The 491,082-nt window shown below is 52.5% G+C and overlaps 14 protein-coding genes and 4 long non-coding RNA genes across 46 annotated transcripts; 7 read left to right on the top strand and 11 right to left on the bottom strand.

Moving 5' to 3' along the window:
• Positions 1-65,792: 65,792 nt before the first annotated feature.
• Positions 65,793-72,854, bottom strand: Lhx3 (LIM homeobox 3). 2 transcript variants are annotated; one of them, XM_052725971.1, is made up of 6 exons: positions 72,767-72,854; positions 68,640-68,811; positions 67,662-67,864; positions 67,041-67,192; positions 66,778-66,946; positions 65,793-66,214 (listed from the first exon to the last, which is right to left on the bottom strand). In XM_052725971.1, the coding sequence occupies exons 1-6, from the start codon at positions 72,852-72,854 to the stop codon at positions 65,793-65,795; spliced, it is 1,206 nt and encodes a 401-aa protein (XP_052581931.1). The 2 variants fall into 2 exon arrangements, with proteins under 2 accessions (XP_052581931.1, XP_052581930.1); XM_052725970.1 differs by lacking the exon at positions 72,767-72,854 and adding an exon at positions 71,000-71,093.
• Positions 72,855-74,064: 1,210 nt separating this feature from the next.
• Qsox2 (quiescin sulfhydryl oxidase 2) lies at positions 74,065-106,746 on the bottom strand. The gene is made up of 12 exons (XM_052724251.1): positions 106,407-106,746; positions 94,728-94,828; positions 92,740-92,788; positions 90,363-90,468; positions 90,064-90,154; positions 87,685-87,830; positions 86,566-86,700; positions 86,283-86,412; positions 83,860-83,982; positions 83,039-83,189; positions 78,615-78,803; positions 74,065-76,666 (listed from the first exon to the last, which is right to left on the bottom strand). The coding sequence occupies exons 1-12, from the start codon at positions 106,705-106,707 to the stop codon at positions 76,119-76,121; spliced, it is 2,070 nt and encodes a 689-aa protein (XP_052580211.1). The 5' UTR covers positions 106,708-106,746; the 3' UTR covers positions 74,065-76,118.
• A 4,369-nt stretch (positions 106,747-111,115) lies between these two features.
• Positions 111,116-150,736, bottom strand: Ccdc187 (coiled-coil domain containing 187). Of its 2 annotated transcripts, XM_052725588.1 has the most exons (21): positions 149,622-150,736; positions 149,068-149,162; positions 142,385-142,938; positions 141,912-142,095; positions 138,513-138,625; positions 133,137-133,234; positions 132,716-132,829; positions 132,135-132,259; positions 131,952-132,004; positions 127,584-127,696; positions 126,909-127,102; positions 125,974-126,061; positions 125,116-125,262; positions 124,169-124,299; positions 122,338-122,477; positions 120,791-120,879; positions 120,500-120,569; positions 118,429-118,559; positions 117,962-118,074; positions 117,475-117,551; positions 111,116-116,999 (listed from the first exon to the last, which is right to left on the bottom strand). In XM_052725588.1, exons 1-21 carry the CDS (start codon positions 150,630-150,632, stop codon positions 114,982-114,984), a joined length of 5,658 nt encoding a protein of 1,885 aa, XP_052581548.1. In that variant the 5' UTR covers positions 150,633-150,736; the 3' UTR covers positions 111,116-114,981. The 2 variants fall into 2 exon arrangements, with proteins under 2 accessions (XP_052581548.1, XP_052581549.1); XM_052725589.1 differs by lacking the exons at positions 111,116-116,999; positions 117,475-117,551; positions 117,962-118,074; positions 118,429-118,559 and having other exon boundaries at positions 119,174-120,569; positions 131,952-132,025.
• A 36,199-nt stretch (positions 150,737-186,935) lies between these two features.
• Positions 186,936-212,860, top strand: Gpsm1 (G protein signaling modulator 1). 5 transcript variants are annotated; one of them, XM_052725087.1, is made up of 14 exons: positions 186,936-187,106; positions 194,098-194,319; positions 195,364-195,499; positions 195,741-195,883; positions 196,274-196,397; positions 196,649-196,764; positions 197,285-197,440; positions 198,318-198,426; positions 199,355-199,478; positions 204,577-204,647; positions 205,335-205,514; positions 209,169-209,325; positions 209,752-209,960; positions 211,401-212,860. In XM_052725087.1, exons 1-14 carry the CDS (start codon positions 187,039-187,041, stop codon positions 211,605-211,607), a joined length of 2,022 nt encoding a protein of 673 aa, XP_052581047.1. In that variant the 5' UTR covers positions 186,936-187,038; the 3' UTR covers positions 211,608-212,860. The 5 variants fall into 5 exon arrangements, with proteins under 5 accessions (XP_052581047.1, XP_052581048.1, XP_052581051.1 ...); XM_052725088.1 differs by lacking the exon at positions 186,936-187,106 and adding an exon at positions 187,317-187,583; XM_052725091.1 differs by lacking the exons at positions 186,936-187,106; positions 194,098-194,319 and having other exon boundaries at positions 195,441-195,499; positions 195,741-195,887.
• A 1,991-nt stretch (positions 212,861-214,851) lies between these two features.
• Positions 214,852-217,572, bottom strand: Dnlz (DNL-type zinc finger). 2 transcript variants are annotated; one of them, XM_052725104.1, is made up of 3 exons: positions 217,248-217,568; positions 216,774-216,913; positions 214,852-215,113 (listed from the first exon to the last, which is right to left on the bottom strand). In XM_052725104.1, exons 1-3 carry the CDS (start codon positions 217,473-217,475, stop codon positions 214,960-214,962), a joined length of 522 nt encoding a protein of 173 aa, XP_052581064.1. In that variant the 5' UTR covers positions 217,476-217,568; the 3' UTR covers positions 214,852-214,959. The 2 variants fall into 2 exon arrangements, with proteins under 2 accessions (XP_052581064.1, XP_052581065.1); XM_052725105.1 differs by having other exon boundaries at positions 214,900-215,113; positions 216,774-216,917; positions 217,248-217,572.
• An 82-nt stretch (positions 217,573-217,654) lies between these two features.
• Card9 (caspase recruitment domain family member 9) lies at positions 217,655-229,083 on the bottom strand. 4 transcript variants are annotated; one of them, XM_052725093.1, is made up of 13 exons: positions 226,295-229,083; positions 225,827-226,088; positions 225,245-225,382; positions 224,087-224,391; positions 223,838-224,017; positions 223,583-223,726; positions 223,128-223,253; positions 221,583-221,774; positions 221,051-221,092; positions 220,383-220,671; positions 218,922-218,995; positions 217,954-218,033; positions 217,655-217,878 (listed from the first exon to the last, which is right to left on the bottom strand). In XM_052725093.1, exons 2-13 carry the CDS (start codon positions 226,008-226,010, stop codon positions 217,779-217,781), a joined length of 1,854 nt encoding a protein of 617 aa, XP_052581053.1. In that variant the 5' UTR covers positions 226,011-226,088; positions 226,295-229,083; the 3' UTR covers positions 217,655-217,778. The 4 variants fall into 4 exon arrangements, with proteins under 4 accessions (XP_052581053.1, XP_052581054.1, XP_052581057.1 ...); XM_052725094.1 differs by having other exon boundaries at positions 227,351-229,083; XM_052725097.1 differs by having other exon boundaries at positions 220,623-220,671; positions 225,827-229,083.
• A 127-nt stretch (positions 229,084-229,210) lies between these two features.
• On the bottom strand, positions 229,211-247,767 carry Snapc4 (small nuclear RNA activating complex polypeptide 4). Its single transcript, XM_052725085.1, has 23 exons — positions 247,642-247,767; positions 245,686-245,838; positions 245,204-245,250; positions 243,463-243,630; positions 243,186-243,311; positions 242,631-242,709; positions 242,373-242,454; positions 241,330-241,434; positions 241,182-241,254; positions 240,670-240,834; positions 239,696-239,843; positions 239,330-239,436; positions 239,085-239,179; positions 237,486-237,580; positions 236,357-236,436; positions 235,587-236,057; positions 234,562-234,889; positions 234,149-234,219; positions 233,796-233,903; positions 232,858-232,885; positions 231,082-232,523; positions 230,088-230,209; positions 229,211-229,466 (listed from the first exon to the last, which is right to left on the bottom strand). The coding sequence occupies exons 2-22, from the start codon at positions 245,813-245,815 to the stop codon at positions 230,096-230,098; spliced, it is 4,062 nt and encodes a 1,353-aa protein (XP_052581045.1). The 5' UTR covers positions 245,816-245,838; positions 247,642-247,767; the 3' UTR covers positions 229,211-229,466; positions 230,088-230,095.
• Positions 247,768-249,200: 1,433 nt separating this feature from the next.
• Entr1 (endosome associated trafficking regulator 1) lies at positions 249,201-256,646 on the bottom strand. Of its 4 annotated transcripts, none has more exons than XM_052725100.1 (10): positions 256,474-256,646; positions 256,236-256,385; positions 255,899-255,991; positions 254,939-255,054; positions 254,285-254,695; positions 253,429-253,502; positions 252,921-253,032; positions 252,498-252,560; positions 252,051-252,190; positions 249,201-250,190 (listed from the first exon to the last, which is right to left on the bottom strand). In XM_052725100.1, the coding sequence occupies exons 1-10, from the start codon at positions 256,541-256,543 to the stop codon at positions 250,094-250,096; spliced, it is 1,326 nt and encodes a 441-aa protein (XP_052581060.1). In that variant the 5' UTR covers positions 256,544-256,646; the 3' UTR covers positions 249,201-250,093. The 4 variants fall into 4 exon arrangements, with proteins under 4 accessions (XP_052581060.1, XP_052581061.1, XP_052581062.1 ...); XM_052725101.1 differs by lacking the exon at positions 255,899-255,991 and adding an exon at positions 255,805-255,873 and having other exon boundaries at positions 256,474-256,645; XM_052725102.1 differs by lacking the exons at positions 255,899-255,991; positions 256,236-256,385 and adding an exon at positions 255,805-255,873 and having other exon boundaries at positions 256,474-256,643.
• On the top strand, positions 256,627-264,271 carry Pmpca (peptidase, mitochondrial processing subunit alpha). Of its 2 annotated transcripts, XM_052725098.1 has the most exons (13): positions 256,627-256,757; positions 257,411-257,613; positions 258,006-258,085; positions 258,278-258,360; positions 258,755-258,849; positions 259,548-259,648; positions 259,964-260,227; positions 260,463-260,555; positions 260,633-260,751; positions 260,862-260,952; positions 261,107-261,169; positions 262,666-262,810; positions 263,953-264,271. In XM_052725098.1, the coding sequence occupies exons 1-13, from the start codon at positions 256,690-256,692 to the stop codon at positions 264,120-264,122; spliced, it is 1,575 nt and encodes a 524-aa protein (XP_052581058.1). In that variant the 5' UTR covers positions 256,627-256,689; the 3' UTR covers positions 264,123-264,271. The 2 variants fall into 2 exon arrangements, with proteins under 2 accessions (XP_052581058.1, XP_052581059.1); XM_052725099.1 differs by lacking the exons at positions 256,627-256,757; positions 257,411-257,613 and having other exon boundaries at positions 258,030-258,085; positions 258,757-258,849.
• A 1,583-nt stretch (positions 264,272-265,854) lies between these two features.
• Inpp5e (inositol polyphosphate-5-phosphatase E) lies at positions 265,855-277,957 on the bottom strand. Its single transcript, XM_052725092.1, has 10 exons — positions 276,480-277,957; positions 271,116-271,239; positions 270,574-270,671; positions 269,769-269,893; positions 269,244-269,363; positions 268,856-268,963; positions 268,254-268,415; positions 268,070-268,185; positions 267,366-267,502; positions 265,855-266,896 (listed from the first exon to the last, which is right to left on the bottom strand). Exons 1-10 carry the CDS (start codon positions 277,304-277,306, stop codon positions 266,764-266,766), a joined length of 1,950 nt encoding a protein of 649 aa, XP_052581052.1. The 5' UTR covers positions 277,307-277,957; the 3' UTR covers positions 265,855-266,763.
• Positions 271,246-272,905, top strand: LOC128101750 (uncharacterized). Its single transcript, XR_008215176.1, has 2 exons — positions 271,246-271,408; positions 271,518-272,905. It is a non-coding gene; the product is annotated as an uncharacterized LOC128101750 (long non-coding RNA).
• A 197-nt stretch (positions 277,958-278,154) lies between the features above and the next one.
• On the bottom strand, positions 278,155-315,531 carry Sec16a (SEC16 homolog A, endoplasmic reticulum export factor). 9 transcript variants are annotated; one of them, XM_052725082.1, is made up of 32 exons: positions 314,898-315,051; positions 308,891-311,451; positions 307,760-308,197; positions 305,194-305,330; positions 302,318-302,415; positions 300,799-300,922; positions 300,076-300,274; positions 299,755-299,929; positions 299,033-299,175; positions 298,552-298,613; positions 298,305-298,443; positions 297,647-297,892; positions 296,123-296,220; positions 295,753-295,834; positions 295,442-295,559; positions 295,152-295,263; positions 294,853-294,958; positions 293,990-294,130; positions 292,813-292,926; positions 292,401-292,584; positions 291,027-291,272; positions 290,394-290,476; positions 288,788-288,937; positions 285,356-285,433; positions 285,101-285,157; positions 284,846-284,957; positions 284,360-284,497; positions 284,049-284,113; positions 283,246-283,320; positions 282,518-282,577; positions 281,692-281,769; positions 278,155-279,712 (listed from the first exon to the last, which is right to left on the bottom strand). In XM_052725082.1, the coding sequence occupies exons 2-32, from the start codon at positions 311,381-311,383 to the stop codon at positions 279,644-279,646; spliced, it is 6,420 nt and encodes a 2,139-aa protein (XP_052581042.1). In that variant the 5' UTR covers positions 311,384-311,451; positions 314,898-315,051; the 3' UTR covers positions 278,155-279,643. The 9 variants fall into 9 exon arrangements, with proteins under 9 accessions (XP_052581042.1, XP_052581043.1, XP_052581044.1 ...); XM_052725083.1 differs by having other exon boundaries at positions 307,760-308,200; positions 308,921-311,451; XM_052725084.1 differs by having other exon boundaries at positions 308,921-311,451.
• Positions 315,532-315,886: 355 nt separating this feature from the next.
• Positions 315,887-320,072, top strand: LOC128101748 (uncharacterized). Its single transcript, XR_008215174.1, has 2 exons — positions 315,887-315,993; positions 319,870-320,072. It is a non-coding gene; the product is annotated as an uncharacterized LOC128101748 (long non-coding RNA).
• A 6,529-nt stretch (positions 320,073-326,601) lies between these two features.
• Positions 326,602-373,712, bottom strand: Notch1 (notch receptor 1). The gene is made up of 34 exons (XM_052725075.1): positions 373,402-373,712; positions 371,762-371,846; positions 354,730-354,992; positions 353,888-354,226; positions 351,060-351,182; positions 350,365-350,598; positions 349,587-349,742; positions 349,236-349,421; positions 348,804-348,917; positions 347,980-348,093; positions 347,445-347,678; positions 347,255-347,365; positions 346,266-346,458; positions 345,643-345,788; positions 345,333-345,446; positions 343,296-343,415; positions 342,840-342,992; positions 341,939-342,167; positions 341,197-341,398; positions 340,259-340,412; positions 339,930-340,114; positions 339,355-339,487; positions 338,887-339,144; positions 338,690-338,802; positions 337,291-337,862; positions 336,686-337,087; positions 335,434-335,582; positions 334,329-334,545; positions 334,046-334,133; positions 333,790-333,955; positions 332,336-332,631; positions 331,073-331,220; positions 330,879-330,976; positions 326,602-329,721 (listed from the first exon to the last, which is right to left on the bottom strand). The coding sequence occupies exons 1-34, from the start codon at positions 373,460-373,462 to the stop codon at positions 328,276-328,278; spliced, it is 7,602 nt and encodes a 2,533-aa protein (XP_052581035.1). The 5' UTR covers positions 373,463-373,712; the 3' UTR covers positions 326,602-328,275.
• On the top strand, positions 331,227-340,252 carry LOC128101749 (uncharacterized). The gene is made up of 3 exons (XR_008215175.1): positions 331,227-331,677; positions 335,457-335,529; positions 340,078-340,252. It is a non-coding gene; the product is annotated as an uncharacterized LOC128101749 (long non-coding RNA).
• A 12,112-nt stretch (positions 373,713-385,824) lies between the features above and the next one.
• Positions 385,825-430,835, top strand: LOC128101912 (uncharacterized). Its single transcript, XR_008215227.1, has 3 exons — positions 385,825-386,074; positions 386,672-386,721; positions 428,265-430,835. It is a non-coding gene; the product is annotated as an uncharacterized LOC128101912 (long non-coding RNA).
• A 22,626-nt stretch (positions 430,836-453,461) lies between these two features.
• On the top strand, positions 453,462-465,536 carry Egfl7 (EGF like domain multiple 7). Of its 4 annotated transcripts, none has more exons than XM_052724922.1 (10): positions 453,462-453,583; positions 458,291-458,381; positions 461,747-461,868; positions 462,085-462,201; positions 463,064-463,179; positions 463,362-463,457; positions 463,624-463,788; positions 464,445-464,509; positions 464,971-465,133; positions 465,251-465,536. In XM_052724922.1, exons 3-10 carry the CDS (start codon positions 461,789-461,791, stop codon positions 465,271-465,273), a joined length of 825 nt encoding a protein of 274 aa, XP_052580882.1. In that variant the 5' UTR covers positions 453,462-453,583; positions 458,291-458,381; positions 461,747-461,788; the 3' UTR covers positions 465,274-465,536. The 4 variants fall into 4 exon arrangements, with proteins under 4 accessions (XP_052580882.1, XP_052580881.1, XP_052580884.1 ...); XM_052724921.1 differs by lacking the exon at positions 453,462-453,583 and adding an exon at positions 456,541-456,701; XM_052724924.1 differs by lacking the exons at positions 453,462-453,583; positions 458,291-458,381 and adding an exon at positions 459,283-459,331.
• Positions 465,537-466,022: 486 nt separating this feature from the next.
• Agpat2 (1-acylglycerol-3-phosphate O-acyltransferase 2) lies at positions 466,023-481,313 on the bottom strand. 4 transcript variants are annotated; one of them, XM_052724919.1, is made up of 8 exons: positions 481,178-481,313; positions 480,466-480,984; positions 480,235-480,378; positions 469,916-470,049; positions 469,181-469,356; positions 468,972-469,067; positions 467,752-467,824; positions 466,024-466,689 (listed from the first exon to the last, which is right to left on the bottom strand). In XM_052724919.1, exons 3-8 carry the CDS (start codon positions 480,279-480,281, stop codon positions 466,514-466,516), a joined length of 702 nt encoding a protein of 233 aa, XP_052580879.1. In that variant the 5' UTR covers positions 480,282-480,378; positions 480,466-480,984; positions 481,178-481,313; the 3' UTR covers positions 466,024-466,513. The 4 variants fall into 4 exon arrangements, with proteins under 4 accessions (XP_052580878.1, XP_052580879.1, XP_052580880.1 ...); XM_052724918.1 differs by lacking the exons at positions 480,235-480,378; positions 480,466-480,984; positions 481,178-481,313 and adding an exon at positions 477,005-477,330 and having other exon boundaries at positions 466,023-466,296; positions 466,479-466,689; XM_052724920.1 differs by having other exon boundaries at positions 480,235-480,984.
• Positions 481,314-491,082: the final 9,769 nt, after the last annotated feature.

Here is a 491,082-nt window from a genome sequence, read left to right as displayed (position 1 = left end):
GCGGCTGCAAGCTGTGGCATATGGACATCCTGCCTCTACCACCCACAAATAAGTAAATAGATGTAAAAATAAGGAAATGTACCATGTGTCATGGCATGCACCTTTAATCCCAGCACTCAGGAGGCAGAGGCAGGCAGATCTCTGTAAATTCTACGTCAGCCAGGGATACATAGTGGGAACATGTCAAACAAACGTCTTGGTCCAGTGAGGTGGTGTAGCTTGAGTTTTCCCACAGTCAGGACAAATCTCTGTCACCCGCCAGTCCCACAACCGCTCAGACCCGACCAAGTAAACACAGAGACTTATATTGGTTACAAACTGTATGGCCGTGGCAGGCTTCTTGCTAACTGTTCTTACAGCTTAAATTAATCCATTTCCATTAATCTATACCTTGCCACATGGCTCATGGCTTACCGGCATCTTTACATGCTGTTTCTCATCATGGCGGCTGGCAGCGTCTCTGACTCAGCCTTCCACTTCCCAGCTCTATTCTCCTCCTTGTCCCGCCTACACTTCCTGCCTGGCCACGGGCCAATCAGTGATTTATTTATTGACCAATCAGCAACACATTTGACATACAGACCATCCCACAGCAAGGTGGCTTAGTGGGTAAAGGCACGTGCCACCAAACTGACAATCTGAATTGCATCCTTGGTACCCACATAATGAAGGAGAAGATCAATGCCTTCATGTTGTCCTCTGACTTTCACGCTTTCACCCCCCACACACATACTTTTTCTCTTCTTCTTCTTGTGTGTGTGTGTGTGTTTGTGTGTCTTTGGAGCTGGTTAGATGGCTCAGTTGAGAGCACTGGCTGCTTTTACAGAGGACCTGGCTTCGGTTCCCAGCACCCACATGGTGGCTCACATTCTGTAACCCCATTTCAAGAAATCCTGCACTCTCTTCTGGCCTCCATAGGCACCAGGCACCTGTGTGGTACACATACCTACATGCAAGCACACACACATACACATAAAACAATGTGTTTTATTTTCTTTCTTTTTTCTTTTTTTTTTTTTTGGTTTTTTGAGACAGGGTTTCTCTGTGTAGCTTTGCGCCTTTCCTGGAACTCACTTTGGAGACCAGGCTGGCCTCGAACTCACAGAGATCCGCCTGGCTCTGCCTCCCGAGTGCTGGGATTAAAGGCGTGCGCCACCACCGCCCGGCCTTATTAATTAAGTATTTTATAAAGGTTGTGTCTTGCCAGGTATGGTGGCACACGCCTTTAATCCCAGCACTAGGGAGGCAGAGACAGGAAGATCTCTGTGAGTTCAAGGCCAGCCTGGGCTACAGAGCGAGTTCTAGGACAGCCAGGACTACATAGAGAGAGGCTCTGTCTCAAAATAAAGACTGTGTCTTAAAAAAAAAAAAAAGTTGGGCGGTGGTAGTGCACGCCTTTAATCCCAGCACTCAGGAGGCAGAGGCAGGCGAATCTCTGTGAGTTCGAGGCCAGCCTGGGCTACCAAGTGAGTTCCAGGAAAGGTGCAAAACTACACAGAGAAACCCTGTCTCAAAAAAAAAAAAAAAAAAAAAAAAAAAAAAAAAAAAAAAAAAAAAGATGAGATCCACAGAGAAAGACACCCAATGTTGACCTCTGGCCTCCACACATGTGTGCAAGTGCATACACACACACACACACACACACACACACACCATTCGTGCACACACAGAAGTAATGCTTACAATACAACTTCTGTAGTGGGGTAGGGTGGTCCTCATTTGAGATTTCATTTGGAGACAGGAGGATCAGCCTCTGGTGCAGAGTGAGCTGGAACCCCTGGATTACGTGAGACTTTCTCAAAACCAAACATTCGTGTTCTGTCCTCTCCCCTGGCCTCAGTTTCTGTCACCATTGGGTGTTGATTTTCTGTTTTCCTCGTCCTCTCCACCTTAAACTGCCTCCTTGGTCCTATGACTCATTCCAGGGCAAGCCTTGTTCCTTTACTCTTTTTCTGTCGCTCTGCTCCTGTCCACGTGCTCAGTCCCTGTTCCTCCTGTAAGACCCCATGGAATGCTCTCCACCTCTGAGAAGCCACCTCTACCATCCATTCCTCACCGACTTTGAGGTTCACTCTCTCTCTGGGGTACGGCAAGTAGCCGATGCTGACTGCCCTCGGCCTCCCTCTGGCTCAGAGCCCTCTAACCTCAGGCCACTGTACACATACAGAAAGACCTCAGGAAGTCTCACTAAAGGATGCTTCCTGTTATCTCCACTCTCCTGCATTCTGTTACTTTTGGAAGTGTTGGGTGCGACCACTGAACTGATTCCAGACTTCTCAGGACCTGAGGTCTGACCACAGCAGGGTCATCCCCAAGGAGAGGACAGAGTCCCACCTGTGCTGTTTGCTGCAGGCTTGCCCTGCTGTAGAACATCTCTCTCCAGGCTCTACATCAGCTTCCACTCTGCCGGCTGCTCTGGGCTTCTCTGTGGGCAAATGCTGGACAGTGGCCTGGCGCCACCTGCTGGGACTATTAAGGCCCTAGAGAGAGTCTAAAGTTATAGTCCAAACCCAGGTATGGGACCCAAGGGACTGCGGGCAGCTCATTTTTCTCTATGGTTGCTCTGGTGCCATCACAGCAGAGCAGTCAAAGGAGGGCAGGCATGTCGGACCCGGTGGCCCTCCTGCTGCCTGCACTGTCCAAGAGTGGATGGGACCCTCACTTGAAATAAATGTTTTCCTCACTTTGAGCTTCTCTCTTCTGTAATTTGAGTGAGGAAACAGGCCACTTGAATCCTTGAAAAGCACTCCAAGGACAGCAGCTTAGCCTCCAATTTACTGACAAGGAGAGAGATTTTTGCTCAACCCAGGCTTGACTCCAAAATGCAGCGTGAACCCACTACTTGTGGATATTTGCTGTGTGGCATGTATGCCCTTCCACATCCACCACACCCCAGATGACATCATCAGTTGGTACAACATGCTGTAGTGGGCATCAGTCATCAATTCCGCACACTACAACTCAGTGTTTATTAATGGCCCAATCCTCTGGTCCTTGGTGACAGAATTTCAACCTCTTGAGATAGTAATACCTCTTGATAAAAGACCCTGGTCTCTTGCGTCCCCTCCACAATTGCTCCTTTACCCCAGGAGTCCAGGAAGGGTTCCCTTCTTCTCAGACCATAGTCATGGTAGAGATGACAGATGGTTGCCAAGTGATGGTGGCGTGCACCTTTAATCCCAGCGCTAGAGAGGCAGAGGCAGGTGGATCTCTGAGTTCGAGGCCAGCCTGGTGTGTAGAGTGAGTGCCAGGACAGCTAGGGCTACACAGAGAAAACCTGTCTTGAAAATTTAAAAAAAAAAAAAAAAAAAAAAAGGAAAGAAAAGAAGTGGACTGATGGCTGAGCAGAGGAGCTGGGAGCAGTGTTCCCGACCCAGCCTGATTCCCAACCACCACTTCTAGCCATGAGTAAAGTCTCTGCCTCTCCAGGTCTTAGTTTCCTTGTCTGTAAAGTGAGGAAGCAACACACAGGCCCTCACAGGAAGTTGTGGAACGAGGTTCACTAGTCCAGGAAAGCAGGCAGAAGATGGCCTGGCCCATGCAAGGCTCAGCTTTTGCTGCTGCTCCAGAGCCGGCCTTCAGGTAGCCCTCTATGGTCCCCTCCATGAGCCCTACTCTTCCTCACTGCCCAAAGTTGACAGGTGACATCGACAGCCAGGTCACAGAGCTCACTGTAGGACCCTTCCTGCCCTCACAGGTCTCTCCCAGGAGCTGGAGGGTGACTAAAAACTGAGAGTTGCCACCTTGAGGCAGAGCAGTCAGCCCTGGGGAGGGGCCAAGGGCCTCTGGCCAACTCCAGCTTGCTGTCTGCAGTGAGCTGACCCAGAAACACTGCCAACCTGGAAACGCTAAGTCCTTTCTCCAACAGACAGCCCAAACGGACCTTCTGCAGCTTTAAGAGAGGCTCCAGAGCAGACTTCAGCTCCACCTTGCCCCAGCTCCGGGCTTATAGAATGGGGAAGGGATAGAGTACCTCAAGAGGCTGAATTACATTCCCCAAATCTGTATGTTGAGACGCTAATTCTTACGGCCTCAGCATGTAACTATTTGGAGGCTGTGGGCCCTGAAAGAGATCTGTAATATAAAGTGGAGTCTCTGTGGTGATAGGCCCTAATCCAGGGTGACTGGAGATCATGATATGGGCACACATGCAGAGGGACACACACACAAAGGGGTGACCAGATGAAGATGGGGATAGGAGTCAGCATCCATAATCCAAGGAGAATGTTCTCAGATGAGCCAACCCTGCCATACCTCAGTCTGGGCTTCATCACCCTGGGCTGTGAGGAATAGATGATTATTCTGTAAGCTGCCTACCCTAAGCTTTTGTTACTTCAGGAGGTGTAGACTAGGTCCCTCCAATCCCCACCCCTCCCCTCCATCTGTTTTGGTGCTAAGGATTCAACCAGAGTGAAGCATACCAGGCCAGTACTCTGTCGTGTTGTATTTCAGTGAAGGCCACCACACTCTGTATAAGCCATTGGTCTGTCATTGACCTCTGGCAAGGAGCATCCTGAGCTTATAGGCCATGCAGGCCCATACACTCCAAAGGACATCCTCTTCCTAGGTAGCCCCTAGCACTGCTCTATTCTCTCAGGTCTAGGGAGGGCATATGACTCCAACACTTTCCATTCGTCCCACAGTACCCTTCCCCCTCAAGTCTCTCACCACTGGAAGCCTTCACTCAGTGTCAGAACCACTGTCTTGCACCTCAGTCACCCCGCGGTTATTCTCCCAGCTAAATTGTTTTTGTTTGCCCAGAGTCTCAAGCGAGAGGCTTGCGGGCCAAAGCTGCCTTTGCTCCCTGCTCTGCTCTGGTATGAATATGCATGGGACAAGCTCATGCCTCTCTGTGGCTGCTTTGGTGCCATGATAACAGAGCAGTCAGAGGTGAGGGACCTAGGCCCTTGCTGTCCGCACGTCTGAGAGTGGACCCGACCCTCACTTGAAATCAGTGTTTTTCTCACTTTGAGCTTCTCTCTTCTGGGATTTGAGTGAGGAAACAGGCCACAGGAATCCTTATTAACAACCTCAGGGACAACAGCTTAGCCTCCCAGGCACCATGGTTTCCTCAAGGCCAGAGGCCTTTGGCTGGTGATGAGTGTGCCCTTTGAACCTAGCCTTAAACTTCAAAGGGGTCAAAGAGGCCAAATTCAAGGCTTGTCTTCACTGGGTTCCAATTTCGCTGGAGACTCAATTGGACCACTGTTGATTGAACAGTTTCTTGTCAACGGGAGTAAAGATTTGTGACTGAGCTTATCTTTGCTCCAGAGCGTGGGTGATCTGCTTGGCTCCCAAGGAATGGCACTGGGACGTATTTTATGGCACGCAGAAGACAAACACAGGCATTTATATGTCACGTGTTGCAATATAAATACTAACTTGTACTTCTTTCAAAACTTTTAATGACTTGTATCCAGTCCAGAAGATTTATGGGGCAAAGGGGATGGCTCAAAATGTCACTTTAAACATATTTGTCACTTTGGCAACAGCACCAAAAAAAATCTGGAAGATACCGCACTCAGAAATAAATCATAAATGGATGCATCTTAAAGGAGGTTTATTTTGGTCGTTAATGGTTGATAGGCCCCCCAGTGCAGGATTTAAAGTTAAATTATGCAAAATCAAAAACAAACCTTATAATACTTAATCAAACATGCATAAAACTGTCAGGCCCAAATAAATTCTCTCAATTAACTTGCTTCAGATTGTGATTGCATTCGCTAATTTAATCAGCCCCAGAGTGATGTGGAGGCTAGGAAAAGATGAATTCCTGTGAACACACCCTAAGGGGGGCATACAGGACCCCAAACCAGGCAGTAGCCCTGTGGCCGTGGGGGCCATGGAGAACAGCGTGATATAATTATATATATATATATATATATGATGGCTTTATTCATTTATTTGCCATACTGGGGTTGGGACCCAGGACCTTGTGCGTGGCAAGCAAGCACTCCACTACCTACCTGCATCCCAGGCTTCCTTTTAACTTCCTAACTGTCCCTCCTATGAAGAAGATAGACTCTAGCCTGGAGCATGGTCCCACCTCCACTGCCCGTGATTGGGAAATTGAAGAGCGGATGTCCTCCATTTTGATAGCTGTCCTCTTAAGAGCCATGTTGCTTTGCTTGGCCCTGGGATCCTGGCTCTCTCCTGTAAAGCTCCACTGGAAGCTCCCCACACATCCCTCATATAAGGACCTTGGAAGCGTCATTGGAGAGGTTCCATTTCCTCAGTGGGGTTTGTGTCCTCTGTGGAATGGGCAGTATTAGGTACTCACTCCAGAGATGGACAATGTGCCCTGTTCCTGGGCCTGAGGTAAGAGGATTTGGCATGTACACTGTGGGAACAGAGTCAACACAAAGGTATGCCTATCTGAACCCTAACCATCTGATACTGCGGACTATGGCCATGTCCAAGGGATCTCTGAACCCGAGCAGACTGCACCTATACCCTGAGACCTGGACATTGTGTATGTCCTACAAACATGGCCGATATGCAGACATTTTGTTACTTTTTGTAAAATATAATGAACTGATTTCATCGGAAGCAAGTGTGCAGATGAGGGAAGAGACAGAAAGAAAGGAAGAGACAGAGAGAGGGAGGGGAAGAGGCTTGTTCCCACCTGCTGCCCGAGCCTAGGGGGTCCCACCATGTTCCCCCTTCAAGGCCTTTCTTGCTCCTACCCCTACATTTTGGTATGAGGTGTTTGGATCCATCAGCAGGGACCCATTGCATCTGCTTCTCCAGCCTCCCTGGGGCCCTGGAGTGGATGAAGCCTAAGCCCAGGCCTGGGTGCTGATGCTCTATTTTTTTTTTTTTTTAATTAGCAGAATAGGGAAGATGGCGAGGACCTGGGTCTGCATCCTGTTGTTTCTTGCCTGACCATATATAATGAACATTTATTGTGTCTGTGAACCCCTTTCATAAATCTGATGTTCAACAGCTACGTCATATTCAGCATGCAGCACCATCTCACTCTCCCCATCAGTCTTCTGTAGTGGGACATGTGAGCTGGTGCCAATCTTTTGTAATTATAAATAATGCTACGATGAACACCCTTGTAATAAATCTGTGGGCATTCAACCTTCCAACAAGTCCCTTGGGATGGATTGACCAACTGGCCTTAGCTAACTTTTCAAAGGTCTGGGCACGAGACAGGAAAACTCCCTGCTTCATTAGCTGCACATAAAGATCCCTGCCCACTTTTCAGCACGGGACTCCAAGCGTGGGGTCCTGCTGTGATACCCATGCTTACCCTGGGAACAGACTTCCTCTTTGACAAACCAACCAGCAGCCATCTTCCCGGCAAAGGCAAACAGTACTGTGCGAGGAGCTGGAGCTACCACCTCCTCACCAGGTGGGTGGCTCCACAGCACCCCAATGAGGCCCTCAGTGCTGGTCACCCTAGGGCCCAAGAGTCTCTGGAATGGACCCAAGCTTGCCTGGCACCTGCTGTGAGTAAATGGGGATGGGATGGAGTAGGGTATAGATGAGTGTGCATTAGGGAGTTGGGAAGATGAGAACTCTGTGGCTGGATGGCAGGGAAGGATGCCGACACTGTAAATGTACTTAAGCTAGGGGGTGCAGGAATGGGAGGTCCCAGTGAGAGCTGTTGGCTCTCCCAGGGTTCTATGGCAAATTTGTTGGAAACAAACTGGAATGAAAACCTGGCTGGAGAATAGATTTACAAGTGAGATTCCCAAGCCCTGGGGCAAGTGGAGATCCAGACGGAACCGAACATTCTGGAGATCACCCTGGTGTCGTGCTCTCTGGGTTGGAAGCTGGGAGCTCAGATCAGGCTTAGCACAAGCACCAGGTGGCGCTGCTGAGCTGGCAGGGGGAATCCAGGCTGTTCTCAGGGTTTCCAACACTGCAACACTCTTTCAGAAGTCCAGCAGATGGCTGTGCCCAGTGCCCTGGCAATCAGTCCGTGCTCCCTCCAGAGGGTTCTTGCCTGTCTACTCACACCAAGGTCAGAGACAGGACACCAGCTCCTCCTCATAATCACTCCATTCAGCCAATCTTGTTTCATTATCTTTTTTATTTTTATTCATGTGTATGTCTATGAATCTGTGTGATTGCCGGCCACGTATATGAAGGTGCCCTCCAGGGCCAAAAAGGGGTGTCAAACAGACCCCTAGAGCTGGAGTAGCAGAAAGTTGTGAGCCATCTGACGTGGGTGCTGGGAATTGAAAACTCTGGTCCCCTGTAAGAGCAGTTGTAGATATAACAGTCTTATTAAATAAGAAACACAGAGCCAAATGCAGAGTTAAAAGCCCAAGAGGTCAGAGCAGTAGCTAAGAGCTGAGACTAAAACCGCCTTTCTTACCCTTCGCTGCCACTGCAGTCCTTCCCCTGAGAAAGAGACCTACTTCCTGTGTCCTGTCTTTTTGACTTTCTGTTCTGCCTTCTCATTGGTTGTAAACCCAACCACATGACCTCCTCGTTACTGCCTGTCTATACAGACCTCCAGGGCTTCTATGGTTGGTATTGAGATTAAAGGCATGTGTCTCCATTCTGGTGGTGTCCTTGAACACACAGAGATCTGCCTGTCACGTGATCAGGATTAAGGGCCTGTGCTACCACTGCCAGACTTCTGCTATGGCTTGCTAATAGCTCTGACCCCCAGGTAACTTTATTTATTAACATACAAATAAAATCACATTTCAGCACAAATAAAATATCACCATAAGCTTATGGTCCATCACACACAGCATCAAATGCATTGTCTTGACCATTTGTAAGCACGCAGGAAGCCCATCACACACAGCATCAAATGCGTTGTCTTGACCATTTGTAAGCACGCAGGAAGCCTGTTGTTGCAGAGCATCACTGCCATCGTCGTCAAGGAGACACAAAAAAAATCCATTGCCTCTTTACAGGACTCAAAGACAAACCAAAGTCTGATTCCATGGAAGCTCAATTTGCAGAACCTCTGAGTTCTGGGTGAAGAGCTGCTTACTGGGACATGGTGACACCTAAGTAGCCACCCCACTAGAAACAATCAGCCCAACATGGACATAATGGCTCATAACTGGGTAGGTAGAATAATCCCCCCTCCCATTGACCTTCCACAATCTATGTGTCCTAGCTGCCACCACCACCACACTGCCATCACTACCACTCGGCCACAGGCAGTTAGAGCTGAATTACATACAGCTTGCTGGGAGATGCAGTAGGAAGTGAGTGAGCTACCAGGGGAAAGTCTATGACCTTCTTCATGCTCTTCTTCTATGAGAGAAGGCAGCAGTCGCCAGGCCTGATCTCAGGGATGACTTGAACATGGTCACGTCGTTATCTCAAGATGGAGAAGAAAGGAATATAGAGCAATGATTTCCTAGGTACAGAGTTTCTGTTTTGTGTGATGGAAAAGCCCCACAAATGGACAGTAGTATCAGGACATAATATCATGAATGTAATAAATCAATACAGTTAATGTAATTAATGAATATCATAAATATAGTTATTGAATGAATACTGCGAATGTAATCAATGAATACCACAAATGTAATTAATATCATGAGTATAATTAATGAATATCATGAGTATAATTAATATCTTGAATGTAATTCATACCACTGAATTGTGAACTTAAAAATGGTTACAACTGCAAATATTATGTTCATTTAAAAACTAAGGTGGAATGTAATCACTATACATTATATGTGTGTATGAAATTGAAGACAGTGATGTTCTAAAATAGAAAGTGGTGATGGTGTCATGGGCCTATGAGGAAGCTGGACTAAAGTCTATCAAATTGTGCAAACAGGCAAATTGTATATATATTTGTCAATAAAGATTTTATAAAACGTAAAAAAAAGAAAAGAAAAAGAAAATGGTCGCATAGCTGCTCTAATGAAAATGAGGTCTGTTCTGCTTAGAGGCTGGCATTCTGTAACAGCCACCACCCGCAGATTCCGCTCATCTTCCCAGCCAGACACTCTGTCCCCGTGAGCTCCAGTGCCTACCTCTCTAGGTCTTTGTCCTACAGGACCCACCTTAATGGCTGACCCATGCACGCGCCCCGGTGCCTGGATCCCAGTGCACCTTCTGCACCTGTGCGCAGACATCCTCACCAGTCTGCACAGCTCTGTGGTCTTCCCTGGGTGGGCAGGCAGGGTGGGTCTGGTGTCCCTGCTGAGGACACAGTGTCAAGTCTGGATCCCAAATTACATAGATGCCATGTGACCTGGTCCATCTGGCAAACACATGCTTGGGTTCATGGGTTCATGTGGCATTCAAGCCTGTCCAACTGTGATGTGACATGGCTCCCCTCCCATTGATTCCTGGAGGTCCTAAAGCTTTTCTTATAGGACAGTTTCTTTCTTTCTTTCTTTTTATTTCTCTCTCTCTCTCTCTCTCTCTCTCTCTCTCTCTCTCTCTCTCTCTCTCTGTGTGTGTGTGTGTGTGTGTGTGTGTGTGTGTGTGTGTGTGTGTGTGTGTGTGTGTTTCAAGACAGGGTTTCTCTGTGCAGTTTTGGTGCCTGTCCTGGATCTCGCTCTCTGTAGACCAGGCTGGCCTCGAACTCACAGAGATCCTCATGGCTCTGCCTCCCGAGTGCTGGGATTAAAGGTGTGTGCCACTGCCCGGCAGGAGGACAGTTTCTTATGGACAAATTGGACCCACAGGTGGAGCCCCAGCCCCTCCCTCCACCACAGGAGACATCCCTTGGCCTTAGAGAAGTCAAGCTACCTATGGCTACCGTTCAAACCCTGCTGTTGGGGGTCTCTAGGCCTTGCCCACCAGTTCCTCCTCCTCTGGCCACTTCCCCGACTCCCTTCCCGCTCCAAATTTCTCCTTTCTGAACCATTTGTGGTTCAGCTCAAGCCTCATCTTCTAGTATGCTGGCTAGTTTTATGTCACTTTGACACAAGCTAGGGTTATTTGAGAAGAAAGAGTTTTCATTGAGAAACTGCTTCTATAGGATTGTTCTTTAGGACATTCTCTCTCTCTCTCTCTCTCTCTCTCTCTCTCTCTCTCTCTCTCTCTCTCTCTCTTCCTCTCTCTCTCCCTCTCTCTCATTTTATTTTATTTATTTATTTGGTTTTTTGAGACAGGGTTTCTCTGTAGCTTTGGAGCCTGTCCTGGAACTCAATCTGTAGACCAGGCTGGCCTTGAACTCACAGAGACCCGTCTGCCTCTGCCTCCACTACCGCCCAGCAGAACATCTTCTTGATTGATGATTGATGTGGGAGGGCCTAGCCCATTGTGGATGGGGCCACCCATGGGCTGGTGGTCCTGGGTGGTGCATGCCTTTAATCCCAGTACTGGGAGGCAGAGGCAAGAGGAGCTCTGTGAGTTCAAGGCCAGCCTGGTCTACAGAGCGAGTTCCAGGACAGCTAGGGCTACACAGAGAAACTCTGTCTTGAAAAACCAAAAAAAAAAAAAAAAAAAAAAAAAAAAGAAGAAAAGAAAAAAAAAAGAAAGCAGGCTGAGTAAGCCATGAAAAGCAAGCCAGTAAGCGGCGCTCCTCCATGGCCTCTGCATCAGTTCTTGCCTGAAGTTCCTGCCATGACTTCCTTGGATGATGAGCTCCAAACTGTAAGATGAAATAAACACTTTCCTTCCCAAGTTGCCTTTGGTCATGGTGTTTTATCCCAGCAATAGAAACCCTAAGGAAGGCATCCAGAAAGCCCTCTTGATCCCTGGGCCAGATCCACCCAGAATTTGCAGGAGACTGTGTTATGAGACTGCACTGGGGGATCCCCGGCTGGCCAGGGTATCCCACGAGTGAGGGAAAACATGCTGGGCAGATGTAGCAGCAGGCGGGAGCACGTCATTTACAACCCAGGGGCTGCATCCGCACGGAAATGAGTTTATTATAATAGAGAGATGAAGAGCAGAATAGGGAAAGAGGGAAAGACAAAGAAGAGGGAGGAAGAGAGGGAGGGGTCGAGGGCGCACACCTCGTGGGGATGGAGAGAAAGAACTGAAGAGAGAGGAGAAGGGAGGGGTCTTTCCTTAAATCAGGCTTTTACGTCAGGACGCAGGGCAGCCCCAAGGGGCGGGTTTCCAATGGGTAGGTTAGAATCTTAACAGATTGTGTGTCTGCACCTGCTGTCTGCTTAGTTTGGGGCTCCTTTTGGGCAGTGCTGGGTCCCTGACAGGGTAACTGACACAGAGGTACTAACTAAGGGAGACTGTGTTATCACATGACACTACTCAAAACTCAACCCCCAAGGCCACATGCTCTGCAGCTGCCCTGAGGAAGTCCGGTGTCAAAGAGTCACAGTTCTCCTTAGTGGCTCATTGCCCATTTCCATTACAGAGGCTCCTAGAAGGAGCCACAGGGCAGGAGGCGGTTTCCTGAGGCAATTCTTCCAACTCATTCGTCGTGCTCATCTGCCTTGAGGTCAGGTTTTACCTGAAGAGTGTGTGTGTGTGGGGGGGGGTTACTCAGGGGACTTGCCCCAGGGTCTGGCCAGAGGTACAGACCCAGCCACCAGGGGGCGCACCTGGTCCCAGATGGCACTTGGTCTGAGCTGGAGTTAGCCCTAGGCTGCAGTCTGTCCTGGGTTAGGGCTAAGCTCTGGCCATAGCTGTCTCTGGACTGTGTTGTGAGGTCAGCTCATGTACCTCAGCCCCCTTTCATCTCACCTTGGGTCACTCTGTTCACCCCAGCATATTACCTCATGTCACCCCAGCACACGGTTCATCTCCATTTACCTCAATTCACACTAATTACAGCAGTTCACCCCGGTTCACCTCTGAATATCTCGCTCGGTTCACTCTGATCACCCAGGTCTTTGTGCTTCACTTTGCTCCCAATCTAGTAAGGTAGGCTATGGGACTTTCAGTAAGGGACAGCCATGCTGGACCCTGACTCGGGGACCTCAGCAAGATGGTGAGCTCTGGCTACAGAAGCCCAGGCTCCTTTGGAGCATGCAGGGGATGCTTTAGGGGTGATGATGAACACAAAGCCTAAAAGGGCTTACACCCCCGTCACAGGTGACTAGGGTGGAGCTGGTTGGTGGTCAGGGGTGTGGGAGTGCTGGGTGGCACCTTGCTGCCCTTAAGCTGCTGATGGTTCTCTATCTTAGGTCGCCACAACCCCAGAGTGCTCTGACCCAGTGGGCTGAATCCCCTTCTGACCTCTAGAGGGCCTGCTCGCTGGAGGGTCCTCTGTGTGTGTGGGGGGTGGGTGGGTGTCTCCCACCCGACAGACTGAGGTGGAGGAGCTTGCTACTTTGGGAGCAGCCAGTGGAGACTGGAGCAGTTTTCTGCTGATGACACTAGGGGGCAGTCTTGTGCTTTCTTTCCACTTCTCATCTTGCCTACAGAGGTGCAGTCGGAGCAATGCCGAGCAATGATGGTGAGGGCCGTCAGGGTGGTATCGACAGTGGGGGGACAGAACTCCTCTATGCAACACCCCCAGTCGTGCAGGGGAGCATCCCCCACTGCTTCATTCTGAAAGGAGGAGCTAGCCTGTGGGTGGCTACAGGTTTTCTTGAACACCTGCGAAGACCACCCCCAGGCTCCTAAGGTTCATCCTCCTGTCTCTCTGTCTCTCTCTGTCTCTGTCTCTGTCTCTGTCTCTCTCTGTCTCTGTCTGTCTCTGTCTCTGTCTCTGTCTCTCTCTCTCTCTCTCTCTCTCTCTCTCTCACACACACACACACACACACACACACACACACACACACACACCTTTCCAAGTGAGGAGATGGAGGGCATAGATGTGGAGAAGCTGGTGGCTGGGGCGCAGAGGCAAGGCTTACACCTAGACATCTGTGGTGGAAACAAGGCAGGGCCAGGTTCCTCCAGGATGCTCATGGTGCTTCTCCATCCTGATGGTGGACACAGAGGACACAAGCGTTAGACTGTCTGTGTAGTGAGGTGAGTGTGGCTCACTCACATAGGCTGCTGGGCTCAGAGGGCCAGGAGCAGCTGTTAGTGGAACTGGCAAAGCCTGTGGTTGTGATAGATAAGAGAGCTGCTACATTTTGAATGCCCCCAAGCACTTGTGCAAGATTGCCTGGTTGCTGGTCACTGTTGGTGCAATTGTCATGGGCAGGTGTGGAAAGAAATCCCACAGCTCTGTGACTAGCTCAGCTTGTTATCATCTGGAGGTGTTGGCTATGGCTTGGTGACTTCTGTCACCAGTCATGCATCTCAGCAAACATCTGTTAGACAGTGGTCTTCAGGGTAGAGAGGTCTTGGCAGGCCTCAGGTGTTCCAAGGGTTGTAGACAGTTCCTTTATGTTTGAACAATCTGAATAGCCTCTGACAAGGAGATGATGTGCCAATAGAAGAGTTGAAGCGGGGCTGAGGGTATAGCTCAATTGGTAGAGAGCTTGCTTAGCGTGCATGAAGCCACAAGTTCAGTCTCCAACACTGCATAAACTGGATGTGGTGGTGCGTGTCTATAATCCCAGCACTCCAGAGGCTGAGGCAGGAGAAGTAGAAGTTCACGGCCACCCCCAGCTTTATATTGAGTTCAAAGCAAGCCTGAGCTACAAGTGAACCTGTGTAAAAAAAGCATAATGATGAAAAACGAACTGGATCCTTAAAATACAGAGAGGGGCTTTACTTGGTAGGGCAGTTTTGGGACTGCCACCTTGTCCCTACCCAAAGTGCAGTTCCCCGAGGGCCCTCTTGATGTTGTGTAGTGTGTGGGTTTGACAGGGGTGTGTGATGTATGTCCAACATAGAGCTCCACAGGGCATGCCCAGCCTTAAGTCCCTGTGCCCACTACTCACCTCTCTTGTGGCCTTTGCTCCAGGTTTCCCTCTTTTAAGTTGCATTCTTATTTTATTTTATTTTACTTGACTTTGAGACAGGGTTTCTCTGTGCAGTCCTGGGTGACCTGGTACTAGCTCTGTAGACCTGGCGGGTCTCGAACTCAGAGAGTTGCCTGCCTCTTTAAGTTGTATTCTTTCTGGCCAGGTTGGAGAGGGTCCCACACTGTCCATACAGGGAGACACAAAACAGGAAGCAAAGGACTCACACCTGTGAGTCCAGACAAGCCAAGAGCAGACCGCCTTATGGCTCAAGCCATGTCCTGTCTGTGGCCCAATGGGAAGTTGTGTGGGGGGGGTGGGCTCAGCCAATGACTCTGGCTTCTTGGCAGAAGTGATTTTGCTCTTGCACAGTGGCGGATTCCAGAGGTCACAGGTATGGTGCAGTGTCTGGCCAGCTCTTGGTGCTTGGAGAACTGGGGACCGACTCCACGTCAAGTGGGCAAGTCCCAGGTGACCCAGTACATCTCACCATCAGCAAGTGTGACAGGGTGCCTGCTCTGCATGGAGTGGCTGCTACCTCAGGTGTCCCTCTGCAGCAGTCCTTGCTGACCCCCTACATACTTGGTGGCTGGTAGACATGAGCCAAGTCAATAAGCGGTCACCTGAGTGAATGGATGCTTTCTCGTGTGAATTGTCCCGTTTTCATGAAGGCAGGACAGGGGGCTGAGCACCTAGCTGTCTGAGCAGTTAGGCAGTAAGAAGACTAAAAAAGGGTGTCTCACTTTCGTCTGCCTATCCTCCATGGTCATTTTTCTCTAGATCTCGTCCCTACAGGGGACGGCAACTAAGCAAAATCTCCTACTAGACAGCTTCAGAGGACTCGTCCATCACATGCCAAGCTTCAATAAACCTTCATCCTGAAATGACACTTGTGGCTTGACATAAGCTGGTGACCTGTCCCCAGATGTGAGTGCACAGAGTTGGGGTGAGGGACTAGCCATGTAGCAGGGTACCTCGATTGTTGATATCAGCACTTTGGCATTATTTATGAATTCATCTATTTGCCAGGACAAGTCTCTGTGCATTCTGTTGCCATGGCAACCTTAAACCTGGTATCTTATTAATTCTACATGTTATGAAATAAATATAGATCAGACAATCGCAGTGAAGGTTCTATTTTTTTTTATTATGCATTTGGTTTCCGCGCCTGGGGTGGGATGCTCCTGGCACACGGCTTCCCTCGACAGACATCCATCAGAGTGGAGTGCTTGAACTGACTGGGAAGCTGCACCTGCTCACATGCTACAAGACTGCGGACTGAGAACTGGTGGGGGAAGGGCATAATGCAACTGCATGTCAAGGGTGAGGCTGGCAGACCCCGGGAGCACCATGGAGTCCTCACAAGGCAAGAAGCAAGCTTGTGTCCCAGGGGCTTCAGGAAGGATCACAGGGTACAGTGGACTGGAATGTGGGACCAAAAAGCCTGTGAGCCGGGAGTGTCAGGCTGGGGGCTGCTCTGCTGCCCTTGGCACTGTCTGGACCCTAGAGTTCCTCCTGGCACCCAGAGACTGCTCACTTTCCCAGGCAAAAGGTGATGTCTCATCAGAAAGGGAGCTTTGCTGACATCAGTGGCATTTCAGTCTGGTTCAGAGAGGCCAGGGCAAGAGTAGGGGTGTGGCTCAGTGGGAGAGTGCTTGCCTAGTGTGCACAAAGCCCTGGGATCCATCCGAGCACTGCATAAACTAGTCACAGGGGCACAAGCTCGAATCCCAGCACTTGGGAGATGGAGGCAGGAAGATCAGAAGTTCAAGGTCATTTTGGTCTACATAGTGAGTTCATGGCAGTGTGGGCTACAAGAGACTGAGTCTTAGAGAGGTGGGGAGCAGGGTAAGAGGGCCAGGGAATAGAGGGGGACATGATAGACTCTCTGAGTCAGCCTGGATTTGAGGGGCCACTGTGAATACCATCTGGGCAAGGCTCTGGATGGCTTTGGATCAGGGAGGGAAGGCTGTTTCTACTTCCACTCCAGACAGACTTGAAGTCCCTGAGCATAGTTTCCTGGTAACCGGGACTCCAGGCCAGTCTTGTTCACATGTGGCCTCCATGGGGGCCCTGTCCAGACTCTGAAGCAGTGGTTCTACACATGCGCCTTAGCTTTCCCCAGCCCCAGAACCTCTCAGGACATTCCCCACCTACCCACTGTAGACCAGGCAGAGGTTGCCTGTCAGGGAGCGACTCCACCTGGCCTGAGCAACAGATGCTCTGGGGTCTAGCAGGGGCTGGTACACAGTACTGAGTGATGGTCAGGAAAGCCAGCGTCCCTGGGGCTCCACTGCGCCCTCAGTCACAGCCGTGGCAAATGTGGTGGAAAAGAACTCTGACAGCTCTGACCAGCCAGGCCTTTACCTTCTCTGATCATAAATGACCTTGGGCTGAGGGAGGAGGAAGCATAAAAAGCCCAGAGGGGCAGGACAAGATGAGGGGAGGGAAGGGAAGAGTCCCAGGACCAGTGGAGTCCCGTTGCCCGCCAGGGCCCTGCTGAGAGCTGCCAGGCCCGGAGAAGCTGTAGAAACCAAGGGTTCCAAAACCAGGCCCTGGAGCCATGGCCACCTGCAGGGGCAGATGCCACAGGACCTCAGCTGCAGGGCTTCCAGCTTCCTGTGCAACCTTAATGTGTCCCCAGTGTCTGTAGACAGTCCCCTTGTGTCAGGTGGTTGGGGATCTGTAGAGTTTGTTTCTCTGTGGCCATGGGTTCTCCCAGAGTCCAGGACTTGAGGGCAGGCTGGGATCCCTGGCTGCTCATCACCCTGCCATGCTTCCTGTCATAGGGCCAGATCCTGTGAGCAAATAACCCATCGATCCTCCCGGCCAGCTGCCAGCAACCAGCATGGACCACTCAGCTGCTCCCAGCCCCCAGGGCCCGATCAGGACATCGACAGAGCTGCACGGTCGCCATTTAATTAAGCTTAGTTTAATTAAAAACCTGGAGTTCTTGATTAGACTGGGTAATTGATTTAATTTTCTGTGGGATTCAAGTGCCAAATACCTCTGTGGTGTGAACCCCTGAATCCTGGGGGATGACCGCCTGTACGGTGTGAAACCCCAAATCCTGATGATGCAGATGACGTTCCAGAAGGAGCACTGTCCCAGGTGTGTGAGATTTACTCTTGCCATTCACCCCTGCTTCTAGCTTTCTCCAGGGGGAAGGGCCTTGGCCTGAGCCCTCCTGTAAAATGGACTTCTAGACACCCTCCACATGGGTCCCCACAGGGCCCAGGTCTCAGCTTCTTCAGTGCTGAGGAGAGAGCCATTTTCCCACAGCGGTCTGAAACAGCAGTAGCCATGTCTTGACTGTGTGGCTTCTGGTGGCAGGGAAAGGAATCTGTTTGGTGAGTCATCTCAAGGTATGACCAACCAGGGTGTTCTGAGATCAGGGAAGCCGTTTGCCCGATAGCAAGGACAAGGCCCTTCAAATGTCCTCTTGCCAAGGTTTCCAGAGTACATACAGCACAGCTCACGTGGCTGCATTGGGGCCCAGTGGCTCCAGGATGCTGCAGGAACACGAAACCATCCGGTTTCGTGCTGTAGGCAGAAACAGCAACTCTGATGTGTGGGTAGGAACCCAGTTCCAGGCAACAATCAGAAAGGTCCCCACTGTCCCCTGCAAAATGGAAATGCCCAGGGCACCAGGATAGCTGTGTGGGCAGTAAGACATCATTGTTCTTATTTTTCCTTTTTTTTTTTTTTTAAATAATTTTATTTAACTTTATTTTATGAGCATTGGTGTGAAGGTGTCAGATCTGGAACTGAAATAACAGACAGTTGTGAGCTGCCATGTGGGTGCTGGGACTTGAACCCGGGTCCTCTGGAAGAGCAGCCAGTGCTCTTAACCGCTGAGCTATCCCTCCAGCCCTTGTTCTTATTTTTCTAAGATTTATTTTTAATTTGTATTTATGTGTATGTCTGTGTGTCTACGCGTATGTATGCACAGGTGAGGAGGTCAGAAGAAGGCATTTGATTCCCTGGAGCTGTAGTTACAGGCAGTGTACCGGCTGGCAACCAAACTCCAGTCCTCTGCAAGACCAATAAGCCCTGCCCACCGCCGAGCCACTCTCCAGCCACTGGGCTTTCTTTTTCCTTTTTCCTCCCCTCCTCCTCCCAAGGTAGGGTCTCACTATGTAGCTCTGACTGTTGTGGAACTCACTCTGTAGACCAGGCTGGCCTCGAACTCACAGAGATCCGCCTGCCTCTGCCTCCCGAGTGCTGGGATTGAAGGTGTGCGCTGCCAGGCTGGGGTGAAACACCACCTGTGAACTAACTTTGCGTGCTCAGGGAGGAAGATGCTGTAGAAAAGGAAATTCACTTTCTTTGATTGAGACTGGACACTTAAGTCATTTGTTTTGTGCTGCCATCTCATGTAGCCCAAGTTAGCCTCCAGCTGGTTATGTAGTTGAGGAAGACCTTCAACACTTGATCCTCCTGTCCCGGATGTGTGAGGGACATGCCAAACAAATAACTACACCTCCGAGTGCACCAGCTTGGAAGGGGCTATTTAATAGAGACTGAGCTTGGAAAACAGCCTGCTGGTCTTTCAAGCTCACTGGTCCTGTGGATGCAGACCCCACAGAAACGAAAGCTCTGAACCACAGAGAGCTTTCCAGAAAGGCTCATAACAGCATCCTCATGGTGCCCAAATGTGGAGTCAATCGGAATGTCCCCCAACTGCTAACACATCAATCATTTATCCTGGTAAGAAACATCATTTGCCATAAAAAAGGAATGAAGCTTCAGCCAGTAATGACTCAGCAAGTCAAAGCACCTTGTGCCAAGCTGGGGGTCTGAGTTTGATCCTGGGGATCCAGATCAAATCAATAGGAGAGAACCGACTGCTGAAAGTTGTCCTCTGATCTCTACACATATGCTGTGGCATGCTTTTACTCCCCCCACAATAAACAAATAAGTGTAATTTAAAATGTTTAAAGGAATGAAACAGGATTCACGCTATGTTGGATGGACTCAGGCACTATCATCAGGACAGTCCATCAGATACAGCCTGCTGTTGTATGATTCTGAGAATGTGAACTGTCCAGCCTGGGGAAACTCAGGAAGACAGGAAGCCAGCCAGGGCTTCCCCTACTCTCTTCCCCTTCCCTCCCTTTAACGTATGTAAAAACAAATCAAAGCATAAAAAAAATGATCACTTAGGGGCTGGAGATGTAGCTCAGGAAGTAGAGCGCAACGCTCGAAGCCCTGGGTCTGCTCCCCAGTGCCTCGTAATTGGGTGTGGTAAGACATACAAGTTCTCCCACACTTAGGAAGAGGAGGCAAGAGGGTTAGAAGTTCAAGGTCATCCTCTGTGGCTGTATTCCTGCTGAGCTACTCCTGGCTCCAGAGAGTAGCACCTAGCCCTAATCCATCCTTCGTTTAACCGACACCTTTTGTTTCTCTTATGGTCCTATGTGAATCTCATCTGAGAGTTTCCGAAGGATCAAAGGCCTATGCAAAACTTGGTTCAGGAAACCTGGAAAACCATGGTACCCGAGAAATCTTTTCTCGAGGAATTTGCACTTGGCATTTTATCTTTGGGAGCTCCTTTCAGGTTGCTTTGAAGATATGGAAATTAACTGGATAAACTGTAAATAGAGAGAAAACAAAAATGCACTGGGTGAAGGGAAAGGGCTTCAGTCCTTCGAGGCTGGACACCCCTGAAGCCATGAGAGGCTAGATTCATTCTTAAGATGCCTCTGAATCTTCTTTCCACGGATCCGCGTGAACCCACACAATTCTTAACAATCCTCAGCTACACATTGAATTCGATGTCAGCATGCCAGCCTGGAGTTTTTATTTGGACTCTGTCTCAAGAGTCAGAAAGAAAGAAAAAGACAAAATTATTATTCCTATCAGTCAGGTTTCTCCAGAGAAGCAGAACAATGAGATCAGAACATGAGCTCGGGGCTGGAGAGATGGCTCAGAGGTTAAGAGCACTGGCTGCTCTTCCAGAGGTCCTGAGTTCAATTCCCAGCAACCACATGGTGGCTCACAACCATCTATAATGAGACTGGTGCCCTCTTCTGGTGTGTAGGGATACATGCAGACAGAACACTACACATAAGTAAATAAATCTTAAAAAAAAAAAAAAAAAGAACATGAGCTCATAGAAGATTCTAGATCTTACACATGAAATCACAACAGGGCTGAAGAGATGCAGGGGTTCTCAACCTTCCTAATGCTGTGACCCTTTAATACAGATCCTCTTGTTGTGCTGACCCCCAACCACACTATTATTTCCATTGCTACTTCATAACTGTAATTTTGTTATTGTTATGAATCATAATGTAAATGTCTGTGTTTTCCAATGGTATTAGGTGACCCCTGTGAAAGAGTTATTGGACCCATAGGTTGAGAACCTCTAGCTTTAGTGGTTAAGAACACCTTTGGTTCTGGGGAAAGAATGGGGTTTGCTGGGTGGTAGTGGCGCATGCTTTTAATCCCAGCACTCAGGAGGCAGAGCCAGGCGGATCTCTGAGTTCGAGGCCATCCTGGTCTACAGAGGGAGATCCAGGACAAGCATCAAAACTACACAGAGAAACCCTGTCTTGAAAAAAAATACCCAGCACCCACATCAGGTAGCTCACAACCATCTGTAACTACAGTTCCATGGGATCTGACCCCTCTGGCCTCCAAGGAACCTGCATATAGGTTCTATACACAAATTCAATCAGGTAAATACATGTAGCGAGCACATACCCCAGTTACGGGGGAGGAATAATCACTCTTGATTCAGACTTGGTATAACACTCATTTATTCACACAGTAAGATTACAAGCAATATTCATCCTGTCTTCCAAATGGAAGCAGGAGTACCTCTCCGGGTATACAGGTCCGGACTCGCCACGTCTGTTCCTCTGGATCTTGGGTCAGCCTTCCTCAGGTCAGCCACGTCTGCACTGGGGACAGGATCTCACGTCTCTGGCAGAGCAGAGTCGTCTCGCGCGAGGGCCTGACGAGCTCTGTTGGTTGGGTCTGAGGCTTCATCTTTTATATTCTTTCCTGGCTAGGTTTCTAGTCTTATCCCTACTTCCACACATAGCTTATAGCTTATCACTACTCCATTTGTGGTTTACTTACATCATTCTATTGCTTATCATTCCTGACCAGGGTTGTTCACCCTAGGCCTTACATGTGTTCCTTACAATACATATTTTTTTTTTTTTTTTTGGTTTTTCGAGACAGGGTTTCTCTGTGTAGCTTTGCGCCTTTCCTGGGACTCACTTGGTAGTCCAGGCTGGCCTCGAACTCACAGAGATCCGCCTGGCTCTGCCTCCCGAGTGCTGGGATTAAAGGCGTGCGCCACCACCGCCCGGCACATATATTTTTTTTTAATCTTTAAAATCACAATAGACTTCTGAGTGTGGTGGTCCATATTTTTAATCCCAGTGCTGCAGAGGCAGAGGCATGTAGTTAGAGTTCTCCTGCCTTGCCCACAGTCAGGACAAATCTTTGTCACCCGCCAGTCCCACAGCTGCTCAGACCCAACCAAGTAAACACAGAGACTTATATTGGTTACAAACTGTATGGCCGTGGCAGGCTTCTTGCTAACTGTTCTTACAGCTTAAATTAATCCATTTCTATAAATCTATACCTTGCCACGTGGCTCGTGGCTTATGGCATCTTCACATGCGGCTTGTCATCATGGCGGCTGGCAGTGTCTCTCTGACTCAGCCTTCCACTTCCCAGCTTTATTCTCCCCCTTGTCCCGCCTACACTTCCTGCCTAGCCAATGGCCAATCAGTGTTTTATTTATTGACTAATCAGCAACACATTTGACATACAGACCATCCCACAGCAGAGGCAGGTAGATCTCTGTGAGTTCAAGGCCAGCCTGGTCTACAGAATAAATTTCAGGCCAGCCAGGAGTACATAGTGAGACTCTTCTCTCAAAAAAAAAAAAAAAAAATTTCACAATAGACCTTTGTCTACAGATGGAAAGATATTCACCACCAGAGAGTGGCTTGTGTGATTCAGGAGGCTGAAAGGCCCTCCATCATCTGTCCATCATCTGTCCATCACCTATCCATCATCTATCCATCTATTTGCAAGCTGGAGGTCCAGGGGAGCCAATAGTGTTCAGGCCATACAGAAAAGTTAAGAACCAGGAGCCTGGATGACATGAGATGTTAATTGGCTGTGAAAAAAGACAAAGCCCTGATCCCTCCTGAAACATGGGTGTACTTTGAAGCCCTCAATGATCACCGAAGTAACACAGGCACAAAATGTCGGGCACCTCAGGAAGCCATGTCCACATCAGATCCAAAGTGTGAGAGACCAGATCTCAGCTCACTCAGTGAGAGAGAGTTCAACTGAGCCAGAGAGCCCCACACTTGGAGGGCCTTTGTTTTGTTCATGGCTGTGGCTGTGCACATCCATGCAGATACTGAAAACTGAGGTACCCGTTTCCATGAATGAATGCTATGCTGTCTTTTATGATGCTGGAGAATCAAATACCCAGAGGCTTGCAAGTACCCTGTCATGAAGCTACATCCCAGCCTGTGAATTATATCCTCCTCCTCCTCCTCCTCCTCCTCCTCCTCCTCCTCCTCCTCCTCCTCCTTCTTCTTCTTCTTCTTCTTCTTTCTGTTTCTTGAGACCAGCTAGCCTGGAACTCACTCTGTAGACCAGGCTGGCCTGTCAGAGACCCTCTTACCTCTGCCTCCCAATTAATGGTGCCACCACACCTGGCTCTGTGAATTATATCTTAATCAAGCTGTTAAAACGAAACAAAACAAAACAAAAACAAAAACAAAAAAAACCCTCAAAAGTTTGGCCCAGGCCTCTTCCCATCTTCCCATTCCCCATTCCCTGTTGTCTGAGGCACACACAGGGTCATTGCCCCCCTACCTCCTGCCTGGGACAGACACTTTAGGAAACTCACAGTGCTAAGATCCAAGTCAGCTGTGTTCCTGTGCTGCCCTGGAAGAACCCTCAGCAGCCTATAGTGCCACCACTTTATGTCCACACAGGGATCTCTCACCACAGCTGGAGCTGGCCGGAGTTTTCTGGAGCAACAACCGCACTCACCAGAGGTTAGCTGGATTCCCACCTCATGCCAGCTGTGAAGTAACACGCATGACCCAGGACCCATGCTCCTGCAGAAAGAGGGATGTGTAGCGATTTCCTCCAAATAGAAATATTCTGGAGGGAAGCTCTCAAAAGTCATGAAGTAAATCAAACCCACAAGTCTCAGAAAGCTCCAGAAAGACAATGATCACCAGGCTCCTCCCAGCATTTTATAAGCAATAACAATTGCTAAGGAGAAGAAAGTTGTGGGTCAGCCCCAGTCTGGCTGTCTGCCTGTGAATGGCCTAGCTCATGTGAGTTTTCAGCCATGCTGTGAAGGGCTTACCAGTGATGCAGCTGCCTTTGAGACGTCCATGCCCCTGTACGGAACCCCAGTGAAGTCACTGGTTCTGTAAGCTAGACTTGGGTAGAACTGCTTCTTTGATCCATTGTCCGTGCTCTGTCTGAGGTGAACAGACGTTTATGACTCCAGGACAAGTCACACTGAGAGGGGCAACAGTAACACCTCTCAGGTGAGACTCTGGAGATGGCCAGGTGGGTGGTTGCCAGTGGGAGCTGGCCAGGCCTACTGTAATCAGGGCCTCCTCCCTCCCACTCCAACTCAGGACCCTCACTCTGTGAGGGGAGGCAGGCAGATGAGAGCTTACATGGTTGGCACTGACTCAGAGCTGCCCACGCTTCCTAGGGAACCCTGAGATCTCAGTGAGGTCTTCAGAGTGTAGCCAGGCCCGAGATGCTCTCTAGGCTCTGTGCACTGTGCCCAGCCCTGCCCCTGCTGCTCCCACCCCCACAGATATCCCGCAGCCATCCCAGGTACGCGTTGGCTGCCCTTCCCCCAGGGTGAACTCTCGCCCAGGACCTGCTATGTCTGTTTCACATGGTAATACAACTGGCTTTGTCTATTGATTTTGCTCTATTTTTCTGGTTTTTAACTTAATGACTAGAAACCCCAAACAAATAAAATTTCCTTTAAAAACTCAGAGAGATCAATGAGTGAGGGCCAGAATCAAAATTCTATGAGCCAGAGGGACAGTCCCCAGGGCCACCGGGTGTCATTGCTTATGGCCACATGATCCCTGGGGGCTCTGGAAAGATCTTTGGGTGGGACAGGGGCAGGCATGCCTGTGTGCTTAAACTCCGTTCACTCCCCTCATAAACTGACGCCCCTACCTCTCTGGCTGCTGAGGCCATCTAAAAGCCTGTCTCCAGGTTGTAAAACTGGAAAAATTTAAAACGTATTATTCATCTGCTTCTATGCATGCAGCATGGCCTCTGGGAATGACAGGGCTCTGAGATCAGAGATGTCAGACCTGGCTGCAGACACTTAGGAGGGGCTAATTTGCATGGTCCTTGGGCAATCATCATAGCAGGAAGAGGGAAGGCTTCCAGGCATATGCTTAAGACAAGACATGACCCGGCAGCCTCAGGCCTGTGTGGGGGTGCGTGTGCTAAGGTGTGGGATATACACAGTACTAGGATCATGGGCCATCCATGGTGTCCCCACTGTCCTCATTGACGGCCTGGGCACTGGGCTACAATCTGCAGCCCATACCTAGCTTGGAGAACGTTCTCTTGTTGCCTGGAGGCTTCCTACAGGCATAATTGCTTTTGTGAACTTTCAGTGTTTCCCAGAAGTCCTAACTAAGGTGACTGGAGCATCAATCCACTTGATGCAGGAGAAACTGAGGTAGCACCCTAAGAGGGGGATTCTGGTTTTCCTTCTTTCAACAAGAGCTGTAGACTTGTAGCTGTGAAGCCAGGGACACCTCAGACACTCAGCTTTGGTCTTCTGCCAGCCTTCAAGTCCATTTGATCACAGCTGGGCAGGAACAGAGGAGGGTCCGGGCCAGGGTAAGAACTAGATAGTCTTGCCTCCCCTCTACCTCCTAATCCTGCTCCAGGCTTGAGGGTGTGAGGCACTGGCTACACCCTCCTGCTCTAAGGTCCTTAGCAGAAGGCTGGGGCTGTAATACCCCCTTACCACTCCTTCCCAGAGGCCACTCAAGCTTCAGATCCAAGCCGTGTTAGCCCAAAGGGCTAGCAGGAGGCTCCCGTCATAGGGCTTCCTCCCACTGCTCATTTGAGTCTCCTGGGAAGGCTTTAGGAATAACTCTCACTAGACCCAGCCAGACCTCACACAGGACAACCAGAGTCTTAGCTGAGTGAGCCACCCAGAGGTGAGAGGACAACCCCTCGGGCGAAGTCCCAGTGGTGGGGGATGGGCAGCTCTGCTTCTGCCCATTCTCTGAACAAGTAAGGAGAGATGGAAGAGTAGGGATGGAGGGTGGCTGAGCTCCACCAGGAACAGGAACTGTTTTTTCTTTCTTTTTTTTCCTTCCCTCCCCCACTTTCCTTTCTGACACATCTCAAGGGTGGTCTCGAACTCACTATGTAGTGGAGGATAATCTCCACCTCCCCAATCTCCTGCCCTGACTTTCCTCCCAAGTGCTAGGATTCCAGACTGCACCACCATGTATGGGGTACTGAGGACCAAACCCAGGGCTTCACCCACACAAGGTGAGCACTTTATCAACCGAACTCCATGTCTAACCTGGCAGGGGTCACTTTTGAATGCTTTCTTCCCCAGGCCTCAGTGGAGGTCCCTGGTTCTCAGCCACTGTGACCTCTACTCCCCAGATTCCTGTCCCTTCCTGTGCTGCAGACAAGCCTCAGGTCAGCAGGAGGTTTCCCCTCTCAGAGCTTTGTTTGCCTGTTTTCAGCAGAGCCCAGAGGTGGCAGGAAGACTCGGTGAGGCGGCACCGTGTAAGCAAAGCCCCAGCTCAGGGCCCACATGCTGCTGTAAGAGGGGGTTCAGGGATGGTAGCCCACTGACAGGCGCAAGTATTGAGGCCCAAGGGGTCAGGTAGCCAAGCAAGTCAAAGAAGGGAAAGATGCCAACCCAGTCCTGAGAACTGCTTCAGAGTCTCTTCTGCTGGCCCTTGAGGGGTCATTCCTCAGCATACCTTGGCTCCCCAACTCCCAGAGTTCTGAGGAAGCTATGCTTAGGTCAAGGTCAACTAGTCTGTATATCCACCAATGGTCATCTTTGAAGTCAGGTAATAGGTGTATTTAGATGCCATAGTGGGTTACTGTATTAACCCAGGGACGGGGCAGGGATATAAAGTGACCTTTGAGAAGGTCACATTGCAAGAGGCAGGGCTAGCACCCACGCTAGTCCCAGCGACAAGGGACCACATGTGTGAGATGTTTGTTAGGGTTTGGGTCTGGGTCAGTGTATTAGTAACTTTTCACTTTTCTATTGCTGTGATAAAACACCATGACCAAAGCAATGTACAGAAGGAGGGGTTATTATGGGGCTTACAGTTCCAGAGGGATAGAAGCCCAGCATGGTGGTCAAGTGTGGCAGCAGGCACGAGCGTTATGGCAGGAACATCTGTGAACTCACATCTCAAACCACAAACAGGCAACAGAGAGCAAACTCAAAACGGTGTAAGTCTTGAAGCTTTTTTTTTTTTTTTAGATTTTATTTTTTATTATGTATACAGTCTGCCTGCAGGTCAGAAGAGTGCGCCAGATCTCATTACAGATGGTTGTGAGCCACCATGTGGTTGCTGGAAATTGAACTCAGGACCTCTGGAAGAACAACCAGTGTTCTTAACCACTGAGCCATCTCCCCAGCCCATCTTTAAGCTTTTAAAACTACTCCAATGGACATACTTTCTCCAGTAAAGCTACATCTCCCGAACCTCCCTAAACAGGGCCACCAACTAAGAACCAAGCATTCATATACCAGGAAGTACGGAGGACATTCATCACTCAACCCCCCACACGATTCCAGAGGAATGAGTCCATCATGGTGGAGGAGCAGCTGGAACGGAAGCCGAGGGCTCACATCTTAACAGCTAGCAGGAAGCAGACAGTGAACTGGGGATGGCACCAGGCTTCTGAAACCTCAAAGCCTGTCCCCAGTGACATACTTCCTCCAGCAAAGTCACATCTCCTAGACCTCTACAAACAATGCCACCAACTAGGAACCAAGTGTTCAAACGCCAGATCCTATGGTAGATGGTCTCGTTCAATCCATTGCACCGGTGGCAGACGAGGGTGCTGGAGCAGCCACACTGCCCCTTGAGCAAGTCTGAGTTCATGCCTCCCCTTGCACTACCCAGGACCCTGGGCTGGAGTGCATGCCCAACAATGCCTGTCCTCATAGCTCGGGTGCTGCCAGCTGGGGGAGGCTGCTCCCTTTTGTCCCTGGTGGCATGACTTCTAGAATTAGTCACTGAGGATTCTGGAGCCCAAATTGCTTCTCCTTAGCTCACTCAGCAGGTGATTCTGACACAAATGGGTAGTGCTGTTTTGGGGGCATGAGATATGCGGTGGGGAAGGCCCTGCACAGTCAGTTGCCAGGCTCCCTGTTACGGCCGCATGGTAGGCCATGACCTGAGGCTGCATGTGGGCAGATGAGGGTGTGTTAGGCCAGATGTGGATAGCTGAATGTGCAGAGCCAGATGTGAGAAGATGAGGGTATGCAGAGCTGGGAGTGGCAGCTGACCACTAGCCAAGGAGCAGCACTGGGCAGGTTCTTGCTTATTTGGACCTCAGTCTCCTCGGCTATAAAATGAGATAACAGTGCTATATTCTAAGGAGTGAGCGAAAGTGAGGAAGGGCTCAGCTTGGTTTGTTCCCATCAGCAGCCAGGGGTGAAGGGACTTCCTGTGTAGTCTCAGAACCCTCAAACAGGCCAGGCATTCTTGGATGAAAGGCCCCCCCAGGAGCATCTGTCAATGTCTTTCCAAGTCTCTAGGGTCTATCCACCTCCTCTGCCCTTTGCCACTATGGCCTACAGGTGTCATTCTGTGGTCCCCAGGCCCCCGGGCCAGAAAAGAGGGGCTGCTTCAACAAGTCAGTGCTGGCTCCAGGTAGGTGCTGTGTGCCCTTTTCTTTCCCACCCCCACCTCAGAGGCCAGAGTTAGATGGAACTTTCCCACTACAGCAGAGAGAGGGTCCCCAGGTCCCTGAGGCCTAGAGGACTGGGGTGCACATGTAATATGTGTGCATGTGTAGTTTATGTGTGTGTGATGTGTGCATACAGAACTATTTGCATACAGAACTATTTGCACACATTTATAATATAGCTTTCTGTGTGCAAATGTGCACACTTCTGTGTATAGTTGTGGTGTTTTTGCATCCACTGGGCAAATGTACATATGTAACGTGCATGCTTTTATGTGTATATATATATATGTATATATGTATATAGTGTGTGTGTATATATATATAGTGTGTGTGTGTGTGTTCAACTGTGTTTGTTGTATTTTAAGCACAAACAAGTGTGTACATGAGTTCATGTGCACCATTGGGGAAAACGGCTTTGAAGAGGTCCCCCTGTTGATAGGTCCCTGCTTGGGCAAGCCCCCAGAGTGTGGGTGGAGAGGTGCAACCCCACTTCCTACCCTCTGCACCCGCCCTCTGCACCCACCCTCTGCACCCACCCTTCTGCACCCACCCCTCTGCACAGTTGGCTTAATCTAAATCCTGCGGGGGTGAAAAGCTCTCCACCTGCCAGATGTTTCCCATGTCCATCAATTATTTAAGAGGAGGCATCCCTCTTTTCTGAAAAAAAAAAAAAAAAAAAAAAAAGAGCAGCAGCGGCAGCGGACAGGTGGCTGGGCGTGGCTCTGGTTACCTGCTCCAAAGGCTTCTGCAGGCACAGGCAGCTAAGAAGAGCTGGGAGGGGCCCAGCCTCAGGCCCATCCATTGTTTGAGGGTCAGTGGTCCTCCAGCAGCTGCTCAAGTCCATGGCAGGCTGGGAGGGAGGGGCAGGCAGCCTGGGAGGCTCCTGGGCTGGAGGCTCCTCTGGTACCGCTGAGGGAGGCTGTCTGCCTCCCCCACTCTTTCCCTCTACTCAAGTGGGTAGCATTGAAGTCACTTTGGGTCACTGAGGTTGGGTCCTTGCTGGGTATGGCTGGGTTTAGGACCTGTTAGAACACCAGGGTCCTTAGAGCTCAGCTTTTACCTGCTTTCTCCATGTGCAGGGGGGACATCGAGCAGAGAGGCCACTTACAGCATGCTCCCCCTGCTCCAACTTCCCGGAGGACCACACAGCCATGATGCCTACAGTTGGTGTCCTTACTAGGTCATGTACTCTATGGTGGTGTGAGCTCCAGGCATCACAGACCAAGGACTGACCCTATTTTAGTCAGATGTAAGGCTGGACCTGCCTCTTTGGTGTCCTGGAGCAGAGGGTAGAGCCAGGGCCAGAACAGGACTAAGGATCACTCCCAGATGGACTCCAGCTTGGAACTGGCCACTATGACACTGAGTCTCCAGAGGCCACTCACTGGTCAGGCCACACCAGCCCCAGGTGCTGCCCTAGGACCTTTTACAGATGAGGAAACCGAGGTCTGGGGTCTGAGGATGTAGTGAACTCATCACCATGGCCACATAACAAGTGAAAGAAGTGGGCCCGAGCCCGCCACGACCCCTCCAGCTGCTATTGATGAATGAGGTCCCCATGGTCCCCCAGTCGGTGTAAGAGACCTCCCATGTAGCTCTCCACCCAGCCTGTCACCACAGTGAAGAAGGGGCAAAAGGACACGTGTCCTGTACAGCCAGTGTCCAGTGTCGTGACATCCGATCAGGCCATTCCAGCTGTCAGTGCCTCACTGGGGCCTGTCTGAGGTATCTGAATTATGCACGAGGCCCAGCTACCCAGGCGGCAGATGGCAGAGCCCACAGTAACCAGAGCCCTGTCAGCAGGCACCTCCCCTTCTCCTGCTCCCCTCCCGGGGGGCCAAGGGTGCACACAGGGAGTCCCTCCCATCCAGGGATTCCACTGCAAGGGACAAAGAGCCCGCATAATTGGGGTCCCAGAAACGGCCCCCTGAGTTGCATGTGTCCCTCTGTGTGTCCCAGATGGCCGGGTGTCACGGTCCTCCACTCCTCCCAGTCACTAGTACTGTGCCCCGCAGAGGCAATCGCTGAGAAGACAGGAAGATGGTGGGCCAAAGGGCAGGGAGGGATCTGCCTAGAATGGGGGCGGGGGGGGGGGGGGGAGAGGGAAAGGCAAGCACTGAGCACAGGGTGGGGGGGTCATGGTTTGTAGCAGAGGGGACACAGGCCTGATGGGAGCTTCACACTGGGACAGCCCCAGGTGGCCGTGCCTGTCCCCACTGGCTGGGTCACTGGCCACACCTTTCTTTATAATACCAAGACTTGCCAATCCCTCTGCCAGTCCAAGTGGTACATGAAATCATGCCTGGAATGCTAAACTTAGGCTGTCACTGGAGATGGGTGGCCTTCACTGGACAGACCAAAATGGTAAGGGCTGAGAGAAAGAGGCAGAGTGGCCTTCAGGGACCTTGGGAGGCAGTAGTGAGTGAGCAGCCTGGGCCGGGGGATTCCAAAGCTCCCCAGAACTGACCCTCATAAGACTGCCTTCCAGGTGTCCAGTGCTCTATATACCTCCCAAACCACACGACATGGCTCAGGTGCCCACCAGCGCACAAGGCAGCCCGAGTTCCAGGCTGGGTCTTGGCTTCTTCCCTCTAGCCTAGCAGTCTGTGCTCCCTCTATTGGAGGACTGGGCAGAGGACCCATCATCCCGGCTCAGGCTGGGGATGCCAAACCCCACCCTACAGGCTTCTGGTCCTTGGGGCAGGGCAGACCTAGATGTGCATCAATCTAAACAGTGATTTATTTCATAATTAAGTGTATTACATCTAGAACTTTCCAGGGCTGTCCTGCCAACCTGTGCCGGAGATCTGGCTAATTAAATACATTATGCAGCGTAGTCTCAATTGTTGGGAATGAACCAGTTTAATTACAAGAGAATCACACATCACAATTAACATTCTCATTTTAAATCAAAGATGAGGGCAGGAGCTTCCCGTTATCCACCCTGGCACTGGAGAAACAGGACCACACAAGCAAAAAGCACCAGGTCACCTATATGACAGCAAGGGGGGGCGCTGGGACACCCAGCCTTACCAAGGGGATTTGGCATATCTCGTTCAAGTACATATGGTGCTGGAGCTAGCTGAGAGGCTGTGGAGGGTGCAAAAGATTCCCACAGGGATGTGGGACAGAATTCCCTCAGGAAGTACAAAGGCCGTTACATGGTGCTACAGTCTGCTTTAATGAAGGTTTGGCCTCCAGGTGCTTACTTTCTGGGGTAAGCCGACTGTTCTGCAGTGAAGCTGTCCCATGGAGCAGGCTGTCCCTCTGTGGAGCAGATTTCCCTCTGTGGAGCCGACTGTTCCTCTGTGGGTGATAACTTCAGTTTCCTGAGAAGATGAGCGCACACAATGGATGGAGAAACTTTGAATGTGAAGTAGCAGAGGCCACCAGGCTTGTGTTTGTCCAGTGGCCTTTGGGTAGATTCCTAAGGATCATAAAGCCTGGGAGATGAAAGTGGCGGAGTCGAGCACTGGGTGGGGGAGGTAGCAAGGGCTCGGTCTGGGCACAGGGTCCTGGACCATGGGTTTGCTAGCCATATGTCCAGCCTTCCTGCCCACTGGGGCCACAGTCTCACCTCCAGCCTCAAAAACCTATCACAGGGCAGGGCCTGTAGCCTGAAATGGGGGATGGGCAGTGCACTAATGTAGGATAGCAATAAGTTTGCTTCCTTCTTTTTTTTTTTTTTTTTTTTGGTTTTTCGAGACAGGGTTTCTCTGTGTAGCTTTGCGCCTGTCCTGGAACTCACTTGGTAGCCCAGGCTGGCCTCGAACTCACAGAGATCCGCCTGGCTCTGCCTCCCGAGTGCTGGGATTAAAGGCGTGCGCCACCACCGCCCGGCTGCTTCCTTCTTTAAAGTCCTCAGTGTCACCCTCTCTGGCCATCCTTGTCCCAGGCACATGTCAAAATTCTCACATGTCAAAATTGTAGCCAGAGAGCAGCATCCTCCAGGCTCTGCCACTGTCCTAATGCCCTTCAGGGACAGCAGGTATCTATCCCATCTCCAATGCCTGGAAGTGGGACCTGGTGAGCCTCAGGCCACAAGCTTGGCAGCCTCCCCATCTTCCCACCATCCCAGGCTACGCTCAAAGGTCATGAAGACTCCTTCCATCTTCTGCAGGCTCTTTCCCAGAAGCCCAATCTCATGACACCAGTGGTCAGGGGACCCTGGGAACCTCTGTCCTGTCTGTGTCTTTGGGAGTCAGTCAGTCAGTGCAGGGCAGGGCAGAGTCCAGAGCATTTGGGGTTTCGGGGCTTGTGTAAAAGGATGTGTGGAAGTTAGGCCCTCAGCAATGCCCTGCCTGATCTGCCTCTGCTCGGGACCCTGGGTCCAGACATCTATCACTCTACGCCAGTCTGATTTAAGGGGATCACAAGTGGCAGATCTGAGGAGCCCTGGCTCTCTCACTGAATGACAGAGGTGGAACCACACCACTCCCCAAGGCCACAAAGAATGAGCTGAGACTAGAAACAGGTGCCTCCACTTCCCATCTTCCTTCCCTCTGTCAGCAAAGGCCTCACCTGTGTCTTCCAGAAACTCTCAAGGTCAGAATGTGTCCCAGAGGGAAGGGGGTCAGGGGCCAGAGCAGCAGCTGTCCTGAGAATGCCCAAGCAGCTGAAGGGCACAGGCCCTTGGGGAGTGCTCCGGGCAGCCCAATAACCACCCAATTCCGTTTTAATTTTATTTCCTGGATGAAAACAGCAGGATCAATCCCGCTGACCGTTTAGCAAGGTGTCGCCATTTGCATACTTAAAAGACGCTGCTGCTGGGGGGATGGGAGGCTGGGCTCCGGTGATTGAAGCCAGGCTCCTTTCAGCTGAGGGAGTTTAATTTCCAGGTGCAAAGGCAGCTCAGATTGCTGTGCTGGCGTCCCCACAGCCGAGGGCGGGCGGGCAGGCGGGCGGGGGAGTCCCTGCAAAGTGTCTTGGGAGAGGCAGTGCCATTTGCTGTCACGTCCTACAGTGTCTGCCCAGCCACTGGCTTAGCTAGAGTTCTTACTGATTTTTAAACATTGGCAGTGTGCAGAAAGGGAAATTAATTCGCATGAAGGTAGGGGGTAGATCATCCCCATGTTTCTGGAATGCTCGGGATGTAAGGCTCTTTCAAACAGGTATGGAACACAAGGCACTTCTCCCTCCTTTGGGTGCTGGGAAGGGAAAATAGTAGCCACAGGTTCATCCTGGCCATGCCCTACACCCCCATCTTCCATACTATAAAGTTCTGGGTGAGGGTCTTCAGGGGGCTGTGCATAGTACCTCCCCCCACAGATGTCTCAGAATGGGGGGAATGGACACAGGAGTCTAATCATCAAGGCTCTGAGGGAAGGACTAAGAGGTACCTCACCCTGACCACCCTAGAAAACCTTGAACCTAGAGGAGATAGATACCTGTCTTCCATCAACAGCGTGAACTGGCAGCCCGCTGCTTTGGACAGAAGAAGCCTGCACAGCCCCTTCCTCCTCTAGGACCTAGGCTCCACTTAGGGATGAGTGCTGAGTTTAGGGCTCAGTGTGGTCATGAAGGGGTGGATGAGCAGAGCAGGGTGGTGGAAGGCTGGAGGGGCTGAAGAAGTTGGGAGGAAGCTCACTGAGGTGAGCTGAGGAGGAATCCCTGCCATGTGGGCGCTAGGAATCAAACCCAGCTCTTCTGCAGGAGTAGCAAGTGCTCTTAACCACTGAGCACTTCTGAGTGGCCTTTGGAACCCTCTCTGAGATGGGCCACTCAGCAGGCGACCAGTTCACTGCCCAGATATACTATTGAGAAGACCACAATGTTGTCACTTAACAGCTTCAGGACCCTGGACAGTTGGTTTCATCTTCCTGAGTCAAAGTTTGCTAATGTGTAAAGTGGGGGTGCCTGCAGCTCTCGTGGGTGTGGGATAGGGAGTGGGGTGTGGAAAGCTTAGTTCCAGGATGTCTCCACAAAACGCAAGATCCCATGAACAAGAAAGAAGTAGGTGGTCAGGTCTTCCCCCACAACCCTCTGTGTAGGACCCGGAAGACACAGGTGCCCTTTGGGCCCTGGCAGGCAACACCTTGTCTGGGGGCAGCTGGAGGTCCGGAGAGAGGATAGAGCTTCCCTGGGGCCAGAGCACTCACAGAGAGGGAGGGATGGTGAGTCTGGTCGAGTTTGGGTTGGGTGTCTGCCTGGTATTCATCATCGCTCCTTGAGCAGGGAGACGCCATGGCCAGATGGCTGGTAAGGCATGCATGGCACCTCCAGGAAGTTTTGCTCCAATGCTCTGGGCACTGGCACTGCTCTGCATGGCTCCAGGAATTCCTAGAGAGATCCTCTAGGCAGACACCAGGCCTGCCACTGCACAGAGCGGCTAATGGTGTGTGGGAGAGCTGTGAACCTGAGGCAAACTCTGCCTTGATTGTGAAGCCACAGTTAGCAAGGCCAGCTAGGGAACCGAAGCTACAGGGGAGGAGGAAGGGTGGTGGCCTGGAGCCTGGGTGGCCTCAGCCTCCGAGGCCCACGGAAGGGCAAGCTGTGTTCCTCTGTGGCTTTCTGCTCCTTAGAGGTGTGGGACAAGGACCACGGCTGACGTCACCATCAGGGAAACAGAGAAAACGGGAGAGGGGACTAACAAGCTGGCAGATGCTCAGACTGTTCTATCAGACATGGAGAACTGTGACCCAGAAGTGCTTCTGCCAGTGACCAGCCCCTGAGTCACGAGGGACAGGTCTTCCTGGAGAGGCAGACCCAGGGCCCGTGCTAGGGACTTGTTGCTGTGATGAGATCCTTGACAGAAACAAATCATAGGAGGAAGGAGGTTCTGCCCCAGCATAGTGGGTGGGAACAGGGTGGCTGCAGCAGCTGGGCCTGTGGTGGAGGCAGGACCCTGAGGAGCAGCTGGTTCACACCGTGTCTTAGACTTTCTATTGCTGTAATAAAATACTATGATCAAAACCAACTTGGGGAGGAAAGGGCTTGTTTTGTGTATACTTAAGGAAACGGCCCATCACGGAGGGAAGGCAGGGTAGGAACCTGGAGGCAGGAATTGAAGCCCCATCGGGGAACACTGCTTACTGGCCTGCTCAGCTTGCTTTCTTGTACACCCCTAAGACCACCAGCTCAGGGGTGGCACTGTCCACATGAGCTAGCACCCTCCCTACACCAAGCATCAATCAGGAAATGCCCCACAGCTTGCCTGCAAGCCGATCTGGTGGGGGCATTTTCTTAGCTGAGGTTCCCTCTTCCCAGATGACTCTATGTCAAAGTGACATGAAACTAGCCAGCACACAGGTCAGTGGCTTGGGAAACAGAGGCTGAGGTCAGAAGCTGGCTACTACAATTCTAGCCCCACAGACTTAACCCTATGCCCTGTATGTGGAGGCCCCATCCCTCAAAGGTTCTAGAATACCTCCAAACATTGCCACTGCTTGGGGACCAAGTATTAAACACAGGAGGCTATGGGGAACATCCCACATTCAAACTATAACAGGTCCCCAGCAGTATTATGTCCAATCAAAAGTTGGATAGAGCCCAGGTGCCCATTGACAGACAAATGGGTTAAGAAAGTACCATCTGGACTGGGCTTGGTGGAACATGCCTGTAACCTTAGCATTGGAAGGTGAAGCAGGAAGGTCATGAGTTCAAAGTCATTCTGTCTCAAGCAAATAGGAAAAGAAAAATGTTCCAACCACATGACACAGCTGTGAAACCATGATACACAGTGTGTCAGGGTGATCCTGGGAATATGTACAAAGAAATGAGCCGGACAAACACCAAAAGTACATAGCACATGCTTTTGTTTATATGAAAGACCCTCGGGCACAGAAATCAGATAGGCTGTGACCAAGGATGCAGACAAAGGTGAGGTGACAGCTGAGGGGCAGAGCGATGGTTTCTAAGGCAACGGAAATGTTTTATTTATTTGTCATTGGAACAGGGTTTCCCTATGTAGCCTAGGCTGGCTTGGAACCTGTGATCCTCCAGCCTCAACCTCCTTGATCCTGGGATGGAGATAAAGTTCAGGGTCTGGTCTACACCATGCCAGTGTTCTACCCCTGAGCTGCACCTCAGCCCTGACCTGTTCATTTGTACAGGTGAACACGGGAGGGGGGCGTGCTGAAGTCGGCATCTTCCTTGATCACCCTCATTTTATTTATTGAGGTGGGGTCTCTAATTGAGCCCGGACTTCACTAATTCCCACGAGTCTATGTCGGCAGTTTGCTCCACATCTCTGCCTCCCAAGTGCTGGGATTACAAGCAGCCACCATACCTTCCCATGGGGAAGGCCATGGGGATCAAACTCAGGTCCTCAGGCCTGCCCAGCAAGTGCTTTATCCACTGAGCCATCTCCCCAGCCCTCGAGCTGTTTTTAAAAAGCAACCACCCAGGCCCACAAAGGATAGGCCCCCTTTGCTCTTCTGAGAAGAGAACCCCAGGGACAGATGGTACAGCCCTCAGGATATGTCACCCATGTCCCTGTCCTTCCAAGCCCCAGGGCCCCTGGTGGGGGCGTCACCATAGCCAGTGACAGCAGAAAAGGCAGATTAAAAGCACTGAAGGGACATTGTGGATCAAGGTCAATAAATCTCAGGGTGGCCACTCTGTTCAGCAATCTGTCCGGCTGCCTCTCGCCAGCCCCACTGCTCCCCATTACCTCAGGGGGAGCCACAAATCACGCTGACAGACCAATCAACAGGCCGGGGCTTTTACACACTCGGCCTCCTGAGGGATGATCCACCCTCAGCAATGCAGCAGAATAAATCTCTTCTGGAACTTTTCCCTTCGTCCAGCATCCCAGCCCCAGGAGCAGGTGACCCAGCCCATCCTCCTCACCTTTGTCTACACTGGACACCTCCGGAGTGGGTTCCCGATGGACCCTGATTATGGCTGAGGGATGTGGGATCTCTCCTTCCTGCCCCTTGCCTGTAGTGCAGCCCTTCCCCCACCGGGCACCAGAGTCTCCCCCCCACCCCCCCACAGGCATGGCCTGATGGTGTCCGGTCCTCCTGGCTGGGCTGGATCACCTCATTTCAGCAGGAGGAAAGAAAGCTTTATAAAATAATTCATAGGAAACTTAAAACACTCAGACACCAAGAAATTGCAAATGGGGAAATATGATGGATTGTGGGTTGAAAGAAGGCGACTTCTACAGGCAAAATTGATCCCTTAGAAAATGTTTTTGTCTGCTATGAAAAATGGGTAATACCTCACTGGGGCTTCAGAGCTATAATCCCGAAAATAATTTGCTTTTGATTTCCTCTTAGCCTCAGCAGCTCTTTTCACTCCTCTCCCTCCCCATGTGAGAGCCAGGGCCCCCGCTTGGTGTGTGAAGGAGAGCGGCCCCCAGCGTGGCCCTCGCTGGGGCATCTTTGCCCACAAGCCCCTGCCCAGTGGTGAGTCTGACTCACTGCCTCCCAAGGCCCTTCCAACCTACTTCAGTATTTCCTAAGTCCCTGGGTGGTCCAGGACACCTGAATGGTCCAGGACAAAGGGGTCCGAGTAAAGTACCTTGATCCCTTCTAGAAAAGTCTTTTTATTCCTGGGTTCCACCAGATCACATGGTTCCTGATAATGACATTGATACAATGGAAACACAGGGAGTCCTGCAAAGTGGGAAAACTGAGGCCAGAGGCGAGGTTGTTCAGAAACAGACAGAAGGAAAGTGTGGATATAGCCTGGGACTTGAACCAGCAGGAACACTATGACAGACAGAGTTGTGATTCCCCTGAGGGCCCTAGCCACTCAGCTACAGGCTCCAAGTACCAGACAGGGAGCTTGGAAGAACCTAGATCTCTCTTCTCAGGTCCACTGAGGCAGGGACTTGCCTTCCAGGGGCGTATGCCATTGGTACAGTGACTTCTTTTCAACCGTCAAGCTACCTTTTCATGAAGACTGACATCCAGGTCCAGTCAAGGGCACCTCTAGTCCTGCTGTCTGCCCCTCTCTGGGCAGCTGCACTCTGAGCAAAAGCCAGGCACACTTCAATACCAGATTCTTGACCCTCCCAGATGACCCTCAGGCGATGGGGTCAGAGCCGTGAACCCAGAGCCTTGGGGCCCCTGTGGTGACTCGGGTCCCTGTGGCAAGCCTTCTGTGGGTGTGACGATGAGCCTGGCGGGCTGTAGGAGCCCAGCTGTTGGCAGGAGGAACTTGGAGGTGGTTGGACAGGTGCTCAGATCTGTGTCCCAAGAGCCACGGCCTCTGTCCACTGGCGTTGTGGTATTAAGGGGACAGATCTCTGCCCGATTTGTCATAGACAGGCTGGCTCCAAAGGATGGAAAGGCCTCCTGCTGGTTCCTGCTCTGATGGCTGCCCACAAGGCTTCCACACCCCGGTAGATGTGACATAAAAAGCCCTGCTATTGGTCAGTCCCAAGAGGAGGCTGAACCCACTGGCGAGGGTAAGCATGTGGGGAAGCAGAATCCAGTAGGGCTCAGCACATTTCCCTTTTCCCTTTTGCTATCAGGAAGCAGAGCCATATCCTGCCCTGTCTATTCTGAAGTGCCAGCAAATCTGCTTCCTTAGACTACCTCTGTGGTCATTCCTCATCAGCAGCCCTGTGTGAGCTGAATACCAAAGTATATTCTGGAAAAAAGCCCCCTGAAACAAGGTGACTGAACCTTCCAAATTTCACAGGGCACAAGTGTGTTTAGACTCAACCTCAGGCAAAGCTCAGCATGGATTGATTGGCTGACTTGAAGTTGCCTCAGATCCTTTCCCAGAACAGCCTGTTTGGAGACCTCACTCCCACCATGGACCTGGGTAGAGGATCCTGACCTTCCTCCTACTCTCTCCCAAGGGTTAATGATTTTCTGGCCTTCCACTGAAAATAACTGTGAATGGCCCAGGCTGGCTTGTCATGGTGAAATCCACCTCCTCTGGTGTCTTCATCGAGGATGTTTTCAAGCATGGGTGATGAGGATGTGGTCATCTCACTGAGATCTATTCCTCCTGCCTTCTAGATGATGAACAAGGCTGGCCCGTGGGCCTTGGTGAAGTCTGTAGCATGTGTCCATTGCACAAGCCTATTTTCCAAACAACTGATGAATTCAGTAGCCACACCAGGCTGTAGATCACCTGGCCGATGAGCTCTATGACTCTCCCCATAATGTCCTGCAGCAATATGGGGAACTAGGAGAGCACTCTGGCAAAAACTGATGCAGGGCCTTCTGGGACCATTGGCTAGAGATATTTTTTATGCAACAGAAGATGATGGAGGTGGCTGAGAAATAGGACCTGAGGAAGGGAGGGGTGTGACAGGGCTCAAATCTCCTGGGAATCTTTGAGGGACTCCTGCACTGTGAAGTCCTCTCTCTGTTCTCCAGATGTGGAAGGAAACAGCTGTCCAGGGCCATCTGCATCATTCTCTGGGAGGTGCATAAAGATCAGGACAACCTGCGGGTAGGGATACCTCAAATGTCAAATCCATTTCAAAGAGGTGGTATGTGTTTGCTCATCCCTGCTGCCCCATCCCCAGACCGAGGCCTTAACCCACTGGCTACAGGGAGGGCTTTGAGTATGGTGCTGTAGGGCTAGGCTGTCCAACCAGTTAGAACCACAAGGCATGGAGCTTGGGACAATCTGCCGACTTGATTCTACATGTTCAGGTAACAGCCTCACTCTGGAAGACCGGTTCACATAAATTACGGAAGAGTTGTGCGTGGTGGCTCCAGTCTACAATCTCATGTCTAGGGAAGCAGCGGCAGGACAATAGTGAGTTCAAGGGTTGCATGGGCTACATAATAAGTTCAAGGCTACACAGGAAGAATGAGGAGCCTGGCGCTGCATGAAGGGTGTCTGAGTCAGGAGTGGCTGATTACTTTTGGGTCCAGGGGTTGTGCTGGGCAGGGAACAGGCCAGGAAAAAGTATGTGCAGCCTGGGCAAGCGGTACTGAACAGGGAGCATTATGCAGTGTGGCACTGTGGAGACTGATCAGGAGCTGCAGGGTGAGGCTGGGGGATCAGAGCTGGCAAGAGTCATCCCGCTCCCTACCAGCTGGGCCCTGGGCCTGCGACACAGTGTTTACCTGTCTGAATCTGCCTGAAAGGGGAATGCCTGTGGACAGACAAGGAGGGGGCAGCCCTGCATGCTCAGAGGACAGCTGCCTGTGCCTCTAGTGCTGCCGAGGGAAGGGGAGGCTCAGTGTCGCTGCGAAGGCCCAGTTCTGATTGTATTAGACAGGCTGCTATTGATCTGGTTCCTGTTTATCCCCGGAGCCTCATTTCAATAAACAGCAGTTTGGAAGAATTAGCAAGGGACCCCTGCTCTCTCCCCGCCCCCTTCTTCCTCTGCCTTGGTTTTCCTTTGGAAGATTTATGAGGATTCCAGTGAGGTACTAATTTGTTCCTGGGACAGCAGGATCTGGAGCAGAGGTTTGTTTGTTCATGTGTCCTTACATGAGGGTATGGCCCTTTCCACCCACCTAGTGGCCCGGGACCCAGGGCAGGGTCTATGGTGTTCAGGAGCAGCATGGTCACTAAAGAATCTCAGTTGTGGAGGGAGCAAGCTGCCACACAGCTCTAGGGTGGGGTCAACCCCAGGAGAAGTCATCAAGAGGGAGCCTGCTGGGAAAGAAAACAGCCTATTGGTCATGAGTCAGCTCTGAGCAGATCATCATATCCCTTGTCTGCAAAGGTAGATGGAGGATGATAGGTGTGCAGGTAGGTATGTGTGTGCTGTGTGTGTGTATGTGTGGTATGCACGTGGATTATATGTATGTTCTGTGGGATGATCACACCATACCTGTGTGGAGACTATGTGTGTAATGTGGCCTTTTTGTGTGTGTGTGTGTGTGTGTGTGTGTGTGTGTGTGTGTGTGTGTGTGGTGTGTGCACATGGGTTATCTGTGTGTGTGGTGTATGCATATGGGTTATCTATGTGTGTGGTGTGTGCACATGGGTTATCTGTGTGTGTGGTGTGTGCATATGGGTTATCTATGTGTGTGGTGTGTGCACATGGGTTATCTGTGTGTGTGGTGTGTGCACGTGGGTTATCTGTGTATGTGGTATGTGCACGTGGGTTATCTGTGTGTGCTGTGAAATGGTCACACCATGCCTCATGCTTAGTTTTCTCCATTTTGAGCCCAATGCAACTGAGTTATTTCATTGTCTTTTCAGAAACGTGTTTTACATGTCTGTAATAAAAGCCCCAGTGAACAGTCCCCAGCAGGAAAAAACCAAACCAAACCGAAGGAAAAGCCCTCAGAGGATTTGCTGGGCAGCTTGTTCTTAACCGCTCCTGTGTCCTTTGGGGTCTTGGGGAAGCTGTCTCTTTACCACCCGCAGCCTGGCTGTCTTCATCTAGAACTGTGCGTTCTCCAGGATCCTGCGTCCACTCAGAGCCAGGGCTCCTCTGGAAACAGTCTTCCTCCTGTCTTCTTCCTCCCCCCACCCCTGTCCTCCTCCTTCTGTCAGTGTCCCTTGCTGTCCTCCCACAGTGGCTCCAGTAGGAGCTGGCTGAGTTTTATTGCTCAGTCTCCAGGGTCAAGGTCAGAATCAGCACAATCATCAGTGCTAGCTCTATACCTGCCTTTTTTGTTTCTCTTAGTGGTGCTAAGAGCCTTGTGCATGCTAAGTAGATGCTCTACTCTCCGCACCCCTGCCCCCAGCCAGACTTCAGGATTTAAAAAATAGATTTTGATAAGTATCGCCTTAAAAACGTCAACTCTATTTCAATTTAATTCTCATACCATACAATCCCGTTTATTCATTTACTAATATACTAAGACTTATACATAGTGTTTTTGAGAGGTGGAGCTAGTTGTGAAGGCTGATGTCAAACCCATGGTCTCAAGCTGTGCTTCTGCCTCCAGCTTCCAAGTAGTTGGGATGACCCACCACATTCTCTGCCCTGCCAAAATTCCACCATTTAAACTGTATGGCTTCATGAGTTCTGCCATATTGTTCTTTCTTTAAATTGCGATTAAAACATATATAACATAATGGGCTGGAAGGTACGGTTTGGTCGGTGTCTTAGCCAGTGTTCTATTACTGTGAAGAGACACCATGACCACAGCAACTCTTAGAAAAGAGAGCATTTAATTGGGGTTGGCCTACAGTTTCAGAGGTTCAGTCCATTATCATCATGGCGGGAAGCATGGTGGCATGCAGGCAGACATGGTGCTGGAGAAGGAGTTGAGAGTTCTACATCTGGATCTGCAGGCAGCAGGAAGAGAAGGACATGGGGCCTGGTTTGGGCTTTTGAAACCTCAAAGCCCACCTCCAGTGACACACTTCCTCCATCAAGGCCACATTTCCTAATCCCTCTCAAGTAGTGCCTCTCCCTGATGACTAAGCATTCAGATATATGAGCCTGTGGGGGCCATTCTTGTTCAGACCACCACAGACACATGGATCCCTGGGGCTCACTGGTCAGCTGTTGGTGAGCATCAGGCCAATGAGAGACCTCATCTCAAAGTGGGGTGGGGATGGCCTTCCCAAGGATGATAATGAGGTTGTCCTCTGTCCTCCACATATGTGAACACACATGCATGTCCACACACAATGCATACACCATATGTTTGCCACTTCAGTCTTTCTAAGTGTAGGGCTCAGTTTTCTTTAAAGTTTTCCCAGTGCTGTGCAGCGTGACTGGTTTCCCACAACTCACTCACCAGTCCATACTGTACGCTGTGACCTCAAACCACCAAACCAACCCTTTACAGCCTGGCTCTCATTTCATCCCAGGTCCCTCTTGTGAGTGATCGTAGGTACCCTCCTTCATGAATGACTTACGTCACAGAGCACAGCATCCTTAAGTTCCCATCCATGCTGCAGCAGTGTCCTGGTTTGCTTTCTATTGCTGTGATAAACACCATGATGAAGGTCACTTGAGGAATAGAGATTTATTTCATACCACAGGCTGCAGTCCATCATGAAAGGAAGCCAGGCCAGGAGCTCGAGGTAGGAGCCAAAGCAGAGGCCGTGGAGGAATGCTTCTAACTGGCTTGCTCTCCATAGCTTGCCCAGCTTGCTTTTTTATACAACCCAGGACCACTTGCCCAAGGGTGATACTATCCACAGTGGTATGGGCCCTACAACAATCATTAATGAAGAATATGCCCACAGACTTGCCCACAGGCAAATTTGATGGAAGTATTTTCTCAATTGAGGTTCCCTCTTCCTAGATGACTCTAACTTGTGTCAAATTGACAAAAATATAACCAGCAGAGGAGGCCTCAGAATGCTCTTGGTGCTGTGCTCTAACCGCAAACCATGGCCATGACCTTTGAACTGGATGTCCAGGCTTTACATACAATAGGGTTATCAAGACCAGGGGCATCCATTTTCTATTTCTCTCTCTGCTCTTTGCCTCTGTTCCTAGCTCCCATTTCTGGCTTTTGGAATAATCAAGTATTTTGTTGCATGTGTGCATGTTCATGGATATATGCACATATGTGTACAGGTGCACAGGAACATGTGTGATATAGCTGTAAAACCTTAGATGTTGTAGATTTCAGGAAAGCTATCTACTTCCTTTGAGACAGGGTCTCACTGAACCTGGATCTCATCAACTGCACTAGACTGGCTGACCAACAAGTCCCCAAGATCCACCTGTCTCCACCTCTCCTGGTGTCCAGCCACATCTGGCATTTTTATATGGTTGTGGGGAATTAAATTCATGCCATCATGCTTGCACAACACGCACTTTATCGACTGAACCGTGTCCTTAGCCCTAGTCAAGTACGAGTTCATTTCTCTGCTGGTTTATATGGTGACTCGGTTGTGTTTTCAATGGTTGCGTTAGGGATCAGTGCCTGAGACATAACATAGCCTACCTTAGAGTGATATAGGCTACTCTCATTCCCATTTCTATGCTTCTCCAGCCACTGTGCATTATAAACCTCCAAAAACATCATGATAATTTTTTTTTAGGATAAGGTCTTACTATACAGCCTCACTTGGCTGACCTGAAATATAGGGGTGGTTGTCTGTGCCATACCCTGAAGCACCACCCCTAGTGAGGCAGCAGGTAGCTGCTAGGTACCTGCTCCCTTGGGTGTGGCCCATATGGGGACCCTTAAGACCTGGGATGCACTGTATGTACGTATGTACATACATATGTACGTATGTGCCTTCCTCTCTCTCTTCACTACCTCGTGGTCTTGGATGCTGGTGCTGTGGATCAAGGCAGAGCTCTTCTGAGAACCTTGTTGGACTGTGTCCCACCTCTCCAGGATTCCTCAACCAACTCCTTTATTCTTGTTGTGAGTTAAACCCCGAATATATTCCTTTGACCATCAAATAGACTCCATGGAATTCTCTCATTACTGAAACTCATTGTGTAGACCAAGGTGGCCAGGAACACGTAAAGATCGACCTGCCTTGAGCCTGAGGGCTGGGATTAAAGGAGTGCACCACCACAGCCAGCTTATGACTTATTACTTTTTTTTATTTTCAAGACAGAGTTTTTCTGTATAGCTCTGATTGTCCTGGAACTCAGTCTGTAGACCAAGCTGGTCTCGAACTCACAGAGATCTGCCTGCCTCTGCCTCCCTAGTGCTGGGATTAAAGGCATGCACCACCACTGCCCATCTCCTATTACTTTTTAGCAGTCAATTATTTTTGCAGTGCAGGGGACAGAGCCAGGCCCCTGCCTGGGGACAAGCACTCACTGCTAAGCCTTCCACTGCCCTGCCTCTGAGCTGGGCCTGGCTTCTTCTCTATCCCTGGTTTTGAGGTCCTTGACTTCAATGTGATTTAGTGCTGCTTTATCTGTGTATTTTCTGCTGGAGGTTCCTGGAGACTCTTGGCCTTGGCTTAGGAATGTCATAAAACTGGATCCTCAGCTTTTGTGTTGTTTCTTTGCCTCCAGGTTCTCAAGGTGACACAGAAAAGTTCCATTTCAACAACTTACATGTTAGTTTCTTTCTTATTTCTTCTTGTCTTCAGTACATATGTATACACATACATACACATATAATAAGCATATAAATTGCACTAGGGTACTTTTTGAAGATCTATTTTATGTGTATGGGTGCTTTCCCTGCATGTAGGCATGAATATCCCGTGTGTGCCTAGTGCCTGCTGAGGCACTGGGATGTCAGATCCTCTGGGATTGGATTGACAGAGTTGGAAGCGGCCGTGTGGGTGCTGGGAACTGGTCTTGGGCCCTCTAAACTCGACCAGTGCTCTTGACTGCTGCTCTACCCTCCAGGCCCGTTGCAGGCCATTGTCAACTTTCCTGTTTCCCTGTGGACAGTCTCCCTGGGCCTCAGGTGTGGGGTGAGGAGGAGCAGCATTTTATTTCCTTTAGTGGGTAGTGGCAGCAATTCACTGGAATATGGAGGAATTATAAAAACCCAGACATTTCTGGGCCATGCAGATTTCCTAGGGTGTGTGCAGAGTCCTAGGGGAATCTTGTGGGGAGCCTTTGAGTCCTGATGAGCCTCCCCGCTCTGCTGCCCCTGCAGAAGGCCCATTGGGTGAAGAGGGGGATGTGCCTAAGGGAATGTGTCTGAGCCCAGGGCTGGAGCCAATAGTGGTGGGGAGATAGGGAGCACCCCCGGAGGTGAAGCGGAATAGGGGCCCCTGATGTCCCTCAGCTGCTTGCCTTTGCCATTCAGCCACAGCTGCAGCTATGACATCACATGGTCCCTGGTGAGGGAGACTCCAAAGTGTCCCATGCAGGTTCTAAGGCCTTGGAGAACAGGAAGGGGCCTATGGGTTTAGCATCATGGCCAGGGTATTGAGAGCCTCATGGGCCTAAGTCTGTACACTGCCCTCCCTGCTGGGAGGCCTGGATCCTGGGGCAGCACAGTAACCTCTGCAGGTGATGGATCGCAGTGTCTGCCCTGGTGCAGCAGATGTGGGGCTGCACTTGGCCTCAATCACTCCCTAGGGACCCCCCCTCCCGATCGATGGCATCCTGTGCTTAGCCCCGGCAGCCTATGATAAATGGCCTGGAATTGATTTCCACTTAATTGACAATTTTGTGAACCTGTTTGCAGAATCCCAGGTTGGGCAGGAAGGGGAATGTCCCAGTTGATATCCCTGACCAGGGTGACAGCCAGGGGGCAGCAGAGGCTGTCTAGCGATGGCAGGGAACTCCCATTGTATCACCCTTCTGGAAGCCTGGCAGTGTCACTAGCCAGACCTGGGACCCCTGGGGAAGTGGGTCCTGGATGCCGTTGCAGCCAAGAGCTGAGGTGGGCCCCCGGCTCTGTCACCAGGATACTATCTGACCCTCAGTTTCCTCCTTGGACGAGTGCCCACTGGGGCCTGTGTTCCACAGAGCAGGTCTGGTTGCAAAGGCTGCTGCCTGCCCTCTGCTCAGCTGAGGCAGCCCCTGGTGCTGACCCCGTCTGCTCTGCGGCAGGCCCTGCCACCTCTGCCACCCCACCAACGGTCCTCACACTCCCTTCTGTCCAGGGTACCTGAAGGATGTGGCCAGTCAAGCTAGGTTACCCTCTATCTAGAACCTTCATTCTCCATCCCCTCCTTTTCTCCCAGCTTCGCGGCTCTGAGTCGCCATCCATCTTTTTCCTTCCCCATCACCTCAGTTTCTTGCCAGCTTCAGGACCTGTGCTTTCTGGCTGAAATGCCCCTCCCCTGACCTGCACCAGGCTAGTCCCACTAGACCATGAACGTTTTCATTTAAATGCCCCTAAAGCCTCGCTTGGAACATGGACTCTCATTCCAGCTTCTCAGGAGGCTAAGGCAGGAGGATGCTTGAGCCCAGGCGTTTGAAGCCAGCTTGGGCAATATAGCAAATGCCTGACTCTTGGAAGAAATTAAACATGGCAGTGCACGTCTGTAATCCCAACACTTGGTGGGTAGAGGCAGGAGCATCAGGAGTTCAAGGCCAGTCTGGGCTACATGAGACCCTTTCTGAAAAGAAAGGAGAGAGGGCACGTGTGTACGTGAGCGAGAGAGAGCGAGAAGGGGGCCTTCATCATGAAGGACCACATCTGGTGTCTGTAAAGCACTTATCTGCATGTCTTGTGGTCCTTCTCTGCTGGGCTGCCAGCTTGCAGCTTAGGGACCCACCTGTGAGCTGGCACCTCCCCAGTCTCCACGCATGTAGAGAGAGTGGCACCCGGGAAGCCTCTCAGACTTGGGGGCGGGGCTCGTGGGAAAGTTCCCAGGGTTGCACCGAAAAGCCTCCTCCTTACCCTCACCACCTGTCCCTGAGCTCATTAGCAGGGCTGAGGCTCAGGAACTGTAACCAAAGCCCAGGTCATTCCTGCTAGGGGGCTTCCCAGACAAAAGCCCAGATTAAGTCAGCAGGAAGGCAGAGTGAGGCCAGTGGCTGCAGTTCACCCCCAGAGCAAACAAAGGCTCTGCCCTTCTCAGATGCTGCTCTTTCGGGTCTGGTTTCCCTGCTGTGCAACCCAATGCCATCAGAAACCCCTTGGCAGCCTCCTCTCCCATGCCAGTCCTGGATCAGCATGGCCCACTCTTCTCAGAGCCCCACCCACCACCTGCACCAGTCCTCCTCCCCCGCAAAGGGGATGGCACCAAGAGGCAAGTAGAGGAAGATCCCCTGCCTCTGCAGATGGTGCGCAGGAGCCTGTGGAATCCATTTCCTGCACCCTGGAACTTGTTTCCCCAGCCTCAGGCCTAGTGGGGTCTCTGGGGAGGTGTCAGGCCCCTGAGTCCATGGCTCCAGACTGTGTGGTTGAACTCCACTCCACTTGTGGGTCTGGGAGTTAGGGCAGGAAGGCAGACAAGTCTACGGCATTAGTGCCATGTGGCCTTGAGCGAGCTGCCTTGACTCTGAGGCTCAGTTGACTCACTGTGAGCAGGTCATGGTCCTCAGTGCACAGATGTTGGCAGGAATCTGCCAAGCTGCAGAAAGTCCCCGCTTGTGAGCAGTGGGGTCAGAGCTGTGGAGCCTCCCATGGGAGTGTAAGGTGAGGCCTCACTCCAGCACTGCTGGAGAGGGATCGTGAGGTTTTCTCTATCTTTCTTGACTGACCAGATGGTCTCTGACCTTGCATAGAGTGCAGAGTAAAGGGGAGCAGAAGTTCCTGGCGTGCAAGAGCCCTCCAGAAGCCCCTGGTGGGGCTGTGTTGGTGGCTGCTCTGGCTAGAGCAGACCTCAGTCCACATACCTGAGAAGATATAGTTATTACCTGGTACCCTACTAATGACTCCAAGAGGCAGTCAGCATACATAGCCATTCTGCAGGGCAATGGTGGCACATGCCTTAAATCCCAGCACCTGGGAAGCAGAGGCAGGTGGATCTCCATGAGTTCAAGACTAGCCTGGTCTACAGAGTGAGTTCCAGGACAGCCAAGGCTACATAGAGAAACCCTGTCTCAAAAAACAAAAAACAAACAAACAAACAAACAAACAAAAGAGTAGCCATTCCGTGATCCACCTCCACACCCCTTCTAAAACAGGGTCAGCCGGGCGGTGGTGGCGCATGCCTTTAATCCCAGCACTCGGGAGGCAGAGCCAGGCGGATCTCTGTGAGTTCGAGGCCAGCCTGGACTACCAAGTGAGTTCCAGGAAAGGCGCAAAGCTACACAGAGAAACCCTGTCTCGAAAAACCAAAAAAAAAACAAAAAAACAAAAAAAAACAAAAACAAAAACAAAAAAAAACAGGGTCTCTTGTAGTCCAGGCTGGCCTTGAACTCTACGTAGGCAAAGATGACCTTGAACTTCTAACCTTTCTGCTATCTCCTGAGTGCTGGGGTCATAGGCAGTGCCAACCACACCCAGATTGTACAGTGCTGGGGATCAGACCAAGGGCTTTCGGCTTATTAGGCACACTCTACCAGCCGAGCCACATCCCCAGCCCCGATCTGCTGATTTTTGATGCGCCAATGGCAGAGCCTGGATAAGAAAGAACACCCACTTGAAGAGGGGATCAGGGCCATCAAGGCATCTGGAGCAAGGCTCTTTGAGATCGAGACTGTTTAGCAGAGCAGACACATGCAGCTACCCACAGCCCACGGCCTCCTTGTCCTGGGCTTGCCTAGCTGTAGTGAGAAGAGCCCCAAGTTCCAAATCTTAGGCCAGAAAGTGGGCAGGGTCTCCAGATCCCTTGGGTAGGGCTTCCTGGCTGGTTCTGCAGTGCTTTGCTTTTGCTCTAAAGGAAGACAGATATGTCCATTTATGTAGACGGTGGGGTGTGCCCCAGGTCGTCCCACAGCAGAACTGAGGCTCCCCAAGCTGTGTGCTAAATTGTGCCCCAACGTATGTCCAAGTCCCACCCCAGCCCCTCTTTATAAAAGGGTCTCTGCAGATGAGATTCAGGGTCAGGATGAACTTCATCTAGTGACAGCTATCTCTGGGGCAGGCCGAGGAAGGAAGAGTTTAGAAACTTAGAAACTCACAGGGAGACTGTCATGTGATGACAGAGGTGGGGATTGGGGTGATGTGGCCACAAGCCAAGGGATAGCGGAGCCATAGGGAACTGGGAGAGGCAGAGCTTCTGAGAGAACATGGTCCCACCACACCTAGGCTTCTTCCCTTTATGGACTAATCTTTCTCTTTGTGTTGACCCACTCTGGGGGTAATTGTGGCATTAGTCTCAGGATACTTCTGTACAGACCTGGTGTGTGACCCTGGAACCCAGTGTCTGTTTCTTGATCCCCTCCCCCAGCCTGGCTCTGCCACCTCACCCATGCCAACTCCACTCTGTCCCTCACCCAGCTTTCCCGTCCTGATTTAAGAGGCCTGGGTACCACACACAGATCTGTAGCCCACTTGTGTGATTCCAGCGGAGTGAGCCACTGGGGACCCAGTAGGTATGGAGATGGGTGGCCTCAGAAAAGAGCTGAGTTGCTGGGAGGGCTTGAGCAGGAGTGCGTAAGGAAGAGAGGCTGACGCTCTGGGAGGGAGAAACGTGCAGCAGGGACATTAGGGTGTGCTGGAGACTTGCTGCCGGCTGTGACCCCGGCAGGCCTGGCCTGATTCTATCTCAGATGGGAAAGACAGCAGGCCAAACCTGTGTTCGTGGAAGCTGGGGAGAGGCCTCCCCAAGTCTCCCCTCTGTGTGTGTCCAGGTGGGCTGGCTCAGGCAGTAAGTGGGTGGGAAGTGCAACCCTGGCTCCTTGGAGTTGGAGCACAAAGCCTCCTGACCAGGCTCCTTCCTGCTTGCTCCTTCCCTGAGGTGAGCCTAGACTGAGAGACGAGGTGTCTCTGTTTTGTCCACTTGAGAATCAATGCCAATATCTTGAATGGCAATTAAGTATCCATCAGTCTCTTCCTCCTTCCTACACCCACCCTCCCCAAGGCAGGGTGACCTGGCCCAGCCCCTCACGCCTCCACCCAAAAGAGAATAAATAGTCAAGACTTCTAAGGGGGGTTGCAGGAGGGGCTGCCCAACGCAATCAGCCAAAGAGGCCCAGAGCTTTGCAAGCGATTTGATTAATCAACGTAATGGTTTTGCAACCTGAGTCCAGGAAGCTGGGGTTAAGGCTTTTGTGTCCGGTGCCAGTGCCTAAGCCCCTGCCCATCAAGAATGTGAGCTCCCAGACCCCAGTCAATCCCACCACCTGAAACTGGAGCACCAGGGCCCAGCAGTGTTGACTTTGGCTCCTGGACAGGGCCCCAGCTTCCTCAGACTCAGCAAGGTTATTCTGTATAGAGTGATTTGGGCACTTTGCTTGGGGGTCAGGTGTTACCTAGGGCCATAAATCTTTTTGTTCCAAAATGCAGACCTTTTGGTCGCTGACACCGATTTGAAGTTTAAACACAGCCGGGAGCTGTGAAATCTCTATCCCCCAGGAAAGGCAGGGGGCTCAGCTCTGACGGGTGTGGGCTTCTCTTGGTCTGAGAGGAAGCTGTTGGAGCCCTATTGCTTAGCACCAATCTGTCCTGGGCACTGACACCCACTAGTGAGCCAGAGGTGAGCTGGCAGCAAGACCCGGAGGCTGGAGTTCACGCCTTCTCTATTCCCTGCCAGCTCCATCCTCTAGGTCCTAGCCTTAGAGCATGTCCCTAAGTGATGACTGCACCTGAGGCATGGTGTCAGCTCCTGGGTGGCTACTTCTTCCTTTCACAGATGGAGAACAGAGACTGTTACAGTACCATGGGAAGCTATGGAGTGTGGAACTGCCTGAGGCAGCATCCATCTCCCCACGCCTCTGTCTGAACCGTAGGTAATTACCTTCTGTGCTGGGCAAGCTTACTTCATCTCTGGAATGGAATCTGGAATTTTTGTACCAAGCCAAAATGTCCTCTGGTAGTGAAGGTCTAAAGGGGGACCACAGACTTGCCTGGGGGTCCATTGGTGTAGAGGACGCAGCTCTGTACAGGAACTGAATAATTCTCCACCCCCCTTTCCTCAGGACCCAGAGTAAGCTATTCACTTCCAGAAGAGCACCGGCGGGGATTGACAGTGCAGACTGGGCACTGTGCCTGCTTCCCAGCCCACTGGCTTTGGACGAATACCGTGACCCGTGTTGAGCCCGGAGCTCCAACCTTTTCATCGAGAAAGATTTAATTTATTGGGAGCTCAGAGCCACAAATCACAGGCTTGGAGATTTATCGCCTCCGGGGGCAGAATGGACCACGGAGAGGAGGCAGTCTCCCCAGCTCGACCCACTCCTTTAATAAAGTTGAAAATGTAAAATATGCCTGCTCCACCCCCTGCGGTGCTGTGGGCAGTGGGCAGGGTTTATGGAAGGAAGTGCGAGACAGAGCCCCCATCTCATTACAGGACTCCGCCAGTGGCTCCCAGGCCACTGCCCAAGCACTTGTGATTAAAGTGCTACCGGCAGCTTAGAGAGCCCAGGGCTGCGTGGGGGTGGGGGCCCTGTTCCCACACCTCAGGGGCTGTGGAGCCTGGGGCTGCAGCGAAATCAGCAGCTGATCACCTTTAAACAGTTCCCAGAGGCAGGAACCTGCAGCAGGTGGCATTTGGAGGAAGAAAGATAAAAACAGCACCATGGGTTTCAATGTTGTTGGGAGGATGTGGCTTGTATTCAGAGAGCCAACCCGGTCCTGTGTGCGGCGCTCCACCCGTATTTTGTCCCCTCTAGTCCTGGGACTCAGTTGTTGTTTGGGACACTCTTCCCACACACACCCCTGTTCTGTTCCTTGCCCTGCTGTCCTGGGTGCCTGCAGGTCACATGGTGGAGCCATCCCTAATCATTGGGGCAGGCTGAGCCAATTGGTGCTGTTCTCATCAACCCAATGCGCCCCGCCACCACCACCTCCACCGCCATGGCCACCGATGAAGAAAGAGAATGCTGGGTGGTGAGGGATCCACTTCCCAAGTGTGGATGCAGACTTCCCTGCTGAGCAGTTGAAGTGGGCCTCTGAGGAAGTGGCCAGTACTTGTATGACCAGGGACAAGCTAGGCAGGCAGTGAGTGGCCTTTTCTCAAGTTGGAGCTGAGCTGAGGGTAGTTCAAGTTGAGGCTACTGTCTCCAACCCAGGCTTGAACCTCCTGGGCTGGATCTTTCATATTGTCTGTATTTTTTCTTTGAGGTCTGAGCATTTGGACGCCCCTTTTAGTGCTAAGTGTGACACTAACAGAGTGGTTTGGGGCAGAAGACAGGAGGTAAGCAGGCCTAGAAGTTTGAAATGGCTTCTGAGTGATGAAGACGGGGAGACTGGACTGTCCTGGGGTACAGGATGTGCCCCCTGGTCCAGGCCTGGAGTGTGCAGGTCGATCCGGTTGAATGGAGATGTTGATTGTGAAATGGGTGACCAGGGGCTGTGTGATGGGAAGTAGCCAGAGTGGGTCTGGATGAAGCCTAGAGATGGCTTGCAGGGCAGACAGCTACTATCCCTATCTTATACTGGGGAGTCAGAGATCAGGACCCACCTCTCGCAGTTTTCCCAAGGAGTCCTAGATCTGGAGGGGTACTTCTGGCCACTTCTACCACTGCCTGTGGATCCCCTGCCTGTGACTCCTCTAATCCTTTAGGTCCGGCCGGGTTCAGCTCTTGTCCGCTCCTTTGGAGAATCTGCTGTAGAGCTTCACACAGGCTCTCTAGCATGTGTCCTGCAGGGACTTCAAAGGAGCAGGATAGAGTCTCCCTCAGGAGATTTCAGAATCAGACACAGGGCCTGGAGTCCTAGACTCTCAGACCAACAGACACAGAAGGATAGATAGCTAACCCTCTCTAGTTATGTGTGGGAAAACAGCCTCAAAGCCACAAATAAAGCTCTGAGAAATAGGCTATTGAAGGTACAAGTGTCCTGAAGAGACCCCCTGGGACCCTGGACCGACCTCCGAGGTGCAGTTCGTCCCCACTCACCCCACTGTGGGTCCCTTCTGTGGTGTGTCAGGGCTGCTGTGGGATGATGGTCTGGTCTCCATGCTGCTGTCTTGGTAGAAGTCGGCTCCCTTCTCAGGCAGCATCCCTGACAAGGCACTCCTTCAGTGGCCTTCAGAACAGCACCTGGCTCCAGAGCCCAGGGCCCTTTCCTAAAAGTTTGTCTGAAAAAGAGCACTGAGGTATCCTTCTGACAAGGATGACATGAGGTCCCTGAGGAGCAGCAGGCGAATGGGAGCATGTGCTTGTGTGTGTGTGTATGTGTGCACGCATACACACACGAGTGCATGCATGCATAACTGAGTATATGAATGTTTTGTTGTGTGCTCCTGTGTGTGTGAGCACGTGCTTGGGGGAACACTCAGTGTGTGCACATGCCTGTGCATGTGTACATTTAGAGCATTGTGTACATGCATATATCTATATGCATGCATGCAACTGGACATTCTGTAGCTATGTGCACACACACACATGGGATGAGCAACACCACCTTGAGTGGATATGTGTGCACACTTACAAATATTTCAGCATTGTGTGTGTAAGGATCTCTGCAAGTGGGCTCACTCTCCAGGGTCTGCTGTGTCGGGCATTCTGGGGATGGAGTCTTGAGACCCTAGGAAGGAGATACCCAGGCTGCTCTACCAAATGACCTGCTGGCCCTAGCCCAGCCCAGCTCTCTGAGCCTGCAGTGACCCCATGTCTAGCTGCATAGGTCTTGTCAGAAATGGTCTCCTGGCCCCATGCCCCAGCTAGCGCTCTCTCTAATTCTGGGCCCACCCACTTGTCCAGCCCCTGCCCCCCACCCAAGCACTCTACTTAATGTCTTTCTCATCAGGAGTTTTAAATTATAAGCCTAAATGAGGTCTATAAATTTAACTTCATAAAATCCCACGCACATCATTCTCCAACAGGAACAGCTCTCTAAGAAATATTTTCCTGTGACCCCCTCCCCCTGTGCAATATAACATTTATTCTAATATTAAAATGGCAGGTGTTCTATAAATCGTGAGTCTTCAGCACTCTTCATTGATTTTTCCCGCAGCCTCCGGCCCGTGCGTAGAAGCCAAGTGTGAATATCAGTCTATTCGATTGAGATTCATACCCTATTTGGGGGTCAAAGAGCGAGACCTCGTGAGCTTGAACTTCTATCAGCCCAACGCTGATCAATATTTGGAGATATATTGGGGGCCATCCGCTCAAACAGATTAAGTGGCTATAAGTACAAGACAAGGGGCCGTTGGTGTCTCCTGAGGGGCTAGAGTCTGGGAGCCATGGGCCAAGATGCAGGATAAGGCCAACTGAGGAGCTGGGCTCAACCTGGAGTTTCTTCTTCTTCACCTTGCCCAGCTGGAAAGTGTGGGAGCCCAAAGAAATGAAAGTACCTGGGAGAGGTGAGCCAGGGGTAGACTGCCTCTAACTCCAAAGGTGGTCTGCATCTGCTGTGTGCTTCAGGACCCTTAAACCTGCCCTGCATCTTCCTGGCTGCTTCCTTCCAAGGCCTCTGAGGCCTCCTCTTGCCCCAAGGGCTCCCTGCCTCGGGTGTCTTCCCACTCTTCCTCTGATGTTCCCTGGGCAGCGGTCTCCCAGAGGCCTCTTCTGACGCCGTTTTGGATCCCACCTCCTCCTGGCTGGCTGGACCTCAGGTCCCTGGGGGCAGGCTCCAGGCTTTTCTCCTCGCTGCTCCTGGGCTGGGCCACTCATTTCATATTTTCTGAACACTTACTCTCCGTAGGCCTGGGTGGGAAGTCTGTGGACACTAACCCTCAATAGCTCCCGGCAGCCTCTGGGGAGTCCCCCAACCCCCGCACTCGACAAGGGGCTGCAGCTGCAGCCACCCACAGGAAGCTGCTATCCCTATCCTGTGCTGTGGAGTGAAGAGCTCAGGGTCCCGATTCTCCCAGCACGTGTCAGGGTTGCTGTGCCCTGGTGGTGACTTTCACCCCTGTCTCCTCACAGATCGCTGCCAGGGCTGCTTGAGGGCCCCTGACAGCTGCCGGCCTCTGACACGTAATGCATGTGTTCGGTTAAGTTATTAGGGAGATAAATAATTTGAACTCTGGCTTTTTACCTTTTCCCCCAGTGGGCGGGCCGCCCTGAAGCCCACCTCGCCTGCGGAAGGAATAATTTCATTAGGAGCATCGCGCAGCTGGCAGAGGCAACCCCATGAAGCTGCAAGTGGAAATTCTTTATGGAGATGAGAGATAGGAATATGAAAATTTAAGCCAGAGCGGATGTAATTTAACTCTGCATTATTCATCAGGGACGCAAATCCTTTGTAATATTGTCGGATTTGGGAGGCCAGAGCAGGGTCATTGGGGCCAAGGGGCTTAGATCCCACCCCGGTCAGGTTCTGAAGAGGCGATGGATGGTTGGGGGGTCTGCTGGGAATGGGGTGCAGCAACAGACCGTGCCTAGGCTCTGGAGCAGTACAACTGCAGTAGACAGGGGCAGGCACCCGGGTCTTAGGAGCAGAGGGACTTGGAGGCTTGCTCTGCGCTTGTGCTGGCTCCCTGAGAACTTGTCCTGCCATGTTCACAGTACCCAGTTGGGACCTGTGTGTCCCCCACACCACTGTCTCAGGAGCCCAGTCAGCTCCAGTAGGAAGTTGGTCTGGGTAATCCCATTATCCTGGAAATGTGAGGGCTACAGTAAGAAAGGACCACCAACTCGGCCACTTGAACAGCTCAGGTGTATTCCAGGTGTGGCAAGCCTGTTCCCTCCTTGGCTCAGAGGGAGAATCTGCCCAGATGCTGCTATACTCTGTGAAGCCCCACCTCTGCCTCCATTCCTGGTAGCTGTGCTGCCTTGAGTGATGGGGATAGCCTCAGACCATCCACTTGGGCTTGTCAACTTTTGAATTTCGCAACTATATTATATCTTTAAACAAAGAGCCCAAATGATTAAAAAGACAGCCATTTTACAAGTGGGCTTGGTGGCTCTGCTTGTAACCCTAGCACTTGGGAGGCTGAGGCATGAAGATCAGGAGTTCAAACCTGGCTCAGTCTGAGGATAGCCTGAGCTACATGAGGCCATGCCTAAAATGGGGTTGGAACATTTAATTTCAACCAACAGACATATTAAAAAGTGCTTTTCTCTCTTATATGAAAATTTCATACTTGGGTTCCTGTGACTTAGGACCCCTCCAATCTAGGGCACCAGAAATGCATGCTGGGAACTAGACTCTAGTACTCTGTAAGAGCAGCATGCACTCTTAACCATATCTCTCCAGCCCTTAGTTTAGTGTTTTCAGAACTTAGTTGAAACTGTAATAGGAAATTCAACACTTTGTATGCTAAAAAGTTAATTTAAAAATGGAAAAATATAAAAACAATAACAAGGGCTGGAGAGATGGCTCAGTGGTTAAGAGTACTGGCTGCTCTTCCGGAGAACCTGGGTTCAATTCTCAGCAGCCGTATGGCAGCTCATAACTGACTGTAACTCCAGTTTCAGAGGATTCAACACCTCACACAGGCATACAGGCACACAAAACACGAATGCACATGAAATAAAAATAAATTATATATATATTTATATCACACACAATTAAAATGTAGTAAAAATAAGTCTTAGAAAAACAAAACATGAGCTGGGTGGTGGTAGCACACACTTTTAATCCCAGCACTCGGGAGGCAGAGGCAGGTGGATCTCTGTGAGTTTGAGGCCAGCCTGGTCTACAAAGTGAGTTCCAGGACAGGTGCCAAAGCTACACAGAGAAACCCTGTCTCACAAACAAACAAACAAATAAAATGCAGATTCTTTCAACCATAAACTTATAAATATCCCTGAATGTAATTCCTAATTTTTAATTAGTATTTTTGGAGTGTAATTGTACTTAACATTTTCTTAAGGCTTTTTTTTTTTTTAATGTGTATGAGTGTTTTGCCTGCATGCATGTGTGTGTGCATGTCTACTGTTTGCGGAGGACAGAGGAGTGATTTGGGTCCCCTGGAACTAGAGCTGCAAACGGTTGTGAACTGCCCTGTGGATGCTGGGAACCAGATCTGAGTCCTCTCCAAGAACAGAAAGCACTCTCAGCTGCTGTTGCGCCGTCACTCCAACCCCAAGAGCTAAATCACGCAGCAGTGCTGTCAAAGGGCCAATACAGAGCTGTGCGGTTTCCCTAAGATACAGGAAGCAGAGCTTCTCACTGCTGACCTCCAAGGGGCGAAGTCTGCCTCTGGACTACTAGGATTAAAGGCGTGCACCACCATACCCAGCTCCGAGCAGAATGTTTGAAGTAAACCCTTCCCCAGACAGGACACACACACACACACACACACACACACACACACACACACACACACACAGAGAGAGAGAGAGAGAGAGAGAGAGAGAGAGAGAGAGAGAGAGAGAGAGAGAGAGAGGTTCTGAGCACAAGAATTAGGCATATGGGTGGAGCAAGACCTTCCATTTCCCAAATTCTCCTGAGAGAGTGCCAGCTCCAGGGGCCCACAAACACTGAGCCCCACCCCCTTCTTTCTGCCCCTGGGATTTGGAACTGTAGGGGAGGGAGCTGAATGAGAGGTCCTGAGTCCCCAGCAGGTGTGGGTGGCGAGGGTTGAACACTACCTACCCCACCCCCCTTCTAAATGCCTTGTGGAGTGTGGACTCCATGACCCTGCCAGCCATCTGGGGCAGGGGTAGAAGGTCCTAGACACCGACATCATACCACTTGACAGCCTGTCCAAGAGGTGGCCCAACTCCTTCCTGAAAGTCCTACTAATGTCCCCTGAAGGACATCAATTCTGTTCCAACCAAATCCAGAGGTGGCCAAGGCCTGGGATGGGTGAGAAAGGGGTCTGCCTGCTCATAAAGCTCCTTGCCAGTTATACATCTCAGACAAGCCTGCTGGCCTGAATTCCACCCCACCCCCACTCCCGCCATCCTCCGTTTTAACTAATGGGACACTTAGTTTAATGAGGAGAGTTTGCATAAGAGAAACCTGCTAATTAAATTTTAAACCTTGTCATTCTCAGGATTAGCTAGAGGTCTGAACAAAGCACTGAGGGGTGGGGGGGCCGTCAGGACTCCCCAGAGAAGCTAGGTGGGGGCTCACTCTGTTCCCACCAGACTCATGGGGGGAGGGCATGGATCTTGGGTACAAACTTCCTTGGAGGACTAGCTCAAACAGGAATCTTCTGGAAAGTGTAGGAGTCCCACAGCCCCAAATCCCTGAGGCAGTTTGGGACACGCCTGGCTACAGGTGTTATCCTGAGACAAGATGGTCAGAAACCCACTGAACACATCCTCAGCTCTGGGTGCCCAGGTTCAGCAACAGCAGCTGGCTCCCTTCCAAGGAGAATGGCCCCATGGCTTTCACTGCCTTCAATGAATATTCCATGGTGAGGGTCCAGGAAACACGCCCCCTTGGAGCAGGTGGCTGCCACGCCCACTCCTCCAGAGGATGGATGCTCCTTTCCTTATTGTTCCCTAAGCAGAGAGACAACAGGGAGGGAGCAGGTGAAAGGGCATGTGTCCCTGTGTCAGAACTCAACCTCTGACCTTTGAGAGATCAGACAAGGCTGGTGACCCAGGATAGGCCAGGCAGGGGATAATACCAGGGGACAGGAAAGAGCCACTTTATAAATGATCACTAGGCCCTTGGAAGTCAGTGGGTCCGTTGTCCCTCCTCACCAAGAAGGGTGCTCCAAGGTCAAAGCAAATCTGTGGGGACTCCAGTCTTCCTTGTGAGTAGAGTATAGATCCCTTATACTAACGGCTTAGAACCCAGGGCCAGGATGATGCCAAGCAGGCTGTGGGAAGGGTCCCTGAAATGGTAAGAACAAGCCTCCTGTCTGCTGCCATAGGGCCCAGGTCCACCTTCGGGAGAGGCTAAGGTGGACTCTACAGGCCACAGTCCACCCAGTTTACCCATCTGTTGGGAGCCAGGCTCCCATGGCAAGGAGAGGAGCCTTCCGTTTTAAAGGAGAGGAAAGCCACATAACAGAATTAGATGCTATAAAGTGAACGCTAAGCACCCTCCCCCACACTGGGTTCCATGAAATTCCATCACCCAGAACAGAACCCAGGTCCCATAGCCTTTTTTCCCTATCCCAAGTTCTATGACCCTGGGAGTCCTCTTTGGACATTGCGTTAGATCTTTTGGACACTTCATGCGCTCATGTGATTGGAGTCAGGTGCCTTTTCCGCATCCTAAGTGGACTCCAGGGTGAACCACTCCCTCTGTGCGGCTGAAACATCCCCTCAGTAATGAGGACCAGGGTTTGAGTCAACATTTATTGACTGATGGGGCTGCTTCTGTTTGTCCACAGTGAGCGGTGGTACTGCATCTGTGAGAGAGTATTGGCCTGGGTTCTTGTTTCAGTTCTTCCAGTGAGAACCTAAGCTGGATGAGATGAAATTTTTTTTTTTTTTTTTTTTTTTGGTTTTTCGAGACAGGGTTTCTCTGTGTAGCTTTGCGCCTTTCCTGGAACTCACTTGGTAGCCCAGGCTGGCCTCGAACTCACAGAGATCCGCCTGGCTCTGCCTCCTGAGTGCTGGAATTAAAGGCGTGCACCACCACCGCCTTGCAAAAATGACTTGTTTTTAAGGAACTTCTGCACCATTTTCCCAGTGGCAGCACCATTTTTATTTCATAGCAGTCACGCACAGGGACTCAATTTCCCCACATTTGTGATGATTTTGTTGTTTGCTTTTGCGGTGTTGGGGATTGTACCCAGGGTACTGAGTTTAGAAAGAGTGCTATGCTGGGGTAAGGTGGGGGGTTGGAGAGATGGCTCAGTGCTTAAGAGCACTAGCTGCTCTTTCAGGGGTCCTGAGTTCAATTCCCAGCAACCACATGGTGGTTCACAACCATCTGTAAGGGATCCAATGCCCTCTTCTGCGTGAAGACAGAGCACTCACGTACATAAAATACGTAAAAAAAAATAAATCTTTAGAGTGCTTTGCACTTTAGAGTGCTGCCTTACACCGCTGAGGTACAACTTCCACAGGTATGGCATCCTGGTGTGGTCTAGTTTGAATTTTCCGGATGACTGAGGCTGTATACGGGCTACCAGGCGGCCCAGACTGCTGGGTCTCACAGATGACCAAAAGTGAGCTGAGACCCAGAGTCCTCCATGAACTACTCCTTCCCCTGTTCCAGGACTTTCCACGATCACACATCTGCACCCCCTCTCCACAGGGGAAAACCTGTCCCAAGGTCACACCCTGCAGCCTTATGTCCAGCTCTACTAGGTCATCAGTAACCGACCCTTGGACATGCAGGGAACCCAGGGCAATCTACCCTGCATCCAGCACCCCACCCCCACCCTTCTTGTCCTGCTCCAAGTCTGAATTTGCCTGGCTCTTGCAGCCTTGCAGAGATGCCCTCCCCCACCCCCATGACAGTGGGGTCGGGGAGAATTTGCACTTGAGGACTCTGGCTGAGTGTCGTCTGTGGAATCCATCGGGGCAGCTACACTTCCACTGCCCTGGCGGGCTGCAGAACATGCACTTTTCTCTACCCATATGCCCAGATTACGGCAGCTGCTTCCCAGTGTCGCACCTACTTTTGAAACGCCAAGAGAGGGATCACAGGTCAGGATGGAATATTTTTATGATAAAAAATGAGCCACAGTTGCATCGGCTTCGGGAGGGTGGGAGCCATCACCTGAGGTCGCCCAGGCAGATGGATGAAAACTCTGCTTATGAAGTCACTGCTCCCCTATTAATTAGGGGGGAGGGGTCCTCTCACACTGAAGCGGACCTCACCAGTGGCCAAAAGCTTGTCAACATTTTCCACGGAGAATGAAAATGTAAATAGCTTTGAGATCATTCAATGTCACCAAGGTATGGAAGAAGGTGGCCATACTGGGTGTCATTTATCTCGCTGTGGATTTAAAGAGCTTTTTTCTATTAAATTTCCTAAAATTAATGTTTTATGTTGCTCAGAGTAATTTGAACAATTATGGGCTTAAAGAATTGATCATTACAGCCCCTGGGACTCAGCACTCCACACTGAAACCTTTGAAACCCATCTGATTTATCGCGGTGGTTACTCCACAGGGCCAGTCCCAGAGCTGGACTCTCCCTGCTACACCCCTCTTGAGCAGCGTGGGGGCTGATCCAGTGGCAGATGGTGGGGAGGGAGAATGGAGAGGAGTGTGTCCCCAGGTGCCCTAGATTGAAGGGGTCCTAAGTGGTGGAAGCCAGTATGAATTTTACAATATAAGAGAGAGAAGTATTTTTTATGTGTCTGTTGAAGTTGACTGCCCCCACCCCTTTTAGGCAGGGCTTCATGTGACTCAGGCTATCCTCAAACCGAGCTGGGTTTGAACTCCTGATCATCATGCCTCAGCCTCCCAAGGGCTAGGATTGCAAGCAGAGCCCCAAACCAGCAGGTAAAATTGCCGCTTTTTTTTTTTTTTTAAATCATTTGGGTTCTCCCATGTAAAGAGACAATATAATTACTAGATCAAAAGTTAACAAGCCCAAGTGGGTGATCTCAGGCCATCCCTCCCTGCCATTCCTTTGAGGCTCCTACTCAAAGCCCATGGGACTCCCCTGCTGGCTGATGAGCAGATGGGCACGGGGCTGACCCACGCCATCCCTGGGCAGGGGCGTCTCCGTGATCAATCAAGAGATACATTCAAAACACAGGCAGAGATGCGAGAACCCTGCACACTCCCTTCTTGGTCCCTCAGTCTAGTCTCTGACTGTAGCATTTCCTCCTGCAGGGTACTCTAAACCTCCTGAAGTCAGAGGCTCCTAGATGACAAAGCCCTGGGGAGATGAGGCGCAGGGATCCTGAATTTCAGATGGATACCGCACATACTACACTACCCACAGTAAGTCCCTGCAGATCTATGCCACCTGGAATCATGGGGCAGGGCTCCACCTCTTCCTTCCAGGGCCTGAAGACAGCTGGTAGCCCAAGTTCTGTCTCTACCTCACGTCTGGAACCTCCCTGGACACCTGTTGGACTGAGAAGGTGAGTTGGGGCTTAGTTGCGAGGTCTGAGTCCGCATTTAAATTGCTGGAGTTTGAGGAGGATGGGGTGTGGTGTGGTGGGGTGGGGGGGGGCAAGCATTTCAGATCCTGGCTGCTGTGTGCCCACTAGCTAGCTCCCAGGCCTTTGGGGGATGGGGAGGATAATTAGACAGCAGTTCCGATAGGGTTGGTCAGGTAGGGAAACTGAGGCAAACAAGGTTACGCAAATGAGCCCACTCAGGACCTGCATAGGTGGGCCGTAGCTCGGTCATTTGCCTTCAGCGCCACCCCCTTTCCTGCTCCATTGGTGCTAAAGTTATCGACAAGGCCAGCTGGAGAGAGCCCGCGGGGCTCAGCAGATGAGAGAAGAGCCCCCAAGGGGACGCTTAGCACTTCATTAACCTGTCAACGCCTAAAAGGTCCCAAGTGGCGCTGGGGGTGGGGCTGTAGGCTGGCCAGGTGGGCGGGGCTTGAAGGTCTGACTTGGGAACGGCCACATTTATCTACCCTTTCCCCAAGTCCTGATTCAGATCTGGGCTGTGACCTGCTGTCTCAGTGGCCTTCATCCTAAAAGAGAATTCAAATTCATCTCCCCCACCCACCTCACTTCTCTGCCCTTTGCACAACACCCTCCTCAGGCCAGCACCGACCGACCGCCGTGCTCTGTAGGATCCCAGGAGTGTGTCGTCCCCCCCCCCCCCCCCACACTTATAGTTCCTTAGAAGCCCTTCTTTCAAGCCTGGGGTGGTGGTACACACCCTTAATCCCATCATTAGGGAGGCAGAGGCAGGAGGATCGGAGTTTGAGACCTGCCTAATCTATAGAGAGAGTTCCAGGACAGCCAGGGATACACAGAGAACCCCTGCCTCAGGGCTGGGGCTGGGGTGTGATTGAAGCATTATTTCTTGAATGTTCTCCTGGATGGCCTGGTGACACATCCTCTCCCAAGTCCCAGGCAGTTCAGGCCGGAGTTGCAGGGCTGGGGAGTGGAGCTGGGCAGGGATCCCTTACCTTCACTAGTGCTGGTGCTCCACCCGGATAAACCCTTCCCGGAACTCTGGGCCTCAGTCTGCCCTGTGGGCCTGTGTGGATCAGTGGGAGGAGGGGTTTGGAGACAGGTTTATGGAATGAAGAGTTCAGGAACCTAGAAATGAGACTTCCCAATCCTGGCTCACTACAGTCTGTGAACTAACCGAAGGCTAGCCCTTTAAGATTTCTTTCATCCCCATTGGCCCAATTCTGTCAGTTCACTCCCTTGCTTTCCCTGGGTCTAGGCTGCCTCCTTAGTGAGAAGTGTGGCTGCTGGAGACACTCACAGGGTGCCTGAAAACACCCAGTAATGACAACTGATCCTTCAGCTGATACCCCTTCAAGAGACCCAAGGCTCCAGGAGATCAGGAGTTGGGGAGCCTAGCTAGGGAGCCCCGCAGGTCTCCAGTTTCAAGCAGCTCCCCTTGGCCACACCAACAGTTTTCTGTACCAGTGAAAGCCACTTGCTCAGCCCACCTAACAGCAGCCAACCTTGCTTCCTCCTTCTTTGAGAATCGAGGACCCTGTCTGTGCAGACTCCCATTCTACCTCGGCTGGAGCGTGTGTGTTCCCACCACTGTCCAGCCACCGGTCTCTGTGGAACGTAACCTGGCAGGCTGGCACACCTGCCTTGACCCTTGCTTGAAGTATCCCTTTAAAGAGCTCTGTCATTCCTGTTTGGGGTTCCCAGAAGTCAAGTCAAAGGCCCTATGCTACACAGCAAGTTAGCAGGGCAGTTAGGACCAGAACCCAGACTGTAGAGAACATGAGTCATTCTGGGGACTCCCCATGGCACTCTCTGCTGTGTTGGGTGGCTCCTGGGACATCCCAGCCTGGCCTGGGATGGCAGAGACCCTAGTGCCCCGCACCAATCCCACCATGAATGGACAGTCAATCCCATGCCTGTTTCCAGGGCTCAGGGGCTTGGATGAAACCCAGGGAGAAAAGAGGCCAAATTCATACCAAGGGCCGGTCTCAGTGAGTCCTGCCGCCCCTCCAGCACCACACACTTTAGCTTTCAGAGGACACCCTCTGCTGCAATACTCCAGCTGTACCCTCCAGGCTCGCGAGAAACACAGGCCTTCTAGCACGGAAACTGACAAATTTATTGAAGTCTTCGAAAGAGCGGATCACCAGAGAATAAATAAAAGTCACGGGACGTTTACAGAACCAACAGGTGGCCAAGATCCTGGTTTTCAGGAATGATTTTGACTTAACACATGGCCAAGCTTTGTGTCTGAGACAGACTCCATTCGGAGGACCCCCAGCCCAGCCTCCTCCAGTGGGAGAGACCTCCCAGTCTGGGCTGGCAGATTCATCCCCCTGCGCCCTGCACAGGATCGCAGTCTGTTTGGCAATGGTGTCTGTCCTTGGCGCACAGCTCTGCTCTGCTCCTGAGAGAGGCTGTGCCTTAGGAGAAGTGGGGAGCTGCTCTCACATTTAAAGACTACACCTTGGAGAATGGACTCCAGAAAGCTCCACTTCCTCAACACCTTCCAGAACAGACTGGAGATCTGGAGACTCCAGGGAGGGAAAACTGGCAGCAGGGAGGAGAGGTTTGCTCCCAGGTTTTGTCAGTGTCCGGGGAGGACACAAGCATGGTCCCCAACCAGGCCCCATCAGAAGCAATGAAGCAAGTTGTTACTGTTGTTTTATGCCAGGACTTGAGGGCCAGAGCCTGGGCCTCCCGCCCTGTCTGAAACAGCAGCAAGGGCTCCATTAACTGGTCGACAACAGGAAAGAAATGCTTACAAAACATGGTCAAGAGTCACTGGCCTGTGGACAGCCACCAGGCAGGCAGGTCATCCTTGTGTCCAGGGAAGGGCTAGGGAGCCCCCTCAGGCCCAGGGAGGAGCCAGGGATCCTGGCAGTGGGGCAGTCCTACTCTCCCACTTGGGAACCCTGTCCTTCCCTCAGAGGTCCTTGGAATGGACAACGTGGGGGTGGGGCTAGCTGCCCACCCAGAGGCAGCACCAAGACCCCTGAGTTAGAGCCAGGGGAAGTGGGGGCCTCGGTCAGAACTGAGCGTGGTCTACCTCATCCAGCCAGGAGGCAGGGCTAGCAGGGAAGTCGGGGTAACCGCCACTGCTCTCGGTGGACAGATCAGAGCTGGGTCCATTTCCAGCCAGCACCCTCATGGGTGGGGGCCCACCTGGGGGCCCTGAGGGGACAAGGCCCAAGTTGGAGTCTGGGTATACCAGGCTGGAGAGGAGAGGCTGGGGGCCGGGAAGGCTCTGGGGGGCTGCAGGGGATGGAGGGATGCCGTAGGGGCTTCCTGGGCGCAGCTCTCGGTACTGTTCTGGACCAGGCAAGCCTCCGTGCTCCAGTGCAAAGCTGCCGAGCCCTCCTCCAACAGGCCGGCCCAAGGCAGGGGTGGGCTCTCCGAGGCTGCTGTACAGGCCGTTGGCAGGCCCCATGTCAGTCATGGACGGCTCATCTGCAATGGAAAAGAGAGCTGGGATGAGAAGCTCATCCCTCGGTCTGAGGTTGACCCTGACTGAGTAAGGGAGACTGTCCTAAGCACAAGAACGAAGGGATCGGCAAGTCTCTCCACCCCTCTCCGAACTAAGACTGCCTTCGCCCCTCCTCCACCCCCTACCGGGGCCCATTCAGGGGCACCTTCCAAGGAAGGCTTTGATCTCAGATCAGAGGCTTGCTACCCCAGCCAGAGCCCAGGATCGGGCAACCCTGGGAAGGACTCATTTTGTAGATGAGGAAATTTAGGGCCCCAGAGGCTGTGTTAGTAACCCGAGGTCACAATACAGCCCCAAACAGAAGTGGGTATTAAGGGATGTGAAGAGTGTTCTTGGTGTAGAAAATAAGAGGTCGAGTTCCCCAGGGGAGGTTGGAGAACTTCTCGGCCTTCCAAAGTTGCAGTCGGCTGCCTCAAGAACAGCAGAGGATGGGGGCCTGAGGGCCAACTTAGATCCTCCCCAGGAAGGCAGCCGGGGGTGTGGGGTGACAGTCCCAGCCCACAGATAGTTGACACGGCAGGCTTACCAGTGAAGGAGACCTCGGCGTCGCTGTCCTGTCCCTCCTGGATGCTGTCCTTGTCGGACTTGGAGCTGCCGCGGGAGCGCTTCATATTGCGGAAATACTGTCCCCAGCGCTGCCGGCCCGCGTCTTTCTTCAGTCGCTTTTCCTTGGCTCGGCGGTTCTGGAACCACACCTGGGGGGTAGGGATGGTGAGTGGCCGCCCGGCTTCCCTCGGAGCGCGTGGCCCTTGTCGCCCGCGGGCCCGGGGGACGCGGCGGAGCGCTGACCTGCACCACGCGCATGTCCAGGCCGGTCTCGGAGGAGAGCTGCTCCCGCACGTGGCGCGCCGGCTTGGGCGAAGTGTTGTAGGCACTCTTCAGTGTCTCCAGCTGCTTGGCGGTGATGGTCGTGCGCGGTCGCTTGGCTGTGGCCTCGGCTTCTGCGCGGGACAAACGGTGAGACCGGCCAGCCCTCACTCCAAGAGCCCCGCATCGCTCTCCGGATGCCCGTGACGCCCTGGCTCCCCGGCAAAGGCTGCCGGTGGCCCCGCGCACTTCATCGAACGCGGAGCACCGGCAGATGAGTTCTGTCTTAAGAACCCGCCGTGGCGCACAACGCAGTCAGACACGGTTCTCGACCCCCTTATTCTAATAGTTTGTGTGAGTCAGATCTTCGCGGTCAAAGCTGCTAATTCTTCATGGTCAAGGCTGCTAATTCTCCCAAAGCGGGCAACCTCCTGTTCCCACCGCTGCTGACGCGACTGCTACTCAGGCTCCTCCCGGAGCAGCCTGCTGAGAGCCTGGGGCTTCAGGTCGCCCCACCTCCCAGCACCAAACCAATTCCCGTCCCCAGCCTCCAGGACTGAGCGTTTCCCCCATCGGCAGTGAGGGCCATCCCCGCCCACTGACCTCGCTGCTTGGCTGTTTCGTAGTCCGCCTTGCACACCAGCCGGCTGTCTTCCATGAGATAGAACTCGTCCCCCGTGGCCAGCTGCCGCTTGCAAACCACGCAGGCAAAGCAATGCAGGTGGTATACGAAGTCCTGGGCGCGGCGAACCACCTGCGTGGGCGGGATGCCCAGCTGGCATGCGGCGCACTTGGTCCCGAAGCGCCTGCGGGATGCACAGGGTGCGGCTCAGTAGCTCCTTCGCCCAGAGCGGGTCGCAAAGCAGTGAGCTCCCAGCGCCTGGGGCGCGGTCGGAAAGACTCAGCCCTGCTCCACAGCCTAGGCAGAGCCACAGTACCCTGGGTAGCCGAGCCTGCTCCTTGCTGCTAGGTAAGTTGGGTCTAGAGGGGCACTCACTGCCTTACCTGGGTCAGTTCCCTCGGCTCCGAGATGCCCGAGCTTCCCACACCCCAGATATTTAAGGAACAAAACCACATTTTAAGAGGGAGTAAGTCTCATACAATTCTACGATTGTATTTAGGTTAATTTTTTTTAAGCTAACAAACAACTGCTTTCATGATTTCCAAAACAAATTACCCTAAAAAGTAATGCTGGGGCTGGAGGATCGCTGGGCTGGGTGGCTAAGAGCACTGGCTGCTTTTCCAGAGGCTCTGAGTCTGGTTCCCATCACCCACATGGCAGCACCCACATCACAACCATCTGTAATTCCAGTTGCAGGGGATCCAATGCCCTCTTCAATCTTCTGAGGGCACCAGGCATGCATGTGGTGCATAATACACACATGTGGCCACTTACATATGAACATAAAATGAAAAATTTTTTTAAAAATGTCACGAGGAGCCCCATCCTGAGCTTGGCCAGACCCCAGAGTGCCTTACCTGGGCAGGGACCTAGTTATCATGAAGCTCAGCCTCGTTTCTGCCAGCCACCCCCCACTTCACTCTTTCCCATGATCCAGAGCAATTCGGCAGCCAGCTTACTTGAAGAAGTCATCTTTGCAGTAGACGCTCTCCCCGCGACTGAAGCAGCGCTCAGCCAGAGGTATGTGGCAGTCACTGCACTTGAGACACTTGCTGTGCCAATGTCGGTCCAGAGCCTTAAGGATGAAGCGGTCCAAGATATGCTGATCACAGCCGGCACACATTGGGATCTCTGTGGATACAAAAATAACCTAGGTCATGGGACCACAAAGATGGGTGATGGCCCTTTCATTGGCTGGGGCCAGCTGGCAGGCCTGCAGACCTCAGAGCTGTGCAAGGATCTGCTTCCCCGCACACCTTCCCCTGCCAGCTCTCAGGGCTGCCAGGCTCCCCAGTGAGGGCAATGGACGGATAGTGTATCCTGCAGCACCCCTCGGCCTCCTTGCAAAGGAAACTGAAATAGGCCTAGAAATGTGTCTGCAACAGGAAAGGTGACCAGGCTGTCCTCTAAAGTGGAATAATCATTCTACAAGGTGTCCCCAGTACCAGACAGGGCATGTCCATCTCAAATGAAAATCCTGCCCCTTGGGTGATCTGGAAAGCTGGGTCAAAAAATAGGACACATGTCCTTACTAGCAAGGGCAAAAGGCCACACATGGGACTTTATTGCCTTTGTGATTTTGCTCAACAAAACATCTTGGCCTCACTCTGCAGAGTCCCAGCAAGTGAGGCTGTCCAGCCCTGGCTCCTGCCTGCAGCATTTAAGGTATAAACGGATACTGGCCTCACTTTGAGTGGCTGCAGGTATTTAGGAGTGACTGGCTATGCTTTTATGAGTGTATCTGCTGCTCTCCTGCTCTGGTATGAGTTGGAGTTCACAGTAGGTGGTTTCACCCCTCTATACCATCAATTCCTCAAACACCTAAGTTCTCATCAATCAGTTCTGATCTCCCAACCCCCACCAGACCACAGGCCTCAGAAATCAGGTTGGGGAACTCCAAAGGTGCCTTTCAAGAGCCAGAGAAGCATGGAGGGGCTCTTCATGTTCATGGGATGAAGAGTCCCTGATAATTTAGGAACGGTTTCTAGAAGAAGGGACAATCATGTGCAAGACCTAAGACCCACTCATGATATCACACCACACCAGTGTCCTTACCTCTCTGGCTATAGACAGCTAGCTTCAGACTGGCCTCTAGATGGTGGGAGGAATTAGAAAATAACAAAATCTGTCCTACCACCCTCCGGCACTGGCCACAAGCCTGCGATGGATGCTGTCCCGCATTGAGCAAAACCGCATCTCCAAGTGTGGGCATGGAAATCATTTGTAGTTGTATCAGATCACGGGAGCCATCATAGGGCAGCAAGGATTCCCAGAAAAGAGTGGGGTGGCGGGACAGAGCAGACGCTGCAGATTCAGCACTCAGGCACGGACAGCGCCTTGGCCAAGAAGCCCACAGGAGGCCCGCATCCAACAAAAGCCATCGCCCACCGCCAAGCCTCCCAATGAAGCCACCCTGGACCTCCGCTTGCTTACGTTGCATGGTCACTCCAGCCTCCGCACAATTTCCAACACAGAGTTGGAGGGCCCTGTGAACCTCGGGAGCCACCAGCGCTCTAGCAAGCCTCCCGGAGCTCTGGAGCCTGGCTTACCAAGCCTTCCTCCCCTCCCCCTTTCTCATCCTCCCCTCCCACCTCTTCCTCCCAGCCCCTACGGTCAACCCCTCCCATAAACCATGGGAAAATAAATAAATAAGCAAGTAGGTCATATCCGACCCCCCAGACTGGATAGAATCCTTTTCCCGCTTGCTCCAACCTTCTGCCAGCCTGTCTCTTTCCCCATTTTGTATCCCATCAGCCTGGAAACCCAGAGAACGCTCCTATTCCCCAGAAACTGGGGGCCCAGACAAGTCCCACTTTCCCCTGAAAACGGGTCTCAGCCACCAGCCTAGTGGTAAGCTGCGGGTGCAGCCACCAAGGCCCAAATCAGGGGAGATGTGTGGTTCAGCATGACCTGGCCCTGATCCCTCTGAGAAGTGGGGAGGGACTGGGTGAAGGAAGTTCCCTAGGAGACACTCTTGCTTCCTGATTTCTGGGTCTCTTGAAACAGCTTCATATGCTCCCTCCAGCTCAAGGGCCTCAGCCAGCTCAAAGCTGCAAAGGGTTCCCTAAACCGTTTCTGAATCACCAAGGGCTCCTTAGTCCGAGGACCAAATGCCAGGACAACGCGGCACCAGGGGCCCCACACGCTTTGGAGGTTGAGGCGCCTTTGCCTAGCCGTGCCAGAGCCCCTCAGAGATACCCTTGCCCAAATACCCTGGGTTATTCCGGCCTCTGCGCACAGGCCAGAAAAAAACAAAAAAACACCAAAAAACCGAGGACATCTGAGCCTGTCCGGTGCAGCCGCTCCGTCGGGCACCCACCTCGGCGCAGGTCGGCCCTCCGAGCCAGCAACGCCAGCAGCAGGTCACCGCTCGCCGATTCCCGAGCCGGGTCCAGCTCCCCTCGAGCCTCCATGGGGCCTGTGGCCGGGTACTGCCGCCCTCCGACCCTGAACTTCTCTTGGGTCCGGTGAGGCCACCGCTGCAGAGACTCCCGAGCTGGCGTCGGAGCGACTCGTGTCGCTGCTGGGCGCTGTGCCCACGGGAGGCCTCGGGGCGCCAAGCCACGGGCCCGCGGAGGGCGGAGCGGCGGGGGGCGGGGCCGCGGGGCGGGGCTGGGCCGGGGTCTCGGAGCCGCTCCCGAGGCCACCGGCGGCTCGGGGCCCAGAAGCCGTCCAGCTTGCACTTCCCAAGGATGGAGACAGAGCTGTTACCCAGTCAAGGCTTCCCACAGATGCTTGCCCCTGCCCCGAAGCAAGTTCACTAAGGCTCTCGGAGGGCTGAGGTCCTGAGGGAAGTGTCAGGGAGGGAAACGTATTCTCCTATTGCTCATGTTTAGCCTCTGAGCCTGAGCTGGAAAGCATTGGGACCACACCTGGTCAGCAGAAGGGCAACCTGATAACCACCGAATGTGGCTGCAAAGAAGCCACAGCAGAGCTGCAAGGAGCCCGACTTGACGCCCCCTCTCCAGCTCTGACACTTCCGGACCCCACCTCTGGAACTGCGGGCTGGAGCTAGTGCAGGGAGAAGGAACGATACTTAGGACCTCAGGCCTGGTGTCCTTTGTGGGAACACAGAGCCAAGTCTCTAGGTCGGGAAAGAGCTGGTGTGGAAGCCCTGGGATCTATCCTCACTTCTTAGAGCAATCCCTGCACGTGGATTTCCACATCTGGCCCCCATCAGAACAGGTGAGTCCACCAGAACCCATCCTATCCTTGCATGTACCCTCACTGAGGGCTCACAGGACCCAGTCAGGAGACAGGCCTGTGCTGTCACCCGCAGTAAGTGGAACCCAGCAGGGTGTAGGGTCCTGACAACTGTCAGGGACACCCAGAAAGTGTTTGAGGACTCAGCAGGTTGCTGCCACCCTCCCGGTTCCTCTGCTTGCCCTGCTCTGCCTCTGTCCCTTGGACTGTGAACTCTCAGAGCCCAGGGTGGGAAGGATGAGTGAAAGAACACAGGATTTCCCACGGGCTCCCAGCAGCACACCTGCTGCCTCGGCAAGAGCCCTGTGCCTGCATTCATCCCTTCATGTTGCTCTGTACTTGTTATTCCAAGAAGGTCAGAGAACACCAGCTTGGAGTGAAATGGGTGCTGGGCGAGCTGGGATGTGAGCCATTGAGTGTCAGCTGCTACAGAGGCAGTGGGGCGGGGGCCTTGTGTGGCTAGACTAGGGAAGGGGCGGCCCCACACTGCTGGGCATCTGGCTTGCCTCCAACAATGCCTCCATTATTTTCCAACGTCCATAGCAATGAAATGGCCCTTGGGGATCAGAGTTCAGGCGGGAGACTTGGCCTGGGGACCCCTGCTGTAAGCCAGAGCCATTCTGGATGCTGAGGGACATTTGATCTCTAGGTTTCTTTATGCTCCTTACTCTGCCCCTTCTTGACACCGTCTCAGGCCAGCCTCAGATTTTCTTGGTTACTCTTGACCCTGTGGCCTCCCTGTACCCCCTGCCATCTATCACCTCATACTTTCTGGACTTTTTTTCTCTGCAGCCACTCCTATGCTACCCCTCCTAGCCACTCGGAATTCTGTCGTTCTCCTTCCTGCCTGGTGTGGAGGCCTCTGGGTTGCAACGGCTCTTACCTTGAGCCCTGCTGAAGGTACAGAGGGCAGCAGCTCCAGGGGCACCAGGCTGCTCTCGGTCGCAATCGTGTTCCGCTTCTAGCAGCATGGCAGTCACTAATCCAGTGGTTGGTGCAGGGTGTTCCCTGGAGTGCTGGATTTCTTCCAGGCCTTGGCCCACTCACTGGACCAGCGCTGTCCGCGGTGCTGAAGGAGGCACTAGCGTGCTGGGGCCCTTCTCCAGCCTGCCCCGCCCCTCCTCTGTCCCCGCCCTTGGCCCCTTCCAGGCCTGGGCAGGCGGAGTCAGGCTGGCGTCACTCCAGGGCTGGGTTTGACCAGTCTATGAAACGTGGTGAGTCCTTTTCCAGGACCTTCCTTAACCTGCCACATAGTAGCATAGCGGCTCCAATTTGCTCTGTTCTGGGCTCTGGACCTTGGCTGGAGGCATCATGTTCACAGTATGCGGGTTTGAGAGCCTCAGGGCTGTTAGCCTGGGACTCTGCTCTCCCCTGGTGGAGCAGACTCTAGGTCTAAGTCTCTGTTGTAGGCACAAGCCAGAAGCCTCCAACTGCTACTGGTGGCCTCTAGAACGCCCCATACTCAACCACCTGTATCCAGTACACTGCAGGCAGGTTTTAGACTCTCCTCTCCAATCCCCACCTCTGGAAGAGGGTCAAGTGTGCAAATCCACCTGCTACTCCAAGGCTCCTCACAGAAGCTCCCAGGTTCCTGCAAGGCGATCCTCTATACACACACTGCCTCAAGATGACAGAGCAGGGACATAGAGCAGATGGGAAACTTGGTGAGAGTCTCAGCAGCTTCTGGGCTTGTCGGTCTCCCCAGGCTCTGGCAGCCAGGAGCACCTCAGCCAGTTCAGTATTAGTGAGTGAGTGAGTGAGTGAGAGAGAGAGAGAGAGAGAGAGAGAGAGAGAGAGAGAGAGAGGTGGCTCAGTGATGTTCTGATGTTCCAGAGGACCTGGGTTCAATTCCCAGGCCTTCTAGTGTTTGATCGCGCCAAGATAAAAAACCAACAACTAAAAGGAAGAACAGAATCAGCGTGGGGTGCACTTGCTCTGCTCTCGGCACTTTGCTAACAAAGGTGCAGAGTCCTGCAACTCTCAGCCACCATCCATTTTCATTCTTCACTTTCTGCTTGACCTCTGGGCTGTCTTCCCCAAAGCCTCTAGTTTAAACAAGAAATTCTAGAACTTCAGAGTTGGGTCTGCAAACTAGAAGAGAGCAAAGGACTTAGAGCATTTCCTGAATCCAGCCTAACGTATAGCTTCTCATATTCCAAAAAACAAACAAACAAAAACTGATAACAACTTTACTAAATATCAAATTTCTTTATTCTTAAAATGTGCACAGTAGAATTTACTGACATACAAAATGTACCCTTCCTTTGCAGGTAAGAAATTTCATTGACATTTTCATGCCAACTGGCTTTTTAATCAAAATCTTTGCATTAAAAATAAATAAACACTTAAATTACTGAATTATTATATCCATTAATTGCAATACATCTCATAATACTTCAGACTTTAGAAGAACAGACCTACACTTGGCCTAAAGGTAGGTCTCAGGGCTGAGCGGGGCCCTGGAGGAAGAATGCAAGCCTTCTCACTGCAGAATGGACAGTCCAAACAGGGATGTATGTGGCAAGCTTGTCCCCCAGAAGGGATGACCTGGGACTCCACAAGAGCAGCTGAAAGTAGGCTCTGCCCTCTGTGGGCTTCTGCAGACATCAGCATGTCAGGCCTTGTGGGGGTACTGCGGCAGCCCCGGGGTCACAGTTACATAAGTCCCCTTCAGCAATGCTCCCCAGAGGCAGTTCAACTGCGGGCTCAAAGCATTTCTCTTTGGAGCTGTGCTTAAATAGGCCTCATTTTCAAGCTGACAGGCCAATGGTGTCTCAATAACCTAGACACACAGCCAGCAATAAGGACAAGCTCTTTTCTTGTTTGTTTTTAAAAAGAACAGGATTCCAGGTTTCTAAGAAGAAACCTCCTGCCACAGGCAAGTGAAGCAGGAGATTCAAGTAGCTGGGCCCAGGCTATGCCGGCCCCAGCAGGAAAGCCTGGCTCTCAGAACTGATCCTCCCATGTGATGGAAGGAGGGTTAACAACAGCCCAAGGAGACCGATGTCCATTTTTTTAAGTGGCAGCAGGAACATTGGTAATACAGGGTCTTAAATGATACTCATGTGATCAGCTGTCATTGGGAAGGACGCAAATATAAAATATAGATTATGCAAAGTGAATGTATATTTAACCAAGTCATATCCATGTGAGTACACAGAGGTACACACATTTATCACACACACACACACACACACACACACACACACACACACACACACACACACACAAACTAGCTTGCTTTATCCAAATAAAAAGAAGCTCCTGAGCCATGACAGGTCTCAGTAGGAATGTTTCCATAAATGTAGACTTAGTCCATTTTTTAAAAAAAAAGTCTTCAGGCACAAGTTTACCATTCAGTGTTTTGGGATATTACAAATAATGTATTTAAACTGTTAAATTTTTGTTTGTTTTTAAAGTCACCCCCCCCCCAAGGCCGGGAAGCCTAGTGTGCAGGGGCCATTTCATATGCTGAGCATCCTGGGCCCCCACCAGTGCCTTCTCATGATGCACATGAGACAGGACAGGGGCTCTGGAGGCTCCCCAGAGACTGCGCTCTCCCCACAGAGCAGTGCCCACCACTGTGCTGCAGGGTGGAACCCCACCACAGGGCCCAGGCTGGGCTACAGCCGGTCTTATCCACTGTCCCCACCCTTCCCCTTCCTCTTCTGAGCCACTAAGTGTCTCACCCCCACCTTGGGTTATTTCTGAAGACACAGAGAAGCTGCAAAACAACTCAGTGGCCTCTAGGCGCTGACCCCCACAAGGTGACCAGACCTCCCTGCTCAACCTCAGAGCACGAGCTCCCGTGAAAGCGCCCGAGGCTCGTGTATGAACAGCTACACAGCACACATCTGTGGCAGGGTGAGCGATGTCTGGAGAGGCCTCTGTGCTTTGGCTGCTCATCACTGGACACTGCCCCCGGGAGCAGGGGTTAGGGGTTAAAGGGAGGGCAAATGTAGATGTGAGGCCTCGTGAGGGAGCAGCAACATGGGCCTGCCTCCTTCCGGCCTACAGGGCAAATACACACAAGTCTGACATGGAGGCTGGGAAGGTGAGGACAAGGTACCAGCAATGCAAAATGTTCCAGTAAAAACGAAATAAAATAAAACAAAACATGCTCCTCCAGACACCATGCTGGGCACATTTCCAAAATCCCTGATCCCAACATTGGAGCTGCAGGTGTGCGGGTGATTTCAAAGGCTTCCTCTGTGTTGCCATGGCTGTCCGGTGCTCTACACAGCTGGGTGGTAGAGTCGGACTTTCCATCGCTTGGACCTCACTCGGAAGAAGAAGTACATGATCATCAGGAACAAGGAGGAGGCCACATAGAGCACCACGCAGAGGCTCATGTCCAGACTGGAGAAGCCAACCCCCAGGAAGGGCACAGCTGCCTTAGCCTCTTCCAGTGCCTGCTGCCCCTGGGGGCTCTGGAGTTTTAGGTCCAGTCTGTGGTGCAGGCTCTTAGAAAGGTCAGTTCTGGGGCCCAGCATGTGGGGTGGACGGAGACTCTCAGCATCCTGATGTCCCCAGGACTTCCCTGAGGGGTTAAGACCTTCACCCTCTTCCTGTTCCCTGCCCAGGGCTCCCCAGTCATCAAGACTGCCTTGGTCCACAGAGTATGTATCCACCAGGTTGTCCTTGCTGTAGTGCTGCTTCAGGAACACAAGCACCTGGTCCTCATTCCAGCTGGCCAGGCCTTTAATTTCCTCATGGCAGGCTGGGCAGAGCTCTGGAGTGGGCCATGGAACCTTTGGAAACTTGGGATCCTCGCTCAGATGGCCTAGGAGGGAGGCAAGGAGAGAACCACCGAGAGACCTTTCAGCCACAGGATGCTAGACCTCACCCCATCCACACTATCTGTACCCCTGCTTCACTCCTCACCTACTCCTGTGTACCCAGTGCATGCCCTCTCCTCTTTGGCAAGCCCCGACGTTTGCATGCAAAGGAGGGACCCTGCATTCCGGGCTCTACTTGCCACTCAAGGGACCACACTCTTGTGACCCACCTAGACCCTCCCTCTTTCATGGGTCCATGAAGTTCTCACTTCCGCATCCTCCTCCCTACCCCCTTTGTTTTTCAAGACAGGGTTCCTCTGTATAACAGCCCTGGGTGTCCTGGAGCCCAATTCCTAGGCTGGTGGTGGAACTGGGGAGAAGGTGAGGAATCTTATGAGCATCATCACACCAGGCTGCACAGCCCCTTCCCACTGTGGCCTAATGATGTGGGCACTTGTGGATGGGGACGAATGGCAGCGTCCCCTGGATGGGGCAGCCCCGCTGGTGCCTTGTTCTGGCTGCCTCAGAGCCAGGCGCCTGGGGTGTGGGGAGGTGGAGAGGCAGGAGGGAGATAGGGAGGCATTAGGGAGAAATCCCTATACAAGGGCCACTGAGCAGCGCCTTGAGACAAAGCAAATCCGCCCCACGAAAGGCACCGTCTGCTTCTGGTGCCAAGAAAAACCAATTTTCTTTAGTGCTTTAGTTGTAATATGTTTTATAATACAGCGGATTAAACAAAAACCAAGAGTTTAGCGACATTTTCCGTTCATCTCTATTAAATTCATTTCTCAGCAGAATTACTCTTAAGCCTAATTTTAATCTGCCATTGATTTTGGAATAGCAGGAATTACTTAACTCTGACAGACTACATGTGCCCTCTATTTAGTTTTCTTAAAACAAAATCACTTTGCAAGGTTTGCTTAACAATCTGAGATTTGTGTGTGTGTGTGTGTGTGTGTGTGTGTGTGTGTGTGTGTACATGCTTGTGCACATGTGTAGTGTGTACACATTCTGGTAGAGGCCAGAGGTGGACACTGAGGATCTTCCTCAATTACTTACTCTCTGAGGCTCTTATGTTCTTTTTTTTTCTTTTAAATTTTATTTTATGTGCATTGGTGTTTTGCCTGCATGGATGTCTGTGTGAGGGTGTCAGATCTTGAAGTTACAGTTATTAGCTGCCATGTGAGTGCTGGGAATTGAACCTGGGTCCTCTGAAAAAGCAGTCAGTGCTCTTAACCACTGAGCCATCTCTCCAGCCCTGAGGCTCTTATGTTCTAATACAGAGTCTTTCACTGAACCTGGAGTTTGCAGATTTGATTGGGCTAGATTGGCCAATAAGATCCAGGGATTGCCTCCACCTCCCCAGCACCAGAATTATGGGTATGTGTTGCTGCACACACAATTTTTTTTTTTTTTTTTTGAAACAGGGTTTTTCTGTGAAGTCCTGGCTGTCCTGGAACTCCCTTTGTAGACCAGGCTGGCCGCAAACTCACAGATCCTCCTGCCTCTGCCTCCCAAGTGCTGGGATTAAAGGCGTGCGCCACCACTGCCTGGCCCAGATTTTTTAAGAGACCAATTCAGATCTTCACGCTTGCATGGCAAGAATTTTACAAATTGAACTGAATCTCCAGCCCCTGTGAACAGATTTTAAAGACACTAAAAATGGTTAGCAAAATTTCTATAGTTTCTTTTTTTCCAGAGTTCAAAATTATTGGTGGTAAAGTTGGAGAGGGGTACCAGAGGGAGAAGAAAGAGCCCCATCAGTTTCTACAAGGGCCAGGAGCCCCAAGGTCAACGGGACACAGTGGCCTGAGACACCCAGAACCAACGTTCCTGTCCTAAACACCCTGACCAGGGCTCCCTGGCAGCCTTGCAGTGGGCTGAACCCTCCAAATCCAGGCCAAGTATGTGCTCGACGGTGTCAGAAGAGCAAAGAAGATGCAAACCTCTCACCTGCCAGGCGGCTGTTCACCATGTTGTGCTTCCTCCAAAGCCAGAGGACAGCTTGGTCTGGGGTTTCCACAGAATTCATGGACTCCTTAGCCATTTCCTCAAAATGCTCACCACATTCTTTGCACCCGAAGAATGTGTGAATGTATCTTCTTATGGTCTGTAACACAGCCTGCGGGTCATCTTTAAAACCTGCAGAAGGAAGAAGGCCATCAGTGCTGCAAGCCGACGGATCACCCCACTCTAGACCACGTATGGCTCCAAGTGTCCCCACAGAGAACCATGGCATGGGTTCACCAGAGACCACAGTGCAACTGGCAGTGGTGACGTCTGCTCCCCCTGCATGAGGACAGTGGTAATCACACTGGGCACACCTCATTAGTATGGGCATTCTGGAGGTTGAGTGCTAGTACCAAGAGGAACAAGACCCAATAACTCAGATGCCTCGATCCCCATAAGCCTTAAAAGGATGTCCTAACATTCCTCGACCATGCTCCTGGTTCTCTCTGTCCTTGACCGCATGACCCAAAGAACAACCTAACCCCAAGAGTGTGTTTTTCTTAGGATCATCCAGTTGTGTGCACTTTCCTGTTTTGTAACCCCTAAAAGTGTTGCTTGTGGAGATGAGGCTGTCACTCTGAGTCCAGGGCCACCCAGGTACAGATTCCACAGAACCAGGCCCAGGAGCAAATATGGCTATGTACAATCTTCCCTGAGCAGATGGGCAGCAACAGTTACCAGGTGGCCAGCTGCTGGGGCTCCCTCTGGGAGGATGGACAGAGAGGCAGGTTGGCAAAGGCTGCACTCTTTCGACAGGACTGAGCTCTCCAAATGGTGACAGTTTTATTCTTTTGTTTGTTTTGATATTTTGGAAGCGAGATCTTGCTAGGCCACCCTGGCTGGCCTAGAACTTGAAAAAGAGCTCAGGCTGGTCTTAAATTCAAGGCCATCCTCCTGCTTCAGTCTCCTGGATATTGGAATTATAGGATTATAAAACCACCACATCTAACTGGTGGATGTTTTGTTTGTTTTGTTTTGTTTTTTTTCGAGACAGGATTTCTCTAAGTAGTCCTGGCTGTCCTGGAACTTATTTTGTAGACCAGGCTGTCCTCAAACTCAGAGATCTGCCTGCGTCTCTCTCCCAAGTGCTGGGATTAAGAGGTGTGTGCCACTACCACCTGGCTGGTGGTGGTTTTAAAATACAACAGTCTAGGACCACAGTTCACAGCAAAATAGGGGCTTATAGGATAGAAGCAGCAGACATGAAGGGTACACAGCATTTCCAGAAAGCAATCCACCCCAAAAGCAGAAGCAAGCAGCCTGAGCCAAGCAACCCAAGTGCACAGGGCTGCACTCTTTCGACATCCCAGTGCAGATGAGTATGCAAGTAAGGGACCAGCACCACAGAGAGGCACAAAGTGACTGAACAGAAAATGCATTTCTCACTGGGGGTGGGGGCTGGGGGGTGGGCGGTGGTCTTTCCATCTACAGCACCCTGCGTGGATGTCTGCTTCTCAATAGGCCCTGACCCAGGTGTCTGTCAACAAGAAGCTCTTGGACACAGGGAGTTACACTAGGACCTTTATATCTGGGAGGTAGAAATCAGCATACTTCTGTTCCTGCTGGCTTTGAATATGCCCATGGGTAGCTGGGCAATGCCTGGTGTGAGATACCATTGCTGCTCTTGTGGCCAGCCTGCCTGGCTTCCTCTCCCCACCAGCTCTCCAAACATCTGCCTCACATCACAGTAATCCCTCTTCTTGCCCACCAAACCACTGCTCGCTCCAGCCCTAATCTTTAAAGTGGACAAGAACCATAAACCACTACCTGGGGGAGGGTTAGACCCTGCAGTCAGCACTTTAGTAGACGGGTTTAAATCAGCAGCGAGAAAAGAAAACCTCAAAGACTTAATCCTGCTCCTCGACTGACCCAATTCCATTGGCAGGAGACTGCTCTCCTCAGAGCTGCATCAGGCTGTGTTCATGAGGAGGAGAGTGTTGCAGCTGCCTGTCTGAATGGAGTCTGTCATGCAGACATCTCAGGACCTGCGTCTCTGGCTGTCTCAAGTGTCTTTAAGCATTGTCCCTTGAGCACACATCAGCAGTGCTCTGAGGGGTTAGCACAGCAGGAGCATGGCAGGCCAGCACTCACTTCCTTTCTCCACGTAGCCAAGAGGTCTCTGGAGTCAGCCTGTTTTAATTCAGTTACACAGTGTCATGGGCCTGACCTCAGGGTCTGGACTGTTTCTGGGGCTTCTCCCCGGTGTGCTCCTCTTCTGATTTCTATGGGAATGTGACGCTAAGACAAACCAACCCTCTCCCACCCTGGACATACCCTTTTGCAAAGTGATTTAGGTGCTTCTATGATGAGCTGGGTCCACTTCCCCAGCTCTGAGTTCAGTCTGTACAAACAGGAGATGGCTGAATGACAACCTGCTAAGGCCTTCAGGATCCTTCCTGATCTTGGCGCCACCTGGTAGGAAGCTGAGGCTGGCCTACAGGAGTGAGTTAATCCCAGCCCCCTACCCTGGATGGCCAGTTACTACCAGACACCCACACAAACAAGCCCATGCCTAGGAATAGAAGAATCATGCAGTCTAGCCAGACCCAACTGCTGACCTATCCAAACATGAGCAAGTAAAATGGTGGGTGTTTGACAACACCACATAGTTATAAGAATTTTATAGCCGGGAGGTGGTGGCCACGCCTTTAATCCCCGCACTTGGGAGGCAGAGGCAGGGGGATCTCTGTGAGTTTGAGGCCAGCCTGGTCTGCAGAGTGAGTTCTAGGAAAGGCTCCAAAAGCTACACAGAGAAACCCTGTCTTGAAAAAAGAATTTTTTTTTTTTTTTGGTTTTTCGAGACAGGGTTTCTCTGTGTAGCTTTGCGCCTTTCCTGGAACTCACTTGGTAGTCCAGGCTGGCTTCGAACTCACAGAGATCCGCCTGGCTCTGCCTCCCGAGTGCTGGGATTAAAGGCGTGCGCCACCACCGCCCGGCGAAAAAAGAATTTTATGATGCTCCTGGAAGGCATAGTGGATGGCATGGAGTCCACTAAGGCTTGGTGTCAACTTGAGTGGACATGTGCGGCCACACAGACTAAAGCACAAGAGCTGAAAGACAAACACTGTTCCACAGCTCCAGGGCCTGATGGATTGGAAGTACCACACGGCCACACGCAGAGTGGAGGAAAAATTCAACAGAGGCTAGTGCCTTGTGAAGAGAGCAGATGCACTTCTCATTTTGCGATTGTCCCTATCCTCAGGTTGCATAGTTTTCAAGTCCATGTGACAAGCAGCCTTTGGGACTGTCCCTGGTCACAGGTTCTTTTTTTTTTTTTTTTTTTTTTTTTTTTGGTTTTTCGAGACGGGGTTTCTCTGTGTAGCTTTGCGCCTTTCCTGGAACTCACTTGGTAGTCCAGGCTGGCCTCGAACTCACAGAGATCCGCCTGGCTCTGCCTCCCGAGTGCTGGGATTAAAGGCGTGCGCTACCACCGCCCGGCGGTCACAGGTTCTTGTTCCCTTGGGAGCAGGGTGGGTCAGTGAGACCAAGGTGACAGAGTGATGAGTGTTCCTCTGCTGCTGGCTCCCTTCTCCTAAGCCAGCTGCCAAGATGCCAGTGGACCTCAGAGAAATGGATGAGGAGCCTCTAGTCAGGACCCAGCAGGGACTTGAGGGCCTCAGAGGAGCAGCTAGCAGGCACTGAGAAAGCTTGGAAGCAGGTCTATCCCAAGTTGAAATGGGTCTCATTATCTTGAAGCTGAGGACCCAGGTTAAGTCACACTCAGATTCCTGACCCGCAGAAACTGTAAGACTATGAAAGTAGGATTTTGTTTGTTTGCTTTTAAGATTTATTTATTTAATGTGCACTGGTGTTTTGCCTGTATATACTCTGTGTGAGGGTGTCGAATCCCATGGAACTGGAGTTACAGATAGTTGTGAGCTGCCATGTGGGTGCTGGAAATTGAACCCAGGTCCTCTTAACCACTGAGCCATCTCTCCAGCCCGAAAGTAGAATGTTTTCAACTGCTAAACTTGAGGCTAAATTATTCTAGAACAAATGACAAATAATATACCTCACTAAACAGGGTCCACTTGCCTATTTCCCTGAGTAAACCAAGGTGAGTTTACATTACAGATCCTGGTGGGTCTGTCTTCTCTGTGGCTTCTTTTTAATAAGGTTGCTGTGGCAAAGGGTGTGAACTCTCTCCCTGCTGCCTTCCACACAGGCAGGCTGTGTTTGTGCTGTCTGCATTCTGAGACACTCATCTTCAGACTTAGCATGTCCCCTCCCCGACACCTAGAAGACTGGCAGCTCATGGACAGCAAAGCAAACTCTTGTAGGTAATTATGGTAGCACACACCACGCACTGGAACTAGACAGTGAATGCAGAAGGCCACTCACACCAGCTCGGTTAGGCAGATTGTTACCTGTGCCAACCAGTGCTTCTGGATGGGTGGAGGCCTGAACCGTCAAAGTGTGAAACAGTTTCCACAGGGAGCATGGGTAGCCCCTCAACTCCAATCGGCTTCCTTGACATCCCACCCATTTTATGTGGCTGGTAAGAAAGATTCCAGAAATCTGAGGGGAAAACATCCACAGAAAATACAAGTGTTAAATTAACACTAGCTGAAGGATGCCGTGGGCCTTGCTTGGGGAGATGATCATACAAGGGTATGTATTTATCAAAGCTTCTCACTGCATGCCTATAATCCAAGCACTTAGAAGGCTAAGACTGGAGAATCTCAAGTTTGAGGCCAGCCTGGACTACATGAGAGATATGATCTCAACAAACAAACAAAAGAATCAAACAACAATGTAAAACCCCAAAGCCCTGAGTGCTGTGCTGTTTTGCTGTTAGAGGGCAGCTCTCACAGCATGTTCTTGGCGAGCTGTCCTAGAACTGAAGTCTTCAGTGTAACCTACCAGCATGACTGAGGTAAGAAGTGGGCACACAGTCATCACAGAAATGGGAACAGCAAAAATCACGTGGCGTCTCTACCTAGGGACATGAGGCTTCTCCACACAGGGACAGGGCTTGTCTACACAGGCAGAGGGGGCTTCTGCAAGCAGAGAGACAGGGCCTGTGCTGCGGGCACCAAGTACCGACAACAAGGCCAGGGAGACACCACAGGTGAGCGGATTTACTTCCTTTCTGTGGACTCTCATCCTGGGCCAGAGCAGGAGGAGGTGTGCTAGGTGAAGGAAAGCGGCAGAATTTACACTAGACATGGCCAGGGCTAGGACTCACCCGCATTTTGTTGTTGACTAGGTCTAGGATGGCATTGTACGGAATCTTGTCCAGGGGGAGGTTGGCCAGCCACTCCTGTACTGTCTCCAAAAGCTTCTTGACTGGTGGCCGGCCGGGGAACAGCTAAGAGAGGAAGGACCCATCCTATAAGATGTTGAGGAAAAGTGCCACTACCTCCCAAGGTCTGAAAGCAGTATGGAGAGCTGTGACCTTGGCAAAGTCCACAAGGCAGGGTCAAAGTCCCACACCACACATGCCCTACCTCAGACAGACCTTTCAGGAAACAGATTCAACCTTAGGACCAGCCTAGAACTGGGGGTTCTTCAAGAACTAGGAGGGCAGCAGATGGCTATTTCACAATGTCAGACAGGGAGACAACCGGGTAGGGTATATTACTAAGTTATCAAGAGCTCGGTGGCCCTCCAGAAGGCACTGCCTGTATACTTATCCTGCCTCTCTGCAATTCTTCACTTCCAACAGCCTCTCCTACTGTCTCTAACCAATGGCCCTACAGCTGTGTGGGAACAGGGACCTTTCACAGGCAGTGATGACATGTAGCCTAGTGGCTGACCCACAATACAGGAGCCCGGAGAACCCTGGTGGTTTTGTTCTCCTTGGATAGTACACTGTTGTCTTATTACACATGCAAAAAGAAAGGCTGCTTTGGCTATATTTTTATGCATTGCTTATAAAGTACTATGATCAGTTAATCAGCATTAAATTTGTTCCTAGATGTTTAAGTAAATTTTATAATAGTAACTTTTTGTCGTGATTTAAGGAGCTGCCACCATCATAAGGCACATCCTCAAACACCAGAGCTAGCTGAAAGAGGGCAGGAGGGCAATATGCAGAGAGGCATACCCATCGAGACATGGTTAATTCCTGTGAGCCAACAACTATATGCCTGGGTGAGTCTGCTGCCTAGAGGTCATTCCAGGGAAGCAGGTCTAGTGAGACATATAGTTAGTTTAGCTGAACACTTTTTGTTTTGGAGACAGAATCTCTCTATGTAGCCCTGGCTGACCTGGAATTCAGTAAGTAGACAAGGCTGTTCTTAAACTCCCATAGATCTGCCTGCCTCTGCCAACCGAGTGCTGGGCCTGCCCTCGGCCAGCCAAGTGCTGGGACTAAAGGTGTGTGCCACCAAACCTGGCTGGACATACTTTTAAAGAACAAAGCCATCCAGTGCCATCTCAACCCTGAGTAGCACAGTGGACTAAAAACTTACCTAGCAGTATTCACTGAAATATCTGACCCATTATTCCTTGAAACATAAATCCTATTTCCTTCGTTTTTCTGGTTACACTATAAATGTAAATGTTTACAATCTAACTAGCTAGACAAAAGCAGTCCTTTTGTCAAGGGACTTTCCATTTAGTGAAAGAAGGCCTGTAAAATACCTTTCTTCATCTGTACACAGTACAAGGTAAGGTGGGTCTAACACTTCACTTGTGCCAGTAGTGGTGGTGGGGGAATCTGAAAGGCCAGAAAGCAGCAGGACCACAGCCAGACCAGACCTCCTGTTGCAACCAACAGGAGGGCTCTGGCCATTCCCAAAGGGCCGGGCAGTCCCCCTCCCTAACTCTGGGCACTGGAGAGGAATACTTGGCAGGGAACTAAGCCTGACACGTCTCCCTCTCATGCCAGCTACCACAGCGTTAGCCTGTACTACAAATCACCGAGGTGGAAGTGGTCCCAGCCCATCTAGAAGGTCCGAGAATGTCAAGCATGCTGTCCTGTCTACTGGACTTCTGCCCGTCCCTTCCCACCCTGCTCAGCATGAGTCCTGTTCTTCAGGAGCCAGCCATTTGAAGCTGCCGGCTCAGGGCCTCTCTTCTAACCCCTTGAGAGCCCTCCTACCAGGGCCAGAATGGCCACAGAGCACACATCTGCAACACCTAGAGACCTTCCTGCATTAGCTTTGTTAGATATCCCTTCATTTGCCCCTTAGTCCTGCTCAGCACCTACGCATCGAACTGATTTCCTCACGTGGCTTCTGGGAGACCATGGCAATGCTGGCTGGTCTTCTTCAACCTGACTCTGGATGGCAGGACCTGGGTTGTGTTGTGTCATGACTTTTCCTTCCCCTGGACACACAACTCTCCTAGAACCCCATTGTGAAGCTGCCCAGGAGCAGGTCCCCGCCTTTGCTGTCTATACAACCCATTCATTCCTCACGCCTCATCTACCATTCCCTCAGCCTGCTGCTGCCCCAAGTTAGTGGGAAGTCAGAGCTCAACATGCTCTGCTCCTGTTCTCAGCCTCTTCTGACCCTCCCTCACAGGCAAACACCAGTCAATACCAGCAAATACCAGTTAATACCAGGGGGTCTAGGCTAGCCAACCACCCACATCAGCAGACAGATGCCCCAAGCCCATACTAAATGGGGCCTAGTATAGCAGTCTGAGCAGAACCAGCCACACCTTGGCGATGACAGTCATGAAGTCCTTGAATGTCTTTAGCTGAGCTCCAGCCAGGGACCTGTGGGCAGCCAGCTCCACCCTCAGCAGGTAGTGAAGTCCCGACTCCAGGTCTGCGGTGTACAGCTTGGCCCTGAGAGGAACAGTGAAGAGTTAGGATGGATACTTCTGCTTCCCTGTACAAGGCCCCTCTTGTTTCCGTCACCACCCCCAGATGGGAGGCAGACAGAGGGAGCTGGCCCAGGGGGATAGCCTCTCTGCTGCCCCGAGTCCCATTCATACTTGCCTGTCAAATTCTTTCCAAACCATAACCTCTGCATTTTCCTCTTTGTTGGGCTTTTCAGGCAAGGAAAGTGACTTTTTCCTCACATCCGGCAAGGATTTTAAATAAGAGGAGAAAAACGATCGCAGAGGCTTTGCTCTGTGAAAGGAACAAGAGGGTGCTTTTATGGCTCTCCTCCAAGGCCATGCAGCCTCTCCATAGCCTGGAGGAGAGCTGTTCAACTCCCACACACTCTTCACCATGAGATGGGAAGACAGAAAGAACACCAAGTCCAGAGAACCACCGACAGCCACAGTGAGCATCACGGCTCATCTACACTTGCCGGGACTGTAAGATGCTTGTCAAGTTGTTTGAGCATCTGCCCAAACCAGTTCATCCTGGCTATGGCTCCACTGTGCCAGAGGGTCTTCACGACATGCTTGCTCTGCCAGCTGAACCGTATCTGGAGGCCAGGCCTGGGGTTGGCCACTCCCAAGCTCTCTGCCACTCAGGAGCCAGCAGTGGTGTTATTGTAAAGTATTACCAAGGCTTTGTGTTAGAGATTGCACATGTGACAGTCTTGGTGCTACGTGTACACACATCTGTCTTTAGAACTCAACTGCAGTTACTGGGGTAACTGTTAGGGCAGCCTCCCATACAACCCACCCTCTGTACATAAAGCTAAAGAATTATGAGGTGTAACTGAGACCTTGGGAAGGCTCTCCTGCAGCCGTAGAACTTTTGTTAACTTTCACATCTATTTTGCTTTCGGAAGCTTTATTCAAGGTCACTTTATTGATCTGGTACCTGGTGCCCAACCCCACCTCTCACTCTAGACAGGGCTTGCTGGCCACAACAAACACAACCAAAAGCCCAGACCTAGCACAAGAGGGACACCTGTTTCACTTGAGGTCTGTACAGAAACCCACGGAAACAACCAGAGGCAATGGCCACCCCAGATTCTGGAGCCCGGAACATGGTCACAACAGGTCGGGGAAGGTGGCCAGACATATGGCTTCCTTGCATCTTGGCCAATGAGTCTGTCACACGGACTCTGAGTCTTTACCCAGTATGCCAATGATGCACGCGTCTCCACAGACCTTACTGAATGCTCATCTACTCATTATACAAAACAGCACTTACACATTAACCAGTCCATGAGACCCATTTGGGTAAATCAAGTAACAGGAAGGAACTGAAGAAATGCCAAGTGTCCCCAGAAATGCTTTGTCCTTATCCAGTGCTCGGCTCACCACGATGTTGTCATATGGAATCAAATCTAAGATCACCTGCAGAACAAGAAATCATGTTACCTTCATGCTTTTCTAGGAAAACATCCCAGAGTGTGTAGACCCACCACTTCACAGGCCATGCTTCACCCAACAGGTGCCGAACTGTTCAGAGAATATCGCTGTCCACCCGTACGGCACATGGAAAACCTTGCTCCACTTGCCAACAGCTGGGTGGTGGGACATGCAGTGCTATAGCAATTACACAAGACCGAGGCACAGCACCATAATCAGTCTGCACCCATCCCTCTGCAATCAAAAGCAGTCTCTGCACTTTAACTGCATTTTAAGCAGCTCACCAAGTTACATGCCCACTCTCATTTAGCAACTTTCCAGAATAATCAAAAGTAACATTTGTTGTTTGTGTGTATGTGTGTGTGCACACATTCAAGTATGTGTGCTAGTGCATGTGTGTATGTAGATGCATGCAGAGGTCAGAGGACAACCTAAGGTGTCATTACTCAGGTACCATCCACTTTGTTTTTGAGACAGTCTCTCATTAGCCTGAGGCTTGCCAAGTCGGCAGGTGGGCTGGCCAGCAAACTCCAGAGATGTGTCTACTCTGGCTCCTCAACACTGGGATTACAAGTGTGCTGCTGGGGATGGAACTCAAGTCCTAAAGCTTTCAAGGTAAGCACTTTATGGGCTGAACCATAAAGTAACCCCCAAAGTAACATCTGTTACTAAATTTACCTTTCTGAACCAGTTTGTCTGCTACAAAATCTACATGAATTGAGTAATTCACCACTCATCAGCTACAGCCCTGTTTTCCCAACACACTGGCTATTGTGTGCCCACATTTCCGGGTTTTTCCAACACACTGGCTATTGTGTGCCCACATTTCCAGGTTGACCGGCAACTCAACATCACTCCAGGTCTAAGCCAGGAGGTTTGGGGCGGTTCCTGCAGGTGACTTGTACCGGTTGGGCTTGCTTAGGCTGAAGGAGCTGCAGTGGTTTTAGTGACAGAGAGACCATGGTTATGGTATCTCAGTATCTAAAAACCCCTCCTGTGCTCACCACATGGCAAGTGGAGTCTGTTGTTCTCTGCTGCTCTTAAATGTCAATAAAGCCAGTTACTTCCAGGGATGAGGAACAGATTACATGTGAGGTGGATCATGTTGTTGCTGTTGGTGGTGGTGGTCCTTTTTTGTTTGTTTGTTGTTGTTATTGTTGTTTTGAGATATTTTGTAGCCTTCACTGGCCTGGAACTCACATGTAGACCAGGCTGATCTTAAATGCACAGAGACCTGCCACTTGAGTGCTGGGATTAAAGGCATGGCACCAGACCTGGCCACAGTGGTTCTTCTTGATCCTGACTCTTAGGGCACCCTGGGTTACAGCTTCTACCCAGAAGGTCAGGCCTTACTGATCCCAAAGGTATTGATGTGCTGGTACTATGGGGACAGGGTGACTGGCAAGAAGATGGGCCTTCAGCCATCTTCTGAGGGACAAAGTCCTGTTTTTGGTTTATAAGTGTACATGTGTATATGAAGGGCACAGGGGCACTGCCTGGAAGATCTGGCATGTAGTGGCTTCCTCAGTAGGGAAAGGAACTGGGCATGAATGAGTTCTGGGCTCAGTCCTTTGGCTGAGAATCCTGCCAACAATGAAGAGAAGGATAAGGTGCATCATCAAACATGGAGGGAGAGCAGGAAGGTCCTAGAGTGCAGCCAGGCACATGTGGTTGCCACACTGTTGTCTGTAGCCTGCCTCACACCGTCCAGGGCCTACTGAGGGCAGTGCTATCTCTTCTTACCTGAGCTACCCAGATAACCTGGAGAACCGCACTCAAGTGGCATGAAGGAAGAGCCCACGGGTCAATGCTGAACTCCCATGTGGGCCAGGAGGCCTCCTTCTTGTCTTCAAAAGACCCTGGCATTAGCAACTAGGTCTCTAGTCCCTTGGTTTGATACTTGGCCAAAGCTGAAGGCTTCTGAACCACCCACATGACACTAACATCTCACAAAAGTAGCAAGGTCCTACAGACTCCCGGATGTGGTAACAGAACACAGGAGATCTACAATAGTGGCATTGATGGAAGACACAGCTATGGCTGGACTTTCAGAGGCAAGCCCCATCACTCCAGCATTTCTTGCTAGATACAGGCCGGTGACTTAGGATCTCTGTAACCAATGACAGCTCAAGGCTCACTGGTTGTTGCTGTCAATGCACTAACCACAGCCCACCCCAGCCACACTAGCTGCAGCCCCAGAGCCCATGAGACACAGTACCTCTCGTCCAATGTAAGAACCATTGCTTTCAAACATAACAGCGTGGTATTGGCCACTGTGGCTGTCCATGAGGGAAAGGATATCACTGGGCCTGTCAAGAAAAAGCAAAACCTTCAATGCTCTCCATGATAGCAAGCTGTCACAGCATGCCAGCACCCCAGTCACTTATACATACTTAAAAACCACGCCCAATCTGCACCATGCAACTTGGGGAGAAGGATGAACCAGGGCTTCCTACTTGTGGAGCTCTACTACCATGGTCCAGGCCCCACAGGCCACCTTTCAAAGGATCTACTCACTGAATAGGGTCCAGGGGCGGGCACGCAGGAGGTCGAGTGCTCTCTGTGTGGTTCTGCAGGAAGTCGATCATTGTCTGTCTGACTGTCCGCAGCTCCCTGTCAGGTCCTACAAAAGCAAATCTGGGTCATGGCGTGGCTGACCGTGTATGTACCTAAGTAGCCATTCCATGCCCAGAGCCCAAGGATAGTGAAGGCAGCAGCACCACTGACACAGCCCTAGGTGCAGAGTGGCTCACTGACAGGCTGCAGTGTGGCCAGCAGCAGATGTATACAACGGGACACCACACAGCCCAGAGCAAGTGACAGGCTGTAAGACACATGGCAAAGTGACAAATCTCACACCCATGGTGGTGAGAAGTGGCCAGGGGCACCAACCAACTCATACATACTGCTAACGTGGGCAAACTACCCCTGATGCCAGGAATAGCAGGTGCCTCCCAGGGGGATAAGCCTGTGAAGCAGTCACTTGGTCTTCACTAGGGCATTGCTCACACATAAAAAGGTACGAGCTGAGCCCTATACTTGCCATATATACAGTCCACTAGATACTTTTTCAATAAAAGAGAAGCTAGGTAACAAAGAGGACCCTAAAAGGGACACTGGGATTTCCCTGGGAAGGGGAAATAGATGGGATCTCCTGGGTAAACTGGGGACAGAGGGGATGGAAACATGAGGGCTCAAGTTGGTTGAGTTGGGGATGGCATAGAGGAGGAGAGTAATGAGAGGGAGATATCTTGATAGAGGGGACCATTTTGGGGTTAGGGAGAAACCTGGTGCCAGAAAAACTCCTAGGAATCCACAAGGACAACCCCAGCTAAGACTCCTAACAATAGTGGAGAGGGAGCCTGAACTGGCCTTCTCCTATAATCAGATTGGTGAATACCCTAGCTGTCATCAGAGAGCCTTCATCCAGTAACTGACAGAAGCAGATGCAGATGGATCCACAGCCAAGCACCGGGCAGAGCTCCTGGAGTCCAGCTGACGAAAGGGAGGAGGGGATGTACGAGCAAGGAGGGGTCAAGATCAGACAGCTGACCTGAGCTAATGGGAGCTCAAGGACTCTGGACCGACAGCTAGGGAGCCTGCAAGGGACCCACCTAGGCCCTCTGCATGTGGGTGACAGTTGAGTAGCTTGGTCTGTTTGTGGGGCCCCTAGCAGTGGGATCAGGACCTGTCCCTGGCGCTTGAGCTGGCTTTTTGGAACCTATCTCCATGCAGGGATGCCTCACCCAGGCTTGTTGCAGGGGGAGGAGCTTGGTCCTGCCTCAACGTGATATGACATGCTTTGTTGACTCTCACGGGAAGCCTGCCCCTTTCTGAAAGGAGTGTATGTGGGGGATAGGCGGGAGGTTGGGAGAGGGAACGGGAAGAGAGGAGGGAGGGGAAACTGTAGTTGGTGTGTAAAATAAATGAAAAAATAAAGTTTGCTACCGCATGAAGGTGAGAAAGGGACCTGAAGGTAATGGGGTAGGGATGGAAGGTGCAGAGTGAGAATGACCAGAATGGAGGATGGACATGTATGAAACAGCCAAAGGACAAACTTAGTAAAAATTATAATAAAAATTACTACCACATTTCCCAAGAAGGGCAAAGCACAAAATAAGAATTTTCCGTGGCTGGAGAGATGGCTCAGTGGGTAAGAGCATGCACTGCTCTTCAGGACTCAATTTAGCTCCAAAAACCTATGTCAGATGGTTCACAACCTCCTGTAACTCCAGTTCCAGGGGGTCTGACACCCCTGGCCTCCAAGGACAGACAGATGCACACACAAACACACATAATTAAAAAAAATTTTTTTTTAATCTCATTCCCACCAGGTGGTTATGGCACACGCCTTTAATCCTAGCACTCAGGAGGCAGAGCCAGGTGGATCTCTGAGTTCAAGGAGAGCCTGGTCTACAGAGCGAGATCCAAGACAGGCACCAAAACTACACAGAGAAACCCTGTCTTGAACATACACACACACACACACACACACACACACACCGCAAAAAAAAAAAAAAAAAAAAAAAAAAACAAAAAACTTATTCCCACACGAACCATTAAAGTTTGATATTTTTTCGAGACAGGTTTTCTCGAAAAAATAAAGCTTTGTTGTGTAGCTTTGTTGCCTGTCCTGGAGCTCACTCTGTAGACCAGGCTGGCTTCAAACTCACAGAGATCACCTGCCTCTGCCTCCCAAGTACTGGGATTAAAGGCGTGCACCACCACTGCCCAGCTAAAGTTTGAATTTTTAATAGAAAGTCAGGCAGAACTGGTACAAATATGCTGACTGAAGGGAGGAGGCCCATGGGCTCCATCTGCTGAGACCATATCCAGTTTACCAGGTTCAGTGAGTCAGTCTACGGGATTAGAACAGAGTGCTGCATATCCTTACCTTTAAAATTTTCTCCAGTTGTAAACTCCTTTGTAAATGCTCTAAAATACTAAAGGAAAAACACACAAAAAATAAGAAACAGCTTGGGAGAGTTGTGCCTATGTTTAATACTTGAACAAGATGACTGCTGTCTTACCCAGGAGCTCTGATCAAGTCCCTCCCAAAGTTACACTGACTGGACAAGACATGTTCCCTGCCTCCATGGACACCAGTGTTCCTGCAGCTGTGTGGACCACTGGGTTTTATTATGTCACTTCTAGTCCAACAGGATCCGAAGCAAGACAACTCACTAGGGCGGGGTCCTTACAAGGGTGGTGTCCCTTGAAGAGCAATCTGAGGGCACAGGTTCCAGGGAAGAGGGGCTATCCAGAGCCTCTGAGAAGATGAGCGCTTCTGACCAGAGTTGCCCCATCAGAAGCACATCAGTGACAGCTGAGGCTAGGCAGTGTTCCCAACAAGAGGAGACCAGTGCTGAGACACACAGAGGACTCCCTGTGACAAGGTGGGGGAAGCAGAAACAGTCAGGAGGAAAGTGGACAGACATCTAACAGTCTCACAAGAATAAAAACACAGATGTGACTGTCACCAGGAAGACGGAGCACAGGCACTTTGCACTGCACCATGGGTAGATGTATTTATTATGTTGTGGGAGGGGCTGGCCCCACTGAGTCCTCTGGCCTTCTTCCCAGACCCAGTCAGGGAAACTTGTGTGTGTGTGGTGTGTGTGTATGTGTGTGTGGTGTGTGTGTATGTGTGTGTGTGTGTGTGTGTGTGTGTGTGTGTGTGTGTGTGTGTGTGTGGTGGGGGTGCTCACAGCAGCATTGGTCCATGTAATAAAAGCTAGGAGATATCCCAACACTCAGCAGAGAGGGGCATCACATTCAATGAGACATTACTGCACAGTCAAACCAAGGAGTCACAGCAGCGCCCAGTGCAAATCTTGGCAAAGTCATATGAAGTACAAGAAGGAAGGCCCAGCACTGTTTAATAGAGGGTATGAAGTGAAAAGCCAAGTAAAACAGGGATACATGTGACATTATCAGCCCAGTGTAGAAAGCAAGAGAACAAGCAACAAGGGCCTGTAAGGTGCCATATGGAGCTTCACACTGGGAGGCCAGGTGGTCACAGGGTGGCAGAGTCCAGGCAATGACTGGGTGGGGGAACACGGGACACCACTGTGCTGGATCCTGCCTCTGACAGTGCATAGTACTAGCAGGACAGAGCTGGGGTCACAGGCTCTTCAGAAATTATCTCTGAGTTGGGCAGTGGTGGCTCACACCTTTAATCCTAGCACTTGGGAGGTAGAGGCAGGCAGGTCTCTGAGTTCAAGGCCAAGGCCAGCCTAGTCTACAAAGTGAGTTTCAGGACAGCCAGGGCTACACAGAAAAACCCTGTCTCAAAAAAAAAAAAAAAAAAAAAAAAAAAAAAAAAAAAAAAAAGAGGAGGAGGAAGAAGGAAGGAGGAGAAAGAAGAAGGAAGAGGAGGAGGAGAAGAAGGAAGAGGAGGGGGGCTCCATGGTTTTGGAGAGGCCCATGAGTGCAGGCATGTGGCCACACATTCATGCACTCACTAAGCAGTGGACCTTTGGCAGGGTCACACATCTCCGCCCTCTAGTGGAAGAAACATGTCCAAGTTTGTCGGAAGGACCAACTGCAGCCCAGGCAGCAGGGTGCTGGGGACCACTTTCATCACTGCTGGTGCCTTCTGCCAGTAACAGGAGACCAAGCAGCATGGTTCCCCACAAAGATAGGCACCCAACGGGCTTCTGTGAGCGGGGGGCTTCATACAGCAGCTGGCTCTTCATTAGAGCCTTCTGTGACTCCAGGTGAGGAACAAAGGGGCAACATGCTGGGTCTGCAAATCCCCACAGTTTTCAGACTTCAAGCCAGAAATGACAACCTAGGAGTTACCAGTACCAGAATTCTGCCTAAAATCCCCTTGTGAAAAAAGCAGGACTGGAGCAGAGGTCAAGGTTGCCGGGGGCTCACCCTGAAGGTGGGGTAGAAGTGGATGTCGTATGTGCGGCACACATCCTGGTTCTTTTCTTCTGCACAGTCCAGAGCAGCGACACGGATGGCAGCAGCCCAGTCTACAAGGCAAGAACGGGATATGGAGCAGAGTTGCCAGCGCCAAGCCATTTCATGCTAGGCAGCATCTGCATGAGCACCAGCTGCCCCAGTGAAACCACCTGTGCACTTCCCTTTATGCTGTTCATGAGCTCTGTGCTGAGCTGGGAGAGCAGAGCAACATTTCAACCAAAGCGTTAGAGATGCTTCCACCTCTGATCACTGAGGAAACAGAGTTCTGCTGAATTTTCATATCACACAGCAGCTTGCCGTGCAGCATTTCCTATTAAAGGCACCTGATGGGTAGAAGTGCAGGAACCGAAGCACTGTCTGCAGGACGGTAATGGAACACTACAAGAGATATCAAGTAGAGTACGTACAGTGACCAGGTAGACCTGGTGGGCCCAGAAACGTGCAACCATTTTTTAAGTCAGGCCAGTGGTCTGTACTGATAGTACCCGCCTCCTCACTCGACCCCTGTCACCCAGGGATGCACATGCCACTGCTGCAGAAGAGGGGCAGTTTTAGATCTCCTTTCTTAGTTTCAAGGTTTTCATTGAGAATTTTCAACAAGTGTGTGTGTGTGTGTGCACACACACGGAAGCATGCACCAGAAAAAGTATAACAACCCCCTACATGTGCCTTGTCTTGGTGTCAGTAATTACCAGTTCTTGTGAATGTTTTATTCAAAACCCTACCCAGTTCTAGAACTCAGGAAGCAACCTCAGATCCAAAACATTGGTCATAAATCTTCCTGTCTTTTTCAGTCCAACACACTGCCATGGCCACAGCCAATGAGTTATGTTCCTAATGCCATTAGGCACCTAGTTGAAACATCTCCTCCCATCCTGCCCACATATGACACTCTCCCTAGAGCTCCTGTAAAAGGGGCATAGGTAGAGATTTTTTTTTCGCCCGAGACAGGGTTTCTCTATGCAGCTTTGTGCCTTTCCTGGAACTCGCTTTGGAGACCAGGCTGGCCTTGAACTCACAAAGATCCACCTGCCTCTGCCTCCCGAGTGCTGGGATTAAAGGTGTGCGCCACCACCGCCCGGCATAGGTTTTTTTTTTTTTGTTTTTTTGTTTTTGTTTTTCAAGACAGGGTTTCTCTGTGTAGCTTTGTGTCTTTCCTGGAACTCACTTTGGAGACCAGGCTGGCCTCGAACTCACAGAGATCCGCCTGCCTCTGCCTCCCAAGTGTTGGGATTAAAGGTGTGCGCCACCACCGCCCGGCCCATTACAGCTTTTTTTTTTTTTTTTTGGTTTTTCGAGACAGGGTTTCTCTGTGTAGCTTTGTGTCTTTCCTGGAACTCACTTTGGAGACCAGGCTGGCCTCGAACTCACAGAGATCCACCTGCCTCTGCCTCCTGAGTGCTGGGATTAAAGGCATGCGCCACCACCGCCCAGCAGAGATTTTTATCAGGTTCTTTTGCTGGGATTAGTTTTAAGAAGCTAAGTGTAAGTGGGGTGTACCTTTAATCCCAGCACTCCAGAAGCAGAGACAGGCGGATCTCTGAGTTTGAGGTCAGCCTGGTCTATAGAGCAAGTTCCAGGACAGCCAGGGCTACAGAGAAACCCTGTCTCAAAAAAAAAAAAAAAAGTGAAGTGTGCTTCTGCAGGAGTATGAGGGGGAGACTCAGCACCTCCCTCATTATTCTAATAAACACACATTAGATCAGGGCTGCAGCCTCTCTTCTCACCTCTCCCCCAGGGGAAGGACACTTTGCAAGGGAAGTCGCCTCTAGTAATACAGAGATAAGCGCCTGGCTCTTCTCTGCCTTGTCTTCTGGTCACTAGCATCAGGCACACCTTAGGTAACAGCAGGGGGTCCTTCTAAGAGGGTACCCTTTCTCCAGGGTATTAAAATTACACCATTACACATAGTTCCAGGCATCTGGTCCTGCAGGGGTCCTGTCTAGGCCCAGGCCCAAGAAGTGCTGGGCTTGCCTGGTGGCCTGTGCATGATCAGCAGCACGGCACAGCTCACAGGTACACAGTGTAGGAAGGGGGAACGGGCATGAGAGACAGAAGAACCACCTGGGTGACCTTGTATATGCTCTGTCTGGAAGTCGCTTGATTTCTGGGCAGGAGTTCATACAGTGGGTCACTGGTCATCAGCATGCTCTGTATTGCTAGTGTTACTCTGTTTTCACCAGCAACCTAGCTAAAAGTCACATGAAACCATTCCCCTGAGGACAAGTAATGCTCAAAACCCTCAGAGGCTGCCTGTGGGGATCAGCATGGACTGAAGGGGCAGTGTCAGAAGACACAACACCATGTGCCAGAGTTCAGTGACTGTCTTCCTTTTGAACCACCCATGTCCTACCTACCACCCCGACTTATAATACACACTCTTTCTCTCTTTTATTAAGAGTAAGAAGCAAGAATAGGTCATTCACAGAGAGTAACCAAATACTGTTGGCTACAAAAAGCCAGCTCAGTCCCAAGGCCACTTTAAAAGCATAGGAGAAAACTCCAGTATTTCTGAATCACAGCCATAGCTTCCTGGAGTCTCAAATGGCACAGAACTGAGGAAGAACAGTTAATACTCCCATCCAATTAGGGGCAGATGGCACAGAAGGCACTCTGAGGCTCAAGGTGCTTCAAGGGCAGATTCCCGCCCTGCATCTGGCACAGCAGCTCATTCCTGCCACCCTGATTTGACTCACAGACCCAACCAATTCTCTCTGCTCACTGGGTGTTTCCACCCACACTTTTCTTCCAAATGTTCTAGAAAAGCACCTTCTGCCTGCCAAGAGTGTAACAGTGAAAATCTCCAAGAGTACAATGTAGGAACCAGTCTCCCAGCTACCTGAAATACCAAACCCACCTAGAATTGGGAATGATGCACCTAGGTTTCATGGTGGGGTCTGGTCCTGTTTTTGTTTTTCAGAATTTTCTTAAGCATGCACATCAGGAGAACTGAGTGTAGGGGCTGGTGCTCAGTGGCAGAGTACATCTCTGGGCTGATCCTGGCACCGTGGCAGCTCGCTGCTCGCTGGTACTGGGCACTAGCTTTGTGTTTCTCAGATTCTGAATTCCAGAATGCAAACCAGAAGGCCACTCTCTCCAACACAAGGCACAGGAAAGGAGGGTTCCCGGTGCTGCAGGGGGCAGTGCTCACCAAGACAAACCACAGCCAGCGCTGCAGTTTGTCTCTATTTGTTTTGTTTGTTTTTGTCTGAGATAGGCTCTGGCTAGGTAGCCCAGGCTGGTCTTGAACTTGGAATGCTCCTGCCTCAGTCTCCTGAGTGCTAAGACCATGGACTGGCTGGTTATGGCTCTTTTAATATCCCCAAATATAGCCCAGCACTAGGGACTAAACACATGAGCCCTCCTGAAATGACTTGGCATTTAGAAGACTGAAGGCACTAACAGAATGTGGTGATAGTTTGTTTGTGTTCTAACAAATAAAGCTTGCCTAAAGATCAGAGGGTAAAACCACCACTGCCAAGGCGGGAGGAGACAGGAGCTCAGTCCTTTTGGCTGAGGAGCTGGCCAGGTGAGAGGTAGCTACAGCTTGCTCCTTTGTCTCTCTGATCTTTCAGCATTTACCCCGATTTCTGACTCTGGGTTTTTATTATAAGACCAATTAGGATTTGTGCTACATCAGCCTAGGCCACTAGGAATGCAGAGCCATGCTTGCTGACAACTGCACCCTGGATCTCCATCAGAGCAAGGCCTCAACACTGATCCACAGATTTCACCGAGCCCACAGTAGGCACTGTCCCCAAATATGTGAGCAACCTCCTGGCCCTGCAATGTAATCAGCACAGAACACTGCAAAGGGTCTTTGATCCACACTGTCTCACTCCAGTGTCCTGTGAATGTCACAGCTCTTACTTTGTACATGAGGACACTGAACTCTAAGTACCCACATGATGAGGGAGGAAGAGGGAACCCCAGAACCAACTCTTCTGACAAGGATACCAGGACAGAGACAAGGAAGTAGGACATGTGGGGGAGCTGATGTTTCTGAGTGCTAATTTACCACCTGGGCTCTGGGAAGTAGCAAGGTGCAGTGAGCCACACTATCAAGATGGAAGAAAACTCTTAGCTCAGCTGCAAACCCCATGCAAACAGCAGCAGGAGCTCACAACGGGCCTCAACAGAACTCCATGACTTCAAATCACAATCTTTACAGGTCCCCACAGTCACACAGCACTCCTTCAGATCTCTTGTCTTGGGCCTGGACCCCATTTTGCTCCCTTGGCTGGGTTCTTTCCTGTCTCCTCCAGGTCCCTGAGGGGACACCACTTACGACATCCACGACACTCAGGTGCATGAAGGTAAAGGTGAGGACAGTGAGGACTCATCAGCCAGTGAGACTGCGGCTGTCCCAGGGTGACAACATGGTCAGGCCAGGGGAAGCAAGGCTGGGACCTCTCTAGGGCCACAGAGAAAGGTCTTCCTACCACGTGAGCATTTGTAGAACACTTACTAATGACATTTAAAAACATCAACAATGCCCTCTGACCTCAAGAGATTCAGAAGAGCAGGCCTCGTGAACGCAAACTGTACCAGACACTGTGCACGTGCATTACAGACAAGGGCTGGGAGCGAGTCCTCCTTTCCATGTAGGCAGGGCAACGGGACCGACTCACCACCATGTCCACTTCTGGCCTCTCTGGCCTGGCCCGCCCTGAGCGCTGTCTCTGTGGTGACTGCAGTTGGCTGTCCTAGCCTCTCTCCTGAAATGTCCTGTCTTCCCCCTCAGCTCCAAGTGTCTCATATAGGTACAATGGAGACACCACTAGTTCTCTCTCCTTCAGACTCACAACAGTCATTTCAATCATATGGGGTCAGCTGCCCTGCCCTCTGACCCCATATGGGGCAACCGTTGGCTTGAAAAGGAGAAAACCCTGGGTTGCCCACACTGTTTCTGCAGTCTGAAGCCTCAGCATGGTGGAAAGAGCCATCACTGCAGCGCTAAGAAGGAGCAGTGAACCTGAAGCTTACCTGCTTCAGATATATTCGATAACAAGGTCATTGCCAGTGATGGAAATCCTTACCACGATCCACCCTGTAGCACCAAAGCATAATTTCCAAAGAATTAAAGCAGATTCTCAAGCCAGGTGCGGAGATGCATACTTATAATCCCAGCACCTGGGAGGCAAAGGCAGGTCAATCTCCAAGTTTGAGGCCAACCTGATTTACAGAGTGAGTTCCAGAATAGCCAGGGCTAAACAGAGAAACCCTGTTGCAAAAACCAAAACAAAAAGAAAAAAAGAAAAAGCAGATTCTCACTGAGGGAACCCATGTCACCATGTTAACAATGTTCTTCAGCAGAACACTGAAGGCCCTGGGGAGGGTAGCACACAAGTGCGCCAGGGACAGTGAGGGGCCAGGACAAAGCTGTCTTAGTGCTGACCCACACCATCAGATCTTACTGACCGAGTAAGATGTGAAGTTCACATAACTGTAGCCAGGGCTAGTGAGCAATGAACAGCAGCCACCCAGACACCCCTGGATTACTAGTTCCTGTGAAATGAAGTCCTAGTATGAGATGGAAAGGACCCAAGGCCCACAGTGGCTGAGGATGAAAGCAGCCAGAAGGCAGAAGCTGGCCAGGCTGGGAACATGACCACACCCTGGGCTCAAATGCAATGGGTCATGAAGTCTCCTCCTAAGAATCACTCCTTACCCTTGCCTTAGGGTAAGCGTTGGCCCAAATCTATCTATACAGTTGGTTGGTTAAGGTGGTGCACACCACACCTGGAATCCCAGCATCAAAAAGCAAAGGCAAGAGGATTGCAGCTTTGAAGACAAGACTGGACTACATAGCAAGACCTTGACAAATCATCCCTCCCTCCCCCGCTACCAAAGGACAAGTGCCGAGGACCCTCGCGAGTATGTCTGGCCTCTGTTCTGTCCACTGGGAACCTCACAGGCCAGAAATGGACTGCAAAGCCCCTGAGCTCACCTTAGAAGGTGTGACTTTCTTTTGCTTCCTCACCACTATCAGACCCTTGGCTTTGGGGGGCGAAGACCCTACTGATCTCTATCCAGTAAGGGTAGGAAGAGTTACTTTGTCTTTCCTAGGGTCCCAGTTTTTCCTAACTTCTACCCAGACACTTCTCAGAAGTCTGCTCTGCCATGTAAAACCATGGTTTGTTTTTGGTTTCTTGTCCTCTAGGAGCAGGATGCCCACTGTCTGCCAGGTCACCACCCTTGAACTCTTTTTAACACCCTCTGGACCTGGGGTCCTGCCTGCCTGGGCTCTCTGCCTTTGCTGTGGCCAGTCACAGCAACAGCTCCTCAGAGAGCGACAGCAGGCTTCCCCACCTGCCAGCTCCTTCAGCAGGGGCAGGTCAGTCCTGCAGTTACTTTCTTTCTCACGTACTACACATCCCTCTAATGAACAAGGACCTGCCCGCTTTGCCCACTGCTCCCTTCAGCCTAGCAACGCTGACAGAAAGTCCAGCTTTAGCCTCACACAAGCACCACCTGCCCTGCTGCTACTTCAGATCCCTGTGAGCCCATAAGGCACCTGCAGAGCCACACTTAGATAAAGCGCCCCTTAACAGAGGACATCCAGGGAAAGGGGCATGTGTGCTGGCATCTCATGGGGTAAAAACCAGCTGAGCCTATGCACCCTGAGAAAGCTGCAACAGACGGCACTGACAGTTAGGAACTGGGAGGCCTGAAGCCTGAGGCTGGCAGATGGACAGCATTCACAGCAAACAAAGGTACAGCACCCACTTTACCAGAAATGGGATTAGGAACCCTGACAAGGCTGGCTCTGGGGTGTGTGCCTCATTCAGCAGTGCCGACCTTGCCTATCCAGGACACCATTCTAAAAGAAACCAAATGCAAACTGCTTGTTTGCACCAGCCAGGCTGTCCCCTCCAGCGAGGAGTAACAGGGGCCCCACTGGAGGGCAGAGGTTGCGAGAGGGGAGGGTGACTAACTACAAGTGACTTCTGGCTTGTACTCAGCTTAGCCATTTTAGTACTACAGGCTTAGAAATATCTCTAAAATAATTATGATACATAGTAGACCAAATTATTTCAAATTTATTTGTCAAGTGATTTGATTGCTGAATGAACAGATTCAACTTTTCCCATCACTTGCCATGTCTCAATGGAGAAGCAGAGGAAATCCTGATTTTGCGACCAAGCATCATTGGTTCTAGAAAATGATTACAAGTAAATTAGCCTCAGAACTGTTCTAGCTCTCTTATGGCTTCTTCACCCTCATAAAATCCTGGGCAACCATGTCTCCAAGCCCACATTCCAGACACCCAGAACCTTCTCTCTGAGTGCATTCCTTCTCTTGGCAAAGTAAAGGTCTCGGGGGGAGCTCCAACTCCAAGCTCCAAGTGCGGGACACATGGGTCTGGGTAGAAAGGAAATCCATTTTCTACAAGTGCAACCCAGCACTTGACACCCACCAGTCACCCAGGACCAGTGTGGGAACCAAGCACTCTTCCCCAGCCTCACTGAGAGTGGCTGGGGCCTCAAGGTTCTTCATTCTTAGCACTTGGTTTATTTAGTCTTGGTAAGATGAAAAACAATACGCCCCTAAGCATTCCAGGGTGTACTGGGGTGAGGTTAACAAGCCCTGTTGGTTAGACGGTAAAGCATATGCTGAAGACACAGGAAAGGAATTACTGTGATGACTGGGTCCCTTCCACTTCCTGGTACCTGGAATGCAGTGGTGACAGTCCTCTGGGTGGACGGCCAGCCTTGTTAGTTAAGTAAAACAACCCACTTGGCTATTTGAAAATACACAAGCAGCTGACGTCCCTAACATGCTAACTGCAGCTACCTTGGAGAAGCACACTCTGGCCAGTTGGCAGCTGGCGCTGGCTAATGGTAAAGTGACCAGATGGCTGTGACATACACTGAAGAGTGGTTGCCCTCTGCAGCTTCCAGGACTGTGGGCCTGCCAAACCCCTCAGCAATTACTGTCCCCAGTGTCCCCCTCTGTTTTCAGTAAATGGATAACGGGCACCCTATAAATATTAAGCCATCATCTTCAAGAGCCTGTGTCCTAAGCAAGCAGAAGACACCAGACACCGTGGGAATGAGAAGCTAGGAGGAGGCATAAAGGCTTAGCTACTGCTGGCAACAGTCACAGAGCACTCAGTCTTCCGCCTGTGGATGGTACACTCTGTACCTATCTATCTGTCCAATACCTCCTACTCTCAATTCCCAATGTCCTCTATAGGGACACAGGAAGTGTGCCAATGGGGCTCAAGAATCACCTGTGCCTGGACTTAGGCCCTGGCCTGTCACCTGGGTCCCCTCAGCTGCAATAGAGACTAACTGCCTCCTTGCCAGACAGTTCTAGACTCATTCTAGACGCTGTGGTGATGGTCTGGCAGTTCTCCTGTTCCCCTTCAAGTCCTTCACCAAAAATTTTAGGGCCAACAACAGATCTGCCCTTCTCTCCAAGGTGTACTTGAAGGGGAGAGAAGAGCCAGAGATCACAGAGAGCTCAGAGGGACACAGGCTCAGCCTTCAGGGACATTCCTGTTCTCCTAGGCCTCTAGGTGATTGCCAGTGCAATCTACTCTTCAGTGGCCAGCAAAGTAAGCACAGGTGTCAACTGCCAACCCAGACTGAGCTAAACATGACAGCTTGGGATAAACGATTTCAACAGAGCAGAACAGTAGACCTTTTTGTTTTGTTTTGTTTTTTGAGACAGAGATTTTCTGTAGCTTTGGAGCCTGTCTTGAAACTCACTCTGTAGACCAGGCTGGCCTCAAACTCAGAGATTTGCCTATCTCTGGGATTAAAGGTGTGCGCCACCACTGCCCAGCACAGTAGACCTTTTGTTAAGCCATCTCTCATAAGGAAAAACACTATTTCCCCCTAAAAGTCAGTGAAGAGTCAAAGAAACACCATTGTAAGTTTTTGAGGAAGTGAAGGCGTCCAGAACCAAAGACACAAGTGTTGTTTGAATCTCAGAGGTCTTATTTTTTTTAATAGAAAACCCAGAGTCAGATATCAGGGTGAAAGCTGAAAGATCAGAGAAGCAGAACAAGCCACAGCCAACCTCACCTCACCAACTCCTCAGTCGATCTTGTTTCCTGAACTGAAAGCCTCTGAGTCCTCACCAGAAAGGGTCTCAGCTGAACTGCTTTAGTTCCTGTTTCCTTACACCTTATATACCTGGGATTAAAGGTGTGTGTGCTTCCCAGTACTGGGATTAAAGGTGTGTGCCACCACTGCATGGCTGTGTTTCTAGTGTGGCCTTGAACTCACAGAGATCCACATGGATTTCTGCCTCCCAAGTGATAGGGTTAAGGATGTGTGCCACCACTGTCTGGCCTCTATGTCTAATCTAGTGGCTGGCTCTGTTCTCTGATCCTCAGGAAAGCTTTATTAGGGTACACAATATATCACCACATACAAGGCTGGGGGAGCCCTCCCTCTATAGACCTTCCAGTTGCTCACTCCAATCAGACAAGTTGAGGGGCAGGAAGGCAGACATGGGCCACCTTCTAGTTCCAATGCCCACCCATGGCAACAAAGCCAATCCAATCAGAGACTGGGGTGAGGTTTGGGGAAACCATTGGGTGCTATTTCAAGGGGGCAGGAAGAGACTGTTGGTAAGAACCCAATGCAAGGCCTTCATGCCCAGCTCACAGGTGACTGATTACCCCTGTGTGGCTAAGCACCCTCTCTCCTGCTGGATGACCCAGGCAGGGAGACAGCAGGGAGCACAGTCAAATGCAGGCCAGGGCAGAGGGTCTAGTGCTTCCCTTATTCTGCACAGAATTCCACAAGACAAGGCACTGAAGAGGTACTGAGCTCAATATCCCAGGGCAGAGTGAGAGCAAACCCTTCCTAAGGAAGATGGACATGGCAGACATCACAAGGGATACCATCTCTTCTTTAGGTATCTAGGAGTTAGGCGGGATCCCTTACAATAGCTGATCAGACATCTTGGGAGCTTGTGCTGACAGGATGTTGGGACCCACCCAGCAGCCTAGGCTGGACCGATAACATGGGTGTCTCCGCAATCCTCAGGTGACTTGCTTCACACTCGGACTCAGAGGGCCCTGACTCAGGCAGCCTTGTCCTCAGCATCCCTGCTCCCCTCCTCAGGTCCTCACCTGCTCCTGCCAGTCAGCTCTCTCACTGTCAACAAACCTGGAGTCAGTCTCAGGCCCATCGTCTTGGCAACCAGCCACTCTTTAGGCAACTTCATTTCATTAAGTCAACCATTGCATTAGTTGTGGATTTTTACTGTGGCACTTTCAGAATTGTCCTTCCTTTCAAGTTCCAGGGACAATTTCAGCCCTCTCTACTGTTGGTTTGGCTACAGAAGAACCCACTTGGAACATCTGATATGGTTAATGATATTTACAAGTCAGTTACTGGATCGAAAGCCAGAACCAGTTTAAACAAAGAAGCTGTCAGCAAGTCTTGCCAGGGTCACCTGCGTGTCCGCTGACAAGTATCAAGAACTGAAAAGTCCTCTCTACTACTGAGTGGCTTTAAAAAACAAACAAAAAAAAAATAAAAATAAAATAAAAACAAAACCACTATATAAACTCTGTCTTTTCAATCGCTGGTCTCAGTTTTGGCTAGAGCTTGCCAGGGACTTAAGAAAACTTGAGATGGCTCAGAGGTTAAAAGCACATACTGCTCTTGCAGGGACCGGGATTCGATTCCCAGCACCTACATCTTACAGCTCCAGTTTCAGAGGATCCAACACCTCTGGCCTCCATGGAAAACTGCACACACCTGTACATACCCATACCCACATAATTCAAAATAAAATAAATCTTAGGGAGAAAGAAAAAAGAAAACTTAAGACCCAAGAGAACAATGCCATTAGATTCTACATAAAAGCCTAGCACTCAAGAAGCAGAGGTCAGTGGATTCAAGGCCAGCCTGGGCTACTCTAATGAAGAAGAAGTTCAAAAAAAAAAAGTGTCCCAACAACGAGGAAAGAGAAGGTAAACATTTAAAAATAGTCATTTGCAATTGTGTACTTGAAAAAAGGCTTCTTTGCAAATCTGTTTAAGAAAAACACAGCAGTGTTCAACACCAGACCTAAAACCAAAGGTGCAAGAAGAAGAGTAACAATTTGTTGTTTTGCACTGTGAGATCTGTAATTAGAGGTTAGTTCAACAGGAGGAAGCTGGTGAAGCCAGGGAAAGCTACTGCACAGCCACTTAAATCCATTTACAGGAGCTGCTGGAAGAGGTCTGACGTCTGCAAAGGTAACTTAGCACTAAGAAAGCAACGATTTCTCAAAAGCTACGGTTAGTGAACGAGAAGCCCATCAAGAAGACGCTCTGTAAACTTTCTGCTTCTGCAGAACGGTCCCCAGAGGGTCTGGGTTTCTAAGTTCCTCGGCCCGAAGCCCACCATATGGACGGACGGCTACCTAGCAAACCAGGCTGGGGTTTGGCAGGAATGGGGATCTTCCAGAGTGGAGACGGTAGGCTCCGAAATGCAATTGCTGGGGATGGGGAAGGTCCAGGCTGGTCAGGGAGTGGTCAGGATAAGAGGCTGGGGACAGGATGGAGTCGGTGTTCTGAGAGCTGGCGACCTCAGCAGAGCCATCTGCCCCTGCTGTGGCTTCGACCCTCACAGCTGCTGCGCGGGAGGAACGTCGGCCGGCGCGCAGGACCCTCACCTCGCACGTCCGCCGCCAGCGCTCGCCAGGTGGGCGCATAGCCGATGCAGTGGCCGCACCACGACGAATGGAACTGCACTAGCCACGCGGCCGAGCTGTTGCCCGTGGCCGAGCGCACGCTGCCGCTGTCCAGCAGCCATACGGCGTCCTCGCCCACGCGGTACAGCCGCGCCGCGCCGCCCTCCCGGGGCCCCACCGCCGCCGCCGCCGCCAGCAGCAGGAGCAGCCGCGCGGCCCGAAGACAGGGCGGCCCCCGCGCTTCAGCTCCGGGACCGCGCGCCACAGCCCGGGCCGCCGCCATGTTGGGAGTGCCGCCGGCGCGCCGACCTTTCACCCTGGCAACCGCCGTCACGTGCTTGCGCGCGCCGGTCCCGCCCCGTGAAATTGGCCCCGCCCCCAAATTAGCTAGTCAGCTCAAGCACCACCCCTCGTTCTTCTCGCCCCGCCCCCGTGATCTGGTTCCACCCCGAGTTCTGGTCATTCCAGGTCCGACCTTGCTCGCTCTTTTTGCCCCGCCCCCGTACACTGGCCCCGCCCCAGAATGCAGGTCCCGCCTCACTCCCTAGATCTGCTCCGCCCCCTTACTCCTGGCCCCGCCCCTGCTCTGGGTCTCTGTTGGCTCTGCCCCAAGCTTAGTTTGCTCCTGACTATAGGTACTTTTTAACTGAGAAGCCTGGGCCAGATTTAGCAGGGCGAAATAGCTCATGCCAAGTTGAATGTGAAGTTGAGTTTCAGCCTGAAATGCATATTTAATTGGGCATAAATAGACTCAGACACTATTCTCTATGTACCTGAAATTCATATGTAACATGCATCCTGGATTTTACAAGCAACCTGTGATTTTATCTGTCAACATCAAATGTCCATGATGATCACCTTGACCATTTTATAACCCAGAGGATGTGGTAGAGCCACAGGGCAAAGTCAGACGACGTCCTGCTAAGATTGTAGAAGGGAGAAGTAGACCTTTTTTTTTAGATAGGGTTCTAAGGCTGGTATGGAACTCACTATATAGCTGAGTCTGATCTTGAACTCTCTGTCCTGCCTCCTTAGCTCTGGGATTACAGATGTGTACCATCATGCCTGGCTTCTCCAATCACTTAGTCTACTTTCCTATGCTAACATTCTGCTCTGCCAAACACTAGAGAGAACATACAATCCAAGTCAAGCCCTGGTGCCCAGGGTTGTGTAGATCAAGAGAGCAAGCGTTGGGGACTGTTGTGCATATAACAGCATGGAGGCATCTCTTGGAAAGTTACTAGGTTGAGGAGAGGGGCTAGAGGAACATGTACAAAGTTCCTGATGTAAAATGAAGGCTGCTGAGCCCTTGGGAGACATAGGGAGTGAGGAGCTGGTTATGGTTGGAGCAGAGCATACTAGGGCCAGAGCAGAAGTAAAGAGAAGTGCCCCCAATGACACCATGATGAGGGGTGATGGATGCCTGTGACTGTGGATTTGAGGGCATGAGGATGGGATCCCTGCATATCCCCATGAGAGATGGAGCAGGGCTTAGAACTCTGGCACCCACAGACCACAGGTTGGCTATTATCATCATCAGAGACCTAACTGTGTCATTCTGTAACCTGGAAGGACACAGCTGAGGGCAAAACCTTCATGCAGGTGAGCCATAGGGTCAGGAAAAGGCTGGTGTGTGTACATGCATACATGTGTCCGATTTTCCAAAGCCTGCAGTCTCATTTTACAGACACCATGGCTGGCTCCTAGTTGGGTTCTGGAAGCATAGAATGGAGGGCTGTGGGGATTGCTTGAGACAAAGGGAGAGAGACAGTGGTTGGGAGACAATACAGAGAATCTGTTTGGTGTTTAATGGCCCCCAAAGGGTGGGTAAGCAGGACCAGGAACCACAGAGACTGATATGGAAGCTGCCCTGGGAAGCAGGCAGGAGAGGACCGGCTGCTTGTGCCTGAGTTGGTGTGTAGGAACGATCTGGACAAGGCCTGCCTGAGGCAGGAGAGCCTGAGCTTCAGGTCCCAACTCTACCCAGAAGGCAAGAAGTTCTGAGGCAGGCAGGGTGGGATGGGGAAACCCATGGGGGTATGAGGAAGGGATTCTGGAGTCTGGCTGAAGCCTCTCTCCAGCTGACAATCAAGAATTCCAATGCAATTAACATTTGCTGACACAGACATAACATTTTTCAAATAAGGATGTTAAAGTAGCAGTAAGCCATGTTTGAGTGTTCTCAGCCTAAACCTGCAAGTTTCTAGGAATCTCACAAGGAACCCCATTTACAAGAAAAGATGTGTCTTAAACCCCTTGTGGCCCGAGGTCTTATTTTTAACAGATTGTAATCCCACCCAGAGTGCCATCAGAACCATCCTATAATCTCACTTATTGAAAGGGGGAACGAGAGAAAGGGAGAATCCCGTAGGAACCTGTTGAGCAAGAAACTCTGACAGCTTCCAAAACCCTATTACAGCTATTGCTAAACCACTTAGGTATGACTCTCCTTTGAGAAGCCAACACCCAGGCTTAGGTGTGCCCTATTCTTTCTCTGAGCATTTCTCTATTAAATCACTCCGATGAAGTTTTTATTACTTCCTAATGAACTCCACTACCATCAGGCTAATCCTGAAATTCTTATCTATGGCAAAGTCAAGAATCTGGTGTTTTCTGGATGGAAATCGTTGAAGGACAAGGAGACTCCTCGGGTTGCTGAGGACCACATGGGTTGTGTCCATTGCTGCAACTGTGTCTCACTGATGATAAGTCCACTCTACTCCCAGCCCACAGCAACTAGACCCCAGGGCTCAGTCGAGAGGCACAGTGAGAATACTCCATGATCCTGGGAGTATATGTCTCTCATCCACTTGTTTTTATAAGAGTGGCTGTCATGGTGGAGAAGGGCATGAAATCCTAGGGGCTTGGGAAAGCTGGGTGACAGTTTGGCATGTGGAAAGTTGAAAGCATGGTCTAAGGGGACTGCTTAGCAGGGCACTGACAGAGACAGATCACAGGAAAATCAAAGGTACAGGTTAACAGAGAAATAACTATTTTTTCTATGAAAAAATAATGACTTCTCTTGAGGCTCATGTCAAGATTTATTGGCCCAAGTGGTTACAAAGGATCAGAACCAGGGCGGGTACAGCCTGAGACCTTGGAGGGAGGGACCTTGGGCTGAAGCCTCACCAGGGTCAATATGTCTGAATGCCAAAGCGCTCTGCTCGCACACATGCTAGCTAGATAAAGCATGTCTAGCACTTTCTGTGGATATACTTTCTCTCCGCCCACAAGAGTAATTTCATGGCTTGGCTCCTGCAGCTACAGCAGTCTTCAGAAAGCCTGACCTGATTCTCATTAGTTTCCCATCACCAGCTTCCCTTCAAGGACACTGTGCCAAGGCTAAAGCATGCTGCACCTGCTCTGTACCCAGGGGAGGTGGCTCTGGGGAGATCCTGGCTGTATTGTGTGTATAGCCCTAATGTGCCTAGCTTTCAGCACCAACCCCCATGAAACTAAGACTGGGCAGGAGCAAGGGGCTGCTGTGGAATTTGAGGCAAATTTGCAAGGTTTTGATGGGGGAGATTTATTGCCATGCCAAACATGTGTGTGTAAAATACATAATTCCTCTCACTCAGCCTCATAAATCCAAAGAGGTTAGCAATAAATAGAAAAAAAAAAACAAGTAAAAAATTACAGAATAATTCATTCCAAAAAACCACAGGGCAGTCAATAGGAAAGCTGTAGGTCAGAAATGTGTCTTAAAATTATATACACCAAAGAGTGTATATTCCCTGACTGGACCAAGCCTCTTCTGTGCTCTGGCACCAGCTGGGAAACCTGGTGCAGGATCTTAGCTGGCAGATCCCTGGAGCCAAGTATTCGCTGGGCCTACTGCACAAAAGTTGGCTTGCTGAGAGCCCATTGGAGCTAAGAGGCTGGGATGCCCCTGAGGCCAAGTTAACTGTGAGTCTGCAAGGGGCTGTTGGGAAAGGGATTCTACTTCATAGCAGGGGCCCAAAGGAATTGTAAGTGGCCTGGAAACCATCACCAAAGCATGCAGCAGAGGCAGGACAGATCTGATGGCTTAGCAGCAAAGGGCTGTCCCATTCCACCTGCCTGTTAAATTTGGGTTCCCCAGAGGCCATAAGCTATCTCCCCAGAGGAGATAATGCCTTACAGTTGGGCGTCTGAGCATGGGTGGGAGAAGCCAAGCCCTGGATGGATCAGCCTTGGACTCACATGTCCCTAAGCCTAGCAGGATGCTCATCTATCAATAATCCGCACCCACAAGGGGCCTTCTCATTCAAGAAATAACTAGTTGCACAATTTTGTGACTGTATTAAAAGTCACTAATATGTACATTTTTAAAAGAAAACTATGATATGTGGATTATAATCAATAAAATTTGATTAGAAGCCTGTCAGTTGTGATGCATGCCTTTAATCCCAGCACTTCAAGAGCCTGATAGAAAGTGGATACTCTGACCAAGGAAATACAGACACAGCCATCCTGTAATGGACATGAGAGAATCTCACCCATGACTGTCAAACATAGGTGAACATTGGACATTTATAGGCTGAGACAAGGGCAGATCTCTGTGAGTTCAAGGCCAGCCTTGTCTATAGAATGAGTCCCAAGACAGTTAGGGTTGTTACACAGAGAAACCCTGTCTTGAGAAAAGAAAAAAAAAAAAAACACAAAGACAAAAAAATTTTTTTAAAGCCATTTAATTAGAAGAGTCTGGAGAGATGGCTCAGCAGTTAAGAGTATCTGTTGCTTTTGAAGACCAGGATTTGATTCCCAGCACCCACGTGGTGGCTCACAGCTATTTGTGACTCCAGGGATGCAAACCCTCTTCTGACCTCTGCAGGTACCAAGGCACACTCATGGTGCACAAACATTCATGTAGACAAAATAGTCACACACATAAAATAAAAATAATCCTTTGTGAAAAAAGTTTTAAAAGGAGATCAGATGGGCAGGGGTGGTGGTGGGCGGGGGACGGGACTCAAAGGAGAGCACTTCACTAGCTCTATACTAGGCCCTATATTCCATCCCCGACACTGGAAAAAAGTGTTAAAAATGTAAAATGAGCCGGGCGGTGGTGGCGCACGCCTTTAAGCCCAGCACTCAGGAGGCAGAGCCAGGCGGATCTCTGTGAGTTCGAGGCCAGCCTGGGCTACCAAGTGAGTCCCAGGAAAGGCGCAAAGCTACACAGAGAAACCCTGTCTCAAAAAAACAAAAAAAAACACACACAAAAAAAATGTAAAATGGCTGAGCACGGTAATGCAGGCCTGCACTACTCAGGAGGCTGAAAAAGGAGGATTGCAAGTTCGAGATTGCTTGGGCTAGAGTGAATTCAAGGTCAGCCTGGTAGAGGCAAGCCAGTAAGAACCTGTCCCTCCAGGTCTTGGTTTCTCTCTCCAGGTGCTGAGAAAAAGTAAGAGGGAAGTATTGGTGCTTGCTGCTAAACCTGATGACCTGAGTTTGATCCACAACCCCCACATGGTGGGAGGAGAGAACTGACTGCCAGTTCTTCTATGACCACACACAGACGCTGCGGCACCCATACACATACAAGAAAATGAATGTTAAAACAAATAAGTGAACAGGGGCTGGAGACGTAGTTCAACGTTAGCATGTTTTCCTAGTTTGTGCTAAGCCTTGGCCCAAGCCTCAACACTGGTTGGCAGGGGGATATCTTGGTATATATAGAAGTATAAAAATGAAAATAAAAAACCACTTTCTAAAGATAATCTCTTCATATTTTAGACTTTACTCAAGTATTTTTTTAATTTTTAAAAACTGATATATAAAACAAAAACACACATATTACCTAGCCACCACATGAACTGTTCAACTTCTTTTATGTGTGTAATTTCCCATGATACTGAACTAAACACCAACTCAGTGACCCAGACTCTTCGTGGAGATAAACCAATTTCATCAGCACAGATTATTCATAAGCATAGTGTTTAAGGATTAAAATAAGATGTGAGCAAGACTGAGGGAAAGAAGGGGAGTTGGAGAGGAAGGGAGAAAGGACAGGGCAGAGGATGAATACAGTCAAAGTACATGATGCACTTGGGAGACAATGTCTTTATGAGACCCAGCAAAAGAACAGTGAATATACATCAATAAACAAGAAATTAAAACAAAAGGATGGATGATAGATGATTAGATACGCACACCCATGTATATACAAACATGCACACACTGTACACATACATGTGCACACACATGCTGATTTAAGGCAAGCAACCTCTGGGGGTTCTAACCATGTATGTGAGCTCCATCCCATGAGATCCTGCCCAAGCCTGATTCAGAAAACAGATTCAAAAGCTGCTTCTTCCGAAAGACTTCTGGGTTTGTGTTAAAGCCACTTCCTTTGAGGTGTGTGGCAGCTCATGTCTATAATCCTAGTACTCCGGAGGAAGGGTGAGGCAGAGAGATTTACATGAGTTCAAAGCTAACCTGGGTTACAGAGCAAAACCCAGTCACACACAAACACATACACACAGTGCCGCTTCCCCAGGGTACTAAAGACAAGGAGACAGAAAGCTTCACAAATCAGATGCAGCATCAGGACACTCCCACCTGCATGGGCATCTAGTCAGAGGACTCTGTGGCTTCCAGCACGAGAGCCTAGAATCCCCAAAGACAGCCCATCCCCCTAATTGCTCTGGGTCCCAGAAAAGCCTTCGTGCAGCTACAAAAGCAGAGATTTCCACTGTTGTCTGAGACTGCACCAGCACCCAGAGACTACAGTTGGTTGGGATACAGTTGTGGGGTAACACCGGGCTGCCAGGAGTGAGTGGCAGGCAGCCTGTTCTCCCTCGGGAACACACCAGAGTCCCCTGAGGGAGGTGAAGGTGGCACCTGACAGAAGTCACTGCTTTAGTGGCCTGTCCTCACCCTTATACGTGCCCCCAGTTGTTCTGTTCTCCTGGGGGACTGACTATAGGAGCCCACCCCAGGGCCACTCCACTCCCTGTAGAGATCCTGTACCCTAGGCTCCTGTGAGCCCAGCCCCCAGTTGGATGAGGCCCTTGGCTCTGCAAGCTGGTCTCATTCTTATGATTAAGCCGTTGGCTTCTTTCCACGCAGCAAATCCTGTGTGGTTGGATCAACAAGTCCTTGGATGTGTGTCCTGAGGGAAGAAGGCATTCTGGGGGAGAATGGCCACTGCTTCCTTATACAAAAGCCATCTGTGTCACCTGCCCACATTTCAAGAACCACTCTGTTCATTCTGTCCTGGAAGGCCCCCAGGGAATAAAGGAGGCCGTCTAGGCCTTTGTCTAGTCAGCCAGGCCTACAAGGGACAAGATGTCTTTTTGGACCCCAGTCACTGTGTTTCTGAGAAAATTAGTGTCCCAGCAAGCCCCATGAAAGCAAAAATATCACAAGACCAGGAGAGACCCTCAACCCCTGAGGACAAGCCCTAAGCCTTGCTTGTCAAGGGTGACCAGTTACCTGCTCCCCATCTCCACAAGATGAAAAATGTCCCTCAGCCACAAGCAATCTGTTGGAAACAGGAGACATAGCAAGATCCAGATGGGACTGAAGAGATATCTCAGTTGATTAAGCATTTGCCCGGCAAGTATGAGGACCTACATTCAGTTCCCAGAACCCATGTTCAAAAACAAACAGACGAGACAGACACCTCAGCCTGTAAAAGCACTTGCCATGCAAGCCTGGCGAGCTGAGGTTGATCCCTAGAAACCACTGCAGAAGGAACCAATTCCCAAAAGTTGTCCTCTAACCTCCACACAGGGACCATGGCATGCACACAAAATACTTTTAAAGTCAAGAGCTGGAGAGGTGGCTCAGTGGTTAAGAGCATTGGCTGCTCATCCAGAGGTCCTGAGTTCAATTCCCAGCAACCACATGGTGGCTCACAACCATCTGTAATGAGATCTGGTGCCCTCTTCTGGCCTGCACACACACATGCAGGCAGAACACTGTATACATAATAAATATTTTTTAAAAAAGAGTGTTTCCTGCTCTTCCAGAGGACCTAAGTTCAGTTCCCAGCACCCATATCAGATGGCTCTCAACCACCTTAACTCCAGTTGTGACGCCCTCTTCTGGGAATCCAAGTGCACCTGTACACATGTACACACACACACACACACACACACACACACACACACACACACACACACACACACGTACACATGTACACACACACACACACCCACCCACCAAAGGTAGGTGAACATTGGGCATTTACAGGCTGAGACAAAGCCCAGGACAGATCCATCCTACGTAGCCTTTGCTGTGCATGCCTCAATCACTGAGGTTTGGACCCTTTGAGAGTCTGATAGAAGCTAGCCTACTCTGCCCAGGGAAATGCAGACAGAGCCAGCCTGTAATAGGCATGAGAGAATCTCACCCATGACTGTTGATTGTTTCAGATAACTATCCTGCCAGCCTGGTGCAGTGTGAACATTCTGTATGACAATGGGAAGACCAGGTCCCTCAAATCAGGTTCTCGTGTATACAGACAGACAGAGACAGACAGACAGACACACACACAGACAGACACACAGATACACACACACACAGTCACATGTCAGATGTCTATGCGTTCCTATCATTTCGAAGCACACCCCTAGGGGTTGTCTCCAGGGGCCAACCCTGACAGTGCAGCCAGAGAGTCACACAAGATCCTCCTGCTGAGCTGGGTGGACACCACATCCACTGGCCCAGCATCTCCTGTCCCTGGAAGATCCACACAGGTACCAGAGGCAGGGTCAAAAGCTGAGTCTCTCCTACAGAGCTCCTGTCTGTCCAACAAATCCTGGAGCTTGGGCTGGCCCTCTGTCCAGCAGCTCTGACCTTCCTTCTCCTTCTTACTAGTGTGCTTGGGGGATTCAGCCTGGCCACTGGCCACCGAGGGCCTAGGGCCCGGGGGTGGGCTTTCAGAGGGTGCAGACCAGGAGGGTGAGGATGTGGCTGCTCTTCTGTCTAAAAGACATTCTGTTCCTAGCTGGTGCTCTGCACTCTTGAAACACTGTGCTGCTTCCCAAGGTCTACCTTGACTGCCTGAGGCCTCCTCAAGGTTCTTTTGGGTCACACAAGCCACTGGGGATAGACTCAGGGGCTGAGCTGGCAGTCTTGGGGATGTCTCAGGGGCACTGACTACCCAGTTACTCAAGGGAGATGTTGAACTTGAGTCATCCAGGTTTCCATCTTGCCCAGATGCTCCTAGGCAGTGTCCTGACTTCTGGGGCCCCAGGGAAAGGGCTTCCTCCAGAGCCTCCTCAGATAAAGAGGACATGTCTTCAACAGTAATGGATGTATCCTCTCCTAGGGTGTCCAGTGAGTCACCTGGAAACATGGCCTCCTCAGGCGGGGAAGGGAAGTCTTCTGAGCTGGGGTTGGGCTCGTTGATGTCACTCTTTGCGTGAGGAGAAGGAGGTGGAAGAGGGAGGCGAGTGTCCCTGTGGATGGAGGATGGAAGGTCCCCACTGCCGTAAGATAGTTCCTCATCCACAGGAGACAGTATTTCAGTTAGGCATCCATCTACATATGACGGACTGGCTACCTCTATGACAAGGGGAGCTCTGTCCTCAGAAGGAGCCTTTAGGGTCACGGGAGCCTTAGGATCAGGCAAGGCCTGTAGGGACTTCCTCTGTATGGATGGACTAGTATCAGCATCCTGGGGTTCCCCCTGGTAGCCAGCTGAGACCTCAGTAGGCATGTTTGCTTTGCTGAGACCTGTCCTTCCAGAGGTGGAAGTGTCCAAAGGAAAGGACAGTGGCAGAGTCGAGTCACTGATAGAAGGGATCTGGGGTGGGGACACTGTGAAAGTGGCCACTGGGGACATCTGCCTGGTTTCCCCTGTATTCGATGCACCAGTCAGGCTCCTACTGGTTCTGGAAGCTTCTTGTTCTTTCCCAGGCCTGGGGGAAGGAAGGAAGGTATAGGGCCCTCCACTGCCTTCCAGGTCCAAAGAATCATTTGCAGGCAAGGAGCATCCTGAGGGTGGCTCAACACAAGGGCTGGGTTCCTCAAGGTTCTCCTCACCGTTCTCATCCCAGATTTGGCTGGAGGACTCTGACAGCTCGGACCCCAGTCTTGGGGAAGAAGCATGTGGGAACGACAATGGCCAGCCTGCCTGAGTGAAGTTGTACCCTGGCTCTGAGCTTCCTGCCACAGCTGCCTTCCCAGAGAAGCCACTCAGGAGTCTGGCCTCACTGCCTTTCAGTCTCTGCAGGGTCACTTGACCTACATCCTCAGGAAGCCCCTCCAGCTGAGGAAGTCCCTGGTGGAGGTCCCAGAATGAAGGCATGCCAGGTTTCTCCCAGGAATCATGAGCAGAAAGCTCCCTAGACCAACTGGGATCTGCAGGCAGAGTATCTTCAGCCTCCAAGTTAGACAGGGATGCAGAACTGTTAGAAAGCTGGACTAGGGTGGCTGTGGCCTTCTGAAACTCCTGGAGAGATGAACAGGAAAGGCTGCTTGCTGAGCCCGCTGAAGGGGTGAGGGATAAGGCAGGGGCTTCGGAAGACCCTGAGAAGCTACTAGAAGCAGACTCAGAACACGTGTCCAAGATGGCAGCAGGCTGGGACGGAAGGCTGTCTAGGTGCCAGGCAGGCTGGGCCTCCTCCTCACTGGCCACAGGAGCTGCTGAGATGGATTGAATTAGGGAGTGGCTCACAGTTGCCAGACCCTACATGGTAGGCTATACCAGAAGCAGTCCCAAATTGAAAAGATGTTCCAACAGAAGACACTAAAAAGGGCACTGGTACCAGTTACAACCCCTAGGTAACTGTTCCAGCCCCTTCCCTACTTGTGGGTCACACATGGCTGTCCCTGAGTGTCTGGACTCACCCTATACCACCTCAGTTGTTATTAGAGCTGGTGGTTGGCTCTGTTTGGCTTGTTTTGAAGTTTTAGACTCAGCCTGCAGCCCTGGGGGAAAGGGTCAGCAGGGTTCCCCTATCCCACGCCAGGCAGTATGGAGGACAGGGCAATATTCCTTCACAAAAGCCTCACTTTGATCTAAGAACTGGTTTTGGATAGCCTCTAAGGGAAGACTTAATGGTCTTTGAGTAGCCCTGGGGTGGCGGTAGGGGTCCTAAAGGGATGGGAGCCTCACCTAGGGAAGCAGCCTTCTGGTCAGCTTCCAGGTGGGTGGAGGGGATGTCCGGGTTCTCCTGTTGACAGGCTTCTCTCCTGCAAACACAGGGTGAACTCCTGGCTGCTGGGGAAGGAGTCTTGCTTCCAGTTGCCCTTGCCCCGGGGCTCACAGTCATTGACCCCCATGACACACTCTTATGAACAGCCCTGACAGTCACCCACCATTGGAAGCCACCATTGCCACACAGGGTTACCTGGGATGGGGGTGGGGGATGGGAGGGACATCTGACCACAAGTCACCTTGATCAGGTGGCAGGTGGGGACACTTCCAGAAACCTGTGTCCCCCCAGCTCCATCTTGGCCCTTCACTGGGCAACAGCTTTGATACCAAGAAGGAATCAGAGCCAGGGGTATGCAGCTGGGCACAGTCCAGGAGGGGTAGGGGAGGAGTCTAGGCATTGAGAGGTCCCAGATGCTAAGACTGTCTCCATGCCTCAGTGCCTTACCCTGCCCATGCTGCACACCTTTGCTGCTCTGACTGCCAATGCGCCTCTCCCTGGCGTTCGCCCTTGGGGCTTCGGGAAACGCCTAGCCCTTGATTTATTCTGTTTTCAGCCTCCTGCAGGAAACACATTGGAAAAGTAAGATATCCATTAGACCCTCTCCCACCTCCTCCACTGGGGATCAAGGGCTGTGCTTCCTGAGACTAAAGGGACCCTTGAAGAGGGCCCCAAAGATCCCAATCATCACATCTCCTTCCTCCCTGGGAAGACTTTCTTTCTGCCCAAGCGTTGAGTGTGAGGGGAGACCCATAGAACCCGCACGCTGCAGAACCGTATGAACTGCCTGGAACGCCCTCTGAGCCCTCCTCCTGTGACAGCCTCCTGTGATGTACAAGGCAGCCCCTGGAGGCCCCCCAGCAGGCCAGTGCCCCCATAGCCTGCAGACGGCACATGGCCACACCCTGACTCACTCTGGCTTCCTCAGGACAAGGACCATCTCCACTTAGGGACTGCCCACACTGTCCATGCAAGCTCCAAGCATGGCTGTCTGTGGGCTGTCTCTCCACTGCCCAGGCTGCGCTGGGCTTGGTCTGTAGGTCGCCTGTGGGACAAGCAGACTGTGAATGCTGGCATGTATAGATGCAGGGGGGCAAAGGAGTGGCTCCCAGAAAAAACATCTGAAAATTCAAAAGGGATGCGAGACTTGACTGTGGCATTTGATTAGTGTGAGCACCTAAAAGATGTGATTGTGTTCCCCAAATTATCCTGTTGGATAATTAGTGATGTGAAGTCCTGGGGGAAAAGCACATGGAAAAACCATTTTAAATTTATATCCCTATTGTCAGGTGGGTGGTACACACTTTAACACAAGCACTTGGGAGGCAAAGGCAGGCTGATCTCTAGGAGTTCCAGGCCAACCTGGTTTACAGCCTTGTCTCAGAAAACAAAAACTTATAGCCCTCATTCCCTCCTTTGGGGAACCTCCCACAAGTGGCTGGGAACCCTCGCCAGAGCTGTTCCTTTCCTTGTCTCAGCACTATGCTGAGGCCCTCTAGCACTGTGAGGGGCATGGGCACTCAGGTAAGGGTAGGCCTTGGACATGGCATGGTCTTTCATAGCAAGCTAAAAGGCCAGACAAGTGGCCCAAAGCAGGGCCCAGCAGAGCCAGATTATACCTCTATACTCCTAGATCTGAGTCCTGCCTGGACCCTGGTAGACTGTTGGGATCCTGAGGCCCAAGGCCACTGGCCTATGGGACCAGAGCTATGGTGCCTTAAGCTCTCATCCAGAGCCCAGGATGAAGGCTGAGGTGGCAGGGTCATTGCAGGAAGGACCCTGGACTTCTCTAATGGTCACGCCGGGGTGTTCCCAAGAACCTTGCAGGAGCCATCTTCTGACTAGGGAGCGGCTAGCACTGGGTCATCAGACAGATGCATCATGGACCATCACTAACAAGCTCCACCATCACAGTCTAGGTACTTCAGTTCTCAGGCCCCAGGCTCTTCACCTGCAGGGTGGGTAATGAGCATACTCACCTCAAGTGACAACAAGGTCCCTGAGTGTGGTCTAAGTACTGGCTGACTTCAGTACCCACTGAAGTACACATGTGACAGCTAGTACACTCATGGTGAGGGGCATCAGGCCTAACAAATGTCCACAGAGCCCTAACAACAGCCAAGAGAGGTGTGACTCCAGCAGATGGGAAAGCCATGGAAATGGGCTCTGCGTGCCCCCTGCTCACCATTACCTTTGGACCCCTGGGAACCCCATCTGTCCTAACTCTCCTGGATAATCTTAATGCACTGGGAAGGTCTTGCTTCTTCTTATCCTAACTGACTTGGAATTCACTCTCTTGGGCCCCTAATGAGGAAAGTGGCTTGGTTCCGCACAGTCTGACAAGATTTGGCATCCCTCTTGCTTCTGAGGGTAGATGCTGAGTAGGGGGTGGAGGGATGGAGCTTCTGAACCCAGGGCGGTGACCCAGGAGTGGGGAACTCAGAGGTGGCACCAACTCACTGTGAGCCAGCCAGGCCAGCCAGGTCAATCCCTCAATGTCAGGCCCAGGGCAACCCCCAGAGAGAGAACTGGACTCTCCTACCCCACCCCCAAGATCAGTTCTGCCCTCAGGGAGGCCTCAGGGCCAAGTGCATGGTTCAGAAAATGGAGAATTTGATTTGTGTAAATCTGTGGTGTCTGTTAATAAGGATGCTTCTGACGGTGCTGGTTTCTAAGCTCTTGGAAATGTCTAGATAAACCAAGCTACAGCTAAAACAACTAGACCAAGTATTGTCTTTAATGCCCCCAGAGGAAGCAGCCAAATTATCTCCCACATGCAACGGAGTCAGCCAGTCTTCTACCATGAAGGGTCTTTGGTCACAGCAGGGGGTCATGTGCATCCATCCTCTTCGACTTCTCCCTGGGGACCTCCCTGTCCTTGCTTGACCGCTGGATACCAGCCTTGGACAGGGTCCACTGGATGTGGGGGAAGCTCCTGGAAAGATCCAGACAGGGATGGCCCACAGACTGTTTCCAGGGCATTACCTGGAGGAGGCGGTTCTTTGGCCTCCTGTGGCTTCAGCTGAGAGGCTGGGCTGCCATCTTTCTTGATGATCTGCATCAACAAGATAGAAGGAAAGATATACCCAGAGTCTGGGAGCCACCTGGGGACAGAACTCCGAGGACTAAGATGGCCAGGAGCCACCAGTACCACGGGTGCTAGCACATGGGCACCCAGGAGTCCCAACCAAGATCAAGCTGCAGACTGGCAGAATGGTAGGGGAGGTTTTCCAAACCAGCAGGGCTGGGGAGAGGGGCTCCCTAAGGGTTGCATACATGAAAGGCTGGGTGTTTCTGATGTTCAGGGTCCAGAGAGCTCGAGTGCAGCAGACCAGGGGGAGAGACGTAAGGCTGTTTTCCAGGTCCTGAAAGACACAATTCCTGGGGTCACTCATACTGTCCAGCCTCTGTAGAACCCCAGACGTAAGACGCATCACACAGCTTGCTGCTTTGGAGGTTAGGTGAGGCATTCTACTGCTTTCCCCATCTCTAAGGACCAGAGTTCCACACAGCCTAGGGCCCCCACTGCTGCTCTAACACTCTCCCCTCCACACCTGCCTTATGTTCGGGTCATAATGCTGAATGGTACTCTGCCCCCATGCCCAAACCTCTTCAGCATCCCTGACCATAGATGCTAGTGTCCGAAGGGGGCCAGCTCCACCCTGTGTCCCCCACACTGTGTGCCTAGGTACTCTGGGGTCTAAAGACAGTGTGCTCAACGCATAACCTGCAAACCTGGGGATAAGACCATATTTGTAAGAGGGCCATTGCAGATATAGTTATGAATCTCTAGACAAGCTCATCTTAGAGTTGGGCAGGTCCTAACTCTACAAAAGATGGGAGAGGAATTGGACACAGGAGAAAAGAGACAGGCACAGAGAGGCAGAGACTAGAGACAACCTTAGATTTAGGGACATCTGGAGCCAAAAGGAGCTAGAAGAGCCTTGCCCTGGAGCCTTTGGAGAGAACATAGATTTCCCACTTCTGGTCTCCAGAATTGGGGGGGGGCATACATTTGTTTGAGCATCTACTTTGCAGAATTCTATTGTGGCGGCCTCCAGAAATGAAAATGACATTGATCTCAACATAGAGAAAGACTAAGGTCAGGGAGCGGGGAACATCCTTCCTTCAACAGGGATGGAGGCAGAATGAGGCACAGGCCGAGCAGTCACACCAGCAGCCCATGGGCTGATGGAGGCAGAGTGTGCTGGAGGCAGCACCCTCACTTTCCTGGATTCCTACTAGTGGGACAGAGAGCAAACCTGCCAGGCCTTGGTGAGATGGGGACAGCCAGGAATCATGATAGACTGCTTCTGCTAAGGTTTCTGCCTGGGGGTTCTGCCCTGAACCAGGAAAACGAACTCCTTTATGCCAGGGAAGGGCATGTTCAGTCCTGATCCTTGCCTGGCAGCAGGGGGACATGGCCAGGTCTTGCTACTTTGACAGGTTTGTGTTCTGACCTGCCTATGGACAGCCCCAGGCTTGCACTGACTGGCAGGCCACATCAGCTCTGAGCAGCTGCCCCTGCCAGGAGCCCTCTGCAGCAGGAGAGGCTGTCGGGGCAGCTCCCTGTGGCACCCCATGTTCTGTGTGTCTCCGAGTATTTCGAGGGGCAGGCCTCCTGTGGGCCAGCCCAATGGGCACTCCGCTGTAACTCAGATGTGCCCACGGAGGCCTGGGTAATCCAGGTCACACACTGGCCTGGTGGCCTGGTAGGCAGGACTGTCTCAGCCTAAGCTTAATGCTGAAACCACAGAAGGCTGGGGCCGACCGATCGAGTGATTGTCTGTTCTTGGCTGGGCACTACCACTGCCCTGAACTACCTTGGTTGTCATGTCCACTCTCCACAGGTGGGCTTCCAGTCCCAGGAGTCATATCTGCCCACTTCAGCCTCCGAGGCTGCAGGTGCTCATCTGCAACTGGAGTTGTCTGGGGAGGTTTCCCTTCCTTCTGCTCAGGGAGGCTGCAGGGCAACACACAGCAGAACAGATGTGAGTACACACCCCACTGTTCCACCCAGGGTGCCCATCCCTGACCGCAACACTCAGCAAGCCCTTGTCTCTAGAACCACCCTGAGCCACATCCAGGGGCAGCTGTGGCCAGCTGTTCACTCAGCAGCTTCCCAAGCAGGGCCTGTGCCTCCAATGGCGGAGTGGCTATGGGGCCTAGGAGCCTCTGATCCTTCACCTTGTTGCCTGGGCCCACCATGTGAACCAGCCAGCCTGCCTCTTAGTACCCTGGGGAAACTCTAGAGGTTCAAAAGGAAGGGTTCTGCCTGAGGGCAGCTTCCGAGCCGAGCCCCAGCACTTTCACCAGCATCAAGTGCTATCGACCAAGTTCATGGCCAGGAATAGGCATGCTATCCTGGCCCAGCCTGCACCCAGCTGACAGGTGCAGAGAGGAGGGCACAGAGGGACTGTTCTTGCCAAGGTTGGCGAGAGGTACCAGAGAAAGCTCTAGAAAAATCTCCCCTCTTACAAGCCAGCCTGAGGCACTTGATTCATAGAGGTGAGCTTATTCAATTCCCACCCCCATCCTCAAGGTGGAGGGGGGAAGCCCAGGAACTAATGGCTAGGGCCTGGGTGGTGATAGCCTCCCCAGGGCTGGTAGTGGGGACCTGAGGAAGAGGGGATGCCAGGATGAGAACCGCCTCCAGATCACCCTACCCCGACAGTGCTGCGGCAGGGTGGAACAGTGTTTACTTTTGTGGAATATCATTTTAACTAGGTAAGATGTGTTACATTTGTTTCTGCTGCATTTGTTTAACGATGTAAAGATGTGTTGCTCTGCCTGCCTACAGCACCTGATTGGTCTATAAAAAGCTGAACGGCCAATAGCTAGGCAGCAAAGGGATAGGCAGGGCTGGAGGGCAGAGAGAACAGAGAGGGAAGAGAATGAGAGAAAAAAAAGGGAGATTCCTGGGGCTGGCCAGTCAGCCAGGCAGCTGCCAGCCAGGCACAGAAAAAGCAGCGACATATAGAATGAAAGGTAAAAGCCCCGAGGCAAAAACGTAGATGAAGAGAAACAGGGTAAATAAAGTTCTAAGAGCCAGTGGGACAAGCATAAGATAAGGCCAAGCACTCATTAATAAGTCTCCGTGTCATGATTTGTGGGCTGGTGGTCCAAGAAAGCCTGCTACAGTTTCCAGCATGGGGAAGCCAGGAAGGTCTTAATGGGAGAAGCCCTGCTGTTCCTTCCACCAGCCTGTGGTCAAGGGACACTCTTCATGCCCCTCCGAGCACGGGCAGGGACCTTACCCCCTTTTGCTGCAAATGGCCTTGGTGGCCAGGCCTCAGAGTCCAGCTGCTGCTGGCCATAGAACCACCCCTATAGTCCTAGAGGCTGGAGTGGTCACATACACGCCTTCTGCTGCCTTAAGCTAGGCTGTTTGTGTGCTCTTACTCCACACCCCACAGAAGCTTTAGGAAGCTCCACGTGCCCATATCCCTATCAACCACAGAGCCAGTAACTGTGGCTGCTGTTTGCTCTTCCCTGGAGCTCAGGTACGTCTGGTCCTCCCATGCCCTTCTACCCTCCCATCCTCCCGGAGCAGCTGAGTGAAATGGAACCATACAGCAGAAAGCAAATACACGAAAGGCTTGTTGTGGCAAGTGCCAGGGCCAGCTCCCCTCACTCCAACCCTGACCCACTCACTTTGCAACTTCTGAGCTCTCGGAGATTTCCTGGGGGTGGTGGCTTTGGGGGCTTCCAGGTCTATGTCCCTCTGTTTTCTGACTTGTGTCGCAGACCCCTTCCCAGGTAACCTTCATGCTGGGGCTGGAACTCTAGGAGAAATATCACAGGGCAAGCCTGGTGTGACCACATTCAGCTAGTCCCTTCTTCAGAAAAGAAGCAGGAGGCGGGTGCACATGGCAGTGGCCACCGCAGGACACCCTCAGCCCTGTAGATGGCACATTCCCACAGGAGTGGACACCAGCTGGAACAAGCTGTCCTGTCCCTTATCCCTACTGACAAACTTCTGTCCGAAGTTGCCCAGAGGCATGGAGAACTCTAGAGCCAGGCAGCCCAGAATCCCCTCTCCTGAAGGTTGGCCTATGGCAGGTGCTTCAGAGAGAAGTTCACCGATCTTTGTCCCTACCCTCAAGGTGAGGCCACTGTCCTTCTGCTTACAGAGTTATGGGGAGCACAGAGTGGCTAAGGTTCCCTTGCCCTCACGCATACGCCCTCTCAGCTGTGTGGGAGGAGCAGGAGCTCAGCTCCACGGACAGCTATTAGGTGTTTTGTCTGAGTGGCTGGCCTCTCCAGTGCACCCCATGCCTGTTAGGGACACAGAGGTCCCCACTGCTACTCAACTGCTGGCCCATCTGAGTGGTACCCTGGGCCTCCTCCAGCTAGACCATTACCCTCCCTCCCTCCCTCCCTTCTGCTAGACTCCCCACCTCCCACAGGGCCTTTCTTCTACCCTTGGTCTGTAATAACTGCCATGGCTTGGAAGTCTAAGCTCCTCCCCCAGAGTGCCTCTGCAGGGGCCCCGGCAGGTCATTTTCCCCCCCAGCACAGTCACCCAGTCCCAGACCCTTTCCACCAAGAGCGACAGGTGTGACATACAGGGGCGGGATGAAGATGCTGGGCATGCCCACCTGCAGCAGCTTGGTTCGAGCCTGGAGCTCCTGCCGCAAGTGGGCCACGGACCTCTGCACATCGAGGATAGACTGTTGATGCTGCAGGAGCTGCTTCCTGCCACGGTGCAGGGACAAGCACACCTTCTTCAGGTACTGGATTTCCCTCTGACGTTCCAAAGGAGAAAATATCCGGTTAGGACACCAGAGCAGGGAGGGGACATCCAGGGGCCTCTGCCTCTCATGCTGCCTGGCCCTCCTCTCCCCTCCCTCCTCTCCCCCCCGCCACCCCACAGGCCTTTTGCCTGACCTGCCCTGCTCAGCCTCTTAGTTACTGCTCTCCTCTGAGTTTGGTCAGGAGGTACCAGCTGGAGGCAGGAGGGAAGCTGGGGTACTTAAGCACCAAATGACTTCCACATGGAGCTGGTACAGCTTGTTTTCTCTCTCTCTCTCTCTCTCTCTCTCTCTCTCTCTCTCTGTGTGTGTGTGTGTGTGTGTGTGTGTGTGTGTGTGTGTGTGTGTGTGTGTGTTGGCCACTGCCCTGCCTCTGTAACACCCCTCTATTATAAAAGCCCCCCAAGACCTAGGAAACAGACACTGCTGTTCAGCGGGGACTTGAGCTCCCAGAGGCTAAGCTACTTGTTGCAGGCCACAGTTAGCAGGAGGCTAAGCCTGGGTTAGAACCAGGGATGTAGGGCCATGTGCTGTCCTAGATTTGCAGTCCTCTGACCACGGGCTCTTCCAGGTACCACACAGTTCTGAGCATCACTGGAGGGTGGCAAGAGCTCAAGGATGTTCTGTGGCATAGGGGTATTCTGGTCCCCCCAATGGGAGGGCTGCCGGCCTGCTTCTGGGTGACCACTCCTGGCCCATGCCTACCCGCTCCTTCTCAAGCCTGCTGAGAGCTTGTTGTTGCTTTTCCCGCAGTGTGGTCTGTGATGCTTCACGTCCTACAATCCCCAGACACCTAGGAAAGGGGAAAAGCCACAGGCAGTCTTGAGAGTCTGTTCAGAGAGAGAGAGGGAGATCCACAAAGCGGGACCGGGACGGCTCCAGCAGTCAGGTACACCTAGACATCCCCTCACAGAGCAGAGTCTGGGGGTCCCAGGGGCCTCAGCTTGGGCTGTTACTCTTCTCTCCCACCATGTTTATTATTGTCTCCTGGTCTAGGGCATGAAGGCCTGAGAGGACAGAGTCTCCCACCTGCAGACCACATCCAGGCAAGGGGTTCTCCACTGACACCAAGGACTAATCCACCCTCAGCATGTCATGCCCAGGGTGGTATCGGGCTGTGACTAGAGGAACCTTTGGAGGCCAGCGGCAGCAAGGCCTAGAGTTTTCTGGATGGGTCTCACTTATATGGAAGTCCTATGTCTAAGAATTCACTCTAAGGAAACAGTTTTTCAGTGTGCGTCATGGCAAAAAGTTGGACACACATTAAAGGCCTGTAATTGGGGACAGGCCAAGAGAAGGCTGATGATCTGCACTGCCCACCTGTTGGCGGTTATGTGGCGACGTGAGGCTTCCTGGCATGCAGCAGCATGTGAAGTGTAAGCCCCCAGTTTATGGGACACACTGGAAATACTGCAGACAGCACAGAGACAGGGACAATGGCTCCTTTCCTGCTTTAGTTTTGTTTGGGACCTTGACTATCTTACCTAAATTTCTACAGACGCCCACCGCTGCCTGGATCACGGCAGCCATCTTTCTCCATCTGTGTCCAGGTGTGGTGGTGGGGGGTACACCGACCGGGGTGGAGCAGAGCCTACCACGCAACCGGGGTGGAGCAGAGCCAGCCACAAACACGAGCTCACCCTATCTGATGCTCCAGGCAGGTCAGCTCCGCACGGGCTTTCTCCTCCAGCACCAGCTCACGCAGTCGCAGCACTGCAGCCTGGTGCTGCGCACGCAGCTCTTCGTCTCTCAGACTCTGCTCCAGCATCGCAATAGTGAAGCGGTGGAAGGTCCTGGACTTTTCTGTTCCTGGCTCTGGTCTCCCTGTGCTCCACTGCAGAGAGGAAGAGCAACCTCGTCTTGTCACTACTGGATCCTCTCAGGCTGGGAGCACTCCCAGCTCTCAGGAAGATGCCACAGACTCCAAGAAGTCCTCCCTAAATGCCCACCAGTTTACCTCCCTCCTGGTGTGCCCTTCTTGGCAAAGCACCCCTTCCTGACTGTAGGCTCCCAGAGGGGAGGCAGGGTCCTCATCATCCTGGACTCACACCCACCCCAAGCTAGGCAGGACACTTGTTTATCCTCTGTAGAGTTTTAACAAGGCAGGCTGGGCTGTGCATAGCCCTGCCCAACGCACCCTGTTGTCATGCAGGCCCTCAGCTATCACCCAGTGTGGGAGGAACAGCTGGGAAGCAACCAGCTGCAAAGATGGACAATGGGATGACAGGGTGACCCTCCCAAGACCAGGGCCAGTGGGGACCCACTACCCACCACCAGTATCATGTAGCCTTAAAATTGTGCCCCACTCTTTATACCTTGTAGGTGGGTCTATCTGAAAGGAAGAACTTGGCTAGAGCCCGCTGGGAGGGAGCTGGGTCCTGCTGCATGGGCTCCAACTTCGACGGAGAAAGCAGGCCGCGGTTGAGTCCTGAGGGAACCAGTGACATGTGCTTAGGGCTTTTCCTGCAGGAGGGCCTCACAAACGAAGTATGTCTGAGGCGGGAAAGGCTCACACTTGACCTCTGACATACAGCTTCACACCAGATCTCAAGGCAATGCTGGAACTCTTGTTCCCTAAACTGGGGCTCTGAAATGGGACCCACAGTTGCACACAGAACCAGACCAAACACAAGGTACTCAGAACAACAGCCCTTGCTCTCGCAGAAGGAGACACTGAGGCCAGAGGGGGAAGGATGTCCCAAGTCTGGCACCACGCAAGGACAGGGACACTGCAGAGTCCAGACTCCCTGCTAACCCAGCTCCCTTGTTGCTGACCCCTGTCCACCACCCTGATATGGTGGGTTTCATAGAGTAGGTTTTTTCTCCCCTCAAGACAGGATTTCTCCGTATAACAGCCCTGGCTGTCCTGGAACTCGATTTGTTCAAGGTTGGCCTTGAACTCAAAAAAGATCTGCCTCCAGAGTGCTGGGATTAAAAGCATACACCACCATGTCTGGCCCCCAAAGGCTTTTTACTTAAAAATTATTAAAGGATATTTTTGATATCGTACCAAGAAAGGACAAAAGGAACTAGACTCACCATCACATCTGAAAATGCGTGTTTTATACAGACATATTTACATACATTCTCACAGATAGGAAAGGGAATTTTTAAGACACTTGATACCAACAGCCCAGCACAGTGCTCACAGACAGATACAAAGGAGGTAAGACCAACGACGACAACAACCTCCCAAGAGAGCTAGGCTCCAGCAGAGAGAACAAATTGATGTAGGCAGATCCCCAGGAGAGGAGACAGAACTGAGTCTGGGGAGACAGACAGCTAGGGTTGATGGAATGGTATATTAGAGAGGAAACCACAAAGAGAATCCCATGATTCTATGCTTCTAATACTCAGCATCTCTGATTGTCAAGTGAGAACAGACTGGATCAGTGCAAGTTAAAAAGCATCCAGAAGGAGGCTGAGGGTTATGTGCCTTGTGACCCATGGATCACTGGGCAGCACACGGACACACTGCCTGGTTTGGGAGGTTTCATCAGCCCCAGTCTTAGTAGTGATCTGGATCCAACTGGCCAGTTACAGAAACAAGACCCAAAAGGATCAGATTAAGTCCAGTAACTACATCTGAGGTCAAAGCTTAAGAATGTGTATCTAGCTGGCGGCGGCAGCGCACGCCTTGAATCCCAGCACTCAGGAGGCAGAGCCAGGCAGATCTCTGTGAGTTCAAGGCCAGCCTGGTCTACAGAGCGAGATCCAGGACAGGCACCAAAACTACACAGAGAAACCTTGTCTTGAAAAAAAAAACATTAAAAAAGAATGTGTATATAGAGACTGTAGAGTGCTTAGCTCTAAATGGAATGGCAATATCACACCCCTCCCCTCCAGACTCAGATACTGTGAAAGAGGAGCAGAGTGATTCTAAGAGCCAGGGGTAGGTCACTACAAGGGGTCAGCGTTTCCTGGATACAACAAGGCAGTTGCACAAATGAACACAGCAGTTGATACGGCATGCACAAGATCTGTGCAAGCCCAAGCCAGACAGAATTCTAGCGTGAAGGTGGGGGAGGTGGGCAAGGAATCTAATCACTGGCCAAGTTGCCATGGGCATTTGATAGCTTCTGGGAAAGGAAGAATTGGTTTTCTTTGAAAGTGTGACCATGCATGGTAGGTTCACAAACTCTAGGGAAGGCTCCACGTCCTGGAGGGCACAAATTAGACTCTGTGTGTGTGTGTGTGTGTGTGTGTGTGTGTGTGTGTGTGTGTGTGTGTGTGTTGTGGGGGGATGGAGAATGTGAGAATGTGAGAATGTGAGAGTGAGTTGAGTGGTTAGGGTGGGGGTGGAGCTCAGTGATTTAGCAGGTTTGAATATGATCAAAAATACAGTTTGAAATTTTCAAAGAATTAATAAAATACTACTTTTTAACCATCATGTGTATAGAAATAAGAGTATCTTACACCAAGGTGAAGTCCACAACAGCCAGCAGGAAGCAGAGCAGCAGGGAGTCATCAACTAAAGTCATCGAAGAAGTTACCACCCAGCCTGAGGATCTGAGTTCAATTCTCAGGACCCATGTGGTGGGAAGGGGGAGGGAAGCACTTCCTGCTGCTGTCATCTGACTCCCATAGGCCCTGTTATACAGCCCCCCATAAGTAAACACATACAAAACAATTTAAATAGAAAATTAGTTTTCATAATTGTATGCATATGTTTAAAAGGGTAAGTACTCTTTACTGGAGGGATGGCTCAGTGGTTAAGAGTACTGGCTACTCTTCTAGAAGACTTGGGTTGGATTCCCGGAATCTACATGGCAGCTCCTAACAGTCTGTAAGTCCAGTTCCAGGAGATCTGATGCCTTCTTTTGGCCTCTGTAGATACCACGTAATGTATACAAGTGGTACACAACATACATGTAGGCAAAACACCCATACACATAAAGTAACAAATAAATAAAGGAGCAAGTACAACTATGGAGGATGGAAGAAAAGATCTGAATAGAATTTTCAAAGTGAACCTTTAAAACACTAAAATGAAAAACCACATTGATTAGTGGCAGATTAGACTTTGCTGAGGAAAGAATGCACAGCATCAAGTGTCCTAACATGCAGGTAATCGAAATTCCTGCAGAAAAAGAGAGGAAGAAGAAAAGGTATTTGCAAAAATAAGACCTGAAAGTTTTCCAAATCTGAAGTGATAAACCCACAGATCACCGAATCCTAACAAAGCCCCAGCACATGAACATGAAGGGAAAGCAGAGGCTCTCATTACAAAATCGCATGAAAAACAGAAAAGCAGACAGAGCGAACACACAGAACCCACAAAGCAACGAAAGGACCTGGGGGTGGGTTCCTTGCACACGGAGCAAAGTAAGCAAGATGACACTAGGGTTGGGGCTGTGCTTCCTAAGAGTGGGGCTATAGCTCAGTGGCAGTCAAGGATGCAGGAAGCCTGGGGGTTGACCCTGGCCCTCTGCAACACACACACACACACACACACACACACACACACACACTAACCTTAAAAAAAAATCGGGTGTATACATATAACCTCGGCATCTGGGAGCCTGAATTAGAATGGCTGTTATGAGTTAGAGGTCATCTTGGGCTACATAGCTCCGGGCCAGTCTTGGTTACCAAGTGAGACCCTGTATCAACAAATCAAACCAAAATTCCAAAAGGAGACAGATAAAGTGGGAGGGAAAAGAAAATAAAAGATAGAAGGAACAAGAAAAATGAATATCCAAGTGAACAACTTAAACCTAATTCTGAGGATAATCTCACTCCCTGTAAGCATCTCAATTAGAAGGCAGAGGCTGGATTAAAAAAAGAAATTATATTGCCCAGAAGAAACATACTTCAAATACAAAGACACAAACAGAAAGTAAGAGTGTGGCGAGGGAGATGCCCTTTTTCCTAGTCACAGGAAAGCTGGTGTGGTCTACAGATGTCAGTGCATGTTTTGGAGGGCAGGAGCTGTGGTTCAGGTGGTAATGTGCGTGCCTAGTGTGAATGAAGCCACAGCATAACCAGGCATAATAATGCACATTTATAACCCCAGCACTTGGGAGGCAGAGGCAGGGAGGGTCAGAAAGTTAAGGTAGTCTTCAGCTACCGATGAGTTCCAGGCCAGCCAAGGAGACCCTAGGTGAGATGCTAGCATAGAACCCTCCCCCCAAAAAAACCCCACAAACCAAAACTTACATACAAAGTGGACTCTAGGACAAAGCACACTGCAGAAGTGCCCTGTTCATCAAGAGCTCATCAGAATCCTAAAGGTTGATTATGTGCTATAGCACTAATAGAACTGCCCAGAGAACTAGAGAAGCCCACAATCGGACTCTTAAGTAGCGTGTCACCCTACCCCACCCCAACAACAGTAGATATGAGGGAAAAGCCCACAAGCATGCATGCAGTAGATGTGAGTGATCTGTCACCAACTGCTCTAACTGGCATCGCAGGATGTTTCGCCCAACAGAACATGTGGCATATCCCAGCAAAAGCCTGAGTGTGGAGATCAACAAAAGCCTACAGAAGTACTTTGTGGCCACCAAAAATAGACAGAGGGGCCAAGCTTTCCAGGGGAGTGGCTGTGTCAGGCTGAGGGTGAAGCTGTAGGCTGGTGTGACTAGCTCCTTGAGGCTTAAATCTTCTGGGAGGTTTTGCAATGCCGTCCTTAGCACTGTTCTACCTGTTACCTGCCAGCACATGTCACACAGGACACTCACCTGCAGAAACTGCTCTTGCTTCCTCAGGATGCTTCGAGGATCCGGTGTTGTCTCTATGTGGAAAGGGTGGTGATCTGAAGGGTCACGAAATCACCAGAGGCCACTGTCATTGCCTGAAACCTGAATTTAAGCCTGCCCTCTTCTACCCTGTGAGGTGGCATCTGGTCCCAGCCTTGGCCTCACCTGGATCTGGTTGTCACTGTGTTGAGGGAGACTGTGCTTGGCTCTAGGCCACCACACATCCGCTGCTGTTCCAGCTTTGTAGCCTTTTCTGGCCCTTGCTGGGTTGAGGGTTTCTCCATCCGCTGCTGTGAGGCAAGAGTTGATGTTGCAGAGAGAGAGAGAGAGAGGAGGTTTCACAGCCAGCCAGGCCAGGCCGGGTCCCAGAATCAGGCAAGAGAAACATACTGGGGTTTGTATATCACACACACCACAGGTCATAAGCTCTGGGCTCCAACAGAGACCATACTGCTCAGTGTAACAGACTGGGGTGAGTAGAAGGAAAAGACCCCTCTCCATGACCCAGCTCTGGAACCAGCCATGGGCACCTCAGTGTGGATGTACCCAGGACATAAGTGGCCAAAGCATCCAATCTCTCTTCAAGTAAGTTCATGTGGCTCTGTGCTCCCCTCTAGACTGGTGATGCCTCTCCGTATCCATGGGACAGTGCTCACTTTAGAAGGACCTCAGGCTGGGTGGGATGGAAGGGACACTGGGCAGGGGTAGCACACCAGTTAAAGCCTCAGAAAGGGCAGCCCACTGACCTTCAGCTGGTGTTTGAAGAGAAGTTCATCCAGTGCCATCTGCGTCTCCCATACCTCCTGCTCTGCCCGCTGCCGCAGAAGGGCCAGTGCCTGGTCCTGCTTCTGCTGGTCCAGCTGTCGTGAGAAACCACATTCCAGGCGTCACCTGTGTCTTGCTAGCAACAGACTATAAAGATCGCCCTGGTAAATCCCATGCCTGGGCAGGGCCTGACCCCCTTAGCAACCAACTACTCTTTCTATCTGGGGCTTCCCTATCCAGGTTGAGGGACAGGGGTGGGGGCTGCTTCTAAACCCTCAGCTTTGTGTTTTGGAGCCTTCTACTCAGCCTTGGGGGCAGAGGCTGCTCACAGCTAACCTCCAAACAGAAGAAGCCTAAAGGGGGCACAGCTTCACTGGCCTAGTATCATGGAGCAGGACATACCTTCAGTGACTCGAGAAAGCTCAAAGATTTCAGCTGGAAATTGGTCAGGTGCCCTCCATGCAGGCCTCCAGAATGTGGCCCCTTGGGCTCCTGCTGACCTGCAGACCACGGAGGAGGGCACCTGAGTGGCAGGTATGCTCTGAGCCTCTCTCCTGGTTCAGCCTCAGCACTCACAGCTTCTTGGCCTGCAAGGAAACTGAGGCCAGAGGCCGAGAGGGAAGGCCCACTACACAAGGACCATGCTAGTGTCCAGCACTTCAAGAAGGCCCCTTCCCTGCAGCCCTTCATGAGAGCATGGCTGCCATGTGGCTGTATTCCCTCCCTCAAACTTAGTGTGCCTCCTCACTCTGGTCACCATTCATTCCAGAAGCAAGAATCGAGTTAGCATCGGTGACAGGAGCCACCAGACAGACCCAGGTTCCAGTCTCAGCTCCGTCCTGCACTTTCGAAATGATCCTGAACAAACCACTGGCCGACCAGAGCCTCTGGGGGAAACAGTTTCCCTGAGAGGCTCCCACAATAGCTTTACAGGGCCTGAAAGCTACGGTTGTTGCCAATGTTGCTGAGGTGAGGTGAGTATGTGCTACAGACAGGTGAGTCTAGGGTGTTCTTTTGAATTCTGGAGTGCTCCCCCTTAAGTTACAAAGTCTCCGAGGGTAGCAGAAGGGGCTTCTTTTCTTTCTGATGCCCCCCCCCCCAGGGCCAAGGCTTTGAACACTGTTGGCGTTTCCTGCCCTGTGGAGCTTCCTTCCACCAGGAGGAGCTCTGGGGAAGAGGTGAGTTTAGGGGCTGGCTGTGTCTCTCTCCTGACCCATCCTTTGCCTTATCATCGGCCTCATTTCTGCTAAGAGTTTGCTTTAAGGGAGGGCTCAGAGAATGGTTGGCTTGAACCCTCTGGCCTGGATGAGAGGACCTTCCTGATAGCCCTTGACAACTCTCAGTCACTGGCCGGTCATGATACGGGGAGGGCTATGGACAGAATCCCAGTCCTCTGCCCAAGGAGAACCATCTTCCCTGGCAGACTGCATGCCATCATGGGCAGAGAAGCTCAGCCTCTTGGAGCAGGAGCAGATGAAAATCTGTGAACAATAGCCGCACATTGACAGAAAAAGACCAGGGAGTAGCAGGGTGCATCCACAGGACATACGCGAGCACTTGAGTACTCTTGTGGGACCCCCATATAATTGGGCACAACTCGGGTTGACTGAGCTCCCGGTCATTTGCAGGAGAAGAGGCTCCACTACTACGTCCAGGCCCTTGAGGAGACTAAGGTGCCTGGACTCTGTCACCCTCTCGTTCATGCATCTGACGGGGAAGCTCCTGGTCTCCTCAGCCATGTCGGTACCCCAACAGGTCACAGGATACACGTCCCTGAGCACTGAACTGTGACCCGGAAAAAAACTAAGTCGGCTCCCAGCTGAGATCACCACATGCAGAGAATGACCCTGCCTTAATCCCTAACTCCCCTCAAAAGACAATTAGGAGCCCCCAGAATTCAGCACCACCTAAAGCCAGGACTGTGGGACCCAGTGAGGTTGCCTCACGAGGGCCTAGCAGCCACAGCGGTTGATGGTAGGAAGGATGATAACCACAAGAGTGCTTAGACTGTGGTTCCTCTGCCCCCAGGGGACCTGCTGAGCCTGAGAGTGGAGCTTTGCTTCCAGAAAAGCAGCAAAAGGCACAGCTGGTGTTTATCTTTGTACATTAGAGGAGAAATACCGGGACCCAAGTTTGACCTCAAAACCTTGTATTAGAAAAAGGAGAAAAAAACAAAACAAAACAACAACAACAAAAAACAACTTGGGCATGGTGGCACACTCATGTAATCCCAATGTTTCAGAGATGAAGAATAGCAAAACCTGGACTCACCAGACACCCAGTCTAGCCTGCGTGGCAAGTTCCAGCCAGTGAGAGACTGTCTCAAAAAACAAGGTGGGGATGTCTGAGGAATATTATCCGAGGTTGTCTTCTGGTTTGTTCTCTCTCTCTCTCTCTCTCTCTCTCTCTCTCTCTCTCTCTCTCTCTCTCCCCAAAAAATGTTACATCACAGTTCCAGGTCTTGACAGCCACACATGTCTGACAGCTACCACAATATCCCTCATCAGCAAACGTTCCACCAAGCAGGGGTGTCTAGGCGTTGAAGTCCAGAAAGTTCCACTGGACAGCGCTGCTTGTATATACTAATGGCTGGGATTGAGGGCCTCCCTCTTGTTGCTGTTCCTGAGACCTACCAACATTCTGCTCAGGGAATGGCAAATGAGGCTGAGGGATCAGACAGGGTACCCCCCTTGTAAGGAGAGGGCCAGACCCTTGGAGGAGATGGCCATCTTGTCGTGATCAGGAATTGCTCTCGACTCCCACACAACAGCAGACTGCCTAGTCAGTCTGGAGGAGGAGAGCATATAAACCCAGCAGAGGGTGGGCAGAGCCCAGGGCATTCTGGGAATCTCACTCACTGTCTGGAGTACACTTTCTGTGGAGAGATAGGGCTTTCCTCTGGTTAAATGCTCCTTCTCAAATTTATGTAGATATTTAGTAGCCACGGTAACAGGGTTAGGAAGGAAGGCTTCTAAAACAGTGAAGCCTTATCGCTAAAGTGGGAGAGCCTTACCACGAAAGCCAGGAATGGACTTATTATAAAGGGGAGGGCTGGTTTGTGAGTGTACTGCATTAGGTATTTGCTTTCAGTTCCATTTCCAGTACCCCATAAACAGGGTCTGGTGGTACATACCTGTAGTCCCATCTCTTGGGAAATAGAGGCAGGTGAATCAGAAGTTCAAGGTCATCCCTGGCTATGTAGTGGATTAAATAAAGGCCATCCTTGGATACATAATGGGTTAAATAAAGGCCATCCTTGGCTACATAATGGGTTAAATAAAAGCTATCCTTGGATACATAATGGGTTAAATAAAGGCTATTCTTGGCTACATAGTGGGTTAAATAAAGGTCATCCTTGGATACATAGTGGGTTAAATAAAGGCTATCCTTGGATACACAGTGGATTAAATAAAGGCTATCCTTGGATACATAGTAGGTTAAATAAAGGCTATCCTTGGCTACATAATGGGTTAAATAAAGGCTATCCTTGGATACATAGTGTGTTAAATAAAGGCTATCCTTGGATACATAGTGTGTTAAATAAAGGCTAACCTTGGCTACACAGTGTGTTAAATAAAGGTCATCCTTGGATACACAGTGTGTTAAATAAAGGCCATCCTTGGATACACAGTGGGTTAAATAAAGGCCATCCTTGGCTACATAGTGGATTAAATAAAGGCTACCCTGCTTCGAAAGAAAGAAATGATCACAAATGGGAGGGTCTCGCTCTGTGGCCTTCTGCTGTGTGGAGGGGTAGCAGGAGCCCCAGTCAGTGCTCTCAACTTCCCACCTTCTGAACTGTGAGCCCACACATCCCTGCTCATCATAAGTTCAAGCTGTTAGAGTAGCCCTCAGAAACAGGCTGGAGCCCCACATGATGTTAATATTGTCAACTTGGCAGGGACAAGCCTCTCAGCAAATCTGTGGGGTTTGTCCAGAGTAGGTTAACTGAGGTGAGAAGACCCACCTTGACTGTGAGTCATAACATCCCACGGGCTCAGGTTCTGGACCGAGCACCAGCATCCATTACTCTCTGCTAGCATCCATTATCTCTGCTTCCTGACTGAGGATGCTATGTGACCAGCTGCCTCCAGCTCCTGCCGCCTGGCTTTCCACTATGACAGTCTCTACCTTTGATAACCTTTCCTGCCTTGGGCTTAATTCTAGTCAGGGATTTTTGGCACAGCAACAAGGCAAGTAACTAAAAAAATCAACCAGGGCCTTTGTGGGCCGAGGATCTCCACAAATGTACTTCCTGCCCCTCTTGGCCCAGAATTCTCACCTGCCATCTCCTGGTGCCCCTAAAATGCAGATTTTCCTGGGATAGAGGCTTGAGCTCTGATCAGTGTCAGGTATGATGTCACACTCAGTCAGTGTGACACGAGTAGTAAGTCCATGGACCACTGAGGTTTTTGGTAGTCTGGGAGCCTAGGAGAGTTGGCAGCTCTTGACTGAAGCCCCCAGATGTCCTATTCTAGGGGAGAAAATCTCCTGGAGCCAGAGACCAGGAGCCTCCACCTGCTGGTTCTCTCATGGTGTAGAGCCGATAGTCACCCCTCAACACACACACACACACACACACACACACACACACACACACACACACACACACACACACACATAGTTCTCAGCGCTGACTCACATCTATCAGGTACGTCCATGGCTCAGAGCCCAATCTGGGACATTCCCTACCCACTCTGCTGGATCTACCCTGGAGGGAAAGCTGAACCTTTCTCAGGCCATAATGCCTATCCTGCAATCCCCTAGGGCTACTCTGTCTGGTTGAGGGATCTGGGCAGAGCTAAGGTTCACATTTACTCTTAATGTTTCTAAAAGCTGGGCATGATCATTTTTGTTGTTGCTGTTTGGTTTGGTTTCATTGTGCAGCACTGGGGATTGAACCCACGGCCTCATACATGCTAGGCAAGCACTTTATGCTTGAGCTATATCCCAAGCACTGTTTCCTCTGTGTGTGTGTGTGTGTGTGTGTGTGTGTGTGTGTGTGTGTGTGTGTGTGTGTGTGTTTATTTTTGTGTGTGCTTTGCTGTTATTTGTTTGTTAGGTCTCACTATGTATCCCAGGCTGGCCTGGAACTCTGTATTACCCAGGCTAGCCTTAAATTTGTGATCCTCTTCCCTTGGCCTCCTAAGTGCTGGGCTTACAGGGTATCTTACTACCATACTCAAAACCTATTTTCCGAGGGAAATAAGCAAATAGTAATGAAACAGTGAACAGAGTTCCAGGTTTGTTCAAACCTGGCACCCATGTCCTTGTCATGCTGGGCAGGAACGCTCCCACTGCAGCCTACAGACCACTAGCAGGATGCACCCTGAGGGCAGGTGGGTTCCCCCAGGGATTCTGTGGCTTCTGTGGTCAGCAAGAGAATGCCTCACACCCCTTCCAGGTGCCAGCTCTTCAGCCCTGAGTTTCCTTAGCTGAAACCTAGGAACAAAGACACTTAAGTACCAAAGACAATGTAGAACCTGGGCTGACAGACATAAGGAAGGAAAGAAGGGTGACACTCCTGGGCTGCAGGAGTGTGGCTATTCCAGAGACCAGCTATGGCATACATCATGACAGGCGCAACAGGAGCAGAGTAGGCGGTGGGGGCTGGAGAGCCTCGAAACACTTTAATACTGACATGTGGCTGCCATCACATAGAAAAAGGTCTCTACCCTGTAAGACCAAGCTCACGCTAGGCAGTGGAAGAGGCCCACAGGAGGCCCCCCTGGCCACCCGACCAGCCAGCCCAGGGCCTATCTGCAGGCTCGCCCTTACCGCAGCTCTGAGTGGTCCAGGGCGTTACCAAGCCTGAATTTTTGGCTTCCGGTATCTCCTCCTGCCAAAGGGAGCCACAGGCGGGGTCTGGTGCAGCTGGTAGCCCAAGTGAGCTAGAAGACAATGAGCATATGATGAGTGAAGTCGGGATCAGGGCGGAGAAAGGAGGAGTCCGAGGACCCTAACTCAGCAGGAATCTCTGCTCCTGTGGCCTCCAGCAGCCCTAAGACCCAGGCAGTGTGTCTAGAGACAGACCTGAGGGCTTAAGGTCTGACTCCATCAGTCAAGTAGGGTCACAATGTGTGTGTGCGTGCGTGTGTGTGTGTGTGTGTGTGTGTGTGTGTGTGTGTGTGTGTATGTGTATGTGTAGCAGCCTAGCCAGTGTGCAATGTTAGCTCCATCACCAGCAGCTCTGCAGGTGGGATCACAGCCCAGTGTGCTAATGTAGCTACCCTGTTCATCCCTGTTGGCCGATAAGAACACTATCCACAAGGCTATGTGGAATGAGGGGACACCTCACAATCCCACCTCATGGCTAGCCCTGTGGCTCTGCGCTATAGCTGTGCCTGTGAAGTAGAGCTGGGCCATCAGGGGAGTGGTATAGCTATGACTAAGGACTCTCTACTCCGCATGCTCTCCAGGCAGCTGCCGTCCCTCAGACGGGTAAGGCTATGGCCTTTACCCAGGTCACAGCAGCCACAGTGGGCAGCAAGCTGCCTGGCCCAGGTGGGCATGCAGCAGCTGCAGGGATTAGAAGGCTCTGAAGCACAGAGGATGAGTATGGAAATTAGCTGGTGTGGGCGGTGAACACAGCCTCCGCTCACTCTACCTTCTTCCCAAGGCACCATCTGTCCCTGGCACATAGAGACCTGGACTCCACCTGAACCACCAAATAGGTCACCCACACCTGTGTCCAGCAGCCCCCGGGGCCCACAGGTCTCTGTCTCAAGCCTCCTTCAGGTCAGGTGCTGTGCAGGGCTAGGATATGGTATGACCACACCCAACCCCTGCCTGGAGTAAAGTTCTTTCTGAACATATTTTAAGGCTGCAAGGCACTATGGGAACACAGACATAGAAAGAGTTTCCAGAAAGCAGGAGCAATGGGGTGAAGTTAACTGTGAAGATAGGTGGGACTAAGTCCCATGGACAGCTGGCTAGAACCCCTAGTGTCCTTAACTGTGAGAAGATGGTGACAGGCTGGCCACCCCATCACCAAGTGCTGTGGGGTTGAGGAGAGGGTCCTGCCCAGACTCAGCCTGAGTGCTGACTTCCACACAACAGGAGGTCAGGCCCTAGATGGTGCACCTGAGGGGAACAGAAGGAAGACCACAAGCCTGGAACAAGAAAGCTGACTTTGATCCTCAAAAGTAAAACGGCGGGGCCACCTGGCTGTGGCCTGCTACCTAGCGAGAACAGCAAGCCTCCCCCCTGCTCTCCCAGAACCCCCATCTTTCTGGGAAATAGAAGCTGAGAACGATTTCGGCCTCTTCTGGTCTTCCTGGCTATTGGGTTTGTTTGTACTGGTCCTGCAGAACTCTGTGACCCACACGGGGGTGCTCATCTGGGGCAGGAACACAGTGAGAAGACGGCTCAGGTGTGTCCAGCCTTCAGCCCACAGACGACATGAGCCCCAGGAGAGCTATGAACGCATCCAACACAAAAACAATGTATTCCAGCATTTAAAGAACTCTAATGGGGGTTCTTAGTGTGAGCTACATAGACGATAAAGTGGCCCAGAGACTAACAAGTTGGATACCCCTGGAGGGGAAGCCACAACCCCTGTAGCTTTGTGCCAGGAATGTCAGCATCAGGACTTTATGTGCCTGGGTCTGGGGCTTTGGGGGTCACCTTGCCTATAAGAGCCTGGGATACTGAAATTAAACCTCCAAAAATTCTGAAACAGTCCATGGAGTTGTCTCATTAGCTGAGGAAAATCTCAGCACAATGCTGCCCCCTACTGGCCATTATGAGCCAATGACAACACAGGCCTTATCATCCGGGAAACACCAACTCCATCAAGAGGTTCCTTAGAGGAGTGGGGGATTTCCTAGTGAGGAGTCAGGTGAGGCATCTGGAGGGAAGTGTCCCAGCTCCAGGAGGAGCAGTGGGTAGGGGTTGGGGAGATCACATGGCCTTTTGCTGTGGAGGGTGCACCTGACCACCTCTCCTGTGGAGGAGAGGAAGTATGAGCTTCAAGGTAAACAGACGGCGCTGAGATTTGTCATAAACACCCTCCCCCAGGGTTGGGCCAGAAGTGGAGAAGCATCCACACTTTGGCTTCCACGCCACCCCTATCTTTACCATGGCCTCCTTCACAGTCTGGTCCCCCTGCTCTGAGTTTGTGGCATCTGCCCTCAGCCCTGACCGTACCCAGCCTCTTCTTGTATGAGAGGGGCTATCCTCTAAGATAACTAACCAGCTGCCCAGTGGAAGACAGCTGAGGCTGTGGTTAGCAGTATAACACCGCCTCTGTGCCTGGGGACCAAGCTGAGGTCAGAGGTCATTCTGGTGAACTCTGTCAAGCACAGACTCAGGGCCAGCCGAGGCCCTGTAGCAGGGGCCTCCCAGCCTCCTCCAGAATGGGTACCCTCTTTTCTGACCAGAACTCCACAGAGAGGCTGTACAGGCTGGAGTTCCTTGCCTCGGGTGCTGCAGTGTGAGGACAGCCAGGTGAGAAGGATGTGTGTTGGTCCCTCTGGTGGGTGGCACATGGCACAGAGAAGGAGGAGGCATGGGGGTTGTTGGGGACCACAGAGCTTCTAATGCTGGAGGAGGCCTTGGATAAGGCCCAGGTGAGAGAACAGAAGGCAGGGGAGGGGAGGGGGGGCGCGTTTTGGGAGGCAGAGGAAGTTTTCAGGAGGGTTGACCAAACATACTTCCAAGTTCTGGAAAGGACAGAAACCACAGCTGCACACAGAGGAAGCCATTAGCTTTCTGGTGGGCAATTGCTGAGGGTCAGTTGCAGAGTTCCCAGGACAAAAGCCTCCTGGGCCATGCCCAACCTTGGATTCAATGGAAGCTACTAAGGGCTGAGCGTGGTGGGGCAGAATGGGCCCTTCTACACACAGGGAGGAAACAGGATGAGATGGGTGTGAGGGTCATGAACACTACAGAAGGGACATCATAAGCTCCTGTGTGGACTGCACTTGAGAAAAGACGGAGGCCGGGGAGGGCTGGGGACAAAGGCCAGAAGAAGGGACGGGTAAGTGCTGAGAACTCCTGGGACAGTGAACCCAGACAGGCTAATGAACCTTGTGTCAAAGTCCTCAGACACACAAACTGTGTCACTTTCCTCCCGGCCCGATGCACCCAGACTCCCGGCTGTGGGCCCTGGGCTAACACGAGGACCCCGGCAGGGGATGTGAGAGGCAGAGCCGCAGCACAGCAAACTGGCCTCACCTCCTCATGCAGGCGCCGAGCGTCTGGAGGGTGGCCATCTCTCTCTGCAGCTTCTTCTCTAGTTCCCGGTGTCTCTCCTCTATGACACCTTTGGAAAGGGCCCCGTGACTTGATGAGCCAGCCGGGCAAGGCTGAGTGTGAGGGGTGACCTGAGACACTGAGGCGGGGGTGCTGGATACCGGACCTGCGGAGCATGGAAGCCTTGCTGGCCTTCCTGCCCCTTGGGAAGGTAGGGCAGACAGGCAGCAGGCTTTGGGAAGAACCTCACCCTTCCCCCAACATGGGATGAGACAACTATGGCCTGTGCCATATATTACTCAGGGAGCATCAGTTATTGTTACTACTCTCGCGGTCTGGACAACTCCCATCCTGCTCCCCAGACAGGAAATGTGGGGCCCTGTTGCTCCCAGCCCAAGGATCACCCAACAGGCATGACACCCACTGCCCAGTCCCACCTTGGAGCTGGTTCTCACCGTGGACCCCCAGGTTCAAGCTCTGCGGCTCCCAGCTGGGACTCCAGGGCAGCATCTCACCATCCTGGAAGTAGGTGCTGGGGAGAAGGGGCTTGGCCTGCAGGTCCACCCAGTCCTGGGGGGTTCCTATGCTCCCGTCAGACACTAAGCTTCTGAGGTAAGAGGGAGGGGTGAGAGTGGGGGTGACAGGTGCTGTGCTGGGACCCAAGGGCAGCATGTCCGGAGCCAGGTCACCAGCTGTGTCCGGGAATGTCGACTTGTGCAGCTTGGTGGTTAGGATGTCAATACGCTGCTTGAGGACATCGGCCATGGTCTCCAGGGCCTGCAGCCGGGCCTGCTTGTACTGGAAGTGCAGGAGGCCCGATGGGCCCGGGCGCTCAGTGTCCTGGGGATCCAGGTAGATGCAGAATCCCCCGGGTGGGTCCTGGAGCTTCACGGGGCCAGGGGAGGAAGCAGTTGAGGGTAGCAGAGGGACACCACTCATGCCTTCTGGGGGGTGTCCAATGTCCTGGGTGTCAGCACGGTTCCATGGTTTGTTCAAACACAGACAGAAACTGCAGGGACAGAAGAGTGGTTGGACACTCAGCCTGGGCAACATGGTGTTGAACAGTGTGTGCAAAATGCATGTGTGTGTGTGAAGCAAGGAGAGACAATGAGGGCATCTGGGATAGAGTCAGGGTTCACCACAGACCAGAGGTCAAGGCTAGGACATCACATATCAGACCACATGTGGCTCAACAGGACGAGGACCAAATGTGGGTGAGGTATAGAGACACATGCTGGCAGGAATGTCAGATGCCGGAGTCCCTGGGAAACAGTCTGGTGAGTCTTCACGTAGCAAACACCAACTTAACACAATCGCCAGCAAGTGTACTTCTGGGTAAAAGCATCAGAGGCAGGGGTGTGAACAGATGTCTGCACACCATGCTCACAGCAGCAACGCTCCCAACAGACAAGACAAAACAACAAACAAACAAACAAACAAACGAGGTCCAATGACAGATGACGGATCGGCAACAAGATGCCCATCCACACAATGGGATGCTCTTCACTTTAAGCAAGAAGAGAGAATGGTCCCTGCTACACCAGGGATGAGCCTCAGAGACATCAAGCTGAGCGGCATTGGTCACAAAAAGACAAGTCTGACAGGATTCCACATCTCTGAGTTCACCTAGGCCATCAGCTCCAGAGAGACAGAGGATGCCAGGGACTGTCAGGGGCTTCAGGGTTGGTGTTAATGGGGACAGAGGATCCATTTGGGAAGAGGAGAACGTTCTGAGGATGGATGGTGGTGATGACTACATAGGAATACAAATTGATGTGCACTGTTCTTTTGGCTGTGCACCTAAAAACATTAAGCCAGGCATGGTGGTGTATGTCTGCAACCTCAGCACTCTGAGGGGCTGAAGTAGGAGGACTGTGAATTTAAAACTGTACAGTGAGACCCTCACCTAAAAAGCAGAACAAATGCTGGTGTGATGTTGCATGCCCTTAGTGCCTCCCAGCATTTGGGAAGCAGAGGCAGGAGTATCTCTATGAGCTCTAGACAAGCCAGCCAGATCTACACAATGAGACCCTGTCTCCAAAAACAAATAACAATAATAAAAGAAAAAAGTTAATCAAAACAAACAAAAAAGAAGTTAGGTGGCGGCACAGGCCTGAAAAACAAACAAACAAACAAACAGTTTCTTAGGAGGCTGAGGCAGGAAGATCCTAAGTTTAACCTGCTGGGCAACTTAATAAGACCCTATCTCAAAATCAAAGGCTGCTTCGGTTTGTTGGTTGTTGTTGTTTTAAAGGCTGGGAGGGGGTAAATACCTTTAATTCCAGCACGCAGGAGACAGAGGCAGGTGGATCTTTGTGAGTTTGAGGCCAGCCAAGGCATAGTAAGTCCCTGCCATAAGCAAATACATAAAAAAAAGCTAGGGGTGTAGCTCAGGGGCAGACGGCTGGCCTAGCGGTGTAAAGCTCTGGGTTCAATTCCCAACACAGAAGACGAGAGGAGAGTTGTGGGACACAGTGGAAAGAAGCGGATCAACTGGGCTATAGTTGAAGTTATTCTAACCGCCCTTAATAATAAATAACATACTGTAAAACACCAAACGTTTATAAGAAAGGATGCCGAATATGTTTTATCATACAGAAATGATAAATGTTTGGAGATGGATGCATTTAACCTAATTTAAATATCACGCAATGTGTGCATGTATCAAAATACCACATGTACCCCATTCATCCATATGTACAATTTTTATGTTTTTATGTATCAGTTAAGCATAAACTTAAAACAAAATCCAGATGGATTGAGGATTTAAAAAATGGTTATCGTTGTAAATGTTACGCTATGTATATTTTAGCATAGTTTTAAAAAGCGGGAATGAAAAAGGGCCAGGATGCAGTAAAGAGAGGCAGTGACGGGGAACCCTCTCTAACGCTGGGGGAAGCTGGAGGAGCCATGCAGGCTGCTGAACTGTCCTTGGGTGTGGTACCTGGTTGGACCTGAGTCCTCCTCTGTTTGGAGCTAGAGACTACTTTAGAAGTTCACAGATCCAGGCACCTAGGCTGCCCTTCAGACATGTTATCTCAGGATACAGTCAGGGAAAGACAGAAGAAAGGAGGGAGTTGGGGAGAGGAGTCAAGAGGAGGAGAAAGAAGACGAGGAGTGTCCATCCCACCTGACTAAAGGTAAATACAGAGGGGTAGGAGCAGGCACCAAGGAGGTCAGCTCCAAGTTCCTCCCAACACTAACGCCAAAAACATACCCACGAATGTGCCTAGTGAGCCTAGGGCAGGACGTTTCCGGAAGAAACCTCCTCATTGGCACAAGGAGCTGCCAATCACTTGTGCCTCCTCCTCCTCCTCCTCCTCCTCACCTTCCTGTGCTGGCCATGAGTACCCCTTAGTAGGTGGCCAGAATGAAGCCAGGCCAGGGGGTGGCTGGCAAGATCCAGAGGAGGAGGAGGGAAAGAGCTGTCCTGTTTTGGTGGTGAGGGGAGGGAAGGAGAGGGAAGAGGGGAGGGAAGGAGGAAGGCAAGAAGGGAGGAATCAGTTCCCACACATTGCTGGTGGAGATGGAAGGTGCTGAAGCCGCTGTGGCAAACAGCTTGCAAGTTCCTCAAAGAACTCCAGAGAGAAACACAGTGTGCACAAACCCCACAGATTCCCTGGAGTGGGCTCTGGGCTCCCGTTTCTGGGCCGTGTGTTCCCAGCCTGCTGTGATGGGTGCATGTGGGGCACTTGGGACAGGAGGTAATGGATTAGGAGCTAGACACTCAGGTGAAATCCTCTCCCAGGAACTCGGTGCCAATCATAACCGCAAATGCTGAAATCTTGAAAGAGTAAATTCCTCCAAGTCTAAAGTCCTGATCCTGAAATATTAAAATTCTGAATGTTGAAACCCAAACCCCAGAAGCTCATGTCCTGAAATCCTCAGTTCCCAGGGGGGAAAGCCTGCAAGAGAGGGTAGCAAGTTGGGCATTGTGGCTAGGATCCATCTCTCTGTATGGCCTCGGTTCCTGCATCCCGAAGAATGCCTAGAATCCTGGGGACATATTTGTGCCTGCAAAGGGTTCTCCAAAGACCAGTACTGGGGAGACCATTAAAGGAAATGAATGGGAACATGGTCTCTAAGAAGTGAGGCCCTAATAGAAAAACAGCAGCTTCCCACCATGACTCAAGACTTCCAAACACAGTCCAAGGATAGGATGGGATCATCTCTCAGAGATGGCCCATATACACTGTCCACAGTCCACCCATGCCTCAGTCCTCAGTCACAACCCCTTCGGATCTTGCTTTATTTTAGTCTATTTTTTGGTTCTTTGCCCACATTTGACTTGTCAGTGGTGTCTTTCATTTGCTCTTTATCTTCACTCACATCCTCACAGGCCTGGAGGTGTAAATCCCGTGAAGACTTCTAGAGAGTTCTAATAATCACTTTTTGGCACTTTGGCCAGTGTGGCTCGGGAAAGATCACTCTCACACACTGACTTTAGGTGCGCGAAATGTGCGCCCAGGAAACACTGCTGCCCCCTTGGCCCACGACATGTCCTTTCCAGATGCCCGCTTTGGTCAAAGATTAAGTTGTTGGAACCCACTCTTTGGGTGGCATCTCTCCTCGGAGGACAGCTTATCCCTTACCCACACGACTAAGGTGAGAAAGCTGGGTGCCCAACCGCAGAGATGGTGCCGTCTCCTCCCGAGCGTGGTCTGTCTGCGCAGAACTGCCATGCAGTCACCGGGAGGGCCCTGAGTAACGCTGACACAGGTACCTATGTTCTGCTTCTCTATTTTATGGATATAGTGGCCTCTGAAGTGTTCTACTATGTTTCTGTCTCTCAAGTAAATCTCCCTTTGAAATGTCAGTAGGTCCCTTAAAGAATTTAATTTTTTGTGTGTCTCCAGAATTTAAATCTTTCATGGCTGTACTTTTCAATGTTAGACATTTGTTTTCCTTTGGGGATTTCAGCATTTAGGGTTGTGCTGTTCTGGACTGTTGTACGGCACAAAGCCCAGGGCTATCCTCAGGAGAAATAAAGGCAGAAGTTCAAACGAGTGTGTGCACACCCATGACCCCAGTAGCGTTGTTTTGAGTAGTTGAAAGTGAGAACCACCTGAGTTCACAAGCAACGGATAAAGGAAATGTGGAGAGACCCTGGTGTACTGGCAGGTCACAAAAGGAGAAGCCTTGTCTACGGCTTTCCAACAGGGAGCAGACGGAAGGACACTCAGTGAGAGACCCCATCTCAGGACACCACTGACGGGAAGTGTCAGAAGCTGCCTTCTGAGGGCTGGAGATCAGAGGAGGAGGGGGGAGGGGAGGGGAGTATAGGTGGGGTGAGGGGAGCAAGGGTGGGGTGGGGAGAGTATGGGTAGGGTGAGGGGAGTAGGGATGAGGTGAGGGGAGTAGGGGTGAAGTGAGGGGAGTAGGGGTGGGGTGAGGGGAGGAGAATAGGGGTGCGGTGAGGGGAGCAGGGACGGGGGTGGGGAGAGTATGGGTGAGGTGAGGGGAGCAGGGACGGGGTGGGGAGAGAATGGGTGGGATGGGGGAGTAGGGCTGCTGTGGCAGCTTAGTGTGGATCTCCTATAGGGATGCCGGAGGCAGAGGGGACATTTGCACACCACCATGCTCCCATCCTGTGCCTTTAAAACAGGATGGGAGGGAGCAGGCAGTATACCTAAGTGGGTAAAGGCTCTTGCCACATAAGCGTGGCAGCCTGAGTTCAATCCTTAGAACCCATGTGAAGGTGGCAGGAGAGAGCCACCTCCACCAAGTTAACCTCTGACCTCCACAGGCATACTATACGGCATGCTCCCCACCTCCATACACACAATAATAACTAAATACATTTATATATTAAAAATAGGTTCTTCTGGCCAGCACTCAGAGGCAGAGGCAGATGGTTCTCTGTGAGTTAGAGGCCAGCCTGGTCTACAGAGGGAGTTTCAGGACAGCCAGGGAAACCCTATCTTGGGGGGAAAAAAAAAGGAAGAAAGGAAGGAAGGAAGAAAGAAATAAGCATTTAAAAAAAAGGGGGGCTGGAGAGATGGCTCAGTGGTTAAGAGCACTGGCTGCTCTTCCAAAGGACCTGGGTTCAATTCCCAGCACCCACAAGGCAGCTCACAACTGTCTGTAACTCCAGTTCTAGGATCTGACATCCTTACACATGTATACATGTGGGCAAAACACCAATGCACATAAAAAATGAATAAATAAAATGAAAAAAATTGAAAAAAAAAGGTTCCAGCACTTGGGAGGCAGAGTGAGGCAGATCTCTGTACGTTCAATGCCAGTCTGGTCAGGACAATCAGAGCTGTTACACAGAGAAACCCTGTCTTGAAAAACAAACAAGCCGGGTGGTGGTGGCGCACACCTTTAACCCCAGCACTCGGGAGGCAGAGGCAGGTGGATCTCTGTGAGTTCGAGGCCAGCCTGGTCTACAAAGTGAGTTCCAGGAAAGGCGTAAAAACTACACAGAGAAACACAGTCTCGAAAAACCAAAAAAAAAAAAAAAAAAAAGAAAAGAAAAAGAAAAACAACCAAACAAACAAAAGGTTGTTCTGGAGAGAGAGCTTAGTCAGTAATATGTCTCCCAGATAAGCATGGATTTAATCTCTCAGAATCCACATTTTTTAAATCCAGATGTGGTGGTACATTGATTATTATCCCAATGCTAGAAAGGCAGAGGCAGGAGAATTCTTGGAGCTCACTGGCCAACCAGCCTACCCTAATCAGCAAGGCGCAGGTACCAGGGAGAGACCCTGTCTCAAATACCCAAGGTGGATATCTCCTGAGAACCAATATCTGAGGTCAACCTCTGGCCTACACACACGCACATACACATATAAACATGTGAAACTGTATACACACAAAGTACATTTACATGCCTGCACACACATATACACAAATGAATCATTTATATTCACAGTGACTTTCTCACCTCAGCAAAACACAGTAGTGTCTCTGCTCTATAAAGCACTGGGGTTGCCATGGCCAGCAGAAGGAGCCACACTGTCCCCAAGGAGCCACACTGTCATGAGCGATGTCCAGAGCATCCCCCCAGAGTTCATCCTCCACCCCCCACCCCACCACCCCCACACCCACACACACACCTCCACCCCCGCCGCTCCACTCTGAGATCCCTGTATTTTTGCCTGGGAAGAGCATCTCTGCCCTCCCCACCCACCTGTCTGGAGCCTCTCTGTCCCCAAGCACCATGCCAGATGTCACCTTGCTCCACTTCCTCAGTGGTGACCCCAGACTCCCGGGGCCTTCCAGGCCCTAAAGCAGAGAGGACACATTAAGACCCAGAGCCTGATTTCAGTTCAGAGTTTGGGCTCCAGCCCCTACCCAGGACTTCAGCCCAGGCTCTCAGAGCATTTCAAAGAACTAGGGGTGAAGAGGCAAATAGGTCCCTCCAGCCTCGTCTACCTATGGAGACAGTGTGCAGGAACTCCCCCAAACAACCAAACAGGAACCAAGGTCAGCTAGAAATATTCCCCAACATTGCCACCACCCCAGCCAGGAACAAAGGTGTCCCACACCTAACCCCTTCTCCCTGGCATGGTCTCTGTCCCAGGTAAATGCCTGCAAGCTGCCGAGAGCCAATGCCATCTCACCCCCCTGGGCCCAGGGGCACCCAGCCACCCACCTGTTGGTGGGCAGTAGGCAGGCAGGGGTAGCAAAGAACCTCAGTCTCAAAGGCTTGGCTAACCCCCTTGTCACCCACCCAGCACATACCCCAGACTGTACGGTGCTGGGAACAAAGGTGACGATGCCAGGGCTCCTCTGGGAGACCACAGGGATGGCCTTGCCAAGGATGGCCTCTCTCTGCTTCCGATACACCTCCTGCAGCCTCTGGTTCCGCAGCTCCAGCGCGTGTGCAGCCGAGGCCTTCTGCTCCATGGCCTGCTGCCGACGGGCCCGGGCCTTCTGACGCATGAAGTCACGCAAGGACTCAGAGCTACGTGGCTGGCCCAGAGACCGCAGCGGCCTCGGGCAGGGTGGGCTCTCCCGTGTGTCCTGCTCCCTTGCTGGTTTGCTCGGAGGGAAGCCCTGGGCAGTCTCTGGCCAAGCCAGTTTGACTTCTGAGAGAGGAGGGACAATACATTCGCCCTTGCTGTGGAGACTGGATCTCTGCACGGGAGAACTACTCCACGGCTGCTGGAGAGCGGGGTGTGGCCTAGCCACAGAGCTCCACGGACTGGACCCAGGCACCTCCCAGTCTTTGCAAGCTGTGTGAGTCCTCTGTGAACAAGCCTGGCCAGCCAGAGCACTCCAGGGGCGCTGTGAGAAGGGGCTTGGCTTTTTAATAGGGCTCCCGGACCTCTGGAAGGAGGTATCCTGTCCCTGAGCTTCCCAGGCCCTCTGCGGGCAGGTCTGCCAAGTCAGGGCACTCCAGGGCCGCTGTGAGAAGGGAATTGGCTTTTCTGGGGTGCTTCCAGGCCCCTGGAAGGAGGTGTCTTGCCCCTGTGCTGTCCAGGCCCTCTGTGGACAAGACTCCTGCTCAGCCACTGCTTCCTTGTGTTGCTGGCCGTGCAAATTTCTAGCCCTATCCAAGGAAGAGCACGTCCCTTCTGTCGCAGCCCAAGCACTCTTTGAGAAGGAGCCCTGCATGTCCCGGGTGCTCTGGGGCCCCTGCTGCCTCTTCCCTGCCGGGTTCTGTGGCTTTGATGACAAGAGCTTCCTCGGCCGCCTGGCAAGCTCCAGACCAGCCTGGATTTGCCGGCGCAAGTCTTGGAGGATCTCCATGGCGCCTTGAATAGTTGCGGACTGATCATGGATAGCCAGGCTGGGTGTGTGCTCAGAAACCTGCTGGTCACGGTGGGCACGGGTAGGCTTAGGCAACCAGGTGTGGGCAGGTGAGTCCCCAACAGCTCCTGCTTTCTTGCCAGAGCCTGCAAAGACAGGCAATGAAGGAGTGTTGGGGTCTGTGGGCTGGAGTAAAGAACAGACCTGCTCCTCCATTCAGGGGGCATCATGGGGTGACCAAGGAGGCCCGGGCTTGGCCCTACACATTCCCTCTCGGCCTCAGCCCTCGTGATCAGCACACGAGAAGGGCAGGGGCTGCTTTTGAGTGAACAACCTGCTCCACGTGTGTTGATGGGGTACACATGGAGAGGTGGCAGGGGTCTGCTCCGGGAGTGGCCACTCCCTTCATCTGCTCTCTTCACAAAAGCCCAAGGAGTACCTCTGTTCCCAAAGCTGAGAAGAACCTTCCCTTCAGGCTTGTAAAAGTAACTATCCCCGAATTTCCATCTCTGAGGGAAATGTCAAGAGGCTACTGCCCTCCCGGGCAGCACAGGAATCTCCCCTGTGCCCACCCAACAATGCCACAGCAAAACACACCAGGCTGAGGCTGAGGCATGAGGTACCTAATTCCACGGCAGGGGCCTTGCTCTGGAGCCGGGAGAGGGCAGGAGGGGGCCCAAGCAGCCGCCTCACCAGGGCTTGTCCTTTCCTCCAGGCGTACACACCAGTCAACTCAGAATCTTAAACAGAAAACACACAGCCGGACCGCGGCCCTCAGACCCCTGGCAAGGATTCATACCACTTCTGGAGACAATTTGGCACACCTGGCAAGGGCTCACAGGGAAACCCCTCACATCCAAACCCCTGTGGGAACAAAGCCAGATGTTTAGTCACGAGCCAGCCTGCGTGAGGTGCTTCTCAGAGTGACTGATGGTGAACCCCCAGGATCCTGCTCAGTAGAGAGGGTAATAACTCTCCGCCAACAGCTCTACCTGCGAGCCACTCGACACCAGCCCAGGCACACAGCCCGGTCAGCCAGGAACAAATGCAAGGCCGCAGCCTCAGATGAGACCTGCAGCTGGCCACTCAGCCAGGGGCTCAGGCCAGGGCCACAACAGCAGCAATGCCGTGGCCACATACCTTAGCTGAGAGACTGATACGCTCTGAAGCTGGTCAGAGTCACAGCAGTGGGACCAGGATCAGAGATGGCTTTAGGCCTCCTTAATGGTACAGGAATAAATGACCAGCACAGCTGAGCTTCCCTTACCAGACACTGTCCTATGATAAACAGGATTATTCAAGGTTTTACTTCATAACCTCAGATCGCATCTGCCAATGCCAACACTGACTGGCCATCACGACAACCCCAGTCACAGGGCCCCACAGAAACAGGAAGCAGGCCTTTCACCCACACCCATACACCTACTCCCTCGTGCTCACAAGGCTCATTCTTACACACTCACAAGTTATAGCGCTGTTTCACACAGACTCGCATACACTCAGGTTCACATACTCTGTAGAAGCCTGTTTAAGAAAACTGTGAACTTGCTGTAAACTATGGATGTGGCAGACCACAGAATGTTCTTCCTTGCCTTTAATCCCAGCGCTCGGGAGGCAGAGGCAGGTGGATCTCTGAGAGTTTGAGTCCAGCCTGGTCTACAGAGTGAGTTCCAAGACAGCTAGGGCTGTTACACAGAGAAACCCTGTCTCAAAAAAACAAACAAACAAACAAACAAACAAACAAACAAAAAAACCCAGAATAAAAAAACCACAGACAAGCAAAACAACAACAACAAAAGAATGTCCTTTCTACAGAGATAATGTGGACATGCCAGGGTACTCCCATCATGCCCCTGCTTTCAAGTACATTCACTTATCATAGTTTACGCAATTCTTTCTAGAAGGCCACCTTGTGGGACAAACATTCCACACTCTGCCCCATCACAGTAAGGTCACAGTTTTCTTATACAGGCTGCCACAATGCTCACACACAGAGTCATAATCCACATGTTTACATGCTTACACACACTCACACAGATTCACAGTTCACATATATCCACATACTCACCTGTCCACATGCTCAACTAAGGCTCACATGCATTCATATATGCTCATTCACGTTAGCATACATGCTTACATATTCACGTAGGCTCACAAATGTGCACTCACTCATTCACATACATGATCACACACTCAAATACACAAGTAACCATATATGCATGCTTTGTACACTCCTATGTGTGCAATGCACATCTACACACAGGCTCTCACACACACATGCTCACAGACACAGACATACTACTGTGGGTCCAGCCAGCTCTGAAAAATTCAGGTCACACCTGGTGTGCACCCGACTACTGCACCCACGCTTCTGCTCAAGGGACACTATCTGAGGCTTGAGAGCACACCTCCATGTGGACTCAGCAAGACCTTGCCCTGTTTCCTAAGGGTAGCACATCACAGCTCGGACTATCCAGAGCACTGACCCCTGAGGGCAGTCGCCCTGAGCTAAGTCCTTCTCCACACTCCTCCCTCCACTGACCTGACAGTTGTGATTTAAATTAGCAGTCTTCCACAGTTTAGAAACTATGGAATTGGGGACTGGGGAGATGGCTCTGCAGAAAAGAGCTCTGGCCGCTCTTCCAGAGTCCTGGCTTTGATCCCAGCACCCACATGGCAGCTCACTAATTACAGTCCTCAAGAAGCTGACACTCTCTTCTGGCCTTCTCAGGCACCAACCAGGCATCCAGGTGGTGCACAGACGTACACGTAAGCAGAATACCCATACACATAAAATTTAAAAATAGTATTTCTAAAATTTAAAAACATCTAGAAAAGTAGTTAAATCATGATAGTTGTAAAATATTCACCTATCCAGGCCAAAGAAAAACAAAGCCCTATATTACACAGACTGAGGGATCTCTTCAGACCGAAAGAACTCTGCTGAGATGAACTGTTCCGAGCCACTCAATTCTCCAGGCCTGAAACTACCTTTCCTGGGCAGAGGATGGGCTGCACCTAGCCACACCCTCCATGGGGACAAGGCTTCCAGGCCATGCTTTTTCTAGGCCCCAGCTTCTTAAACCGTAGGTCTTGATCCTATATGGGGTTGCATACTCCCAGACACAGACATACCACTCTTGATCCAGCCAGCTCTGCAAAACTGAAAATGTGGGGGTAGAAAAAAATGGCAACGGTAAAAGGTTTCTAAACACACAGCATCTGTGGTCATTCGAATGCAACTGATCCCTATAAGATCATAGGGAGGGGCACTATTCAGAGGTGTGGCTTTGTTGGAGTAGGTGTGGCCTTGTTGGAGGAAGTGCGTCACTGTGGGGGTGGGTGTTGTGGAATATTATAAAGATGTGTTACATTTGTTTATGCTGTGGAACATTCGTTTTAATGATGCAAACATGTGCTGCATTCTTTTATGTTGCATTTGTTTATCTCTGTGAAGCTGTGTTACTTTGATTGTCTAAAATACCTGATTGGGCCGGGCGGTGGTGGCGCACGCCTTTAATCCCAGCACTCGGGAGGCAGAGCCGGGCGGATCTCTGTGAGTTCGAGGCCAGCCTGGGCTACCAAGTGAGTTCCAGGAAAGGCGCAAAGCTACACAGAGAAACCCTGTCTCGAAAAACAAAAAACAAAAAACAAAAAACAAAAAAAAAAAAAAAAACCTGATTGGTCTAATAAAGAGCTGAATGGCCAATAGCTTGGCAGGGAAGACTGGGTGGGGCTAGTAGGCAGAGAGAATAAATGGGAGGAGAAATCTAGGAGCAAGAGAAGGATTGAGAAAAGATGGGGCCAGCCACCCAGACACACAGCCAGACACAGAATAAGAAGGGAAGAAAAGATACACAGAAACAGAGAAAGGTAAAAGTCTAGAGGCAAAAGAAGAGAGGATAATTTAAGAAAAGCTGGCTAGAAACAAGCCAAGCTAAGCTGGGTGGTAGGCCCCTCAAAAACAACCAACAACAGGTGGGCTTTGAGTTTTCCTATGCTCAAGCCATGCACAGTGTGACAGTTCACTTCCTGTTGAGTGCAGATCAAGATGTAGAAATCTGAGCTCCTTCCCCAGCTCCATGTCTGCTACATGCTACCGTGTCCCACCATGATGATAATGGACTAAACCTTTGAAACTGTAAGCCACCCCAATTAAATATTTTCCTTTATAAGAGTTGCTGTAAGACGGGCAGTGGTGGCGCACACCTTTAATCCCAGCACTTGGGAGGCAGAGGCAGGCGGATCTCTGTGAGTTCGAGGCCAGCCTGGGCTACAGAGTGAGATCCAGGACAGGCACGGAGAAACCCTGTCTCAAAGAAAAAAAGAGTTGGTGTCTCTTCACAGCACAGAAACTCTAAGACAGAAGTTGGTACCAGGGACTGGGGTATTGCTGTGATAGCTTTCGATTGCTGACCATGGTTTTGTTTGAATGAATATGGATCTTGGGACTGTGGATTAGAAAAACAGTGCAGTGTTTTAAGTACTGCTTAATGGGCCATCCTAGAAGGAGCATGGAAGACAGTGGTGCTCAGTGTGATTTGATGAACTGTGGGGGTCTGGCTCAAGAGGTTTCAGAGGGGAAGAATTTTAGTATGTTGCCTAGAGATCATTCTTGCAATATCTTTTTTTTTTTTTTTTTTTTTTTTTTTTTTGGTTTTTCGAGACAGGGTTTCTCTGTGTAGCTTTGCGCCTTTCCTGGAACTCGCTTTGGAGACCAGGCTGGCCTCGAACTCACAGAGATCCGCCTGGCTCTGCCTCCCGAGTGCTGGGATTAAAGGCGTGCGCCACCACCGCCCGGCGCATTCTTGCAATATCTTATAAGGCTCATATTCACAAGGCTCATTCTTACACACTCACAAGCTGTAACGCTTAGGTTCACACAGACTCACATACACTCACAGGTTCACATGCTCTGTGGAAGCCTGTGTTAAAAAGCTGTGAACTTGGGCTGGAGAGATGGCTCAGAGGTTAAGAGCACTGACTGCTCTTCCAGAGGTCCTGAGTTCAATTCCCAGCAACCACATGGTGGCTCACAACCACCTAATGAGATCTGGCTCCCTCTTCTGGTCATACATGCTGTATACATAATAAATAAATAAATCTTTAAAAAAAAAAAAAAGCTGTGAACTTACTGTAAACTGTGGATGTGGCAGAGCACATCCACATAGCACACTCAGAGCACATAATTACAGTATACTTTTGCCCTTGCCTGAAAAGTCTGCCTGAGGCTAAAGTGAAGAGTTTTGGATTAATGGCATTGGCTAAGGGAATCTCAAAACAGCCTCGTATAGACTCTGTTGTATGGTTATTAGTGGTAACTCTAATGAAGATTTATAATGAAAAGGAGCAAGCTGAGCAAGGAAAAATATAAAATATACAGATTGAGAAAAGGGGCATCAGGAAGTGGAATAGAGCTAAATCCTGTTTTCTAGGAGACAAACAGATTAAGAAATGGAATAAAGGGAGTGGTGACCTCAGGGCAAGATCTAACCCAGCTAAATTTCCAACTTGTGAAAAGGAATTAAAGAAAAGCTTAGAGCCAGGTGTGGTGGTGCACACCTTTAATCTCAGCACTCAGAAGGCAGGGAAAGCTGGTGGATCTCTTTGTTTGAGGCCAGCCTGGTCAATAGATCGAGTTCAAGGACAGTCAAGCTTAGACAGTGAAGGAAACCATGGAAAACAGACAGCTGGTGAAGAAGTAGTTGAACAAGGGGGCCATGTTCCAGCCTAAGCGAGCAGAAGAGCTCCATGATTCTGGCTTTAGAGTCAGGGACAGACAGTGGCTCACAGCTGCCTGCAACTCCAGTTCCAGGGGATCAGCCACCCTCTTCTGGCTCCCAGAGGCACCAGGCATGTATATGGTGCATATACATTCATGCAAGTAAAACACTCATTGTAAAAAAACTTAAAAAAACCCTGCTAAGTGGACTTTGACTAGGGATTAGGACAGAATTTCCAACAGTTTCTAAAATAGCCCTAACACACTCCTAGCACATATTTATGTAGAAAATCAATCAACTCTGAAAAACCTTGAGGATGCTTTTGCATCCTGCAGTATCAAATATTCAGGAAAGATTTAATCCTTTATGCAAAATATGCAAATAAATAATCACAGGCATCCCATTAGTATGCAAATGTGCTTTTGTTTTAATAAATGGTTGCATAACTGAATGGAGACAGTTCAAGACATTCCTGCTGCAGAACAGGACACCAGGCCAAGGAAGGTTAACCCTGGGGCCTCATAGGCCCAGACCTGGGGCTAATCCCAGCTGCTCTTCATCAGCTATGGCTATAGGGCTAGTGCCTACACTTCACCATCTGTAGGAGGTGAATGTGTCTAACAGTGCCTCCCAACAGTGCCAAGGATAGCTACTGCCTTCACAGGCAGGCAGGAACATGAGCAGAATTCTGCAGTCTCAGGGTGAGGTTGTTGGCTGGGCTGGCCACATCCAGGTTTTAGTAGGGAGGGGGATGGTTGAGCTTCCCAAGAAGGCATCTCAGTCCTGCCCTTATGTGCTGCACTCACCTAGTCACGTGAGCATGTGTCTCTCTCTCTTCCTCTGCCAGGCACTGGGCCAGAGGCCCCACATAGGGAGGACAGCCCCCACTGGCTTCTCTCGCTCCATTCCAGCCTCCCCATTAGCCCACCAGAGGAGCCCTGGTCGATAAATGGGTCCTGATGGGCACATTTTTTTCTTCTGCTGAGCAGTTTAATGACAATTAATTTTTTTACGGGAGGATTTTTAATCTGTGGAAATGGATGGAGTCCCCAAGTGCCCTGTCAAAGCTCTAGACCGACCTAATCTATGATAAAAAATGCAAAGCGAGGTGATATAATCTGAAATTAAATATCGGGCTTCATTTTCCTTTGGCCCGGATGGATGAATATTTTATAACTATTGTGATTTAATTTTTTGTTAACTACAGCAAATTTCTAATTCATCCAATTCCCAAGTCCTGTGGCTCTGACCCCTGAACCCAAACTCATCTCTCCTTAGCCCAGCTGTGGCTTCGTCACTGACAGAAACTAATGGTCACTACCGTCAGGGTGACACGGTGACTTCGATGATGAATGCAGCCAGTGGCATGCCCTCTGACCCTGTGTCAGCCAGACGGCAGGTCATTTTTCAAGCAAGCCATTACAACAAAACAACAAAAAGCTGGGGATGAGGGAGATGATCATGCAGAAGATGGTTGCATTTATGCATTTTCAGGGGACCTTCCAGAACCTTCTTGGGGTTTCAGTGTCTCTTACTCTTGGGTTCCAAAGGTGCCCTTCTCACCCTGTGTCACCTCTGGCCAGCTGGAGGGCTTGTGTGCACCCTCTGCTAAGCACTCAGTGGGCTAGGCAGAGACTCATTATTCTAGAAGACATAGCTTTGCTTGGGAGCAGAGGAAGCAGGATTACTGAGTAGAAATGGAGAGTATGCACAGAGCACACACTACCCATGCTGGTGGGTCCAGAATGGTGACCTCATGGGGATGGGGGAACTGAGACAAGGCAGAGGCAGCTCAAAAAGTACTCCCAGGCCCTATGTGGCCTCTATACTTAGTCCTGCCAAACTGACCTCAACCCCAGTGGTAGTGATCCCCCCGACTTGGGAAGTCTTAATGGTATTGCTATAGCAGAAGGCCTCAACAAGGACTCAGGCATGGTCTCAAAATACACCTGGCTCTCCAGCAGGAAGCATAGGCCTGGAGCTAGATGGGTCAGGGCCTATGTGGCCCTGAGCAGGCTGCCAAACCTCCCTGGGCCTCAGTTTCCACATCTACAAAATGGGAGCCAACCTACCTCACTCTCAGCACACCTCAAAGACATCCTAGACCCTTCTTGACTCCCAACAATCTCAAAACACATCTGGCCTTTCTTTGGGGTTCATGGATCCAGCTAGATGGAGGGGGCTCTTCTGTTCATGCCCACAAGCCATAGAGGCAGCACACTGCCCGGGAGGCTGGGTGTCTATAAGTATCCAAGCTCAGGAAAGAGGGTGTCCTAGTTAGAAGCCCACCAGGCCCAGCTGCTGCCCACAGGGTCACTAACTAGCTCCCCTGAGGACCTGCCGTAAAACTGACATCCACACAGGCCAAGTGGGGTACTTGCAGGCAGCTCACAGAGTCCCATCACACATGCCTCCACCTAGAATCCTGGATCCCAAATCAGGGAAGGCACACCCTCTTCCTGGAAGGGCAGCAAAGCGTCAACACACCTCAGACAAGAGGAGAGGCTGGGCTTCCACCTTCTCCATCTTCCCAACTCTAAAGAGCAGAGGGCTGATAACATTTGGAGTGTGGCCAAACGGCTTCATGTCATTCCAGTCTGCAGGAGCTTAAGGGACAGCTCCCATCACTTGGGGAGTTGCGGACTCCCGCTTCACAGCAAGGAATTCTCTGATCCCAGGGCCCCCACGCCTCCTTGCATGTGGCCGAGCTGGCAGCCAATGTCCCCAGCACAGCAACAAGAGCCTTGTGTCACCCTCACCAGCGAGAATCACAGACTTGGTGGTCCCAAGCAGCAAACCTCACCTCTGCCTTGGGCAGTTCTGCGGGGGACAGATGACTTTGGGATCTCTCTTTTGTAAGAACCACTTCTGATCCTTTTGATGTTTGTCCTTGGAACTGAGAGAGGAGAGGGGGAGAGAGGGAGGGGAACCTTAATCAGACAACCTGCAAGTAGGCAACACGTTCACCTTGACACTAGGGCCTGGGTTCATGTTTGCTGAGTGAACGAATGAGTGAATGAGCCAAGCCCCAAGGGAATCCAGGTGTAGCATCTTTGCCCTGGACATGACTCCTACGAGGAGAGGAAGATGAGGCTGGAACTGACTGACAGACATGGTAGCATCACTCTGATGGCAGAGAGACCGACCCTTCAAAGCCCCACAGCAAGTTCAGTGGCCAACTAGAGTAGACTCATTCATTTGGGAGGCTGAAGCAGGAGGATGAGTTCAAGGCCAACCCAAGCTATGGGGTCCTGTCTAAACAGGAAAGAGGAAGAGGACTAAGAGAAGAAAGAGGAAAAAGAGAAGCAGGAGAAGGAAGTGGAGTTAGGGGGACCACCTGTCCTGTGGGATCTGTCATGTGACATGCCCAGTGTCATCAGCTCTACAGAGATAGGAAGCAGAATAGGTACAAGGTTTTCCTGCATATCCTGCTTCCAGAGGAAGAGGGAAGGAAAATGTGACAGTCAAGAGCCGGGGACCAGGAGGCCTGGGAGGGCTGTGACTTCTGCATCCTGAACTTGACCTGTAGCCCAGTAGCCACTTTCGTAGTATGGAAGAAAAGATGGCTTATCGCCGGGTGGTGGCACACACCTTTAATCCCAGCACTCGGAAGGCAGAGCCAGGAGGATCTCTGTGAGTTCCAAGACAGGTACCAAAACTATACAAAGAAACCCTGTCTCAAAAAACCAAAAAGGGCCGGGCGGTGGTGGCGCATGCCTTTAATCCCAGCACTCGGGAGGCAGAGCCAGGCGGATCTTTGTGAGTTAGAGGCCAGCTTGGTCTACAGAGTGAGTTTCCAGGAAAGGCACAAAGCTACACAGAGAAACCCTGTCTCAAAAACAAAAACAAACAAACAAACAAACAAAAAAACCAAAAAGGGAGGGCGGTAGGGGGGAGGACTGAGGAATCCATAGCTGCTATGTAAAATTAAATTAAATTATAAATTTTTTAAAAAAAAGAAAAAGAAACAAGAAAAGAAAGAAAAGATGGCTTATCTGGAAGCTGATGGAACAGGGTTTCATGGAAGGCAGAAGAGAACATAAGGCCTAAGAAGGTCCTGTCTGAGCTGTCCATCAACCAGCTTGGGACCCCGCCTACATCTGCCATTGACTCACAACCCCAAGGCGGGGCAAGCCCTACTATGCCTGTGGCTGTCTGCTGTCCAATGGCTGCCGTCTGGAGTACTGACCAGCCTTTACCCTAGCTGGCTACCACCTATGCCCCTTCCCCTCCACCCCCTCCCTTGCATCTGCAAAACCTCCTAAGTGTCTACACAGCATGAGTCTAACATGCAGTCTAACCGGCAGCCCCTGAGCCCAACATTCTCAGACAGGGTTGAGGCTCCTACCACCTCTCTATCCAGGCTTCTTTATTGTTGATAAGAAGTGTGAGCAAAACCAGAGCTGTCATGATCTCAAAGTCTTCTGACCCACCCCCCATCTTTCAGCACCCCAGGGCCAGGCAAGGTCATCTTGAGCAATGCCTTCCATCATAAAAATGGAATAACAAGCCTCAGGGCTGGCAGGGATCTAGAGGTGTGTTTAAGAACGGGGCTGGCCTGTAAGGCTGTGGGAAGGGCCTGGGGACAGTCCTTGCTTTATATCCCTATCTTGACTCCTTCACTTGAGAGGCAGAGAATGAGACCCCAGGCTCCTGAGAATGGCAGGATGTCTCCAAATCCCTGCATGACTCCTTTCCAGCCAGGATCCTTTCTGACCATAAGCGTCCTTGCTAGTCTCAGGGTCCAACCTAGAGCCACTCACCTGAAGTATGGTGCTGGGGAGTCCTTGAGAGCTCCCGCCTCAGGCTGAGAGGTACCCTGTCTTTGTTTCTGTGTTCAGTGGCATGAAGAATGCCTGACCCTGGAGACGAATGGAAAGAAGAGAACAGAGTGAATTAATTTCCAGAAAGGAGTTCCAATTTAGAGCCCCTGAAAGCTTTTAAATTGTTCCTCTTGCTCCATATCTCAGGCCGGAAAACACATCCCACAAGGTCATCTGGGCACATTACCATTGTGACTAGCTAAGAAGTCACACATCATTCTCATCAAAGCCAGCACAAACATCTTGCCCTGGAAGCTTTCTCGGGCCAACTATGAGCAGAGCCATCCCACAGGCAAACTTTCTTTTTTTTTTTTTTTTTTTAAATTTTTGTTTGTTTTTTGAGACAGGGTTTCTCCATGTAGTTTTGGTGCCTGTCCTGGATCTCACTCTGTAGACCAGGCTGGTCTCAAACTCAGAGATCCGCCTGGCTCTGCTTCCTGAGTGCTGGGACTAAAGGCGTGTGCCACCACTGCCCAGCAAACTTCATTTTTATACAGTCTAGGATCCAAGCCCAGGGAATGGTGCCACCCATAGTGGGCACCTCAATTAATATAATCCTGGGGCCAACAAGATGATTCAGGGGGTAAAACCATATGGCCATATAAGTTTGGTAACTTGAGTTTAATCATGTAACCTTCATAAAGATGGAAGGAGAGAGCCAATGTCACAAAGCTGCCCTCTGGCCTTCACATACTTGCCATGACACACATGCCCACCACACACATTCATCATGCACACACACAGGATTATTTTTTTAAGTTCATCTCCCATAAGCCTATTGCCCAGGTGATTCTACATCTCATCAAGTTGACAAGTGAGATTAGTCATCACTTGAGGTTAATGGGGGACTCTGGCATAAGCTCAGACCAGAGTCCTGATAGCAATACACACAGTAGAGCCCGCGCTCTTGAGGGTCTGGGTTCTGCAAGGAGATAGACTTGAGACCTCATGTATTGCACAGTAGCAGAGAACTTCTCTGCGTTTTGTCTTCACTCTGAGGCTGTGTATGAGGCTGAGTTTAAAGGCAGTGAATTATTTAATGTCACAGAAGAAATTCCAAGGCAACCCAGAGTTCAGGCTGTAGCATAGATATCACTGGCTTTTAGCCAGGTTTACAGTGAAAGTCAGAAGCAAGAAGCAGAGAAGGATTTAAAAAGCCTTAGGTTTGGCCAGAAAACAACAAAAAAGGAAGTTTTATGTAAAGTTGGAGCTGAGGATGATCCGGATGAAGATTAATTTCAGGAGAGAGCTGCTAGGGCATCCCGCTTGCAGAGGAACAAATAGATGCTCAAAGGCCACTGAGGCCAACATCTAAGTGGGCCCACTTACTGCCGAGCTGATGGCAGACCTTAGCATTGTCCATGTGATGCTGGTTTTGAGGCACGCAGAACACAGATAATGAGCTCATGGAGGCTTCTGCTGAAATTTCAAAGCAAAGTCTTGGGAGGCAAGGTCAAGATTCCTGCAAATTTACTGCCCTTGGAAGGATGGAGCCTGAAGCTCTGAAGGTGAAGTCTGAGCTGCAAAGAAGATCCCAGGAAGTCAGAGATTCCAGGGCAGGAGACTCGCTGAAGGAGGCTGCGGGCAGCAAACACAGCCAGCCCAGGAGAGAGAATGCGGGGGCCGCAGCAAGTGGGGCTTAAGAGGTGGGGCTACCCAAGCCCTCTGGTGCTCCTGTCATGCTCCCATGCACCCTAAATGCTGGACACAAACCTCACACTCCAGGGGCTGGACGGATGGCTCGGTAATTAAGCACACTCTCTCTTCTTGCAGAAGATAATGGTTTGGTGCCCAGCACCCATACCAGGCAGCTCATACTGATGTGTTTATATGAGCTCATACTGTTTATGTACTCCAAACCCCTCTCCTGGCCTCCATGGGCACCAGGCACACATGCAGTGCACAGTCAGACACACAGGCAAAACACTACATGCATTAAAAAAAAAAAACCCTTAAAAATTTAAGCTATGGAAGTCTGATGGGCTCTTTTAGCAATTCTAGAACGTTTGAGCCTCTTGGAGGTGGGCTAAGTGGATTTTTGCTCCGAGAGAAGCCCTCAGAGTCCAGGGCAGAATGGTATGGTTTTGATATTAAAGGGTCTCAAAAGCTTGGTCCCAAATGGTGACACCACCTGAGGTGACCAGATGCTAATTCTAGGGATGAGTCAATCCATTGACAGGTTTCTAGCCAAACAGGCTGGGGGAGTCTGATAGGAAGGCAAAGTGTGTCTTTGCAGGGTACATCTTATCTCTTTCTCTGCTTCTTGTTCACTGTGCAGTGTGCAGGTTGCGCCCCGCCACGCCATGCCTTGCACCTGTGTGCAGGTTGCACTCTGCCACGCCATGCCTTGCACCTGAGTGCAGGTTGCGCCCCGCCACGCCATGCCCTTGCACCTGTATGCAGGTTGCACTCTGCCCCGCCACGCCCTTGCACCTGTGGGCAGGTTGCACTCTGCCACGCCCTTGCACCGTGATGCTCTGCCTCTCAGCAGGCCCAGTAACAATGGATGGCCGTGGACAGAGCCCTCTGAAACACAGGCCAAGGAAAACTCTCCTCTTGTAGGTTCTTTTTCTCAGATATCTTGTCACAGTGCTATCTAACACAGGGACACACCTCAGAGAGCTGGCCGGGGCAGGCTTGGGGCAAAGGCACATGGGGACTGGTGATGAGTTTTGTTTCTTCCTCTGTGTTTAACTGTACTTTCCAAAAAATGTACTCCTTGAAAGAAAGTCACAGAAGGACAAGTCCTGTGGGATCCCATTTCTATGAGGTGCCCAGAGTCATCAAACCCACAGGGACAAGAAGTAGAAGGTAGGTGCCAGGGTCTGGGGAGAGGATGGGGCCACTGGGGTCGAAAATGAAGGATGGGTCATTTCAGAGAAGGATGGTGGTGGGAGCTGCACAGCGAGGATGCATAACAAGGAGCAGACACCTCCAATGAACAGAACATTTTTCTAAATGGTAAAGATGGGACGGGTGAGTTGGCTCAGCAGGTAAAGGTGCTTGCTGCCAAGGCTCACGTCTTAAGTTCGATTCCCCAGTTTGGATGGTGAAAAGGAGAGACTCTGACTCCTGCAAGCTGTCCTCTGACCTCCACACCTGGAGTGTGGCAATACTCCCACATACACATACACACACAAATAAATAAATGTAATGAAGTTTTTAAACAGTAAGATGACTTATGTTCTGTGCTTTACCATGGTTTTTAAAAACAAGCTACTGCCTTAGAAAACAGACCCTTCCCCTCCTTGGAGAAACACCTAAGTAGCTGCCTAGCCTCCAGAATCTCTGACAGGAAGCTCTTCAGGTATTTGTTTAACTGCCACTCGCCTTTCCTGCTCCAGAAAACACAACCTGTCTTGCTTGTAGGTAGCAGGTGGGCCTTCTAAATCTCACACTGGCTTTGCCACGTGCACCTAATGGTGCCCAGGCCTGTTTAAACAGCCCTCTAAGGCTGCAGAGACAAAACAAAGACCCCATTCCCAGGACACTACACCTCCCACAGGCCCTCTGTCTTCCAAGACTCCATTCCTCTCATCTCACAGGCACCACGATGAATTTTCTTCATGCTAACTTGAGGTCAGAAGCCCTACCCCAAGCTACACTGGCATCCCAGACCTCAAACCTCTTTGGGGGCCTTAGGAACATATGACATGTAACTCCCGGTTGTCTATCCCGTGTGTCGGGGTCACCACCATAGCCTGGCCTGAAATATCACCTTCCTACCAGCCCTCCATTCTCCTCCACAGCCTGTGGTCCACACCAGCTGGGCAAAGCAGCCACTGACCTGGGCAAGTAGGCACTGGAGGAGCGTTTGTCCCCTTGGGGTTCTTCCGCCGTAGCACTGTCGAGGGGGTCTTGTAGATGCATGAGGCACTGGATGGGACTGAGGTGCCCAGGGAGGCACAGCTAGCCTGCCTCTGTGCCTGGGCTCGGATCCTGTCCCTCAACTGCTCCAGACGAGGGTTACTCTTCCTGGGCTGACGCTGGGGCCCCAACACCAGGGGTGGCCTTTCTTTCCAGGGCCCATGGAAAAGTGCGCATGATTCATGGCCCCCTGAGGAACCAGAGATTCGGCCGGATGACACTGAGCTGTTCACATCCCTGGTGTCCCAGCATGGAGACCACATGGGCAGGTGGCAGGCCTTCATGGAGGGGCCTGGCTCCTTGATATAGTCAGACCAGGTCACATGGGGAACTGTCCAAAGAGTACCCCGCTGCTGAGAAAGCATAGGCCACCTCAATGTGGCCAGAAGGCTGTCCTTGGCTTCATGTGGATGGAACACTTCTTCCCTTGGAGAGAACGACAGAACAGCCAGTCAGAGTGGAATACCTCAGATGGAGTCCTGTAACCCCAGCACCCCTTTTTCTCTATTTCTACCTCACAGTTTGAGAAAGACAGGAGGGACCAGAAAATGCCCCCACCATGTGGACATGCCCTGACATTCTCCCTCAGACACTAACCACAACCTTTTAAAGTTGGTACCACGATAAATTCAATTTATGGATGAGAAAACTGAAGTTAGGAGTAACCGGGCCAAACCCAAAGGCACAAGCAGGTTTTGGCCAGAGACCCTCACACTCGACCGCCACATCTTCCCTCCTCCCACAAAGAAGCCACCCCTGGGAGAAGGTGACCACACGACTAGTAGCAGTGCTGACAGTCTTGTCCACGCCCACCCAAACACTACCTGGGGTCGGTGCTGGCCTTCTGATTGGCCATTCTCCCCGAGGCCTTGAGGGAGTAGAGACCTCCTTGCTGGTTGTCCCTGGGGCAGGTCTGCAGGGTTACCCTTCGGGAGGTGGGCAGCACACCCATGGCCGGGGTTGGCATTGCAGCCGAGGCAGGAGGGTATGGATGGCGAGCCACACCACCTGGGGGCCCAGGTCTAACAGTATAGTGACATGGTAGCCTGTAGGTCTACCACCCAGCACCCTCCCTGAACTAGCTACCGCCTTGCTCTGGGTACTGTATGGGTCCTCTGCCCCTCAGGACAGTCATTGAAGATGGGTAGGGACCACGAGTATTAGCCCTGGGTAGACAATGGCTGTGGGGCTTCCTGATGGGCTGCTTCTCACGGGGTGGGAGAGAATTCCAGGTGGCCCGTGACAGCATAATAACCCGTGTCACTGAGTGGCAGCCTGAGGTGTCAGCCCCTCCATGTTGCTCGAGCCAGCATCCAGCTGTCCCTGACATGCTAGACAGCACACACTCAACAGAGACTTCTGGAAGTCAAAACGTGGGAAGGACAGGGGTTCTGTGGTTGGTAAGCCCTGTGCTCAGCACAGTTCAAAAGACAAAGGACTCAGATCCCAGCTCTAAGCAGGATAACCTTGGATACCAGGGACCACGCCCCACCCGGAGGACTGTGAGCGCATCATAAGCCCTCTGCTGTCTCATCTCTTTCCTGTTGGCTGGGAAGGGAAGGTGTGGACAAGATTAGGAGCCCTAGAGACTTGGGGCTTTTCTTCCCAAGAGTCCCCAGAGAACAGAAGACTACAGCAACATGAAAAATATCCAAGACTTGACTTTTCTTTTCCTTAACGATGGCGGAGATGGTTCACAGGGCTTGTGTATGTTGGGTGAGCCTCTACCTCTGAGCTATATGTCATCCCTGAGACTGTTACTAAAGGGTCTGATGTAGGGAAGGGGATACAAATTCCTGAAGACAGCACTCCAAGGACAGACTGCCTGATTGTGAAGGAAGGCTACCTGTACCACACCAGCTCCTAGGCGCTCCCTCATAGCCAGGACATTTTGGCACAGAACCTCGAGTTGAGTCCCAGAGCCCTGGACAGACTGAGTGCCGGCTTCTCCATCTACCACTTTCTCAAGGCGGAGGGAGAAGAGGCCTTCTAACTGGCTGTCCCTAGGGCAGGTCTGCAGGGATGAAACCCTTAGTGAAGTAGGCAGCACACCCATGATGGGGGTGTGAAATTCCTGTGGGGACAAGGCAGGAGGATGTGGAGGGTGAGCCCTGCCACCTGGGGGCCCAGGTCTACTATTACAGTCATGTGTGTGTTCCTCTTGGCTGTAACAACTACCTTAACTGCTCTGGCCTAGAGTCAGCCCTGCCTGGACTCATCTGCTCCCATAGGCAGACCTGGAGCAAACTCCATTCATATGTTCCTTGATGACATTTGCAAGAGATCAGTGGCCTCTATGAACGGACTGCAGGACAGATCAAGTATTTTTAGATGTCTGGAAAACATGTAGACCTAGATTTTTCAAACATGCTACAAGAGGTGGCATGTACCTCTCATGAGAGAGCCAGCTAGGATTATAGCAGACTGGGGCATGCTAGCCCAAGCCAGGACATGAGGAAGCTGGATCATAACAGGGAATGACCACACTACCCAGAGAATGACCACACTACCCTGGGGGATTAGCCAGCTCTGCTTTAGACTTCTCTGCTCAGAAGAGCCTCCCCAGAAGGTCCTGTCTCCCACCTTGTTGCCTGTAAGATGGGGGACAGGGGTCAACACCCAAGAACAAGGACTATCCAATCTCTAGGGACTTGACCTTTGTTATGTAACAGTTTCTGCCAAGCTTGAAACATTACAAACTGAAGGGAAGCTCTTTAAGCAGGGAGGTAAACAACTCAAAATAACTTCAGGAAGTCCCTGAAACTGACCAGATTTACTAGGTCCCTCATTGCCAGAGTAATCAATAAAAGACTGCTGAAGAGTCACTCGAGAGAAGCCAAGCTGCAAAGAAAATTCTAAGACCAGAACATCTGTCTGGGAGAAGCAGAGACCAGCTGAGCTGCCTAGAAGAGTTTTAGATCAGAGTCACTTAGAAAGGACACTCTCCAACCTGTTGAGCTGCCGGCAAGCTATGCAGTGTGCTCCAAGTTCCCAGCTTTGTGAGCTGTCACCCATGCTGGGGTGGGCTTTGGTGACGTGGCTGTCTTTGAGTCATTTCTGCTCCTGTAGTAACCCCAATAAAACTCATGGGTTCTCCAAGCTGGACTTTGGTGGTATCCCTACTTTGATCTGTCTCGGGCTCTCTATCTGGGGTGAGTAGACACGTGTGTTGTGTCTCTCTAGGAAAAGTTTTATCACATAACCCCCTTGAATAATGGTTACCTTTGGCACCAGGGAGCCCACGAAGTCCTGTTATGTTCTCCTAGAGGTGGTTCTGAGCCCAGGAGACAGTGCTTCCTCACTGGGCTAGCAGCCCTGCTTCCCACCCACAGGAAATTGCCTAGGGGCTAAGCTGTCTCCACCAACTGGGGTTTGACTTGTCTGGAAGAAACCACACCATAAACACAACAGATTAGCCAGAGCAAGTACTTGACTGTTGCCTCTAAGTTATTAAAACAAATGCCTGGTAAGCAGAAAAATAAAACCCAATGTGCAAGAGCAGCAACAGCACCCTGCAGGCTGGCTCCCACCCACCATGTGGGAGCAGTGCCACCCCCCTGCAGGCCAGGAGCTCCTACCCCTCTGTGGCTCCCATGCCAGGCACTCGACCCTTCCTCGTCTGCCTCAGCCTTGGCATACAGCCGCTCAGTGGAGGCTGTCGCTATGTGCTTTCTTGAAGACCAGGTTCACTCCTGAGGCCTCAACTGCAGCTCCAAATTGGACCATGGCAGGATAAAATCTACAGACTGCCCACCCTGCCCCCGGACTGCGACAGCAGCTGGCAGGACAGAACTGTACTGTGACTGCCACAGGGTAACTGGGAACAAGGCCCGGGATGCACATGTCCCCCCAGGCCAAGCCTGCTCCTATTACCGGCAGCATTTCAGCCAAGCTGGAAAGACACTGCAAGGCTGGAGGTCTGAGCCCCTCATGACCCTGCTCTTGGGCTCCTGGCCCTTACCAGCTTACCATTTCTTTTGTGTCCATCCATATGAAGCTCTAGCAGAGCTTCAGAGGCCACCCATGCCCCCATCCTTCCAGCATCCTCCCTCACCTCTCTCGGGAAAGTGGTCCCCTGCCTTCCCTACCGAGGGACTGGGGTCCCCACATGGATCGCACACTAGTGGTTCTGGCCAGATCCCCTTCTGCCTCCCTCAAAGGGCAGGGCCCCCTCAGGGATGAGCACAGCCGTGCTAGCAGCTAGCACTGATCCCTTTTATAGCATCCACAGAGCACCCTGCAAGGCTTGGCCACTGTGCTAGCCACTGGTGGCTTTGACCTTGCATTATGCTTTGACAGTCCTGTGAAGTCCACTGTGCCAGAGGGACCAAGTCACATGTCTAAGGTCCTGGCAGGGTCATAGGATACCAAATCCTCTCTGCAATCCACCACACCCCTGCGGCCAGCAGCAGCAGCCACCTGTGGGTCCTCGAGACCATGTCGAACTTCACCTAAGGGGCGCAGCTTGTCAGGGAAGGGATAGGAACATCCAGCAGAATAGTCACATGCCTTTAGTCCAGCAAAAGAGGCACTCCCACCAGTGACCTCAGACAAGTTATTCGGAGCTCTGGGCCTAAGTGTGCTCCTTAGTAGAGTAGGCTGAGCCTTAGAGGGCTCCTGTGAGGTCAGAAGTGCACAGATTACAAGGTGCTCACCTGACTGGGCATAGAATAATAATTAAAAATACACTAGAGCCCAGACCACTGGCCCAGACCCAGTCCACTGTCTGGTTCCTCCATGAACCACATAGGTACAGCTAAGAGTCACAGCTACTCCCCAGCACAGCCCAAGAGGCGCCTCCCCTCGGTCCCCTGCGACTGTGAAAAGTACACAAGCTTCAGCCTGCGGCATATGCTATGTTTAGGCTGCAGTCTGGGTGGGCAGGTGGCAGCGGGTGGGGAGGGGCTTTCTTCTGGAACCTGCATTGACTCTAATTAGCCCCATTGTTTATTTCTCACCGCCCCCTCCCTGGAAAAGCAAAACCCGGAGCAGTCTGGGGGCAGTCAGTGAACCGTGAAGGGGAGCAGGGCACCACACCCACCACCCCGGGGGCCCCTAGGGCTTTATACCTCAGCACACTCCACAGCAACACCCATTCAGGTCTGGCGTCCTCACGTTGGCATGGCACCCAACTGCCAACATGACCGCCCAGACTGCAGCCTGATCAACACCTCCAGCTGCCACCACCCGACCCTGAACACACCATAGTGCTGATGGCCAGGAAAAGGAGCGGAGCCTCTGGCTTCTAACTCTGCTTTCCTCGGGCCAAAGCAGGCCACGGCTGGAAATAACAGGCAGATGCCAGGGACATCCTGTGTATAAAGCACAGTTCTCTTCCATGACACACAACATACACATCGTACACAGAGCACACAGAAACACACACACATACACGAAAGGGCCAGCCAGCTCTGCGGGTGGGGGTGGGGTGGGGCGGGGCGGGGGTGGTGGTGTTTGATTTGGGTATACTTCTATTTGGGTGCCCATCTTTCTAGCCCCACAGCCTGTTCCAACACAGACTGCACTCCAGGGAAGCCAACTGATGCCTCAGTCTGGCCTGAGTCCCCCGGGGGACAAGGCCACACAGAGGTGGCAGATGGAAGGGTGGACACAAGCCAGCACCATAGCCACGATGTGGGGAGGACACTGCCGTTGGGGCAGGCAGATGGAGGTGCTGAGGAGATGAAGCAGATCAGTGGAGTGGACACGTGGCCGTCCTCTCCTCAGAGGAGGTGGCTGGCAGGAAATGTGGGCACAGATGCAGGAGTGCTCCTCCACCCCACCCCTACAGCCCAGCTCCCGCAAAGCCCCTCTGCTAAGCAACCAAGAACTGAGACACAGCAGCCCTGATAAAGCTTGAGAGACACTATCCCTGTGCCACCACGGAGATGGATGACGGGGACCCATGCTGACAAGAGAGAAGGCAACAAGAAGAAACCCTCAACCCACTGCCAGCACAAGCCTGCTCAACAGGAAGCAAAGGCCTGCCAGCCCTTCCAGAACTACCCCTCTGCCCGACCTTCGTAACCAACAACAGCAGTCCCTGCTAAAACAGGCCACTGGTAGTCCTCAGCTACTGTGGACAACAACAGTTCTTCAGCCGGCCACCACCTGGGGCACTGGGACCTATGCCAGCATCACACCAGGCTCTGGCTCCTTGCTAGTAGCCATGAGGGAAGCACAGTCACCCACAGTCGTACAAGAAAGAGCAGAGATCCACTTTCCACACAACTTCCTGGAATCCACGGCCCTCAGAGCTCTGGTCTTAGGGGCTTGCAATATGCCAGGTTCTGACCAGGGAACATCGATGTGGGCCCCCCTCCCTGAAGAATTCAGAACGGGTCTGGGAGGCACAGTTCTGGGTTTCCATCCAGTGCTGCCTTAGCCCTCAACACACAGAGCCCCTCCCTCTGGGGGCAGGGGTATTCCGGCAGGACTTTCAGCCAAGTGGCGGTGCCAAGAGCCTTCCAACTGACGCTACCATCTAGTGAGGGACTCCCAGCAGTGGGGCCTGAGCCCAGTAAAGAGCAGCCTGCGGAACGGAGAGCAAGATTGCTCCAAGTTGAGGAAGCTGAGAAGCCACCTCCTGCCCACCTCTGCCATGCCATCCTCTCCTATACCCTGCTGTAGGATGCTGCCCCTCCCCCTAGAGACCTGGCCAACACTGGGAAGGGATCTGCTAGGACCCCCTCCCAGGTACTCACTCACGGGAAGTCCAGCTGGGAAGGACAAGAGCCTAGGAGCAGGAGAGTGGGTGGGTGTCTAAGAGCCCAGGGCTGAGTCAGGGAGGGAGGCGGACCTGTACAGGGGTTGCCGGAGAAACCCTGACTCCTCCCCCAAATCCCTGCATAGCACCTGGAAGGCTCAGTGTCAAGGGCCTTATCTGTGCCGCTGCCCCATGTGGGCTGGTGGGTGGAGTGTAGCAGGGCTTTGCACCTGGGGCTCTCAACCCCATTAGCCCCAGAGGTAAGGAAGGAAGGGACTGTGCACACACCTGAGGCACCCTCCACCCTCACTGCTCCCCACCCCAAGGCTGGGGTGATTTACCTTTAGCCTGGTCCAGAGCTTCCCCCAGGTCTTGATGTTGACTCAGCTCATGGCCCCTGCATGCTGCCTGCTGCAGACACACCCCCAGCCCCTGCCTCTGGCAGCAGTAACCTGGAGACTTGAAAGCCTGCAGGACCCCAGAATGCTAACCCACAGCTTCGGAACTGTGGATTCATGCAGACTGGACAGAACAGCCAAGCCTGGAGAGAAGCCAGGGGAACCTTTCAGGATGGTAGGACAGACACACGTGGCCCAAGGTCCCAAGACTCCCAGGTCTAATAATACCAAACTCAAAGCTGATACTTTGTAGCTGAAGTGGGCATCCTTGGGGGCAGTGACAGGAGGCTGCTGGGATTAACAGGTGTCTGGGATCAGGCTCCGCCTAAACCCTGCCATTTTTACTCTGCACATGCTGGGTCTTTGAAATAAAGAACCTGCTTTTTCCCAGGGCTGAGACACTTGAACTTTCAACCAGGGTGCTAATGTGTAGGACAGAGCTGTAAGCCGGACTTCATTTCCCTGCTCCTAGGGCAGCAGACAATAGCCTGAAGGGCCTCTCCAGCTGCAACTTCCAATGTTGCCAGCAGGTGGCGCCAAAGGACACAGACCACCCCTGACACCCACAGCTCCACTTGGAAAAAGAGATTTCCCTCCCATCCAAAAAGCACTCCAGGAAAAAAAAAAAAAGTTTTCTCAAGAAATTCCTCTAGGTGTTCAAGAGAGTACGGTTTGGGACAAAAATTGGGAGATGCTCTTGTCCCCGGGATAACAGGGATGTGCTAGGGACTCCTTGTTCCCTAGAAGGAACATGGCAGTGACTGTCCAGGCACGCCCCCGAGGCTTCAGCAAGACCACACTACAGGTTGCTCCTGTCCTACACAGGCAATCCTGGAAGGGTGGCTTCTGTATCCCATAGTTCTAGAGTTCTGGGGACCTGCCTAGGGTCACCCCAATCATCGTCTGGGACCCGGCCCAACACCTGAGGTTCATTCCTGCCTGTGGACAGGCCTCAGGTGTGTTCTGGTCCTGGGAGATGGGGTGACACTGAAGGGAATCTAGCCAGCCCAAGCATGGCACACACGGCTCTGGCAGGCCTTGCCCTTCCCCCACTCCCTCTGCCTTGACAAAAACCGTTAGATTACATTCCTAAAGCTAGTCACCGAGGTCTATTCTCTTATTTGGCCACTTCCTCCTCCTGAGGCTGACCACCAAGGTCTAGCTACCAACATATTGAAGTCCAACAATCAAAAACGCCCTTTGGCTCACCTAATTAACATGCCCAATTAAAATTAAACACCTCATCCTAACACGGATCCCCTTTTACTGTTATAAACCACCATTTCCCTATGGGCCATGTCTGTCTCCTCTCTGTCCCTTGTCCTCCCCTCCAAGACAACTACTCCTGCCCCCTCTCCCTTGTTCCTGTCCCCTCCTCCCTCATCCTCTGTCTCCTGTCTTTGTCTCATATTCCCTGCCCTCTGTGCCTCTGAGACAAATAAATCTCCTTTGTGCTGAGAACTTGCTCTCAGGGTGTCCTGAGCCGATACTGATTCCTTTCAGACACAGGCTGATTTCATCTTTGGGGGTTTTGTTTGTTTGTTTGTTTGTAATGTGCATTGGTAGGCATTTTGCCTGTGTGTATGTCTGTGTGAGGGTGTCAGATCCCTGGAATTGGAATTACAGGCAGTTGTGAGCTGCCATGTAGGTGCTGGGATTTGAACTCGGGTCCTCTGGGAGAGCAGTCAGTGCTCTTAACCGCTGAGCCATCTCTCCAGCCCCTGATTTCACCTTTTAATGTCAGAAAAACAAGAAGTCCTCTGACCCAAAAGCTAAGTACAGAGGTTATGCTGGCTGGTTTTTATGTCAACTTGACACAAGCTAGAGTCATCTGAGAGAGAGGATCCTCAACTGAGAAAATGCCTCCATAGATCCGGCTGTAGGCGAGCCTGTAGGGCATTTTTAAAAAGTAATGATGCTGGGTGGTGGTGGCACATGCCTTTAACCCCAGCACTCAGGAGGGAAAGGCTGGTGAATCTCTGGGTTTGAGACCAACCTGGTCTACAGAGCAAGTTCCAGAATGGCCAGGGCTACACAGAGAAACCCTGCCTGGCAAAACCCGATAAAAAAAAAAAAAATGACTGTTGTGAGAGGAACCAGATCACTGTGGGAAGTGTCACCCCTGGACAGGTGGTCCTGAGTCTGAAATAAAGCAAAATGAACAAGTTATGAGGGCCAAGCCAGTAAGCAGCACCTTCCACGGCCTCCGCATCAGCTCCTGCCTGCAGATTCCTGCCCTGTTTGAGTTCCTGCCTTGGCTTCCACTAGTGGACTGTGATTCAGGATATGTGAGCCAAATTAAATCCTTTTTCCCCAAGTTGCTTTTGGTCACGGTGTTTCGTCACAGCCATAGAAACCCTAACTAAGACAGAGGCCCAACTGTGAGGAACCAAAACTCCTGAGGGAGATCCTGGGTCATCCTCCACCAGTGGCAACTCTCTCCCCATGGGTGAAGTCCCCAAGTCAGCAAAACAAGATGGAGATGCCTCAGGGGACAGAGGGAACGTTGCCTGGGTTCACTGGGGCTCATCTGCAGTGCCCACTCGGCCTGCCTCACTTCCGGAAGGTAATGTCACTGTGTTGTGTGACAGGACTTTCCCTGGGGAGGTGCAGTACACACATCTACTCTCCCCAGATAGGAATCTTAGGACAGACCACAAATTCCGGATACCACCAAAGTCCAGCTTACAGACCGCAAATTCCATCAAAGTCCAGCCTGGTGAACCAATGAGTTTTATTGGGTTACTTACAGGAATATGGGTGAGGGATTATTTACGGGAGCAGAAATGACTCACAGACAGCTGTATCACCAAAGCCCACACCAGCACAGGTCACTGTTCACAAAAGCTGGGAAACCCGGAGCACGCTGCACACACAGTCTTGCAGGCAGCCAACAGGTTGGAAAGTGACTCAATTGATTTAAACCTCTTTTAAGCAGCTCAACTTGTCTCAAGTCTTTGCAGCTTGGCTCGTCTCTTACTCTGGCAGGGAGGGGCCTAGCGAATCTGGTCAGTTTCAGGAACTTCCTGAAGCTATTTTAAGTTGTTTAACTTCCTGTTTCAGGAGCTTCCTACAGGATGGAACATTTCAATCTAGGAGGACACTGTTACACAACATGCCAGCTCTGCAGCTGGGCCATTAGATACTGTAGGACAACTTTAGAGCTGCCCCATGGGCATTAATTGCCATGTCACAGGCCCTGGGCAGAAAGGATGATACCACACAGGTCTTTGTCAAAGTCAGAAGGCTTCGGGTTCAAAAGCACAGGTTCTTTCTTTCTTTTTTTTTAAATTTTTTTAAAGGTCTATTTATTTTGGAGCTGGAGAGATGGCTCAGTGCTTAAGAGCACTGGCTGCTCTTCTAGAGGTCATAAGTTTAATTCCCCGGCAACCACATGGTGGCTCACAAACATCTATAATAGGATCTGATGCCCTCTTCTGGCATAAAGATGTACATGCAGATAGAGCACTTATACATAAAATAAATAAAATTTTTAGAAGGTTTATTTATTTTTCTTTATGAGTATAAAAATTTTACATGCATACATGTATGTGCACCATATGCATACCTGTTGTATCCCCCAGAATATGGATGGTTGTGAGCCACCATGTGGGTGCTGGGAATAGAATCCAGGTCCTCTGTAAGTACAGCAGTGCTCTTAACCACTGAGCCATCTGTCCAGCCCCCATAAAGTTATTTCTTTTCACCCAAACTACTTGGTCTCCTAAGCTTTAAAAGAACTCTCCATCCTATGCCCCCTGAGACTCCAGCCAGACTCTCCTGCTCTGGTTCCTATCATTTTCTCCTTGGCCTGGCTTCCTGCCTCCTCTGCTGCATTGTCTCTGACATGACTGTCCCTGTGGAGAAGCCCAGCTGGAGCAGACATGAGCCTGAACGCCACCATCTCTATCTAACAGTCAATTCCTCCTCCTAAGCAAACAGTCAAGAGACTCCAGGTTCCAAGTGCAGAGTCCAAAGGCTCACCGGGGATGCGTTAATGCCAGGGCACTTTGCATGCCTGTTGCATGACTTTAAGGTTTCCACGAACAAAGAAGGATCCTAGCAAGTCCAGCTTGACAAAATAAGTGAGTTTACCGACGTTGAGAAGTGAGTGACTTGTGAGCAGGTCTACCCCAAGGAGGCCCTCTTGAGTCAGCCTAGCACGCACAAGACCACGTGAGGCCTCAGAGGGAGGGAGTGGTAGCTTGAGTCTCGGTGAGGGCCTAGTGACCCTATTCTGTTCTTCAACAGGGGAATGTTAGCACCCTCATCACCACAGACCTACTAACTATACTGTTCTGTGTATTTCATTTCTATGACTGGGCCATAGTCTCCTATGGGTCACAACAGCACCACTGCTTTATAATATGAGAGTCACCAAGCTTGGAGGAAACAGCCATGCCACAGCACCCATGTTACCCATCTCCGTAATGGCTGTCCGTGACTGTCTCCATCTCTGTAATGACTGTCCGTGAGTGTCTTTCCCAAGCCCCCACTACTCTCCCATCCCTACACTCACTTGCTCTATGGCCAGAAGGAGTGGGTTTCAAAGCCCCCACGTGGGATTTGGGGCTCACAGGACTTACAATACTACAGAATCTTCTGATCTGATCCACACTGAATTGAAGCCCTCTACCCCAGACGCAGAGTTGGTACCTCAGGATCTTTCTACACTCTACTCATTCTGGAGGTCCCCCCACTTTTCTGAAAGAGCCTCATACTTCCCTTTTGCTATCTCTTCTTCCTAGTGGGCCTCTTAAGGTTTGGTGGGACACATTCTGCTAGTGGCTTCATGAGAATGGATGCTCTTCTGATGTCTTTCTCCCATTCTCCATATGAACATTAGAGTAGCTAGCTTGGCTAGGTACAGAATTCTGAGAAGTGAAGGCATTTCATGTGACCTTCCAGCTTCTAGGTTGCTTTTGAGAAATCCAAGGCATACATCAATTAAAAGCCCAAGAAAGCTGGACTTGGTGGTGTGGTGGTGAACACTTGTAATCCCAGCACTTCAGAGACAAAGCAAGAAAATTGCTGCAAGCTCAAGGTCAGTCTGATCTACTACAAAGTAAGACCCTATCTAAAAAAAAAAAAAAAAAAAAAAAGTCAGGAAAACCTGTATAAAATTTATACAGGCCACATGGACGGCAATAATCAGGACATTAGCACCTCTGACAAGTTGTGAACATATGATGATGGAGATGAGAGGGCCCTAACATAACAGAGGTAATGCTTAACCGTCAACAGCCACCTTGCATATGTCACACTTAAGGGCAGGGACCAAAGGGTCAACCCATGAAGTCATGGAGATAGCTAATAAAGAATGATATCCCTCCATGGGCATCCTTGGCAGTTGGCTTACTGCCCATAGTGGACCCCTGGTCTTTTGAGGAACTATGGCATGGCTGCAGTGAGGGTTTAGGGGAGCCTACAGAGTCACATCCCACCTAGTCAAAATATTACAACAACCAACCCAGCATGGACTGGGACGATGGAGACTTATCTCCATCCTTGAGGATCTAAAGATACAGGAACATTAGCTCCCTTCACATCTCTAATCACTAATTTTCATGCCCCTGCTAGAGCAGGACAGATTGGAGAGTGACAAAGGATGCTGCCTGAGAAGGCCAGGCAAATATCATGACAGGCTCCAAATAACTCAGTTAAGAATTAAAGGCCTCAGGTCTCGCTTCTTGAAATTAAGCAGGCCGTTTCTGAGGAAGCTATGAACAAAGGACAATCAATCTTTAATGCACCTGACAGGAACTCAAGGTGTACTAGGCCTGAGCCAGCCCCCCCCAGCCTCACAGCAGCTCAAAGTAACAACCAAATAAGAACAAAGTCTGGGACTTGTCCAGGCCTGCCCCCAAATGGAAAAGCTCTAGCCTTAGCCAGCCCTTGCTAACCCTAGCCAACTAGGAATGAACTAACATAATTGCCACTTGTTTAAGACAATCATATCTAAAGTGACATAACTGCCCTAGGAACTCCCCTTGGCTATGCTTAAAAGGAGTCCACACATCCCTCTCAGGGTTGTCGCCATTTTGCCTTTGTGTGGAATGGCAGGTCCCAGCATGCTGGAATAAAAACACTCTTGCTTATTGCATATGTGGATGGTGGTCTTTGGGGGACTTCTCCAGGACCCTGACACTGCCCAGCAGCTGCATCATCTCCTCCAGGCTGATGCTGCCATGCTGCTCAGGTTGACATGGCTCCAAGGCATCCTCCAAGCTATAGTGTGTGCTTGGTCCCTCTGGCACACTGCTCTCTATAGTGATATTTTATTTGTACTGAAATGTGATTTTATTTGTATGTTAATAAATAAAGTTGCCTGGGGGTCAGAGCTAATAGCAAGCCGTAGTGAAAACTGGGCGTTGGTAGTGCACGCCTTTAATCCCAGCACTTGGTAGGCAGAGCTAGGTAGATCTCTGTGTGTTCAAGGATACAGCCAGCATGGAGATACACGCCTTTAATCTCAATACCAACCATAGAAGACCTGGAGGTCTGTACAGACAGGCAGTGACGAGGAGGTCATGTGGTTGGGTTTACAACCAATGAGAAGGCAGAACAGAAAGTCTTTATAAAGACAGACACACAGGAAGTAGGTCTCCTTCGGAGAGGTAAGACCACCTTGAGAGGAAGGGTAAGGTTTTTAGCTCTTAGCTCTGACCTCTTGGCTTTCTTCTTTGCATTGGTTCTATGTTTCTTATTGAATAAGACGGTTACTTCTACAGCTCTCAAAACACACCACTGAAAGCAGCTATGGTACATATAGCCCTGCCCAGACTAGGCTTTGCTTTCCTACTCCAGCTGTATAAGTATTCTTCTAAGTGTCACATCCATTGGCTTCCTCAATGAGCAATGCTGCTGGGCCAGTTGAGCAAGAGGCCTCAGTGAAACACACACACTAAGAGGGTGGTGGCCTCAGGTGACAGATCCATGCCTGACACTCACCAGCTATGATGGCTGCAGACTCAGAGACCCTGAGGCCCTGTCCTGAACAATTCCAGAGCCAGTGGTCAGAAGTGTTGCTGGGTGTCTCCTCTCTAGCAGAAGTCACCTGCCATGGTGACAGAGGAGACTGGCGTCTGGTGACCTGCTCAGACTATAGAGACAGCACAGTCCACACTAGTGACATGCTCTGGCCATTTGCAGAGTAACAGAGGCATCCAGCTTTGAGTATGACCTGGCACAGGAAAAGACTCACAGCAGGCCAGGCTTCTGTATGAGTGGCAGGTGGACACATGAACGTAGCAGGCATGGGTTTGTGTCTAGCCCCAGACAGAGAATCACAGCCCAGACTTGGGGCCCACATGAACAATAAATCCTCATACACTGTGATGGTCTGAATGTATCCCCCAAATTGATGTTTCAAGAAAGTCATTAAAAATTAGATAAGGTCCTAAGGGTGAGATCCTAGTCTGCCAGGGTCAGTGCTCTTATAAGAAGAGATACCAGGGGGTTGGAGAGATGCCTCAGCCTGTGAGCTCTTTCAGCTTTCCTACTTACAGGAGGAGGTCATTTTGTCCCATCTCCCATTCTATTTGGTCTTTGTAAGTATATAGTTTAAAAGCAAACTGGGCAACTTATGTGATGTAAGTTTAAAAATTAAACTGATTCATTCTTTCATTTACACACACACACACTATGTATGAGCCTGTGTGTGTGTGTATAAATGAAAAAATCAGTTTAGTTTAAAAAAAAAACAACAAGCAACTTGCTGTTATTTCAATGGTGCTTCCAGGGTGTCAGGGTCAACACTTGCATCCAGTCTGGCCTCCCAGAAAGGAACTAAAGCTTGATAAGCAGGGAAAGTGCCCTCAGTCTCATGCATCTCCACTTGGGTCCACAATTTAATTGGTGCTAGGCCCTGAGATGTCTTCACCTGTGATAAGAACAGCCAGCTCTCCCCAGCTGCAGAATCCCACTGTAAGCTTTGGTACCCTTGTCCTGCAAGAAGAACGTCTTAATTACTTTTTTTTTTATCTCATGATAAAGTATCATGACCAAGGCAACTTATAAAAGAGAGTGTTTAATTGGATTCTTTGTTTGTTTGTTTGTTTCAGAGCCTTGGAGTCCATGATGGCAGAGCAAAGGCAGGGCAGCAGGAACAGTTGAGAGCTCACATCTTGATCGGCAACCAGGGTGCAGAGAGGACACTGGGAATGGCATAAGTCTTTTGAAACCCCCACCCCCACCCCCAGGGACACACCTCCTCCAACGAGGCCACACCTCTTAATCTTTCCCAAGGTAACTGGGTATCAATCATTCAAAGGTGTGAGCTTCTGGGGCCGTTCTCATTCAGACCAGGACAGCAAGGGGAAACTGAGGATCAAGGTAGCTGGCCAACTCTGACTTCTACTTTGAGAACAGGATGAAGGAAAGTGTCCAGGGGACTCCTGTAAAAAGAACAAGCCAGAAACTGGCCACCAGGCCCGGGGGTGGAGAGTAGAGACTCAGGAAAGAGGCCCTCTGGAGGTGAGGTAGGGTACAAGTCCTCTCTCCTGAGGTCAGCTAGTCAGGAGGACATTGCACAGGAACTTCATAAGGCACATCCAACAACTGAGAAATTTCCTGTCTCCCATGGCTAGGGGAGAGTGTCCACAGCCAGTTGCACATTGGGGCTTGAGTCCTGGAAGTCCAGGGAGGTATATGGCATCCCAGCTACAATCTGAGGACCTTGTTGGTCCTGCCATGCTGGTCCTGCTCATAGCCCTTCAGACATCCTGACGGGTCTCCACCAACCTGAGCATGCCACCCTGTTCTACACCCATCCCAAGCTCCCATCTTGTGGCAAAGCAGCCCTCATTCCCAAACAGCTGGGGTAGAGCTTCCATGACATCAGAGGGGCAGTTGTGGAAGGACCAAGGACCAGAGGGATTCCTTGTGTTCCCAGAATTCTTCCAGGATCCTGACTCCTGTTTCTCAGCCTGGTAGCTCCAGAGGTGTCTAGGTTCTCTGAGGTTTTTCTGTCAAATGGAGTAGCTGTCTCCAAGGGGGATGTAACCCCTGAGCCCACAGATGAGCAGATAGATGAAGCCCACAGAATGGGGTCTGTGGGTGGGGCTATAGACAAAGCCATAAGGGCTGAGGCTTCATTGCATAAACAGCTGAGGAGAGTTCAGACCAACCTCCTGATTCTCCCTTTCTCTGGCAGACAGACCACATTAGTGTGGCCCGGCTCTCTCTGATGCACCAGCCATCATGAAGACTCCCAGCCTGTTCTCACAATGACACAATCTAGGATTTCAAGCATCTTAGCTGAGACTTGAAGAGAGGGAGGGAGGGAAAGAGAGAGAGAGGGAGAGAGAGGGAGAGGGAGAGGGAGAGGGAGAGGGAGAGGGAGAGGGAGAGGGAGAGGGAGGGAGAGGGAGAGAGAGAGAGAGAGAGCGAGCGAGCGAGCCTGGGTCATCCTCATGCCACAGTTGAAAAGTGATCCCAGTTATGGCACTGATGCTGAGTCCAGGAATCTAGTCCCCCACAGCTTAGGGACAGCAGAGACAATAGTTTCTACATTCCATACAGGACACTGTCCAAACAGAAAGAGATTGGCTCTGTGCTCAGCGAGTGTTTGCATGTCAGCCCTGTGCTGGGAGTTGCTGTAGTCTGGAATGTACAGCTCTGCCCCCAGAGTCAGGTGGAGTCAGCCTCAGATCCACCCTCAGGGTCTGGCTGTGCAACCCCAGCAGGCACCCACAGGAAGTGCAGAAGATGGCTCCTACTGTTTTTGTTCAGACTGATGAGTCTTTGTCCATTTCGGCTGCTATAACAAACAACAGGAATCTACTTCTTACTGTTCTAGAGGCTGAGAAGTCTGAGTTCAAGATGCTGGCGGATCTGGTGTCTGTCGGGAGCTACTCTCTGCTTCCACCATGACACTTTCTTGCTGTGTTCACGTGGTGAAGACTGAAGGGTAAAAGCCAAATGATGGCTGACTCCCCTGAATACCTACGTGGGGTGACTAAATCCTGTTGACGGGGAGGGATCCCTTCTGATTCAGTCATATCCCACAAGCCCCACCTCTTCCTTTATTTTATTTTTTATGTGTAGGTGTTTTGCCTGCGTGTATGTATGTGCCACATGTGTGTGCAGTGTGCATGGAGACCAAAAGGGGCATTGGATCCCTGGGACTGAAGTAATAGATGGTTGTGAGCCTCCATGTGGGTGCTGAGAACCGAACCAGGTCCCCTGAAAGAGCAGCCAGTTCTCTTAACTGCTGAGCCATCTCTCCAGCTCCAGATCATCTTAATACTATCAAATCAGTACAGCCTGGGTTGTAAATATAACAGCGTAGTGGAAGTGAAAAAATAAAAAGGATACATATTGGCAGGTACTACAGGACCCAAGTTCTAGAATAGCCAGTGTAGGTGGACTGAGCAATAGGTGCAGCGGCTGAACGGCACCACCTCAGGAGACACCCCCTGCATCTGTGAATGCGATCTACTTGGAGAAAGATGTTTGCAGATGTAATCTCCAGATAAGATCATTTGGATTCGGTTGGCCCTAAATGCAAAGACGTGTGTTCTTACAAGACACAGGGAGGAGAGAGGGTCACAGGGAGAGGTGGAGCCACAAGCCTAGGGATGTCTGCAGAGCCCCAAACTGTACCTGACGAAGACAGCTCCTGCTCTGAGTCTCCGGAAGGAGCACGCCCTGGGCAAGCATACATTGTGGGGAGCAGGTCCTGCTGCCATCTAGACCTGGGGCATCTAGGCCCAGCACTGTGGAGACATAAGTATCTATTTTAGGCCACCCAGTTTGTGGTCCTTGACTGCTCCAGTCCTGGGACAACCATAAGGAGGCACAAGCCTCTTCCTGGTCACATTTAATGAGTACTTACTATCCATGACATCACCATGCTGGTGCACTGCATCTCAAGATTCTGGGAGGTCAGAATAAGAGCTGAGTGGTGCATTAGTGGCCACACACACAGGAGAGCCATCAGGAATATGGAGCTCCATTACACCACCCCACTTCTAGTAAGCTTCAAGTCCATACTCCAGCATCCCACTCCTAGCCCGGGGGATGCAGGGCCTGTACAAGGGAAGAGCCTACTGGGTTCTGTTTGCTGTGGAGGGACTGTCCGGGATTTGTGGGGAGAGCAGATGCACCCTGCTGACTCTGCTGGGTTCAGGCACCTGTCAGTCTTTCCCAGCACACACCCAAAGCCGGGAGTATCTGAAGCAACACACGAGCCAGGAGCCTCCAGGGGAGTACATCCCTGTGTGTTACTCCTCAGCCCTCTCGCATCACTTGTCAGCGAGGCCTAGTCGGGCACAGATGGGCGGGAAGCAGGACAAGAACGAGATCCACAGACAGCGAGGAAGTGTGTGCCCTCTTCCTGTGTGTTCCACCTGCTCCTGTAGGCCCCAGGGACAACCTGGGTGACAGAGCCTGCAACAGTCAGTGCGTGCCCCAGGAATGCTGTGTGGCTAGGTGTCTCATGCTGACAGTGGCGTTTAGTCTCACGTGGACCTGGAGCTATTTCCCTGTGTGCGTGTCATCTCCCTGAGGCTCTCGTGGGTGGGACAGACCGTTCCCTTCTCGGATCCTATGGGAAAATAACACAGATCCACCTATCTACTTGCTACTCCACTCTCCAGGGCTTTGAAGCCCTCAACAGAACATCAGTGGATGATTCTGTCATGGGAGGGTGTGTTCGATCAGGACAGCACAGAGGAATTCACACCTACATCTGAAAAAACAAGTCTTCTTTCAGACCAGTGAACTTATTTGGAGACCAGGGTAAAACTGAGTACAGTTTCTTGTTTTTTTTTTTTTTAGTTTTTTGAGACAGGGTTTCTCTATGTAGCTTTGCGCCTTTCCTGAAACTCACTCGGTAGCCCAGGCTGGCCTCGAACTCACAAAGATCCACCTGGCTCTGCCTCCCAAGTGCTAGGATTAAAGGCATGCGCCACCACCGCCCGGCCCTGAGTACAGTTTCTTACAGGTGAGTCTGGCTCTCTCCCTCTTCCCACCCTGATATGTCTTCTTTCTACTTCCCTCTGCCTTCCTGTCTCTCGCTCACACATTAGTTTGGAAGACTTGGTAGAGGCTGTCTGGGTGCCATTGTCCTCGGTGAGACTTGGACTTGGTACCACAGCCAATGGCCTCTGGGATGGCCGAAGCCCCCTTAAGGTTCTGCAGAAAGAGCTCTGCTGAGGGAGGGGCCTGAGGAAGCAGCAGGTGGAAGGCGGGGTCTAGACACCCATCACAGGGGTATTCAGATCCATTCCTGATCCAGGGTGACAGGCCCAGGACAAGGTGAAGTTTAGGCCTGAGAAACCCAAGCTTTGCCACAGCCCAGGCAGATGACCTGGAATGAGTCACTACTGCCACCTTGTGCATGTCACAGGCCGTCAGGTGACCACAGCAGACACATGCAGGTGACCACAGGAAGTCATCTGGTGATGTAGTGTGAAGATGACTGGAGCTGACACGAACCCCTTGGCTCTCACCTGACATGGTGTGATGATGAAGTCACCCATCATCCACCCTTGCCCAGCATCAGTAGGATAGCTATTGGTTATGCCCATATGGGAAATCATTTTCTTCCCACAGATGTTCCATGGGGGAGGAAATCCAACCATTAGGGATGAAGCAGGATTCTCCATTCAGCTGCTCCAGAGACTTTACAGGGGGAGGTAACCAGGCCCCTAGCTGTGCACAGGCAGGGGAGCTGGGGCGGGGGAGGGGTGAGAGGCAGGCGCTCTTTTTCAGACTGAACGGATATGGGATGGGGTACTCAGCCAGCAGGAGACAGGCCCGAGGGTCTCTCTTCCCCTGGGCCCATCTTGCTCTCGTCCACAAGTGTCTCCTATGTTGGACCTATTGCCTCATGCCTACCCTTATCACATTCCACCTGAAAAGGCTGCTGACGGAGAAGCTGCCCTGCCTGTGTGGTGGAGTGTGTGCCGGGGTGTCTGCAGGGGTTCCCCAAATCCAGGACATCTGTAATGGTCTTCTGATATCAGCAGTGTGCACTGTATACCGTAAGCACTCCACAGGCTGGGACAGGTCCCTTTGCAGGTAACAGAACTGAAACTTAGAGAAAGCAGCTTGTTCCTGGTCAGTAGGGACAGAGGTAGCCTTCGAGTTCAGGTCTTTCTAACACAGAGCCTGAATCCTCAGCCAGCTTGCTTCAGAGCACCCCTGCAAATTTGAGCCCTCACAATCTGTGCCCCCACCCCCACCCCAACTCCTGCCTCAAGGAAGATGGAAATTGGTCCCCGGTGGGAATGTTGTGGCTCACACATCCCCTCAACTCCAGAACCCTGTAACACTATGTGTGGGGCTTCCTGGTTAGGGACCCACAGGGGCTTGATGGCTGCAACATGTCTCTAAGGGTTTCCTAAAGCCAGGAGCAGGAGAGATGAGCCCAGCCTGATGCCGAGTGGTTCACAGCAGCCCCACTTGCATAGGGTGCTCTTTGCGAACAACCAGGAAGTGCTTGCAGTCCAGAGCCCTCTCTGTCTGCGAGGGACCAAGCTGGAGACTTTGGTGAACGTGGGTGGTGCCTGGCCAGCCACAACACACACCCTGCCTTAGCCAAGTGAGAGCAAGGCCTGGCTCCTGTGGTCTTAGGGGGAGGCGTGGGGACAGCAGCAAGCCTGAGCCTCCTCGCCCCAGGCACAGATGGTTCTCATTGCTCGCACCGGTTCTGTCCTAGGAAAACAAACTAGCTCAGAGCCAACAGACCCGTTTTATCTCGTGTTTGTTTTTGTTGCCATTTTTCTTTGCCTGGAGCCACTGTACTGTGGGCTGCGTCTGCAGGGTCTGTCTAGGGTGACCTTGGCATGGTGTCCATCTTCAGGCCTGGGGCCAGGGATGAAATGAAACTGCAGCGGACATAGCCATTTTCTGCACCCTGACTCACCCCTGTACCACTGAGGGTCACAGCTACTTTTCCAAGAATATTGTGACTGGGCTGGAGAGGGGAGCAGAGAGCTAGATGAGTCCCAGTTGGACAGGCTGTCCTGAGTGAGGCCTCTGGTGTGTCCAGATGGTGCCCTGTGGCTAGGGTGAAGGCTCCAAGGCTACTCAAGCGTGGACTAAGACGTCCAGATCCTCAGGGCCCTGGGGAATTCAGAGGGAGAGGACAGGCAGATGAATGAGGACCAGGCTCCCAAGTGGGCCCCTGGTGCTCTACCAGTATGCTTTCCAAACAGTTGCATTCACAGGTACTGACAACATGAAGTCCGGTGGTGAAAGCCCTAGGAAGGTAGAGACTTGCCCAGGGCCCCACAAATCCCCCTCCCCCAAGCCAGGAAAACCTGTATTCTCCTTAGCCTTGGGTGCATCTGCATGACCTGTACCCCACAAGAAGTGGCAGGAAAGGAACAGGGTGTGTGTGTGTGTGTGTGTGTGTGTGTGTGTGTGTGTGTGTGTGTGTGTGTGACAGCAAAGGCAAAGAGGTTTCAACACCTCAGGCCAGAGTGCAGGGTCTTGGGATGTGTGTGTGTGTGTGTGTGTGTGTGTGTGTGTGTGTGTGTGTGTGTGTGTGTGTGTGTAAGAAAGGGGGGTGGGAATAGCATAAAGGCACCCCAGGGTCTTAGCAGGTCTTCCGGCAAAAAAAGAGCACCCAGCATTGCCCTGACTAAGACTAGGATGCTCCCTGCACTGGACCTCCAAGACAGGGCCCCGCCCACCCCGCGGAAGGCGGGACCGCTGCAGTGGTGGCCGGTGGGCGCCTGCCCCTCCCCACCCTCCCTCCTCCTGGCGGCGGTGACATCACGGCTCGGGCGGGAGGGGCGGTGGCACCCCAGCACATCACTTCCTCGGCGCCTCGCGCGGACGCGCGGACAGGCGGACGGACGCGCGGACAGGCGGGCAGATCGGCGGGCGGACGGCCGCAGCGCGGGGCGGTGCTCCTGCTCGGCGCGTCCCCGACTCATGGCGAGCCCAGCCCCGCCCGCGGCCGACGAGCTCCCGGGCCCGGCCGCCAGGCGCCTCTACTCCAGGTAGTTCGAAGACCGGGATGGGGACGGGGACCCGAGCGGCTGGCGCGGGCGGGAGGCTGCCGGCCCAGAACAAAGGCTGCAGCGGTGGCGCGCAACGTGGCCGCGGACGCGCCTCCCTAGCTCTGCGCGGGGAGCGGTGGGGACTCGGGGCCCAAAGATCGGCCCCGTGGCAGAGGGGCTGGGGGCTGGGTTCTGCCTGCAGCCCCGTCCCGATGCCTGAGGGGCTTACGAGGGGGGCAGTCCTCCACCGAGCTCTGTGGGCCCCTGAATAGCCAGGGATGGCAGGGTTCGTTGCCAGGAGTTCGCCTCTCAAGCCTGAGACTGCCGTGACCCGGTACAGGGGTGACATGGCCACGACCCAGCCTGACATGATGGGGCCCTGCCCTCACTAGCTATCCCCAGCCCCAGGCCAGCAGAACCTGGGCCTGGGCCAGGCAGGTGGGTGTGAGCATCCTTACAAAGGCGCTTGCCTTCCAGGTAGGTTCACAGGTGAGCCAGCGGTCTGTGCTCTGTGCCCACGCCCACTGGGTAGGACAGGCTAGCCCTGCTTCTGGCCGCATGCCTCCCTGGTGACTCCGGCCTGATGAGGGTGTTCCCCACGAGGTGCTGGTTTCAGAAGTGGACCGGGTACCGCCAGTTCACTCTGGCCTCATGCTGAGCTTGAAGGGCCTGAGTGCTGGGCAGGGTCTGCACACCGTCACCAGCCCTAGGGGAAGGCCCAGCTCCCTGCTGTGAGCTTCTGATTCCCACCTCTTCTGATCCTGCTAGGGGCCAACCCTGAAGTAATCTGCCCCAAGTGAGGTGGCTCATCAGCCAGCCAAGCTCTGCCCAGTACCTCCAAAGATCAAAATGAAGGCTTGGTGGCTGGGGAGAAGAGAACTTCCCCCGCCCCCTTCTACTCTGCTGCAGCTCAGAGACAGTGTCCCCATTGTGTGGTGTTGAAGATCAAGCCTGAGCCCTGTACTCTGCCTCCTGGTTATGGTGCAGGGGTAAGAGGTTTGCTGGCAGCTTCTTCCTAGAGTCCCCTGAGAGTGGAAGCTGTGCAGGGTCACATTTACCTCAGGACCTGCCACCTGTGAGAAGGAGGTGTCTATCAGGCCGCTTGTGTGTGAGGGGAGGGCGGGGAGGGAGAATATTGAGAACACAGGTCTCCAAGCTGTGTCTGTTGCCCCCACTTCTCCCTGGTGGTGATTCACTAGGGCCGAATTCAGGCCCTGGGTAGCTCTCGCTGGTTAGGGACAGTTTTCAGGATACTGGTTGAGGCCCTGAGCTCAGCCTGGCATCCCTCCAAGCTGAAACCCAAGCTGAGCTGAGAGGGTTGAGCTGGGACCAGATTTAAGCTGAGCAGCCAAGAGCCTCCCCACAGGGCCTTCCAGGAGGCCCGTGAGCTATTTGGTCCCCACCTAGGGATCACAGCCAGGCCTGGACAGCCAGTCTCGGGCTTAGATAGGCTGGGCAGATGGGAAGCACCGGAAGCATTTTGAAGCAGGTATTAGAGAGGGGTCAGGGAAGGAAAGTCGCTACCGCCAGGCCCAGCAACCTGTGGCCTCTGGAACTAAGAAGGAAGATCCAAGCATGTCCTGACCCCACATGAACCCCAGGGTGTCCAGGGAAGCTTGCATGCTGGCATGGCTACTCAGGTACATAGGTGCCTAGGTGAACTGGGTCCACCTGATCTAAGAACTCCTGTGGCCTTTCTGGGCTGATACAGGATGTCTGGCTGGGAGACATTCTCTGCACCATCCACCCTCCCAGGAGCATCCCCACTCTCACTGACTGAGAGGGTTTGATACTTACAAAATGGGACTGAGGCCGGGCGGCGGTGGCGAGCGCCTTTAATCCCAGCACTCGGGAGGTAGAGCCAGGTGGATCTCTGTGAGTTCGAGGCCAGCCTGGTCTACAGAGCGAGATCCAGGACAGGCACCAAAACTACACAGAGAAACCTTGTCTCAAAAAACCAAAAAATAAAATAAAATAAAATGGGACTGAGGATTTGAGAAAAGCCACAAATGTGTCCCTGAACTACCACCTCCTCGTGGAGTGTAGAGAGGGACTGGACACTGGAGGTGGGGTGGGGGTAAAGTGGGGAGGCTCTCTGTTGAGAATTCTGGTCCACTGACACTGGGGCCAGAACAGGGGCTTGGGGTAGAGGGTCCCAGAGAGATGAAGACGTAGCCAGGAAGTCCCTGCACATCCTCTTCTGGCCTCGCAGCCCCAGGAGGCAAGGAGCGAAGTGCTGAGTGAGGCTGGGAAGGGAGGGGTGGCGGGGGAGCACACACTGGGGTGGCCTTCTAAAAGCTGCACCTGTGGTAAAGGCCCCTGGTGCCTGGGCATGGCATCCCTTGGCATGGGCAAGGCCTCTGTGGCTGCATGGCCGAGCAGTGCTGGTTCCCACTCTACCACCTCTATCTGTGATTTTCCCTTGGCACTGTCCCAGACAGGCCCAGTCCCCATCTTAGCCCCAGACATCCCTGCAAGCCTGATCCTTAGGTACCTTCCTGAAGCTGAGGTACCCCTGCCCACAGCAGTTTCCTGTTCCCGCCATGCTCCCTCCCAGCCTTCCCACTTCTTTCTCTCTCCTTCCTCTCCTGGCTGTTGAGGGAATGTCAGTGGGACTTCCTTCTCAGAGATGCTGAATGGGAAAGCTGGGACAGCTGTGAGCAAGGGTCTCTCAAGCCTTTGGCCAGGGACCAGTGCCAGGTGACTGCTCTTCAGTGAAGGAGGCAGGCAAAAATTCAGGTAGCTAGAACTGGGGTGCTAAGGAGCCAGCTGGTTGTGGGTACCAGACAACACCAGGAGTCGTAAGGGGACAGGCAGGTGAGATCAGGAGGCCAGAGGGACATGAGCAGAATGTGGCTGGCCACTAGGGAGTCAGTTACTGCTGCAGTGGCTGGGGTATGGCAGACAGTGCTTGGTTCCTGGCTGCTGTGATCTACTGTTCTTGACATCTGGAGCAGCACAGGGCTGTGAGCCTTTTAAAGTGGCTCAATGGGTGGCATGGCTTGGGGTCAGGACCTCAGTGTGGAGGTGGGTCGGTTGGGGTAGGCAGCGCCATCCTCTTTGGTGAGGGGAAGGATTGCTGTTTACCTGTTCAGCAATAGGTCCGTCTAGCCAGATGATAAATTTTGGTGGGATGGTGTGGTCAGTGGGAGACACTAAGCTCCAAACCCTAGATAACTGTGATCTGGAGCCTTGAGGGTAGGATTTCAAGGGACCCTTGGAGTGGACAGGTCTTTCAGAGGCCTCAGATAACCCAGCATTTGTTTGTTCAAATGGCTGCAGCTCCCTGGGTATATGAACACCTTGACAAGTGACAGATGAGCAGTACCTTGTAGGCCTGCAGAGGTGATATGGGAGCGCAGAGGTTCCAGGAACTTCTCTGCTCAGCCACGTCAGACTGGCTGGCCCCAAGAGGGCAGGAGGGGGTTGAAAGCAGAGCAGGCATGTCAGTGGGGAGGCCGGGAGGCCCAAGAGAGCCCCCCTCGGGAGTTCCAGGCTTGCCCTGATACTCTTGGCCAAGGTGTTCCAGAAGTGGAACCCCTGAACTGAGTTATCCAGGGCCTGGCAGCCTTCTCCACCCACTCTGGAGTTTCTGTCTCTGCTAAGAGCCCAAAGTCGTCTCGGGGAGAGTACTACCCCTGCTGTCCAGTCTCCTGTGACTGCAGCTGCATCCCCTCATTCTCGTCTCTGGGTTCCACAGCCAAAAGGCATGTAGCTTGGCTGGAGGGCTTCCAGGAATGGTCCTGTCATCACTGGGATGGGGCCAAAATGGGGCCGTAGTCTAGGGAAAGGCCTATGAGAGGCTACCAGTACACTGCCCTCGGGCACTGGATTGGGCCCTGATCCTGTGGGCTAATGTCCTCTGTGGATGTTGGTAACTCCCCTTCATTCTTGGGGTCCCTCCCTTTGCCCTGGTAGGGCTGAGAAGGTGTTTGGGAAATTAGAAGTTAGAGGAAAATCCCAGCTTCCCTGGAACAGCCTCTGCAGACCTTGTGTGGCTCTATACCCTGGTGAGACCCTGAGTCTGGAACTTACCTTGAAGAGTTGGGCGAGTGTAACAGCAGTCAGGAAGAGTCCTGCAGGGTGAAGAGGACTCCACGTCCCAGGCCAGGATCCAGGGCAAAGCAAACACCAGGGGCTGGAGAGCGTGAAGACTCCAAGTACCAACCTTGTCCAGAGTCCTAGCTTTGCCCAGCCGTGGGACAGGCTCTCCTAGCCGGCATTCCAGGCAGGAGACTCTGACTTTCTGCCAGCCTCGGTCAGCACCAGGTGGGGAGCAGAGCTAGATTGGGGGATTCTCATGCACTATACCTATCCTCTCACCGCTAACGTGGCCAGCGGCTGCGATGTGCAGTCTTAATACTCCTGAAGTCCCTGGGTCCTGGGTCTGACCTGCATAAAAGTTTGCCAAAGGATTGGTTCCATGCTCCCTGCCCAGCCCCCAAGGAGGACAGAAGGGCAGCAGAGGATTACCTCAGGCTTCCCACCCCACCCCCTCTGCCATAAGTGCTCATCCATCCAGACTGAGCTGCCCTTGATCCTTTGATCCACGTCATACCCGGGGAAAGAGGGAGATGCTGTTGAAGAGCTTGGGGCCGTGGAGCCTGAGATTGGCACATCCCCTGGGACCATGGCCAGAGCTGTGATGCAGGCTACAACCATGGAGGGCCAGCCCCTGGCCCTGAGCTTAGCAGAGAAGGCTGTGTGCAAGGTGGTCTATGGTGCCCCTCGCCCCCGCCCATTGCTGCTGCCTGTGGGTCTGGAGCTGTGGCTGTATGTGCAGAAGATGCGCAACCTACAGAGAAAGAGGTGGGGACCAGGCAGGCGCCAGGCTTCAAGGCTGGGTGCCTGAGTGGGTCCAGGCATGATTTGGGAGTGTCTTAGAGTCGGGGAGGGACAGGAACCTGCAGAGAAAAAGGTGCTAGTTGGGCAAGTGACAGGAGTCAGAGGGGGATGTTTGGCATGATTCAGGGGTGTCTTGTGGGGAGGGGCTCTTTGTGTTATGGCCCAAGTTAATTCCCCCTCTGATGCCCCTTCTGGCATGCTCTCCAGGGCTTCTGCCCCAGACCTCTCCCAAACCTTTGCTTTCTGGGTGCCAAATCACTGAGCTAGAAGGGTGACAGGGTGTAATGGCAGTTCCCCCTAATCAGTAGTACTCCCCAGTGACAGACACTCCTGTGCAGTCCTCTAGAAGGCCAGCAGAACTGAGCCATATCTGGCTGCTCAGAACCATGGGGCAGGGACAGATAGGCCTTAATTAAGAAGCCAGAACTTGGCACTGGCCACAGGAGAGAAGATGTCTTGTGGCTGGTTGCCACAGTAACCATGGCTCTTGTGGCCAACGTGGCATCTGATGGCCTTTCCCAGAGGGATTGGTAAGGTGGCCGACAGGGAGTCCAGCAGGTATAGATGGGAGTCCCTGGCATAACAGGGTAGGTGGGTAGCCCAAGGGCCTGGCTTCCTGGTCTTAAGGTCACATGCCTTTCTCTGACCCCTGAGAGAAGTGGGGGTCCAGCAAGAAGCCCAGTCTCCCTGATGCCAAGTGTGTGTGTAAAGTCCTGCATACCCCTTTCTGATTATGTCACTATTTAACGGCATCAAACTGAGGCCCCTTCAAATGCCATGCCTGGGCCTCAGCCCTGGTGAGAAATGTCTGGACACACAGTCTAGAAGGGGCAGGACTCCAAAGCCTTCCTATGACAGACCCAGAGGGTGGCACCCACACTGAAGCAGGGTCCTAGCTGGCACAGCATGGGTGTGTGGTGAGTTGACTGGGTGATAGCCAGAGATGCCCCAGCAAGAAAAGCCCAGACTAGAGCAGGATGGCAGTTACCGGAAGCCTGAGAGGCAGGAGCATGTCTCTTGAGAATTCATGTTCTCACTCCCTGGGGAGAGTGGAGGCACCTGGTACCCAATCTTATGATGTCAGAAGTGAAGGGCAGGGCAGCCAGTGGTTGACTTCTAGAAATTCAGGGACCTTGCAAGTGGTGGCTGTACTACAGAAAAGGAGTTGTGAGTGCTGTGGGCTTTGGGGTACCAAAGGGACTTGACAGCATAGCTTGGTTCCTGGGGTGTTGGCATGTGGGCACAGGGAGGACTTACAGCACTCTAAGCCCGGGGATGCAGATGTGTGTGCCAGCTTCTCGGGTCCGTTGACTCCACCATCTATTCACGTGGCACTGTTATCCTGGGAAAGTTCAAAATGCCCCATTTCCTTGATAACACAATACAGTGGGTGTGGCTTTGCGATTTGTGTCAAAGAACCTTTGGTTCAAATGCTTAGCAGCTCTGTCCTTGATTTTCCACGGCTTCCCTGCAGAGCTCTGGATTGTTGACGGATCCTCAGGACACACAGGAGGAGCCAGCATCTTAGGCGACAAGGCGCTTGATATTGACTTTAAAGTTATTCAATCAGGCTTGGCAGTGATGGCGCACACCTTTAATCCCAGCGCTTGGGAGGCAGAGGCAGGAAGATCTCTGTGAGTTCGAGGCCAGCCTGGTCTACAGAGTGAGATCCAGGACAGCTAGGACTGTTACACAGAGAAACCTTGTCTCAAAAAAACAACAACAAAAAATTATTTAGAACTGGGCCCACAACACAACATGTCTCTTATTCTAGTTTCTGGGAAGGCCGAAGCAAGAGAATTGCTTGGGCCAGGACCACATAGAGAGAATCTGACCCAAACAGTGGAGAGTAAAGTGAAGCCAGGTGGTAGTGGCCCACGCCTTTAATCCCAGCACTCAGGAGGCAGAGGCAGGTGGATCTGTGAGTTCGAGGCCAGCCTGGTCTAAAAAAAAAATGGATAGGGGCAAAGGAGAGCTGAACAGCTGGGGCACTGTTGGGTCCAGCATCTGCTCTGAGGCATGAATCCCCAGCAGGCATATCTGTGAACAAGGCTGTGATGTGGGCAGCAGCTGCTGCAGAACACTGTCTCTGTTGTGACCACAGAGGGTCCCAAGGGACAGGCCATGATACCCCTTCTCTACCCAGGATGGAGGCCTCCTGTCTGGAGCTGGCACTGGAAGGTGAGCGGCTGTGCAAGGCGGGGGACTTCAAGGCAGGCGTGGCCTTCTTTGAGGCTGCTGTGCAGGTGGGCACCGAGGACCTGAAGACGCTGAGTGCCATCTATAGCCAGCTGGGCAATGCCTACTTCTATCTGAAGGAGTATGCCCGGGCCCTGCAGTTCCACAAACATGACCTACTGCTGGCACGGTAAGTATGGTGAATTGTGGCCTGATGGCACGAGCCTGGTGCCCTGCCCTTGGGGAGTTTGAAAGGTGCTGATGTCTCAGAGCCTGGAGAGCCCCGCAGGTAGCCCTGGCCTGGGAGGGGTATCTGGGGACCCCTTAAAGATCTGTGTTCAAGTCAAGGTGTGCGTGTGTGTGTGTGTGTGTGTGCGCGCGCGTGCGTGCGTGCGTGTGTGTGTGTGTGTGTGTGTGAACATGTGTCTGTCTATGTGTCTGTCTGTCCTCCTGTGCCTGCTGTGCTTCTTTCTCCCTGAGACCATGTCTCTACCACCCATAGGTGTTCCTTTTCTGTGGTCTTGGCTTCAGGCTTACTCCTTGCCATCTTTGTTAGGAGTGGTCTTGTCCCCAGGGGCTTCCTGTTCTCCCTGTGAACTCTAACCCCTTAAAGGTTTTTATTTTTATTTATTTATTTATTTGGTTTTTCGAGACAAGGCTTCTCTGTATAGTTTTGGTGCCTGTCCTGGATCTCGCTCTGTAGGCCAGGCTGGCCTCGCCTCCAACTCACAGAGATCCGCCTGGCTCTGCCTCCCGAGTGCTGGGATTAAAGGCGTGCGCCACTGCTGGCTCCTTAAAGGATTATAATCTCCCTCCTAAACACACCCTTCTCAAATTTCCCACCATCCCTGAGTTTCCACCCCAGTGTCCCCAGTCTTATCCAACCTCTGACTCTTGGTTCCCACTCTGTCCTACAGGGCCTTCCCTTGTTCCACATTCAACCCAGCTCCTTTTTGAGGCCTCAAAGCCACCCTGACTTCCTAGATAGGGGGCAGAATCCTCCCAGCCCTGCCCATACTGGTAACCCTGCTCACCAGGGAGCCTCCCCCCGCCATCCCATCCTCAACACTCAGTCCAGATCTGGTGCCAGTGGTCTGAACAAGGGTTCGCCAGTGAGTGTGAAGAGCTCCCTCTCCACTGCCAGACCTTCTCCTCCAAGGCTCTTTTGGCCCTTGCTCAGCTCAGGGCCCAGTTAGACTCACACCCAGCTCCTCACTCCTTCCCTGCCCTCTAGGACCATCGGCGACCGCATGGGGGAGGCCAAGGCCAGTGGGAACCTGGGCAACACACTCAAGGTCCTAGGCCGGTTCGATGAGGCCATCGTCTGCTGCCAGCGACACTTGGACATTGCCCAGGAGCAGGGGGACAAGGTGGGTGGTTGGCCCCTTGGATCCTCTGCTCTTCCCGTTCCTGCCAAGGCTCTTAACCTCAGACATTAGCCGACAGAACAGTGGGCCTGGCAGAGGATAGAAGGGGTGGGGGACAGAACTGGGTTTGTCCTTCTCAGGGACCCAGCAGGCCAGAGGACTACCCAGCCCCTGCAAGTGCACCTTGGGATGAGTTCCCTAGGGGCCTGTAGAGCATGCTCTTATACCTCACTGCTGCCCACAGGTTGGGGAGGCGAGAGCACTCTACAACATTGGAAATGTGTACCACGCCAAGGGCAAGCAGCTGTCCTGGAATGCTGCACAGGACCCTGGGCACCTGCCACCTGATGTCCGTGAGACACTCCACAGGGCCTCTGAGTTCTATGAGTGAGTGAGTGGGGTGGACCGGTGCCACAGGGTGAGGACTGATGGGGCCGGGGCTCATCTGGATGCCCCTGCATTCCACAGACACTTCTTAAGCCAATGTGTGCCAGGCAAGGGACTGGGCAGGATCCCAGACACAAAACATCCCCACATGTATCCAGCCCTAGTGCTTTATGGCCACCCTTCCCCTCCCACATACTTATCAGGGACTGGTAGGTTTTGATCAGACCTCCAGCCCTGAAGCTCAGATGTCATCAGAGCCAAAGAACCCATTCCGAGCCACCCTGTATCCTGGGAGAACTACTTACTACTTTCTAGCCTCAGGGGGAGGAGATGTAAGCCACTTTCCTGGTGCTGGCGAGGACACAGCTCAGACAGACTTGGTCCCCCTAGGAGGAACCTGTCCCTGGTGAAGGAACTAGGCGATCGGGCGGCCCAGGGCAGGGCCTATGGCAACCTGGGTAACACCCACTACCTTCTGGGAAACTTCAACGAGGCCACAACCTTCCACAAAGAGGTGAGCTGGGCCTGGGTGCTGGGGCAGGGATGCTGCAACAGGAAACCTGAGGGACACCTCATTGTCCTCAACAGCAGGGAAGCTGCAGAACCCCACTGATCCCCCAGCTCCTGCTGTATTTGGTCCTGGGGTTCCCATCTGCTTCCCTGGACACTCAGATCAAATCAGCACCCTATCAGGGAGGCATCCCTGGCAGTGTGTCTAGGGTTTCAGGACTAGGTGATCATCTCTGGGCTTGGGTCTGTCTGCAGCGCCTGGCCATCGCCAAGGAGTTTGGAGACAAGGCAGCCGAGAGGAGGGCCTACAGCAACTTGGGCAATGCCCACATCTTCTTGGGGCGCTTTGATGTGGCTGCCGAACACTACAAGTAAGCCCCGGGTGCAGTGGATGATGGGCCACACAGAAATGCCCATCCCAGAGGGCAGTCTTGGGGTGCACTGAACACCAGGCTGCAGAGATGCCCCTCCCATGTTGTCGGGGGCGGGCACTGATCACTTAGCATTCTCAAGAGCCAGTTGGGGGCCCTGGCTACCCTGAAAAAGGCCAATGCATGACGCTCATGGGTGTCCCCGACCTGTGCTGAAGTTCTTAGGCAGCTGCTTCCTCGGTAGAGTGGTGGCCAATAGATGGAACTGAGACTCCAGGATTGGGCCCGTGTGGGGCCTCCATGCTCGTCTCATGGTTCTGAGCTGTGGACACTCGGTCTTGGATCCCCTGTAAAGTGTCATCAGCTCAGCGTGGTTAGTGGCCTACCAGTTCCTTAGCCAATGGGAGCCCGTGCATCTGGTGCTGTGAATGAAATGCTGTGGCCACCTGAAGAATTGTGTTCCTGAGAAGGAAAGGGGGCACTGCCACCCACTTAGGGACGACTCTCTCATTCTGCACAGGAAGACGCTGCAGCTGTCTCGGCAGCTCAGGGACCAGGCAGTGGAAGCGCAGGCCTGCTACAGCTTGGGCAACACCTACACGCTGCTGCAGGACTACGAGCGTGCTGCTGAGTACCACCTGCGGCACCTGGTCATTGCCCAAGAGCTGGCTGATAGGTGTGTGGGAGCAAGGCCTTGGTGGGACTGGCTCCAGTGGGTATGGGTCCCTGTCCCCTGCTGACCGCAGCATGGTCAGAGCAGCCTCCCACCAAGGCTCTCAGCCCTTCCCTCAGTGGGAAACAATTTAAGCAAATAGGTAGGTGCAAGGCTTGAAGAGGCCCTTAGCAGGACCTGGGGTGGAGGAAGGCTTTTCCATCACTCAGGTCTGCATCCCTCTCCCCATGGCAACATCAATCTCATGGCCTCCAACTCTGGAATAGCCTTCCATGCAGATCTGCAATAGCAGGCAGGATCTCAGAACCATAGACCTAGGGGCAGGTATAGTGGGGGGTATTCTCCAAGACCTACCCTTATCCCCTGGGACTTTCTGCTCCAGGGAGGGGCAGATAATGGACGTTTTCTGCAACTAGATAGAGATAGTAGCCGTACAGCAATGGGAACAGCTAAAATGTCTCATAAAATGAATGATTCATGGCTCACTTGGACCTGGGTGAGCCAGTGTAGAGCAAGCTGCAGGGAATATTATCTTGCTGGCCACTAGGGGGCGAGCCAGGCTTTGAGGAAAAGAACCTAAGGGCTGAGCCCTGAGGGGCGTATGGAGGCCACAACTGGCCCCAGGGTAAGCTGGCCACAAACTCAAGTTTATCAAGTTAATTCTTTCAACAAGGAAGAATAAAACTGCCGGTGGTTGGCGCTTCTCCCTAAAGGGGGTGAACAGTCAGTTCACCCAGTGTGGCCAGGGCCAGTGGGCCCCTTCGGTGGTGGAGGACTCACAGCGTTGTCAGTACCTTGTGTACCAGGGTTGGGAGAGGGTCAGTGACTTGGGGCAACCGGCAGTCCTGGGAGGCAGGTGTGATTGTCTAACCTTCCACAGGGTGGGAGAGGGCCGGGCGTGCTGGAGCCTGGGGAATGCCTACGTGTCCATGGGGAGCCCCGCACAGGCCTTGACTTTTGCCAAGAAACACCTGCAGATCTCCCAGGAGGTGAGCCGGGCCCACTCCCCTAGGCCTCTGCTGGTGCTTCAGCAGCCTGTCATCTTCTTCTTGGGCTGCTCCCATTGGCCTTTCTGAACACTGAGTCCCCGAGAGAACAATTCCCACTCGTGTGTACAGGGGTCAGTGGGTCTATGGGGAAGCAAGGATCTGTTTTCCCTGTGTGGATTCCATCCTCCAGGCCCTGATAGAATTGGGCCATGTTGGATTATAGGGCTGCTGGGAGTAACCTCTTGGAGGTGGACCAGGAAGACAGAGGTTCTAGTGTCCAGGAACTCCCTAGGTAGCCGAGTCTCCCTCCTCTTTGTTCAGTCCCCTCCTACTGTGGACAGTGCAGAGACATCCCAAGAAACCTGCCCTCCCTAACTAAGGCCTTAAGTCACAAGGAGCTTCATGGGCGCCCAGGTTCAGGTGGGATAGGATGGTCCAGAGCAGAAGAGAGCCTGTCTGGAGATCCCTCCACAGGGTGACCAGTTCCACATCCTGATGAGTGCAAGCAGAGGTCTCTGGAGACTTCTCTGGAGACTTCTGAGCTTTGTGGCTCCCTGTGTCCCCACGTTGGGCTTGTACTCAAGAGGGTCCCACTGGTGCACCTGAGGCTGGTGGGGCCTAAGAGAAGACTGGCCTCTAGGGTTGAGACAGGTATAGTCCAGGACAAGGACAAGCTGACAAATCATAGGATGTCTCCCAAGACCCTGAGCACTTCTGGGGTGGACTAGAGGCCATCCAGAACATCTAGGATGGACCCTCAGAATCAACTTCTGATAGTGGGGACTGGCTCTTTGAGAAATCCCAAGTTCTGAGGTCAGCTCAGGCTGTCCAGCAGGCCAAGGATGGTGTGCTGGAGCCCTACCTCCAACACTATGAGAGCACAGTCCCAGGCCTCACCTGCCCATCTACTCACCCCTGCTTGCTTCAGATCGGAGACCGAAACGGAGAGCTCACAGCCCGCATGAATATTGCCCAGCTGCAGCTGGCACTGGGCCGGCTGACTAGCCCAGCAGCGGCAGAGAAGCCAGATCTGGCTGGCTATGAGGCGCAAGGTGAGTTCCGGTTCTGAGGGCTGGGGTCTGCTTCCTCATGGTCTCTGGCTCAGCCTGAGGTACTGTCAGAGCAGCATCCGGGCAGGGGTGTGGCAAGAGAGAAACTCAGGGGAAAAGACAGGATTAGATCAACAGGACTGACCCCTGGTTCGGGGCACAGGGTAGGTCTGCCAGAAAGGGAGGCACTAGCAGCTGCTCAGTAAAGGAAGAGGCTATACCTCATCTGAGCACCCACTCTTCCCACCGTTGTTCTGGGCCTAGGGGAGACCACTGCCCACTGCCCAGGGGGGCTCACAGTGGTAGAAGAGAGAGGTGGACACAGAACTGTGTTGCACTGTGTTGTGGGGAGAGACAGGGTGTCCAGAGTTCTGGGGCACAAATGGACCCCACTGGGGCAAATCAGGGCTCAGGGGTATTTTAGTTGTTACTCTTCTATTGCTGTGAAGAGACACCATGACCAAGGCAACGCTTATGGAAAAAATCATCTAACTGGGAGCTTGCTTATGTTTTCAGAGGCTTAGTCCACCATGGTAGGGAGTATGGTAGCAGGCAGGCAGGTATGGTGATGGGGAGGCACCTAAGGTGCACACCTGATCCAAAGGTTGCAGGCAGAGAGAGAAAATGGACTTGGCATGGGCTTTTGAAGTTCTCTGTATGTCTGTCTTTCTGTCTCTCTCTGTCTCTGTCTCTGTCTCTGTCTCTCTGTCTCTCTGTCTCTCTCTGTCTCTCTGTCTCTCTCTCTCTCTCTCTCTCTCTCTCTCTCTCTCTCTCTCTCTCTCTGGTTTTTCAAGACAGTGTTTCTCTGTGAGACATTGGTTGTCCTGGAACTCGCTGTGGAGACCAGGCTGGCCTTGAACTCACAGAGATCTGCCTGTTTCTGACTCCCAAGTGCAGGGATTAAAGATGTGCACCACCACCGCCCAGCTGGCATGGGCTTTTGAAATCTCAAAGCCCACTCCAAGTGACACATCTCCTCCAACAAGGCCACGCCTCTTAATCCTTCCTAAACAGTTTCACTACTAGGGACCAAGCATTCAAACATGAGCTATGAGGGCTATTCCCATTCAAACCATCACAAGGGGCAACTGAAAGATGTGGGGCGGAAATGATAGTCAGTAGCCAGGAACACCAATGGCAGAGGGAGTGTGGTCAGTTCTGCACTGTCCTTGAGACAGTGAGGACCTGTGGTCACCTAGAGCCCCTCCCTCCCTGACCCTGGTGGCACCACAGGGCTGATGGCAAGAAGACAGGAAATGGCTCCTCCTCAAGCAGCCAGAGTGTCCATCACCCTGCTCTGTAGGAGGGGTTTCTGGGAGGCTGGAGGGAGCCAGTCTGTGCCTGCCTGGAGTACTAATCAGGCAAAGCCACTCCAGTGACCTCATTCAAGCTGGTGATTGTCCCACACAGGTCAGACACGTAGTGAATGGAAGGACAGTATGTTCCCTACAGAGCAAATGCGTTAACACGTACAGAGGAGGGCAGGGTGGATGCAGGGTGCGATGCTGAGTTGGCGTCTGGAGGCTCATAGGCTTTGGGGGGGGGGGCAAGCCCCAGCACGGAGCCAGCTGCCCCATGTTCCTTGAGTTTGCTGGGAGTGGAGCCCCAGTTATTCATGGGTGATTTCCCAGGGGCACCCACTGACTCCAGCCTCCCTCTCAGGACATCCAGAAGCAAGGATACTTGCTGCCATGAGAGCCCCGGTTCCTCAAACCTGGAATTTTTCAGCATGACCTGGCCTGGAAAATAAGGCTGGGGGACAGAGGAGAGGAGCGAAGGCTTCTGGGACCCTCAGCCACTCCATGTGGCAAGAGATGCAGTGGCGAATGGGGTGGGATGGTGTGGGTCCATACCCGTTTTCGCAGGGTAGATAGCTCTGTATAGAGCTCCTAATACAGCCCACAGCCCAAGAACCCTGAGCAGGGCTGGCCGGCTTCTGGAAGGATTCCCACAGAGGCGGTCAGCTCCTTGTCCTGACTTTCTTCCTCCTCTAAGCTAAGGGAAAGGGGGGCAGGTCACGAGTGAATGGCCAGGGACAAGGCAGCTCTGTCCTCCCCACATTGGCTCCTCTGCTCTGCCCTGCATACCAGACCCTTCCCAGCCGGGGCCCCCGGAAGTCTCCTCCCCACAGGGCTACTTGCGGCCAACGGCCGGGCCCTGGACACTGGGGAAGAGTTTATCCTCCAAGGAAGACATCAGGGAGAGGGATCTGGTGCCCTGAAGTCCTGGGATGCAGCTGTTGAAGGCAGGCCGGCACTGTGAGAGTCTGAGTGGCCCTGAGGGAGACCCCCACTCAGGTGAGCAAGGGATGAGCAGGGTCAGGAAGCCAGGAGAGAGCTAGACTCAGCTGAGACACTTGAGAAGGGCTGTCCTTGCCTCCTGTGAACTGACCAGGAGCTAGGCAAGTGCATACCCAATGGTTCTGGTTCAGGGGGCTAGGTGGGCACCCCAAAGGGCACAGACCCAGCAGGGTTGGGGATAGGTGGCCTCCCGGGCCTGGGGAATTCATTCTGCTAGGGCCGGAGGGAAGTCAGAGCCAGGGGAGACGTGGCCTTTAGTTGTTAGACTCAGTCTGGTGTGGTATTTACATGTGGGTGTGGCCTGTGGGACTGTAGGACAAGGCACTCATTGTGGGCTTGCAGAAGTGGAGTGGTTTGAGTGGGCAATGGGGGAAGACATACATTTGGGCTTTGGGCAGTGACTGGTGTGTGTGTGTTAAGCTGAGCAGTGTGTATTTTGAGCATGGTGTACATTGTAGGTGGGATGGTGGCCAGTGGGCTCGAGGCAGGAAAAGGCTGTTTTTCTCTCCTGACTTGATGAGTGTAAACAAGGGACTCCTGTGCAAGAAAATAGACGCCCCCCTCCCTTTATCTCCCCTTGGTGGTGCTTTCTCAGCCAGCGAAGCAGCAGCAGCCCCAGACTGTCCTAGTCAGTGGGGGTACTACCCTGCCAGCTGCTTCCCGTGCCCAGTTCTTCGGGTTGTATAGCTGTCTGAGACCCTTATAGCATACTTGGCTGTATTGTCCATGCCATCCGGAATGCAGTGGTGTGGGGATCGTGCAGGCAGAGTTTCGTGTATCCTTCTGATGAGCATGCAAAGAAGAAGGGAAGCTAGTCCTGATCCCTGCCAGGCTTGATGGCTCTGGCCTGGGCTACCCCGTGTACACAGTGACATAGTAGAAGCCCTCTGCTCTTGGTGATCTGTAGCCCTTCTCATCCTCTGGGCCCAGTATTGTGGTATGAGCACAGGGCAGCTCGCTGAGGGAAATGCACTGGAGGCCCTTCTCCACTTCTGGGTCAAGGATATGCTTTATGCTTGGTGTGGCATCTGAGGGGCAGCGTAGGCCGTGGCCTCTAGCTTTGGCTCTGTCTACCATAGTCTATGCTTCAGTGCCCCATCTGGGAGGCAGGCCCGCTAGTAGTGCTGAGAGTAACAGCCAGGCAAACGGCAAGAGTATTGAGTCTGCTGCGCAGATGTGTCTGCAGCTGTTGGGGGCCGTGGGGAAGGACCTTCTGGACCTGCAGACCCAGTAGACGGGAAGAAGGTCTAGCCAGGGGCTCACTGTGTTCTGGCATGGAGAAAGGACTGAAGGGCAAGGTGAGGGACTGCCATGGGTCACCCTGGAATAAAAGGCCAGTTTCTAGATCGTTGGAGGTAAAACTACCAGTAGCGGCTACCATGGACTGGGGATGGAGTGCTTTCCATTGTAGGGAGGGCTGGGACACGGAACACGTACAGGTTTGGATGACTTTCCCTGAGACGTAGAGGTCAGGGGCCTTCGCAAGACAGGGACTGTCCACCTTGGGTGGGTAGTCATAATGGAGAAGTTTCTAGACCTTGTGCTGTAGGTGAGGTGGACAGGAAGCTGAAGGAGGGGTTAGGGTCTGAGGCCTCAGTGGAGGTGGCTCAGCTGAGGAGGCGTGGCCATTAGCGCTGGCCGGACCTGACCTTTTTGACTCTGGACAGAGGATTCATTCAGCTGGGCCCAGTGAGCCTCATACCCGGTCTGCACAAGAAGGATGCCCTCCCTGAGCCAGCTGCAGGCTGTGGTTCAGAGGACTGCGTAGTCTGCCACAGCTTGGGTCCACCCGTGCAGCATCACAGTGGAGGGCTCTCTCAGAGGCCACCTCTTCAGGGGCCGGGCCCAATACTGGCCCTTCCTTGTGTTCCCCTTGTATTGTCTCTTCACGTCTTGGTTCCATCTGAATTGTCCTTTTGTGGCTTGGCTGACCTGGCTCTGCTATGTGGACAGTCTGCCTGGCTGGCTCTCCTAAGACCTGGGCCTTGCAGGTGGTCAAGGCAGCTGCCCAAACCAGGCTCGCTTCTCCAGTCTCCTCCCCATCACTTCCTGTGCTGGGAAGGGACCTGGGGGCCTGGGAACCAAAGTGAAGTTGCTCCCCACCCCACTTAGAAATGAAGGTCAGGGACCCCTGGGGCTGGTGGCAGCACTAGGCAGTTCAGGCAGTTGCTCCTTCGCACCCAACTGTGGTTGTGGACTTGGGAGCTGGCGACACGTCCCCTGTGGAAACCCAGAGCCTAGTCCAAACCATCTGCCAGGCTGTGCCCACCCCAAGTTGTTCAGTGTCCAGAGTGCCCTGCAGCAGGACTGCCCTGAGCCACGTCACTGCTACTCCAGCCTGGGTGGTCCACAGTGAGCGCCAGGGACCCAGAGGTTCCCCCTTGCCCCATCCCCATGTGGGCACAGGAGGTAGGATAGGGAGATTCGGTGTGGCTTCATGGAGGGGATGCTATGGAATACACGGGCTGCCTTCCAGGAGGAAGGAACGGTACCAGCTAAGTCGGTAGGAAGCACAGGGCGTGGCTTGGCAGAGTATCCCTTGGCGGGGGCACCAAAACTATCTCTACTGCGCCCTTCTCAGGGTCAGATCTGTCCTTAAGCCTTGCCTGCCTTGTCTGGTGCCCACAGCCCAGTTAGATGGCTCAGTGGACACTCAGACACTCTATTTTCCCTGCACAAGAGGGGATTTATAAACTCTGGGTGTAGTACTGCTGCGTCCTTGGTCTCCTGGGTCCCTTGCTTGGCTAGTGGCCTCAGAGCTCTGGGTCAGCACTGGGCTGATGGGCTGTGGTCTCTTCCAGGGGCTAGACCCAAGAGGACACAGAGGCTGAGCGCTGAGACCTGGGACCTGCTACGGCTCCCCCTGGACCGGGTGAGCTGGGGATCAGGGCTGGTGGCGGGGGGACTGAGAAACAGATGGCAGCGGAGGCATGGTCAGCATGTGGGCTCTGGGTTAATGAGCCCAATGCTCAGTGTTTGCTGAGCTGTCAACACCCTTTTGGGGCCCTGTCCCCTGGGAGATAAATGTCCCTCCTACAGCAGCCTGAGGCCATTTGTCAACATTCCCCCTTGAGGTGTCCTGACTGTCCACTCTGGCATGAGCTTTCCCTGGGTGGCATGTCCTGGGTTCCTGTCTGCTCCCTGCCACGGGACTGACTCTGGGGGTGGGGGGAGCAGGACGGCTGTTATTGTTGGAGAAGCTGTTGGGTTTTGGCAAACCCCAAATCTGGGGGGGACTAGTGTGGGTACTGTATGGTCCACTGTGGCCTGTCCTCCCTGATCTTCTAGTTGTAAATAGCCTTTGGGGCATAACATGAGTTCAAGGCCAGGGACACCTACGGTCACCTGTTGCCTAGCACTAGAAGGCTGACATTTAAGGAAGTTGGCATTCCTCCAGTGTTTGCCTCGTTCTGTGCCCGCTCTACTTCCTGTTCCGTTCGTCAGAGACTGAGTACCTACTGTGTGCGTCCACGAAGGTGGGCGGCTGGGCCAGCTGCTGAGAGGGGACTTGGGTTTCAAACTGCCCTGGCTCATGTCCAACCTGCCTTTCCCTCTCCAGGAGCAAAATGGAGACACCCACCACACAGGGGACTGGAGGGGACCAGGCAGGGACTTGCTCCCCCTCCCCATGAGGAGCAGGAAGTACCAGGAAGGGGCAGATGCCACTGAGAGGCGACCTCGGGAGGGCAGTCACTCTCCACTGGACAGCGCTGACGTAAGGGTACAGGTGCCTCGTACGGTAGGTGCCTCCTGAGTCGAGGGGACAGTTGTGAACACTGAGCCCTCCTCCCTTCCCTCTCTCTGCCCATCCAGCCTGGTAGCCGGGCGGGGGGTCAAGGCTGAACTGTTTACTCAGGGAGGCAGAGCTGTAAGCTGCTGGGCCCTCCACCTGGCCTTGTGTGGTCCAGGGACTCTGTGGGGTACAGAGCTCATAACCGCACCTCCGGGAGCCCTCATGGGCACTCCAGGTCAGCCCTCCTGCAGACAGGCTCTGTCTCTTTCTGGGCCTCAGTGTCCACCCTTGTCACTAGTCTGCAGGTGGTCTCCCTCTGTGTCACAGGCCCCGTCTTTGCCTTGCTGGGACCCTGGAGACTTGGCTGTACAAGCTGAAGAAGCTGGGTGGAACAGCCCTCTCCAGGGATTCCTTCTGCACCTCAGCAGTCACCTTAGAAGCTCCAGAGTGCCTAGGCACAGACCCGAACTTGGGGATCCCAGGCAGGGGCTCCAGTTTGGGGGTCTTCTGCCTTGAGCCTTAGAAATGGTACCGCCTGCAACTCCTCAATGTGGCTCAGGGTTTAAGAGGCCTCTGGGGAGTCTCCTGAGTTGCAGAGTGGTGGCCCTGAGCTGAGGGATGCGAGGGGTGGCTGGAGATGGGTGGGAAGGCCCCAAGCTTGCCCATGGGGCAGATCCCAAGGAAAAGACCTTAGTTCAGTGTGAGAGGGGGCACATGCCTGGTCTTGGGGAGTGGCATCATGTGGAGGGGCATCATGTGGAGGGGCATGCTGGGTGGCTAGTGCACAGCTGTAGAGCCAGATGTGGAAGGGGGAGCAGGGAGCTAGCATCTGCCCACTGTTCCAACAAGGTCTGGCCTGGGAGGTGCCACCTAGTCCACCTGGGCTTAGCATCCTGATCAAAGCTAGACTGGAGACCTGGTCGGGGGTTGGTATGGCCCGGCAGGAACCCACAGCTCAGACCTGGGAGCACTCAATGTCCCTGGCAGCACACAGAAATGGTAAAATGGGTAGCTCAATGGCCAGTTACAAGACTGGTGGCCAGTGGGTGGAGGGTGGGGCCTGCCAGGGCCAATAGGTGCCCACTGTGCCTGGGCAGAATCTCCAGGCACTGGGAGCTGGTAGGGGTCCAGAGACAGAGTCTGAATTTAGGCTTAGAAGTCTTTGTGCAGGGCACCCGGGTCCTGAGGCTCTAGGAAGTAGCATACAACACCCTCACCCTGCCACAGGCTCCGTCGGCCTGTGCTGCGTAGGGGCCTTGGTTATTCTTAGTGCCTGGAGCCCACCCTTCCTGCCGGGGCGGCTGCCTTCAGCCCCACTCCAGCCCACTTTATTCCTATTACAGGGAGGCTTTGGGGAGCTATGAAGGGAACACACAGTCTTTTATCCATGGGCTTAGAGGAAGGTTGTGGTGGAGGTGAGGGCCACCCTGCCAACATCAAGGCCTGCCCAGGCCAGAGTGAGAGTCCACCTGGGGTGGCCTCAGGAGCAAAGCTGAGGGAGAGACTGCTTCTCCCAGGGCCCCAGATTTAGCTTTGGAAGGAAGCCCAGGGGCCAAGGGGTTGGGTGGGAAAGGGCTTTCAAATAAGCTGTCCACCCCCACAGCCTTTAGCATGCCCACCCACAGGCCTCAAGGGGCGTGCTCTGTTGAGCTGGGGGGAAGCCAGCTCATTGTTGAGAGAGAGAGAGAGAGAGAATCCTTACATACTCGTGAGGTGCAGCCGTGAGGGTACTGGGAGAGCCCAGCCTTCTTCTCCCTGGTGTGTGTGTGTGTGTGTGTGTGTGTGTGTGTGTGTGTGTGTGTGTGTGTGTGTGTGTGTTCAAGCACTCGTGAGCTGCAGCAGTGAGGGCGGGTACTGAGAGAGCCCAGCCTCTCCCTAGCTCCTATTTAAGCATCCGGCGAACACTGTGGGTCCCAGCAGCGGCAGTGAGGAGACACTTGGCACTTCGGGCAGGTGATAGCGGCTGTGCCTGGCACCTTGGCATCCTGCCTGGGTTGCACGTGGCCTGGCGCCCATACAACTCCTGATTGCTGCTGCTGGAGGGAGCCTGTGATCCTGTGTGAGTGTGGGTCCTTGGGCATGCAGGGACTTCAGTCAGCCAGGGTAGGGGTGGGCTGGGCCAGGTCTGTACACTTCTCTAGGACCTGGGCTTAAACTCAAGCAGTACAGATTACAGTCAGACCTCATGATGAAGTCAGACCTTTAGGAAAGAGCTAGAGACTTAGGCTGTGGGCAAGGGACAGGGGACAGGGAGGCCCTTCACAGTCCTCACAAGACCCTCTCAGACATGGGATCATGCTCCTGAGGGGTATGATGGGGAGGGGCAGGGCAGTAAGCCTAGGGAGTCCAAGTCCCGAGTCTCCAGCCTGGATATGGTTCTACCATATCTTGACAGCTCAGGAGTGAGGGCAAGAGGGTCTCAGAACAGATCCTTCAGGGGCTGTGTGTGTGTGTGTGGCGGGGGTTGCTAGGCAGACCCTTTCTATAGTGCAGCTTGGACCCTGCAGACGTCCAGTCCTGCAGACATACCTGTGCAGCCTCCACTGGCCTCAAGGAGTGCAGCTCCGCCCAAGAGCTCAGTGTCCTCTGGCTGGACTGTGTATGTTAGCGCTCCCTTTTCTTCTGGCTCTGGGTTTTCTCCTGGCTGTTGTCAGGCTGCAGAGCTCATTTAGGCCACAGAAGGACAGAGCCTGAAGGAGAGCAAGGTCAGCCTGGGGACTCAGATCCAGTAGGGTCTCTCTCTTCTTTGCCCTGTCTGTAGCTCCCGTGACTGGGTCCGCATTGCCTTCAGAGTCCCGGAGTTCAGTCCTAAGCTGGGGTTGTCTACCGGGTCTGCTTGTGTTCTGATCTCAGTGCTGTTCTTACCTCTGTGTGACCTTGGGTAGGCCATGCAACCTCTCTGTGCCTGTGCCTCTGTGTGCAGGGCAATCCCAGGCATGGGAAGTGCCTTCTGGTGGAAATCTTCCTGCATTCAGAAGGCCACGCTGTGCAGAACCAGACCTTCCCAGTCACTGCTTCCTCGCTCTTTGTGTGGACTTTGGTGGGCTAGGGGCAGGTTCCAGCTTCTTGCAGCAGGTGGTTCTGGACCCCATCCCATCCATTGCCAGTCCAGGACCCCAGCCAGGCCAGGCTTCTGAGACCCAGCCTGCAGAGGAGGCCAGAGTTATACCCCTTCCCTCCAAGGATGTGAAAACTGAGTCTGGAATGGTACAACCTGCTCCGGTCACCTGATGCTCAGGATTCACAGACCCAGACCCTCCCTTTGGAAGTAGCCTCCCCCACCCCCATGACTTATCTGGACTCAGGACAGTCATCCCTGACCTAGGCCTTAGACTAGACCCCCACTTAGCTACTACCCACACATTGAAGGACAGATCCTGCCATCCAATCAGCCCAGGGATCCAGAGCGCGGCACAGACTCCAGAAAGTTCTTCCTCTTCAGGAAGGAACTCTCAGCAGTAGGCAGCTGAATTGCCACCCTCTACCCTTGTAGAGGTCCAGCCCTTTCCCTTCCCTCACCTGGGCCCTCCCCTCAGCCAGCGCACAGAGGACCTACAGGTGTTAGTGTCTTCACTCATACACTGGCAGTCCTGCCAAGGGTGGGCAGTCCTGGGACGCTGGGACGCCGAGGGCTGAATTGGGGCCTCCCTCCTCACCCAGGGTATTCCCAGAGCCCCATCTTCTGACGAGGAGTGCTTCTTTGACCTGCTGAGTAAGTTCCAGAGCAGTCGCATGGATGACCAGCGCTGCCCCCTGGAGGAAGGCCAGGCAGGGGCCGCCGAGGCCACAGCTGCCCCAACCCTGGAGGAGAGGGCAGGTGAGTACAGAGCCTAGGTGGGCCCACCAGCCAGATCCAGCACTAATCCTATGAGCCCCCATCGAGCCAGTCCAGAGGGGCAGGATAGGCCAGCTGCAAAGTGCCCCCACCACCCAGAGCTCCCTCCACACTTGTCCCTGAAGCTACATCCTGGGAAGTATGTAATTACCCCACCCTGAAGAACACGCAGCGTCTATGCATCCCAGCCTTTGAGCGTGTGGGAGGCCAAAGCTTTCTCCTGTCAGCTCCTGAAGTCCTAGGAGGCAGAGGTGGGAGGCGGGGCAGGGGCAGGATGGTTAGGAGCAGCCCCAGGCACGGGAGACTTACTTGGGGCCATATTCCCGTGGAGAGAGCTGGGCCAGTTCAAGACGCCCGCACTCCCAGTGGCCCCCTCTCCAGGCTTCACCTTCTGCCTGTCCCTTGCAGCTCAGCCCTCCGTGACGGCTTCACCACAGACTGAGGAGTTCTTTGACCTCATTGCCAGCTCTCAGAGCCGCCGGCTCGATGACCAGAGGGCTAGTGTGGGCAGCCTGCCAGGGCTGCGCATCACCCTCAACAATGTGGGCCACCTCCGAGGCGACGGGGACCCTCAGGAGCCAGGGGATGAGTTTTTCAACATGCTTATCAAGTACCAGGTGGGCCTGCACTCAGGAGACAAGGGGTGGGGCCTCTTCCAGGCCAGCCTTCTGGTGGTCCTCTACCAGCTGCAGTGTAGACACCTAGCAGGCCCACAGCACGCTGTGGTCTCTCTGTGTCTCGTCTTGCCTGAGGGTTGCCAGGGGAAGACACAGAAACAAGCTGGTGGATGAGGATGGCACAGCCAGAGTCAGGGACCATCCACAGATGCCCAGGCCTGAAGCCCTCCTTCTGCCAAGGGGCCAAGCACCTCCCGAGAGCAGCCTCAGCACACTTTGGTGCTGGAGTTCAGCCTGGGTTTTCCAGGTCCCCAGATCCAGGGATGTTCACTCCAGCTTCCACATCTGGGCAGAGGAAACTGAGGGTCAAGTGCACCCTGGAGTTGGGAGGGAGGGAGGGCTGGGGTATCAGCAGCTGGCTGCAGGAATAGGGGCAGGAATGGCTCTGAAAAAGACCACACACCATGGGGCCAACAGGTAAGATCTTCATGCCTAGGCCTATGAAGACAGACCAGGGTAGGGCTCCCCATGGATGGGCCTCATTATATGGGATGGGGCTGAGGCTGGGGTGCTGCTGAACTGAGCCACCTACCCAAGGCCTGGCTGCACAGAGGGTGGGTGGTAGGTTCACTCTGCAGATCAGCTGCCTTCCAACTAGAGCATGTACGTGGTGGGGCTTGGTCAGACACAGGAATGACCAGGGCCGGCACTCCGCCTCTGCATCAGGCTAAGTTTCCAGATCAATGTTCATTCTCACAGAGGAGACAGAACCACAGCAACGTCCAGACAGCCTCCTCTAAGTCAGCTCCTCCTGAGAAGCCCCGCCCACTCCAATACTTGGGCCATCAGCTGCACCAGCTCCAGTCCATTCTGCTCCAGGCCCTGAAGAAAAGCCACCACCTTTCAGGCTCCCCAGCCTCCACATCACGACAGACAGGGCCTGTGGTGCCAGCTGATTGATCCAAAGGAGACCCTTGGCGGGTTGGGGGTTGGAGTGGTGGTGGTGGTGGTGGTGATTTCCAAGCAACAGACTCTGAGCTGTGGCCCCCAGGCCCTCCAAGGGCAGTGCAGGGTTGTGCTAGGTTCCAGGGTAGTTTTAGGGGTATAGTCCTTGGATCAGCAGGTCCCAGGAGTTGGCCTTAGGCTGGCTTATTCTATGCCCAGAATATACCACCCGGTCCTTGCTGTTTAGTTGGCCAGCCACAGCTCTGGGGAGATGTCTACAAGAGACATTGCCAGGGCAAGGCTTCTAACACTGCCCCAGAACCAGGGAGGCAAGAGGTGGCTGAAACAGGTCCCACTTGGAGTGCACTACTCCCCCAAGCCAGTGTTTTCTGCCCTCAGATTTTCAATAAGCCCATTGCCCACCCAGTGCCAGGATAGGCCCTCCAAAGGCCCAAGACACGCAAGACCATCAACCTCCACTGTGTGTCTGCCCAGTCCTCCAGGATTGATGACCAGCGCTGCCCACCCCCGGATGTGCTGCCCCGAGGCCCCACCATGCCTGACGAGGATTTCTTCAGCCTTATCCAGAGAGTTCAGGCTAAGCGGATGGACGAGCAGCGTGTGGACCTTGCTGGAAGCCCGGAGCAGGAGACCAGTGGGCTGCATGAACCTCGGCAGCCATGTCCACCAGGTGCCAGCTAAGGCCTCACCCCTCCAGCCAGGCATGCCCTGCCCCGGACTCTGGGGATTCAGTTGTCCACGGTGGCCATGACCCCTTGATAAGCCAAATCTTCCCTAGGCCATGATGGAGAGCCAGCTCAGCCCTCAACCCCTTCCCACTGAGCCAGATGGTGGGCACCCAGCCCTCAAGGAACCCCCACCCCAGGGTGCTGGGCTCAGGCTAGAGCTGCTGTATGGGGGAGGGCATGCTTCTGTCCCCATGTGGCCCATAGCTTCCTGCAGGCCCCGCCCTGCCCTGCTCCAGGCCGGGCCTTCAGCATGTTGGCCCCAAGCCCCGGTGCTGTCCAGACCCTCAAGCCCTGCCCTGCCAAATGTGAAATTTTGCCAACTCACCCTAGCTCCCCACAGGAGCCTAAAAGACTTCTGGGGTCTACAGTGGCATGGCATGTTCTGTCCCCCAGCTGGTCCTGGGATGGCTATGCAGGAGGTACACTCAGTATTCTGCCTCACCTCCCCAGGGCAGGCCCTATTCTGGCCTGTCTGTGCCCAACTCCGCTGCGGGAGATTGGCAGCTACAAAGTCCAGACACCCTGACCAAGCAGTCCCCAGCCTTGCACTTGGTCTTTGAGGAAGGATGGACCTTCTCCAGCAGGGGGACAAGGCAAGCCTCCGAGCCAAAAACACAGGCAGGGTCTTGTCATAGGAGGACTCTTGTCCTGCTGGCTGGCAGAGGGTATTCATGAGGGATCTGCTCAACTAGACCCTCCAGTCCCCTCAGTGACCATCCACCCCATTCTACTAGGGAAATGATATCTTGGCTTTCTCCTCGAGGGGTCCAGTTGCATTATCTTGAGTTGGACACAGGGCATTGTAGTTGGGGTGGAGATTCAGGCCAGATTGCTGGGGCATCCATGAGACAGACCTTTGGGGACTATGGTCCCAGCTCTTACCTGCAGATCCTGCAGGTAGCCCTACTGGAGGGCTCTGTACAACCTTCCAATGCCAGGGCCTCTTACCCTGCAGCCTAGGAGGGGCCAGAGCAAGGGAAACTGAAGGGCCAGCCCTGGGGACCCAACTTCTGAGAGACAACAGCACCCCAAGGGCAGGAGCAAATACCAGAGCACAGGGTCTCGGGCGGGACATAGTGGCCGCCTGCATACTTGAATGTACATGCGTATTTATTGCTCACATGTGTTTGCCATGTTATCCACGGGTTCTTTCCAACCCGAGAGGTACGTTTTTGTTTGACCCAAAAATAAAAGTCTGCCAAGTGAGTGTGGCTTCTGTTGGAATTTGTATCAGCCTTCCCAGGACATGGGACTGGCTTGTCCAATGCAGTGTCCTCCAGCATACATGCCGAGATCAAGAGGAATATGTCCCTGCTGTGTGTAACAATGAGGGGCTGGGGCCAGGGCCTCTACAGGCTACATCCTCTGCTGTTCATTGTCCTGCCTTTCCAGAGACAGGTAGCAGAGGCCAGGGACGTCACTGTGCAAACTGGTGAGGACTGGCCCTTCTGAGCAGCCTCACCCTGATTGGATTAGCTCCAGCCACAGGGCTTCCTTCATCCTAGCAGTTCACATTACCGGGACTAGACTATGCCAAGTCCAAGCAACAGAGGAGCTTGGAGAGGACCTGGCTTGACCTCATTGTTCATGCGGTGAGCAGCATCCCATGGAACTCAAGTCTGATTGGGTCCTTTAGCAGAGGCCTGACCTAGGCCAAAGGAGGCAACACACAGGCTAAGACCAATAAACTATCCTAGAGAAGTCGTTGGGAGTCTGGAGCACTGTGGTGGCTCTAGAGGCAGCCAAACTCTTCCAGGCAGGCTGGAAAGACTTAGGTGCTGGGAGGCCAACTTTGGAAGGAGCTGCCAAGGGAAGGGAATGTGGTGAGGGCCAAGCCACTCGATAGAAGTCGCACTGGAAACATTGAGCTGGCCAAGAGGCTGTTGGAGTGGTACCTTGAAGTCTCCACTGAGGAAGGAAGGAACAGACAGCCTAACTACTTAGTCAGAACAACTCCAAGCCGCCATGATTGGGAACAGTGGTCCAGGGTCAGGGTATGGACTGTGCAATAATGGTCTGTGTGGAAGGTGAGGCTTAAAAGTGAAACCTTCATGTCCAGGAGAGCCTCCCTGGAAGGGAGGACTCCGGAGCAGCCCCAGATGGGGAGCAGCAGCGTGCAGAAGGCATGCAGAGCTAAGTCCAAACCATGCGCTTTGACTTCCCATCCAGAGCAGGTCTAGACCCAGCTCTGCACCATCAAGTCTAGCTGAACTCTGGTCCAGACCCTTGAAGGCAACAAGGCAGCCTCGCCAGGTTCCACTGGCCTCCTGCACTTGAAGGCCTTCGCAAGGGAGTCGGTCCCCTCTGACCTCTGTCCTCCACAGGGAGCAGGCTGGAGGTGGGGGCTGGTCCTACCTCTGGGGCTGTGACAGTTGGCACAGATGGTACAGGAGGCTCTGGGTGGGGATAATAACAGGGTGTTGGCTGAGGGAAGGACGGGGTAATGGAGTGGAGACACAGTCTGCAAGTGCACCCGGCCTCCCACGGCCTAGAGTGAACTGCTAATCACTAGCTGGGTCCCAGGAGACAGGGCGGCATTGTGTGACTGTCACACTCCCCTTCTCCGCCCTCCTGTCCCAGGTCCTTCCCTGCCAGATGGGCTGGTGATTAATGTGGAAGGTCACGGGGCCCAGAGACTCCTGCAGACAGCCCGGCCTGGTCTTGTATCTGCTTGTTTTCCTAAACACAAGAGCATCCTGAAGGCATGTCAAAGGATGCTGGGAGATGAACCGCCCACCACGGCAGGCATGATGTGGCCCTCATCACTGCCACACATCTCCTTAGGCCCCGGCACAGGAAGAAGCACTGCGAGGTGCAGGCAGTTGGGATCACCCTTCTTCCAAGCCTCTGAGCAGTACCCTATGGGTCTATGCACTGAGCAGACAAAAGCCATGCCTCAGGGCTGGGCTGGACACTAGCTCACACAATGGAAGCGCCCAGTGCTAGCCAGCAGAGAGCAGGCCACACAGGAGGAAGTAGTAGAGCCCTGAGGAACAGAGACTGCCCGAGGCCACAAGGCTAACTCAGCACCCAGCCCCAGAGGAGGACTACAGACAGAGATGACTCCTCTGACGGGGGGGGGGGGGGGGGGGGGGGGGGGGGGGGGGGGGGGGATGATGATGCTCACAAGGCTGCGGTCCTAGAGCCACAGAGGTGCTCTGACTTCGGAAAAGGAAAACAGGAGCTCACCCAGCACCTGGAGGTGACACCTGTTTACTGACAAGGAACAGCCCAGGCTTGAGAGGTTCTAGGTGAATGGAGTAACTTTTGGAGGGCACAAGTCCACAACGGTAGGAGTGTACAAGTCAGCTCTGTTCAGTCTTGCCAGGGAGGCTGGGATCCTCACCCCCTTCTGGGGCAGCAGGCGGTTCAGCAGCCTCCAGAATCAGTTCCAGGGTACCCTCACCAGACACTCGGCGTACCTCCTCTCCTCTGGCTGCTAGGATCTCTTCAATGTTCCTGCAAGACAGGAAGGCAGCATTAGCTCTGTACTGGGCTCCCTCAAGGGCATCCCATGGTCAGCCTGGGCTTGGAACACTTGTCCGAGCACCCGAGTGACACCAGTAACCTAATGCACCTTCACCAAATGTGTGTGTTAGGAAGTGCCACCTCAGAAGCCAGCAAACAGGGTGTCATCTCCCTTGCACAGCGTACCACCAGGGGCCTCGGCCCCGCCTCTCACCAGGAACCCATCCCTGCAGCTCTGTCCTGTTCCTACGTATCAGAGCTGAGATTTCTCTGCACCGCATGTCCAACGGGTGAACCCTAGAGACCCAGGGCCTGCATGCTTATCTCACAGGCTTTCCTCTGTGGCTCTGCCCATACTCCTGCCTCTGATCTCTCCTCACAGGAGTGTTATGCCCAGATTGTGACCCCAAAGATACCACCAAAGACCTTAGGTACAGAATGCAAAAGCAAGGTTTATTTCTGTTTACAAGCCGCGGGCAGGGAAGCTCAATCCAAAGCACTCACTCGTAGTAACCGTAGTAACTGTGAAGCCAGGAGGAACTTGCTTTTTCTTTGTGTGACTAGCTTTTTAAAGGCAAAATCCACAAGCCCTTCAGGGGGGTTGGGGGAGTTTTGCATGGGTGCAACTCGGATTGGTTTATTTTTATCTCTGTTCTCTTTTAACTGGGTGAGGGTATGTAACCTTTGAATTTACTGGTTGGTGGTTACAATTTATCACTTTGGGGGCAGTCCAGCACAAGTCCCAGGCTTTGTCCTTGAGCCACCATGGGGGCTGGCTGGCCAAGCACATACTGCACATAACTCTAAGTTGGTGAGGGGCCCCAGAGAGTAAACATCTGGCTGAACTTTGAGCAGTCAGAGTACGTGCAGAAAGGGAGCTACTGCAAGGACTATGTCTTTGTTCATGGCCCTCCCAGAAACTGCTTGCTCAAGTCTCAGGAAACTGAAATTGAGGCCTGATCTCTGAGAGAAGACTGAGCAGCCTGTTATGGCATCTGCTTGGTCTTTTCAGGAGGACACTAAGAAGCCATCAGGCACAGCCATAGACCCATCCTCCACACTGGCTCCTGGCCTTGCCACTGCCCTCCCAAAAATGGGAACACCAACTGAAGGCCAGCGCCCACTTCACAGTCTGACACATACCCTTCCACCTGCCCTGAGTTGGCAGAGGGCAAAAGGCCTCCATTAGAAAGTGAAAAGACAGGTCGGGCGGTGGTGGTGCACACCTTTAATCCCAGCACTCGGGAGGCAGAGGCAGGTGGATCTCTGTGAGTTCAAGGCCAGCCTGGTCTACAGAGTGAGTTCCAGGACAGACTCCAAAGCTACACAGAGAAACCCTGTGTCGAAAAACCAAAAAACAAACAAAAAAGTGAAGAGGCCATTGGAGAGGTCAGAGGTCAGTCAGGCAGTGACAGGTGGAGCCACAGAACTAGACTGAGCTGCCTAGAGGTGTAGTTTGCCACATTTGTGGGCTATTCATGGTTTATCTAAAGTTCAAATTCAACGGTTTCTAGATCCACGTGGAAGCTGGGCTGTCCAGATAGAGGGGTCCCAGTGAAGCCAGGCAAGGCCCCTGAGCCGGCTCTTGGCTCAGGACCCAGGTTCACAAAGGGCCACAATCCTGACTCCCACCCCTCCCAGCTGGCCTTACCTCTTGCCCTCCAGGTCAGAAAACCAGGCTAGGTTGTCGGCAATGATGTGGTGGTTCTGGCAGCCAGGGCAGGTAACGATGACCACACCTTGGTGATAGGCCAACTTTGAGATGCGCTTGGATGACCGAGTCCCACAGACCTAGCTGGGTTAGAGAGGTGGTCAGGCCAGGTACACACAGGAAAGCCCCCTCCCGAGGGCTAACTCCACCCTGAGGGGCAGCCCCAACTCTTTCCCCGATGGTCCCACCTAGGAGAGGTCCCAGTCACTTCCTTCCCATAACGCCTGTCTCCTGACAATCTCACCCATCTCTCAAAAGGCCCGGTCCCTCAAAGATGGCTCCACCCCTTCCCAGCTCTCTCGTTAAGACCCCGTCCCCTCCCCAGCCCGAAAGATAGATACTTCCATTCCCTTCTCCCAGAACCCCACTACTTCAGGGAGTCAACCAGCCCCAGGTTCTGCCGACCGGGCCCACCTTGCAGGTGTAGACCAGCTGGTAGTGGTCCGCCTCCACGCGCCCCAGCGCCGCCCCAGGCCCGGATCCCGCAGCGGAGCTTGAGCTCCGCCAGCCCCAGGCCCAGCCCCGCTGTCTCTCCGCGGTCCTCAGACGAGCCCCCGAATCCCAGAGCCGCTCCGGGCCGGGATTCCGGGTCCGCACAATACGCAGTAGTGTGGGCACACGGCTCAGCGCTGTCCGTAACATGCCGTCTGCGGTCTTTGGCCGCCCCTTCTTGCACCGCCCCGTGCGACTGAGGCTGCATCAGCCATCTTGGAAACGGGCGCCGGGGCCGGAAGCGGCCCTCTTGGGCTTCCGTCGCCGCTGGCGCGCTGCCCTCTGTCGCCCCCTGGTGTCCCCACCGAGTGCACATCCACCTAACAGGCTCGGCTTGGCGGTCATTTTATTTAGCTGCATTTTCCAACCCTTGTACAGCGCGTGTGTGGCGTACAGTAAAAAAATGCAGCATCCCTTCACCATCACACAGATGCTCAGCCTCAGCGCGGTCCGCTAGGCGCCCTCGGTGTCGGTGTTGTCGCTGCCTGTGGTGTTCTCGCGGTCCCCCTCGTCCGGTCGCCAGCTGTTCTGCACCTTGCGGAGCGCCCGCTTCCTGTGGGACCCGCAGTGTGAGCAGGTACACGCAGGTGTCCCACCCTCCTAGGCCGTCCTGCCCGCTGCCCCGCACCTGCGGTAGTTCTCGAAGCTCTCCTTGAGGCGCCGCCTCTCCTTCTCCGGGGGTTCGCTGCTGCTGCTGGGCCCCGTGCCCTGCAGAAGGAACGGCCGGCAGCTGGACACTGTGGCCTTCCCGTGGCCGCCCTGGGACCCAAGCAAGTGTGAAGCCAAGCCAGGTGCTGAGGGGTGGGGGGGCTGATGGACTGCAAGATGAGTGAGCATAGGGGAACTACCCCTTTAGCCAGGCTGACTGGATGACTTCGTAGACTATTACTGTAACTATGTAAAGGTGGGTTACGTTTGTTTATGTTGGGGAATATTACTTTAACTAGGTAAAGGTCTGTTGCTTTTGTTTATGCTTTATTTGTTTAATTATGTAAAGATGTATTCCTGTTTCACCTTGCCTGCCTAACGCACCTGATTGGTCTCATAAAAAGCTTAATGGCCCATAGCTAGGCAGCAGAGGGAATAAGTAGGAGGAGGAATTTAGGCTTGAGAGAGAAGAGAACAAGGGAGAAAGACAGCCAGCTAGGTAGCTGCCAGACAGACAGACACAGAGGAAGCAGGAAAAGTAGGACATACAGAATGAAAGAAAGGTAAAAAAGCAAAATGTATATGAAGAGAAACAGGCTAAATTAAGTTGTAAGAGCTAGTGGGACAAGCATAAGATAAGGCGGAGCATTCATGACTAATAATAAGTTTCTGTGTCATTTGGGAGCTGGTTGGCGGCCCAGAGAAATTCTGCTACACTTCTTTGCAGTGGACAGCTGTACGGGTGTCCTTTCATTGTGCCCCACCCCATCCAACCACCCCACATCTGCGGTTCTGTCCAAGAAAAGGGGCTCCACTTCATGTACCAAACACTATCCGAATGTTACATCACATGCATGCACTGCAAAGATCTTGTGATTCCCAGCTGTCTAGGGATACTGGTGGAGTCACCTTCCTCCCCAGGGCTCTGGGGACCCCAGTCAGCCTTACATGAGTTTGTGAAAGCTGCTCCTTGTTCTGAGCCATGCAGGGTTGCTCTGGGCTCTCCCTGTCTGCCAGGACACCTGGAAGGGAGAGCTGTGCTTGTGGGGCCCCATCCAGCACGGACACCACCTCCCTCTGTGTAAACAGCCCAACAGCACTAGCCCAGGCCAGTCTTATGGGCTGGGATCCTCAGAGAAGTCCAGTGGAGACTGCAGTTCCCAGACAGGGACTGGCTGAGCCAGCCCTTGGCTGCCAGGAGCTCTCAAGAGGGCTCCTACCCCTCCCACCCCCAGCTTCCAGGCTGACTGTCACCAAACATACAAGGGTGGAGGGGTAGGAAAGACTCCTGGTCCCCAGGACAGTTTGCTCATGCATGCCCCAGGCCATGTCCCTGTTGGCTTGGTGACATTTATGTGCCTAGTGGTTCCCATGGGTGGGGTGGGAGCAGCCTCAGTGGAGAGCTCAGGGCCTCTGGAGGTGAGAGCAAGAACTCTATATTAGTTAGACCAGGAAAAGTAGGAATGCCCAAGGTCCTGGGCAGACCAAGGCTCAAGCCTCCAGGCAGGAGTCCAGGGAGGGCTATGAACATCAAGAAACAGTTCTATCCAAGGAGGACTCTGCGTATGAGAGCAGCCAGCAGACCTACCCACTACCGCTCTAATTTCATGGTGCCTAGCTCCTGGCATGGCTTTCGGGGAGCCGGCTGTTCTCGGGCTCTCCTCCTTCTGTGCCCACATGGAGCTCTGTGGCTCAGAGTCGGGTCTTGGGGGCTGCGGTGGTGACCCACCTCCACACTTCTCCATCAGCACTTGTTCCTCTTTTGCCTTTGGTTAGAGCCCGGCGTAAGGCTGAGCTGAGGAAGTCTGCTGGACTTCTCACGACAGCTCTCAGGGCTCCTCCCTGCACCAGACCCCCCCACCTCCCACCTCCAGCTACTTCAGGACACTGTTCTCCCCAGCTCCCCCAGCTGCCATCTCCAGGACTAATGAGCCAACGGTCAGACCAGAGCGGCGTCCTGTCTGGCGGCCCGCTACTGTGGATAGCACACAACCCCATCTCCTGCTGCTCTGTCCATAGCGCCATCCCTTCCTTCCTCTTTGAACACACCTGGATACTGGCTGGTAGATCTCTCTGCAGGGGGAAGGCTGGTGGGGGAAGGTGAGCCTAGGCAGGATAGGGGCTCCACACTCACTGCCCTCTGAGCCACAGGCCCTGAGACCTAAGTCCCATGTTCAAATCAGATGCCTTATTCTCTGTGTGTGTTAGCCTAATAATTTAGCCCTTCACCGATGCCACTCTCTGCCTCAGTTTCTCTATCCTTGGAGTGGTGTGACTTCTGAGACAGAATAAGTCACACAGCTTTGTGTGCTGAGGATGGGCCAGGGTTCTGGGAGGCCAGGAGACGACAGCCCAGGTGCCTCTGGGCTAGGGCAGGCTCGGCAGTGCATGGTACCCCCACCTCCTCACCTCTGTCTGAGAGCTGGGCTAGGGCAGGCTCGGCAGTGCATGGCACCCCCACCTCCTCACCTCTGTCTGAGAGCTGGGCTAGGGCAGGCTCGGCAGTGCATGGCACCCCCACCTCCTCACCTCTGTCTGAGAGCTGGGCTAGGGCAGGCTCGGCAGTGCATGGCACCCCCACCTCCTCACCTCTGTCTGAGAGCTGGGCTAGGGCAGGCTCGGCAGTGCATGGCACCCCCACCTCCTCACCTCTGTCTGAGAGCTGGGCATCCTCCTCCAGGTCCTGAGGCAGTGAGAGCTTCCAGACAGAAAGACCCACCCAGTTAGGCCATGCTACAAGGCACCTTTGTTGTTCTGGGATTAGGTGTGGTTGACCCCACTGCCCACTTGACTTTAGCTCCTCAGTGGCCATTACAGTCACCCCTCTGCACAGAGATCCTCATGGACTCAGTCTCAGCCAGGCCAACAGGCAAGGGGAACGCTAGCATAAAGTTCATGTCCTAAGAGGCCAGGATGTAGGCATTGGTCTGTACCTTGGCGTTTAGCCAGCACTGTCCCCTGTATCCAACCCAAAACTGGAGAGAAGGGACAGCCCGTGTGAGATGAGTGTGGGGCCAGATGGAGGTTGGAGGCCAGGGAGAGGCCCACTCTGTGCCCACCCATTGGATCACACTCACCTCCTGGGAGTTCCTAGGTGAACTGTCCTCCAAGTCAGAGCTCTGTGGCCACAGAAAAGGGAATTGGTCAGTGGGACACAGGGGCTCTAAGCACCTGGGCATGGGGTATGCAGGGTGTGGTGAGGGCCCCACCCCAGCCCCATCCTCTAGGGAGGCCCTGCATGTATCTCAGCCATGCCATCTCTTCAGGACCCTGCCCAGAACATCTGCCTTTCTTAATACCACCCTGCCAAGCCACCTGAAGGTTATACCCTGCTCACGGCCACTATCCAAAAGTCCTATGTGCTGACTTAACCTTGAGTTACATCTATGTCTATCACCCCAACATGAGGAGCTCCAAACATGAGGAAAAGGGACTCAGGAAGGCCCATGCATTTTTGGAAGCCACAAGCAGGGCACCAGCCATGCCAGGCTAGGACTGGGGATGCCCCTAGGCTTCATGATCCCTCTTGGAATCTTGCCCTGACCCCGTGTGCTCCCCAGCTCCCTCACTGCCCAGACTACCCCAGATAGAGCAGACACGGAGACCTACCAGGATGAGCATGTCCAGCTGCTGCTGTTTGAGTCTGCCCTCAGCAGCCAGCAACCGCCCCTCACTCTGGAACAGCTGTAGCTGCAGCTCGTCTGCCTTCTCACCCAGCTCTCGAACCTGCTTTCGAAGCTCATCTTTGTCCTGGAAGCTCTGGGCACACTGGGCATGCAGCTCTTCCCTCGAGGCCATAGCCTGGAGGGATAGGAGAGGGCACACCCTCAGCAAGAGACCTAGCCAGTGATGCTCTTGGCTTTCATTTGGCTGTACAGACAGACCCCAGCCTCTACCAAAGGCCCTGGCTGGATGTCAGCCACCGTGTTGTGCAGTTGGAGTTGCTGAACTGGGAGGATTCTCAAAGCAGTCAGGGCTGCTGTATAAAAGAGCAGACACTGGGTGGGGTAGCACATGCCCAGCATCCTTGCGTTTGGGAGGCAGAAGCAGGATCAGTAGTTCAAGGTCCTCTTTGGACATATTTTGAGTTTGAGGCAAGGCTACATAAGACACTGTCTCAGAACAATCAAAAATAAAGTTGATTTTAAAAGGAAAACTCCACAAAGAAGCAGCTGAAAATCTCTGTGACCAATACTCAAGGTAGTTCCTTGAGGTCCAACTAAGACATCATATGTCCCCAGTAGAGAGTCAGTATGTGTCGCTGTGCCACCCATGTGGCATGTTTTGTAAGTTCTGGATGCCGCTTTACATCAAGAACATGATCAATGCCAGGTGGCGGCGGCACACCCTTTAATCCCAGCACTAGGGAGGCAGAGGCAGGCGGATCTCTGTGAGTTCGAGGCCGGCCTAGACTACAGAGTGAGTTTCAGGACAGCCAAGACTACACATAGAAGCCTTGCCTTGAAAAACAAAACAAAACAAAAAAGAACAAGATTGATGGCTGTTCTTAAAACGAACACCATGCTTTTTCTTTTGTTTCCCGGGAGACAGTTTCATTATCTCAAACTGGCGTAAAATTTACTATGTAGCTGAGGATGGCCTTGAATTTCTGATCCTCCTGCCTCTACCTCCAAAGCCTGCGATTGCGGACTTGTGCCAACAAACCTGGCTCAGCTGCTACTACTTGGTGTTGATTTTGGCTTTCGGAGACAAGGTCTCCCATTGTAGCCCCAGCTGGACTCACTGTGTAAGCCAGGCTGGCTGTAAATTCAGTAATTATTTTGTCTCAACCTCCAAATGCTAGGATTACAGGTATGAGCTGCCACTACCACCTATACCAGGGAGCCACCACCAGCTCTTCTACCCAATGCCCTGCCCTCCACCCCCCACCTGTGCAGCTAGCAACTTCCTCTCCCCTGTCCTCACCCTCACCAGCGCAGGGGCCACTGCGACTCCCCTGCTACATAAGCTCTTCCTGTGAGAGAGGCAGACTTTCCTGTGTTTGTACAAGAGGCCCCGGGTTCTTTCAATGCTGCCAAGTTACCTCAAGTGTGAATACATAAAAAAGGCTTTGACCACAGCTCCAAAGGCTGCTACACTGGCACCCCAGCACTCCTCTTGTTCTCATCTTCTGAACACAAATGTGGCACCTACCTGGTCCCGCTCAATGGAGACCTCCTCCATCTGCTGCAGGATAGCCTCGATCCGGTCCTTGTACATCTTGGCATCCTTGCGCAAGGCCAGGCACTGCAACTCGAACATCTCCCTTTCCTCCATGCACTACAGGAAGCACCAACGCTCAGCCCCACCCACTCTCCATTGCCCACCTGGCCCCTGGGCTGGATGCAGGGCAACATCTCCAGAGCGCACAAGGTCGGGCTAGCTGGGATGATGGGAAGGGCACTGGAGTCCCAGGCCACAGCAGGCTAGCCTGGTCTAAGGCCACGGTCTCAGTTACCATTGGTCACACTGTAAATCCAAAGGGTGACCCTAGCTGTGGACATGACACCACTGTGCACCAGGAATTGGTGAAGGGGAGACTGAGCTAGATCCCAGACACCACCTTCCAGGTACCCAGTGGGCACTGCCTGCTTGCCCTGGTCTCTTACCCGGGTCCGGAGGGCCTCAGCCTGGCGGAGGTCCTTGCGCAGGGAGAAGATGGTGTTGGCCTGTTCCTGGTGCTCCTTCAGTGCCTGGCGCCAGTCCTCCTCCAGCACTTGAATGTAGGGGCTGTTCCGGTCCAGCTTCCCCTCCTAGAGGTGGCAGAGGGCAACAAGCCTGGCCACTGCAGTTGTACCATCTGGCGTGCCCAGCTTGGAGCCCCTGCAGAACGGGGGCCTGGTGTGCACTGCTGGTAGCCCTACCTGGACAGAGACCTCCAGCTCTTGCACTCGGGCCTGCAGCAAGTCCTTTTCCTGCTGCAGCTCCCACAGCAGCTCCTGGCTAGGCCGCTGCTCCATGGCATGCCTGAGCTTCAGTGTGTGTTTACGCTCCACCTTGCAATCATCCTCTGCCTTCATGAGGCTGTGCCTGAGCCGGTCCACCTGTGGGTGGTCCGGTCAGCTGCCGCCTCCTCCAGACCCCACCCCCCTGCGGGTGGGGCAAGTGATCACCTCCAGCTGCAGGTCCCGGTTCCGCATGAGCGCCGAGCCCTTCTCTTCACTCAGGTGCGCTAGGCGCATGGCCAGGTCGTAGTTCTCATCCTTGCAGCGCTTCAGCTCCCGGCTGCTCAGCTCACACTCTTCCTTGAGCCGCTGCACACGCTCCTGGTGCTTTCGAAGGAGGCTGTCCTTCACCCGCAGCTCCTTGATGAAGTCGTCCTTGGAGCTCAGGAGGGCCGTCAGGTCCTGCACCTTCTTCTGCAGCTTCATGACCTCTGTCATCAGCAGCTGCGTCAGGCCTGATTCCCCTGAGGCATCTGGGGACCATGCAGTGTCAGATGGAGCCTGTGGCTGTCACCTGCAGACCTTATGCTTGTCCTTGTCCGGGAGTGTGTGCTTGAAGGCCAGCAGTTTAAGGGGGAGAGGGAGCACTGCTGGAGCACTGCTGGCCTCCCAGAGAGAGAAAGCTGGTGGGAAAGCTCCCTCAGGGCTGAGTGTGTTCACCAGGCCCAGTCGGCCTTGCTGCCCCTCACAGATGAACTGACCGAGATTCTAACTCATCACCCAGGACCATTCACATGCCAGGCCTCCAGTTGGCTCTGTCTCCTTTTATTTATTTATTTTTTATTTTTATTTCTTTTATTTTTTTTTCCTGAGACAAGGTCTCACTATGTAGATCAGGCTGGCCTCTAGCTCAGAGATCTGCCTGCCTGTCCCTCCAGAGTGCTGGGATTAAAGGTGTGTGCCACCATGCCTGGCCCTCTGTCTACTTTTATAATGATCTTTATGAGATGAATGAGGACTGATTGGGATGTGGCTATTCCATCAGAAGAGGACACCTCTGTCCCCTCTGGAAACTGTAGGATTCTGCCCTTAGGTAATAACTGGGCCCCGTGGAAATGGCACTTTAGAGGGGTCACTGCATCTCAGTGAATACTCTCAGGATGGGAGATGGAAGAGCAGAGAAGGGCTCCCCTTCTGGAGACCAGCAGGACCTCAGCAATCCAGGAGCCCTGACCCTGAGCACCTGAGCGTAGTCACTAGGTACCACTCCCCGATATACACCAGAGGGCTTGTGTCAGACGCATTCACCCTGATGCATCACAGAAGCCAGGACCTAGTGGCACCTGACTTCGCCCACAGCACCAGCCCACAACTTGTGCCCCTCACCAATGATCATGGAGAAGACCCGTGCTGGTTCCTTGCCAGTGACTTTCCTGTATAGCTGAGGGTAGTAGAGTTCCAGACTCTCAAGGAAGGCTACGTAGCCCTTGTGGCCTGTCCGCTGCAGGATGTCCAGGAGCACACCTACAGGTGGAAGAGGCAGGGTCAAGGCCAAGGTCTGGGTAGGTGGAAGCTCGGGGGCCCAGGTGGGGCAGTGTCTGCTCTGGGTAGAGATCCAAGCTGTGGACCGCCCCCCCCCCCCCACTCACTTCTGGGGCCTACCTAGCAGAGGGGTCTGGGCCATTGCAGAGGCACCCTGCAGCTCTGTCTAGGCAGGGCAAGGTGCTGCCTTCAGTCTTGTGACTGTCACGGCCTGAGCAATGGTAGGAACTCCCCTCCCCTCCTCTGGGCAGTAGCAGGTAGGCATGACAAGAGGGGAGGATGCTCTCACTCAGACATCCTACATGGAGACGGAACTGGGTGGGGACAAGGCCAGGGCAGCAGAGCACGCAGCAGCCTCTGGCCACGTGTCTTGTGGGGATCATGAGGGACTAGGGCCTGCCCTGCTGGTGTGGGGGCAGCCCTCACCCACTTTCCGCTTGCGGATGACCAGGTTGGGGTCACTGAGCACCTGCTCCTCATCATCCGGGTTCAGAACCTTGCACTGGCGCAGATAGGGCGTGATTCGTGAGGGGTCGATAACGGAGATGAGCTTCACCCGGAAGCTCTCCAGGGCACTCCAGCACTCGTCGTCATTCTCATAGTCTGACATGCCCTCTGTAGGTTAGCTGGGGAGAGCAGCTGAGGAAGAGCCCACCTCCTGTTCTCTGCTGGGCCTGGAGCAGTCAGCCTGCAATAGGACCCGGGTCTGTGAGGGCCAGGCCAGGGCTCGGGGCAGGGACACAAGGGGCTCATTCTAGGGATATTGAGGGCTCAGCCTCATCTCAGCTCCACAGTTTCTGAGGGATAGCCCCTCCTCAGGCCACCCTGTCAAGCTCACCTTCCCCAAGCAGCTGTCCTGCCCCCCTGTCACCTCAAACTTTCTTCCCGAGTCACCTGGATATGTCAGGTTGGGGTCAAAGAGAACACGCCTTGTCCAATGGCCCTCCTCTGGCTTCTGTCCTCTACACTGAAGTACTCTGGTGCCCCCTGAAGGTAGATGAATGTAGGGAGATTTGCCCCCAGTAGCCATCCTACACTACTCCTTCTCGGGTGGTATGGACTCCTGCTGGCCAGTGTCCAGGTTGGGACTGAGAGGCGGGTTGGCTGGAGGCTTTCTCACTCTGCCAGGGAGCCAGGCCTGTGTGTGACTTCCTCATTCTCTGACAGGCCCTGTGCCCTTCAAGCCTTCCGCTCTAGCCAGCCAGTGATGCAACAACCCCCTGGCAGCTGCCTGTGACATGGTGTCATTCCGGGAGGGCAAGTGAGGGTTGGCATAGGAGCGGGTCTATCTCCCCGCCAGGCTGGGGTACACTGGATGGGCAGGCAATGCCATCCACAGTCTCCAGACATCTGCTACGGCTCCCCTCCAGTGTTTTGGGAGCTGGGCACCAGCAAACCCTGTGCGTTTCTGCTCCAGATGAGCTCTGGCCTCAGGCCACGTGCTGGGGATCAATCAGGCCAGTTGTTCACAGGGGGATTACTCATGTGGGACTACCCGCCGCTTCCACCTGTGGACAGGTGAAGTCACAGTTTTGAGGGGCTTCAGTGACTCTAGGACTGAATTAAGGTGGCCATAGAGAGCCCCTGGCCCAGTCTCCAGCCCTTGGAGAACAGAGATCCTGCCCAGAGAAGCTGGATCACTAGCTCTAGACACAGCCATGGCAGGCTGGCTTGTTCTTCAGAAGCACTTCTCAGCTCCCTGCTGCACCTTCTTGTCAACCCAGTGGACGTTTCTCAGAAGCCTGGGCCAACTGCCTGCCATTCCAGCCCCATAGCCACACAGTCCCAGCACTGGAGAACTATGCTGCAATGAACAAGGATTAACCAAATGGAGAGGCCACCTGACTGTGGGCGCTTACTCCTGCGCTAGGGTATATGCTCCAGGATCCCCAGCAGAGTCGCCACAGGCTTCCACCCACCTTCCAGGAAGGGTACACTGGCTGAACTTACCTCAGGGTCTTGTGGGAGCCACCTGCCAGCTGGCTGCTGCCTGGGCTATGGGTCTCTGGGAGTGTGGAGATGCTCCCTGACTGGAGAAGGGTGGAGCCAAGAGGGAGGCTGTGCACTTCCTGCTGTGTTCTGGTTGAGGCCACAGGCCAGCCGGTCCTCCCACAGGAGGACAGCCCCTGCTGGTCTGCCTTCTGATTGGGCTATTACAGAATAGAGCAGAGGGAAGCAGAAGTGTCCTGGGAGCAAAGGAGCCCTCCCTGCCTGCCATAAGCCCAGGACCAGGGCCTGGAGCCATAGAGAATCTCAACATCGGGCACTGTGGACAGGTGGTCCAAGGCCCTCCTGGATCCAGGCTTCTGAAAGCTGCTTCTCCAGCATGGCACTGTGTCTAATACCCTCACCTACCATCCAGGGACAGTGGTGCATGCTAGGTGTGGCAGGACAGGGTCAGGACTATAGGGTAAAGGGTTTAGCTACAACCCTGAGCTCATAGACTCCAGCCATACCAAAGCTGACAGTCCACAATATGACACTCAGTAGAGATACGGCACCCCAATCCATCATTAGAGCATCCCTACCCTGTGCCTTCTCCTCTAGGACACGGAGTCAAGTTGGAGCTAATCCAAGGAGTTGCAGAGCCAGTCCAGGCACCAGGACAAGGCTTGGTCAAAATCCACAGGCTACAGGCAGCTAGTCCTCTATGGACTGTGTGCCACAGCCTCTACTTCAGGGTGGCCCTTCAAGAGTCAGCCTGAGATGGGCGTGGGGACCTGCCAGCCCTGCCCAGCCAGTGTAGCTGTTTGACAGGTGCTACTGCCTGGCCTGCTGGACTGAGTTAAGGCAGAAGCTCCCAGTGCTGTTGTGGGAAGGGTGGGAAGCTTATATCGAGCAGAGGCCCAACTGGTCCCTTCCTTTGCGACCTTCTGCCTTTCTGCTGGCTCCTGTGGGGACAGTGGCCCTGAACTTCCAGAAGCAGGCAATAAGGAGTCCTCTTTGGCCTTTGGAAGCCACGCTGCTAGGGATTGTGCTTTGCCTGGGTTTCCAGGATGGCAAAGAGAGGGGTTCATGGCTTTCCAGTCACCCTAGGGAAACCAGCACCAGGCCTTCACAGCTGTCTTCAAATAGTAGAAACACAGATCATGGTGTCTTCTTAAAGTGTTAATAAAAATGCCAATCTCTTGGCCATAAGCCCGATGTGGAGATCAATAGCACAAAGATACCTGAAAACCCCCAAGTGCTCCAAAATGAAGAAATCTAATGTGGAGGTTCGAGGGAGCCACTAAAAAGACTGGCCCCTGGATGCATGATGTGCCCGATCAGTAGGCAGCCAGGCTGGTTTGTGCATGATGAGCCATCGCTGGGTCGAGCGGTTATCCCCTGTTGACAGCTGGACAAGCACCAGGACCAGGCTGGTCACAATTGCCCTTTTACTTTGCATTGGAAATTTCCCACAACAGAGGATGAAACACATGTAAAAACCAAATCCTGGAGAGCCAAGGGGCCTGGGACTCGAGAGTCTGGGATCACAACAGTGACTAAGGAAAGGGAGAGGGAAGACCCAGCTGGGTCCTGGCTCCATGCCAAAGACATGCCTACTACCATCACGAGGGGGAGCTGCTGTTGTGATGGATGCTGGTTCTAGGGACCCTGTCTAGGGAGGTACAGGCCAACTGACACATTTTCATGAAAGGCGATGAAGAGCTGTTTCTCCATTCTCCCTGCTCTCTGGTGAAGTACTGGGTCCAGGGGCTGCTTGGGCAGCCTAGGGTGTGGGAGGCTCTTGGGACTGGCAGGCAAACACATCCCCAGATGCTGGTGGGTACCCAGCACGAGATGACAAAACCACAAAGGGCTATGGAGTGCTTTTAAAGAAAAAAAATAGACATTTACTTTATTCCTTCAAATATGTGGATTTCATTTGGTCACAGTTGAGCCTGTGACCACAGGGCCACTGCTATTGGAGTCACTGTGGCTTGCTGTAGACAGGTTAGTCTGCAGGCCTGCAGCTTCCTGGCCTCCGCTTCCTCTCGCAGAAGGCTGTGGGCTTCTGGTCAGGCCTGGGCTCTGCCTCTTGCCTGGTGTAAGAGTGGGTTTCTGGAGCCCTTGAGTCCTTGTCCTGAAACACGGGGATACTCTTGATAGTGTTCTTACCCCAGCAGGCCCCAGGCACCGAGACAGACCCCACAGATGGCATGCCGAAGCGTAGGGACTAAGCTGGCACTATGAGGACAGGAGGCACAACTTAGGGTGGCTTTATGAGCCAACTAGAACATCCTGGATACCTACCGCTCACAGCTCCATCGCCTTCCTTGCTTACCTTGACCTGGACCCAGGGACTCAGTCATGAAAGCAAGGGACAGTCTGGTTTGTGGTCAGAGACCACGGGCAGGTAACTGTGCTGATGGGCTGCGTGTGGTGAACACCTGAGACTTACATTGAGGCAACAGTGCCACCTCAGAAAAGCAGTCAGAGGGGATAGAACTCAGGCAGAGGGAGAAGTGCCAAGGCCTAGAGGCACCCTGGGCAACATGGGGCTTCAGGTAGGGAAGGACGGAGGACAAGGGGCATTACGTGTTCCAAAAGCACCTCTAGAAGCCTTGCCCTGTCCGCCTAAGTCCAGCCTTCAGACTTGCTAGCACTATCCCTGCCTCAGCTCAGCTGTTCCCAGAGCAGGCAGAGGAAGCCCATATTCTAAACTCTTCCTGGTTGCAGGGTGGCAGTCTCCACAGTGACTCACCTTGCTGCTCATAGCAGCTTCCGTTTCCGGGAATGCCGAGCATGCCGAGTCCTGAGCACATCAAGGTCATCAGAAGCATCCAGGTGGGAGGGGGCAGAATCCTCACCAGGACCTGGAGCTCTCTGAAACAATAAAAAGTCAGGCCAGGGAAGACAAGAGTGACCCTGGCCAGACTAGGCAGGGAATGGGGAAGGGAGGACTCTCAGGACAGCCCCTACTACCACCCAAGCCCTATCATCAGGGACAGGCAGTTGCTTCCCCAGGACAGGGACATGGGAGCAGCCGTGCTAGCTTTCTACAGTCTGCCCCTTGGGCGGGGTCTCCAACCATTAGGCAATTCCATGGTATCTCCTGCTCTGAGGTGCTGGCCAATGGAGACAGAGACAAGAACATATCCTAGAGATGCCCAGGTCACCCTGGAACTAGGGTAGCACCAGCAGGGATGTAGTGACAGCTGTGTGAAGGCTCCACATTTCTAACCCTCGCAGGGGAAGAGGCCTGCTAGGGCTCCCTGGGAGTAGCCAGGGAGGACAGGGAAATGGGTCTGCACATTTTGTCCCTAGGTTCCCATGGGAACCAGACTGTCTTGCCAGGCCAGCTCTCTGTGAGCAAGAGACGCCTGGGAGAAACTACCCACAAGAACACGAACAAGGGCAATCCCCCCGCCACCCACACTGTACCCACAGCCCACCCCAGGGTCAGGTGTCAGGCCTGCCTCTCTACCTTGAGTTTGGGTGTGTGCTGTATGTGTGGGGTGGGGCTACATCATAGTAGAAGGCTGCCTCCCTCTTCTACTACAGCCAGTCCAGGAGAGGCAACTTCTGCTAAGAAGCCCTTTCAAACCGGGCAGACTAGACAGGCTTCCTCCTCCTTCAGAAACCCACAGAATGCTTCCTTGCACAACTTCCACCTGCCCAGCTCACCACTCCCAGCAAGCCAGACACACAGATAGGCAAGGCACTGCAGAACCCTTCGCCTGTCACAGCATCCTTACCTGTACCGGGTCTGTGGCTGCTGGGCTTGCTTGTATGCTGCAGGCCAGGCAGTCCAACTGCCTGGCCCTGTCCTTGAGTTCCAGGTCACCAAGGTCTTCACTGTCACTTTCAGAACCAACAGCCATGGCTGGTGACAGGGTAGTAGGGACACCGTTGGGTGGCAGAGTGGCCAGGAGCGCAGGAAGAGAGAAGACAGCTAGGAAACGTGTCTTTAGGAGGAGGTAGGCTGGGTTGTCCCGGAATTGCTTCTGTACCAGTTCCAAGGAAGTTTGTAGGGCTCCAGCCTTGGGCTCAGATTGGGACCCAGCTGCCTGGCTGGCGACCAGAGAGGAAGCCTTCTCTTCCAAGTCCTTTTTATGGAAGAGGAGGCTGGACAATGTTCTCAAGCTGCACAGTGAAGGGGGCTGATAGGGGATCCTGCTCCCCAGTGGGGGCACACAAGCACCTCGGCACCCCTTCAGCCATGGCAGTATGGCTGCCTCACTCTCCTGGGAAAGCAGACTTAGGTCCAAGGCCTTCTTTTTGGGCCCAGATGTGGGTGGTACTTCCTGGCCCTGAGGACCTTTGGGCTCTGTGTCTGCACTGGCTGGAAGCTGTCCCAGGCAAGCAGGAGTCGTGGCAGGGGAAGGTGGCTGTTTTGCCGGTGACCCTATGGTCTCAGGGGTCGTCACTGACTGGGGGAGGCCCACCACAGCTGGCACTGGGACAGAGAGCGGCTTCTGATTTGTGAGCACCCAGTTGACAGGAAGGCTGGCCTTGGCTGCCAGGGGCTGCCCACTTGCCTGTGGGCCAAGAACTGGTGGTAGACTGAGGGGCTGCACAGGCAGCTGACTGGGGCTGGGGGCTGCTGGGAGGGGCAGGACCTTGGGCAGGTCCTGCTTCTGGGATGTGGCAGAGGCCTGAGACTGTCCTAGAGTACTCAGAGGGCAGCCTGTGGGGACCTGCCTGGGAGCTAGGGCCAGGCTCCTAAAAGCAGCAGGGGCCACAATCGGGGTCCCTTTGTGGGAGGGGTTTAGGGGAATGGTTTGCAGGGTAGGAGGCTGCTTGTCTGTGGCTGAGATCCCAGCCCCCTGCCAGGAGCCAGGAGAATTTGAACCGACCATCCCTGGGGCCGCAGCGACAGAGAGTTCTCCGCTGGGTGTTGCAGGGCCTGCCACTGGGGACCCCTGGTGGGCTGGCAGCCCAGGGGGCTGGAGGATCACAGGCGAGGAGATCAGCAACTGGCTGTTGACAGCAGTGAGGGCCTGAGTGGCCTTTTTGGCACGGGACTCACGGAGCCGCTTCTCACGAAGGAGCTCAGATACAGTCTTGGGCTTTGGCCGGAAGCCATGTGGGGCTGTTACAGGAACTTGGAGGGAGGCAGCCTCAGTCCCGCAGGATCCCAGCCGTGGACGCCCTTTGTGGCTGTCTCTCTTTGCAGTTTGCTGACCCGGCATGCAGCCTAGAGGAAGAGACAACTAGCTTGAGGACTCCAGGCTCTGCGCCCAGGAACACCAGCAAGCCCATGTGCACTCTGTTCACAGGGAGGGCAACAGATGCCAGGGACAGCCCAGTCTCCATCTAACAAGCCGTGAGAGATCGGCTCCTAAACATCTAGCATCCTCAACACCAAGACTGCTGGGCTCTCCCCTCACGTGACATGACAAGAAGCCCCGAGCCCCCAGTGGCTGCCTGAAGTTGAGAGCCTGAGCAGTTCCAGGCCTATTCTCAGGGCCACTGTGGCTCAAATGCATGGCATTTCCCACCAAAAGAGAGAAAGATGTGGCAGATGGTACCTGTGCTGTTCTCGGCACTGGAGGATGCCTGTGAAGAGAGGACAGTCAGCCTGGAGAATCTTTGCTGGATCCCATTAGTTCTTCCCACTCACCCACAACTCTGGGGGCCTTCCCACCTGCACTGAGCTCAGGGGTCCTGGGGAAGGGTAACAGCTGCTGCTGTAGGCTTCCAGTACAGTTCCACTAAAGGCTACCTGGCCGGAGCTTGTCAAGTCATCATTGGACAGTGTGGGGCTCATGGGCTACGGGCACCAGAGTTCCATTTGGGTTCGGTCTCCCCAGGTGACAGGGCTCCAAGGTAAAACCTTCCCCACTCTAAACTCATGAGTTTGGTTTCTAGAACAGATGGTATTAGTGTCTCGTAGAGACCAGGCCTTGCAGCTGGCAAGCCTACCCACAGCCTACTCACAGAGTGCACCTGCCTCAGACTTAATCAGGCTTCCCGTGGGGCGGCTCACACAGATGCCTCCCTGGAGAAGGTATGGTTAGGGCTGTTCTGAGGGAAAGCCAACTTTTCCATGGAAATATCTGGGAATTGTCCCTCTGAGGAAGGCTTGAGACACTGAACCTAGGCCACTATGGGGCAGGGGATGGGCAGTACTTTTTGGTTTTCTGAGACAGGATTTCTCTGTGTAGTTTTGGTGCCTGTCCTGGATCTCGCTCTGTAGACCAGGTTGGCCTTGAATTCACAGAGATCCGCCTGCCTCTGCCTCCCGAGTGCTGGGATTAAAGGTGGTGTGTGCCACCACCACCCGGCTCTCACTCCTGTTTTTGAGGCAAGGTCTCATTATGTAGCCCCGGCTGGCCTGAAACTCACTATGTAGACCAGGTTGACTTTGAACTCACAGAGATCTGCCTGTTACTACCTTCTGAGTGCTGGGATTACAGGAGTATGCCACCATACCCAGTGTGACCTTCTTGTTGCCCGTGTCTGTTACCTGCAGATGTGGTTGGGGGTTCTGGGTGCCAGGCTCGGGCAGTGCACGTGCCTGGGTCTTCCTCTCTCGAATTACCTCCATGCAGCCCGCAGTATCAATCTGCAGTAGCTGAGAGACCCGAGAATGAGAACCTCCCCGTTCCACCCGACACTGGGCCAGGCCCAATGATGGTCAAGGAGATGTAAAGCAGCCCTGACCATGGCTGTTCCAGGAGTAGACCCAAACTCCTAAAGCCTCTGACTGCCCAGGAAGTCACAACATTTCCACAGTCTGCAGCCTGGACTTGGGCTCCACGCACGCCTGCCTCTTCACCAGCAGAGGACAGAGCAGACAGTACCCTGCTGGGGGCTTACCTGAATAAGCAATGTGAACACTGGAGTGCTGGTCAGGCGGGCACGCTCTAACTGCATCCTGATGCTGTCAGCTAGAGGACAAGGGCAAAGCAAAGTGGCTCCAGTTGAAGCTCCCAAGACAGTCTAGGGCAGAGCAGCCTCAGTGCTCCACATTGCCTCTAAGAGCAGAAGTTAGGGCCCCCTAAGCCTCTCACCACCACCCCAAATCCAGTTGGACCTTGTTTCACAAGGGCAGGGAGGAAAGGGTGGCCCAACTGTTCTTCTTCAAACCCTTCAGGGTTAGTCACTTCTGTCCTTCATGGATCTGCCTCTCCAAAGGACCCCACCAGGTCACTGCCCTGTGGTTAAGCACTTAACTGCTTGCTCCCACCCCAGCTCTGGAAAGCTCCCCAAAGAGCCCTGGGTAGTAGTACCTTGAGTTTGCACCACTGCAGGTCTCCTAGGAGCTTGTGTGCAGGACAGGTTGATGTCACCCACCCAGGGGATCACCGCCAGCAGAAGCCTGTGTTTAAGAAGCCTGCGGTGCAGAGCCTGTCTCTTGCGTCTTTGCTCATTCTGGAAAGTTCCATGCCACAGCCGCCGCAGATGGGGCCCAGCCACACTGTCCCCAGGGTCGGACTCTGAGCATGAATTAGGCAGGGGTGGCTGCTTCGGTCTTTGCTCCACTAGTGTGTGGCTCTGGGTGGCTGGGCGGGTCCTGACCAACTGCAGCATTCTCTCTAGGGGCACTCTGAGCACATGCTGTATATCAAAAGAGGTTCTGTAAGATTGGCTGCAGCAGGACCTGGTGCGGGTGTGACACCTCCCTGTAAGACCACGTGGCATACATCATGAACACCACTTGCTAGTTGGGAAAGTACTCTGTGGTAAGGTAAGTATGTGCTCTTCAGGTAGGGCCTGGCTTAGCTCTCTCTCTAAGAGATGCTCTGGTCCGCATGGCAGGAAGTACCCTGGCTGAGGTGACTGCGCCATCCCCCCAGCAAACCTCTGGGCACAGCAGCCTATGCAGCCCCACAGGCTGCTCCAGCCACGGCCAGAGCTGCATCTGGCCCAGGTCCCTAACTCTGAGGACAGAGGAGGAGAAAGGTAGATGCGTACGGCCAGCCAAGTTGGAAAGACACTGCACAAGGACACCTGTGGACTCACAGCAGTTGGAGGTGGGGAACTGCCCACTCAGATGTGCCCTGAAGCAAATGTCCTTACCGCCTTTAAAGCAAATGACTTGGGGACAATGGAGGCTGCATTGTGAAGGCCACTGCTACTGCACAACTCTGAAATCATCCCTAAGCAACACATTCTAGTGAACAAGAGGACATGGCTAGGGCCAGGTCAGAAACCAAACTGCCAAACTGTCCAGAGTGCCAGCGTCAGTGACCACTAGGAGCACAGAGCACCTACTCCTCCCCTCTCTCACATTCTAGGGTGCACTGGGGCTCACCTTGCTGGCTGGGTCCTCCATGCTTGCTAGGTGAGTGTCTGGTAAGTGTAGGAACTGAGCCCTTCTTGGAAAAGTTCTGTGAGTCTCACAGGGCATCGGCACCTGGCTCATCTCAGGAGTGGAGACAGTGGTAGAATCTTCCTTGTGCTGACTTGGAGTGGCATCAAGAGTGCAGGAGACAGCACGGTGTGCTGGGTAGCACCCTGACCCTTCTCTCTGTGACTGGCTGGTGACTGGCCTGGTAGGAACCCACAGGTCAACGTCTGGCACTCTGTATGGTTGAGGAACCAGTGCTCTGCCATTCTCCAGAGACTCTTCCAGCTCCATATCTGAGTCTTCACTGCTGCTGCTGCTGCTGCTGCTGCTGCCGCCACCATAGCCCCCACTGCTGCTGTCACTGCTGCTGCTAGAGCTCCACTGGCGACTATGATGGGGCCTCCGCAATCTCCTCTTCTGGAGACGCTGCTTCTTCTGAGGGGAGGAAAGGGCTGCTTCAGGTCTCAGCTACCCAGGCGTACTGGTGACAGGCAAGTAGGGTAGCCTTAAAGAGGTCTCAGGCATGAACACCTCCAGGGGCAGAGCACACTGCTGCTGAGGTATGGTCTCCCTCTGCCCTTGGCCTCCCGAAAAGGACACGTAAGGGCCAGAACCTGTTCGCTCCCCTCCACACCACTACTATATCTCATCTTGCCCAAGCACTCCCACAGGTTAGGGGCCTTCCACCTGAGCTTGAGCAAAGCACATCCACAGAAAGCAAACCAATGTCTCACCCTGGCCAGTATTTTCCATTTGCTCAGACACTGGGAGCCTGACCGATGGGGCAGTTCAGAAGCTATTCTTGCCCAGTGGCCTGCAAAAAAAAAAGAAACCAGACTCCAGCCTCTAGGATCGAGGCTAAGTCATCAGGATGCTCTTCCCTCATGTGCTTGGCCAGAAGCAGTTATCACCAAGGTCAGAGCACCCGTGTTTGGCAGCATCTGTATCTCAGGGCTGACCCACCCCTTGAGGAAGTTCTGGCACACACAGGTAGGGAGGGGAAGTCACTCCAGGCCCTGGTGCATCTGCTGTACTAAGGCTCTTAAAGAGACAATGTCAATGCTTTGTTCCTAGTGCTGCAGAAGGACACCTGTAGGTTGTACTTATGGGGAAGTGTGACAACAAGTGACAAAATCCTTTGTATTTTGCATGTCCTAGAACCATAGTTAGCTTTTTTTCTGAGGCGGTATCACTAGTTATTAGCATGATTTAACTATAAACACTCACTCCTGCCCTGTAGCAAAAACTTGGGAAATACTGCAAATGTCAGTCACAAAAGATTTGACTGAACATCTCAGAGGTTCCTTTGCACAGAACACCAAGGCAGCCAATGAAGCCAAGGAAGCAGGACCAGAAGCCTCCCAAAGGGTAGCACAGCTGTTGACAATGTTAGGTGATACACTGCAGGTGTATGTATGTGTGCATGAACATGGAGGCCAGGGGTGAATCTTGTGTAGTGCTCCTCAATGCTCTCCACCTTGTGTTTTATGGGTATTTGTGTGTCCTGTGTGTATGTGCTTGCACATGTCTTCTGAGTGGCAGGATTAAAGGTATGTGCCACTTCGTCTGGCTTCCCAATTTCCTATAGTGAATAGCCACTCATTTGTAATGGAGAGCATGGGGCTGGGCTTGGAGGCATGCCTGCCTAGCCAGAGTAAGGTCCTGGGTTCCACCGCCAGCACCAGCACTAAAACAAAAGAGCATTTGGAACCAGGGAGACACACTGCCACTTGTCAAGACTGAGAATGAGGCAGAAGCTGACGTCAGGACAGCAGCCCGAGACCCGAAAAGATGCGGGTCTCCAGAGGGGCTGTAGGAATTCCCAGGGGGCCCAGAGGCAGCAACCCAGAAAGGACAACTCACCAACACCGTATTTTTCTATTAACTGGATCAGCTGTTGTTCTTCTTTCGCATTCCACCGTCCCTTCTTCAAGCTGAAATGTAATCTTCTGATGTAGCTGAAAATGGTGAGGAGACAGAGGAGCGGTAAGACCCCACCCACCACTGCTCTTCTGCCTTCTCCAATCATTTCTGAGAATGACACCACCAGCAAAAAATAAATAAAAATCAAGACAAGCAGGACTTCATCAAATATTAAAAAAAAATTTACGTTTTAAGGCAGTGGTTTTCAACCTTCCTAATGCTGTGACCTTTAATACAGTTCTTCATGGTGTGGTGACTCCCAACCATAAAATTATTTTTTGTTGCTACTTCGTAACGACAATTTTGCTACTGTTATGAATTGTAATGTAAATATCAGTGTTTTCCAATGGTCTTAGGTGACCCCTGTGAAAGGATTATTTAACCCCCAAACGGGTCACGACCCACAGGTTGAAAACCACTGCTTTGAGGGCTCTGGTTAAAAACGGAGACACAAGCCATAGACTGGCATATCCATGCAAATCCTGCCACTGATAGGAGCTTACAACTGGAACACATAAAGAACCCTTGCAAGCCAGTAATACAAAGACAAGTAATTTAAGCCAGGCATGGCAGATGTTTCTCCAAAGAGATGTACACATGTAAGAAGCCAGTAGGCACAGGCAAAGCGGCTCAGCAGTCAGCCACAAGGGCTGCTGTGCGATGCCACTGTGAGAGACTACTTCACGAGCACGTGGAAGGGTCCAGTCACAAGCAGAGACAGTGACAACAGGAGCAGACGCTGCGGTGAATGTAGAAAGCCTGAACCCTCACATGCTGCTTGTGGGAGCACAAAATAATAGAGACACTTTACACAAAGTCTGGCAGCTCCCAGAAAGCCAAACACAAGAGTCACTGACCCAGGGACATTCCTGAAATAAGCATGTCTTGATAAACACTGGCCAAATGGTCAAAATGTTCAAGGCTCATGCACCTTTTATCCAAATGTATGGAAACACAGCATCTATCAGAATGCCCTTCCTTGCAAACACCAGGACTCCAAGTTTGTACCCCACATGTTCTTATTGACAATGAATAATGTTCTATGAACATTCTTGTCCAGTACAAGAGTTCCTGTTTGGGACACTTGAGTTTTGCATTCCTGAAATTAGGGACTCTGAGCATCTTTCCATGGGCCTTTTGGCTACTTGGCTATCTCTGGAGACAAGTCTGTTGCCTGCTGCTTGTTTGAATGGGATTCTGTGGGGTTGCTGAGTACAGATTGTGGGTGATTTACATTAACAAGGTAAAGTGAAATATGTTTGAACAAACACTGGAAGAAACTAGGGAGAAAAGGAGAGAGCCCTAGCAGTCTGATGGGGACCTTCTCACGGGCAACGTGGGAGGATATCTGCAAGAGTTGCCACTAGCATTTGACTCCTTGTGGACAACAGAAACATGAGAGTCCTGCTTCCAACAGTGCCAACCCCAGTCCACAAAGCTCCTGTGGATACATCAGTCGCTCTTGGGCCTCGTCACCCAGCCTGCCTACAGAAGTGTGACTCAAGCAAGTCGCTCCTTCAGCCAGTGCGGGCAACTCACCGGTCTCTGCACTGGGCATCGCTCCTACCTGGCACCTCTTCCCGGATTTTAAACCAGTCCTGCGCCCCATACTTGGCAACAGCTTGAAGCAATTTCTGCAGGAAAGAAGCGAACAGACAATGTCTCCATTGGATAGCCATACCTTCCCAACTCTGAGGTTTCTTAGCTTAAGAATGGCATATGACTGTACTGTGGACAGCCAGGTAAACTTCCTGGGTACAGTTTTCTCTGAATGCCAGACTTACAGCATCTTCCTCTGGGGCCCAGGATCCCCTTTTCAGGCTAGGGTCCAAGCTCTTGGTCCAACGGTAGATCAGTTGCATGGAGTCTCTTCCTTCCATGAAGTAGACAACTGGGGACAGAGAAGACTGGGACTCATCCATCTTATGCAGGCAATACGCAGGGACAGAGAGGCCTCCCAGAAGCTACGGAGTGAAGTTACTCTGGTCACCAGGACCTTCACTCCCCCTCCCGCCTCTCCCTAGTAGAGAGCTGTGCACTCTTCGACACTCTTCGACAGGTCTCAGCTCCCAAGCACCTAGGACCTCAGGCCACTAGGGCTTGGAGCAGCTCAAGGGACTGGAAGATGCCTTTTGGTGTGGTGGGCTTACTCTTGCGGTATGGAATATGGCTCCCAACACGCATCTCCTGGACCAGCTGGGTGAGCATGTGGTCTTCCTCTTCTGTCCACTCCTTGCGTTTCAGGGCTTTGTTGTACTGCTGAAATTTCTGCAGGCACTGGAAGGCGCTGCGGCTTGTCTTCCCAAGGCCAAACAGAAACAAATGGGCATCACTAGGCTTCACTCTGCACATGCAGAGATACCCAGAACATCCCTCCAAGGGCTTCCAGGAGACAGGTGGGCCTGAGCCACAGGCAGCACTCTGTACAACAGAGCTCTCCTCTTCCAGGCTCTTGTGATAGTTTGCTAGACCATGGTAGGGACCCAGAATAAGAGCAGCTTGGAGAGGGTTCTATGGCTTATAAAAGAAAACCTGGCCATAGACAACTATGTTGCTAAGGGAGCCTGAAGCAGGAGAAGTGCCATGAGTTTGAGGTCAGCCTGGGCTACATTGTGAGCTCCAGGTCAGCCTGGACTACAGAGTGAGACCCTATCTTAAAAATAAACAAGAAAAATCCTCATGACAGCTAACTCAGATGTCCAAACGACACTGCCAATTCCTGGAGGGGTGGAAGGAGATGCTTTGGGATGCCTCTCAAAGGAAACCCTCTAGCTCTCAAGCTCTAAGGCAGGCTATTCAGAGCCTTTGACAGGCAGGGATGAGGGACACACCTCAGGAAGGAGCACCTGGCAGATAAGCCACAGCCACATGACACTGCTGCTGTACCTGCCCCATCCCCCACCCCCCCATGGAAAGCTTTTCCAGTAGACTGAGCCAGCTCTCCAGTCTTGGTACTTATGGGGCTGGATGTGGTGGGCTCAGCTATGGTTTGCATCTAGACCTTTTCCGACAAATAAAAAGCAAAGGAATGCAGTAAGTGGTCACATTTTCACCAGACAAGAGGGAATTTAAAGTTAAGCCCATGTCCTCCCTACTTCCAAGGTCCCCAGGTCCCGGTCCTTACCCCTAGCTCCTCTGCAATCAAATGCCACTCCAAGTGGCCATGTGTGGCAGCAATGGCTTTCAGCTGCTCTACCTCCTCTGTGCTCCACTCTTGCTTGTTGATGCTTGGGTGCTCTGAACTCTGCCAGAACTTCTGGATCTCCTCTGCACTGCGGCCTCCTTCAAACTGCACCATGAGAACAAAGCTTTAGAGGGGTTGCTGATGCCAAGATTATTGAAGACATGGCCCCTGGCTGGGCTGTCACTGTCTGCCAGCCAGTGGCTTCTGGGGCCATTAAGCAAGTGGACTTGTTTGTGTAGCCAAAAGGCACTGAAGACTATTCATCTCAGGAAGGGCACCTTGTCAGTTGGGGAGGGTCCCATGAAGTCCTTTGCCACTTCCGATAGGGCTAGGCTTACTTGACTGGAGAGTTTATAGGAGTTAAGGCACAGGGAAAGCTTTACCACCTAGTTCCCACCCACGCTTGGCTTAGACGCACTACTGCAGCTGTGGGCCAGGTCTACCTGACTTACATTGATGTTGGAAATCTTTTCCCAGTCATGGTTGTCCAGCCGGTTCCCCAGCAAAACTTCCTCTGGGAGCTGGCTGAAGGAAAGGACAAGGAGCTGGTATCATGCAAGGTTTGCAGCTCTTCCCTGGACCCAGAAGGCCCCAGCTTACTTGATGTCCTGAATCTCCTTCTCTGCTTCCTTAATCTGCTTCTCCAGGGCTTGCCTCTCCAACTCGCTGGAGACTCGGCTCTGTTTCTCGCGTAAGTACTCAAGCCTGCGAGGCAGGTAGAGCGGAGGAGTGGTGGATGAGATGGACTGCGCAAGCCGAGGCCCTGTTCTCTGAACTGCTCTTGTCATGTCTCACAGCTCAACATTAGAAAACCTGCACAGGAACATGCTTTCTCTCTTGCCTTGGTCCCTGACCACAAAGGAAGCTCTGGCACCACCTCTGGGGCACCCCTACCACCAGGATAGCACCATCCAGGGCAGGAGTTGCAGACTCTTTGCAGAGGCAGATGGTAGCTGCTTGCGTCTCAGAGCCTGGACCCTTTGCCAAATCTTGGCTTCCAGGACACAGACACCCCGGCAAGCCTGACTTAGTTCTGCAGCCACTGCTACAACAAATAGCAAATGGAACTGGTTGGGAGGGAAGAGCTGGCTCTCACACCATCAGTATTGAGCACACGAGTCCAGAGGTGACCGGTACCTGGTGTCCAACTCTAAGAGACACCTCTGCCTAGTTACTCTATCCTTAACACTGTCAGCATCATGAGGCCACTTGGCCCCTTTTAGACTACACAGGCCCAGAAGGTGTAGCTCTTCAGGCACAGTGATACCCTGCCCCCAGGACATCTGTTTCTAGCAACTTTATCAAAACAACAATGCCCTTCATTGTGTACTCACATCGGGCACTACATGATGCCCTTTGGTCATGTGATATGTACCCATCAATAAACTCATAAAGCTGCTTTTACTGACAGGCCCAGAAACCCAGAGAAGAGAATCTGAGAAACTGCCCACATTGTGTAGCTAAACATGGATGCGCCTTCTGACCTTCTTCAGAGCAGCATAAAGGACAGACATTGACCTCACAGTGCTAAAGGGCAGCAGGGGAATGAAAAGACAGAGCATGCCGTGATGAACCTCACCAGCCCCACAGCCGCCTGGCGTTCGAGTGTGGGGAAGGCTATGATGACCTAGTTCCAGACTTACTTCAGCAGCTTGGGCTGAAGTAGGCGTTGCAGGCGATCACTCACTACAGACTTCCTGAGCAAGGCTTTCTCCCAGTGCTTCCCTGAGGAGGAAGAAATAGTGATGTGATGTCATGAGGCCTTGCCTACTCCACAGACACACATGTCACACACATGTAAGCCCTCTCTATAACCCTAGGTTGTAGGGATGCTGTGGGGATGCCCTCTGTGGTTCCCACGGTTGGTGGATGCCCACCCAAAAGCCTGTTTGGACCCTTACACTTGGTCACCAAGAGCTGTTCAAAGGCCTTGATTCCCTGGGCAGCCTTCTCTCGTGTGTCTTCATTGGCAGGAGGTCCCTGTCAGAGTATACAGCGTCAGTACACCAACCACACTCACCCTCCAGGGCCCCCATGGAGACTCAGAATCTTCCCTTCAGCCTCCTTATGTGCTGTCTACATGCAGGGCCAGACCTAAGACATTTGTATTACAAGTTACTGCTGAGTGAAAAACTCTGGGCATGACCCGCCAGCATAAGAAGTGGCCAGAGACTTCATGACGCTGACAGACACCTAAGTCCACCAGCAGTTTCAGATCTATACTACTGACTTGCTAAATGCTGTAATTCTATTTCAGGGAAACACACCCTAGAGGGCAATGTCAGTGGGAGTCCTTGACTTTCATCAAAGGATGAGGCATTTTTAAGGAGGGAGGAAAATATTAACCCAAAAGACCCAAGGGAACTCACAAGCACTCACACTAGGCTGTGGAGAAGACAGCGCCTTCCTCCCAAGACACTCAACCAGCTGCTGATAGAGGAGTCTTTACTACCTACCACTCCAGTGACCTTGTCCTTGAAGTATGGCTTCATGAAGTGGCCTATGTACATGTATGAAGGCAGGCTTTTGCCATCCTTCACCTTGGGGCATTTGGTCCCAGCCAGATCAAACAGGATCTCCTCCTGGAACAAAAGCAAGGCCATGAGTGAGCCAAGAAAAGGAAGCAGTCAGGAGGTGGGTGAACAGATCCACTCTGAGCCCTGTCCTGGGAACTTGGTCCTGTGGGACACTGAGGATCAGGAGAGCTTATAGAGGCCTTGAGTAGGCTCTTACCTGCTGCTCCTGGTTCTGGGCCAGCAGCTGGCTAACCTCTGCTAGCTTCTCCTGGATCACCTCCTGGTAGACCATATTTAGCTGCAGACAAGTCTCGGGGTCTTCAGGAAGAGCTTTTTCCTTGGGGTCCTCCTCCTCATTGCTGGCCTCACTCCACCTTTCCTCTTCCTGGTTAAGAGCCAGAAATGGCAAATGAAGAGAGGGCAACCCCCTTTTTGCCATGCTCAAGCCCAAACCCACAAGGGACACTGAAGTATCCCTAGTATAAGCCCACTGAATGTGGAACCAGGAGCTGACCCTACTTAGGGAAGGGAGGAGTTATACTTGGAAACAGAGCCCATCATCCTCAAGCTGGAGTGTGTGCATCTTTTCAAATCAACAACATGAGATGTGCTTGTGAAGCATATGCTGGGTTGGGGGTCAGTGTACCACAGCAAGCAGCTTCCATGTTTGTATTTATTGTGAAAATAAGGCATCCTGAAGTATCTGAAGCCTGAATTTCAGAGAAAGTTTGTTTTGTCCCCATCCCCAGCACCTCAAGTGTCAGATCTCAGCAAGGAAACTCCCTGAATACCCATCATCGTCAAAACCTGGGAATGCCAAATGTCCAATTGCTGTGGGATGGTCTTGTGTACATGTGAATATACGTTGCTACCACTGGTTAATAAAGAAGCTGCTGAAGCCGGGCGGTGGTGGTGCACGCCTTTAATCCCAGCACTCAGGAGGCAGAGGCAGGCAGAGCTCTGTGAGTTCGAGGCCAGCCTGGGCTACAGAGTGAGTTCCAGGACAGGCTCCAAAGCTACACAGAGAACAAAAAAAGAAGCTGCTGTGACCTATGGCAAGACAGGAGACAGCCAGGTGGGAAATCCAAGAGAGAGACAGGGAGAAGAAAGGCAGGGTCAGAGGAGCCACTGTGAGCCGCTGCCTGAGAAGCAAGATGTAATGGAACTCAGGTAAAGCCACAAGACATGTGGTGATATATAGATTAATAGAAATGGGTTAATTTAAGATGAGTGAGCTAGTAAGAAGCCTGGGCCATAGACCACACAGCTTGTAATTAATATTAAGCCTCTGAGTGATTATTTTATAAAAATGGCTGCTGCCCAGGCAGGACCAGGAAACTTCAGTCTCTATCCAATGACTTCAGAGCTGTGTCAGTCTAGGGAGCAGACACATAGTCCTTAAACACTAAGGGACTCTATTCTTGTTCGCTTAGTAAGGAAATAAGCAAACTGTAAAATTTCCCCCAAAAAAATTCCTAAAACGATCAAAAATATGATTAGCAACTCTGGTAGGAATAGATGTCTTCCAGGTGCTTTTCTAAGTCATCTATGGTGACCACTGTCTAGACCGGGAAACAGGCACAGTGGTTAAGCTGTGGAGCAGGGCCCAGACACATGGTTTGCTGCCTCCCACATCTCATGTTTTTAGTGTGAGCTCAGGAAAAGCCAGCAGCTGTAGTTACCAGCCTGTCAGAGTGGTTACTTCTGCTGACAACCTTAGTTTTGATAATTTGTGTTCAGGGGTACAGCTCAGGGGGAGGTGTGAGCCTAGGGTGAAGGAGCCCCTGGATTCCATCCCTAGCACCACAAAAAGTAACACTTTGGGATGCCTTATTTTCACAATAAATGGTTATCAGCTGTAGAAAAACCAAGAGGGGTGCAAACCAAGCCCTCTTGGGTCAGTTTGGAAGGGAGCAGCAGATGTAATCCAGCAGCCCAGCCTGGTAAGCAACAATTACCAAGGTGGGGGCACCAGCCGTTTCCAAGTCCTCATCAGGCAGGAAATCTGTAAGAAACACAAGCACACTATGTTAGAGCGGGAGCATGGGTAGCAAAGCATGCTGCAGATAGGGATGAGCCCTCATGACAGGGTCCCACTGGAGGGTTATCCACTAAGCTCAGCAAAGAAATGCTAGGTGTCTAGGCCATGGAGATTACGCAGGCAGACAGGCTGAACTCAAGGCCCTCCCCTCCCACCAGGATGCCACTGTTGCCTAGAGGGTCCCAGGCCAGATGGCAGCAGAGGCAGGCAGGTATGCACATGCAGGCCTGGGAGCTAAAGACTGAGGGAATGGAAGGAACTTTCTTGCTGAGGTAAAAGCAGAGGACAGTTTGAGCAAGAAACAGAGTCTGGCCACAGAGCAGCCCACAACCTAATACAGCTAAAGGGTACATACAGCTGCTCCAGCCATGCCATGCTAGCCCAGGCACATGTGCACACCTGCTTCAGAGTCCGAACTGAGACTGGATTCAGAGACCTCCAAATGGACGCTGGAGGATCCAGGATACAAAATCCTTTCGAGCTCCTGGATCTCCTGTGTTATTTTCTCTCTCTCGGCGTCGATGTCCATGACTTCAGCCTGCCTTCACAGTACTATGAACATGAGAAATTGAGTGTGTCTGGATCTCATCCTTCTTCAGACACACACTTGCTGGAGATGGCAAAAGCCTGTTCAAAAGCAGGCAATGGGCTACCCAGATAGAGACCCAGGCTCAAGATCAGCATGTGGGTATCCTGAGGTTAAGTTCCTACAAGCTGACACTTTTACACCCAGGAACTCCTGTTCTTGACTCAACACCTGAAAATGACCCTGCCTTCCTAGAGGCTACCATCAACATAGGTAAAAACACAGTCTACCTGTGTGGCCTCTGTCTGTGCCCTCGTGTCCAACCAGAGGGAGCTGGTCACCAAAAGCAGAAAGTGCAGAGCAAAAGACGTTCAGCCCTTGTAATCTAAACCATGATCGCAGCTGCAGGTGGCCCTGCTCTACACAGTGCTGAATGGCTTTGCTTGCTCTGAGATTTCTCTTTTCAGAACAGCACACAGTGCTGCCTGACACGGAGCAAGTGTCTACTACAGCATGAAGGAGGCTTTCTCTTGGGAACACTAAGCAAAGTCTGAGAGTGAAGGAAATTAGGAAGAGAAGCGTGAAAGACTATTATAGAAAACACAATCTCAGGTGGATGAGATGGCTCACCAGGTAAAGGTACTTGCCACCAAGCCACATACACATAAGCAAATAAACAAATATAATAATAAGACGCTGGGTGTGAAAGTTGAGCATAGTGGCCCACTCCTTTAATCCCAGCACTCAGGAGGCAAAGACAGGTGGATCTCTGAGTTCCAGGCCAGCTTGGTCTACAGAGCGAGATCCAGGAAAGCCAGGGCTACACAAAGAAACATTGTCTGAAAAAAACCAACCAAACAAACAAAAAACTAGAGTGTGGTGGCACACACTTTTTATTTTTCTATTTAATTTAATTAATTTATTTATTTTTGGTTTTTTTGAGACAGGGTTTCTCTGTGTAACCCTGGCTGGCCTCGAACTCAAGAGATCCGCCTGCCTGTCTCTCGAGTTTTGGGATTAAAGGTGTGTGTCACCACTGCCAGGCTGCATGCACTTTTAATCCTAGCATTTGGGAGGACAGGCAGATTGGATCCCCGAATTTCAGGCCATTAGTGAAATCCTATCTCAAACAAAAATCAAACACAAGTTCACACTCAGAGTCAGAAATGAAGAGAAAAACATCCTGCTCTTAGCTTGATTTCTTACTATTGAGGTGTTGAAAGCACCCTTGCCTGACTGCATCGAAACAACGCAATCCCCTTCAGCGATGTCGCTCCTGAACAAGATGTCTTACTTCTAACGAACCTTGGTTAGGAGCAGCCAGGTCTGCAGACTTAGCAAGAACCACTCACTGCCACTGGGCCCCGGGCCACCAACGAAAAGGCAACGTGTGATTTGAGGCGGCAGAAATTCCATCCCCCCCCCCCCCCACCGCGTTGCCCTCACATGTTCAAGTCCTAAATTGGGAGCCTATGGCCGCCTTCACTACATCAGAGGCACCTTTCTGCCTGTCCCATCTAAGGGCATACATATCCTAACTCCTGGCAAGGCAGTTGAGTGCCCATGCACCCTTCGTGGTTGGATTCGATGATTAGATTAGCCAGGCTTGACCCTGGTGCTGCGGCGCATAACGGGGAAGAGCAGCGGCTCGAAGCACGGCACTGTGCAAAACTGCAGTGTCTCACTAGCTGCTGGACCTCGGCTGGGCTCGGCATTCGGGTTTTCCGCTCCGGCAGGGTCGTCGCCACGCCAGGCCTCGGTTTCCCCACGCTGCCTGCCCCGCTCCCCCCGGACACAACGCCTACTAGCTGCAGCCCGCGGGTCCTCACCTGCAAGGCCGCCCTACACACGCTACAGCCTGTTCCGTCTCCCAGGCGACCACACGCACATCTGCGGGCCACGGAACTCAGGAGGCTCGTACCGGAAGTCCCGCCCCAGGCCGAGGCGCAGAGCATGCTGGGACGGCTGCTGGGGTGGGGCCCTAAGGAGGAGCTCAGCTTCCTGCAAGTTCTCTGGGAGCTGCCTGTTTCGTCCCTGGTGTCCTGGGTTCGGATGAATGATCAGTGAGTGTGTAGCTAAGTACTGTCCCGCATTTGGCTACCCCAGAGTCCACAACCTGAGACCGCCTGAAATGGACATTCATTCATTCGGGAACATTCTGCCTGGTCTGTCTGAGAGGCCAACACATCAACAGGGCTGGATAGGGAATTTGGGGGGCTCTTTCTAGTGTCTAATAATGTGTGTGAGTGGCAGGGGCAGGGCAATGGCTTGAGGCACAAGGCTGGTGAAAACCCGGCTCAGCGACTTGCCAGTTGTGGGACTTGGGAAAGGCCCCAGCCTTATGGTGAACTGAATAGAAGCCACCTGCCCACACTACTGAGAGTGGGGACAGAGCCGTTGTGAACCACAGAGAACTAGAGCCACAAAAGCGGAGAGTGGTGGTGCATCCTTTTAATCCAGCATTAAAGAGGCAGAGGCAGGCAGATCTCTGTGAGTTCAAGTCCAGCCTGGTCTACACAGCAAATTCCAGGACTATGTCGACCCTGTCTCAAACAAAACAGACTGTAGAGTCATGGCCAGTCTGGCCCAGAGTTGGGATTGATCAGTCTGGGGCATTGAAACAGACCTGTTGGTTCCTGGTATTTAATCTTCCGTGTACAGGACCTGTTTGTGTGGGGCAAGTCTGACAAATTGCACCATCGTACTGGTAACTTTTTTTTTTGAGAGAGGGTCTGTGTAGAACAGGCTGACCTAAAACTCAGAGATCCTTCTGCCTTTGCTGCATGGTGCTATGAATAAAGGCATGCATCAATCCCCATGCCCCATGGTGTTTGTAAAATTTTAATCTATTAACACTTTGCACTTAAACCTGGAGAATAGTATAGAAGCAGCTATGCAGCTCCCATCTCACTCACAGTAGTGGGGGCAGGCCGAAGGCTGCTCTGGATGGCAATTGTGCCTCAAGCCCTGTGGGCAAAGGGCACACTAGCCTGGTCTCCATGTCCCTCCACCCTGCACTTCGTTCTGCTGAGTCACTGACACCAACAGTGGTGGTGGGGATGCTACATCATGGCTTCTAGAAAACTGCAACTTTCCTTGTAGCTAAGCTAGAGGGCCCAGTAGTTTAGTGTCTTGTCTGAACATCTGATGCCAGGCTTCCACTCACCCAGCCTCAACATGTGCAGCCAAGATGTGGCTCACACAGTCATAGTGACAATGTAGTGATTCTTGTAATATGCTTGACTTCAGCAATCAAGAACCTGGGGCTCTGATAAGCCAGCAATGACAGGGAACACCCCCTGGGGATGCAGACCTTGAGGTTAAATGAGTAGGGCTGGTTCTCCAGCATGAATCCCTTGACTAAGCCAGAATGACAAGGCAGGACAAATGATCTTCAGGATTTATTTAGACAAGGAAGCTGTCTATCTGAACAGGAGGGGAAAAGGAAAATTTAAAAAAAATCTATAGGAAAATGGTCCCCAAACCCCCACCCCTCAGCACGTCACAGGGTGCTGATTATGCCTTGCGTGTCCTTGAACAATCTGTTAGACAGCCCAGAGACCTGGTGTTGACTCCCCAGGGTGTACGTGTCCTTTAAATTTAGTCTGAACTGCACTGTGCGAAAGGCTCATTGACACGTAACGTGCATGAAAACTGACAGCCCCCAATGGCTCTGCAAAGCGGAAGGCTCACAGCAGCGAGTTCACAAAGCTCTGTAATGTGGAATAGCTGTGACTCTGGTTGGTCCTATGGTCCTGGTGGGAGGACACTATCTACCGAGTGGGGCTGCCTTGCTGACTGCGGGAGCCACCCTGGGAAGGCTACAGTGTCAGCCGTCAGCTAGTGAGGCACTGAATGACAGAGAAAAGGCACAGGTCCCTGTACAGGCTGCTAACTTCCACATTTGCTCACTTAGTGTTCAGCCTAACAAAGTTGAGGCTGAGACTGAGTTTATCCTACAGCTGAATTTGAGAGGATAGTGGAAGAAGCTTCTTACAAAAGTGCTGTTTTTAGCTTTAGTGATTTCTGAAAATTGCTGGATTTTATAAAATGCCTTCCAGTAAATCAGTGAGTCTATCAACAGTGGGACTTTCCCCACAGGCCTGCAGGAAACTGTTAGGTGCAGCTGGTAGAAAGGAGCCCATCCTGCAGGTGGTCTCTGGTAACACTGCGTAGGCCGTGAAATGCTTTGGTGAAGACTGCACAGTTAGGGGCACATCTGGAAGACATGGTGGTGACGGTGGTGCAGAGGTGGTGGGAACTGGTAGCAGCCAGTGGTTCTCAAGAGTCCGCCTCATCCTTAACTTCAGTGATTCTGTCGATGGACTTGAGGATTTCAGCAACAAGGTTCAGGGTCTCTGCTCCAGACACTAGCTGCCTGAAAACAGACAGATACCAGGGCCATTACTCGAGCTGTGCAAAAGCAGCCAGTGACAGACCTAAAGGAAAGGGTCCCAGCCCAGAGAGGAAGTTCCTCAGATCAACCAAGGGTTGGCCCACTGGACTTTGTGTGGCTGTCCTCAGGCCCATGTGCTTGTGCGCTGGCTGGCCAGCTACCCTGGGTCTAGCCAGAGAGCTCAGGGAAGGCAGGTACAGATGGTGGGTTGGAAGCCAGACAAGTTCAGTAGAAACTGATTCTGAATTTTGCTCTTTGCCTAAGCCAAGGTAGTGGTGCAGTACTCTCAATGATGTGGGCAGCAGTCACTGCAAGCCACAGTCCTGGCCCTGAGGGGAACGACCAGGGGGACTGCTATGCTTTCATGTGTCAGATAACTACACTTTGACAGGTGTGCCGGGCTGCAGCCTTGGGAGTGTTTAAACCATCATCAACTGACTAGTGGACAGTATGCTCACTGTGGCAGTCTTCTGGGTAAGGGGGAAGTTACATCATCCCCTTTATTCAGAGCTGCAGGGTCTGTAGGTAAAGGAGCTGGAGTCAAGCGGTGGTATCATGCACCTACATCTCCCAGGTAAGAAGGTTTTCTGGGGTTCAATTCCCAGTACTCACAAGGCAGCTCATAACTGCCTGCAATTCCAGTTTCAGGGAATCTGAAACCTTTACACAGACATACATGCAGGCAAAACACAAAGGTACATGCAATAAAAATAAATTTTAAAAAATAAAAATCCTGCTGGAGAGATGGTTCAGTGGTTAAGAGCACTGGCTGCTTTTCAGAGGTCCTGAGTTCAATTCCCAGCAACCACACAGTGGCTCACAACCATCTGTAATGAGATCTGGTGCCCTCTTCTGGCCTGTAAGCATTCATACAGACAGAACACTGTATACAAAATAAAAAATAAAAATCCTGCCTGGCAGTGGTGGCCCACACCTTTAATCTCAGCACTTAAGAGGCAGAGGCAGGCAGATCTCTGAGCTTGAGGTCAGCCTGGTCTCCAGAGTTCCAGGTCAGCCAGGGCTACACAGAAAAACACTGGCTTGAAAAACCAAAATAAAAATAATAATTAAAAATAAAAAACATAGCCGGGCGGTGGTGGCGCACGCCTTTTATCCCAGCACTCGGGAGGCAGAGGCAGGCGGATCTCTGTGAGTTCGAGGCCAGCCTGGTCTACAGAGTGAGATCCACGAAAGGTACAAAGCTACACAGAGAAACCCTGTCTCGAAAAACCAAAAAAATAAATAAATAAAAATAAAAACCTAGCCGGGCGGTGGTGGTACACGCCTTTAATCCCAGCACTCAGGAGGCAGAGCCAGGTGGATCTCTGTGAGTTCAAGGCCAGCCTGTGCTACAGAGTGAGTTCCAGGTAAGGCGCAAAGCTACACAGAGAAACCCTGTCTCAAAAAACAAAAACAAAAACCTAAATTGATAATGTGTACCTTTAGTCTCAGAACTTGAGAGACAGAAGCAGGGGATCTCTGTTAGTCTGAGGCCAGCGTGGTCTACACATAGTTCCAGAGCAGCCAGGGCTACATAGTGAGACTCTGTCTCAAAATAATCTCAAAAACAAGCCAGGCATGGTGGTGCATGCCTGTAATCCTAGCACTCTAAAGCAGAGGCAGACGGATCTCTGTGAGTTCAAGACCAGCCAGGTCTACCTAGTTCTAGGCCAGTCAGAAGCTACATGGTGAGACCCTGTCTCAAAAACAAAAGACTAAGCCTGCTTGACTGCCCATAGTGTAAGCTAGCAGGTTAGCCAGACCACTTAGCACACTTCTCTTCCTGGTCTAGTCAGACTGTAGAGCTAGAACATCTGACAGCCAGGCCATCCAGGGACTCACTTTATGGACGCGTGTGCACTGTTCATGACAACATGGAGGTTCTGCAAGGCCACATCGGTGTTTTGCTTCACCACTGTAAGGCTGGCACCCTGGCCTGACCGCAGGGCTTCATTCTCTCGCTTGAAGTTGGACAGCTGTGCCTAGAAAGAGGGTGAGAAGTCAATGTTACAAGGCACTCCAGAGGAAAACCACTGCATCCTTCTGAAGAGGCACAGACTTGCACACGGGGCTGAGCCCGGCCCTGATCGACTCACAACAGGTGCTTCTTGCCCTGTAGGCTCAGGCTGGCCTTAAACTTATGACTGTTCTTTTGCCTCAGCCTGCTGAATGCTGGGATTATAAGCAAACATCACTATGCCTGGCTCACAATTTGTTTCTTCCCTGAACTCACATCTATGGGACTTTACAAAGGAAAAAACAAACAGTTAAACCCTTCTCTTTACTTACCTGGAGCAAATTTATTTCCTGTTTCAGCTTCATGACATGATTTTCTGCTTTCACAGCCCGTTTCTGTGGCCCCCAAAAATAAACACAATACACATCACTAAGGCTATGTCATATGTCAGTACAGGACACTGAGCTCCACAGATAGCAATCAACTATATAACCTCCCTTCCTGGTTACTCTGCCCATGGACACCCATCCCTTAGGACCTGGGCTCTGCCTCTGCTCACCAACAGCACTGGGGACCACCCACCCCAAGACACAACCTGTTTACAGTATCAGGGTATGCTGGCCTACCACAGAACACATACTCAGCATGGTGAGAGACTCAAGGTCCAGCTGTGGACTCTGGCAACAGCAGCAAGTGCCCTGTCTCAGCAGCTTCTTGTCCCCTGCCCACTACCCCAGAGCAGAGCCCCTCCGTACGGTCATCAGTTCGAGGTTCTGCTCCACTTGCTGGACCACCGACTCCAGGTCATGGAAGTCACTCTCCTCCTTGATCATCTTCGCTTCCAACTTTCGCTCAAGCGTCCTCACCCTCAGTAAAGGAAACACTGAACTGAGTTCTCCAGGCCACTGGCAAGGATGCTTCCAATAGCACTTTAGCCTGATTAACTGGAGAAACCAACCCACTAGAGCCCCTGGATGGAGCAGCTGCCTCAGGCAGCCACAAGGCGGCAAGGACCTCCAGCCATTGCTGTTCCATGCTCCCAGTGGAAGGTACAGATACCATTTTCTCAAGCTCTGCCAACCAAGACAAAGTTCAGCTGGCTTGTGTCTGTTGCTTAAGAAGATTAAAACAGAACACAAAAAGTGTGTTTGCTGCTTTAAGGTTTATGGATGACAAGCAGCTAGGTACCTCATCCCTTGGAACCAGGTTCTCTGAATGGTAGAGAAGGTTTGTAAGGTGATGCCTAACTACAAGTTTACATACATTTCTGTTTGAGTTTCAGAGAAGCTCTGAACCTCATTTAGCTTTCTTCTGAGTTTAGAATTTTCATCTTTCAGCTGTAGAGAAAAACAAAACAAAACAAAAACCCTCATTAGACACCCACACTACTGTGGAACATACTTCTGTTCTGGAATATTTTCTTTGGTTGGTCTGGAGGTAGAACCCAGAACCTTGCATTTGATGCAGGGCTGGAAGTGTGGAGACACATCCATTTGCTTATGAAATATCTTTCTGAGGCAGCATCTCCTGTAACCAGGTTGCCCTCTAATTTGTTTCTATATAGCAAAAGGTAGCCTTGAACCTTCACTTTCCAAGTGCTAGAACGACAGCTGTGTACTACGTACCCAGCTCTAGAACTTAAATACCCCACCCTTCACCCTTATAGAGAAGATGACTGTGGCAACAGACTAGAATGTTTCTAGGTGACTGGTTTTAAAACCTTCATGTAGGATATTCAGCAGGATGTCCCCAGGCCAACATTTCCAGCAGACCATTTCTTTATTCTAGCTCATGCCTGCCTGCCTCTGAGGTCACCACAGTACTTCCCAGCCTGCTATACTAACAGCACAACCAAAACCACCCAAGGGGAGAGTTCCCCATGGAGAAATTCCATTTTCTTTCTTATTTTTCAGGACCTGGGCCCTCCCAAGTGCTAGGAAAAATGCTACTACTGAGCTATATCTCTAGGCCCCTCTCTAGGGAAATTCTACAGCAGGATATTACATGAATAACTGTCTTGTGTTTGGCATTAAGCCCAGGCCACCCAGGAAGTGGATGACTGCAGCTTTTCTCCAGGACATTGCTCGGCTGTGTTCAGTGTCGCACAGCCCTCACTTACTGCTTCATAACTTATCTGCAGCGTCCGAAGGTGTCTGTCTCCCAGGGACTCCCCGTGAGCTGCAAAGTCTGTGTTAGGACTCCCCGCTGGGGATGCTGGGGAGACCCTTGAGTCAGTGTCACTCAGCGTCCATGGGGGCAAAGACTCAGGACCTGCCAGCTCCGATGCGTTGGAAAAAAAGGAAAGGTAGGTGCCACAGGGCGATGAATTCTCTGTGGCCCTAGAGGAATGAGTCTGCTCCACAGCAGATGGCAGGTAGGCTTCATTCCATCCATCTTCTTCCTCATCATCCTCCAGGTTCCTGGCTCTTGTTGGGTCTTCAAAAAACGGCTGCTGATATTCCAGGCCATACCCCACGGGTTGGGAGGCAGGGGAGCTGTGGTCTAGTCCCAGTGGGTGCCTCGAGGCTTCCTAAAAACAGTGGAGATAAACATTTCGACTTGCAAGCCAATGCTCAGCCTTCTTTATGCTCAGCTTGCACAAAGCAGGCCTATCTCATCTACCAAAGGGGCCAGGCAGCTGCTCCACCCACAGTTTCTCCATCAGCAGCTACAGCTGTCCTGCTTTGCTCCCCACACTCAAATGTCTGTCTCCAAAGCTGTAAGTTAGAAGAGATGTCGTCAAAGGCAACCACTGACAGCTTCCCAGATGTACCTTCGGGTAAATTCGACTGTTGGTTGTGTCTTCTTTTGATAGGCTGAGGTTCTTGGTTTTCAGAAACTCTTTGAAGGAAAACGGATTGGCTTCTTCAAGGTCTTCAAGTTTGTCCCCTGAAATAATGGACACCACAAAGACTGTTAAAAGCTCCAACCACATCTTGTGTCTCCATCACATCTCAACTGTGACTCAAAGAATGCTACAGAACAAGAAAGCTGCCCAAAGAGGGTGGAACAGGCCTGCTTTGGCTTGCTCTCACCCCTTGGCCTCCCCCAGATATCCCTTGCCACTTTAAAAAAAAAAATGCTGTGCTAAAGATCAAATCCAGGGTCCCCACACACATTCAGGCAACTGGTCTACCACTGAAGTTCTCCAGTGAATCTTCCAGATGGCTAAGGCTGACTTTGCTCCACACACTCAGTGTGGGCTAAAGGTTACCCCTGTAGGTGCTTCAAAGCTTCTGAGATGCCACAGTGCCCAGAACTACTCCATGTCATCCCTTCCTCTGACTTTTTCTCCAGATACCCTTGTTGACCAGCCTCTGCCTTTCTACACACCTACCACACTCCAGTTATTTATGTGGGTCTCTTCCAGGTGCCAGCCTGAGTCAAGTAGGCTCCTGTGACTTGTGTCCTGCTGACTCTACAGGGCCCTTTGATGATATTCTCCACCTCCCAGGCACCTCTTGACACCTTAGGTTATCTTGCCCTCACACCCAGTCTCCAATCCTTGGATTTCTATCTCCACTGATCTTTTGGGCTCCAGGTACACCCATTAAACCCTGTCACTGACTGTCCATGGCCAGACCATGCCTGGCACCGTTTCTGAGGAAGAGGACAAGAAGAATCACTGAGCTACTCTACCTCCAAAGCGCGTCTCATGGGCTCCCGATGGACCTTGCTTAGTACATTTCCCCTTTCCATAGCCAAAATCTGCAAAGAGACATTATCAGCTCACCGTAATCACAGCAAGCCTTATGACTGCAGCATTTGTCCAGGGAGGTGAAGACCGCAGACCGCCTGACTCCCACTGACTGGCCCTGGTCTGGGACTAAAAGGATGTCTCCTGAAGCTGGGCGCAGTAAACTACACACTCCTGCGCCCTCAAGGCGCAGGTGCCGATGAAACGCAGACCCACTAGGTCCAGCCCCTGGCCTCTCCCAATCCGGTGGGCTGAAGTGGTCTCCAAGCTCCACCGGGCACTGACCTTCCTGCCTTGGGGCGGGCGGGCGGGCTGTGGGGAGGGCTCCCCGCGCGGTCCAGCTCCGCACTGCGGCCGGCGCCCCGACTCTCACCTGTGTCTCCTACCGAAGCCAGCACCGGGCTGGGCACATAGCACATAAACGTCGGCCGAAAGCCGAAGAGGTGGGGGTGCAGATCCCCGCCATGGGGGCGCTCACAGTCTAGCTGGGGGAGACAAGACCGGCGCTCATAGAACGCAGGAGCTGTAAGCGACAACGAGAGCGGCTTCACCGCGGGTCGCCTCCGCCCGCGCCCCCCGACCCGGCCTGGCCCCAGTCGCGTGCTGCTCACCGTCGGGAACCACGAGGCTCCGCGTCCTCGATAGTGGGGGCGCGCCCGGACGCCGCGCGTAGCCTGACATCGCCGCGCCCTAGCCCGGCCGCGACCCCATGGCCCACCGAGCCGCTGCCAGCCTATGCCCGATCCGGCACGGCCGGCCGGAAGCCAGCGCCGAACGCCGCGGGGCGGGGCCGGAAGCGGAAGTGACCGCAGAAGCGCGGCGGCGCGATGGCGACGGCGGTGTGGGCGGCCGCGCGGTTGCTTCGGGGCTCTGCGGCTCGGTGCGCGCGGCCCAGGTAAGTCGAGGCGCGACCGGTCGGGAAGAAGTGGGGACTCGGGGGACCAGGCACCCTATAGAACTGGATGAGAGTAAACCCTGGGGCAGAGCGCAGGCGCGTTGGGCCTGGAGAACGAGCCCCAGGACTGGAAGTTGTTTGGAGGGGTTGGTAGAGTCAGCCGGCTGGGGTCTTCTAGACCCAAGGGCAAGAGTTCAGGGGCAGGGCTTGGCCCAGGACCTTACATGCGGGGAGTGGTTTTTCACACAGACTGCTGTCCTGAATGGGCAGTGAAGACCCAAAGACCTGGGGCTGGAGAGATGGATCAGCAGTTAAGAGAAAGTACCGATTGCTTCCTCTGGGTTTGGTTACCAGCACCCACATGATGGCTAACAGCATTCATAACTCCACTTCTAGGGGATCTAGCGCCCTCTTCTGACCTCCTTGGACACCAGACATCTATAATTATTTTTCTGTTAAAAAGGACCCAAAGATTTGAACCAGCTTGCCTGAGGTCCTATGGCAGAACCTGGATCTCCATGGCTCTTACACATTCTGTCGAGGCCCATGGAGTAAATTCTACTGAAGACTTCCCTGTTGACTTCTCATGCACTCACATGTGCACGTGCGTGGTCACCACTGGTGCATGTAACTGGCTGGTTGCTCTGTTGTAGGTTTGGACCTCCTGCACACAGACGGTTCAGCAGTGGCGCCACATATCCCAACATCCCCCTCTCTTCTCCCTTACCCGGAGTGCCCAAGCCTGTCTTCGCTACAGTTGATGGACAGGAAAAGTTTGAAACCAAAGTTACTACGCTGGACAATGGGCTTCGTGTGGCATCTCAAAATAAGTTTGGACAATTCTGTACCGTAGGAAGTAAGTTCTATTGGCATGTTGAGGTGGGCTCTCCGGTTTGACAGCTGTAATTACTGTGTCTATCGTAGACTACTCACAGGAGAAGCTTGTTAATCTTGAAAACTTACCCAAGATGTGAACAATGGCCATATTTGGAGGTGGTATGTAAGGCATGCCCCTCCCCCATTTTACTTTTCTGTAATTCTAGAAGTTTCCATTGTGTATAGGATAGAATTCCATAAACATTAATTTGTGTGTGTCTGTAAGACTGTCACCAAGGATAGAAAAGATGTGTTCATTGCCCCCATGTGATGATGACTGGTCAAGATACAACCATGGTCTTGAAAGCTTTCTGTTGACTAAATATGTTTTGAATATCTGACATAACCTGTCAATTTTCTTCTTCTTACCAGTTCTTATTAATTCAGGATCACGATATGAAGCAAAATATCTCAGTGGAATTGCTCATTTTTTGGAAAAATTGGCATTTTCGGTCAGTGTAATTTTTATGACTTTTCAGTTTTTCTCTTTTTAGAACTTGTATTAGTTAATGATTCAGTTGTGAAGTTGATGCTAAATCGTAAAAGACATAGGAGATAATTTTGTGTGTTTAAAAGCAAAAGTAAACTTTTCTCGCTATTTCTTGGGTTTTGGATTGCTTACTTAAGTTTTCTTATTTGTGTAGTCTACTGCTCGATTTGACAGCAAAGATGAAATTCTGCTTACGCTGGAGAAGCATGGTGGTATCTGTGACTGCCAGACCTCAAGGTGTGTGTCCATGTGGAACTATTCTCTTCATTCTTGGTCCTGTCTATCTCTTGGAGCCCCTCGAATCAGAGAGGCTGCAGAGATTAACAGCAGGCCTGATGGAGTGCTGAGGATACAAAGCATGCCGTGCTTGTTTCTTCCCTACATCCTGTGAACTTGTAATTGCCCAGGCCTTGACCTGTGAGGAATGCTGAGCTAGACAGCAGGCCCCTGACAGCTGTCTGGAGCTGGGCATGTTTCCACGTGAAGCCAGTCTTCATCTGGACCAGCTGGGGAAGCCTGGAGAGAGGGAGAACCAGCTCTGTCTGGTTCCACATTATCTGTGGAAAGCCTCACTGTGGACATTTGTGGCTCCTCTGGTGTAAACCTGCCATTGTGGCTTATTTCCATCTAGAGACACCACCATGTATGCTGTGTCTGCTGACAGCAAAGGCTTGGACACTGTGGTGGGCCTGCTGGCTGACGTGGTTCTGCACCCCTGCCTGACAGGTGTGGCTCTGTGGCTGGGTTCTTAGGGGGGCTTTGGAAGGGCTGTAACTGAGGGAGGGCACTGTTGGAGCTAGATACTCACGTGTCAGTCATTGGAGGTGGCGCCAGTGTTTAAACACGTTGTACAAATGCTTAGTACTTTCATACAGCTCTCTGAAAAGTTAAAGGGTTTATTGAAATTCTGTTTGAGAAATGCCTTTTATCCTGTGTGTAAACACCCAACGTCATCTATGCCTACAGAAGTTTCCCTTGCATGGTCTCCATTATTCCCTGGCCTTGCAAATAGCAGGACTTGGAGATTCCCGTTAGGAGGATCCTGGAGGGAACCGCCGCTGGTCCCCTCCAGCTGCCCTTTGCAGAGCAGCCTGGCCTCATATCTCCGGCTGAGAAATAGAACCCTGACTCAGTTGGTGTCTGTTTCCTAAGCGCCATCACACCCACCTTGTGTCGTCACAGGTGTGTTTTGGAACAGACAGATGAGGCAGCTGAGCTTGGAGCAGGTCCAAGGGGCTGCAGAACAGAGCACGACAAGAGGCCGGGGTCCCTAATAGTCATCTGGCATGCTCCCTTTCATACACAGGTGCTCTGAGGCTTTCCCTAGAAGGTGATTATGTCACCTGCCAGGCCGAGCTGCTCAGGAGTAGTGCTGCTGCCTTCCACCTTGTTGGTTCAGACCAAACCCGTTTGGATTCTTGCAGATGAAGAAATTGAGATGACAAGGATGGCTGTCCAGTTTGAACTTGAGGACCTGAACATGAGACCTGATCCAGAGCCACTGCTCACCGAGATGATTCATGAAGTAAAACGGGAGCCCACATGTGCTTCTCCCTGCTCTTGGCCTTGCAGGGGGCGAGGCCTGCAGACAGGCTTAGCTTCTTAGTTGTTTTTTGAGACAGTTGCTATACCGTTCAGGTTTGGTCTTGAACTTGTAATCTCCCTGCCTCAGTTGCCTGAGTGCTAAGATAGGCATGTGCCACCTCTCAAACAGAGCCAGACCATAGATAATGCCCAGCCTTTTTGTCACAGTTGTGGCTATAGACCATGTTGGGGAGTCTTGCCTTGGGATCTGCTGTTTTCTTTCTCACTTTGTTTATTCCCCTTCTGTCTGCCTCAGGCTGCTTTTAGAGAGAACACAGTGGGCCTGCACCGGTTTTGCCCTGCAGAAAACATAGCAAAGATTGATCGAGAAGTACTGCATTCCTACCTGAAGAACTACTACACCCCCGACCGTATGGTGCTTGCTGGAGTGGGAGTGGAGCATGAGCACCTGGTGGAATGTGCCAGAAAGTACCTCCTGGGAGCTCAGCCTGCCTGGGGAGCTACTGGGGCTGTGGACGTTGACAGATCAGTGGCACAGTACACTGGGGGGATCATCAAGGTAACTCAGCAGGAAGACTCTCAGAGCTTGTGTCATGTATCCTCTGGATATGTGCTTTAATGGATGTGTGTGTGCTTCCCCTTAGTGTACAGTCCAGCGCTGTGACAGTATGAGGATGTTACTTGTTTAAGGCAAGAATTGACAGGGCTGAGGTCACCTGGTGTCTGGTTGAGTGTGGCTGTTTGCTTCGTGGCAGTTTACCGGTCTTTGCTGACACATGTCTGGTTGGTTACAGGTGGAGAGGGACATGTCCAATGTCAGCCTTGGCCCAACCCCAATTCCTGAGCTCACACACATCATGGTGGGACTAGAGAGCTGTTCCTTCCTGGTAAGTCCCAGTATAGGTCGGGTGCATCAGTAGGGCCAAGGCACTGTGGCTGACTGTTGTCCCTCTGCATTCCATAGGAGGAGGACTTCATCCCCTTTGCTGTGCTGAATATGATGATGGGAGGAGGGGGTTCCTTCTCAGCTGGAGGGCCTGGCAAAGGCATGTTTTCTAGGCTCTACCTCAACGTGCTCAATCGGTGGGTATTGCTGGGCTGCTGCTGCTGTCCCTGCACTGCTGTGTGCATGGACTGTGCTGACACCTTCCAGCCATCCTGTCCCTTTACACAGACAATATATCCCCTCACAGGCACCACTGGATGTACAATGCAACCTCCTACCACCACAGCTATGAAGACACGGGCCTCCTATGCATTCATGCCAGTGCAGACCCAAGACAGGTAAAGGCAGCACTGTGTCTGTACAGCCTTCAGCCCTCACTTTTCCACATACACTCCAAAGCAGTACCACAGCTCTGGGGATGCTGGCAGGGGTATTCTTGAAGTCAGCAGGCCAGTGCTTCAGCTCACACCCTTATCTCATGCTCCTTTATAGGTTCGAGAAATGGTGGAAATCATCACCAAGGAATTTATCTTGATGGGCAGAACAGTAGATTTGGTAAGGCCTGGAGCATCCCTTGCACTCTGATCCACCTAAGTCACACACCTGAAGGAGCCACAGGCTGAGCCATTCTCCTGTGGAGCCTCCCCAGTGCTACCCCAAGGACAGTCTGTCCCTCTCAGTGGTTCTTATAGAATGACCATGAGTTAATGCAACATTATACAAGATGAGCAATAATGGGGGGTCTTTTCTAGGCCTTTCTTTGGCTCCATTTTATGTTGGAACCCAAGTTTTTCTTCTTCTTCTTCAAGATGGGATTTCTTTGTGCAGCCCTGGCTGTCCTGGAACTCTGTAGTCAAGGTTGGCCTCGAACTCAGATCCGCTTGCCTCTGCCTCCCGAGTGCTGGGATTAAAGGTGTGGCCACCACACCTGGCTTTAGGTTTTTGGTATCTTAATATTTGGAAGTTTTGTTACTTCCTGGGCCAGAGCTCATAAAAGCAAGGTGATTTTACATGTGTTAGTTACAGGCTGGCACAGCACTGGTGCAGTGGATATGGTGGAGGATGTATTTTGCCTTCCCTTCTTTCTCCATAATGCATGTTTCCTTCAGTGATCACATGCCACATACTGTCTTTTTAAGGAAAAAAGGCAGCATTGTTGAAAAAATTAAAAGCGCGGTGGCAAGGCAAGGTAATGCATAATGCATGCCTGTGATTCCAGCTCTCAGGAAGTGGAGGCAGGAGGTCATGAGTTCAAGGCCAGCCTAAGCTAATGTATAAAACAAACCAAAGTCTGGGGGTATGGCTCAGTGATAGAGAGCTTGCTAGGTATGCTCAAGGCCCTCGGTTCCACCCCCAGCACAGCCAAAATTAATGCTCTGTATTTCTACTAATAACTTGATAAAGTGCTTCCCACTAGTGTCAAATATATTTAAGATAAATTTACAGCATTAATTATTTGCCTGAAATTGTACAAGTGACAAGTACCTTATTTTAAGACAAATTCATAAGAGAGCGAGGCTGACCTCAAACTTGCAGTCCTCCTGCCCCACCTCTTCCTGAATGCTGGCCTTACAGGTGAGTGCTGACATACCCAGCATGATCTTCCCCTGGTGGTCCTGATTCTTTGGTACCATATTTGAAGTCCACACCTGACCAGAGGCTCAGCTGTTGATTCTGCTGCCTCCTCGATAGATCCAGAGCTAGTGGTCTGAGTCCTGTGCTCAGGACTCTGAGCAGCCAGAGTCTTTGTTTCATCAACATCCTCTGTTTTCCTGTGTAGCCAAGTGTGGCTTCCTGATGCATGTTGCTTTCCTGTGGTTCAAACAGGCAGCAGAGATTAGGCATGGGTTTGTCTCGGGTGTGATGAAGGCCTTTCGAGTGCAATTCCTCCCATGCCCAGGAGGTGTACCAGACTGGAAACTAGACGGGGAACAGCATCTCCACTCTGCTCATCTTTGGGCTCATGGAGGCCTTTTTACTGGGACATGTTCAAGTCAGCCCCTCTGCCAGCTTGAGCCAGCTATAAGTGACTGGTGGTGTTTGACTCTCAGGTGGAGCTAGAGCGGGCCAAGACACAGCTGATGTCCATGCTCATGATGAACCTGGAGTCCAGGCCTGTGATCTTCGAGGATGTGGGGAGGCAGGTGTTGGCTACACATTCAAGAAAGCTGCCCCACGAGCTATGCACGCTCATTCGTGAGTACACACTAAAGCCTGGGTTGGGCTATTTGAGACTGTGGAGCAGACAGACAGATGGGTCTGTTGTCTGCCACACCACAAGTTCTGCTTTCCCCAACAGTCTGGCAGGGAAGACCAGGGTAGAACTCAGACTCTTTTCTCAGCTCCATCCTGTACCAGGCTAGGCTCCTTGGCCCTGGGGACTAGGTGGTCCTAGCGGTGGAGCGGTGTCACTGGGTTTGGACACTGCATTGCAGACTCTGCCCTCTGGTTCAGGCAGTGTGTTTCATGGCTTGTGTTTAATTTGCCTGTAATTTTCTGGAAATTGATTGTGAAGCTTGGTACAGAACTGTAGGTGGGGGCAGCTTGGGTACTGTCACCTGTCCTTCAGAAGACACCCTAACCATCTGCCTGGGCTTGGAATCCTGCAGGTCTGGGACAGGTGCTTGTCCTGCCCTCATCTTCTCTAGAAAATGAGCTGACCTGGTTGTGGTTCTAGAGGATGGATTGCTGGGACCCCTTCTGAAGGCTGAGCTGTGTGTGTATGGCTGCCATGAAGGTGTAGCACTGAGGGAGTAGTCTGGAATTTTTTCTTTAGACTGGAAAATAAAGTAGACTTTTGACAGCCCACTGTCTAAACATGAGATTCCTGATGGGGTGACTATGCCCTCATTGTTGGATTATTTAAGTCTCACAGACTCACAGCTCACATTGACCTCAAACTCTAGATCTTTCGGCTTGGCCTTCTGAGTGTGCATCACCCTGCGTGGCTGCCCTTGTGTTTGAAAATAGTTTTTGCTGCTGCTGCTGCTGCTGCTGCTGCTTCGTAGGGGATTTGAGACAGGGTCTTATGTAGCCCAGGCTGGTGTTGGTTTTGATCCTCCTGCCTCTCCCTCCTAAGTGCTGGGATTACAGGTGCACACCATTCCACTCAGCGTGGAAATAGTTTTAAGTCACTGTAGTTCCTCACCTAATGGAAACTTACCCTGACTTGGTCAGCTGAGCTTCCTGGATCTCTCAGCAGCCCCCACACCTCCATCCCCAGTGGTGGAGATGATGTAGATCAGGGCTCCTCAGCCTGCCTTTGTGGCATGCACACACAGCCTGAGATGGAGATGGAGGCTCTTCTCTTCCTCACCGCCTCTTGCTCTCTGTTGTAGGCAATGTGAAGCCAGAAGATATCAAGAGGGTTGCTTCCAAGATGCTCCGTGGGAAGCCTGCTGTGGCCGCCCTGGGTGATTTGACTGACCTCCCCACCTATGAGCATGTCCAGGCAGCGCTGTCTAGCAGAGATGGGCGCCTGCCCAGGACATACCGGCTCTTTCGGTAGAGTCCCTCCAGGGCCCTTAAGGGCAGGCTGCAGAGTGCTTCTGTGCATGTTATTGTTGGTATGGACACTGCATAAGGATGGCTATCTCTGTAAACAGTGCCAACAGTGAGACTCTGAAAACTTGAATGAAAGTTACTGTTGCCACTGTACCCGTGTGTCTCTCAAACACAAGTGGCTTTTCCTCCATCTAATAAGTGTTCTCTACTGGCCACTAGAAATTCTGAAGCAAGGAAGGCTGGGGAATAAGGCACAGGCTTGAGGTCAGATTAGAAGCCCCAGGGCTCCAGGGAGACAAATCATTACAACCTAAAGCACACAGGGCCTCTCCAATGTTAGGATTACAGGCACCACCATACTCATTTTTTCCCCTTTAAATCGGATCTCACAGCATAGCTCTGACTGGCCTGGAACTCATATGTAGACAGCAAGCTGGCCTCAAACTCACAGAGATTCTCCTGCCTCTGTCTCCCAAGTGCTAGGATTATAGGCATGTGCCACTGCACCTGGCCTGCTCATTTTTAAAGCTAAATTTCTCAACAAGCCTGATGGTATTTAACAGCTCCCGTTTTTTGAGATGGGGGTCTTACTTAGCCCTAGCTGGCCTGTAACTCAATATATAGATGAAGCTGGCCTCACAGTAATCTTTTTGCTTTGACCTCAATTACTGGGAGTCCAAGTATGAGTCACTATGCCAGTTGATCTCACAATTATTTACAAAGCCCACTTTCTAGTTTCCCACCTCATTTACACTAGCTTAAATGTTCGCAACTGAAATTCCCTGTCTAAACGTAACGGCTGTCTAAACGGAAATGGTCATCACTGCACTTTGCCCCCTATCTCCAAGACTTGATGTTCTTCATCTCAAGTCAAACTTCAGAAGTTCAGGATTACTTCAGTCTTTTCTAAAGGGCCAGAGAATGACCACAAAGAAGCAACAAAGGCAGTGGAGGCACACGCCTTTAATCCTGCAGGAGGCAGAGGCACGTGGATCTCTGTGAGTTAGAAGTCAGCCTGGTCTACACATAGAAGCCTTGTCTTGAATGCCCCCTCCCCTCCTCTCTCCCCCAAAAAGAAAAGAGAAGCATCAGACCTCACTCAAATCAGGATAGTGGAGGCAGCTGAGGCGGGAAGGTCACAAGTTCCAAGGCAGCCTTTGCGGCATAGGGGGTACAGATGGGGACATTTCAAGCTTCGTTACCACAAGTCTTCCCAATGGGAGTTTGCAGTTCACTGATTAGACATTCTGGCACTTTCCATGTACATTTGAATGGTTTATTGAAGCAGGGAGGCTTGGCTTTGCTGACATCCCACATTCTAGAAGCTGATGCTGGCAAGTTTTATCTCATTTGTTAGCTTGTTTTACCATGGTTCACTGGAGCCCCAAGTAGTCACTTTCTCCAGCTGTTGCCACTTCTGGCTGTGAGCAGGGGCAACACCTAGCAGAAGGACCTGGAATGGGGCTGAGTAGCAAGTGACAGGTGAGACTAAACTTGCTGCCTTTGCCAGGAGGTGGCAGCACAGGCCTTTAATCCCAGCACTGGGGAGGCCAAGGCAGGCAGATCTGTTGAGTTTGAGGCAAGCCTGGTCTACAGAGCAAGATCCAGGACAGCCAGGACTACACAGAGAAACTGTCTTTAAAAAAACAAATTGCTTTTGATTTCCATTGCCCTTTAAAACCCTGGGATGCACGCAGACTGCTGCTTCCAAGGTTCAGTCTTTGGCCAGAGAGAGCTCACGATTGAATATATGCATTTATTTAAAAATATAAATATGGAAAAATAAATTATTTAGAAGACTAGAATGGATGCATGCCCCTAGGTGTCTGTACATTCAAGGCTATGTCGCTCAGGGATGGGGTGAGATTGAAAGCAACGATGAGTTCTAAGCCGTCTTCAAGGAATGAAGCCCAGCAAGGTGCTGCCCTGTGACATCACCTCTAATGCCATTCTGGGGCTAGCAGCACAAAAGCAAATGGTCTGATGCTCCTAAAGCCATGAATTGATAGAGCTGTGGAGAGGAGAGGTCCCTATTCAACTGGAGGTTGGGAGCCAGGGGCCAGGATGTAGAACCCCAAAACTTGCCAAAATGCCTGCTAGGTACACTCCAGAAGTGACTAGCTTTGGCTTCTGAATTCTAGGCCTTGGCAGGTTTTAGGGCCATTGCGAATCTAAGCTAGCAGAGGTTGCCTGATCCCTCTCTGGAAGAGGAAAGGGCTGCTAGGACACAGTTCTGTAACCTGGGCTCTGGCGTGAGAACAGGGACGGGTGAAAAAGCTACAGTGCCAAGGGCAGGAAGCTGGGACTGCTCTGTAGGGAGGGTGTGGGATTGCTCGGGGTGAGCCTCACTGTCTACAGCTTCTGTGTGAGGCTGCTGCTTGGTGTCTGTATGTCCCACTCAGAACAAATCCCTGCCATGTGCCTGTGGGAACATGGCATAAATAACTGAGGCCTGCCCCGAGATAAGCATGGCCTGTCCACAGCCCACTGCTGTCCTGAGGGTTGGGGTCTGTACTGAATGCAGGAGAGCCCCTAGCCATGGTTTATTAGACCCCAACATGGCAAGAGGCACCAAAGAACAAGCCCAATCTCTTTCCAGTGACCTTGGCCCCCAAGCTGCAGTAGCCAGTACTTGTCTGGTAACTTCAAGACACAGTGCACACAGCACTGGAGCTCTGGTTCTTCATTGTTTGCTGTTTTTGAAGTTCTTTTGAAATCCGTCTTTTAATTCCTATCAAGTATAGCTCTCGGTCAAACTTGCCAGCGGCTAATGGGATGCTGTGGAAGAAAGACCTGTTAGAAGAACTGGCTTCAACTTCACCAGCTGCACACCTGCTGAGCCCCATATAGAATGGGCCACGGTCCAACAGTTATGGTTCACACATCTAGGCTGCCCTAGCCTCAGCCACAACCCTGGGTGTGGAAGTGCCAAAAAGGTGAAGTTAATACTGCTCCAGAGGAGCTTGCTCAACCCCGGAGAACCTGAGGTCACAGAACAAACAGCTGCTTCGTGTAACCCCAAAGGTTAGCAACCTGCACATTACAGGGAAACCCTGAGAACTACTAGGACCTAGGCTCAGATGAAAGTGACTTCATATTAAACCTGCCTGCCTGATGTGTTATAGCATGAAACAATATCATGCTCCTCCACACCTAAGCCTGCCACCCCTCCCAGAAAAGTCATCTCATCCAAAATTGGCAAGAGCCCCGAAGCCCAGCCAGCTCTGAGGGGTGAACACAGACTTACTTGTCTCTCCCTGGCCTCACTTTCACCCGGAACAGGCCATACACAGGACGATGGTCTGAAGTCTTGATCCCAGGGCAAGAGGAATACTTCATGGGACAGATGTCACCCTTGTGGCGGCTTTTGTATAAGACTCTGTCCTTCAGAAGAGATGGTGAGGCAGGAGCAGAGACTCATTCCGTTGCAGGTAGCTCTACAGCAAGGTGTGGCCTGCAGCCCTGGCCTAGCTGCGTTTCGGTTAGGGAGCCCTCCTCACTCTTGATCTCTTACTGTTAGGAATCTAAAGACCTATGTGGATAGCATCTGTTCCCTTCTAGCCCTCTGAGAGCAGTGAGGAGCTGCCTTGCCTCGTGGATGTCCCATGGTCCCACCAGGTGCTATCCCGTACCAGAGAGAGCCCAGGGCTGGTGAAAAAGCCAGGCAAGAATGCGTGTGTCTCCTGCCTGTCCTCTCCTAGGACTAGGCAGATGAACTCAGGTGTGAATCCAACTATGGCCTGCTTTTGAGGGATGGATGGCTTAGCTTAGCCCTGTAATACAGAGACTATCCTCCACCCCCAATAAAATGTGAGCATGCAGTCACTGGCCTCAGGCCTGGAGCTGAGTTTTAACTGGCTGGCTGCTGGCTGCTGAGTGCCAGTCCCACACCGTTTGACGTGAGCTATGGTTGGCAGGAGTCCTGAGGCCAGGCAAAGGTTACATACTCACTGTGTAGGAAGGTGTCCTCTGCTTAGAGGTGCTGTCATAGGTGTCCTTCCCAATGTCAAACTTGTAGGATGGGAGAAAGTGGATTTCCGCCTCCTCGAAGCCCTTGAAGATGGACCCTGCAACACAGGAGAGTTCAGGGAGGGTCCTGAACCACACCTAAGGTGCTGCTCCCCAGGCCACTCACCTTTCTTCATCTCCCGGGTGAGCTGGTCATGTTGCAGGAGTGCCAGCACATCCACTTCTGTGTCTTGCTTCAGGAAGGCCTCCACAGCCACTCGTCCACCACTCAGGCGGAAGTTGAAATCCCCAAACCAGAACACCTCATCAAACCGGGTAGTGACATCCCCTGGGCACATGTGGGAGAAGACATTGGTGCTGGCCTCCCCTCACCTGCTTGATCTAACAAGTGGGTGGGCTCTAGGCCAAGTGATAGGTCCTCCTTTGTCTGGATCCCCTTCCCCAAGAATCACAGCAGCTCTCCAGGAAGAGACTAGTGATGGGAACAGCCAAGGTCACTAGCTGCAGAGGATTGGGAAGGCAGCTGTGTGGTCCAGGTGCAGAGGACAGCCCTGATGCACACAGCAGGCTAGCCATATCCTATCAGCTTCTCACAACTCAGCGAGGGCCAGGAAATGGTCCGCAGTGAGGAAGTGTGGAGCTGCAAACCCAGTGGCTATTTCAGTAGTGAGGACTTGTTGATTCCCAAATGGCTTCTGCTAAGCGGCCAGGGGACAAGGGACAGAAACAGTCCTGTGCTGGAGTGCCTTGTGGAGCTGCAACCCTCACCTGCACTGGAGCGGTAGGGGTTTGTGTCGGGCACGTTCCGGGGCAGGGCTAGGGCTTGGATGGTTCTGCTGTAGTCCAGCAGCCGTTCGGCTACCTTCCCATCTCCAGCTATGAGACAAACAGAGTAGACACTTGAGCTTCTGTGAAGAGCCTGCCCCAAAAACTGCCCCCACCCTGACTGTCCCCCACTACTGCCCAGTTTCCTGCTGTGGGGCTCTATCAGCCTCAGACGACTATGGCTGATAGAAGTGAATGTTTTGCATGTCAGGCAGAGCTCCCCATTACTAGCCCAGAGTAACTGGCACCCTACCTGGACAGAGGCCTGTGAGGAAAGGAAGCTGCTCACAAGCCAGTGTCAGGACTGTATGACTGGCTTGGAAACACTTACAGGTGAAGTGAGATGTGATGAAGAGGAAGGAGGTGCCGAAAAAGGTGAAGCTGACGCCCAGGGCCCCCTTGGTCTTGATCTGAGACACGATGCGTGTAGTTACTGTGGAGTACTCGACCTCTGCAGGGCAAGGACAGGGTTCAGGGCCTTCACAGACACAGCTACGGTAGGTGTGCTTACGTGTATTTTCAGACATGGGAACCTCGAAGGCTGGATCCCAGGCACGGAGTGCACATTTGCCTGAGAGGTTGCAGTTTGCTTTGAGGGGTCCTATATGTAGACAGGGTCCACATGTTATTAGAGCCTGCATGTGGAGGTACCTACAGCCCTGAGAGCAGTAGATACAGAAGCAATGGCAAGTGCCAGCAAGATGTCACTCCTGGAACCCTAGAACTCATGGTGGAAGGAGAACTCACTCTTGCAGGTGGTCCTCCGACCTCCACATGTGCTCTGTGGTACACGTGGTACACGCACACATAGGGGAAGAGGGAGGAGTGGTGGGGAGAAGCCCCAAGTGGTACCTACCTGAGCAGAACCAGATGAGGTCCCTGCGGATAAACAGGGACATATACAGGACCCCGTGCGCTGCTGATGACAGCAGCACATACTGAGGGCCCAGTGTCTCCTGCAGGCGTGTTTCCCACTCCCGCCTGTGGGAAGGAGGCAGGTTTTATGAGGGCATGGTCTTTATAGGAAAGGTGGCCACCTCCCCGCATCTGCTGCCCAGAAAGCCCCTGGAAGCATTTCTAGGGGACCCCACAACTGGGCCTCATCTTGTACTGATAAAAATGACAGGCTAATGGCAACTTTGTGCACTGTGGGACCCTCTAGGTTGGCTGCAGCCCCAAGACCTTGATCTGATGGTATGTGCAGACTTCCAATCCCACCTACGAGCCACGTGAGTTGTCAGAGATCTGTGGGCTGGCAGGGGTGGGCCCCATCACTCCTTGGGGACTCTGAGGACAGGCTCCCTTTCCCAGAGCATACAGGCCAAGGAACCCCATGAGCTGCAGTGAGGAGTACATAGCTGTGGGACTACTTCCCAGGGAAACCAGTCTGGATGCCACAGGATAGATGGCCAAACTGCAGCAGCCCAGAGCCTCTGGATGAACCAGGCATCTTTGCTGCTGTGTGTCCTTGGCCAACTGCAGACCCAGCCTGAAACACTACTGATTTTAGTTGTGCTCATCTCAGTGGGGCATCTAGCCCACACTGTTTCCGGTCCGTACGAGGCCTCAGGTCCCACCCCTCCGGCTTATAGTCTTGTCTCCGTGAACTGTCCACACAGGACACTAGAGGCTCCAATGGTGGAGGCTGTGTGGTGCCTCACCTGTCAGAGCAGCCCTCCTGAACTCCAATGACATACAAGTCCTGAGTATAGTCGGCCTCAGTGGGGAGCAGAAACTCATCCAGGCTCGCTGGGAGCTCCTGCAGTGAAGAGCCACAAAATAGTCAAGGCCACTAGGCTCCCTCAGGTCTGGGGGCAGAAGCTGAAGAGCAAGGCCCTGCACAGTCATCTGGAGGTGGTCACAGGATAGCCTCTTTTCAAAGAGAAGTTGTGCATAGCTGTGGATTTGGTCTCCCAGGGAACCTTGACATGTCAGATACTTTGTTCCCTTGCCACCTCCCAGCCTGGGGCCCTTCTTTACCAGGTACCTTAGATTCTGCTGCATGCTGCCAGGTTTGACTATCCTCCCAGGTGCATGCCCAACCCTGGTCCCTCATGAGGACTCACAGAGATGGAGGTAGCCTACTTGCCTATCTTTATGCCTGTGTTGTGACCAGTGGACTGTGCTGGGGCCTTTTGGGATAGGTTTCCCAAGGACATGGAGTCTAGCTGCCTCTGCCTTACCTCACTGTGACCCCTCTCACCTTCTGGCCCTGCATGTTCCAGGTAGCCACAAAGAGAGCCATGTTCCGGTCTGGGAAGTACCTGGCCAGCTCATCTGCTCCTAGCAGGGCCCCACTGGCCATAAGACTTCCCTCCAGATAGCTCCTGCAAAAAGAAACAAGTGAGCAGCCAGCCTCAGTGACACCAAAGCAACCCAGAAGTTCCTTCACTCAGGACAGGTGCCTTTGGAGCCACTCTATCCGAAGGAATCAGTCCTACACGCCACAGGGCCTACAAGCTATGTGAGCCCGGAGAGCAACACTGACCATACCAGGTATCAGTGTCACCCCTGGAGTTGGGAATTTCTTCAGCTGGAGTGCAGCACCACTTTCATGATAACCCAGCATGGCACTCATCTCCCTCTGGTTTCAATCTCTCTCCAGATTTCAGTGGAATGAAGCCATACCTGTCAAGCTGAGATACAGTTCTAACAGTGTGATGAATCTCTTGATCTGTGCAGGACATGTGTGCACCATGTGCTACAGGGCCTGCCCAACCATCCTGTACAGAGATAGAGGACATACACAGTCCTGTAGGTGCCGGGGTCCCTGTCCTGTCACTCAGCTCCATCACCAAAGCACAGAAGTGCGAAAGCCCTTACAGAGAAACGGGCTTGGAGAGAAATGGGTGTGGTTGTGTGCTCTGAAAGATGTGTTTATAAGGGTCATGAAATCTGAATCTAAGGGTTGGAGAGATGGACAGGCTAAGTCCGTGGATAGAGACAGACAGTTAAGGGCACAGGCTGCTCTTCCTGAGGACCTGGGTTCAATTCTCAGCACCCCCATGGCAGCTCACAACTGTCTATAACTCTAGTTCCAGGGGGTTTAACATCCTCACACAGACAACACTCAGGCAAAACACTAATACACATGAAATATAAATAAATAAATCATTAAAAAAATCTGAATTTTACATGATTTTTCATACACTGAGAAATATTAGATTTGTTTGCATTATTCTCCAGACCTTTAAGAAATGAAGTTCTGCTGGGCAGTAGTGGCACATGCCTTTAGTCCCAGCACTCACAAGGCAGAGGCAGGTGGATTTCTGTGAGTTTCGAGGCCAGTCTAGTCTACAAAGTAAGTTTCAGGATAGCCTGGGCTGTTACACAGAGAAACCCTGTCTCAAAAAACCAAACCAATCAAACAAACAAAAACAACCCCTCCCCCCAAATTATTTTATTTGTATGAGTGTTTTGCCTGCATGTGTGTATGTGCACCACGTGCATGCCTGGTGTTCTTGGAAGTCAGAAGGTAGCCTCAGACCCCCTAGAACTGGAGTTGTGATTGTGAGCCACCATGTGGGTGCTGGGAACCAAACCCAGGTCCTCTGCAAGAACAGCTAGTGCTCTCAACTGCTGAGCCATCTCTCTAACCACCCCCCACCCCTATGTTTGGCAATGCTAGAGATGGAACCCAGGGCTTCATGCTAAGCAAGCCCTCTACCACTGAGCTACATCCTGGGCCATTTTTAATTTGTTTGTTTATTTTGTTTTGAGACAACTGGAGATCTTCCTGCTTCTGTCTCCCAGTAGCTGAGTGAAGGTATGCTCTACAATGCTTAGCCTGCTTTGCCAAACTTGTTAAGAATACATGAACAGCCGGGCAATGGTGGCACACGCCTTTAATCCCAGCATTTGGGAGGCAGAGCCAGGTGGATCTCTGTGAGTTCGAGGCCAGCCTGGGCTACCAAGTGAGTTCCAGGAAAGGCGCAAAGTTACACAGAGAAACCCTGTCTCAAAAAAAAACCAAAAAAAAAAAAAAAGAAAGAATACATGAACAAAGGCTAGGGAGATGGCTCAGAGGTTAAGAGGCTGTTCTTCCAGAGGTCCTGAGTTCAATTCCCAGTAACCACATGGCGGCTCACAACCACCTGTAGTGAGATCTGGCACCCTCTTTGGCCTGTAGGCATGAACATGCAGGCAGAACACTGTATACATAATAATCTTAAAAAAAAAATAATTTTGGCCGGGCGGTGGTGGCGCACGCCTTTAATCCCAGCACTCAGGAGGCAGAGCCAGGCGGATCTCTGTGAGTTCGAGGCCAGTCTGGGCTACCAAGTGAGTTCCAGGAGAGGCGCAAAGCTACACAGAGAAACCCTGTCTCGAAAAACCAAAAAAAAAAAAAAAAAAAAATCTTAAAAAAAATAAAAAATAAAGAATACATGAACAAATCCATATTCCTCTGAAGATCAAATTATAACCAAGTCCCTAAGAACAATGGCCAACTAAAGCTAGAACCCATGCTCCTGAACCCCACTGGACAGAACATCATAATGGTACAGTTCTGTACACTTTCAGGATGGAGACTGGGCTGTCATAGTGAGGGACCTTCTTGATCTCACCTCTAAGCTGATGAGTCAAAGTCACTAATGTGCTAGCTGGGTCCAAACACCAGCTGGGGTGGAGCAAATTCCCAAGTCATATAGCATTAGGGAAGGACCACTGAGCAAAGGGTAGACACGGACTAGTCTTTCAGTCACTAGCGCCTAAGCCCCATGCCCTTCTGAACAAGCTGACTCTGCTTCTTCCAAACTAGAGAGCCACACAGTTTGTCCAGGTGGCTACAGAACATGACTGGACAGCAGCAGGATAGGAGCTCATTGTTGTCCCCAGCCTTAGGAGCACAGTTTCTTCCCAACCCACTTAGGGGAGGGTACCCCAGATCTTCTGGGGAAAAGTGGCATTGAAGCCTTTAATCCCAGGAGGTAGATATTTATGAGTTCAAGGTCAGCGTGGTCTATATAGTGAGACCTTGTCTCACACACAGACACACACACACACACACACACACACACACACACACACACACACACAAAGTGGCAGGTTAGGCTGGTGAGATGACTTGGTAGGTAAAGGTGCTTGCCGCCAACCTGATGGTATAAGTTTGATTCTCAGGACCCACATGGTAGGAAAGAACCAACTCCCACAAACTGGAGTGGTAAGGTGTGAGGCAGAACTGGACGAAGTCCCTTGTTTGTTGTGGAATAATCTTTTTTGTACACTGTGAAGATGTGTCTTTGCCAAGGCACCTTCTGATTGGTTTAATAAAGAGCTGAATGGCCAATAGCTAGGCAGGAAGAGGTTAGGTGGGACTTCTGGGCAGAGAGAAAGAAGAGATGAATCTATGCAAGGGAGAGATGACAGAGGAGATGGAGAGGAAGCAGGACATGCAGGAGGAGAGGTAAAAGCCATGAGCCACATGGCAGCACACAGATATAGAAATAGGTTAATTTAAGTTATAAGAGCTAGTTAGAAACAAGCCTAAGCTAATGCCAAGCTTTCATAATTAATAATAAGTGTGTCATGATTTGGGGGCTGGTGGTCCAAGAAGCCTGCTACAGCCCCTCCTCCATCACTTCCCAGTGATTCAACAGGGACCCATGGATATTACTCAGACTTATTTTCACTTCCTATGGATTGCAAATAATAATGCTTTGAATGTGGTAGAAATGGTACTTTTTAAAAAAGACCCCTGTGGGACTGGAGAGATGGCTCAGTGGTTAAGAGTGCTTGCTGCTTTTTCAGAGGATCCAAGTTTGGTACCCAGCACCCACATCAGACAGCTCACAATTGCCTATAACTCTAGCTCCAGGGAATCTAACACTTTTGATCTCTGCAGGTACCTGTACCCACATGTAGACACATACCCTACACCTAATTAAAAATAATAAAAATATTTTAAATATTTAAAAGGATTGCTGGCCTACTACTGAAACTAGAGGTGCTAGAAGGACACCAGGGCCTGTGGAGGAGGAGCCAGGCTTGGTGAAGAGGTGTGGCATAGAGGGCCATACCTGCAGGGCTGCCTACTGATGCTGAGAGTAAGCCTACCTTCAGCAACTAAAGGGGACTGAATGGCGCCCCCTCCACCCCCAGAATGCAGCTTTCTTCTGCACTCTGTGTAGCTATAAATACAGAAGCATCTCCAGAAGAGGGCCCTGTAGCATGGCTGGAGTCACTGACTGGGGAACTTAGAAGTGACCACCTGGAGATACAGGCAGAAACTACATACACTCTCAGAGGAAAGGAAAGTTCTTTTGGCCCTCTAGATTGAAGCAGCACTGATGACACTTCATTCCAGATTTCTGCCTCAAGGTCTCTTGTATGAAACCTTCTAACCCACTGTCACTTGTTCAGGCATCTCATAGAAACAACTGCAGGAGCCATCTCTAGATTCTCCCTGCTCTCACTTCCCCACCTACCCTAGACTCGAAACATGGTTGTGGGAGAAATATAGGCAGGATGCACCTTACGGGCCAAGAACAAGACCCCAGAAGGGGACCAGCTTGGGAAAGGAGGCTCCAGATTTGGATAGGCCATGCTCTGGTCCTGTGCCCCCAGTGGTGGATGTGGCTTGTGGACTCAGGAGAGGGGAGCCAGCACTGGGAAGTCATAGGCAGAAACGGCTCATCTTGGGATGCACCCAGGCTCTTTTCGGTGTAAGATGATACAAGTTAATTACTGGAGCCAGAAAAGCCAAGCACAAGAAGCAGAGGACCTGTACATTCTTGAGATGTTGTGTGGCAGGTGAGAGGCCTCAGTGGACATTAGCAAGTCTCCACTCCAGACTTTGTGGCTCTAGACAGTGTGGATGCTCTCCCAAGAGCGTAAGGTAAACTAGTCAAGCCTGTCGTTTGTCCCTGTAAGTGGCTCCTGGGATGTCACTTGGTCCAGTAGGTTAACTGGTGTCTAAATGTCCTGGTAAAATGCTGACCTGTGGCCCAAAGTGTGATGGAACAGCACTCAACCCTCCTTCGGGCATCACTAAGAAGCCCCTGAGTGCTCTCATGGGCAGTGGTTAAATAATAGTACAGCTAAAGAAACCTGTGACCCTCCACACAGAAAAAACAAAGGGACCAGTTCAGACACTGAGAAGGCTTCGCAGTAGATGCATGGAAGTACAAGCTACAGGGGCAAGGATAGCACGAGGGGTGTGCTCTCATCTGCCTATAGAAGGAGTGATCTATTTGACAGACTCGCAGTGCCTGTGGACGACATTGAGCCACAGAGGAAAGGTTCTGGAATGATACACAGAAGGAGAAAGGAATAATGTCTGAGAGAGGATGGGAGTCTCATCTTATTTTCCAAGTCTTAGGCATGCTCTACTGGAATCTATTCACATGGCCCTGTGCAGCTTGTCTTCTTCATTTATATACATATATAGATGGTGGTGGCTCAGGCTGGGGCTGACTTTGAACTCGTGATTATCCTACTTCGATCTTTCAAGTGCTGGGATTACAATCATGGGCCACCATGCCTGGCTCAGTTTGCCCTTGGCCTGATTAGACAGAGGCCTCTGGATGACAGCTCCAGAGCTCCTAGACACTCCCTCCAAGAATCCTACCTGCTTCTGATGTCCTTGGTGCGGATGGGGGCCAGAAGGCTGAAAGAAGATCTGGCTGAGTGAATGGAGTGATCGTCACCAGCCAAGGGGCTCCGGGGCCTGCTAGAGCCAAGGCTGCTGTGAGCCCTGACCAGCCTGGTCTGCATGCGGAGCTTGTAGTCGGCATGCTCAGGGTCAACCTTGTTTGCTGTTCTCAGGGAGCTGGAGGCTATGTTGAGGTCCATGGCTGGTGGTGTGTGTGCGGCATGCAAACTTGCCAACCTGGGGGAGCCCCCACCTGGGGTGGCCTCTCTGTGCAGGAGGTCCAAGGAGGTGCTGATCATTCCAGGGAGACAGTCACTCCACAAGGATGGGCTCCCTCCTCCCTCACTGCCTGTGGCCCTTCGGGGCTTAGGAATCTCCTGCAAGGATGTGCTGAGGCAGGGTAGGGGCCGACTGCAGGCAGGAGACTGGGCAACAGAGTCCTGCATGGAGCCCATGCAGGGACTGGCCCCATTCTGGACTGTCAGATCATCCTGACTATCTTGGAAACGCCTTCTTCTCCAGCCCTTGTCATCCAGGGACAGGGTTCGCTCCAACTTGGGTCTCATAGGTAGCTCTGGGGTGATGGGGTTTGCCTTAGCTTGTGGATTTTGGTTGCTTGGTTTTGCTGGAATGCTGAAAGGAGGCATGGGGTTTGTCTCTGAACCCTGAGGGTCAGTGGCTGATAGGGAGCCAGGTGTTGGGGTGAGGTTCTTGTCTGTGTTTGGAAGCTGTCCCTGGAGCATTCTGCCCTCCAGCTGCCCAGGTACCTCCGTGTGACGCAGACAAGCTGACTTGGACGGCATAGTCCGGACCTGGCCAGCCCTCACCCACTCAGTCTGGCCCTCCTAAGGAAAGGGATCCTCTGGGAGGTTAACAAGCAACTCCTGTTGTCAAGGATGCACGTCAGAGGTCACCAGCTGGATGCCAAGAAAAATCGGGTGGCTCCCTTTGTGGCACGGGGCGGTCCTTTTGGAGCAGGGTCTGTGGCTGCATGGCTGGAGTCCTGAGTTCTCATAGATGCTTGAGGAAATCCGGAAAATCTCTCTGAGTCTCTCTTAGCTCCCTGAAGCCAGCTTGCTGGTCTTAAAGCGACCTCGTAGGTACAGGCACCAGGAGGTCGGGGCTGCACTTCCTCCTCGGAGCTGTAGAAGCCTGTCCCACACCCTGGGAGAGCCCTCCACCCGACTGTGGCAGAGTAGGGCAGCGCGCTCGGCGTCCTAGGCTCACCTGTGCCCTTCGTTCGGTCGCAGACCCGCCGTCCGGCGCCTGGTCCGATCCAGCCAGGCCCGGCACTGGGGGAGGCGGGGCTAGCCCAGTCACGGTGGCGGCTGGAACAACGACTGCTGCCCCGTGCCCCGGCCCCCGCCCAGGGTTCGCCACAGCTCAGCCTAGTGGTCACCCTGGCCCAGGCCCCGCTCTGTGGTTGTCCGGCGAACCGCCGGGCTCAAGATCATACTGCCGCCCACAGCGGCCCCTGGCGGCTGGAGGACCACACCTCTTGTCTGGAAGCCACACCCACGAGGCCACGCCCTGTTCGACAGAGGCTATACCCCATCCAGACAGACCACACCCAATGCCACAGTAGCCCAAGGCTCTGGCCACACTTAAGATCTCACTGGCCTGCCGCTCAAAACACAAAGGAAGCCATAAATGAAGTTACGTGAGAGCCCAAAATATTTTATTTAACAATTTGAATTTAGGAAAAATAGCAGCTCCCAGGGAGGAAGCTTCTTGAATCAAAAGTGGTTGGCAGTCAACACAGAGCCTGGGCAGGGTTGCACCAGAGGCAAGGGTCCTGCCTGGTCCCAACAAGGACACAAGTTGCTACTGACCCACAGGGACAGGTCTTTCTTAGTGACAGGAACAGGAGGGTCTGGGCACACTCATCTATGGAACATTCTGGAAACCATTCTGTGAGTCTTTCCTAGATGATTCAGGGAACCAGAAAACCAGGAAGGGCTGTACTAATTCCACATTCTACAATTTCTAAATTTAATACCAAACAAACCATTTATGTTTCCTACCCAAATTACCTGCTGATTTTTATAAATATTTAAAAATCTCTTTCCCTCCTCTTTAGAGTAAAAGGATAGTTTTAGGAACAGTCAGTGAAGCCTTAAAGCTCTGAGTTTGAAGGTAGCAGCAGCTCCTTGAAGAGTGATGTAGCTGAGTCAGTGAGTAGCTGCTGAAGGTCCCTGATGGGCTTTGGGGTAGAGATGTCAGGTTCTAGAGTGTCTGCTAGGACACCGCAAGTCACTCCAAGATACCACCAAGTCCTTAAAAGATGTCTGCACAGGTGACAGGGAGTCAACCAGAGGGCCCCATACAGACCCCTCGCTAGGAGAGCAGTACTTTGCAGCATGCAGCCAGTTTTGACCTGGTTGGTTAATCAGATCAGCAGCTTCAGAACATCAGCTCCCTGGGGCTCTCCCCAGTGACTTTGTCACGAGGGGAAGCTCTGAGCAGTAAAATCCACCCAGCCCTAATCAGGCCACAGAAAATGGAGTGAGGCTGGGATTTCTTGGAGACATGCCCTGGCAATGGCTTCCCTCCCAGCCTGTGAGCCACTGCCATCTGGTGGCCCTAGAGGAGTTAGGCTGGACCCCCCTGGTTCACAGGGCAGGGCAGAGCTGCCCATGCGTAGCTGGGGCTCCTCTTAGACCAGGCAGCCCACTAGAGTAAAGGCTCCTCTCCAGTCAAGCACTTGCTCTTCTCTCAGCATCCTAAGGAACCCTGGTCGGTTTGCACCGTTTCTCAGGTGAGCAAGTCCCTGGTTTCCAAGGAACTGCGTGCTCTCCTGAGGGGAAGCCCTGTCTAGCCTCACTTCAGTGGTATTCTCAAGTGACTCAAACTATTATATCCTTAATTTGTCTAAAGCGACTAAGAAAGAAACATTGTTCTTTTACATAAAAGACTTTGAATTAGATTCATTCTATCCAGCATCTGAAAGGAACCATAGAATCAATTTTTCAGTAATTCATATACACGGGCTGCAAGGAGGGAGACACACAGTATGACCGGCTCTGGGTTACTGCCATGTCCATCTGGGATCCACGAGACCTGAGGCAGCTAGTTTGGTTCTTGGTGGAGAACAGTTATCTAGTCATCTCAAGGTTCCAAGTACAAATCCAGCGGCAATCCTAGTTCAATGCCACGTATTTTCTTTGGCCAATCCTCCCCGGCCTTGAATTCCCCGAGGTGACAGAAGCCTGGAACAAAAGGAACAGCAATGACCTACATGTGTCCATGGCCAGGGACTGTGCAGTAGGATGAGTCTACAGGGTAAGTACACAGGTAACTGAAAAATGGGCAAACTCTGTGCTGGCTTCAAGTGTGAGACCTTCTGTAGGTGCCAAGTTTCTACTGCTCAGCATTTCCTAGCCCACAGCACTCCAGACATGCTTTGTTTTTGTTCTGTCACAGTTCGGTCAAGGCCACCAGGGCTGAGGCTAGCTCTACAGAGCTGGGCCAGCTAAGGGGTCAGTGAGTCCAAGAGTGGACGTGGCCTATGGTCTTCTGTTGCTGCAAAGCACAGGGATGCCCCATGCCAGAAGAGAACACTGGCATATAGTCTTCCTTCCTCACAAGACTTCACTGGGATCAAAGCCAAGGAATCTGGCAGAACTACTCAACTACAAGGTCAAAAGAAAAATGAAATCTTGTAGTTGCCAGGACCCTCGAGAGGACTATATAGACAATGACCATGGCTGGGTCTAGCACAGCTGAGCGCAGGGTTCCTGTGATAATGTGCTGAGAACATCACATTCAGAATGTTAACATACCTGCCCAGGCAAATCATTTTGAGCCTTTCCTGGCTGCAAGGAGTTATTGAATTACTTCTCAATAGACTTTGTATGAGATATATACAAAAAAATAAATGAATAAACAAACACAATCAAATAAATAAATAAGGGCTGGAGAGATGGCTTAGTGGTTAAGAGCGCTGGTTGCTTTTTCAGAGAACTCGGGTTCAATTCCCAGCACCCTGTGACAACTCACAACTGTCTGTAACTCCAGTTCCAGGAGATTTGATGCCTTCTTCTAGTCTCTGTAGGTACCAGGCATGCACATAAAATACACAGCAAAACCCATACACATAAAATAAAAATGTAAATAGATAATAAACTTTGCTTGTTTATCCTTCTATAAATTGAAAAAACAAAAATAAAAACACAAGATGCATGCTCTAGGGCTGGGGATGTAGCTCAGTTTGTAGAGTGCTTGTTTAGCATGTATGAGCACCTGATTCAAGTCCCCCGCCCCCCAAAATAAAGATGCCTGCCCAAAGCTCTTCCCCTCCACCACAGCTCTCCCTAACAGTAGCCAGACCACACTTCCCCAGAAGACTGGTGGAGAGGAGAGAACCACAGCGTGTTCCCGATGCTTCCTGGCAGAATACACCAGGGCAATGACTGAGGAAGGGCTGCACAGACCCTCGAGGAAAGTGCCATTCCAGTCTTAGGAGACCGAGAGTGAGGACCTCAACTCTCATAGTGGGCACCAGAAAATGGCACGACCACTTCGGATCTGAAGAAAATTCCGTCTGAAAACTACACCCAGCAAACTCTCAGGCCAGCACCTAGGGCAGAGCCAAAGGGTCTTCCAGAGTCAACTGCTGAGGCCTGAAGCTCCTGGACAGCAAGTCACTAAGACAGAGGGATTAATCAGGAATGAAACAATGAAAGATTCCAAACCAGAGGTCTCCTTGATAGAGCTGCTCTCAAGGAGAAGAGGCAGGAGGGAGAGCAGAGGATTGGGCTGAGAGCCTGTGGCTAACCAGGAAAGCCATACATCCTGTGCAGGAATGGGAGGCTGGCAATAGGGGAGGCAGCCCTCAGCCCATGGCAAGGAACAGAAAAAAAAACCCTGAACCTGAAGAGCCCAAAGCAGTGAGAGGAACATGAGGCAAGCAGGGGGTGCAGGCTAAGTCAAGTAAGAGGGCAAATCTGCAAGAGGGGGAGGCACAGGACTGGGAGAGGGACTAGGTCACATCTCTGACCTGTGGCTGTGTAACTCAGCATTAAAGGACAGCCAGGCACCTACAAAGTGAGTTCTAGGACAGCCAAGGCTATACAGACAAACCCTGTCTCAAAACAAAAACAAAGACAAAGACAAGAGCCAGGGAGCAAAAGAGACTCACTGAGCAGGCAAGCTGGAGCTGTGGGGAACAAAGGCAAGGGTCACTCACCTGCGTCAACTGAGCAGGGTTGTAAAGGGGCACAGACCCTCCTGGAGTGGCCCCTGCAGGACAGTGGTCTCCAGAAGCCTGTGAAGCACAGAGAAGGACCTCAGCGAGCCAGTGTTACACAGCAGCTGCTGTCCGAGCAGCAGACAAAAGCCACACCTCAGAAAGGACCACTAATGTGCCACATAGGCCCCAGAGGGAGACAGCTCTGGCAACACTGGTTTCCATCACAGAATAGCCAAAGTCGAAGCACCATGCAGTAAAATAATCTGAATAACAACATGCAGACAATGAATGCAGAACACTGAAATTTCATTAGTGCTGGTCAAGCAGTTAGGAGACCTGGACAGTGTGCTTGCTCTACAGCCATAGGCAGCCAGAAATACCCCCTAAGACTTTCTGTTGAAAGCTACTGAAAACAGAAGGTGAAGCATTCCTTGTCTCCTCTAGACTAGCCATGTGATGGCCATCATAGCCACACTCCCCACTGGCTGCAAACAGACTTCCTCAAGCCTCATCAGCAAGAAGAAATCTTTCTTCCCAAGTAGTGTCCTAACTCAGGAGATGCTGACAGTATGGCTGGGGTCAGGCCCATTTCTCAAGGAGCAGAGTTAGGAGGCTCACCGAGCATTCTGAACCCCGTGAGGCGAGTCTTAGACAGTACCATAAACCCAGGTCCTTTAATAAAGGAAAATTGCATCTTTGCCCACATGATGCTTGGGTAAGACAAGGGGTTAGTGACAAAGTGAAGAGGATAACAGACTCTCTAAGGGACATAGGGGCTACACAGCCAGCCTTGTGGAAGGAGGGAGCCACCAGTCACAGGTACCTGATGGAAATGCCGGCTCACTTCCTGTGAGAGCGAGCTCAGAGAGCTACAGCGCGAGAGCTATGGAACGGCAAGAACACACACAGATACAGACATGAAGATCAGCATGCACCGCTGCTCCAAGCTGCCAGCTGGGTTCAAAAGCTTTATGATGCCATTAGAATCAATGTCACTCAAATGAAGACAGCCAGAGGTAGCTTCAAATGCCCTCCACAGTTTTGGTAAGAAACCATCATTACTCTAGGGGCAGGGAAAAATCTGTTTAGCACTCAGCCTACAACAGATTCACTCAAAATTCTGGAACTGCTCAGGCTACTCTGAGGGAGACCTCACTAGAGGACAATGATGTCAGGAGCTCAGAGCTCCTGAGCAAAAGTGATCAAACAAGTTAATGTTTTTCTGTGAATAAAACACATTAAGTGTTTCAGACTTGTACTTCCTTTTTATACTCATTTGCACACATTTCTAAAGAGAGAAACCATTGGGCAATACACTGAGCTGGCTGAGCCTCCATTCCAGGCCTAATACCCCACCACACCTACACACGACCACACATACATGCACATGCACACACCCATGCACATGCACACACATGCCCCCCACTTTTTCACCCATGCACACACATAAGACACAAATGCACACCACACACACACACACACACACACACACACACACACACACACACATACACACACACACAGCACTCATATACGGGTGGTGTTCCCTACCTCTCCTCCCTGGGAGCCATCTAATTTGGAGGGTGAGAGTTCAGGTCCAGGGGGTGATGCTGCAGAGCTTATCATCTGTTGAGGAAATAGGAAATGTGGCAACTTTGAAATTCCAAAGAGTCTAAGATTTTACACCAGGCAAAAGAAAACTGCCTGCTCCTGTTGCACAGCTTAGAAACTGCCCTGACATGCTCAGGAGCCTCTGTGAGGGGTCACACAGAAGGTGTTTTCCCCAGGCCCCCACTGTCCTGCTTGAAGTAGTTCTTGATGCAACAGCCATCAAATCATGCCAGGCATAGCCCACATGCCTGTGTGCACCCCACATTATTGCCCTCCAACTTTATGGAGGCAGTGAGAAGCCATGGGGGCCAGACCAGGGCAGGCTTCCCTAACAACATGGGATTCATTTGCTCTCTTTGAGCACAGATATCCTTTTTTTTTTTTTTTTGGTTTTAGTACTGCTAATTCTTTGTTTTCTAACTTTTTTTCTGATTTTCAAAACCTTGGTAAAATATGTTTAAGGCAGAAGTCAATACCCACACCATGTCAAAGCAAGAAACATTAATGCACTACACTACTGTACAGCTATCAACCCATCCACCTTTATAGTTTTCCATCTTTCCAAACCGAACCTTGACTGCCTTCCTCAGGCCTTGCACCCACCTTCTACTCTCTATCAAACAAATGGAGACAGTGTGACCAGAGCTATCACCTAGGCGCACCAGACACTGATTTGCAGAGGGGAAAGGAATCCTGAAGGACACAGGGAACCCCTCACCTTCTTCCCATTGCACTGTGCATACCTTGGGTTCCAGGGTGGGCTCTGCCTTAAATTGAGCCCCCTCTGCAGGATGTGACTCCTCTGCATCTGTGAATAAGGAGGCATGAGGTCATCACCCCATCCCAATCTGTACAACAACCCACATGTAAGGGTTCAACCCTGAACCCTCAGAGAGGAAAGGCCAACTGCCAAAGTAGTACATGCAAGCCTCTGGTCCTCTGTACCTTGGCCCAGTCATTCTTCTAAGGAAGACTGGGGCCAAAGGTTTATAGACAGAGACTGAGCAGGAAGAAGCAGGGTAGAGATGAACCTGCTAGCACATGGGCTGCCTACCTGGGTTTGGTACGAACAAGTTAGAAGGGATTGGGAGTGGGGCAAGTGGAGCAAAGAAATCCGAAGGAACAAGAGCTGGCTCATTCCGCTGTGTCCCACTTGGGTTTAGAACATCCACATAGCGAGCTCTGGACCCACCTAACAATGAGACGGGGAGTCAAATTCAGTTGAGCACCAAGCAACCTATAACATCCAAAATACTCTGTTCCCACTGAGTCAGAAGAGCAATGAGGGTCCACTAGAGGAGAAGTCTCAGCAGAATTGCCTATTGGGCTTGGCTTCCTTTCCACCCAGGCACACAGGCTGCATATTTTACTAATGGGAAACTTTAATCTGTCCTGTACTGGACAACTGGACTCTTCTCTCAAGGGTAGAATGCACTCTCTCCAGGATGGACAGTGTGAGTACTGTGACAGTTGACTGTGTTCTGGACGCCATATGACAGTGTTCTACCCAGACATCTCTGATTTCTGCTGTAGCTATTACCTGCTTTTCTAGAAAACATGTTCACGGAGGCTGTGGGTGGTCCTGTAGGCCCAGTGGGAGCCACCTGGGGAACCCTGGGAAACGATGTTGGAGGTGGGGGTGGAGCCTTCTTCTGCAGAGGGAGAGACAGCTCAGCAATGCCTTTAACATGACAGAGACCAGTGAGGACTCTCCAAAGGGAAGCACAATGCCCAGGTGACAAGGAGTAAAGCAGGCACCCTTCCCCTCACACAGCGACCTAAAGGCACTGCTCACCTCCTCCTCTGGTTCATTCAAATTCACCCACTGGTTTTTCTTTTCATCCCAAACAATCTGCCAGAATTTTTAAAAGAAAAAAAAAAAAATCAGTAGAATGAAACTAAAAAAAAAAATTAGCATTTGATTTAGATACTTTACAACTTCAGAAAATGTCAACTCTTTCCTAAGACATTATACTATCAAACAGTGACAGGCCATCATTATCTACTACCCACCCCTACCAAGCAACTGCCATCCCTAGACAATACTCACTGATTTGTTCTTGTCATCTGGTAGATAAGCTTCTGTCCTTTTCTTCCCAGGCAGCCAACGAGAGAACCAGGACTCACTCTAAATAAAATCATCAGAAGAGTGTGGGGACACTTCGAAGTGAGAGGAGCCAGGCACAATAAGGAACGCATTATGTAATACCATCTACAGTAGTGCCCTGTGAAGCCACATCCACAGAGATTGAACGTCAACAGAGGAAAGGGCTGAGGAGTCAGTGGTTGTGGGAACAGAGGGTCAGTCTGAACACTGAGGATGAGCCCATTTGGTATGCTCAGACCATGCGAGTCAAAGGCTCTGCTGTGCAATGATCTGTACACTTTCACAGTGCTGGGGATGAGACTCGGGACCCCTCAAATGCCAGGTAAGCACTCTATCACTGGGCAATACCCTAAGCATATCTTTTTGTGAGACAGTACCTCACTATGTAGATCTGGCTGTTCTGGAACTCACAGAAATCCACCTGCCTCTGCTTCCCGAGTGCTGGGATTAAAGGTGTGCACCACACCTGGCTGATAAGTGTTATCTTTAATAAACAAACCCAGAATGACAATATGTCACCTACAGCCACTCCATAGAAGCATTCCACATTCAAGCTCTTGACAAACTGAGTGAGCACCAGGCTCTACCCACCCCAGGAGTAGAAGGAAGTTGAGCACTCAGGATGGCCTTCACACAAAGCCCCTCTTCCTGTACAGAGAGAATCTGGGTGACCAGAATTTTATGTCTTTACTGTTCTGGACTGTTTTATTTTAAAAAAGGAGAAGAGAGAAGCTGTAGTATAGAATCCGCATTCTATTTCTCCTGGAATCCAAAGGGGAAATAACCTGTCTTAGGAGGTAGGCAATTGCCTGTTTATGTAGACTGAAGGGTTGCCATGGCTCAATGATACAGTGTTTATCCAGTACGTATGGGCCCTGGGTTCATCCCCAGTACAAAACAAAAAAGTTAAAATTAAATGGAGCAGGAGTCTAGCTTATAATTTATATACCTTGTTTTGGCCTGGAACTATGTAGACCAGGCTGACCTCAAACTCTTCAAGATCTGCATGCCTCTGCCTCCTGAGTGTTGGAATTAGAAGCATGTACCTTTTTTTAAAAAAAGATTTATTTATTTATTTTAGTTTTTCAAGACAGGATTTCTCTGTGTAGACTCGGCTGTCCTGGAACTCACTCTGTAGATCAGGAGGCCTCAGACTCACAGAGATCTATCTGCCTCTGCCTCCTGAGTGCTGGGATTAAAGGCATGTGTCACCACCACCGGCAAGATTTATTTTTAATTATGTGTATGTATGTGTCTACGTTGGGTATGTGCATATGAGTGTGTAGGTGCCTGTGGAGGCCAGAGGCATTGAATCTCCTAGAACTGGGGTTATAGGTGGCTGTGAGCTGCCTGCCATGCATGACAGGGGACCTTAGGACAGGAAGAGATGGGAGTTCATCTACCTTGTTCTCCTGGAAGCTAAAGGACCAGGTCTCCTCTTTCCTGTCCCCTAGATGTCCTTGTGTGTACATGTGTGTGTATGTGTGTGTGTGTGTGTGTGTGTGTGTGTGTGTGTGTGTATAGTTTTGTTTATATACATTTTGTTTTGTTCTTCTGTTTGTATTTTTTTGTGTATAGTTTTATTTTATATATATTTTGTTTGTTTTGTTCTTCTTTTGTTTGTTTTTTTGAGACAGGGTTTCTCTGTGTAGTCCTGGTTGCTCTGGAACTCACTTTGTAGAGCAGGCTGGCCTCAAACTCAGAGATCCTCCTGCCTCTGTTTCCTGAGCGATGGGATTAAAGGTTTGTGCCACTACCAGCACCAGCTGGCCCCTTGAAGGTATTTTTGTGGAATTGCAGTTGGAGCTTTCCTGGGAGCTCTGGGTCTTGCTTGGGGGAAGCAAGGTCTTATGGTAAGATTGGTAGGGGTGGACCAAGAGCCATAGTGTAGATGGGAAACCTGGAGGTCATTGTTAGCTGGCCCCTGATTAGCACACGGGTGAGAAGCAGTGACTCAGGGAGGCTATGGTGCCTATGACATTTAGTCAGTCAATTACCTTTGGCCTCTTTTGTTTGTTTGTTCTCTCTCTTTTAAACAGGATTTTACCATGTAGCCCTGGGAACGCTCTAGCAGAGCAGGCTGGCCTCAAATTTAGAAAGATTGGCTTGTGTCTGCCTGAAGAGTGCTTAGATTAAAGGCATGCACCACCACACCAGGCATGGCCTCATTTTTAAAATTACATGTCCCCTATAAGAGTAGTACATGCTATTAACTGCTGAGCCATCTCTCTTAACCCTTAAAATTACCTTGGGCTTCTTTTTTGTTTGTTTTTTTCCCCTGTACTAGGGACTGAACCCCTAGCTACTGAACTGCATTCCTAGCCTTCACTCATTTTTTAAAATTAAACTTGTGCTTATTCTCAAAAAAAAAATTGCCATGGGGGGCAGCAGATCTGATAAGTTGAATTCTCTTAAAATCTTAAACTATGGAGGCTAGAGAGATGGTTAAGTGGTTAAGAGCATATACTGGCTGGGCAGCGGTGGCGCACGTCTTTAATCCCAGCACTCAGGAGGCAGAGTCAGGTGGATCTCTGTGAGTTCAAGGCCAGCCTGGTCTACAAAGTGAGATCCAGGAAAGGCACAAAGTTACAGAGAAGCCCTGTCTCGAAAAACCAAAATAAATAAATAAATAAATAGCATATACTGCTCTTACAGATAACCTGATTCAGTTCTCAGCACAAAGTTTGGGCAGTTCACAATCTCCTGTAACTCCAACTTGAGGGCATCTGACACTTTCTTGTCTCTGCTGGCACCTGTACTCATATGCACATACCCACCACACATACACATATAATTTAAAAATTATATAAAATCTTTTCAAAAATTAAAAACTATATTCTTTGTTAAGGCATTATCAAGAACAAAAAGGTGGCTGGGCGGTAGTGGCGCACGCCTTTGATCCCAGCACTTGGGAGGCAGAGGCAGGTGGCTCTCTGAGTTCAAGGCCAGTCTTGGCTACAGGATGAGTTCCAGGACAGGCTCCAAAGCTACAGAGAAATCCTGTCTCAAACCTCCCCCCCCAACAAAAAAAGATGGTCTACATATTGGGAGGGATTGTGCACCACACAGTCATTCAACAAAGGATGCACCCACCACTCAGGGACTTCCACTAATCACTGAAACAACAGTTCAGAACAGAAAAAGATTAGAACGAGTACAAGACAAAGGAGCTCTTGGGGCTAAGCTTGTGCAAAGGTGCTCAGCTTCACTGGAGACATCAGGGGTCGCAGATTGCATCTTGGGAAAAGAACTTACAAACGAATGCCTTTTCTTTGCCTCCAACTTCCAAAGAAAGCTGCTTTGGGGTACTGAGCCTCCCTCCAGTGCCTGCCCCACCTCTCTGCCCACTAGACAAGTGGCAGGACTGGGTTATACCTTCTTGGGCTCCTTGGCCTCCTTTTTGACAGCTTGTGCAGGTTTCTTCCCTTCCGAAGCAGGTGTCAGAGATGGAGCAGGTGTCAGACTGGAGCTGCCACGATCCCACACTGGGGGGGTCTTCAAGTCCTGTACTGTTCTGGAGGAGCCCTGTCACAAGGCAAGATGAAAACCAGCTCTCCTGGAGCTCCTTGTGAGGAACTGAAGGGAGCCAAGGGAGTATACCCCACTAGTATCTCCCTAGTAGGGCAGAGAACTAGTGGGAACAGAGAAGAAGGATTTGACAGCTCCCAAGCTGGGCATTTGAAACATCCTCAGTCTGCTAGAGAAATGCCAGCCCCACCTAACAAGCGCTCAACAGAAAGCATCATAGTGCTCCAAGAGAGGGAATATATACATGCCTTAGGGTAGGGCTGGTCAGAACTGGGCAAGATACCTTAAGAAAAATATCAGAATCTAAGATATCCTCTCCATGAGCTGATCAACAGCTTGGTGTTAAGGCACTTGCTGCTCAAGTTTGACAACCTGAGTTTAAGCTCCAGAACCCATGTGAAGGTAGAAGGAGAGAGCCAATTCCACAGTTTCCCCTAACCTCCATGGGGGAACTGTGTCATATGCACACCTACCCATAGAAACACCCCCATACATACACATATATGATAATGTTAAAAAAATAAAGGGGCTGGAGAGATGGCTTAGCTTTTAAGAGTGCTTATTGCTCTTGCAAAGGACTAGAGTTCAGTTCTCAGCACTCACATCCAGCAGCTCACCAACACTTGTAACTCCAGCTCCAGGGGAGCTGATGCCCTCCTCTGCCCTCCACAGGAACCCATGTATGCACACACACAAATAAAAATTTAAAAAAAAAAAAAAAAGTGATCCGGGTGAAGGCATGATCACTACACAGGGAAGCTCCCCTCCACCCCTATTACTTTTCAGGAACAGGCTAACTGAAATGATAGAGGAAGCACCTATTAAAGGAACATCCATCAAGGAGAGGTTATCTGTAAAGAAACTTCCAGAATGTGCCATCTGTCCCTCTTGGTTGAGAGCACACAGAAGAGTATCTGTACCAAATCTTGTGTGCTGCAATAACTGCAATTTCAGGGAAACCAAGATGTCAGGTTCTGCTGTACAAAGAGGAGAAATCAGGAAGATTTTCCACCTCTGAAAATTAAATCTGGAGTCTCACTGCTGCTTAGAGGACCTGCTTGTACAACACTCAGCTCTCTCTTTTGCCTTTTTAATCAATGTTTTCATCAACTTTCATATTTGAAGAGTTAAAGTAATTTTTAAAATGAACTGTTCGTGTGTTATATCACTTGTGTGGAGGTCAGAGGGTAACTTGTAGGAGTTGGTTCTCTCTGTCTCCCATGTGAGAACGAGCTCAGGTCATCAGGCTTGGTGGCAAGCACCCTTACCAACTGAGCCATTTCCCTGGCCCCAGCTACAGTGACTTTAGAAACACTTTCTCTTTACGAATTGAATTTAAATGTAATCTCCTTACCTTCATTACCTTCCTATTTCAGGCTAAGAACAAGGAGCCAAGGTATCTATCTACTCAACAAACTCACAGAAAAGAGCTACAACAAAGTATGGGAAGTACCGGGTCAGCAAAGTTCCCACCAAACTCCTCTTCATTGAGCTCTGGAAGTGACTGTCTGACAGGTGAGCCCCGTGGCACTGTTTCTGTCAAAACAAAAGAGAATGACTGGGTCTTGGAGATGCTGCATTGGGACAAGATGGAAGCGAGGCACTGGCAGGGCTCAGACTGAGAACAAACTTATTACTAGGCTCAGCCACCAGTGTTCCTTTCCAATACTGAAAAGGTTTTCCCAAATGTTTGGCATCTGCTTTGCTCTTCAGAAGCAAGCCTATGTTTTGTTTTGTTCAGCTAGTCAGACAGGCACAGGATCCATCAAATTTGACCTCCAGAGAAACATCGGCAACCTCTACCTGTGTAGCCCAAGGGACTTAGTACAGCACCAAGAAAGACCCTGCAATGCCCTGGAGCCATTCTATTATACTCTAAATGGGCAGCTGGGCTTCAAATGGTAGCACATAGCCAAGCCAGGACAGAAACTAGCATTACTGCTTCAATGCACTGAGACTCTGAATCCATTCAGTTCGGAATTCTAGCACTTTTGGTGCACATAATTTCCTCTGCTAGCTACTTCCTTTAACACCAAGGCCAGCTAACTCTGCTCTCAGGACAGCATCTATCCCTCAGCAGACATACCTGGGTCTGGGTTTCTGGCCTCCTGGAGTGGAGGCCCACTTTCCTGGAGACATGGTGTAGTGGGTGGCAGGGCCGGCCCAGGGTGCAGCACTGCAGGATCAGATCTGGAGGACTCTGGGACGCCAAGCACAGACCCTGGGGGTCCATAAGTAGGACCCAGCTCTAGGGGGCCCTGGGATATTGGCACTGGGAACATCGGCACCCTGGCAAGGTGAGCTGGCTGGCCATCAGGGAATGTCTGTGGAGCTGCAGGGCACAGTAAGAGGAAGTCTAAGGTCACTGAGGCTGACTGCTCCCAGGCAAGCACTGATCGGCACATCACAAACACATTTCCTACAAGCTGCTCTGCATAGCCACACTTCTTTTATAATGAGGTAGCTGAAAATAGCACCCACCAGTGGTCTAGGAAAAAGCAGAACATTCATGTCCTAGGAGCCCAAGGGCAAGATGGGTGCGCTAGTGCCCATCAGCAGAGATGATGTGGGGCACAGGCTGCAACCTACATTGAATGGTCCCTAGCACAGTGTTGCTTTGGTAGTGCACTCTCCCCATTGCCAGGGGTCAAACAGACTGACTAATTGTGCACACAGGTATCCATACAGCTCAACTTTCGAGTAAGTCCTCTCTGCCAGCTCAACACTGGGCACAAGGGCACATGCCTATGATCCCAATTTCTCAGAAGGCTTAGATGGGTGTTAACCACAAGTTCAAGACCGGCCTGGGCAACAGAGTGAGATTCCTATCTCCCAATACAAAACAAGAATCCTGATGCAGGGAATGAACTAGGAAGAAGGAAAACAGGTCCTGAGTCAGGAGTGGCTAGAACACTAAGTGGGAGGGGAGCTTTGGAATAGAGGGTATCAGGGCTAACCTGCTGGGAAGACCAGCCTGTCCTCAGGATAGTTAGGGATACCTGCAGAGCAGGGGCAGAAGGAAAGACAAGTAGGCAGAAAAGTTGCTTGCCTGACTAGAAAAGAGGTTCAAGAAATGAGTGAGAGGTCTGGACCCCACCTCCTGGAGGAATGGGGTAACCCTTCCCAAGATGAGAAAGATGGGGAGAAGCAGCTGCAGGGGGAGAAGCAGTGGCACTTGTTCTGACAGAGCTGTGAGGCTCCACAGGAAGTGAGCAGCTCAATGGCAGCTGGAGCCAGTCAAGGGCCAGGGGAGCATGAGTATCAGTGACATCAGCAGAAGAGCACCTAAAGCTCTGCAACTTCACATGCTCACCGTAAGAGGAAGCACAAAGAGAAAGGAGGAGGAAGCCTAAAGGTCACCAATCACCATGGTGCCACACTGCCTCATCCCTGGTAGCAAAATACTCTCTATTCCAAAGCAGACATCAGTGAGCAAGTCCAGGGGTGTTGTGGGTCCCACCTGTGGGCAGCAGCTGCACACCATGCATCAAGGGCTCAGTGCTTGGCATCAGTAGAGGGTTGTCGGCCCTCAGTCCTGCCTGCTGGTTGAGTCCTGGGCCATCCAACTGCTCTACCTCAGAGCCTGGTGTGATGTGACACTGCTGGGGGTCAGTTCCATCCGGGCTCCACAGCACAGTGCCTTCCTACAGGAAACAGAGTTAAACTGCAGCCCATGCACAACAGTACATGTGGATCCAAGTGCATTCTCCAATGCCCTCCTAGCAACAAGAAAACTCCCACAGCATATACACGTCTGAAGTCACAGTATCACCATCAAATGCTTCAGTGTGAAAACAACAGGGGCACAAATCCTCTCATCAGATGCCTCCAGGCCAAGTTCTAGGACAAGGCTGTGCTGTCAAAAGGCGCACCTGGATCTGCCTCTCCACATGCCGCAGCTGCACCAACCAGGCAGGCTCCACAAAGGACTCCTCTTCTGGCTTCTCCTTCAGTTGAGGATCAAAGAGGCGTAACTGGGAAGCCATCTAAAACAAAGAGAACAGAGGTCCTTGTTCCTGCTGGGTGGCACCAACAAAACTGTCCTCAAGTTCAACACACTTGGTTAGAGCTGAAGGAGGTCATGTGTTGGTTGTGCAAATTGGGTGATCAGAGTGAGCCCAGGATGGAGTTCACACTTGTATGGATCAGCAGGCCTGTCCCAGTGCTCAGCCAAGCATGGAAGATGCACTTCTTGTTTTTTTTTGTTGTTGTTGTTTTTTGTTTGTGGTTTTTTTGTTTTGTTTTGTTTTGTTTTTTTGAGACAGGGTTTCTCTGTGTAGTTTTGCGCCTTTCCTGGAACTCACTTTGTAGACCAGGCTGGCCTCAAACTCACAGAGATCCGCCTGGCTCTGCCTCCCGAGTGCTGGGATTAAAGGCATGTGTCACCACCACTGCCTAGTGGAAGATGTACTTCTTTGATAGGGCCTTGGAAGGATTTGAGTGGATCCAGATGAACCAAATTTAGCACTGTTAAGTAATGACTGTTAAAGCTGGGGGACAGGGCATGAGCCTCTTTTACCTGAATATTTCCACAATAACACATTTCTTTACTTATTCCATGGTATGGAAAAAATTCCATATTTTTAGGAGTGGAGCTGTTAGGGAGGGGATACCTTGACATGACATCCCATGTACTGGGACCTGCTTAGAGTGGCTGTGGGCTTTCTGCACCTGTACTGGAGGCTTATCAAAGCAACAAGAAATGGCTGGCAGAGGTGCAACTAGGACTCAGACCTAGTTGCTGACTGACAAGTATGCGCTTTTAACTAAGTAAAAGCACTGTAAATGCAGGTACCCTGGACATAGATGATCTTTTCATCTTCAAGTTTATGGCTGAATTTCTGCATGGGCACAGGGTACCTGTAGAGTTTCCTATATTAATGCTGCAAAGCTGAAACAGCCACCCAAGAGCACTAAAGTATCTAAGGTTCTGGGTGTCACTCTGTTGAGTACCACTCACTACAACCCCACCCCCAAGCCCAGGAAGATGAAGTCTGCGCCTTCCTATCGTTGGCACAATGCCAACAGGAAGGTGCCAGAAGATCCTACCTGAGTCAACTGGCTAATCAGTACTGGAGAGTATGCACCAGGCTGTGTCAGGACACTCTTGGCTATCACTTCACAGTAGTGGAAGGCCTGTGTGGCTAGCCCCATTTCAGCCAGGCGGCACAAGTAGATGAATTTGAACACCTGAAATGACAAGTGCACCGTCAGAATCCCGGGGCTTCCCAGCACTCCTGAGATCTTCGATGTGAGCACCACAGCAGCCTCGGTGACAGTACAGGGTCAAAGTTGACACCTGCACACCTCACAACATCTCTGACACAGCTAGCAGCTCAAGATTTGAAGTCCTGCTGCTGCCAAACATCCAGACAACTGTCTTTGCCATAGGCAAACTATATTCATTTATTTAGTGTTTTCATTGTTGTTATCACTATGTAGCCCTGGCTGTCCTGGAACTCTGTAGACCAGTCTTGGCCTCGAACTCATAGAGATCCACCTATCCACTTGCCTCTGCCTCCTAAGTGCTGGGATTAAAGGCATGTGCCACCACCACCTGGCACCATGGGCAAACTATAAACATTCCCTACCAATACATACACACACACACGCGCACACACACACACACACACACACGCACGCACACACATATGCACACATGCACATATTGGGTCAGATCAGACAATCTCATTAAAAAGTTCTTAAAACCTAATTTGAAATATTAAGAACAAAAATATAAATAAAAGTTCTCTATTCAACATAGCATTTTGATCAACTGTATATTCGAGGTGTCAAAAAACAAAAAAAAAAACCCACAAAACAAAAAACCCATCATTACTTTTGTGAGAATTCAAAAACCTAACCAAGCAAGCACAGGTGAGCACTGGCCAACCCCCACAGTCCCCGCTCACCTGGAAGTTAGGTAAGGAGCAGGTGTGTACCCCAAGAGACTGAGCATACTCATAAGCCTCCGTCCTTTGAATAGCTTCATTGGTGGCAAACTTTAAAAATGGCAAACTGTGGAAGAAGTGAATTATTCCTTTTGAAAAGTGGCCATTACTGGCATCATCAACCTCCGAGCAGGTCATTCCAAGCATGTCCTACCACATGGCAAAGATGCAAGGCTGGCCATTTTCAAATTAACTGAAGGACAGGGGTCTTTTGCTTCTTAAAGAAAAATGGATACTGCTATATTGATTTGATTCCTTACCTGTGATTTGAGCCTATCAAGACAAGTTTCGTGGTTTTCTTTGTATAAACCCCAAATCCAACCTGGGCCATCAGGTAGCAGAAGTGTGCAGCATCCAGGAGGCCTTTTGATGCTGAAGAGAAAAAGCAACCACATCTCATCAGTCCTTGGAAGCTCTCCAGGGAAGGTGTCATAAGACATAAGACTTATTAAGATGCACCATGTCTCTTATGGGTTCTGGCACAGTTCACACAGCCAGACTCTGGGGTCTATCACATGGCAGCCAAAGGCCTACCTCACACCTAACCCACCTAGAGTATCGCCCATCGTAGCCATGGTCCTAGACTCAACATCCATGTTGTTGTTCAGGTTGGATAAAACCATTGCAAGATGCGGCCTCCAATCTCCCCATTTCTCATCTCCACAACACTACAATGAGAACACCAAACAAATCCTTATCCTTCAGAGACTGTCATCTTTAATTCCCTGATGGCCAAGCCCAGTGAGAAAGCAAGGCAAGAAACACAGGTTTCAGACAGACTCCATGGTCAAAGTCTTTAGCATGCACAAATCCCACTGGACTATGGGCCTCCACTAGTGTCCTGGGGACCTGCACACTCACCGTGGACGCAGCAGGCATCCGTCCAGACATGAGCTGGTAGACAGTCTGTAGGGGGTCATTGATTGGAAGACTGTTGGCAAACCTATGTGTACAGAGAATGGGGAGATCTATCTCTGGCTCAGTTAAAAGAAATCTCAACCCATTCTCAGTCCTTTATTAACTGTCAGAATGAAGAATTCACTGAGATTTTATAGAAAATATTAAAAAACATCAAGCAATAAAGAATTTAAAACTCCCTCAACAGTATAACCCAAGAAGGGTCAAGGAGGCCTATGACTCCACAGCTGAAAGTCCCACAGTAGAGGCAAGATACTTGAGTACCAAAGTCAGGTTATGCAACTGGAAGGGGGTGCACTATAAGCCAGCTCACCTGGTCATGACACGGGCATGTGTCCGGCTGTCCATCTTACTTGCAAGCAGCAGAGCGTGACCCCATAGGCCATTTTTCATGGCAGACTCCAGAGCATCCTGCAATGCATTTCAGGGCTCATGAGAATGATCAGAGTACTTACCATTAGACCAGGCAGAACCACATGTTGTCATGTACACACAGAAAAAAGACATGGCAGGTCAAAAGACAAATATGTTCATGGTGTAGAGATGACAGTACAGGCTTGTCCTTCACTGGGTAGAAACAAGTGGCAGTACCACAATGTGAGGAGTGCAGTATCAGCATGGGTTCCCTATCCAGGTGACATGTGGCTTTCTCGAATACTCTCCCAAAACAAACAGCATCCTCAACATAGTCTCCCTTCACCCCAAATAATCTGTGGTACAATTGAGCACTTTTGGCTAGGAGGCAAAATCTTAGCAATTGAAGTAAATATTCACAAAAGCCAATAGGGTCTACGATTTCAACCAGCTGTGAAACATCCATATTAAAATCCTAAGGACCACAAATGAGTTTTTCCTGAGCATCGGGGCACACACTTAAAGTCTCAGCTACCCAGGAAACAGAGAGAAGACCACCATTTGAGCCCAGAAGTTCAAGGCCTGCCTGGGTAACATAGCAAGACTGTTTCAAAAAATAAGCTTTTTAGTCAGGTGTGGTGGCACACAGCCTAAATCACAGAACTTCAGAGGCTAGGGCAAGAGGATTGTGAGTTTGATGCTATCCTGGGCCACAAAGACCCTATTTTAAAGACAAAAACTTTCTAATTTGGCGTGTATTTGAGAGTATATGTTTATCATGCACACGATCCTGTTCAATTCTTAGACCCAAACAAGACTAAAACCATGAACTTCCTAAGTTGATCAGAATGTGAAGGACAGAGAACTCTGGGCCTATCAGATGTCCCTGACATAACTCAATGTGCCAGTATGAAGTACCTCCCACTCTCAGTACATCCTCTGCCCCAATGTGCACACTTTCAGCACTCTTTTTTTTTTTTTTTTTGGAGACAGGGTTTCTCTGTGTCAAAAGTAGCCCAGTCTGTAGCCCTGGCTGTCCTGGAACTTGCTCTGTACATTAGACTGGCCTCAAATTCATAGAGATCCACCTGCCTCTGACTCTCAAGTGCTGGGATTAAAGGCATGTGCCATTACTGCCTGGCTACTTCCAACACTCTTGTGCACACTGTCAGCCTCAGGTATGTAGAACCCTGTCTTAACAAAAATACACAGAATTGGCCTGAAGCTTCAGTCTGTAAGAAGACTTCATTCCAGGACTGCACACAGATGAGCATCCACTCTCTCTAAATGACTATAAACTGAGCAGGTCAGATTTCTACATGGGCCCATCTCAGAGAAAACACTACTGATACCTTCAGAGATGTCAGGCAAGGGCCAGGCATCATTCCTAAACAGCACTTGCTGTAGTGCTTCCTGGAGGAGGTTAGTCTTATTCCTCGGCCAAAAGACAGACACTAGAAGAAATATCAGCAGGGCTACCTACCTTCTTCCGGCCGTATAGCAAGAGCTCACGGAATCGCTCAGTCTCCTTCTCCAGCACACTGTTGGTCACTGTCTGACCGTCTGTGAGAAACGAGAGCTGGGCCTCCCCTGACTCCTCTTCTTCCACTTGTTCCACGGCCTCATTAGTAAAATCTATCAAGTTTGCCTCATTGGGTGACTTCCCAGGAAGCCACACAGTTCGGTGGTCTCGTAACAAAAGCTCTGCAATATCTGTTCCCACCACGGTCTACAGGGTCAGTGGGAACAGGATGGAAGGCAGCATAAGATTTTATTAGAAACAGGGTTTCTAGCCAGATGACAAAAAATTCCCATGCTGTCATAGCCTAGCCAGGTATGCATAGGTAGTATGTTTGACCCCAGGAAAGAAGCCTGACTCTTCACGTGGGCAGGGACACACTGATTCTCAACCTCCCATAAGGGCCGAGATGTCAGCTCACCACCAATCTTACACCTCCCTTTCCTCCTACTTTCCCAGGTTGCTGCCATGATGCTCTTCCCAAGGAAGCATGACATGGGTGGATGCTCTTCCTGAGGTATGGCAGGCTTGACATTGCCCACAGCTCAGGACAGGAATAGGAAACAGACTCTGAGACTAAAGGCAAACAGGGAGAACATTCAAGAAGTAAAAGGGAACATACCCCATTCTGTCTGCATAACAGAATAATGAAATTCCAAAGAAGACTTGCAGATTCTTTGTCAATTAAACTCTCATTCTGCAAACATTTTGTCGCTTTGTTCTGTGCAAAGTTAATAACATCTACTTTGTGGGTATCATCTCTGGGGAAAAGAATGAACATTCAGTGAATGGTGGTACCAAAACTGTGAGCCAAACTCAGCAGTGCCGTTATAGCAGACATCAAGAGACATCGCAACAGGGAACCTTACTTTCCAAGAGGTCCTGGGAAGGAGCGCATCTCTTCCTGCTCAGGTGTGTGCTGCAGCAAGGTCTGCAATGAGAGGGGCAAAATGGCTCACATGTACAGTCAGAACCACCAGCAGCGAGTCATAGAGCCAATTCCTGGACGACACTCATTCCTCTACCCAGAGGGTAAAGGTGCTTGGACAATTATATGAGCATGAACCTATTTGGGTCTTGACACATGTGACTCTTTTGAGGCTAAAGAGCAAGTGTCCTCCCAGTCTCATTCCATTACTGAAAAAAACACTCACTCTCAAAACATAAAAGAAGACAGAAAAGCATACATCATCAACCCATATCTAACAACCATAGCACCTGCTTGAAGTACTGACCTCTAGGAGAAGAGCCAGGCTCTAAAATGCACAAAAGCCCTATAGGCCAAAGTTTTTCAGGAAAGCGCACTTTCCAAGGCTGCAGGGTGCAGCAAGCGCCACGGGTCATGCTTACCTCCAAGCTGTGGATCTCCACTAGTGCAGGCTGTCCTTCTGAAGGCAGGTTGGGAATCACTTTAAGGAGCTGACCACCAGGACCAAATCTGGCACAGACATGAGGCACTGTAAATTTCTCAGGAGAGGTCGGTCTTGATGGAGCTGAATTTAAATAAATAGGAAGGAAAACAATGAGCTAGCTGGTCATGTCTAACAGCTTCTGAACCAGATTCCCAGCTCAGGCTTCCTGCCCAAGCTCCTTGCCCAGCTCAGCTTCAGACTGACTGTCGCAGAGCACCCAAGAGCAAAAGAGCTGAACAACTCACACACAAAAACAGTTTCTTACTGACTGGTGCTTCAGTTAGGGGAGCTCTCGGCAACATCTTCTAAAGCTACATCTTTCAGGAGGGAGTCAAAATGGGATACTGGCACAAATCAGAACAAGAGTCTCTCAAGGGGAACTAGGAGTTCCAAGACTGCTCACCCACATAACTAGTGTGGGAACATAGAGAAGAGTCATCCAAGGCTTGACTGGACTCAAAGTTACACATTAACAATGCACATGTGGTCAGGCAGACAGCTCTCAGACCCTGAGAGACATGTCAATCCAAGGGCCAGCACTGGCCTGTACCAACAAACCATGACATTCGGGACAGTGGGCACAGCCTGCAAAGAGCAGCTGATTGGACTCCCTTGTTCTATCCCAACCTGGTGGCTTCAATCTGAACTGCTGAGACGCACCTTGCTCCACAGTAGGCCAGGAGGTATCTGCAGGGTAGCTGTACTCTGGAAAACCATGGGCACCGCTGAAATTGCTGGCATAGGTGCCATAGGCATAATCACCATGAAATGAGCCTGGGGCATGAGGGGCCTCAAAGGAACCGCCAGTCACATTGTGGCTTCTGTAAATCTGACTCTTGGGAAAGAAATCAAGCAGAGAAAGTGAGTTCCCATGAACGCTAGAAAGACAGTGGGTAGGTATACTGTTAGAACTAAGCAGAGACAAAGTTGTGGTCTTGACTTAACACCTGCTCTTCCCCCTGCCAAGCCTGCCCAGCACACCTGGTGTGAGTGGGAGCTGAGGCTGCTTCGGCGGCTGGGCAGGCTGTGAGTGCTGTGCAGGCTCCGTGCTGAATGCTCGCTGTGGATGCTACGCCTGTCCACTTCTTCTCCATAGGGGTCCCTGTGAAGCTCAGTGTCATCATCGAAGCTCCCCGTGAAGCGAGGGTCATACCTCCAGTGATCATCACATTTCTCAGGCCTAGAGTAAACAAGGGACCAAGGCAGGGAATTGGAAGGGCAACTCCCTGAGACACCATGTAACTACTCAGGAACTTAAGGCTGCAGTTAGCCCTCACTGCTCATTGCCCTCCCTTTGTTCCTCTATCCTGAGGCTGTCTTCACCCTGAAGAATGTTAGTTATAGCTAACCCTGCAGGCCTGGCACAAGAAACCAAATCCTAGGTTCAGACGCAGGTGATCTCAGAGAACACACTGCAGGTGCAACTTGAGGGTGGTTTCTTTCCTGGGTTATGGGCAGGATGGAGAAGGGCACTGAAGAAAAGGGGCAGACCTAAGGTCCTCCCAAAGCCACTGGGAATGAACACATTTGAGCCAGTTCTTCTCTCATAGGCCAGAGGTGGCCAAGGCTTCCTCTTTCAGACACTAAGAGATTACTTCCCAGAAGCTCCAGAACTATAGCTGATCACTTCCAAAGACAGGAGGAAGGCAAGCAAGCACACCTCAGCTCCCACCAACTTCCTTCACACATGTGCATCTCACCAACCTGTCACTGTAGGCATAGTTTTCCTTCCTGTATGGGTCATGTTCGGAGTCATACCAGTACCTCCGGTCCCAGGTGCGAGGGTCCCTGAAGCGAGACCCATAGTAACGATCCCAGCGGCCTGGGTCTGTAAGTGGAGAATGAAGGGATGAGTGCAGCAGCAACACACAGAAGATACACCCTGCTCCCCTGGAGCAGGAGGACAGGTCAGGAGTAAAGGACAGGCATGGTCTAGAGTACAGGCCCCGATCCGGAGAGGCCAGCGCCTCCTGATCATGATGTGCCAGTCACTGGCTGTTCTCTCAATACACATATTTAGATGAAAAAAAGAAAAGAGTTCTATATTAAGTTCTTTTTCACTTTTTTGATTTGTTTTATGATATGAGGGATCAAACCTAAGGCTTCAAGAATAGTCAGATGTATAGCTATAGCTCCAGCCTTGATAATATTTTTTAATAGTTAATCTCAACTACAAATTATACTAATTATCTTCCTAATGTGATTCAAGATATATATTTTTTAAGATTTATTTATTTCAGTTGGGGATTTAGCTCAGTGGTAGAGCGCTTGCCTAAAGGCCCTAGGTTCAGTCCTCAGCTGGGGGGGGGGGGGGATTTATTTATTTCTATGTGCACTGATGTTTTGCCTGCATGTATGTCTGTGTGAGGGTGCCAGATCCCCTGGAAATAGAGTTACAGATGTTGTGAGCTGCCATGTGGGTGCTGGGAGTTGAACTCAGGTCCTCTGGAAGAGCAGTCAGTCAGTGCTCTTAATAGCTGATCTATCTCTCCAGCTTGTGTTTCAGAATATTTTAAAAATAATTTCATTAAAAGCTAACTCTAAAAAGAAATATTAACATTACGAACAAACAAGAGGTATCATTTTAGGGGAGTGTGTATAATACTCCTGTTTAAAATTAATGCAAATGTTTAAGGGGTAAAGAGCCCCTTGGGAGGCATAAGGAAATACCATGTAGACCTGTCAAGGGACTGTAGGGCAGTATGGTACAACAGCATACAGCAGGGTTGCTAAGGGAACTCATAGCTTTCCCTAGGATATGTTTTGTGGAAGGGAAGTATGGAAACATATAAAGTCACTAGAAGTGCCACAATGGACATGCTACATCTGTCACCAAGGAGCAAGCATCAGCCTCAAGTGGCTTCTGAGTATTCAAGTGGCAATGTGACTGGGGAGCCAGTCTTGCATCCCACTACAATCTCATTAGCTCATACTTAAATAGTCACAAGTGGACCAGGAAGTCTCAGAACTAATCACTATACTTTATGACAATACAACAGATGCCATGTTGTGAGTACAATGTGACTTTTCAATAAAGTTGTCAAAATGATGATTTTCAGATGCTAAGAATTCTCAATTACTTTGGCTCTTAAGATAAAAACACAGGCCAGTGAAAGGAAAAGTGAGCTTGATTCACCTGCCAGACCATGACTTGTATATGGCTACATGATCACAGGCAGTGGTTGGACAGTCCCCTGATAATGGCTACAATTTCTAAACATACCTCCATAATCATACTGGCTGGAGTAATAATTAGCATAGTAATCACTCTGACTGCTCCATCCACTCTTAGAATTATAGTATCCTTCAGGATAACCTTGCCTGGAGGAGGGGAAAAAAAAAAGAGCTTTTAAACACAGTTTTTGTTTCTTAAAGTGTAGTGAGGAATTAGCCAACCAAAAATTCACACATTCATAAAATCACCTCAGCCGTGGAAAACTCACAGATCACAAGCAGAAACAAAGATCAGACTGTGGAATTCATTCATGACTACAGGACCATGTTCAACAAAAGAACTGATACCTCTTGTGTTTCAGTGCTGTATCCTACCAAGTTTTTATGTCATACTAAGCAACAAGAAGCACTAAACTCAAAACCAACCTAAAATTCCTACTGCTTTCTTTTTCTTTTATTCTTTTGTTTTTGAGACAAGGTCTCACTGTGTATCTTAGGATGGCTTTACACTCATGACGATCCTCCTGCCTATGCCTCCACAGTAATGGGATTAGTTGTGAGCCACAAGAAAATGACAATTTTAACACTCTTTAAGGGAAGGTCACTAGCTATGTGTGCTCAGCGTGGCCTTGGAGGAGCAGATCTGTAAGGCTGGCCAGGGCCAGCAGTTCAATAGAGTTAGCTTCTTCTATGCCAATAGACTGAACCATGACCCCAACTCGTTACAGAGAAGGTGAGATTTACTCAAAGGAGGGTGTATGTGTTTCTGACACTCTTGGGATTCTCAAAAGCACTAAACATTGTTTTTAATTTTCTGGTACCCTGAACTTGGCTGTTTGGCTAGCATAACAACTGCTCACCCAGCTGCCCAGCACAGGACTATTACCAGTCTGGCCTTAAGGTTTCATTCAGGTTGGCCACTCCAGACTTTCATCTGCATGGCAGTGGATCTAGAAAAACACCTTGATACAGAGCGAGATCAAGAACACGCCACTACCTCAACTGCTCTCACCAACTTACAGTTCGGGAAAAACACAGTCACAAACATGAGAAATGTACTCCACCTCAAACAGGTCTGACAGTGACCTTATCTCCCTAACACTGAGTATCATATCAACACTGAATGTCCACACACATAGACAGAGGAGACAAGAGAACAGACTCTCTTGCAGGCTGTGACAAATGAGGGTTGAAGACACTCAAAGGACCCCAAGAGATGAAGGGAAAGCTTCAGTCATAGTGACAAATCACAACAGTGGTAACTAGATCTAGTCTGAGCTTCTGTGTCATACAGTCACTCTTGGAAGTTAATTCTTTTTATGTTTCTTTTCTTTTCTTTTTTTGAGACAGGGTTTCTCTGTGTAGCCTTGGCTGTCCTGGAGCTCCTGGGCTGTCCTATAACTCAGAAATCCTCCTGCCTCTTCCTCCCAAATGCTGAGATTAAAGGTGTGTGCCACTACTGCCTAGCACTGGAAGTTAATTCTTAAATGAAACTGCAGGAAGACACGTGGAAGGTGAAATAACACAGTGGGAAGACACACTGTGGCTCTGGCTCCCATGCTCTCTTCCTTCTGCACTCCACAAACAGATCCATAGGCCTCTTGTCTTCTCATAGACTTTGAATCAGGAAGCTGAGCTGTATGAGTCCAAATGCTACTTCCTATCTAAGATCCCAAGAATTTTCTCACAATCAAGTGTCTTTCTCTTTGCCTCTGCACCCACTCGTGTGTGTGTGTGTGTGTGTGTGTGTGTGTGTGTGTGTGTGTGTGTGTGTGTTTGCACATGCACAAATGTACATGTGCTTGAGTGTATTAGGGATCAAACACAGAGCCTCACACCTACAGGTAGGTACTCCAGAATTCACCTAAGCTTCAAAATTGCTTTGTTTCATAAAGACCCAGAATGATTAGCTATGCACATCTGCACACGGTTCAGAGTGTACCTTTTGCAGAAGGTACACTAGGGCTACCTAAATGGACAAAGGTTCACATGCAAAGCAGTCTGGCTTCAGACAAGTCACCAAATACCTCTAAGAACCTGACTACAGAAAATTCTGAAAGCAAGTGCACATAAAACCTTAGCAGCTGGGAGCTGCTAAGCAAAAGAGTGATACATCCTTTGTAACAGAGCCAGCTACCACAAGCACCTACTCCTGGGCTTGACTAAGCAGGACAACTGCAGGAACCAAGGTAGCAGGGTCCACAGTGACCAAGGCCCACACCCCATTTATTTTGCGCAATAGCCTAGAGTGGACACAAGATCAAAAGCAGGCTCTAGGCAACTGAGAATGCAGAAGGAACTTTGACCCGGCTCACAGACTTACTCAGAGGGCACAAGGCCAGGTTTCTTTCCAAATCTCTCTTCTATGACTACAAAAGAGAGGCATGGATAGCCAGTATAGGAGATATGCAGGTTCAGGGTTGGGGGTGGGGTGGGGGAGAACTTCCAGCAAAGTGGACAGAGTCAGGCACCAAACACAGCTTTCAGTCCCTGTATTAGAGAACAGTCCCTATACTTTTAGTCCCTGTATTGATGAATCTATGGATTATGCCATCACTGTGATCAATGTTCTCAAGACTTTGAGAACATCTACAGCAGCCTAAGAGTTCTAACCATGCACCACCAAATTGCCAGCAGAATGGGTGTGCCTATGACAGGAACAACCACCCATCTACTAGCATCTACTTCTTTATAACCTTGCACAGGATCTGGCCTAGCTAGGGGTTGGGGACAAATGCTAAGTAACAGCTCTGCTAGGGCTGCATGTGGCAGTGTGCTTAGTTCCTGTTTGCTCATGCTGACTAAATGGGTTTGTAGAATTCTCTACAGATAAAGAATTATTCTAATCACTAAGTTACCATCACAGCCAGCAATACAAACAACTGAATATGAGAGTCAAGCAGCCGCATCGGATGCAGATCCCACCTGGGAGTGAGCTGGTCGGAATAGTGACTTGCTCGGGAGCTGGGCCGCTCAGGCTCTGAATAGCGGTGGTTTTCGGCATAAGCAGATGCTGAGCTGTCATAGGGCCTGTATCGAGGATCATACAGGCCATAGATATCCTGTGGAAAGAAGTTTGGGGGATTGTTAGACTCCATGAAGAGCAGACATTGAGTGGCCAGGACTAGCTCTATGTGTTCCAGATGCTCACTGTCCAAGAGCAGTATGGTGGGTAGGATTCTCTCGTGAAGACAAAGCCTACAGTGCAATCCACATCAACAGGCAGCCAGCAGACTCTCCCTAGAGCCCTTCAGGGCAATCTTCCTCCTGTAGTCTTAAACATGGAGCCCATATGAGCCGAACAACATAAATGTGCATCAGCCACCACCTCCATAAAGCAACAGGACCAGGGATTCACGTGAACGAATCCTAAAACTACCAGTTATTGCTTGTTGTTTTAGAATTTAGGGTTGGAGGTTTTTGGGGTTTTTTTGTTGTTGTTTTGAGACAGAGTTTCATACTTAGCTTAAGCTGGCCTGATATTCACTATGTAGTTTACACTGGCCTCAAACTTGTGGAATCCACCTTTATCAGCCTTCCTAGTCTTAGAATTACAGGCAAGTACCTGGCTTTAATAAAAAATTGTACCTTGCCGGGCGGTGGTGGCACATGCCTTTAGTCCCAACACTTGGGAGGCAGAGGCAGGTGGATCTCTGTGAGTTCAAGGCCAGCCTGGTCTACAGAGTGAGATCCAGGACAGGCACTAAAACTACACAGAGAAAACCTGTCTCAAAAAAACAAAACAAAACAAAAAATTGTATCTTATTCTGATAAGGATTTCAGCCCCATTATAACAAAAACTATGGCCTCTGCCCCATCTCTGAGAAAAGGCCCCAGAGGACATGTGGAGGTCTGAAGAGAGATGAGGTGATATGGGCATGAATCAGAGCTCATCCTCCATGTACAGGTAACGTGGAATCTCATGGGAAATGGTTCTTCTCACTACTAAGGACCACAGCACAGAAGAGCTGAAAGACTTGGGGTTCCCAAGGAGTCTGCAACCTATCTGTGGCTCCACCTACTCAGTAGCCCAAAGTCAGGCCACAAAGCTGAACTCCCTCATACAGAAAAAATAGCTATGGCTCCTCCTTCTAGAATCTATAATTTACTAGTCTTTAGGGCACATATGTAACTGTTCACATATGTATACCTGATGGCACACCAGGCTGACAAGAGGGTATAAACCAGTAGCTATGGCAGCTTCTGACTTAGCTGCTACAAACCTGTTCCTAAGGTTCTTTCTGACCCATCTTCCTGTACAGTGCCAACTGTTCTCAGGCCACACAAGAATTCAACACCACCTGGCCCCAAACACCAGAGGACTTGGGTCTTTCGCCTTTCAGTAACACAATCCACCTATCTTGAGTAATAATGAGTCTGAGCCAGAGGTAAGGAAAAGCTAACAGTGATCAAGCATATTCACAGACAACAGCATTTTAAGCTACTGCAGGATTAAGCAGAACCTAAGCAGCAGCTGTAAGCTTGCACCACTGCAGGAGGAGGCCGGAAGGAATTCAAGGAGCCCCTACTCTGCTCCCACTCTGCAGGGTCACTGGTATCTATGTACCTGAGAGGGTTAGGGTCCCTCACCTCTTTTCATTACTACACATGGATAACCTAACCTTTTCCCTCAAAGATTTTATTCTCAAGGAAGAGTATAAAAGATTCCTAAAGTTATTCCTGTCATTGGTTTCATGAGTTGTTTTTGTTGTTAAAACCATATGAAAGATACCAGCAAACTGGCTGACTTGAGTTTGATCCCTGGAACTCACATGGTGGAAGAAGAAAACCAACTCCTGAAAGTTGTCTTCTGACCTTATGTGTAATGCAGAATGTGTAAGCCCACATGCAAACACATACACACGTACACATGCACACAAATAAGTGTTTTAAAATATATAAAAGAGTTGGATATAGTGGCACACCCTGGTAATTCCAGCACTTGGGAGGTGGAGACAGGAGGTTAAGGACTTCAAGGTCATCCTTAGCTACATAGGAGGCTAGCTAGGGCTAAATGAGGCCTGTCAAAAACAAAAACAAAATCAAAAACACCACATACAGAAGTGAGGCATGCTGAGGGCTGAGGCAGAAGGATTTTAAGTTCACAGCTAATTTGGCCAACACAACGACACGTTGTCTCAAAGCACGACAACAGAAAATTAAAACACACAATCTACCAAAGGCTAACCTATTCCCTAAAGAGGTAAGCACAGCACTGTAACTGCAGCAAGCGCATGAATGCTCTTGGAAACATGGCACTCTTTTTGTTAATGAGATGTTGGATTACACAAAAACTACACTGGTTTTACAAGCAACCCAACATACTCCATCTGACAGGACCCTCTGAAAGGAGACCTTCACTAGTACATGGGGAAGACATTTCTCAGGGGCACTACATGGGTCTGAAGACAGGCTACTCTTGAAACAGCATAAGAGGAGAAAAAGGGGACCAAGTGAGGAAAGAAAGATGGTTAAATGTTAGTGCTCTTACCTGGTAGTATAGAGAGGCCGTCCCAGGATCCGATGGGTATGGTGAAGGGTACTGAGACTGGTAGGCATCATAAAGGGGCCTATAATAGTAGTAGGATGCCAAGTCTTGAGGTGCTGGGCCAAAAGCATTAGGAGGTGGGGGGTGCAGCCATGGCTGCTCTGACCGCACAGCTGCCTGGCTGGAGCTGGTAGATGTAACCGATGCACTGGAGGACTGTGGTGGCTGAGGCAGCAGCTGCTGGCCCATGTTGACTGGAGCTGGACTTGCTGGTGGCTGGGCCAAGCTTTCAGACTGTCCTTGTGTGGGTGGGTTTTCTGGATTTGAAGGCTCTGGACACGCCGCTTGGGGCACTTGTGGGGGAGAATTCTGTGGCTGAGGAGGTACCAGCTCTGTCTGGGCTCTTTCTAGGCTATACTGGTCCTGGGCATCTTTTGTTACCTGCTGGTAGAAATGATCCTGGTTATGCAGCCCAGGCCCAGATTGTCTGGGATGATTGGCAAGAGCCTGTTGAGAAGCTGGGCCATCTGAATGAGATGGGCTATATATTCTCACAGGATTTTCCAAAGTTCTATTTAATGTGAAGTCTAGGGCACCAACAGCTTCTTCCTGATTACTGGAGTGATTTGCCTTATTATTAGATACCAAGGTGCTGTTTGCAGGTGGAACTAGCATCACATTTGTACTTCCAGCAGGGCTATTAACAAACTCAGAAGGACCCTTTTCTGCATTAGGATTCTGACTTTTAGGAAATGAGTTCTTTGGAATTGGAGGGGATAGCCGCTGAACCAACAAACTGGCAGGCTGGCTAGCAATCATTTCAGAAGACCCAGAACCTCGAGGGACACTGTTAGGCAAAGATAAGCCAATGACAGCACTGGTTGAAACTCCAGACAAAGCAGCATGTTCTTCAGGATCACCACTGAGAGCCCGACTGCTGCTCACTATAGATTTCTCCCCCACCACAGCATCTCCCCAGGACTGATTCTTCTCATTAGGATTCAGTAGGGACACAGAAAAATTAATGGGCTGAGCCAAATTATAGCTTTGATCAGGCTGGGCAATCAGGACAGGTTGATTGTGCAAAGATTCAGTGGGTGGCGAGGACAGCAGACTCGCATAACCAGAACTTGCCTGTAATGGAAGGGCCTCCTCTTCTCCTACCTTGGGAGGGTTTTCAAGGTTCTCAGAAGCACCAGGAGGGTCTTGGTTCTGCAAGGGTAGCACAGATCCTGGTTTCCGTGACTGCTGTCCAGACGTTCCCTTTTCTGGATGATGAGTAACTTCTGAAGGTTTTGGTTTTACAGGGACATAAAGTGCAGGGGCAGCAGGGGCTAGAAGGACATTGCCACCAAAATCTGGCAGCTCATTTTGTGCCCACAGAGTTGTTGCTGGGCTCTCACACTTCACAGGCCCCTGGGCCCTGGCCGAGGACCTCTTCTCAGGCACTGGGCGCACAGTATCCAAGGGTGGCCCTGCTGTGTGTGAAGCCAGGTGTCCAGCTTCCCCAGTGGTGCTAAGAGGCAGAGGGCAGGCCTGAGGTGCACACAGTGTCTCCATATTGTCTGGTGGCTGTTCCAGGTTCCCTGGGGTGGCATCAGGTGGTACAGCAGCTGCCCTGCGCTTCTTCTGGCGGTCCCGGGTCCCTCTCACTTCAACCACCATGTTGGCACGATCTGCTTCAACTGGTTTTACTCCAACCAAGTGGGATTTTACTGGTTCAAAAGAACTATTTGCACTTGTCTGGAACACTCCTGTGGGTTTTGGAGGGCTTGGGGTTGAGGGCTGCGACAGGCTGCTGCAGTAATTTTGGCTCCCAGTCAATTCATCTGTCTCACCTCCAACAGGAGAAGAATCAATTTGCTTAAAAAAACTCCCTGAAGTATCATCTTCAAGTTTTCCAACTTCTTGCTGAATGAATGTGCCTACCAATTCTTGGGGTCTGGCTGACCCAGGAGGACTTTTGTGGCTGTGGCTGCTGTAGCTGGATGACACACTGTCAGGTCGTGTAGGATGCAGTGGTATGTCAGGGGCTTCAAGATTTAGCCCCCCACCTCTGGTGAGGCCCACAGTAACAGGTCTTGAGACAGCTGGCCCAGAAAGGGGCCCATGTCGGAACTGATCGCTCAGGGAAGAGGGATCCACATTCAGGGTCTCACGTGGCAAAACTTCTTGATTCTGAACAAATTCTAAGTTCTCAACATTCTCACACTGTGGCCCACTAGCACATTGGGTTCCAGCCCCTGAAGTGTCACCCCATGTATCACTAGCAGGGGTCATAGTGGTCTGTCTGTCATGCCGGATGCCCATAGACTGAGAAAAATAAGGTTGTACATCTCCTTCCTGAGCAGCCTCGCTGCTAGGGCCTTTGAGAAAAGCCTGGTAGACACCACCAGTTCCATGTGCAGGTGGTGGTGGATGGCCCAATCTGGGGGTAGAAGAGAAGCCATCCAAGTCCAATCTGTCATCAAGGCCTGCTTTGTCAGATGAGAGATTCTCCTCATTTTCTGTCTCCTCCCCTTGAAAAAACATTGAGAGAGCTCCAGAGGCTGCATCTTGCAGGGCAGGGTTAGTTGAAGCCTCTGAGGGACCGTGCACCTGGTGTTCAGGGCTATTTCCCTGAGTAAAGGGATTCACGTGGGCAGGATCTAGCAGATGCTCTTTATTCACTCCTGGATTCTGCCTGAACTCTGGGCTTGCCCACATATTCCCAACTCTGGAATTCTGTTCAAAAGTATGTTTAGGGGGGAAGCTACTCAATGAGTGATTTTTACTTTGCTGGTGGACCACTTCGTTCCCTTCACCACTGGCCAAGGATGCTGGAGTAGACATTAGTGGAACATGGGGCTCATGGCCAGGCCCCTGATATAAACTAGATGGAGAGGGGAAATGGGACAAGCTGGTAGCCTGGGGCCCCATGCTCTGGGCAGGTCCCTCCAGGCAGGGTGAGTGATGCTGATAGGAGGGCTGAGGACCTCCCTGCACTGGCCCCCACTGACCTGGCATCTGTGGCTGAGGGAAGAAAGGAGATGCTGCTTGGGCCACAGCACCATCATGTGGGGTGTGCCTATTCGTGGGTTGGTCGGGCCCAGAACCACTGTCATTCAGATGGCTCCCGTGAGGCTGCTCAGGACCCACTCTTGGAATGTAGTGAGGTGGATGTGGCAGCATCTGTACTTCAGGTCCTGAGCTGGAACCACCTTCAGCACTCCTGTTCATCTCCAGCCCAGGCAGCGAAGGGGTAGTTGTAGGGGGAAATGGACTGGTCTCTGCTCTGGGTTGTGACAGAGTTCCTGATAGAGGCTCATGAAGTCCTGTGGAGCTATCCCCAGCATTTGTAGGAGGCACAGGCAAACCAGGCCACTGAGAAAAAGCAGAGAGGCCTGGGCCAGGCAAACTGGGCAGGCTGCTTTTGGATGAACTGCCTACTGGTGAGTTTTGAAGAGTTTGTCTATTAAAAGCAAACGGATCCGTTACTGGCTGTAATGGGCGTGTTATGGGAGCCACTGGTGCATTATTACTGGCTGGCCTCCTGTAAGGGCTGTTGGCCCAGAACATGCTCCGAGGATTCCCAGCTGGGGGTGGTCCAGCCACACCAGACGGGACTGCCTGAGGTGGTGGCTGCATGCTGGAGTCTTTCGTTCAAGGAGATGCTGCTTACAGAGGAGGAAGGTGGAGCTTTTCTTTAATTTGTGCTAAAAAAGAAAACAGAAGAGGAACATAAAATCTATAGATTCACAGTGCTGGCTGAAATCAATGAAAGTATGAAAATAAAAAGACTTAATGTGATTTCAATCATTTAAATACCAAGAACTCCACTTCTTCACATCCCCACCTCACACTGTCAGGGATTAGACAGTCTGACACACACTACCAGATGTTCTTTAGTCCTTGACATTTCTCTAAGCCGCAACTACCACATTCAGAAAGAGTCGACTCCACTACTACTAAGAAAGAAACATGCACAGCATGCTTTTTGTAATGTTAATTTTAAGTCTGGAAAAGAAGAGTTTACATTTCTAAAACACAGTTATAAAGTTACTAAATATGTTTACCCCCCAAGTGAAATGTCTAGGGTTGCCCTCTGAAATGAGTGAAACAAAGTTGCTTCTGACCACTGAAGTTGTAACAAGGTTGAGACTAAAAATCCCAAGAAAAATTACAGCAGCTTTACTGGACTCAAATTTCCAGCAGGCAAATCTCAGAAAAAAAAAAGGGGAGGGGGGGGACCAAGATCCTCACTAGTGTTTTTTTGTTTTTGAACAAGGCACAATTCAAGTCTGGCACCTTGAAAGCCCTTTTCTTTGTGTCAGACCTTCTTCCTGGCACCACCCTCAAGAAAAAATTTGTTTAGCTAATCCACAGAAAAATAAAGCAAAGGCAGTTTAATTCACAGATGTACACTTTGTCCTTGAACATCTTTCTGATACTCAGATTAAAATTTAAAAAAGTCCACCATTTACAAAAGGTCTCTAATCCTTACCTAAATGCTAGTTCTATTAGTCTATTAACTCCTTCCTATGTCAACAGAGAATGCTATCCAACTGACTAGAACCTTGATATAGATTATAATGGAACTTCAATTAGAAGCAATGCCAGGACTTCATTAGGCTCTAACTCCTTGTTTTAAGAAAGAACATTGTTGTTTCACTTCACATGAACCAAAAGTAGAAGGAGAGCTGCTGTTCCATCCCTATTTATCTGACCAGTGGTAGAGCTGCTAGGGACACAATACCATGGATCTGGACCCAGCCTGGACACAAAGACTTCCATGTTCCTCTTGAGACCTGGCTGGCAAGTGTAAAAGGCAGCAGAGGCTGTCCTTCATCTCAAGAATTTCAAACACGCCAAACAATTAAAAACAAACAAACAAAAACTAAACTAAAATACAATACACTGTACAGGGCTGATGCATCATGTGTCAATAGGTTGGGTATACATTGAGCAATTCAGGGCAACCACCTCTCTCTACAACTAGTTTCTAAATCCACAGAATGAAAGAATAAGTTTCTTTTTCCTAAAGTTTCTTCTAAATTTACTCTTTTTTTGACAGGGTTTCTCTGTGTAGCTTTTGCGCCTGTCCTGGAACTCACTCTGTAGCTCTGGCTGGCCTCAAACTCACAGAGATCCGCCTGGCTCTGCCTCCCGAGTGCTGGGATAAAAGGCGTGCGCCACCACTGCCCGGCTAAATTTACTCTTAATAAGATTCTACTCATAGATTCTTCTTTAAAAGACCTAATCCCTATTGCTGCCCCCCCAGAATCTAAATTGCCTAAATTTATACTTTTATTTGTAGAAACTTGAAATTATTTTCTCAATAGTAATAGACCAAGAGCTGTTTTATAAGCTAACATTATCACCTACAAAGAAAATCCCCAGCTCCCATGCCCAGAGCTTTTCACAATTTGCCTGTTTCAGATGGAACAATCTTGTGACTTGAACATTATTCTTTTTGGGGGCAGGTGGGGTGAGACAGAGTTTCTCTTTGTAGCCCTGGCTGTTCTGGAACTTGTTTTGTAGACCAGACTGGTCTTAAACTCACAGAGATCCACCTGCCTCTTCCTCCCAAGTGCTGGGATTAAAGGTGTGTGCCACCATCACCTGGGAAATATTATTCTTTTACTTTTGTTTACTCACCAACAGAAAGATAATGAACTGGCTATCATTTATCTCAGGATTATAGACAACTTTTATTCTGTCCAGTCAGTTATCTACTTTTCAAAAAAGCACCTGTTTCAGAGGAACCTACTGATCTCAAAGATGTATTATTCATAAACCCAGATCTGCAACTCAACTGCCTCATATCTACATACGAGTTTATACAAGACATTCAAAGCATGACTCTGTAACTGAGGTATTTAAAACATATCCCCTCCTCTCACTGCCATTGACTTAACAGCTGTGAGCTTTAAATCACCCAAAAAAACATTAGTGAGTTCCACTCTGCCAACAATCTTCCCAATGGTGACTGCTTGTGATACACTTACCAGACAGACAAGATAAACACCTCTCTTCTAAGTCAAAATTTGAACCTGAACCCTTTAAATGTTGAAGAAAGCATCCACAGAAGAGGAAGGGCTATACACTAAGTGAGAAAGACACACTAGGACACCATGACATTCACAAACAGTAACAAGCAAGACAGGACATCAAACTCTGCACAGCATCTCAGAAAAAAATTTCAAAGGCAATCTGGAGATTCATTCAGGTAAATGCCACCAGGAGTAATGAATCACAAGAAGAGGAACCAATCTCAAGAAGAGGAACCAATCCCTACTTTGCCTCGTATCTGCAAGACATGAGCAGTAAAACCCTAGGAAAAGGTATGTGTAGAAAAAGTGCAATGAGGCAGCACTCTGCTGTAACTTGCAAAAGGACCCGTAGGGACAGTAATCCCTGAGTCTGCTGTTTTTTATTGCCATGTTCAGGATGGAAAACGCCTATAGTTAACACATTTGAAAGGAAATCTCTACCAGTGCATGACCACTCCACAAGCCACTTAAAAATGTAAGCAAAGCAGCCAGAGTTGATTCTACAGGACTTCGTGTCTGAACGCTCCATGGCCATGTTGACATTCTTCTAAACCTTGATAGAAAACAATCCACGACCTCCCTTGAGACATCCTGCTCCGCCGGCTAAGGAATTACAAATAAATGCTGCTACTCCCTTGTTGAAATGAAAATGTGTCCCGTCACCAACTCTGCTGAGGAAGTCTTCGAGCCAACGAGAGTCAAAATCTTCAGAACCCAGCAAAAGTCACACTCGGCAATTTCCTGCACCTTTCTTCGTTTTAAAGAAGTTGCAGGTTTCTTCTGAGGCGTCACGGTCTGGCCAGGCTAACACCTTCCCTAGGGGCTGACCAGTTCCCGCAGTCTAGACCCGGCATCGGCCTCCCCTCAGGCCCGGCAATCGCAGCGCCACCCCCCGCCCCCCGACAACCCACCAAGGCGACACGGCCCGTGGCCTGCCCGGTGTCTCAGCACCAGGCGGCCTGGAACTGCGGTTCTCCCCAGACCTGGCGGCGTCTCTTGAGATGCGCTCGCCACTCCGGGCTAGGCCCGGTGCTCACTGCGCCTACCCGGCCTCCACAGCCTCGGCCGCCCGCGGGCCTCCGCTGTGATCCACACGCTCAGCCCCTCACCCGCGCAGCTGCGGCTGGCCTCTCAGGCGCCGCGGACAGACACCCAGCCGGCGACAGAGGCGGCAGTACGGGGAACTAGCGCGTACTCAGCAGCAGCCGCAGCCATCTTGGCACATCCGGCTCCGGTCGCCGCCGCCGACGTGTCCGACGGCTACGTCAGCGCGCGCCCCGCCCCTGGATCGCCCCGCCTCTCGCCTTCGTCCAGTCTTTCGCTGCCCCACCCCTTGCCCCGCCCCCACTGCCCTGCCCCCTTGGCATTGCTCCGAACTAGTCCGTCAGCGCCTCAATCTCGCCACGCCCCCTTTTGGCTCCAGACCCTCTCTCGTCCTGGTTTTCGCCCCTTCATCCTTTTGTCCCGCCCCTTCCCTTTAGCGCCCCCTTTTCGTCATGCTCCTCTTGACTCCGCCCCTCGTCCTCGGCCAGTCTTTCGCTGCCTCATCCCTCCGTCCCACCTCGTAGGCCACGCCCCTCCGCGTCAGTCCTTTACAGCTCCACCCCCGTGGCCCCGCCCCTCACCCACCTGCGGGGTCCAGAGCGCGGGCCCCGCCTCCCGACGTCGCCCTGGTTACGCCGGTTCTGTCTTGCAGGATTCCTGTTTTAGGATTTGATGAGACAGGAAGAAACAATCTTGAAAGACCGAAGCCAGCAGCTCCACTGAGTCCAAAGCCCCAGCAGGCCCTGCCGCCCTCCCCCTCCCCATTTTTCCGTTGGATCCCCAGGACGCCGGCGGGGTGACTGCGCGTGCGCCACCCTGTTTGTTCAAGGGGCTTGGCTGTCGCTTTCCACGGGTTGTACAAGCGCGTGCGCGGGGCCGCGTTCGTTGCTTGGTTACGGCTTTCACCTGCAGCCAGCAGGGTGCTGTTCGCCCGGCTACCGCCTTTGCCTGGAGCTGGCCAGAGCGCTCACGCCGCCCGGGGGCTTCTGACAGAGGAGAGAGCTGGAGCCTGACGGCTCGGTCCTCTATCCTCCCTCACGACTCCTCCCGATGGGGCGCGGCTTCAAGCCCCGGGCTGAGCGCTGGACCTCTTAGACCAGGGACATTCGCAGGTCAGGCTTGTGTCTGTCGTCTGTCGGTGCAGAGGCTCTCTGGAAAAAGGTGGGTGCTGTCATCTGGGGAGTGACCAGGCCCGGCCCCCTCACCTGTATTCCAGAGGGCACGATGGTGGCGGCGCGCCTGCGAGTCCGCCTGGACAGTGGCGGAACCAGGAGGAGGAGGGAGTGTGGTGGAGCTGGCCTGTGCTCAGCCACGCAAGCAGAGCCGCGAGCTCCGAGGGCCAGTTTCAGCCCTCTTGACGTGGCACTGTGGGTCACTTTGTAAAGCTAACATTTGTCTTCTGAGAGCCAGGTTCCCAACCTCTTTCAACACAAGAGAACACGTGATAAACTCAGTCCTAGGCCCTTAGGGAGACTCAGCAACCCCAGCCCCAGGATGGCTAGAGCTACATAATAGAAAGGACTTGTCTCAAAAAAACCAATAATAAATAATAAAATACTTCTCCATCAGGCTCCCAAGGGTAGGGATGGCTAGAGGGGCAGCTGGGTTGGCTCCTATCTCTCTTCAGCTGTTCTAACTTCCTGTCCTAAGGAGGACAGGACTCGCTGCTTGTAGGCAGGCTGATGTCCTGCAGCCAAGCGAATCCCCGAGTGACACAGACTCCAGTTTAAGGCCCATTCTGCACCCACATGTCCCGATTTGTTGACTATAACCTCTCTGGGCATTGGGAGAGCCGCTGGACAGTGTGAGGACTGGAATAGAGTACTTCTAATGTATATGCTGAGGCAACAGACACAAACTGGGACTGCCTGGGGCAGGCAGGGCACATGGTGACTCCTGGGCTTAGGGGTGCTCCCACCACCTCCATGGGTACTCCTGCTTATGCTTCTTCCCTTTGGGAACGCCTCATGTATTTAGAAGTTTGACACAGTTTCTCCAGCTCCCTGCAGTGCCATGGAGCCAGCATCTGATACAAGCTGTAAGCCATGTCAGAAATTCCCTGCCCTTTCTGTCCCTATGACCAACAGCTGGTGACATTATATTCTCTGTATCTCCACCCAGTCAGCCTCTCCCAGTAGTACTGTGTGGTGTGGTGGCCCCTGGGCGATTACATGTAGCTGGTTCACTCTGGGCTGGGCTGTGAACACGAAATACACTAGATAGGTAAGAATTCACAGTGACTCATTGGTGAGTGTTTATTGCATGTTGAAACAGCAGTACTCTGTATGTTCGATTGAATAAACCCCTTATTAAAAATTATATGTTTTTTAAATGTAGCTAGGAAATATAAAATTCCACATGTGGCTGTGAGTACGTTCTCCATGGAAAGTGCTGGCCTAAATGATGTGTACTTGGCATCCCTAATCTAGGGCTTGAAGCCTCCTTGAGTCAGGAGGCCATGTGGTGCTGGCTCCTTTCTGACACCGAGAAGCTGGGGGCAAGCCTCTGAGGAGTGCTAAAGGAAGAGGTAGCAGCAGTGGTGAAGAGAGGGTAGATCTTGGCCTCAAGCCTCTGTCCCTCACACCTACTGGATAGTTCCAGCATCATGTGTTCTTGGTGGTCTCTGCCTACTCTGTGTGGCAGTGTGCTCAGCCCCTGACTGACCCTTAGCATGGACACAGAACCTGGAGAGGAGAAAGGGTCAGTTTACAGGATCCAGGGCTCCCTGAGTAGTCCCAGCCAAAAGCATGTGAGGGCCACAGGGTAGAAAGAGCTGACTGGGAGGACTTCCTGAAGGAAGAGGGGTGATGGGCTGAGGACGAGAAAGCAGAGACAGTTGTGATTTAGGGTTGTATGTCATTTGTTCCCAGGCCATATAATGTATAGGCTCCTACCAGTGTGTCACCCAGGCTACCATGGCTACCATGTGGCCAATGTGAGGAGAGATCCTTTCTTGAAGGTTAAGGCCCGGCCCCTGAGGGCAATGGTGGGCAACATGAAAGGAGCCTCAGGCCAGCCTCACTTTTTCATGTACCCATAGTACAGGGCTAGCTTGTAGATGAGGCTCCATACCCAGACATTTGTACCTCAGCAGTCCTGCTTTCCATTCATAATGCCGTAGGCACTCTGGGTACTCACTGTGGATGTGAATGAGGGCTGACCTGTGGACCGAAGGTGTCAACCAAAGAAGCCCAGGCCACTGTATTCCTATTCTGGGCTGCTGAGAATGGGGCCTGCAGTCCTTCCTTGCCATAGGAATGGATAACTTTGGGTGCTCACCTGGCTGGTAGAACATAGATAAAATGGCTTGAGCAATTGTTGGGTAGTTGTTATGTCCAACTGGACTGCAAGATTCTAGAAGCCATGGGGGCTGGAGAGATGGCTCAGCGGTTAAGAGCACTGGCTGCTCTTCCAGAGGTCTTGAGTTCAGTTCCCCACGACCACATGGTGGCTCACAACCATTTGTAATGGGATCTGATGCCCTCTTCTGACATGCAGGTATACATGCAGACACAGCACTCATAAAATAAGTAAATCTAAAAATTAAAAAAAAAGTTTAAAAAAAGATTCTAGAAGTTAGAGATTCAAGGGTATTAGACACCTGCATTTCCTCACCTACAAAAATAGATGGTTATCACAACCTGTCCTAGACTTCCTTCCTTGAAGCCTTCTGGAACCATCTTCATGAGTAACAAGGGTTCAGAATCCACAGTAGGTCACTCCCTGGTCCCTTCCAGGTGTGGTACATGTTAACATGTTATGGCTTCACTTTCATGTCTCCAGAGTCCTGCTGTAGGCTTGGCCTATGTTGTGTCTCCTGGGGCGTTCTTAGATCACAGAGCCACCATATAGGGCGATAAGCAAGTAATAGGAACAAAGTGGAAATCCCGAGGCAGGTGTTGACATCACGCTAACCCAGGAGCACAGCTAGAGCAGGAAGATCTCTCGGCTGTGCTGGGGCCCCGAGAAGAGCAGGAAACCTTTCCAGCACCTTGCAAAGATGAGGCCGAGTCCCTGCTGTACTCCAGGCACTGCTGACTGGGATTAGGACAGATGCACCAGCCCTCTGTCCTGGAGGGGGTGTGGACACTAGAAAGCTGCAGATGTGGAGCTGTGTGAGTCACTTGTCAAAGCAGGGCCAGGAGCTCTTTGGGTTGAAGGGACAGTCTGGGTAGAGCTTCTGTATGGCAAGGAAAGGGATCCTTGGGTGTGGCTCTGTAGGCCCATCAAGGGATATTTGTCATGAGATACTATGAATCAAGGTCGGTCCTGGGGGCTTCTCAGCTCAGTTTGACCTGCTCCAGAGGCAGCCTTGGGCATCCCAGGCAAGTGGTGGGCTTTCTGGAGCAAATGTAGAACCCACCCTAGATGAAGCCTCTGGGCAGAGAGTGAGCTTCCTGGCTGCAACTGCTTCTGTAGTCCCCGAGGCAGCACAGCAGTAACGCGTGAATCTGGAACATGGGTGGTGATTTGCATTGCATGGGTGGACTCCCCCCGGAGTCTGGGCAGGGAAGGGACACGGGCCTCGAGAGAGCCAGAGGAACTGCAGTGTACAAAGGGTGCCATGTGCCAAACTGAATGTGGCCAGGGAAACTGGAAAAGTGGCCTGCCAAACTCCTCTTTTTCTCTGAGTCCATTTCTGCTTTTGAAGTGATTGTGCTGGGCAACATGGCTAGATGGATCCCTTACATTCTTTCTGCGGGAGGTGACCTCTCTCATGGGTCTGGGAGTCACTTGGCCCTGGCTCTAGTGAATGAACTGCATGCCTCTTTGAGCTTCGGTTTCCTTGTTTGCAACATGAATCAGATCTTGGGGTGGACACAAATACCATCTGGAGGACATCCTGCTGGCCAGAGGAGCACTGGGGGAATGCTGCCAGCAGAGGGAGGCAGAGAGCCACCTACAAATCTGACCAGCCGTTGAGGGGTCCTCTCAGCCTTCCTCACTTAGGTGCCTGCACCACCCCCCCACCCCACCCCACCCCACACACACAGCAGCCCTCTCTGAGGGAAGTCTTTATTTCTGGATTCCATGAAGGTTGTGGGCTTGCTGAAGAGAGCAGGTGCTGCATAAATGCTCCCTGAGTTGAGCACAGTGGAGTCGTAGAAGGTGATGGATCTCCAAGCTCTGAGTTCAGAAACTCAGTCCTCCACCTTGTGGGAACCAGTAGCAGCGCTGTTAAGATAAAGGAAAGGACCTTGTTCTGTGTCATCCCTTCTACCTAGCCTGCTGTAGCTAAGGTCAGTGACCTTTTTTCTCCCCTTCCCTTTCCAGATTAAGAAGACTGAGTTGGTGGGGGAGTAAATAGATAACTTGGGTCAGGCTTGTTTCTCAGTGCCAACTCCAGTAGAAGGCATGTTTACCCCATTCAGAGGACTCTCGTAAGAAACACAATACAGTGTTAAATATAGAGTTATAGAAATAACACGGTGCTGTAGAGAATGGACCTCACAAGCAGTGGGATCCAAAAACAAGCCATGAGGTCAAAGTTGTGTGAAGGCATCAAACCCTGCACTTTGTGCAACACCCTGGGTGGCATGTGCACATAAAAGCCCAGCAGCACACACTCTTGGCCACTGGAAACCTGGCGTCACCATCTCACCATGAGGATGATGACCAGTGACTATATATGCTGGGTTTGACTGCTCAGGAATGCTCTTAAAATCCATGCTGATGACAACGGCCATGCTGTTTCTGGGTCCGTACCATGACCCAGACAGAGTGCCAGTTCTATGTTTATGGCCAAACCATCTATACTCAGGCCTCAGAGGCCAGCACCTCACACAGGAGGACACTCTAGGGATCTTCTATCCCAAGGCTGCCTGGTAGAACATGAAAACACCAACTATGAGGTTGGTCAGGAACCAGGGTAGAGCCATATCTAATCTTTAAAGTTCAGGTACAGAGGGTAGAGCCACACCATCTTAAGGTGCATATGCAGAGCATAGAGCTACCCCATCTTTAAAGTGCATGTGTAAAGGGTAGCAACCCTGTCCTTGATCTACAAAATAAAGAGGTCCTTTGGAAAGGTTCCACACACCTCTCATTATTATTACTGTTATTATTATTATTATTTTAAATTTATGTGCATTGGTGTTTTGCTTGCATGTTTGTCTGTGTGAGGGTCTTGGATCCCCTGGAACTGGAGTTATTGATAGTTGTGAGCTTCCATATGGGTGCTGGGAATTGAACCTAGTTTCTCTGGAAGAGCAATCAGTGTTCCTAACTACTGAGCCATCTCTCGAGCCCCCACCCCCACCCCCTTTAGAGATCCACAGTATACATAGCAGGTTTGGGAATCCTGTAGTAAAAGAACTCCATTTCCCCTAACTCCTGAGTTTCTCAAGACAACTGGCATTTTTTGGTACCATGCTAAGTAGCACTGTTCAACTATTGTGTCAAAATACCTTTGCAGAAAAATGTACCTTGTGTTATGCCAAGAACCTCTATTGGGACATTTACCAGGAGCACTGTCCCCTCTACCAGAGGCCCTCATGTGCAGCTGAGGATTGGCCTGGTCCACCACAACTTCACAGGGTCTGCAGTCACATGGTAAAAATCATCTCCCCATGGAGCTTCCCTGATGGTAAGGACAAGGCAAGACTGATGGCTGGTTGATTCCAGGAGCTGCAAGAGGATGTCAGCACTCCATCTCTTTTGGTTTCAGGCATAGCCCCACTGCCTTGGCTGGGTTTGTGGCACTGATACCCTTGGGTCCCTCTTTGTACCGGACAGAGCAATGTAGAGCCACAGTTGGGGCCCCCTCTGACAACAAGGGACAAAGCAGTGTGGCAGCCTCTCCTCCTCACCTCCCTTTTTATTTGTTTATTTATAGATAAAGGATCTGGCCTTGAATTCCTAATCCTCCTTCCTGTCTTCACACCCCAAGTGCTCCCAACACTACATCTGGCTCCATGGATTGTTTATCTATGCTGGTGGCAGAGGTTTTGAAGTCTAAATCTGATCTGGGATGACATTCTGAGCCACATGTGGCCCCTGAGCACCTTCAGTGTGGCCAGTCCAGCCCTGGGTTTCAGACACAGTGCAAATAATCATAATACCAGTGAGATGGCTCAGTGGGTAAGGGTGCCTGTTGCCAAGCTGGATGCCCAAGTTCAGTCCCTGGAACCCACATGGTAGAGGGAGAGAACTGGCTCACACTAGTTGTCCCCTGGCCTCCACATGTGTGGCATGTGTGAGTACACACACATATACAAATAAATAAATACATACAAATGATAATAGAATGTGAACTCAGTCTTTTTACTACTTTGCTTATGTTGACTGCTGGTTAAGAGATAACTGTGGCTCCATTGGATGAACCAAGATGTATTATTGAAATAAATTTACATGCTCCTTTGTACTTTTTTGAAGGGTTATGAAGTATTTTAAATGCCATTATATAGCTTCAGTAACATTTCTGTTGGCATGGGCTTCTCTGAATCACTCTGAGAGGCTAAGGAAGCCCTTCTTTTTCAAAAGGATGGGGCCCCACATACCCCAGAACTACACAGGCAGGAGAAGGAAGGACACTTGGGGGTGTGGGGGGCGGAGAAAGGGCTAGTTCTTCAGGGGTGTTTTGGGGGTATTATTGTTTGTTTGTTTGTTTGTTTGTTTGTTTGTTTGTTTTTTGTGTGTGTGTGTGTGTGTGTTATTTTTTTCCCTTTTATTTTTGATTTTTCAAGACAGGGTTCCTCAGTGTAGCCCTGGCTGTTCTGGAACTCACTCTGTAGACCAGGCTGGCCTCAAACTCACAGAGATCCTCCTGCCTCTGCCTCCTGAGTGCTGGGATTAAAGGCCTGTGCCCTACTATTCTCGGATTATTTACATCTGGTTGTTGGTTTTGAAGCGGTCTAGCTGTTTATATAACTCAGGCTGGCCTTGAGCTTGTGGCAGTCCTCCTGTCTCAGCCTCTTGAGTGTTGGGTTCACCATGCCTGCACGTCTCTGCTTATATACTCTGAATGTTGAAAAGTAGGACTTACAAAGTCAAGCCTGGTGGAGCATACCTACAGTCCCAGAATTTGGGAGACTGAGGCAGAAGGATCACAAGTTCCATGCCAGCCAGAGAGACATAGTGACCCTGCCTCAGGCTGCTCTACTTATCACCCAACCCACTACCCTCTTGTAGTATATGTAATAACTATTCTTCTAAAGTAAAAACAAATGAAAACAGTGTCAGATGACAGGTCCCTGGGGAGGGGTGGCATCTCATAATGGGAAAAGGATAGTACCAAGGGGACCCACTGGCCTGTGTCCCTGGGAGGTTTTGGCATCCAAGAGGTGACCTGGGCCTTGAAGTCTTGGATCAGCCTACCCGGGCTGTTGTGTGACAGCCCCACACACTGGTTGGCTCTACAGGAATTCACTGTATCCTGGAGGCTGATGTCTTAGACCGGGTACCACTGGCAGGTGGCCTAAGGCCACTCTTAGCCTGCAGTTACCTCTGCTCCCGTGTCTGTATATGGCCGTCCCTCTGTGTGTGTCTGTGTCACAGAGCTCATTTCCACACATCTGTCTGCTTAGGTTTTGGTCCTGGAACATTTCTGCTGGGGAGTTGGCAGGACACACTGTCCTGTATTCCCCCTAAACAAGGGAGGGCTGAGGCTGGAATACTCCCTCTCCTCTCTGGGCTGTATAGCTGCTGAGTGCCCCATTTAGTCCTTAAAGTGTGTGTGTGTGTGTGTGTGTGTGTGTGTGTGTGTGTGTGTGTGTGCACGCGCGCGTGCGCAAGTGAGTGGGCATGTGTGAGAGGCCAGAGGGTGTCTTTCTCACTCTCTATCTTGGTTTTTTAGTTTGTTTTTGAGACAGAGACTGTTAGCTCTGGGCTGTCCCGGAACTTGCTATGTAGACCAGGCTGGCCTGGAACTCACAGAGATTCATCTTCTTCTGCCTCCCAAATGCTGAGATTAAAAATGTGTGCCACCATGCCCAGCTCCACTCTGTTTTTTGAGGCATGGTCTTTCACTGGACCTAGTGCTCTGCTGGTTGGCTAGGCCAACGGAACTCCAGGGCTCTGTCTTCCTCTCCACCCCAGCACGGGTTACAGATGTGTGGTCATGCCAAGCTTTTATGTGGATGCTGGAGATCCAAACTCAGGTCTTTGTGCTAGTGGAGCAGGAATTTTTACTATCTGAGCTATCGCCCCAGTCCTCATTTTTTGGTTTTTGTTTTTGAGATAGGGTCTCTCTTGAGACCTGGGGCTCACTGATTAGGCAAGGAATCCACCTGTCTCCACACCCACACCACGATGGTCTGCTGAGATTATAGCACCTTACCACACCCAGCTTTTTTATATAGACTCAAACCTAGGTGCTCAGGTTTACACTATAAGCACTTTATTGATGGTTATCTCCCAAGTCAATTTGTTACTTTATTTGGTCCTGGAGATGGAATCTGGAGCCCTGTCATAGTAAACAAATTCTCTACTACTGGGCTACATCCCTAGCCCTTACAATTTTTTTTTTTTACATTTTTGTTTGTTTCTAATGACTTTAGTGGCATATAGGTGCTCCTTAAAAGTACTAAGCTTAGTTGAGTGTGATGGTACACACCTGGAATCCCAACATTTGGGAGACTGAAACAGGAGATGGTGAGTTTGAGGCCGACCTGGGATACCCAGAAAGATCCTGTCATAAAATAAAAGAGAACTTGTTGTGTCCATGGGGACAAACTAAAAGTTCACATGTTGCTGGATTTCTTTGCTAGTTTTAGTAGACTCACAGATTGTGGAATTCTAGCATTGACAGGTCTGGGCCTTCACAGGGCCATGCAGCCTCCAACCTCTTAGACGGTGCTGGAATATCCAGCATGCCAAGTCAAACTTGTAGCCATCAAAGAGTGATAACCATTTCTCCGGCCCCAGGAAAGGCCACTCTGTTTTCTGCCTCTGTGGTTTTAATTACTGAGGACACTTCATAAAAACGGAATCATGTGGTCACTTGTGAGGCTTCTTTCACTGAGCCCAATGTCCTTCTACAGCTCACCCACATTTTAGTAGTTCTTAGAGCTTTGTTTCTTTTAATGGCTGAAAACATTCCACTGAATGTTTATTAGGGTATATACAGAGAAAAATAGACCATAGGGTGCACACAGTTGTGGGGTTGACAAGTTGACACAGGAGACCCAGGCATGTTAATTGGCCCAAGTTCTAGAGATCCAAGAAAAACCAGGCAGTCTTTCAGTGGGAGGTTCCCACAGCAGGCGGGGGTCCCCACTCCCTTGCTCTTTTGTAGACTGGTTTCTCACTGGCTAGAGATTTGTCCACACAGGTAAGGCTCCTTTTGGTCTGCAAATGCAAATGTTATCACTTCAAACCCAGTCCAAATGTGTGCCCAGTGGTCAGCCATCTCAGTGTGAACAGACCATGTCCATTATCCAATGGACACTGGGCTGCACATGCCGCTGTGGATGATTCTATAGAGAACACACAGGCATATGGGCCTGCTAGGCCCTTTCCATTGTCATTTCCATTTCAGGGTGGAATTTTAGGGGTGCTCGGATTCTTTGGGCAGAATTCAGGCTCAGACCTTCCCCTTGAGGGCAAGAACCAGACAATTTATCATAATTCTGTGTGTGAGCACTCCTCCTGGGACCTCGGGCCCCTCTGCTATCATAATGCGCAACACCGGGCCCAGGGACAGGACATCTGAACTTGATGGACTCACTCTTGTCCTCAGATGGCCAGGCTCTGAGAGGGCACCACACTCCAGCTCTCGTCACTTTGGTTAGAGACTACTGGTGTGCCCTGAGGTGTGGGCCAAGTGAAGAGGACCAGGCAGGAAGAGAGATGATCCTCACCTTACTATGCTGATTTTTTCTCAGGGCTAAGATGCCTTTGTAGCACTTAATCTCTTAGGATTATAGAACTTTGCAGACCTACCTTGCCATGGCACATGCTGCCCTGATGTGTTGTTTCTCCAGTTCCCTTTGTCCTCCCTCTTAGGCCTGGTGCTTGCTCCAAGGCTCCCTCCTTATGTTCCCTTCTGCCTGCTGCAGAGGCTCTCTGGCTAAATAAGTGTTGCTAAAATTCCTTCCCGGGGAAGACGACACCTACCCCTCTTCCTAAGGTCCTAATGACAGTCCTAGGCACAATTCCACCAAAGGTGACTCCAGGGCACCAATGGATTTACTGGACTGACATACAGAACATAGGTGAAGGGTTAGTTTCTGAGTGTGGATGCTTCTCCCTGCAAGAAATCCACATTGCAAAGTCTTTATCCAGCAGGGATAAGGATTTCCCACAGCCACATAGATGGAGACTCCCTCCACTAGTCTTCCCAGACTATATGTTTCTAGTCCCTCCTTGAGGTCATGCACAATTAGGGCAGGATTGCAGACAACAGGCAGTATGGAGTGGTTGGATCATCAGGCGAAGGTCCTGTGAGTCCCATGATGGGGGATATAAACAGTCAACAGGTTCAGCTCGGATGAGGGCACAGCTGAACTTGAAGAAGATAGGGATTATTGGGCTCAGAGGATAGTCATATACAGCAAAGAAAGGTGCCTTGACTCCTCTGCAGCTGATGGGGATGGAGCTGACATCAAATCCACATCCTCCTAAGGGGACCGCATCAACTCTCCTGGCAACTGTCTTCCCAGCTCGATGCCCCTGTGCTGTGAAGCTTCTGGGAATGGTATGTCCCTGTGAGCAGCTTCTCTGTTATTACTGTGCAAGACAGGGTTTGGATTTCAGTTATCTCAGTGCCGCTGGCCCTTGCTCTGCCACCCACCAAAGTGAGCAAAACATCACTCCAAATTTAGCAAAATCTGGACGACCATCAGCAACATTTTTATTGCAAATTAGTTAACAAAAAAGATGAAAAAATACATCATTTTCATTACCTACAGTTTTACATGTAGATAACATTTTTTTTTTAAGTTTCCTTTTTTCTGTAAACTACACTTTATTTTATAAAACATGGTAAGAATCAACATCTTAGGATGTGTCTGGTCATACCTACTAGGAATGGTACAGACACTGCCCCCCCAAAAGCCAGGAGGAGCTGCCCTGAGGAGGTGGGCACCTGCCCCTGAGCGCGCCTCCAGCATACAGTGGCTGGGAGAGGGCTTGCTGGATGGCGGATGGGGCCATCCTGGGTTGTGCTCTTAGGAGCTACTGGTTCGGCAGCTGCAGGTCACGAGGCCTGGGTGGCACTGAGCCACGTTTCTGACATTCCTCATCAGCTTGACACAGGACAGACTTGTTCCTTTAGATTTTTTAAACAAAATCCACCTTTAACATGTATTTACAGGTACTTATTCTGCCACAGGCTTATACTTGATACTGCAAGAATCTGTTGTGAGCACTGCCCTGAACCAGGAGGGATATCCCAGAGGCAGGCGCTACCCCACATTCCAGCACACTCAGGCAAGTCCCCAACCTGGGCAGAGGACTTCACAGCCCAGATTTCCTTGAGGTTTCAATGCAGGCCACTCTGGCGAGTCCACAATGCACACTGGAACCCTTCAGTAGTCAGGTTTTGGGAGCCCAGGCCCAGGCAGGGACAGTCCATCCTCAGTTGAATTTGGATGATGCTGTTCAAAGAGTAATGCTGGGGCCCCCACAGGGAAAAAGTCCAGGCAGTGTCTTATTCCAGGAGGTGGGGTTACTCTACATGGTCCCCAGGAAGCACCACATCCTGCATGGCTCACTGGCTCAAGATGTCAGGAAGGGGACAGTGGGGTGGGGCAAGCGGGGAGGGAAGTACTCCCAAGGCCCATCAACACTACTATGGAACACCGAAGCCTGAAGATTCCTGACTGGTACTGGGTAGCACCCTCTGCACGTGCCAAGGACACCTCTTTAAACCCAACACTGGTAGTTTTAGAAAATGTATAAACCACATCATTTTACTTGTTTCCTGTTTTAGATACAAAACTAATCTATGAGCCCAAGGTGTGAAGGTCTTGGCCTGTCTCTAAACACATCTACAAATCCCAGGTCACTGGGAGGAGGGGGCAGTGGGTGTAGGGTGGCAGGCATCTGGGTAGACAGGGATTTCTGGCCATGGCAGGTTCCAGTTTCCCTTCTGTCATGGTTTCCTTTTTGATTTTGGAAAGAAGCAATCAATAAATAAACAGCATTTACAAATCATGAATCCTTGTTCATATTTTACAAACACACAGGGAACTTTACCCTGACCAGGAAAATCAAGGCTCTTGAGAACTAGTTTATTTTCTTGGAACAGATACGTTTTTCCCTAGTGCCATAGAAAACAATACATATAAATAAAAAGGCAGTGTTTCTGTGGAAAATAAAAGTACATAAATAAATACTAAAAAAAAAAAAAGGAAATTCTTGTCCTCTTATTTTGTATAAAAACATTTAAAAAAAAAAAAAAAAAAAAAGCTCCTTTGGTCGCCCCTGCATCCTGGAGCACTGGAAACGACTCCCAACAGGGCTTGGGAACGGAAGCTGGGGTCCTGCATCCCGCATCACTGTTTACTTAAATGCCTCTGGAATGTGGGTGATCTGGGACGGCATGCTGGTGGGCGGGCTGGAGATGCCCTCGGACCAATCAGAGATGTTGGAATGCGGGGAGGAGCTGGACCACTGGTCAGGAGACTCGGGGGATGGGGTGAGGAAGGGGTGCTCTGGCACCTGCAGCTGGTGGCTGGGGGTGTTGTCCACAGGTGAGGATGAGTAGCTGTGCTGGGAAGGAGGGGTCAGGAATTGGGTAGTGGTCATGGGCGGGACCATCGAGGATGGCAGTGATGTGGGCAGGGCCTGGCTCTCCTGGGGCAGGATGGTGTGCACAGGCAGACTGCTGGGGCCCAGTGGCTGTACATCCGCCTGGCTGTGCTCCCCACTCAGAAAGCTCCGGCCCAGGTGCCCATTGGCTGCTGAGCTCACACTGAGGTGTGGCTGTGATGGTGGCTGCAGATTCTGAGGCTGGATTTGTAAGTTCTGTGGCTGCACCTGCTGGGTCTGCACCAGATGGGGCTGCGTAGCCAGCCGTGTGTTGGGCAAGCCCTGGTAGATCATTGGGGACAAGGTATTGGTGGAGAGACTGTTGTGTAGTGGGCCCATCATGCCATGCTGGAGGCCAGCTGCCTGTGTGCTCAGTGTGCCCGATGCCACACCTGGCCGTAGTGGGTTGTACTGGCTGGGCACCATGCCGTTCTGCAGCCGGGGGAGCCACTCACACTGGCCATTCAAGCTTGCAGGCGCACCCACGGTGAAATTCATAGCCCCTGTGCCATTGGTACTCAGCACTGTGCTGGCACTGGAGGCTACAGGCAGGTGGGAGAGGCGTGGGGGCTGTGGCTCAAAGGCCAGCCGGCTGCTTCCGGCCAGTGCTGCCATCTCAGGCTTGGCTGCCACATTCAAGTGGCTGATGCCCAGGTGGGTGTCAGGCATACCAGGCAGGTGGCTGAGAGGCATGGATGGAGACTGCTGGAATGGGGAGGGGAGGAGGGGTGGTGAGGCCACGTCTGACAAGTAGCCGTGAGGTGACTCAAGGGAGTCCACAGGCGACAGCATGCTGGAGCTGTCCAACAGGCAGCCCTTGCCATCCTGGGACTTCTTCCTCCGTGCTTTGAGGTCCTTAGCTTCCTTGCTGCCACAGGCCAGCCCTTTGGTGCTGGGCTTGCGAGCCTTTTTGCCTTGTGTGGCGGACTTGAGGTTGCCCAGGTAACCATTGGGCGAGCAGAGTGTGGGAGATAGGGTGGGCGTGCCACCCAGGGCAGTGCCGTGCAGCTGTGGGCTGCGCACCAGGTTGTACTCATCCAGCAGCCGCACGATATCGTGGTGCATGCGCTCCTGAGCAATGTCCCGTGGCAGTCGGTCCATGTGATCTGTGATGTCCCGGTTGGCAAAGTGGTCCAGCAGCACTTTGGCAGTCTCATAGCTGCCCTCACGGGCGGCCAGGAACAGGGGAGTCTCCTCCTGTAGGACATGGACAGGAGGCTTGGTATAGGACCTGCTGAGTCATTCATGATGGATGGCCTGGGAGGAGGAGCTAGGGAAGCAGTAGTTCCTCTTCCTCTTTTCACAGTGGGGGAGACCTATCTAGACCCAAACATCCTAGACTACCAGGCTTGCGGGGAGGAGGGTTATAGTGGGGCCTCCCTATGTTACCCAAGATGGCCTGGAACTCACAATCATCTTGCCTTCACTTCCTAATCCTAGGATTACTGGCGTGTGCCACTACACCTGGCTAGACCTGAGTCCAGAGAAGGTGTGTGGGACCCTCCACGCTAAATCCATAGGGCTTCCCATGTGTGGGTTCAGACTGCCAAAAATCTAACGAACCTCGTGTCCTTTACCCTCCCAAAATGCAAGTATAAAATACTGCAATTTTGGGCAAATCAATGGGCACAGGGAAGACATTTCCTGTCCAAAGGGTCATAATCAGTGGCCATGGTATCTCAGCTCCTTCCAGGTCTGCTCTGCCTAGTAGACACAACCATACACCTCTCCGTGAAGAATGTGAAAGGCCTAGGAACCTAGAGAGCGGTCTACCAGGCTCTGATTCTCTTTATAACCACTGGCCCACCTGGACCAGGGAGAACCTGTGTCTAACAGCAACCTGCACCTGCTGCATTCTCAACCTGCAGTGGGAAATGGAGGCACAAACTCTGCACTTCTGAGCAACTAAACGTAGTCCTGAAGAAGTAACTAGCCCTGGACAAACAGAGTCACTGGGAGGCAAGGTGGAGAGATGCAGCCCAGCTCAGCAGTGTCTCCTTTATCCCAAAGGAGGGAGGATGCTACGGAGTGGTGGGCCAGACCAGGGGCCCTGCAGACCTTGAGTGACACCGAGACACCCCACCCCGGCCCCTTGGCTAATCCTGAACCCCTAGGCCACCATATCCTGCAAAGACAGAGGGGAACAGAAGTCAAGGTTCAAGTAACAGTGACACAGGACATTGGTGGCCACCGGGTGGGTAACTTTATCTGCTGTTGTCCCAGCCCCCAGCCCCAACACTTGGGAGGTGTCGGAAGAGTTAGCTGTGTCCCAGACACTAACACTCTAAGTGGTCTACATATGGGTGCACTGAGTCCCAGCATGCCCCTGTGGTTAAGGCAGCTCTTTTGCATACCTTGTTGTTCTGCATGTCTTTGTTGGCGCCATTCTTCAGGAGCACAACTGCAGCATCCACATTGTTCACTGCCGCTGCCCAGTGCAAGGCCGACTTGCCTGGAAAGAAAGCAAGGAGAGACAAGAGTAGGTTAGGACTGACCAGACCATGTGGTGGTTGATGTCCTCAGGAGCTAGGCTGTAGCTTGGGCCTACCTAGGTCATCCACAGCATTGACGTCTGCATGCGAGTTGATGAGGTCCTCCAGCATGCCCTCTACGGCCAGGCGTGCAGCCAGGATCAGTGGGGTTGTGCCATCATGCATGCGGGCATCCAGATCTGTGGCTCGGTTCCGGAGCAGGATCTGGAAGGCAGGGATGGATTCAGGCAGAGTGATCCAAACACAAGTTGGGATCTCCAGGAACCAATGCCCAGCTGTTCCCATGACTGGACCATCTTACGGTCATGCCTATCAGAAACACCTGCCTGGCATGGGGATAAAAGGGAGAGAAACCAGGATGGGAATCCCCCTCAAGGCCCACAGCCATACTTGGAACTGCTAAGCTGCCCTGCTTGAGTCACAAGTGGGAGGAGTGGGATGGTGACCTGAGTAAGGACTCACAGTACTGCCTGGATTCCTGCAGAGCATACACAGATTTGTCTGTACAAGCAAAGCAGGCCATGTGGACCTGCCCTGGGCTCCTCTTATCCTGTGGCTGACCTCAACCTCTCTTTGCTCTTTTGAAACAGGGTCTTTCTATAAAGACCAGGCTAGCTTTGTGCTCACAATCCTCTCAGATTCTAGAGTGCTGGGATAACAGGTATGCATTGCCCTGTCTGGTTTAATTTCTTCTGCAGACCAATAATATGTTGCTCAAGTTAAGAAATGATTAAATGGCAAGCTTTTTGACGCCAGGTCTATGCTCCGTTGGAGTCTGCTCCAGGGAGGCTTAGAGGATGGGACCTGGTAGCTGGGGTCAATGGCTGGCAACATGCAGGAGTAGCTACAGGGATTGTCCCTGGAGACCCAGGCTGCTAAATCCCTAAATCCACCCTGGCCGGCTTCAGGCTTCCAGGCAAAGGCCAGGACCAGCAGCCTCTAAAGCTCTCTTCCTGCTGCCATGGGCTATGCCTGCAGCCACAGCTGAATGGGGTGGGACTAGGCTGCAGAGGCTACAGCACTGGATGGAAGGCCTCAAGTCAGGCCATAGCCTTTAGACTGAAGGGTCTTACTGAGGGTAGGGAGGCCCTGCCTCACCCTGTAGGTTCCTTAGAACCACCTTCGGCCAGCTTGCCCAGAGAACACAGGTGGGGCTTGATGCCCTTTGTAACCTGAACTTGCTCCAATGTGCAGTTCCAGTGTTGAGGTGCCAGCTGTTCCTGACCAGTCACACTTGGAATTAGGGCTTGCAGGGCCCATGTCAGCCAGACCGCTGCCCCAGATCAGGTCACTGGCCCCAAGGGTGCAGTGCTGCCTACCTGAAAGACACCCTGAGCATCTGCAGAAACAGCTGCATGCAATGGGGTGCGCCCCATGTTGTCCTGGATGTTGGCATCTGCACTGGCCTCCAGCAAGCGCTTGGCAGCATCTGAACGAGAGTATCTGGCAGCCAGGTGCAGGGCAGTCTCTCCTGTGCGGTCCGTCTGGTTGTGCAAACTGGCGCCCTGGTAGATGAAGTCGGAGATGACAGCAGGTGCATCTTCTTCTTCTTCACTATTGCCTGTCTCGAGGCCTCCTCCACTGCAGGAGGCGATCATGAGGGGTGTGAAGCCATCTGCAGAGAGGAGAGAGACAGGGGTGGGTGTGGAAAGGGTGCTGTCAGCCTGGGGGGGGGGGGGTGGTCAGTACCCAGCCATGGCCATGGCAGCCCTGCCACAGCCTTCGGTTCAAGGGACAGCTGTGTGGACAGACACACCTCTCAGCACACAGTGGCTACTGGGGGCTGTTGAAGTCATCCTGAGTTCCTACAGGACAGAGCCCTAGTCTAGCTACCAACCTGCAATGATGGGGTGATAAAGACGCCCTCCAGTTTTACTTCCCGACCTGCCCAAGATACCCTTCATTGAGGACCCGTTCAGGAAAAAGACAAGAAAAATGTACTCAAAAAGTCACTATTGGGCAAATGAGATGGCTCAGTGGGTAAAGGCCTTTGCTGCCAAGCCTGCCAACCTGACTTTGGTCCCTGGGACCCACGTGGTGGAAAGAGAAAACCAACTCATGCAAGTTGTCCTCCATGTGTGCACTATGGCACATGTGTGCCCCCTCACTCAAATGAATAAATATTTGAAAATATAATAAAAAGAAGGGCTGGGGAGATTGCTCAACAGTTAGAGCACTGGCTGCTCTTCCAGAGGACTTGGGTTCAATCCCCACCACCCATATAGCTGCTCACAACAATCTGCAACTCTAGTCCCAGGGGATCCAATGGCCTTTTCTGGCTTCCATAGGCGCAAGGCATGCACATGGTACACAGACATATACGTAGGCAGAACCATGCACATAACATAAAAAATATATATACACATATTTTTTATATACATATATGCATATAATTTTAAAAGTCAACACTTTAGCCAGTCATGGGAGCCACACCTATAATCCCAGCACACTGGAAGTTGAGACAGAAGAACCATATTTGGGGCTAGCCTGGCCTAACAGTAAGACCCTGCCTCAAAAAACAAAGGGGAAAAAAAAAATCCAACACTCGGACGTATTGCAAAGCAGCATTTCATGAACAAGTGTACTGTGGGGGTAGCAGGAGCCTGGAGATCAGCTCAGGGAAGGGTGCTGCTAGGCAGAGGCATTCAGTGACCCAACCCTTCTCAAGTCCTGCTGGCCTCTAAGTCTACACTAGGGGTGTGTGTGTGTGTGTGTGTGTGTGTGTGTGTGTGTGTGTGTGTGTGTGTGTGTGTGGTGTCTGCAGTGGCCTTACCTGGTCCTCGGACATTGACATCCATGCAGTCAGCATCCACCTCACCCTGAGGTGGTGTTGGGGCCATGGCAGACATGCGCAGGTCAGCAGCATCCAGGTGCTGCTGGGTCCACTGCCTGTGGTCAGTCTGATCATCCAGGTCAGGAAGAACCACTGGCTCCTCAAACTGAATTTGGACAGAGAAAGCAGAGCCTCATCACTTGGGGCCCAGGTGGGAAGTGCCACCCAGGGAAGCCTGGGAGCCTGCTGGACTTACCCGGAACTTCTTGGTCTCCAGGTCTTCGTCCCCCCACTCGTTCTGATTGTCGTCCATCAGGGCACCATCTGAGGCATTCTTCAGGGGCCTGGGTGAGGGGGTGGGGAGACTGAGCAGGTGCTCCAGGAAATGCCCTATAGCCACAGCTCCTATGGGCACCCTCTACATGCAGGTGGGCTCAGAGTGAGGAACGGGATAGATGGGCCCATGGGCTTGCAGGAGCTAAGCACCCCACCCACCCTGCCACTCACCCCCCAACACAGTGGGGGCAGTGTCCACTCACTTGAGGCCGACAGAGTCCTCGCCAAGGGGCTCTCTCCGCTTCTTCTTGCTGGCCTCTGACACTTTGAAGCCCTCAGGGAACCAGAGCTGGCCATGCTGCCGCCGGCGCTTGCGGGACAGGAGTACCCCGCAGCCCACAAAGAACAGGAGCACGAAGGCAGCGGCTGCCACGTACATGAGGTGCAGCTGCGGGGGCAGCGGAGGCTCCACCGTCTCACCTGCGGGCAGGGGCGGCAGGCAAGCGCCCCACGTCAGGCGTGGTGATGCTGTGGGCCGGCGGGGGGCGGCGGACTGGCTCCGCGGCCAGTGCCTCCTCACCCACTCTCCTCCATCCCACCCCCCAAAATAAGGTCATTTTCTACGTGATTAATCAGAATTGCAAACTATCGCTAAATTCTCTCCTGCACCAGCCGATCTGTCTGGAGACAGTGCTCACTTCTCCCCTTTCGAGGAGGAGGATTAGCGAACTTCAAATCGCTGCGCTCGCATTGAGCTGTTAAGACAAAGGATTTAGGGGGATTTTCAAGATACAAACTTCAACACTTCACATGACACCGATCAATTCTCTCTCTCTCCTTAAAAAAAAAACTGTAATGATTTTGAAATAATACCCAACAAAGAAAAATCAGGGGTAAAGAATGGGGAGAGAAAAAAGCTCCCCCACACTTTCTGGTATATGTATACAATTAAGCTTTACCTGTGGCTGTCACCATCCACAGGGAAGGAAGGCCATCAGGAAAATTCCAGAAAAGCACTTTCTGAGCTCTGATGGCAGCTGGCACAGGAGTGTGAGACAGCCTGTCTGTGCCCTTCCCAGTTAGACTCCCCCTCCACTCCAGCAACCCATGCCTGAAGAAGCAGGGCTGGGGGATGGGGCACACACATCAAAATTTTTTTAGTGTGTATGGGTGTTTTGCCTGTATGCAGGTCTATGAGCCCTGTACATGTCTGGTGCCTGCAGAGGTCAGAAGGCGTAGGATCCCCTGAATTGGCGTTACAGATGGTTATAAGATACCGTGTGGGTTCTGAGATTTGAACCCTGGTCCTCTGCGAGAGCAGCCAATGTTCTTAACTACTGAGCCATCTTTCCAACCATGACCACTCACTCTTTACGGCCTCGATCTTGTAGGGGATGTTGAGGCTGCCAAGTGAAGCAAGCGCGCCCAGGAAGGCAGCCACATCGGTGGCACTCTGGAAACACTGTGAGTACGACTGGACACATTGCCGGTTGTCAATCTCCAGGTAGACAATGGAGCTGGGAACACACACATCACACTGAGATCAGGTGCAGCCTAGCATGCTGCCTGCACACCAGCTCTGACTTGCCATCCTACCCCCCTGACCCAGAGAGCATAGCTGGCAACAGCAGCCCTGCAACTGGACAGTCTCCCTGCAGCCCCGGTTTTTAGCACTCAGCAGGGACTCATCCTACTGCCTAACATGTTTTGCAGCCTTGCCCTTTAGGTACCACAGCACCCCTTTCCTTCACCTCTGAGAAGAGGATGTCCTCAGGCACCCAGGGCCCTCTTGAGAGCAGTACCTGGTGTCCCACAGAAGTCAGGGATGCAGTTGTGGGTTATTCCTCAGAACTCCCCAGGGAGTGGCCTGAGACAACATCAGGCTCAGATGCTAGACAGCTGAGACCATGCCAGCCAAGTCACCCACTCTCAGGCCCGGGCCTCTCGGACACGGGATTCTAACAGCCTCCAGGTGACAATGCATTTCTGACCTTTACTGCAGTTCCATGCCAAGGAAACCAAGGACTAGGAACCGCTGGGGTCAAGAGACACCAAGGTGCCACCTGGCAGATGCCCAGCAGCTCAAAGAGGAACAGGTGGCAGGCTCCTGGGACCCCCAAATGCAGGGTGTGGGGGCGACCTATTTGGCCTGGCTGGTGCTTCTCTGCCCGTCCCCAAGTGGCTCTGTGCAGCATCCGTGAGATGCCCTTATTTGTGCCTCCTCACTGCCACCATCAGCTCCTCAGCCGTCAAGGCTTCAGCAACAGTACCCTCCTGCATTCCCCACCTGCCTCCTCCGCAGTGTGAAGGGGGCTGTAGAGATGGAGGTGCAGACTTGGTCTAGGATGACTGAGCTCCAGGGAACACCCTGGAGGCTTTAATCAGCCTGGTCCTGATTAAACACCTGGTACAGAGCGGGGCCTCAAAACCACAAGCTGGGCAAAGAGTGAAGCCTGCCAGGTACCTAGAGGACAGGTGGCCTCCGCATTCCAGGTCCTTTCTGACCATAAAGTAGGGTGAATACCAGCTCCCCAGAGTTCACCTCCAGGGTTGAGCTGGTAACAGGCAGGGCCCATGGACGCAACTGGGAAACAGCCCTCAGCATCTGGAGCTCACTCACCCTCGGATGTCCATGGGGTCCAGCTCCCTGCGCTGGCGCCCCCCATTGGTGCTGGGAAGCAGCGAAGAGGTGGTCCAGCCCGCGGTGGAGCGCTTGATCGGGTGCTTGCGCAGCTCTTCCTCACGGCCATAGTAGGGGAAGATCATCTGCTGGCCTTGCGCATCACGCTTGAAGACCACGTTGGTGTGCAGCACGTGGCTGAGCTCCCGCAGGAAGTGGAAGGAGTTGTTCCGTAGCTGCTCAGGCGGGAGCAGTACCACCAACACCAACGTGCCAGCCGCCAGCCGCTCGGGCACATGCTCCGCACAGTCCAGTCCATCCCACTCACACTCGGCGCTGTTGCAGCCCTGGTCGCAATGGCCGTCACTGAAGTGGTCCTTGCAATACTGGTCATACAGGGGGCTGAGGGGTACAGGACACACTCAGTCTCATCCCAGCCCGTGGGCCTCACATCCACCCTGACCGGCCCAGATCTGGGAAATGTGCTTGGTGTCCTCTATGGGCAGGGATAGACATCGGGCTCGTGTTCCTGGTATTTGCTGGGTCCTCCCTCCCCCAGCTGTCTGCTGAGCCCTGGGACTCTGAGGCAACCCAGCCTTACTTACTTGCACTGTCCCTCGGTGCGCTGGCAGTCGAAGCCATCAAAGAGGCAGCCGGCTGAGTTGCACTGGCTGTCGCAGTGGCCGTCACTGAAATACTTCCAACACTGCAGGGACTGAGTGCAGTTCTTCCAAGGGTCATTGAAGTTGAGGGAGCAGTCACCACCATCCCAGCCACAGGCATGATTATTGCACTGCAGGTTGCAGACTTTGTTGCCTGCATCCTCCTGGCATTCAGGCAGCTCGCAGGCCTCCTCGATCTGTGGTGGGGGAATGTCGCGCCCAGCGCCACCTGTGAAGCTGTAGTCCAGGATGTGGCACAGCAGCCCGTTGAATTTGGCAGGGCACAGGCAGCGGTAGAAAGGGCTCTCGGATGTGGGCTCACAGGTGCCCTGATTGTAGCAGGGGTTGCTACCCACACAGGGGCTGCTGGCTGGGAACTGGCACTCAGGGCCAGTGAAGGCGGCCAGGCACAGGCAGGTGGGACTGCGTGGGCCTGAGATACACGTACCACCATTGAGGCAGCGCAAGCTGCCACAAGTGCGGGCATCATTCTCACACGTGGCGCCCTCAAAGCCCTGTGGTGGAGAGAGGATGGTGCATTGGATCAGGGTGCTAGGGTTCAGGGACACCATGCACCCCAGCCTAGGCCTGGCCACATCCCATGACCTGTGAGAGCCTGTGGCCTTTCCCCAGTAACAAGATCCTTGAAACATCCTCACCACAGAAAGGTAAGGAAAGCCAAGGGCTTTGAAACAGAGGGATAGCTGAGTAGGTATAACCCTAGGAGTTTTTAGAGCCTTGAAAAACCAGGCTGACACTGGTACATTGTATGTGTATGAATCCCTGAGTGTTAACACCCAGAGCAAATACTGCTTATCAGTGCCAGCTTTGAGTGTGACCCTCAACACCTTCCATGCAAGGTGGTAACCATAGGAAATGGCAGGCAGGGTGAGGACCTGGCCCTCTTGCTAAGTTCTCACGCAAACCTAAAACTGCTCTAAAATGAACATCTATTTAAAAACAAGAGGCTGGGCTGGGCCTCGGTGTCAGAACATTTGCCCAGCATGTGTGAGGACCTAGGTTCCCAATACAGCATAGCAGGAAATAAACTTTTTAAACAGGGTCTTGCTCTGCAGCCTGCGATAGCCTTGACTGCAAGGCAATCTTTCAGCCTCAGCCCCAGAGTACTAGAATTACAGGCATGTAGGTATTATGCCCACTCAAGTTTTATGAATGAGCTGGGAGAGTGGGCATGAGGAAGCATGGTGCTTGGTCCCTAGTCTTGGCTAGAGGCCTTCAGGCTACTCTGCTCTGGGTGAGGGTGGGTGTGGGACAGGTCCCTCCAATGTAAGATGAAGGGGTTCTGGCACCCTAGCAGCTGCACAGGGCCAGGGGCACCTACCGCAGGGCACCTGCAGATGAATCCGCGGGCAGTGTTGGAGGCCACGGCACAGACGCCCCCGTTCTTGCATGGTTTGCCCCTGCAGCCATTGATGACTGACTCACAGCGGCGTCCTGGGTGAGAAGACAGTAAGGAGCTAGCCCTGCCGCCACTGCCCGCCCGTCCACCCATTGGGCCCACCCGCCCAAGGCACGTACCAGTGTGGCCAGCCCGGCACTCGCAGTGGAAATCATTAACACGCTGCACGCAGTCCTGGGTGCCACGTGGGTCACAGGGGTTGGAGAGACACTCATTGACATCACCCTCACACCGCTCCCCAACGAAGCCTGGCGGGCAGGTGCAGCTATAGCCACCCACTTGGTCCACACAGGTGCCATTGTTGAAGCACTTGGGGCTTCGGGAGGCAGGATCAAGGTGGGGATGGCAGTCATCAACATTGATCTCACAGTGTACACCTGCAAGGTGACCATGGACACTGTCAGGGGATGGTACTGGCTGTACTCTGTCCTGTGTGGCCCAGCACAGCAATCAGTTAGAAACTGGGACCCAGGGAAGGTGGCACAGTGCCAGTGGAGTCTATCTTCCTACCAAGATTGGCCCCACAAGGCACGATGGAGTGAGCTCTGGCTGGATCCTAGCCACACCACCCGGGTCCCCACTCTTACCCTGTGTACCCCTGGGGCAGGAGCACTTGTAGGTGTTGGTCAGATCGATGCAGGTACCCCCATTTTGGCAGGGCTGGGAGAGGCACTCATTGATCTCCTCAGAACAGTTAGATCCGTGATAGCCAGCCACACACTGTAGAAATGGCACAGGCTCAGCTCAGCTGGAGTCATGGTATCATGTCCCCCACCTTCGATGCAGGCCTACACACCTGTTAGGCCTACACTGGCAGCCCGGGGCAGGGAGGGGTCCACCCAGCAGTCCCCAGGCACGACCTCAGTAAATTAAAGTCACTGTCCAAGGTGGGGAGGGGACAACACCTGGTCCCACAGGGGTGAGGTCTTAGAACAGGTGGTAGGTAGCATAAACTATCTCGGAAAGGACCCTAAGCCCCTGCTTGGCACGTTCTTCCTCCAGCACATCTGTAATGGGACTGGATCCTGTACAGGCGTGTGAAACCTTGCTCTAATAAGACACTGGGCTCAGTGTGCCAAGATACACCAGCTCCCAGCTCAAAAGCCCTCCTGCGGCAACACTCATGCCAATACCCTCCCCGCCACCCCAAGACGGCCCGCACCTTGCAGGAAAAGCCACCCAGGTAGTCAGTGCAGGTGGCTCCGTTCTGGCACGGGTTGGGGGAGCATTCGTCCACCTCGTCCTCACAGTAGCTGCCCGTGTAGCCTGCCTGGCAGTGGCAGTAATGCTTGTCTTCCTTGTTCACACAGAGGCCTCCATGCTGGCACAGGAGGGCGACATCGATGCCTGCGGGCACAGGAATGAGAAGGAGCTGGGACTTGGGCTGCAACGTCCAGGACTACCTGCCCACGTCCTCCCGACTTGGCAGGCACCAGGGCGATCCTGGCCGGGGTTGAGCCAGGGCAAGGAGGGATGGGCGGGGCCAGCTACCTCGTTTCTGCGCGGCCACCTCACAGGAGACGCTGAGCACATCGCAGTTGAAGCCGGCCCAGCCGCTAGGGCACTCACAGTGGTACTGCGTGTTGGTCTGCCAGCACTTGCCACCGTTCTTGCAGGGAGCTGAGTCGCACCAGCGCACGAGGTTCTGAGGAGGCAGGCGGCGGTCAGCCTCCTCCCCGCCGACCCTGACCGCCAGGGGCACCCTCTCGCCCCGGCCCTGGCCAGCTCTGAGTGGGGCAGTGGTTCTCAACCTTCCTAATGCTGTGACCCTTTTAGTACAGTTCCTCATGTTGCGGTGGCCCCCAACCATAAAAATCATTTCATTGCTACTTCGTAACTGTAATTTTGCTATGGTTACGAACCGTAATGTAAATATCTGACATGCAGGATAGCTAATATGTGACCTCTGTGGGGGGTCATGACCCACAGGCGAGAACGATAGAGTGGAACATTCTCTCCCTCTCTCACCCCCCCCCCACACCAGCTCCGAAAGAATGTCACCTAAGAACTCCCAGGCACAAGGCCCACAGACACCCCTTGTCTGGGGAGCAGCCTGGGACTGGGCCCCATGTCTCCCTTGCTCTCCTTCAGGGCCCTCTGCAAACCCAGGCCATCTACTGCCTTCCCTTGGACATCCTCCACCAGAAGTGAGCACTGCCCCCAGGCTGCTTTGGATAAATGGCCATATAATACACTCTACAGAAGCTAGAACCTGGCATCCCCACCCACCTGTCTCCCTTAGAAACATCCATCTTGGCATTTTCCCAGAGGATGTGGGTCCACTCTGGATCCATAAACCCATAATGACACCTGGGAGCCCTCTCTGCTTCTGTGTCCCTGGCCCTCTGAAGGTAGCATGGCCTAGGGCTGGGCACTGGGCAATGGAGAGTCCTAGGCTTTCTGGGTCAACCCCTGTAACCTCAGCTCACCTGGCAGTTGAGGCCAGTGTAGCCCTGTGGGCAGGTGCACTTATAGGTACCATAGCTGTCTTGGCAGGTGCCACCGTGCAGACAGGGCCGTGAGTCACACTCATTGACATCATACTGGCAGTAGCTGCCCGTGAAGCCAGGTGGACACAGACAGGTGAAAGAGTTGATGCCATCCACACAGGTGCCACCATTGAAGCAGGAGCTGGAGGTAGACAGGAGGCAGAGAAGAGTGAGCGAGTGAACTAAGGTCCTTGCCTGGAGAAGGCAACTCTATGCTGGCCTGGCTGCAACACTCACATCATCAGAGATTTTATAGCATATGGGTACGGTGCATGATGGTTAAAAAAAAAAAATCCTGGGCAAATGAGAATACTATAGGAAATACATCACAAACGAGGCGTGAGATTGACTTTGAACATTGAGCTTCCTGGCGATCAGGGCAAAGGAGGAAAGAAGATGGACTACAAAGCTCTCGTTTAGGAGGAGGCTGATTCACCAATTCCTCTGGATAAACACCCTTGTTCTAAGTCACTGGAGGTCACAAGGGCCCCTTTAGGAGGGACACTGCAGTGTAATGAACAACGCTGGGTTCAACTCAATTAGTGCTGACTGTCCACCGGGTCTGGGCAAGAGGTGTCAAGCTGTCAGTCAGTGTGTCCTCCACCATCGAATCCTTTCCCTACCTCCCTCAGCCAAGGCTGGGTCCCACCAGGCCCCTGGGAGACCAGAAGTCAGGACCCACCTCTCGGTACAGTCAGGTGTGTTATTCTCACAGTGGATGCCATTGAAGCCTGCAGGGCAGGTGCACGTGTAGCTGTCCACACAATCGGTGCAGTTGGCACCGTTTCGGCAGGGATTACTGGCACATTCATTGATGTCCTCCTCACAGAAGGCACCCTGGAAGCCGGGCAAGCAGTCGCAGAAGGCCATGTTGATGCCATCGGTGCAGGAACCCCCATTGTGACAAGGGTCTGAAGGGACAGAAGGATGAGCCTTAGGATGACACCAGAGTCAATGGGGCCACTCACTCCAGGCTGATCCCAGCTCTGGGCCTGGGCTCTGTTCCACATACATTCCTTCCCTCAGGCCCCCAGGCAGTGGGGAAACAGGAATGCAGCCGGCTTCACAGACCAGTCATGGGGGAACCCATCCCCCTACACACACCCTGATGGTGCCAGGCAGACCCTCAATCTCTCCAAGTCTTAGCTTTGACTCAGGATGGGGGCAGTCCCAGAGCCCTGCACAACTCAGTGGGTCCTGACAAGGGCCAATGTCAAGGCTGAATACAGTCAGGCCCCCTGCCACCATCCTGAAGCACCCGGTCTCCTGTTCCAGGCCATTCAACCGGGGTGGGCAATCTGGCTGCAGAGCGTGTTGGAGCCACTCTGGTCGACCCATGTGAAGCACACAGTGATGCTCGACAACCACCCCCTGGCCTGTCCCAGCATCTGACCTGTCTCCTCCTGGGCACAGGCGGGTGGAGTGAGCTGAGGGCACAGCTACCCACAGGCCTGCAGCTGACATCACTGGCTGTCACCGGGCGCCAGGACTATTTTCCCACCCCTGATTCAGCAGCTCCCTGCCACGTGTGCCTAAGGGACAGGCGCCGGAATGCTGGGCGGACAGAGCTGGGTACCACTTACTGGGCCGGCAGTCGTCGATGTCACTCTCACAGTTGTGACCTGTGTAGCCAGCCTGGCAGAGGCAGCGGTAGGTGCCGTTGGTGTTCTGGCAGGAGGCACCGTGGCGACATGGGCTCTTCACACACTCATTGATGTCAATCTCGCAGGTTTGACCTGTGAGGACGAGATCCCGTTGGTTGCCCTGCCCCTGCCCTCTGAGCCTCTGCCCTAGCTAGTCGGTCTACCTGCAATGCCTCTCCCCTGACCTCTGGGGAACAGAAAGCTACAGAGTCAGGATGGGAAGGGTCACCCAAGGTCGCCTCCTGCTTCTGAAGCTTCCCAGAGCAGGTGGCTCAGCACCTATGGGCTCATCTCTGGAGACTGGAGCCTACTCCCTCCTGCCCTGGAGCTGGCCGGGGCCCTTGACTTCCCACCCACCACCCCTGTCCCAGTCGGATGGGACCGGGCAAGCCTCACCCTGCCAGCCTGTGGGACAGACACAGGAAAAGCTCTCGTAGTCCTCAGACTCCTTGCACACCCCACTGTTTTTGCAGGGGCTGGTTGCACATGGGGCCAACACCACCTCACACGTGGCTCCTAAGGAGAAAGATACATGGTAGAACCCAGTGGGCATGACCCATAGCATCTCCCATAAAGAGTGGGGTGGGGAAAGTTTAGGGACCCTGCATGACTGGCCAGCCCATGACTAGCCATTCTGATCCTAGGAGGAGTGATAATCACAGACAGGAAGTTAGAGAAAAAGCCAAAACAAGTCTCTCTCTGACGTCACTTTTTTTTTTTTAAGCATAAGCTATGTGCATGTGAGTGTGAGTGCACATGAGTGTGTATGCAGAGACAGAGACGGACATCAGATGTCCTCTATCAACTCTGCCCTTTAGTCCTTTGAGACAGAGCCTCATTGAATCAGAAGATTGCCATTTCAGCTAGACCGGCCAGCCAGTGAGCACTTAGGATACATCAGTCTATGCCCCCAAATGTCAGGGTAAGGGGCATTTAGTCACGGTTTGTTTTCATGTAACTCAGGCCTCATGTTTCCACAGCAAGCACTCTTCCTCCATGAGCCATCTACCTAGCCCCTGAAGCCATCTCTTGCCTCCCAAATGCTTCAAGATGAAGCCTGGGCCTTGCCCCACCAGAAAACTTCAAAACAAGATCCACACTGTAACAGGCAGTTGAGGCTGGCAAACCCTAGCCTGCTCCCCATTCCAGGAAAAGCCCTGCCTGCAGCCCATCCTGAGGCTCTAGATCACAGAAGGCTCACTCTACAGGGAGACAGAGCCACTGTGGCTACTCCAAGCACATCCTACATGTTGAGGAGCATGGGGTGCAGCCTCCCACCAGGGCAGTGAATCTGATAACCGCCTGGGGGAGCCATGTGCACCCACTCTCCCTGTAATCCAGGCTAGCTTTCCTGTTTATGGCTATGGTTGGCTCCAGAGCTGAGCAAGGAAGCCTTATCTTCCTTGTCTCCCACCATGTCCCCAGCCTGCTGGTGTGAGTCTCCAGGGCCCCTATCTCTATCGGTTTCCACGGTGACCTGGGCAGACAGGAACTTTGACAGAGTTTCCGACAATTGTGCAAAGGGAAGCAGGAAGCAGGCCAGCAGGAAGCAGGTCAGCATGGCTTGACTCCTCCCGCCAGCCCCGATAGCAACAAGACCAGGAGGGACATGGGGTGCGCCCAGCTGCTGACAGTTCCCTCACTGACCAACACAGGAGACAAAATCCAGGCCCTTTAACTTTTGTCAAAAAAATAAAAAATAAAAATAAAAAAACAACCCCAACCCTAACCCCAAAACAAAACAAAACAAAACAAAACAAAAAAACAGCATCCTGGTCACCAGCTGCCAGGCATCATAGGAACACTAGCAGGGACCCTCCATCTTCACAGACCCACTTGGGATGTCCAGAGCCCAGCAGCAGCAGCAGCATGAAGCCACCAGTATCCAGTGGCAGTATCAGGACTGACAGGGTTGGGGGGCTATGTGGCCATGGCTTTCATGTTCAATGCTCTGCTCATCTCTCCTGCAGGGGGTCCACTTCTCGCCATTCCTCAGGCAGTGCCCATGGCAGGAGCTGCTTCTGTTCATCCGAACAGAGGGCTCCTTGTCTCCTCACACAAAGAAGCTGCCATCAAAGGAATCTCAGGCCCAGCCGGCAGAGGAGGGCAGCCAGGCCCCTCAGCCAGGCACAGGCAAAGTGGACACTGATCCATGCACTGTCCATCAGCGCCCTGGGCTTTCTCTGGAGGAGTCTGGTGCTCATCTCACTCCAAGCCTGCCAGATAAACACCCGGACACACACGCCCTGGGACTTCCTCCCAGGCATCCTCTATGTTTGCTCATCTGGTGACTCTATCCCCAGGCCCAGGCCCAAGTGCTACAGGACCTAAGGCTCTCAGCAAGGAGCAGAACCTTCTAGAATGCCTGGTGATCCCACACACTCTCAGGCCCACTAGCTACCAGAGCCCATTATACCCCTTGGCTGCTTGTACCTGTGTAGGGCAGAGGACAGTTGCACTTGTACCCGGCGACATCATCAATGCAGGTCCCCTGGTTCAGGCAGGGGTTGGAGGCACACTCATTGATATTGGTCTGGCAGTTAGGGCCTGTAAGAGGAGCAAGAGTGGGTCGGCCTGCACCTCTCTCCTACGCATTGCTCTGGAGAGGCAGAGGCCCAGCCCGACAGACACCAGCAGCTCCTGTATTCAGGTGGACCAAGCAGAGGGTCCAAGCTGTGGTCTGTATTGCCAGCCCCAGGCCACCAGGGAGGACCCATTCTGCTGTGCCACCCACCGCACTCACCACTGAAGCCTTCTCGGCAGGTGCACACGTAGCCACTGGTCATGTCTTTGCAGGTGCCACCATTGACACAAGGGTTCGACTCACACTCGTTGTTGTTGATGTCACAGTTTGTGCCGCTCCACCCAGGGGCACAGTCACATTTGTACCTACACAGAGGACTGTGCTGCAGTCTGGGCTCCGAGCCCTCCTGCTAGACACATTATCTACTGGGATACTCTTTTAAGGTGGGCTGGAGGTACCCCACCTTGCCCAAAACCATGCAAGAGTTCCAGACTGGGACAATGTGGACTTGGCAATTTACTGACCTTCTGTGTAAAACTTTAATAGCTTTAATAAAGACTTTAATAGTCCGTCTGTCCATGTCCCCCACAACCCCCACATCTAACAAAGGGCTGCTGTCCTTATCACAAGTATCAGAAGATGGCTTCAGCTGCCACAGTGTATTTAGGGTACTTAAGGCCTGTATCTTGAGCTGATGCTGGCCAATGAAGACACAGCCCAGGGATACTGGGAAGGTGCTGGGACTAACCTCAGGACCACTGGTCTCACAAGGAGCACCCATCCACCCAGCCTGTGTCTGCCCCAGGCTTGTAGCTGATACCTCCCAGGCCAGCCCGCCGTACCCGTTGAGACCATCCCGGCAAGCCCCGTGGATGCAGGGGTTACTGTTGCACTCGTTGACCTCGGACAGGCACGTGGGGTCATGGTAGCCCTCGGGGCAGCGGCAGGTGAAGCCCGCGATGCCATCCTCACAGGTACCCCCATTGTGGCAGGGGCTGCCTGCACACTCATCAATGTTGACGTTGCACATGCTCCCTGTGGGTGGGGAGGGACTCAGATACCGGGCCTGCCACCCAGAGCCCATTCCTCCCGGAGCTAGGCCTTTCTGGGCCTCAGTTTCCCCACGCCAATCTGTGAAATTCTGAGCTCTGGTAAACTGCTTTATGTAGCCACGAGCCACATGACTGTAGTGCCAGTAGCTTCAGGGTTTCATGTATTCCAGTCTGGCTACAAACTCACTAAGTAGCTGAGAACGACCTGAACTTCTGATCTCTTGCTTTCAATGTCAAAGAGCTAGGGTTACAAACATATGCCACTGCATCTGGTTTATGTGGTTGTAGACTCAAACTCAGGGCTTCATGCATGCTAGGCCAACACTTTACCCACTGAGCCATTCTTCAGCCCAGCTTTAGTCTTCAGACCCATTCTCTTCTGCTGTCCTCCCAGGGTATCTCTGGCACAGAGGGTACCACTGTCTCTCTGGTTAACCAGACCCCTGGGGCCCAGAGAAGCTAAGGATCTGATCAGATCTAAGGGTCAGAGGCAGAACACACGCCCAAAAGCCTGGCTCAGAGCTCAGGCCACCCCATCACAGCCTACTGGGCCATCAGATCTAACATGGCCAGGGCTGACACTCACAGGCGACAGAAGGCATGTGGAGGCCACCCAGTCTTTCTGACACCTCCCCTGGTTGGCAGCCCAAGAGCTGGGTAGTGGGGACCCGGCCTGTGTCATCCAGCCCTTGGACCCCTGCTAACCCCGGAGTCCCTCCCAGACCTGACTCATCTAATGACTCTAAGGTTAACCTTGACCTCTGACGTTAGCCATTCACCTGTGTAGCCTGGCTCGCAGGCACACTCGTAGCCGTCAATCTTGTCCAGACACGTGCCCGAGTCGCAGGGGTTGCTGGCACAGTCATCCAAGTTGATCTCACAGTTGGGTCCTAGGGTCAGAGTGACATGTGGTCGGCTTCCAAGCCTAGCCTCGCCCTTTTCCACCCAGGGCCAGCTCTGACCAGTCACCTGTGGTTCCCTTGAGGCATAAGCAGAGGTAGGAGTTGTCACGGTCCTGGCAGGTGCCCCCGTGGCGGCAAGGCTGGCTGTGGCATTCATTAATGTTGGTTTCACAGTGATGGCCTGTGTAGCCCGGCTGGCAGAGGCAGGTAAAGGTGGCCACACCATCCTTGCAGGAACCATAGTGACAGGGGTCAGGGTCACATTCATCAATGTCCACCTCACAGTGGGTCCCTGTGTAACCTAGATCACAGGAACGGTAGGCACAGGTGAGCTTCAGAGCCAGTTACTCCCTCAACACTCAGCTGGCCACCCACTGGGAAATCACTGAGCAGGCCCAGGGACACCGCCAGGTCACTGATGGATGGGGAGGTGTCACATGCCCTGGGATAGTCTCATTACTCCTGCCTGGAGTCAAAACTGAGCTGAGTTCCTGATCTTCAGATTAGAAGGCCCCAGACTAAGGCCTCCCCAGTCTCCTGTCCTCTTCCCACCATCCAGCCCCAAGTGTCCCCTCCCCCAGATCCTGCACTGCCTCTTGTACCTTCTGAGCACACGCAGGTGTAAGTGTTGGGCCCATCCAGGCACTTGGCACCATTCTTGCAAGGTGTGCTGGCACACTCATCCACATCATACTGGCACAGGTGCCCGCTGAAGCCTGTGGCCAAGGAAGAGGAGATGGTCACATCGGACTGTACCCTAGCCCCCTGGTTGCTACTCATAAACCCTAGAGTGAGTTGAATGCCTGCCCACACGGGCTCCCAACAGGGTCCTTTGGCCCGAGGTGTAGCTGACCTCCAGGCTTCTACCCACCCCTTGTATTCTGCCCTTACACCCTGCCCCTCTGATCAAAGCTCCTTGTTCAGAACTGCTCAGTGGCTGCCTCCCTGGCCCAACAGAGGGTCCTTTTTCCCCAAACCACCTCTGGTTGCTATGGTTACAGCTTCACTAGGCTGTGAATGGCTCAACCATGTCTAGGATGGCTGATTTACATCTCAGAAGGCCCAAGGCCTGGTCCAGCCCTGGGGCTGGCGAGACACCTTCCCAAGGCCCCTCCATCTCTTCCTCAGTTCCTTCAAGTCCTTTCCAGCCCTATAGGTCAGACCCCCACACTATGTCCTCACTCCCCATGACTACCAAGAAGGGGACATCGGGGAGCAGGCAGGTGGACCCTCCCATCTCGGGGGCACTGCAGCTCCTGTCATCCTTCCCTCCTTTAGTAAAGGTTTTCTGTGCCAGGCTCCCCACATCTCAGCGTGGGCTTCACCTTTGAGGAAGGCCTGAAAACATCCTGGTCAACTCACAAGGCAAAGTAGTCTGGGAAGAGATCAAGAGGACACAGGTCCTGCGGTAAGTAGGTGGCCTCACCTTTGGGGCACTGACACAGGAACTCGTTGATCTTGTCCACACAGTGGCCATTGTGCAGGCAGGGGCTGCTGGCGCACTCGTCCGTGTTGACCTCACAGTACACGCCCTCATAACCTGTGGACGGGAGACAGAGAGACTGAGGGTAGTTCAGTAGGCCCTACTAGAGAGCCCTTCAACTGAAGACCTGGGACAGAAATGACTCTCCCTCATACAGCCCTAGTATGCCAGCCCACAGGAGTTCATGTCTATATCTACCCTGGGTCTATCTGCCCAACTCTGGGCACAGTCTCTGCTTTGTCCTGTTAACCCAGCCTCAGTTTCCCAGATGCTGCCAACCTTGACTGAAGTCTTACTCGAAGCTATCCAGCCTTGACTCAGTCTCCCGCTCCCTGCTCTTGGCAGCCCCCAAGGTGGGAGGCGGCATAAACATACCTGGCATACATATACACTGGAACTCCCCAATCTGGTCCAGGCAGGTGGCATCATTCTGACACGGGTTGGAGATGCACTCATTGACATCAATCTCACAGCGGGGCCCTGTGTAGCCCTGCAGACACTGGCACTCAAAGGAGCCCAGTGTGTTGAGGCACTTGCCCGCGTGCTCACAGGGGTTGGCACCTGGTGAGGGCGGCACAGATGAGGGCTGATCTGGCTTTCCGGCCTCCAGATCACCTGCAATGCCCCAGCCCATGCCACCAAACTGGTGGTTCTCCAGGACAGGTCACAACCCCCGAGTGACAAGCCAGGATGTTCCTGCGGCCTTGCCATTGCATCTACACCTACCTAGAGCACATTCATCCACGTCCTGACTGCAGGCTGGCCCCGTGTACCCAGAGGGGCAGGTGCAGATGGCCTTGCCGTTGACAGGATTGGTGTCGCAGTTGGAGCCCTCGTTGCAGGGGTTGCTGATGCATGCATCGTTGAGGTGGCACAGCAGACCTAGACAGGACAGCTGTGGTGAGTGGGCATTGCTTTTCTCCACCCTGGAAATGACTGGCGGCTGCAGTTGGGCCATCCTCACCCAGTACCCTGAAATGAATCTCTGCGACCTGCTCAAGCATCGTACAATGCCCGGATCACTGCCAGTGGCTTGTCACCAGTATGCCTCTCTGTCCAGTAGGGCCCACCTGGTCATTGCTGGAGGTGCCAAAGAGCTGCAGCTTTATCTGTTTTTGTTGCTGTTGCTTTTTTTTTTGTTTTGTTTTTGTTTTTTGTTATTTTTGCTTTTCTGAGACAGGGTCTCTCACATATTCCAGGCTGGACTCAAGTTTGCTTTTTAGCTAAAGAAGACTTGAACTCTTGATCCACTGTTCCCTGAGTGTTAGATTGACAGGTATGTGCCACTACCCACATAGTTTATATGACACTGGGAGTTGAATCCAGGGCCCTGTGCATGCTAGGCAGGCACTCTACCAACTGCGACTCATATGCCTGGCCCTGTAGCTATGTCTGAGCAAAGCTGGTCCCTGCCACCTCACTCACAGTGCCCCAGGTGTGTGCAGCCAGGGATGGTGAGCCCACCAAGCTCGCCTTCTCCTGGGAGACTCCCGCACTCACTCACCCGTGCGCCCGTGTGGACACTCGCAGTAGAAGGAGGCCACGCGATCATGGCAGGTGGCACCCTGGAAACAGGCAGCGCTGGCACAGTCATCAATGTTCTCACTGCAGTCCTCGCCAGTCCAGCCATTGACACACACACAGTTGTAGCCACCATGGGTATTGTGGCAGGTTCCACCATTCTGGCAGGCGTTGGGCATGAGCTGACACTCATCCACATCCTCTGTGCAGTACTGACCTGCAAGGGCCACAGGACCATCAACCTTAGGAGCTGCTGCCACACGCTGAGCTCCCTGGCCTAGGCTGTGAGGCTGTAAGACACTCGCTCCAGGAAGTCTTCCTAGCTGACTTGCGCATTCTCCAGCCCCAAGGGCTGTCATCTCATGGCTGACCTAGTTTATCATTAACCAGTGAGCCCCCTGAGGACAGCCTTGTATTCATCCCTGGGTAGCTTGCCCAGAATGCTAGACTCCTGCCTGGCTCAGTGCTGAGACCTGATTCTGGATGAGTGCTAATAGACCACAAGAACCAGCTGATGCTGAGCTGTGCTGACTCCGAGTGGAGGCCCAGGCTGCCCCATGCCACCAGTCTCCTGGGCCACCCGAGGTCTCCCAGCCTGGGCTTCCCCAGCATGGATCAGAGCCGTCGTATGCATTTTAGTTAGTAGAAAACTGCCCCACAGGAGTCCCATGTACCTACCTGTCCACTCCGGTGGGCAGCGGCAATTATAGGTATTCACGCCATCCACACAGGCACCCCCATTCTTGCAATTGTTTCCTGGACAGTCATCCACATTTTCTTCACAGTTCTGGCCAGCAAAGCCTATGGGACAGGGGCCAGCAGGTCAACCTGACCTTAGGGGCCTGCTGAGGAGACCTTACGAGCTCCAGTGTCTTAAGTTTCTGGCTGGGCCTGCAATGTCCCGCTGCTTGGGACAAGGCATCTATCTATCCCTCAGTGGCCTCCCTGCTCCTGTGTCCACAGGTGACAGCTCCTCTCTAGAAAGCTGCTGTGTAAAGGGCTAGCTAAAGAGGCAGGGATCCAGGAACATAGTGTTCTAGAAGGTTCTGCCACAAAACCATTCACAGAGTTTCTGGTGACTGCACACCGGGGTTCGCTACACTAAACCAGTGCGGAAGCCATGGATACCTAAAACGGCTGGAACTAAAACTGGGGCTTGAAAGCGCTGTGTTGGAAACCAGAGTGGTGGGACCCAGGCAGGCCTGCCGAATCAGGACCCGTGAGCCCTTTTCCTTGGAGCACAACCAGGGCACCTGTCTCTCCCCCACAGGCTAAAGCAGCTCATCTAGCCTGAGGCTGGGCCCTGAGGTGTGGCCTGCAGCGTGGCCTTCATGAGAGCCTCCTCAGCAGCCAGTTAGCTATTAATCTCCTCAACTCCCGCCAGTTCAATGATCAACCCAGAAAGGCGAGTCTGGCAACAGCCAAACCTGCAGCCAGTTACTAATTAACACCCTCTCTGGGGATGCCTTTGAACCCCTCCTGCCCTTGGAGAACCCACCTGTTTGGCTCCTTCTCAAAGATTCCCCCTGCACCCCACCAGCTTGCATCACAGCAAAAAAGCTGGAGGCCGGGAAAAGCCAAAGTGTAGAACAAATGCATGTCTGGATGGGGGAAGAACCAATTTGGAGCCTAGAGCCCACCTAGGGGTCAGCAAGACCAAATACCATGTCTCCCTGCCTGTGCAGAGCTTTATTCTAACACAGAGCAAGTTTCCAGGCTAGAACTGAGCCTGGAGGTGCCCTGGGCGCTGCAGAAAGTTCTCACTGTGGGAGAGGACAAGAAAACGGAAGTCCCACGTGCAGCCTGGCTGGAACTTCCTCTGCCTATATAGCATCCTCCAGGGAAATGGGCCCTGTGAGAGCATGAGGGAGCCAGGTGGGGCTCAGCAAGGTACACAGGAGCCAGAGTCACTTCAATTCCTAGTCAGAGCTCCCAGAGCTGAGTTCTGTCCTGACCTTAGTGCCTTCTATCTCCTTATGTCCCATGCCCCTCAGGGGACCTGGTACAGGGCTACCTGAGAGCCCAAATGGTGGGTATAACTGAGCCCTGAGTGAGTCCCTTCAACAACAACTTGGGTAAATAATTCTCACTTCTCCCTACTCTGAAACAGTCTCTACAAAAGGTACTGGGTGTCCCGTTTTTAGGGGTGACCCAGCCACTACACATCAACATCTGAGACCCACCAGTTATGGTAAGTGGACCCCACCCAGCCCTTCCTTCCCTCCTGCCCACCTCCCAGCACCCTAAGTTGACCCACCCCACCCTGCCTAAGGCGAACTGGTGTCAGCTCCAGGCACAAGCTCTTGGACAAAGCCGCTTTCTCCTAGCCCACGTGACAGAACCCCCAGTATAGCCTCTCAACACAGGTGCTAATGCCTGAGGTCTGATGTGGCCACCAAGAAGGATCTGAACTCACAGCTCTGGGGCCTATTGAGCATGAAGATTCTGTCCCGGCCCTCAAGGAAGCCTAGCTGGCCACAGAATGTGTAGGCAGCTGTCTGTTACCTCCAAGCTTGCCCAATGACTTTCAGGAAATGCACAAGCCAATGTCTGCACGCAGAGTCTTGAGGCTAGCTCTGCAAGCTCCAGGCAGAAGGGAACTTCCCTTTTTCCGGGAGTAGGGGGCCCCAGGGTTGCAAGGGGGTGGGGTGGCCTGAGGTTACCCCCAGCAACCAAACTTATTCCTATTTCCTGAGTCCACTCTCCCTTTCTCCCAACTGCCTGGTCTGTGGCTGAGATGAAGTCTCAAATCTCTGAGTTACCATCCTTAGAGAGGCAGCAGAAAGGACTAGAGCTTTGCCTGCAGCCCCACCCCCACCCCCCTCACCCCCCCACGTGCACGCACGTGCGTGCAGAGACAGCCAGCTCAGAGGGAAGAACACTGCTAAGGAAGTAATGAACAACTCACGCCCCTAAGGTCCTCAAGGCCCTACCTACCCATCTTCCATCCCCCGAGACAGGGGAAACCCCAGGGACTGCCCATGACAGGGTGCTTTTCTGACATACGGAGACTCACATGTAGATGCCAGGCAGCTCATGAGCATTTGTAAAGGTAGGCTGCCCCCAGCCCTAAGAGGCTCAGGGTATAGACAGGGTGTCAGGGGGCCAGGATCAGGGGAGTTCCAGGATGAAGGGAACACCAAGAGAAGACACCCTTAGCAGAAAGAAGGCTTGGGGATCATGTACCCCGCTGACGGATCTCAGCAGATGGCCAGGACAGAAATGGACCAGTGGGGCCTGAAGTGTGTGGTGCCATTGAGAGTGTCACCTGACTTCTGGTACCTCTATCCTGACCTGCCCTTCCACTACGCCTAAGGCTCCCTGCATGGGCGCCGGCTCCTAAGAACCATGCCCTGTCTGCCAGGCTCTCCGCTGCCGGCCTTCTCTAAATTTCCTCTTGTGTTCCCTCCACAAAGGGTATCCTCCCTTTCCTGCACCCCTCTGGCTTGACGGCAAAACACCCATGGACTTCCAGCTAGAGGCCAGCACGTTGAGACGGGACCTACCTGGCAGGCAGGCGCACTCGTGGGTGGTGTCTCCTGTAGGGCGGCAGGTGCCCCCGTTCTGGCAGGGTGAGGGGTTGCAGGGCACGTAGGGCGTTTCACAGCGGAGACCGGTATGGGTAGCACGGCAGGCGCAGCGGTAGGAGCCGACCTCGTTGTGGCAGGTGCCTCCGTGGAGGCACGGCCCCGGGTTCTGGCTGCACTCGTTGACGTCCTGCCTGCAGGTGGGGCCGTGGAAGCCGGAAGGGCAGCCACAGATGTACGAAGACTCGAAGGGCAGGCACTGGCCACCATTGGCACAGGGGTTGGAGGCACATGGGTCGGCTTGCTGACATGACTTTCCTGGAGGTCGGGGGGGGGGGGAGCAAGAGGGTCAGCTGTAGCCAGGGCCTCCCTATGAGCCCATGGCAGATTTGGACATCGCGGAGGCAACCAACCCGGTTTGATTCTCAGTACCTGCTGCAAAATGTGGACATCTTTCTGCACACAGAGGACTGAGACAGAATGGGTAGCCTAAAATTTGTACCGAGCTGTCTCCTGGACCCCACATATGTAACCAATGGCAGCTCAAAGCACCCTGGCAGGGAGAGGGTGAGACCGGGGCTGCAAGAGGACTCCCGCTTTGCTCACATAATTATATGGTGAGGGTTTGGGGCCCGGGAATAGTGCAGCCAAAAATCAGACAGTTCAGGGGTGGACTCCAAGATTTTTCTGGATAGTAGATCCCTGCTTATCTCGGAGCCCGGAGAAAGTTTGGCATACCAGAGTATCTCAAGTCAACATGGACGGTAGGGCTACTAGAAAGGTCCCAGCCGTGAAGTTCACAGCCTTCTTACAGCGCTTACCTGACCATCCTGGGGGGCAGCGGCACTTGTATTCTGTAAGGGTGAGCAGGTCACAGGTGCCTCCATTGCGGCAGGGGTTGGCTAGGCAGGCATTGTCCAGAGGTGTCAGGCAGAGGGGCCCAGAGAAACCTAGGGGACAGCTGCAGGCATAGTCCACAGTACCACCGCGGTCCACAACATGGCATGTTCCAGCATTCTTGCAGGGTGTGCTCAGGCACGGATTGGGGTCCTGGCACCGTTGGCCCACGAAGGCCCCGCTGCAGCTGTTGACAGACATACATACAGGGCAGTTAGCTCCCCAGCCCTCCTTTCTGCCATGGCTACAGCTATTCCCGCCCTGGGCAGCAGGTGCAACTGGAATCAGGTTCTAGAACAGAGGTACAGTGGCTGCTTGGTGGGCAGAGGTTCCTGAGATGATGAAACGCGCCAGTGCCTCGGAGGCGCTCACTTTAAAGCGGTTACTTTCACATATAAGTGAACTTCACCTCAATAAAAAGAAATAATAACTGTTAATTGGGGCCAGGCTAGAGACAAGACCAGCTTGAATTTCAAACCAGGCAGATTTCAAACCCATGGGTCTTTACTTGCAGTGAGCCAGTGAGAAGGGGCCCCTGCAGGCCCGGCAGAGCCCCTGGGGGTGGGGGGGGCACTCTGTGAAACTCTCATTTGGGAGGCTGATCTGCTTTTCTCTCTCAGCTTCTGTCATGAATATGCATCATCTGGGTAATAAAAGAGTTCACGGTTCCTTCGACTTTCAAACATCAATAGCACAGTAAACGCGGGAAGCAGAGCAGACTGGAGAGTGTATGTGCTTTCTTTCTATTCAGTTCCTGCCCCGTAGCAAGGGGGCTATGCCAGGATGCAGGCTGGTGCCTGCTCTCTACAACTCAGCTCCCAGACGCAGGTCCCTCATATCATACCCCTGGCAGCAATGACACCCCCTCAGGGGACAAATTAAATTTCCAGACACAAGTTGTCTGTACCGCTCATCCAGCAGCGGCGGTGGCAGCACCGTTCTCTGAGGGCACGATGCAGTGAAGGAAGGCTAGTCCTCCTCAGCTCTTTGGGGCCACTTGGTGGGCTGAGAGCCTGCCCCATCTCCATACAGGTGGGGGTTCCAGCTTCACGCCTAGACTCACTGGCTCCCTGAAGGGACAGGCTCAAGGTCCACCACTGTCCCACTCACAGGAGCCTCCTCAGCCACCTGCCTGCCTAGCTCCCAGAGCCTGGGCCATAAATTCCCTGAGCCCACTCCTGCCCCACCTCCAGGCCCCACACTCCCAGAGAGGGCTCTGGGAGCAGCCAAGCCAAGCTCTTCCCAGAGGCAAAGGCTCTGAGGCAGAACGTGCTGGCTGACAAAGCAGCCCCATGGCAGGGTCACAGCCAGGTTCTGGGCAGACACAGCCCCCTGCCAACAGCCATCCTGCTCTTTCCAGAGCTTGCCCACCGGGATAGAGACTGTCCCTTGATTCCCAAGCACCCAAAGCCGAGGCTATAACCTGCCTCAATCCCCACCTCCAATGCCAGCCTGCTGTCTCCACTTGCTTCTGAACTGCTATTTATAACCAAACCTCTGTGTGAGAGAGGCCCCAGGAGAGGCCTCCCCACTGAGAGCTGCTGGAGGCAGCTTGGGGCCTGGGGTCAGGTATCTCAGCAGAAGTCCTGGGAGGCATCTGTCCTCTCTGAAGTCTTTCATCTGTGTCCATGGCTTGGGTATGGAGGACACAAAATGGCCACTCCGGTGACCATCTGTTGCCAGAAGCCAAAAGTCTCAAACCAACTGGCTTAAAGAAAACAAATCACCCCCCCCCCGCCCGCCCCCCCCCCCCGCCCCGTCTCCCCCGGGGAGTTAACTCAAGCCTTCGCAATGGCTCCCACACAGCATGGGAAGTGTGCAGATCGGTGTGTGGGGGTGGGGTGGGGGTGGCATCTGGTTCCTCCTGCTTGGGGTATCCTTGAAGGGCAACTCCCCACCAGTGTAACCAGCCACTGAGATCCACACCTGCTTCTCTGGGGCACCTAGGCTCTGGCAGAGCCATACTTGGGGAGGCTAGGAGGCAGACACTGCCTTAGTTACTCATGGATCCAGTTACCAGTCGGCTGGAGAGGCCGCTGGGAGCCTGGGATCTGCAGGCTGAGGCTGGCCCCTAGAAGCAGCCCTCCTCTCTGGATCAATGCCCCTTTGTCGGGCAGAGTTGGCCTCGGCCCACTTGGAGAAAAGGTTTTTTTTTTCTTTCCCAGCCACTGGTGAAGCGGCGGGGGAGGGGGTGTTGAGGGACAGAGGGAGCTTCATCTTCAAAGCCAAATGGAGCTGCCATCCACCCATCCCTGCAGACTAGGGGAGTGGGGGGAGCTCTTGGCCAGTGAGACCAAGGCTCCAAGAGGCGGGAAAATTTCCCTGGGTGGGAAAATAGGGCAAGCCCAATGCCATTCTGGGTCTCCAGCCCTTAAGCAACCCTGTTAGGTTTCTTAAGGTAAAGAAAGGTACTGAATGTAGCCAAAGGCTCCGGACCTGCTCACACTCCTCTTCCCCTCCAGCACGGGCTGCGTTCCCTATAGCACCCTGAATAGGAACCACAATGGGAGGGCTGGGGGAACCCGCCTAAACGGGATGTACACTTGCCAGCGCGGCTGTGTTCTGCTGGACCAGCAAGGGGGAAAATATGGCCAATAAATCAGGCGCCGGCAGCATGGACAAAGGGCAGCGGAGAGCAGGTGCGTCTGTGGAGGGGACAGCTGCTCCTGCAGGGCGCGGCCAGACGCCAACCCCAGCGGGTGGGGCAGGAGCTGGGAAGCCGGTGGCCAGGGAAGCTCCTCCGTGGGGGAATGTGGTGGCTGAGAAGGCCTATTGTCCACCCCACTGCCACCCTGGGCTTGGGGACACCACAGCGCAGGCATGTTGCCTGGCTGGGCCTACAAGGGTGAGGCTACCATCCACCACCAACATACCACAGCTGGAAGACCGGCAGGGCTACCTGGACGGGACCATCCCTCAGATGCCTGGAGCCAGGTGGCAGGGTCTAGCTCAGGGGCAGCTGGGGAGAGGGGTAGCTCAAAGGCCCTTTTCCTCTGTCTGTGCCCTACCTGTCTGACCTCTGTACCACCTAGCCACAGTCTCTCCTCACAGCAGTCAGATGTCCCTAAGGCAGCAGGAGGGACCTTGAGGCCACAGCTGGGCTACAGCCATGGCCACAATCCCCAGCATCAGTGGCCATTTGGTCCTCAACACCGACAGGTGGATGTGAGCAACGAAGAGGCGCCTAAGCCCTGCATGGGAGGCGGCACCCAACAGTGGCCTCACTCACTGGGGGAGTCCCTAAGCACCAGACCACAGCCTCCCTGAGTGACCCAGGATGTCCTCGGGCAGCAGAAGGACCTTTCCAGGACTGAAAGGTGGGACTTCCTCAGGACAGGAGCCTGAACCGTCAACAAGATGAGAACCGCCTGTGCTCCGGCACTCAAGGCTTCCCACAGTGGGAACCTGGCCACGGCAGGTGCACCCTCTCCTTACTTCCTTCTTGAGGTCTCCTTAGGGCACCTACTTCTCCACTTTGCCTTTTCTATGCCACATTCTCCTCCGAGGCTTGAGGTGTGACCTGTCCCACTGTGGCTGGCTGCAGGTGAGTGGCGGGCAGGCTGGGGCCCCAGGAAGGGGGCGGGCTTCCGCAGATGCAGCGGAGTACAAATGGCCCCTGTGCCCGTCATCCCACAACTGCTGCCTGCGCTTTGTCGGCGGCTTCAGTATTTCCACTGTGCTGCCTCCCACCTCCCTGGCAGCGCTACTCCATAGAAATGTGACTCCCCAAAGCATCCGGAGGCAGATGTTGCTGTGGCCTCTCACCCGGGACTAATTCTAAATTGTGCTGTTTTCCTTTCCAAACTACATGGCCATCTGCCGCCCCCAGGGGACAGATGACAGCTCCTCCACCCCGAAATGAGGAGGGGTTAGAGGGACTGTGGTGGGAGTTTCTTAGTTTCTGCCCTGGATGGGTTTATGGTCAAGCAGGGACGGGAAAAGAAGTAGAGGGCCTACTAGAGCTGAGATGGCTGGGGGTCCTTCATTGGTTTCCCAGAAATGAGAAAAAATGAGAGAAAGCACTTCCAGAAGGGGTTGGGGCTTGTGGGACCCTCCCAGCTCTGCTTCAGCTGCTACAGTGAGATGAAACACTCAGTCTAGCCTCAGTTTCACAAGAGAGTCCCCCCCCCATGTGTGTGTGTGTGTGTGTGTGTGTGTGTGTGTGTGTGTGTGCATGCACATGCGTGAGGGATGTTGAAGGGGGGCCAGGTAAGAACACCCATTAGAAGGCACCACAGGCCCCTATCTGAGCACCAAGATCCCTGCTTATTCTTCTCTGGGGCCAGGAGCCTGCAGCAAGGCATCTGACCCCCTGGGTCCAGAGTACACACCAGATCTATGATCCACAACACAAGCAGAAGCTGGCCTCTTCACTCAGTGCATTATTGCATACCTCAGTCCCCCACACACTGAGAGTGTCTGGCATCGGGTGATGGGGGGGGGGAGCCCCTGTCCTCATCCACCCTTTAATCTTCTCTCCCTGTGTCTAGAGCTACCCAAGTACAGCTGAGACCCTTGTTCTGCAAGCTCCCATTCAACAAGTGGTGGCCGTGCTTTTGTACCTCAGGGATGGTTCAATGTAGAAATGCAGATCCCTCCCCAAGCCTGACTTTGTTCTGTTTAGCTAAAACACAATAAAGCTGGCTGCCTGCTACCCAACCTTCCCACAATGGGTCCAGACCAGGGCTACCTCTCACTCAAACAGCCTACCCTGTAGGGTTTTCAAAGGGTCGACAATCCCAGCCCCATCCTTGCAGAGAGAGGTTTTTGAACCTCAGCCCTTCCCTGAGCAGAGGCCAATCCAAGCCCCCCAAGTCCCTTGCGGAAGGAAGGCACTCACAGAAGGCTGAGCAGTGGCTCAGTGACCTGCTGACTGCCCGGTGTTCTCCCTGGTTCAGAAGCAGTCCATTCAAAGTCCAAAAGACAGGAGACCCCCACAAACCACAGCCCCACCCCTTCACTTCCCCACAGTCCCCCACGCAAAAGAGCACACAAGATCCTAGCTTCCTACCAAACCCGCCTGGACCTGAACACTTATCTGAAAATCATTTAGAACACAGGGGTGGGAACAGCCCCCTTCAACCTCATGGTCTCTTGCCTTCATACCCACACCCAAGTTTCCTTCTCTACCCTGGCTGGATGAGGTACACAAGCATGTGGGTACCCATGTAGCCCAGGGCACCGAGAGCCTTGCTCCCAGTGGGAACAGCACAACACTGCTACTTCCAGCCAGCACCGGTGGCTGCACCTGTCCCAGCAGGGATGGCAGGCAGGAATAACCAAACTGTGGTCTCCTCCCAGTCCCTGAAGCCTTGGCTTCACTGGCTCCCACAGCAGCCAACAGAGGATGGTGAGGGCTGTGGGTAGGTAGACTCTCCAGCACCAAACATCAGCTGCTGCTCAGGCTGTGGTGGACAAGAGAGGAAAGTGGGTCATAGCTGGGGCAGGTGGAACCTGTCTACAGGTGGGTACAGGTGTCAGCCAGGATGGAAGCCAGGGTCCGGGCTCTCCAGCCCAAAGAACCACTGCTAGCACACTCAGCTCTTCTGTCTTCAAATCTTTCCCCACAGTTGCATCCTTGGGTGGTTTAAAATATGCTGGAAAAGGAAGCTCAGGAAAAGCACCCGCTTCCTGGCCTGGCTCAGGGAAGCCCTTTGTGTGGGAGACAGCTGAGGTCGGAACCTGCCCTCCAGGGAAGCCACCTTTCCCACTGCAGGGAAAACAATGTCCCTGGCCGCTGCCTGTGAAGGCCCCTTTGAGAGGACCAAAAGGCTCTGGGGGAGGGGCAATCAAATAATTTCCTGGAGTTGGTCTGTGGGAAGTGGTGACCCATGGGAGCAGGGGTGGGAGACCCCACCCAATCTGCCCCTTCCACCATTGGTGAAAGCATCACCCAGCAAACTGGGGTCACCAGGAAGCAGAGGTCACTGCTAGGGTGTGAAAAACACCTGCTTAAGCTCTTGCCTCCACTAGGGACAGTTTCCTGCTTGATCTTCCCAAAACAGAGAGCCCCAAGTTTCAGGCAAGGCTAAGAATTTGTCTTCCTTTGGCACTCCATAATGCCCGCCAGCCATTCTGAGTGGTCCTGGGAACGCACAGGGACAAGCCTCTGTGTGTGCAGCAGAAGCAAGGAAGACTAGGGATGGCCAGAACCAACAACTACGGGCCTCTCTGGTCTGTGCAGGATGGAGCTCAGTCCTGCACCTTCAGCTGCTCAGGCTAAGCAAAGAGGGAAGAGCTTCATCCAGAGCGAGATGAAGCCAACCACCCAACACTGAACTCTATGCCAAAGCCAAAAGCAGTATGGCAGCTGCCCATCTCTGCTTCTCCAAGTAAATGTAAAGATGGTGGGGGGCGGTGGCTGCCCAGGGGCTACTCTGTTTTCCTCCCCAGGTCCTAAAGAGAGGACATACTCCTTCCCAGCTAAATTGGTCCTTAGATGCTAGAAGCTTCATCTCACTAGACCCTTACTACAGTCCTAGAGGTGAGGCTGGGCCCATTTTACAGACGGGAAGACAAAAGCCTAGCAGGCTCTGCACACACACCCCAGATGTACTATATTCTATAGTACCAAATTCCTGCCATCCATGCTGGACCAGCCTGGGCTCAGAGAACAGTCGAAGGCAGGGCACAGTATTTAGCAGAGGCTTCTTGGGAAAGAGGGAGAGGTGCCCCTGTGTCCCAAGCTGCTCATCTCTCAGTCTAGACTGTGTCCTGATCGCCTGGATCTCCCAGAAAGAAAGGGCAAAGCACAATGGAGGAGTTTGGCTGCAACAAAACCCCTAGGAAGGGGGCAGGGTTCTTAGTGAGACACCCGGGCACTGAGAGGCACTTGCCACTGCCAGGGAAACCTCAAAACCCCTAGCTTCCCCAGACCCCTCAAGACCCTCCTAGTAGAAGGGTTACCTGATGCCATCCCTGTGGCCATCCTTCCCAACTGTGGGCACTGAAGATGTGTCAGTGAAGCCCATGTCCAGCTACCCACTGGGGCAGAGCCACCGGCTGCTGGGCAGACAAAGAGAGACGGACCTTGGCTGCATTCTTCTCGGGGCTCCCAGGAAACCCGCCTTCAGTGAATCCTTTGGATGACTGGCTGAAATGCAGACTGCAGCTTTGGTGGGGGCCCCAGAGGTCATCCCCACCCTTCAAAAACTCAGCAGCTCCCACCCCAGCCAAATGTTTTCCAACAAGAAAGACCTCCCCCACCGGGGAGGTCCTCACACCCCAGCAGACAGCTAGGCCTCATCCCAATCCTGGTCACAAAAAGTCTCACAGTGTACCAGCCATCCATGAGAAACTCTCACTCTGCCTCAGGACACAGTAAATTCTAGAAGACAGGGAGAGCCAATTGAGTGTACCCTGCTCTAGAAGGGGTCCAGGAGAGAGCAGGCGCTCTGGGGAGGGATCTGTATGGGATCCAGAGTGTCCCAGGCCAGATGGTCTATGGGCTTGCAGGTTCTGGACTCTCTGCCCCTGTGGACACTGATATACCATGCCTGGCCTCTTCTCTAATATTTTTGGTTGTGAGCCTAGCCTTTAACGGCTGAGCCATCTCTCCAGCCCGCCTGGCTTGTTCTCAAGCATCAATTCACTGACATCCCTGTGACCTCCCAAAGCCTTAGCTGGGGTTGAGTAAAAAACAAAAAGAACATGTCCCATTAAGTCAGAGCCGCCCAAGGTCAACCAGGCACTTTCTGCCGCCTCAGGGGGGGTCTCAAAGTGAGACCCCAAAGACAAATGAAGCCCAAGACACCAGCAGTAAGGCCAGCCAGCACCTGTAGCATCAGTAGCCCCATAGGATTCTCCACTCACCCCAAGGAGATGGGTCCTGTCATATGAAGAGGAAGTGTGAGGTTGTAGTTGCAGCCCCAACTCTGAAGGAAACATCCTCGATCTGAGCTTTGGCCAGGCAGAGGCTAACGGAACAGGGTGCTAGAAGAGGAGATCCAGCTATATGGGAGGTGGGGGATCTGCCTGCACAGTGGGTTCTGAAAACTGTGAGCCAGGTCTTAGAAACCTAGGGCTACCCACCTGGCCCCAGGCCTGCCCCAGTCCATCTGACTAGACCGCCTAGCTTAGCCCAGCTGCCAACACCACAGACTGGGCCAGACTCTGGGCCACGGAGATAGGATGCAGCCATGGCCTGACCTGTCCTATCACAGTCCCTGAGACACAGCCCCACCTGGTCTCGACTATCAGGTTCTGAGACAGAGTTGAGGTCACCCTCATCTGACCCCTAGAAGAGGAAGTAAGGGAGGAAAGCCCCACATCACAGGACCAACCCCTAAAAGCCATGATCATCCAGGCCCAGACAAGAAACAGAGGTCCACGGAGCAGAGAGGGTCAAGTGCACAGGCGGCATCTGCCCTTACTCCAGCCACCTCAGTAGAGCACAAACACTGGAAGCCCCGCTTTCCCCCCCAAACCTCTCATTTCCAGTAACTGTGCTGTTTCCGCTCACTAAGAACCGAAACTGAGAGGAAATGGTGGGAGGCAGGTCCCCGAGCCCGAGGCCCAAGCGGCTGCTAGTCAGACCTGGGTGATCTTTCCAGCTTTACCACCCACAGTCCTCCTTGTGCACAGCAATGGCCCTGGGAGGCTGGAGAGGGCAAGTTGGGGTCCCAGTGTGAGCTGCTTCCCCTGGGGTCTCTCTGGGATCTGGCCTATGGAGACAGGGTCTACAGTAGGGGACACTACATGGCAAGATCTCCAGCTGTAAATGTACTTTTAAAGTGAGGACGCTGGGGCACTGGCTCCATCAGTAAAGTGTTTGCTGATCAAGCACGAGGACCTAAGGTCAATCCTCAGCACCCACATAAGCCAGGAATGGTGGCACACGTTTGTAATCCTAGCACTGGTAAGGTAGAGACAAGAGGATCCTCAGGACTCGTGGGCCAACCAGTCTAGCGGAATCCGTGAGCTCCAGGTCCTATGAGTGACCCTGATATAAAAACTAAGATGGAGAGCAACAGAGGACACCCAGTGTTGACCTCTGGCCTCCACACACATGCCAACTACACACACATACATACATGAACACACAAAATATTGACTCAATAGGCAAAGCACCTGCTGTGCAAGCACAGAACCTAAGTTCAAATCCCCAGAACCCAGGTAAAAATTTGGGTGTGTTGGCACGTTCCTGTAGCCCCAGCCTTCCAAGGAGGGAAGACAGGAGGAGGCTCCCTGAAGACCAACGGCTGGCCGTCTAGCTGAATCGATGAGCTTCAGGCTCAGTGAGAGACCCTATTACTAGAAAGGATGGTGGAGGAAAGAAAGCCGCTGTCAGCTTTGTCTCTTCCCACTCCCATGCACACTCACACACACGAGCACACACGTAAACAACTACAGCACACACACACACACACACACACACACACACACACACACACACAGTCACACACGCGTGATTCTGGGCCGTGGGAAAACCTGCTCCAGGGAGCGGGCTGCCGCCCAGCTTTCTTCCTGAACTTGATTAAACACAGATGTTTCTCTAGGAAAGTCAGTGGCCTCCATGCTGCCTGCGGCTCCCTGGCCTCCCTGCGGCTGGGCTGTGATTCACACAGGGTGACCCACATGTGGTGTTAAGGCAGGAGGCCCAGAGTCAAACTATGGCCTCAGTGCCTGGGTATCATCTTGGAAGGACAGTCCTTTGTCCCCTGCTCAGGCCTAAGGACTCTCGAGGGGTAGATGTAGCCGCCTCTCAAATCCTCAGCTAGTGGCCCAGGGCACAGCGGCTCACACAAGATTGACAGTGTTTGCGGCAGGACCTGCCTCCCCAGGCCTGTGCTGGGACTCGGGGCAGACTGGCCTCTGGCGCTACCTGTGGTAGAATTTGTTCAGCAAATTAGCAGTGTCGACAGATGACAAGGGGCTCATTTACTTAGTTCAGAAGGACAAGCACTTCAAACACTTCAGTCGCACCAGGGACACCCAGCCAGGTGACAGGATAAGCCAACACAAGCCCAGGGACAGCTCCTCTTATCTGCCTGTTGGGGCAAGGCTGGAACCAGCATTTGGCCCTGTTCCACAGCTGGTGACAGTCATTCCTACCTGTGCCTCAGAAGTGGCTCTATCTCACCTGGTGGGTGCCATACAAAGAACTGCTTTAAAAGCGTGGTGGGGGTGGGATGGGGGGATGGGGGTGGGGGGAGGGGGTGGGACAGGAAGAAGAGAATTAGCCTAGCTAATTCACTCTAGAGTGTAAATGACCGTGGCACAGGGAAAAGGAGGGGAAAGCTGGGAGGGCCACCTATCCAGAGCGCTTCTGTCCCAAGAGCTGCTCCAAGGAAGAGCTGCAACAAAAAGGTCCAGAGGTGAGGTCCTTGGGGAAGAGGCTTCTACCCTAGAACCCTGTAGGCCTCAGGGACACTGAGAAAGCAGCCCCAAAATTCCAAGTCCACCCAACCACCCTTAGTCCCTCCACTGGGGACACTCAGAGGTCTGGATGGTCAAACTTCCACCTGTGCTTGCTAGGGTGCTAGTCCTCTGAGCCCCAGGGGCAAGTGAGGGGGTAGCCTCTATGTCTGAGGTGTCTTACGGAGCTTGGTTCTCCTTCCCAGGGAACAGCCACTGCCTGTGAGTAGACTGCAGGTCTGCTCAAAGCTCCCTGTCCGTGGAGGGGAATTCAATGCCCAAGCCCAAGCAGGGCAGGGTCAGAGCTTCCCTCCCTACTGGCCCAACACACTGCCCCTGCTGGCTAGGGTTCCCCTGCCTGTAGACCCATCCAGGCTACCATAGATGCCACCCTGTGTGCGCCTCACCCAAAGCTAAGGAAAGCCTCGCACACTCAGACATGGTATTCCCCAAGCTTTACCCTTTGGAGACTAAGGCTGACCCCAGCAGCCCACCTTCCCTGGTTTCCCATCTCCGCATAGCTGGGTGCCTAGGTAGGGTGGCTGCCTTGCCTGCCCTAGATCCTGGGGTCCAGAGCATACTAAGCACTCATCAAAAATCCACTGCCTCCACTGTCCTGCACTGGGCACACAGGCTCCACTAGATCTTACTTTAGGTTGGAAAAGGCCAAGAGGCTAGATGGCCATTGGAAGACACGATGAGGATAGCTGTGAGTCTGCCATGGGCACTGGGCAATGTGGGGCCTTGGGCACACTAGGTCATTATCACTGACTCCCATGGGAGTATACCAGGCCCCACTCAAGGAGCCCTACGGTCGGTCCCAGGTGGCAGCACAGGTCCAGAGGTGTACATTCTGGCCCCTTAAGGACTTGTCAGGACTCAGAACGGGGCTCATCCTGATGGTGCCAGAAGCTGGGATCTATCCTAAGTGGAGTGCTGAGCTGGCACCATGGTGGCACAGAGAGACCCTGACATCATCCATGCTCAGAAAGCAGCACTCAATGGCCACGGACTGGGTCACTTCATTCACAGGAACCGCAACAGCAAAGGCTCCGGGACAGAGGGCAGCAGCTCAGTAGGAGCCAGGGAGGAGTGGGGGCTGGTCGGCAGCTGCCGCTGGGGTGATTAAGAGCCTGGAACTGGAGAGGTGTGCCCGGTTGTGCAATCTATGCCTCTACTCAGCATGCCGTAGTGTGCGCACTTTTCCGTGGCTCAAACAGTGCATTTTACAGAATGTGTAATCTACCACCCAAAAGCCCCGTCTCCCAAATTAGTCCTGGGCTCTGGGACAGCAAGACAGGGTGGGGTGAGGCCACAAGAAAGACATCCACTGCCCTCCCACCTTGACAATCACTCCCCTCTCCAGTAGGGGTGTCCCCAGCCTGAGGCCAAAATATGCCCCAGCTTGCAGAACTGGCCCTGCCACATGGCTACTTTTCAGTCCTAGGTGCTGCTACCTGCACCAGCCACTCTTCTACCTGTAGGTTATCCCTGAGCCCAGCCTAGATACAGCAGGAAAGAAGTTCTGGGGCCCTCTCCTGCACAGGGGGGAAACTGAGACGGGAGTACAGTTCACCACAACCGGCTGGTCTGTGTCTTCCAGCCAGCAGGTGCCAGGGTGTGCCCTGCCTGGGAAACAAGGGGGATCAGACACGTCCTGATGGAGTCACAACGATGCCCTGAAGCCAGCCGCTCGTTAAAGCTGGTGATGATTCCCCCTCAGCCTCTGGGAAAGGTCTGGAAAGTTCTGGATACGCCTGCACATGAAGGTGAAAGCTGATGCAAGCTGGCCTTGGGTCCTCCACCCCCACCCCCACCCCCGACCTCTTCACCCTCAGCTTCAGTTTTTCCCACCTATAAACTGGAGATGAAGCACACAGGGTGGGCCAGGCCCTCAGGGAAAACCCAGCCTACTGCCACCACGTTTCCGGGGCTGATCACGGTAGCCCCGGTCAGCTCTACGAGTGCTGCTGCTACCTTCACGTTTTTGAGGAAAGCAATGTGTGGACTCCACTCGACTGCAAAGCCACATCCTCTCACTATTTATAGATGAGACATGAAGCACATCCCTCCCCACACAATACGGCTCAACCCCTCAGCCCAGCCTGGCACTGCCCTCCGGGCCCTGTCTAACCACAGTGTGTACTAACCCCCCCACAGGGGCCAGAGGCGAGGGCCACCAGAGCCGTCTTCTTCCCCGGCAGAGCCTCCATCTTTGACTCCGGCCATGAAACTTTGCGGGGACCCCTCTACCACCCAGCTTCTGGGGATCCCAGCAGTCAGCCCTGGTTATCTACACCCTGCTCAGCTCCTTGAAACAGGGCTCTCCTGTCTGCCCTACCCCACCCTCTTCCTGCTGAGGTCACAGCTTGCTCTCTGTCTCTCTCCTTTTAGCATTATTATTATTCCTTCAATGGAAAAACTGTTGGCTGCTGGCCAGAGGCAGGGCTGCCCACAGAGACACTTTCCTTCATGGAACACCCCGCCTCTACTCAGGTGTTCCAGTACCTGGACGTCTCCCCACAGGTTCCATGACAAGTGAGGTTGTGAGGCAGTTTTTCACCTGTTTTTCTTTCTTTCTTTTCTTTTTCTTTCTTTCTTTCTTTTTTTTTTTTTTCGAGACAGGGTTTCTCTGTGTAGCTTTGCGCGTTTCCTGGAACTCACTCTGTAGCCCAGGCTGGCCTCGATCTCACAGAGGCCTGCCTCCGCCTCCCGAGTGCTGGGATTAAAGGCGTGTGCCACCGCCGCCCGGCTCACCTGTTTTTCTAACGTCATGTCCTTGAAGGCCAGACATGGCACTGTACACAGGCAGGCCTGGGACAGCCTCGGCTCTCCTACTGGGGAGGATGGGACCAACCCGAGATGGCAAGTGACTCAACGGAACAGCAGCAGGGCCAGATGACGGAAGACATATGACATTGTGTTGGGTCCCTCCTCAGCCCACCAATCACTTCCGGTCTCACCCCTGTTTCCTCACCAGGCAGGCGGGAAGTGATGGGCCAGGGATGTGGCTATCACACATACTTTGGAGGAAGGGAGGAAATGGCATCAGCTGAGACACTCCAGGGCCAAACATGACTGATCTGGCTGATTTGCTGAGAGTGCTGTCAGGCCACAGTGGGGCAGGCTCGCCTGTTATATGTCACATACATACATCTCTTAATCCTGAGTGGTCCTGGCCTAGTTCTGGGCTATACCTGGAGTGGAACTCAAAACACAGCAATTGCTTTAAAGTGTGGAGCAGTGAGATGGCTCAGAGGGTAAAGGCATTTACTATACAAGCCTGACTACCTGATTTAGATGCCCAGATCTCACAGTGGCAGGAGAGAACTGACTCGCAAAAGTTGTCCTCTGACTTCCATACATAGGCCTGCTGTGAGAACACAGACACAGAGAGTCCAAAAAAGGAAGCCAAAAAAGTTGACAACTATAGGTAAGAATCCTTAGAACCAGACAGCTCATTCCTAAACAGAAATCCAAACAGGCCCAACCAGATAGCACTTTTGGGATGGTGAATTCATTCATTAACCAACTCAATATAGGAGAACGAGGCCCTTGAAACCAGCCCCACCAGCTCACCATGCAAAGGGCAGCATGCAAAGAACCCAGACATTCTACAGTGTCTAGCATTCACAGCTCTTACTCAATCCTTATGCACCACCAAGACATCAATCCTGTATCTGTCCCAATTTAAAGATGGCGAGGCTGAGGTCAGACCTCAAATGTAGTGTCCCAAGATTATCATCCATCATCCCAAGTTTCTCTGGCTAGTTCACCTGATTTCTAAATGCATTTAGAAAACACCCTCATCACATCTGACTTTGCTCCCGGTGAAAGTGGTCTCTTAGTCTCCCTAACACTATTTGTAAGCTCCCTCAGCTCAGAGCTTGAAGCCCCTGATAAACCTTTTTGATCAGTGAATTCATGTTTTCCCAAGTGTATAGGTCCCCCCACAGCTCTTCAAATGACAGCTTTTTTTCAGCATTCCCCCTCAGCACACATTGGGTTCACAGTGAGCCCCGAGTTTCCCCAAAGGGTCTCTGATAACCCACGGCACACAGCAGCTGCCCAGACTGTGCTCGGTATACAGGGTGCAAAGCCAGGCCTTTCCCATACGATCACTGGCTAGCTAGACCTCAGTGGTACTGGACCTTTCCAGAAGGCACTTGGTACCAAAAGGATTCACTTTTCAATCCTAAATCCTCAAACTCCCTGTCCAGCAGCTTCTGGGGAAATTTTTCTGTTTTGGGCAGAAGAGATAATTCACAAGGTACTAATTCACCATCCTATGACTCCACCCTTCCCAGGCCCTTCTCAGAGTAGGCAGCACTAGAAGCCAAAAGCATTCATGGCTAGGTGTGACAGAGGTCTTCAGGCTCCAGGCTTATCCTTGAGCAAAAGGGGAAGCTTCCTCTCCTCAGCCAGGAGAGGTGGACCTCTCCGTGAGTGCTGTGGCCAAATCTTGGGTAGGCCTCCTGAGGCCATCTGAAGAAGTGGACAGGAGTAGAAACATAGAAGCCTCCAAGGAATGGGGTGGTGGTGGGGGAGGGGGTGTCCTCAAGCACCCAAGCCCAGACAGTGATCTGAGCCCTTCCATGGATTGGCTGCAAAGTCCCCTAAACTGCACAGTGAGTCCAGACCTGTGTCCATCACAAGCCAGGCCTAGCTGTAGCCTTGGCCTCCAGCTCTGCTGACCAGAAGCGAGCATATCAATTTCATCTCACTGGACTTACGGAGTGAGCACAATGGGGCCTCTGTGGATAGAACTCCGTGGAACTCTGAGCCAAACTGAGGCCAGTTTTCCACCAAGGAGGAAGGGCGTTAGGATCCAGTGCAAGACAGAAGGCCTGGCACCGAGATCTTTTTGCTGGCCTGGCTTGTACTGCAAGGGATTTGCAAGCAGCTTCCCCAAGTTTGGGAGGTGGGAGAGAAAGTACAGCACCATTTTGTCTTTGGCTTGAAAGGTCTTCACACAGACAGACACTAAGATGCAAGCCATTGGTGGGACTGCAGGAAGCAGGCTGCACCCTGTGCCCAACTCAACCAGAGAGTGCAGAACAAGTGAACTGGCACGCAGCAGGCCAGCCTGTGCCCATCGCCTGGCGGGGCTAATAAGAAACTACCCCCACCTTCCTCGGTCTGAAGTAAGAAGTAAGCCGAAGAAACCTTTCAGCCCTGCCCTGCCAGTGAGGCAGGCAGAGCAAGGAGTACAGCGGCGGCGGCGGCGGGGAAGGGGGTTGTGCATTCTGGGAAGCCACGCATAATTAATCACACAGCATTAATCGCCTCCCAACAATAGCCGCTGCCCTTCTACTGAATCCCAGCTGTCGGCCTCTGAATGGAAGGAAATAAGATTTAGGGCATCAAGCGTCCGTGAGGCTTCTGCAGGGGGAGAAAGGGGCCCCCCAAAAAAAAGCAAAAAAAAAAAAAAGTAGTGTGCATTCATTAGCGTCTGACAGAGGCACAATCGGCTTTGTCCAATAAACTGCTCACAGACCTGCTTAATTGGCTTCAGTACAGGGCGGGCCGGCCAGGGAGGTGGGGCTGCAGCCCACAGGCCGGGTACTGTAGGCAGCAGCGCCCGTTGTCAAGGGGATGGGCCCTTCAGCGGTTGGAATGAGGGCGCGCCGTGCAGGCTGGAGCCGTTTCTGTCTGCAGCCTCCCGGGGAGGCCTCGGCCCCCAGCACCTAGCTCGTCTCATCAGAGAGGAGCTCAAGTTGAAGAGCACTAGCCCTAGCCCCCGTGGAAACTTGTCCTGGCTGGCTGGTCTTCTGGGCCAGGCAGGGATCCTTCCCAGAAGGATTTCCCAGCATGGAACAGACCTTCCTACCCCCAAGTCACGCCCATTTCACAGCTGAGGACCTGAGGCTGAGGACCTCTGGCATAGAGTCGGGAGGTGGGGCTGCAGCTGCCAGGATGGAAACCAGACTCCAGCACTTACCCACACCCACCACCCAGGCTGCGGTGCCAACAGGGACCATTCCAACTTCTCCAACCTCACCTTGAACCCAAGGAGCAACGAGAGGTGGGCGTTGTCTTAAAATAGGCACTTTCCACTGGCTCGTGATGGTGCTCGCACGTGGGAGGCAGAGGCAGGCAGATCTCTGAGTTAAAGGTCTCTACATAGTAAGTTCCAGGACAGCCAGAGCTACTTAGTAAGACTGTCTCAAGAAAGCAAAAACCAGAAACGAACAAAACAAAACAAAAAAAGGGCAATTTTCTGCCTAGTGCTCTCCTGCCCAGGAGAGGGCTCCCAGGTGACGGAGGTGGGGGCTCAGATTCACAGTAAGTGATCCAGACTGCCCATCAAAGACAACTGTTTCTGAAACATTTAAAATAAGAATTAGGGTACCATGGATTCCCAGGAGCCTGAGGGGGCCCATGAAGGAGTGTGCCAACCTCCAGGGGCCAGAGTAGCTCCACACGCGGCATAATTGCTGGTGATTAAGTAATTGCCAGACTTTGTCCAATAAAAGTCAGCACGTGACTGCACTCAGCCTCTGGGCTGTCTTCCGAAGACAATGGCCCAGTGTTCTGTCCCCAGAAGGCAGGGGCTCGGCTCTGACAAAAGCAACAGGTCCCCTCAGGGGCGGTACTCACACACAGGCTTCGGTGCCGGTGCCGTTGGCCACTTCGCACCTCCCTCCATTCAGGCAGGTCCCACTTGGCTGGGAGCATCTCAAGCCTAGGGAAGGGTCAGAAAAGAGAGGTCAGTCTGGGTTCTGGGCAGCTGACTCCTTGTGGTCCTGATGGTGGATGGAGACTACTGCTTGTGCACTAGTCGGGAGGTGGGGGGTGGGGACTTTGGGCAGCCCTTCGGGATCAATTTTCTGCTCACACTGTTATAGTCAGAAAACCAGTGGAAAATGATAAGCTGGCTAGGTGGCAGGTGTACAACTCCACTCAGTGAGCCGAAGTGGACAGCAACAGAAAGAACTGAGTGACTTGGGACATTCTCCCAAACTTCTTAAACACACAGCCAAAAGTGGGTGTGGATTAAGAAGCCCAGCAAAGCCCCCAACCATTCTCCACTCTTGCCTCAGTTCAAACACAAGATATGAGGGGACCGCAGGAGGGAGGGGGCGGCCACACTCAGCTCCCCCGATCGTGGGAAAAAGCGACAGCTGCGGAGCCCGCCACCCCGCCCTCCAACAAAGCGCCGGCCAGGGAATCAGAGCGGCCCATTGTCGCGCCAGGGCCGCCTCCTGGGGCAGCGGGCCGCACCCGGAGACCTGCCCCGCCTCCTCCGACACCCAATACCTGTTCGCAGGCATCTCCAGGGGCAGCCCCCGCCGCACCCAAGGAGGGGGTCTTAGAGCCCGCACTTGGAAGGAATTCCACCCTATTCTCGGGAAGGGGCTCTTAATCAAGCCTCTCCCACCCGCATCTTAAGGAGCTCCAGAAATTAAGCCCCTGTATGGGGGCCGAACTGGAGTGTCATATAAAACCCCACTTTTAAGAAAAGGGCAGGCAGTTCTCCCCTCCAATTACTGGGAGACGGGTGCAACTGGTCACTACGATACTCCTCAGGAGTCCCCCGTTCGGTGAAGACGGCAGGGAAATAAGTGCCCCCCCCCCCCCGCCACCTCAGGTTCTAGTCTCTGCCGGCGCAGGAGTCCTAAACTTCCAAAGTGAGTCAGTCCCACCCCCACCCTAGGCAGCAAGCCGCCTGCACATCGCCCCTCTTCGAAAGTTTGAGTCCCGCTAGGGGACAGCGATCCCAAAACCGAGCACTGGGAGTCCAGGGCACATCGCCCCCACCCCGCGCTAAGCACGGCGAACACAGAGCCCCAACATCCGCCCCAGCATGGGCCAGAGGCGAAGAAGAAAGAAAATAATGGTCCCAAGAAGCAACAGGAAACCAAAACCGATTCGATTCAAATCGAAAAGAAGCAGGCGCAGGCAGCCTGTCCGCCCCCGCGGCGAGCCCCAGGAGCGGCTGCCCAAGTGCGAGCCAGGGTTGAGCCTCCCGGGCCTCGGGCCCTGAAGCCCCAGCGCCCCACACCGAGCTTCTAACGTCTTCGGGTGCTCTGGGTAAAGCGAGTCCACCCGGAAGGGGGGCTGAGGAGAAGGACTCCCCCTTACACGCGAGGACGCCTGGAAGCTCCCATGTCCGATCCGCCCGCTCTGGCTCCCAACTCTGGCAGCTGGTGCCCTCACTCCCTTCCACCCAGGGCGCGCGCAGGGCGCAGCCGAAGTTTCCGAAAGGCGCGCGAAGTTGCGGGCTCGCAGACGCCTACCTCTTGCGGCGAGCGCGGGCAGCAGAGTTAGGCAGAGCAAGGGCGCCAGAAGCCGCGGCATGCCTGCTCGCCGGCTGCCCGCTGCTGGGGCGGCGGCCTCTTGCGGTGGCCGGCGGGGATCGGACGTACACGCGCACCACCGGCGGTCCCGCGGGCGTCCACCCACAGCTGCCCTCTCTTTCCCGGCGGGTGGGCGGCGCTGGGCTCTCAGGGTCTCCCCAGCCCTACTAGGCACCCCGGCTCGTTCCTTCACTGCGCTCGCACCCGCGCCCAGCGCCCGTGCCCTGCGCCCCACGCCCCTGCGCTCCCTCCCTCGGCAGAGGCACTAGTGAGGCTCAGGACGGGAGTGCGCTCCGCCCCCGTAGGGGCCCGCCCCTGCCCCGCCCCATCCCACAGCGCTCCGCCCGCGGCCTCTGAGCACCCCAAACCCCTAGTTGGCCTTGTCCCTCCCAGTGCCCTGGTGGGTTCTGCGCCTTCTCTGGCTAGGGAGAGCGTCCCGAGCCAGGACCCTATGGTTTGCAAGACAAGGAAGCGTGGGGGTGTAGGAAACGGGCACTTAGGGACTACTTCTTGTTCGAAAGTTTACTGAGACCAAAAGTTTGAGCTGGGGCTGCGGAAGGATCAGGCTTTGTGTGTCGCCTCCCTCAGGGACATTTGGTCATGATTTGCATTTCAATAGTGTAGGAGATTCAGGCCCTGTCGGAAAGGCGAAGCTGCCCCTGGAACCAAGTCCATCCCAGAGCTAGATCTGGGGCCGTGGGCAGGAGCAGCTGAAGCCAAGTTTGGGGGACTCCTGGAGCGGGAGTTTAGAAGTCGCACCCTGACGGCGTTGGATACGTCCCTGGCCCTGGGGCCCCCACTCCTGGGAGCCGTTGGTCTCGGTCTTAGGCATCTGGATGATTGAGACCAGGCACCCCTAGCCATGACTTCCGGAACGCTTGACCTTAAAGGATAGTGGCTTCGTGCCCGCAGTCTCTACAGAAAGGAGCTCGGGGCTCCCCAAGGGAACTCCCCAAAGGGCCAGTGCCTTGCTGAACAAATTGTGCTCTAGCTCCCCAGAAGGAACCCGCGGCTAGACGGTCCGCGGTCACTCTTCTCACTGGTTCCTGGCCCTGCCCAGATAAGGTGACCCGGGAAAGTGCAGAATCCCAGTACAATGTCTGCTGGCACCCGCGCAGCCTCTCTTAGGTGGTTTTCTTTGACCAGTTATCTCTCCACCTCGGTGCTAGACTTGGACATTCTGTGCCAAGCTGGTTAGCTCTGGGCGTCCAAGATGCCTTCCTTGTCCCTGTGCAATCCAAGTTCAATGGAATCTGGAATGGACAACACCCACCCCATCCCGAAACAGGATGGCGAGTGCAACACAGGATATAGCCCCAGCTTATATTGTCCTAGGAGGCACCCAGAGCAGAGGAATGGCTGAAAGGGCCTTAAATACTGACTGGAACCTGGTAGGAGAATTCCTGAGACAGGAAAGCCTAAGGAATTTGGGAATCCAGAATTTGGAAGGCAGCTCTTGCCGGGGGAGACAGAGGTGGACTCATTTCTCCTGCAGCCCTTGACACACCTGTTTCTAGAGGGCACTCTAAAGGGCCAGTGCAGACAGCTTGTCTAGCCCCCTCCCCTGCTCCTCTCAGAAGTTGGCCTCAAACCTGGGGGGTTGCAGCATGGGGTCAGTACCCAGGAGAAAAGGCGCCCAGTGCTGCAGAAATATTTATATAACAGATCTGCGGCCCCAGAGAGCAGTTTCCATAGAAGGAAGGGCTGGCTAGCTGTGCAGAGTTCACAGACTCAAGACTCTGCAAGTGCCTCTTCCGAGATGGGCCCTGAAGGCCTCCGGCTGCTGAGGTGTGTGGCAACTAGATCCCAGCCTTGCCAGCCTGGGCCACCCAGCCTGGCTTGGATACAAAGAAAGCCTCAGCCCTCTGGGGTCTGGGGAGCGGTCCACCGCATCTCCCTACCTGTCATCCTCTCTGCCCATGCGAGCCTGTGTCTCTTCCCTGTGTCTTTGTCCAGCAATGAGTTATGGCTGCACATCAGACCAACTGACACCAGGCACTCATTGACTCTCTTTATAGATGGAGGCCCAGCACACAGGCAGGAGAGATGCATATCCTTAGCTACAGAACGCTCAGACAGCTGGGCAGGAGAAAAGGCCTGGGTGGGGGCGGGGCTGGGGCTGAGCTCTTGGCAAGTGGGTGTGAAGCTGTTGCACACAGTAGGCTGGAGGGAGCCGGGGCCTCCTCTTCCCTGTCTACCAGGAAATGGGCTTAGAGAGTAAGAAAACCAAAGCCTGGGCAGCCAGGAGAGAGACCTTCCAGAAACCCAGTGAAAATGAGGAAGAGGGTCCCTAGCAAGGCCACCCCAGTGGGAAGTCACTTTTAGCTCCCTATCTCAGCTTATATAATAGGAGCCAGGATAAGTTTCCCAGTCAGGTAAGGCTTCAGAGCCTGGAGTGAGGAGTGGAGAGGCAGAGTGGCTAGCAGTCACCTCTTCTCTTGGGACCCACCTCAGACTATTGGTCCAGAGAGCCACTGAGTGTGCATTGGGTCAGTCCCCCTCCTTCATTCCTCCAGATGCCTGCAGGAGCATTGTCAGGACTGCAGGGCATCCTGAAGACCGCCAGCACGTCTTTTTTTTTTTCCCCTGAAACAGGGTTTCTCTCTGTAGCTTTGGTGCCTGTCCTGGATCTCACTCTGGAGACCTGGCTGGCCTCGAACTCACAGAGATCCATCTGGCTCTGCCTCCCAAGTGCTGGGATTAAAGGCGTGTGCCACCACTGCCCGCCCCACCAGCATGTCTTAAGAGCAGTGCTCCTGTAAGTAAACCAGAAGGGTTCCCATGCCAGACCCTTTTGAAGCACAGCTGGTCAACACACGGGCCTTTATGGAGCACCTGCTGTATACTCAGCTTCAGGTGCTGTGTGGTATACAGACCTGGAACACTGTAACTACCTGCTTCATGAATACAGACCACCATGGCCTGGTTGTCTTGGAGAGACCAGGTCTGCATGAAGGTATGATGGGCAGCAGAGTCCCCAGGAGCACTGGGTTTCAGGTGCCTTTCCCTCCTGCAGGGTCTCACCTTGGCACTTGTACCCTGCAAGACCCGGTAGTGTGGGTGCAGGTAGAATGAGAGGCTCCAGTTCTCAGGAGAGGCTCAGAGATGTCCCTAGGAGAATCACTCCAGGTCAAGCCAGCTCAGGGTACAATGTATGTCTTCATGGTGTCGCCTGGTTGGAGTGATAAAGGAGACAGCCTGGAGGAGGGGGAAGGAAGGGCTGAGTGCGGAGGTGGTCTGTGGTGGTGAGTGTCCTGTCCCGAGTGGAGTGCCAGCAGAACAGGTAGCTATGAGAACATTCTAGATCACCATCCTTGGAATCCAACTGTTTACAACACTTGGGCTTAGAGATCCAAGAGTGCCCAGCCTAGAGGGTGCTTCTTGCTGACTTCTGTATCCATCACAGTCAGGCTCTGGCCCTGGTGAATCTATTGGCCTCTGAGCTGGATCCCTGGATTCTGAATCAAAGCTACTAACTGATTGGCTCACTGTGAGCCTCTCAGGCCTCTGGGCCTCAGTTTCCCCACTACCAAGTGATCTGTAGATTCCTGTCTACCTTTTGCACTTAAACACTGCTTTGAACATTTTCCAGAAGTTTGAACATCTCTCCATATGTGATTTCAGTGGCCTGAGCTGTGGTTGCAGACAGGCAGGCAGGGGCTGGTGTTGGTTAACCCAGCTGTGCCAATGCGAAAGCACACTCCAGGCCCCCTGTCTTGTAAGATGCCCTCCCAGTGCTGGGCCTCCTTCCCTAAACCTTTGTCAACTAAGCCTTAGTGTTACCTTGTCTGCTTGGGTCTCTGAGGAAGAGACTGGTCCTGCTGGGTCCCAGAACCAAATGCTCAGGAAGGCTTCCCATTGACCCATAACTAAGGGAGGCTGAAGGGAGTGTACAGAGCTCAGCAGGGAAGATTCAAGAGTTTTTGCTGCATCTGGCATCCTGAAGAACCACTGATGTACTGACCAGCCCTTCGGCAAGAGACCAGTATCTCCCTGGGCCCATCTACAAGGTCAATGGCTCCTGTGTGTAGCTGGGATCCTGCCCAGGGCTTCCTGCTGCCCTAGAAGCCTAAGAAGGAGGAAAAGCATCCCAGAGGCAGGCCCTGCTGCTCTCCTACTGTGGGGAGACCCAAAAGTGTGCTGCCCGGGCAAGTCCCTGAGACAGGTACCTAGCTCCCAAGCAGGTGAGCTGCCAAGGCCCACATGAAGTGCACTCAGGCTGTAGGCCTGGCGTACCAGGCAGGTTTGCTATTGTCCTCCCAGAGATAGCCTCGGGCCTGATGACCCATCCTCTATCCTCTGAGGGAGGCCATCTGCCTGTCCCCAGGAATTCCCAAACTATTCAAACAGCTTATGGGAAATTTAGTGGGGTGTGTGTGGGGAGGGTAGAGTGTGAGGGGGGCGCATATTGTGAGGAGTGCTTCACTGAAGTTTATTCAGGCTCTGAGGTCCCCTCAGCTGTTCACACAGCCTAGGATGGGGTCCTTTGCTGGTCAGTAATCACTTCTGTTACTTCCTGAGAGCCCCAGGGAAACAGTGCCTGGCTGTGGCGTCATGTGGGTGAGGGTACACTGAGAAGTTGAACAGCCTTGCTCAACTCAGGGGAGCTTAATGGAGGAGGAATCCAAGCAGAATTGGGAAGCTGAACCCAGAAACTGTACCTCTGGGCAGGGGCCGGGCCCACAGGAAGCTGTCACCATACTATCCTGCTTATGCTGTGTAGGGTTGTGGAGCCTGGCCAGGCCTCAGGGTCTGCCCACACATCCTCAGAGTCCCAGGATCCTGGGGCCCAAGAACCCCTGCAGCGCTGGGGGGAGGGGAGCCTCCACCCTGCCTGGCCCCCTGCCCACTGGAGCTCAGAACTTTCTCCAAAAAGAAAAGGCCCCAGGGGACGAAACTGTGAAGCTCCACCCTTTGGGCTCAGTACCAGCTCAGCCTTCACCAGCCCAGGGGACTGAGTCACTGGAAGAGCTGACTCCTTCCTCCCTTCTCGCTCTTCTTTCCTTCTTTTTTTTTTTTACTCTTCTTTTCTTCTTCCCTCTTGTCTCCTCTCTTCCTTTTTGGTGATAAAAATAGCTGGGAAATTGCCTTTTCAAAAAAGAAAGAAAAAAGAAAAGAAAAGAAAGAAAGAAAGAAAGAAAGAAAGAAAGAAAGAAAGAAAAGAAAAGAAAAGTTCACTGTAGTTTTCCTGGGACTGGGTGGGCTTCCCTCTCAAGTCTCCTGCCCCAGCCGAAATCTCTGAGGCCCTGCACCCATTCACTGCCCACTCTTGCCCTGGCCACAATCCTAGAGACCCCCTCCCACACACGAATTGGCTTCTCACTGGCCTGGGTTTCCTGGAATTTGCTCCAGACACATTTAGACATGTTTAGAGCTTCCGTCCTCCAGGCTTGCTTCCCCCACAGCCCCCTTTTTAACAGAAAATGGACCTGGAAATCAGGGTTTGGGTTACAGGGAGAGCTGGGAGTTCTGGTGGTAAAGTAACAAGAGCTTGAACAATAGCAGGTACCGCACATCTGTGAGCTATTTTTGGGTCTCTAGAGAGAAGGGGTAAAAAAAAAAAAAAAAAATCCAACAATCCTTAAGTAATACCAGAATTCTTCTATATTTTTGCCTTGACAGCTAAGGGGGAAAAAAATTACCCAAAACCAGAGGCACTGCCGAGGGTTGGCGTGGGAATGTTAGTTTAGTCAGTCTTGCTCAGGGCCATTTAAATAAAAACAGGCACCTCTGTGGCAATGCCAGTCAAATGTGCAAGCATGCTTGGTGCTTCTGGGATAGGACCCGGGAAGGGGCTTCAAGATCTTAAGCTGCTTATCACAAGGAACATCTCACCAGTGAACGTCGTCGCTTGGAATAATGAAAAGCAGCAGAGACAGACCACTCCTTGTGGCCTGGAGTTGGACAGAGAGATTTCTCAGCATCTCCTGGTACTCAACTCTGAGGCACTGAGGTCTTTGCCACACATAAATCAGAAGAACTGTCACCAGGGGTGGAGGGGGCAGAGCCAACGGACTGCAGTAGGACTCATATCCCCAGGGGATCCCAGTGACAGGCAAGGCAGAGCTTCTTAGCCCATCCAGGGGACATGAAAACCCTGGGAACCAGGATACCAGGGCTATACATGTGGGGCCAGGACTCAAGGCTGGCGAGCACGTGCCAGGCCCCCGTTGTGCCAGGCTGGGTGCTGACAGCACTTCTGTGAGCTGCCTGCAGAATGGCAGTCTCAGGGGCCTCTTAGAATTTATTGGTCTTTCCACTCTTCTGTTCTCACCCATGAAAAGAATGCTGCTTCCTATCAACTGAATGTGGGGGCGGGAGGGGGTGGCAGCCCAGGACCTTTCTAGTGAAGGCCAGTGTGTGTGTATGTTTTGGGGGGAGGTTTCCTTGAGTCAATCCTTGATGACATTGAGCAGGCTGGTAAGCCCCTCTAAGCTAAAGTGTGACACTTGGGGACAATGGGAAAGGTGGACTGCTACAAAGAGTCTGACCTGATCCAATCCTCTTGTCCTCAGAACTCACACTCCCTCCTCTCCTCAAAGCTGGGGGTCCTGAGTTCAGTCATGGCAACATCTGCTACAAACTTAGAAAAGCAAGTCATAGAGCCCCTTCCAGAGAACAGTGAGGCAAAGCAGATGCCGTCTGTACTGAGACCCCCCTACGCGCCACCTCCAGAGCCTGGGAGCCTGGGAAGCTGCAAGAACTTGTGGGGGTTGGGGGAGGACTGAGAGAGAGAGAGAGAGAGAGAGAGAGAGAGAGAGAGAGAGAGAGAGAGAGAGAGAGAGCTTGTCGAGTTTTGTAGTGCTCTGGGGGACCACAGAGCCCAGGGAACCTGAACAAAGTTTGGGAGCCGCAGGCAGCTACGGGCAGGCCATAGACGCTTTCTCTGCGCCACTCCATCCATCCATTGGTTGGTCAGTGTATTTGAGTCCCTCACCAAACTACAGTTGTCTTCCCAGGTCAGTGTTTGAAGACCTGATGCCTGGGCCAAGAGGCCTCTTAGAGACTGCGTCGAGGAAAAGCCCCAGCATAGAACTGTTGTCAAAAGGCTTGAGATCTGAAAGACACAGAGAAAAAGTCAGACAGCGCATCTTGGGTTTTAATAAGATCCAGATGGGGGGAGGTTGGGAGCAGGGACAGGGCCTTAGAGTATGATAGTATTCTGTGGGTTCAGAGTCTGTTTTTTGAACCTCTTCCTGATGAGCTGGGTTCTGAGTGTTTGTGACCAAGACAGAGACTCTTCTTGGTGGAGCTCCTGGAAGGAGGAAGGAAGACAGGAAGCAGGTATCTCTAAGGTAAAAGGGACCGAGAGGGTTTGGGGATCAAAATGAGGGTGGGAGAGGTGGAGTACCAGGTGCCATTTAGGGTACGAGGCCATAAAAAAAGGTGATGTCTGAATGGAGAACCTAGAAGGTGAGGACAAGGGATGCATGCAGTTCTCTGCTGTCCTGGACCTCATCTGCACATCTATGGGATGGACCTCCAAGTTTGAAGGGACTGAAAGCAATGAGTCCTTGAGGGGACTTGAGTCAGGCCAGGCTGGGCCCTACAGTTATGACCCCACAAAGTCACTCTCCCTAGCTCTGCTTTGGTTCTTCCCACCCGAACCCAGTTCCTGCATTGTCCATTGTCCTAACTTATGGGATGTTATGAGTTGAAGTGTGTCCCTCAAAGATAGGTTAATAGGTTCCCCTGGAATCTGTGTAGCTTTATTTGGAAGAAGAGTCTTTGTAGATGTAATTGATTAAAATAAGGTCCTTATACATCAGAGTGGTCCTCTGCTAAGGCTGGCAGCTTTCGAGAAGAGGAAGAGAAGGCTTCGTGGAGATGGGTAAGGAGGACTTGAAGGGAGACATGCACCAGAACCTGCAGGGAGCACCCTGTAGGGAGTGAGGCTCTGCCATACCTCCATTAAGGCTATTGGCCCATCCATAATCCGAGTGCTTGGGATGGAGTCAAGAGGATCAATAGTTGACTCTCATCCTTGATTTTATTGGGAAATGGAGACCAGCCCCAGATATAAGGAACCCCGTCTCAGTGAAGGAATGAGTGAATGAATGAATAATGTTGTAGTCTCCAGAATTGAGAAGTCATACATTTCCATGGTTTTAGGCCACCACGGTCCTGGTAATATGCTGTCCTGGAAACAGACACAAGGTGATGTATTTTCATGCTGACACTGGTGGCTCTTGAATGTCACAGCTTTGTCCAAGGCCGGCAGGAGTGTGGGGTCAATGGAAGGGAACGGGACCTGCCAGGTACCCAGGTGAAACAGCATAATGAGATGTCTTAGTGTCTATAAATCACCCAGCAGGGCAGCATGCTCCAAGACCTGGGTTTCCAAAGACAAGAGCACTTGGGTCCTGGGTGCCATGGCTTTCTGAAGACACAGAGACACTAAGGGGCAGACTTTGTGTGTCTTTGGCTGCTGTGTTGGTCTGACCATCCTCACCCAAGGAAATGAGATAGCCAGGCAGGACTGGTTTGGGCACAAACCTCCCGAGGTGGCTTTAAAGGTGGGCACTAAACCAGAGAAGGTAGGGCCAGGCCTACCCTCTAGGCCTCTATCTCTACCTCTCCTCTGTGAGAAAGTCAGTTTAGGCAGGGGAAACAAGTTTGTGCTTACTGGTTACACACACACACACACACACACACACACACACACACACGGTTGCTCACACTCATAAATCCAGCACTCAGGAAGCAGAGGCAGAGGGATTCAGTCTGAGTTCTCCCCAGAAGCCTCCACAAGCCTATTCAGGAGTTTGGGAGCTAACTGGCTCTCAAGCTTAGAAGCAAGTCCTGGGACACAGGCCCTCAGCATGGGGTCTAGCAAGCTGATGGTGGTCCTGCTTTGTGCTCCAGGCTCCCCATTGTGAAATGGATCTGCTTTTGACACCGAGGGGTAAGTGGGATAACTGTACTCTGTGTACTTGCTGTCCTGATACATCTGTGGTCAGTATTTTCAGTGGACAGCTGAGATGGGGACCTACAGTGTTCCCCTTCTCTGCACCTGTGTTCAGACTATGTCCAGGAACGGGCCAGGCTGGCCAGCGTGAGGACCAGGACGAGTACAGAGCCTGTTTTCCAGAGTCATTGCTCAGTCAGGGTATGTGGGAAGGGCCTTGGGACAAAGTCTGTCACAGTGACACTGTGTCCATCCCTTCCTTGCTAGGGTATTGAGGCCAGTCTGGGGCCTGCCATAATGGCTGCCTCAGGACCATGAGCCCCCTTCTCACCTGGCTAAGTGACACCCCCCCTCTCCAGTTGAGGACATTTACCCACCCGTCCATTGCCCACTTCCTCAATCCAACCAGCTGTAGCTGTAGCTGTGGTTGGTGGCTCCTTAGGGAAACGGCCGCCCAGTGCTCTCCCACAAGCTGAGCTGTGCCTGCTGCCAGAGTCCTAGGGCCAACAGGTGTTTCCGCACACCCAGGCGCTTGGGAGGACTCGGGGCCTTACCATGGGGTCAGAGGTGCTGGGGGCCCCACAGCCAGACTGCAGGTTTTGTTTGCTCTTAGAAGAAGAAAGCTTCCTCTGGGGCGTGGGGAGAGCCTGCCCTGGGGTGACTCTCTACCACCTGTCCCTGCTTAGCTGAGACCCTGAACGTTTAGACAGCAGCAGTTAAGAGACAAGAGCAGAGGAAAGGTCTCAGGGTACTGTGACAGTCAAGGCAGGAGGTGAGCAGAGTATGGACACAGGGAAACCCAGTTGGATTGCTTGGATTGAGGCAGGGAGACAGGCAATGAAACCTCATCCAGATGTGGACAGTGACCAGCTATGAATGAGTGTGACCTGGGGTTCACCATACTGGGTATAAGAATCAGGATCTATAGCATCATCTTATCCTAAAAACAGTGAGTACCAGGATGCCCTGCTTCTGCAACTGCCTAGGGTACACAGCAAGTCAGCCCTGAGGAGTCCTTTGGGTCCCTAACCTCCATCCCTTTGTCCTTTTCTTTGTTCATCTCAGGAAGGAGGTCACAGTTTTCAGGAGTGTCTTGTTTCTTTGGCTGTAGTAAGGAAGACTTTTCCCAGGATGCCAGGCTCAGTTAGGAAGGGCAAACCTGAGTGGAAAAGGGAGTGTTGGAGACTGTCCCCCACCTCACTGACAGGAGAAGCCTGGGTCCCAGGCCTGTTCTCCCAGGAGCCAGACTTTGTGGACACTCACTAAGTGCCCCTGGAAACAGTACATACTTTCTTTCTCCTGCACTCTCCCATGGGTGGGCCAAAGATATAAATCAAAATGTGTGTGTTTGCCAGACATGGTGGAGCCCATATTTAGTCCCAGCACTTGGAGGCAGAAGCAGATGGATCTCTGACTTAGAGGTCAGCCTGGTCTACAGAGTGAGTTTCCGGACAGCCAGGGCTATACAGAGAAACTCTGTCTTGAAAAACAAAACAAAACAAACAAACAAACAAAAAAAGACAATGTGTTTAAAAGTATAGGCTGGGGCTGGGCCTCAATGGATAGAGGGTAGAGTGCTTGCCTAGGAAGCCCGAAGGTCTCCATCCCTCGCACTGCATAAACGATAAACTGACTGTGGTAGCACACACCTGTACTTCCAGCTCTTGGGAAGTGGAGGCAAGAGGATTCCAAAATCAAGGTCATCCTTAGCTACATAGTCAGTTCAAAATCAGCCTGAGATATATGAGACCCTGTCTAAAAGTAAAAATTAAAAAAAAAAGTTTAGATTGTTTCAGCCATGTTATCTGACCACGTCTGCTTGGGAAAACATTGCCTGACTTTGAGCTGAACATCTGGTGATTAAGAGTAAGGCAGGCACTTCACAGTTTGTCCTTCCTAGTTCGCTGGACCCTTTTCCTGATAGACTCTGAATCCTGACCTCTGGGTGGCCTCCCCCCCACACCTGCTCACCTGCAGTTCGCTATTGAGTGGTCTTGGGATAGTAGACAACCCCCTACCCCTCCTATCCTCTACTTCCCTAACATCTGCAACCGAGCTGACAGTTGGAGGTGTGTGTCAGTTTGGGGAACTCACAGTCCCCTGACTTGGCCCTGCTCAAGGTCCTGGCTCTGAGCATCAGCCCGGGAGTCACACTGCTTAGAGGCCTGCATAGGTAGCTAGAAAGGTAGGCTTGGGTGGATAGTGCCCACAGCAGACTGCTCCTTTGCTCCCTCAAGCTTGGGGAAGGCTTCCTATGAGAGGGCCAGCCAAGCTGGGCTGGGTTGCTGAAGAGGACTGAGCCACTAAGCCAGGGTCCAGGGTAGAGTCAGATGTGAGATGAGCCTACCTCTGCCAGCCCCACTGCCCGACAGCCCTGTGACCTGGGAGTGAGATGACAATGGACTCTGACAACCAGCCCCGACCATCCAGATCCAGACTGGCCTCTGAGACACAGTAAACAGGAAAACCCATAGAGGCCGGAGGTCCTGAGAGAAAGGAAGGAGCAGGCCAGAGGCATCACAGAGCTTGTGAAGTCCACAGGAAACAGTGACTTCCCTGTGCTGTGTCCACCACCTGGCTGTGTCAGCCATCAGGCCAGCACAACAGCTCTGCCCATGTGTAGTCTCAGAAGCCCACAGCCTGGGTTGCACAGCAGAGTCGGCTCAACATCACAGACAAAGCCAGGGTTTCTGGCTAGCTCCCTGAAGCTCTGGGGCCTGACCTCTCAGTACACGCCTCCACTCCAAGTAGTTTCAGCTACAGGATTCCTTCAGCATATGCTAGGACTCTGGTCAAGCCTGCTCTAGACCCCCCCCCCCCACTAAAGCTGTGTGGGGAAACTGAGGCCCTGTAGTGGAAGGCAGCCAAGGTCACCCTGAGGTTGCTGGTAGATGTCTGTCTGTCTCTGGTTGGAGCTTGCTATGGATGAAAAAGCTCCAGGAGGGCCAGGGTTGGGGCCCAGGGGTAAAGCATTCGCCTAGTATGACCAAGGCCCTGAGTTACATCTCCAGCAGCACCACTAAACAAACAAAAAGCCCTGGGATATTTTAAGCAGATCCTGAAGACCCAAATCGTCCACCAAAAATATGAGCTTGTCATGTGGGTCTGATAGCGTGAGAACTCCCTAGAATTGTGCAAGCTGAGCAGTATAAGGCCCAAGGAGACTGTCAATCCCAAGCAGTTGAGTCCCTGCCGCAGTAAGGGCCTGGCAGTTTTCTCTTTTCACCCAGCTGGTTCCCAGATTCACTCCAGCAATCGTGGGTAGTGAGAGGCATTAGAGGCCCAGGCACCATGACCTGTGGGTTCTACTTCTGGGAGTTCCTCCTGAGGAAGCATCGTGGGAGCCAGAAAGCTGGCCACTGCAGGGACCCCTGGAGGTGTTATTTATAACCCCAGACCTGGAAAGGGACCAAATGTGTGGAGCGGGGCGGCGCCATCTAACTAAGCAGTGGGCTGCTGACAGTAACCAGTGACGCCTGCGGAACCACGGAAAGTCCGACGGCGTGGGAAATGCTCACAGTGATGGACTTGGATGGGAAGAGGCAGGACGGAGGCAGGCAGAAAGCTGAGCTGTGTGTGTAGCTCCAGCCAAGGAGAGCAATGGAGTCTGCATTCCAGCTTGTGCCTGAACGCACAGGAGGGAGGCCACCACCCACCAGCTATTCGGGTGGGAAGCTGCAGCGTTCTGCTCTGGCTGGATTCCGGGTCTGTCTCTGGGTCACTGAGTGGGCTGGGGTGAGTGGGCGGCAGGGCAGAGGGCAGGGTCGTACCACCTGGACCAGCCAATCCCCATCCCTTGGGTAGAGACATCCCTAGCTAGGACTTGCCCCGGCTTCTGGGGGGATGCAGAGCCAGATGTGTTTCAGAGGGGAGGAGGCAGCTGGGGTGGGGGTGGGGGACATCCTGAACCGCTCCCACCATACCCTCCAGTCCTCCAGCCCTCATTGTCTGTGTCTACTGGCCCCCTGCATATTAGATGAGAAATGTGGCATCCAAATGTCTAGGCACAAGCCTGAGAGTCAGTTCCTGAGAATAGAGGCAGGTACAGATTCCAAAGGTGGGTTGGGGGCTGCCAGGGGTGTGACGATATCCCCACAACCACGGCAGTTAGGAATGGGGAGGGGAGAGCCAAGACCCTGAACACCTGAAGACCAGCTGGCTGAAGGGACTGCCGACCCAGCCTGGGGACCACACTCAGGGACCACTGCCTTGGCCAGATGCAGCAGGGCCTGGCAGAGCTGGATGACTGTCTTGAGCAGCTCCAAGATAGCTCACCCATCTCCATCATCTCCTTTCTCCTAGCCAAGGTGGGCAGAGGATGGATCCTTCATCTCAAACAGCCAGTCCCAGAGGTAGGTTCAGTGCCCACTCTGGCCCCACATTATAGGCCTGAGTTGGGTTGGTGCTGTCATGGCCAGGGTATTTTCGTGGCTAATGGTGATTAACCCTAGCTTCCGTTCACTGGTGGTCCTTAGGCCCTGGACTGAGGAGAGGAGCCACTTACTTTTCCTGATATATTATTATCACCCTGTGAGGCTTGTTTTCAGAATGGAATGGGGGAAATGAAGCCAGGCATAGTGTCACATAGGAGGCAGAAGCAGGGGAATCTCTGTGAGTTTGAGGCCAGCAGGTCTATATAGTCAGTTCCAGGGCAGCCAGAGTTACGTAGTGAGACCCTGTCTTGAAAAAATACAAAAGAGTGGTGAAACAGAGTCACCGCAGAGACAAAGACAGAGACAAACCAGCAGCTACTTTGGCTCAGCTCAGAGCAGCTGTTCTCAACCTGTAGGTCATGACCCATTTGGGGGTCGAATGACCCTTTCACAGAGGTAGCCTAAGACCATCAGAATACACATATATTCACGTTATGATTCCTAACAGCAAAATTACAGTTTTGCAGTAGCAAAGAAAATAATTTTATGGTTGGAGGTCATAGGAACGTGAGGAACTATATTAAAGGGTCCGTTAGGAAGGTTGAGAGCCACTGGCTCAGAGGTTCTGAGGATGCTCCGGCGTTTCTGTAACTTTGACATCCCCAGAGACATCCTGGGGAGACAGCCTGAGCCTCCCCCAGGCCCTGTGAGGTACACAAGGTGAGGAGCCTACAGGTGTCCTGTGGGGCCCCAGACCACCCTAGATCTGCCATCCTGGCCTTTGTCTATTCTGAAGAGCTGGGAATGGACACTCCTCTTGAGATCCCCAGTATCCCGGAGGCCAGCCGAGCTTCCCTGGTTTGGGAGGGGATGGGCAGGGGAGATTGGGGTCATCTGGGGAGCAGCCGTACCAGGCTTCAGTGCATTCCAGCTTTCAGGGATGGTCTAAAGCAAAGGAAGATGACCAGGTTTCTGGGAAAACCTGCTGTAGCCCGGTGGTGTCCAGCCACCAGCAGGGGTGACGTGTTATTCTCAACATTAATGACCTCTGTTCTCCAGGAGCAATTACTAGGCTAAGAGGGGGTAGTTATCTCCTCTCCTTGCTGGGTAAGCCTCCCTCAGGCTGCTGGGCTGCCCAGGTGGTGCTGTGGGGAGGACGCCTACGTTTCTTTCCTGAGAGAAAGTCTCCATGCTCCTACTCAGAGTCATACCAGACATCCTGCTGGATGCCCAGTCCCTACCTGGAGGGTCAGAGGAGCCTCTCCAACATCCTCTGCAGGGGAATGACTCTCAGTGACTTCAGTAAAGTCTGTTCCCTCCTGGCCCGGGTCTTCTCACTGGAGAATTGGAGTGGTACTTGCTTCTTTGCCCAGCTGTGCAAGGCCAGCAGGGCAACCAGGGCACCAGGGCAGAGGAGACCGTTCCAGGTCACATACACACAGGGACAGAGGAATGCAAAGGACTGGAGAAGGAACAAGGAAGGAGACCACGCTCTGGGGCAGGATCCAACGAATTGGTCTGGAGTACTAGGCTAGACTCAGTAAGAGAAGCCAGTGCCAGGGCCATGTGCTGTATGAACTTCAAGTGATATGTCCAGGGTGGAAAAACAATCTGTTGAGATAGATAATCTTTGCGGAGGAGATAAGAGAATGTGGTCTCTTGGGTGGTGACAATATGCTGTATTCGATGAGTATCTGGCCTGGTGACCATGCTGGATGTTCAATGTGGGGCAAAGGCAGTTTCTGTGCTACAGAAATTTCACTTACCATGGCTGGTGCTGAGGCTCCTAGCTCATGTATCAGGAAGGAAGCCTTAGGGAGCAGGTGAGTCAACCTCTCAGGTGAAGTATCCTATGTGAGTATCCACCTGCAGAGCACCTGTACAGATGAGGAATCCTGACTCAGTTTCTCCTTCTGAAGCACAAGTTTGTGGTGCAGGGAAGGGTTGGGTCCTGTTCTGGATATCGAAGGCCTGTGTTCCCCAGGGTATCTTCAGAGGCAGGGACAGCAGGACTAGACCTGGGGCATAGGCCCTGAATGGGTTACAGCGGGTCTGAGAGATAGGGGCATGGGTCTGGTGGATCCATGCCAAGTCTGCCCTGGGTAACACAGTTTCTGCCTCTTCCTGTCCCTGTGTCCCCTTACTCCAGTGCCAGGCCCCCTTTCCTCTCACTGTCTCCTGGTGGGTCCAGAGAGCTGAAGCCAGGGCCAGCCAGGAGAGGAAGAGGGGATGCCTAGCAGGCCTGAATCAGAGCCCCAGCTGAGCTGAGACACTGCTAACACAGAGGTGCCTCCCACCATCACCCATTCCCTATGGCCCCTTAACAGCATACATGGAAGGCCATCAGTGCCACGGTCTGTGGCTCTCAGGAGCCCAGGGCCAACCCTAGGGAGGTAGCCCCTGGGACATGCACACTGCTGGCTTTGGAGAGTGGAAGCTCTCTTTCTCTCTAGGTTACTGCCTCTGGTGAGTTTCAGCCTGTGGGGGTAGAAGGCCTAGAGTGGCCCTTGAGAGCTCTGAGTGAGTGCAGCCCAGACCCTACTAAAGGAGGATCCCTGGGCCCCAGAGTACGGGAGGAAGTGTGTGGCCATGTTGGATCCCTAGTCATGGTCATTCCTGCCAGTCATGTCAGCCTAGGCCCCTGCCACCAATGCTACTCTGCACATCTCTGTGGCCTGTGGTGGCAGGCATCCCTACACTGGCCATCAGCTTCCACCTCCATGGCCCAGAGGCACCCAAGACTGCTCGGACCTCTGATGACGACCATGCGCGCCTGGTGGTAGGTGCCACTCTCTTCCAGCTCTTGCTCTGTCCTCTTCAACACGACATTTGGCCTCTGCGACCCCTAAGCTCACCCTGCTTATCCCTGTTTCTCAGGCTCTGCCCTTGGAAAGTCCCTACTATTTCATGCCTTGGTTTTCCTCACTCGCAGACAGCAGGGCCTGCTGTCCCAGCCCTGAGGATCTCACCTATGGCCTGCCCTTGGCTATATGCCCACCCAGCTTTCTCCCTATAGCCAGGCTCAGAGTTCACACCTCAGCCTTGACACATGGACAGCCACTCAGCCCATCTTACAGATGGGGAAACAGTCTGAGAGCAAGGGCCAACTGTTCAGACATCACACTAGGAACATACGGCTGGCTAGGGACTAGAACAGGAACTTTTATCTGCCGTGCATGTAGAGCGGTCACGTTCTCTTGAGACAGGCAAGAGTGACCCCCTCTGTCCAGCTCCCCGGGGAGCCAGCCAGGCCAGCATCACCCTACACGGAGAGGAGAGCTGCCCTGCCACAGGCATCCAGCCAAGCACTGGTCCAGGCTGGCTTCTGTTGGCCGTCTGTGAGAATTTGGACACCAGACTGGCGGAGGCAGAGCCTGGCACTGTTTACCCCAGCCTCTATGCCTTCTACAGAACACCTGTTCCCAGGCCAGAGCAAAGCCGTGGAGAGGGTCAGGCACACGGAGCCTGAACTCCTTACTGCCCCCATGGCCTCGTCTCTCCCCTTCTTCACCCTTAGCACCCGCCTATGACCTGCTTGTCCCCTATCCTATGGTCACCCCCTTCAGGTTCCCGACTCATGAATGCTGCCCACCCAGGCCCTTCTTGTTTCCCCATGCCCTCGGCTGCAAGCCTGGGGTCAGTGTCTAGCAGTCTGGCTGCTCTCCCCCGGGAACTGGCTCTGGGCCTCTCTGCTGGCTATTTCAGGGCCTCTGGATCCTCTGATCCAGGAGCATAGCAATGCACCCCCATAGCCAGTGTTACACATAAAGACAGAAACTGAAATTCCACACTCAGACTGCACCCTGAAGTGGGGATCAGTAGAGTCAACCTTAGGGTACAACAGGTGGGTGAGAGGCCTCAGTGTGCAGCCAGTCTTACAAGATCCCAGTTAACAAAGAGCCAGCGTACTGGGGTGAAGCAAGGTTGTGCCCTTGGGGTCACTGGGCCTTGTCGCCTGCAGTCACTTAGGTTCTGGGGTCTTGGCACCTGGTGCCTCCCTACCATCCTGTGGGACCAAGTGAGGGAAAGAGCAGTCTCCAGAGCTTTAGCCCATCCATAGCGGGCTGCAGGACCTTCAGCTGGCCCACTAGAGGAAGATGACAAGGCAGACCCCACAGCCCACAGGACCGCGGCCAGATACACAAGAGCACTGTCTGCTCATCCCCAGTGAGAATGTTCTCCTTCCTCCATCCTCATCTCCTCCATCCCCTTACACCTTGGGCTGGAACTAGACACCCTCTCAGGAGGGGTCTTCTTTCCATTTTACAGCTGCAATCATCACTAAGTCAACAGGGAGGCCAGACTGCTGCTAGGAGATGCGCAGGGTAGAACCTGAACCACTGTGCTCAGCAGGCCTCAGTCACTCCTACTTGGTGTGTGAACTTCTCCCTCTTCTCTCCTGGCAGGCGTGAGTGATGAGGAGACTCAGAAGTTGGGAGGGCTATACACTGCTGGGCTGGCCATTGCTAGGGTGGCCCCGGAATGGGGGTCCAGGCAGTTCCATCAGCTCTGGCAGCATTCACGGGATGCTTGTGTTCCATTCAGTGAGACGCTAAATACGCAGGCACTCAGGCCACACAATGAAGGCTCTACAGACTCTGTTTCAGCCCGCACCATAGTGGTGAAGTGGGAGCTGGGAGCTCAGACCAGGGAACTCTGCCCAGTGGAAGGGGTGGGCCCACCAGCTACCGGCCTTGGCTTTTCGTTCCTTTCTCTGCATCTGGCCCAGCACAGCAGGCCACACAATGTTTGTCACCACTCACCTGTTAACTTGTCCTTGCATCTGCCGAGCCCGAGTTTGAGAAGACAAGGCTCCCTTGGTCAGCACTGAACTCTGCCTACCCAGCACAGGGGTGCTGGTGATAAGGAATAAGAACTTCGTCCTTCCCACCTCTGACTTGGTACCCAGAGCTCTGACCCAGACTGAAGGCCAAAGGGATGTAGCCACCTCCTTCCCTGCTCCTGCACGGGTTTGAAAAAGAAATAGGCTCACCTGTTCCAGGACAAGTGTTCAGAAAATCTTCTTTCCCAAGAACAGCCAAGGTGACAGGGTCCTGCGGGCCTTCCCTGGGGCAGGTTCTGCAGGCACTGCACTCTGTCCTGTGACCGACTCTGACTGCCACCCTCTTTTCCCAGTGATGGTGTCAAACAAAGAAACACTTCCTTTTACTCTTGCATCTGCCTGTGGAATATTTCAGAGAGGCCTGAACAGCCTATGCACGGGACTGAGCTTTCCTCTAATGTACCCAGTGTCGAGATGCCTTCCTAGGATGGGGTCAAAGAGTGTGCATGGGTAATGCTGGGAAATTCCCCAAATCACTGTTTGCAGAGGTCACAACCATGGCAACAGCGTGTGAGCCTTGGCTCCCCCCACTGCTATAGCCTTGGAAGCAGATATGCCTTCCAATCCCCTGCCAATCTGATATGTTAGCACAGCTTTAATTTGCATTTTTCTCAATGTTTTGTGAACCAGCTCTTCTCCCGTGACTCATCTGTTCATATCCTGTCTTTCCATACACCCTGACACTGGTTGTTGGTTTGCTGTAGCTCTTTATATTTGAGAAAAAGTAGCCTTTTGGGATGTAGTCACTAAATGCTTTCTCCATTTTGCTAAATAGCAGAATTTTTGTTTATTTGTTTTTTGTTTTCCAAGACAGGGTTTCTCTGTGTAGCCCTGGCTGTCCTGGAACTCGATCTGTAGACCAAGCTGGATCTCATAGAGATCCACCTGCCTCTGCCTCCTGGGTGCTGGGATTAAAGGTGTGCGCCACTACCCAGCCAGACTTTGACTTTTTAAAAATCTATTCCACAGTGTCTATGTGTGTGTGTGTGGAGGTCAGGGGACAATTTGCAGGAGCTGGTTCTCACCTTCCACCATGAGAGTTCTAGGGATCAAACTAAGACTGACAGACTAGGCTGAAAGCACCTTTACCTGTTCCCTCCTGTTCTGATTTATTTACTTAGTAGGTGTTGCTATGTGGAACAGTTATTCTGTAGCTGTTGATATGTGAGTTATTCTGTATAGTTGAGTTGAGTTTCTATATTAGATTTTTGTACATTTTTGTCATACCTAGGACGAGTTGACCAGAAAATTTCTTCCTTTTTCCTGGTGTGTGTGTGTGTGTGTGTGTGTGTGTGTGTGTGTGTGTGTGTGTGTGTATGCCTGGGTGAGTGCCATGCTGTCCTCATCAGTGAGTGTGATGGTTTTACTCTTCCTTCATCCTGCTCTCTGTTCCACCCAGGGATCATCCACCCATGGCTTGCTGGGTTCTCGTGACCAGCCATCAGGGACAGATTGACACTGTGCCTCTCTGGTTACTGAGATCTTTGGGGTCTGCATTTTTCAGTGTGAATTCCAGGAAGGTTCTACCTCACTCAGGCCTTCCAGCCTGTCTGTCCCAGGCTGAGTGAGCCATGTGGGCTCTCGGAGCTCTTTTGAGGCCCTTTCCGACTGGACAGAAGTTCATACCATGCTGAGGACTCAGAACTTGTACCCAGTTGCAGCCTGCTCATCAGTGGGCAGAAAAGGATGGGCTTTCTAAGAGACACAGTCCTGGAACCCAGCCATCCAGGGATGCTTTTGAGGAGCCAGGTTCTCATAATGAGCCAAAGGATCCCAGTCCTCTCTGATGAAGTCACTCTTATGCTTGTGGGGGCTAGGAATGTAACTCAGTTAGCAGAGTGCTTGCCTAGGTAGGCACAACGCCCTGGGCTAGATCACTATCATTGCATAAACAGCATGGGGGTGCATTTGAGAGGTAGAAGATTGGAAGTTCTAGGCCATCTTTGACTATATAGCGAGTTTTAGGTTTAACTTAGATTACGTGAGATCCTGTCTCCAGAAAAGTGAAAAATGCTGTGAGAAAGTTGTGGAGGCTAGAGTGAAGAATGACAGAAGGGTTTAATCATAGGCAGAAAGGAGCTATACGGAGGGGGGACCCGAGGGGCAAAGGACAGACAGACTGGCCTGATTAAGTACCAGGTGCAGAGCTGAGGGAGGGATCCTTATAGTGGGACCTCTGGACTCAAGTGAGGATGGGGCTAGTGCTCAGGGGCTCGGGGAGGGAAGGCAGGAACCATGAGACCCTCTTCCAACTTCAGCAGCAGGCCAGGGCCAGTCTGGCCTGCAGCATGGCCAGTGAGGTCCCTGTCCATTTCTGGACACTGACAGGCCTGCAATGGATCTTGACATCTGTGCCTTGCCCAATCATGGAGTCATATCCATGGAACCCATCCCGCCTCCAGCAGATTGAGAGCCTCTCAGGGCAGACAGCTCGAGGCTGCCAAGCACTCCTTCTCTCTGGCCTCCATCCATCTAGAAGGGTGAGCACCTGGTGGGTCCCCCTATTCAATCTGGGGTCTGAGAAATACCAGTTCCCTCCCCAAGCCATTAGGCAGGAGGGCCGTGGCTTGGGACCCTTTTTCTGCCCCTTACTCATTCTTCATTTGGTTTTTTTTTTTCCTTTTTTCAGTTTTCTTTTCTTTAGTATTTATCTATGGCATGTGTTGGATCAGAAGGCAACTTTCAGGAGTCAGTTCTCTCCTTCTGCCATATGAGTTCGAAACCTCAAACTGAGGTCATCAGGCTTGGTGGCAAGGATCCTTACCTTAAATGTCATCTCAAAGTCCCTCTATTTCTTTTTGTTTCTTTTTGAGGCAGGATCTCATATAGCCCAAGCTAGACTTGAACTGCGACATAGCCAAGAATGATCTTGAACTGACCTTACTGTCTCACAGGTGTCCATCGACACACCTTGTTTATGCAGTACTGGGCTTAGAACCTGGGGCTTTGTGCATGTTAGGTAAGTGCTGTATCCCAGCCCTCAGCTGGTCATTTATTCACTCACTCATTCATTCTCCATTCATTCAGCAGATGGCTTCTGATTCATTTGGCACAGGAGGCAGTAAGAGGAAGGCTAGAGGGAGGTGCTTGCCCAGAGCCCTACAGGCTGGCCAAGGCAGGAGGCAGAGGTAGAGGGCCACTGTACTCTGCCCAAGGTGGCATCTTGAAGGGGTCCTGGCCTAGCAATACAGGGTTTAACCCTTATGGTGCCTAGAATCATCAGCTTTGTTTGAGGATGACCCAAACATGGACACAGGATGCATCAGCAGCAACACCCAATCCACAGGTTAGGAAGGGGTTTGACTACCATCCTTGCCCAGCCAGGGAAACCTGCCTATGTTCAGAGTCTGCCCATGTCTGTGCCCACCTGTGCCTGCTGTATGTACCTTGTTTCCTGAGTTCAGGTGGCACTCACCTATCCCTCCCCCAACCCTCCACAGGCTTTCTCTGCCTCCCTGGGCTTGGGGGATGCCTGTCCAGGCTGGCCAGCCGGCTTCTGCCCGGATCTATGGTGTCCCATCTCACTACAGCCTGCGATAAGGGCCCAGCTCAAAGCTGCTTTGTTCAACCAACAAAAGGACATTTCTGCAGCGTCCTGGGAGCCAGCCACAGGCTGGACATGCCAGGGAGGCCCCAGCCTGGTGGTGGCACCAGTTTGGGAAACTCTAGCCCAGCCCTGGCTGGGACCTGGGGATTGGGGACCATACCTGCCACAGGCTTCCCAGGCTCTTGGACCCACAGGAGGTGTCTTCTTTCTATGCCCATGCAGGGCTTAGCCCACAGTTACTGCTACCCACAGCTCTGTTCTTGGCTTTGGGGACCAGAGCCTCCTAGGTCCACAGCAAGGAGGCAGGCCACCCATGAGGGATAGGGACGTGACTTGCCAGGACCCAGAAAGAGGCCTGCAGCCACCAGGTGGGCAGGAGCACCAACCGTCCCATCTAAAGGAGTACTCTTGCTCCGGAAAAACAAAGAAAAAACTACCAAACCCTAAGTAAGGACCAGAGGCAGTGAGGGGAGAGTGGGTTTTCACTAGTCCTTAGTATTGGGCTAGGGTCTGGCTGGTGTTAGGCTAGGGTCTGGCTGGTGTTGGGCTAGGGTCTGGCTGGTGTTGGGCTAGGGTCTGGCTGGTGTTGGGCTAGGGTCTGGCTGGTGTTGAGCTAGGCCCTAGATTTGCAGGGGGCAAACTCTCAGGACTGGGACTTTATGTGGTAAAAGGACTTCAGATATGAGTAGTTAAGGATTTTGTCACAAGGTGGGCCAGGCCTTAGAGACGAACACTGAGGGAAGGCAGAGTAGAGGGTGAATCCTTAACCCTGGAGCACCTTACCTGACCTCACCTGGCCTCAGAACTCTCTGGTGGACAGAAGGAGGGCATTAATCTCTGCTGTTTCAAGACCCCCAGTCTGTGGTGCTCTGCCACACAGCACATGCAGAGTAGGCATTGGATTTTCCAAAAAGATATGGCAAAACAGGGTTATGGACATAGGTAAGATGTCCTGGTGCCCTGTACCCTATGTCGTGGCCAGGAGCTTCCCGGAGGTCCCCTCAGTCAGTAGGACTTCATCCTGGCCTAGTCAGGGCCCACAGCTGGGAGTCTCTTGCACAGCATGTGGTAAGACCTCAGCTCTGCTGCTCTGACAGCCGTTACCTGGTCAGCTGCCCTGTCAGCTGCTGCAGGCAACAAGGAGCCAGTCTTCAGGGACAGCTAGTCCCACCCACCTGCTGCTCCACTCCCTCCTACTGCCTGGGATCTGCAGGCCCCACCCCTACCCTACTTCCTCCTCTCTCAGGCTGTCAGATCACAATAAGCAACTCCCAGGGGCTGTCCCTGCCTGCAGTCACCCTTGTTCTGGGTTGTCTGGAGCCAGCCTTCCTTCCACCTCAAGACTGCTTCCCACAGCCCGCCAGCTGCTCACCACCCAGCCCTCAGATCCCCGGGACCCTGGAGGCCAAGACACCCATGCTCACAAACTTACACATAGGATAGGAAACTGAGGCAGGCTCAGAGAGGACAATCAAACTGTTAAAGGTCACATCACTCTGGAGGTTAGGGCCAGACCTGGCCAGATGCTGGTTGAATTCCCATCCCTGTCCCTGGTCTCTGCTCCTTCCCCAACTTGCACCTGTTAACATTGCCCTGTCCTCTAGGGACCAGTAGCCTCCGCATCTGGTAGGGGCCACACTCTCTTTCCCCACAAGCTAAAGCCTTCCTCGGAATCCATTGTATGACTTTGAGCAAACACTCTAGTTTGCTGGCTTTGGTCTTTCTCTGGGACTGTAGTGTGGACCAGTGAGATCCTGTCCTGTGCGTTGAGTGGATGGGGAAGTGGGAAACGGGGTCCCTGGGAGTACTCCTTCGTCTCCATAGGCCCCAAGTCCCTTTCCCCATTTCTTTCTGCTCTTCCTAGTCAAAAGCACATCTGTCCGTCTATTCACCCATCTATTCATCCATCTATGTAGTGTGTAGCTGTAACCCTCACCAAGTTGGGCCTTGTGTGAGGCACAAGAGTATCCTTGAGAACTCACCATGCTGACAGCCCCAGAAGCATAGACTCTTGTTTTAACAGCTTCCCCCTAGATTGAAACCTTCCATCCTTCAGGAAAGCTCCTTAAGCAAGAAGGCGAACAGCTCAAAATATCTCCAGGAACTCCCTGAAACTGACCAGATTCACCAGGTCCCCCTCCCTGCCAGAGTGAACTATAAAAGCTGAGAGTCCCTCTTAGACCAAAGAAGCTGAGCTGCAAAGAAAACTCCTCGGAGGACGAGAGCTGCAAGGAAGACTCTAGGACCAGACCAGATCCTTCTGCCTTCTGCAGGAAGCAGAATCTGTTAATCCCACAGACACAGGGAGAAAGACCACTGACCCAAACAAATCATGGCCAATTCATTCCAACAAGCTTTAGTCATGTAGGTAGGCACTTGCTGGCTTCTTTTGATGCAGATGTTCACTCAGGCAATCTGGCCTTGGAATGTCCCTAAGGTGTATGCTCCCTAGGGAGCAGCTCTTCAGTCCTTGAGGACTAGAGGGAAGGGTCTGGCTTCTGAATTTGAGTTGGGGTTTTATCTCACTGGGCCCTACAAATGTTAATCCCACAGATATGAGAGGACATACCACCGTCTTAGGGTTTCTGTTGCTATGAAGAGACACCATGACCATGGCAACTCTTATAAAGGAAAGTATTTGACTTGCCTGTCTGTGCTTACATACAAGGTCTTCTCACTGACACAGTGGTATGGCAAGGTGCGCAAGTGATGGGTACACTGATGAGCAGAAAAGGCAGGAAATGCTTGCTTGTCTTCTGGAGGAACTTGAACCTGAGTCCCAGAGCCAATTCCGGAGACATTTATCCAGGGGTGTGTGTGTGTGTGTGTGTGTGTGTGTGTGTGTGTGTGTGTGTGTGTGTGAATTCCAAGTGGCAGGAGCCAGCCTGAAGAAGCAGCTCATTCTTTCATTCACTCACTCATTGAGTTATGTGGAGGGACCTGTCCAGTCTCTACTCCTTGGGGTCGGTGGCTGGAGGCAGTCCTGGCTGCACTGTGCCAAGACTGAGTTCCTGCATCTTGACAGGTGCCTGTCTCCTGAGCACACACCTCTCCTCTGTCCAGGTCTGCATTGCTGTTATCCCTGCAGGCTGCAGGGAGAGAGACCTGTCCTGTGAAACTCTGTGGTGGCTTTTGGAGGCCATGGTCCCCTGTGTCAGGCCACTTTGACTCTGCTGTGAATCCTCACTAGTACAGAGCCTGGCAGAGTGCACTGGAAAAGGCTTGGGACGGATGGGTATGTGAAGCAGAGTTATTCACTCCACAGAGTGTGTGCTCCAGAGACAGCTTTGTGGTGTGCAAGTATGTGTGTGTCTTCATGTGTGTGGGTGCCTATATGTGAGTTTTGCTCAAGTGCTTGTTGTCATGTGTGAAGGCACATATGTATTTGTGAGTGTGTGTGTGTGTGTGCATGCCCATGCATGTGTAAGGTCCTGTTTGCATACTTTTAATGGTATGTGACCTGTGGGTGTGCATGTGTAAGCACATACATATAATTGCTAACATGTCTGCACTTGTGTATGTGTATGTGGGGGGGGGGGTCGGGGGAGAGGAAGGAGATCACCTGGGTTTGTCCTAGAGACATGAGCCTTTAGCAAGGGGTGGCCTGAAGAGGTTGAGTTCCAGGGTTCTTGACCTGTGAGTTCTCCACAGTGATGCTGAGGCCAGCTGAGCTTGTGGGCTCATCCTCCTTCCTGTGATCCTGTTGTGCTGACCCCGCACAGCCTCCCACATGCTCCCACTGGTGCATAAGGACAGAGGCCAGGCAGGCTTGGGGAGGCAGGGTATCGCCTGAAGTCTCTGTGCTAGTCAGACTCAAAAGGAGGCCTGGGTTCCTACTTTTAGTCAGATTAACTTGCTGACTACCCCCCCCATCCTTTGTCTCTCTCTCTCTGAACCACAAGGAAGGCTTGCATCACCCTAGTTCTGATGGCTTCAGCTGTGTCCTCGGGGGTGCACAGATCTGCACCCCTCCAGGTCCTACTTACTCCAGGCTCCCCAGATAAAACCACTTCCTCACACACATCCCGCCCCCCCCCCCGCAACCCCCCCACGGGCGACAGTCCCAACATCTGGTTGGTGTTTGTAGCAAGTTGGGGGCAGAGGAGCATCTGCTGAGGAAAGCAGCCTTGTGGGAGCCTCAGTCCTGCTGCTGGGCTGTGAGAACTGGTGTCGAGGGCGGGGCTGGCCTGCCGGTCACACTGACAGATCACATTTCCTTGTGCATCCCAGGCTAGTGTGTGTGTGTGTGTGTGTGCTGTGTACGACTCAAAAAGTTGGGTGAGCAGGCCAAAGCTACACTGAGAAGTTAAATCGGTGTTGGTGCTAGTGTGTGTGTGTGTGTGTGTGTGTGTGTGTGTGTGTGTGTGTGTACCTCTTCCGGGGGCCAGGATTAGGTTTTAGTTCTGTTGTCAGTATCTTGCTTTGTATCCTAGGCTAGCTTTGAACTCAAAGCAGCCCCCTTGCTTCAACTTCCCAAGTGCTGGAAATACAGGTATAAGGCATGAATTTATAAAAATGGGGGGGGGTGTGTTGTGATGTTGAGGGATCAAACCCAGGGTGTCATGTATGCAGGGGAAGTACTCTAACAACTGAGCTCAAGAGTTCATCCATTTCTGTGCAGAGAGAAGGCTCTCAGAAGACCACATAGTCCTCGTCCTCTAGAGAGGACAGGGCTTTGGCTCCCAGCAGAGAGCCTCACTGCAGGTGGGCACAAAGGAGGTCCTTAGTACATTGAGTCTGCATCTGGGGTCTCAGTGGACTTACTCCCCACCCACTCTTCAACTGGTCCCAGCTGGAAGGAGACCCCAGGCTTTGGACTTGGGGTACACATCTGTAGGGGCAGCTCAGGCCAGATCCATAACCCACTGAGAGCCTCGGCTCAGCCCTTCCGGTGAGGTAATGGGAAAAGCTTGCCGTGGCTGCCTGGCCCCCTTGCCAGAACTGAACATCCCAGAACCCCAGAGTGCCTGAGAGTTTACTCTGCAGTGCAGGGTGGGTGGGAGGGGGTGGGGTGTCCCAGCTTTGCAGCATGGGGAGGAGCTGATGTTCCCACCTCCCCCAACCTCTCCAGACCTGGCTCCTGGTCAGGTGCACGAACTTCCCCAACCCCCAGCTTTACATCCTTGCTCCATCAGGGGCCTGGGGAAGCATTTCCTGGTTCCCAGACTCTACACGCCAGGGACTTATTTATTGCTGAACTTTGTTTTTTGTTGTGTTATTTTCACATAACCCTCCCCCCATCCCAAGTCTCAGGAAAACCAGGCGCCAGAAGCCTGGAGGAGCCTGGCCGGAAAGGGGACAATTAAATCCAGGGGAGAAAGAGTTAAAGCCAGCCCCCAGCCACTTTCCCACCCTCTACAATTCACCAGGAAATAAACAAGAAGGTTTGCTTCCATTCACCCTCGGAAAATTCAAGGATTTCCTCTGGTCGGGTGGGACTGTCCCTGAGACCCCTGGAGCCACAGTGGGGTGGGGGTGGGTGCAGGGCAGGAAGGGAACCCTGGGTGGGCAAGGGCTCCCCCGGCCAGCCCCTTGTTGACGGGGAGGAGGTCTTTTGTCCTCTGTCTCCAGAACCTCCAGCTACATGGTCAGGAGTCACTCAGGACTCTGGAAGACACCTGAGCCTGTGGGAATTGAGTTCTTTTGGAATCACAGAGAGGTGACCCACAGCCACTCAGTATAGACTGTTCATCCATCCTCTGTTTGTGTCAGGGACTCTGCTGTGTACTGAGTAAGGCAGATCCTGACTCCAGGAGCCCACAATTGCACCTGCTTTAAAATGATGGGGACAGGCCAGCCTGCTCTACAGAGCTAGTTCCAGGATAGACAGCGATACACAGAGAACCCCTGTCTTGAAAAAAAAAGGGGGGGGCGGGGAGCTGAGAGACCTGAGATGGAGTGAGTCATGCCCCTAAAGGAAGCAGCCCTGCCAGGAAGGCACTTGGTGCCTCCAAGAAACAGAAAAGGGTGAACATGGCTCCTGGGCAGGGTGGCAACTGGCAGGCAAAGTGATGGTCACATGGTACTTCCCAGGCCTTGGAAGGTACTCTGCGTTTTGTTGTTGTTGGGACAAAAACTGTCTACAACTACACAAACTGTCATTGTGTAGGCGACATTTGCCTTGAATCACAATCTTCCTGCCTCAGCCTCCTGAGTGTGTTGGGATGGCAGGTACACCCCACAACACCAGTAGCTAAACTGCATCTTCATCTCGTCCTTGTGCGGGAGGTCCAAACCTTAGGAAGTGGGTGCCATGACCTATGATTTTATATCAGAAACTGGCTGGTGGTTAGACACGGGATTGAGGAAGAAAAGAGACCCACTGCAAGTACGCCAGGAAGGGTAGGCTGGTCTCCGTCGGAATGTTCAGAGGCCTGCCTGCAGGGTAAAGGTCTAAGCACACTTCCAGGTTTGAAAACCCACCAACCCCTGAGCTCAAAAAACCACCAGTCCCTGAACTTGAGATCCCACCAATTCCTGGGCGGGCTCACCCCAAGCTCAGGACTTGGAATCCCATCAATCCTGACCCTGGAAATCTCCATCCTAGAAAATTCTGCCGCCAAGAAACCCTGTATGAAACTGTCTCCTGCTCAGTTCCCTGCAGAGGCAGGCCACTCCTGTGCGTCTCTCCCAGGAAATCTCTTGTGTGAGGTCTGTTGTGTGGTGTGACTTGGTAGTGCTCCTTGGTTCCCGACTACCAGGTTACCTTTCCCCTCAGAGTGGCAACACTCACACTGCCTTCTCCCAGCAAGAACGTGACAGTGGGGCCTGACCACAGACTTCAGTCACACACGGTGGCCTTTGAAACTGCCTGGCGTTATAGACTAAAGAGGGCAGTTTCTGAGCATCCAGGGATCCCAACTGCTGTCTTTGAAGGGAAGGCAGGCGAGGGGCTAAGCAATGGGCTCCTCAGAAGCTCATCTGCTGTACCCTTGGTCCAGGCAGAAGACCTGGTCTCAGGCCAGTGAGAAAGCTTAGCAGGTAAAGAGCCTGCAGCTAAGTTCAACAACCCGAGTTTGATCCCCAGGACCACATGGTGGAAGAAGAGAACCAACTTCTGTAGCTTAGTCTCTGACCTCCACAGGTGCACACATCACACACACACACACACACACACACACACACACACACACACACACATACACACACACACAAATAAACAAAATTAAAAAATGTTTAGAATACCTGATCTCCCTAGCTCTTTCTTCTGCCCTGAAGTGGGACGGTGACAGTGCCAGGCTACTGTGGTTGGGTGTTGTTGTTTTGTTTGTTTGTTTGGTTTTGGTTTTTCGAGACAGGGTTTCTCTGTGTAACAGCCATGGCTGTCCTGGAACTCACTCTTTAGACCAGGCTGGCCTCACACTCACAGAGATCTGCCTGCCTCTGCCTCCCGAGTGCTGGGATTTAAGGAGTACGCCACCACCCGGCTCTACTGTGGCTGTTTTAACATTGAGACACAGAGCTCCTTAAGTGTGAGCAAGGTCCAGAGAATGAGCTGTCCATCCTGGGAGAGGCTGGGACCTATCTTCAGGAAGGCTTCCTGGGTTTCCTTCCAGAGGGCTGAGATCTTCCCATCATGCTCCCTCTCACACCCTTGTGGGGCCTTGTTTCTTCTGCCGTGAGAAAACTGCCTGGCCAAAAGCTGTTTGGGAATGAAAGGGTATATTTCATCTTACAGCTTGTAGTCCATCATCCAGGGAAGTCAGGGCAGGAATGCAAGGCAGGAGCTGCTGCAGAGGCCATGGAGGAGTGCTATACTGCTTCCTGACTTGTTCCCTATGGCTGAGTCAGGGACTGCTTCTCACATACCCTAGGATCACCTGCCCTGGGGTGGTGCCCACGGTGAGCAGGGCCCTCCCACTTCATCATTAATAAAGATAATACCCCCCGCCCCCAGACTTGCCTACAGGCCAATCTTAAGAAGGCATTTTCTCTATTAAGATGCTCTCTTCCCAGATATGTCTAGGTTTATTTCAAGTTGACAAAAGCCAACCAGCAGAAGCTTCTGTTCCCAAAAGCTGGCGCTTGACCAGCAACCAAGGTTAGAAGTACTAAGAGGGCCCCGGTCATCACAATTGGGAAGTGCCCAGGGGACCAGGGGACGAATGCCACACTCATGCAATGCCCTTGGGAGTGAAGGGGAACTACTGACTACGAGGATGGTCACAGTTGGCCAGGGCTGGTTCTCGTCAACTGTCCCCTGCCCATGGGTGAAGACAGACATTCCTTAGGGACCGGATTCAGCAGCTGGCAAACCTGGGCCTGCTGTTAGATTTCTTGGGACCTCTTTGATTGTGATGGTACTTTAGAGGAGGCCCCAGGGCAATCTGGATTCAGCTCTGAGCCTTGAAGTGGAAGTTCACCACAAGCCTGTGCTGCTCGTTCCACCAGGCAGGTCTTGGCACACCTGCTAGGTAACATCCACTGAGGAAGCAGGGTTCATAAGGGAAGCTGCTTACTTGTCTACCCATCAGGGGATGAACCTACAGAGAATAGGGTGTCTTTACACTGAAGCTCTGGGGTGCTGGTCCAACAATGAGGAGAGGAATCTCCCAAACCCATATTGACAGCATCTCACACTGTAGCCTTAGTTGGGACTAAGGTTTGGGTTGAAGTAGTTAGTGAGGGATCTTGAGTTGAGATTACCCTAGGTTTGGGGTCGCTCTCAATCCAATGGCAGGTGTCTTTTCAAGAAGAGGGTACACGGAGGAAAGAGGAGCAGCAGTTGGAGTGATGCTGTCATGGACCTGGAAGACTTCTAGGCGCCAGAATCGGGAAGAGACAAGAAGGCTCCTGCTCAGAGCCTGGGGCCCTGTCATACTTCACTCCCAGATCTGGGAGAGAAGTTGATTCCATGGCTCAAAGTCTCCTCCTTTGTGGCACTTTGTTATGGCAGCTGGGGACAGTAACAGAATGTCTGGTCTTTGGGCACAGGACATGGGGACTGAACTGCATAAATGTCTTGCCAGGTCACATGACCAGGCCTTAACATACCTGGGTATTTGTCCCGGGTTTTGTGCCCTGCACTGTACTCTTGAGACGGTAGCGTGGTGGGTTTTGTGTCCTGTACATTTTAACACTGTTGTTTGTTTGTTTTTTGAGACAAGGTTTCTCTGTGCAACAGCTCTGGCTATCCTGGAACTCACTTTGTAGACCAGGCTGGCCTTGAACTCACAGAGATCTGCCTGCCTCTGCCTCCCAAGTGCTGGGATTAAAGGCGTGCGCCACCACTGCCCGACTTAACACTGTTTTAAAAAGGTCAGGCCATTTAAGAGGTGTCTTAAGGACTGGGAGAAGGCAGGATAGTTTAGCCTGAGCACCGTCCTCTAGGGTACAACTATGTCTGAGGTCAGGATGTTTCAGGGTCGGGGGGATGCGGGAGCCCTGCTCGAACCTTACACAGATGCTTGCTGAACTGGGGTTCATCTTCTGGCATCATGCTGCAGTCCTTCCTGGGTATGGGAGGGTCCTGGTGGATAGTTAAGATGTGGAAGGTATACCCAGACCCACAGCTAGGGACTCAGTCCTCAGTGAGGCCCGGAAAAGGCAGTGTTCCACGAGAAGCTACAAAGTCAGACAGATGGCATGTCTCCACTGGTGGGCACAGCTTGGGTCATCCCTCCTGCTCCGGTCTTCTCATCTTCATAACGAGCCTAGACCAGCACACACCTACGGGGATGGTTCCAAGAAGCCACATTTCTGCAAAGAAGTGACATGAAAACATCATTCTATGCCAGCGTGTCAGAACTGCCGTATCTCCAACAGGATCCATTGTGACAGGCCAGGGAACATTGCAGAATCCCGTTTAACATTCAGAAGTAAGAAGAGTTTGTGTCGTGACTGAGTGCTGATCTTGTATGGAGACCTCATTTGGTCTATCATGTGGCCTTGTTAGACCACATGGGGCAAGGCAGAGCTGAGCTCAGCTGCTTCAGCAGTGTCCCTGGGGTGAGCAAAGCTGTGAATAACTACTCATGGAAAGAATGAATGGGCGAATGAAGAAACAAATGAATGAAGGCATGATTCTAATTTTACAAAGCAAGATGCAAATTATAAAAGCATAGAAACAACATAAGACAGGCAGGTCCCAGGCTGCCTTATTTCTTTGTGAGTACCAATGTGTGTGCTTGTGTGTATGCATGAGTTTGCGTGGGGCCATTTGTATGCACAATGGTATGCGTACGCATGATTGTGTGAGTGTGTATATTTGCACACATGATTTGTATGATTGTGTATGTGTGCCATTTGTGTGTGTGACTGTGAATGTGTAACTATGTGTGTGTATGCCTGTGTGCCTGACCATGACTGTGTGTGTGATTGTGTGTGCCTGTGCATGAGTGTGTGTAACTGTGAGTGTACATGCATGTGTGCCTGTGCATGACTTTGTGTGCAATTATGTGTGTGCCTGTTGTGCATGAGTATATGTAACTATGTGCATACATACATGTGTACCCGTGCATGATTGTGTGTGTACACACATATTTACTTGTACACAAGTGTGTGTACATGTCTGTGTGCCTGTGCATAAGTGTGTATGCACGCATATGTGCCTGTATATGACTGTGTGTGCAATTGTGTATGCCTGTGCATGAGTGTGTGTACTTCTTTGCTGCTTCAGTAACTAAGAAACTTTTGAAATCACAGAAAAGGTCCTGGATGATGAATGTTCTATAGTGGTGTGTGGGATCTGCAGGTTCACCCCATGTTCTGTGAGGGTGAGTGTGGATGAGGCCATTCCTAGCTTGAGCGTGGCTGTCCTCTGAGACGTCCCAGTCCCTGCATGGCACACACATACTTCCCACCGGGTATGAGGAGTAGAAAGCCTCTGTGACCACCATGAACCTGCCCTCTGTAACAAGATGCTTCAGGGCTGGGGAAAGGAGAGGCTATGAGAAAGAAACCCTGGGACCTCATACTGCATTTGGAGGGAAAACACTGTGCCTTGTCACTCAGAGGCTGCACAAAACCTCTTTGTTCCCCTCAGCACTGATGGAGAGAGAGAATTTATCATCTCAGCCGAAGACAAGGCAAGGGTCCAAGCCCAGGCTGGCCCATTTTTATGAGACCAGAGCGACACTCCTCTCTGGACTCCTCACACCAGGCCATCCCTCTTACCCCAGAGGAAATGTTCTCAAGCAGTCAGTGGTTCACCAGAGTCTGACAAGACAGGTGCTGCATTGTGCCAGGGCCTTGGCACAGCTACCAGCAGCCTAGTGACTGTAGGAAGGCAGTTGCAGCCTCCACGGCAGCTAGCTCTCCCTGTCTCTGGGTGAGAAGAGGGGTAAATCAGAAGGCAAGGTTTGACCACTCAGCCGGCATCGGGGGGGGGGGGGGGTGCTTGCCAGCCACTCAGTGAAGCCCCAGTGGAGAACCCTGAGACCAGCACGCCTTTCATTGTTCCCGGCCCCACTCTGCTTGCCCTCTAATCCTGGTTTCAGTCTCCAGGGTGGGCTGGAGAAGGTACACCCCCAACGGGAAGGGGGCGCTGGGCTTGCTCCAGCACAGGGAAGGGGCTATGCTGCCAGTATCAGGGATAAGTCTGAACAGGCCTGGGCAACCTTCCTCCTGAAACCAGCTCCAGACTGGGGGTTAAGGGAGTTACAACCTGCATGGGAACAGGAACAGTGTCTATCCACTTAGCAAAAGTCAACCACACAGAGAGGAAACTGAGTCTACTCAAGTCTGTGGACAGGGTAGGGAGGTGCTCCAAGGGCACTACCTCCTCCTCCTCCCTCTCTGGTGGGGTGGCAGCCTCAGAGAGAATGAGCTGGGCCAGGCTGGGCTCTATAAATGCCCTGGGTGGTGGGGGTGGGGAATGAAAGGCACGAGATATGGGAGAGGGTGAGTCCACACTGGGCCTGGCCGGAGGCTGCCCTGCCTTGTTCTTCACCCTGAGCATACATACACCTGGACATTCTTGGGTCACTGGCCAACTCTTCCTGTTCTACACCTCACTAGTTTCCCCTCCAGGCCTGGAAACGTCTGCAGTGGAACCACACGGGTGCTGTATGTTGCGGTCCAGCAAGGGGAAGCCAGAGGCCTCATAGTGTGGGTGGAGTGGAGAGCTGCAACAGGGCGAGGGCTCCACATGACCCCTTCTCTGTCTCCGCTTCCCACCCGCTGAGCCCCGTCAGCTCTGTGTGCCCCTCAGGTGTAGGGCCTGCTAGGCCACTGCCCTTGGGCCACATAACAGAGCCTGAGGCACTCCCCGGACTCACATCCTGCACACGGGCACATGCTCCTTACTCGAAAGTGCCTAGAGTGTGGGGTGGGTGACTAGTGAGTGCGAAGGCCTGCAGGCAAGTGACAATGTGGCGAAGTGTCCATGGAGCAGCCAGAGCTGTCAGGGCCTTTCGGGAATGGCTGGCTTGAACAAGACAGGCAGCGTCCTCTGGCCTGTCTGAAGTAGCTGGGCCCTTGTGGGCAGGCCTGAGGGACAGGATGTGTTCAGATGCCTTTGGGCCCCCATGTCACTTGGCAGCTGTCACATGGCAGGCTGCCACCCCTCTTTCCCAGCCACAGGCCTTCAGCTCTCCCAACAAGACCACTGGCACCACTCCTTGTCTGTAGGACATATGTCCCTGGAATGGTCTGTCATGTAGGTAGGTTTCTCAGAGCTTCAGAGTCCAGCTGGGTATTGGAAGTCTCAGAGTACAGACCTGAGAGCGAAACAGGGCCCTGAATCTCTGCTAGCCCTGTCCTAGCCCCATGCTATAAACTAGGAGGGTCCATAGGCCATGCACTGCCTTTGTCCTCAGGCTCTCCATTCACCCCTGCTCACACCCAACTATGGGATTGGTGCCATCTCCCTGCCCACTTTCCCAATGTAGTTCACAACAGAGACCCCGTACATAGTTAGCCATAGAGAAGTGGCCCATCTCAGCTGGGCCTTGGGCTGTCCCCATTGTCAAGGGGACAGGAATCTATGGTACTACTGGCTCATGTTTGGGAGCCTGAGATATCCCAACACACATACTGTGTCCTCCATTCTTCAGGGCTAGACTCCTTGTATCTCTTCCAGTGCTGGATGGGGCACACTGAGTTTAGGGGCACCGCATCCCATCTCTGTTCCTGTAGCCGAATCCAGTGGGAGGCCTAAAGGGAAGGGCAGACTGGCTTGGGTCTGAGTCCTGACCCCTGCGACCCTCCTCCTAAGCCTTTTTTGGCACCTGATCCTGTGACTCACGGTCTCGGGCAGAGACCCAGCTGACAGTGAGTGGTGGTGGCCCAGTGGAGTGCCGTGGGCCCAGGGCTTTGGGTGTCCAAGAAGGGCCTCTGAGGCTCAAGGCCAAGTCCCTTATCCCATGGCCAGCTTGGCTGGGGTGCTCAGAGGGGCCTATGTTAATGGCCATTGTCTGTCCCTGTGGCTTTGGCATGCAGAAGGAGGACTGCCTCCGAGGGGCTCATTCAGCTGCCTTAACCCAAGGCAGAGGGGCCTTGGCTGCGGCACAAAGGCGTCTTTGTTCCCGGCTGCTGGGCCCCCGCAGTCCTGCTGTCCACGTCTAGAGCCATTTTTCAGGGCTAGTGACATGGAGGAGCTCCATTGAGGAAGCTGGGAGGCAAAGCTTCCCCCTCTATGTCCATGACCAGCTACCCCAGGGTCTGAAAGAGTGGACATCCCCACTCCACCAAGCCTCAGTCTCTTGGAGACCAACAGAGCCCTCTGAGAAACATCCTAGACCCAGAGTCAGAGACCCAGAACCACAGTGCATGGGGCATCTGGGCTCAGCGTGGCTTTCTCCTACCATCGGCTCCCCATCCCAGCATGTAGAGGGTTTGCACATGTGTGCATGCCTCTGCTTCTTTTGAACAAGTCTGGCTCTGCTGGCATCCAGACACTTCCACCCCAGCCTCCTGGGGTTGCTCTCACAAGACTAGAGCTTGGTTGGCACATAGCCTAGGGCACCAGCCTCCTTCCCGTGGACTTGGGGAGTGGGGACAGCCCAGCCAAAGGCAGGGAGGTAGGCAGCCGGGACAAGCATCCACCCAGCTTTGGTGGACTCTCTGTAAGGTTGTGGGTATCTGGGTGCCGTGTCTGCCTAAGCCAATCCTGGGAGGGGGTCACTAAGAGAGCCTGGACAGAGCCCTGTTTTGCCTTTGAACTGACAGGCTGGTATGGGTGACACAATAAGAGGCCGAGACCAGGGCGGGCTAGCATAGAAAGGCTGGGGGGCGGGCAGCATATGTGGACTTCAGAGCCCCTGGTTTTAGACAGCTGGTCAGGAGGACATATGAAGGGCCTCCCTGTGCTCTGGCTCAGTACTGGCAGGTGGGAGCATGTGGCTATGGCGCCTGTATCTCTAGCTGTGAGGTGTTTTTTTTTTTTTTTTTTTTTTTTTTTAAGGTAATGCAGGTAAAAGAAGCCCCTGCCATGGCCTGGCATTGTGGGAACAAGCTCTGGGCCTGCACACCTCTACTCCCAGGAGGCCTACAGGGCAAGGGAGAGGAGGGACTGAACATCTGGGGTGGGTGGTCCCTAGACAACCCCCTTCTGTCCTAGGGAGGAAGGGCAAGAGCCTTGGGGATCCTGAGAAGGGAGCCTTGACTCAGCCTCTCTGTGGTTCCCCCAATCCCCTTACCAAGGCTCTTTGCTCAGGTTGAATCAATGGCTGAGTATGATCAGGTAGCAGCCATTCACAATTTAGTGAGAATGGTGTGCTTGTCTCTACACTCTGCTGGGCCCTAATACAGCAACTCTGACCTTTTCCAAATGCCTGGCACTGGTTAGGTGCCAAGAACCACTTGTCCATGCCTTCTCCCCCTGGGTGACCTCACAACAGGCCCTTGTCCCTTCCGTCTGAGGGCCGTAGGCTCTGGAGAATAATCTGGGACAGAGCTTTTATGCACAGTACCCTAGCCACATGCCATGCATTTACTGGTCCTTTAGTACACACTTAGCTTTTCCAAGCCTCCCACAACCCAGGTGGCCTTCACCTCTCAGCAGGGGACACTATGGTTGGGCTCATAGCTAGCCTGCTGGTGTCTACAGGGTGAAGCAGATGGGTTTGTTCACAGTGTGCCTGGCTAGAGTGTCCATGTAGCAGCTGGGACTTTATTGTTCCTCTGCAGAAGTACCCTGGACACTGGGCTCTTTTAGATGCTGGAGATTGGACCTCTATGAGTTGGAGAAACTGAGGCAAGGAGGAACTGCACACAATTCCAGAATGTACAGTCAACTGGGGCTACAGCTGAGATTGGAACCCAGAGGCCAGGCTGTTTCTATACTGGGAATCCTGGATTAGAGGACTGGGCAGAGTGGGTGACTACAAAAGGCTGTCCAGCTGGGATCTGACTACCCTGCCCAGGGCAGCTCAGGCTGGCCAACTGTCAACTTACACCTGGGTTGCTCCGTGGTGTCTGGAAGAGATGGACACATACTCTGCACACTGGTCAGGCCTCATGTCCCCCCTGCTCAGAAAAGAGAAACACCTTCCTTTTTAAATGCTTATTTTTTGTTTTATATCATTTTGTTTTCAAGATTCTTGCTTGGTAGTCCAGGCTATCCTTGAATTCATGATCCTCCTGCATCAGCCTTTTGAGTACTGGGATTACAGGTGTGTGGTGCTCCACATCTGGCCTAAAGCTACTTTTCTTCCTCCTCTCCTTTCTTCCTTACTTCCTCTCAGTCACCAGCCCCTTTGTCCATTTATTTTGACAGTAGGGATTGAATCTAGGCTTTGCACATGCTGGGTAGGTGTTCTGCCACTGGGCTTGGCCTCTAGTGCCTTTCTGTTCTTTTATTTTGAAAATGTGTGGCCCGGAGGTGGTGGTACACGCCTTTAATCCCAGCACTCAGGAGGCAGAGGCAGGAGGATCTCCGTGAGTTTGAGGCCAGCCTGGTCTACAGAGTGAGTTCCAGGGAAGCTAGAGCTGTTACACAGAGAAATCCTGTCTTGAAAACAAGTAACAAACAAAATGTGTGTTTGCATGTGTATGCCTGGCACACTTTCCTATTTCTTATTTTTGAAACAGGCCTCAGTCGGTGGCTCAAGTGGCACTCTGTAGTCCAGGCAGGACTTGAACTTGCGAATCCTCCTACCTCAGCATTCTAAGTCACTGGGATTACAGGCCGGTTTTAAAATTTGTTTTGAGGCAAGGTCTCATTAAGTTGCCCACGATGACTTTGAATTTTTGTTTGTTTGTTTGTTTGCTTGCTTGCTTATCTTGTTTTTCAAGACAGGGTTTCTCTGTGTAGCTTTGGAGCCTGTCCTGGAACTCACTCTGTAACCCAGACTGGCCTCGAACTCACAGACATTCACCTGCCTCTGCCTCCTGAGTGCTGGAATTAAAGGTATGCACCACTACTGCTGGGCCTTTGAATTTTTGATCTACCTGCCTTAGCCTCCTGAGTCCTGGCATTACAGGTGTGAACACCACCTCTGGCTGAGATGGGCTCAACCTATGATCCCTCATAGGGCAGGCTGTGGTAGCTTCCTGGACCCTGAGGCTCTAGGATTCTAAAGCTAGTTGTGAATTTCCACATTTTCCTAAATAGAAGGACTGGTGTGTGTAGGCTGAGGTGTCTGCAGCCCTAAGAGGCTAGGGTCAGAGGTGAGGATGGACAGCTTAGGTGTAGAGCCAAGGCAGGGAGGCATCCAGATGTGGAGGGCGCAGGGCAGGTCTGTGGCAGGGTAGGAAAGTGGGTGCAGGCAGTGTGGAGGGCCAGAAGGCTGTCTCAGATGCTTGATGAGTCCTGCAGATGGTCCTTTTGCTCTCTTAACTTGTTGAGCCCTGACCCCACCCCCTCCAGGACCAGGGTTTTCTGAATGCCTGGATCTTAGAGCTGGTAGCTGGCACGTGAGTGGGCTGTGTTCCCGTAGCTGTCCCAGACTCACCAAAGAGCTCTCTGCCCAAATCATTGGTGAGGGAAGCAGAGAGAGCAGCTGCCCATAAGACCAGGCCTTCCCCTGTCAGGAAGCCTCTCTGGCTTCCCTCTGTTCACGGGATTCAAGCTCCTCTGCCTGAAAACTGGTCCCCAAATCTGACGCTCATCCTTAACTCTGCTCATTAAGAGCCCTAAACCCACCACCACCACCACCACTGAACGTGAAAACACACCCAGAAGCTCTACATAACACATCTAGAGTAGCCCCCGCTCCTCTTTGTGGGGGCCAAGGAAACCTCTTTCTCTGAGAAGTCTAGTGACCCTAGCCCGCCCCAGGAGCTGTGCTGGCCCGTCTGAGATGCTTGGCTAGGCCCTATCAGTGACGGGGCCTTTCTGAGGCATTCGTTCAAGGCAAAGCAGTCAGGGGCAGACCTTGTTAAGCTCTGCCAGACACTGAGGGAGGCTTTTTTGTTTGTTTGTTTGTTTTGTTTTTTGGGGGCGGGGGGAGATGGAAGGAGGGAGAAATGGAAGAAATGAAGGAGGGATGGAAAGATGAAGTGATAGAGAGATTGAAGGGATAGAGCAAAGGAAGAAGGCATGGAAGGAAGACAAAGCGAAGGCCTTCCAGCCCTGAGGACACTGCCCCATCAACACGGAGTTGGACTTCACCAGAGCAGCCCAGTGGGGAGCTGATATTTTAGGCAGGGACAGAGTGACTGTAGCTCAGCCTAGACTGTGCTCCCCAGAACAAGGAGCCTCACCTAGCCTGGCCATGTATTCTGCTCCAAACTCCAGGGTCAAAGGAGACCTTGGCCGGAAAGTGAGCCTTAGACCGTCCAACCTCACATTCCCTAAAAACAGAAAATGAAATGCCAGGAGACAGGGACAGACTCAGCAGCAAGGGAGGCTGCAGGGAACTGGCCCTTCGGTTTAGCTTTCCTGGTACATCGTGGGCTAAGGATCAGTGTTTATGGGAACAGGCGGAGTCACCCACCCTCCTGGGGAGTCGAGCCAGGTGGCCACAGAGCTGGAGATCCTGCTCAAGCCAGGGAGCAAGACCAGCTCTGTCCTGGGCATCAGGACTGGTTTCACTCCCTGTGAGAGAGTGAAACTTGCTGTAATTGCAGCCTGTGCCATCTCACCTCCCAGGCTACCCCACTTCAAAGGCAGCTGGCCTCAGGCAGCCAGGGAAAGTTTCTGGGTGTCTGTGAGCCCTCCCCCTCCGCCCCCATTAGGAGCATCTGCCTCAGGCAGAGGTGCAGGCCAGAGAGTCTGGAGTCTGATCCCCACTTTTGCCCCTTGTTCACAGTGTGGGTGGGAAGGGGTCCTGGGAGCTTGCAGGTTGCCCTAATTGGGCAAGCGGCAGGTGCCTTGGCTTCTACTACAACATACTGAGCAGCCACGATTCTGGAATCAGCTCCTTTCCTGGGGAAGATCCCACTTGTTCTCAGTTCTTTGAGTTCAAATCCATCTTGATGGATTGTCCTGGCTACCCTGCATGCCAGCCTTTATCCAGGCTCTATACACAGCGGGCACCTGGCCACAAACATAATCAGACAGACAGCTCCAAGGCCACAGCCAGATGAGAAGGAGTGAGCTCAGGGGACGCTGACCTGGGGATAGATGTGAGGTGAGAGTGGGCAGAACACATCCCTGGTTCCCAGGACATGGCTGGGAGGGTGGGGCCAGGGACTAATTAGAAAGGGGAACCTCTGTGGGGAGGGCTCTGACAGAGTGGGATGAGGTGGATGAGCAATTCCCCATAGTCCAAGCTCTTGGATGATTCCCAAGAGGCTAGAGGAACTGGATACAAAAAGGAGCCTGGGCCAAAGGCCACTGGAACTTAGATGCCAAAAGGAGTTGACTGTGAAGGGAGAACACCAGCCTGGGAGGCCTGCCATGTGCCATTAACAGAGGTGTAGTGTCCAAAATGAGGTGGCTACAGCCCTATTCTCTATCCACAGCCAAATCCCACTGTACCCCAGGCAGATCAACCCACTGGTCTAGAAGGCCTTCCTGGCTCGTACTCTGCAGTGTCTGAGCTGCAGCCCCCAATTTCTTTCTACCAGCTCTGTCTTTCTCATAGCCCATCTGCTGAGCTTGCCAACAGGCTAGCAGGTGGCCTCCAGACTTGACTTGGCTGGTGCCCTCTGCCTCTCTGGCCCAACCTGAGGCCATCCTGGGTTAGCGTTTGCTGGTTGAACAGGTCTCTGGCCTCTTACCTCTTTCAGGGATCCCTGCAGCCTTTGAAGCAGCTCCTGCTCACATGCTGCAGCAGAGCTCAAATAAAACCAAGCATCTAATGCTGGGTTCAAAGGGGTCTTTGTTCCAGCCCGTGCCCTGCTGGTGCGTGGGCCTGACAAGGCTCCCGGGTCACCTGTGCTTCTACCAGCCAGATGGCCCGCAACACCTCCCCATGACACCAGACAGACTCTGTCTGTCCTGGGCCAACCGTAGGATTCCAGGATACTTCTGCTATCGTGTGTGTGTGTGTGTGTGTGTGTGTGTGTGTGTGTGTGTGTGTGTGTGTGTGTGTGTGAGAGAGAGAGAGACAGAGAGAGAGAGAGAGAGAGAGAGAGAGAGAGACTATTTCTCTCAGCTTGGGCCTCTGTGTTCCTGAGCACCTCTGGGCCTCTGGACGTTTCTGTAGCTCTCTCTGATGTTGTTCTCCCTGCTTTGCTCTTTTCCCTTGGTCTGTCTGTCTGTCTGTCTGTCTGCCTGTCTGCCTGTCTGTCTGTCTGTCTGTGTGTGTGTGTCTGTGTGTGTGTCTGTGTCCCACTACACTCCACACTTCCTAGGAAAATAGACACCGCCGTTCTCTTCGGATGGGAACAAATGGCCAATGGCCTGAATCGGCCTCCTGGGTGGGGACAGCCTAGCTGACAGCTGGCCCACAGCCTCAGCAAACGGTGTATGTGCTATGAGCTCCTGGCCCCACACGGTCAAGGTACACAGTGGCAGAGAAAGGGGAGACCAGTGATGCCATGCTCTGAGCCCGAGTCTCCCTAGTGTGGGCACAGTCCACTTCCAGTCTGAGGACTCCAAGGCCCCTCGTCAGGGCTGAGCTGGATGGTAGCTTTGGCCAAGTGGAGGCCCCAGCAGCCAGCTTTGCCCTGTCTCTCCCTACAGCTGCTCCTGAGAGTGGTCATGGAAACTACTAGAGCTCCAGGCCCTAGCCAGCTGCTGGGACTCACATTTCTCTCTGGGTGCCCCTCCCATGTGTCCACTGCATGCCCCAGGGCAGGCTTAGCTTGGCTCCTTCCATGACCCCTATGGCTGACTCTCTGAAAGCCATTGCTTGCCAGGTACCTAGGTGGCCTCATTCTCACCTGCCAGGGCTCCTGAGCTTGAGGAGGGTCTGACTAGGACTCATTCCTTGGCTTGTGGGTAGCAGGCCAGGCTTCTGGGGAGATGATCTCCAGGGACAATTAGTGTGGTAGATAGCGCCTTCCTGGAAGACTGGAGGTAACTCTGACACTCTCTTCCTCAAATCTTCCCTGAGCATCTATTGTGAAGTGGGCTCTTGGTTCCGCAGAGCCCTACCCAGGCCCCAGCTACAGTCCTGTAACATGGTAGGATTGAGATCCACACTACCAGGTCTGTGCCCCCGGCCTTGGGGTTCTAGGTGCCTCTAGCTTGCCTTGGAAGTCACTGGTGGTGCTCAGGCTTTTAATCTTCATCCTTTCCCTGGCTCATCTTTCCACCTAGCCCTTTGTGGCAGAAACTTCTTCCCAGGCCCTGTGTGCAATATGACAGACCTGACTCCAGATAGGGCAGCCTACAGGCATAATGGCATTATGGGTAAGAAAGGGCTGCACCAGCCCTAGTCCTCGTGGAAAGGAAAGAGCCTGAAATGTCTAGTCAGGGAAGGAGCAGTGGTTTCTAGGGAGCAAACATACAGAGTGCTCACACCTAAAAGGTCTGAGGACCTCTTACAAGGCACAGTGCCATAATTCAACCAAACCTTGAAAGACCAAATGACCACAGTCTCGGGGACCAGGAGCTCTGGGGACAGGAGAGCCAGGCTGCTGCGTTTACTGCTGTCCAGATTCCCAGCACCTGTCAGGTGCCATCTTGGAAGCAAACAGTGACCCAAACCTTAGTTTCCGCACAAATGGAGATAGCACACCCACTCGTAGGGGTATTAGAGGAAAAAATGACAGGCATTCAGTGTGGGAGGGGGTGGTCCCTGGCAGCTGCTGGGCCACTGCATGCAATGGCTGGCCAGAGTGCCTCTTTGTGTGTGTGTGTGTGTGTGTGTGTGTGTGTGTGTGTGTGTGTGTGTGTGTGTACAAGTGGGAGCCAGAGGTCAACCTTAGGTATCATTGCACACACTGTCTTGTTATTTTGAGATGGGGCTCTCATAGGAACTTGAAGATTAGGCTAGGTTGGACATCCAGTGAACCCCAGTGATCTGCCTCTCTCTGCTTCCTGAGTGCTGGAATTATAAATTTATGCCATTAAGCCTGGCTTCTCTCCTTCCTTCCTTCCTTCCTTCCTTCCTTCCTTCCTTCCTTCCTTCCTTCCTTTCTTCCTTCCTTCCTTCCTTTCTTCCTTCCTTCTTTCCTTTCTTTTGGTTTTTCAAGACAGGGTTTCTCTGTGTAGCTCTGACTGTCCTGGAACTCAATTTGTAGACCAGACTGACCTTGAACTCACAGAGATCCGCCTGCCTTTGCCTCCCGAGTGCTGGGATTAAAGGTGTGCGCCACCACTGCCCATCGAGCTTGGCTTTTTTAAATGGAGGTTCTGAAGATGAAAGGTGAGGACTCAGGTCCTCGTGTTTGTGTGGCATTACCAACTGAGCTATCCCCCAGCCCTTTTTATGGGACTGTCAAGTCAGCTTACCTTCTAGGCTGAGCTCCAGGACCCTAAGCCTGATGCCTCCATGTCCATCTCACTGGCAAGAGTGCTTATTGTGAGCCTAGCCTTGCCACAAAAGGTCATTGGCAGGGCCTAGGCTGAGATGGGGTGTTAAGGATAATAGGGGTGCTCTCACACCACATATCCAGGCCAGCTGGGTGAGTAGCTGACCAGCAGGGTGCCGCACATTTGACCCTGCCCCAGGCTTCCTGGGCTGTGGCCAAGCACTCAGAAACAAAAAGCCTGTGGTGTGAGGGAGACTACTTGGACCACAGCCACAGAGTTGGGGCTTAGGGAGCTCCAGTTGCTTGCAGAATTTTCCAAAATTTTTTTCCCCCGAGACAGGGTTTCTCTGTGTAACCCTGGCTGTCTTGGAGCTTGTTCTGTACATCAGGCTGGCCTTGAACTCACAGAGATCCTGCCTATCTCTGCCTCCTGAGTGCTGGGATTAAAGGCGTGTGCCACCACCACCTAGCTTCCAGAATTCTCGATACCCCGTGTGCAACCTCACACTTGAGTTTTCAGTTTCAGATTCTTTAGCTCATAGGCCAAGTGTGGGACTTGAGGGCAGGAGAGTCCTGTGCTCCTGGGAAAAGCCTAGAAAAGGCTAGCCAGTGGGAACCAGCTGCAGACATCTATCTCTGAGCCCAGCATCTCCACTGGAAGCAGGTACCAGATGATCCCTGCCACTAGATGTGGCCACAGCCTGTGGTGTGGAGTAAATGTCCTGTGGGGACATCACATCCACAGAGAGAGTGGCATTGAGACCTGTAGCACAAAATGGCGTAGCTGATGACAACCTCCCAAACGCAAGGCTGAGCAACTACTCACATATCCTTACACCCAGGAAGATTTGTGCAGCCTTGTCCATACAGGCTCATGGCTAGCACCATACTAGAACATTCCCAGCAGCATAATTATCAACAGCCTGCATGTCCAGCATGGAGGGCAGATACTCAAATGTGACCCAGACATATGGATCAGCCACCATAAGGGAAGGTGGTCGGAGAGCTGCTGGACTAGGAGGAGCCTAGAAGGAACTCAGAGAGCCGTGGAGACCACACGGCAGGCCACCCACTCATGTCAGTGTCTCAGAGACAAGTCCATAGGACGGGAAAGACCCACGTTTCTAAACACCCATCAAGCAGTACCTACTTGAGGTGCTGTGAATGGATGGATCTGGTGGGAGTGCCAGGGCTGTACACGTCTCAGGTGAATTATTTCACAATAAAAAATTGAAGAAAGCTAAAGCACTTGCCCTGGGTCCACAGTTAGCCAGGCTTATGTGGGCCTGGGGCGGGGCCTTCTCCAGTACAGCAGGGTGAAGAGGGAGTGAAGGAGGCCCAGACTGCCTGCAGTTTGCTCGGCCCCTGCTCTGACCCTGCTGAGGCCCCGCCCCTCCCACAGTCTTCCCAGAAGGAAGCCGAGGAGCAAATGGCATTTGGACTCCAGCCCAGGAAGCCTGGTGGGGACTGCCTCTCATCCCACCCTAGCTTACAAGTGGTCTGTGTCCAGCATCCAGGAAGAGACCCTCCGAGTGGTAAGGTCCAGAAGTGCCACCTCACAGTGTCCTGGCCGTGGGAAGGCTTGCCCACTGTGAGGGCCGGTTGTATATCCTGAGTATGGGGGACTTGAAGAGGGCCTCAGGCAGAAGGCTCATGCAGTCCTGTCTGTGGGTGACATTCAGGCCTCTGACCCCTATCCAAGAGTGGAAGAATGCTGGGCCAGAGAGGTCTAGGACAGCTCGGCCATCGCCTGGTGGCCCAGAAAGCTGTCCTTTCTCTGGGCTCCTATCCTTCCCCACCCAGTACTGGCCTTAGTCACAGCCTCACTTCTTCCTGTAGCTGATCCCATCCTGAGCCCTGGGACATCAGGGTATGGAGGTAGGGGTTTCCAGAAAGTAGGCTGTGAGTCATCAGTAGCCAAGGAAGTAGCTGCCTCCTGTCCAGTCCCACTGGCTGACCACTGGGTCCTATGGATTACAGAGTGGGAGGCTGTTCATGCAGCTGACTGTGAACTGACTGTGTGCCCCCCCAAGGCTGACTGTGTACCCTAGGACTGCCCAATGAGAACTGACCGCATGCCTTTAGTAGAGACTGCATGCCCTCCAGGACTGACCACACGTTTCTAGAACCGGCCACATGCCTTCTGTACCCAGCTTCAAGTGGTGCCAGTCAACAGCCATGACCCAAAGGACTTCCACCTCTGTTTCCATTGTTCCTGTTGGGGTGTAGGACACTCAGGTGCCCCAAAGAGCAGTGTCTCAGGGTCAGCTGAGGAGTCTCCCTGAGAGGTTGCAGGACAGTGTGGGTACAGCTCCATGGGATGTGTGAGGTTGGACTTCCTATGGAGACTTCCTGGGTGCTCTCAGGCCCTGTGTGTCCCAGAAGCCAAAAGGAGGCTAGGAAAAGCAGTTTCTGTCTCCCCACAAACCCAGCAGGGCCCCAACAACTGCAACTGGGGATGTGATTGTCAGAGACCTAGAGAAGGAGGAGGGTATGTGACAAGTTGAGGCAGGCCCCATGAGTTCAGACCTGGGCATTAGGGGGACATTAACCCATCCATGCCCATCTTCCTAATGGGGTGAGGACAAGGGGCCCAGGCCAGATCTATTGCTTTGCTTGGGCTGTGGTAACAGAGTCACACAGACTGGCAGCTTAAACAATGTGAGTTTATGGTTCAAGGTTCCTTAAAGCTACCTGCCTGAGGTACTATGGTCCCCAGAATGTCCAGGGTATGGCACTCCCATTCAGAGCTCTGGTGGCCACTTCAGAGCTGCCCACCTCAGAGCAGTCTGGTCCTGCCACAATGATTAGAACATAAGTCAAAGCACACAGTCAGTCCTAAGGTTACTCTTATTCACATGCTCCCATGTGCCCCACCTCTGCGCTCTCAGCAGGGGAATGTGGTCTGAAGGATGCAGGGGACTTTGCTGTCTCTGGCCACAGATAAACCTCCCCCACATCTTTCTGAAGACTTTGGGAGCCACACATTCCAAACCTTCTCCCAGAGTCCCCACCCTCCCTATTTCGGGCCCAGAGCCCCCCCCCCAATCAGTTTCCCCTCCCTGTAAGGCGATTCCCTCCCTCCACAGGCCTCCCACAGTAGTTAGTGTCCAGCTGTCCACACAGCCTGCAGAGCCACCTGGGGACACTTTCTACTGATCTCACTCCTCCAACCTTGCCTTCCCAGGCCCTGGGCCATGGGATCAAGTGAGGGGGTGGACAGATCTCCCTGTATGGCTTGGATGCTGTCTTGTCTGGGGAACCCATCAGCTTGCTGTGTCTGCGTTTTGTAACTCTTTGGGTTTTAAGAGGGGGACAGAGAGGGGACTACCAAGGACATAAGAGAGCCATGTGTCAGAGGAGAGAGGACCAGAGAGGGTTTGGGCTTCCTTAGGCTCTGGGTGTGGGGGACCTAGCAGGACCCCAGGTCTGGGGCTGTCACCCAAGCTGTACCTGAGACACAGATTAATGGATGGGGTGGCAATAGCAGGCATTCTGTAGGGGATGGAGCTGACTTTGACAGGAGGCCTGGCGCGGGCAATCATGTATCAGTGTTCAGGGAGGCGTGAGTAGTAAGGGATACCAGAGGGGGCTCAGACCGCCCTTAAATGAATCTCTTACTCTCTGGGCCTAAGTCTAATTTGTGAGTTGTCTGGCATCTACGTGGGGGTTTCTCAATTTTTGGATTAATCAAGAGGAAGCTGCAGGAGAGAGATGTTCTTGGAATCTTCCTAGGAGCTCCCTGCACTCAGAGGCTGAGCCACGGTGCCCAGAGGCCTCTTGACAGGTGCAAGGAGTCAGGCCACAGCTGGGTAGAGAACCTGCGTTTCGGGGCAATTAACTCCCCACCAGCCGAAACCTGGAGGGAGATGAGCCAGCCTCTGCCCAGGCCTGCTCAGGCCCAGCCCAGCATCACCTGGGGAGCCCCACCCTCTCGCTGGAGCCCACAGGTGACTAGAAAAGGGCTGGGTGGGGTAGGGGGGTCACGAGGAAGAGGGTTGAGGCTGAGTGGGGATTCACTTTCTTGTGGAAAAGATGATCAAGAAACCAAGTGCTGAAATGGAAAATGGGAAAAAGCTGGCAGGCTTCCGCGTGCGTACAGGGCAGTCGGATTCTGTGAGAACCGTCTAGAAGACCTGAGAGCCCGCCGGGCAACAAGGGATGTCCTGCCTTTCCTTCTTCCCTCTGCACTTGCCAGCTTCCCCACATCAACGGAACCTGCTGCTTGTAAGCCTTTGGGTAAGCCAGTTCTGCATGCTGCAGGCGGTACCTGTCTCCAAACCGGGCTTCAGTGACAGGTGTGGGTGTGCAGGCTGGCCCACACAGTGCCTCTGCAACCCACACATCCTCTGAAGTATATAGGTGGCCCTAAGGCCAACTCCCAGAAGAGAACACTCAGCAGAATGGGGCCTCATGGGCAGGACTGTGGCTGCCCTCTGCTCAACAGGACCTGTCCCAGTGTGTGCCCACTGGTAATTGGCCCAAACATGGGCCAGCTTTGCTTCATCTCCTGTTTCTTCATCTCCTATTTCACCAAACAAAACAAATAAACAAACAAACAACAACAACAGAATAGGCTAGGACTGTGTCACATGGCCAGCATGAGGGAGACCCCACTTAAGTCCCTTATTGGAATCAGGCTCTCAGTTGTGTTCTAACCTCCATGGCAGGTCCAGGCTGCTTGCTACTGGGGTGGGCAACTGGACATAGGGACCATAGCATCAGGCAAGGACAAGGGTCCTGGGGTTTGCAGAGGATCCTAGCTCTCCCGAGCTCCACCGTCTTGAAGCAGACAGATCTGACAATATGGTGAAAGAGAAGGTTGGGATCCCAGGACAGAAACAGCTGTCTAGGTAGAGAGCAGACATTTGGCTGAAAGATGCGTCAATCAGGCAAGACAACCAAGAAATACTTGGGTAGTGCCAAGTGTAAACAGAATGCAAGAAGTTAGGGATGCAGCAGCAGACAGATACCTGTCACCTGAGGAGACAAAGACCTCCGTAGGGGAGGGTTGCTATCTAGAAGGCCTTCCTGGAGGCAGAGGAGTATTTCCAGGGTTTTCAGAGGCTAAGTGCCCCTTTGTGTGATGGGAAGAAGAGCTGGTCCTATCTGCCCTGGTGATTCGTCCTGTGGACAGATGAACCCGTGGGCAAGGTGCCAGGCTCCTTCCTACTCTGTGCTTCTGTCTCTGTGTTTGGGGACAGATCTGAGAGTCATTGTGCTTCAGTGTTCTCTGGGGAGCCAGGTGATCTGGGGGACTGATCACATCTCACAAAGCCTGCGGCTTCCATGGCTTGTTAAGCACATGGGCTCCCAGGATGGGCCGGATCACAGCAGCTGGGCCCCTGCTCGCCCTGGCCAAGGCCTCAGCAGAGCAAAGAGGAAGCAGACACGAGTTCTGGTGCAAGAGGGATGTTTGTGTAGATGACCCACGAGCTTGTGCAATGAATGTGGAGCCCGGAAAGCTGGCTGCCTGTGGCCGCACGCGAGGGGCAGCTGCGGGTCATCACAAGTAACCCAATGGCCAGGGTGTCTCCTTCAAGCCGTAGCCAGGGTTATATCCACCAGATGGGTTTCTAGCCTGCAGCTTGAACTGGGCAGGGGGATCCTATCCCACAGGCCTGACACTCCTCAACTCTGCACCCACCCTTAGTGTGGCTCTTATGCCACCTACTCTAGAGCCTGGGGATCAAGACCACACTCCCCACCACACATGCTGACACTGTCTTCTCTGCCAAACCCAGCCAAGCCCTTGGTGTTTCTCAGGACAAAGCTGGGGGCTTGGCTCGTGGGTTAGAGCCAGGCTCTGGTCTGAATGATGGCCTGTCCAAATCCTGCTCTCAGAGCTGTGGGAGTTGAAGCAGGTCCATCCTCCCTTGTTGAGTGAGCTCTGGAGCACCCTGGGCAGAGTAGGCAGGAAAGAGGTCAGGCAAGGCACTGAGCTAGGCTGTGGAGGAAGAGATGTAGTAGCCTAGGAAGCCTGGAGCAAGGGCTACACGGTAGTCACTGGGTTTGGTATCTTCTCTGACTAACAAGATGAGCTGGGGATGAGCTACCCCCCACCTCATGCCTACAGGAAGGTCTGGATTGTGTAGAGCATGGGGCAATAAACGTAAGATGTTTGGTGGGACCCCTGCCTATCCTCCACAGAGAGGTTCCAGATGGCAGGTAGGTACCCAAGTGCCCAGTGGCCCCCAAGAGTAACGGTGTCCTGAGGGATAACCCTGAGAATGCAGGGGAGGGAAGGGGAGGGTCAGCTGATTATTGTGGTGTCCTGATTAAGTACAGATGCAAAGCCAGGGCTCCACCCCGGCCACCACTATCAGGGCCTGTGTGCATGACCTCAGCAAGCCAGCCTGGCACGGGGAGGGGCGTGGGTTCCCCCTGTCCTCCAGGCTTCATTATCTGGGGCTGCCTTGCCCTTCCAGAGATAATTGTTTATAGCTGGAGCAGATGCTGGGAACTTGTCACAGGGCCAAGAAGGGAGATTTCGCAGACATGGTCAGGGGCTGTGGCCCCTGGCCAGGGAATCCCAGAGGTCTGTAGGGGCTGATTTGGCCATAATGGTTTTTTGAGGGAAATCAAGGCCTGGAAAAGGGAAGTAACCTGCCCTGGGGTTGCAGACACATTTGGGTGGACTACACTGGCTCTTGTCTCTTCAACATCATGTAGCCACACCCCTGCAGGCCCTACTGGGTGCTCTCTGGAAAGGAAGAATGGGATGGAGGGACAACCAGACAGTTCCCAAGAGCTTGCCTGCAATGTCCCAGGCCATACTCTTCCACCAGAACCCCGGGCTCAATGACTGTAGATCAGGAAGGAGACAGCTGCTCCCCACAATCTTACCAGAGGGACACTGACCAAGGCTTCCTAGGAGCAGACATGGAGTTGCCTCCCCATGTCGGGGGGGGGCGTGTCTCAGAAGACCTGGGGCTCTCTGGGATCTCATAGAGCCCCTCTTCCCACACCAAAGCCTTTCAGTCACCCCCGCCCCCCCGCCCCCCACCGGGACCCACCCAGTGCCTGAAGCCAGACTTCTTGTTCCTCTTGCAACATCACATGAAGGCTGTGGCAGAAACCCTCGTCACTTTCAGGTCCCAACCTGCTGCCCGCCTCGGGCTCCCAGGCTCCTCTCCCACGGGGGAGGGGGGTACCAGCCCAGAGACCCTGTGGAGACATGTCCCTGGGCTGCAGGTCCCTGAGAGAGTGGTGGTGGGCACTGCATGCCTCACCTGCCTGGGCAAAGTGCTCTATGTCCAGACCCCAAACCACCAGGGCCCTTGCAGTAACCACTGGGTCCTGGTTGTTGCAATAACCTTGGTCTCTGAAAGGTTATCTGCCCAAAGCCCTCACCAAATGCCTAGGGATGGCACTTCTCAGCCTGGCCCACATCTGGGAAAAGTGCATGAGCAGAGGGGCACATTGAGATAGGCTCCTCCTCCAGGTCCCCAGTTGCACCCTTGGCCCTTGGGTGGTAGAGTCCTATATTCTTCAGAGACCCTGGGTGCCTAAGGGAGCTATGTGTTTTGCCTAGGCATGCCTGGAAATCGAGAAGTCTCTTTGGAGTATGGACCAAGCTAGAGGGAAAGGCAGTTCTGGGTGGACTCACAGGTGGGGGGCCTGGGGTCTATGTGCAGCCAAGACCCAGCACCCCCTCCTTGCATGCTTCTCCTGGCTGCAGGCAGGTGGGTGGTGGCCTCATGTCCTGGGCTTCCTGTTCACAGCACAGGCTGCCACAGGTGGGGCCAGTGACAGGGTTTTCCTTCCTCTGGGCAGATGAAGTAGAGGCAGGGAGTCAGGGAATAAACAAGGAAGGTCATCTCTCTGCAGTGGTACTGCTAGGGGTGAAGAGGGTCCTGGAGCTGGGCTTGGTGAAAGGGACTGACCTGCAAACAGAGGCTCCTGGAGTTGGCAGCTCCTCCCTGTGCCAGGGCAATTCTTCTTTGGCTACTCTGGACGTGCCTAGCAAAGATTTCCTGGACCATTATACAGGTGGTACACTGCTCACAGGACTTGGCACTACCGCAGCCAGACCTACCCCAAGGCCTCTTTCAAAGACACTACCCTTAAGCCAGTGTAGTGTCCTACTACCCACCTACAGGTCTTCTGCAGCTGTCTGGCCCTGCCTCATTCCTTGGTCTCTTTCCTGCTCCCATCAGTGTCCGGTCATGGCACTGTCCCTGTATGACCTCTGTATTGCATCCACTGCTTTGGGAGCTTTGCTATGGCTAGAAGGGTGCTGAGTAAGGCCTCTTGGGGGTTTCTGCCCTCAGTGTCCAGGATACGAACCTATGGAAGCTAAGTGGCCATGGTGGGGGGTTCAGAACAGTGATGAACAAAGAGTAGCGGGAAGCAGGCCCAGGGTGAGCCCTGGTCAGGGCCAGGCACAGTCTGGGGCAGCAAATGACAGGCCACACCCACCTGCTGTCCCTGCCTCGTAGGGACACACAGCCTGGACCTTCATGGCTGATGACCCCTTCTTCATGCTCCTTCCAAGTCCTCTTCTGCTCCTCAGGCTCCATCCCTACTGCCACTCCAAGAAGAGCTTGACTTTGTGGCCAGGGCATGGCCACCTCCTCCAGGAGCCTCCCCAGGACTCTCTGCCCCCGACTTAACTCCCCTATGTCCTGGGACCTGGAAAGGCTCTGAAATTACTTCAGGGTACAGAGGTTGGGTGTCCTGGGCAAGCTGTTTCTTTGTCTATGTCATGGTCAGTGCTTGAAGACCACTACCTAGCTCTTCTAGTGGTAAGTACACTTACTGATGATGCCTCTTAGGGCAGCTGCCGGATCAAGCAGGGCACATGCCCGGGCAATGCTCGCTGCAACTAGGTGCTAGAGATGGATCTCCTGGCCCCTAGAGCTGGCTCCTACCCCAGGGAGTCCTCTCACTGTCTCTCCGCTATCTCGTGGTTCGTGAGGAACCAGAGATCACCCAAATGACCCTGGAGACTAGGTATCAGTGTGCCAAGCCCTGAGTGTCTCCAGGGTGGCACCTGTTGACCTCCATCCCTGAGGCAGACACAGTGGCCCCAGAAGGCTCTAGACTCAGCTCTCCATCCTCATACTAGGGGACAGTAGCCTCAAGGGTACCTAGACTCCATAACTCTGATTTCTATAATCCTGGCCAGGCTCCTGTGGCCCTCACTGACCATGTGGTCAAACTACCCAGTTGTGTCTACTTCCTGGCAGAAGCAATTGCTGAGCACCAGCTGTGTACTGTGTGTGCAGTGCTGATGTGTGCAGAGCTGATGGCGTGGGTAGGGCTGCAGGCTGGTCAACTCAGGAGCATAGGAGGAGGGTCCCCCACCAGCCCCAGTGGAGACCTGGACGACCAGTCAAGGAGCAGCTGGGGGCTGGGCAGCATCCTTGTGGCTTCCTGAGGGGCACTTGCTGGTGCTCACACCTGGCCACCTGCCACTCTTCCCTCCTCTGCTCAGCATGTTCTCACGCTCAGAGCTGGCACAGAGACCAGGCCACGCTGAGACTTGTTGTCCTGGTCTTGGGAAGGAAGGCGAGGCTCTTCTCTGGGCCTGGGGGCAGGAGCTGCGGCAAGTCTGGACATGGCAGGAATAGAGAAGGTTGTAACACAGGCCAAGCCGCTCCCACATCCCAGCCCCCAGGCCAGCGAGGACATAAGCTTCTGTCCTCCCTGAAGCTAGTCTGGAAGGCTGGCCCAGGGTCCTGGCCCTCCCTGGTCCTATCCCCACCCCTGGAAGCTAGGGTGATAAAGTTGATTGAGACATGTCTATGGAGCCTGGCTCAGCTGCATACTCTATCCCTGCCACAGACATAGCACCATCATCACAGGCCTCGGAGAGACTCTTTGGAGAGAAATATGATGACAGAAATGGCCACCTCGGGGCACAGATCTTTGTTTCCGCAGCAGGTGGCTGTCGCCTCAGGACACAACACCAGGAATCTTAGGGCCCTAACATTATCAGCCTGGGGAATGGTGGTCTGTGGTTTCTGCCTCTCCGATCTGGTCTAGTGTTGGACTGAGTCCCTGGATATGTCTAGCCACACTGGTATATCTCCTTGGCCCCACAGAGCCAAGACCTGATTGCAGCCTGGCCATGGGCCTGCACCTCCCATGCGCACCTGACCTCTGAAAGCTAGCTACACTCCTTGGGTAACAGACCTGAGATCAGTGAAAATCCCTAGAGTCCAGGCCAGACCCTTGGACCCCTGAATCTTTCTAGCCTACCCAGCCCTGGGATGGGCCTGTAGTTTTAAGGACATACTCCTCTCTGGGAGTCCCTGGCTAACGGAAGTCCCTCCAGGAGCAAACGAAACCCCGGCACATCCCTGATTTGTCAGAGCTGTTTCAGTAGAGGGGCCTTAGACAGATTCTGCCCCGGCTATTAACTTTCTCCACTCTGTTGTCATTTTGGGAAACTGAGGCCCAAGAAAGCACAGGCCCACATTAAACTTCTGGAACTACCTGCTGGCAGTTCCCTTGGGGAAGTAACTTGGTCTTTTAGCTTTGGGGTGCCGACCTCCCAAAACCTCCATCTTCTGGTCTTTTATTGGACAGGAGGATGATGGGCCTGTGAGACAGGGGTCCTTCTGCAGGAGCCTACTGCTGGTGACAGTGACAGCAGCTAGAAGGACAAGACAGAGGCCCCCTAGAAGGCAGCCCCTCGACACTTACCACCCGCTGGCACCCTCCCAAGCAAGTGTGGGAATGTGGCTGGCAGGAACAGGCCTCTCCCCCGGGAATCAGCACCTGGGTGCTGGCCAAGAACACTCTGATCTGAAGAGGAAGCACGGTTCAGTTGCCCAACCTGACCCAAGACCACTGGGAAGTGAGGAAGACTTGGGTAGATGCACACTGTCCAGGCTCAGGCCCAGACTGAGCTCCAATCCAAGCCCTGAGATGATTCCCAGTTCCTGCTACAGTCAGAGCCTGAATCCCAATCACAGTCTGAGCCCTGATCCTAGCCACAGATGGAGGCTTTATATAGACACAGACTACCCTAGCCATGAATACCCTCCTGATCCCTGATCCCAGATACATATTGACTAAGGCGATTCACACATTGAGCCTTGATCCTATCTGCATAACAATTTTTGACCAACCATAGACAGATCTCTTATGTCAGGTACAAGTTTGTCTCTGGTCTTAGTCACAGCCAGAGCCCCTCAACACCAGCCCAAACTGAGCCCTGATCAAAGCCATAGACTAGTTTCTGATCCTAGCTGTAGACCAAGCCATGGTCCTAGCCATAGACTGAGTCTTGATATGGCACTGACTGAGCCCTGATCCCAGCCACACACTGAGCCCTGACATAGCACCAGCTAAACCTTGATCCCAACTGTACACTAAGTTCTAACACAAGCACAGAATGAGAGATTGACCAGAACCTCAACCTGAGCATGGCTTGTGACTTCAAACAGACTGATCCTGACTCTGAACTGAGCTTCATCTCTCTCTTTGCAGGGCTCCAGCTCTAGCTGTGTCTGTCTCAGCCCTGCGTCGCCTCATTTCCTAGGCTGAAGCCACGGTGGCTTAGTTGCCCTAGCAGAGATGAACAGTGGAACACAGAAGATGAAAGCCTTGTCTCTACTGGGCTCTGAACCTTCCCTGGGTGTTGTGTCCATTTTCAAAGTAAATTAGGGCAGCTAGCATGGGCTCAGGACAGAGCCTGGGTTGTGGCCTGCAGGAAGGCTAAGGAGCTAGTTAGGGGGACAGAATCGGACACTGGGCTATCTGGTCTTCAGAGCACTTGCTGTATACTGGCCCTTCTGAGCTGGCCCCAAAAGAGTGAACAGGATCCACTGGGCTTTGCCTAGGCTAGTTCACCCTGTGCTCAAGTATGTGCAGCTGTGGATGGTGTGCTGCGCTCTGACTGGGTCAGTCTCATGCTAGAGACAGACCTTAATTTGACAGGTGCAGGCATGTGAGGCAGGGTGCCTGGATGGGGTGCTTCTCAACTGGGGGTGGCCAGAAGAAGTAAGAGGGACATCAGAGAGACTCGGCAGTGGACAGTCCCATCTCCCGTGCTGGCAATCTTGTTCTTAGGGAGGAAGCTGCTTGTCGGAGCTGCACTGTCCCTCTAATCTCGGCACTTATCTGCCTCCTATTTGCCCAGTGAGAGTGAAAACACACGGCCTGGAGGTCAAGGGGAGTGGGGAGGGGACAGCTGATGTTTGCCCAGCTTCTCTCAGCCATGTTATAAATAGCTTGGAGCTTCTTGGCTGCGGGTGGTGGCAGTGTCCCCCACCGGCACCGCCTAGCCCTTGGGCACCAGATGCCAGGTGGCAAGCCTGAGATGTTGACATTCCCCTGCTCTGTGTTTGGCTTCCGATAGAGGCCCTGAACAAGGCATGGCTGGAAGAGCCCTTTCTCATAGGAAAGCCCCCTGCTCCCCTAGGCTACTCCCCCAGGCCATCCTGGACCACACCTGCACCGTGGGAAAGCCCCAAGGCTCTGTAGTCCATGCTGAGCGCCTCAGAGGGTCCAGGGCTGGGCATGGCCTCAGGTATGGGCTCTAGCCTTCGCTCTACAACTGCTTAGACTCAGGAGTGCCGCTCAGGAGGCAGAGCCCTGCTCTGGGTCAGAGCCCCTCCATGGAGTTCCAGCCTCCACCTGGAAGAGGGAGGGAAACCTGCCATCCAGAAGTTGCCACTGCCTAGAGCATCTCTGTAACTAATAAGCCTCGGTTTTCCAGCTATAAAATGAGATGCTTAAAGCTGGGGAAATGGAAGCCGGGCGAAGTGATGCACACGTTTAATCCAGAGGCAGAGGCAGGTGGATTTCTGTTAATTCAAGGCCAGTCTGGTCCACATAGTGAGTTTCAGGACAGCCAGAGTTACATAGTGAAACGTGTCTTGAAAAAAGAAACAAACACCCTCCCCCCATTAAAAACCCAACAAATGAAAAAGCTAGCAAAGTGGTTCAGTGGATAATGGATTTGCTGAGCAAGCATGAGAACCCAAGTATGGATTGCCAGCACCAGGTAAAGAGCTGGGGATGGTGGAGCATATCTGTAACCCCAGTACTGGGGCAGACAAAGAGAGGCAGATCTCAGGAGCTTGCTGGCCAGTTAGCCTAGCCAAAATGGTAAGTTCCAGGTTTGGTGAGAGACCCTATCTCAAAACATGTGGTGAAGAGCATAAAGACACCTAATGTAGACCTCTGATCTTCACATGTACACACCTGGGTGAGCACCACTGTACATCTACGCGTACATATGCTTCATACACACACACACACACTCACACTGGTGGAAGATAAATGCACTGTCAAACTGTCAGCACCCCTTAACTATGTGCCTTAGAACTTTCCCATGATCCAAGGGAGGGCTGAGGGCAGCCAAGCAGAGCAGGGGGTGATTCTCAAGGCAGAACCACTGCCACCTCACAGGTGAGCAGGTGAAGGAGAGCCCTGGCAGGTGGTGTTGGCCCAGGCTCTAAGCAAGCAAGGCTTCACAAGCCTGAAGTTTGGCATCCAGTACTCCCCAAAGCCTCTGAAGAAGCTCATTGGCGTTTTGCGTTTATTGGTTTCATCAACCTCATTAGCCAGTTTATAGGGCCTCTAGGTCACTTCAAAGCCCTCCTGGTCCCAGAAGCTTTGTGAGCCCTCCTTGCACCCCTGGGGATAGGCTACATGATCCCCAAGTTCTGTAGAGCCCTGGAGCCACAAGCCAAGACAGCAAGGTGGGGAGACAGGTGGGTTTGCTATCCTTGAGGGCCTCAGTAGGGCAGTCAGACCTGTGGGTGCCATGGCTGCATCCACCTTACCCCCAGGTCTGCCAGTCCAGCAGGGCGCCCATCCCAGGGAATGACATCAGTGTAGTCAGCCTGGGATGAAAGAGCCCTGGGGCTGGTGGATGGGGGACACAATTCATTTTCCCATTCATCTCCACCATAGAACGTCAAACTAGCAAGGTGGTAGTGGTGCACGCCTTTGATCCCAGCACTCAGGAGGCAGAGGCAGTGGATCTCTGTGAGTTCGATGCTAGCCTGATCTACAGGAAGAATTCCAGGACAGCTCAAGTTGCACAGAGAAACCCTGTCTCAAAAAAAAAAAAAAATGAAGAAGAAGAAGGAGAAGAAGAAGAAGAAGAAGAAGAAGAAGAAGAAGAAGAAGAAGAAGAAGAAAACTGTGTGATGGTCACATTGGCATACAGGAACTCTATTAATAGTATAAGTAAAACATTTTCTTACCTCCAAAGGTTACTATTTCGCCTCATTTTTAAAGAAATTAAGATAATTCATGTTTGCTGGGTCATGGGACCCGGGTCTGGCTGGGCATGTTGGGTGTCAGAGAACAGAGAGGTCTGTCAAGATATAAGGGTGGGGTGGAAAACTGAGGGTAAACTGAGTAGCAGAGGCCAGAGGGTCCCAGTGGCCTCTGTGGCCCTGGGTATTCAGCAGTCTAAGACGATATGGGCAGTGTCCAATCTGAACCTCAGAGCAGGTCAGGTGGCTGGAGTAGGAGGCCTGGGGGACTACATAATCGAGGAAGAGGTGTGAGGTAGAGAGGAACGAAGGCCACACCTGCAGTCTCCGGAAGGGGCTGCTGCGGCGTAGAAGGCTGTGTGTCCTAGGGGCTCACTGAACAGAAAAGGCCACTGGGCAGATCAAGAGGTCGATCTGCCCAATAGGCTTCAGTCTGTGCCACAAAGACAGCCTTGGAGAGCTTCCTCAAAATCCAAGGAAGTGGGTCCGAGAGTAAGAGGGCGCTGTTCCGCTGGGGAGTCTTCACCGGCATTTCAAGATGAGGTCCAGGTAGAGCTGTACCTCCGCCACAGAGCCCTGTACACATGCCATCCCTCCTCTCCGAGCCACCTGGGATGGCCTGCCCAGGAACCACACAAGGTCAGCCCCATCGTCCCTCCGCTCCACTTGTGGATGACAGCCCCTCCCATCCCTGGGGAGACTGTGGCCACCAGTGACATCTGCTCTCTCCCTGTTCCCACAGTCCTTGCCCTCCACGGTCTCCGCCTCGGCACCTGATTGGGGCTTGCCATACCCCACTGGGTTCTGAAGGCCCTCGGGGACACTGAGGCATGCCACCCAGGCTGCAGTCCCAGAGCTGTGTGGACCTGCCTTCAGTCCTGTGAATGCCAGGTGAGCTCCCTAAGCCTGAAGCCTGCTGAAGTAGGAACTGCACCCCACTTCTCAGAAGAGGACACCTAGACACCCACAGATCTCTAGACAAAGCCTGTAGACCGTCCTCCCCAGTCTCTGGACCTGAGTATGAGGTACAGAGCCCTAAACTGCCTTCCCAGGGCTGTGGGCCTCTGCTGGACATCAGCTGGCTACGTGAGGTTCAGATGTGGCCTGCCTCTCGTTAGGGACCCTGGAGACCGAGGTCCTCACTGGCCACTGCACCCATCCACTGCCTGTTCTGCACCCTGGTTTGTCTGACAGCACAGGTACCTGTCGCTCTGGGCCAGCTGGGAGCCAGACTTGGCTGTTGCCAGGGCCGGGAATGGAATCCAACAGAGGCACTAAGGCGGGGCAGGGATGGGCCTGTGATGGGACCTTGGCAGCATCCCAGCCCACTCTTCTGGGTACACAAAGGCCTGCTGACCATATGCTGCTGCCCTGATTTGTTGGGGCGAGGACTGGAAGCGGCTGACATACTCCACCCTACCCACCTTGGCACAGTGGGACACCTCACAGGCTTCTAAGAGCCCCCCTCAACTGGGCTACAAGCATCCCAACTGCCCCGAGACAAGGGAGTTACAGCCCAGCCCCCAGGCTTTGCTGGCAGAGCACAAGGGACCCTCCCTGAGAGGGGCTCAGGGGGAGATGTCAGTAAATGCAACCTGAGAGCGACGTCATCCAATACCCTGCCCAGCCCCAGAGGCAGGAAAGGAAGGATGGCTCCCTGCTGGCCTCAGGAGCTCCAATGCACATCCCCTGTCCCCGTCCCTTGTCTGCCTTGCCAAAGGCCTCTCCGTCCCATACCAGCACTGGTGTGTCAAGCTGTGGCCCTGCGCTGACTTCCAGTCAGGACTCTCAAGCTTGTCAGCTCTTGAAATTCAGTCTGTGTCTCTGGGAGTGGGGAGCTTCCATCTGAGGGGAGGCCTGGAGGGGGCCTGAACTCGGGGTGAACCCTCCTCTGCCTCTTTCAGCAGTGCTCCCCGCCCCCATCATCTCTTCGCGCCTTCCTCCCCTCCCCCACCAATCTTCCTTCCGGCAGCTGGTCCTCAAGCAGCTGGCACCCCTTGGCAGTGAGGATGCTGAAAGGTTTTCAGAGGCCTGGCCAGTGAGGATCACTGGATCTAGGGTGGGAGAGAAGACGAGGGACCAGGTACAGGTTCGGGACAAACCGTGGGTACCTGGAAGAGAACTGGGTCACACATGCCTGTGTACACAATCCGTGCCTGTGGCCGTTTCTAAAGCCACATTGCCCCTTCGTGGTCGCCTGTGGTTCTGCATCGTCTAGGTTCACTCCCGGTCCAGAAGTGAGGTGGGGTACCCTGGCACCAAGAGCTGGCAAGGGCTCTGGCCACCTGGGGCTTACAGGAACTGAGGGGCAGAAGGGAGGAAGTTGGGGAGCCCTTTGCTCTGAACACTGTGGTTTGTACTCGGAGCCTGAGTTTCTGGTCCGGATGATCACACTGCCCTCATCCACCCCAGCATTGGGAGAAGAGGACTTAGGACCCCTCCAGAGAAGCAGGTCAGGGCCAACAGAGGTGGTGGTAGGGCCCTGCTCCTCCCAAGATCCAGGCCTGCGGGGAAGGTGTGGCAGGGCTGCCCCCTCCAAGGACTGTGGAGAGATTAAATACCAACAAAGCAGAAGAAAAATGAGTAGATAGAATTGTAATTAAAATGGACCAACTGGAGTCAGGTGGTGGTGGCATACGCCTTTAAACCCAGCACCTGGGAGGCAGAGGCAGGTGGTTCTCCAAGTTCGAGACCAGCCTGGTCTCCAGAGAGAAAGAGTTCCAGAACAGTAAGATCTACACAGAGAAACACTGACTCGGAAAAACAGAAACAAACAAAAGGACCAACAGGGAGCTGGAGAGAGAGCTCAGTGGTTAAGAGTACTGACTGCACCAGGCTGTGGTGGTGCACGCCTTTAATCTCAGCACTTAGGAGGCAGAGCCAGGCGGATCTTTGTGAGTTCAAGGCCAGCCTGGTCTACAGAGCGAGATCCGGGACAGGCACCAAAACTACACAAAGAAACCCTGTCTCGAAAAACCAAAAAAAAAAGAGTACTGATTGCTTTTCCAGAGGACTCGGGTTCAATTCCCAGCACCCACATGGCAGCTCACAACTGTCTGTAACTCCAGTTCCAGGGGATCTGGCACCCTCATGCAGGCATATATCTTTTAAAGATTTATTTATTATGTATACAGTGTTCTGCCTGCATGTGTCCCTGCAGGCCAAAAGAGGGCACCAGATCTCATTACAGGTGGTTGTGAGCCACCATGTGGTTGTTGGGAATTGAACTTAGGACCTCTGGAAGAGCAGTCAGTGCTCTTAACCACTGAGCCATCTCTCTAGCCCTAAATCTTAAAAAAAAAAAAAAAAAAAAAAAAAGATAAATAAATAAAATGGACCAACCAGAAAGTCAGTGTAACCCACAATTAAATCTGGAAAGACTTGCAGAAAAAAGTCAGGATCCGAAGATGAATCATTGCCTCCCACTCAGCAGACACTGGGAAAGCAGCATTTCAGTCAGGAGCCCCTGTGTGGTCAGCACACAGAAGGAAAGGGCAGCAGGAGAGCTGCTGGCTCATTAGGGTGCACTCATGGGATGGGGAGACAAAAGGGAGGGAGGAAAGATAACGTCTCAGAGTTATAAAAGAAAAAAAAACCTGATGATCAAAAATTTGGCGACTCAGATGAAGCAGAAAAATTCCCCAAAGGACAAAAATTGCTAATACTGACCCAAGAGGAAAAGGAACCAGAAAAATCCTGTGCCTACTAAAGTTCAATTTATAGTCAAAAGGCCTTGCACAAGGTTGGGGATGGGGCGCAGTTGGTAGAGGGCCTGCCTAGCGTGCACAAAGCTCTGGGTTTGATTCCCAGTGCCACATAAGACAAAACCAGAAACAAAAACAAACGACAGAGGACAGGTGAGGTGGCTCAGGGGTTGGCAGCACCTGCCACCAAGGTCTACAACCTGAGTCTAAGACAGTTGAGAGGATCCTGGTGCATCCCTGAGACCCACAGGATGGAAAGCGAGAACTGATTCCCAGAAGCTGTCCTTTGATCTCCATATGACCATGAGTACGAGCCAGAGCTGTTACACAGAGAAACCCTATCTTGAGAAACAAAACAAAACAAAATAAATAAATAAAATAGAAATCACTACCACAAAGAAATTCTTGTCCCAAATGTAGCCACTGGTAGATGCACTGAACATTTGGAGGTTGAAGAAATGTTGATTCTATAAACTCTCAGAAAGTCAAAGTTCACAAGGACAGAATGACCCTGAGATCAGACCCAGAGGTAACGAATCCATGTGCTGACTGTCCTGGGTGGTCTATGCATTGCAGGCATGCTTCCTGGAACTGCTGAGAAATGAAGCCTAGTGGGAGGTGGTCCCTTTAAATGGTGGGGCCTTCCTTGGTCCTTGGATGAATGTTTATTTGGTTCACACACTGAAATAAGCAGTGTAACCTTCCATAACAATAGCTTGAAGCAGGAAATCCCTACAGCTAGCCCAGTACTCAGCAGCACCCAGCACTCAGCAGCACCCAGCACTCAGCAGCACCCAGCACTCAGCAGCACCCAGCACTCAGCAGCACCCAGCACTCACCCGTTAGGCAGACTCAGCAAGAGGGACTTAGTAACTGGAGAGATCTGAGCATGCCTATGCCTAAGCTATATGGGGCAAAAACTGAACCCTCCAAGATTGACAAGGTAAGGAGGCTTGCTCTCAACACTGCAGCTCTGCTCTGAGCAGGGCCTGCTGACACCTCTAGGCCACAGAAGGATGCAGACACATGGGTCAGAGGAAGGCATAGCTTCCAAGCACAAAACTCCCTCCCTCCCTCCCTCCCTCTCTCTCTCTCTCTCTCTCTCTCTCTCTCTCTCTCTCTCTCTTTCTTAGATTAAGGAAGTGGGCAATGGATGGGTGGGTAAATGTCCTCAACTGGAGAGGGGGGTGTCACTTAGCCAGGTGAGAAGGGGGCTCATGGTCCTGAGGCAGCCATTATGGCAGGCCCCAGACTGGCCTCAATACCCTACCTAGCAAGGAAGGGATGGACACAGTGTCACTGTGACAGACTTTGTCCCAAGGCCCTTCCCACATACCCTGACTGAGCAATGACTCTGGAAAACAGGCTCTGTACTCGTCCTGGTCCTCACGCTGGCCAGCCTGGCCCGTTCCTGGACATAGTCTGAACACAGGTGCAGAGAAGGGGAACACTGTAGGTCCCCATCTCAACTGTCCACTGAAAATACTGACCACAGATGTATCAGGACAGCAAGTACACAGAGTACAGTTATCTCACTTACCCCTCGGTGTCAAAAGCAGATCCATTTCACGATAGGGAGCCTGGAGCACAAAGCAGGACCACCATCAGCTTGCTAGACCCCATGCTGAGGGCCTGTGTCCCAGGACTTGCTTCTAAGCTTGAGAGCCAGTTAGCTCCCAAACTCCTGAATAGGCTTGTGGAGGCTTCTGGGGAGAACTCAGACTGAATCCCTCTGCCTCTGCTTCCTGAGTGCTGGGTTTACAAGTGTGAGCAACCGTGTGTGTGTGTGTGTGTGTGTGTGTGTGTGTGTGTGTGTGTGTGTGTGTATGTGTGTGTGTGTGTGTGTGTAACCAGTAAGCACAAACTTGTTTCTCTGCCTAAACTGGCTTTCTCACAGAGGACAGGTAGAGATAGAGGCCTAGAGGGTAGGCCTGGCCCTACCTTCTCTGGTTTAGTGCCCACCTTTAAAGCCACCTCAGGACGTTTGTGCCCAAACCAGTCCTGCCTGGCTGTCTCATTTCCTTGGTTGAGGATGGTCAGACCAACACAGCAGCCAAAGACACACAGTCTGCCACTTAGTGCCTCTGTGTCTTCAGAAAGCCATGGGGCCCAGGACCCAAGTGCTCTTGTCTTTGGAAACCCAGGTCTTGGAGCATGCTGCCCTGCTGGGTGATTTATAGACACTAAGACATCTCATTATGCTTGACAGAGTCTCTCTATGTAGCCCTGGCTGTCCTAGAACTTGCTGTGTAGACCAAGCTGGAGCTGAAAGATACCTGTCTACCTCTGCCTCCCAGATGCTGGGATTACAGGTGTGGGTCGCCAGGTCTGGTTCTTTTCAGTTTTGTAAAGACAGTCCTGTGCTGGTTAGTTTTGGACAATTTGACACAAGCTGTGGTCATCTGGGAAGAGGAAACCTCACAGCTGAAAAAAATGCCTCCATCAGATTGGCCTGTGGGCAAGTCAGTGGGGGGATTTTTCTTGATTCGTGTTCGATGTAGCAGGGTCCAGATCATTGTGGGAAGTGCTGCCCCTGGGCAGGTGGTCCTGTATTATATAAAAAATCAGGCTGAGCAAGTCATGTGGAACAAGCCAGAAAACAGCAGCATTCCTTCACAGTCTCTGCTTCAGTTCCTACCTCTGGCTTCCTGCTCTGACTCCCTTTCATGATGGACTGTAACCTGGGAACTGTAAGCTAGAATAAACCCTTTCCTCCCCAAGTCGTTTTGATCATGGTGTTTATCACAGCAACAGAAAACAAATTATAACACTGTGGTTTTAATGAGAATGGCCTCCATAGGCCCACATGTTTGAATGCTTGGTCCCCAGTCGGTGGAACTGTTTGGGAAGGATTAGGAAGTGTAGCCTTGATGGAGGAGGTGTGTCACTGGGGGCTGAGTGGGCTTGAGATTTAAAAAGACCTCTTTGTCTCTGCCTCCAACTTTTGAATCAAGATGTAAGCTCTCAGCTGTTCCTGTCCCCATGGCCTGCTCCACCCATCATGGACTCTGAAACTGTAAGCCCCAAATTAAATACTTTCTTTTATGAGTTGTTTTGGTCCTGGTGTCTATCACAGCAATAGAAAAGTAAGATACAGAGTCTCACTGTGTGAATTAGTATGTTCTAGAACTCAAAATTCTTTGGCCTCAGCTTCCTGGGAGAAAAGGCCTATACTTACTACACTTGATTGAAAATCTTTTTGAAATTACAAATAATTGCTAGAATGAAGTTACCCTGCAAGGCCAAGAGCAAACAACCTGTTCAGAAAAATGAAATTTCTATATTTCATCAATAAAGCATTAGAGATTTAAAACACTTACAGGGGCTAGGGAAATGGCTCAGCAGATAAGGGTATTTTTTCTGCAGGCATGATGAGGACCTGAGTTCATGAAAAGTGGACATGAACAGCCGGGCGGTGGTGGCGCTTACCTTTAATCCTAGCACTCAGGAGGCAGAGTCAGGTGGATCTTTGTGAGTTCGAGGCCAACCTGGTCTACAGAGCGAGATCCAGGAAAGGCACAAAGCTACACAGAGAAACCCTGTCTCAAAAACCCAAAAGAAAGAAAGAAAGAAAGAAAGAAAGAAAGAAAGAAAGAAAGAAAGAAAGAAAGAAAGAAAAGAAAGAAAAGTGGACATGGCTACAGATGCCTGCAACCCCAACCTTGGGGACCTGAGATAGGTGGATTCAACCAACTTACTGAGCAGGCAACCTAGCAGAAATAAGTGACTGGCTAGTGAAAGACTCTGTCTCAAAGCAACAACAAGAAAGACATTTGATGTCCAACTCTGGCCTCTACACGTGAATGCATGGGTGCACACATCTGCACACTAACGTGCACGTACCCCCACCGCTACTATATACACAAACAAAACAAAAAATGTTAATGGAATATTTATAATAACTGAAGGCCCGAGCATAGCAAACACAGGCCCTAGCATGGCAGACATGCTGCTGACAGGTTTGGCCTTTTACCCTTCTTCCCATTCCCTCTGCCTTGCTAAACTGTCAGATTACATTCCCAAAGCTAGCCACCACGGTTCATTCCCTTATTTGGCCACTTCCTCCTCCTGAGGTTGACCACCAAGGTCCAGCTAGAAAAATATTGACGTCCAGCAATCAAAAGTACTCTTTGGCTACTCTAATTAACATGCCCAATCAAAATTCCCTTTTCCCTTTGTAAACTGCTGTTTGCCTATGGGCTACATCTGTCTCCCCTCTATCCAGAGGCAGTCCTTTGTCCTCCAGACAAATACTCCTGCCCCCTTATCCTTGTTCCCTTCCTCTTTCTCCATCATCGTCTGCCTCCTGTCTTTGTCTCTTGTTCCCTGCCCTCTGTCCCTCTGGGGTAAATACATCTCCTTTGTGCTGAGAACTTGGTCTTGGGGTGTCTTGGGCCAAGACCAGTCCTTTCAATGACATCTGAGCTAAAACCCAGAAATGGTTGGCTGCCTGTCAGTTGGCTGCAGATTAATATCTTGGTTATCACTACCATAATTAGCTGCATAGGAAAGGAGACAGTGGGTGCCAGGAGCACCCTATTTGTATGCTTGTTCCTGTAGGGGAGTGGATGACTCTGGACCCAGCACTCAGGTGGGGGAGACGACAGTAAGGGGGTGACTGTCAGATAGCAGGGTCCAGGCTGTCCCCACTACCACAGAAGTTAGAGCCCGGCCAGCGAGGGGGCAGGGATCCGAACGCTGATGCCCCTGAGTCATGGTGTCAGACTCAGGTTCAGCTTCAGGCAGATGTCAATGGCAACACCTAAACACTTAAACCTGCGGCACCTGCACGGGCCACACCCACACCTTCACATGGAGGAGCACAGTAACTCCCTTTCCCAGGGGCAGGGGTGGGGTGGTAGCTTACCACAGAGCAGCCTAACACAGCCTCTGCCCCGTGATCAAGGCTGAGCATGTCACAACGGTGACATTCTGCACTGGCATGGGATGAGGGTGGCCTCTGCAGGCCAATACCATAGTCACAGCAGTTGTAGGCTAACCAAAGGGAGCCACGATACCTGCCCAGCTGGCCTCTGAGCTATCAAGGCCACCAAGGGACTAAGTGTCTAAGATGCTGTCACAGCCAAGAGGAGCCCAGGGGGGCATGAAACATGAGATGTTCTGAGATGGGGGTGTCAAGTAAACACAGGGAACCCTGGGTAAGCACAGGGGTGGAGGCAGTGTTTCTCAGGAACCACCCATTTTGTTTTCTGAGAGAGGGTCTGCCAATGGGACAAGGGCTTAACGGATTTGGCCAGACTGGCCAGTGAGCCCCAGATATCCTCCTGTTTCTGCCTCTCCAGTACTGGATTGCAAACACCCAGTACCATGTGTGATTTTTGTGGATGGTGCAAATCTGTGTCAGGGCCTTACATTTGTACAGCAATCACTTTACCAATAGAATCTGAGTTTTGTTTTTTTAATTAAAAGGATTTATGCATATCATTTAAAAACTTCCCCAAGAAGCAACGCAAAGGGTCATTCCTTGTTCCATCTCAGAAAGTAAGCAGTGAGCTGTTACTGTTCCTCTTGCTGTCTCCTCTGTGAAGCCTTGAAAGGGGAGTTCACACACAAATTGCACCGTGTTCAGCAGAACTGCCAGTTGCAGAAGGACGAACATTTGCAATTGCATTTTTCATGAGTATTCATGTGTCTATTAATGCCCCCTAACTCCCGTGTACTCAGATATATGACACTTATCATTGCGGACATGTCAGTGGGATGACATTGGAATGACACCGAGTAAAGTTGATCACCTACCTTGGTATCAGTGGGGCTTGTCTAGTCGGCTGAAGGCCAGAGCAGAGCAGAGAGGGAACAGCTTGGAGGTGTGGTTCAGTACAAGAGGGCTTGCTTACTGTGTAGGAGGCCAGGTTGCGTCCTTAGCACTGGGGGTGTGGTGCGGTAAATGCAGAGGGACCAGCTGTGCTGGTAACCATACAGCTGGGACACCACCTGTAGTGATTATTGCCCCCAAACAGAACTTGGGGTGTCAAGCTGCTGGAGGGCAGAACAGAAGTGTGTGCAGGGGGAGCTGGAGAGAGGTATGAGCTTTAAGACCTCATTCTCTGCTTCTGGTTGGAAGTTGACCCGGAATTTCCAAACTGGTGTGATGAGTTGAGTCAGTACCACACACTGGCCACCCAGACTCCCCTTTTCCAGCCTGGTTCCAGCTGGTTTTCATCCTGAATCCCTGCTTAGAACCAGCGGCCACCGTCTCCTCTGGACCGGTCACTCCCAGCCTGTGCTGCTCCAGATGGCTTGCTCAGTCTACTTTCTTTTTTGTTGTTTTTTCCGAGACAGGGTTTCTCTGTGTAGTTTTGGTGCCTGTCCTGGATCTCACCCTGTAGACCAGGCTGGCCTCGAGCTCCCAGAGATCCAATGGCTCTGCCTCCGGAATGCTGGGATTAAAGGTGTGCGCCACTACCGCCCAGCGACAGCCTGGTCTTATGGAGGCATTTTCTCAAATGAGGTTCCCTCCTCTCAGATGACTCTAGCTTGTGTCAAGTTGACATAAAACTGGCCAGTGCACTCCCACTTTGCTGTGCTCACTCATCCCCCCAAATGCTGGAATCCAGACCAGGCCTGCTGGTCCCATGGAGGAAGCAGAACCTTAGGAGAGACCTCTTGTCTCTTAGTAGAGACCTTAGTAGAACCTTAGTAGAGACCTGCTGCGGGTAGGGCCTGGCAGATATACAGGGAAGGGGTGTCTCCAGGTTAGCTCCCTGGGGAGGTGCCCACCTTTCCATATAGAAGCTGTCAACCAATCAGGATGTTGTGATGTCATAACTGAGTCAGGCCTTCCTTCTTTGCTTCTCGAGGGACTTTTGGATGAACCATGCAAAGCTGCTTCCAGCTATCAGCTGACAGTGTGGTCTGCTCTGGAGTCCACCCAAGGGTAGGGGGTGGGGGTGCCAGGAAGTTCTGGGTTATTCCTGATTCAGGATCTTGGCCTGTATGTGGAAGCACCGCCACCCTGTGGTGAGTTGGTGAACTACATCAGGGGTCTGTCTAGCTGCCTTTCCAGGCCTGGGTCTTAGAAGAGTCCCCAGTGGTTATGAGACCAGGACTCTCTCTCTGCACAACTCATTCCCTGGAGAGGACAGGTGTTGGTGACTTGGGGGTGATGGTCCCCTGGGCAGGTTGGCTTAGGCTTTGTGTCTTGGGTGGGGACTCAGAGATATTTGGGGTCTGAGGCCCAGTCCCAGTGAACCTAGCAAAGGGATGAGATCCAAGTATCATGGGAGCCTGGAGCCTCCAGCAGGGAGGCCTTGTAGAGTGTAGTGTTGGGCCTGGGCCACAATGGTCAGCAGCCAAAAGGTCAGGCCTCTGCAGCACAGCCCATGCTTCCTGGGGGACCCAGAGGGTGAAGTCAGCAGGGGAAGTTAGAGGCCACTGGGACTTCCTCTGGTTCTGGGATTCATGAAGGCAGGGCCCTCGCCAGGCCAAGCCAGACCACGGCCAGCATTCGGACGTGTTCCAGACGTGAGGACAGGCCTCTCCTTGGGCCACGTCCCATTCCTCCAGTCCACAGGCCGTGTACCACAGGGTAAGAGCAAGCACTACTCAGCAGCAACCACCCGTCTGCTGGATGGGAAACTGAGGCACAGTGGGGTCTGACGGTTTTGATAGACCTGGTCGGCCACCCTAGGTGGTAGGCGGTAGTCTGGCCTTGCTCCGTGTGTTACAAAGGTAAAGAGGAGGAGGTCACATTCCACAGCAGAGCCTTGACTCCAACGTCTCCCCAGGGTATGAATGAGTGAGCCTGCAGCCATGCCTGCTAGAGTACGCCGTAGTCACCACACTTAGGAGGTGGAGGCAAAAGTATTGCAAGTTCCAGGCCAGCCTTAGCTACCCCGTGAGACTGTATCTTACAAGAAAGAAAAAGAAATGGTGGGCTGGCTCAGCAGATAAAGGTCCTTGCCACCCCGCCCGAAGACCTGAGCTCCATCCCCACGGTGGAAGCAAACAGTGGTCTTCTGGCACACCGACTCATACACATGCCTGTGTACAGACACGTGCAATAAACCAACTATTCATTAATCAAAGTGAAAAAAGAAAAGGTACAGGCCCATAAAGGGGACTAGGGAATAGCAAACACCTCCTAAAGCCTGGTTCAGTGTGCCGGGTTCATCACCACTCCCCACCAGACAAGCCTAGAGGAAGAAAGTAGAGATGGAGTTGTGATTTGTGCCTGGGGTGGAAGAAAGGAGCTCAGGCTGCTGATCCCATTTTATACACGCCACCGCCACTGCCACCACCACCGCCACCAGAGACACCATCCCAGAAGGACCTGAGTGAACAGCAAGGTTCTCAACCCACTGCCTCACTTCCTCAGATTCGCCCAGGAGAGAGGGAACGCCATGCCCCCTTGTGGCAGCCTAGCTTGCCCAGTGCTGCTCCATGTCCACTAGAGGGCAGCTGGGGCCTGGGCTCCCTGACATCACCTTCAATTGTACAAGGAGTGGGCACTTGTTAGTCAGTTTTCTTTTTTTTCTTTTATGTGCATTAGTGCTTTTCCTTGCATGTATGTCTGTGTGAGGGTGTCAGGTCCCCTGGAACTGGAGTTACAGGTGTGAGCTGCCATGTAGGTGCTGGGAATTGAACTCAGGTCCTCTGGGAGAGCAGTCAGTGCTTTTAACCACTGAGCCATCTCTCCAGCCCCACCCCCACTCGCCCTTTTTTTTGTTTTTTCGAGACAGGGTTTCTCTGTGTAGTTTTGGTGCCTGTCCTGGAACTCACTCTGTAGACCAGGCTGGCCTCGAACTCACAGAGATCCGCCTGGCTCTGCCTCCCGAGTGCTGGGATTAAAGGCGTGCGCCACCACTGCCCGGCAATACCCCTGGGGACGGCAGAGCTTTGGCAGTAGGGGTTGAACTCCCTTCCTAGTTTAGTACGTTCTTCAGTGGTCACAGTTTCTCTGGGCCTCAGTTTTCTCATCTGACAAATGTGGAGAGTGTTGGCCGACACAGGGCAGCCACAGGCTGGAGTGATGTCCATGCATAGCTGGGATCTTTCCAGACTGGCTGCCAACTGCCCTTCTCCTTTCCCTGCTGGGAGTAGGTGTTGGTCCCCTCACAGGCCTCCCCTTTCTCCTGCCCCTTGTAGCACGCGGGGGACAGACAGGAAGGCGGGCAGAGTAGAGCAGTATTTCCTCTTGGGCCAGGGGGCGTGAGTGCAGGCCCTGATAAGACACACATGGCTCTCTGCACGTCCGTCCGCCTTTTGTCCCAGCCCCGCCAGCCTTTCCTGCTCATGCCTGCCAGGGAGGGAGGACTGGGGCCTGCCTGTGTCTCCCTCCCCCCTGCCTCTCTCAGCCCCTGTTTCTTTTGTCCCTGAGGTGCTAGCCCAGGAGAATTTGAGGCCCCAGGCACAGTAACGCTTGTGGCCAGCACATACCACAGGCACAGGGGCTTCAGGCCTGGGTGAGGGACAAGGACAGTGTCTACACTGCAGATGATGCCCAGGCCCACAAAGAGCATAAGGCCCTCTCCAGGGTTCTGTGTCCTCCTCTTGCAGTGGAGTGAGGGCGGGAGATGGGCAGCCCTCTACTCTTGCTTGCTCTGGCAGCAATAGGAATCCTGGCCCTCCTGCAGTCTGACCCCACGCCAGGCTCCCTCAGTGGCTTTCTAGCCTGGGGACCCAGAGACACATGTGCCTGAAGAGTTAAGAGTCCCCCAGACTGCTCTTTCTGTCTGTCTTCCGTGACACTCCACCCCAGCCCAATGATAGACTGAGAGAATGACATCCTTGCCCCCATGGTCCACAGTGGCCACACAGTACCCAGTGACCAAGCAGTGACATCCAAGAGACCACACAGTGACACCAGTGATTGCATCGTGATCATTTAGTGACCATCTAGCTATCATGGTGACCATCCAATGACAATCTAGTTGCCAGTAGTGACCGCTCAATGGATACTCAGCGGATGGAGTGACCTCAGAGTGGCTGCACATGACCACATTGACTATAGTGGCCATATTGTAGACATCAGTGATACAGTGACCACAAGGAACACATAGTGAGCCCACAGTCTCCATGCAGTGACCAGTGAACTACAGTGATCATGCATGCAGTGGATCACTGTGTTCAATGGGAGGTCACTAGGTGTCATTACATGGTCATTGTAGTCATTGTGGTCACTGCATGGTCACTATGGCTGTTAGTGTTAACTATAGTCACTTGGCAGTCATTGTGTTGCTGGAACATGATCATTTGTGTGGTGGTCATTGCATGGTCATTGCGTGGTGGTGGTTGTTATGTAGTCACTGTGTAGTCATTGCCTGGCTTCTGGATAGTCATTGTGTGGCTCCTGTGTTGACTTGGTGGTTATTGTGGTCACTTGGCAGTTACTGTGCAGCCATTGTATAGTCAATATGGTTGCTTGGTAGTCAATTGTGGTCTCACCTGGTCTTTGGGATCACCAATGTAGGTCACTACATGATCACTACCTGGTCCTTATGTATTCACTACACGCTCATTGGACTGTGTGGTCATTCATTGCACGGTCACTGTGGTGACAACATGGTTACTGTCAGTATGTGGTCACCATGGTCACTGAGTGGTCACTGCAGAGACATTGAGATCACCATGTGATCACTACACAGTCCTGGTGGTCACTCTGTGGTCACTGTATAATTGCTGCATGGTCATCATGTGGTCACTATGTGACTGGGTGGTTGCTGAGTGACCACTGTGGCAATTGCAGTCACTGTGGGAGTTCTACTTCTTTCGGGCTGTGCGTGAGCAAGGTCATGGAACTGCTTCCTCTGCCTGGTTCATTTTGGTGGTGTGAATGACAGGATCTCTCTCTTCTGGGCGGTGCTCCAACGCAAGTGCGTGTCCTCACCATCGTCATGGATGAACAGTCGGGCCGACAGCTGCCCTGGCTGCTGTCACAGTTCTACAGTGAACACGGGAGGGTGGATGTCCCTTCCAACACTGACCTCATGTTCTTTCCCACACCCTGTAAGGGGGCTGCTGACCTTACAGTGCTCCAGCTTTGATGTCTGGAGGAGCCCCACACTCCTTCCAGATTTTTCCCCCATCTTTGAGTGTCTTTGAGTAGGATAAATGCACTCACAAGGTGGTCATCATAACCACTCATTCCCAAACCTTTTCTTGCCTCAAACTGAAGCATTCCCCATGCCCCAATGCCATCCCCAATGCCCAACTCCTGGCACTGCTGAGAAGCTTTGTATGTTTCTCACACTGGACACTTCAGGTACATGGAACCATCCAGTGTGTGTCCTACACCACCGGCATCCACCCCTGGCCAATTCTTCCACACTAGAGCATATACCAGAACTCTGCTCCTTTATTTTATTTACTTGTTTTTGGTTTTTTGATACCAAGTCCTCACTATGTAGCTCTGGCTGGCCCAGAACTGGCTATGTAGAACAGGCTGGACTCAAATTCACAGCGATCCGCCTGCCTCTGCCTTCCAAATGCTGGAATTAAAGGCATGCGCTGCTACACCGGGGCTGTTCCTTTATTTTTATTTGCTTGCGTTCTGGGGATGGAAGCCAGGGACTCGTGCGTGTTCTACAAGCCCTACGATGAGCCACCTGGCTGGAATAACAGTACTTTGTTCTGATTCTGTTACATGCTGCTTATCTTCCGTCTGTGGCGTGTCCCCTCCTGGCTCTTGGAAAAGCTAGTCCAGATCATGTAGATGTGGGAATCCACTTCCAATCTTTTTGGAGGCTAACTGGGACCGGAGTTGCCGAGTCCTTTTAATTACCTCATCCTCTCGCCCCCTCCCAAGTGCTGGAATTACAGTATGTTGTTCGGCAGTACTAGAGCTGGAAGCCAGGGCTTCACGCTCCCTGGGCAGGCACTCTACCAACTGAGTCACACCCCTAACCACAAGGCTCTTCTTTTTCATTTGTGTTTTTGGAAAACAGTGCCTCCTCCCCACCCCCGCCATGAATTCCCATTCAGAAGTAAAAGGGAGCAAACCATGGACACACTTGTGGTATGCACCATTTCAAAGGAGCCTTTGTTAGACAACTCTGGGGCCGTGAAGGTCCAGGGAGTAGTGGAGACGTTTCAGGGGTTTCCTAAGGATGGGTGGGGCATGAGGGTGCTTCTGTGGAACAGAAAAATGTTCCACAATAGGTCCATGATGGTGGGTTCCCCGAACCCAACTGCCCAATGCTGGAACCTGCTGCTTGTGTTCTTGGGTCAGGGAACCTCTCTGCCTGGTGCCCTGGAGTGGACATATATCATCACACCTGTCCAAACCCCAAGAATGCTCAGCACTAGGCAATCCTCAAGCACAAGGCAGGTTCCCCATTGTGATGGCTGAGTTCCTGGGGGGAGGGGCAGACACACAGGGCTCTCTCCACTTGCTCAGTTCTGCCCGTGAACCTAAAACAGACCAGAAGCATAAAGCCTCTTAAAAAAATCTCAGTGAAGCTGGTCTGCAGTCTGGGCTCCTATCACCCCATTGGAGACTGAGCGGGGGATGGGGGGTGGGTGGGTGGGTGGGGTGGCCTGGGATGGAGCTTGCTGGCCTTTCAGGACCTCCTGTCTGTCACCAAGGTGTGTGTGACTGGCACAACAGCCCCACAAATGCCAGATCTGGGGACATCTTTTTTTTTATGCTTGTGAACATTAATCCAGCTGTGTCTTCTCAAGAGTCCAAACTACTTCACAGCCCAATCAACAAACAAAAATTGATTCTAATTTTCATTTAAAAAGAAGAAATACACACGCTGTCCCTCTTCTGGAGTAGCTTTCTCCAGCCACCTTCTGGGCACAGGCTGGGTGCTTCTCCCAGAAGGAAGCAGCTGCAGCTGCGTCGCCCACCACACCCTCTCCAGAAACAGGGCAGGAATAGCTTGTGGCTCCAAAGGCCTTGCTTGGCTGGGACCTGGGATCTGCATCGGAGCTCAGCTTTTCTGGGGCTTGTGAGGCTGGAGCGGTGGCCAGTTTTCTTAAGACATGGTAACGTGGGCAGAGCTCTGAAGGTGAGGACTCTTCCCTCTTTCTAGAAGCTGTTTCTTTAAAATTAACCCCTGGCCATATGGTTAGGGGCTGTGTCCCTTCTACTCCACAACAGAGACCCTCGAGGAAGTCAGGACAAAGTCAGGAGTCCTCTCTGAGCCCAGTAGCCTGCTTCTGAATACTTTGTTCTCCCAGACCTACATAGGGTGGTTTCCACACATGGCCTGGGCACACAGGAAGAAGGCTCTTTAAAAGCAGCTGGGAGGGCCAGGATAGCGCACTCAATCCGCTGATCACTAGTTCCTCCCCACAGCTAATCAGTGCCCCAATGAGCTTTCCACCAGCCTCCACCACCCCCAGGCCCTATCATTCACCAACATACTCTCACTAGCCCCCACCTACTCTCCAACTCCCAACTCTCCAGCCTCTACCCACTTACCAGCATCTCTACCACTCACCAGCCCCCACTCGCCAGTCCCCTACAGCTCCTGAACCACACGTGCCTGGCCCTGCAGGCTGAGCCAGGCATTTCCGGCCATTGTCCAGACCAGAGCTGGCTCAGGAAGCTGTGATCCTCAGAAAGGGGTGATAGTGGAGGAGGGGCTTGAGGACATCCTGGCTGAATCCAGAAGGGGCCATAGGGGATGGCATACGGCTTGAGGGGAGGGGGTCCTCCTTTAGCATAGTGACTGCCACAGGGGCTTAAGAAGGCTGGGCACTCCACTTTTGCCTGGCAGAGCCAGGGCCATCTTCATGTGGTCACTCTCAGGCAAGTGATTAGGGAAAGAGCAAGACAGAAGACACTGGGGGAGCCCAGGAAATTGTGCTGGAGGCAGCGAAGAGACCTGGTCTCCAGGCTTCTGGCTTGAGAATCTAGCACTTGAATCCTAGAATAGGGGGCAGGAACTTGGAGTGGGCAGAGCACAGCATTAGCCACACACGGCTCAGGGACTTGTGTTCTAATCTGGTTTTGTGTACACTGCTGCCTGGCTGTAGACACAAAGCATTGGCCTTTCTTCAGCCATGGCTCCCTCCTGGCATGATGCGGGCTGCTGGGAGAGTACCAAGGTCCACGTGGTATAAAGACTGGGTGAATGGGGCTTGGCGTTCCCTAAGACTAAGAAGCAGGACTAGAAAAGGTGGAGTTGTGACTGAGACTACACAAGGACCTGGGGTTCTCAGGGCCCTAGGGGAGCACCGAGCACAGGCCTGATTGGAGCACAAGGTCTAGCCCTCTCATCCGAGATAAGGAGAACATGATCAGCCGGGGCACAGCTGCTCTGGAGTACAGAGACAGAACAACAAGACATTCCTAAAGGCAAAAATCCCAGGAATCATCCTTGGGGTAGGTCCTAGCCCGGCCAACTTACCCACAGCAGGCCCCTGCTAGGATCTGTTCCCTTGGGGTCTGCAGAAGGATATCCCATGTATTTGACCCTTGGAGGTATGATGGAGGCTGGTTCTAGGACTCAGCAGAGCCTGTTCCTAGTCTACTTAGCCAGGGCTCTGGCCTCGGCTCCTGGGCCATTATGCTTACTTGCCCAGCCCTGATAATCCCACCAGGACTTTGGGCGCTGGGATTCCTTACTTTATTGGCCGCCTCTCTTATAGGTGGACTTGATGCTGGAGCTTGCCGACACTGCCCAGTTCTCTTTGCCTGCCCCAGGCCAGGGTCTCAGGCCAGCTTCTCCTCTCTATGCCTCAGTGCCCCAGCTACAGCAAGGTGAGGGAGCTGACCCATGCTGCGTTATGCCTCAAGAGCATTACAGGGATTGTTGAGGGGGGGCATGGTTGAGATCTGTGCCTGGTCCAGAGGAGGCCACAGTAGCAGCAGCAGCAGCAGTGGTGGTGGTGGCGGTGGCAGCAGCAGCAGCAGCAGCTCCCATACGTCCCAGTACAGGCAGGCATACCGACGGAATGGTGCACCGTCCCCACCAGGTGCCTCATCCTCACCAGCTCCTCCAAATCCCCTGGAGTTGGCTAGAGGCTGTGGATAGTAGATGGGGTAGTGTTATGGAAAACAGCTGGGGCTAGCCCTTCAAGAGAGTCAGACACTGACTGACAATGGACCATGCACCACCCCCTGGCACCCCCCCACCCCACCCACCCACCCCCACCCCCTGGCAGCCCAGATGCACTGGCACAAAGGGTTATTTGTGGTCTGAAAAGCCAAAGCACCAGGTTCAAAACAGCTAAAGGAGGGGCATGGCCCATAGATAAATGGACACTCACCATGTGCTCTGGCCACATAATGGAATATGGTTCCACCAGAAAGAAGCTGTGATTCACGCTACAACATAGAGGAAATGCAAAACAAAACGGGAAAGAAGGCAGACACAATAAGTGCTGTCCCAATGGGGCCAGTCTCTAGAGACAGACAATACATCAGAGGGTCACCTGGGGGCTGGGGATGGCCTGGCAGAACAACTGGAGCTCTCCTGAGGTAGTGACAGTACTGTGATACTGTGGATTGACTGTGATAACGGTCACACAAGCTACGATTCTCCCCAGCCCACTGAATCTTACGCGTTAAAGGGTGGACTGTGTTTGTGAACACACTCTTGATAAAGCTGTTATGCTACAAAGAGGAAACCATCTGCTGAGCCCCAGCCTGGCCCCTCATGGGCTCTCTTCCCGGGCTGGCCAGGGCTATGGACCAGTGTTACAAGGAGCCCAGAGTTAGTGGTGCCCACCCTCAACAGCCCTGCCACACCATGGCAGCCAGAGTCAACATCCTTGAGGAATTAGCAAAGTGGGATTGGGAGGTGACACATGGTGCTTGTGGCCACTCTGCTACAGTGACTGGGCTGGGAGCAGCATCTCCAGGAAACCCTATTCGATTTCTGCAGGATAAGTGCTAGCGCAGAGGTGGAGTGAGGGGGTAGTTAATGTCTCAGAACCTAGAAACCTCAGCTTCTTCTCCCACCCTAGTCTCAGTTTACCCCTGACCCCCCAAGGACTGAGATCAGTCTCTGTACCCCTGCCCCCATTGTGGAGCCTTTGAGCTTTTCCTCAGGAAAAGAATTCAAGCTAAATTTATGCCCGGGCCCCCTCAGGCTCACAGAAGGAGAGGTCAGGCTTCCTGCAGACCCAGGCCCTGACGTAGTTCCCCTTCCCCTCAGCAGTGCCCCCATTGTTCTCAGGGGCCTGATTCCCCATCACCCAACACACACACTTCCTGTTTCCTGGCCCGAAGGAAACAGAGATTTCTGGCGGGCCACAGATGCCTCCCCACCCCCCAAGCTTTTAAAGGATATTAAAAATAACAAGAGCAGACAGCTTGAAGCTGAGCAGCATGAGTGCTTGAAGCAAGAGGAATCTTAGGGCCGCCACCCAGTCTCTGAATTTGGGACCACCGGTCTACACCATAGTAGTGGACCTGAAGATCCTCATCCTCGACAATACTCCCGTTCTCTCCACGCTCTGACCTGGCATGTGGGGAAGCCTTCATGGAAGCCCCCAATAGCCCCACAAGATGGACACTAACTCATCCCTTCCCAGAGATCTCTTCCCCCTCTGACCACTGTGGCCAACTAACTGTCACCAGGGAGAGAGGTGTCCCCCCTATTCCACCCTGGCTGAGTCTGGGGAAGCTTCAGCCCTGGCAGTCTAGACCCTCCAGTGACAGGCTTTGTGACCTTGAACAGACAGTCCCTTGGGTCTTTGGTGTGGGACAGTGAGACAGCTCCTCCCCTCCAGACATGGCCAGCAGCACAGGGCCTGCCTGGCAGGCTTGCCTGTTCCTCTAGCATCTCTTTTCCCCCTGCTTCTGAGTGCCCATGCTGGCTCTCTCTACCAGGGAGAGCAGAAGAGGACAGGATGGCTCTAAAGGGGGGCTGGGATGCTGACCCAACACCCACTTCCATTGACGTGACCTAGGACCCGAGTTCTTGGGGACTTCCCTTTCCACCCTGGAGATAGAGTATTTTTTCCCTGTTGTTAAGGGCTGGGTTGCCCATCCATGAAGCTCAGCAAATTGGGGTAGGAGGAGCCTAGATGCCAGAAGAAGCTAACATACCCAGAGACAGCCCCTACCTCTTCACAGCCCAGTCCATGACATCTCTCTCCTTCCCTGGTGCCCTTACAATGCTTCTGCCACAGGGTTCCGGACTCTGGCCTGCTCCTCCTGAGTCTCCAGCACTGGCCAGAGAATCTCCTTGGGAAATGAATTTTTCCTTAGGGTGGAATTCTGGGGCTCAAGTCCTGACACTGACAAAGCAGTAACATGCACTGCCCCTGTAGACTCTTCAGAACAGCTAAAATGACAGCAGTAGAAGCTGCTGCCTGCTGATGGTGTGGAGGGAACCCGGCGCTCCTAACCGTATATGGAGACCTGTCCCACAGCCACTGGCTTCCTGCCTTTCCTGGAATCAGTAACCCCTCAAGGACAGCCTAGGTGCAGAGAACGCACAGGTGCTCAGGTCTGGGAGAAGCCTGGGCTCTGAAAGAGGCCCCGTGGAATGTAGCAGTGCATGTGGGTAAATGTTGGGCTATGCCCCCACGGGCTGCAGCATGACCTGAGGGGGGGAGATGCAGCAGCCACGAGTGACCATGGCACCTGTGTGTCTCGTGACATACTGTGGGGCTGTAGTGGTCAGGACAGTGGGCAGCCTCGGCCGTGGCAGTAGGGCGCTGTCTCCAGCCTGGCAAGGGGGCTGTGCTTGTATAAGTGCCCATGCCTGCACTCACTGTATCACCACTACCTTATAATGCCAAGTGGCCACCAGCCAGCTGGGGCTGTTACTCTTTCTGTGCCTGCCCTGCGCTGCTTCTGCTCCCCCAAGGTCCCCTGTCCCTGTCGTGCTCCTTGGAGGGTGCGGAAGGACCGACGCAAAGAACCCATGGGACTTTGTCCTGGATGTGGAGAGAAGCTTTAGACATGCTCTGATTTCATCTCCATGAAGCTGTATGAGACATGAGCATGATGGGGGCTGGGATGAACCTACTGAGGCCCAGGAAGGCCTTGGTGGCTTGCAGAGTGGGGGTAGTGGCAGGAGGAGGGTGACAATTCCTGGTATATTTTAGAGGCAAAGCTTAAGGGGAAATACCAGAGGCTGAATGAGGAGAGGTCGTGGGCCCCTCCCAGCCATGGGACACTTTGAGGGCCAAATAGGCAGACCATGGACAGCTCTCAGCCTTTAGCCTACACATGGAGTGGAGAGCATCACAAAGGTCACCTGGTGGTCTCCAGGAAGAGAGCAGTGAGGAGGCAGGGCCAAGTGTCCCCCAGCAACCTCTGCTGCTTATGCTTGGGCTCCAGGTGCAGGGCCCTCATTCTCATCTCCTGGGTAAATTGTGAGCTTCTGCAGCCTCAGCTGACTGGGGGAATTCTCTAGAAAGAGTGTCTCCTGGGGAGCAGGATGCACTAGACATCCATAACCCACGGTGCCTGGTGGAGGGATAGGGCAGGCAGGGAGGGACATAGAAGCTCAGGTCATGCCACAGGACTCACTTCTGTTTGTGTAAGCTTCCTTCCCTCGTTTAACACAGTGCTGAACTACCTACCGGTCCATGCAGCATCCTACCCAGTCATGTCCTTTTCAGCCCTCAGTGAGGACTGGTCATTCAGGCAGGCGCATCCTTTGATGGGAAGTTGGGCCCAGGCTTAGCTGACAGAGCCATCCTGTCCCTAGGCCAGCCACTGAAGCTGGGAGATAAACAGGAAGCCCCATCTTTCTGCTCTGCAGTGTGCTGGTCTTTCCTTCCTGAAGTGCAGCTGGCTCATACATCTGGGCCTTGCTGCCCCTCGGCCTTGTACTGTCCAAGATGCCCACGCAGGCCTCTGCCGGGACCTAGGTTCTCCCTCTCCTGGGGCTGCAGAGGCCAGACGTTCAGCGGTGAGGGGTCCAAGGAGAGTCCTGGGAGACCAGGGGGGCTCTCTTCAGCCTCTGTCCCTGCACCCTACCTGGCCTGTGGGAAGGTAAGGCAACCATGTTCCTTTAACCATCAACCTCAGAGCATCGGCAGATAGGCTAGAAGGTAGTTGCGATACATGGGGAAACTGAGGCACGGTGTGGGGAGTAGCTTCCTGACTGCAGCAGTTCCTGCCTTCAGTGACACTTTAATCAGGGCGGGGCTCCTGACCCAGAGCTTCAGGCACAGATATGGGCCATGCCCATCTGGTCTCCAGTCTGCAGGAGTTGTGGGAGATAGGGGGGGTGTTGTATGTGGGGTGCCCTAGTGACGATGGGTGATGGCAGACCTGAGTAGGAGGTGCCCCTGGGTCCTTCCAATGTGCAATGACTATAAATAAGTTCCACCAGTGGGAAGAGGGCCTGAAACGGTAGGTACTTCAGGGGTGGGGAGGGGAGTCCCTGAGCACCTCCAGGGGCCCGTCAGCCAGCTCCTCCTCCTCCCCTGATAGTCCCTCCTTCTTCTGTCCCTGACACACCCAGTGTCAAGGTGAGACTCCAGTCTGCCTTTGTATCTGTCTCTGGGGTTGAGGGATGTCTGTGAGTCAGGTCCCATGATAAGATTCAGGTGACCGTGCAGGGCAAGCCGGCATGCTGAGGCTCTGAACCAAGGATCTCTTTTCTTGGGTGTGTCTCAGTCTTGGCCAGGTTGGGGTAGGGGAGACAGAGTTATCAGGAGAGGAATGCAGACACACGGGCAGCAGGTTGGCATGACTACCCACACTGGTGTGCAGTCCTTCACAGGTCTCCATAGGCAGACCCGTGGGGCTCTGGTTTGGGGTCCCCGTTCCGCCCCCGGAAGTTTGGCTGTTTTCCTATGCACTGAGCACCAGTGGGAGGGTGGATCACAGCTCTGCAACCCTCAGCCATCGCCGGCACAGCCAAGTCTGAGGACTATTTTCCCAGACTGACTTGAGCTCCCCGAGAGAAGAAGGGTGCTGCTCCTGAGCTAACCTGTTTCAGCTCTGCTCCACCTCGCTGCTCACCCAGCCAAGTCCCTTCCCTCTTTGAGCCTCAGTTTCCCTTTCAGTCCATGAAAGGATCTGAATCTAGCCAGTCCAGTGTTTGCTGATCCTTCTGTGAATGAGGGGAAGGCAGATGGCTCAGTAGTTGAGCTGGGACACAGAGAGGCAGGCCCAGGTGACATGAGAGTGGTATCTCTAGGATCTGGCTCCCACTGCTGGTGGGATACTCTGGCCCTTGTGGACAGTATGAGCCCTTGGGTGGAAACAAAGGCTAAGTGGAACAAGGCAACAAAGGGCTGAGGGTGTGGCCAGTGTGTGTGCCTGAAGTTAGGGATGGGGCCTCCACCTATCAGGTCTGCATTTAGGACAAGAATACCTTCTAAAAGCTATCTCCAGACCCTCAGGCCAACAACATTTGGATGCCATGAGCCCCTTCAACCATCATGACTCTGTTGACCATCACCTCTCCCGTGCCCTTGGGACAAATGGGGAAACTGAGCTCTGGGAAAAGAAGTGTACTATCCTAATTGGCTGGAGCCCTGTTCCCTGCCCCCAGGCGGAGGCCTGCAGCAGTCTCCTCCCCCGGCCATGTTAGAGGGAGGGTGTAGATGATGAAGCCAGCAACAACAGGCTGGGGACAGCACCTCACTCAGCACTCCACCAGGAAGCTCCCAGGCTGCCCCACCTCCATCCTAGCCCAAGTTGTCCGGCTTGGTGGGGTGGGAGAGAGGTAGGGCACAGAAAGGAGATGCCCCAGGCATCACCGGGCAGGCTGAGCCAAGTAAGGCCAGTACCATAAGGACAGCCGTGGGTGGAGAAGTTCTGCTCTGGGTGCCCTCAGTTACTGAGGTCTGTGCATGTTCTTGGTAGCTGCCCAGTCCTTGGTACCGCTGTCCTCCCATCCTCTTCCACAGGAGTCTCCCACTGTTGAGTGTCACACTGGGAACTGGGACCCTAGGGAATTACAAAGCCCCACTTTTGCCACTGAAAGACCTCTCCCTGAGTCGGGCAGTGGTGGCACATGCCTTTAATCCCAGCACTTGGGAGGCAGAGCTAGGTGGATCTCTGTGAGTTCGAGGCCAGCCTGGTCTACAGAGTGAGATCCAGGACAGTCACCAAAACTACACAGAGAAACCCTGTCTCGAAACAAACAAACAAACAAACAAAAAGACCTCTCCCACTCACAGCCTGCTGGGCGTAAGGGAAGGGAGGAAAGGCTAAGAGCATCCTTTGCTCCCTCAGGCCATAGGGATAGTCATCCCAGAGCGCCTGTGTCAACTGGGCCTGGAGGCTTTCAGCTCTATCTGCACACCTCTGGAGTTGGGGGGGCGGGGGGGGGGCTCACTGTCAGCCTGGGCAGCTCTCCTGGAAGGAACAGCCTGGCATCTAGAAGAGTCTGAGCTGACTTTGAGCTGGCATTTGCCCTAGTCCTGGGCCTTGAGACCCACAGAACAAGCTATTCTCAGACCATCTGTCGGTTGTCCTGCCCACCCCTGGTTCCCATCCAGCTGCATACCACCAGCACTAGTTCCTGGACACAGTGGGGCAGGCTTCCCCTTTCAGGTACCTACACAGTGTCACACACATTTAGGGAGGATCCTAGGTCCTGTGTCCCAAAGAAGTAGAAGACCCCTTCTGTCATTCTCATGGACGTAGTCTTGTGGTCCCATTACCTCTGTGGAATGGGAAGGACCTGGTTACACCTTCTGTTTCATACTGTCACCAGCCAGGTTGTCCCTGAACACAGGCTGGGTCTCGGGCTGCTTCAGGGCTAGACCCTGGAGTCCCAGGGGAACAACAACCCCCGCCCCCACAGTTTGGTCAGCCCCCCCTCCCTTAATGCCCCCCTTAGCCCCTTGGCCTCCTGTTTGTTCACTGACGGATCCCTGTTATCAGCAGAGAACACACACAGGAAGTCCGGAGGGAAGGGCCCATCCCAATCCCGATTTACACGGGATGGAGCATAAAAAGCCACCCTTCCTTACCCGGGAGGAGCCTCTGTGCACCAGCAGGCTGCTGTGCAGGCCCCAAGGAAGGCTGAAGCTGAGAGGACAGGCGGGCAGACCTGAAGAGGGGTCTTGGGCAGCAGAAGCTCCCTTGAAGGGCAGGGTGGCTCATGGAGGCAGCAGAGATGGCCACGGCCAGGCCTGGGCGGCATCAGGTATGCAGGATGGCCCTGCAGGGTAGAGAGCGGGTGGAGTGGGCCCCGAGTGCCCCAGGACCCGTGAGATGGCTGCAGAACCCATCAGCTGGGTCTGGGTCTGCTCAACTGTGAGGTATGCTGTCCTCACTGTGAGCCATTCCTATCTAGCAGAGGAGAACGTAGGGTCTACTGGCCTAGCACTTGTTGGGGCGTGCGGGGGGCGGGGGCGCTCAACCATGACTCCACACCTCACCCCTAGATGTCTAGCAGCATGGAACCAACCCCTGAAAGGAGAAGCTGAGAGCAGCATGGTACCCAACCCACCTACCTCCCGGCCCCACTCTTTCTCTTTGGAGGATCCCCTGGGTAGGCGTCAGAGCTCAGCCCAGCAGGACTCTCTGGTCAAGGCTTATGCCCTCTACTCTTCTGAGACAGGGCTGGGGTCTCCTAAGCTTGTCGTTAGTAGTAAATGAGCATTCCTGGAGAATGGGGGTGCTGGCCAGAAATCAGCCCCAAGAGTGGGAACCCTAAAGCCACGTTTGTAACCTGGATGAGCCATGCACGCCAAGCGAGGGGCACAGAACGTGGGGCTAAGGCTGAGCCCATCTCTTTTGGGCTTCAGGCTTAGGGACAGCTTCATGAGGTGCAGTTGGTCACCTGAGTCATCTTATCGGTCCATCTTGGCTCCTGGTGAAGCCTCTTATGCTCCCTCTTTCTAGTCCCTGAACCCTGTTCCCAGGCCCCCAAACCACAGTGGGGCCTCTTGGACCCTCGTGCAGTGGCATCTCTGGGAAGCACACCTTTTTTCAGACTAGAAGATGGTTAGGTCTCGGCCTAGGTGAAGGCAGAGACCAGTGAAAGCTACCGAAGTCGCCCTTTGCCCAAAGGACTGGAAAGAGAACCGCCAGCCAGAGGTTCAAAAGATCACAGCTCCAGGAACCAAAAGGGGGTGGGGGTAAAGGCTGTGCAGGATGCTCTCCCCCTCAGAGCACCAGGTGCAGCTCTTTGCTGCTGAGACTGAATAAGTGCTTTGCATGAGCTGAGGGGGCCAGGAGACCCAGGAACCCCATTTATGGCAATAGGTACAGATTCATTTGCCAGGAGGATTTCTAGTTCAGGGTGGTAGCCGCTGAACAGAGGAGAGGACTTGTTCAGGAACCCTCCCTTCAGCTCCTGTGCACCAACCAAGGTGGGCCAGGCTGGAGCTCTGAGCTGCTAGGCCTTTCTTGTTAGTGTATAGGCTCTGCACAGGGCACTCGGCTTCGTGAGGGGAGGGAGACATCGGTTCTACTCAGCAGAATTCCCACCTGTCCTTAGGGAGCTCAGGGATGGAGGCAGAAGTCACATTTGACAGATGGTGGGGAGCCGGGCAGGTCAAGCCTATCCCTAGCTAGGGCATGCTGTGGTTTCTGTGGTCAATGACTGCTTCTGCCAGCAGATCTAGGCCAGATCAACCTGGGACATGATGGGTAGACAGAGGGGGTCTGTAGGTTGAGAGCAGGTTGAAATGCCATAGCTATATGGAAGCCTGGACTCCAAGCTTCTTCCCAGGCCCTGGACATGAGAGTAAGCAAAACCCCAATTCACGCTCCATCTCTGACCCACAGCCTCCAGCAGCAGCAAGACGCAGGCTGTTCCATCTGCTCATAAGGACGTCTGCCACCAGTACCCAGGGGATGAGTGAAGACCGGACCACAGGTGAGTCCCCAGCAAGCCTTCTGGATAGCAGTCAGGAGTCCTGCCTTGCAGAAGCATGCACAGGAACATGTGTTAACCAAGACATAGCTGGGGTTGGAGAAATTGACAAGGCTCATGCACTTTAAGAGCCAGGACAATCACAGAACAAATTCAGAAATGGAGCCTGGGAGAGAGGAAAGATGACTAGCCCAGAAGTCTGGGATGGGAGTGGGGGGCTGTCAGCTCATAGGAGGAGCACCAGGGGTGGCCCTGACTGTCTCAAATAAGGCAGTGACAACCAACCAAAGTGGCCAAGGGCTGTCAGGAGAGGTCTCTGGCAGGTCTCCCTATGTAAAGGCCGGTGGCTGCCAAGGAGACTTGTGGTCACACCTAGTTCTCATCTGGGCTTTGCCCAGTGATCTCTGTCTAGTATTGGGGCTGGGTGTGTCATGATGCCCACCCTTTACATGGCTGCAGGGCCAGTCTGACTTCACCTCTGGCCTGGCATCTAGTTGTCTGGTCAGCTGTTGTCTTCTAATACCACCCAGGAGCAAGCATCAATCAGGAGGCTCGAGAGTTAGCCGGATCCTTGCGGGAGCCATTCAAAACCTCCTGACTCCTAGAACTTGTTTAGTCCTGTGTCCCCAGCAGCCACACGATCCTGCTGCGGAGCTGGGGACAGTCAGGATGCAAGAAGGGGGCTCGGGCGGCAGCACTCAGAGGCTGGATCGCATCTAGACCACCAGTGTCTGGTTTACTCGCTACAAAGCTCTTGGGAGCCTCCGCTGCTGAGACTCAGTTTCCCTATCTGCAAAATGGGATCGGACAGAGCGGGCAGCCCATGGGGAGGGGGTAGGGCTCCATGGAGCTCAGGCTTCAGGTGGGGCGGGGCCGAGGGCGGGGCGGGGCGGGACTCGGGGCCCCCCACGGCGCGGCGGCGGCGGTGGCGCGTGCGCGCCCCGGACCGCGCGGTGAGTGCGGAGGGAGCCGGGGGCCGGGGCGCTGGGGGCAGGGGTATGGAGGCAGTCCGGGAGGGTCTGGGGTAAGCGGGACTGTCGGGTGCCAAGCTTAGAGCTGGCCACCCAGGCGACACCGAGCGATCGCAGGGACCCGAGAGGTGAGCGCGCGGGGGCTGTGGTTGGGCCCTGTACGGACCCCAAGCCCCAGCCTGGGTCCTGAAGCCGCCGGGAAAAAATGAGCCAGCGGCCTTGAGCAATGGCGACCCCTGCTGGCTGCCGAGGCACCTCTCCCCTTACTCATCCTGGCCATACGACCTCCACCATGGTCGCAGCAGCCCACCCTCCCCCTCCCCACCACCTCTCAGCCAGATAGTCCTGGGGAGGGGGGGAGTTTCACACTCTGCCCCTACCACCATGGAGCCTGGAAAGGGGCAGGAGCCAGGCCGTGGAGAGGAATCCCCCACCAGACCAGACTAGTCCGTCTGGTCACCATGCCTGTCTGGTCTCTCCACACCAATCCGTGGGTGCTGTTGTCCAGACACTTGTCCCGCAGCAAAGGGACCCAGGGCCCTCTCCCTACAGTGTCCAGGCTCCTCCTCTGCCGAACCAGTCTCCCCCATTGGGGGCTGTTGAGCGGTAGGTGGAAAGGGGAGATGGCTGCTAGGGCCCATGGTGATACTTAAGGGTTCATGATTACTTACTTGTCAACTTGAAGGCCACACCACAGCCTGTGCCTGATGCGTGGCTGGGGGCACCTAGTGACTGAACACCAAAGGAAATGAGCTGCCGGCCCAGTGTTGTGCTGGCCTCAGGCAAAACATGACTTTTCAAAAATTGCTTCTCCTGTTTGAAAACACATTCCCCTTTCTAGACAGCCTATTCCGAAGAAGGTGCTGTGGACTAAGATCTGTGGGGGCAATGACCTCAGGAGAGGAACCCTCCAGGCCCCAGGGGCTAGGCACACAGGAATTGCAAACTTCTGACACCCCCTTGCCTGCGTCATATGCTGGTTTATATCTCTTTCTAGGCGCCATTCCTCAGGGCCACCTGATTTTTGCTTGGCATGGTAGTGCCTTCCCCTGAGGGTGCCCTCCCTTCAGGGTTAATTTTCCTGAGTCAGCTCAGATAGACCGCAGGACATACTCCTGCTTGGATATTTCCCTGTGGTCTTCTTGCCCCCACATTAAGTCTCAATGACTCATCTCAAAGCTCTCTGCCCTCCTTCAACGGATAGGGGGTACAGGCAGGAGGCTCCCTATCACCTTCCTGCCTATGACTGTGGTGCAGGACTGAGTTGACTGAGTATCCCTGAGGAGTCAGGGGCTTGCTCTCCCCTTGAGTAGGGGCTGGGCCAGCAGCCAGAGCTCAGTAACCATTTAATGCCATCACTGTTTACTACTGGATGCACCGATGGAGACAGGGACCTCAGATATTCTAGTGGTGTCTGAGAAAATTGAGTCTCGTAGAATGGGATTACCCCAGGCTCCTTTACACCTGTCTCCTGGCCCATTCCTTTCGGGTAGGGGGTCTATAGGGCTGTGCAGAGTCTGGGGAGTAGGGAGCTGCCCCTTTAGGAAGCACCAAGAAGAACCTTGAGTGGAGCCCTGCAGGCCTCCCACACTCTTGACTCTGTGCAGGACAGTGGGACAGCTGCCCCTCCCCTTTGCATAGGTCTGACTCAGCCCCTTTGGCGTTGTCACAGACCATTAAACCTGGGTTGGGGTTTCTTGCATTCCTCACCATCCTTCCTGCTCCCTAACACACGGCCAGAAGAAGGCTGGAGATGGGCTCCAAAGACATGGGGGGGGGGTTCCACTATGCCCCAGGCGTGAATGCAATAGGACCACTGCCCTGGCAGCTGGGAGGTGTTTATATGCATACTCAAGTCCAAGAGAGGTATCCCCTGCAAGCTGTTGACCCCCCCTGCTGGTCAGAACATGCACACCCGCAGGTAGCCGACATCTGTACATTATGAAATCCATAGTGCCTTGCAGGCTTGCTGAACATTTGACCAGCCCAGAGTCCCCTGCTGTGTTGATCTCAGCTCCATCCACAGCATTCTGTTTCAGATGGTGGAAGATACAGGAAAACCCTCAATCCAGCTTGGGGTCGGGGAGACTGGCTTAGTTGCCCAGGCACCACCCAGAGCCTCGGCTGCCCTCTGGGTTTTGCCCCTGACCCTAGCAGCATTCAGGTTCCTCCTGCCTCAGGAGTCCTGATCTGAACAGGCCTAGCTCTCTGTGTTTGGTGAGGGGCCAGCTTCACTGGCAGAGATGAGCCAGAGGCAGGAGAGAGCTGGCACTACTTTTGGATGCTCTCTCCTGGGGTAGTGGTGGCCTCGGCACCCAACAAGTGGGTACAGACTCTGCTGGAAGCCTGGGCTGGGGTTTCCATAGGGGATCGACAGGACCCAACCTTTTTCCTTAGGCCACCAAAAGAAGAAGGCTACCCCACTTAGAGACGCAGACCATGTGGGGCTCCCTAGAGCTGCTTGTGGCATGGTGTCTAGTGTTGGCGGCTGGTGGTACTGAGCATGTCTACAGGCCCAGGTGAGCAAGGGCTTGGGTCTTGGGGTGCTGGGGTCATGTTCAGAGCCCCTTAACCCTGCCCAAGGTGGGCCCTAATACTTGGAGATAATTCCCTGTGGGCTCCGGCTGAAGATCCTGCTCCCAGCAACATTGGGAAGCCCCCATGCCCCATGTTTCCACATACTTGGGCTGGGAGAGTCTCGGCTCTGGACCCCCTGCTGACCCCATCTCCTATAGCCGCAGAGTGTGCGCCGTGGGGGTTTCCGGAGGCTCTGTCTTGGAGTCCTATGTGCAGCGTGTGTATCAGCCTTTCCTCACCACTTGCGATGGACACCGAACCTGCAGCACTTACCGGTGAGTGCCCACTGCCCACCCCACCATTGCCAAGCAGAAGCAGTCCTCGGAGCCCAAGAGCCTGCCTCACCCTGAGCTGAGGAGCTGAAGCCAAAGCAGTGAGGCATTCTTGACATCAGGGATCAAGGTGGCCTCTCGGCTTTGGAGGCCTGTACCCAGGGATGTTGTGTAATCATGCCCAGCATTGTCCCCTGAGAGGATGTCACCTTAAAGGGCATCCCCCATATGTATAGGGGCTTCTCATCACATCAGTACCCCTCTTCTTTCAGAGAGTTTACTCCTTCCTTCCCAGCATTGATAGCTAGAAGTCCTCATCCATAGGGACAGTGCCCATGTGGACCATCCGATGTCCCATCAGGCTAACAGAACAGTCTGAGCAGCACAGGACACAGCCAAGAAGGCCGGTCCTTGTTCTGATGTGGGGAGCTCAGCCTCCTCCCTGCCTAGAAACACCTGAGAAAGGCCTAGGTGCTCAAGATGCCAGATTTCAGAGACTCCTGAGCCTCCAAAGTTATGGGAGTGCTGGGGTTGGAGAAGCAGCTTTAGCCCAGGGAAGGACAGCAAGCCAGACTTCAGCCAGCTCTGAAGTGACCACTGCAGGAGAGGCTAGCTCTGTGCTACTCCCTGGGCCAGTGTGTGTCATAAGGAGCTGGGTGGATTGAGTGGCACACACAAGCTTGTGTGCTGAGCCTGTCTGTGCCAAGCGCGCTGGGCCTTGGGAAGGGAACCTCTGAGACCCTGAAAGTGATGCTGGCTAGGTATCCACAAACAGATGAGGTGGGCAGGGTGTATCCTACCCAAGGAAGGCCTGGCCCGGGTCATCCCATGTTGGACCCCTCTGAACTACCCTTACTCACCCCAGAACCATCTACCGGACTGCCTATCGCCGCAGCCCTGGGCCGACTCCCACCCGGCCTCACTATGCCTGCTGCCCTGGTTGGAAGAGGACCAGCGGGCTCCCCGGCGCTTGTGGAGCAGGTGAGGGCAGTGTGAGAGCTGTGTCTCATGTGAGAGACCCCACTTCCAACTGCCCAGCAGAGGCCCAGCTGCCTTCTATCCCCCAGGCAGTGCATCCTCACTGCAGGACAACCCTTCCTGGCTGTCACAGGGCTCTGGGGACCCTCCTGAGTTGGTGACAGACAGGCCTCTCCTACCCACAGCAATATGCCAGCCTCCATGTGGGAATGGAGGGAGTTGCATCCGCCCAGGCCACTGCCGCTGCCCTGTGGGATGGCAGGGAGATACTTGCCAGATAGGTAAGCCCCACTCTTCTTGAAGGAGAGGTCTTTTTGGTGCCCTGTATATCCTAGGGTACTGCTGGTTGAAGTTGGTTTTCAATGGTAGGTGGGTCTCCACAGGGGTCTGTGGCCAGGACCTTGCCTTCTGTAGACACTACTAGCTTGACATCTTCGTTTCCTACAGATGTGGATGAGTGCAGTACCGGAGAGGCCAGTTGTCCCCAGCACTGTGTCAATACTGTGGGCAGTTACTGGTGCCAGTGCTGGGAGGGGCAGAGCCCATCTGCAGATGGGAGGCACTGTCTGCCCAAGGAGGGGCCCCCCCTGGTGGCCCCAAACCCCTCAACAGGTAATCTTACTTGTCCACCCTGCTGTGACTGACTTGGGTGGTTGTTGGGTTGTGAGCACTGTTCTGTAGTTGAGCTGAGCATAGGGGACACAGAGGGCAGCTAGCCCTGGGTGGAGGTCAGCACTATGCTGTGAGGGCTGAGTCCAGACATCCTGGGCTGGAGGGAGGTTCTTTGTCTGGGAAGAAGGGGCCACTTTCCTCTGGAGAGGTTTCTGGAAGGTGTTGTGGGGAGGTAAGGTATACCTGGAGCCTCATCTCAGCCAGTTGAGTGAAAAAGAGCCTCACCCTGGGTCTGGCAGCCTGGAGACACCGTGTCTTTGCCGGTGACAGCACATTATTACTTTTGGTACGCGCTGTGACACTTCAAACTCGTACCGTGAGTAATAATGCGCTGTCAGCAGCCCAGCGCCGGGAGTGCATCGAACCTGGGTAAGGACCACCATCGGCATGCAAGACCCAAGACCTGGGCACCCAGGGGCGGTCAGGGGCCACTCTGAGCTGTGCGCTTTGATAGGGCCTGAGACCTACAGCAACTTCCAGAGGCTGTGCGTCTCCAGGCTCTGCTCCCACAGCTGTGGGACACAGGTCTTCCTAAGGCTAAGAGCTCATGGTGGGGGCAGGAAACGCCCCTGATTGGCACCTGGATCTGCCCCCAGGCGTGGACAGCATGGTGAGGGAGGAGGTGCACAGGCTGCAGTCCCGGGTTGATGTGCTGGAGCAGGTGAGGCTTGGTTGGGAGTGGGTCTGGCTGGTGTCCACAGACCCCACAGTCTCTGGGGCTGTGGTTCCAAACCATGGGATGGTTGGGGGTTTTATGGGGAAGGGCTATAGGGATTCTGGCTTTCTTACTATGCCAGGCGGTACTATGTGGGATTCCCCAGGCTGGGAGGAACAGTTCAGAGCCCACTTAGGCTGTTATACAAAGACTCTGATAAGTCTCATCAAACCACAGGCCCCATGACTCTCCTAGCTTGTCTCTGGGATCCCGAGACCTTTTAGCTAGGTTCTGGGTATGTCATACACCTGTGTCTGCTAGGCTTTGGGATCCTTCTGTTTGCAAGCAGGGTCCCCCACTGCTACAGCTCGGTAGGGAACTTACCGAATCCCTACTGGTCCTTCCTTCCGTTCCCATGGAATAGAGGTAAAGAGGGGCCACTTGGCTTTTTACAACCTCCTTTACAGAAACTGCAGTTGGTGCTGGCCCCACTGCACAGCCTGGCCTCTCGGGCTACAGAGCATGGGCTACAGGACCCTGGCAGCCTGCTGGCCCACTCCTTCCAGCAGCTGGACCGCATTGATTCATTGAGTGAGCAGGTCTCCTTCTTGGAGGAGCAGCTGGGGTCCTGTGAGTGCCACACCTCCCCACCCGCAGAGATCCCAGGGAACCCGTGGGGTGGATGGAACTATCACTGGGGGATGGGCAGATCTGCAAGTTTGAACCCTCTTTCCTCTCCTGCTCTAGGCTCTTGCAAAAAAGATCTGTGATAGTATCTCACCACCCAGGTTGGACTGAGATGCCACCCTTACATCCCCTTCCAGCCGGAGTTCAGGTGCTATCTGGTGGCGCCTGTGAGCAGAAGGCCCTGCTTGTCTGTCCCTCTTTCTTAGGAGGCTCCTAGGACTTGGGCCTGGGGGGTGGGGTCTTGTGACTCTGCCAATGGGGCTTTCCAGAAAAGGTACGAGAGCACCCTGTCCAGAGGTGAGGAAGGGGTTGTCTCTAGCTTTGTCATAATAAAGCCTGGACTTCAGCTGCTGTCAGTGGGTGAATTGGGACTGGGCGTGCACGGTGCTCCTGCCCTGTAGGCTTCAGGTAAAGTGAAGCGCCTCTCTTCAAAAAGGGGCTGCAGCAGGCAGGCAGTCCTGAGGCCCCAGTTTTCCCTTGGTGAGTCGCTGGTTCCACACACAGCCAGAGGCGAAAAGGCAGGTCTTCAGCCTCTCCTCTCACACCACCAGGCCCACGGTGTGCCCACCCTTCAGTTCCGTGGACCCCACACATTCACTGAGAAAAGCACTGATCACCGCTCACCCCCTGCAGGCAATTTGGGGGGAGCAGGGAACCTACACACTGCAGCCCCAGAGAAGGGACATGTGGGTGGCTATATAACACCCGTACCACCCTGTATCCCTGGATGGAGGCCTGGGGAGGGGCTCTTGCCCCTCCTCTGAAAGAGACCCCTGGTCTCGAGGCACTTCTCAGAGTTCATTTATAAAAAAAAAAAAAAAAAAAAAAAAAAGGAAAAAAAGAAGAACCAAGTACAGCAGTGATTTGTGACTGAGACCGTCGGACAGTGGGGTTGTCAGCCTCTGCCCTCTGGTGCTGTGACCCAGGTTTCCTTGAGACTGGGAGACCAAGTTCCTCCTCTTCCTGATGGCCTGATACAGGCCATGGCCTGATTCCTGAATGTTGATCCTGCACCATGGGGTGGGCCTTGAGTGGCGTGTTGCCCAGTCCTAGGTGCCTCATGGTCTTTTGGGTCAGCCCACCTGCTGGATGGCCACACCTGGATTCTGGAAGCACAGGCATGAGGCGGGGAAGTTACATGGGGTCCCGGGTCTAAGGCCTACATCAGAAGGGGCTTCCTGTTTCCAGGCCCCAGTGAGAGCCAGGTCAGCAGGGAAACGGGATAAGGTGATGTTTGGTAGGTGGGAGGGTATGGCCTTCTGTCCATCCTCCAGCCTCTGCTTCCCACCTGCCTTCCTCCAGCTCCCCTGCCTCTGGCCTGGGCTACTGGGCTGCCACGACCCCAGGCTCCTTAATGGCAAAGTTCTCCTGGGACATCCTGGAAATTTGTAGAAAGGTGCTCCTCATGGACTGGTAGCATGTGTCCACAAGCTTGGTGACATCAGCATCTGTAAGGCCACTGGTAGGGACAGCATCCAGCACTTGTACCCTGATTGTTCCTGGGGAGGAAGCAGTGGATGTCAGGGGCTTAGAGGCCCCACTGATGCTGCCACCCACCTCCTCCTCACCTGGCCTCCTGCTGCCCAGCCTCTCTTCAGAGCCTGGCCCGCATCCCCAGCTCCTGGGCCAGGCACACGTTTATAATTGAGGCAACATGGAGACGTGCGACCCAGTAAGCATTAGCAACTCTACCCTTCCCTGTAGCCACTGCCCATGACTCGGGACAAATTGCACTCAGTGACCCCTGAGCATCCCTTATCACACTTGCTCCATCAGTTCTCCATGGTGCTGGGCATTAGGGGCTCAGATGCTGGAGACAGCCTGGCTCGTTCCACTGCCTTAAACCTCTGGCCCTGCTCTGACTCCCAAGGTCACATGAAGGGGCAGGGTACCTGCCTGGAAGCTAGTGACATAATGGAGGAGGCAGAGGCTGACCTTGTGAGTTGCCCGTGTAGGGGAACCTAGATAGCTGAGAATTCCCACTCCTCACCAGCAGAGGTCACCACAGGCTCCTATTTGTGTTATACAGCCTGGACCAACAGTGATCTCAGGAACTGGACCATGTTTAGAACCTGTTTTTCTCCCCCCCCCCCCCTTTAAAAAATGATTTTTATTATGTATACAGCGTTCTGCCTCCATGTATGCCTGCAGGCCAGAAGAGGGCACCAGATCTCATTACAGATGGTAGTGAGCCACCATGTGATTGGTGGGAATTGAACTCAGGACCTCTGGAAGAGCAGCCAGTGCTCTTAACCTCTGAGCCATCTCTCCCGGCCCCTAGAACCTGTTTTTCAATTTGAAAAATTGGAAAACCCACCCAGAAAGAGCAATGAGATGATGCAATGCTGGGCCTATATTCATTCACTCATTCATTCATTCATTCACCACCCAGATGTGGGAACTCCACTACTAAGGGCCCAGGACTCTGTCTGATAAATTAGTCATCCTCTGCTACCTAAGGAGCTGCAGGCCAGCCTGGGGCACATGAACCCCTATCTCAAAAATAAGTAAGAGAGAGCATGTCAGGCTTGTGAGCCCCTGCCTGGCTCCGATGGGCTCACCTGAGGTGAAGAGTTTCTTCTTGACATTGTAGAAGGAAGAAAAAGATGAGTACACCACGGGGATGATGGGCACCTGTGGACAGGGACACATGCTGAGGGCCAACACTACAAGGGGGCCTTGGCTCCTGCTAGCTGTCCTTACGGCTGACCGACCCCTCCATCCAGGTGGCCTGGTGTTTCAGACTCATGCTGCCCTCCACATCACCGCCTACAGGAAGCTCTCTGGGCTAGTATTTTTTGTCATAGGTCCTGTCCCCCCCCACACACACACACTGGGTCACAAAACATCCTAGAAGTGGGAGGGTGGGACTCCATTTAGCACTGGGGAGGTGGAAGATGTTGATCCTCCCTTCCCCTCCCATCCTGCCTCTCATTCCCAGGAAACTAGGGGAGGGGGTTGGAGCCTGCTGGTGTTCCTGGAAGGTCCCAGGGTCAACTCCAGTGATGACAGTTGGCGCTGGGGGTAATAATTAACCCTGGGCACCAGAGCCTGGGCAGAAGGGTAGGTAGGCTGCACCCTAGACAGGCCCTGGGGGAGGGGCAGGAAACGATATATCTGGATTCTTCTGCCCCCACCACAGCCCCAGTCTCTCTCTTTTCCCAGGATCTGCCAATACCTCAAGGCAAGGAGGGCAGGAGGCTGAGGCTTGCCAGGCAGCCAACAGTAAAGCAGGATAAAAATCCCTTCCCCTGTCCCCCAGTGTGGCTTCCCCACACCAGGGACCCCCTGATCCATGGCTCAGGGACACTCCTGATACACTGTCTTCTCCCACCACAGGCTGAGGGACAAGGGAAGTCCAAGGCCCAGGACAGAGCTTACTTGTGCTGCTCAGAACTGGCTTTGCCACTAGCCTGTGCCTGCTCCTCAGCCTCACCATGATCAAGCCAGGGTCCGAGGCATCAGGTGAATTTCTAGGCACAATCTGCTTTATTATGTTAACAAACTGCCACCTCACTGGCCTCCCACCCCTGCTTTTCATGAAACCCCAAATGAAGGGGACTACCCAGCTGGCCAGCTAGGGTTTGGGGAGGCTGGTGTTCAAGCTCAGAGCTGTCAATGGTCAGGTGCTAGGGGCTGAACTGGTGGGGAGGCCCTTTCCCAACAGGGTGGAGAAGGTCCCTGAAGGCCAGCAGTTCCCAGTCTGGCTGGGATACCATCTTCAACCTTGAACCACCCTGACCCGTATCCCAGCCCCCTACCGCAGGAGAGCATGGCCTACCTGGGCCTGGATGGCCAAGTAGAAGGCACCTTTTTTAAAGGGCAACAGGTCCCCATTGTCGTTGCGTGTACCCTCTGGGTAGATCCATACTTTGAGCTGCCGGAAGAAAGGAGAAAGCTGCTTAGGCTGCCCCCACCCTGCTTAGCCACCCCAGAGAGCTGTACTGCCCTCCCCTGGAGCCCCTTTGGCTGTGCTGTGCCTATACTCACATTGTCCTTGACCATGAGGTCACCCAGGTCAGCCATCAGGGTCATGGCAGTTCTGGCCCGCTGGCGGTTGATGAAGTAGACACCCCCGAGGTACATGATGAGGCCCACAGGCCCCGTGAACAGCAGCTCACGCTTGGCGATCTGTACACAGCGCTTAGGGAGAATCTCCATGAGGCCTACGTGGATGGGAGTGCAAGAGGGAGAGGAAAAGAGAGAGAGAGAGAGAAACAGTGAGAGACAGAGGCCGAAGAGAGACATAGATGGAGACAGAGATGTGTAAACAGAGAGAGGACAAGAAACAGGAGAGATAGAGAAACATAATGAGAGACAGACGCGGGCAGGCGAGTCAGAGGAAGCAGAGACAAGAGAGACAGAAAGACCCAGGGAAATGAGACACAGGAGAGAGAAGGGGAGAGACAGGGACAGAGGGGAGAATGGAAAAAAGACAAAGACAGACAAGGGGGCGGGTTACGGGGACGAAGGGAGAGCAGCTTCAGAGCCCACCTTGGCACTCCCGGGGAGAAGGGGATGATGCCCCACCTGTCAAGGCCCCTGCCTCTGATGCAGTCCTGTGCCTCATGTCTGGCACAGCCTGCTGCTGCTCTCGTTGCCCAGCTTGAGGGAAGCCTGTGGCTAGAGAGACACATAGGTCTTGTCCCGCACCAGCCCCAGGTAGAGGCTTCAGCCTCTAGGATGAAAAACCCTCTCTGTGGCGAAGCCTTGGTGGCAGCCTACCCATCATGTCCAGGATGCTCTGATGATTAGAAATGATGACACAGGGACCATCCACCTCCAGTTTCTTCTGGCCTCTGACCTCAAAGCGAAGGCCATACACGTACTTGAAGGACCGCACGAACCAGCTGATGATGCTGAGGGCAGAGATACCAGGAACCTAAATGAGCTCCCATAGCCAAGGGAGGGTTCGTGCAGGGGCAAGCTGGGGAGAGGGTACAGCAGGCAGCACAGGGCAGGAGACTTGAGCAGACAGAGTCCTGGGGGCCACTTAGCCCTGCCACCTACCCCCAAGGGTACCTGAAGTGTTCTGTACTCAGAACACTTCATTCAAAAGAGGCTGTCACAAGCACTGACCCTATCTCCTGATTTGCCTACTGGAACAGGACATTTGCTTGTGACAGAGGGAAGTGGAGGTACCACCACACGGACCCCAACACACGCCATTCTACATGTACATTAGTATATGCCGTCACTGGGTCTCCAGCAGTCCTGAGGGAAAGGGCCATTACAGTCTGCTGAGTGCCTGCTGGGTCCCCAACAGTCCTGAGGGAAGGGGTCCCTCACAGGCTGTAGAGCTATTTCTAGGCAGTGCAACAGATTCAAAGCTGGTTCTTCACTCTTACTTTTTAAAAAAGTATGGTAAAACACACATGCCATGAAAATTTCCATTTTAACCACCTTTATGCACACAGCTTAGTACGTCAAGGCCATCAGTGCTGGACTGCTACTGCCACCATCTCTCCACAGAACTTTCTCTTTCCAAACTGATACAATGTCCCCATAACCCCTGACTCCACCTGTCCCTGCCCTGGAAACTCCCACTGCTCTGTATCCCCAGAGCTCCTGTCTCCGCGGACCCCATACAAGCCTCCTGCAAGGCTTGTCCTCATCAAGAACCCAGCCGTGGGGAGAGCAGCTCTCACCGATGGGGAAACTGAGTCTTGGGGAGGCAAAAATGCTAGTGCAGATGATGACACCAGCCATTGCTCCCCTCAGCCTGGAAATCTGGAACCCCTCCTCAGCCCTGCCAGCTCAGGCCATCTTGTCTTCAGGCCAGAGCGCCCCATCTACTGCAGGGGCAGGTAGGCTGGTTTCAGATCCTCATGAAAGAGTGGTCAGTGCTCAAGTCTTCACCCATTCCTCATCTCTAAGCCATGGCTGCTGGAATCCCCAGGAGGCTCCAAAGGGACAGGGAGGGGACTTAGAGAAGAGAATGTATCAACACAGGGAAGGAACTGTCCAGTCTCACTAGCCACCAAAGGCATGCACACTAAGGGAGACTAACAGGGCTGGAACACAGGCACCTGCTAGCTCTCTGGGCCATAGCCAGATGTATCTGGACGGCAGGTTGGTGGCTAGCCAGGTTCCCAGGAATTCTCCCTAAGGCAGTGACCCAGAGGTGTGGAGATAGTTAAGATTCGAATCAGGGAATCTGGAAACACTGGCACCAGCACCACAAGGCAGAGGAAATGCAACAGCGTTAAGACTGACTTACTGGGAAGAACACAAGATTTACTGGAGAGGGTGTGTATGATGGGGGTGGAACCCAAAGCCTCTGGCAGCCACACCCCAAACTCAAGATGAAAGCTGAGCATCCCCAAGGCTGCCTCTGAAATGCTCCAAAGTTCCAAACTTTCTAGACAGGGGTCACACGTGGAAAGTCCCTCAACTGAACTCACACGACAGACCACAGTCAAAGGCGGGCGCACTACAGATGTTCTAGGAAGTTACCTCTGGGTATGTACAATGCACATTTCACACACACACACACACACACACACACACACACACACACACACACACACACGCAAGGTTCAAGGCCAAGATACCTCATGAGAAACGTATAAATCCTCCCAAATCTCAAATCATCCAAAATATAAACAACTTTATTTCCAAGCTTTCTTTTACTCTTTTAAAGAAAAAAAAAATTTTTTTTAAAGATAGGGTCTCACATAGCCTACGCTTACTAAGGAGCCAAGAACGGCCTTGAACTCTTGCCCCTCTTGCCTCTAATACTGGGCTTACAGGAATGTAGACCACACCTGGCTTTATGCAACGGTGGCTTCCTGTATGCTAGGCAAGTGCTTGGCCAGCCGAGCTATGTTCCCTGTGGAGCAGCTCAGATAAGGGAGAGCCCGTTAACAGGTAGTTGTCACTACAAACTCATATTCCCATGTGCTGCTGCAAAGAGGAGAGTCTCCAGCCACATCCAGACTGTGCTCTCTGGTAGTGGCACGCACATGTGCCCTCTTTCTGTCTCTCCAGTCCTGGGTGGGAGGGGGGCAGAGTTTCATGCAATACAATACTAAGTAAGCATTCTACCACTGAGTTACATCCCTCAGTACCCCTCCCCATTTTGGGTGACAAAATAGACATATCATTATGGGCTGGGAGCATGGCTCAGTGGTAGAAAACTGGACCAGACTGCATGAGGCCCTGGGTTCCGCCCATCCATCAATTAATCAATAAATGAGTTTCTCCCTGATGACGGGGCCAGCTAAGCTCTGCGGAGGTGGTGTAGCTGGTAGACACCAGAAGTCTAGGTTGGAATCCTCATTCTAATGGGAGAGACACCATCAGGTACCATGCCTAGGACTTGAGGCCCATCATACAGCTCTGCTCAGATACAGCTATTGGGGAGACCTTTAAACCCACTCTACAAAGGCTGCACAAACTCAGGTCAGCAAGGTTAGTGACCTGTCCCCAGGAATGAAGAAGCCACGTGGACCCAAGTCCACCTCCTAACACTGCTCCCAGCCAGGTGAGGTGTATGGTCAGAGGGCACCCCAGGGCAGGGCCATGGCTCCTACACTGCCAACTGGATTTGTTGGGTTCCAGCAGTCCATCCTGAGGCTCCTTCTGTCCTATCTGCCTGCTTTGTTGGCTTGGCAGCTTGGCCCCACCCAGCCACAAAGTGGCTCCCCTGAAGGGCTGTGTCATACCCCGTATGACAACCTGAGCTGCCAACCCAATCTAGTCCAGAACCACCCCTATCCTTTCCCCTAAAGGAGCTACAGTCCCAAAGCCCTGTACCGAGGATGAGATGCCATGTTGGCCCCTGCTGCCTCTCAGGTGTCTGAGTGCCTGGGGACAGAGTGAGTGCCCAGCCTGTTGCTCTGGAAGCATGGTAGGCAGCTGTCAGGCCGGGGCCCCTTGGACGGCTCCTGAGCTCCTGCTCTGGATCAGTCTATAATTCAGAGCCTGGCTCACTGCACTCCATCTGTGACCTGACCTCCCTGAACCTCTGTTACCACCTATGCAAGGGCAAGGATGAAAGGAGCCACCTTCCGGGGGGCTGACGGATGCAGATACTCCACACACTGTGGACCTTTATCAACAGTAGCCTGGTGATTGGGGCACAGGCAGAAACAGAACAAGAGAGGAGCCCTCTGACCTGCTTGGACCCCTCCCACACTTGCCCCAGGTAGTGGGAAGCAGCTCAAGGTCAGGGCCTATACCACAGGCCTGGCTGTTCTCCTGGAAGGCCACTGGCTGACCCCTGTCCTCACTTCTGGTCTTGACTGTGATGGGTGGGGATTTGCTAGATGGTGAGATGGGAGCTTCGTGGGCCAACCGGGGCTCCATTGCTGGGGACGGGCATGAGGGGACCTACTCATGGGTCTGGCTTGGGAGATGGGAGGGCCTGGTAAGGACACTTGGCCGAGCAGTTTTCTGACAAGTGTCCCAGGAATGAAGCACAAGATGGGGGCAGGAGCTTGGGCAAACATCCAGGAGAATGAAGGCAAGAGGTGCTAGGCATCAAGAGGAAAGAGCACAGAGAAGCCAGAGCTTGGGCTGTACTGTCCTCACAAGGTACGGATGCTACCATTGCATCAGGGGAGGAAGGGGCCCTTCCTATTGGCAATGTTCTATAGCATCCTATGCTTCTGCTGACCTTCAAGTGGCTAGGACTTGCCAAGACGATGCTGGCTCTTATGGCTTATGCCGGTGCTAGGCAGTAGAGAAGGGGCCAGCCTTGCTGCAGCCACTAAGGACTTAGTCAGGGCTCAAAGCTAAAAGAGTTCAGCCTAAAAACCAAGACCAGCTAGGGGGTGGTAGCGCACACCTTTGTGGTAGCACACACCTTTAATCCCAGCACTTGGGAGGCAGAGCCAGTGGATCTCTGTGAGTTCGAGGCCAGCCTGGTCTGCAGAGCGAGATTAGGACAGGCACCAAAGCCATACAGAGAAAACCTGTCTCGAAAAAAAAAAACAAAAAAAAAAACAAACAAACCAAAACACACACGCACACACAAAACAAAAAGAAAATAAAAACAAGACCAGTTTCAGCTGGTCCTACGTATCCGTCATTTCCCCATCCCCACCCTCACCCCAAACAGGACACAATGCAGTCACAGGCTGCATCACTACAGCTCTGAGTGGCCATCCAGGGCTGGGAAGAGAGGTGTATGGCTAAATTGTTCTTGTTAAGGTGACCCAACTTTGCAGCTGAGCAATATTCTTATACAGCCTCTCAGGGCTCTACTATCTTCTCATCAAATGGTATAATCAAGACCTCTGACTCCTGTCACCCCACTCTGGTTTACACACTCCAAGTGCCCTTCCTTGGTCTCAGCCCCTAGTCAGACATGGCTTCTGTGTTCCTAATGGAACAGCAGTTCCTTGCATCTCAGAACTCCAGACCAAATGACAAAGGTTTCCTCTAAAAGCCAGGTGCAGAGTGGGGCTGCCTCTCCAGGAACTCAGGATCTGGCTTACAGCCCTATAATGCCTTCAGATTGTGGCCACAGCCCTTAATGCAGTGGTTTGCAACCTGTGGGTTGTGATCCCTTGTGTGTGTGTGTGTGTGGGGGGGGGGGTGTCAAAGGACCCTTTCACAGGGGTTGCATATCAGATACCCTGCATATCAGATATTTAATTTCAATTCATAACAGTAGCAAAATTATAATTATGAAGTAGCAACGAAATAATTTTACACTTGGGGTCACCACAACATGAGGAACTGTATATTAAAGGGTCGCAGTTTTAGGAAGGCTGAGAATCACTGCCCCAGTGTGACTGTGTGCAGCCATGGGCAGCATCATCACAGCTGGGCTGGCGCTGAGGGATGACAACAGAATTTATTACAGAATTACCTTCTGGGGTGCGATTCCCAGTGCTCCCTGTCCTGGCTGGGGGAGCTTGGGTCCTCACTTCCCTTCCTCCTAACTCACTCACCGCCCCCCCCCCCCCCCCAGCTATTCTCAAATTGCTTCTCCGAACCTCAGTCTCATTTGTTGCCCAGGCAGAGTAGTACCTGCAACCCAAACTTGGCTGGCCAAGGCCACGGAGGCCTGAGACGGGGATGGGTCCATCTATCTACTAAGCAAGCCTCCACCTCCTCCTGGACATCCAGTCCCTTTCTCTGGCACTCACTCCTCTCTGTGGTCACACCTGGAGGATGTCATGCTCACAATGTTCCAAGGAGCCTGCTGTTTCTACCTCAACTCATTGAGGAGGATTTAAGACAGGGAGCCCGAGACAGGATAGGGAGGTAGGGAGCAGCCCCCCCCCCCCCCATCCTCTAGCTCTCCCTTCCTGCCAGCAGGGGGCAGAACATCTGCTGTTACCCAGCCAATGTCCCTGGCCACAGGGCACTAACTGGGAGAGGATGCTGGAAGGCCCACAGGACCCCAGAGGAATCTGGCAGAGGGTTAGGGGCTGGGGTGGCACAAGAGGCTCCATCCTGGTTTTATCAGTCTGCCACATCCAGTCACCACCTCAGAAAGGCTGCCTGGATTTGGCTCCTGGGCAACAGCAGTAGACCACCAGGGCAGGCCACACAAGAGCACAAGGAGGAGGGACCCACTGTAGAGCTCTCCAGTCAGGGGCTGGTGGAAAAAATGCACAGATCAGCTCCACAGCTGATGTTACAGGCCCAGGACTGCTGCCCTTAAGACCAGACCTGGCTTTCTCTGGTCTGGTTTAGCAAGGGCAGCACCTCCTCCGAGATAAACACATGCCTGGTGCTCCCCAAGCCCACCAGGCCCCTGCTGCTCTCAAGTGCCCTGGGGAGACCCCTCTGCTCACTGACAGTCGTGTAGTTCCCCACACCCCCTTAATCTCAGGCCAAGCAACAGGAAATGTGCATAGCCAGAGAACCTGTCTCTATGTGCAGGGGTCTCCTAGCCTGCTCCTGGAGTCTGCTCCCAGGGACACTGGATGGAGGTGATAGATCACTACAAGCCCCTGAAAAAATGAGGACTGGAACCCATGAAATATGGCTGGTCAGGACAGCGTCCTAACCCCAAAGACTAGCAAGGGCAGGTACAGCACAGAGTCAGAAAACAGTCCCTATAACCACCGCAGAGGAGGTGGGGCATCAGGGGCCACAAGGTCCTCCGAAACACCCAGCCAAGTCCAAGGCCAGGACATTGCAAAACCCACCAGCTCAACAGTCCAAACAGGGCAGAGAGAAATGTAGCAACAGTCTCCTAGCAATGTGGACAGGGAGATAGGGCTGGAGGCCTTTTACTCTCAGGCAGCCCCTACTGGCAGGTTAACTCAGCCTGATTCCCTTATATGTACCCTCTGCCTATTCACTAAGGTACTCTGCTCCGGGGAGATGGCCAGGGGAGGATTTTGGCCACAGCCCAACTTCTTCCTTCTTTGCTAGCAAGCCTGGTCCAAAGACAGCTTTCCCCCCTCCCCCCGCCCCGCCCCGCCCCACCAGAAGTTAGGACAAGGGGAACCTGTGGCTGCACCTGGGTACAGGTGTCTTCTCACCTGCAGAGAGGTGGGAGAATAGACCGGAAGCCCCGCACCAGGTCTGGGTTTCCCTGCTAGGGAAGCGGGACTGGGCCTGTCCCACCTTCGCCCAGCTCCCTCCCTTTCCCAAAGCTAGCGGCGCGCGCCAACAGCCACCCGACGTTGCGCGCAGGGGGGCGCCGGAGTGCTGAGCCCCACTGCCGTGCCAGGCACGGGCGCATTGTGACGCGCGCTCTTGGGGACCCGGGACGGAAAGCCGCGTCGTCGGAGGCTCTGGACAGTGAGGATAGCGGGGCGGGCGGGGCAGGAAGGAAAGAACGCGAGGAGCGCAGAAGTTAGGGAAGCGGAAGCGCGCACCCATCCCGGCGTCCGGCCCCCTTGCCTCATATTATCCACGGTGCGGCCGCCGTGGCGCAGCAGGCAGACGATCGAGGCCACGGCGGAGAAGGACAGGCAGAGCACGCAGTAGAGGCTGATCTTAGCGTAGAACCTGGCAGTGCGGCTCAGCTGCACAAGCAGCAGCAGGAGTAGCAGCGCCGCCGTCAGCCACGGCCACAGCTCCATGGCGGCCGCACCCCAGCCCCGACGGCGCCGCCGTCCGCCACCCGCTGGCCGCCCGTGCCCCTTTTGAGGAGCTCAGAGGGTGGAGGGCGGGCCGGGCTCGCCCGGAGCTAGGTGCGGCCGCCCCGCCCCGTCCCCGCTCCGCCCCTCCGGGCCTGGCCCTGCCGGGGGGCACCACGCCCCGCTCCGCCCCGCCGCGTCCTAGGCGCGGACCCCGCCTCCTGCTGCCCTCCGGGTTTCGCCCTCTCCGCCCCGCCCCGCCACCATGCCACCCTGCCCCTTGCGGCAGGTCATTGAGGTTCCCTCACTCGTCCGGCGGCTCCCATCTCTGAGCAGCCGGGTGGCCTGGTCTCTGGCGCTGCCTCCCACGCCCCTGCGCCGCGGCCCACAGCCACAAGTCCCCAGCCCAGTACCGCAGCTCCCCAAGGGCGTGCAGCCGGCTCTAAGACGTGCCCATTATGCCAATCTTGTCACCACACAAAGGACCATTGAACAGCTGAGTGACCAATGATGACCTGGCTAGGCCACCTGGCTGGTGGCCTTGGCCCTTTAGGTCGCCTTGAGCTGGAAAACTGAAGCCCCACCCCATGATGCAACAAACTGGGGGAGGCAGAAGGATTAATGAGAGTTTTGGAGCAGGAGTAGGGGTGTTCCTGGGGCAGTGTGTCATGGGGGACCTTCTGGTGCCCAGGCAGCAGTATCAGGCGATTGTGTTCTCATGTGCGCAACTTGGCTCAGCAGAACCAGTAGCCTAGCAGAGCCCATTGTGGTTGGTGCTCCCTGGGACACTTGTCGTAAGAGATCTGCCTTGGGATTGCAGGCCAGGCATATACACCCTTCCTGATCATTCTCAGAGCAGATGACAAATACAAAATGCATCTAGCTTCCTTTCTGGAGAGGTCAGCCTGCATCTGGGAGTGGGGGTCAGTGATGGCTGCAGATTGATGTGCCCACGGGCTGCCCTGTGTCCAGGCGTTCTGAGGGTATCGCTGGCCCCTGGTTTTCTCAGATAGCGAGATGATAGCTGTAACATCCACCCACAGAACTGTGCTCAGTTTTCTAAACGGAGCCAGCTTGAAGGTGGGTAAGGAGCCACCCTTAAGTGGCCCACTAGTGGTGTTCTCCATTTTCAAAACAGATTCTTCTTCGCACCTGTGGACGTTTGGTGGCTAAACCTATCAGAGTAGTCTCTCTTTGCTGTGTTCCAGTCCATCCTTTGGCTAGTAGCATTCCATCAGCTGGAACAACCTAGCTTGTCATTTTCCATGGAGACTACCCCAGCTCCAGGCCTGAGATGGGGCTCCTGTGCTCACGAGGCTGCTGAGAGGGCAAGCTCCAGTATTTTCAGCTTCTTGGGAAGAAGACCCTGAGGTGCTCAGAGAGAATGCTGGGGGAGCCTGATGTGCTGCTGTTAAGATTCCAGATTCCAGCCAGGAGGGAGGGCTGAGTTCTGAGATCCCCAAGGGCATCCAATCCTCACAGCTCTGCAGTCCCCTCAGGAAGTATATGCTGCTTCCTCCTGGCTCTTTTAATTCTAACCCACCACTGTTTCTATTTTTATTTATTGATCTACCTACCGTATTTATGTTTTTAAGTTTTTAATGATTTATTTTATGAGTATGAGTGTTTTGCGTGCATGTATGCATGCATACCATCTGTGTGCCTGGTGCCCGAGGAAGTCAGAAGACAAAGTGCTGGGAACTGAACCTGGGTCCACTAAAAGCAGCAAGTGCTCTTAACCACAGAAGCCATCTCTCCAGCCCCAGTTTGTTTTTGGAGCGAGGTAGACCAGGCTCCTAGCTGAGGATGACCTTGAACTCCTAAACCTCCTGCTTCCGTCTCTCAAGGACATTTGCCATCATGCCAAGTTGATGGTACTGGGGGCCACACCCAGGCCTTCAAACATTCATGCATGCCATGTTATCGATTGAACTATAGCCTCAGCCCCGACCACTATTTAGTTATTGTTTGAGACAAGGTCTTATTATGTTCCCAGCTGGTCTTCTCAAGCTTCTGGATTACAGTGGTCCTTGCCTCTTAGTCCCCCATACAGTCCTCCACACCTTAATGTGGCCCTCACATTCCTCCTGGTACTGCATTCCTCCATCCCTCCTCTGTGCTATTGTGCCCCAGCATGTGCAACAATTCTCAGTAAAAGACTCCTCAGAAGAGCTAAGGTACTCCCCCATTTTACTGATGTATAACTGAGGCCCTAAAGTAAGTCACCAGCCAGGGAGTGATGGGGGGAGTAGGCTGGCTCCACAACCACCCAGGGTTTGGGGGCTGTCCTGCCCTTCTGGTCTCAGGGGAAATGGTGGCAGCTTGAGGTGGGGGCTTTGGCTGAATCTCTGGCATCCCCAGAGGCAAGGCAGTCTGCCTCTTAGAGAGGCAGTCTCTTGACTTCTCCTCTCCAGTCTCTTCCTCCTGTTAGCCCACTAAATGCTGAAAGGCGGTGTCCAGCTTTCATCCTCTGCAAGGGGAAATGTTGCAAGGAATCTTTCAATAGAGGCACATTCCGAGGCTGTCGAAACTTTTTGCTTTTGGAAATGAAGCCTAAGGCAAGTGCTTCTCAGCCGCTTGGGCCGCTGGAGGTTCTGTTCTACTCTGCTTACCCAAGAAAAGGGTAGAAAGGAACCCCTGGTTGGGTTGGGGAGGGAAGGTGGTCCCCATTACCCTGGAGGTACTGGGGGTGTGTCACGCAGTGTCAGGCAACTCTGTGTCCCAGCCTGATGACAGCTGAGAGCCCTCCTGGGTATTTGCTGGGAGGCAGCCAGCCAACACATGACACCAAGTGGCATTGTCAGGACTGAGCTGCCTTCCTTCCTAGAGCTCGGGCCCAGAGGGGGAGCCACTGCTGGCAAGAGGAAGCCTGAGCACTGGGTGGGAGGTACGCTTGCACACAGAGTAGACAGGCAACCAGAGGCTGAGCCCAGCCTACCTGTCTTGTTCCCCCACAGTGTCCTCACCAGGACCCGATGAAGCACTGAGGTCTTTGCATTTCTCTTGGGGACCAGGGGGAGGAAAGGGCCATAAGCAGGCCAAGCTCCTTACTTCCTGGAAGCTGAGGTAAAAGGCTGGGTGACTCCTGACTGTGGCATCCCAGGCAGGAAGGGCAGGGTGGGGTACCCACTTTGAAGTCCTGTTGACCTGGCTGCCAGCTCCAGGCTACTTGGTACACAGGCACGCGGTTTCCTCCTATGTAAAATGGAGACGCTAGCCTCAACTAGGGGGTTGAAAGAAATCAAGCTGCCCTATGCTTCAGGTCGGGGTGGGAGTACATACAGGGGCCCTCATGACCCTGCCAGGAGAGAGAAGAGCCAAGAGTGACCATCACTTGGGCTTGGTGGGACTTGGTGGGAAGCCTCAGGGGTGGGACTGGAGGAAGAGTAGGAATGCCCTCCGTGAGTCCTGTTCTCTCTGGTGGGACACTCCAGGGGGCTTGGCTCCTTATGGGGAACTCAGAGTAGAGGAAGCTGAAAGATAAAGAAGAGAAGGAGGAAGAGGAGGAGAAGGAGAAGGAAACTGAAGAAAGGGAGGAGAAGGAGGATGGGGAGAAGGAGGGGGAAGGACATGAGGGGAGGAGGAGGGTGGGAAGGAGGAGGGGAAGGATGAAAAAGAGTATGGGAGAAGGATGCGGAGAGGGAAAGAGAAAGGGAGGGGGAAACAGAGGGGGAGAGAGGGCAGAGCCCAGTGCGCCGCTGGGGAACTGGCTCTGGCCTGGCCTGTCCCCTCTGGGTCCTCTTGGAGAGCTCGGGCCTCTTGGTGGATGTGTCACAGCAACACTGATGCCAACCCTGCCACCTGTAAATAAAGCAGCCTGTGAATGTTTTATGGGCTTGTGCTTAAAAATAAATGAAGTGAGGAGGTATAGGGGGTTCCTGCCTCGGCAGGGGAGGGGGTATCCACACATTCCCTAGGGAACAGAGAGGGCAAGAAAGAGTCAGGGCTGGATCCCCTGAGGCCTAGGGATATGTCCACATCTGGGAGGTCATACCTCTGGATGTACTGTCCCGAGCTCTGGGACTCCAGGCTGGGCGTGTGTCACTTTTCTCATCGCTGTGGCCATGGTACCTGAAAAGAAGTAATTTAAGGAGGGAAGGGATTATTTCGATTTACAGTTGGAGAAGATACAGTTCATCGTGGCATCAGGGGCTTCAGGCAGCTGGTCACCATTGCTTCTGCAGGCAGCTGGTCACATTGCTTCTGCAGGCAGCTGGTCACATTGCTTCTGCAGGCAGGAAGAACAAAGAGAGTGTTGATGCCCAGCTCCCTTTCTCCTTTTTATTCAGTTTGGAGTCCAGCCTGGTGGGTAGGTCTTCCCACCTCAGTTAGCTTAATCTAGATAATCCCTCACAGAAGCCTGGAGGCTTCTCCTCTAGGTGATTGTCCACCCTGCCAAGTTGGCAATCAGTACTAATCGTGGGGGTAGGGCAGATTGACACCTCTCATGTGATGCTGAGGGACTGGGCCGGAAGAGGAGCAAGAGCTGGCCTGGGAGGAGGGGGGTGAGAGGGCCTTTCGGTAGAAGTGATCCCCTGCCCAGAAGAGCCAGATTCTCCCCACTGCCCCCAACGTGCATTTAAGTGATACACTCAGGTGGCTGAACAGAAGCTGGGGGTGGGAACAGGAGCTGGGGTGGGAACAGGAGCTGGGGTGAGAACAGGAGCTGGGGTGGGAGCAGGAGCTGGGGTGGGAGCAGGAGCTGGGGTGGGAACAGGAGCTGGGGTGGGAACAGAAGCTGGGGTGGGAACAGGAGCTGGGGTGGGAGCAGGAGCTGGGGTGGGAGGGGCTCCTGGCCAGGGTCAGCAAATAGACTTTGCTGTTCCTTGAACCAGAAGCCCTGGTGGCTCACTCACACAGCCCCACACTTGCACAGGTAAAGGAGGCTAGAAAAGTGAGCAGACATCCTCCAGGGACCCCAACAAGTTAGGGGAACTTGTTGCATAGTAAAGACCCCAAGCCCAAAGCCGAGCCACCCTGCCCTGCCGTCTGTCCTCCGTTTCACCTCCAGCCAGTCCCTCCTCTCTTGGTCTTAGTGTTCTGTCTGTGTAAAGGGGACAGGGTATAGATGCTTTGAGGCATTGCTCTGGACAAAATGTGACTTATGAGGTTTCCAGCATGTGAGGGGGAGGCAATGACAGATGTGCCAAGCCGTTGGCGGCACATGGTGAAGTCCTCAGACCACCTGACCTCTGGCCCAGCTGGCGTTCCCGACGCAGTCAGCTGTACTGGCTGCTCCTCAGGCCAGTTGGAGAGGGACAGGAACGGAGCCCAAGCAGCCACTGCCACCTCACCCCAGGCTGCCCATTAGGGAGGGGCTGCCTCTGTCTGGCTAGTCTTGGGGTGCCTGGCTTGGGCTGTTGTCACCTGATGGGAGCCCCATCCTCTCTCCTCTGTGCAGCCAGCACCCTGCCTGGTGGGCTCTGCTCTCCCGCCTCCCCGTTATCTGAATTCTAGAGGCCACAGTGGAAGCTACCCGAGACCAGGCCCCATTCTGTGACTGAGGTGGGGATGAGAGCATGGTTGGAGAGCCCTGGTCTGGTCAGCATGTAAGCATGTGGCTGCTCCCCTCCAATCCCCTCCAACTTCCCAACACCCCTCAGGGACAGACAGCAGGCTGTTTCCCACCCCCTAGCTACAACTGGTGTCTCCAACAGCTCTGCCCAGGAGCCTTGTCAAAGGCTCACAAGCTCTATGGGAACCACAATCCTGGCAAGATAAGATGAAGGCTGCGATCAGGCTTTCAGATTTGCAGTCTGAAGCCCAGCTTGGGTCCTGCATGCCTCTTCTGACTAGAAGTCCAGGTAGGCCCTTTCCCCCAGGCCACTGGTTTCTCCTCTGTCAAGAGGGAGGGAGGACAATACTGCCCTGGCCTTAGTGATACCTGCTGAGACTATCCTTTGTGAGCTGTTAGTGTGGTCTTTTCTCGGAGCCCCACTTCTAGTGTGAACCCCAAGTGACCCACACAGGCCTTCCACGGAGTCCAGAGAAGGCAGAGGAGACCCACTGTCTTTGTTCCTCTCGTAAGCTAAGTCAGGCTCTGGGCTATGGGACCCATGTTGCCTGTGTGCAGGGCAGGGGTAGCATCCCCAGGGTCCTGCCAGGCCCTGTTGTTAGGGGCAGGTGGCTTCTTGCCCACTCCATCCCAGCCCTGGTCTACTCTATCATTTCTCTTTCTTCATCTGGTTCTAACAGCTGCTCTGTGCCTCCCCGCAAGAAGCCCTCCATGTACACCCTGAGCTTTGGGGAAGAACTGAATGAAAGTTCCTCCCTCCCATATACTATAGAACCAGGAGGTTGTGAGCCTGGGTGAACCTGGGGATGTGGACATGTCCAGAATTGATGAGCTGAGGCCAGGGTCCACAGAGAGGGATGGCTGAGGGGTTTGAATGTTCGAAAGAGGCTGGGGCACAGAGGCTGTGCGGGACTTGAGAACCTCTGTCATTCCTGTCTGACCCCCCACTTCCTTCTTTTTTTCTTCTTTGTTCTATAGAGACCCCTTTCTAGGGACCGAGGGTCTCTAAACTCATCTTTTCCCTCTGTGTGAGAGGGCAGGTTGTTCTTAGACATGTAGCAACTCCCAAAGGCTGTAATGGTGACTCATGACTCCTGACTCACATCAGGAACCCAGTTAAATTCCAGGTGGATTCATGACTTAAAGGACCCAGGGAGATTCCAACCAGAGAACAGGACGGACACACACACACACACACACACACACACACACACACACACACACACACACACACCACACACACACACTCTGTTGGTTTTAGGAACCCAGGTAGGCAGAGATGAGGGCAGGTATCTGGATGGAGAAGGAAGCTGTATGCAAGCCATGTGCTGTTCAAGACTAGGGGTTGTCAACAGCATGAGGTATGAACGCAGCCATCCCAGAGCCGGTAGACCCACTTTTCTGGTCTTTGACCAGCACCACACCCTTCACAGCATGAAGGCCTCAACCTAAGAGTCCTCAGGGGAAGGCAATGAGCCAGTTCCTTCCCCTGTGGTCAAGATGTGAAAGGCAAGGTCCAGGAGCTCAACCCTCCCAGCACCTTGCCCCGCCTCTCCTGAGCAAGCGCCAGAGTCAGGGCTGGGCTGCAGCTTTTTCCCTCCGGCTGCTCCCTCTCTGAGGTTCTAGTCCCCGAGAACCACTCTCAGTCCTTAGGGTTACCTGTCCTGTGTCTAAGAAGCTCGCTGGAGTTAGCAAAGAAAAGCCAGACCTGGTATGACTTTGGTTTCAGATGAGCATGCATTACTGTGTTTATCTGAAATTCAAATCCAGCCTGTACTTATCTGGTGACTCCTTGGTTGGATCCAGAGCCAGGGCTAAAGGCACAACACACTGCCCTCTATTGAACAGGTATAGGACAGCAGGCACAGAGTCCCCCAGTCCTCCAGAACTCAGTCTGGACTGTCTTCAAGCCCAGAAACAGAGGCGCCTCCAGGGTTCAGCATTGTCTTGAAGTGAGTGGGGTCTGGGTTCTTGGTGCCTACGCTGGAGCTGCTGAGATGGTGACCAGAGGCAACTGTATAGACCAGGCTGTCTTCGAACTCACAGAGGTCTGGCAGCTCTGTCTGTCTGTCTGTCTGTCTAAGCTACAGGAGTGGCTCCAATGGTTTTGGGTGCACTGGGCTGCAGAAGGCCTCTCTTGTAACCCTTGTGTGGGTTTCATTCTGCTCGTGGACTCTTCACCCTACACATGGGGTTCTTAGCTGCTTATGAGCAGCTTAATCCCCCTGCCTGTAGACAGAAAGCCCATCCCTATGTCCACACAGAGGAACGTAAAACACTGCTGCCCAGGGCAGTGCCCTGCACCCCTGCCCTCCCTCAGTGAGCTCTGGAGACACTGGGTATGACCTCTGTCCTAGTTACAGCTCCTGGAGTTGCCTTCCCTCCTCCGCCCTCTCTTTCCTCCTTCCTTGTCTTTTCCCAGTGTGGCCGGTGCTCCCCATCCCCCAGATTTTTGGCTGCTCAGTAACCAGATCTGAGGAGGCCAGAAGTGTGGTGTGACTTCAGGTGTCCTGTGTCTCCACCTCCACGATCCTCCCTCCACAAAACAGCAAGAGTGCCCCCCTAACCACACAGGTGCCAAAGTGGGCAAAACTCAAAGTGATCATTTCTCCTCCTCCCTCCCTCCCTCCCTCCCTCCCTCCCTCCCTCCCTCCCTCCCTCCCTCCCTCCTTTCCTCCCTCCCTCGTTTCCTTACCCCCCCCCTTTTTCTTTTTCTTCGAGACAGGGTCTCTCTATGTTGCCCTGGCTGGTAGAACTCACTATATAGACCAGACTGGTCTGGAACTCACAGAGATCCGCCTGCCTCTGCCTCACAAGCACCGGGATTAAAGGTGTGCGCCACCACACCCAGCAGATCTTGAACTTCGATCCTTCTGCTCCAACGTCCTGAGTTTATGTGCCATCTCATGTGAAATCACTCTTGACTTTTTTTTTTCTTTGATTTTAAGAGATGAAACATTTCCATCATCCATTCTGGGTTTGAATACAGCTGAAATTCACTAGGGTCTCTGGAGTCAAGCCAGGTTATTCCCGGCCAGGCTCAGCCAGTGACTGTGTGTGCCTCTGAGATGCTGTGCAGTACCCCTGTGCCTGTGTGGGTAAGGCACTCTGAACAGGATCCCCACCCAGTCTGAAGATCTGGCTCCATTTCTCTCACTATATAGGTAAGAACAGCTCCCCACTCTCTGTACACCTCAGACAGGCCTCTCTACAACCCTATGGGGTTGTCAGGAACCTCAGTAGATCTCCCAACCTCTGCCCTAGCTCGAAGCACCTGGGAGAGAAAGTTGAGTGGCCCCTGCACCTGCCCCTGTTCTTGAGTCCTGCTGTGGGTGGCATCTCACAGTGCCAGCCTGCAGCCTAGGGATGGTGTCCACCACCTTAGTGGAATTTGCCCAGTCCAGGCTTGCTGGTCCTCACCTCCCAAGGGCACTGGATCCCTGGTAGCCAAGCAGTCCTTGTTCAATAGGGAAGGTGGGGCTCAAGAGTCAGTCTCATAATGTTGTTAGACACAGTGCTCTGTGTAAGGCTCCAGACAATTGCTACCTGCTGCCTGTGAGTCTTGGTCTCCTGTCTGCAGAATTGCGGGTCAACAGACCTGAGACTGGTCACTTTTCCTCTAAGTGGGTTTCCCCAATCATAAGAGGTCAGTCTCTTAGCTACACTCAATGGTCAGATTCCTTATAGGACTAACAGGGGAGTCCCATAGGCTTATTCTCCAGGGATTCTTTCTTCATTCCTTCATTCCTTTCCTTTGCTTCTATTTATTTGCTTATTTAGTTTTAGTTTTTTTTTTTTTTAGACAGGACCTCACTATGTAGCTCTGGCTGTCCCAGAACTCACTATACAGACCAGGCTGGCCTCAAATGCACAGAGATCTGCCTACCTCTGCCTCTATCTACCTTTGCTGGGATTAAAGGCATGTGCCACTATGCCAAGCTGTCCAAGGCTTTCTTGCCTCCTTTTTGACTTAGTGGCCCTGTGTATTCCCCTAAACTGTGTTAAAAGTTAAAAAAGCTGTTTGGCTGGGTGTAGTGGTTCACACCTTTAATACAATCACTTGGAAGGCAGAGGCAGCTGGATCTCTGTGGGTTCAAGATCAGCCTAGTCTGCAGTTGAGTTCCAGGTTAGCCAGGGCTATGTAGTAAGACTTTGTTCTGCAGTTCCATTAGTTAGGGCATGTATCCCAGAACTGCGTAAACAAGATGTGATCATGCACATTCAAGATGTAGAGGCAGGAAGATTAGAAGTTCAAGATCATTCTTGGCTACACAGAAAGTTTGAGACCAGCCTGGGAGACATGAGACCCTGTCTCAAAAATGAACCTTTTGAATGGGGCTAACCATGCCTTGGCTTCCACTCCTGGAGTGTCGGCTATTCATGACTGAAATGAGCGTGCTCATGAAATGAAATACTCATCTTTGACTTGGGGACATCAGTCCTGGGCCTATTGCTGGCATAACTGTGCCCTGTGTGAGTACAGGGGCCGTGACTTCTAGGTGGGCTCTTAGCACTTCCCAGCTTCCTCCCTGGACCCTGAGCCAGTCAATGTATAGATCTACTAGAACCATGATTGACTTTTAAGAAATACTGCCATTTAGCAGAGGGTGGCCCCTCACGGCGGCTAAAGAATGCACCTAGTGTGGTGGCCTGGGCCAGGCACCAAGGGTCCCTTCTGTTATTCCTCCACCTGGGTCCAGGACATCATCTGGGCTCAGAGACAGGCAGAGAGACAGAGAGGTGGGGTTGGGGAAAGAGACAGGAGAGACAGTGAGACTCCCTGGGTCTCAGGACCCTTGCTGGCCACTCCTGGGACTGAGATGGCCTCTGCACTCCTTTCTGCTGAGAACCTCACCTTGTTCCCTCCCACCCCCAGTTCCTCCCACCCATGCCTGCCCATTGTTCCCATTGGCTTCTTCCTGACTTACTGATTAGCATTCTGAGAACAGGAGGAAATTCCTGTTTGCTGCTGGGCAGCTTGGGGAGCAGCTACCAGGAGGAAGAGCAGGCTAGACTACAGCACAACCCTTCCACCTGCTGGTCCTCAGCCACTCCTGGCCTTCCTAGACATTTCCACTGCCTGCTGGGAAAAGGTGGACCCCTAATTTCCAGCTCCTGCCAGGGCTGAGAGGCCTGTGCATCTCTGTAGAAGGCGACCCTGGCTTCTGGGTTGATGGATGCTGGGATGCAGGGGCCTGGAGTGGTTTGTCTCCAGGGATGGAGACGGGCCAGCTGGCAACCCGTGCATACAGCCCATGACCAGGAGCCCAGGCCTTCAGAGGTGCCCAAGGGCCTGGAGAGCTGGGTTATCTGATGCTACCTCTCCTGCCGGCTTCCCTTTCCTCTCCTCTGCTTCTCCCCCTCCTTCTCTTCCCCTCCTCTTTCCCTTTTCTCCCCCACCCCCTGCATTCTTATCCTCCATGGCTTCCGCCCCCAGAGACAAATCCAAATCCCTTATCTTCCAGACTCTGGGGCTCAGGGTTCTGATCACCTGCCAGTCCCTTATCACAAGTCCACCCCTGTCCCCACCACACCCTGTATTCCGGCCTGGAGTGACTGGTCATGGGCTGGTCCTCAGCTGCCTTCTTGGCAGGGAGAATCTCACTTACTCTGGTCAGGCAGGGACACCTAGTATGTTGACAGTTTGGACAGATCTTTCCCATGTGTGTTTGCCGTTTACCACAGAGTTCTTGTCCCTCTGTGTCACAGTGAGCCACCTGATCTGATCTCCCTGCTACCCTATGAGGTTCTACCTACTCATCTTCCCAGCCTAGCTGCTGAGTTATAGAAAAGTGCTAAGTATAAAATGAGTGAATGAATGAATGAATGAATGAACAGATGAGGGAAACCAAGAAACAGTGCTGATGCTTCCAGGGACTGGAGGGTCAGGGGGTCTGCCAAGGTCACTCACCAGACACATGTTGCTACCCACCTGTTTCCCTTCGAGGGCAGACACCATGCAGCGCTCAGGCCTCAGAATGCTCTGATTAAGCACACAGAGAGGCTGCTGCCACTCAGGGCCAGCACATGCTGCTGTCCATGCAATACACAGCTCTGTTCCAAAGGGACAGAGGTCACTTACTTTGGGCCAGATATGAATGATTGTGACCCCTAACATGGATTCAGGTTGCCCTGAACATTCCACATGGAAGCAGTTATGTTGCTTTTATAGTCACAGAATAAAAGAAAGTGGCTATTATAAGGGGCTAAAAGACAGCCCAAGGTAATTTTGCTACTCAATCTGCAACATCCCAACTCTCCACAATCACGAACTTCAACAGAGTTGTGACTTCTCCTTCCCCATATGTATGTGTGTGTACGTACCTGTGTACCTGTATGAGTGCGCATGTGTGTGCATACATGGAGGCCAAAGGAAGATGTTAACATATCTAAATTATACATAATGGGTTTCATTACAACATTGCTATGCTGGTTAGTTTTTGTCAACTTGACACAAGCCAGGGTCATCTGGGAAGAGGAAATCTCAACAGAGAGAATGCCCCCGTCAGACTGGCCTGTAGGCAAGTTTGTGTAGCATTTTCTTAATTAATGATTGATGTAGGAGGGCCCAGCCCCACTATGGATGGTGCAACCCCTGGACAAGAGGTCCTGGGTTATATAACAACAAAAACAAAAGAGGCTGAGCAAGCCATGGAGAGCAAGCCAGTAAGCAGCATTCCTCCATGGCTTCTGCTTTAGCTGTTTTCTCCCAGTTCTTGCCTTGAGTTCCTGCCCTGACTTCCCTTCATGACGGGATGTGAGAGGAAATAAACGCTTTCCTCCCCAGCTGCTTTTGATCATAGTGTTTTATCATAGCAACAGAAAACCAATCCAATCCAATTGCCACACAGGTACATAATGGGTTTAGGCATTCACTCCCCATTACCCTCTCTGGTCCCCCTCTTATTCCTGCTGCAGCTTTCATGATTGCATGTAAGTCCTCTGGGAGGGGTGAATTCTAGAGGCTCCTTCTACTTTTTTTTTTTGGACAGACTCTCCTACTGAACCTGGAGCTCAGCAATTTGACAAAGTTGGCTGGCCAGAGAGCCCCGGGAATCCTCCTTGTCGCTGCTTCCCCAGTGCTGGCATTAAAGGCATGTGTCCTGAGCTGGGCTATTTCCATGGGTGCCGGAGATCCAGACTCAGGTCTTCAAGCTTGTGTGGCAAGCATTTTACCTTTCAACTGAGCCAGCTCCTCAGTTCCTCTTCGAGAGAGAGAGAGAGAGAGAGAGAGAGAGACAGAGAGAGAGAGAGAGAGAGTGTGTGTAGCACTGGAGCCCAGGTGTTGAGGAAGGCAACTGGAGGCTCCCGGTCCATCTGGATTGTGCTCCAAAGTCAGTTGTGATCTTACTGGACTGGACAGGGGTGTCTAGAGTGAAATAGTTTTTTGAGACAAAGTCCAATAATGTAGCCTCAAACTGTCAACAGTTCTCCCGCCTCAGCCTCCTGAGTGCTGGGATTACAGGTGAGTGCCTGCATGCCCAGCTCAAAACACACTTTGTAATCCTTGCTTTAGAATTTGTGGATCTCTAAGAATATGGCTGTGGCCCCCTTGCTAAAACAAACAAACAAACAAACAAAACCTATGTCAAAGAAAGGGGAAGCCAGCTGTAACTCCATTACCCAGGAGCCTGAGGCAGGAGGATGTCGACTTTGAGGTCATCCTGAACTACAGAATGAGAGCTCATCTGAAGTCTAGTCCTGATGAAAGGGAGAGTAGGGTCCACTTGTGCGGTAGCACATCCGTAATAAACTGTCTGGAAGCACCTGGTGCCACTGCGACACCACTTGTCAGATCGGGGAATTACAGGTGGCTTGATTTTTTTTTTTTTTTTCCTCTGTGTAGCCTTTGCTGTCTTTGGCTGTCCTGGGACTCCCTCTGTAGACAAGGCTGGCTTCAAACTCACAGAGATCCACCTGCCTCTGCCTCTCAAGTGCTGGGATTAAAGGTGTGCACCCAGCTGATCTTTTCTCTCTCTAAAAAAAAAAAAAAAATTGAGGTGCAATTCCCAAACACGCGAGTGACAATTTAAAATTTCATTACATGTATTTATTTGCTTGTGAATGTGCATATGTGTGGGCATACACATGATACAGTTCCCATGTGGAAATCAGAGGACAACTTGTCAGAGTCAGTTCTTACCTTCCGTGGGTTCCAGCAATAAAGTTCATCTTCTTTGTCCCACCAGACCAATTTTCATGAAAGTGACAATTTTAAGTGTCTCTCGGTAGAGTTCAAGAACTGACATCACTTTGCTGCTGAGTGCTGTCCTCACAAATAACAGCCATTGTTATCCTCATTACAAAGGCTGTAGCTATGTGCAAGAGCCTCTGACATCAGGCTTGTTGACCTTCCCTCATGGCAGGAGGGGGCAGAGAGGGTC

Source organism: Peromyscus californicus, unplaced genomic scaffold (assembly GCF_007827085.1).
Source record: "Peromyscus californicus insignis strain IS unplaced genomic scaffold, ASM782708v3 Scaffold_7__1_contigs__length_154581171, whole genome shotgun sequence".
Classification (NCBI taxonomy): Eukaryota; Metazoa; Chordata; class Mammalia; order Rodentia; family Cricetidae; genus Peromyscus; species Peromyscus californicus.
Note: the sequence above shows the minus strand (reverse complement) of the source record. Positions and strands in the feature narration are given on the sequence as shown.

Bases quoted from the DNA above. Each gene is read 5' to 3' on its own strand.
- Lhx3 (XM_052725970.1), bottom strand. From the start codon at position 71,093: ATGGAGGCTCGAGGGGAGCTGGACCCGGCTCGGGAATCGGCGAGCGGT. The intron at 68,812-70,999 runs GTGGGTGCCCGA...TTGTATCCACAG, and splicing joins GAGGGCCGACCTGCGCCGAG to AGATCCCAATGTGTGCCGGC. The intron at 66,947-67,040 runs GTCAGCGCTCCG...CCTACCCCCCAG, and splicing joins TGGACATGCGCGTGGTGCAG to GTGTGGTTCCAGAACCGCCG.
- Qsox2 (XM_052724251.1), bottom strand. From the start codon at position 106,707: ATGGCGGCGGCCCGGGCTGTGGCGCGCGGTCCCGGAGCTGAAGCGCGG. The intron at 90,469-92,739 runs GTAAGGATATGC...TTGCTTTTGTAG, and splicing joins AACTGGAGAAAATTTTAAAG to GACCTGACAGGGAGCTGCGG. The intron at 83,190-83,859 runs GTGAGTCCTAGC...TTTTCCCCTCAG, and splicing joins TAGTCAACAACAAAATGCGG to ATTTCTGGAATCTTTCTTAC.
- Ccdc187 (XM_052725588.1), bottom strand. From the start codon at position 150,632: ATGGAGATCCTCCAAGACTTGCGCCGGCAAATCCAGGCTGGTCTGGAG. The intron at 133,235-138,512 runs GTAAGGGCGAGC...CGTGGTCTGCAG, and splicing joins CTGGACCACTCAGAGCTGCG to GTCAGCAGGAGCCCAAGGGG. The intron at 120,880-122,337 runs GTAGTTCAGGGC...TGTGTCTTTCAG, and splicing joins GAGTGGACATGACAACCAAG to GACCTGGAAAACAGCCTTAC.
- Gpsm1 (XM_052725087.1), top strand. From the start codon at position 187,039: ATGGCGAGCCCAGCCCCGCCCGCGGCCGACGAGCTCCCGGGCCCGGCC. The intron at 187,107-194,097 runs GTAGTTCGAAGA...TTCTCTACCCAG, and splicing joins GCCAGGCGCCTCTACTCCAG to GATGGAGGCCTCCTGTCTGG. The intron at 195,884-196,273 runs GTGAGTGAGTGG...TGGTCCCCCTAG, and splicing joins AGGGCCTCTGAGTTCTATGA to GAGGAACCTGTCCCTGGTGA.
- Dnlz (XM_052725104.1), bottom strand. From the start codon at position 217,475: ATGTTACGGACAGCGCTGAGCCGTGTGCCCACACTACTGCGTATTGTG. The intron at 216,914-217,247 runs GTGGGCCCGGTC...TAACCCAGCTAG, and splicing joins AGCTGGTCTACACCTGCAAG to GTCTGTGGGACTCGGTCATC. The intron at 215,114-216,773 runs GTAAGGCCAGCT...CCTGTCTTGCAG, and splicing joins TCTGACCTGGAGGGCAAGAG to GAACATTGAAGAGATCCTAG.
- Card9 (XM_052725093.1), bottom strand. From the start codon at position 226,010: ATGTCAGACTATGAGAATGACGACGAGTGCTGGAGTGCCCTGGAGAGC. The intron at 223,727-223,837 runs GTAGGGCTACCA...TGCCACCTCTAG, and splicing joins AGCTGGAGGTCTCTGTCCAG to GAGGGGAAGCTGGACCGGAA. The intron at 218,996-220,382 runs GTGAGGAGGTGG...TCTCCCTTCCAG, and splicing joins AGCCCAGCTCTCAGACAGAG to GTGTCCTGGCAGACAGGGAG.
- Snapc4 (XM_052725085.1), bottom strand. From the start codon at position 245,815: ATGGACATCGACGCCGAGAGAGAGAAAATAACACAGGAGATCCAGGAG. The intron at 234,220-234,561 runs GTACTACTACCC...CTTGTCCTCTAG, and splicing joins TGCAGTGGTGCAAACTCAAG to CTGACAGCATCAGGATGCAG. The intron at 233,904-234,148 runs GTAAGCCCCCAG...CGGGTCTCTCAG, and splicing joins TGTTCACATTGCTTATTCAG to CTACTGCAGATTGATACTGC.
- Entr1 (XM_052725100.1), bottom strand. From the start codon at position 256,543: ATGTCAGGCTACGCGCGGCGTCCGGGCGCGCCCCCACTATCGAGGACG. The intron at 256,386-256,473 runs GTGAGCAGCACG...TGTCGCTTACAG, and splicing joins GAGCCTCGTGGTTCCCGACG to CTCCTGCGTTCTATGAGCGC. The intron at 253,503-254,284 runs GTAAGTGAGGGC...TTTTCTCTACAG, and splicing joins TGCAGATAAGTTATGAAGCA to CTGAAAGATGAAAATTCTAA.
- Pmpca (XM_052725098.1), top strand. From the start codon at position 256,690: ATGGCGACGGCGGTGTGGGCGGCCGCGCGGTTGCTTCGGGGCTCTGCG. The intron at 258,086-258,277 runs GTCAGTGTAATT...TTATTTGTGTAG, and splicing joins TGGAAAAATTGGCATTTTCG to TCTACTGCTCGATTTGACAG. The intron at 258,850-259,547 runs GTGTGGCTCTGT...GGATTCTTGCAG, and splicing joins TCTGCACCCCTGCCTGACAG to ATGAAGAAATTGAGATGACA.
- Inpp5e (XM_052725092.1), bottom strand. From the start codon at position 277,306: ATGCCGTCCAAGTCAGCTTGTCTGCGTCACACGGAGGTACCTGGGCAG. The intron at 269,894-270,573 runs GTGAGGCACCAC...TCCTTCCCACAG, and splicing joins CAGGAGGGCTGCTCTGACAG to GCGGGAGTGGGAAACACGCC. The intron at 266,897-267,365 runs GTAAGTCTGTGT...TTTCTTCCACAG, and splicing joins GTGAGGCCAGGGAGAGACAA to CATCCCATTAGCCGCTGGCA.
- Sec16a (XM_052725078.1), bottom strand. From the start codon at position 311,383: ATGCAGCCACCACCTCAGGCAGTCCCGTCTGGTGTGGCTGGACCACCC. The intron at 298,614-299,032 runs GTAAGCATGACC...CTCTCATTGCAG, and splicing joins TGGAGATCCACAGCTTGGAG to ACCTTGCTGCAGCACACACC. The intron at 295,560-295,752 runs GTGAGTGTGCAG...TTCTCATTGTAG, and splicing joins GGATGCCTGCTGCGTCCACG to TGTTGTGGAGATGAGAAATG.
- Notch1 (XM_052725075.1), bottom strand. From the start codon at position 373,462: ATGCCGCGGCTTCTGGCGCCCTTGCTCTGCCTAACTCTGCTGCCCGCG. The intron at 348,094-348,803 runs GTGAGGCCACCT...CCTTGGCCACAG, and splicing joins CCTGTGTCAGTGCCCCAAAG to GCTTCAGCGGGCACCTGTGC. The intron at 330,977-331,072 runs GTAGGCCCAAGC...CTTTCTTTCCAG, and splicing joins CAATGCTGTGGATGACCTAG to GCAAGTCGGCCTTGCACTGG.
- Egfl7 (XM_052724922.1), top strand. From the start codon at position 461,789: ATGTGGGGCTCCCTAGAGCTGCTTGTGGCATGGTGTCTAGTGTTGGCG. The intron at 462,202-463,063 runs GTGAGTGCCCAC...TACTCACCCCAG, and splicing joins CGAACCTGCAGCACTTACCG to AACCATCTACCGGACTGCCT. The intron at 464,510-464,970 runs GTGAGGCTTGGT...CCTCCTTTACAG, and splicing joins GGGTTGATGTGCTGGAGCAG to AAACTGCAGTTGGTGCTGGC.
- Agpat2 (XM_052724918.1), bottom strand. From the start codon at position 477,186: ATGGAGCTGTGGCCGTGGCTGACGGCGGCGCTGCTACTCCTGCTGCTG. The intron at 469,357-469,915 runs GTAGGCTGCCAC...CCATCCACGTAG, and splicing joins GAGCATCCTGGACATGATGG to GCCTCATGGAGATTCTCCCT. The intron at 466,690-467,751 runs GTGAGCCCATCG...CTTCCTCCCCAG, and splicing joins GAAGAAACTCTTCACCTCAG to GAACAATCAGGGTACAAGTG.